General features: G+C 37.1%; 1 protein-coding gene across 5 annotated transcripts; it reads left to right on the forward strand.

Moving 5' to 3' along the window:
- Positions 1 to 15,795: 15,795 nt before the first annotated feature.
- Positions 15,796 to 417,386, forward strand: CCDC91 (coiled-coil domain containing 91). 5 transcript variants are annotated; one of them, XM_082851110.1, is made up of 13 exons: positions 15,798 to 15,927; positions 108,875 to 108,917; positions 110,964 to 111,042; positions 147,238 to 147,398; positions 148,323 to 148,526; positions 149,284 to 149,388; positions 206,678 to 206,755; positions 241,301 to 241,408; positions 290,371 to 290,463; positions 290,552 to 290,620; positions 298,421 to 298,597; positions 341,300 to 341,413; positions 417,199 to 417,386. In XM_082851110.1, the coding sequence occupies exons 2-13, from the start codon at positions 108,888 to 108,890 to the stop codon at positions 417,205 to 417,207; spliced, it is 1,227 nt and encodes a 408-aa protein (XP_082707236.1). In that variant the 5' UTR covers positions 15,798 to 15,927; positions 108,875 to 108,887; the 3' UTR covers positions 417,208 to 417,386. The 5 variants fall into 5 exon arrangements, with proteins under 5 accessions (XP_082707237.1, XP_082707236.1, XP_082707233.1 ...); XM_082851107.1 differs by lacking the exon at positions 417,199 to 417,386 and adding an exon at positions 394,486 to 395,585 and having other exon boundaries at positions 15,799 to 15,927; XM_082851109.1 differs by lacking the exons at positions 15,798 to 15,927; positions 417,199 to 417,386 and adding exons at positions 28,315 to 29,637; positions 394,486 to 395,585.
- The last annotated feature ends 159,330 nt before the right edge of the window (positions 417,387 to 576,716 follow it).

The raw sequence follows: 576,716 nt of genomic DNA on the forward strand, positions 1-576,716 counted from the left end.
TTTTGTTTTTATTTCCATTTCTCTAGGAGGTGGGTCAAAAAGGATCTTGCTGCGATTTATGTCATAGAGTGTTCTGCCTATGTTTTCCTCTAAGAGTTTGATAGTTTCTGGCCTTACATTTAGGTCTTTAATCCATTTTGAGCTTATTTTTGTGTGTGGTTTTAGGGAGTGTTCTAACCTCATACTTTTGCATGTACCTGTCCAGTTTTCCCAGCACCACATTGAAGAGGCTGTCTTTGCTCCACTGTATATTCTGGTCTCCTTTATCAAAGATAAGGTGACCATATGTGCGTGGGTTTATCTCTGGGCTTTCTATCCTGTTCCATTGATCTATATTTTTGTTTTTGTGCCAGTACCATACTGTCTTGATTACTGTGGCTTTGTAGTATAGTCTGAAGTCAGGGAGCCTGATTCCTCCAGCTACATTTTTTGTTCTCAAGATCGCTTTGGCTATTCCAGGTCTTTTGTGTTTCCATACAAATTGTGAAATCTTTTGTTCTAGTTCTGTGAAAAACGCCAGTGGTAGTTTGACAGCGATTGCACTGAATCTGTAGATTGCTTTGGGTAGTAGAGTCATTTTCACAATGTTGATTCTTCCCATCCAACAACATAGTATATCTCTCCATCTATTTGTATCATGTTTAATTATTTTTATCAATGTCTTATAATTTTCTGCATACACGTCTTTTGTCTCCTTAGGTAGGTTTATTCCTAGATATTTTATTCTTCTTGCTGCAATGGTAAATGAGAGTGTTTTATTAATTTCACTTTCAGATTTTTCATCATTAGTGTATAGGAATGCCAGAGACTTCTGTGCATTAATTTTGTATCCTGCTACTTAACCACATTCATTGATTAGCTCTAGAATTTTCTGGTAGCAACTTTAGGATTCTTTATGTATAGTATCATGTCATCTGCAAACAGTGACAGCTTTACTTCTTCTTTTCCAATTTGGATTATTTTATTTCTTTTTCTTCTCTGATTGCTGTGGCTAAAACTTCCAAAACTATGTTGAATAAGAGTGGTGAGAGTGAGCAACCTTGTCTTGTTCCTGATCTTAGAGGAAATGGTTTCATTTTTTCATCATTGAGGTTGATGTTGGCTGTGGGTTTGTCCTATATGGCCTTTATTATGTTGAGGAAAGTTCCCTCTATGCCTACTTTCTCCAGGGTTTTTATCATAAATGGGTATTGAATTTTGTTGAAAGCTTTCTCTGCATCTATTGAGATGATCGTATGGTTTTCTCCTTCAATTTGTTAATATGGTGTATCACATTGATTGATTTGCATATATTGAAGAATCCTTGCATTCCTGGAATAAACCCCACTCGGTCACGGTGTATGATCCTTTTAATGTGCTGTTGGATTCTGTTTGCTAGTATTTTGTTGAGAATTTTGGCATCTATGTTCATCAGTGATATTGGCCTGGAGTTTTCTTCCTTTGTGACATTTTTGTTTGGTTTTGGTATCAGGGTGATGGTGGCCTCGTAAAATGAATTTGGGAGTGTTCCTCCCTCTGCTATATTTTGGAAGAGTTTGAGAAGGATAGGTGTTAGCTCTTCTCTAAATGTTGGATAGAATTCGCCTGTGAAGCCATCTGGTCCTGGGATGATTTTTACTCTCTGTCTCAATTTCAGTGCTTGTGATTCGTCTGTTCCTATTTTCTATTTCTTCCTGATTCAGTCTTGGTAGATTGTGCATTTCTAAGAATTTGTCCATTTCTTCCAGGTTGTCCATTTTATTGGCATAGAGTTGCTTGTAGTAATCTCTCATGATCTTTTGTATTTCTGCAGTGTCATTTGTTACTTCTCCTTTTTAATTTCTAATTCTATTGATTTGAGTCTTCTCCCTTTTTTCTTGATGAGTCTGGCTAATGGTTTATCAATTTTGTTTATCTTCTCAAAGAACCAGCTTTTAGTTTTATTGATCTTTGCTATCGTTTCCTTCATTTCTTTTTCATTTATTTCTGATCTGATCTTTATGATTTCTTTCCTTCTGCTAACTTTGGGGTTTTTGTTCTTGTTTCTCTAATTGCTTTAGGTGCAAGGTTAGGTTGTTTATTTGGGATGTTTCCTCTTTCTTAAGGTAGGATTGTATTGATATAAACTTCCCTCTTAGAACTACTTTTGCTGCATCCCATAGGTTTTGAGTCGTCGTGTCTCCATTGTTGTTTGTTTCTAGTTATTTTTTTATTTCCTCTTTGATATCTTCAGTGATCACTTCGTTATTAAGTAGTGTATTGTTTAGCCTCCATGTGTTTGTATTTTTTACAGATCTTTTCCTGTAATTGATATATAGTCTCATAGTGCTGTGGTAGGAAAAGATATTTGATACGAGTTCAATTTTCCTAAATTTACCATGGCTTGATTTGTGACCCAGTATATGATCTATCATGGATAATGTTCCATGAGCACTTGAGAAGAATGTGTATTCTGTTGTTTTTGGATGGAAGTCCTATAAATATCAATTAAGTCCATCTTGTTTAATGTATCATTTAAAGCTTGTGTTTCCTTATTTATTTTCATTTTGGATAATCTGTCCATTGGTGAAAGTGGGGTGTTGAAGTCCCCTACTATGAATGTGTTACTGTCAATTTCCCCTTTTATGGCTGTTAGTATTTGCCTTATGTATTGAGGTGCTCCTATGTTGGGTGCATAAATATTTACAATTGTTATATCTTCTTCTTGGATCGATCCCTTGATCATTATGTAGTGTCCTTCTTTGTCTCTTGTAATAGTCTTTATTTTAAAGTCTATTTTTTCTGATATGAGAATTGCTACTCCAGCTTTCTTTTGATTTACATTTGCATGGAATATCTTTTTCCATCCCCTCACTTTCAGTTTGTATGTGTCCCTAGGTCTGAAGTGGGTCTCTTGTAGACAGCATGTATATGGGTCTTGTTTTTGTATCCATTCAGCCAGTCTGTGTCTTTTGGTGGGAGCATTTAATCCATTTACATTTAAGTTAATTATCGATATGTATGTTCCTATTACCATTTTCTTAATTGTTTTGGTTATTATTGCAGGTCTTTTCCTTCTCTTGTGTTTCCTGTCTAGAGAAGTTCCTTTAGCATTTGTTGTAAACCTGGTTTGGTGGTGCAGAACTCTCTCAGCTTTTGCTTGTCTGTAAAGTTTTTAATTTCTCCATGAAATCTGAATGGGATCCTGGCTGGGTAGAGTAATCTTGGTTGTAGGTTTTTTTCCTTCATCACTTCTTTCCCCCCTTGGTGTCCATATGTTCGTTCTCTACATCTGTGTCTCTATTTCTGCCTTGCAAGCCGGTTCATCTGTACCATTTTTCTAGATTCCACATATATGCATTAATATACAATATTTGTTTTTCTCTTTCTGACTTACTTCACTCTGTGTGACAGTCTCTAGGTCCAACCACATCTCTACAAATGACCCCATTTCATTCCTTTTTTTATGGATGAGTAATATTCCATTGTATATAGGTACCACATCCTCTTTATTCATTCATCTGTTGATGGGCATTTAGGTTGCTTCCATGACCTAGCTATTGTAAATAGTGCCACAATGAACATTGGGGTACATGTGTCTTTTTGAGTTATGGTTTTCTCTGGGTATATGCCCAGTAGTTGGATTGCTGGGTCATAATGGTAATTCTATTTTTAGTTTTTTAGGTAACTGCCATACTGTTCTCCATAGTGGCTGTATCAATTTACATTCGCACCAACAGTGCAAGAGAGTTCCCTTTTCTCCACACCCTCTCCAGCATTTATCATTTGTAGATTTTCTGTTGATGGCCAATCTGACTGGTGTGAGGTGATACCTCGTTGTAGTTTTGAAGATAAATCTCCAAAATACACAAACAGCTCATGCAGCTCAATATCAAAAAAACCAAACAACCCAATTAAAAAATGGGCCTAAACAGACATTTCTCCAAAGAAGACCTATAGATGGCCAAGAGGCACATGAAAAGATGCTCAACATCACTAATTATTGGAAAAACGCAAATCAAAACTACAATGAGGTATTGAAAATTTCTTATATGAAATACACTGCTTTAGATGTTGTATATACGAAAATGAAACAGATAATCCATGTCTTCAAGGAGTTCACAGTATATTGGGGAAATGGTATAAGCAAATTATTACAATATAGCTTGAGAATAACTAAGATAATGGTATAAATAATATGTGATCAGACCTCAGAGATTGGGCAAGTAATGTAGCCTGGGAAATTCAGAGGAGATTTCCAGAAGGAAGAGGATGTCTGGAAGAGGAAACAGCATGTTCAAATGCACAAAGATGAGAATGTTTCAGCCACAGCCAATGTTGCAAGTGTTTTAACGTGCTAGATACAGAGATGTACCACCAGATTCCCCTTCAAGAAGGACTTCCTCCTCAGCTGCAGGAAGTACAGCTGGCATTCTACAGCTGCCATCTCTTGAGGATCTGTTCAAGTATAGAGAATTGACTTTCCAAAAGTCATACCCTTCCCAGGGCAATTTGCATCTGGTGACTGAGAGAAGTGGTAGTACAAAGATCTGGTCATTTTGACCTGATGGAGGACTCTGAAAGGCATATTTGTTCCAGAGCTTTCTGATGGGTTAGCTGAAGCTATGTTGCATCTGCATCACAGTTTAGTTTCTCCCTCTGCCTGAGTCTGCTTCCTTTTCCCTTCCTATTAAGGGTTTTATCCCTAATATACATCCTGCATCCAAAATTCTGTCTCAGTTTCTGCTTCCTGAGAACATAATCTGTGCATTTTGTTAAGGAGTGGTCCAAGAGAGTAGGTTCTAAGATAGAATTTTGTCTTCTGGTAATGAAAACTTCATCATTTGTGGCACATGGGACACAGATAGCCCCTGGCACAATATAGTGGTCCAGTTGTTAAAATTTTCACTGTTGGTGAATTGGCCAAATGAGTCAGATATTTGAGATGTATGGAGAATATAGTAGCTATAAAGATAATGGGATTGGATGGCTATTGCTAAGCAGCACTGATGCTCTACAGAAGGATAATGAACACTGGAATCACTCAGCATGCACCAGCAGAAGGACACAAGGATGGATAACTGGGAGGCCCATGTTATGGATCTGAGCCAAGTTCCAGACCCAGCACCCATTCATTGAAATGGTAGGTCCTCACAGGGATGGACCCTGTTATGACCATGGCAAGTATAGGGTTATGACTCCCAGTCCTTTTCAAAAGGGACCAAAGGCCACTTACATTTTAGAAACAGATGGGCACTGAGCCTTAGTCAACACTGAAACCAGGAAACCTAACACATCATCAGGACCCTCCAGTAAGAGTGGGAGCATATAAATGGCAGTTAAAAAATGGAGTTCTGTCCAAGGGTCCACTGGTTGCAACAGAAACTACATGGCCTGCAAAGCCTAAAATAGTATCTGGCCCTTTACAGAATAAGTTTGCTGACCTCAGATGTAAAGGTGGTTGTCCCTATCTTATCTCCATTTGATTCACTCCTCTGGCTCCTGAAAACACTGGGTGGATCCTGTGAGATGACTATAGACTGTCTCAAGCTCAACCAAGTAGTATCCCTGATCACAGCTACAGTGTCAATGCGGTAGCTTTGTTAGAGTTAATCCACTTTGTTAGAGTGAATTAATTCAGGCTTAGGAACAAGGTATGTAACCATTGGTTTGATGAATGCATTCTTTTCTACCCCACTCAGATTACAGGATCAGAAACCATTCAGTGTACATTCACATGAAAAGAGTAAATGTATATTTAACAAGGCAGTAGCAGTAGTGAAATATCAGAGAGTGGATGTGAGAGGGATCAACACTTCTTCCCCAGTGTATATTATCCTCTTCCTCGTTAGTAGTGGAATTTCTGAGTTTCAGCAGGCCACAAAGCTGCAGCTGAAGAGGACATTTCCCAGCTTCCCTCGTAGCTAGGCATGGCTAAGTGGCAAAGTTCTGGACAGTGGGATGTGAATTGAAGTGATATGTGTACCTTCTGTTCCCGCCCTTAAAAAGAAGAGGCATTCCCTTCACTTCCCCCTTTCCCTTGTTCTGCCAATTAGAACGCAGATGTGATGGCATGAGCTGGAGCATGTATCTTAGACCTTGAAAAGGAAGCTACGTGTTCAAAATGGGAGAAGCACAAGATGTAAGGAGGCTGGGTTGGGTATTCATGGAGCCCTGGTTGCCTAGTCTTATGTTTTTATGTGAGATATGTCATACTTTTCTTATTTATGCCACTATTATTTTCCAGCCTTGGTTAAAGGAGCTGAAACTAGAGTCTAAACTAATGCAGGTGCTTATGAAAGCAACTGAGGGAAGATGGTTAGGTTTAGGGGAGAACAGATAATGAGTTTCTTCTGGAACATGTAAGTTGCCTGTGGGACATGTAGGGGCATATCTAGCAGGCAAGCTATATAGTCTATTTCGAACTTAAGAGAGAATACTGGGCTAGAGAGTTAAAAAAAACTTCCATGAGATCAAAAAATGTGGATACAGAGAATGGAATTTGGGTGGGCATGTGGAGTATACTAATGTAGGTTGAGAGAAGATTTTATTCAGAAGACACCTGTGGATTCCAGAATCATTTGTATTAAGGACATAAAGTCTCTGGTGAGAAGAAAAAATTACCCACAGAGAATGGCTAAACCTGAGCTAGAAGAGAACAAAGGCTGAAAACTTGAAGAATAGCTACACTGAAGTAGAGGGTGGAGGAAAGGGATCTTTTGAATTGGATAAAGAATAGTCTGAAGTCAGAGAATCAAGAGAGAATAATTTTGTTAAGGTTGATGGGGGAGTAAATTTCCGTAAAGAGACAGTAACTCAGTCACAAATGCTTGTATAGTTGAGTGAGTAAACATAATTGGGAGATAATACACACACATATATGTCTTATGTATAGTGATGTAAAGCATATTCACATCACTACACATTGTTAACAATAAGCTTTTATGCTATTATTATAAAGTTGGGGGAAGAGTTGCCTGTGTGCCTTAATCACATGGTGATCAAGGATTCACAGCAATTTACCAGAAAACTAAGAGCACACAATTATTCATACTCTTTATAACAGGACTCATATAATCCGTATGTTACTCAGAAGTCTCATTATCAAATATTTCTATAAAATCCTAGATTTGGGGTATCTCATAAATCTAATTTTCCTTAAAAAATAACTTCATTAATGTAAAAGCTAATTTTATTGTCAATCTCTAGGCATTATTATCTAAAGGCATTACTTGGCATTTGTTAAATTGTTTGGTAGAAAAATTAGGCAAATTACTATATGATGCTGGGGTTTAAGATACACATCTCAAGCAAAGATTCTGATAAATGTATTAAAATAATGTAAAAACGTATAATATGAATAATGGTTAAAACAATGCCTTAGCTGTTAGTAAACTCCCCACTCCCCCCAAAAAAGCAGTGGGTTTGTGGCTTATTGCCAGAAACAGATTTAGACACTGCGGGTTAGATACACTCTGTGTCTTTATATTGTTAAAACTATGCTTTCAAATAGTTTCCTTAAAACTATGCTGACAATTCTTCGATATTGTCATCAAAGAAAAAATTGATTAGTGTTTTATTTATAATTTAAATTGTAAGCCAGTTATTCCTGAATGACAGTACAACAAATATGCAGGTAGAGCTGGTCTCCAACAGGGGTAATTTTCTTTCAGATGTTGGATGATTTTTTTGTTCTATGCTAGGTTAAAGTTTGACATGACACAAAATTCTCTTTATCATTAGAAACATTTTATTTCCCAAACTGAAAGAAATAAATGGAAGGGCCTTCCACTGTTCATATGTAATACTTTGCTTTTTCTGGTCAACTTAAAAGAGTGATCAGACTCTCAGGAGAATGCTGCTTGGGGTCCCACCACGTTCTTTCAAACTCCATTTTTCAAACTTCAGAGTTTTTTCATGATGTGTTAATTCTGTGGTGCACCAAAAATTTTGAAAAAGTTTAATTCAGACTCAATTTATCTTAGTTGTAGCAGCTCTCACATGGCTTTCTGCCCAGAGTATTGCTTGCTCCATCTGCAAAAGTGGTAGAGTGAGTTCTAAGGAAGCAATATGATCGTTTCATATAGATGCAAAACCCAGGTCACTTTTGGATTTTTCAACATGCATCACAAAAAGTAGTGTTTAGGAACGAGATGTGACATTTAATTAAGCACTGGGAATTATGTGAATAATTTAGAAGTTAGAATTAACCCAGAATATAAAAAAATATTTCATCATTTTTAATGTTAGAAGTTTCATTCCATAGATACAAGTCAATGTTTTTTAATGAGGAGTAAAGAAAATAGAGTGGACGCATGTGTTTTCTATATACAGGGGCCACATTTCTGTGTTATTATTTGGAGATCATAGTTAAAGGTAACTCATCGTGTAAATAAGTGTTTATTAATTTACTATAATGATTACATGAATGAAATGATGGCTTTTCTTGTTTCATTTTCTGCCTTGGGCCTTCTTTTGTGTATTAGGCCCTGAGGCCTAATTCGTATTTTCAAACATTAGGGAGTGATTCTTGCCCAGTTATAAATCAAGCTAAACTGTCAAAACCAAATGGTGACCAATGACAATTTACAAAAGAGTGAGAAGTTAGGGTTCACATATCTCCTATAGAATGAAGTTTTTATTAATGGGTTACATCCTGTACAGAATTCAAAGGAGACCTGATTGGAGGAAGGGCCAGAAAGGTGCTTACATAAAGCTTTCACAGTTTATTCTTTATATACTTCATATATAATGTTACAAATCAATATTTGAAATAGTTTCCCATTGGTTTAATGTGAAAGCTGAGTATCGTATGAATGTGAAAGAACTGCTCTCAGGGACAGTAGCTCATTTTCAATCTCACTCTGGTATGAGCATGTTCAAAGGGAAGAAGGAAAATAAGGCTCTTTTCCATTTTAAGAAAATGACAATTTATTTTCTGACATTTAAAATGAAGATACAGATACAGAATCTTTCTGCCAGTTAAAACACCTGGGATTGAAAGTGACAGAAAACCTAATTCAAAATGGATTAAATAATAAGTGGAAATTGTTTACATAAATGAAAAGTCCCGTGGAGGTGAAGGAAGCTTTAGAACTGATTTAATCAAAGCTTCGGCTCCATTTCTCCAATTTATATCAGGTTTGTTCTGCAATCTGTATCTGCTTTTATCCTCAGACAGGTCTCCTTCATGGTCACAAGACGATTGTTAAAAGCAATAAGAATTACATGCTTCTTCACTTATCTCCTCAGGAAGAGAGAAAATTCCTTCCAACAATCATTGAGCAATTGTCCTGAGGTTTGTGCTTGTTGGATGATCTCTGAAACAATTCATATGGTTAGGGCAATGCAATGATTGACTTGGTTTCTCACCCCCTCCACCCCTGAATAAACTGTGGCAAGGGGGTTGGGAGTAATTTCTGGTTTATACCAATCAGGACTAACCAAGGTTAGGGTCAATTTCATCCAATATACCTGAATGCTGCACCATGGGGAAAGATTGGATAACTCTAGTATACCCTTTTGCTGCCCAATCACTTCATTTATTTATTTGTTTGGCTGCGCTGGGTCTTCGTTGCTGCGTGTGGGCTTTCTCTAGTTGCGGCAAGTGCGGGCTATTCTTTGTTGCAGTGCGCAGGCTTCTCATTGCAGTGGCGTCTCTTGTTGCAGAGCACGGACTCCAGGTGTGCGGGCTTCAGTAGTTGCAGCATGCAGGCTCAGTCGTTGCAGTGTGTGGGCTCAGTAGTTGTGGCGCGTGGGCTCAGTAGTTGTGGCGTAAGGGCTCAGAAGTTGTGGTTCACGGGCTCTAGAGCGCAGGCTCAGTAGTTGTGGTGCACGGGCTTAGTTGCTCTGCGGCATGTGGGATCCTCCCAGACCAGGGATCAAACCCATGTCCCCTGCATTGGCAGGCGGATTCTTAACCACTGCCCCACCAGGGAAGTCCTACCCAATCACTTTAATTAGCAAATGTTTTCTGTCTGTCTCTCCAAAGTGTGTTAGCTTCACCTGGAGTTCCTCATGGTCTAGCAATCAGTGACAAGTTATTTAGTCCCAATGAATGCAAAATGCAATGGAAGAGAAAGGATGAAGACATTGCAATAGAAATTCCCAATTAAAAAGAGGATATTTGGAAACATTACACAGTGGTCACTGTTTTTTGTCATATTATGAAGAAAGGAGTAGTGAGGATTCCTGGCTGGCTGTGGTGTGTGTTCTTTAGGCAGGTGCTGCTTTGCTCTCTGTGTCCTTTATGTGGCCCTGAGAGGGTCATTGGGGAAGATGCTCTTTTCAGGAAGTTACACTATTTTGGCAGCTCATTTCCTATTAGATGGAGTACAGAATTCTGAGGATCATCGTAACATTCAGTAGTCACAGGCTATTATCAGTCAGGCTTGGGGGTTATTTAATAATATAGTCTCCCTTTAATATTAGGTTTTTGAACAATTTGCTTCGTGTTATTTCTGTAGGGAAGTGGCCATGGCCAGAAATGATATGTAGTTCAAATTTTTATATCTTGGAATTTCTATTTCCTAGTAGATCTTCAGTCTTTACCAGTCTGAATTTAGTTTAATGGCCTATCCTGAGATCTCAGTTTAATGGCACCTGCATTGGGGATATTCCAAAGATGCATGGGGGGAGAGGAGGGAAAGGCACCAATGATTTATTCCTTGTCTCCATCATGTCTCCAGTCATCTCTGTAATGAGCGTGATTCTTCCTTTAGTTAAGTAGAAATTAAACTGTTCCACCTTTGGCATGCTTAAGATTATTAGGATTTCAGACATTAAAGTTTGAGGTCTGGAGGCTGTTGTTCCTAAAAGTGTCGACTACAGAGCTTCTTATAATCTTGGTCATGAAAGGTAGGGACTGTCTCTGAAATATTTTAACCAATATACATATCATGAACCCAACTGGCTCATCAATGAGAGTCAATTTATAACATCCATCATGCTTATCAACAAACCCTTAATTTCACCCATGAAAACCCATTTATAGCATTCATTTTATTGATTAGCATAGTCCCAAGTGTTAATGGAAGACAATGATAGCTGAAGCACTTATCCTTGCTATGTTTGGAATGCAACCTTTCTGATTAAACACAAGCTGAATACTTCTAAAGTGTGAACTCTAGATCATGGCAACTGATGATCATTAGAAGATAAAGTAAACTAAGTAAAGTACATGCACACTACATCACATTACCTACACTAAAGTATTTTGAGGTAAAGTATAACAAGCAAATTCATACTGACTTAACATTCAATACAATATTCAACATTCAATATTCAATACTGAGAATCAGTAGCAGAAGAATCAAACTCTATATTGATTTGATTTGAAGGCTCACATAAATGAACAATGAATATAGGAAAAGGAAGGCGCTAGAAGAGTGCTTATTTAAAAGTTTCACAGTTTGCGCCTTACATCCTTTCGCCTATGTATCGATAGTTCACATGCTGTTACAGTCACCCATAGAAGTGAGACGGACACCCACCTAAAATTTGGTTCAGATTTCAACCATGCAGATGCCAAGGGGTATAAGAAAGTTTATTGCTCACATGAGGAGACTTTCTAGAAAGAGCAGGGCAGTCTTCCCAAGCAGGTCCAAAATGGCTTTATAGGAGGGTTGGAGGAGAGTGCACAATGAGAGACTGGCCTTGGGCATTTTACGGTGGCTAGGGCATGGCACTAGGGTGAAAATTCCGTGTGGCACCGGAAAAGGGAGAACGCAGGCTTTCATATCAGCCTGTCCAGATGCGGGGCAAGAGGGAATGGGTGAGGCTTGAAAATTGTCAAAGGTCAAACATCAAAAATAGAGTCAGAGCCTTTGTTACACATGCTTAGAGTTAGTTTTTTTTTTTACTCCAACAAAGAAAATAATATAGTTGTTACATATTTATATGCTTTGAAAATAATTGTAGTAGACACTTGGCATTTATTTCACTCCCCCCACATTGTGCAGCATACACCTGAGAAGTTTAGGTGGAACTAACCTCACTCTTATTCTCAAACTAGTCCAATTGGGATCATCTAATCCTGACCTATGGTGTTCCCCTGTCCATAAGAAATGGTTTGAGAGTGAGAACCAACCACAGGACTTTTGCCCAGAACTGTGTAATGTGGCCCCCTTTCCCCCATCGCCCCACCCTTGATTTGAATGAGAAAGCATATGATCCTTGTTGCTGAAGGCAGTCATCTTGTGACCAAGAAAATGAAGGAGACATGGAGCTGGAACCCTGATCAAATAAACAAAGATCTGTAGCATTGTACAATACAACAGTAATAAGTTGTAGTGTTTCATTCTTCGTATCAGCAAGTGTTCCGTCTTCTTCTTGAATCCCCTTCTTCTTTGAATAGCACCAGAAACTTGGGCGACATCTTTAGTTCTTTCTTAATTTTTTTTTTTTGCTGCCCACATACCTTTCAAATCCTCTGACAATTTCATGGCTACTACCTCAACTCAGACTTTCATAATTTCTCATTCTAGTTATTTCATCAGTCTTCTAACTGGTTTCTCTGTTTCTCCAGTCTTGGCCATCTCTTCCCTGTCTAATGATCCATCCTCCATACTGCTCCTGAAGTAATTCTCCCTGAACCTTGCCTAAATAACCCATTAGTTTTCCATTACCTGCAGGATATATAGCAAACTCCTTAGTGGTTTAAAAAACTCTCCATTCATCTTGCCCCATCTACCTTTCCCCTTTATCCTGCCATATTTCCACACATCCTCACCTTTGCTTCACTATACCTACCTACACACTATACAATACTTACCTCAACAGTTCATAGGCAAGGAAATACATATACACGTACATTTTCCTTTATCTGGAGCACACTTTCATCTCTTCTTAGCTTGGCCAATTCCTACTGATTCTTCAAGACTCATCTTGAGCTTTACATTTTATGAGAAGTACTTCCTGTTTAGTGCAGGGTGAATGAGATGGTCCTCCTCCACATTTCAACAATAAACTTGATTTCAGTGCTTATTATCACTTATTGTCACTCTATTTCATTTGATTCTCCATATCAGCTCCAAATTTATCTTCTTGAGGGCAGGAACCCTGTTTCTCTTCTCAGAAGGTTACAATCTATTAGCATCGTGGGTCTGCAGACACATACATAGCAAAGGTAACTAACAATAAAAAAAAGATGGCTTATGGAAAGTACCCTGACAAGGAATAGAGCCATAAGTTCTAGAGGAGATAAGAAGACTCGTACATTGCAAATGGGAATGAAAAAAATGGTACAGCCACTTTGGAAAACAGTCCAATAGTTCCTCAAAAGGTTAAACATAGAGTTACCATATGACCCAGCAATTCCACTCCTAGGTATATACCCAAGAGAAATGAAAACATATGCTGACACAAAAACTTGTATATGTTCATAGAAGCACTATTCAAAATAGCCAAAAAGTGGGAACAACCCATATATCCACCAACTGAAGAGTGGATCAACAAACTTTGTCAAGATGGTGTGAAGTAAAAGAAGTCAGTTACAAAAGACTACATATTGTATGATTCCTTTCATATGAAATGTGCAGAATAGGCAAATCTATAGAGACAAAAAGTGGATTAATGCTTGTCTAGGGCTGGGAGGAGCACGGAACAGTAGGAACGGGGAATGACTGGAAAAGGATATGAGGTTTCTTTTTGTGGTGATGAAAATGTTCTAAAGTTGATGGTGGTGATGGTTGCACAACTTAGTGAATATACCAACAACCATTGAACTGTACTTAATAAATGGAGAGAAAGACATCATGGAGGTGGAGAGATTTGGGTTCACAAACAAATGATGTGAAAAGCAGAGGCAGTGTGTTGTAGTGAATCAACAAATCCTTTCGTTGGGCACAGCTGACTTTGAATCCTGCTCTGCTGCTTGGTCGAGTTACCCTCCCTAAGTCTGTATCCTCACCTAAAAAGTGAATATATTAACATACTTATTCCAGAGGATTCGTGTGATGACAAATTAGATAATACGTTTAAAATATTTAGCCCAATTCCAGGCACATAGCAAGTGCTCAATAAATACTAGTTTTTATAAATCTGTTTAATACTGAATATTGGATTAAGTGGGACAGAGGGAGCATGTAGATATATCAATGAAAACTCTCAGAAACTCATCTGAAGGTTCTAGCATAAAGAGATGAGACACAAAATGATACAAAGATAACTGTATGTATTCAGTTTAAGAAACATTTATTAAATTCTTTCTTTTAATCACTAGACACTGTGCTAGGTTGCAGGATATACAATGATAAAGGAGAAGTAGACTAAGACATATACAAATGACTTGGAACAGAATTCGCTTGTATGTAGGTGACTTACTGTATAATAAAGCAGTGATCTAGTAAAAAAAGAAAAAAAAAAGCTATACAACTGAGAAGTGGTCCTTGACTTGGTGGTCTAGTAGATAGGTAAACAAATATGTGTAAGAAAGCATCAGATTTCCTATAATAGAAATCTGTTTGCTATGCACACAAAGAAGATGGTGGACAGGAAAAAAGGGTATAGAAGAGGTGACAATATTTGCTCAATATATTGAGCAATATTCATGCTCAATATTGAAACTGTTCATTAATCACTTGAGCCTGCACTTACTGGAGAACTGATTGTTAGGATTCCTTGTTGACGTATTCCACCTCCAGTACAGAGCAGAGATTATTACAGGCTTGAGCCAGTTTTGTTCAATGGAAAGATGAGAAAAATAATGTCCAAAATGTTAAAGTTCAGAACATTAAAGAATGCCTGTTATACAATGAACATGAATATTCCAGAGACTTATGCTCAAATTCCTAGGTTACTTGTCTGTCTTTCTTACTAGACTGTTAACTCCTTGAAGGCAAAGATCTTGAGTGTATCCTGTGCACTCTTGGATTATCCCAACTTGGCTCAGCAGGGACAGTAAAAAATTGTTATGTAAATTGTTAAATAGATGTTCCCCAAATGCCTCCCATGTCAAAAATGGAAAAATCTTTAACAAATGTCCTGGTAATTGTTTTTCTTTCACATCTATGGACAGTCTGCAATGGATCAAAAAAAAAAAAATCTATATAACCATGCCTGCTTTCAAATAAAACGGTCAGTTTTGTCATTCTCTCTTTTCTTTACGAGAAACTATTTGAAGGTTTGTAAAAAAGGGGGTGTCTTGGTAGCTGAAAATTGATTCTCTCTGAAACAGAGATGGCATCTACAAATTGCTGTGATCTGGAGATGAAGACAAGAATGTACGTAATTCTAGAGCAGAGCTCTTTGGCTGAAGTCATACAGCAGTGGTCTGGAAAGGCTCCGGGCTTGGGTGCATCCTGGTGCTTTGAGAGTTCCGATACGTCAAGAGGAGATGGAGCAGTTGTCTAGTCCACTGTTTCTTGAGCACACGTCAGCATTTAACTCAGTTCCAGTATTTAGAGAACTCTGCTTGGAGGTGGTGAAGAGGATTGTTCCTCTTCTCTGGAACAATCCTACAAAGTCCCGGATGGCAGTGCCAACTTGGGGACGGTTTGATTTGCATGGATTAGATATAGAAAAAGGGCCTGTCATTCAAGGGGAATTAGAAGATGTAACCACCAGGAAGTAGCGCCTGAGTCAACCTCTTTCCCAGGGCAGCGCTCCGAAGACCACTCGAGCCAGGGGTGGCGGGCCTGTGAAGATGGGGCCCCCGGGCTCGGCCTCAGCATAGGCACACGTGACGCGCGTGTGGGCGTTGAGTGACAGGCGCGGCCTTGGGCGGGCATTGGCGGAAATCAACTTCCGGGGGCAGAGGTGCTGGAAGCCGGGTGGTGCGTGGTACGTGGGCTACCCCAACTCGTGTAGCCGGGCCCCTGGTTCCCCGGGTCAGGGTCGCGCCCGGGTGCACGCGTGCAGGGCTGTGTGCTGTGGGTGGCTCACCTGACGGCGTAGGGGAGCGGCGCGGCGGCGGCGGCGGCGGCGGCGGCGGCGGCGGCGGCGGCGGCGGCGGCGAGAGCCGGGGCGCAGGTAAACGGACGCTCGCTTTTCGGGCCTGGATCTGGGGCCGGGGCTGCGCGAGGCCGGCCGCGCGCCCGGAGGCGGCCTGGTCGCGGGCGGGGAGCGCAGTCGGGCTTCCGCCCGGGCCTGCCCCGGGAGGTCGGTCGCGGTGCCTGAGAGTCAGGGGGCGTGACCTGCCTCCCTTGGCGGGCGGTGCCGACCCGTGCTTGCCCTCTCCGCCAGGTTTCGGCCCCTGCGCTTTGCAGAATCGAATGTTTTCGAAAGCCTACGCACAAGTACACGTGACTGTTATGTCACCGAAGCTCCCACTGAACGTTGACTTTGATCCTTGCCGAGTTTTCACCGATCGCGCCTGGTTTATGTTTCCCCTTCGACTTGGCCAAGTACACCAGGGTAAAGCTCTACAACGGCCGTCAGTGACATTTCCTTGCCGTTACTTTGGGCCATAGGTTGCAATAAAAGTGGCGTTTCGGGGTGAAAGCAGCAGCCAGTAACTTTCCTAGTGGTGAGGTATCCTTCATCCTCTGAAGTGCGCCCCCCTCTCTCCTCAAAGATGTTTCTGCCATCTGCCCTTGTTGCGTAGTGCGGAGCAAAGCTTTGGACATGAAACCTATTTTTGTCTTCGCTCGAAGGAGTGGGAACTCTATTAAAAGCAGCGCTGAGTAGGTTTTTTTTTTGGTAGGATGATGTTGCTGCTGCTACTCTCACTTGCTTCCGTGATGAGAGTTGGGGCAGATGCTGATTTCCTGGAGGGTAAAGTTCCGGTCATAGCTATAGGTGATTCAGCGGCACCTTAAGAATTCCGGCTCTTTTCCTTCCCTCCCCCTCTGAACTGTGCAGATACTGATGCCCACCTTACTCTCCAAATATTTATCTGGACGGTAGTTGGATGATGGCTTTTGGACGCAGTTTGGATGTTGCATGGTACTAGAGATTGGGGTGGACTGACGTTTCATCTTGTCATTGGGGTGGGCTAACATTTCACCCCACAATTTAAGACAAAATACCCAGAATATTTAGTTGGGTGGGGTGACAGGGAGTGGCAATAAATTCGCGTTGTTCTCTGCCATCAGAGAGCTGAACACTTCATATCATTTACCTTCTGCTACGATTTCTGTTGCATTAAGAGAATTCGCTGTACTGTACCTGTAAGGTTAATGCCGTGGGGGGATGCCAGGGGAAGTGCACCTGTATGGTGCTGGCTAGCCAGTAAATTGTGTGGTAGAGAATTGCCCTGGTTACAAAGTTTGGTATCCTCCAGGCTGGCTAGGAGGTTCTTCTGTGGGCTGGGAAATCTTATTATGAACAGGTTTCCTAGCAACAGTACAAGCCAAATGGAATAAACATAAAGAAAACAAAGTGATGAAAGTTACAATTTACCTCTTAACTTTTATTAAATGGAAACATGTATCTTACTGGAGTGATCAGCTCAAACCTTCTGAGAGCTTTCTGTTTATTTTAGTCATCTTGATACTTAATAACAGACAAAAAGAAACTTCAGAAAGTCATCACAGAGAGACAGCTTTTTTTTTTGGTGGCAGTTAAAAAAAAAAAAAAAAAGAAGAAAAGAAAGATGGTTACCAAGTAGCTGGTCTGAAGCTTAAATGGACAAACAGGAATTTGTCTGGTTAGAGGCATTTTATCTTGAACCCCTAGCTATAGATGTAAGATTTGTAAAGTACATAGGATTGTTATGAATAAAGAAAACTATTTGCAGGTTTATTATCTTGCCGTTCATAGCAGAAATTGGGGTGGAAGTACATTAGGGTGGATGGGACTCTTTTAATCAGTAAATTGTAAAGGGCATGTTTAGGTGAGTTGTTTCCAAATTTTAGTTTGTAATCACTGTGCCTCCTTTATCAGTCTGTTACTTGTGACTTTTGGTCTTTGTTGAAACTCATCAAATTTTGCTATTTTTCTGTCTAAACAATAAAAAAGACACCTCTCTTTAGGGTAACTCTTTGTATCAATGTGTTTCTTCTTATTTACTATTGATAAATCAATATTTTGATTTCCAGTATTTCTGATTTTTTTGTTTCCCCACTGTTTCTCCCCCACCCAAATACCCATTTAGCTGGGTTTAGCTCATTTAACTTGATGCATATTTTCCAAAAGGGCATGTCCTGCGTCTTTTAAAATGTGGGTTTATTGAGGTATACTTTACAAGTAAAAAAAATCTCGTCTAGTATCTTGTTATTTAAATTCTAACAAATGCATAATAGTCATGTAACCACTACCGCAATCTAGACAAAGAACATTTCTATCATTCCAAAAAGTTCCCTCATTGCTCCTTTGTAGTTCATTTTCTCCCCTCAGCAGTAGATCTGGCCACCAGTGATTTGTTCACTGTTCCTATAGCTTTGTCTTTTCTGGAATGTCATATAAATGGACTCCTACTGTGTATAGAACTTGTTTTCTGGTTTCTTTCATGTAATGCTTTTGTGATTCATCCATTTTAGTGCATGTATCAGTGCTTTGTTCTTTTTTTATTGCCCAGTGCTGTTTCATTGTATGGCTATATCACAATTTGTTTATCTATTCACCAGGTGGACATTTAGGTTGTTTCCAGTTTTTGGCATTTAGGAATGAAGCTGCTGTAAACATTCATGTACAGTTCTTTGTACATTCATCTACCGGTCTCTGTGTAGAGATATGCTTTCATTTCTTTTTGTTAAATATTTAGGAGTAGGATTCTTTGACCATGTGGCAAATGTTTGTTTAATTTCATAAGAAATTACCAAACTATTTTCCAAGATAGCTGTTTCATTTTACATCCTTACCAGCAATGTTTGATGGTTCCATTTGCTCCACATCCTGGTCAGCATTTGTCATTTTACTTTTAAGCTTAACTATACTAATAGGTATTTAGTGCTATCTCATTGATGTTTTAATTTAAATTTTCCTGTCGACTAATATGTTGAGCATCTTTTCATGTGCTCATTTGCTATCATTTGCTATCTGTATGTCTTCTTTGGTGAAGTTATCTGTTCAAATCTTTGGTCTATTTTCTTAGTGAGTTGTAAGAATTTTGTATAGTCTGGATACAATTCCTTTATCATATATATGTTCACAAATATTTTCTTTCAGTCTGTGCTTTGTCTTTTTAGTTTCTTAACAGTATCTTTCAAAGAGCTGAAGTTGTAAATTTTGAAGAAGTCCGGTTTATCATTTTTTTCTTTTATGATTTGTGCTTTTGCGTCCTATCTAGAAAATTTTGACTAACCCAAAGATATAAAGATTTTTTTTTTTAACTGTGTTTTCTTCTAGAACTTTTATAGTTTTAGATTTTACCTTTAGGTCTGTGATCTGTTTTGATCAATTTTTTCTTCATTTTTCTATGTGGTGCAAGATATGGGTCAAAGTTCTTTTTCTCTCGCTCTTTCTTTTTTTGTGTATTGACACCCAATTTGTCCAGCACCACTTACTGAAAGGACTATCCTTACTATTCTTTCTTCAGTAAATTTTCTTGGCACCTTTGTCAAAAATCAATTGACTCTGTATGTGTAGATCTGTTCCTGGACTCTCAATTCTCTTTCATTGTTCCATATGTCTCTCCTTTGGCCCAACCTACAACGTCTTCATTAATGTAAATTAAAAAAAAAATTTATTATTTATTTTTGGCTGCATTGGGTCTTCGTTGCTGCACACGGGCTTTCTCTAGTTGCAGCAATAGGGGGTTACTCTTCGTTGCCATGTGCGGCCTTTTCATCGCAGTGGCTTCTCTTGTTGCAGAGCACGGGCTCTAGGCATGCGGACTTCAGTAGTTGTTGGCATGCAGGCTCAGTAGTTGTGGCACACGGGCTTAGTTGCTCCACAGCATATGGGATCTTCCCGGACCAGGGCTCGAACCCATGGTCCTGCATTGGCAGGTGGATTCTTAACCCCTGCCCCACCAGGGAAGTCCCTATTAATGTAATTTTATAGTATGTCTTGAAATTAGGAAGTCTGAGTCTTCCAGCTTACTTTTTGTGTGTGTTTGTTTTGGGTATCCTAGCTCCTTTTCTTTCCACGTACATTTTTAGAATCAGCCTATTCTATGAAAAAGCATCCTGGGATTTTGACTGGATGCACTGAAGTTATAGTTTTATATGGAGAGTATTGACATCTTAATGTTGTTAAGATGTTAATAAAGTCTTTGATTTTTCTCATTAATGTTTTAAAGCTTTCAGCATAATAATTTTGCACATATTTGTGCAAAATGTTATATTTATGTCTAAGTGCTTCATGTTATTTGGTGCTGTTGTAAATGGTAATCTTTGAAAAAATTTCAGTTTCCAATTATTTATATAAATAAATTGATATTTTATATTGACCTTGAATTCTCAACCTTGTTAATAAATTCAATTACCCTAGTAGCTTTTGTAGACTCATTGGAATTTTCTATGTAGACAATCTTGTCTGCCAGTAGAGACAGTTTTAGTTCATATTTTCCTGTTTGCCTTTTATTTCATTTTCTTGTCTCGTTGCACTGGCTAGGACCTTCAGTGTGATGTTAAACGGAACAAGTAAGAGCTGACATCCTTGCCTTGTTTCTCTTCTTAGTGGGGAAGGCATGTAATCTTTTACCATTAAGTAGTTAGCTATAGGTTTTTTTGTAAGTACAGTTCTCATCAGATTGAGGAAGTTTTCTTTAGCTTCTTGTTCACTGACATTTTTTTAAAAATCATAAATGAATACTGTACTTTTTTTGATTGTGGAAATCATAGTTGATTACAGTAGAAAATCGGGAAATAATCCTATAAAGAAAAGAGTTAATCCATTTCCATTAATATGAGATAATTCCTGCTATATTTTGCAGGCTTTTTTTTGTTTTTTGCGGACATTTAAAAAACAAAACTGTAAATATTGTCTTACAATTTTTTCTTTTTGCTAGGCTTACACTGAGTGCTTACTACGTCATGAATTTTTGGAGAACTTGATTTGTATGTTCTTGATTTGTAGTTAGGGTAGTTGTTTTCCTCAGAATTAATATTAAATCTTTGTGCATAACTCTGATAAAATTTTTTTAATTGATTTTTAAAAAAATGGTTATTACTCAAAGTGTATGAAATTTTTTCAGATTCTTAATATACACTGCCTCTTGGTTTTATTTTATATTCCTAGAATTTGTCCTCCAGACTATATATTTGTAATAAATTTTAGAGCAAAATGTGGCAGTCAATATCATTGACTTTTTGTGCATCACTTTATGGTAGAATCCTAGAATTTCAGAAACTCAGTTCCTTAGATTTTATCCAGTTTAAATCATTTATTTTATAGATTTAGCATGTGGAATAAGTAAATGGCTTTTCCATCCACATTATTATTTTGCTGTCAGTGATCTAGATAGAATTCCTTATGCACTTTGTGTAATGTAAAATACTCATGTTTTTCTTTTGATAAGGATTGTAGAAATCTTTGTGTCCAGCATCATGCAGTAACCCTTTATGTATGTTGTTTTATTGAATTCCAACCAGAACCTTTTGAGGTAGGTAGTATTTTTCCCATTTCATAGATGAGGAAACTGAGTCTCAGACAACTGAACAAAGTTATTTATGGTTGTATTAACAGTGAGTGGTAGAGCTGGAGTTTTATCACAAGTCTTCTTGAATCTGCTTTTATTTGTAGGCTATAATGCCAATATAGAGTTTACGTAAGCATTTTGTATGTAGTCTGCTTACTCTGGATCTGTCTTCTAATTTTAATTCTTAGGATAAACTCATTAAGCAATTTAGTAAATCAGCATGAGACAGTATCAGTTAATTCTAAAATATTTACCCAAATTTCTGTCCTTTTATATTGTCTAATTTTAAATTGTTTTAAGTATTTCTTGACCTGTATTCTCTTCCCTTCCCTGTCAAATCCCCAGTAAGTGGTACAAAGACTGTTGTTAGCTATATGCTGTAGAGTTTTACTTAAAGAATTAGAGATACATTTATTGTCACTAGCAGAGAATACAATAATTTTAAAATTTTGAAATTAGAAAACTTTTTAAAAGTTACATGTTTAATAGATGAAGATCAGAAATAATGTTAGCTACTTTAAAATGCAGCATGTTATAATTGTAGTAAACCTTCTTACCTTAGAAGGGTATGAACATTTTGGTATTTATGTAATGCAGTTGAACACATATACTCATATAGATTAACTATATCAGTGAAATAACCGCTATTTTGTAAAATGTGGAATCACTTTTTCCTGGTATTCAGAGAAGACTGACTTTCTTCTCCCTTTGCCAGCCTTGCTAACATAGACCATGTGCATCTCCTACCAAAAGTAGGCATAGATAACGAAGGGGCCAGCCAAATTGCCTTTTATTTTGTGTTCCATCTTGTGGTGAAACAGGGTCTACATGATCATTTCAAGATGCTTTACTTTTGTATTATAAGAATTCAGAACATCTGCAACTGTAGTAAAGACAGTGCTGCGGTATTATGCAAGATGCATTCATCTATAAGTATGCTTCGCTGATAGGGGCTTATATGAATATTACTAAAAAACTACATTTTGGATGAATGAAAATCAGATTTTTGACTGACTTACAGACTTTTATAAAATGGATGCTCCAAACCTTGGGTTGTTTATAGTATACCATTCTGCATATTGATTATGAAATATTCAGTTATCCTTGATACATTACTGGTGTGCAAAATTTTACTTGTGTCTTTGAATCTAAGGCATGTTGTGTAGTCAGTATCTAGTTGGATCATGCTTTTTATTCATTCTGCAAATTTCTGCTGGTTGATTACAGTGTTTAACCCCTGTGTATTTAATATAATTGCTAATACTTGTTGAGTTTCTTGGATATGTAGGTTAATGTTTTTCATCAAATTTGTGAAAATTTCAAGCATTCTTTTATTTATTTATTTATTTATTTTTTGCGGGTACGTGGGCCTCTCACTGTCGTGGCCTCTCCCGTTGCGGAGCACAGGCTCTGGACGCGCAGGCTCAGCGACCATGGCTCATGGGCCCAGCCCTCCGCGGCATGTGGGATCATCCCGGACCGGGGCACAAACCCAGGTCCCCTGAATCGGCAGGTGGACTCTCAACCACTGCGCCACCAGGGAAGCCCTCTTTTATTTATTTTTAAATTTGTTTATTTTATTCCTTTTGGCTGCATTGGGTCTTTGTTGCTGTGCGTGGGCTTTCTCTAGTTGTGGTGAGCAGGGGCTACTCTTCGTTGCGGTGCGCAGGCTTCTCATTGTGGTGACTTCTCTTGTCGGGGAGCATGGGCTCTAGGAGCGTGGGCTTCCATAGTTGTGGCACGTGGGCTCAGTAGTTGTGACTTGTGGGCTCTAGAGCACAGGCTCAGTAGTTGTAGCACACAGGCTTAGTTGCTCCATGGCCTGTGGGATCTTCCCAGACCAGGGCTTGAACCCGTGTCCCCTGCATTGGCCACTGCGCCACCAGGGAAGCCCCTCTAGCATTATTTCTTGAAGTAGTTATTCTGCCCCTTTCTTTCTCTCCTCTTTTTCTGGAACTCTCATTATGCTTATGCATATGTTGGTATTCCTGATGGTTATCCACAGGTTTTGATACTTTGTTTATTTTTCTTTATTCTTTTTTCTTTCTGTTCCTCAAACTGAATACTCTCAATTGACCTATCTTCAGATTCACTGATTCTTTCTTCTGTCAACTCAGGATTTGCTGTTGAGACCTTCTAGTGAATTTTTTATTTCAGTCAGTGAACTTTTCAACTCCAGATTTTATATATTTTATTTTTATAATTCCTATCTTTTCATTAGTACTCTGTATTTTATGAGACTGTTATTATACTTTAGTTATTTAGGCATAGTTTCCTTTAGTGATTTGAGACTACATGTTTGAACATATTTAAAGTAGTTGATTTTAATGTCTTTGTCTAAGTCTATAATGTCTGAGTTTCCTCATGAGCAAATTTTTATTGACTGCCAGTTTTCTGCTCTGTGTGTGGACTATACTTTCTTGTTTCTTTGCATGTCTCATAATTTTTGTTGAAAACTATTTATAAATATATGTGTATATATATATATTTTAATATATTTTACATGTAACATGGCAACTCTGGAAATCAGAAATTCCTCTCCTCCCCAGAGTTTTTTATTGTTGCTGTTTTTGTTGCTATTTTTGCTGTCTTGTTTAGTGACTTGGTGAACTCTTTTTGTAAACTCTGTATTCTTTGTCTTGTATGGCCACTTGGAATATTAGCAGTTATATTATGCCAGTTCATTTTATATAATTGGGTCAATTTACATAGAGGAAATCTTTAGTTAGGGCTTGTGAATTATGATTAAAAAGTTCATTGATTATCAAAATGATTACAAAAAGTAAGAAAACATTTATTGACTGCTTACCCTGTGCTATGCCTGAACATATTACTTGGTTAATGGGATTATCAGACAACCAGAAGCCCAGGTTTGTTCATTTTTTTTTTTATAATTTGGTGAAAATCTCTAGACTTGTACTTGTGGGGTTTTAATGCCTTAGTAATCAAAAGTAGCTGGACTTATTTTTTTCCCTAGCATTTAACTCGCTGGCTTAGCATCTTGTCATCTTGTACTACCTGAGAGTCATAATTGAGAATATTATTTTCAGTGCTGTAGAAGACATTGGGATGATTCAAACAGTTGATAAGAACATGGGGTTAAAATGTAGAAATACTTATATACAACTAATGGAACTTAAGTAAATAAGACTTACTGTGTCAGTGCCATCACCTAATAGCTAGCATTTTTTGGATTTGGTTATATATTTACTCAGTAGAGAAATAGTGTCAGTTGACATTTCTGTAGGATCCTGGCACTATGTTATATAAAAAAGTTGGGAGTGCTTGGATTGCCTTGTGGGAAAACTTTGGATTTTTAGCTAATGGCTTAGTTAATCTTCATAATAGTGCAGAGGAAAAGTCTTTCAAATATTGCTCAGAAATGGTCAGATTTGTCAGGAAAAAAAAAATTACAAGTTAGGATCAGATGAAAAAAATGATCCTGCTGAGGATACTGGTACTTTACTTCAGGAAGAAATGAAAATTAGTGGTCAGGACAGTTTTATATTATCTTAGAAAAATGTGAGCAAGCAAGCCCTTTATGTGTTTCTCTGGTAAACAAGTCTGTTTCCTGTTTAAGGGCACTGTTAGCAGATGAAGACCTTTGATAGGTGCATAAACAAGGATTTAATAACTGTCAAACTAAGTTAATGAAAGTAAAATAATGGACAACTGAACTATGGTGAGAAGCAAAATTCAATTCAATAGAAATCTATATTTCAGGTTCCTATACTGGGCACTGGAGGATACAGAAACAAATGTCACTTGGTTTTCAAGGACCTCACAGTCAAGTAGGTGAGAGTTATATAAACTGATACATTATAGGGAGAGCGCTGATTGGGAAGGAATGGGATCCTGAAAGTTAGGAGTGTGTGGGAAGAGATGAAGCTAGAGACATCGAGCCCCTGAATTTTGATGAGTATTTTTTGCCAGTGGGAGCATCCTTCCCACCCTCAGTGGTAGTGGCCTCTCTACCCACAGTGGTAGCTACTTCCTCACTCCCAGTGGGAGTAGCCTCTCCACCCATGTCTGAGATCTGAGGGGATTAATTCTGCATTAATGGCAGCCCCTGAGGCAGTTGCCGGGCAAGACAATGCTGATCTCCTCAGGACCTGTCCCCAACACTTTTCTTTGCTTCTAGATCTATGACTAGACTGAAATCCCAGCAGGCTTCTAAAGGTGAGGTACAAAGTGTGACTCATGGGGAAATGTACTATACTCCAAAAGAACTACTTGAACTTTCTAATTTATACAGACAGATCCAGGGAACATGTGTGGGAATGGATACTAAAGGTGCAGCATAATCATGAAAAGAACGTAAAGTTGGACCAGGCAGAATTTATTGATATGGGCTCACTAAGCAGAGATTCTGCATTTAGTGTGGTGGTTTGGCCGAAATACGAACCAAAAGGTGGCTCACAGTGAGTGAGCTGCAAATGCTGGGCCTACCTGTCTTGGTTTACTGTAGAGGAAGGGAGTCAAGGGCTTAGGGAGATTGGAATGTTAGAGTGGATTTGTCATTTAGGAAGTGCCTCACCCAAACTGGGAGGGTCTAGAAGACATAGCTTCCATCAATATTATGAGATAAATCGTGAGGGGAGCCCTGGCATCCTTGACGAGCTCTGTGATGCTTCAGTAGGGCATGCAGTCACTGAACTGGGAAACCTAAATGCAATGGGAGTAAATGAATTCCAGGGTGGAAGGGGCCGAGTAATGACATCCATCTGTCAAAGGCAAGGTGAGCGTGGTTTGGGCAGCAGAGTCAAAGCGGCAATTAGAATAGTCTGATTTAGGCAGAACAATGGTGTTGGCTAGTTGATCATGGTGTTCCTAGAAGTGAAATAGATAGGAAGCCTACTAAATTCTTACTTGATCTGTATAAGCGGAAAAGTTCTAGGTCAAGTGAACCAAAGTCTAGCCTGAATCAGAAAAAACAGAGAGTCATGACCCATCAATCAATTTTTACAGACCTAGAACCCCTTGAATGAAGAGGAGGCAGGGTTCCCTTGAGGAAGGACGCTGGTACATTGCCAAAATTTACTGTCAGTCTTTCTGTCAGCCCTTCTAAAGGGTTCTGTGGCCTTTCATCATGGTAATTGTGCATTGGGGAAAAGGAAATAATCACACCTTTCAAGGACTGCTGGATACTGGCTCTGAATTGACGCTAGTTCCATGGGACCCAAGTTGTCCCTTTGGTCCATCGTCAGAATAGGGGCTTATGGAGGTCAGGTAATCAATGAAGTTTTAGCTCAGGTCTGTCTCACAGTGAGCCCAGTGGGTCCTCAAATCCATCCTGTAGTTATATCTCCAGTTCCAGAATGCATAATTGGAATAGATACAGTCAGCTGCTATCACAGTCCCCACATTGGTTATCTGACCAGTGGAGTGAAGGTGATTATGGTGAGAAAGGTCAAATGGGAGCCACTAGAATTGCTTCAACCTAAGAAAAGAGTAAACCAAAAGCAATACCTCATATCTAGGGGGATTGCAGACGTTAGTGCCACCATCAAGGACATGAAACATGCAGGGTTGGTGATTCCCACCACTTCTGCATTCATCTGATCTGTTTGGCCTGTGCAGAAGACAGATGGATCTTACAGAATGACAGTGGATTATTGTAGGCTTAACCTGGTGGTGATTCCAGTTGCAGCTGCCATATATAGTTTTCCTGCTTGAGTAGATTAACACATCCCCTGATGACTTGTATGCAGCTGTTGGTCTGGCAGATGCGTTTGTCTCCATCTCTGTCAGCAAGGTCCAGCTGAAATAGTTTGCTTTCAGCTGGCAAGGCCAGCAGTACACCTTCACTGTCCTACCTCAGCCCTACGTCATAATTTAGTTTGTGTGGATCTGTATCACTTTTCTCTTTCACAAGATATCATCACACTGGTCCATTAAATTGAGGACATTATGTTGACTGGACCTAGTGAGCAAGAAGCAGCAACTTCTCTAGACCTAGTAGTAAGACATTTTAGTGTCAGAGAGTAGGAAACAAATCTGATAAAAGCTAAGGGGCCTTCTACCTCAGTGAAATTTCTGGGGGTCTAGCGGTGTGAGATATCTTGAGATATCCCTTCTAAGGTTAAGACAAGGATAAGTTGTTGCATCTGGGCCTTCCTGCAACCAAGAAAGAGGCACAACATCTAGTGGGTCTCTCTGGATTTTAGACACATCATATTCCTCATTTAGGGTGTGTTACTCTGGCACATTTACTGAGTGACTCAACAAGCTGCTAGATTTGAATGGGACCCAGAATAAGAGAAGACTCGGCCACAGGTCCAGGCTGCTGTGCAAGCTGCTCTGTCACTTGGGCCGTATGTTCCACCAGATCTAGCAGTCCTTGAAGTGTCAGTGGCAGATAGGGATGCTGTTTGGAGCTTTTGGCAGGTTCCTTTAGGAGAATCAGAGTGTAGGCCCTTAGGATTTTGGACCAAAGCCCTGCAATCCTCTGTGGATAACTGTGCCTCTTGAGAAGCAGCTGTTGGTCTACACTTGGGCCTTAGAGACTGATTGCATAACCATGGGCCACCAAGTTACCATGTGACCTTAGCGGCCCATCATGAAGTGAGTGTTATCTGACCTACCAAGCCATAAAGCTGGGCACGTGACACAGCAGCACTCCATCATGAAGTGGAAGTGGTATATATCTGAGCAGGCCTGAGCAGGCCCTGAAGGCACAGATAAGTTGAAGAAGTGGCCCAAATGTCCATGGGCCCTACTCTGCTACAGTGTCTTCTTTTTCCAGACTGCACCTCTGGCTTCATGGGAAGTTTGCTAACATCAGTTCACAGAAGAGAAGACTCAGGCCTGTTGTATAGATGCTTTTGCATGATATGCAAGCAGCACCAGAAAGTGAATGGCTGCAGCCCTACAGCCCCTTTCTGGGACATCCCTGAAGGATAGTGGTGAAGGGAAATCCTCCCAGTGGGCAGAACTTCAGGCAGTGCACCTGGTTGTTCACTTTGCTTGGAATGTCAAATGGCCAGACATACAATTGTATACTGATTCATGGCTTATGACCAATGGTTTGGCTGGATGGTTAGGGACTTGGGAGAAACATGGTTGGAAAATTGGTGACAAGGAAATTTGGGGAAAAGGTGTGGATAGACCTCTTTGAATGGGCAAAAAATGTGAAGATAATTGTGTACCATGTGAATGCTCACTAAAGAGTGATCTCAGCAGAGGAAGATTTTAATAATCAAGTGGATAGGATGACTCACTCATTCTGTGGATACCAGTCAGCCTCTTTCCCCTGTCACCGCTGTCATTGCCTCGTGGGCTCATAAGCAAAGTGGCCATGCTGGCAGCGATGGAGGTTACACATAGGCTAAGCAACAGACTTCCACTCATCAAGGCCGGCCTGGCTATGGCCACTGCTGAGTGCCCAGTCTGTCATCAGCAGAGACTAACACTGAATCCTTGATATGGCACCATTCTTTGGGGTGATTAGCCAGCTAAGTGGAGGCAGGTTGGTTATACTAAACTACTCCCATAATTGAAGTGGCAGCGATTTATTCTTACTGCAGTAGATGTTTACTTTGGATATGGACTTGCCTTCCCTGCGTGCAGTGCTTCTGCCAAAACTGTCATCTCTGGACTTATAGAATGCCTCATTCACCACATAGTATTCCGTATAGCATTTCTTCTGATCCAGGAACTCACTTCACAGCAAGAGAAGTGCAGCAGTGGGCCCATGTTCATGGAATTCATTGGTCTTATCTTGTTTCCTGCCATCCTGAAGCAGCTGGCTTGACAGAATGGTGGAATGGTCTTTTGAAGACTAAGTTATGGTGCCAGCAAGGTGTCAGTATCTTGCAGGACTGGTGCAAGGTTCTCCACAAGGTTGTATATACTTTGAATTAGCATACAGTATATGGTGCTGTTTCTTCCATAGCCAGGGTCACAGGTCCAAGAATCAAGGGGTGGAAATGGGAGTGGCACCATTCACTATTACCCCTCGTGAGCCACTAGCAAAACTTTGGTTCCTGTTTCTATGACTTTCTGCTCTGCTGGCCTATAGGTCTTAGTTCCAAAGGGAGGAATGCTTCCACCAGAAGACACAGTGATTCCATTGAATTGGAAATTAAGACTACTGCCTAGCCACTTTGGACTCCTCATACCTCTGAATCAACAGGCAAAGAAGGGAGTTGCTGTGCTGGCTGGGGTGACTGATCCTGACTGCCAAGGGGATATTGGACTACTGTTCCACAATGGAGGTAAGGAAGAGTGTGTCTGAAATGCAGGAGATTTTTTTAGGGCATCTCAATATTATCATGCCCTGTGATTAAAGTCAATGGAAAACTAAAACAGCCCAATTGAGGGAGGACTACTGATGGCTCAGATCCCTCAGGAATGAGGATTTGGGTAACTCCACGAGGTAAAGAACCATGACCAGCTGAAGTGCTTGCTGAAGATAAAAGGAATACAGAATGGGTAATGGAAGAAGGCAGTTATAAATACCAGCTACGACCATTTGACCAGTTACAGAAATGAGGACTATAATAGTCATGAGTATTTCTTCCTTATTTTGCTATGAATATGTGTGTGTGTGTGTGTGTGTGTGTGCGCGCGCGCGCACGCGTATGTGTATGGCAATATATATGTAAACTATCTGTGCTTTTTTCCTCTCTTAACCACTTATCATGTAACATAAAATGCATTAGGTGTATATCATAGTATTTTAAGTATTATTAACTTTACAGCATAGTATTTAAATTTTGGGATATCAAGGAGTAGAGTAAATATCACTCAAGGGCTTTACCTCCTCTTCTGGAGAAGAGGTTAGTGTGTTTCCAGTTGTACACAGGCTAGCTATATCACATTTTATGACCTTGGTATAAAAGAATTATGTCCTTATTTGGAGATTAAGTATGGTTTAAGAGATGAGTATGGGTGCCAAGTAGACAAGGGGTAGACTTGTGATGGTTAATTTTAGGACCGTGGGGTGCCCAGATAGTTGATCAAACTTTATTCTGAAGGTGTTTGTGAGATTAGCCTTCGAATTACTAGACAGAGTAAAGCAGATTGCCCTCATCCAATCATTTGAAGACCTGAATAGAACAAAAAGCTGAGTAAGATGGAACTTCTTATTTTTAAATTTTTAAAGAATACATGGTCATCTTACCACTGTATGAAGAAGCGTGGCCTTGCAGTTTGCTTCATAAATTGCTTTCCTTACTTACAGTATTCCAAATCTCACATGATAAAGAAATGACTATGAGATACTGAGTTCTAGTATAAGGATAATTTATAGTAAAACTCTTAGAAATCATGGCTGAGATCCCAGAATTAATTAGTCTCGGACACAGTCAAACAGTGTACCTGTATCACGAAGTATATTGACATTTAACAACAGTCTATAAGGATTATTGACAGGTATATACTTTTGACTTAAATGATTTGGTAAAACTCAGTTACTGTTATTGCTATTGTTCTTTGACCTTTTATTTTATTTATTTATTTTTTAACATCTTTATTGAGGTATAATTGCTTTACAATGGTGTGTTAGTTTCTGCTTTATAACAAAGTGAATCAGTCATACATAAACATATGTTCCCATATGTCTTCCCTGTTGCGTCTCCCTCCCTCCCACCCTCCCTATCCCACCCCTCCAGGCTGTCACAAAGCACCGAGCCAATATCCCTGTGCCATGCGGCTGCTTCCCACTAGCTATCTACCTTACTACGTTTGTTAGTGTGTATATGCCCATGACTCTCTCTCGCCCTGTCACAGCTCACCCTTCCCCCTCCCCATAACCTCAAGTCCGTTCTCTAGGAGGTCTGCGTCTTTATTCCTGCTTTACCCCTAGGTTCTTCATGACATTTTTTTTCTTAAATTCCATATATATGTGTTAGCATACGGTATTTGTCTTTTTCTTTCTGACTTACTTCACTCTGTATGACAGACTCTAGGTCTATCCACCTCATTACAAATAGCTCAATTTCGTTTCTTTTTATGGCTGAGTAATATTCCATTGTATATATGTGCCACATCTTCTTTATCCATTCATCCGATGACGGGCACTTAGGTTGTTTCCATCTCCGGGCTATTGTAAATAGAGCTGCAATGAACATTTTGGTACATGACTCTTTTTGAATTTTGGTTTTCTCAGGGTATATGCCCAGTAGTGGGATTGCTGGGTCATATGGTAGTTCTATTTGTAGTTTTTTAAGGAACCTCCATACTGTTCTCCATAGTGGCTGAACCAATTCACATTCCCACCAGCAGTGCAAGAGTGTTCCCTTTTCTCCACACCCTCTCCAGCATTTATTGTTTGTAGATTTTTTGATGATGGCCATTCTGACTGGTGTGAGATGATATCTCATTGTAGTTTTGATTTGCATTTCTCTAATGATTAATGATGTTGAGCATTCTTTCATGTGTTTGTTGGCAGTCTGTATATCTTCTTTGGAGAAATGTCTATTTAGATCTTCTGCCCATTTTTGGATTGGGTTGTTTGTTTTCTTGTTATTGAGCTGCATGAGCTGCTTGTAAATTTTGGAGATTAATCCTTTGTCGGTTGCTTCATTTGCAAATATTTTCTCCCATTCTGAGGGTTGTCTTTTGGTCCTGTTTATGGTTTCCTTTGCTGTGCAAAAGCTTTGAAGTTTCATTAGATCCCATTTGTTTATTTTTGTTTTTATTTCCATTACTCTAGGAGGTGGGTCAGAAAGGATCTTGCTGTGATTTATGTCATAGAGTGTTCTGCCTATGTTTTCCTCTAAGAGTTTGATAGTTTCTGGCCTTACATTTAGGTCTTTAATCCATTTTGAGCTTATTTTTGTGTATGGTGTTAGGGAGTGATCTAATCTCATACTTTTACATGTACCTGTCCAGTTTTCCCAGCACCACTTATTGAAGAGGCTGTCCTTTCTCCATTGTACATTACTGCCACCTTTATCAAAGATAAGGTGTCCATATGTGCATGGGTTTATCTCTGGGCTTTCTATCCTGTTCCATTGATCTATCTTTCTGTTTTTGTGCCAGTACCATACCGTCTTGATAACTGTAGCTTTGTAGTATAGTCTGAAGTCAGGGAGCCTGATTCCTCCAGTTCCTTCTTTCGTTCTCAAGATTGCTTTGGCTATTCGGGGTCTTTTGTGTTTCCATACAAATTGTGAAATTTTTTGTTCTAGTTCTGTGAAAAATGCCAGTGGTAGTTTGATAGGGATTGCATTGAATCTATAGATTGCTTTGGGTAGTAGAGTCATTTTCACAATGTTGATTCTTCCAATCCAAGAACATGGTATATCTCTCCATCTCTTTGTATCATCTTTAATTTCTTTCATCAGTGTCTTATAATTTTCTGCATACAGGTCTTTTGTCTCCTTAGGTAGGTTTATTCCTAGATATTTTATTCTTTTTGTTGCAATGGTAAATGGGAGTGTTTTCTTGATTTCACTTTCAGATTTTTCATCATTAGTATATAGGAATGCCAGAGATTTCTGTGCATTAATTTTGTATCCTGCCACTTTACCAAATTCATTGATTAGCTCTAGTAGTTTTCTGGTAGCATCTTTAGGGTTCTCTATGTATAGGATCATGTCATCTGCAAACAGTGACAGCTTTACTTCTTCTTTTCCGATTTGGATTCCTTTTATTTCCTTTTCTTCTCTGATTGCTGTGGCTAAAACTTCCAAAACAATGTTGAATAATAGTGGTGAGAGTGGGCAACCTTGTCTTGTTCCTGATCTTAGTGGAAATGCTTTCAGTTTTTCACCATTGAGGATGATGTTTGCTGTGGGCTTGTCATATATGGCCTTTATTATGTTGAGGAAAGTTCCCTCTATGCCTACTTTCTGCAGGGTTTTTATCATAAATGGGTGTTGAATTTTGTCAAAAGCTTTCTCTGCATCTATTGAGATGATCATATGGTTTTTCTCCTTCAATTTGTTAATATGGTTTATCACATTGATAGTTTTGCGTATATTGAAGAATCCTTGCATTCCTGGAATAAACCCCACTTGATCATGGTGTATGATCCTTTTAATGTGCTGTTGGATTCTGTTTGCTAGTATTTTGTTGAGGATTTTTGCATCTATGTTCATCAGTGATATTGGCCTGTAGTTTTCTTTCTTTGTGACATCCTTGTCTGGTTTTGGTATCAAGGTGATGGTGGCCTCGTAGAAGGAGTTTGGGAGTGGTCCTCCCTCTGCTATATTTTGGAAGAGTTTGAGAAGGATAGGTGTTAGCTCTTCTCTAAATGTTTGATAGAATTCGCCTGTAAAGCCATCTGGTCCTGGGCTTTTCTTTGTTGGAAGGTTTTTAATCACAGTTTCAATTTCAGTGCTTGTGATTGGTCTGTTCATATTTTCTATTTCTTCCTGATTCAGTCTTGGCAGGTTGTGCCTTTCTAAGAATTTGTCCATTTCTTCCAGATTGTCCATTTTATTGGCATAGAGTTGCTTGTAGTAATCTCTCATGATCTCTTTTATCTCTGCAGTGTCAGTTGTTACCTCTCCTTTTTCATTTCTAATTCTATTGATTTGAGTCTTCTCCCTTTTTTTCTTGATGAGTCTGGCTAGTGGTTTATCTATTTTGTTTATCTTCTCAAAGAACCAGCTTTTAGTTTTATTGATCTTTGCTATTGTTTCCTTCATTTCTTTTTCATTTATTTCTGATCTGATTTTTATGATTTCTTTCCTTCTGCTAGCTTTGGGGTTTTTTTGTTCTTCTTTCTCTAATTGCTTGAGGTGCAAGGTTAGGTTGTTTATTCGAGATGTTTCCTGCTTCTTAAGGTGGGCTTGTATTGCTATAAACTTCCCCCTTAGAACTGCTTTTGCTGCATCCCACAGGTTTTGGGTCGTTGTGTCTCCATTGTCATTTGTTTCTAGGTATTTTTTGATTTCCTCTTTGATTTCTTCAGTGATCACTTCATTATTAAGTAGTGTATTGTTTAGCCTCCATGTGTTTGTATTTTTTACAGATCTTTTCCTGTAATTGATATCTAGTCTCATGGCGTTGTGGTCAGAAAAGATACTTGATACAATTTCAATTTTCTTAAATTTACCAAGGCTTGATTTGTGACCTAAGATATGATCTATCCTGGAGAATGTTCCATGAGCACTTGAGAAAAATGTGTATTCTGTTGTTTTTGGATGGAGTGTCCTATAAATATCAATTAAGTCCATCTTGTTTAATGTATCATTTAAAGCTTGTGTTTCCTTATTTATTTTCATTTTGGATGATCTGTCCATGGGTGAAAGTGGGGTGTTTAAGTCCCCTACTATGAATGTGTTACTGTCGATTTCCCCTTTTATGGCTGTTAGTATTTGCCTTATGTATTGAGGTGCTCCTATGTTGGGTGCATAAATATTTACAATTGTTATATCTTCTTCTTGGATCGATCCCTTGATCATTATGTAGTGTCCTTCTTTGTCTCTTTTAATAGTCCTTATTTTAAAGTCTATTTTGTCTGATATGAGAATTGCTACTCCAGCTTTCTTTTGGCTTCCATTTGCATGGAATATCTTTTTCCATCCCCTTACTTTCAGTCTGTATGTGTCTCTAGGTCTGAAGTGGGTCTCTTGTAGACAGCATATATAAGGGTCTTGTTTTTGTATCCATTCAGCTAATCTGTGTCTTTTGGTGGGAGCATTTAGTCCATTTACATTTAAGGTAATTATCGATATGTATGTTCCTATTCCCATTTTCTAAATTGTTTTGGGTTCGTTATTATAGGTCTTTTCCTTCTCTTGTGTTTCTTGCCTAGAAAAGATCCTTTAGCATTTGTTGTAAAGCTGGTTTGGTGGTGCTGAACTCTCTCAGCTTTTGCTTGTCTGTAAAGGTTTTAATTTCTCCGTCAAATCTGAATGAGATCCTTGCTGGGTAGAGTAGTCTTGGCTGCATGTTTTTCTCCTTCATCACTTTCAGTATGTCCTGCCACTCCCTTCTGGCTTGTAGGGTTTCTGCTGAGAGATCAGCTGTTAACCTTATGGGGATTCCCTTATGTGTTATTTGTTGTTTTTCCCTTGCTGCTTTTAATATGCTTTCTTTGTATTTAATTTTTGACAGTTTGATTAATATGTGTCTTGGCGTATTTCTCCTTGTATTTATCTTGTATGGGACTCTCTGTGCTTCCTGGACTTGATTAACTATTTCCTTTCCCATGTTAGGGAAGTTTTCAATTATAATCTCTTCAAATATTTTCTCAGTCCCTTTCTTTTTCTCTTCTTCTTCTGGAACCCCTATAATTCGAATGTTGGTGCGTTTAATGTTGTCCCAGAGGTCTCTGAGACTGTCCTCAGTTCTTTTCATTCTTTTTTCTTTATTCTGCTCTGCAGTAGTTATTTCCACTATTTTATCTTCCAGGTCACTTATCCGTTCTTCTGCCTCAGTTATTCTGCTATTGATCCCATCTAGAGTACTTTTAATTTCACTTATTGTGTTGTTCATCGTTGCTTGTTTCATCTTTAGTTCTTCTAGGTCCTTGTTAACTGATTCTTGCATTTTGTCCAATCTATTGTCCATTCTATCTCCAAGATTTCGGATCAACCTTACTATCATTATTCTGAATTCTCTTTCAGGTAGACTGCCTATTTCCTCTTCATTTGTTAGGTCTGGTGCATTTTTATCTTGCTCCTTTATCTGCTGTGTGTTTTTCTGTCTTCTCATTTTGCTTATCTTACTGTGTTTGGGGTCTCCTTTTTGCAGGCTGCAGGTTCGTAGTTCCTCCTGTTTTTGATGTCTGTCTCCAGTGGCTAAGGTTGGTTCAGTGGGTTGTGTAGGCTTCCTGGTGGAGGGGACTAGTGCCTGTGTTGTGGTGGATGAGGCTGGATCTTGTCTCTCTAGTGGGCAGGTTCACGTCTGGTGGTGTGTTTGGGGGTGTCTGTGGCCTTATTATGATTTTAGGCAGCCTCTCTGCTAATGGGTGAGGTTGTGTTCCTGTTTTGCTAGTTGTTTGGCATAGGTTTTCCAGCACTGTGGCTTGCTGGTCGTTGAGTGAAGCTGAGTGCTAGTGTTAAGATGGAGGTCTCTGGGAGATCTTCGCCGTTTGATATTATGTGGAGCTGGGAGGTCTCTTGTTGATCAGTGTCCTGAAGTTGGCTCTCCTACCTCAGAGGCAGAGCCCTGCCTCCTGGCTGGAGCACCAAAAGCTTTTCATCCACACGGCTCAGGATAAAAGGGAGAAAAAGTAGAGGGAATTAGTAGAAGTATGAGGAAAGAAAGAAGGAAAGGAGGGTAGGAAGGAAGGAAGAAAGAAAGAAGCAAAGAAGGAAAGAAGGCAAGAAGGAAAGAAAGGAGGGAGGGAGGGAGGAAGGAAGGAAGGAGGGAAAGAAGGAAAAAAGACAGAAAGAAAGAAGATACAGTAAAAATAAAATAAAGTATAATAAAGTTATTGAATTAAAAAATTCTTATTTAGAAAAAAAAAAAAGGGACGGAAAGAACCTTAGGACAAATGTTGGCAGCAAAGCTATACAGACAAAATCTTACACAGAAGCATACACATACACCCTCACTAAAAGAGGTAAATGGGGAAAAATCCTAAATCTTGCTGTCAGAGACCACCTCCTCAATTTGGGATGATTCGTTGTCTAAAGGAGGGAAGGAAGGACGGAAAGAAAGAAAGAAAGAACGAAGGTAAAGTATAATATTGTTATTAAAATTAATTATTAAGAAAAAAAAATTAAAAAAAACCATGGACGGATAGAACCCTAGGACAAATGGTGGAAGCAAGACTATACAGACAAGATCTCACACAGAAGCATACACATACACATTCACAAAAAGAGGAAAGGGGAAAAAATCATAGATCTTGCTCCTAAAGTCCACTTCCTTAATTTGGGATGATTGGTTGTCTATTCAGGTATTCCACAGATGCAGGGTACATCAAGTTGATTGTGGAGCTTTAATCCGCTGCTTCTGAGGCTGCTGGGAGAGATTTCCCTTTCTCTTCTTTGTTCTCACAGCTCCCAGGGCTAAGCTTTGGATTTGGCCCTGCCACTGCGTGTAGGTCGCTGGAGGGCGTCTGTTTTTTGCTCAGACAGGATGGGGTTAAAAGAGCCGCTGATTGGGGGCTCTGGCGCACTCAGGCCGGCGGGGACGGAGGGGCACAGAGTGCGGGGCGGGCCTGCGGTGGCAAAGGCCGGCGTGACTTTTCACCAGCCTGAGGCGCGCTGTGCGCTGTCCCGGGGAAGTTGTCCCTGGATCCCGGGAACCTGGCAGTGGCGGGCTGCACAGGCTCCGCGGAAGAGGGGTGTGGAGAGTGACCTGTGCTCGCACACAGGCCCCTTGGTGGCGGCAGCAGCAGCCTTAACGTCTCCCGCCCGCCTCTGGGGTCCGCGCTTTTAGCCGCGGCTTGTGCCCGTCTCTGGATTCCGCGCTTTCAGCCGCGGCTCGCGCCCGTCTCTGGGGTCCGCGCTTTCAGCCGCGGCTCGCGCCCGTCTCTGGATTCCGCGCTTTCAGCTGCGGCTCGCGCCCGTCTCTGGAGTTCCTTTAAGCAGCGTTCTTAAACCCCTCTCCTCACGCCCGAGGAAACAAAGAGGGAAGGAAAAGTCTCCTGCCTCTTCGGCAGGTGCAGGCTTTTCCCCGGACTCCCTCCCGGCTAGCAGTGGTGCACTAACCCCTTCAGGCTATGTTCAAGCCGCCAACCCCAGTCCTCTCCCTGCGCTCCGGCCTCAGCTCGCAGCCCCGCCCGCCCCGGCGGGTGAGCAGACAAGCCTCTCGGGCTGGTGAGTGCCGGTCGGCACCGATCCTCTGTGCGGGAATCTCCCCGCTTTGCCCTCCGCACCCGTTGCTGTGCAGTCCTCCGCGGCTTCGAAGCTCCCCCCTCCGCCTCCCGCAGTCTCCGCCCGCGAAGGGGCTTCCTAGTGTGTGGAAACTTTTCCTCCTTCACAGCTCCCTCCCACTGGTGCAGGTGCCGTCCCTATTCTTTTGTCTCTGTTTTTTCTTTTGCCCTACCCAGGTACGTGGGGGGTTTCTTGCCTTTTGGGAGGTCTGAGGTCTTCTGCCAGCCTTCAGTAGGTGTTCTGTAGGAGTTGTTCCACGTGTATATGTATTTCTGGTGTATCTGTGGGGAGGAAGGTGATCTCCGCGTCTTACTCTTCCGCCATCTTCCGCCTTCCCCCTGACCTTTTATTTTTACCACAGTCTCAGATTATGGAAAATAGTCATCATGCTAAGAAGTTAAATCACATATGCTGGAGAGAGATTTAACGAATATAGTAAAATGGAATAATATGCCTGATAAGGTACTATTTACTTTAAAAAAGAGGGAAAAAAAATCTGTGAACAGCAGTACGCAGTACTTAGTTTGTATTCATTTTTTAAAAAGTAAAGTAAACTGAAGGCGCAATCATAAAGTCTACAGGATTTCCCCTTTTGTAAAAAGTTCTTAGGGAAAAAGAATGATTGTTTGGATACTTTCAGCATTTAAAGCTGGTTAATTACCACACATTCTTTCCATTGTGATTGTGTAGCAGTGTTGAGGTCCAGAATCATGCAAAAAAACTTCTTTTTTTAAATCGACTCTCAGTAGACTTGTTTCTCTGTGTCTCTGATGTTGGATTACATAGCAAGTGTTTGTTGGTTCTCAGGCTTGGAAAATGTGTAGTGGTTTTCTAAGCAAATCTTCATTCCTCTGCAATTCAGTTACTTTAACGTGGTGCCAATAATTAAAAGAAAATATATATTCTGCCTCAAAAATATCACAGAACTAGATATTCTAATCAAGACAGGTGTACATCTTTTTGGGAGCTTATGTGTAATGAGTTGTGGAAGTTGTCAATTTTCAAGGAAGCAGGAAACCATAACAGTTGAATAAAACACCACTAATTGGTTGTATATGTGGAGAAGTTGGGGCATACGTTTCTGTGTGTGGGAACTGTAGCATTCTTTCATGTAGTTAGTTATCTGTTCTTATCCATTCTTAAAAGAACATAATGGGGGCTTCCCTGGTGGCGCAGGGGTTGAGAGTCCGCCTGCCGATGCAGGGGACACGGGTTCGTGCCCCGGTCTGGGAAGATCCCCCATGCCACGGAGCCTGCGCGTCCGGAGCCTGTGCTCTGCAACGGGAGAGGCCACAACAGTGAGAGGCCAGCGTACCTCAAAAAAAAAAAAAAAAAAAAGAACATAATGGGCAATTGTTCATAGCAATGTTGTTATAATTATAATATAATAAACAGAAAATGCTGTTCATCTATGAAATTGAAACTGAAATTTGTTGATGACTTTCAGTGTATATGTGTGTGTTGAGAGAGAAAGTCATTGTGAGGCATATAAATAGAATGTTGCTTTTACTTTATGATATTCTTTGTTTTGACCTTTCAGAATATCATGAAGCTATCAGGGAATATCATAAACATCAGGGAATCAGTCGTAATGATGGTGAAGGAACCAATGCTTAGGAGAATTACACCTTTGTTCACATCACTACCATTGCTTTCATGTTACCCATAGTGTGTAAACCTTTTTCTCATAAGAAAATTATGGCCCAGAGTAAGCCCTTAACGTATTATCAGGTAACATATTATCAGGGAATATGCAAAAATGAACTAGATGGTTGTATTGTGGTACTGACAGCAGAGATGCTAGCACAGAATAGGACACATAATTGAATATATATGTGTATTAACACACATATGTCCATATGTATATGTTTCACATTAAATTGCTTGGGAATATTGAAATCCTTCAATTCATTGTATTCTTTAAATATTATAGTAGTAGTTTACACATAATCAAGTTTGTGCATATTTGAGTTGTGTGTAGCTCTTGGACAATTTTTAGGAAAATTTTGGAAATAGCAATTTTGAACTGACCGCTTAATCTTATATTAATAGTTGTAGGCATGCTTTGGATTTTTTCTCGTTTTATTTGAGAAGTTGAAGTCAGTAAAGTCAATCAAAAATAATAAGTGTTTATTAATGAACTATTGTTCTGTGTAAGAAAAAAATTGCAAACTTCAGAATGGCTGTAAGAGGCAGAAGATGAGACTGGAAATGTAAATTTGAGCCAGATCATTAAGGGACTCTAGGATCTCTAGGGATAGATTACCAACAACAGAATGGGGAAAAGTGTAAGCAAGGGCATGATGAAGTCAACCCTGGGCAGGCTGGGATAATGCTCTTACTTGTTGATTGCTTGGAAAGAAAATCAAAACAGTATGTAATCATTCTGTTATTTAACAATCTGAAGAAATAAGGCTTTTCTGGGGACACAGGGTGGTGGTATGACTGAAAGTTTAAAAGTAAGACAAACCGACAGGAAGCTGATTATAATTTGGGTATGCCTGGTAACTTCTCCAGTCTCAGGCAGCCTAGCTTACTGCAGAGAGCTTTAAAAAGCATGATGTAGATAGCATCCCATATTTCACTTAACATCTAAGGCTGTCTTCCTGTTTTCCTAATACATCTATCCCCTCCCACTCCAGTCCTCTTGATTTTCCAGTTTGGTGACTCCATGATCTGTTCTCACTTCCTCCATCCTGTTTGATCTTTTGGATACCCTATTTCAAGCTTACCTACATTAAACACCCTGAGGCATTTTACATGCTGCATGTCTTTTTCCTCTGATTCTCAATCCCTCCCCCCTTTTATTTTGCTAGCAACTGTAGTTCTGCCTAAGAGATAATCTTTCCTCTTGCCTCAATTTCAAGAAATGCTTATTAGCTGGACTATTTGCCTGATGTGCTTTCTACTTCCACCCCTGCTAGAGGAAGGGACTTAGCACTAGTGATAAGCAGTGAGGCTGTGATAAAAGTTTCAAACAGAATATTCTTTTCCACTATTTATTCTGTATTCTGTGGTGGTTTAAAAAAGCAGTTTTCTTGAGATATAACATTTATACAATTAAAACAACCAATAATAAATACAATAATATTAAAATACTAAAAAATAAATTAAAATCACCCATAATTTGATGACTTTTGACAAATATTTACCTATGAGAAACTTATACCACATTCATGATATAGAGCATTTCCATCAGTCTGAAATATTCCCGAGTCTCTTTATAGTTGATCCCGTGTTACCACTCTTGGTCCCTGGCAATTACTGATTTGCTTTTGGTTACTGAAGCTTTGCATTTTTAGGAATTTAATATAAAAGGAACATTATAGATTTGTGTGTGTGTGTGTGTGTGTGTGTGTGTATGGTAGGCTTCTTTCACTTGATATAATGAAGATTAATCCATGTTGTTGCATATATAAGTAAGTTGTTAATTTTTATTGCTGAGTAGTATTCCACTGTATGGATGTACCACAATTCTTTTATCCATTTACTAGTTGATAGGCATTTTAGTTGTATCTGTTTTTTATTTTTACTATTATGAATAAGCCTGCTGTAAACATTCACTGACTGGCTTTTATGTGGACATATGTATTCATTTCTCTTGGGTAAATAGCTAGGAGTGGGAATCCTGGGTTATGTAGCAAGTTGAATGTTTAACTTTATATACTACCACTTTAGTAGATGTGACCAGTACCTACATTTTGGTTTTAATTTGCATTTTTCTAAAGGCTAATGATGTTAAGCATCTTTTCATGTGCCAGTTTTATACATTCTTTTATGAAATGTTTATTCATTCTTTTGTCATTTAAAAAATAGAGTTCATTTTTTTTTTTTTTTGTGGTATGCGGGCCTCTCACTGTTGTTGCCTCTCCTGTTGCGGAGCACAGGCTCCGGACATGCAGGCCCAGCGGCCATGGCTCACGGGCCTAGCCACTCCGCGGCATGTGGGATCTTCCCGGACCAGGGCATGAACTCGTGTCCCCTGCATTGGCAGGCGGACTCTCAACCACTGCTCCACCAGGGAAGCCCTTCATCTTATTTTTTAGTTATAAGGGTTCTGTTTATATTCTGGATATAAGACCTTTACCAGATACGTTTTTTAAATATTTTGTCCCAATCTGTGGCTTGCCTTTTTTATTCTTAACAATACATATATTATAAAAATTTTAAAATTGTCGTAAAATATATATAACATAAAATTTATCATTCTAATCTAACTGTACAGTTCAGTGGCATTAAGTACATTGATATTGTTGTGCAACTATCACCACTCTCCATCTACAGAACTTTTTCATCATCCTAAACTGAAACTCTGTATCCATAAAACAATAAATCAGCATTATCCCCCACCCCCAGTCCTTGGTAACCACTATTCTGCTTTCTCTCCCTAAGAATTTGACTATTTCAGTACCTTATATAAGTGGAATTTGCTCTTTTGTTTTTGGCTTATTTCAGTTAGCATAGTGTCTTTGGGTTCATCTATGTTGTGGCATGTATTAGAATTTCATTTCTTTTTAAGGCTGAATTATATTTCATTGTATGTACATACCACATGTTTATCTGTTCATCTACAGATGGACATTTGGGTTATCTTCACTTTTTGGCTATTGTGAATAATGCTGCTATGAATATGAGTGTATGATTATTTGCTTTCAGATAATCATGAGTGTATGAGTATATGAGTCTCTACTTTCAGTTCTTTTGGGTATATACCCAGAAATGGAATGCTGGATCATATTGTAATTCTATGTTTAATCTTTTGAGGAACCACCATTCTGTTTTCCTAGACTCACTGTATTTTAAAGTCTGTTTCCTTTCCGCCTTGGTTCAGTGAATATGCTTAGTCATTTTAGACAATGAACCACTGGGAAAGAGCTACTAGTACAGGAAGAATAGTAGCCAAAAAATCTGCAGGCTTGCATGCTTTCTCCCTTATTTCCATAAAAGCCATCACTTTCGTTAATGCATTGATCTGAAAGTTAGTGTTTCTCTGAAAGTGGTCCAGCAACCACTGGCATCAAAAATAACTTGTTTTACATTCAGATTCCTGAATGTCACCCTGATTCAGAATCTCTGGAAGTGAGAGCAAGCAAACATGCTTTTTGAACAGAGCTGTTTAATTTTGATGATTTTTATTTGTTTCTTTTATGGTTTGTACTTTTTTGTTTTATTTAAGATCTTTGCCTAACCTGTGGTCTGAAAGATTCTCTCATTTTCCTCTAGAAGTTATGTAGTTTTAGGTTTTAGTTTTAGGCTTATTATCTGTGTCAAGTTCGTGGTTTTTTTGCATGATACAGTGTAAATGTCAAGGTTCATTATTTTGCACGTTAATATCCACCTAGTCAAAAGACTGTTCTTTCCCCATTGTATTATCTTCGGAGTTTTGTGGCATATATGTGTGCCTGTTTCTGGACTCTCTGCTTATCACACTATCTTAATTTACTTTAGCTTTCTAGTAAGAATCATAATCATGTAGTGTGAGTCTTTCACATTTGTTCTTCATTTTCAACTGTATTGGCTGTTTAGGTTCTTTTCATTTTCATGCATATCTTAGGAATAGCTTGACAATTTTTAAAGTAAAGCCCGATGGGATTTTGATTAGGAAAATATTAAATTTATATCTTAATTTGAAGAGAAGTAGCAGTAATATTGAATTGTCTGACTCATATATATGTCTTGTACACATTTTGTTAAATTTATCCTTAAGTATTTCAAACTTTTGATGATACTCTAATTGGTATTGTTTATTTTAATTTTCAATTATTAGTTTCTAGAATATAAAATGCAATTGATTTTTTTATCTTGACTTTGTGTTATTCAAGTAATATTTTAGTAGATTCCTTAGGATTTTCTATATAGATAATCATGTTTACTGTGAATGAAGGTAGTTTTACATCTTTTCCAGTCTATATATTTTTAATTTCAGTTTCTTGTCTTGTTACACTAGCTAGGACCTATGGTGAGATCACACATCTTTGAACTCTTCAGGATCTTAAGGTTAAGGCCTTGAGTCTTTGACCTTTAAATATGTTAGCTGTGAGTTTCTTTTTGTTTTTGTAGATAGCCTTCATCAAGTTGAAGACATCTTCTTCTTTGTATACTGAATGGGTTTTGAGTTTTGTCACATTTTTTTTTCTACATTTTTTGAGATGATATATGGTTTTTCTTTAGGGTGAATTAAGTTTATTTATTTTGGGGTATTCAAGCAAACTTGCATTCCTGAGATAAACCTTATTTTTCATGATATTTTATCTTCATATATTGGTAGATTTGAGTTGTTAACACTTTTTTAAGTTTTTTTTTTTTTCATCTATATTGATATGGGATGTTATTTCATATTTTACTCTCTGGTCTTTGGTTTTGGTATCAAAGTAATACCAAATACCAGTTTATTTCTCTATTTTCTTAAAGAGGTCATAAAAAATTTCTATTTCTTTTTTGAATCTCATAGAATTCTCCAGTAAAGCCTTCTGCGCCTAAAGGTTTCATTGTAGAAGGTTTTTCATTGTAGAAGGTTTTTAACTATGAAATCAACTTCTTTAATAGATCTGGGTCTATTCAGTTTGTTTATTTTTCTGGAGTGACTTTTGGAAGTTTTCTATATTTCCAGAAATTTGTACATTTTATGTAAATATTTGAAATTATTGGCAAAAAATTTTGTATAATGTTCCCTTATTATTTTAATACCTGTATGTTTCTAGAAATGTCCTAATATTGAAAAATTCTTCCATTCCTGATATTGGTAATTTGTGTCATTTCTTTGTTTTTGTTATCAATTTCATTGATATTTGGGAAGAATCATCTTTTGTTTTCTGTAATTTTGTCTGTTTTTGTATTTTCTATTTTATTAATTACTGTTCTTTGTTACTTTCTTTTTTGTGCTTGCTTTGAGTTTAATAGGCTCTACATTTTTAGGTTTCTTAAGGAGATAGATCAGTTATTTGACTCCTTTCTTGTTTTCTAAATATAAGTATATAATGTTTATAAATTTCCCTGAAAGCACTGTTGTAGCTGCATCCCCAAAATTTAGATATATAGTATTTCCAGTTATATTCACCTCAAAATATTTCTCAGTTTCTCTTGTGATATATAGTGGGTTATTTAGAATTGTGTTGTTTAATTATCAGGTATTTGGGGGAATTTCCAGATTTATTTCTTACATTGCTTTTTAATATGTTTCTTCTGTGCTTAGAGAAGATACTTTGTATGATTTCAGTATTTTTAAATCTATTGAGACTTGTTTTATGGCTCAGAATAGCATTTATCTTTAAATGTTTCATGTGCACTTGAAAAGAATGTCTAATGTTCACCTGTTATGTAGAGTTTTTCAGATGTATTGGTTAGATCAAAGTGATTGGTAATACTGTTCAATTCATCTACATATCCACTGATTTTCTTTCTACTTATTTCATCAATTACTTAGAGAAGAGTGTCAAAATCTCTACCTTATGATTTTTAGTTTATCTGTCATTTCAGTTTTATCACTCATTGCTTCATGTATTTTAAAATCTGTTCTTAGATGCATTTATATTTAGTATTGTTATGTCTGCTTGAAGAATTGTCTTCTTTGTCATTATGAAATCTCTTTTAATATATTTTTTGTTTTGTTTTAGACAATACATTTTAAACTAAACATTTGTAGTACATGGTATTTGGAATAATATATCATATTATGAAGGTATCCCCCATTAATTTAAGAAAATTATCCATTTATTCATTCAGCAAATATTTGTGCACATACAATGTACCAGGCCCTGGAAATACGTGAGTGAACCAAACAGACAAAAGAATCTCTGCCTGTAGTAATTATTTGTTGCTATTTTAAATGGGGTTTAACTTGGGCAAAGTTTCTCCAGTGACCTCTACCAAATTTCTCCTTTGTAAGTCTACAATGGGAGAATATAAATATATTGATATTTTTCTCCAATTTCCAATTTGTATTTTGCAAGCATCTGCTGCTTTTATTTTTTAAAAAAAATTTATTGAAGTATAGTTGATTTATAATACTAGTAACAGGCATACAACATAGTAATTCAATATTTTTATAGATTATACATCACTCAAAGTTATTACACAATAATGGTTATATTTTCCTGTGCTGTACAAGATATCCTTTTTGCTTATTTACTTTATATATAATAGTTGTGTCTCTTAATCCCATAACCGTATCTTGCCCCTTCCCCCTCCCCTCTCCCCACTGGTAACCACTAGTTTGTTCTCTGTATCTGTGAGTCTGTTTCTGTTTTGTTATGTACATTTGTTTGTTTTATTTTTCAGATTCCACATATAAGTGATAACCTAGGGTATTTGTCTTTTTTTGTCTGACTTATTTCACTAAGCATAATACCCTCTAGGTTCATCCACATTACTGCAAATGGCAGAATTTCATTTGTTTTTATGGTTGAGTAATATTCCATTGTATATATATGTATAGCATATCTTCTTTATACATTATCTGTTGATGGACACTTAGGTTGCTTCCATATCTTGGCTATTGCAAATAATGCTGCTGTGAACATTGGGGTCCGTGTATATTTTTCAAATTAGTGTTTTCATTTTTTTTGATATATAGCTAGCAGTGGAATTGCTGGATCATATAGTAGTTCTATTTTTAGCTTTTTTGAGGAACCTCCATACTGTTTTCTATAGTGACTACACCAGTTTACATTCCCACCAACAGTGTACTAAGGTTCCGTCTTCCCCACATCCTTGATGACATTTGTTATTTCTAGACTTTTTGATGATAGCCATTCTGACAGGTGTGAGGTGATATCTCTTTGTTGTTTTGATTTGCATTTCTCTGATGATTAGTGATGTTGAGAGTCTTTATGTACCTGTTGGCCATCTGTGTATCTTCTTTGGAAAAGTGTATATTTGGGTTATGCTCATTTTTTGATTGGGTTTTTTTTTTTGATATTGTATTTTACGAGCTGTTTATATATTTTGGATATTAACTCCTTATTATTTGTATCATGTGCAAATATATTCTTTTGTTAAGTAGATTGTCTTTTTGTCAGTGGTTTCCTTTGCTATGCAAAAGTTGTTAAGTTTAATTAGCTTTCATTTGTTTATTTTTGCTTTTGTTTCTTTTGCCTTAGGAGACAGATCCAAAACAATATTGTTGTGATTTATGTCAAAGCATGTTCTGCCTATGTTATCTTCTAGGACTTTTATGGTTTCAGGTCTTACATTTAGGTTTTTAATCCACGTTGAGTTTATTTTTGTGTATAGTGTGAGGAAATTTTCTAATTTCATTCTCTTACATGTAGCTGTCCAGTTTTCCCAGCACCACTTGTTGAAGAGTTTGTCTTTTTTGCATTGTATATTCTTGCCTCCTTTGTCATAGATTAATTGACCATAAGCATGTGGGTTTATTTCTGGGCCCTCTATTCTTTTGCATTGACCTTTGTGTCTATTTTTATGTCAGTACCATGGTGTTTTGATTACTATAGCTTTGTAATATAGACTGAAGTTAGGGAGCATGATACCTCCAGCTTTGTTCTTTCTCAAGATTGCTGTGATAGTTTGGGGTCTTCTGTTGTTCCATATAAATTTTAGGATTATTTGTTCTAGTTCTGTAAAAAATTTCATGGGTATTTTGATAGGGATTGTATTACATCTCTAAATTGCTTTGGGGATTATGGCCATTTTAGCAATATTAATTTTTCCAGTTTAAGAACACTAGATATCTTTCTATTTCTTTGTATCATCTTCAGTTTCCTTCATCAGTGTTCTGTAGTTTTCAGAGTATAGGTCTTTCATCTTCTTGGTTAAGTTTATCCCTATGAATTTTATTCTTTTTAATGCAATTTTTTTTTTTTCCCTGCGCTCCCTATATCTGGATATCTGTTTACTTCCTTAGATTTGGTAAGTTTTCAGCCGCAGTTTTATCAAATACAATTTTGACCCCCTTCTCTTTCTCTTCTCCTCTGGCAGTCCTATGATGTGAATGTTGGTATGCTTGATGTTGTCTTAGAGATCCCTTACACTGTTCTTATTTCTTAAATTTGTTTTTGTTTTTCTGATTGAGTGATTTCTATTATTCCTTCAGACCACTTATACATTCTTCTTTATCACCTAGTCTGCTGTTAATTCCTTCTAGTATGTTTTTCATTTCAGTTATTGCATTCCTCATTCTGGCTGGTTCTTTTCTATAATTTCTATTTAGCTTCTTGTTAAATTTCTCACTGTGTTCATCTATCCTCTTTTCTAATTCAGTTAGCATTCTTGATACTAATGATTTGAACTCTTTTTCTGATAAATTGCTTATTTCTGTTCATTAGTTGCTTTTTCATTTTGTTTCCTCTTTCTTTTTCAATGGAAACAACTTCCTCTGTCTTCTCATTTTGCTTACTTTCTCTGTCTCTATGAAAGTAGGTGAAGCAGTTACCTATTTCTGTCTTGTAGGGGTGTCTTTGTGTGGGAGTTTCCCTCTACAGTCCACATGTGCCCAGTGGCTGCAGTAGGATAGCTGGATCTGACATGAACACAAGTTACATCTTTTCTCTGGGGTGTGCTGGCAGCTATCACCTTGGTAGGAGGTGGTAGGTGCTAGGGCCAGAGCCAGGTGTGGGCCAGGGCTTCTTCTCTGCTCACTGGCTGCCACCATCTGTTGGGATTGGGTCTCAAGTTGCTGGAGCAGAAGCTGTGAGGGTTGGGTCTAAGCTTGCTCTGTCCCATTTAAGTATGTGCTCTATCCCCTCAGCACCAGCACCCTTGCCACAGATGGGAGTAGTGCTGGAGCAAGAGGGGCTGATGCAGGCACTAGGTGTTAGTTTGGGCATAGGCTGTGGTGGTCGGGCCACAGTCAGAGACCCAGACTGCTCCTGATGCTCTGCCTGTATAAGCGCTGGTAATGGCTGTCCCCACCCCGTTCTGTTGTCTGTCCTAATCTGAATAGCCTTTGTCCCTCACAGCTGAACTCTCCCCTCAGCTGCATCAGCCCTCACCCCATAGTGGAGCTGTGTTGTGAAGCAAGCGGGGCTGGAACCGTTGCTTGGTTCAGGCTGGGGTGCGCACCAGGGCAGTCACAGCAAACCGGCAAGCAACCTGCACAGTTTCAGTCTGCCGTCTCTGCCTTGTTGCAGGAATAAGCAAGCATGTGCAAGGTCCTCACAAGCAGAGCACAGGCTTTCCACAGGTCTGATGCTAGTCCCATCAGCCCTCCAACTGAAAAGAGGACTGCTGTTTCTGGTGTCAGACCCTAGGGCTGGGCGCCTAACATGTGGCTCAAATCACTTCTCAGGTAGGATCTCTACCCATGTAATCTGTCTTCCCTTCTGAGTCCCCTCGCATGAGTGCAAGCCTCGACCTGATTGCTTCTCTTCCCTCCCTACCCAATTCTGTGTGGATCTTTCTTACAGGCTTGTTTGTAAAGTATCTTTCTGCCAGTCTCCAGTTAGTATTCAGTGAGAATTGTTTCACTGTAAATGTAGTTTTGATGTGTTCATGGGGGAAGGTGAGTTCCTCGTCCTTCTACTCCATCTTGATCTCTTCTCCTAGATTTCTTACTTGCAGACAGTGCTGGAGGTGGTTTATCTTAGCATGCAGAGCCCAGGGTACAGAATCATAACTTCTTTCTCCTGCTTCTGGCTTCACAAATTAGAAAACTGACTCTCAGCCTTGGCTGCCTGAAATCTCTGTCTTTATCCGCCTGTAATATTTTTTGACCTGAAGTCTAATTTTTCTGATACTAATATAGCCACTTCAGCTTTATTTTTATTATTGATTGCATGGTATGTCTTTTTCAGCTGTTTAGCTTTATTTTTTTTTTGTCTTCATAGCCAAAATGAATTTTTCGTGGCATGTAGTTAGGTCTTGATTTTTATTTAATGTGACAGTCTCTGCTTTAGTTCTTTAGATCCACTACATTTAATGTACTGATCAATATGGTCGAGTTTAAATATATTATTTCGCTGTTTGTTTTCCACTTTCCCTTTCTGTTTTTTCCCCTATTTTCTCTAAGTTATTTTAGATTTGAGGTTTTTTAAAATTTAATTTTATGCTTACTAGGTGTATATTTTTGCCAATTAATTCATTGCTTTACGATCTACAATATATTTTACTTATTAGTCTAATCTCAAATAATGTCATTCCATTTCATGTACAGTGTAAGAACTTTACAACAGTATAATTCCATTTCCTCTCATCGTTTGTGGTATTGATATCATTTAGTTTACTTCTACGTATTCTGTAAAGCAAGCAATTCATTGTTATTATTTTTGCTCTGTGTAGTCAGGTATCTTTAAAATTTAAGAAGTTTTAAAATTTTTATAGGGGTATATTGCTTTACAATGTTGTGTTAGTTTCTACGGTACAGCAGAGTGAATCAGCTATATGTATACGTATATCCCCTCTTTTTTAGATTTCCTTCCCATTTAGGTCAACACAGAGCACTGAGTAGAGTTCCCTGTGCTATACAGTAGGTTCTCATTAGTTATCTATTTTATACCTAGTATCAATAGTGTATATATGTCAATCCCAGTCTGCCAATTTATACCCCCCTTACCCCTTGGTATCCTTACATTTGTTCTCTACATCTGTTTCTATTTCTGCTTTGTAAATAAGATCATCTATACCATTTTTTTCAGATTCCACATATATGCGTTAATATACATTATTTGTTTTTTTTTTCTGACGTACTTCACTCTGTATGACAGTCTCTAGGTCCATCCACGTCTCAACAAATGACCCAGTTTTGTTCCTTTTTATGGCCGAGTAATACTCCATTGTATATATGTACCACATCTTCTTTATTCATTCCTCTGTTGATGGACATTTAGGTTGTTTCCATGTCCTGGCTATTGTAAATAGTGCTGCAGTGAACATTGGGGTGCATATATCATAGTTTCCTCTGGGTATATGCCCAGTGCAGTGGTGGGATTGCTGGGTCATATGGTAGTTCTATTTTTAGTTTTTTTTTTTTTTTTTTTTTGTGGTACGCAGGCCTCTCACTGTTGTGGCCTCTCCCGCCACGGAGCACAGACTCCAGATGCGCAGGCTCAGCGGCCACAGCTCACGGGCCCAGCCGCTCGGCGGTATGTGGGATCCTCCCGGACCGGGGCGCGAACCCGTATCCCCTGCATCGGCAGGCAGACTCTCAACCACTGCGCCACCAGGGAAGCCCTTTTTTTAGTTTTTTAAGGAACCTCCATACTGTGCTCCATAGCGGCTGTATCAATTTACATTCCCATCAGCAGTGCAAGAGGGTTCCCTTTTCTCCATACTGTCTCCAGCATTTAATGTTTGTAGACTTTGATGATGGCCATTCTCACCGGTGTGAGGTGATACCTCATTGCGGTTTTGATTTGCACTTCTCTAATAATTAGTGATATTGAGCATCTTTTCATGTGCCTCTTAGCCATCTGTATGTCATCCTTGGAGAAAGTCTATTTAGGTCTTCAGCCCATTTTTGGATTGGGTTGTTTGTTTTCTTGATATTGAGCTGCATGAGCTGTTTGTATATTTTGGAGATTAGTTCTTTGTCAGTTGCTTCATTTACAAATATTTTCTCCCATTCTGAGGGTTGTCTTTTTGTCTTGCTTTCCTTTGCAGTGCAAAAGCTTTTAAGTTGCATTAGGTCCCATTTGTTTATTTCTATTTGTATTCTAATTAGGAGGTGAGTCAAAAAAGATTTTCCTGCGATTAATGTAAAAGAGTGTTCAAACTATGTTGTCCTCTAAGAGTTTTATAGTGCCTGGCCTTACATTTAGGTCTTTAATCCATTTTGAGTTTATTTTTGTGTATGGTTTTAGGGAGTGTTCTAATTTCATTCTTGTAGCTGTCCACTTTTCCCAGCACCACTTACTGAAGAGGCTGTCTTTGCTCCATTGTATATTTTGGCCTCTGTTGTGATCGATTAAGTGACTGTAGGTGTGTGGTTTTATCTCTGGGCTTTCTACTCTGTTCCACTGATCTATATTTCTGTTTTTGTGCTAGTACCATACTGTCTTGATTACTGTAGCCCTGTAAGTAGTCTAAAGTCAGGGAGCCTGATTTCTCCAGCTCCGTTTTTTTTTTTTTTTCTCAAGATTGCTTTTGCTATTTGAGGTCTTTTGTGTTTCTCTACAAATTGTAAAATTTTTTGTTCTAGTTCTGTGAAAAATGCCATTGGTAATTTGATAGGGATTGCATTGAACCTGTAGATTGCTTTGGGTATAGTGATATTCACAATATTGATTCTTCCAATCCAGGAGCATGGTATGTCTCTCCATCTGTTTCTGTCATCTTTGATTTCTTTCATCAGTGTTTTATAGTTTTCTGAGTACAGTTCTTTTGCCTCCTTAGGAGGGTTTATTTTTTGTTCTTTTTGTTGCAATGGTAAATGGGATTTTTTCCTTAATTTCTCTTTCTGATCTTTTGTTGTTAGTGTATAGGAAAGCAAGAGACTTCTGCGAATTAGTTTTGTATCCTGCAACCTTACCAAATTCATTGATTAGTTCTAGTAGTGTTCTGGTGGCATCTTTAGGATTTTCTATGTATAGTATCATATCATCAGCAAACAGTGACAGTTTTACTTCTTTTTTTCCAATTTGGATTCCTTTTATTTCTTTTTCTTCCCTCATTGCTGTGGCTAGGACTTCCAAAACTATGTTGAGTAATAGTGGCAAGAGTGGATATCCTTGTCTTGCTCCTGATCTTAGAGGAAATGCTTTCAGTTTTTCACCATTGAGAATGAAGTGTGCTGTGGGTTTGTTGTATATGGCCTTTATTATGTTGAGGTAGGTTCCCTCTGTGCCCACTTTCTGGAGAGTTTTTATCATAAATAGGTGTTGAATTTTGTCAAAAGCTTTTTCTGCATCTATTGAGGTGATCATATGTTTTTTATTCTTCAGTTTGTTAATGTGGTGTATCACAGTGATTGATTTAACTATATTGAAGAATCCTTGCATTCCTTGGGATAAATCTCACTTGATCTTGGTGTCCTTTTAATGTGTTGTTGGATTCGGTTTGCTAGTATTTTGCTGAGGATTTTTGCATCTATGTTCATCAGTGGTATTGGCCTGTAATTTTCTTTTTTTGTGATATCTTTGTCTGGTTTTGGTATCAGGGTGATGGGGGCCTCATAGAATAAGTTTGGGAGTGTTCCTCCCTCTGCAATTTTTTGAGAGTTTGAGAAGGATGGGTGTTAGCTCTTCTCTAAGTATTTGATAGAATTCACCTGTGAAGGTATCTGGTCCTGAACTTTTGCTTTTTGGAAGATTTTTAATCATAGTTTCAATTTCATTACTTGTGATTTGTCTGTTCATGTTTTCTATTTCTTCCTGGTTCAGTCTTGGAAGGTGATACTATGTCCATTTCTTTCAGGTTGTCCATTTTACTGGCATGTAGTTGCATGTACTAGTCTCTTATGATTCTTTGTATTTCTGCATTGTGAGTTGTAACTTCTCCATTTCATTTCTAATTTTATTGATTTGAGTCCTCTCCCTTTTTTTCTTGAGTCTAGCTAAAGGTTTATCAATTTGGTTTATCTACTCAAAGAGCCAGCTTTTAGTATTATTGATCTTTGCTATTGTTCTTTTCGTTTCTATTTCATTTCTTTCTGCTCTGATCTTTATGATTTCTTTCCTTTACTAACTTTGGGTTTTGTTTGTTCTTCTTTCTCTAGTTGCAAGGTTAGATTGTTTATTTGAGATTTTTCTTGTTTCTTGAGGTAGGATTGTACTGCTGTAAACTTCCCTCTTAGAACGGCTTTTGCTGCATCCCATAGGCTTTGGGTCGTCGTGTTTTCATTGTCATTTGTTTCTCAGTATATTTTGGTTTCCTCTGATTTTTTCAGTGGTCCCTTGGTTATTTAGTAGCATGTGTCTAGTCTCCATGTGCTTGTGTTTTTTTACAGTTTTTTTTCCTGTAATTGATTTCTAATCTCATATCATTGTGGTTGGAAAAGATGCTTAATATGATTTTAATTTTCTTAAACCTACAGAGGCTTGATTTGTGACCCAAGATGTGATGTATCCTGGAGAATGTTCCATGTGCATTTGAGAAGAAAGTGTATTCTGCTGCTTTCAGATGGAATGTCCTGTAAATATCAATTAAATCTATCTGGTCTAATGTATCATTTAAGGCTTGTGTTTTCTTATTAATTTTCTGTCTGGATGATCTATCCATTGGTGCAAGTGGAGTGTTAACGTGCCCCAGTATTATTGTGTTACTATCGATTTCTACTTTTACGAGTGTTAGCACTTGCTTTATGTATTGAGGTGCTCCTGTGTTGGGTGCATGAATATTTACAGTTGCTATATCTTCTTTTCGGATTGATCCCTTGATCATTATGTAGTGACCTTCCTTGTCTCTTATGACAGACTTTATTTTAAAATCTATTTTTTCTGATATGAGTATTGCTACTCCAGCTTTCTTATGATTTCCATTTGTATGGGATATATTTTTCCATACCCTCACTTTAGATCCGTATGTGTCCTTATGTCTGAAGTGGGTTTCTTGTAGGCAACATACATATGGGTCTTGTTTTTGTATCCATTCAGCCTGTCTGTGCCTTTTGGTTGGAGTATTTAATCCATTTACCTTTAAGTTAATTATCGATATGTATGTTCCTATTACCATTTTCTTAACTGTTTTGGGTTCATTTTTGTAGATCTTTTTCTTCTCCTGTGTTTCCTGCCTAGAGATGTTCTTTTAGCGTTTGTTGCAAAGCTGGTCTGGTGGTGCTGAATTTTCTTAGCTTTTGCTTGTCTGTAAAGCCTTTGATTTCTCCATTGATTCTGAATGAGATCCTTGCTGGGTATAGTAATCTTGGTTGTAGGATTTTCTCTTTAATCACTTTAAATATAGCCTGCCACTCCCTTCTGGCTTGCAGAATTTCTGTTGAAAGATCAGCTGATAACCTTATGGGCATTTCCTTGTATGTCATTTGTTGCTTTTCTCTTGCTGCATTTTTAAATACTTTTTCCTTGTATTTAAGGTTTTTTGTTTTTTTTTTCACAGTACATGGGCCTCGCACTGTTGTGGGCTCTCCTGTTGGAGAGCACAGGCTCTGGACGCGCAGGCTCAGCGTCCATGGCTCACAGGCCCAGCCCCTCCGCAGCATGTGGGATCTTCCTGGACCGGGGCATGAACCCGTGTCCCCTGCATTGGCAGGTGGACCCTCAACCACTGCGCCACCAGAGAAGCCCTGTTTTTAAGTTTTGTTTGTGTTTAATATGTGCCTTGGAGTGTTTCCCCTTGGGTTTATCCTGATGGGACTCTCTGCGCTTCCTGGACTTGATTGACTATTTCATTTAACATGTTAGGGAAGTTTTTGACTATAGTCTCTTCAAATGTTTTCTCAGACCCTTTTTATTTCTCTTCTTATTCTGGGACCCCTATAATTTGAATGTCAGTGCATTTAACATTGTCCCAGAGGCCTCTGAGAGTGTCCTCAATTCTTTTCATTCTTTTTTCTTTATTTTGCTCCATGGCAGTTATTTGCACCATTCTGTCTTCCAGCTCAGCTTATCTGTTCTTCTGCCTCAGTTATTCTGCTATTGATTCCTCCTAGTGTATTTTTAATTTCAGTTATTGTGGTGTTCATCACAGTTTGTTTTTTAGTTCTTCAAGGCCCTTGTTAAACATTTCTTGTGTTTTCTGCATTCTATTTCTGAGATTTTGGGTCCTCTTTACTATCATTACTCTGAATTCTTTTTCAAGTAGATTACCTATTTCTTACTCATTTATTTCATCTTGTGTGTTTTTACCTTGCGCACTCATGGGAACATATTTCTCTGTCTTTTCATTTTGTCTAACTTATTGTGTTTGAGGTTTCCTTTCCACAGGCTGAAGGCTCATAGTTCCTCTTGCTTTTGGTGTCTGCCCCCAGTGGGTGAGGTTAGTCCAGTGGCTTGTGTAGGCTTCCTGGTGGGTGGGACTGGTGCCTATGTTCTGGTGGGTGGAGCTGTATCTTTTCCCTCTGATGGGCAGGGCCGAGTCAGGTGGTATGTTTTGGGGTGTCTGTGGGCTTTATGACTTTAGGTAGTCTGTCTGCGGATGGGTGGGTTTGTGGTCCTGTCTTGCTTGTCGTTTGGCATGTGGCATTCAGCACTGGAGCTTGCAGACAGTTGGGTGGAGCTGGGTCTTGGAGTTGAGACAGAGACCTCCAGGAGAGGTCTTGCTGATGAATATTCCCTAGGGTCAGGAATTCTCTGGCATTCCAGCATCCTGGACTTGGCGCTCCCATCCCAGAGGCTCAGGCCCAATTCCTGGGCTGGGACCCAAGGCCCCCCACACACCACAGGGCTTCACTGTCCTTGAATTTCTTGATTTCCACAATTTCATGCGTTTACTGCCTTAACTCTGCCTCCTCTATCCACATTCCTTTGACACCTGGTAGGGCTGTCTTTCCTTTCTCTTTTAATTCTGAAAGGAATTTTCCCTATGAAGAGGCATTCACACTAATGTCTTACCTTGTGTCTGCATTTAAGTACTATTTCATAGGCTCCTTCACCTCCACCCCCAATGATCTCAGATTTATTCATCACATTACCAATGTTAGGAATCTTGATGAAGAGAAACTCCTCTTTTGATGCAAGTCACAGAGCATGGCATCAAAAAAGAACTTCTAAGAAAATTGTGCAGTAAGTAGAACAAAAAATGTCCGAAGTAAGAAATTCTCATGGGTTGGCAGGAACTTTCACATATTTGTCCTAATGTGAAGTATTAAACGATTCCCCCACCTAGTTCCCTACCTGCAGCCAGGGACCCCATAGCTTCTGAGGGTGCCTTTGCCACTTTCCGTCTTTAAATTTTTGTATTTATTCCCATGTTTATCATTTCTGGCACTGCTAATTCCTTTTGTGCAGATCTAAATTCCAATCTAGTTTCATTTTTCTTGTCTTTGAAGAATTTTCTTTAACATTTCTTTTAGTGCTGGGCTGCTAGCAAAGAATTCTCTGAGCTTTTGTTTGTCTTGGAAAATGTCTTGTTTTCCCCTTCAGTTTTTCATGATATTTTCTCTGGGCAAAGAATTGTATGCTGCCATATATTTTTTTCCTTTCAGTACTTTAAAAATATTTACCAATTGTCTTTTGGCTTACCTGGTTTCTGACAAGAAGTCTGCTTTTATTCTTATTTTAGTTCTTTTGTATGTAATGTGTCCCCTTTTTTGGCTTGTTTAAAAAATTTTCTCTTTTCTTAGTTTTTCACAAAAGAATATGATGTGCATTGCTATGATTTCTTTATGTTTGTTCTGCTTAGCTGTTGTTTAGATCTCTGGATCTCTGGGTTTATAGTTTTCATGAAATGTAGAAAATTTTCAGCTATATTTCTTCATATATTTTGTTCCACACCCTTTCCTTTCTTTTCTGAACCTCCAATTACACATGTTTTAGACTACTTGATATTATTCCAGTTTTTCTCATTATTCTTTCTTTTTCTACTTCATTTTGAATAATTACTGATGTAATTTTTAAACTTCATGATCTTGTCTTCTGTAGTGTTTAATCTGCTGTTAATCTCATCCTCTGTATTTTTTGTTTTAGAAGTTCTCCTCTGGAAGTTCCATTTGAGTTTTTTTACATCTTCCATGTTCCTTATAACCATGATCATTTTTTCTTCTAGTTTCTTAAACATATGAAACATATTTATAACAGCTGTTCTCATGTCTTTGCTTATTGCATCATCTTGTTAATTTCTGTTTTTAATTGAGTGATTTTTTTCTTGATTATAGGTCCTATTTTCCTAATCTTTTTGTATACCTGTTAGTTTTTGATTGGATTAAGACATTTTGAATTTTATCTTGTTGATTGCTGAATTTTGTTGTATTATTTCAAATAGTGCTGTATTTTGTTCTGGCTCTAAGTTATATTACGTGGATTCAGTTGGATTATTTTGAGGCACATTTTAAGATTTGTTAGTGTGGGTCCAAAAAAGCCTTTTGTTGTGTCTAATTTAGCCTCATTGCTTAGGAGATACCCTCCAGAGGATTCACCTGAATGCTCTATGTATTAAGAGGTTTATCCACTCTGACTGATAGGAATACAAACTATTGCCAGCTTGCGTGAGCTCCAGATGTTCTGCTTACTTTTGTTTTTCTTTTTCTATCATTGTGTAGTTTTCTCTCATGTGTGTAGAGGTTAGTACTCTGCCCAAGACTTGAGCAGACCTTTCTATCTCTAGAGTTCTTATTTGGTGTAGTTCTCTCTTCTCAAGTTCTTGGCCCTGGAAATTCTAGCTACCTTATAAACTTTTAACTCTGTCTCCTCAACTCAGTGAGAGGCTTGGATTTCCCCGCCATATATTCCGGCTTGTAAACTGACAACAGTTTGTAAACTGGTCATTTGTAATGCTTACCTTGTTTGTTTCCTTTCTCTCAGGAATTATAACTCTCTGCTGTCTGTTATCCACTATCTAAAAGCAATTGTTTCATATATTTTTTTCAGTTTTGTACTTCTTTTAGTTGGGACATTAAATGTGGTCTGTCTCCATTTTGATTGAAAGTAGAATGCTATCTGTGTACTTTGCGGATATGGTTTAAACTTTTCTCCAAACTTTATCATACTTTTACTTTGAAGTAACCATAGTACAGAAATAATAGATACTCCAGTGGTGTGTGGTAGTAAAGATGTTTGTGAGTAAACTTCTGGTGATATTTAGAAAATTTTTTTTTTTGTTTTCATTCTTTTTATTTTTCTTTGCAGTACGCAGGCCTCTCACTGTTGTGGCCTCTCTCCCGTTGCGGAGCACAGGCTCCGGACGCGCAGGCTCAGCAGCCATGGCTCACGGGCCCAGCCGCTCCACGGCACGTGGGATCTTTTTGGACCGGGGCACGAACCCATGTCCCCTGCTTCGGCAGGCGGACACTCAACCACTGCGCCACCAGGGAAGCCCCTCATTTATTCTCTTTATCTTTTATTCTGTGTTACATTTTATAAATATAACAAAGTATAAAGTATACTTTGTTATTTACTGTGAAAAGTAAAGTTTTTCCTTTTAACCTGTCATTAAATATTTGGGTAGAATTTACACACCAGGAATATGCACCATATTTTTTGGTCATTTCCTATATCTTAGACATATCACTTCCTACTCTTAGTAAACCTTAAGAAACCAGACATTTCTCATTTCTGCATCCATAATAGATCATTTTACTCAACAGCTATTTAGAAAACACCCAGTTATTTTACTATAATGTGAAGGATTTTGGTGTACAAATTTTATGTTGTTTGTTTAATTAGACATCCTCAGTATAGTTATAGGATTTCCCTGTTCATTTTCTTTTTTTTTTTTTTTTGCGGTACGTGGGCCTCTCACTGTTGTGGCCTCTCCCGTTGCAGAGCACAGGCTCCGGATGTGCAGGCTCAGCGGCCAGGGCTCACGGGCCCAGCTGCTCTGCGGCATGCGGGATCTTCCTGGACCGGGGCACGAACCCGTGTCCCTTGCATTAGCAGGCGGACTCTCAACCACTGCGCCACCAGGGAAGCCCTTCCCTGTTCATTTTCTGAAATGAGTCAGATCTAATCTTTCTTCAGATATGTTTTCTTTCTGACTAGGTAACAATCCCAGGGCTTTCCATCCTTGGTATTATTACCTTTCTCATTGTCTTCAAACTATACTGAGATAGCTACAATTGTACTTGGATGGCTTCAATGCTTTGGTCTTTTTAGGATTCATGCATGTGGTACCAAATACCACCAGTGACATCATTTCTAAAGCATGAGGGCTATAGATATACACAATTTAAAATTGTTTCTTTTGGAAACTCATCTATTTTTCCATTCTTTCTTTATTTCTTCTGGAAATTATATGTGTTCTTCAATATGCAGGCTTTGACAAACTGAGTTTTGCCAGCCTATCCAAGGGAAAAGTCAGCACCTTACACAGAGCCAAAGTAGAGGAGGAAAAAATCCCCAATTTTTATGGCATTGTATCAGGAAATTGAAAGCACTGTGAAGAATATGTGTGCAGATATATGTAAACTTGTAGCTCTTGCATTGCTGCCTGTTTTTTTTTTTTTTTGCTGTACACGGGCCTCTCACTGTTGTGGCCTCTCCCGTTGCGGAGCACAGGCTCCGGACGCGCAGGCTCAGTGGCCGTGGCTCACGGGCCCAGCCGCTCCGTGGCATGCGGGATCTTCCTGGACCGGGGCACGAACCCGTGTCCCCTGCATCGGCAGGCAGACTCTCAACCACTGCGCCACCAGGGAAGCCCTGCTGCCTGGTTTTTATTGTGTTCTCTTTATGTCCTTTACAAACTATTTAATATAGGCCATGGCAAGTCCCCCTTTTTTTCCTACTTATTTAAAGGTGTGGATGAATTTTTAGTGATGTTGAGGGTCAAGATTAACTTTCTGTTTTCTGTTAATATATGTAGTACCTATCTGATATTTCTGTACATAAGAGGAGTTTTTATGTAGTCTTTGCATTTTACCCTAGGCGGTGCTTTGTTCTAGACTGTGTTTGGCTCTGGTTTCATTTGGCTTCCTTTTTCTGGACCTCATACCTATTTAATGTACCCAGCTTAGCTTCTAGGGTTCCGGTGCAGCTGTATGCAACCCACATAGTTTGCCTGTCTCCTGAGCAATATCCCTTCCTCCATATTTATTCCTTCCTCTTTTGAAAAGTACCTCTCTGGTATACTATTTCACTAGGGTATTATTACATAATTGGATAAATTGAGTATTCCTCACATATTAATGCTATTGCTACTGATAGTAGAGAGTGGTGCTTCCAGGAGATTTTAATTTATGTGTCATTAATATTATAATGTTAAGTACTTTGAGATTTGTTTTACTTTATTTTATTTTATTTTATTTTGAGGAGTTTTTAAGCTTTATATAAATTCTTACTGTGAGGAAACAAAAAATGTCTTCTTAAAACAAGGAAGTCTTAAAACTGTTAGGCTCTCCTTGGAGAAAGTTATTTCTCTTGAAACTCAGGCCAGTGCAGGTATGTTTGCACTGTTTTCTTGGTAGGTCCAGATCAGGTGTTTTCATGGATGTTCTGCTTGTCCTAGAAAGAGAGGCTAAAGTTGAGTCTTCTCACTTGGGGAGTGCTTAAATGCTCTTCTACAAATCAGTGACCAGAATCATTTCATTTTGTGCCCATGTGGTTTCTGTGGGTGGTTTGTTGTTTTAAAAACTGTTTCAAAGAAGTGCATTTTTTTTTTCCTGGCAATCATGTGTATCCTGTGTAAGTGTTTTTCATTATTAATAATTTTGAGAAGAACCAACTCCGGGTCATAATGCAGTTGGCTTAAGTCATGGGGTTTTATCAAGTCATCCCGTATGATTTTTGTCTGATTTGCCAAGATTCATTAATTTGAAGTTCCCAAAGGACAGGGTAATGGTTTCCTCTCCTGTTTCTCACTGTCATCAACCTGTTTTTGGAAATTATTTCTATCAATTTTATCTAAATAATAGTCTTTAAAAGAAATTCATGAGATATTTAATTTCTTTTAGGTCTATATGTTGGTTTTACTTTTGGGGATTATTTCCCCCCTATTTCCTATTCTATATAGAATTCCTATTTCTGATTATGACTTGAATTCCAGCTTTCTCATTGTGCTTTAATTTTCATCTTCTTCATTTAGGGTTAGTGGTTAGATATCGTCTTTAATTGAATTTCAAAGTGGTTACGTTTTTGTCGTTTTCCATTCCCTGTCCAACAGTGACGGTTTGCTTCTGTAGGTGTACTGAAACCTTTCAATAGTGAATTTGGGTTTAAAGAGAAGTTAAACGGAATTTTTGAGTTATTTCAAAATTGTAACATCATGCTATTTGCATTGCTGGCAGTGGTGGAGATTTTCGTAAAAGTGAAGTTTTATAGGAAAAGCTTCATGTCATTGGCTTGTATGTAGCCTTGGAAGGCATCCTGAGTATTTGGCTAGCGCAGATTTACAACTTTAAATAGTCTGCATAAGTATTCTAGTTAACAAGTGAATATTATTTATAATTAGGAATTAACTAGAAAGAAGATTTGGAGATGACCTGAACTTTCTACTTTAACAGAAGGGAAAACTGAAACCGACATAGATTAGGTGACCATCTGTGATAACGCTGTAATTTAGTGGAAGAGTTAGGGCTAGAGCCCAGGGCTCTTAGTGCTCTTTCTACTACCTTAGGATCTCTTAACATCTTATCTCCAACAAAATAACAATTTTGAAGAGTAAAATGAAATCAAGTCCCTGGTTTTAAAATACCCAAACACATTTTATTTTTCTGATATAAATTTGAGTGATAAGATAAATTTACAAATTTACAAATTTACAAATTTATACCACATTCTTCCTCTTGACCTATAAAGCAGTACTGACTGTCTCTGAGGTTGTCACTTGGTTATTTGAAGAAGGAAATTATTTGGCCATTATTTTATTGAAGTGTATTTTCATCGTATTAAAGGAAATTTAAAAACTTCCCCAAAGGTAGGAAATTATGCAAATAAGAACCTCCTGTATTGGCTAACTGTTGATTGCGTGTTTAGCATTATTCCTCTCCTATCTACCTTTCTAACAGAACCTGTTTGCTCAGGTATCCAACCCTCCTTCACTTGACTCAGAGAAAGGAGTCTTCCTTCACTTGACTCAGAGAAAGGAGTCTTCATTCCGAGTTCCAGAATTGATTCTAGTAAGTCTAAGTGAAACATGGTACTTCCCTTCCTTTGCTAGTGATAGGTTCAAAGATGAGAAGATCACAGTCTCAAACTATTTTGCTTTTACTTCCAGCCTGTGGATGAAGTTACACATAGGAGGTCAGGTCCAAGGGAATTACAGAGTTTCTGAAGCTCTGACTTGTAGTGTTTAGAGCCTGCTCTACCCATACTTCTTGTCATATGAGATAATGGTTATGCATTTCCTTATTGCTTAAGGCAGTTTCCTTTTGGAATTTTTTGTTACTTCCAGATTAAAGTATGCTATCTGATGCATCTCCTAGTACTTTTCACTGTGAAAGAAGATTCAATAAGAATTATGTTTTGGTGACTAAACTGATATGAATTCAGGGAAAAAGGAACACTTACAATAGAATTGAAACTAGGAGAATCTTTTAAGAGATTTTTGACTGAGAAAATCATAAAATTGTGGCTCATAAGCAAGATAAAGCACTGTTTTTTACCTTTCATTCTTGCATCTCCACTGAACTTTTCTTTTACCCGTGACCTTCTATATCCAGTGGTTTGTATTCATTCCTTATCTTCTTTGATCTCTATTATATTATACCTGTTTTTATTCTTGTACACTTTTTTTCTTATGACTTTTAGGGTATCATTCTATCTTTCTATATGATCATTCCTTTTAAATTTCTTTTGCCGATTTATTTTCCTCTATGTATCTCTTGAATAGTAATGGTTTTCTTCTTGGCCTGATTTTAAAGAAAAACTTCATTATTTAGAATAGACTTAGAGAAAAATTGTGAAGATAATACAGAGAGTTCTCATATACTCCATACTCAGTTTTTCCTATTATGAATAACTTACACCATTAATGCTACATTCATTAAAATTAACGAACCAGTGTTCATACATAATTGTTAACTGAAGTCCATACTTTATTCAGATTTTTGTAGTTTTTGTCTACTGTCCTTTTTCTATTCCAGATTTTCATAAAGGATACTGAGGCAGGAGATAGATGGGCCCCAGGCTGAATAGCTGGAATCCGTCCCCTGTGGACAAATACTCTAAGATAAAGATAAGAGCAAGAGCAAGGAGGAGCTGAGTCCTGCTTGGATAAAAGATAAAGAGACCACATATGGCTCATCCTTGAAAGAGACCACATATGGCTCATCCTTGCGGTCAAGGAGACCTCTCCAGCTCTACATGCGCAGGAAGTCTCCTTGGGGGCCAAGGGTGGGGGGTGCCACCCCATAATAGGTGGTGTCAACCTCCTCACAGGCCTCTGCACTGGAATTCATCTTGGCAAAAAGATGCGCACACATGTCAGGGAGGGCCCTAGGACAGGTCAGATGTGGAAAAGAAATGAGATAATTGACCAAAGGTAAACAAAGACCGGGAAGAACCCTCACATATAAGTGATTGGAATCGCCTTTCTGGTGCACTCCTCTTTATTAGGGAGGATGCCCACACCCTTTCTCTCCTGGTGTGTATCTCTACCTTGCTTCTGTCTTAAATAAACAAACTGTTTCTCTGTGTGCTTTCCCACTTGTTGTGCTGTGTCTTTAATAATAAACTTTGTACCTATTTTTACAGTTTTTGCTTCCTTGAGAAATTCATTTTTCAATGGGGACAAGAGCCAGGGCAACTTTGCTTCTAGCCTCTAGCTCCTGGTGGACTGGTGGCTAGGATTCCTGGTTTTCACCCAGGCTACCCAGGTTCAGTTCCTGGGGAGGGAACTAAGATCTTGTTTCAAGCCACTGCTCGCTGCTGTCTTCTTGAGATCAATACTATATTACATTTAGTGGTCATGTGTCCTTAGGTTCCTCTTATGCTGTTTTATTTTTTTTAAACTTTACTTCTTTTTGATGACCATGACAGCTTGTTTTTAGAAGCACTGGTCACATATTTTGTAGATTGTCCCTCAGTCGAGGTTGTGGTTTTTCTCATGTTTAGAATAGGGTTATGGGTTTTGGGGATAAAGACTACAGAGGTAAAGTGCCATTTTTGTCATGATATGTCAAGGGTACATACTGTCATCATGAGTTATTGTTGATATTGACTTGGATCATCTGGCTGAGGTGGTTTTTGTCAGGCTTCTCTGTTTTAAAGTTATTCTTATTTTTCCTCCTTTCTGTATTGTACTCTCCAGAAGGAAGTCACTATCTGCAGCCTATACTTAAGGGGTGAGGAGTTCCACCTCCGTGAGGGTACAGTATCTATATAAATGATTTGGAATTCTTCAGAAAGGAAAATTAATCAATTTCCCGCTACTTACATATTTATTTATTTAATATCAGTATGGACTCATGGATATTTTCTACTTTGCTTGGCCTAATATTTTAACTGCTCTATGTATATTGATAATTTCTAAATATACTTATTCTAGCCAGTCTTCCCACCTGTCTTTAGAAAGAACTCTTTCTAGTTAACTTCCTATTGGACCTTTTCCCTTTGCTTTTTTTATTGAAACCTCCAACTAAATGTGTCCATATTGCCTAAGCTCAACCTAATCATTTTATACCTCATCTCATTTTCTGCCTCATTTCTTCCACCCAAACTTACTTTTCCACCTGCTTGCTCAAGCTAGAAACCAGTGAAGTCCTTTAGTTTTTTTCCCTTATTCCCACTGCCTCGGTAGCTCTCATTTAGATTATATTTGTCTGTTGCATTTCCCTAAGACTACCCTATCCTACTTCTATACCATTATCCACATTGCCTCATAACTGTTTTTCTAAAATACATATATCACTTATTCAAACACCTTCATATTACACATCCCTTCTCAGAATTCTTCAGTAAATTTTGTTTCTGACACTAATGTAACTGTGATTTTAGTCAAATTACTTGGTCTGTCTCTAGCTTAAGTTTCCTTGTTTAAACAGTGTAGATAATGATAGGGATCTTGTGAGAATTGAAACTACTAGAGTGTCTAAAGAGTTTAGGTGTCTGTCTGGAACAAAATAGAACACTCTAAGATAGTTATTTGTATTATTCTGTGGCTCTTTCCAAACTCCTTGGTATGACCCTTTATATTTTGGCTGCTAGCCACTTATCCAGCAGCTTCATTTGTGGATATTCTCTCACCATAGGCCACTTATCATCCTCAAATTGCACCTTATTTGTTGTATTTTGGATTTGTTGTACTGTGTACTTTCTATACGTGTCCCTTCTCACATGTTCTTTGTTAGGAATGCCCTCATCTTTATTGCATAACAGGAAAAATGACTTTCACTTATCCCTCAGTATTTAACTTAAATATTCCCACCTATGCAATTAATCACCACATTCCTCTGTTGTCACTGGACCATGTATATAGAGATGTATACTATATAAATGTTTGCACGTGTGTCTTTCTGGTCTGTTAAATTGTGATCTCCAAGGGGACAAGGACTAAACTTATTATATCTCTAGGACTTGGTATCACTAAGTTAACATTTGATACATAGACTACCTCACAAGTGCAGAAAATCATGTCTAAGTATCCTTTACAAATGGTTATCAGGCTTCTACTTGAACCTGTCTAGTAGTGGGAAATTTATAATTGGAGAGGAAGTGATTACATTTAGACAGGTCTAAATTTTAGAAAGTTATTTTATTTTATTTTATTTTTTTTTGCGGTACGCGGGCCTCTCACTGTTGCGGCCTCTCCCGTTGCGGAGCACAGGCTCCGGACGCGCAGGCTCAGTGGCCATGGCTCACGGGCCTAGCCTCTCCGCGGCATGTGGGATCTTCCCGGACCGGGGCACGAACCTGTGTCCCCTGCATCGGCAGGCGGACTCTCAACCACTGCGCCACTAGGGAAGCCCTAGAAAGTTATTTTTATTTTATTTTTTTTTTGCGGTATGCGGGCCTCTCACTGTTGTGGCCTCTCCCGTTGCGGAGCACAGGCTCCGGACGTGCAGGCTCAGTGGCCATGGCTCATGGGCCCAACCGCTCCGCGGCATGTGGGATCTTCCCGGACCGGGGCACGAACCCGTGTCCCCTGCATCGGCAGGTGGACTCTCAACCACTGCGCCACCAGGGAAGCTCTAGAAAGTTATTTTTGATGTAGATTTGAAATCTGTTTACCTTTAGCTTTTACTTGTTCTCTGGAGCCGTAAAGAATGTCTGTGCATTCATCATTTTACAAGCATTTGAGCATCACATATGTGTTAAGTACATTTCAGAAGTCTCTTGGTTAGAAATGAAAGAAACCTGAAACATTCTAGCTTAAGAAAAACAAATTTCCTCATTAACAATAATAGTCTCCTGACTTTTTCAATTGTTCACCTCTATTAGGTACCAGATGTACATCCAGTATGGGTATATTTATCTGTACATTGTGTATATGTATGACTATAATATATTCTGTACGTTATAAAACAAAGGATAATACAAAATCCATTTTAGATGTAGTATTGCTTCTCACATTCTGATGGATCATCTTACATACCCACTAGTCCTCCTCAGCGTGGTATGTGCACCCTTTTAAAGTCCTCTGATGTACATAATCAAACTGTAGTATGGGCAGGGTTGGAGCTGGTCTTCGGGATGGCTGAAGAGACTCAGATGCCTCAAGGAGTTTTACTTTGTTTTCTTTTTGTCTCTCTCCTTAGTGGCTTCATTCTTTCAGACTGGCTTTTCCATGGGGATAAGACCGTGGCTGTTGGCTTTGGGCTCATTTCTTCACAGTTTTCACTTATTCAACAAATTATGAATGGAGTGTATAGTTTGTGCCAGGCACTATTCTAGGTGTTGGAGATACAGCAGTGAGTATTAAAAAGAAGGATATTAAAGTGGTGCTATGCAGAGGGTTAAAATAAGGTGATATGACAGTGATTAAGTGGCTGCTTACTAATGCCTTTGTCCACAGTGGGCATTAAAGCTGAGACCTGAATCACAAGAAATAGCCAGCCATGCAAATATCTGGAGGAAGAGTACTCTAGGGAATAGTTCAGGCAAAATTTCTAAAGTGGGACTGAACCTGCATGCTGAGGAGTAAGTTAAGGCATCATTGGCTTTAGAACTTAGAAGATGAGGAGAGTTTTGTGATGTGTGGGATTTTCCCTTCTATTTCTAGTTGCAGATATCCCGAGGAAAGATTGATTGATCCAGCTGGAGTCAGTTTCTTATCCTTAGGAATAATTATTATGGCTGAGATATGTAGCTTGGCGTAGGTTGTCTACCCTTACGGCTAGAAGAAGCATGGAGGGAAGGGTGTGGGTTGACAAAATGATTATAGGCCTTGTGGGTCAAGAGCATTTCATTTCGTTAGCCGAGAGTTCTGTCTTAACATATTTGAAGATACCTATTGTTTCTTATCTTTGTTGACTTTTTATCAAGGCTAAACTTTTGTAGCTTTCTTTGTATCTGTTCGTTCTTTTCTGAAATGAGTATTTAACAACATGTATTGCTTTAACATTGCATAGTAGTGGTGAGGATGAAAAGTGGAAAGAGAAGATGGAAGTCTCACTGCATACAATGAAAAAATCTATTCCATTCCCTGAATAGTTCATGTGTAAAGTATATACGTAATTTGAGGACTCTCTAAACTTTATTTCCTAAGGCAGGGAAATTGGCCACTGTATTTTATAAAGTATTTCTTAAGTTGAAAACTAAAGAAGTTTCCAGATGTATCTTCATAACTGAGAAAACTTTAACCCATATTGTTTCACCTTCCAAATATCCCAAGTGTTTTTCGAGTAATACTTTTGCTTATTGGTTTTTGGTAATATTGAAAACATCAATATGACAGTGAGGGTTGCATGGTTTGAATTCCGTATAGCAGCGAGGGACCATAATATTGACTCAAAGTGGTATTTATTCACTATTACGGGCAAAGCTCGGTACTAGATTCTGATGTTTCTGAAGTGATGCAGCTGCAACGCATCAGCTCTCTGTGATGCTGCATGACAGTCTTAATTCTTGAAGTCACATGGAGTAGGTGCCTATAAAGAAGCACAAGACTGATTTCCATTTAGAATTGAGTATGAAATATACTGTTAATAAACCATGAAATAATTACAGAATTTGATATCATGTTCATATTAAGCAATCATGGCATTATTATTCAATTTTCAGTGTTTGAGCTAGGTTAGGTTTGATTCATAACCTAAAACAGCTCTTACATTAGAGTTCCAAGGTGAGCCTTGTATGTTTGAAATACTTAATTTAGATGTTGAAGTGTTGTATATTATGAATACAGAGGCTTTAAAAAATTCCTAAGAAAAGAACTCTGTGGTGAACTATTTTGCTTTACTGTTATTACAGAATTTTAACAACGCTTTTCTATGTTGCGATTTTGGGTTTTGTATATGCGGGTTGTGAGAAATAAACTAGAAATCCTGTCTCTGTGGGTTGTAATCTAGTGTGGCTTCAAACAGCAAACAAGATATTTTAGCATGTATGTGCCAGGTAAAATTTTAAATGGACTTTCCATAGGGTACTAACTTCTGAAGCCAACTGATGTAAAGTGATTTTATAGTTGCAGACAGACTCCTGTTGACATACATTTGGGTTTTTTACGTTATGGTGGGAAATCAGTAGCTGATTACACAAACAACTAAAGAAATATCTCTGTACATCCTTAGTACAGCTTGTTCCTGTTCACTTGTGACAAATTGTTTGGGGAAGAGTTCTGAGATGACATGCCAAGACTTAATTAATATCCTAAGAGTCTAGTAGGGTTTTTTCTTTATATTTTTAAAATGACAAGTGTATTTCGAGATCTAGAATTTCTTGACTTGTTTAAAGGACTTTATCTAGAAGAATTGAAATGAGTAATTTAAGGTTTTTAATTGTACTTAGAGAAGATATGTATGTTTTCTTCTTTCCTTTCTCCTAATTTATTTCAGAACTTTAGGAAAGGGACATTATAGCACCATTAGGGTGGCCAAATATAGAAAGGTCTAGGTGAATTTATTGTCTTTCAGCTTGCATTATTCTTATTTATATGAGTGGCTGGAGATGTCACATGTAATTTGAGGTCTACATCTGGTTTTATGTTAAGTGAATCTGATCCAAGCTCAGCTATCTTCAATGGTGATTTTCCCAGCTGTAAATTAGGAACTTGGCATTGAAAATCATGTGGTTTTGTGTAAGTAAAATTCAGATTGTGATGTTTTCTGTCACTTCATAATTCTAATTTTAGAGTTTTAGTTTTTAAAGCAGAATAATTCACTCCAGAAAAGTCTGCAATCTATGATTTTCCCTATATCGCCAGGAACGATGGTCAATGGTTTGAATGAAACTGAATATCTTTTATTAGAAATATGGTGGAGCCTTTTACTCATGCACTCATAGAATTGTAACCATGAATTTTCTATCTTTTATGTATAAAAATACAGGAGAGCCTTTGTATTTGCATTCTTCAATTTCTTGGAAACACAGAGATATTTCTGGAATTTTCCTGCACTGGTAATAAGGAGTAGAGTAGGGAATAAACGTAGAGGACGAGCTACTTAGTGCTCTTTTGCCTTACTTTAAAAAAAAAAAATCACCTTTCAAAATATTGGTCTGAATTGCACAGGGTTTCAATTTGAACATTGCGGGTATCATGAAGTCTTTTCTTCTAGCAGTTATCTATTGTTTAATGCCATCTAGTAGATTACAAGTGCCTTGGGGGTCGAGGTTACTATATTTTCATCTTTGTATTACCTTATAATACTTAGCTCCTCACATAATATGTTACACAGAGTAGTATAACAGGTTTGTTGAATTAAATTGGATTGACTTGAAGTAGAAGGGAGGAATTAGGCAGATGGAAAAATAGGGCTAACCTGAAGAAAGCTGAGCCTTGTAGTCTTTCTGGATATGTTGTTTTAGTTTAAGTAATCAAGGATGGTGATATCTTATTTACATTTAAAAACGTTTATGACTGACTAGTCAGAAATTGTAGCATGTCTTGGTTCTGTACCAACTAGTGATTTACCTTTCAATGAGCTGCTCTGTGTAATAATTCTGGTGGTTAAAAAATACCATTATTTTGTTTCAGGAGATAATTCTCATGAATTAAATTCTAGACTAATTTCTTCAGTCTTTCTGCCCCAGCCCCGATACCTCCATTAAAAAAAATCAGTGTGTAATTTGTATATACAAATTCTTCTTGGGTTCTGATATATATGTAACTGTGTAACTATACTCTGATCAAGATACAAAACATTTTCATTTCCCCAGAAAATTCTTTAATTCCACATGTACTCTCTTTCTATACCACTCTATCCCTGTTCCCTGACCCACTACAATATGAACTGTTTGTTACTGGCTTAATTTGCCCAACGTAATGTTTTTGATTTCTTTTTGATTATTATTATGAAGTCTATTCACTTCAGTCTTTTTGTCGCATAACATAAAATTTACCATCTTTACCATTATAAAGTGTATAATTCAGTGGCATTAAGTGCAGTCACATTGTTGTACTACCATTACCACTACCATTCATCCTCTTTTCATCTTGTAAAACTGAAACTTCATCCTTATTTCTTAATTTAAAGAACACTTTAAAAAAGAATTTATAGTACAGGCTCCTATATCCAACTTAGTTGGCCTGGTAATCTTAAGTTTTTAAAATTTTTTTTTGGCCAAAGTGGGTAGTCATAAAGATCTGTACATACCTTAAAACGTAATATATATTTATAGTTCAGTCTTTTGATGTTGGGCCCACATCTTTTCTGTGAGCATAGATCTCCTGATTGGAGTTCATCATGGACTTTTTTAAATCGGATAAATGTATATGTATAGCTGATTCACTTTGTTGTAAAGCAGAAACTAACATACCATTGTAAAGCAATTATACTCCAGTAAAGATGTTAGAAAAACAAAACAAAACAAAAAACTTTAAAACATTATCTTCAATTCCTAGTTTCAATTTCCTTTTAAGTGTACTGAGACAGTTAAAAATGGTCCCAGTGGTTATTGTACTGAATGTTTATAAATAGTTTTGACTCTTGACAGTATTTCTTTTTAAAGCAATTAGCCTTTATCAGTTTGTTGTAAAGTATTCAATTTTATTCATGGGAACAATTACTTCTAGTTCTTATAGATTTTTAAAAATATTTAACCAAATTATGTAATTATATTAACAGATAAAACTGAGATTAAAAATGTACAAAAACAACTAATTATTGATAGTGTACAATTCAGCTGGTGGGAGCACAGGTTCGGGGTCATGTCCTTGTAACCTTGACACTTTCCTTCACACTGTGAGAATCAAAAGTAGTTGAGAACATTGGTTTATCTCATGATTTACTCATGAGTTAGTTAATGGAAGACAAGAGAACTTTCGCAGATAGTAAGTTGATAATTTAAAAGTTTTTAAAAATTTCATCGCCTTATACCTATAAATTGGCAGTCTGCTTTTTTTCTGTTGTTATGGTGAGTTTATACATGCCATAAAGTGAAATTATAGTTTTTTTTTCTGTTGTGCAGCAAACAACATCAAAATTTAATTAATTTTGTTCACTATTTTGTGGGTCAGGAATTTGGGGAGGATTTTGCTGGTTTATACTGTTCTAGTCAGGTGGTGGCTAAGTGCTGGGGTCATCTTCATTTACATATCTAGTATCGAAGCAAACTTTACTTGAAGAGTGGGAGATTCATTAGGTATTTTTCTCTTCGTGTGAGCTCTCCACATGTCTGTTTTGCGTTACCTTACAGGATGTGGTCTCAGGATAATCAAATTTCTTCTTTGGAGGGTGGTTTCCTCCAGAAAGAGTGTTCTGAAAGAAAGGAGGTGAAAGCTCTCACTTTTGTAAAGCCTAGGCCCAGAAAATGGTACAATGTCATTTCTGCCACATACTGCTGGTCAAAGCAATCAGTCACAGAGCCCATTCACGTTTAAGGGGAGCATTAAAAAAAGCAGAAGCATAAAAAAAGCAGAAGAAAACAACGCTCAATAAAGTATATAGATGAATTTAAGTTTTAATCTCTTGGCAGGCTGCAAATCCCATTTGGTATCTGCGTTAACAGACATTTTAGACAACAGTGTGAGTTGGTTTTAAGAGGACTAGGTCTGAGTTTCATGTCTTAGAAGGCAGCATTTTAAAATGAATTTAACATTTATAAATATTTTTTCTTCTTTGTTATATAAGCTGGACGTAGTGTCATTTTTGTATGTAAGTTGGTAAAATTTACCTTTGATTTTAAATGTAATATTTTTCATCATCTTTAACAATGAAGGACAATCAGATATTATGAGTAACATATTTTTCAGTGACACACTGTGGTTTTTTTTGATGACCCATTGGTCATTAAATTGTGAAGAAACAGTGAAGAATTTCTAAAATGGTGATTAGAAATAATTTATTTCACTAGGTTTTGCTATGTAATATCACTTTTATTAAGATCAGCCCACATTTGAATATGTGTTACATTTAGTTCGATGCTGAGAATACATAGGTCAAAGAAATTTGATCTATATATTCTTAAATTGATATCAAATTAATATAATTAATACTGGTGTTGAATTAATTTTTGAATAAAGCAAGAATGGAAATGCTCTCTCTTTCTCCTTGTGATTGTTTGGTACTGGCACCTGTTTCCATGATGGTGCCAAGAGGAATTACTTTCAGATTTTAATTCCGCTGTAATTTTAAGTCATTCTTCTCTTTAGACAAAGGCTGGTTATTTCCAGTGACGTGTGAAACAGTGTTATTAGAGATGACTCATTAAATTTTTTATGTACTTCAGTTCTGTTACATAATATATAGAAATAAAGTAATTTTGTAGTTATTAACTTTGTTTAAAAATAAAAATTTTGTTCATTTTTTTATTGAAGTATAATTGACTTACAATATTATATTAGTTTCAGTTGCACAACATAGTGACGATATTTTTATACATTATAAAATCACTATGATAAGTCTAGTTACTATATCTGTCATTATGCAAATTATTACAATATTATTGACTGTATTCCCTAAGTTGTACATTACATCCTTGTGATATTTGTTTTATAAACGCAAGTTAGTACCTCTTAACCTTGCTTACCTATTTCACTTATCTTCACTCTCCTTCCCTCTGGTAAATACCTTTTTGTTTTCTGTATATATGACTCTGTTTCTGTTTTGTTATGTTTGTTCATTTGTTTTAAAATTTCACATATAAATGAAATCATATGATACTGTCATTCTCTGTGTGACTTATTTCTCTTAGCATAATGCTCTCTAGGTCTTTTTTATGGCTGAGTAATATGCCATCGACTATCTGTACCACATCTTTATCTTTTCATCTATTGATGGTCACTTAGGCGGCTTCCATATCTTGGCTACTGTAAATAATGTTGCAGTGAACATAAGGGTGCCACATATATCTTTTTGAATTGGTGTTTTTGGGTTTTTTTAAAAATATACCCAGAAGTAGAATTGCTGGACCGTATAATAGCTCTACTTTTAAGTTTTTGAGGAAACTTCATAATGTTTTTCATAGTGGATGCACCAATTTTCACTGTAAAAATTATATGAGGGTTCCCTTTTCTGTACATCCTTGTCAAGACTTGTTATTTTTGTCTTTTTGATAATAGGCATTGTGACAGGTGTGAGGTGATACCTCATTACATTTTTGATCTGCATATTTTTGTTGATTAGTGATATTGAGCATCTTTTCATGTGTCTGTTGCCATCTGTCTGTTTTCTTTGGAAGAATGTTCAGGTCCTCTGTCCATTGTTTAATCAGATTATTTTTTTGATGTCGAGTTTTATGTGTTCTTTGTATATTTCAGATGTTAACCATTAGCAGATATAGTGTTTGCAAATATCTTATCCTTTTCAGTAGGCTGCCTTTACATTTTGTTGATAGTTTCCTTTATGGTGCAAAAGCTTTTGTTTGATGTAGTCCCATTTGTTTATTTTTGCTTTTGTCTCTTACCTGAGGAGACATATCCAAAAACATAGCTAAGACTGATGTCAGAGAGGTTACTGCCTATGTTTTCTTCTAGGAGTTTATGGTTTTAGGTCTTTAGTCCATTTTGAGTTTGTTTTTGTATATGGTATGAGAAAGTCGTCCAGTTTGATTCTTTTGCATGTAGCTGTCCAGTTTTCCCAACACTATTTATTGAAGAGACTGTCTCATTGTGTATTTTGGCCTACTTTCTAGTAGATTAGTTGACCATATAAACATGGGTTTATTTCTGGGATCTCTACTCCGTTCCATTGATCTATGTGTCTGTTTTTTTGCTTATACTGTATTGTTTTGATTACTATAGTTTTGTAATATGATTTGAACTCAGGTAGTGTGATACCTCCAGTTTAGTTCATTTTTCTCAATATTATTTTGGCTATCTAGGGTCTTCTGTGTTTCTATAAAAATTTTTGAATTATTTGTTCTAGTTGTGTGAAAAATGCTATTGGTATGTTGATAGGGATTGCATTGAATCCATAGATTTCCTTGGCTAGTATGGTCATTTTAACAATAATTCTTCCAGTCCATGAATATGGTATATTTTTTCCTCTGTTTGTGTCATCTTCAATTTCTTTCAGTGTCTGTTAGTTCTCTGAGTCCAGGTCTTTTTCTTCCTTGGTTAGATTTATTCCTAGGTATTTTATCCTTTTTGATGTAATTATAAATGGACTTGTTTTCTTAATTTCTCTTTCTGATAGTTCATTGTTAGTGTATAGAAATGCAACAGATTTCTATATATTAATTTTCTGTTCTGCAACTTTACCAAATTCATTGATGAGTTCTAGTAGCTTTCTTAGTGGCATCTTAAGGATTTTCTACATATGGTATGTCATCTGCAAACAGTGACAATTTTCCTTCTTCCTTTCTAATTTGTATTCCTTTAATTTCTTTTTCTTGTTTGATTGTTGTAGCTAGGACTTTTAGTACTATGTAGAATAAAAGCTGGAAGAGTGGGCCTCCTTGTCTTGTACCTGATCTTAGAAGAAATACTTTCAGCTTTTCCCTGTTTGAGTGTGATGTTGGCTGTGGGTTTGTCATATATGGCCTTTATTATGTGGGGCATGTTCCCTCTATACCCACTTTGTTGAGAGTTTTTTTTATCATAAATGGATGTTGAATTTTGTCAGAAGCTTTTCTGTGTGTGTCTATTGAGATGATCATATGATTTTTATTCATTCTTTAATTTGTTAATGTGGCTTATCACATTGACTGCTTTCTGGATATTGAACCCTCCTTGCACCCACGGGATAAAGTCCATCTGATCACGGTGCATGGTCCTTTTAATGTATTGTTGAATTTGGTTTGCTAATATTTTATTGAGGGTTTTTGCATCTATGTTCATCAGTATATTGGCCTGTAATTTTCTTTTATTGGTTATGTCTTTGTCTGATTTTGGTATCAGGGTGATGCTTTCCTCCTAGAATGAGTTCAGAAGCATTCCATCCTCTGTAAATTATTGGAATAGTTTAAGAAGGATAGATGATAACTTAAAAAAAAGTTTCATAGAATTCACCTGTGAAGCCATCTGACCCTGTACTTTTTTGGGGGAATTTTTTTTTTTTTATTACTGATTCAGTTTTATTACTGGTGATTGGTCTGTTCAGTTTTTCTGTTTCTTACTTATTCAGTCTTGGGAGATTATACATTTCTAGGAATTTACCCATTTCTTCTTGGCTTTCCATTTTATTGGCATGTGCTTTTTCATAGTAATCTCTTATCATTCTCTCTTTCTGTAGTCTTGGTTGTAACTACTTTTCTTTCATATCTGATTTTATCTATTTGGGTACTCTCTTTTTTTTTCTTGATGAGTTTGGCTGAAGATTTATCAATTTGTTTATATTTTGAAGAGTCAGCTCTTCGTTTCATTGATCTTTTCCAGTTTTTTTAGTCACCAATCCTTTTATTTCTGCTCTGAGCTTTATGATTTATTTCCCTGTACTAAATTTGGGTTTTGTTTATTCTTCCTTTCCTAGTTCCTTGAAGTGTAAGCTTAGGTTCTTTAATTGCAATTTTTCTTATTTTCTGTGATAGGTTTGTACTGCTATAAACTTCTCTCTTAGAACTGCTTTCACTGTGTCACAGAGATTTTGTATCATTATGTTTCCATTTTCATTTGTGTCCAGATGTTTTTTGATTTCCTCTATGATTTACTCAGTGACCAGTTGGTTGTTTAGTGGCCTCTACATGTTTGTATTTTTTGCAGTTGTTTTTCTTGTAATTGATTCCTAGTCCCATAGTATTATAGTCAGAAAAGATGCTTGATATGACTTTAGTCTTATTAAATTTTTTGAGACTTGTTTTGTGACCTAGCATATGACCTGTCCTAGAGAATGTTCCATGTTCAGTTGAAAAGCATGTGTATTCTGCTGCTTTTGGATGGAATGTTCTGTATATGTCTATTGAGTCCATCTGCTCTAACGTCTCCATTAAGGCCAGTGTTTCCTTATTTCCTGTTTGAATGATCTGTCCATTGATAAAAGTGGAATGTTAAAGTCCCCTACTATTACTGTGTTACTGTCCATTTCTCCCTTTATGTCTGTTAATATTTGCTTTACATAATTAGGTGTTCCTATGTTGGGTGCGTATATATTTACAATTGTTATATATTATTGTTGGATTGATCTTTTTATCATTATGTAATGTCCTTTGTCTTTTGTTACAGTCCTTGTTTTTTTTTAATTAAAAAATTTTTAAAAAATATCTTTATTGGAGTATAATTGCTTTACATTGTTGTGTTAGTTGCTGCTGTATAACAAAGTGAATCAGCTATACATAACATGTATACCCATATCTCCTCCCTCTTGCATCTCCCTCCCATCTTCCCTATCCCACCCCTCTAGGTGGTCACAAAGCACTGAGCTGATCTCCATGTGCTATGTGGCTACTTCCCACTAGTTATCCGTTTTACATTTGGTAATGTATATATGTCAATGTCACGCTCTCACTTCGTTTCAGCTTACCCTACCCTCTCCCTGTGTCCTCAGGTCCATTCTCTATGTCTATGCCTTTAGTCCTGTCCTGCCCCTAGGTTCTTCAGAACCATTTTTCTTTTTAAATTCCATATATATGTGTTAGCATACGGTATTTGTTTTTCGTTTTTTGACTTACTTCACTCTGTATGACAGACTCCAGGTCCATCCACCTCACTACAAATAACTCAATTTTGTTTCTTTTTATGGCTGAGTAATATTCCATTGTATATGTGCCATATCTTCTTTATGCATTCATCTGTCAAACAACACTTAGTTTGCTTCTGTGTCCTGGCTATTGTAAATAGTGCTGCAATGAACATTGTGGTACATGACTCTTTTTAAATTATGGTTTTCTCAGGGCATATGCCCAGTAGTGGGATTGCTGGGTCATATGGTAGTTCTATTTTTAGTTTTTTAGGGAACCTCCATGCTGTTCTCCATAGTGGCTGTATCAATTTAAATTCCCACCAATAGTGTAGGAGGGTTCCCTTTCCTCCACACCGTCTCCAGCCTTTACTGTTTGTAGATTTTTTGATGATTTTTTGATTTCTGACCGGTGTGAGGTGATACCTCATTGTAGTTTTGATTTGTGATTAGTGATGTTGAGCATCCTTTCATGTGTTTGTTGGCAGTCTCTATATCTTCTTTTGGAGAAATGTCTGTTTAGGTCTTCTGCCCATTTTTGGACTGGGTTGTTTGTTTTTTTGATATTGAGCTTCACGAGCTGCTTGTATATTTTGGAAATAATCATTTGTTAGTTGCTTCATTTGCAAATATTTTCTCCCATTCTGAGGGTTGTCTTTTTGTCTTGTTTATGGTTTCCTTTGCTGTGCAAAAGCTTTTACGTTTCATTAGGCTCCATTTGTTTATTTTTGTTTTTAATTCCATTTCTCTAGGAGGTGGGTCAAAAAGGACCTTGCTGTGATTTATGTCATAGAGTATTCTGCCTGTGATTTCCTCTAAGAGTTTTATAGTATCTGGCCTTACATTTAGGTCTTTAATCCACTTTGAGTTTATTTTTGTGTATGGTATTAGGGAGTGTTCTAACTTCATTCTTTTCCATGTAGCTGTCCAGTTTTCCCAGCACCACTTATTGAAGAGGCTGTCTTTTCTCTATTGTATATTATTGCATCCTTTATCAAAGATAAGGTAACCATATGTATGTGGGTTTATCTCTGGGCTTTCTATCCTGTTCCATTGACCTATATTTCTGTTTTTGTGTCAGTACCATATTGTCCTGATTACTGTAGCTTTGTAGTATAGTCTGAAGTCTGGGAGCCTGATTCCTCCAGCTCTGTTTTTCTTTCTCAAGATAGACTAGCTGAATTGTTTCAGCTATTCGGGGTCTTTTGTGTTTTCATATAGATTCTGAAATATTTTGTTCCAGTTCTGTGAAAAATGCCATTGGTAATTTGATAGGGATTGCATTGAATCTGTAGATTGCTTTGGGTCGTACAGTCATTTTCACAATATGGATTTTTCCAATCCAAGAACATGGTATATCTCTTCATCTGTTGGTCTCATCTTTAATTTCTTTCAACAGTGTCCTTTAGTTTTCTGCATACAGGTCTTATGTCTCCCTAGGTAGGTTTATTCCCAGGTATTTTATTCTTTTTGTTGCAGTGGTAAATGGGAGTGTTTCCTTAATTTCTCTTTCAGATTTTTCATCATTAGTGTATAGGAATGCCAGAGATTTCTGTGCATTAATTTTGTATCCTGCTACTTTACCAGATTCATTGATTAGCTCTAGTAGTTTTCTGGTGGCATCTTTAGGATTCTCTATGTATAGTATCATGTCATCTGCAAACAGTGACAGTTTTACTTTTTCTTTTCCGATTTGTTTTCCTTTTATTTCTTTTTCTTTTCTGATTTCTGTAGCTAAAACTTCCAAAACTATGTTGAATAATAGTGGTGAGAGTGGGCAACCTTTTCGTGTTCCTGATCTTAGTGGAAATGGTTTCAATTTTTCTCCATTGAGAACAATGTTGGCTGTGGGTGTGTCATAGGTGGCCTTTATTATGTTGAGGTAAGTTCACTCTGTGCCTACTTTCTGGAGGGTTTTTATCATAAATGGGTGTTGGATTTTGTCAAAAGCTTTTTCTGCATCTATTGAGATTACCATATGGTTTTTCTCCTTCAGTTTGTTAATATGGTGTATCACATTGATTGATTTGCATATATTGAAGAATCCTTGCATTACTGGGATAAACCCCACTTGATCATGGTGTATGATCCTTTTAATGTGCTGTTGGGTCTGTTTCATAGTATTTTGTTGAGGATTTTTGCATCTATGTTCATCAGTGATATTGGCCTGTAGTTTTCTTTCTTTGTGACATCTTTGTCTGGTTTTGGTATGAGTGTGATGGTGGCCTCATAGAATGAGTTTGGGAGTGCTCCTCTCTCTGCTGTATTTTGAAAGAGTTTGAGAAGGATAGGTGTTAGCTCTTCCCTAAATGTTTGATAGAATTCTCCTGTGAAGCCATCTGTTACTGGGCTTTTGTTTGTTGGAAGATTTTTAATCACAGTTTCAATTTCAGTGCTTGTGATTGGTCTGTTTATATTTTCTTTTTGTTCCTAATTCAACCTGGGAAGGTTGTGCTTTTCCAAGAATTTGTCCATTTCTTCCCGGTTGTCCATTTTATTGGCATATAGTTGCTTGTAGTAATCTGTCATGATCCCTTGTATTTCTGCAGTGTCAGTTATTACTTCTCCTTTTTCATTTCTAATCCTGTTGATTTGAGTCTATTCCCTTTTTTTCTTTATGAGTCTGGCTAATGATTTATCAATTTTGTTTATTTACTCAAAGAAACATCTTTTAGTTTTGTTGATCTTTGCTATTTTTTCCTTCATTTCTTTTTCATTTATTTCTGATCTGACTTTTATGATTTCTTACCTTCTGCTAACTTTGGATTTTCATTTGTTCTTCTTTCTCTAATTGCTTTAGGTGTAAGGGTAGGTTGTTTTTTTGAGATGTTTCTTGTATCTTGTGGTAGGATTGTATTGCTATAAACTTCCCTTTTAGAGCTGCTTTTACTGCATCCCATAGGTTTTGGGCCATCGTCTTTTCATTGTCATCTGTTTCTAGGTATTTCTTGATTTTGTCAGTGATCTCTTCGTTATTTAGTAGTGCATCGTTTAGCCTCCATGTGTTTGTATTTTTTTACATTTTTTTCCCTGTAATTGATATCTAGTCTCATAGCGTTGTGGTTGGAAAAGATACTTGATACTTTTTCAATTTTCTTGAATTTACCAAGTCTTGATTTGTGACCCAAGATATGATCTACCCTGGAGAATGTTCTATGAGCACTTGAGAATAAAGTGTATTTTGTTGTTTTCGGATGAAATGTCCTATAAATATCAGTGAAGTCCATCTTGTTTAATGGATCATTTAGAGCTTGTGTTTCATTATTTATTTTCATTTTGGGTGGTCTGTCCATTGGTGAAAGTGGGGTGTTAAAGTCCCCTACTATTATTGTGATTTTGTCCATTTCCCCTTTTATGGCTGTTAGCATTTGCCTTATGTATTGAGGTGCTCCTATGTTAGGTGCATAAATATTTACAATTGTTATATCTTCTTCTTGGATTGATCCCTTGATCATTATGTAGTGTCCTTTTTTGTCTCTTGTAATAGTCTTTATTTTAAAGTCTGTTTTGTCTGATATGAGAATTGCTACTCCAGCTTTCTTTTGATTTCCATTTGCATGGAATGTCTTTTTCCATCCCCTCACTTTCAGTCTGTATGAGTCCCTCGGTCTGAAGTTGGTCTCTTTTAGACAGCATGTATATAGGTCTTGTTTTGTATACATTCAGCCAGTCTATGTCTTTTGGTTGTAGTATTTAATCCATTTACATTTAAGATAATTATTGATACGTATATTCCTATTACCATTTTCTTAATTGTTTGCAGTTTGTCGTTGTAGGTCTTTTTCTTCTCTTGTGTTTCCTGCCTAGAGAAGTTCCTTTAGCATTTGTTGTAAAGCTGGTTTGGTGGTGCTGAATTCCCTTAGCTTTTGCTTGTCTGTAAAGGTTTTAATTTCTCCATCGAATCTGAATGAGATTCTTGCTTGGTAGAGTAATCTTGGTTGTAAGTGTTTCCGTTTCATCACTTTAAGTATGTCCTGCCACTCCGTTCTGGCCTGCAGAGCTTCTGCTGAAAGATCAGCTGTCAACCATATGGGGATTCCCCTGTATGTTATTTGTTGCTGCTCCCTTGCTGCTTTTAATATTTTTTCTCTGTATTTAATTTTTGATCATTTGATTAATATGTGTCTTTGCGTGTTTCTCCTTGGATTTATCATGTATGGGCCTCTCTGCCCTTCCTGGCCTAGAGTATTTCCTTTCCCATATTAGGGAAGTTTTCAACTATAATCTTTTCAAATAGTTTCTCTGTCCCGTTGTTTTTCTCTTCTTCATCAGAGACCTCTATAATTTGAATGTTGGTGCATTTATTGTTGTCCCAGAGGTCTCTGAGTCTGTCCTCAATTCTTTTCATTCTTTTTCTGTATTCTTATCTGTGGTAGTTATTTCCACTATTTTGTCTTGTAGGTCACTTATCTGTTCTTCTGCCTCAGTTTTTCTGCTATTGATTCCTTCTGGAGAATTTTTAATTTCATTTATTGTGTAGTTCATCATTGTTTGTGTGCTCATTACTTCTATGTCGTTGTTAAACATTTCTGTTTCCAAGATTAGCATCATCTTTACTATTCATTACTCTGAAATCTTTTCCAGGTAGACTGCCTATTTCCTCTCCTTTTGTTTGGTCTGGTGGGTTTTTACCTTGCTCCTTCATGTGCTGCGTATTTTTCTGTCTTCTCATTTTGCTTAACTTACTGTGTTTGGGGTCTCTTTTTGCAGGCTGCTGGATTGTAGTTCTCATTGTTTTTGGTGCCTGCTCCCAGTGGGTAAGGTTGGAGCAGTGGGTTGTGTAGGCTTCCTGGTGGGGGAGACTGGTGCCTTTTTTCTGGTGCATGAGGCTGGATTTTGTCTTTCTGGTGGGCAGGGCCACGTTTGGTGGTGTGTTTTGGGGTGTCTGTGAACTTAGTATGACTTTAGGCAGCCTCTCTGTTAATGGGTGGGGTTGTGTTCCTGTCTTGCTAGTTGTTCTGCATGGGGCGTCCAGTCCTGGAACTTGCTGGTCTTTGAGTGGAGCTGTGTCTTAGCTTTGAGACAGAGATCTCTGGGAGAGCTCTCACCCGTTGACATTACATGAGACTGGGAGGTCTCTGGTGTTCTAATGTCCTGAAGTCTGCTCTCCCACCTCAGAGGCTCAGGCCTGATACCAGGCCAGAGCACCAAGACCTTGTCAGCTGCACAGCCGTGAATGTGGCTGTCTCTGTTATGAAGTCACATTATGAGGATTTACAATAGCTGTTTAGCTAGGACAGGCTGACTTGGTAGCAATTTGTCTACGAGGCTGTCTCCAGCAGCTGGTGACTAAAAGAGTAGGTCTCTGCATGTGCTGCTGGAATCTTCACCGTTTATATAGAGGTCTTCACTGGGTTCAGTCACGGATTTGGTACAGATGGTCTCAAGACCACCTTACTCTCTCAAGGTGGTTTGCTTGAAATAGCTCCTAAGCCTGAGGGTCTACAAGCTGCAGGAAGACGTGACCCCCCAGGGCAGCCTGCAAGCAGTGATTATTACCATGAACCCTGCTGCAGCCATTGTGGAATCTGGCTTCCCCTGCTGCTCTGCAATGAGTTCAGTGAAGCTTTCTCTCTTTGCAGATGAGATTCATGCTACCTGAGTTTCCCAAAGCCATGGAGTTCTTAAATGTTGAGCCTGGGGTACAAACCCAGCAAATCTGGCTCCAAGGTCTGTGTTACCTCACCCAACGAGAGTGGGAAGGCCATGCACCTGAACACCTCACCCCCACGAGCTGCCTCCTCAAATCTGCACTGCTGCAGGAAGAGTCTCAGTCTTTGTTTCAAAATCTATTTTGTCTGATATAAGCATTGTTATTCCAGTTCTCTTTTTAACATTTGCATGAAATACATTTTCCATCCTCTCACTTTCAGCCTGTATGTGTCTTTGGATCTGAAGTAAGTCTCTTTCAGGCAGCAAATATATGGGTGTTTTTTTTTGTAGCAGTTCAGCCAGTCTGTGTCTTTTGATTGAATTATTTAGTTCACATACATTTAAAGTAATTATTGATAGGTATGTAGTTATTGCTGCTGTGTTGATTGTTTTCTGGTTACTTTTCTAGTTTTCTTTTGTTCCTTTCTTTTGCTCTACTCCTTGGTGATTTAATGAGTATTTTTGTGTTATGTTTGTATTCATTTCTCTTTTTTCTTAGCATGTATATTTTATAGATTTTTAGTTTATAGTTACCTTGAGTTTTACATACAAGAATATGTGTACACATACATATATACATATGATTTTTTTAAGGTTGATAATCTCTTAAGTTCAAAGCTTTCTAATAATCCTGCAATTTTACGCCCCCCACCCTCCCTACATTTAATGTTTTTGACCTCATATTTTACATCTTTTTGTTTTGTGTATTCTTTAACTACTTACTGGCCTCTGAAAGTATTCTCATTTTAAAAAACTTTCTCTACTTTTTAGTTCGATTTGGGTGACTTCCACTACTCTGTCTTCCAGTTTGCTAGTCTGTTCCTCTGTATTATCTAACCTACTGTTGATTTCTTCTGTTGTATTTTAAAATTCTATTATTGTATTTTTCAATTCCATTTGGTTCTCATTTATATTTTCTCTCTCTTAAACTCTCACAGTGTTCATCTATTCTTCTCCTGAGTTCATTAAGTGTCTTTATAATCATTACCTTGAACTCTTTGTTGGGTAGATTGCTTATCTCCACTTTGCTTAGTTCTTTTTCTCGGGTTTTGTCTTATTCCTTCATTTGAAACATATTTCTCTATCTCATCATTTTGCCTAATTCTCTTTGTTTATGTCTGATATATTAGGTAGGTTGGTTACATTTTCCAGTCATGGAGATGTGGCCTTATGTAGATGTCCTGAGGGTCTCAGCAGCATACTTTCCTGTGGTTACCAAAACTATAATGCTCTAGGGGTGCTACCTGGGTGTGCTGCATGGGCTCTTCTTTTGTGGTGGGGCTTATTATTGTGGGCCTGTTGTTAGGTAGGGCTCGGCTCTGGCCCTGTAGGCTGCCAGGTCCTGTCTCATGCAGTGATTGCTGGCTTGCTGGTGTGTGGGACTGGGTCCTGGGGTTGCTGGCTATATGGCCTGGGGGTCAGGGGCTGGTGCTGGCCTGTTCATGGGCAGGTAAACCCCTAGAGCTAATAGGCTAGAAGGAGGACTCCAAATTGCCAGCATCAGTGTCTTCATGGTTGAATGATCTCCCAGAAATGGCTGCCCCCATTATCTGTGTCCCCAGCGGGAGTCCCAATTGCCTCCTGCTTCTCTAGAGGCTTTCCAAGATCACTAAATGGGTCTGACTCATCTCCTTTCAAAGTACTGCTTCTGCACTGGGATGTGGAATTTGTGAGATTTTGTTTGTGCCCATTAAGATTGGACTCTGTTTCCTACAATCCTACAGCTCTCCTGTACACAAGCCCTGCTGGCCTTCAAAGCCAGATGTTCTGGAGGTTTGTCTTCTGGTATAGGTCCCCTGGGCTGGGGAATTCAGTGTTAGACTGAGACCCCTGGCTCCTTGAGGAGAAGCTCTGCAATGGTGATTATCCTCATGTTTGTGGGTCACCTACCTGGGTGTGTGGGTCTTGACTATACTGCATCTCTGTCCTTCTCATTGTGGCTCCTTCTTTATATATTTAGTTGTGGAAATTTTTTTCTACTAGTCTTCAGGTTGTTCTCATAGATAGTTGGTCTGTAAATAGTTGTGGTTTTGGTGTGCTTGTGCGGGGAGCTGAGCTCGGTGTCTTCCTGCTCTTCTATCTTGGCCACACCCTGCTCCCAGTTATTTTAATATGTATTCTTTGTATGTTGATGTATAATTTTTTCATATTAAGTGATAATACTTTTGAGACTGCTATCTCTAAAACTCTACATATCAAAATTTATATTCTACATTAAAACATGGTTCAGAGCATATAAAGTGATGTGTAATCATTGTTACCTTAAAATTGGTCATTGGTTAAATACAGTCATCCCTTGGTATATCCAAGGGGGATTGGTTTCAGCATCCCCTGCAGATGCTTAAGTCCCTTACAGTTGGCCCTTTTATATACACAGGTTCCACATCAGTGGTTACGGAGGTCTGATTCTATGAGAGCCTTTTTTAGTAACTAGGGTATCTTTAAAAGCTGTAAAATACAGGTGAGACACAATTTAGGACCACATGAAATTTGAAAATCTGATTTTTAAAAACAGTTAGGACTTACTTTCATTATGAAATGTTTTTCCCAAAGTTTGTTGAAAAGTATACTTTATTGTGTAATTTAGGTGTGTGATATGTATAATGATTGTATAGTTAAGTATTTTTCAGTACTTAAAAACACTTAATTTTTACATAAATTATAATAATAAATTTTAAATAAAAAATTGCTCACAGCTCCATCATGCTAACAAAGCTGAACATTTATTCCCCTTTAGTCTGTTTCATTTTAATGTAGTAGGTATGGTTTTTAGAGATTTCTTTCATTGAAAAGCAGTAAGTAGCAGTATATAAAACTACAGTTTTATATATTAGTGGAAATTGAAAATTAGTAAATTTTTGTTTGTATGTTTTGTATTATAAGTGATTGAATTATTTTCTTTTTCATGTAACTTTAAACATATCTGTCACTAATAGTTGTTAATCTCTCTCACTCAGTTATGTTAATGTATTTTAAAAGTTGCCATGTGACAAGCAGAATAATGTTCTCCAAAGATAACAGGTCCTAATCCTGGAACCTGTAAATGCTTTCTTATTTGGAAAAAGGGTTTGCAGTGAGTGGATTATTCTAGATTATCTAGGTGAGCTTCAAATGGTATCACAAATATCCTAGAAGACAGAAACAAAGCAACATTTTACAGACATATAGAGGAACAGGTGATGTGACAGAGGAGCAGCGAGTGATTTGAAGATGTTGGCCTTGACGATTAGAGTGATATGGCTACAAGTCAGGGAATACTGGCAGCCACCAGAAGCTGGGAAAGTCAAGGAATGGATTCTCACCTAAAGCCTGCTGAGGGAAGCAGCCTTGCTAACTTCTTAATTTCCACCAGTGATACTGATTTCAGACTTCTGGCCTCCAGAATCATGAGAAAATAAATTTCTATTGTTTTCAGCCACCAGATTTTCGGTAATTTGTTATGGCATCCACAAGAAACTAATATGTGAGTATATGTTTCTATAATCAATGAAAGAGTTAATCATAGAGTAGGAAGGGACGCCAGACTTAAGCAATCTGCTCCTCTCTTCTTGTGACCTGGACATGTTCACATTTGCACTTCCCTTCTTACTGCTAGCCACTTCTTGTCTTTTGTGTTGCAGTTTAAATGTCAGCCCGTCAAATGAGCCTTATTTTTCTACCCAGTTCTTTATTTTTTCACCTTATTTTAGTCTTTTTAATTATCTGTGACATTCATTAAAATTGACAATTATTTTGTTTACTTGTCCTTTGCTAAGTGTCACATTAGAAAGACTTCCTGAGGGCAGAGAGAACTGTCCTATTCTGTACTCATAGTACAGTGCCTAGTACATAGTATGTTCTCAGTAAGTAAAAATTGTTGGTATTTTTCAATTACTTATGGGAGAAATTTCCTAGTTTTTTAAAAAAATTGTTCATTCTAGTATCTGACAGTCTCATTGACTGTATGCAGTATTCTTAGTTTATCTCCAGTGTGATGGCATATTCTGATCAGACTTTTAACTTTCAGTTTCATTTGTCCTGTTTAGGAGACCAGTTTGTTCAGTCCCAGTGATGTCTATTTAGGTCTGTCACTGATCTAGTCATTCTTAGTGTATTTTGCTTTTTGATGATGTGACTTTTTGCCTTTATCAGTTGTTACTGTGTTTTATGATATTTAATTTTGCTGACTAGATTTCTTTACATTTCTCTGAATCGCTTATATAGGCTTCTAATAAAGAGAAGGAAAAATATGAGAATATTTAGAATAGAGAGCCCAAGTTTTATTAACTCATTTATTTTTAAACCTTTAAGTATGTGTAGGTCATTTTACTTTTAAGGGCTTTTGGTGTTCAGTACATAAAGCAAATCAGGCAGCTGGTTTTCCAGTTCTTGGATACTACTTGCAAAGCAGTGTATTGGGTGATATGGGGGTATATAATGACAGAGTTGAAAGATGGACTCTATCCTCATAGGAGCTGTGTAGTCCATTAGGGAAAATTACACAAGTATAATACAAATTTTAAGGGAGATATTACTCTGTGATTGGGGAAAAAATGTTATAGTACTTCAAAGAAGTCAACCCTGGTAGCTATGCTTGTTTTCAGCTAAAGGAGAGGATGAGTAGGGAAAATAAAAATTGTAAAATGTTATGAACTTAATGATAGTGTAAGACATGATTATTTGAATATTAAGCTGTATTCAGTCATGTTTCTTTTGGTCAGTTCAAATGGGATTTTATTTTGAAGATGTGCCTTACACTGCCATCTTGCTTATTAAGGTTGATAGAAGGGAGAGTTTTTCTTGTGGCTAGATAATTCTAGATTTTTCCCTTCACATGTGTGACATAAGATAGATGTATTAGTAAATATTGATGTTGAAAATTTTGTAAAAACTTTCGTTTTTGGATTGCCCTGCCTGTCTGTCCTCTCTTCCACCTATCCTCCTAGTCTTGTTCTTGAGGGATGAATGTAAGCTTATCAGGTAGATAACGTCCTTCAAGAAAGGGCATTGCAGGAAGGAGACGTGTGTAAGAAGATGGCATATACTATGTACCCATTAAATGTTAGTTGGTTTTTAAATAAACTTTTATTTTAAAATAGTTTTAGATTCACATAAATACTTCAAGATAGTACAGAGTTCCTTTATATCCCACCCCTATTTTCTTTTATTATTATCATTTTATATTGATATGGTATATTTGTCATAATTCATGAAGCAATGTTGATACATAATTATTAACTAACGTCCATACTTTACTCAGATTTCCATAATTTTTACCTACTGTCCCTTTTCTATTTTAGAATCCTATCCATGATATACACTGCATTTAGTGGTCATGTCTCCCTAGGCCCCTCTTAACTGTGATGGTTTCTTAAACTTTGCTTGTTTTTGAGAGGAGTTTTGGGCAGTTATTTTGTAGATTGTCCTTCATTTGAGATTTGTCTAATGCGTCACTCATGATTAGACTGGAGTTATGGGTTTTGGGGAGGAAGACCACAGAGGTAAAGTGTCATTTTCATCACATCATATTAAGGATACATATTGTCAATCTGATTTATCACTGTTGATATTAAACCATGATCATTTGGCAGAACGAGTGTTTGTCAGATTTCTCCACTATAAAATTATTCTCCTTCTTCCCATTCCATACTGTTCTTTAAAGAATAGGGAGTTATGCTTTACATCTTTGAGAGTGGAGTATCTACATAAATTATTTGAAATTTTTCTACACGGAAGTTTTGCCTATTTTTCCTTATTCATTCAAGTATTTCTATCAGTATGGACTCATGGATATTTATTTTATATACTTTGAATTATAATCCAAGTACTTAATTTTGTTGGACAAATTCTAGCTTTGGCTAATGGGAGAACTTTCAGTTGACTCTCTTTAACCATCATTCTGTGGTGTGTGTGTGTGTGTGTGTGTGTGTGTGTGTGTGTGTGTGTTAGTACTTACTTTCCAACACTACAAGATTCTCCAGGCTCATCTTTATGCTTTCTGCCCAACTCTTAGAATCAGCCATTTTCTCAAAGAGGTCTGTATTCTTCTATTAGAGAGTGGTATTTGAAACCATCGTTTGGGTGCTAGGTGTTCTCATTGCTATCAGGGTGTGGATGCTTGTAGACTTTCTCAGCTGTCAGAGAAAGAACACATGTGAGTATAAATATTTCTGTACGTAACCATCTTTATCTATATTGAATTAACCATGGCTTCATATTGGTGTTTTCATCTCTAACCCATTACTGCCAACGTCATTCCTGCCTCCTCCTTGCTTATTTGAAACCTTCTCTCCAGCAGTGAGAGATCTGGCTTCCATCATCTGCCATTCGTGGACTTTATTGTTCAATTCCAGTATATACACGTATAGTAGTTTCAGAATTGATACTTGAATACAGTGCTTTTGTACAGTTCCGTTTGTTTTTAGTGTTACAGACTACTTATTTCCAAAGATACTTAGCTCCTTTCTTTCCTCAGTGAGCATGTTTCGTACATTTGTAATGCAATTAGATTATTCGGTCACATTCTACATTCTATTCTGAGATCCCTCAATTTCTAAATTATTTTAAAATTTTGCATACAGTAAGGTTCATTCTGTGTTACAAAGTTCTGTGGGTTTTGATAGTGTCATGTATGCACTGTTACAGTATCATGCAAAATAGCTTTACTTCCTTAAAAAAATCTCCTATGCTTCACCTATTCAACATTCCCCACCTTTAACCCCTGGCAACCATTGATCTGTTTACCCTCTCTCTCTAGTTTTGCCTTTTTCAGAGTGTCATATAATTGTGGTCATACAGTATATAGCCTTCTCAGACTGGCTTCTTTCACTTAGTACTGTTCATTTAAGATTGATCCTTGTCTTGTTGTGGCTTGATGGCTTATTCCTCTTTATCACTGCCAAGTATTCCATTGTGTGGATGTATCTCAGTTTGTTATTCTTTTCCATATTGAAGGACTTCTTGGTTGTTTACAGTTTTTGGTGATTGTGAATAAAACTTCTATGAACATTCTCCTGCAAGTTTTTGTGTATATATATATATATTATTATTTTTAATATCTTAGAGTCCATGTTAGCTATACTGTACATAAATATTAAGTTTGTACTTAGTAGACCTTATCCTATTCTGAGATATAATTTTTGAAAAATAAATTGGCTTTAGTTTTGATGTATAGAATAGAACCAGTCACATACTCTAAATAGACAGGCTTCAATAATATTTGGTTATTTATAATTAAATGTTAGTTAATAACCTTGGCATTATAAATAAATATGATTTGTAGGCAAAATTTATAGTAACATGGTAGTAAGACTCCATTAACCCTAAGGGGAGTACCCAGTTGGACTCTAGGGATTCAACAGGGTTAATGAACTTTAGGAAACAAAGCAATTTCTTACTAGGGTCCAGTCAGAATCAACTTTATTATTATTTGTTTAATTATGAAATATTTATATGCTGCTGTATGTGGGGAATAGAAATGGGAGCAAGACATAAACAGGCAGAAAATAGAGTGGGTGCTGTTGTTAAGCTGCTACAGATAAAAAACTTCATTTTTAAAATAAAGTTTATTCATTCAGCAAATAATGATTGAGCAATTATAGTATGTCAGCCATTGTTGATGGGGATATGATGATGGCCAAGAGAAGGGTATTTGATGAATAGTATTGAAAAGCTTTGAATTAAAATAATTCAGATAAACAAAATAGAGGACCTGGCAGTAGATCCCTATACATACAACAGTGTTATATATGAAAATTCAATTTAGGAGAATGAAGGTAGGTTATTTAATAACTAGTTCTGGCACATCTGGCTATCCCATTTTGGGGAAATAAAATTGGATCCCTATCTTATACAATATACAAAAATAAATTCCACATGGAAAGAATAATAAAAGTTCTGCACTAAATATAGGAGATTACATGTGCATTCTTGGTGTGAGGGAGACATTAACCACCATTAAATATCTATAAACTATAAAGAAGGAAAGCTATATTTGACTTTATGAAACAACTTTTGAATGACAAAATATAGCATACGAACAGTGGGTTTGATAAAAATATTTGCAGTGCAGAGGAAGGACAAAATGGATATCTTTTACATGAAATAACTACTTAGATATTGCCAAAAAGGGAGCAAACAACAATACAGGAAAATTAGTACAAGATATGAAGGAAATTCAAATGGCCAACAATGTGTAAAAATATGTTCATACTCACTAGTAGAGTAATGCAAATTAAGGTAACAATGTAATATAACTTTATATCTATCAAACTGCCTCCTCAGCCCCTACCCTTTATGGAAAAGAAAAAAGAAAAAGAGAAAAGGACCAACAATAATCTTTTGCTGACAGGAAACTAAGAGAAAAAGCTGTTTTTATACTTTGTTGGTAGAAAGATGGATTAATGGAGCCTTTTTGGAAGATGATTTGACAACATCTATTAAAATTAAAAATATACTATATATACTAGTTGACCTAGCAATCTCATGATTTGGAATCTAGCCCATAGAAAAATACCTCCACATATAAAAGTTTCTGTACAAGCATTTATTTGTAGTGGCAAAAAACCAGAAACAAAGTACATATCTATTGGTAGAGGAATGGCTGAATAAATATGTATTTATTAAGTATCTAAAGGATGGAATCTTAGTAGCAGTTAAAAAGAATGAATCAGATATATACCACCAGTAGACTAGGAGGGATTTCCATTGGGTATTATGATGTGAGAAAAAATAAGGTAATGAAAAATGTCTGTGACATCCTATATTTTAAAGAAAATGCAGTGACAATACTATTATGTAGATGTGTATATGAGAATACATAATTGGATATGGTTATATGAGAATAGAGATACAGGCTAGATACATATTAGGTTATTTACTTGGACTGTCTGGGTCAGTAGATGGGTGGCACTGTTATGTGTGAAAGGGAGGAAGGTATATGTGAGGTAGGGAACCACGTTCATAAAGGAAAAAGATTGGATTAAAAACAACAGTTTTATGATGGTATGATCATACTTGTGCTCTAAAGTTAAAAATATATATTTACATATTTATATCTATAAAAGACTTTAAAAATTGCATGTAGTGGTGTTAATTAGTATACCTCCTTTGGAAAGTGATTCAACAAACTTCATCAAGCAGTGTTCACAGTCTTTGAGCTAATCATTCTGTATCTGGGAGTTTATACTAAGGCCTAAAATAATAAAAAGTTAATGCATAATGAAGTCATTGTGGTGTTGGCTCTATATTAGGGAATATATTAGATAAACTTTAATGTTTAAAAATAGGAAAATGGTTAAATTGTCATGTTGATGGAATATTGTGCAGGCATAAATAATACAGTCGTGAAGAGTACAGTTACAAAGCCAATAATGACTTAAAACTATATTAATGGTGTAATATATGAAAAAGAAATTTATAATTTCATATGTAATTTAAACACATGTATATATTTGAGTACTGGAAGTGAATAGGATAAAATGAAAACTGTATGTAGGGCATCATAGTGAATTGTTTTTATCTTGTTTTGACAATAAAATTCTCGAGAAAAGTATAGTTCAAATATTGCAAAGCAAAATTTAGAAGAAATACTCATTAAACATTAATATCTAGCCCTATAATAGGTGTTCTTAGTGATAAAATAATTTTTAAGTATGCTTTAGGCATTTGCAGACTGTACATTTGGAGTTCAACTGAGCATCTTTATCAATATGCTAAAAATTTCAGTCTCTTCATGATTTACTAATGAGAAATCTTTGGTTTCATGTACCATATTTCTTACTAGGAGAAAAATGTTGAGTATTTGGAAATAATTAGCATATTTTCATACTTCTAAAGTTATAGTATTGGCATAGATTCAGACAGCCAATTCTGTAACAGCTTAGCTATTGTATGTTATTCAGTTATTTGATGACTGAAACCTTTAACTTTTTTTTTCAGATTTGAAGAGTATGTATGAGGAATAAGTAGCCGAGATGTTTATTACATATTAGAGGAGAAAGATAATTTGCTTTTAATTTCCTATCCTATTTTGAGGGATCTTTCCAAATCTCTCATATGCTTTACTTTTTTGTGTGTTTGTATGTATCTTACCTCACGTTAGGTTTTGTGAGAATTTGTGCACTTTATCTGGTGTGGGTTCTCTGAATTTTCTTGGTTTGTGTTTGTTGTCTTTAATTAATTTTGAAAAACTCTCAGCCAATATCTCTTTAAATATTTCTCTCTGTTTTCTCTTTTCTTTTGCAATTTTAATTACACATATGATAGGCCCTCTGATACTGTCCTGCAGTTCAAGGATGGATACTTTTTTTTCTTTTATCTCATATGTTTGTATGTGTTTCAATTTGGATAATTTCTGTTGATCTATTTTCAAGGTCACTGCTTTTTTTTTTTCTGTTCTGTGCATTATGATGATAAGTCCATAAAAGATATTTCCCTCTCTGATACTGTGTTTTTCATTACCAGCATTTTCATTTTACTCTTTTTACTAGTTTTCATCTATCTGTTGATAGCCATGGTATGCATGTTTTCTACCTTTCCACTGTATTCTTATATTAATCACTGTTGCTTTTTTTTTTTTTTTTTTTTTTTTGGTTAATTCCTGTCATCTGGATCATCTGGTGTCCTGGCCTGGTTTTGTTGATCTCTTTGTCTCTTGACTTTCTTTTTTGTCTCATAATTTTTGTTGCTGTTTATAAAAACTGAGGTAAATAGTATTTATGCCTCAAAACGGGCACACCTCTTCTGTCAAGTCATTGGTGTTGGTGTTTCTAAAACGTACTAAATTAATGCATTATGAACCTAAGGCAGTTATGTGATAAATTGGTGAGCCGATTCAAAGGAAAATACAGTATAAAACAAAACATTTTAAAAGAGACACACTTAGATTTTATTTTAGTAAAATACATACTTTAACTTTTTTAAGATGTGTGGATTTAAAAAAAACTTTTCATTTTGAAATGTTTGTAGATTCATAAGAGGTTGCAAAGATAGTACAGAGAAGTCCTGCTTACTTTTCATTCAGTTTCCCAAATGGTTATATTTCATGCAACTGTAGTACAATATCAAAACCAGGAAGTTGATATTGGTACAGTGTGTGTGTGTACAGTTCTGTCATTTTACCACAGAACCAATATCAAATCAAAACACATAACTATTCTGTCACCAATAAGATATCCTTGTGCTACCCTTTTATAGTCATCCCTACTCCCTCCCTCCCCACCATCCCCAACCGCTAGCAACCACTAATTTGTTCTCCATATTTACAATTTTGTCATTCTGACAATGTTATGTAAATGGAATCATACAGTATTTGACCTTTTGAGATTGGCTTTTTTTCACTCAGTATAATGCCCTTGAGATACATCCAACTTGTTGCGTGTATCAGTAGTTCTTTTCTTTTTAATGCTGACTAATACTACAGTGGCATGGATGTGGCACAGTTCGATTAAATGTTCGCTTATTTTAGGACATTTTGGTGGTTTCCATTTTTTGACTGTTAAAAACAAAGCTATGAACGATTGTGTACAGATTTTTGTGTGGACATAAGTTTTCATTTCTTTGGGAAAAATGCCCAGAAGTACAATTGCTAGATCTTTTGGTAAGTGTATATTTAGCTTTTAAAGAAACTGACAAATTATTTTCCAGAGTAGCAGTGCCATTTTACATTTCTACTAGCAGTGTTTGAAAGATTTAGTTTCTCCACAGAATGGGAGAAAAACTAACTGTTTTGCAAACTGTATATCTGGTAAGGAATTAATATCCAGAATATATAGAGAGCTCCTAAAACTCAACAATAAAAAACAAACAAGTAGGGCTTCCTTGGTGGCGCAGTGGTTGAGAATCTGCCTGCCAATGCAGGGGACACGGGTTCGAGCCCTGGTCTGGGAGGATCCCACATGCCGTGAGGCAACTAGGCCTGTGCGCCACAACTACTGAGCCTGCGCGTCTGGAGCCTGTGCGCTGCAGCAAGAGAAGCCGCGATAGTGAGAGGCCCGTGCACCGCGATGAAGAGTGGCCCCCGCTTGCCACAACTAGAGAAAGCCCTGGCACAGAAACAAAGACCCAACACAGCAAAAATAAATACATAAATTAATAAACTCCTACCCCCAACATCTTCTTTAAAAACAAACAAGTAGATTAAAAAATGGGCAAAGGTTTTGAATAGACATTTCTCCAAAGAAGATGTACAAAATTCAATAAGCTCATGAAAAGATGCTCAACATCATTAATCATTAGGGAAATGCAAAATCAGTTGTAATGAGACACCACCTCACACCCATTAGGATGGCTACTATTAAAAAAAAAAAAACCCAGAAAATAATAAGTGTTGATGAAGATGTAGAGAAATTGGAACTCTTGAACACTGTTGGTGGGAATGCAAAATGATACAGCTGTTGTGGAAAACAGTATGGCAGTTCCTCCAGAAATTAAAAGTAGAATTACCGCATACTCTAACAATTCTACTTCAGGGTATATATTCAAAATAATTTAAAGCAGGGTCTTGAAAAGATACTCGTACACCCATGTTCATAGCAGTATTCTTCACAATAGCTAAGACATGGAAACAACCCAAGTGTCCACTGACAGATGAATGGATAAGCAAAAGGTGGTACTTAGTTATAATGGAATATTATTCAGTCTTAAAAAGGAAGGGAATTCTGATATATGCTACAGCGTGGAAGAGCATTGAGGACCTTATGCTATGTGAAATAAGCCAGTCACAAAAAGGCAATTACTGTATTATTCCGCTTACGTGAGGCGCTTAGAGTAGTCAAAATCATGTAGACAGAAAATAGAACGATGGTTGTCAAGGACTAGGGAGATGAGAATGGAGAGTTATAGTTTAATGGGTACAGAGTTTTAGTTTTGCAAGATGAAAAGATGGATGATGGTGATTTCGCAATGATATGAATCTACTTAATACTGCTGAACTGTACACTTAAACATGGTTAAGACAGTTAATTTTATGTTGTATTTATTTTACCATAATAAAAATAACAACCATGATGATACTGTTAACAACTTTATGCCAACTGTTTTTTAAAAACTTAGAAGTAGAAGACGCATTTCTAGAAAAATATTACTTACAAAAAATGAGGGAGAAATTAAAAGTCTGAATCATTCTATAATTATAAGAAATTGAATCTTACCACAAAGAAAGCAACAAGTCCAGATGGTTTGCTAAGCAAGTTTATACCAAAATTTTAAGAAATAGGTTATTCCAATCTGATGCAATCTCTTTTTAATTAATAGAAAAAGAGGATGTTGCCCCACCTAGTTCTGAAAGCCCTGCGTAACCCTGATACCTAAACCAGATGAAGGCATGACAAGAAATGAAAATTGCAGATGTATTTCACTCACGAATGTAGCTGTAGAAATCTCAAACAAGATATTAGCAGATTGAAACCAACATTGTAAAAGAAGAAAAATGCTATCACAAAGTTGGCTTTTTTTCAGGTATGCAAGGATGGTTTACTATTACATGATCTATAAATGTAAATGATGACATTAATAGGTTAAAAGAGAAAAATCATATGGTAATGTCAGTAGGTAGAAACAAAACATTTGATTATCAGTGTAAGTTCATGGTTAGGATGCTTAATAAATTAGGAAAAGAGGGAGATTCTTTAACCTGTTGGAACTATTAAAAAAAAAACCAACAGTCATCAGCAAACATCTTTTTAAATGGAGAAATATTAAAAACATTCCCTTTAAAAACAGGAATGGTATAGGCATGGATGTTATAACCCAATCTATTGTTTTTATTGCTACATAACAAATCATCCCAAACTTAAGGGCATAAAACAACTATTTGATTATACTTACGGATTCTGAGGGTCAGGAACTGGGACACTGCAGAATAGGAAGGTTTGTTACTGCTCCACCCTTTCTAACACCTCAGTGGGATGACTTAAACACTGGAAGTGGCTTGATAGCTAGAGCCTGGAAATCATCTGGAAGTATCTTCATATATCTGGTGGTTTGATTCCAGTTGCTGGCTGGGAACTCAGGCAATCAGTTGGAAAATGTTTTTCATTATCTTGTGGAGCTAAACATAGACAAACCTTAAAACCCAGTGATTTTACTAATAGACATACACCCAACAGAAATTCTGTGTATATACAAAAGTAGACGTGTTGGAGAATGTTCATAGCAGTTCTGTTTTCAGTAACAAAATATTATAAGCCACCCAACTGTCTATTGACAGGAAAGTGACTGAATAAACTGAGGTATATTATAGTAGTCAAAAGAATGAATGGCAGCTAAAATAATATTAGCAACATAATATAATGTGAAAAAGTTAAGTCCCCTAAATTTATGTCATGGGATACTCTTTAAGAATAGTTAAGGGCTTCCCTGGTGGCGCAGTGGTTGAGAGTCCGCCTGCTGATGCAGGGGGTGCGGGTTCGTGCCCTGAACCTGGAAGATCCCACGTGCAGCGGAGCGGCTGGGCCCGTGAGCCGTGGCCGCTGAGCCTGCGCGTCCGGAGCCTGTGCTCCGCAACGGGAGAGGCCACGACAGTGAGAGGCCCACGTACCGCAAAAAAAAAAGCAAAAGCAAAAAAAAGAATAGTTAAGGGCTTCCCTGGTGGCGCAGTGGTTGGGAGTCCGCCTGCCGATGCAGGGGGTGCGGGTTCGTGCCCTGGTCCGGGAGGATCCCACGTGCTGCGGAGCGGCTGGGCCCGTGAGCCGTGGCCGCTGGGCCTGCGCGTCCGGAGCCTGTGCTCCAAAGCGGGAGAGGCCGCAGCGGTGAGAGGCCCGCGTACCACAAAAAAAAAAAAAAAAAAAAAAAAGAATAGTTAAAATATAAATAATCTGCTTTTTTTAAGTGTAGATAAAATGGAACTTCATTAACTTGAAAGCAAAGGAATGATGAAAAATAAATTTAGGATTGTGAGTCCAGAGAGGTCCAAGGAGGGGTTATGTGTAATTTCTTGTTAGGATCTTCAGTTTTATGCTTGGTGGTGGGTTTTAATATCTTAATTTTATTTAAAAAAAAACAGAATAAACAATTAAAAAAAAACCAGACGCCTTGAGGCAGGAGTATGATTGATAGGGAGGATACATGTAGCTAGAAAAAAGTGAGTCGGGGGAGTTATAGTTGAGGTCAGAGAGGCACTTGGGGGTCTCTAATTATGTCTAGTAGAAGAGTAAAATTCTCAAATTCTTTTTTTCTTTTTTTTTTTTGTGGTACGCTGGCCTCTCACTGTTGTGGCCTCTCCCGTTGCGGAGCACAGGCTCCGGACGCGCAGGCTCAGCGGCCATGGCTCACGGGCCCAGCGGCTCTGCGGCATGTGGGATCTTCGCGGACCGGGGCACGAACCCACGCCCCCTGCATCGGCAGGCGGACTCTCAACCACTGCGCCACCAGGGAAGCCCAACAAATTCTTAAACAAGAGTGTAAAGCTGTCTGTGGTTAAAGTATTTGAACACTGAGACACTGAGTTTATAATTTCACTGTTATCTACCTGAGTGTTATGCTTATTGTATCAGAACAACCATATTCCATTTAGATGAGATTATCAGACATATATCTGTCCAGCTAAATGAGGCTTCACTATAAATAAAATAAAAATAGACGCGCATATAACACTATGAAAGATATGAAACACTTCATTAGAGAAAATTACATTTGTGATCTGCACTTTATAAAGTTGTCAACACTGATTTTACTGTGTTGTTAACTAACACTTTTCTCTATTGCTTGTGTGTAGAGTACCCTCATAATATTGCCTTAATATTGTGATGTAGTTGTAGGCTTTTTTACAGGATACATTTTTACTTCTAATCATTAGTGCCAATGCAATTCACAACTTTGTGTTCATGTTTGCTTTGCTTACATGGTGAGGCTCCAAAGTTTGTGTCCCATAGAGGCATGGATTTGTCATTCTTGTTTTGAAAGATTTGGAGTTGAGATTGATATGATGATAGTTTTAGTTTAAAACTTAATTGTTTTAGAAAGAGTTACCCAGTGTGATGAACGGATTGAAGAGCAAAGTGACTGAAAGTAAGTTCTGATAATTTTCCAGAAATAGTGATAGATATTTGAATCACAGGGATGGTCACCAGAGGAGAAAGGAAAGAGGAGTGAGGACACTAATACAGGACTGAATGACATACCTGGCTCTAGTGTAAAGTGTAAAAGGTAACATGTAGTTTCTGCATTCTGGATAGATTAGAGAATGATAATACTATTGACCGAAAATAACAGATTTAGAATAGAAAGTCTTTTGTGAAGAAGAAAGGAAGTTTATTTTAGCCATAGAATAATATATTTAGGGTATCTCATAATACAGTAATAATAATGATTGCAGTAGATGGATATGCTACAGATGAGGATGGTAGGAACAGCTAGGTTACACAGATTCGTTAGTTCGTGTTAAGAATTTTGACTGCATCCAAAAAATGATAAGGAGCCCTTGAAAAATTTTAAATAGATGAGTCTTTAGAAGAATCACTTGGGCAGTGGAGTGGAGGATGGAATAGAAAGGAGCAAACTGGAAGCAGAGAACTATTTTGAAGGCTGATACTATAAAGCAGATGAAAGATAAAGGTGCCTTAACTAGGATGAAAGTATTGGTGATTGAGTACATGCATTCTAGAAGTATTTAGGACATAGGATTTGGTGACTGATTGGGTGTGTGGAGTGAGAGAAGGAGGATGCAAGGATGACTCCAGGTTTTTGTCTTGGTCAACTGTGTTGTAGATGGCAGTACCAATCACTGGGTGAAGGAATCCTAGAGGAAGAGTTAATTTGAGGTTGATGGAAGAGATCTTGAGTTCAGTTTTGATTGTATTGAATTTGAAGTACCTGTTAGATGAAAGAGAAACTAGTCAATTGTCTGTTGGGTTTATGGATCTGAAGCTCAGGAGATGGATCTGAACTAGAGATTCCGTAACTTGTTTGTAAATGAATCTGAAGGAATGAATGAGGTAATCTAGAGAGTTTATTTGAAATGAGACAAAAAGAGGGGCTAGACTGGAGCACTTAGAACACTAACATTTAAAGGGTAGGTAGAAGACGAACCTGTAAGGGGGATTGGGAAGAAGCAGTCAGAGAAATAGGAAGAAAGAGGGAAGAAGTATGGTTGTTTTGCAAACCACGGATTGAGAGTGTTTTGAGAAGGAAAGCCTGGTCAAATGCTGTTAGTGTTCAAATAAGACAAGGAATTGAAAGTGTCTTTTTGCATTTAGTGAAAAGGAGGTAATTGGTTGCAGGCATGGGCTGTAAGAATAGAGCATCTATGATGTTGAGTTGTGAAAAGGAGAGGGCTGTGGTTGGAGAAGAATGTAGTTGAGGATGGTTTTGCTTTTGTTTTTGTTTTGTTTCATTTTTAAAGATGTAGGACACGGAACATGTTTCAGTGTTAATAGGAAGGAGCCAAATAGAAGGGGAAAGTTGAATATTTAATAAAGAGAGGGAATAGTTGAGAGAGCCAGGTCTCAGAGCACAGATGAGGAATTAGCCCTAAGTAGGTGGAGGGATTCCTTTTTTCTTGTGAGCAGAAGGAAGTGGAATAGTTGGGTATAACTGCTGGTAACTAAAGTTTTGGTAGAAAAAAGTTAAGGGCCTTCCCTTGAAATGCCTTTTGTTTTCTCTGTTTAGCAGGAGGCTTGGTCATGTGCTTTGATTAGTGAAAGGAATAGACAGGTTGGAAGTTTGAGGAGAGCGGAAAATCTTTGAAATAGCTTCGCAGAATGCGGGAAAGAGGCTCAATTAGAGAAAAAGTGGGTGTGGTAGGCTGCACTGTGGACCCAGTTGAAGATGGGAAACCTGCATTTTATAGTGAATCCTTTGATACTTCTCAGCAGAAGACAGGCAGTTGGATATTGTTGGTGGTTCTTTGTGGGAGCTGTTATCTCTTGCCTTGTAACCACTCCAGATTCTGAAGCTATTGAGACATAGAACCAAGAGTCATAGGAATCAGAAAAGTGGCTCTAGTCTTAAAAGTTTAATGTAAATGTGGCACGGACTGAGGCTGAAATGAGGTCTCCTACAAGTTCTCTCCTGAATTAAGCTTACCCGTAAGCTAAAAAACATGTCTCCATGCTAAGAAAATGAAGTTTTTCTCTGGTGAGCTTCTCTTATGGGAGCAGGACCAGAGGAAGATTATATTGTTTATGGGCACAAAGTTCCCAGTGAGGAACCCAAAGAACTTGTACTGTGCATGCATGCTGACCTCTCTACATTAACCTCACCTGTAGAGAACATATGGATGTCCTGCTCTCATCATTCTTCTTTTTTTCTTAGAGAGAAGTAAAGAAGGTAGAGAAAGGGACTATAGTATTTCTTTAGTCTTGTTTCCTTCTATCCAGAGAAGGCCTTTGTCCTCTTTTAAAATGTGAGAAGTGGTGATGTATGTACCCCTTAAGATTCATTGAGGGTTGAGATTTTGCCAGATAGAAGGAGTGTAATTCACAGAGTGAGAATTTTGAATTGACAGCAGGATAACCATATGAAAATATTTATTATTTGGTTGGGTATATATGACTGGCCCCAATGAGGTGGTTAATTCTGGAAAATTTGGGTAGAGCGTTAAGATTGAGAGTGAGATATGGTCAGAAGACTGCCAGCTGAGGGAAAGATTGCTGTTAAAGAGTTGGAGGAGGTAGAAGAATTAACCAGGTTGGAAAGCAGATTAAGCAATTGGACAATCTAAGTGCTTTTTTTCTCATCTGCTGGGACATGTAAATTTCCTGAATGAAGGTTGGCAAACACAAAGACTTAATTGATAGCACAGATGAAAATTACATAAAGGAAAATGTTTAGTTATTAGAATTAGTTCTGGTTGGGGTGTTTTCCTATCTCATCATTTATGAGTAGAATATTTTTCAGGTAGTGAATATACATCTCAGTTATTTTTTTTTAACTTGTGATTATATTTTGCCATTGGCAGTATTATTTATAGTATGGTAATAATTCTGCAATTCGGCTTCATATAGGAAGTTTCAAAATTATCATTAGGCACGATAATAATTGGATAAGAGAGTGGAGTGTGGCACTATAATTTCTTTTAAGATATAGACTCTCAGGCTCATGCCTTAATAAAGGTAGAGCTGTTTTAGTGCTCAAACTCCAATGTATTTTTCTTGGAGAAATAAGAGGAAAAGGGAAGTTACGGAGGAACTATTAGTAACTCATTTGCTTTTATTGAGTCATTTATTCCAAAAGCATTGATTCAAAAATATTTTTTGAGCTCCTAATATGTGCTAGGAGCTACATAGTTCAAGGTCGTAGGGAGTAAAAAGAAAGGTTAAGAAATGGTCCTTACATTACCTTGGAAGAGCTAGGGAAATTCAGGTAAACAAATAATTTCCTTGAACAGATAAGCTTGAAATTCTGATTTTATATGATTAGACTTTTCCTTTTAGTTCAATCTTAATGGCTGTTCATTTTTAACCTTAACTAAGGGTATGTGTGTGTCTGTCTGTGTTTATATGTATTTCCTTTGTTATGTTTCCTCTTACCAATTTATATTTGCTTCGGACTGTCTGAAAAAAAAATCACCTGTCTTGCTTCTAGGAAACATGGCATGAAATAGTCTCAAATGGAAAAATATTGTGATTATGCGGATGTTGGTTAGCCAGTAGTTTTCCAGATGGGATAGAGATTGAATTAAATGCTGAATGGACAGTGTTAACTAGTAAGGCACTTCGGGCTGATTGAATAATCTGGATAATCTTTGGAGATTGTATTTTCTGAAGTCAGTTACCTAAATTGTCTGTTTGGTGTTTTTTGCATTTTGTTTTGAGCAACTTTGGTGTCTAAGGTACACTTTTACGTTTTGTATAAATACTTATAATATGGGAACATGTTACAAAGGAGACTAACATGATACATTTTCATTTATTCACTGATTAAATGCTAATTTAAAACATTTAAGCCTTCTTTTATAGTTTGTTCTGAAAAAAAAAACTTACCTTGAGTTTTCTTTTTCAGAGTAGTATTTTGATGGAAAGAATGGGTAGTTGATTCATTGTGCCATGATGTTTTATGCTATCATTAAAAAAATTCAGTTATGCGTGACCACAGTTTAAAGTTGTAAAAGGCTTGTTATGACCCACAGCCATCTCCTAATGCCCTCTATTCTTTTCCAGCCTCTCCATTTCTTGCTTTCTAGAAGCAAGATGTTCAGCATATATAGCTGATTCTTTTAGTGTTTACCAGTGAATCACAAAATAACATGTTTATTATTGCTACTTCTCGATTTTTAAATTTCATATCCATTGTCTTTCCATTATGGAAGATGAGGCTTTAACTGTCTTTTAACAGCCCTGCTGCCTCATACCACATCCTTCATCTTCTTTCTCTTACCTTCCCAATATGGTTATAATTTTGGCGCAGTTAGTTATTCATTGTTTACATTATTATGACCATGTCAGTACTATTCACAGCTGAAAAATATAGTATATAATGTTTACTTTTCCTGTCCAACACATTATTTTCTCACTGTTTTCTTTTGGTTAATTTTCTAATTACTAATTCAAGCCTAAATTTTCCCCCAGTTTTTTAATATTTCTTATGACGGTAAAACAGAGACAGTCTATTAATTTCATTTCCTTGAATACATCTCCCAGGAGCTTTCCGCTCTGCTCCAATTTAGACTGGTTGCTCTCTCTTCTTGTTACATAGATGTCTTGGGAACTCACTTCATTTTTCTGGGAGAATTCCCTTTGCCTTTCACTTTAGTTGGATTTCCTTTTTCCTAATCCTATGTCTTTCTCATGTCTTATTCCCTTGGTTTACTCCATAGAGTGCTTGGGAATTTTTTTTTTTTTTTTTTGAGACTTTGCTGGTGTGAATATGCCTTATGCCTCCCTCAACTTGATTATTTGTTGGTTTGGCTGATTATAAAGTTCTGTGCTATAGAATTTCCCTCACAATTTTAGAAGCATTTCTTCATTGTTTTTTGCCTTCCAGTGATGCTCTTAAGTCTAATGCCATTACATATATTCTTTATCCTTTGTATAAAACCTATTTTATCTCTTTAGAAGCTTGTAGGATCTTCTCTTTTTCTCTACTGTGACTTAGTGTGGGTTTTTACTTCTATTTTCTTAGATACATGAGGAACCATTAAATCTGCAAATTGTATACTTTAGTTTTAGAAAATTTCTTTTATTATTATTTTGTTGATGATTTCTTATCTTTTGTTTTCTCTGTTCTGTCTTTCTAGAGTTCCTAATAATTAAATATTACATATTCTAGACTGGATCTTGTAATTTTCTTATATATTTACTCTGATTTTCCATTTCTTTTTCTTTTATACTCTTCTTTTTAAAGGAGATTTTCTCAGCTCTATTACCCAACCTGAAGTTTTTCATTTCTATAATCATTTTTATTTTCAAGACCTTGGTCTTGTTTTACACCCTCCCCCCCAAAAAAAAATTAAAGCTTCTTGTTCTTATTTCATGAATGCTCTGTCTTCTGTTCTCAACTCTCTGAAGGTATTAGTTATAGTTTTTATTTTTTAGAAAAATTTCCCTCCTATGTAGTCTTTGTTTATTCCATTTTTTGGTCTCTATTTTTCATATTAGATACTTTCTTCATATCTTTGATTGTCCTTGGCAGTCTGCTCATATGTTAAGAGTTAGATACTGATAATAAAGTAGCATACACTTACATAATGATTAAAGTGTATCAGACATTGTTCTAAGTGCTTCATCTATTTTAACTTATTTAACCCTCATAATGACTTTAGGAATTGGTTACCACATTGTTATTATTCCTATCTGACAGATGAGGAAACTGAGTCATAAAATGTTAAATAACTTGCACAATGTAACACAGTAGGTAAGTGGCAGAGCTAGGATTTGAATCCAGGCAGCCTGACTCCATAGTCCCTTCTTTTAACCATTATACTTTGTCTCTTATTGAAATAAGGAGCAAATTGGAAATTCTGTGTGTGTGGGTAGCGTTTGTCAAAGTAGTGTTACCTGAGTGAACTGTTTCTTTGTGGAACTTCTGATGAGGTTCTTTTTCATGGGTTGATTAGATTCACCAGAGAAGAATCTTCTAATTTGCTGTTCAGAGGTTGAAGCCTGGCAAGTGGCAGTTTGGTTGCCGAGTGGTGAAAGAAGACTGAGGAATGCGTCTGAAAATTTAATACAACTTTGACTTAGTCACCTGTCTCTGGTCTTCCAATCCAGAGATTTCTTGGTTTTACCCTGTCCAAGGAATAAACCTTCAGTTTTCTTCTGTGATGAGGCATTGTAAGTTGCCCAGTTGTGCAGATTCTGGGAGGGGATGGTGGAATATATCGGACTGTGACTCTTATTTTGAGTCTCATCTTTACCCAACTTTCGGTGTTGACCATTCTTGAGCCTTTTGTGGTTTCTGTGATGTAAACGTGATTGATTCTCATTTTCCCCACTGGTAGTGTAAGGTTCATCTTCCTTGTATTTGCTTTCAGTTTTTTTTTTTTTTTTTTTTTTTGCAGTTTTTTTCATTTTCCCTACTCTTTGACCCTGTGTTTATGTGAAAGCAAACAGTCAAATCTTTGCTTGCTATCTTTTAGGAAAAGATTTTGGGAAAAGACTTGAATAAGATGGGTGTTCTTAATGTGCCATTTAAAATTCTCTAAGTCTCTTGAAATAAATCTCAGATGTCTCCTTTTACCTGAAGCATTTCATGGTGCTCCAACTAGACATTTCACCTTCTGAAAATCTTTTTCTCCCCCCTTGGATTTTTTTTCTTCTTTCGTTAAGACCCTTTTATATTTCATGTTATATTTGCATGCTTTTCTTGCACACTGCCCTCCCTTCCACACCAGGACGTAACTCTTTGAGGACCTTGAGTGATCTCTTCTATAGAGTTGCTTAATAAAAATGTTACATTAAGTGTTGTGTATATGTTTTTCTTGTGAAATATCAGCAATATATTGAATACTGAGGATAGTTAAGGAGGGAATTAATATAATAGTGCAACAGAAGAGATTAAATTCAGATGTAAAGAAGCCTGAGAATTGTTAAACCTAGATATTATGAAATCTTTCAACATAACAAAGTATACATCTTGCCCCCTGCCATGACACAAAAGAATGAACTGCATGAACTGTCAATTTTTTGACCAGGCTCATGATTCTATAACTTAGATGACAGATATATTTGGCATTGCTATGTTATATTTGCAGTTTAATGGGCTAACGTTAAATGCTAGAAATCTTCTAAAAGGTTTACAAATGCACGGTAGGCAAAACAGTGTTCTCAATGTATTGGACTAGCTAAATCCATAAAGAAGCCCACATTTGTAATATTTCCTTTTAAAAACTAATTTTTAGTTTTTGTAAAATTGATTTTTACAAATCAGTGTTGTTAATTTTGCTTCCTCCTGCTCTTTAAAATGTTCAGAAGGAAACAGAAACTATTTCAGAATTTGAAACTAAATTATTCAGAGAAAGGTTATTGCTTTAAAATAATAATGTTTATTTCTCTAGTACTGTATTTTAAGAAACTCATTACACATTTGTCTTTTAAAATATATTAATATTTCTTTGAAAATAAAGTACAGGAAGACTAATCTGCATTTTAATGTGTAATAGTTGCTGGGGTATGGAAAGCATCCGTGGTCACTAATATGTTCTTTTGTAGAGCTAAATCAGTACTTAGGAAACTGATGGTATTTGGTTCATTACCACAGGCAAACAAGCTGAAATGATTGTTAGGCATGGGTATTTGTTTTTGTTTTCAAATTTTCTGGCACCTTACAAATAACTTATTGGGATATGACTTACGAAAACACATAGAAGCATTACTCTAAAAATTCCAATATTTTGAAACCATGTTATTTGGGTACAGTGTTTGTAGATGCTAAAAATATCTTTTAATTGTCTCCTGAGATTCGTGGGACACATGTGGAAAACACAAACTTGGTGTTTATAGTTTGACTCGGTTAATTCTCAGTATCCATATCACTCTTCTTTCATAATGCCTTCATGAAAAATGTAATCACATACAGATTTCTATTCGCTTGCAACACAGAATTAATGTGAATTCCATTTCATACTAACCACCATCAAAAGTTTCTGAAAGTCTGGTTTATATTTTTTAAGTGTATGTGGATGAGTTGCTTAGCTTTGATTTTTGGAGAAGTACATCTTTTAAAAATTTTTCAACAGATTGTTAAATTGTGGGTAATGGTGACAATACTGGTGTCATATTCTGATTAATTTAATGTAGTCCCTTTTTATAATGTGTTTCTGTCTACATATTCCTTATAGTGTCATTACCTACTGAGTTTCTGTGAAAATAAATTTTCTGTGCCTATTAAAACAAAGCAATCCTTGAGATTGTTTTTTACTGTTTATTTTTCTTTGACTATCTTTGAGTTTTATTTTTGAAGGCATTAGTATTAATTTTAGTGACAAGGCAAAGCATGGCTGTAGATAACTACTGCTTTATAACTCAAAGCAAAATGCCTTAGAAAATACCTTTAGAATTAGAGCTTAGCATATGATTTAATTTGCTTAGCTGTTCTTTTTTTTTTTTTAGAAGTAGGAGAAGATTGTTTTTCTGTAATCAAGTCCGTTTAGTATTACTGGGTCAAGAAAACTATAATTAATATTTGAATATATTCACTTTTGAAAGAAAAGGAAACCAGTTATTGAACAGAGTATCACTTCACAATTTATTGTGAATTTATTTTTTGTTTTACTATATATCACCTATTACTCATTTTACCTTTCCAGGTTTTTTAGTTCTTTCACTGTTTGTTAGATAAAAGCGTCTCCTTCTTATTCTTTCTTTCTTTCTTTTTTCTTTTTTTTTTCCAAAGCCCATGCACTCATGGTTTTATTCTTTTATTTTTATGATGTGCATTAGGACAAAATAAAGCATGTATTATCCCACTGCTTGTCTCTCTTACATACTTTAAGGGTAAAGAAGAGAGGTATTCTGGATATTCGCTTGTGTTTTTCTCTTTCCCTGGTCTCCATGAATACATGACTTGATTTATCTTGATCAGCCTAGTAACTTGCTCCACATTTTTCCAAAAGTGCAAAGCAGTTTCAGCTAAAAATACACATATCAAAATGCTCCAGAAGTTGTGGCCACAGCTCAAAAATGCTGATCAATTTTGAAAATCTAAATCAACCTCGGCCATGAAACCGAGGGAAGAACCTTTGTGGTGTGGGACAGATTTCCAAAAATTCACCACAGTCCTGTTCTTAACTGGAGTTTGTGCTGATGTTGCCAGACAACTGAGGAATAGATGCAAAAAGCAGGAAGCATTATTGAATTGAGCCCTAGTGCCAATTTGGGAAAAGCAAATTAAAATGTAAAAGAATATTTTTCCACTCCTGGCGTCTCAACATAAAATGGCAAAATACATGGTTGCTGAAAAAGTCACAGAAATTGTTAATTTTGCCAGCATGGCTAATTTTGCCAAAAAACCTCAGTCTTTTTGTGTTAAAAATACATATGCATATAGTTAAAATATATTTTTTAACCCAAATGAAATAGTTTTAATTTATAAATAAAAAAATCAAAATGTATATATACCTTTAAGTGAGAGAAGTGTTTTGACATAAATGACTCTGTGTGTGGGCTTGTTTCAATGTCTTCTGTTTTTCAGGTGCACTTAAAGAATGGATGATGATGATTTTGGTGGTTTTGAGGTATGTGCTGTTATTCACCTTATTTTGCTTATGTAATTGTTTTAACTTTGTGGGATTATAATACAGTATACTAAATGTATTATTTATCATTGGTGTTCATGATCCTTTCTTGATCGTTTTGAATATAATTCTGGAATAAAAAAATGAAATCAAGAAAAATTAAAATATATTCCCTCTGAAAGTTAAAACTGATTTATTGTTATTGAACACTTGGGCATGACCATAGGAATGGTTTAAATTGAGGTAGTTAAGTACTACTAGTGGAAGCAGTAAAGAAGAGGTTTGAGAAATTGCAGATGATTTTGCTGGGATACATGTCTTTTAGGAAATACTTGTGAGAGGAGGGATGAATATTGAAGATCTGTCACACATTTTCATGCTTACACCTGTAATGAGTTGATTTAGTATATTAAGTACACGGTCTTTTGGTGGTTTATAGAGCTAATTGTTTGCACTGTTGGATTATTCTCTTAGGTTTTAGTTGGATGCTTTGTAAGGAAATTGTTAGCTGAAGAAGCAGTCTTTTCCTTAATCCTTTTCAGTGTGTGTTCGTTTTATTGAAATATTTTGTAACCCAGTTATTTTTATGGAGCCAGTATAGTCTTGCAGGAAAATCTCTGGATTAGGAGTCAGGATGCCTGAGCTCAAGTCCTGGAACTACCATCAAGTGAGCTCTGTGATTTTTGCCTTTTTCTTTTTCTTTAAGAAAGACCTTTACCTAGTTTGGAACTTGGTGAAAAGGAGATTGTTACAGATAGGGACTGTAATTAATGACGTTAATAGGAGTAATAAGATATTAAGTATATATCCAGTGCTCTGAATGTCATGAAAGAATAGTGTGAGTTTAGGTTAGGATCATTTTCTCTTCTGTTGATCTTTAATAGCTGTTAGTATGGAGATATTTAGAATATGAACTTACCTGTTTTCTTCACTTCATCTAACACTGTTTTTTGTTTAGCACATTTGTATATTTCCTGTATTTGCTTTAGTATTTTGGGATTTGTTGGGTGACTGAATCTTATTTATGTTACTGAATCTTATTATGTTACTTGATTTATTATATCAGAGAAAAAAGAGTAGATAATGTTCCTTAGAGTAACAGTTATACTTCAACGTGTATTCAACGGATCTGTTCCTTTTAATATTATATAGGTACAAAGTTAACCAGCCATTCCAATTTAATTACGGTTGTTAGGGTTCTTTCTTTCTGTATACTGTTATAGAAATATGGAAGGTCTCTATCCTTGGGTATATAAACCATGTTAATTTGTCATAGTTTGTGGAGAGTAGCTACTGTATTCTACGTCACTTAGCTCCTGTGGCAGATTGTCCCAATTGACTTCTCCTTGGCTGACAACTCAATGCAGAATCCAAGTTGAAATTCTGGCTCTTTTTTTCAATGATAATTTTGCTGTGACCTGAACACTTAAGAGAGAGAGAACTCTGCACTGTTACCCACAAACTCAACATTCAGTAATTGACTGCCTCATAGTTTTAAAACTGTTTAATAGGAGGCTTTAATTTAAATGTCAGCTTTAGGAATTCTCTAAATGTTGAATGCTAGTAAGTTCAGCTGGTAGCTTATTCAAGGATATGGATGAATCCTGTTTCTTTAGGTTGATCTCTTTTTGGTCTTGTGATAATTAATGAAAAAGATTTAGTCTCTAGACTTTTGAAGAAAAATGGTGTATTTTTCTTATTTACATAGGTAAACGCTGTGGTAGTTAGTTTAGAATACTTAGATATAAAGTTCACAAATGAAAATGTGATTAAGGATATATGAAATTAAATTTCATTGGCAGGAGGTGTATTTGAGAAAGGAAGGAAGAGTTTTACTCAAAGATATAGAGCACAAACACTGGGGGTAGTCTCTAGTAGTGGGGGGTGGTAGCAGTGAAGACTGAAAAGCAATTGAGTATTCAGAGGAAATTTGAAAATGTGTGGGGTATTACAGAGAATTACATTTGCAGAATTGGGAGGCTTGATTGCGTAAATAGCATTTATACTTTTCAGATTTTCTAAAATAATTTTGCATTTGTTTTGTAGGCTGCAGAGATTTTTGATGGTGGAAATGGTGAAACCCAAACTACATCTCCTGCCATTCCTTGGGCTGCTTTTCCTACAGGTACTACTATAGAGTAACTAGGAATATTTTTTTCTTATTCAGCATTTTTAGCTTTCTTTTGAAAGCCCCTTTCCTACCTTTTCACTTTGCGTTCTTTGATCTGAAAAATGGAATGCCCCAAATTTAACATAGTTTTTTCCATAACAAATTATGGATTGAGTAAAAAATTCTGCAATGGTGGCTTGAGGCATGATTCCAAAAAAGATATCATGAACAGTAAATAAAATTAAAGTACAATTGACATTTCCAAATTTGTCTTTGTTTTAGTAAGGTGAGGTGCCAACTAATTTTTTTAGAGTGTCCATTTCATTAATTAAAGACTCCTTAATATTCTAAAAATATTATAAAAATGATTTGTCATCCCCAACAGTATTTAAATTTAGAAGTTTTTCTACAGGAAAATCATTCAAAAGTATTAAGAATTAAGCCATCCAGGAAATTAAATACAAAAATAAATTCCATTATTGCGAGGTATTTTATGGAAGACCTAATGTTCAGTATTAATATAATTCTGTCTAAATAATCCTTTGCATTTTCTTTTTGTTCTGCTCAATCATTGTGAAGTCAGGAGTCGAAGATGAAAATACCATTCTTCAACAGCTCTGCCTCATCTTAGATTATTAGAGTTATTCATTCTACAAATATTTTTCCAACACTTATTATGCATGAGACACTGTGGGGACATGTCCTTTACTTCAAGGGCAGGCACATACATATTTGTAATATGAAGCAGATTTGTGATTTGGGAAGAATGATGATTTTGTCATCCATTCGTTTAGCAAATGTTACTTCATGCCTGGTGTGAGTCAAGTACTGTCCTTGAAGCTGCGTATATATCATTGATCTGGGCTTTGAAGGATGCGTATAATTTCAATAGGCAGAGATTGGAATGGGGAAAGATTCTGAAGGGAGAAAAATGCTTGGAATAAAGGTGTAGATGTGGGAAAGAAGATGGCACCATTAGGATGCTCATTCTTGTTTGAAGGCTTTGTATGTGTTGTTTCCTTTGCCAAGAATTGCTCACCTTGCTTCCCACTGCCACTCTCTTCCACTCCCTTATCATATAAACTCGTGTTTGTCTTATGTGTCGTTTCTTACTTTAATGTTTCTTTTTCTGGGAAACCTTCCCAGAGAGCCTTCTCACATCTATGTGCACCTATTTTCTGGCTTTCATGTTAGACTAAGTTTTGTAAGGTACCATGTCTGTTTTTCCGATTGTTATGTCTTAAATGCTGAACATAGTGCCTGGCTTGTAGTTGGCCCTCAGTAAATTTTGTAGAAAGAATAAAGAAAAACGAATGAATACATGAATGAGTGAATAAGTATCTGAATAAATGACTAGGGTGACAATGGGAGTGGATAGGAAGACTTGAGATAGTGATATTTATGTGATGGTTTAGGATTTTCAGTGTGCTATTATATTTTGTTTATTGTAGGTAGGGCAACTACATTATTCCTGTCATACAGATGATGAAATGACAGTTTATAAAAAGTTTTGGAGTTTGATACAGATTACTGTGTTTAGGAGTGAAATTTATACTTTCATGTTCTATCATGAAATAAAAATGAAATACTTTCATGTTTATTTTCAGTAACTTTGTTTTTTGAAAAAAGCATCAACAGGACTATCTGACTGACTGGCTGTGAGGGTGAAGGAGGAATCAAAATTGATTTTTAAGGTTACGAGCCTCGGTTCTGGAAGGATGGTATTACCATGAACAGAAACAGAGAATTTAAAGGAGTTGGTTTGGGGCAGTATGAGGCCTTAATGAATTTGTCTTAGACATGACTATTTAAAGTACCTAGAGTTCAGAGAAAGGTGGGCTGGAGTTCTCCGTTTGGGAGTTTTTCCATTGATATGACAGTTGAAGTTGTAGGAGATCACTGGGGGAAACAACATGTAGAGAGAATAGCCTTAAGTAGAGGAATTTGGATGTCCATAGTTAGAGAACAGGAGGAAGAAAAAGAGACCAGAGACTCGAGAGATAAGGAGAGTAGGGGCTAGTGCAACACAGACATAAGGAGTAGAACATTTCAAAGAAGGCATGGTCGCTGATGTCAAAGGCTGTAGGGAGGTCAGTGAGATTTGAGACTGAGAAAAACCCACAGACAGTCCTAAATGTCATTGAAGGAAATGGTTTCAGCAGAGTAGAAGTTGAAGCCAGATTGGACTTCTTTACTTTGCATGAAAGCAGGAGGAGTGTTTGTTTTCCTATAGTTATTGTGGCAATGTATTAAAGTATTGTATATTGTGAGCAACTTATTATTATATGTCACATCTCTATATATCTGTATATTTGTACGTCAAGTCCTCAAAGCCTAATGAACTAGAATTAAAGAATAACCCCTCTAGTGTGTACACACACACACACACACACACACACACACACACACACACATACACATTGTCTCTCCCTCACTGAAAAAATCAGACCTGAAGAAAGTACTCTTTTTGGATTTCCTCAGTGAGTTGCAGAAGTGAAGGAAAACAAATCTGGCCAAGAGCTGAAGTTAGTGCCATGTTAGGTGATTGCTCAACGAAAGCAATCTTTCTCCTTTGTTGAATATAGTTTGTCTTCCTCTGGCTGCTGGATTCTGTCTCTGATTCAGGTATTTTGAAATTGTTTAGATAAGAGTGATGTGCACAAGCTGATTAGCGTAACAATTTAATCATTTCCGCACTAAATCCAGAAAAGATAGGAACTCTTTAAGAGATCTAAAGCAGATTCTTTCCAGTTTAAGAAGACTAGTATTCTCCTTTTGTCTGTTTTGCTACCTATACTCTAGCTGTCTGTAATCTATATGAAAAATATTTTTAAGAGATGACTATTAGCCAAATTTTACCACAGCATAAAATCCAAGAAGATTATTCAGAAACATTTGGTTTAAATTTTTAAAGTGCTTTGGGGAGAATAGAAATGTTCATTCTTGGGGTTAGGATACAAGATTGTGTTAAGTACGGAGTGTAGTGGCTTAGTGTGCCTAGTGATTATCCTGCTTTAGGGCTGGTGGTTAGTTGGAGGATGATTTCATAATAGCAACTGGGATAATTTGTCTCTCAGAATGTCTGTTTTCAGCCTTCAATACTGTTAATGAATTGAGATACCTTGGGACGTGCATTTTTCTGTAATATTAGCATCATTTATGTAGTGGGAACTTTTAAAATACCAGATTATATTCAATGCTGATAATGAAATTAAAAAAATTGCCAGTCAGAATAAGTGAAACACTCAGGTTGGTTCTTTACACAAATTATTATCTCTAGGCCCCTCCCTCATCAGAGGTGTGACATCTAACTTATGATATGTGTCTCTACACTTCCTTTATCAAAGGAGTTGGAGAATGTAAGTGATGAATGAATACGAAATTATGAATCTCCTTTTTTCCTCTTGCCTTTACTCTCAATAAAAGTGTGATGATTATTATTTCATTTCAGTGAAAACTACTCAATGAGAAGAATTACCTCAGTCATTTTCCTCCCTATTTCATAGCCTTACCCTCTAGCTTGTCTCCATGGCTATTGTTTGAACCCTGTGAGCCAAACTGTGATCTACATTGTTTCTAGATGATGTCTGTTCCTATCTGCTTGCCATTGCTTCTGGTTGTCACACCTTCCCTCAACTCCTGTCTGCTTAATTGAGTCTTATTTTTTCCTTTAAGAAAAAACATAGTGTTTTCACTGTTTGTTCCATATCTCATAATTGCTCCTCCTTTTGAGCTACTGTATCATTTTTTTTCTGCACCATTTGCTTGGCACTTAGCTTATGACAATTTGTATTTGTTTAGAATTGTGGTAAAATACGTATAACATAAAATTTACCATATTAATTAGTTTTTTATTAATTTTTTTATTGGAGTATAGTTTATTTACAATGTTATATTAGTTTCTGCTGTACAGCAAAGTGAGTCAGTTACACATATCCACATATCCACTCCTTTTTAGATTCTTTTCCCATATAGGTCATTACACAGTATTGAATAGAGTTCTCTGTGCTATACTGTAGGTCCTTATTAGTTATCTATTTTATATATGATAGAGTATTTTATATATAGTATATAAATATATGTATTATATGTATTTTATATATAGTCAATCCCAAACTCCCATATATCCCGCCCCCCCACCATATTAATCAGTTTTAAGTGTACAATTCAGTATTTTTAATTATATTCACATTGTTGTGCAACTAATCTCTAGAACTTTTTCATTTGTAAAACTGAAACTCTGTAGCCATTAAACAATAACTATCCAATTCCCCCTCCCCTCAGTCCCTGGCAACTATCATTCTACTTTCTACCTCTATGAATTTGACTACTCTGGATAGCGCATATAAATAGAATCATCCAGTATTTTTCTTTTTGTGATTGGTTTATTTTACTTAGCATGATATTCTCAAGGTTCATCCATGTTGTAGCATGTGTCAGAATTTCCTGCCTTTCCTAGCCTGAATAATATTGTATGTACAGACCACATTTTCTTTATCTGTTCATTCGTCCGTGGACACTTGGGTTGCTTCCTTTGGCCATTGTAAATAATGCTGCTATGAACATTGGTGTACTAATTTGTATTTTTAAAGATATGATTTTATCAGTATGACTTCCATCTCTGAATGTCTACTTTAGTCTAAGCCTTGGAGGGCAGAGACCATGTTTTAAACATTTTTTTAATCAAAAGTACCTAAGTATAGCATTGTGCCTTGCTAATCAGTAATTGTTTCTTGATAATTAATAGAGCAGATTTACTTTCAAGTAACTCTTTTTGCTTATTTTAATTCTTTGAGGGTATTTAAATAGTTTTTTAATCACAAGTTAGAGGAAGGCAAACTTAAGCTTTCTTTAAAAATTATAGTAATCTTGGAAATCTTAGATAATTATTCAAAGATGGCTAAGAAGCTGTTTCCTATTGGGCTCAGTTAACTTTCCTGGTCATTCCCAATTCAGACAAATAACCTGGGGATAATGGTTAGTAAGAGTAGTCACAGATTCTCAGAAAGAGAGAACAGCTATTTTGCTATTTTTTTCTAATTTTTTCCCTGGTCCTACAGTGTGTAGGCAGATAACAGTAGAGGACAGCAGAAGTTAGACTAAGTTTTAGTTCAAAATATTAGGAGTCTAGAAGCAGCAATAATAGTATCCAGTTCTTTTACCTCCTTTTTAAAATATTATTCTTCTAAACATTTTTCCCAAAGAAAAATCATTCCAGATTTTTCATAGCATGAGATATCAGGAAGTTTTTGAATTTGCTTCTTATAGAACTATGTTTTTTAGAAAAAAATTTTTTTTTGGCTAAGAAATCTCTTGTTTTTTCAAAATCATTCTCAAACAATTAACTATCTTTTGTAAATTTTTGTAAGACTGGTAATACTCTGCCTTTTAGGAAACTAACTTTTCGAAATGAATGTCTATCTTCTGATACACACATGTTTATATACATACAAATGCAAATGTGTATATATATATATATATATATCAGAATGTAGACATAAATAGATAGATAGATATTCTCATTTCTTCCTTTTTCTCCACTTTTACCTTCCAGTGCAAGTTATCTTTCCTACCGTACCCTTTTGAAGGAAGGACTCTATCTTTACTTGACCTTACAAGTTCTAAGAACATTAGACTGTTAGTCTTAGTTTGGCTTTAGTACATTTTTGATTATGTTTTCTGATTGCAGCAGACTCAAAGTTTCAGAATCCATGATATTTATTTAAATTAATTATTTGCTTGTTTGTTCATTCACTAATTCACTCATTTATCACATGTTTGAAAATATACTGTGTATCAGACACTAAGTGCCATGTGCTGTGGACCAACTTATGCTACTTTTGTGATACTGTATGAAATGTGTCATCTCAAATGACAAGGTGTCTCCTGAAATGTAATGTTAATACTAGCAAGTGCTTTTATCAATAACTTTAGTTTCAAATCTGTGATAGAGGTTGCATGAAAAGTATATTAGGTCAGAAAGTGTTGTCATGTTGCCATTGTGTACAGTGTGGGTGGTGCTGTTTTAGAGGCAAATGACTGTTCACTTTTTACTTTAAACTGTATAAATATAAATTGCCTAGAAGGCGAGGTGGGAGGCAAAACCTTGAATATTGTCCTTTCCAATATGTTTCTAAGTTCCTTGCAGCACTACACAGACCACATTAGACTGCATTGACCATCAAAGGGAAAAACAAGTGGTCCAGATAGATACTTTAATCCAAATTAGCTCCTTCAAAACAGCTTATATAGAGGGCAAACTAAACTGTCTTTTCACAAGCCGACCCTTTAGAAGGAATAATGGGAACTGGACCAGCAGATGTTGAACCAAATAACTTAGATGTGGTTCACTTTGCATCTGGAGCTATTTGCATACAAAGCCAACAGGAAAGTTCAAACATTTTTCTCAAGACATTGGCAGAGAGAAACCTGGAAGACAGATGCCTTTTTGATTTCATGGTTCAGTTTTTCCATTCTCCATTCTCCTGGCCAGGAAAACCTAGGACAACAAACCGGCCATTTTGTTAATATCCCATTACTCTCCTTGCTAACCCTGTTTTTCCAGTAGAATCTGTTACACATCTATAAGAGCTCAGAACCTGAGTCCACACATTTTTGTTTGAGAAAAAATTGTGATTTTTTTTTTCTGGATTAATCTGTGGTTTGCACATAGGGGTAGTAAACCTTAACTGAATTCATTGGTCTGATCTATATTTGAGGTAAAATTTGAAGGTGACTTACTCCATATTCACATACTGTATTATAATAGGCAGTATAGGTAATGTTTGAAAACTTTTGTCGCTTCTACTTTGTATCCACATTGGACATTTTTTGCCAGGACATAAACTGGATTTCCATTGTAGTCTAATAATTTTGTAATATTGTCACACTGGGTATTTGAATGGAAGATTGCCAGATAGCTGCTTTTGCTACTTCTTGTATTTTTTTCTTACCTCCCAGATTTTTAACTCACCTTTATTTTTTCTGGAGCCAGTTTTTATAAATGATGACTAAGATGGTAACTTCTATAAAGCTGTGAGTTATGGCTGTACATGTAAGTATCAGTCCTTATGTGGGTTTTCAGTAATTTATGACAATTTCTGTCTTCATTAATGCATATAATAGGAAATATGTTAGTGATATTTATTATGACTTTGAAGATTAGGTTTGTAATGTGGTTTACAGTCAAATATCTCTGGCTATGGAATGAGGAGTTCTGCTTTTCGCCTTCAACTAACTGTGTAACTTCTCTGAAATTCAATTATTTAATCTGTAAATTGAAGGGCTAGACGATATCTAAGCGTTCTTCCAGATTTTGAGTTCCAAGTTTATTTGTAAAATTTTTTCTGATTACAATGTCTGTAATATGAGTAGCTTCCACTAGGTGAATCATGGTACCTCATTTTAACTGCATGGTCAAACTGACACAGTACTAATCTAATAAATTACATTTAGTCTAAAAACATAGCTGTAAACATAGAACACAAATGTTACTGTGAAGAACTGTAGTACTGAAGAGAAACTTGGTCCTTTTCTATGTATTTTAATTATTATCAGTTACTGTTTAAACTCATTTTTTTCTGGTGTTTTATGGTACAGTCTTTATCTCTTTTATCTGATTCTGAACTTGCTTATTAAAAAGACAATGGTTTGATTTTTAGAATATTATAGAATACAGGTACAACTTTTTAAAATAGAGCTTTGTAGAGATTTTTGCACATTATTAAAAACGATGAAGTCTTGGCCATGAATCTTTTTTCTATAAGATGAAGGTAGTGCTCTGATTCTTGATGATCACAGTGCTGAGTTAGCCAACACCACCACCACCACCAAAACTTAGGCTCTGTCTTGCTCAGTAACAGTGTAAGTCATTGTCAAATGTTCTTATAACAATATATAAATTTCTGTATAGCTGCCCTTCTGAATTATGCTTCTTTGGCCTCAGAAAATATACTTTTTATTGTTTCTGACAGCCAGGCAGACATACTCACATGTAGTACAAAAGGCATGAAAGAAAAGGGAAATAATATTAAAGGTATACAGTGAACATTTCTCTTTTATCCTAGTCCGCTAGTCCCATTCCCCTAGTCCACTAGTCCTACTCCCCTGATAAAACTTGTTTTCATTTTCTTTTGTAACCCTCCAGATTTCTTCCAGGCATATAAAAATGTGAATGTATCCTCCTCTTCTTTTTACACAAATCATAGTATACTGTATATACATGCTAACGCCTCTTGCTTTTCCCCCACCCTAGTAGATGTTGCTACAGGAGTACTTCTAGATCTTCCAGATTCATTTTACTGGTTGCATAGCACTCTTTTGCATGGATGTATCATTATTCATGTAACTAGTTATTTTACTCCCGGTTTTTTGCTGTTACAAGTAACCCTACAGGGAATATTTTTGTATGTATTTTCCGTGAAGCTATTTTAATTTAGATGATAATAGTTAGTATATTGTTCCTGTGACTTAATGGAAAGATCAGTTAAAATTAACAAATAGTTCATTTATTAATTTTACTAAAATGAGCACAGGACAAACATGTTCTCTAACTCTAAATAATGTCATATTTTATATTTATATGGTCACACATAAGACAATGTTGGTGACATTGAAGGTGATGATAATTTTATGAGTATGTTGAAAATAAAATCTTTAGCTGACTATGAGCAAATCAGCATGGTAGGTTGAAATACTCTTTAGTTGTCATATTGTATTTTTTTAATGTGTCAAATAATGTTTATTGGAACATTGTTTATAATAGCCTAAACTAGAAACAACCCAAATGTCAATCAAAAGTAGAAAGTTTAATATTTTGGGGTATATTTATATAATAGAATACCATACACCTGGAAAATTAACAAACTACCACTGCACATAAAAACACGAAGGAATCTCATGAACATATATACTGTTCTCACAATATCTTTAAAGGATCAGTAAGAGGTCTCAGTTGACAAACTGTTCAGTAATTCAGGTCCTAGTGCTAAAATCTGATGTCTGGAGTGTCAGCATCCCTTTGGAGTCATGGAATTCTTGTTCTTCACGAGGATGAGGGCTCCGTGTTTTGGTCAGCGAGCTAGGCTTAAGACCAGTTCATAGCGAGCCCCGTGCCTGAATCTGCCAGAGGGCAGAAGTCATCATCACCCTGTTTGTTCACTCAGGATGGCATGGGGTAAAGAGTGGGCAGTAGACTTCAGATCAGGGAACTGTGGATGAATGGTGCAGTATGTGACTAGGAAAAATTTCTGACTTAAATTCTCTGAATGGAGGTCAGAGGCAAAGGCCAGACCTGAAGCTAACAGAGCTGCCTATGTCCCTCTCCCCCTTTACAGCTTTACCTCTGAGATTCTTGTTTTAGACTCCTAGGCCTAGCTCTAGCTGGAAAAAGTAAAATCTTCTACTGTGGGAATTCTCAAATGGCCAAACTGAGGATTCAGGGGCCCATGGGAACATGACACTGACAGGACAATAGGACCAGCATAACCAGAGGTTCTGCCAGATGTGCCCTGCTGTACACTTGGCTCGATGTCTCTGGACTGTTGTCTCTCATGAACACTATTGCTAATATGCGTACTTGGTGCTCACTCAGGTTGAGTGTTCGAGCACTTCTTCCTTCTTTTTGAAGTTTGGGTGTTTGATGTTCTGGAATAGAGTCTCCAACTCTCTGTGCTGTTCTGTTCTGTAGACGTTGAGTTTCTGGTCCTTCCTCTTTAGGGAGTACCATGATTTCCTGAGATTTTTGAAACTTCTGTTCCTTCTCTGTTGCTGTTCCCTCCTTGTGGTTTTCTGATCCACAACCCACCCATCAGCAAATACTGTAGGTTCTAAGTTTAATTAAACTTGGAGATCTTGTCACTTCTCTCTGCTTCCCTAGTTACTACTCCAGTCAAAGCCACTATCATGTCTTTTCTAAATGACTTCATTTAGAAGCTCAGAGTGGGAGTTTTTTCCCACTCTGAGCTCTCTTAGCCCCTTTCTTTAAGTGGCACCCAGAGGGCTGGGCTACAGTGAATACTTAGTAAATGTTGGCTATTTGTGGAATTTGAGTTTAAAGTTTAGAAGTGTTTGGGATTTTTTCATTCTTGTGGATTCCTGAATATCAAAGTATAAAACATTATTTGACTATAATTTTAGAGATTGTAATTTTGACCTGTTATTATAATGTTTCCCTGAATATTTGTATTATTCTCTACATTGAGAACTAAAGGTTGTGCCTGTTATTAGGATATTATCTTGAATAAGTCGTAGAAACTCATTGCAGTTAAAAAATTGTGCATGGTTTGGGCATCATTATTGTGTCTTATCAAAGTATTAATCCCACTCTGATTTCCACAATTAATTTATGTGATACAGCCCATATTTGTTAATTTTTTCTTTCTAATTAAAGTATTGCTGAGGTGAGGATCCAATTACTTTTAATACTTTCATTGTGAAAAAAATTTCCTTCATATAAATTATAATTGAAAAATCTTTTGAGGTTTGTTTTCTTGAATTGAATGTGATAAAGACTAATTTTGTTGTGGACCTCCTCAGATAGATTGTTTTGGATAATGTACCTTTAATAATGGCCAAATAATTTTAGGGTAAATGAAACAGAGATTGCTTAAAGTACTTAGAAATTAGAACAGAAAGATGCTTAGGAATATATTTTAGAACTGTAAATACATAGTGATATTTTTACCTAATCTTAATGCTATAGAAAGTTTGTCTGCCTGACATGAAGGTTTTGATTATTTTGTATCTATCATGTCTGAAGTCAAAGGAAAGTGGGTAAAAGGTGATTCAGCTAATTTGGATAGAAATTTTAATTTAATTTGTCAGACATCACAGAGCTGACAAAATATTGTAATAAAATTTCACATGCAGTTTGGTTATTATGAAACCCTTTACCCAGCTAAATAAACTGTTATTTTCTTCTTCAACTATTCCCTTGACATTTATGAACATACAGCAAGTAAAACAAAAGAAAATTTTTGCTGATAGAATTGTTCATTTGTCTAGTGAATAAACAGTTATTGATTTTATCAACCTGTTAGGTTCCTAAAGGAACATTCTATAGTATTTTAATCCTTGGTCTTATGATCTAAACACATATACTTTGTTTTGATGGAATGTTTGATGAAATTTAAGAATTTCATTTCTCCTAAATTTTTAAAGATAGATTAGATTCTCATTTGGTTACCAGCCATTTTGTTTGAAGTCAGGGCATGAGACTATTTACTTTCTACTTCCTTTTGGTTGTGTCCCCCCCCCCCCCCATTCAATAAGTATTTATTGTGTACCGAGTCCAGGGGGAACAATGGAAAACAAACAGGATAGACTATGCTATGAATTTGTTAAATTAACATTTGTCAAGTAGAGCACAGGCTGCCTCATGATGAGTTGCATTCAGCAACAGACGGCAAGAGAAACTGAAATGAAGAAGTTTATTACCCACGGGTCCTGGAGGAAGTACATGGCATGCCTTGTGGGGCCACATCAGAAGGTCAAGATAGAGTGCAGATGGAGGGTGTGAAAGAATCCAGGGTCTATGCTTTTATTAGGGTCCCAAGGTGGAGGTTTCAGGGGTTCCAGGGCTAAGTCTGGATTGGGCGGTTCATACCAAACGACAGGGAAAATAGTAGACTCCATGGGGGTCTTATCAAAGGGGTACAAAAAGAGAAGGCCCTGGGGGGTGGGGGAGACTGCCCATCACAAGGCCTGTTGGGGAAGTCATATTAAGAACTTAAATTTGCTTGTGACTCTGTGGGCAGTTATCTAGGGAGTGTGCTTGCCCAAGAGGGCTAGTGGCAGTTTAAGGTCTCTGCAGGCCACTTGGCCAAACAAAATGGGTGTCGAGGCAGCAATACGGTGGAGTAGCTTAGTTAAACTCTCGACATACAAGATATCTGCCTTCACGAGCCTTGCAAGCTTGTAAGGTGCACAAAAATTAAGTAATTACAGATAATTATTTAATTATAACTAAGATATCTTTTTTAAGGGTAGATACAGGGTATCAGGATAGTAGAAACAGAGAGTGAAGTGGACACTGCATTATAGCTGGGAAGTATATCAGACCACTGTCTGAGTCCAAATAGGGGTCAACAGGCCCCCCCGCAAAAAAAAAGCCTATAATAGGGAGGCAGGCTTATCTGAAAGAGCTGAAAGCTTTGCAGCAGAGAAGAGGGAGGTGGAGAGAACATTTCCAAATACTAATTTTTGGGAATGTCAGCATTCTTAATTTTATGTTTATTTCCTGATTTATTAAAATCTCTTTCATGATTGTTATTCTCTTTGCTCTATTTTGTTGGGTTTATTTTTGTATTTTTCCTAATTAAAAAAAAATGTTGGGTCTTTCCTGGTGGTGCAGTGGTTGAGAGTCTGCCTGCCGATGCAGGGGACACGGGTTCGTGCCCCGGTCTGGGCAGATCCCACATGCCGCGGAGCAGCTGGGCCCGTGAGCCATGGCCGCTGAGCCTGCGCATCCGGAGCCTGTGCTCTGCAACGGGAGAGGCCACAACAGTGAGAGGCCCGTGTACCGCCCAATAAAACAAAACAAAACAAAACAAAAAACTGTTGATGCCTATCTCTTTAATTTTAACCTTTCTTTTCAAATATAAGGATTCAAGGATATAATTTCCCCTCTGTTTATTACTTTAGCTGCATCATGCCAGTTCTGATTTTTTAAAAAAAATCCTCCACTTATATTTTCTGATTTGGAGTCTGGATTATTCCTTGAGTTAATTTAAGAGTATTTAATTTCTAAGCATGGGTTTTTTTCTAGTTATTGTTTCTTGATTGCTTTGTTGCTGGAGAAAGTAGTTTAATACGAATTCTTCGTGATTTGATGAGACTTGCTCTGTGGCATAATGCTCTCTGAGGATGAGCAGCATTGATATCCCCCAGGTGCTTGTTAAAAATACAGAATCTCAGGCTGCATTCCTGACCTACTGTGACAGAGTGTGTGTTTTAACAAGATCCCCAGTTAATTAATGCTTATGAACATTAAAGTTTGAGAAGCACTGCTGCTCTGGACCTATGTAGATACTGTATTCAACAACTGCAGAGTACACTATATGATAGTTTATCTAAATATTAATTTGTAGGAATGTTGCAGTCTCTTTTTGTTGGTGGATTTATAAACTTCTTGTTGAAGCTCTGTAACTTCACTTTTTCTATTTTGAAATTCTGTAACTAGGTATATTCATATTTATAATATCTTTTTGGTATATTGAACTTTTTATTATTATGTGGTCATCTCTTTATATCTGTAGAATTAGTTTGTGCCCCAAATCCATTTTGTCTGATAATAAATACTGCAGCTTTATTTTGATTAGAATTCAACTGGTATTTCTTTTTCCATTCATGTTTTTCAGTCTCTTTGTATACTTATGTTTTTTAGATATGTCATTCGTAAAGAGCATAAAGATACATTTTGTTTGTTCATCCAGCCTGATAGTCCTTGTCTTTGAATTGGAATATTTAGTACATTTATATTCTAATGTAATTACTGATGTACATTTTTTTTTCCTACTATTCCAATTTTGGCTTTCTATTTGTACTGCCATTTTCTGTTTCTTTTTTACTTTTTTTGAATTGATTTTCTTGTTTCTTTTTTTCTCATGCTCTACCAGTTTGGAAGTTACATACTCTGCTTCTCTTCTTTTGGTAATTTCCTTGGAAATTTTAACATGCATTCTTAACTTATTAAAGCCTTAAACAAATGAGTATCTTTATCCTCCTCTTGAAAAGTACAAAAAACTGTGAGACATTTGAACCTCAATGATTTCTTCTTGTTATTCTGCTATTTTTTCTAGTATTTTTTACATATATACTCAGAATCTGCATATATATTTATATATTTAATATATATTCAACTCTACAAGGCGTTGTTGTTATTAGTGTTTTATGTAGATGAAGTATATTGGATTTACCTCCATATTTACCATTTTTTCTTTATTTCTTCTTGTAACTTAGACTCTCCATCACAAATCATTTTCCTTATGCTTGAGGTGCATCGTTGAGAATTTTCCAGAGAGAGACTCATTGTTGGCAAACTCTCAGTATATTCTTGTTTGAAAATGCTTGTCCCTGTCCTTGTTGGATAGTTTCACCTAGATGTTTCTGAGTTGACAGTCATTTTTTTTCCTCTGCACGATGTGATTATTATTCCTCTGTTTTCTAATTTCTATAATTGGTTTTTGAGAAGTTAGTTGGTTCCATTAATTACTGCTCCTTTGAGGGTAATTGGTCTTTTCTTTCTGGTTACCTTTATGATTTACTTATTCTTTGTAATTCATGTTTGTAGTTTCACCGTGATGTAGCAGGTATGGATATCTTTTTATTTACCTTGCTTAGAATGTGATGGGCTTTTTGAATGTATGGGTTGAATCCATGGACTTAAGAAGCGTGATAAGCTACAGATTCAAGAAGTGCAGCAAATCACTTATGGAAAATTCCGTCACTTCTGGAAAATTATTAACCATTAGCTCTTTCTTTTTTTCTTCATTAAAAAAATTTTTTTAATTAATTTATTTTATTTTTGGCTGCGGTGGGTCTTCGTTGCTGCACGCGGGCTTTTCTCTAGTTGCGGAGAGCGGGGGCTACTCTTCGTTGTAGTGCGTGGGCTTCTCATTGTGGTGGCTTCTATGGTTGTGGAGCACGGGCTCTAGGCCTGTGGGCTTCAGTAGTTGTGGCATGTGGACTCAGTAGTTGTGGCTCGCGGGCTCTAGAGCACAGGCTCAGTAGTTGTGCACGGACTTAAGTTGCTCCGTGTCATGTGGGACCAGGGCTCAAACCCATGTCCCCTGCACTGGCAGGTGTATTCTTAACCACTGTGCCAGCAGCGAAGCCCTATCTCTTCTGATATTAGTTTTGTTCCATTTTCTCTTCTTCTGGAACTCTAAAATTAGATAAATGGTAATTTTTTAAAACTCTGTCTCTGTGGCTGTTAACCTCTTTTTCACATTTTGACTGTCCTGTAGTCTGATTAATTACAGATGTACTTTTCATTTCACTATGCTTTTCTTCATCATTGTCTAAGCTGATACAAAACGTATCCATTGTTTATAATTTCAGTTTTCTTTCTTCCTTCCTTTCTCTTTCTCTTCCCTTCTTCCTTCCTTTCTTCCTTCCCTCCTCCCTCCCTCCCTTCCCTGCTTCCTCCCTCCCTCCCTCCCCTCCTCCCTTCCTCTCCTCCCTCCCTCCCCTCCCTCCTGATAGCTCCTGCTGTGTTTAAATTTCTAAAAAAGAGAATATAATGGCATCCACTTTGGGTTTTGGCATATGGCTTTAGATATATGTCTCTAAGAATATGTTGCTATCCTAAGTTTCTTTTTAATAGTATATTCATCATATACTACTGGAACAGTAGTTCCAGGATTTTTTTAATAAAAAATTCTTTATCCATGTATTCTACTTCTTGATGCCTGGTCTTTGCTAATTTCACTGAAAGTAAAAAAAAAAATATTGACATGGAAAATTAAGCAAATGGGCTAGATTCTAACAATTAGTGTGTACATTTGTATATTTTAATGTATTTCAGTCTTGTATCATCACTGTAATATATTTGCTATGGCCTAATTAAATATGATGATGTCAAATGTGCTTGTATTAAATTTTTTTTCTTAGATCCATGAACTATAGAAATCATAAATCTATATCCCTTGATTATTTAAGAACATTTGGTATCTTTATATTAATTGAATATTTTATATATGCATATATATATATAGATATATGATTCTTACAATCTTTGAGTTACATTTCTTTAGAAAGAGAACGTATTGTTATTGGTCAAAAAGGTACTGTTTAGAGTTTAAACCTGACGTCATTTTGGATTCATTGGGTGTAAACCAAAGAGATATACTTGTTTCCTAGGTTCTCTTATGGTTAAAGTAAACTTAAATAGGCAATCATACTTAACAAGTGTATAATGAAAATAACTAGTATCTTCTTTCTCTTGATGCGATGGATATGAATATATGATTTTTTTACCTCTGGAAAATAGTTCACATTTTCATGTTTCTCTTGTACATGTTTGTATAGTTCTTTATGTAGCTCATAAAGTGGTAAACAGCTGGGCTGAGGGATAGACTGTAATTTTTGCTTTACTTAGAGTGCTAAGTCCATCTCTTAGGTTTTTGAGCCTGAATCAGTCTTCTTGGGGCAACTGGATTTTAAAGTTTTCATAGAAGGGCAGTGTTTTTAGAAGGAAGTATAGAAGTTTGGTCAAATTTGGTTTAGAAAAGCTCTTCATTGTTTTGCTTATTGAAAATATTAGCTAAGACTTCTTTGTAGATTAAAAAGAATCTTACATAAGAGTCCATACTATAAACTTTCCTGCATTTGTCTGTTGAAATTTTTATGTATATTTTTATAGCTTAATATATAGTTATTGCATGTGTAATTTAGAGAAATTTCAGCTTTTTGTTTTTAGATTTTAATGTTATAATTATATTTTACTTATTTGCTAAGATTTACAGGAAATTGACTTTCAAAGATATGCTATTAGTTTTCCTAAAGGCTAATTGAAGCCATATTTTATAAGCTCATAGCATATACTGATATATGTACAGATTTGGTAAGTAATATAAACATTTCTATGTAAGACCATGTAAAGTATACATTAACATTAATAAATGTTTTGGAACTAAAAAAGCCTTATGTTCAACTATATTTTTATAAGAAGAAGCTGCAAACTCACTTTCTTCATAGTAATTGAAAATTTTAGAGATTTATAAATGACTTACTATGATAAAGGGAATTTCTAATATTCATCACAAGTACTATATATACCATGTCAGTTAAGTTGGAGATTTTTTTTAATGGAGTAATCTGTTTCTGGTATGACAGATGCTCTTTATTTTAGCTTTGTCTTGAAATGACATTGCCTTTTCGTTAATCCAGTTATTTAACTTCAGCAAAAGCTGAGCACAACTGCATTGGTCAGTGCTATTGGCCAAATTCTTCTGGTTAACGCATCAGCCTCTTTGCCGTTTTCACTTCTATCAAACTAGCTCAGATTTATACAACATCTCATCTGAGCTATTATAAATATTGTCTTAACTGTCCCCTTTCTCTTATAATTCATCTTATACATGGTTTCCAGAAGTTTTTATATAGTGGCATTCAAAACCCCTAAGTTCTTTTGTCTCACTTTCAAGGTCCATTATCTGGTAATGGCCTGACTATGTTGACTTTTCACTCACTGTCACCCTTGACATACCAGTGGTCCAGTAAAACAGAAATTATTTGCTCTTCTCAGCACATTTTCCCAATGTATTGCTACCTCAGTTCTTTGTTCTAGTTTTGCTTTCCAGCTGAAACATTCCTCTCCATCTCTGCAGGTTCAAATCACACCCTTCCTTCAAGGCCTGGTTTAAATATCTTTTTCTCCACTGAGTTTTCCTCAATCACTTTTTCAACCCCCTCAATTCCTGCCAAATGTGGAAGTGACCTTTCTTTTCTGTTAATTACTGTTTTGTTTTATCTGTGGATTTTTCTGTTAAGTATTCTCTCTAAGGTTGATGGTTATGGTGCTGTGTACCCCAGGTTCTTTCCTACTTCTCTAAACCTTCCTCTTGGCTTCTTTACTTTATTATTATCTTTTCTCTCCCTTCCTCTTAAAAATTGTTTTCTAGGGTTTTATCCTTGACTTTTTCATTTTTTCACTGATGAAACCTTTTAAGTGAGGATATCCAAGTTTGTGCCTTTACTCTTGCCCTTCTTTAGAGCTTCAGACTTATATTTTCAACTGGTCTATCTGACCTTGCTGGCTCCATACGTACCTTAAAGTTGGCATGTCTGTAACATAACCTATCTCCCCTTTTACTTCTTCAAAGCTGCACTCTTCTATTTTTTTTTCTCACTTAATAAAATCACCATTCATTCATGTGCACAAGCCAGATATAATTATGCTATTCAAAAGTCTTTTTCTGCGTCTATTGAGATGATCATATGGTTTTATCCTTCAATTTGTTAATATGGTGTAGCACATTGATTGATTTGCGTATATTGAAGAATCCTTGCATCCCTGGGATAAATCATGGTGTATGATCCTTTTAATGTGTTGTTGGATTCTGTTTGCTAGTATTTTGTTGAGGATATTTGCATCTATGTTCATCAGTGATACTGGTCTGTAACTTTCTTTTTTTGTAGTATCTTTGTCTAGTTTTGGTATCAGGGTGATGGTGGCCTCATAGAATGTGTTTGGGAGTGTTCCTTCCTCTGCAGTTTTTTGGAAGAGTTTGAGAAGGATGGGTGTTAGCTCTTCTCTAAATGTTTGATAGAATTCACCTGTGAAGCCATCTGGTCCTGGACTTTTGTTTGTTGGAAGATTTTTAATCACAGTTTCAATTTCAGTTCTTGTGATTGGTCTGTTCATATTTTCTGTTTCTTCCTGGTTCAGTCTTGGAAGGTTATACCTTTCTAAGAATTTGTCCATTTCTTCCAGGTTGTCCATTTTATTGGCATAGAGTTGCTTGTAGTAGTCTCTTATGATCCTTTGTATTTCTGCAGTCTCTGTTGTAACTTCTCCTTTTTCATTTCTAATTTTATTGATTTGAGTCCTCTCCCTCTTTTTAGAGCGTCTGGCTAATGGTTTATCAATTTTGTTTATCTTCTCAAAGAACCAACTTTTAGTTTTATTGATCTTTGCTATTGTTTTCTTCGTTTCTATTTCATTTATTTCTGCTCTGATCTTTATGATTTCTTTCCTTCTGCTAACATTGGGTTTTGTTTGTTCTTCTTTCTCTACTTCCTTTAGGTACAAGGTTAGATTGTTTATTTGATACTTTTCTTGTTTCTTGAGGTAGGCTTGTATTGCTATAAACTTCCCTCTTAGAACTGCATTTGCTGCATCCCATAGATTTTGGATCGTCGTGTTTTCATTGTTACTTGTCTCTAGGTATTTTTTGATTTCCTCTTTGATTTCTTCAGCCATCTCTTGGTTGTTTAGTAATGTATTGTTTAGCCTCCATGTGTTTGTGTTTTTTACGTTTTTTTTCCCTGTAATTTATTTCTCATATCATAGTGTTGTGGTCAGAAAAGATGTTTGATACGATTTCAATTTTCTTAAATTTACTGAGGCTTCATTTGTGACCCAAGATGTGATCTATCCTGGAGAATGCTCCATGCGCACTTGAGAAGAAAGTGTAATCTGCTGTTTTTGGATGGAATGTCCTATAAATATCAATTAACTCTATCTGGTCTATTATGTCATTTAAAGCTTCTGTTTTATTATTTATTTTCGTTTTAGATGATCTGTCCATTGGTGTAAGTGAGGTGTTAAAGTCCCCCACTGTTATTGTGTTACTCTTGATTTCCTCTTTTATAGCTGTTAGCAGTTGCCTTATGCATTGAGGTGCTCCTATGTTGGGTGCATATATATTTATAATTGTTATATCTTCTTCTTGGATTGATCCCTTGATCATTATGTAGTGTCCTTCCTTGTCTCCTGTAATGTTCTTTATTTTAAAGTCTATTTTATCTGATATGAGTATTGCTACTCCAGCTTTCTTTTGATTTCCATTTGCATGGAATGTCTTTTTCCATCCCCTCACTTTCAGTCTGTATGTGTCCCTAGGTCTGAAGTGGGTCTCTTGTAGACAGCATATTTATGGGTCTTGTATTTGTATCCATTCAGCGAGCCTGTGTCTTTTGATTGGACCATTTAATCCATTCACGTTTAAGGTAATTATCGATATGTATGTTCCTATTACCATTTTGTTAATTGTTTTGGGTTTGTTTTTGTAGGTCCTTTACTTCTCTTGTGTTTCCTGCCTAGAGAAGTTCCTTTAGCATTTGTTGTAGAGCTGGTTTGGTGGTGCTGAATTCTCTTAGCTTTTGCTTGTCTGTAAAGCTTTTGATTTCTCCATCGAGTCTGAATGAGATCCTTGCTGGGTAGAGTAATCTTGGTTGTACGTTCTTCCCTTTCATTACTTTAAGTATATCATGACACTCCCTTCTGGCTTGTAGAGTTTCTGCTGAGAAATCAGCTGTTAACCTTATGGGAGTTCCCTTGTATGTTATTTGTCATTTTTGCCTTGCTGCTTTCAATAATTTTTGTTTGTCTTTAATTTTTGCCAGTTTGATTACTGTGTGTCTCGGTATGCTTCTCCTTGGGTTTTTCCTGTATGGGACTCGCTGTGCTTTCTGGACTAGGGTGGGTATTTCCTTTCCCATGTTAGGGAAGTTTTCAACTATAATCTCTTCAAATATTTTCTCTGGTTCTTTTTCTCTCTCTTCTCCTTCTGGGACCCCTATAATGCGAATGTTGTTGCGTTTAATGTTGTCCCAGAGGTCTCTTAGGCTGTGTTCATTTCTTTTCATTCTTTTTTCTTTATTCTGTTCCACAGCAGTGAATTCCACCATTCTGTCTTCCAGGTCACTTATCCGTTTTTCTGCCTCAGTTATTCTGTTGTTGATTCCTTGTAGTGTAGTTTTCATTTCAATCATTGGATTGTTTATCTCTGTTTGTTTGTTCTTTAATTCTTCTAGGTCTTTGTTAAACATTTCTTGCATCTTCTTGATCTTTGCCTCCATTGTTTTTCCGAGGTCCTGGATCATCTTCACTCTCATTATTCTGAATTCTTTTTCTGGAAGGTTGCCTATCTCCACTTCATTTAGTTGTTTTTCTGGGGTTTTATCTTGTTTCTTCATCTGGTACATAGCCCTCTGCCTTTTCATCTTGTCTTTCTTTCTGTGAATGTGGTTTTTGTTTCACAGGCTGCAGGATTGTAGTTCTTCTTGTTTCTGCTGTCTGCCCTCTGGTGGAAGAGGCTATCTCTCAAAAGTTGTTTTTTTTTTTTTTTTTTCATTTTGTTACAGTTAGTTGATTGGGGCCTCTGTAATAACCATATTTCTTTTGAGCTTTTTACTTTTCAATTATGCTGAAGAACTTGCTGTTCCCTAAATGCATTATGTGAATCCATGATTCTATACCTTTTTTTTTTTTTTAAATAAATTTATTTATTTTTTGCTCCATGGGCTTTCTCTAATTGTGGCGAGCGGGAGCTACTCTTCATTGCAGTGTGCAGGCTTCTCATCGTGGTGGCTTCTCTTGTTGTGGAGCACGGGCTCTAGGGCTCATGGGCTTCAGTAGTTGTGGCATGCAGGCTCAGTAGTTGTGGTGCATGAGCTTAGTTGCTCCGTGGCATGTGGAATCTTCCCAGACCAGGGCTTGAACCTGTGTCCCCTGCATTGGCAGGTGGATTCTTAACCACTATGCCACCAAGATAGTCCCCTATACCTTTTTATATGCTGTTTCATTTACCTAGAAAGTCTTAAAGTAAGAATTATATAGACTCAGTTGTGAATCTCAGCTTCACAATTAATTGCTCTGTGACATTGGCCAAGTTAATAAGCTTTTCAAGTACCTGTTTACTTATCTATAGAATTTTAATGATACATGCACAGAAGAGAGATTGTGAATATGAAGTGGCAATACACACACATACATACACATATACAGGCCTATGTTGTTTTTATTGTACTTTTTAGATATTGTATTTTTCACAAATTGAAGATTTGTGGCAACCCTGCATCAAGCAAGTGTGTTAGCACAGTTATTTCAACAGCATTTGCTCACTTTCTGTCTCTCTGTCACACTTCGGTAATTCTTGCAGCATTTCGGACTTTTTCATTATCATCATATTTGTCATAGTAATCTGTGATCAGTGATATTTGTTACTATTGTAATCATTTTGGGGCACCATGAACCACGCTCATATGAGATGGCAGACTTAATTGTTAAATGTCGTGTGTGTCCTGACAGCTCCACCGACAGGCCATTCCCCCATCTCTCTCCCTCTCCTCTGGCCTCCCTAATCCCTGAGACACAACAGTGTTGAAAACAATATTGAAATCAGGCCAGGTAATAACCCTACAATGGCCTCTAAGTCTTCAAGTGAAAGGAAGAGTCACAGCTCTCTCACTTTAAATCAAAAGCTGGAAATAATTAAACTTAGTGAGGAAGGGATGTTGAAAGCCGATATAGGATGGAATCTAGTCCTCTTGAACTACTTAGCCAAGTTGTGAATGCAAAGGAAAAGTTCTTGAAGGAAGTGAAAAGTGCTACTCCAGTGAGCACAGACATGATAAGAAAGTGAAAGTGTCTTATTGTTGATATGGAGGAAGTTGTAGTGGTCTGGAGAGAAGATCACATCAGCTACAACATTCCTCCAAGCCAAGGCCTAGTCCAGAGCATGGCCTTAACTCGCAGAGAGGTGAGGACGCTGCTGAAGAAAAGTTTGAAGTTAGCAGAGGTTGGTTCATGAGGTTGAAGGAAAGAAGCCTTTTCAGTAACATAAGTAAGTGCAAGGTGAAGCAGCATGTGCTAATGTAGAAGCTGCAGCAAGTTATCCAGAAGATCTAGCTCAGATAATTCATGAAGGTGGCGACACTAAACAACAGATTTTCACTGTAGACCAAACAGCCTTCTATTGGGAGAGATACCATCGAGGACTTACATTGCTAAAGAGGAGAAGTCATTGCCTTGGCTTCAAAGCTTCAAAGGACAGGCTGACTCTGTTTTTAGGGGCTAATGCAGCTGGTGACTTTAAGTGGAAGCTGGTGACTTTAAGTGCAAGCTAGTGTTCATTTACCATTCTGAAAATCCTAAGGCCCTTCAGAATTATGCCCGTGCTTTATAAATAGAACAAGACAACCTGGATGACACACAGCACATTTGTTTACAACATAGTTTACATGGGAAAAGGTCAGAATATCAGCATTCATAGGAATTTGGAAGAAGTTGATTCCAACCCTCATGGATGACTTTGAGGTTTTAAAACTTGAGTGGAAGAAGGCACTGCAGATGTGGTGGAAGAAGCAAGAGAAGTAGAATTAGAAGAAGAGCCTGAAGATGTGACTGAATTGTTGCAGTCTCATAATAAAACTTGAAGGGATGAGGTCTTGCTTCTTTTGGTTTAGCAAAGAAAGTGGTTTCTTGAGATGGAATCTGCTCCTGGTGAAGATGCTGTGAAGACTGTTGAATGACAACAGAGGATTTAGAATATTACATAAACTGAGTTGGTAAAGTAACAGCAGGGTTTGAGAGGATTGACTCCAATTTTGGAAGAAGTTCTGCTGTGGGTCAGATGCTATCAAACAGCATTGCATGCTACAGAGAAAAACTAGACAACACATAATTTATTTATCAGGTTCATGTTTTTAATCCATGAGCACTGTTGCCTGGTAACAAGGATGACCTTCTACCTCATCATATTTCCAACTACACACTTTGACTCAAAACAACCAGATCATAAGGGGCATCAGATTCACTTATAAGATAGAAACATAGCATATGCCCTCAACCCAAGTCACAGCTCATATGCAAGTAAACAAGGTCTTCACACATAGGTGAGAGTGAGGCCCACCTTGGCTATCCATATACTCTGCAAGAATTGTTGTTTCTCTTGAAACGACTTTATAGGCACAGCTATTAGGGTCTCAAAACAGACATATTCAGTTATAAGAATTAACACACTCAGGGAAGTTCAAAACTATGGCTTCCAACCATTTTCAGTTTATTGCAGCCACATGGTTCATTAATTTTAATGGAAAAACTGCTAATAGAATTTTACTTAAACCACATATTTCTTCTGGATTTGGGTCTATAAAATTTCCTGAAGGTAAGTCTAATAGTTTAGGTGTCTAATAGCTCCTGTTGTGTTTAAATTTCTAAAAAAGAGAATATAATGACATCCACTTTGGGTTTTGGCATATGGCTTTAGATATCTATCTCTAAGAATATGTTGCTATCCTAAGTTTCTTTTTAATAGTATATTCATCGTATTGATAAAAAGTAGACTGGTCTGCTGCTGTGAAAAATTACGGTGGTTATAAAGTTTATAAAAGCCACGTACATGTATTATACACATAGTCATGTAGATGCTGTATTACTTTAATGGGAGTACTTAAATATACTATGCTGTTTGGTATAGTACAGATGCTTCAGCTTAAACGTGGGGAAAATACTCCCCAATCTCTCTAAAGTGAACGGTTCCATTTGTATACAATGATACTCATTTTGTGTAAACTCTGAGAATTGTTACGGGGCCATTTATTTCATCTTAGGTGGCTAGACCAACTTCTCGCAAATGGGAGTTATGCTGTACTCTACTGAAACCTGGCAGTATGTTGCTCCAAAAAATTTTAAATTGATATTTCTGTTTTATGATTTAGATAACAGGAAAAGAAAAACTGTTTTAACTTCAAGAAACATAATGATTAATCAAAAGTGTTAACATATGGTTTAAAAAGATTTGTAGCAAGAGTGGCATGAGCATATAGAAAGAAAATAGTAAGAATAGTAGAAGATCTTTTCAGAGAGTAAAAGAAGAAATTTACCATTGAAGAAAGAATAGTACACATAGAAGAAAGAATAGAAAATAATCTCCATCGCTTAAAGAGAAAGGAAATTGTGGCAAGCTTTATAGTGAAGGTTTAAAGAAAGAGGAAAGAAGAAATAATTATGAATTGCATTTTGCTAATATTCACATACTGTAACTCCTTCGCCATTTGATTAACTCGGAGAGCAGAAGTGGACTTTAAACTAGTTCTATTTCATTAGTTTTGTTTTTCATTGGCAGTAGGATATAGTTAAGAATTTATTTGAGGACTGCTGGTTTTACTTTATTCTTTTAATTGGCATTGTTAAATTACTGTATATATGATAGCCAGAATAGTAGCTTCTGTTGTTGGTATCATGTTAAGTATATACTTCATTGAGGATATTAGTTTTATTAAATTTTAAGTTTTCATCTCTCTCTTTTTTACTCTATGCTTTTACTGTTAGGTGGTCTGTATTTTGCTTCCTTGTTTTGTAGTTTTCGTTGTTCGTTTACATACTAGAAAACACACAAACCCCAAACCCTACATGATTTTAACTTGTATTTTTAATCATTTTGGAGTAGAGACTGAGCCTTGGAAGCATATTGACATTAATTCTGATCCTAGAAATCGTCTAGGTGTGAGGTCAGGGACATACTAATTAAACCTGTGATCTTAGGCTCTTCATTTATAAAATGGTTATTATTTTAAGGATCTAATCAGTTGACACATACAAAATATTTTGTCCAATACCTGGCGTTAAGTATGTATGCATGCAGTCAATGACAGTTCTCTCCCCTTTCTTCATTTCACTTAGTTTAACAGAAACTTGAGCTACTGCTTTTGGTCATGTAGAAGAAAAATTTTTTTTAGTGAAACTATCCATTGTCTACGTTCAGCATAAGTTTCAGGGTTATCTGATTCTAGCCCTGTCCATTGTCTTTGGGCTATTTTATTTTTACAGCTCTTTATATGTTTAGTTAACTGATAGACATGTAAATTCTGTTATGTCTAGTAGAATTTCGATTGACTTCCTTCTCCTCTTTGGAAAAAAATAGTTTCACTTCTGGTTGCAGTTCATTTCAGCATTCTTTTACCTCCCATCAGTTTGTGCTATTTTGACTTTTCCTTTGAACTGGTTATAACATTTGCCTGGTTCCCTCATTGTATGAGTAGAGTGAAATCTTTCCCATGTATTCACTTTATATCTCTATGAGAGTCAAATTTTACCCTTTGTCTTAGAAAATTATCTTTCTTTATTATATTTAAATATTAATATACACTATTTCCAAGAAATGTCTAAATAAATTCTCCAGAGTAGATTAGTTTATTAAACACCTAGTATGTGCAGCATACTAGTGTTTTATTTTAATCATTTGATATTTGAGATGTTCCAACAGTGATGTCAACTTTACAAACAATGGCAAGTCTTACTATAAATATTTAACCACTAAGGATTCATTTATTTATTATTTTAATACCAATGTGATATTCTCAGGGTAAATTTTCCAATGTAAAAGATTTGTGTTGTATCTTTCATCGCATAGTGTCTTGAATATAGTGGTACTCTATAATTGTGTTTTGAATGAGTGTATAGATAAATAAAGGAGTCCCAAAAAGACCACAAACACTTTTTCCCCCTGAGGTGTCTCATCATGTTGTAATGAGTAGAATAAAGTTTTAAGTTTCTTTTTTATTTTTTATTGAGGTATAATTAACATATTAGTTTCATGCTTATAACATGATGTAATATTTGTATATATTGCAAAAGTGATCACAATAAAATCAAGTTAACATCATCATATATAGTTATACATTTTTTTTTTCTTGTGATGAGAACCTTTAAGATCTACTCTCTTAGCAACTTTCAAATATACCATACAGTATTATTAACTATAGTCACAATGCTGTACATTATATCCCCATGATTATTTATTTTATAACTTGAAATTTGTACCTTTTGAACCCCTTCACCCACTTTGTCCACCCCTGCCCTCTGCTTCTCTCTATCCATGTGCTCATTTGTTTGTTTTTAGGTTCCATACATAAGTGAGAGCATAAGGTATTTGTCTTTGTTTGACTTATTTCACTTACTATAATGCCCTCAAGATACATCCATGTTGTTGCAAATGGCAAGATTTCCTTCTTTTTTATGGCTGAATAATATTCCATTGTGTGTGTGTGTATTATGTTTTCTTTATCCATTCATCCATTGATGGACACTAAGTTTGTTTTTGTAGCTTCGATATTATAAATAATGCTGCAGTGAACATGGGGTGTATATATCTTTTTGAGTTAGTATTTTTGTTTTCTTTGGGTAAATACCCAGAAGTAGAATTGCTGGATCATACAGTAGTTCTATTCTTAATGTTTTGAGAAACTTCCATACTGTATTCCATAGTGTCTGCATCAATTTACATTTCCTCCAGTGGTTCACAAGGGTCCCCTTTTCTTCCTATCCTCACGAACACTTGTTATTTCTTGTATTTTTGATAATAACCATTGTAACAGGTGATATCTCATTGCAGTTTTGATTTGCATTTCCTTAACGGTTAGTGATGTTGAGCACCTTTTGGACATACAGATGACCAGTGTGCCTATTGGCCATCTGTATGTCTTCATTGGGAAAATATCTATTCAGATCCTCTACCCATTTTTTAATCAGATTTTTCTTTTTTTGCTGTTGAGTTATATGAGTTCTTTATGTATTTTAGATATTAAGCCCTTTTGAGATATATGATTTGCAAATATTTTCTCCCATTTAGTAGGTTTTAGTTTGATGTAGTCCCACTTGGTTATTTTTGCTTTAGTTGCCTTTGCTTTTGTTATCTAAAAGAAGTCATAAGAATCCAGTTTCCATAGACTGAGGAACCAAAAACTACTTTAGCATATCACTTTAACATATTACTTTAAGTTGTGATAGCATTTTTTTCTTCCTCTTGGGAAATTGCTTAGAACTTGCCTATGTTTGCCTATGAGCAAGAGATTAAAAAAAGGAAAATCTCAGATTTTAGATAGTAACTTGGCCTAAAGATATATGATTTTGAAATATTTCTTCCATATTCTTTAAACTTATTAAACTCATTATACAATGCTGTCTATATTTTGTTAGTTCCTGTTTTTATTTATTTTTTGGGGTGCTGTGGGATTTTCTTCCTGGTATGATAATAAAGAAGCAGTGGTGATTTAAATAGCACAGTTTTTTCTTTTCCTGTTCAAAAATTATATTTATATCATATGATTTTTTGTTGACCATGCCAGCAATGGATTATGAGGACTTTCCCTCTACCTGTCTCTTTTAGAAATTAAAACAGTTTCTTTAGTCATTTGTGTAATTCTAAAAATTGCTCACTAAAATTTTTGGTATATAGTGTTGCCTAAACAGCCCTTAGGGAAGCACTATTATTCCTCAAAGAATCAAGTAGAGAGGGAGCCTTTATTTGTAGAATACTCTGGAAAGTAATTAAAAATAACTAAAATGGTGGTAATTTAATCAATCATGTGATCCCTCTTTTATTAAGAATGTGACCATTTCTGTTCCTTATGATCCTGCCTCAATCTATTTAAAGCTATTATATATTTCTCTTTAAATCTCTAACCTAGGTATACTAGATATATCTTGAATCCATTGAATTACATTTATCCATTAAATTATTAATCAAAGGGCATTTCCTATAGGGAACCTTTCTTATAAAGAGGTAATACTTTTCTAAACAGCGACTTTTACCCTGTTTTTTGTCAGTTAAAAAAAATTCATCCATTTATTTTGTATTTACTAACAGATCTTCATATTTAGATATACTGTTTAGATCTTCTTCAATTCTTACATATTCTTTGTTTTTCATATAAATGAAAGAATGTTGAAAAAGGGAGCCTGGGCTAGGTAAGAGAATCATTAAATGGAAATTAAACATCAAAAATATTTTCTAAGTTAAAAGTTGTAAAAATCATTATCACTGTATTGGTATTCTCCTGTTGAATTAACTATTAACAGATATAAACAGATTTCCTTGGGTATAGTTAAAAGTACATGGATATTTTCACCTGTTTCTTGTTTAGACTTTATAAGAGTTATTATGCTTATGTAAACAAAGCAGAGTTGACCACAGGCAGAATTACTGGAAAAAAAATTGCATACTATTTGGAAACTTGGTGCTTCTTTGTTTGTGTGGTGTTCTGACTTAGTGTGCTTTTTTTGTGTTTTAGAAGAGGTCTGTCAATGAAAAATGATGTGCCCAATGACTATGCTAATTACCATTACAAAGTTAGAGATGAAGAAGTGCCATTCAGTGCACTTTTAGTTAGCTTTAAAGCTCTAAAGGAAGGAACATATGATGACCTTGTATCCTCTAAGTCTTAGAAAACCGAGGATTTCACATTTGAAATGAAGCAGATTGTGTCTGTACACTTGCTTAAGACTAAAAGCAAGCAAAGAAACAAAATACCCAAAGAAACAAAATTTTGTAGATTTCTACTTCTTAAAAAGTGTTGGCTAAATTTTTACAGAAATTGGTGCTGTTGGGTATGGTTGATCTTCTGAATTTAAAGATTTTTGGGCATAGACTGACACCAGTCAAGTTTTAATAGACCAAAGAATACTGTAGCAGTTTGAAGCATTAAAAATTGTAATTTCTCTTCTAGATGAGAAGATAATTATATTTTACATATTGAATTTGTAATTTTCATTATTAAGCTTAAAAATTCCCATTGTTAAACAAACATGTATAAACATGTATACCATCTTTATTACTAAATTATATTTAGGGTATGTATATGTAGACAGTATTTATGAATGTGGATTTTCTTTTTTTGGGTGAGTTACTGTTATTGGATAGTGTGACTTCTAGCATAGAGAAAAACTTTAGAGGCTTAACTGAAAAATCTAGTTTCCATTTAGAGGGTACTACATTTATATGTTCTCTTTTCTTTCACAGCACTACTCATTTGTTTTCTTATTTTATTTTTAAAATAGGATGTGAATTATAATATGTTCAGTGAACCTTTATATTACCAAATTTAAAAAAATTCCTGAAAATTTCACTAATGTCTCATAAGTTGAAAGTACATGTAAATTCCAGGCATTTTAGGTTCAACTTCCCTTATGTCTGAAATAAGTTTTGATATGATTAAGGCTTGTACCTCCAAATCTAATATTTACTGGTCTGTTGCAGATTCTTGATATCTTTTCACAAAAGCATCATTTCTTTGAGTACACTGGTTGGTCCCTATTAGTATTTAGTTTGGATTAGACTTTTTTCCTCTCTTATTTACCCAGAGCAGATTTTGATCAATGGGATAGTATAGCTCATGGAGTTTGAGTACTACAACCAGGAAGGGCAATGAAACAAGAGGTCTTCAGAATTATATTTTTAAGCATGTATATTTTTTTCTTTGTTATATTTAAAAATTTGCCTCATGAATCTACTATTTAACTTAGGAACCAGAACATGACCAGCTCTAATAATCCTCTTCTGTCCTATCCCTGTGTTTTCCCCCAGAGGGAACCTCTGGCTTAAATTTTTGTTATAGTTTCCTTGCTTTTGTAAAAAAAAAATTTGTTGTATATGTGTGTATATATATGTATATCTCTAAAGAGTTTTTCTTGTTTATGTGCCTTATAAAAATGGGTTAATACTGTGCAACCACACCTGCAGTTTTCTTTTTTTTCACCCAAATTTATGTTTTCAGGACTTACCTGTGTTGTTGCATATACATATATTTCTTTTACTTACACTGGTATAAAATATTCTAATTTATTAATTAGAATATTATTAACATTCTCACAGCTCATTTAATCATTTGACTGTCAGCAGGTATTCAGGTGTTGTCACTTATTTGCTGTTATGAACATTCCTGCTAGGAGTATTCTTACACATGTTTTCAGTGATACCAAGTCTGTATTCAGCAGCTTTGCATAGGGGAGACTTTTGTTGAGACAAGCTATTTTCCCCCTCATGAGTGATTTCTTTTCTATTTTTCTTTTTTGCTCATTCCTCTTGACTTTTTAATTTTGATTTACAGAAAAGCTACAAGAAATAGACAAATAATTCCTATGTACCCTTCATCCACTTTCTTCAAATGTTAACATTTTATAATGTTTGCTTTATCTTTATTCTTTCCCTCCTCCTCATTCTCTCCCTCCTCCTCATTCTCTCCTTTTTTCTTCCCTTTCCTCTTCTGCTTCTCATTATTTATTTAGTGTTCTTTTTGTTCTTTTCCTGAGGCAATATAGCCAAAATACTGCGTTCCAAAGTAACCTAGGTTGGTTCCTGCCCTTCACCCTCCACCCCCATTCCTTAGTTAATGTGATTATATTATTTATTTGAAATATGGTTCAATTGCTGTTCTTCGTATTCCATTTCAGGATTCGATTCTCCTATTCCCCTGCCTCTTGATTTCAGTTTTATTTTATTGAGTATGTGAAACACTAACTTGGTTCCAAAACTCAGAACCACATTACAAAACTACACTCAGAAGAGATACTTCCCACAATTCATTTCTTCTGTCTTTCCACTTCATTCTACCTCTCCTCCACCTATCAGTCTCTAGTTTTGGCTTCATCCTTCCTATGTTTCCTTTATAACAAACAAGTAGATGCATGCGTCTGTGTCTTTTCATGTATTTAAGGGCTATTTGTATATTTTCTTTTTGGTGAATTGTCTGTTCACATTTTTTTCCTGTTATTCTATAGGCATATTTTTCAGTCTTTTTCCCCCCAAGTTTTAAATGTTCTTTATATACTAGGAATATTAGTCCTTATCTGTGATATATATTAACATATCTTTTTTTTTTAGTTTGTCAGTTGTTTTTTGATTTTATTTAAGATAATTTTTGACAGACAAAATGTTTTTATGTATTCTGTAGTCAGATTTGTCAGTCTTTTCTTTTACTGTGTCTGGAATTGAGTCATAGTTAGAAAGGCATTTCTTATACCCAAGATAATGTACTTACATGATCTCATATTTTTGTTTATACTTACATGGCTTATTTTTTAATCCAGTTGTAGCTTTTTTTTTGGTTTGTTATTAATGTGAGATATGAGTCTAATTTCAGATTTTTCCAAATGGCTAATCAGTTGTTAAGGCACTGTATATTAACAAGCCCATCTTTACCTCAGTAATTTGAAATACCACTTTTGTCATATACTTAAGTTTCACGTATACATGGCTCTACTTCTGGACTTTCTGGTATACTCTTCTGATGTGTTTATTGCTGTACCAAATAAATATACTGTTTTAATTATAAAGGGTTTATTGTTTGTTTTAACATAATTTATTACAGTATATCTTAATAAGGTTAGTAGTATGTTTTACTATAGTTTAATTTAGTTTATTTGAATAAGAGGGGTGAGTATCCTCCTTATACTTTTTCTTTTTTACGTTTTTGCATTTTACTTTTTCCTGTGATATTTAATGTCCATTTGCCTAGCTCCATTATAAAAAAAGCTTATTTACTTTTATTGGAATTTTATTAGGCCTATAAATTAACTAAGGGAGGATTGGCATCTTTATGATGTTTAGTTGCCCTACCTATCCAATTACAAGAGTCTTTACCTTTGTTCAGGTCTACCATTGAGTCTTTCAGAAATGTTTCAAAGGTTTCCTCATGTTTCTTGCTAAATTTATTCTTAAGTATTTTATCTTCTTTGTTGCTATGGAAAATAATATTTTTGCTACCATCATATCTTCTAAATTGTTATTGTTTTTACATATGAATGCTATTGATTTCTGTTCATTAAGTTAATATCCTGCTGCTTTACTGAATGTGTTTATTGTTTGAGTTAGTAGGAACATGAGGTGTAGTTTTCCTCCTTTTCTTATTTTTATGCTTCCATTTAATTTCTCTTGTCTAACCACATTGCTTTAGTGAGTGCAATGTTAAGTGGTATGGAGATAGTAGGCATCCTTATATTATTCCTGATCTTAGAGGAAACACCTATAGATTTTTTTCATTAATTAACATGAATATTAATTTTCATTAATTAATTAACATTAATTAACTTTAGGAGTGAGATGTGTATGTTTTATCTTAAGAAAGTATGCATCAATTTCTATTTGTTTGAGTGTGTGTGTTTTTTTTTAACAGATACAGGTGTTTGATTTTTATCAAAAGCATTTTCAGCCTTAGAGCTAGTTATGCTATTTTTCTCTTTAAGTCTATTAATGTGGAATGTTATATTAATGAATTCCCTAATAGTGAGCCAACCTTGCATTCCTGGAACAAACCTGACTCATTCATTGCATATCATTTTCTCAATATGGTGTTAGATTTTGTTTACTAATATTTTATTTAGAACTTTTACCTAATTATTTTTAAGCAATACTCTAAAAATCTTTAATTGTTCTGTTTTTGTATTGTCTTTATCAGGCTTAGCTATCAATGTTATGTAATGCTAATGAAGTTTCCCTTCATTTTCAATGCTCTGTAATAATTTTAGAGCATTGGGATTATTCATTTTTCGAATTCTTGTTGGAAATCCTCTTGAAATGCTTTATCTATAGGGTAGTTGCCTCATAATTTTATTTTTTCCCCAAGGAAATTATATATTTTTAAAGAATTTTTTAGCTTTAATCCAATCAACTGTTATAAACTGTGTTTCTGTGGAGAATTGCCCATTTTATCTAGATTTTTCAAACCTATTTACTTAGAAGTCTGTAGAGGATTTATGATTAAAAAAATTCTTGTTTTAATTATTATGTTACTCTTGTCACTTAATTTATCTATTTGTACTTTTCTCCTTTTATTGTTAATAAATTAACTACTGTTTTATTTGATTTTCTTAGAAATTCAGGATTTTGATTAATTAGATCTGCTTTATTTTCTTAATCTTTGACATCTGCATTATCTTTATTATTTTTTTAATGTACTTTTAAAGTTTTCTGTGTTATTCGTATTTTAGTTTATGAGATGGAAATTTAATTCATTTTTTAGATTGAAGTGTTCAAGGATCTAGATTTTTTCTAAACTGCTTTAAATGTATCCCATAGATATGTAATGTTTTCATTATTATTTCTTAGAAATCTGTAATATCTTGACAGTGGAAAATTAAAATTGTATTGTGATTGGATGGGTAACGGAGTAGGTGAAAAGATTCCTGGAAAAGTTTGTTGGTATTATTTCACCACTTTCATTAGAGGAAACTGTGGCTTAGAGGGGTTTGTGTAATTTGCTGCATAACAAGTAAGTTGTTATTGTTCAAATTTGAATCCATTTCTGATTCCACAGCTATGGCTTTTACTCAGGCAGTAATATTGTGAGGTCATGGAGGTACTGAACAGTATGGCATAATCAGGGAACTGTAAGTAGCACAGTGTGACTGGAGTGAAGTTGGCACTTGGTGGTATCATTTCTGGCTTGGGCAAATAGTTCATTGAGATACCATTAACATGAAGCAAAGCAGGTTTATGTAAGATGATGGGTAAGTCTGAGGAATGTATGAGACAGCTAAATGGACTGTCTGGTAGTTAGGTGAGCATATGGATCTGGAGGTCTGTAGAGTGGTTTGTGCTAGAAATGTGAATTTCGGTGTCATTAGCTTATAGGTGATAATTTAAATAATGGGTTCTGAAAGTGGTAAGAATAATGTGAACACTGAGAAGATCAGAGGGTGCAGGAAACAATGAAATTAAGACTGAGTGGAAAAGAGCCTGAAAAGGAAACAAGAAAAAAAAAGTTAAAATGTTAGGAGGAATTTAGGATATAGTGGCTTACAGGTGCCAAGGGAAGAGTTTTAGGGAAAAGGGAGAGTCATTAGTATTATGTGCTCTGGAGAACTAAAGGAAGATAAAATAAGAAGTGTTCATTTGACTTAATAATACCTGAAAGGAAAATTAATATCATAAAAAGTGGGTCTAGTGGCATGATGAGGGTTGGGTGAGGAAGAAGCAAATGGAGACAAGAAATCTGGTTAAGAAGGGAAAGTATGATAGTAGTAACTAGTGGGAAGTGTGAGGGTGAGGGGGCCTCCTCCCACTCCCTACTTTCCTCCCTCAACCTCTCCCTTTGCCTTCCCCTTATTTATCTCTTTTCTTTCCTTTCTCTCCCTTCCTTCCTTTATTCTAGCCTCTTTCCCTCTTTCTTTTCTTAATATGGCATACTTGAACATGTAATGTTACAGAATGAGAATTTAACTCATGACAACATGATATCTTGTCTTAGATTATGGCTATAAATGTGAATAACATAAAGAGATGTTAAAATGTTCAGGTGGTGGATCAGAATGATATTTTTAAGGGTTTCTTGAACATAGGATCATAGTCACACATAGCCTTTATGCCTGGAAGTAAAACATACTTGTCCAACAAATTTTAACAATCTTTGAAATAATGATGAAAATAATTTCAGCACAATGCTAAAAGCTTTACATATTTTAGTCATTTAAAACCTCATCAGCACCTCTATGCTAGTTTTACAGATGAGGAAACTGAAGGAAGTTAAGTAAACTTGCCAGATGTTGTACACTTGCTTTGGCAATATGATTTCAGAGTCTGTGCTCTAATCATAAGGCTGTATTCCTCTTCACTATACTATAGTACTTATTTTCATTCCTTTAAAAACCAATTAGTAATATTTTTGGTATAATTGTAATTTAGAATTAGAAGTTAGAATATTTTGACATTTTAGGGAAATCTGTTAGCATATAGAATAGTGAAGATTAGCAAAAATTTCTGAAAAAGATATGTAAAGTACAAACATGGGTTGAAATTCCCGTTTTCTGTATTTTAGTTAAAATAGTGAAATGCTTGTGGGAGAAGCTACAATACCTTATCCAGTATGGCACATAGTATTTGAAAAACACAATACTGCTACACAATGAAAGTGTATATAAGATAATTAAATAATCCTATAGGGTACCAATAAAAAATTGATACATTCCTTAGTTTGTTAATACCTAATGACCTTATAAATGTCTTTCTTCAGGGAAAAATGCAATTTCCATTGTGAGCTGCCTTCCAGAATTTATGGTAGAACTTCACTGACGTTGCTACTGATGCCAATGTGGAATAAAGGTCTTTATAATTTAGAAAGTCCAAACGTATAAATGAATTACTGTTAAAAATGATTTAGTTACTCTTCTTAAACTTTAAAACACACAATACAAATGCATTTGAATTTTTAGAAAGAACGTTTGAAAATAAAGTAATATCTGTTTATTTTGCCATCATCAATACTTTTGTCTTATTTCATGTTTGGAATTGGCTTTCCTTTTGTGACCTTTGTATTTGAACCCTAATCACAATCTAATAATATTTTGTTGTGAAACTAATTACAGAGTTGCATTTCAACATTATTTTTATGTGGAAACAACTAAAGTTGACTTTAACATGAAAAATCTTTTGCTGTTGTAAAAGAAGAAATTAACACAGAGACAGTGGATTAGCTATTTTAACGTCATTGTTCTTCCCCTTAGCTCGCTTTATTGTCATAAGTGTATCATTTGACTTCCCTCCTGGGTCATAAGGTCACTGAGTACATGGATGCGTGTCCTGCTCATTGCTGTCTCCTCAGTACCTAGTGCCTGTGTTTGGCACTGGTAGGCATGCTAGTGCTTTTTCTTAACTAATTGAATAGGTAAATAATATATTTGAATAATGTCTCTGAGTTGCAAATGTACCTCTTATGGTAATGTGTTAGTATGTAGACATTAAGACATTATTAAGTTGTTTTGTTTGCTTGGGTCTCACATGGAAATGTCCTGTTCAATTTAGAAACACTAGTTTTAGATCTCAGATAAAAATTCCTGAAAAATAGTCATAGAATCCTCATTTTCTATCTCATTGCTTTTACTTTCCTTACCCCTTTTTCTTTCCCTCCCTCTACTCTCTTTCTTCCCTTCAACCTGTTCTTTATTTTCCCTTTAATGATCCTTGTTTTGTTTTGTTTGTTTTCCTTTAGTATCTGGAGTCCATCTTTCTCCAGCCTCTCCTGAGATTGTATTGGACCATGACCACACTTCTCCTTCGGTTGGCTGCCTCTCTTCTGAGCCCATCATTTCATCACCAGAGAATACACACGCAGACAACAGCATTGTCAGTCAAACTTTTCCTAAAGCACAGGTAAAGACAAGCATATTTTTATAGGAACTTTGCTTACTTAAAAAATTGCATACTGATTTAATTGAAGATTTCCTGATTTCCATTTTTTTCCCCTCCTGTAGATACTCTAACTTTGAGGTTAATATCTAGAATTCTAAACACTGAATACTATGTTTGTTTTGTGGCACAATTGCAAGGTATTTAAGCAGTGTTAGTTACCAAAATACTGTTTGAAAACCAAATATGTTTTATTAAAGTTGACTTAGTTTTGCATTGCAGATCGTGAACTTCAAAAAGGAAAATAATTACAAAAAAACTATTTCTCTCTTCAGGGAAGCTTACCATATGTTTTCAAGTATTAGAGTGTTCATTTCAATTTTAGAATAAGACCAAAAACACAGCACAGCGGTCATAGCATTTATTCATTCAAATATTTATCGATTCAGGCCTTGTGCTAGATGCTGGAGTTATTCCAGATTTCCAAAGTGCTGTATACAATCTTGAGTCACCCGTTATCTTTACTAGAAAGTGATGATCAATTAGTGGTTATTGATAAATTTTAAAATCTGATTTATAACTTAGTATATAAACAAATTCTGAGTGTGTGTAAATTCAAGAACTGGTATCAGATGTATTTATACTTAATATACACTCTCAAGAAAAAGTTTTAAGTTTTTAATGCTTTGCTTAGAAAATAATAAATGCTTTAAACTCTGAAGTTTACAGAAAATTTTGTTTCTTATTGCAAAGATCAGGTTGTTGTAATAGTTTGAGGTCTTCTGTTGATTTACTTAAAGGGTGAAATAATTTCGGAACCTTTGCTACAACTTAATTTCCAAATGTGGTTTCTGGTGCCCTTTGGATGTTTTCCTTCTTGGTGCAGTGTAAACTTTCCCCTCTTGTGTTTTTTGTTTGTTTGTTTGTTTGTTTTTTAATGTGGTTCAGATTCAGCAATCAGCACACACTCATCTGGATATCTCACTTTTTCCGTTGGGTTTAACTGAGGAGAAAAGTAATGGAACAATTGCTCTTGTGGATGATTCTGAGGATCCTGGAGCCAATGTATCAAACATACAGCTTCAGCAGAAAATTTCAAGTCTGGAGATGAAACTCAAAGTATCTGAAGAAGAAAAACAGAGAATTAAAAAGGTATATTTACATTTGCCTAAAAAATAAATGTTTGAATTGCAGATACTGGAAATATGATATAATCCCAACTTCTGATTAAAAATTCAGCAGTGGAAAAGCTATTATGCTCTTTGGCTGTAGGTTTAAATCAGTCATACAAGCTTATCTCTTACGAAAGTCTTTGATAAGAAGTTTCTAGTTTTAAGGGTGTACTTTTAAAGATATGAACATCTTTTACTAGATTTTTTTTTTCGCTAATGAATGCTTTCCTTCTGGTTTATTTTTATTTACTTTGAAAGCAGGTAGTGTTGTATTTCTTATGTACATTAGAAGATCTGTAATATTCATTTGTCCCTATGAGAAGTCAGACATGATGGGATATTTGACAAGATTACTTAGAAATACAGCTATTTTAGTAAATTATTTATGTGTTCTCATTTCTGTTTCCTACAAATATCTCTATAAAAAGACCTTAGCAAATTTATAGAAAGTATATGTAGAGGTAGAGTGTTGTTTATAATTAGTTTAGATGCTTTTATTTATTTATTAGCATGAATAATTTTAGTGTTACAGCAGTGTTAGTGTTATATCAGTGTTTGATATTGGTCTGGGAATGAGAGTGAAGCATACGTTTTATAATATTGTTGAACTTTGAAAACCGTACTTCCGGTGGGTTCTTTCCTTACCAAATATTTTCTAAATATGTTCATTGAAAAAACTGAATATATTTTATGCCTTTAAATATTACAAAATTTATGCTTGGATTTTTTTCTTTTAGGATGTGGAATCATTGATGGAAAAACATAGTGTCTTGGAAAAAGATTTCCTTAAAGAGAAAGAGCAAGAGGCCATTTCTTTTCAAGATAGATACAAAGAACTTCAGGTAAAAACAGTGAATTATAAATTTAGTATGTAGGCCTTTTGATGAAGCATGTAATATAACTTCAAAAAGTGCTCAATGAAAACTTTATGAACGAAGCATCAGATACTTGCTTAAATATGTAAAATACTGACTAACATGTGTGAAATTAATGATAAATGCCATTTTGAGGAGCACGAATCCCTGAGAGGCCATGCAGGTTAGCTGATTCAGACTCAGCCTGGCGAAAAATACTCTGTTTCTGATGATTTTCTCAATTTGGAAATTAGACATTCCAATTTTTCTTATTGTGATTACATTTGAAAAGAGCTTAGAATCGTATAAACACCAAACTGAGATATTTAACCTTTTTCATAAATTGTTTGTAATCAATGTCACCTCGTCTTCTCCTCAAATTTCCTTAACAAACTTGTTTCTTCTGCAGTCTTCCCCATCCCAGGAAATAGCAGTTCTGTCTTTCCAGTTGCTAAAGCTGAAACCCACATTTATTCCTTTTTGTGCTTACCCCATGTCTGTTCCTTAAGCAAAACCTGTTGGCTCTACCTTCAAAATATCCAGGTTTTGACTGTTTGTCATTATGGTCACTGCTGCCAACCTATTCTAGGCCATCCTTATTTCTCCCTTGGAATACTGAAGTATCTTCTATTCTAATCTTTTTTGCTTCTGTCATTGCCCACTTACAGACCATTCTCCACATGACAGCCACTGTGATCTGTTTAATAGTTAAAGCTGCTCATGTCATTTCTTTGCTTGGAAACCTTCAATGGCTTCTCACCTCACCCAAACTAAAAGTCAAGTAAGTCCTTAAAATGGTTTGCAAGGCCCTCCATTTTTTTGTGTCCCTCCTCCCTGTCTTTTACCTGATTCTTTCTCTTCAATCGTTTTGCTTTATCCCTATGTCTAGAGCACTCGTCCCTCAATTTTCTGCATTGTTTACTTTTTTATATCATTCGGGTCTCCGCGCACATAATCACCTTATCAAGGGAGACCTTTCCAAACAATGCTGACATCCCCTACCAGCCTTCCCACGTTCTGCTTTATTTTTCTCCATAGCACTTTTCACATCTGACAAACTATGTATTTATGTGTTTATTTGCCTAGATCATTTTGATAGTCTCCTAAGTGGCCTTCTAGCTTCTACCCGTGCTCTTCTCCCTTAATGAGTCTTTATTTCATCAGGTGGAGTAGTGTTTTTAAAAAATGTGAGTCAAATCATTTCCCAGACTCAACTGTCATTCTCCTTTCAGTGTAAATCTTCTGGCTTCTCCAACTTTTCCAGTTCGCCCCCAGCTATTTACTTACACTGAATTCATAATAAGGTCCAGGCGAATGTGTGAGTCTGTGTTACTGAGGGCATTCCTTGCCTGTTGGAGTGGCGAGTGGAGGGAAACAGTTTGTGATTCATTCAGTTTCTCTGACTGGAATGCTCTTCCTGCAGATATCTGCATGGCTTTGTTTAAAAAATGTAAAACTTGAAAACAAGGAAAATGGTGAGCAGTATGTTCTTTCAGTGTCCTATGAGGGCATTGCTTACTGGCCTACTCAAGGATTATTTAGAAGAATGTAGTACTCGCTGTGAATGTGACTCACTGTTACTGTTGATTAAAAGTCTCAGTTGTATTGACATTACACGTTAATTAATTTTTTTCACAGAAGAGGTGCAAATAATATCTCTCTGTTAGAATTTCAAAGAATAGTGTTTATTGCCCTGTAGGACATTCATTAGACATTATCTCCATCTAGCACTCTTGCTTGGTCTAACACTCCGTTATTTAAAATTTCTATTCGTATGCCTATTCAAATGTTCTTTGAACCAGTCTTAACATCTGATTCCTTCTGTTAACATAAATGATTCTTCTATTAATAAAGAGTAGTATAAGTCTTTGATGTGTTTCATTTATATTTATATGAGTCACATTTTAACTTTTTGAAAATTATACTTTTTAACAACTCTCAGTGAACCCTAGTTTCCTTTAGAAAGTTGCTCAAATGCTACCTTCTTGTGGAAGCTTTCTTTGACTATGCTGTAGAAAATAAGAACCTGTGTACATGCTCAGCATTCCCTAGCCCCCTTTGTTTGCTTTTTTCCCCCCTCCTCATAACAATTGTTATTTTATTTTGATTTGTTTATTTGTTCTTTTACCCTCACCAGAGTGTAAGCTCCATGAGATTGGGAACTTTCCAGTGCCTGGAGCAATACTTGGCATGTAATGTGGGCTCAATTAATACTCCTGAATGAATGAATGAATTCACTAATATAATGCACCCTGCTGCCCAAGGGCTAATTACATTGTGTACAGCCACATTTATAGCTCCATACTTGGAATTAGGGTGCTTATTGGAAGGTTCAGTACTGATTACTGGAACTTTGTGTTTTCTTCTCTCTACATTGAGTGACTTATTCTGGGCCCGTTAGTGAGACAGATACCTTTGCAAATTCGGTTTCTCAATCTGTTAATGGGAACAATAACATACCTGAGAGACCATCTAACACCTGGTATACAACATTTTGAGCTTTCCATAGTGAAAACCAATGTAAACGCCTAGTGACATTATCATTGTTGTCTTATTGCTTTTGCTATTAATAGTGGTAATCTAAGAGTAACAACTTGAGTCTTCAAAACTAATATTCAATTTAAAAATACTTTCCTTTTACTAGAAACAGTACGTCTCAAGAAAACATTTTTTAGGTGATTTTACTTCAGTACCAAAAAGGACCTCTCTCCTTTTTATACTATGTGGAAAAAAGAGTAAACTAACTTAGGGAGTATTTTATCACCTTGGCCAAATAAGTGATAGAAAAGTGTCCTAGGAGGTCTAATAGACAAATTGAACTCAAAGGCAGGCACACTGTTTAGTTTCTATGTCCCTGCTGGGTGAGGGTAGAGTCTGGGTTTAGCATTTTGGCCTTTGCTCATAGAGCTGGAGATGGGATCACATTTTTTTTTTTTCCGTGGGGTTTGGCCCTCATAGAGCACTTATTATCTACCAGTTATCTGTTCTGCTAGGTTGCCCCGTTTGTGGACCTTTGGATGGAGAGGGATAGCTTTCCTTGGGGCTGTTTGTGTTTGTGCCCATTGGAATTTCCTGGTTGCTGGTCATTCCAGTACCTAGTTTGGGATATAGGTGGCTAAAAGAAAACTCACAAAATTTGCTGCTGTGTCATTCCTTGGTTCCTCAAGTCCGCAGGTGGTCTGCTTTCTTGTCCCCCTTTGCAGTCTTCTTACATTTGTTTTAAAGATAATGTCCAGGTCTTTTAGCTGTACTTCTTGAGAAAAATAGGGAGAAGTGCATCTATTTCATCTTAGTCTAGAAGTGAAATAAAAAGGAACATTTTAAATTTTAAATATTCTTTATTGTAGCTACAGCAGAAAATTAATTCAAGCTTAAAATACATTAATCTAAAGCAGGTATTTTGAGTAAAGTTTTTAAGGAAAACAGCTTAAGTAATCAACTCATAGAGTCCTTGTAGATAGAAGAGGGGAAAATAAAAATATGCATAACTCAGTTTGTGAGATAATCCATAAATCTCTATATCTCCTTTATACTTACCAAGTTTGTGCATAAATAGGTATATGTGTTAGACTTCCTGGGAATGTATTTTTAATAAATATATTTAAATCGTATTGTACCTGATCATTAAGAATTTAGAAAATCTTGACCGTCACTGTTTGACCTACTTTATGTAATTCATTTCTTTCTGGGAATATAGCCTTTTTAAAAAACTGGTACAAAGTTGGTTCTATCTAATAATTTCTTAGGAATAAGAGATGTGATTAAATTTGTGAGTATCAAAGGAGGCCACTTTATGCTAAATGTATGTAGGATGAAATTTTAGCAAAAGTAAGTTTTTAAATCATGAAAATATATATTAACTTTCTTGCTTGAATTCTGGTCTGCAAGTCATCCCTCAGATATTTGAAAGTCAATATATTTATCATGTATTTTCTGTAGACTATGGCAATCCACATCTTTTTTATATTAAGACATATATAGCATACGGGTCTTCTAAATATTTGTGGAGCTTAATGAAATAGAAAAAGTTTTCTTTTCTGCTATTTTTGATGACAGGGATAATATATTGGTGCCTGCCTCTCTATGGTATCCTAAATAAAGCAAAATATCCAGGAGTACAAAATATAGTCCTGATAAGACTGGATTAAATTGACTGAGAAGCCTTTCTGCTTAAAAAATGTTAGTATGATTGTATATTTATAAGAATAATAGGTTTATTGTGGAAAACGTGGACAATACAGAGGAAAAAAAAGCAAACAAAATTCACACCTATTCATCACCATGAAAAATCCAAGTATTTTCACATGATATCAAAATATAGTGCTCGAATTTTCAATTTTGTAAGAAATCTACCTCCGCTTAGACCAGTGTTGGGTGTGCCTTTGTCAGTATTTTAATCTGACATGAGATGGAGTAATTAATAAATGGAATGTTTGTAAAACCCTTAAAACTTTTTTAAAAGAGCAACATTAACTATTATAGAGAATTCTAACAGTGTGGTTTTATGTGGTATGGTCTAATTACCAGGTTAGGTGGAGCGGTGTGAATGTGCCCATAACAGAAGGAAATAAGGAATACCGTGAACTCTGCAGTACAGTGGGGGTGTGCACTACTACCTCTCCTTTCCTGTGCTATTCAGGGTGTGAGCCTAAGCAGAGGAAGAAAAGTGAATCATGCTCCATGTGTCAGCGGTAGCTATTTAAAGGACTTTTCATGAAACATGAATAGAGAGCTCATCTTAGTACAACTTGGATTCCAATCTCTTTTGTCTTTTGTCTCTGACTCATAGCAAGTACATCCACACCTGTGATGAGCACTGAAGAGACTTGGAAGCTTCTCAGACTGTACATTTCATACTGTGGCCACATTTTAACAAGTTTAATTAATAGATGCAGCTGATTGTTAAATTATCATCTCTGATAGTTGTTGGTATTGGTAGCTATGGCTAGTTTTGGGAATTTCCTGAACAAACTTTTTAAAGGTTGAGTCTGTGCTTCCAAATGCCATTTCCTATTGAAATGTCTCTTAGTTATAGTATGTTGATTATTCAGTTTGAGAATTTAATTTAAAAAAAGTGATGTGAAAACAGTGTTTCAGAGGACTTTAAATTGATCTCTTAAATGGATTTATACTGCTTCAGAGTATTATCTGTGTTCTGTTGCTGATTTCAAAGGTTACATTACATCGTTTTGAATAGATACTATTCTCAATATTTTTGTGTACTGTTTTAAAGTGAATACTAGTCAGGTGTTGGAAAGTTGGGCCCTTAGCCAGAGACTTTATGGCATTAGAGCAATGTCTTGATACCTTGAGCATTTAACTTGATAACTGGTATGTGAGGAATTAACCAGTTCTGCATAGCTAACCCAAAATGTAGTTGAAGTCCTACTTAGTAGTAGAGAATACTGAAAGAAATACAAATTATGCATAGCTTGAAGATATCCTATTTATTCACTTGTCTTTAAAAATGATTATCCATATTCTGAGAAAGCCCTGGGGGAAAATGAAAGGAAAATAAAGATTTTATGTTTTGGTTTCAAAACTTCAGTGGAAGAAGTCACTGTAGATGTGGTGGAAATAGCAAGAGAAGTAGAATTAGAAGAAGAGCCTGAAGATGTGACTGAATTGTTGCAGTCTCATAATAAAACTTGAAAGGATGAGGTGTTGCTTCTTTTGGTTTATCAAAGAAAGTGGTTTCTTGAGATGGAATCTGCTCCCGGTGAAGATGCTGTGAACATTGTTGAATGACAACAACGGAATTAGAATGTTACATAAAGTGAATTGGTAAAGTAACAGCAGGGTTTGAGAGGATTGACTTCAATTTTGGAAGATGTTCTACTGTGGGTCAAATGCTATCAAACAGCATTGCATGCTACAGAGAAATCATTTGTGAAAGGAAGAGTCAGTTGTTGTGGCATACCTCACTGCTGCTTTATTTCAAGAAACTGCCACGGCTGCCCCAGCCTCAGCAAGCACCACCCTGATCAATCAGCAGCCATCAACACTGAGGCAAGAGCCTCCACCAGCCAAAAGCTTAGGACTCACTGAAGACTCAGATGATGGCTAGTATTGTGGATTGGGAATCAAACCCACAATATCTCTGAGGCATGCCTGTAAACAGATGGTAGTGTACTAAATAAATGCACTTTTGTTATTTATTTAAAAAATTCACCTCCCCCCTTCCTTTTTTTTTTTTTTTTTTTTTGCGGTACGCGGACCTCTCACTGTTGTGGCCTCTCCCGTTGCGGAGCACAGGCTCCGGACGTGCAGGTTCAGCGGCCATGGCTCACGGGCCCAGCCGCTCCGTGGCATGTGGGATCTTCCTGGACCGGGGCACAAACCCGTGTCCTCTGCATCGGCAGGCGGACTCTCAACCACTGCGCCACCAGGGAAGACCCCCCCCCCCTTCCTTTTTGAAGCATATTTCTTGGAGGCCCTTCCATAGTGGTTCATTAAGAGATTCCTTATTCTTTTTTCTTTTTATGGGTATCTAAATATATTATTCCATTTTCTTTTATTATGAAGTATTGCTTAATTTCATCTACTCTTCTTTTAATTTCTTATTCTTTAAAGTCAAATAATTTTACTGCAATATGTCCTGGTATTGGTCATTCTAGGTTGATTTCCCTAGATTTCCAATGTGTCCTTTAATATACATATATAGTTTCAATTCCTCCTTCTAAATGTCAAGGAATTTTTTTTTTTAAATGACTATGAATTAATCATTGTTAAAGCTAGGTGACCGTTTTTAAATTTTATTTATTTATTTATTTATTTATTTATTTATGGCTCTGTTGGGTCTTCATTTCTGTGCGAGGGCTTTCTCTAGTTGTGGCAAGGGGGGGGCCACTCTTCATCGCGGTGCGTGGGCCTCTCACTATCGCGGCCTCTCTTGTTGCAGAGCACAGGCTCCAGCTGTGCAGGCTCAGTAGCTGTGGCTCATGGGCCTAGTTGCTCTGCGGCATGCGGGATCTTCCCAGATCGAGGCTTGAACCCGTGTCCCCTGCATTGGCAGGCAGATTCTCAACCACTGCGCCACCAGGGAAGCCCAGGAGTTTTTATTAATTATAAATTTAATACTTGTTTTATTTTCTTACTATGTTTTATTTGTTCTGGTGACTCTTATTATGTGTTTATTGGTTACTCTTTGTCTTCAGTATTACTCTTTATTCTTGAATCCTTTTCATCTTTCTTCATTTCTTTTTGATCTAAAATGTGTTTCCTCTCTTATTCCAGTTCTCTTAAGGTATTTTCAGCTTAGCTTATTTTTTTTTTTTTTTTTTTTTTTACCGGTACGCGGGCCTCTCACTGTTGTGGCCTCTCCCGTTGCGTAGCACAGGCTCTGGACACGCAGGCTCAGTGGCCATGGCTCACGGGCCTCGCTGCTCCGCGGCATGTGGGATCTTCCCGGACCGGGGCACGAACCCGTGTCCCCTGCATTGGCAGGCCGACTCTCAACCACTGCGCCACCAGGGAAGCCCAGTTTAGCTTATTTAATGTTATATTCTTTTTAGTTTAGTCATCATTTCTGAAATGATTTATTCTGTTAAAATTTTTTTCTGAAATTTCTCGCGTCATTTCTGAGTTTTTCTAATTATGATTCATATTGTTCTGTAATCTCCTTTATCACTTTCATAATGTCTTTTAACTCAGTTTGAAATACAAGGGTAGAATTTAAAACTTCTTTTTAAAATATATATTTCTGCTGTGCTTTTATTTTATGTAGGGCTGTCATACTGTTCCATCTATCTATCTATCTATCTATCTATCTATATAAAACATTGCATAGCATTTGACATAATTTTGTTATTTGTTTTTATGTGAAATTAGTTTTCTTGATCTTTTTAACTGGAGGAGTGATTTAAGGCAGTTTTTTCCCCCCTCATGATTGTATAGTGCTCTAATGTTTCTGTCAGATTAGAAGGATGTGGCAACATTTGTAGATTTTCTGACTCTGTTCCCTTTTTTCACTTTGACTTGATCTTCTTTTCCTTCCTTGTTTTGTTGTCTCTGGCTTGGTCAATTTGGACTCTGTTCTCAGCTTTTTCTCCTCAATGTGGGGCTTTCTCTTGAAAGTATTTAGAGTTTATTGGACCCAGTGTATCCTGGGCCATTGATACCTTACTGAGGACCACTTGTACTTATTGGAATGTTAGTCTCCTCTGTCTTACTTGCTGTCCTCATTGGCCTGCTGACCTCTCTGGTGAGTATCTGTTAGCTGTTCTGGAGTTCTCATGTCTGTCTGATACCCTGTTGCTTTCATCTTTCCTCTTGCCCAGATTCTGATGCCATGCAGATCTTGAGACTGGTCTTGGTTTATCTTTACTTGCTTATATTCTGGTATTCACAGAGATACTGTGACATCTATTTTTGTGATAGATAATGAGTATGAGCTTTTGGTCCTACTTTTTTAGGTGCTCTATGTGTTTTTGTGAGGGAATTTTGAGAGATCTGAAAACTGTACCATCATTACTACCATATTCCCAGTATTCTCTCACTGTTAATTATTATTAAAGGGAATTGTCTGGGTTAGCAAAGATTAAACATACGCTTTCCCCTAGGATATTTACCTCTTTATGGAATTAGTACTAGATTGTAGGGAGTTGTAGGTCTCAATATTGCTTAATAAAATTTGAGGGTAAAGACCGTGTCTTATTCATTTTTACATACTATTGCTTGGTACTTGTAGGTGCCTGTGAGAATTGTTGAAATGAAGAAGAAAATGTCTAGAGAATAAAAAAAAACTAATTGGGAAAACTACTACTCTATTCTTTGTTTTCATCTTCAGTTATATAGAAAGTCAGTTATATTATTTTTTCCTGATTGTCACTGAATTTCGTATGCTTCGTTCCATTTTTTCAAGGGAAGTAAAAAGCTTTAAACAACTAATTTGAAGAGGAGGGTGTTTACAAGAGTATCTAAATGGCTACTACTCATTTGATTTTTTTGTCTTACAACATATAACTTGTATTAATACCTTTTTACCTGTATCTGTAGATACAGATCACCAACATCATGATTGATGTTCCTAATAAGGACCTTAAGTCATTCCCTCCCCCCTGCAAAATATTAATTATCTTGAGAATAAACACTTAAGCTTTATACTATTTCTCCTCGTTCATTATCTTTATTCCCTAACTTAGGTGTTATAACCTCTCCCTAACTTAGGAGTTAGCAGCTTTTTCTTTTAAATGAGGATCATTTTTAGCAAATAAAAATGATATACTTTTCCAAAATGAAAACAGCTTAAACTCTTGTTTATAAAAACACTAGATTTTTGGATACAGTTTAAACAATAACAATACTATAAACATTTTAGGAAACCAGCCCCCCCCATTTTATCATCCAAATATGCAGTTTTTAGAAAAACAAAAACATTTTTTTTAGTTCTACCAGTGGGAAAAATGTATACTTTAACAATTGGATTATTTGTTCCTAAGTAACAGTAGTAATGAGAAAATTGACCGTTCAGTTTCAAAGAATGCGAAGATTGGGGACATTATTGAGAATTGACAATGTAGGTATACCTTTTGGAAATTTCATGCTGGTTCATATTCTGAAGGTATTATGTGATTTTTATCATTCCTGTTCTAATAATTCAGAAAATCAAGTTGTTCTTTTATTTATCGAAACTAAATTGAATAATTTTGAAGTCATTAGAAGAATACCATCTTCAGTTCTACAGGCTAATTGACCATTGTGAAAATGTTTTTCCTCTCTTATACAATAACAGAAATTTAAAATGTTTGCTAGTACCTTCACAAATTTAAGATAACATAGATTTTTAAAGACACACCATCAATTTGATAATAGATTTTGAGGGGACAGAAAATATAACATTTCGTAATTTCAGAAATCTTAAAGTGTGATGAAATATGCATCTTAGATTTGATTAAATATGTAAAATGACTTTTGTGTTCCAAATAAGTTTCAACATATTTAGAAATTTTAAGTAGTTTAGTTAGAAATGTAAAATATTTAAAAACAAAAAATCAAGTAAACTTTTGGCTAGTTTAAATGAACCTTCAAATATTATAGTAAATAGAAAATAAAGGGATTTTAACCTGCTTTTAAATTTAAAAATAGTTTTCTCAATTTAAATGAATTACCTTCATTAAAGAGAAGACTTTCTTCAAAAAAAAATTTATACAAAAAACTGGATTGAGTCTACCTTAAATTTAGGTACCTAAATTCTCATAATATGATTCTGCATAAAATTTCTTCAGCAAGCATGTATTATTGGGTGGCCAAAAAGTTCGTTCGGGGTTTTCCTGTAATGTTAATAACCCATACAAAAAACCCGAACGAACTTTTGGGACACCCAATACTTTTATATATTTATTTGGTCTTAAAAGTTTTACTCATTTTTAATTGTGAGTGATTCAAGGCTGAATGCTAATTTCAGAGCCATAATTTCTTTTAAAGTTAGATAGTACATGACCCCTTGTGAGTTATACTAATGCAAAGGCTTATATGAACACATTTCAGAGATGGTATAGGATTGTCATTATGATTCTTATTGTGTGACATTGAATTTGATCTTTAACTTGTCTTACACATTTAAATAACTTTTAAAATTGTCTTTTCAGGATCATGTAATTTGGTAAAATGTAATTTTAATGTTTATTTACAGTAATCCCATTTACTATTAGGATGTTTGTAAGCACATTTGTCACATTAGGAGTGCATGTTTTACCTTCTTTACTAGATTGTAAATCGTCCAAGGAGAATTCTTAGAGTGCACACAGACTTTTTCGTACCTAGTAAATGTTTTTGAGCAGGGCTTAGTGATAGAGATTTTTGTGTGTGTGCATGTAATGGTATTGCCAAAAAATAGGAAAACATGGGCTTATAATGTGGCTAAGCCTCATTCTCATCCAGTGGTGAGGCAAACCTGTTATTTTTGAATACTCTAGTTTACAATCTCAAGGGATGTATTTACTGTATTTTCCTACTTATCTGAGGTCAAACTCTGACCTCAACCATTCTAGAACAAAGCCACAGACCTCACCAGTAAATGAAAAGACTGGTTTGAAGCAAATTCTTTAAAAATCCATGTAGAGTACTTTACTTGGTAGGTAAGTCATGGTGCCTTTTTCTCTCTCAACCAGATAGTTGAATATAAAGTAATGGAGAAAAGATGCATTTACACTCACAGCAGCCAGAAATGAATGTTGAAGGAGAAGACACACCCAAACTGAGGCAGGATTAGGTGGCTCCCAGGGTCTATATGTTTTCTATATATTTCTTTGATGATCTTAAAAGTTTAGACTTTTCTCAGGCAGAAACATTTAATGTGGAAAGCGGTGACTAAGGCATATTTGCTACATGTTAATAGATAAGAATTGCTTTGAAGAGCTCTATCTCCTTTTCTCTTTGAGTGTTTACTTGCTGAGGAGGGTGTGTGTCTTTACATATTCTATCTGAAGGAGGAAAGATATTGTGATTTTGAAGGGAATAGTCAAGGAATTTACTATCTAAAACCCTTTAACAATACAGAGAATAGTGGCCAAAATCTGAAACTTTGGAAAGATGAGTATGTAGAATAAATGCTTTCTGAGCATTTTGTGATTGGTTTAACTTGTTCGTTCCTACTTCATCTTCATGATTTAGCTCAGCTGAAAGGCCACTTCTTTAGGTAACCTTTTTCTGATATCTCTGGCTAAAGTAGTTTCTGCTCCCCCTAACCCAGTTGTATTTTATTTTCCTCAAAATACTTAGCAGAATCTTGTTTATGTATTTATCGTTTGACTATTTCTCCTTTTTCTCGGAATGTAAGTTCCTGGAAGGGGAGACATTATTTGTCTTTTTAAATTATTATATTATCAGTTCCTGGAATAGTGCTTGGCACATAAAAAAATGTAGGTTGGTTGGCTGGTTGACTGAAATGGTTGGTGGCTTGTGCAGTACTATGGATTTAATGTGTCTCCACTTCCCCCATGCTCAAATTCATATGTTGAAGCCCTAACTCCCAGTGTGATGGTATTTAGAGATGGTGCCTTTGGGAGATCCTTAGGTTTCAATGAGGTTGTAAGGGTGGAGCCCTCATGAAGGGATTAGTGCTCTTATAAGAGACACCAGAAAGCTAGGTTACTCTCTCCCCTTTGGCATGTGAGGACACAGCTAGAAGGCAGCTTTCTCTAAGCTATATGCTGGAGAGAAAGCTCTCTCTAGAAACCATTCATACTGGCACCTTTATCTTGGATTTCTAGCCTACAGAACTGTGAGAAAATAAATGCCTGTTGCAAAGCAATTATACCCCAATAAAGATGTTAAAAATAAATAAATAAATAAATGCCTGTTGTTTAAGCCACCGAGCCTATGATATTTTGTCATGATAGCCTGAGCAGACTAAGACATGGAGTATAGGTGTTTTGTAAGTAACGCTATAGTGTACTTCATCATCTATTTAATGTTCCCTGTTGTGAGCCATCTCTATGCTAAAATTAAGTTGGATTCCATTTTTAAAAAGATAAAAGTAAAATACTTTTAATTTCATATTAAAAATCTACTTAAGGAATTATGGTTTTTGAAGGAGGTTTTTGTGATAAAAGTATTAGGAAATGTATATTTTCTTTTGAGCCTAATACCTATATTATCCTTGTATTCTATTAAATAACATCTTATAAGAAAATCTTGTGTCAGCTGTAGATACAGAGTAGAGAGCATTTTAATAATGAAAAATAAATATAAATATGCTACCTACTCCATCTGCTTCTAAAGTTACAGACTAGCTGCCAGGGAGTTTCACAAGTTATGGCAGTGTCTGAAATCACAGAACAGCACGAAACCTCCAGAATCTGAAAAAGGTAACCTTCATGGCAAACACTAACCTGCTCTTTACTGCATAGGAATTTATGGATGTGGCAACAGCTCAGGTCCTGCTTTTGCTTTAAGACTTCACCAAGGAAGGACCTCATCCATTTTTAAAATCATTGACCCCTCTTTTGCTTTCAACTTCATGAGACTTTTTCCTCCTGTCATTTCAGACTTGTTCCCCACTTGGCTTTTGAACTCTCCCCTATTTTGTTATAGTTTCTTTTACACAAGTAGTATGCTTCCCAGATAGTTTCTTATCTTTTTTTAAAATACGTGTACGTTTTATATGTGTCTAAGTATACTTTTTCTGCCTTCCTTATTATTTCTTCTGTCTTATAAATTTTCTTTTGCTCTTTCTCTTAAAACATAATTTTTCTAGCAACACAGTCTAGTACAATAAAAAAATTCTAATATAGAAATCTGTAACTCTGTGAAAGTTGCTTTTAATTTCATACCTTAGAGCTAACAATGTTAAAACAGATACTATCAGCTTGTCTTCTAGAATATTGTATAAATTTACACTTTTACCGAGAAATAATGAGTGTGCCTATTTTGCCACATTCTTGCCTACACTATGTATTACCACTCTTTTTGCCAATTAGTGAAGTAAGATATATCTCTTGCTTCCTTAATTTTCATTTTCTTATTAGTATGTATGATTTTTTCCTTATTCTATTGATCATTTTCATTTCATCCTTGAATTTTATGTATCTCTCCTTTGTCCATTAAAAAAATTCTGTTCATCTTATTTTTAATGATTTATGGAAATCTTTATATATGAGGGTTATTTACACTTTGCCATATAGTATGAGGATTATTTTCTGTTTAATTGAACATTTAGATATTTAATGGGGCTATGCTTCTTTTTTTTTTTAGCTAATCTTCTCTATTAATCTTCCAGTTAGATTTTAAAATCATTAAACCAGTTAAATTTAAAAAGAAAGCCCTGTTGGGATTTTGATAAATGTAAGCAATTGCCATACAGTCTGATGAGGTTTAGAATGGAGTTAGTATACTAAGTATGCAAGATCACAAAGGAGAAAAAGTCATTAGAATTTAGATTCAGAAGATTAACAGGTCTTTGTCAGGTCGTCAATAGGGAAGGGAAGTCTTGTAAAGCAGGGGTCCCCAACCCCCGGGAACTGGGCCGCCCAGCCAGAGGTGAGCAAGCGAAGCTTCATCTGTATTTACAGCCACTCCCCATCGCTCACATTACCGCCCGAGCTCCGCCTCCTGTCGGATCAGTGGCGGCATTAGATTCTCATAGGAGCACGAACCGTACTGTGAACTGCGCATGCGAGGGATCTAGGTTGTGCGCTCCTTATGAGAGTCTAAAGCCTGATGATCTGAGGTGGAGCTGAGGCGGTGATGCTAGCGCTGGGGAGCGGCTGCAAATACAGGTTAGCATTAGCAGAGAGGTTTGCCTGCACAGAGACCATAATAAATCAATTCCTTGCAGACTCATATCAAAACCCTGTCAGTAAGTGGCAAGTGAAAACAAGCTCAGGGCTCCCACTGATTCTGCATTATAATTAGTTGTATAATTATTTCATTATATATTACAATGTGATAATAATGAAAATAAAGTGCACAATAAATGTAATGTGCTTGAATCATCCTGAAACCATCCCCTCGCCTGCCACCTCCTGTCCATGGAAAAATTGTCTTGCACGAAACCGGTCCCTGGTGCCAAAATGGTTGGGGACCGCTGTTGTAGAGGGAGGGACGTCTGCAAAGTCCTGCAGGTATGAAATAACATGACCTGTTTGAAAAATAGGTAGTCCTGGCGTTTCAACAGTGAGGGTATCTGGTTTGGTATATTAGCATAGGATATGAGGGGGAGGTGTTTTAGTAGCAGAATCTGAAAAGGCTGCTGCGGGCTGTCAAAAAGCTTTTGGTAGTTGAGTGGCACTGAACATATTGGTGTTTTGGAAAGATGTTTCTTGTAGTTGATAGGTATGAGTTGGAGGAAGTTGTATGGAATTAGGGAGATCTCTTCAGAAACATTCGGAGAGAAATGTGATGGAGGTCTTACTGAGGTGGAGAAATACAAATAAAGATGGAGAGGAGGGAGAGATATTAGAAGATATTTAGGCAGAAAAATTTAGAGAATTTAACTGTTGGAAGTGAGGAAGAGGAAGGATGGCTTGGCTTTCAAGTTTGCAAAATTCTCTAGGTTCTAAATCATAAACTTTCCTTGTAAAACTTAAAAGAAATATATATGGTTCATAAATATTGATGGTTTCATTTACCCTATAGCAAGTCAATAACAGCAATGTAATATGAAATTGGTGGGGTCAGGGACTGTTAGAAGTGGACATATACTCTCTATTTGCATTTAATTATTAAATCCTCTTGCTTTTCTTCCTCAGTCTCTCAAATCCTTAGTGCTTTTTCCCTCAGTAATGCCATTATGTTCGCCTAGGGAGCAGTCATCTTTGACTCGTATTACTACATGTGATTTTGTTTCGCTCCAATTCAATATCCATGCTGACCCAGAATAATTCTTAAGATCTGATCATTTTATCCTGTGTCTTAAAATCCTCCAGTGGTTCTCTGTTTTCCTTCGGGTTAAGGCCAGCCTTTGAAAAACGTCAAAAAGTCTCATTTTTCTTACTTGTAAACTAGGCGTAATAATAATAATACTTCCTTTATGGGTTATTGTGAGGATAAATGTGTTCATGTTCTGAAGTGTTTAAGAACAGTGACTGGCACACAGCACTATATAAATGTTGATTCATGTTATTTTTATTACTTGTTTAGTATTTTAACTTTCCATCTAGACTGTGAGAACCATGAGGTTTGAGATGAAGTCTGTCTTTCTGTGTTTAGCACAGAATATAGTGATATTAAGTGCCTAATACGTAGTCATTTTATGTATGAATGAATATCATCTGGAAGCATGATAACAAAGAGCAAAGGTCGAATTGTACTATTTGTTATAATGTAGTAGTAGAATAAATGTTCATAGTATCCTGCCTTGCTAAAAAAAGGACCAATTGCATTTAATTGCTTGTGTTGTAAGATAGCAGCTCTGAAATGCTATTTAGTTTTTCAAGAAAGATGTTAGATAAATAGGGAGTAAAATAAAGTGATGGATTATGTGTAAACAGAAAAGGAGAACAATGGCAACGTTGGATTATTAACTAAAAGTAATAGGTGTCTTAACATCTGATATCTTATGTAAGAAAAAGTTGATCTACCATAGGGTTTAAGTGTACTTTTTCTCCTGAAATGGGTGAGAAACAAGTTTGTTCATATGTACATTCATCCAAGGAATATTTATTAGATGCCTTCTATGTGCCAGGTACTGTTTTAGATGCTTGATATATTAAAGGAAAAACAACAACAGCAGCCAATTGCTGTTCACGGAACTTACATTTTAGTGTATGAAAGAGAGTATTTAATAAATAAAAAGTAAGTTAATTTTGAAATAGAAAGTGAGTAAGTGATGAAAAAACAGAGCAAGTTAAGGGGGATCGGGAGTACTGGGGGAACGAAGAGTAGATCACAATTTTAAATGCAGTGATCAAGGTTTCATTTAAAATGTGACTTTTGAGCAGAGACTTAACGATGGTGAGGAGTGAAGGTATTAGGCCTGGAGAGCAGCCAAACGAAAATGCTCTGAAGTGGGAACCTACAAGAGCAGTGTGGCTGGAGCAGAATGAATGAGGGAATGTAGTAAGTGAAGTCACCTCACAGTAGAGGTGGAGCAGGGGATGGGGAGGGCTTGATGACTGACTTTTATTTAGGAAAAGTTATTTTATTTTTATAGAAGTGTTCAATTTTACACTTTAAAAATATATGGATATCACCACATTTTGTTTAAAGAGTATGCCATGGTAAGAAGTATTGTAGGCAATAACAGACTTTATGTTCTGCAAGATAGGATGCCTGTTGTCATTCCAGAGCATATATATTCTTCTTTGCAAATGAAGCCTGGTCAGCAGCAGTAACATTCTTTCTTCCTTAATCAGTGACTCAGATATGGCTCAGCACACTCTTTGTTTCAGCCTTTGTTGTCTAAAATATTTTTGTGGCAATCCGTATTTTTCTCTCCAGTGAATCTCTCATTTTTTTTCTCTGTGCCATTTCTCTAAGTACACATAGTCTGCTTAGAATTAAAATACAAATCCACCTTTATTCCTCTACAATTGTGAGATGTGGCTGCTACTTAAATAGGATTAGTTTTTCAGCAAGATTAAACTTGACGGACCATTTGGGATATTTCTTATATATCTTTTGTAGACTTTTAGCAGATTTAATATTTTAATGATTTTTAAAGCCATTTTCTAAGACAATTTTAAATCTCTACTTACAGAACACTTGACAGCTTTTTTAAAGAAACGAAAACTGATAAATGAAACGTTTTATTGTATACAGAATTCAAAGGATTCCCTTGTATCGTATATCCTTGTTAATGTAGAAGCACTCTACTAATTTGTATTCTCTAGGTTTGCTTTTTTTAAAAAAAATTATTTTATTTTATTTTTGGCTGCATTGGGTCTTTGCTGGGCATGGACTTTCTTTAGTTGCAGCGAGGGGAGGCTACTCTTTGTGGTGGTGCATGGGCTTCTCCTTGCTGTGGCTTCTCTTATTGTGGAGCATGGGCTCTAGGCACGCGGGCTCAGTAGCTATGGCTCGCGGGCTCTAGAGCGCAGGCTTAGTAGTTGTGGTGCACGGGCTTAGTTGCTCTGCAGTATGTGGGATATTCCCGGGTCAGGGCTCGAACCTGTGTCCCCTGCGTTGGCAGGCAGATTCTTAACCACTGCACCACCAGGGGAGCCCTGTAGGTTTACTTTTAAACTTCTGTGCCTTTCAAAGGCATCACAGATTTAATTGATGTTCTGTATTGCTATCAACCTTTCAAAACTACAGGAAAATTGAATCTTATAGATATTTCCGTCTACCTTACATCATTATCTAGAGAAAAATGTCAGGACTATACTTCAACTCAAATTTCCATTTCGGGTATTTGCAGCTTTGGTTGTTATTTAGTAAGCAAAAAAAAAAAAAAAAAAAAATTACAGTAGTTTTGCATTTATTTATTTGCAACTCATTTCTTTCCACAAAAGTTTTGAGTGTCTTGTTTGATTTTAAACATCAAAGTAGAAAACTATTTATTAAATAAAAAATCAGGATCAGGGAATAAATAGATAGGGTGGAATATTAAGACCCAGAGAAAATCAGGATGTGTATAATTATTTCTAAACATTTTTTAACATTGAGCTACAGGTTTTATTCTCAGATTACTAATTTTACGAAAGAAAAAGGCCAACATTGTAATATATGTAAGGAAAAACTTAGTACTCCCTTAAGTGGAAGTTGCATGGAAGTTGAGTAGAATTTGTAGTAATGAGGCCTAAAAATTTGGATGAAGGGCTTGTGCTTAAAAGTAGTATTGTTGTAGAAAGTAAAAAGTGTAGTGAGAGGACAAAACTTTTTCCTCTGCCCATACTGATGTTCTGTTTTTCATCTGGAAGAGGCATCACAGTTGCCATATACCAATGACTAACAAGAATTAATATTACTGTTTTCTGTGAAGGTTTTAGATGTGAAGTAAACAGATGTCAATTTTTTTTAACCTCCCTTTTTGTTTATAAACGAGGTAGTGGAATTCCGTATGTGAATTCCATAAGAAATATATTCTTAATTTTCATTTTCAGGCCACTTAACTATGAGACAGTTTTATTGAAAATACATACTTAAAATAGGAAATTTTCTTTCAGTTGGTAGCTTGAAAGTAGAGACGAATGATAAGCTTTAGACAATGGAAAAGAAAAGAGAAATGATGGTGTTTGGGAAAAAAAATTGTAATCCGTTTACTTTCCACTAACCTCATAAAATTGGTCTTTTCAAAAATAAAGATGCATCTTTCATACCTGGACTCTACATATGGTATTGAATGGAAAATAAAGAAGTCTTCCTGAAATAATACTGAAGAAAGCAAGTTAAAGTGTGAATCAGTGCCCTGTTATGCAAATAATGATTCAGTTCAATGTTGGACTTCAAGGGCCAATAATTTTTATGAAAGTATTACTAAAGCAAGGTGTTTGGGTTGGATTTTAAAGTCTATGTCCTTTGGTTGACTTTCTTTCATTTTTTTCATTTCAGAGTACTTGTTTATAGTATTGTGATATTAATTTCATTTCCTCTAAATTTTTTCTTTTGCATCCCGGCACAAATGTGGACATAGGGTATCTAAAACCTAAAGATGTAATCCATAAGCTAAACTGTATTTCCACATGCTGTAAACCCTGTTGCCTGTTCCTAAATGTACTGTATTTTATTTTATATCATTGAGTTGACACATGCGTGGTACACTTTTTAATTGTATAGGAGCTGAATCAGTAATTAGTGACCAAATGACACTTATAGATTGTGTATATAGATAGTGTAAATTATTTGACATTTTGAAGAACATTTTGCCTAACACTGAGTTAGTTGCTAACACAATTTTTTTTTTCCCGGTACGCGGGCCTCTCACTGCTGCGGCCTCTCCCGTTGCGGAGCACAGGCTCCGGAGGCGCAGGCTCAGCGGCCATGGCTCATGGGCCTAGCCGCTCCGCGGCATGTGGGATCTTCCCGGACCGGGTTACGAACCCACGTCCCCTGCATCGGCAGGCGGACTCTCAACCCCTGCGCCACCAGGGAAGCCCCTGCTAACACAATTTAATAGCGTACCTTAATGGGCACATTGCTAGGTGTTGTAGCTAGCCTGGTGAATAAGACAGCCAACGTTATTGCTCTTGTGGAGCTTGTTACAATCTACTGGGTTATAGGTACTTAGCTACTACCACTTCTTACGCTTCAAAGTGTTGCCCTCTTTTTTTAAAAAAAGAAAACTTAGCCATGGGAGGAAGTCTTGAAAAGAGAGAATATTAGTCATCACTAGTAAGGATCATAAAATTGATTTTAGCCTGTTCTTTTTGATTATGTTTTTAATTTCAGCAAAAAAAAAGTTCATGTTCCCAGGCTAGAATTTATTTCTGTGTTTTCAGTTAAGTATCCAAGTCAAAGACATCTGTCAAAGCTGTGATCTGGTAGCTTTTAAATTTATTAAAAGATCAGGAAATATTCTGAGGCAAAGAGAGTCATTCGTAGATTTCGCCTTGTATTTATTTCACCTTGGTCATATAAAAACTGATGAACTGCAAACTAAATACTACTTTCTAACCCCAAAGGCATGTTTAAATACTATCTTAACTCCATGCTTGTGGCTTTTGAGTTGTCAGTAATCTCCAGGATGAATGCTGTGGACTGGTTATTTGCAGCCAACACAGCATCCTCCTGACAGAGGTTCATGTGAGGAAAAAAAGTCAGACTGGGCTAAAATTACAGGACAAAAGAGAAGCAGAAGTATTGTATTCTATGAAAATGGTGATGGTGTTGTAGTTTTTGCCGTAGTCCTTTTGGAAAATCATTTTTAAAATACTGTGGGAATGCCACAGATTTTGAAATATAATTTTTCCCCTTGTTTTGAGGCCTAGGATTTAGGGGTGATAGTCATAACAAGTTAGTCTATTTTTGGAAAGATTACTTTGTATGCCACAGCTCTTCAACCTGAGCTAGGAGACAGTTCAGTTTTTGTGCAGTTATATTTGCCCTGATACACTTATTTAATAGGCATAAGAGAGGTAAAAATAGAATCAAATGTTCATTCTACTAAATCAGAACTTAAATATTTTTCATTAGTGTAGTGCCTTCAAGATCATTGTTAGAAACTATGCCCTTTGAAGTGTGTCTCCTTGGGAACATGTTTTAGGGCTTGAAATGTATTCTTACCAGCTAACTCCTTTTTTGTTCTAGGAGTGGGTTTTGAAGGATATAAAAAGTATAAGAAGTGGTACCTATTCTTAAAATCTAATATCGGTGATATTATATACATATGTATATAACATATATCTATATATATAAATATATATATATGTGACAAGCCAATATGTGATAAATTTATAAGATAGGAGTAGAATTTAGTAATTATTTTAGATGGGGGTTGCTTAAAGGAATTGTTTATTTCTTTCATAATTAGAAAACAATGTAATTGAATGTTTTATTAAAATTTGAAAAAATATTATATAAATTTATTTATATCCTTTATTCAGAAGGAATTCTGCATGGTTAATTATTCTTATTAGGAAATTATAAATCCAAGATGTATAACTGTACAGATATTCTAAGTAAAATATTATTGACAGAGGTATAGTCACACTAGATGGGACTTATTCCTTCAGTAATGACAAAAATAATTGGTAAATAAAAATTCCAAATTGTAGGATGGTGATACAGACTCTTAAGATAAATTTGACATCTGTTGGAGCATTTTAAGAACGACTTTTTTAGTTTTTACTGTTTCTATTTTAAGGAAGTAAGTGAAAAATTTGTAGGGGATTCAGAAAAGAACCTCCTAAATACTTAAAGGGAAAATATGACCTAAAAGTATGGTGAACTTTATCTTGAACTTTTCAGAATATTTCTTTTTAATAATAATGATTAAAAAATACTACCTTTGTATACCCATATATTACCTTTCAAAGAAATAGATTAACAAATGAGGGGAAAAAATCCTTGTTTAGGCTATTTGTCATGATTTTTCATTTGTAACATGTGTTCTGTCATTTGTGATAGTAAAGATTGGGAGCATTAATATTTGACTTTCTAGTCTGTAGCTCTTCTAGTGAGTTGGGAGGAGGTGGAGGAATGGGTAAGTACCTTCATACTTAATTGTTGGTGATGCAAGGCATGCTTGTTCCTCCTCTGGGTTTGCTCTGATTTCATTGGCTGGGTGGTGGCTGCTACTAATTTCTTGGTCCCCATATAGATTGGGCAGTGCTGTGATTTACCTCCACAATAGAATTTGCTGAGGACTTCTTCAGCTTGGCTACCTACTGGCTGTGTTAGTGGTCTAGGACGAGTCTGTTTTCTAGGTCGTCTGACTGCTCACTTAGTTCAGCAGCTGCCTAAGCAAGCCAAGAGAATCAAGCGTATGGAGAGCCTTCTAAGATGATATGAGAGGCTGCCTCCATTTTGTTCCCCAAACCCATTACACAGCAGCCATCTTAAGTCATATTGACATGAGCTCTATTAGGGGGTGGGGGAAAGATGCCTTCAGATATCTCCAGATTAAAAATGTGCACCAGTCATTTAATTCATGCATGCTCAGACTCCAGAGGACTCCAGAGGACACATGTCAGGTACTCCCAACAAGTCCCTCACTGTTCTTGGCTGTGTGCCAATGGCAGGACAAAGGTGAGCCTGCATAGTTTGCAACTTAGCAGGAATGCGGAAAGACCTAGATGCCAGTCCCGTTTCTTCAGATACTGCTTCCTAAGAGTGACGGTCCTGCTGGCCACTCTTCCTCCCAACTTCGATCCAGACATGAATAAGTACACTCCTCTGGGAGGGGAAGGAGAAGCTTTTCTCCAGGGGCAATGTCCTTTCCGTAAAAATGAAGACTCCTTTTCTTTCCTTATTCCTTTCTTTATGTAGACCAGTGGTGGTGGCGGCGGTGGCATAGTTATTTGGAAGTGGTACGGGCCAGTTCTGCTACCATTTAGTTAACTCTGGGAGCAAGAGGGCACATTGTATCTCGTTTTTTTCTTTTTTTTTTTTTGCGGTACGCGGGCCTCTCACTGTTGTGGCCTCTCCCGCCGCGGAGCACAGGCTCCGGAGGCACAGGCTCAGCGGCCATGGCTCACGGGCCCAGCCGCTCCGCGGCATGTGGGATCTTCCCGGACCAGGGCACGAACCCGTGTCCCCTGCATCGGCAGGTGGACTCTCAACCACTGCGCCATCAGGGAAGCCCCACAGTATATCTCTTGACTTGAGTTTTGAAGTTTAACTGCATACAGTTCTGAGATAACAGAAAAAGTCCTCATCAACATCATTTCACAAAGTTTTTTCCTTTCTACTCTTTGTATGTGTGTGTATGGTACAGGTAGGAGTGTTTGTGTGTTGGCATAGTTACCATGTTTTTTTTTTACAATGCTCATGTTTGGGTGGCTTTGTCCAGAAATTTAATTTACTATAATATTAAAAAATTGTGGGTAATATCTTTATTCTGTTCCCACTTTATGTGAGATCAGCTTCCTTTCCTCTGTGAAGTACAATTTGAAGCCTGTTCACATTTCTGTCACACGAGGCAATAGTTTAAGCCCAGGAGTGTTCAGTTGAAGAAGTATTTAGGTTTGTTAGAGTACCTGGGCTCTGACTGCTTCACAGGTTTTGTTAAATGTTTTCTTTCTATCAGGATGCAGTGTACCTATTTTTCTTTTCTCTCCATTTAATACCTTTAAGCATTGGATCTTTTCCTTACTTACAGCCGGTAGTTCTGAAGATTTTACTTCCATCTACCTCATTTAGCAGACAGGTACTTGCCATTCAGAAGAAGAAAGAATACTGAGTGCTGGGAAAAGGCTCTCTGAGACATCAGAAAGCTAGAAGCAGAGACTCCAGCACTAACTCCATTTCCTGTCCCCATGCCCCACCCACCCTGTTTGTGGCCTTGATGATGCTGAGTTTGGTTTAGGAATTAGGAGGCTCCAGTGCTTATAATCATTCTTTTATATGGAAGCTCATGGATTATTAATGTAAGTTCTTCCAGAATGGTTGACATAAGCCTTGAACATAAGAGAGTTTTAGCCAGGATGTTTTCTTAGATCTGGCAGGACAGTGTATACCTTAGCATGGAACCAAAGAGTGAGGGAAACATTATGCTTTAACTGCTCCTCCTATAAGTGGCCACCTCACTTGAAATAAGTTATTTTTTCTTGGGTTATTGGATCAAGAACTTAAAAGGAGTCTTCTCTTCTGGCCAATCCATACTCTACCTGAAACTCTGTGGATTGCCCTCAACTTGTTTCTCTTGAGAATATTAGTGGGAAGTCTCCGGAATTCCCTAGTGGGGCTTAGGTGAACAGAGGTGGGAGCAATGCCATGATATGCCTCTCTATGTTCCTTCAGAGTTTCTCTTCCACTAATTTTCTATGCTAAGTTATACTACTTGAAAATAAATCTTGCTAGACATTGGGAGAGGAAGATAATGTGCTATAGTTTATTCTTCCGTATTAAAACTTGTTATTTATTTGATTTTATTTATATATGTATCAATTTGGTATTGCTGAATAACAAGTTACTTCTAAACTTCTACATTAAACCAGTAACAATCTATTGTTGTTCACGAGCATATGGATCAGCTCGTTCTGCTGATCTAAGCCAGATTCAGCTGATTCCAGCTGAACTCTCTCAGAAATCTGCAGTCAGTTGATTGGTGGGCTGGGGGCAGGCATCTAGCTTGGCCTCATGTACATGTGTGGTGGCTGACAGGCTGTTCGCTATGGTGACGGGGTCAATGGGCCACATGTCTCTTGTCATCTAGTAAGCTAGTTCAGATGTCTGCTTGTGGTGGCTGAGAAGTGTTCCAAAAACATCAAGAGAGCAAGCTCCAATATGCAAGCACTTTTTCAGCTTCTGCTTGCATCATGTTTGCTAACAACCCATTGACCCCAGGAGATCTCATGACCATGTCCTGAGCCAACATGGGAAGGCATTTCCAAATAGCATGGATTCTGGGAGAGATGAACAATTGAGACCGTGGCTGCAAAAGCACATACTTTAAGATGTTTATATTGTCAGACTTATTTTCCTTTTATTGTTTCTTTTCTTTAATGTTTGAAAAAGGCCTCCCTTTGGTGGTCCCTTTGAAGCTGTTTTTTCAGTTCAGGAGAATTTTCACATTTCTTTGTCTTCTTCCCTGCCCTTGATTCTTACTCTAATACAGTTGATTCCCATTGTTCGCTTAGTTATGTTCAATAAAAATCACTGCAAACACTGAGTTCACAAATGCTAAACCATTGCTCTTCGGGGAAATACAGGGTTAGGTTCATGAGATCCTCTGATTACAATATTTTTATCAACTGATCAATATATAACCTTGTTTTCTGTGTGTTTCTGTGAAAATCACCATATTTAGTATATGTTGTAGATTCATTAACATTGACATCATGGCCAACAACACTATAACTTGTGCTTGAACAAATCTTATCTGACAAATATTTTCTCCATAAGTCACATAACAGCCTTTTAAAAAAATTTTTTTATTTATTTATTTTTGGGTGCGTTGGGTCTTTGTTGCTGCACGTGGGCTTTTCTCTAGTTGTGGCGAGAGGGGGCTACTTTTTGTTGTGGTGCGTGGGCTTCTCATTGCGGTGGCTTCTCTTGTTGTGGAGCATGGGCTCTAGGCGTGCGGGCTCAGTAGTTGTAGCTCCCGAGCTCTAGAGTGCAAGCTCAGTAGCTGTGGCACATGGGCTTAGTTGCTCCACAGCATGTGGAATCTTCCTGGACCAGGGATCAAACCTGTGTCCCCTGCATTGGCAGGCAGATTCTTAACCACTGGGCCACCAGGGAAGTCCCCATAACAGCCTTCTTTCATTTAGGAGCACTAGACAGCACTTCAGCACTATGCCTGGGGACCATTTTAGACAACGAAATCACCATCAATAAGCACAAAAATATAAAAAACATAGTAGTGAACAGACTGAAAAAGATACTTGTTTATAGAAGAAGAGCTGAATCAAGAAGGTAAAGAGAATTGCCCCGTTTGACCTTACCCAGAAGTGTGTATTTGGGCAATTCAAAATTTTCACCGCTTTGTGTATGTCCACAGATGACTCCAGAAGTGCTTAGAGTATTGATTTTGGGGTTAAAAATAAATTTTAGTTACTAGGCGAATTCACATATATGAAACCTGCGAATAATGCAGTCAACTGTTTTGGGGAATAAATGACTCTATCAGTGTCTGTTGATCTTTTGCTTTTCATTTTTAACTCCATCTTTTTGTATTTCTGGAGGCATCCTTTAGGGACTCTCATATTTCCTTGTTTTATTTCTTGCATTTTAAAATCTATTGGAATCATTGCGGTCATTTTTGTACAGTCTTTCTGTACCTCAGCATGTACTGATTTTATGAGTGTAGAGTCTAGTTTCACCTGAATATTTGCCCTTTAAATTTTAATGCAAATGTGACATAAGTTTTCCTGTCTTTTTGGTAGTAACGTTTCTGTAGAAGACCTTTCTGTATGATTACTTAGTTGTCACCACTTTAAAAATGTAACTGATGATTTATTTTGGTTTGTTTCAATACTTACTTTAAGAGGGACTTACATGCTTGTCCTTTATATGGAGCTGAAATGACTTCTGGCGGAATTTGTGTATGTGTGTTGTGTCTTTTAGTCTTAAAATCTCAGAAGGGGGGAGTGTTGACTAGTCTTATTTTCTCAGAATGCTAATATCCTGAGGAATGTGAGGTGCTGAAGGCAGCAGGGGAGTTTTCTTCTGTATGGAACAGCTGCTTTGCCACATTTTGTGTGGGAGTCAGTTTGCTGGCATATTTCTATTCTTTACTAAGCTTGGTTGCCTCAAGCAATTTAAAAGAACGGTTTTTGAAGAGGAAAACAGGTTTACTAAAGCAATTTTTAAAAAGCACCTAATATGAGCTCATCATTCTCTTGGCATTTATAAAAAAATAGTTCCTTTTCTCTAAAAAAAACCAGTTTGCTTAAACTCATCTATGTTTACGTCTTCCATGTCCCTGCATACGGTATTTTCTTTGCCTCGCTCCTTCTGATCTGCTGAAAGCGTAGAAACCAGATAACTACGCTTGGTAGAATAGCTTGAAGAAGGGTTAAATTAGTAGCTTCTGGTTAGGCTTTGGGGACATTCTTCTGTATATAAAGCACATAAATTCTGGAGCACAAATTTTTGTCAACTGTTTTTACTCTTTAGCAGGCATTTATTTTATTTTACTTTATTTTTTACTTTAATAATGTTTTTCTGGTTTGCTTATTAATAAGGTAAGGAAATCCAGTGGGGTGACTTCATATACATTTAGCTTATAGGAAATTTAACTGTATGTACTGGCAAAAGCAAAAACATTTGTGCCCTAAATCTAGCGAGCAGACATAATAACCCCTCTCTCCAAATAGACAAACAGAATTGACTTATGCCCTAGAATGTGTAACGGAAGGTAGAGTTCTAATGTTTAAAATCCATCTACCACCGCCCCCCTGCCCCATCCCACAACGTGACCCCTTAATGGAAGTCAATTAGTTTATCTGATGATTAACCACAGAGAGTGATTTATTCAGTGTTAGAGAAGCTGTATTGGACAAATAGAGAAGATACAATATGTTGGGTTCCTATGTGTTCCTTTCTAAGGAATTGTCAGGAGTAACTGATGGCATAGGATTTTCTCCATGTGTTCTGACTACAACCCAATTTTCATATGAGGTACCTCGTCTCTTCAATGTTTGGTTGTCTACCATATACCAAATACTACACTAATAATCACTTGACATACTTTCTTTCACCTGATTTCCACTGCAAGACAGATTGGTATTATTAATCCCATTTTACAGTTGAAGAAAGTGATAAAAGTAAATTGCTTGTCCTAGGTTCACATAGCTAGTAAATTCATTCCCAACGTTTTAAATTGGGTTGACCTGATCATACTACATTGGGATTGGAAGTGAAATTTTACTGTAATTATTTCCTCAGAGGAAATATCGAATGTTAGTTACTGTTTAGTTCAGTTTAATTTTGAAAGTGTTTTATTTAAATACCTTAAACATTTTGAATAGAACTCTCTGACATATGCAAACATCTCCCCTTCCCCCCTTCTTTCTTTTTGTTTTTGTTTGTTTTTAGAGATTATATTAAATATCTGTTACCATTTGTTTGGTGGAGGGACAGCTTTATGAGCACCAGTTCTTATACTGACATGTAAACTCTGTCGTTCTCATGGTGTGTAGGGGAGTCAGGACCGTATGTCCCTGCAAGAAAACCAAGAGAAAAATATCACATTGTTTTCTCCTCATATATAGCAGAGATACTTGCCACAGATTTTAATTTTCTCAGAAATGATTATTGGTTTATTATCAGAGAGGAGTAGTGTTTGAGCTACCTTGAGTGGTAGGTTAAAAACAAATAGCAGCTCCTCTTGCTTTTTTCTTACCCCAACCCCCTTTCCCAAAGAAACACAAATAGATCATTTTATCTGATTTCTTAGTAATAAATGGAAAAAATAAACAGGCAACTCCCAGTCATCAGGGCCCTCATTCAAAAGAACAGGATACTCCCACAGTGGAATTGGTTGGAATATTTCATTCCTGTCTAGCTTGGTTAGCTGTGAGCAGAAAATAATTAGTAATTGATGGTAGGGCAGGAATAGAATCTGATTCATAGATACACTAATCAGAATAATAATCACTGGAAAATTGGGACATATCCATATTATACCACTAAATGTGATTTTTGAAAGTGTTCCTTAAGTTCTGTTGGAACAAACAAGATTTATACGGTATATTATTACACGTATTGGATGTTGTGGCAGTGGTTACAGTGTGGTGATTTTTGTAGTTGTGGTTACATTATCTCTTAAAGAAAACTTGTAAAGGGCTTAATAATTCAACTTCAAAATTTTGTTTTAGGCTAACATTTGGCAGGATTAGGTTTAGTTCATTGGTGACTAATTTATTTTCTAAAGCTTGAAGAGTTTTGTTCAAATCCTAAGGAATTGTTATTTCTAGCATGCATGATATTTCTTATGCCTAGAAAATAAAGAAGCATTTTGGGAATGGTTACAAACATAAAGGTAGACAGGAGAATAGGAAGGTCTGTCATTGCTTATGCTTTTGTGACCACATTGTTAAATCACCTTAAAGGAGAAGAAGATTTATAATCGTCCTTGCCAGAATGCCCTGTGTGAAAAGTTTTTTTCTAGACCAAACTTCGATAACTGTTCTAACTTGGATATTTATATGGATCCCTGAATGTAATTTTCCATCTTTTTTAGAGAGTTGCTACTAACTGAAGAAGAAATTTTCCATTCTTCAATGTATTTATTCAAATTAATTACTTCTGTAAGAAGATCTTTGTCTTAATAGTGCTGTGTTTTATCTGGATGATATGCAAAATACTTTCCCAGCATCATTTTTGGTTCAAGGTACTGAGTGCTTATTAAAGCCCCAGTATCAAGTAGCTTTTCCAGGGCAATTGTCACCAATTTGAAATGGTTAATTTTACTTAGTTCTCTCAATTTATGGCATAATTTTGAAGGTAATCATTGTTCCTTGGAGATAAGTGTCTTTCATGCCAAGAATTATAAAATTATATATAATACTTCCACCAAACAACAACATGCATTTGATACATTTTTCTTTTTAATGATACTTCGAATGTGGTCAGAGTCCTACTATTTGTATGCCATTATCCATCTAACATGAACATTTCGCATATTCGTATGAATTCTTTACAAACAAAACTTCATAATATTCTGTCATTGGAATGAACCATAATTTTCAGAATCACCTCCTTGTTGTTGTACATTTTGATTGTTATTTAAAATTTTTTTTACTGTTTTAAAATCATGTTGTCCCCAAATATTTTTATGTAGAAAAACCCATCTTGATTTATGATTTTCTTGTTAGTGTAAATTATTAGAAGAGGAATAACTGGATCAGAGGATGAAAATATTAACATAACGTTAAGTTCGTTTCATGAAAGTTTGGACCAAGTTATATTGTCAGTGCTTGTCTCATACTTGCCTTATCGATCAACCCAAATTACATGTAAGGAGAGTTTTGCTAAAATGAAACTCATAAAGTAGTATCACCTTTAAATCTGAATTTTTTGAAATTATAAATTGTGTTGGACTTTAAAATATTTTCATCAGGTACTTTGTTTTTTGTTTTTAGTAATTACCTATTCCCATATTTTGAACATTTTCCTTTTACTATTGCAGTATTTCTTATAAACTTTACAGATACTTTTCTTTAAACTTTATTTATTTATTTATTTATTTATTTATTTATTTATGGCTGTGTTGGGTCTTCATTTCTGTGCAAGGGCTTTCTCTAGTTGCGGCAAGCGGGGGGCACTCTTCATCGCGGTGTGCGGGCCTCTCACTGTCGCGGCCTCTCTTGTTGTGGAGCACAAGCTCCAGACACGCAGGCTCAGTAGTTGTGGCTCATGGGGTTAGTTGGGATCTTCCCAGACCAGGGCTCGAACCCGTGTCCCCCTCATTGGCAGGCAGACTCTCAACCACTGCGCCACCAGGGAAGCCCTACAGATACTCTTTATGTTGTGGGTATTAACTATTTTTTGGGGGGTGTGAATATTTCCCTAGAATAATCACTTAATTATGATGGTTAATAAATAGTGAGTAGCAACTCTCCAGACATTGTTAGAGATAGAGTCCTGAATTTAGAGTCCAACTTTTAATGGGGGTATAGACATGGAACAAACAGATACGTTTGTAGTTTGTCGCGCCATAATAAGTACTATGAAAAAAAATAACGCAGAATAAAGAAGCTGGAAAATGGTAGGGTATTATAAGATGGTAGTGGAAAGCCTCTCTGACAAGAGAACTTTTGGAAAGACAGGTGTAGCTAGGCCTAATGGATCTTGGGTGTGTGTGTGTGAGAAGTGGATCAGGCAGAGGAAACACTGTAAAGAGGTAAGGTTGTATTTGATGGCGTTTTTAGAAAGAGCAAGGAGGTTGGTTTTCTGTGAGGGGTAATCATGGCATATAAGATTAGAGAGATACCATGGAGCAGATTATATAAAGCCTTGTAGGCTAAGATAAGGATTTTGGATTTTATTCTGATTGACATTGAAAGCTGTTTTGAGCAAAAGAGTGAATGGCCCTACTTGGCTGCTATAGGGGGTATATACCATCTAGGTGGAAGAAGACCAGTAGGAGGCTGTCACTGTCCAGGGAAGAGAACACGGCTTGCTTGCACTCGGGTACTAGCAAATGGAGGTGGTAAGTGACTGGATTCTGGTGTATTTCTAAGGCAGAGCTAACAAGGATTTCTGATAGACTAATGTGAAGCATGAAGCAAAGAGAGTCCTTTGGATCTTTTGTCTGAGAAGCTTGAACAAGTTCCATTTACTGAAATGGGAGATTTCAGGGAAGAAAATGTTTGAGGAGGAGAAGAGAATCAGTTCAGCTTGGGGAAGGTTGCATTTGAGATGACTTTTAGTCATTCAATTAGATATATTTAATAAGCAATAGGTATAAGAGTCTGGAGTTAGACATGGGGCTGGAGCATTTAAACATGCAACTAGATAAGGTCAGGGTAAATGTCAGTCGAGAAGCTTGAACTCTGAGAGGCTGTATTCAACGGCAGACTTGAACCAGACCGCGGGGGTTTGGATCTTACCCCACCTGTTCATTGTGACTTTGGGCATGCTGCTTGCTACTCCTAATGAAGTTTAATTTCCTCATCTACAAATTAAGGGTAAATGTAGTACTTATCTTTTAGAATTATAGTGAGGATTCAGTCATTGTGTTAATATGCATACTACTTAGAGCTATATTTGACACATAGTGTCATATCAGCAGTTCTTAAACGTTTTGAAATTTAGGACCATTTTACACTGGTATTAATTATTGTGGATCTCAAAGAGCTTTTGATTTATGTGGGTTATACCTATTGATATTTACCACCTCAGAATATAAAATAGAAATTAAAAATATTTACCTCATTTAAGAAACAGTAGTAAACCTATTACATTTTAAAATAGCATTTTTTTATGAAAACATAACTTTATTTTCCAAAATTAAACCAAATTTAGTGAGAAGAATAGTGTTGATTTATATTTTGCAGATCTCTATTCTCTGGCCTCATGGAAGGCAGCTGGGTTCTTATATCTCCTTGTTTATTCAGCTTTTGGTAATATCACAGGTCCTTTCACCTCTGGAAAAATCCACTATATATTCATGAGAGAGTAAGAGTGAAGAAGACAAATAACATCTTAGAATGTTTATGAAAATAGTTTTGAATTCATGAACTTTCTCAAGGGGTTGCAGGAACAGCCAGTGCATTAGACTTCTGTTGCTATTGTAACACCCTGCATTCCTTGGGTGCATCCCTTCCATCTTCAAAGCCAGAAATGGTTGGCTGTGGCTTTGTCCTGGGGCATCAGTCCGACAGGGCTCTTCCGCGTTTGACTCTTATGATGACATTGGACTCACCAGGATAATCTCCCTGTTTTAAAACCAGCTGATTAGTAACATTAATTCCATTTGCTACCTTAATTCCCCTTTGCCGAGTAACCTGATCTATTTGTAGGTTCCAGGAATTAGGATGTATTTATCTTTGAGACGCCTTATCTGCCTATTACATTTAGGGTTCCTTGACCACTGCAGTTCTATGTAGGCATTTCTTGTTTTTATTATTCCATCATCCTCATTATCATTACTCCTGAAATTTCAGGCACTCCAGCATTTAGAGAGAAGTTGAAGAGGAACTGGGAAAAGAGATTTGAGAATCAGTGGCCAGTGGGGTAGGAGGAGAACTGGGAGTTGATCCAGGCCGAGAAGGCAGAGTTTCCAAGACTGATCAAGTGTGCAAATGCTGCTGGAAAGTCGCCTAAGATGAGGACTGAGAAATGACTATTGTGCAGGTGTAGTAGGCAGAATAATGCCCCCACCCCAGTGTCACAGTCTAATCCCCAGAACCTGTAAACATGTTATGGCAAAAGGGACTTTACAGATAGGATTAAGGTTCTGGACTTGGAGGTAGAGAGATTATCTTGTATTATCTTGGTACGCCCAGTCTAATCACTAGTCCTTAAAGGCAGAGAACCTTTCCTGGCTGTGGTGTGTGTGCAAGTGTGTGTGTATATGCACGAGAGAGAAGCATGAAAAGAATTTGATATCCTGCTGATGGTTTTGAGAGGTAGGAACTGTGTCAATTAGCCAAATTCTGCCAACAGCAAGGAAAAGGATCTCCCCTAGAGCCTCCAGAAAGGAATGCAGTCCTGCCAGCACCCTTGATTTTAACCTGGTGAGACCTGTGTTGATTTCTGACTTACAGAACAGTAAGATAATAAATGTGTGTTGTTTTAAGCCATTAAGTTTGTAGCAATTTGTATGGTAGCAGTGGAAAACTATACAGTAAGCCATTTGTTATCTTGACCAGCAGTTTTGACCTAGTGGTGGGAATGAAGGCCTATTTAAGAGAATGGGAGGGAAGAAGTGGAGGTGAGAGTAGAGACAGTTCTTCAGTGGATGTGGGGAAAGGGAAGGTTTTGTTTTGGTGGGAAATATTTTAACATGTTTATATCACTATAGGATTGATTCAGTTGAATGGGAAAGTCGGTGATCAAGTGAGAGAGATACCAGGGGAGATCAGAGTCCCTGAACAGATGATGCAGTGCGGGATCTTGTAGATGAGTAAGAAGTGCTCTTTTCAGATGAAGCTGTTATCTTCAGTTCCTTCATAATAACAGCTGGGAAGACTGCATATGTGGGTACAGATCCAGATAGACTAGTAGGTGTGTGGAAAGCCTTTTCTGTTAGCTTCCATTTTATGAGAATGGAATAGGAGGGTTGAAGAGATAATGGAGGTTTGAGAGTACAGAAAAGGTGTGAAGTAATAGGCTTAGGTTTATGGACAGATGGGATCACTAGTATTACATGTCTGAATTTGACACTTATTTGTCTTTTTATTTAGTAGAGCTGGATAACCTTAGATATTCTACTTAGGAGCTTGGCCCTGCAAACTTAATGCATTGAAGAGTAGAAAATGCATGTTTCCTGCAGTCAGTTGAAAGAGAGATTGAGAGTGATATTGAGAGAAAGGGATACATGCACATAGACATATATCATATACAACATATATGTGTGTGTGTATAACATGTACATTTATATCCCCTCTCCTAATATCCCTATCAGTTTTTTCATGAATAATATATAACATATACACTTATGTTTGTGGATGCTTATACCCATATCCATATGTACATACATATACATATGCGTTCATACACCTGTATCTATATATAGAGGTGGGAAAGGGAGAGATTTGAAGGAAAGGGATTGAGGGAGAGAGTAAGGGTGCTGAGCCACACATGCTCAACTTTTTCTTACCAGCTGAAGGATTATACAAATCACCTCACCTTCTGAGTGTAGGGAAGGAGGGAGTAAGTGAGTGGGTAAGGCAAAAGGCCAAAAGAGTTACTGAGTTTCCTACCGCATGGAATAATGAATTTAGGGAAAAGCGTTTCTCAATAGTTCAGTTTCTTTATATCATTACCTATAGTTTTATCATTTATAAAATAGGAAGCAAGGGGGTAGAATATGTCTTTTACATCATTATGGTATGTTTTAGGTCTATAATTATGAAGCTAAATAATTCACTACTAGGACCGTTAAATACCAATTTTTATAATATAGCAAATGTTTTTCTCATTTTATCAAACAGCTTCTCTAGAAATATGTGTTATTTGACCTTTTTGTGCATTGAGGGTTTTATAGCCGTATCAAAGCTGATGCCTCTATTTGACAGACAGTATACATTTTTCTAACATTAATATCAGAAAAATTGACATGACTTCTTCCAGAGTGAGGTAGTGTTTTTCCTGGTTTGCCAGCTGCTTTTGCCAGAATAGGAGAAACAGAAAAATAATTTAGCATCTGAAAGATGTAATTCATATTTTGTAAGTTATAAATAATTTTTTCTTGTATTTTAAATTTGTATCTAAAACAGTAATCATTCTTTGGAGCCAATAGGTATTTTGACAAGAGGGAAAAAGTACAGTGTGAAATTTTAGGACCATACTTGCAGTAAGAAGTCAAAATTACACTAAGAAGGTAACATTTATGGAGGAATTAAGTTTAGTGATTTCTATAAATCTTAAAAGAATATGTCTAATTTGGAGTTAATAAAATCACCTATTAATCATTACTTGACTATTTTTATAAGAAAATAGTGAATTTTGGTGGTAGTTGTGCCAGCAGATATATTTGCCTATTTCTCTTTATGTTTCCTTTTTGGCACTATTGAACGCCAATAAATGAATATGCATTAGAAAAGATATCATCTGTGGTCACATATTGAGAGTAGAAGAAATTTTCTGGTATTATGGGCTTTCTACCCATTTCTATGAATATTTTCTTCCCTAATTTGAAAAAAATTGATTTCTTTCATGTGTGTAATATGCTTATCCATATTCAATGTCAAAGTTTATTGATGTATGTAGTCTTCACTGTGAGACAGAAACTTTAAAATAAAGTCTTTTTGGTTATCTTTCTTCCAATTTTCATTAAAAGTGAAAGAGATGATGTTGAGGAAAACTGGTATTTACTGACTGGCTACTCTGTTCTACAGTATGCTATGTACTTTATGTGCATCATTTATGTAATTCTTGCACTAATCCTGTGAGGTTATTATTTTCTTTTTACAGATGAGAAAAATTCAAATTTAGCTCTTGGGATTTGAGTGAGGTCTTTCTTTTATGCCCACCATTCTCTGCCTCAAAAAATATTTCATAAACACTTGCTTGTATCCATCCTTTACCTAATGCCAACCAGATGCCAACAGACAGAGAAGGCCTACATAGAGTTGAAGGGAAGTTAGAATTATTGTCTCTTCCCTCAAAACGTCAACTCTTAGTTCTCAGCTTTGGTATCAGAAATTGTATCTTTAGTAATTTATTGCATTGAGTTAGATTTCTAAGATCGACACTTTATATTTTAATATTAATAATTTATTTTTTGAAGTGGGAAGATGTTCGCATAGTTCAAAAATTTTAAAGTACAAAAGGATATAGATAGTGGAAGGTGTCCTTTTCACAATATTTGTTGCCCATTTTCCCTCCCTGATGTCAGCTGATATGAGCAGTTTCTTATATATCCTTCTAAAGATATTTTGGATATATACAAATATACTGTGTTTGTATGTGTATATGTGTACAAATATACACACATATACACATTCATTTTTATCCTTTTTTTAAAAAAGATGAAAGGCATCATGTGCTCTTTCACTTAAGAACATAAATTATTCCATATCAGTATAGTAAGCGTTTCTTTATAATCTGTTGAATGAATGTACTATCATTTATTTAACAAGTTCTCCATGATGAACATTTGAGTGGTTTCTGACCTATTACTTCAATCACTTTGTACATGTATCCTTATGCATTTAGACACTGTTAACTAAATATGGAAAATCTAGGGTTTTTATGATTATTTATTCATTTATATCTAAAGTTATTGCATAGTATATCTAAGCACAGGTAATATTTCCATTAAAAATTCTTATTAAAATTATAAATAAACAGTTTAAAAAGTTATACAGTTTTAAATGGCTTGTTAGGAAGAACAGTATACACAGGTCCTGTCCCTGCTCCTGCCATTTTTCTGGCCTCCTAACAGCAACCACTTTCAATTTGTTAGTTAATATTTATGCCCGTATTTCTAAATGACATACTTAGAATATTGCTACTTCTTGATTTTTCAGATTTTGTAAATTTTTACCACCAGTCCGCACTTAGAGTTACTTTATTCTTCCAGTATAGTTATATCATGAATTGGATTAGGTCATTATTCAGTGTTTACATTATAATAGTTATGTAAATACTACTGACTTCTGAATCACATAATATAGACTGATTAATTTTCCCTTCTTGAATAACTTTTTATCTTTTTTTTTTTGTGGTACCCGGGCCTCTCACTGTTGTGGCCTCTCCCGTTGCGGAGCACAGGCTCCGGACGCGCAGGCTCAGCGGCCATGGCTCACGGGCCCAGCCGCTCCGCGGCATGTGGGATCTTCCCAGACCGGGGCACGAACCCGTGTTCCCTGCATTGGCAGGTGGACTCTCAACCACTGCGACACCAGGGAAGCCTGTAACTTTTTATCTTGAAGTGAATATTGTCTGTTGTGTATTCTTACTCATTGTGATTATTTTCCATTGTAAATTTTTGTGAACTCATATATGTTTGATCTGAATTGAATTCTTGGGCCTGAATTGAGAATTCTTTTTCCTACAGGAGTTTTTTGCTGACTTCTGTTGGGAATTGGGGATATCAGTTGTACTGATGCTATACTGGTATGCTTTCAGGGTCTCTGTTGTAGTGTAGTTGTCTGATAACTGGCTATTTTTATTTGGTTCTACCCAGGACTTGCTTTTTTGATTAAATGACTGTATATAGACCTTTGTTCTTGAGACAATCTTGAATTTTAAGAATGCTTCCATTATAGAAATTAGGTTTTGGTTCAGTTTTGTTTTGTTTTATTTTTCTTTTTGCTCTTTAGAAATTTCCCTTACTTCCTGTAAGCCAAGTTGATACTTGTAAACATTAAACTATGTGTTTCATCTAGTTGTGTTTTTACTGGCGGCCCTTTTAAGTATGCAATAATACTGGAAATAAAGTTCTTGGACCTACATTTGTCCATTGTTTGGGAACTCTAAGCATCCCTTCAGTGTATAATGTTTAGATCTGGGGAATTTCTTGTATTACTTTTCATGAATTACTTCCCTGTTATTTGGATAATAATGCCTATTATCTCCCTTCTGTAACACCTATTATTTGGGTCCTGGATCCACTGGGTCGATTGTCTTATTATTTCTATTTTCTGTTTTTTTATTTCCCCTCCCCTTTCTGGTTGATTTTCTTAATTTTATCTTCTCAGTCTTCTATTGATGTTTTCATATGTATCATTACGTTTTGAATTCCCAAGAGCTGTTTTTGTTTTTTTCTTCTTTGAGTGTTCTCTTTTTATAGCAGTTGGATCTTGTTTTATGGATGTTATATCTTCTCTTATTTCTTTGAGGATGTTAGTGTTATTTTTTTTTCCTTATATAAGCTGTTTCTTCTGAGATTTTTTTTTTCTGTTATTCTTTGACCTTTGTCTTACATTTAAAGGTGTTATTTTAAATGACTGATTATCCATAACTATCTCTTATTTAGGAGTAGGGCACAAAAGGTTGATTGGAAGCTCTGTGCTAGTGACTGGGGCATGATGTACAGTAGCTTCCATTGTAGGATTTTCTGACAAGGCTGTTGATTGTCAGCCCTTTTCCATTGTCAGTGTCTTTATTTTAAAAAAATTTTTATTGGAGTATTGTTGATTTACAATGTTGTGTTAGTTTTAGGTATCTTTAAGAAGGCCTGGCTTCATGGGCGTGCAACTTGTGCATTTGCATAGGGCCCTGTGATTGCTGTTGCCATCTTGAAATTATTAATTTTTGAGCAAGAGCCCTACGTTTTCATTTCATACTGGGGCTTACAAATTATGTGGCTTGTCCTACATTTAGTTCAAGATTTTATTACATTCCCTATAAATAGAGACCCGTTTAGTCTCCTGCCTAGTGTGGATAATGCAGACTACATAGAGAAAGATTTCTGAGGCTTAATACTTAAAATGTAAACTTTGACTAATTCTCCTGTTTTCAGTGATGCTCTTGCCCTCATCTGTGCCTGGTGTTTCCAGTTTAGAAACCTTCTGTATCGCCCTCTCCAGAGAATAGACTGTCATTCTTCTACTGTAACTGTTGAGGGGCAGCTCTGCAGAGTGGTGGAAAGGGTCTGGAGGTGACTGCTTCTTAAACAGACGTTCTTAACATCCCCTTTACCTTCACTTCCAGAGTACTTGTTGCTGTCAAATCCAGAGTGTTTGGGGGTTTCTGCAGTATTATTGAATTACTTCTCAGCTTTGCATATTACTTCCTTAAGATTTGGCTTTCTTGGTTTTGCTGTTTCAGCCAGTGCATATCCATCTTCTTTCCATCTTCTGTTTTTCAACTCTTTGACTCTTTGATTTTGTAGCCTTGTATTATTAAAAACAAAACAAAACAAATGAGAAAAAGAAAAAGCCAAAACTCTTTTCAGGTATTTTAGTTGCATTTGGGGTGACAGCAACAGTAAATATTTGTGTATAATCTGCCATTTGTTTTAAAGATCTGCTGTTGTTACTATGATGATGATGACGATGATTGAGATCTGTATTAAATTGCCAATATTCTATTTAAGAGAGATAACCCATTAGATAAATAATAGTTATTATTTTAAACAATTAGGTAAGAAGAAATCCAAAAAAGGCTGTGTTGTGGCATCATTAAGAGAAATACCTTATTGTGTCAATATACTGAGTCTCCTGGGACAAAGAATAGTGAGGCACTTGAGGTTTGTTGGTGAGTAAAGGAAGAAATTCTTTCAAAGAGGGACATTAAAAGTACTGTAACAGAGTCTTAGTGCTTATATGACATATTGTGACAAACAAGGTGGGTTAAAATAGCAGAAATTTGTTCTCTCGAAGTTCAAAAGTCTGAAATTAACACTCCCTCTGAAGGTTCTAGCGGAGAGTCTTGCCTTTCCTCTTCCAGCTTTTGATGGCCACTGATATTCCTTGCTTCTGGCAGCAAAACTCCATTTTGTTCTTTTGTCAAATGACCTTTTCCCTGAAACCAATCAGTACTCAATGGTGAAGAGCTAAAAGCTTTTCCTTTAATATCAGGAACAAGGATGCCCACTCTAACCACTTTTATTCGACATAGTACTGGAAGTCCTAGCCAGAGAAATAGGCAAGAAAAAGAAATAGAAGCCACGCAAATTAGAAAGGAAGTAGTAAAGCTGACAGTATTTGCAGATGGCAGGATATAATATATAGAAAACTCATAAGACTCCACCAAAAAACTGTTAGGACTGATAAATGAATTCAGTAGTTTTAGGATACAAAATCAATATACAAAAATCTGTTGAACTTTTATACACTAATAAAAATTATCAGGAAGAGAAATTAAGAAAATAATCTCATTTACAATTGAATCAAAAAGAATAAAATACCTAGGAGTAAATTTAACCAAAGAGGTGAAAGGACTTTACACTGAAAACTATAAGAAATTAATGAAAGAAACTGAAGAAGACACAAATAAATCGAAAAATATTCTGTGCTCATGGATTAGAACAGTTAATATTGTTAAAATGTCCATACTACCCAAAGCAATCTACAGATTCAGTGCAATCCTTATCAAAATTCCAATGGCATTTTTTCACAGAAATAGAAAAAACTATTCTGAAATTTCTATGGAACTACAAAAGACCCTGAAGAACTAAAGCAATCTTAAGAAAGAAGATCAAAGCTGGAGGCATCTTACCCCCGATTTCAAATTCTATTACAAAGCTGTAGTGTCAAAACTGTATGTTACTGGCATGAAAACAGACACATAGATCAGTAGCACAGCATAGAGAATCTAGAACCCACACATATATGACCAATTAATTTATGATGAGGGAGTCAAGAATATACCATGGAGAATGGATTGTCTCTTCAATAAATCGTGTTGGGAAAACTGGACAGCCACATGCAAAAGAGTGAAACTGCACCACTGTCTTACACCGTACACAAAAATTAACTGAAAATGTATTAAAGACTGAAACTATAAAACTCCTAGAAGAGAGCATAGGTGATAAGCTCCTTGGCATTGGGATTGGTGATGATTTTTAGGATCTGACACCAAAAATAAAGGCAAGAAAAGCAAAAATACACAAGTGGGACTATATAAAATTTAAAAGCTTCTGCACAGTAAAGGAAATCATTAACAAGATGAAAAGGCAACCTATTGAATGGGAGAAAATATTTGTAAATCGTATACTTATTAAGGGGTTAAGATCCAAAATGTATAATATACTTATGCAACTCAATAACAAAAAAAAAAGAAAAGAAAAAAGAAAATTAAAAAAATAGGTAGAAACGTGAATAGATATTTTCCCAAAAAAGACTTAATAATGGCCAACAGGTATGTGGAAAGATGCTCAGCATAAATTATCAGGGAAATGCAAATTAAAACCACAGTGAGATACCACCTCACACCTGTTGGCATGGCTATTATCAAAAAGACAAGAAATAACAAGTGTTTCTGAGGATGCAGAGAAAAGGGAACCCTTATGCACTGTTGGTGGGAATGTAAGTTGGTGCAGCCACTGTGGAAAACAATATGGAGGTTCCTCAAAAAATTAAGAATAGAACTACCATTATGATACAGCAATTCCACTTCTGGGTGTTTATCTGAGGAAAATACAAATACTAACTGAAAAAGATATGTGTACCCCGTGTTCACTGCAGCATTATTTAGAGTAGCCAAGATATGGAAACAACCTATGTGTCCATCAACAGATGAATGGATAAAGAAGATCGGTATATATATGTAAGGGAATATTATTTAGCCATCAAAAGAAGGAAGTCTTACCATGTGTGACAACATGAATGGACCTTGAGGACATTCTGCTAAGTGAAATAAGTCAGACAGAAAGACAAATACTGTATCATCTCACTTATGTGTGGAATTTTAAAAAGAAAACCAAACCAAGCTTATAGATAGAACAGATTGGTTGTTGCCAGAGGCAGTGGGTGGGAAGTGGGCAAAATGGGTGAAGGGGGTCAAAAGGCACAAAATTCCAGCTATGAAATAAGTGAGTCCTGGGGATATAACGTAAAGCATAATAACTATAGTTAAAAATACTGTGTTGCATTTAAAAGTTCCTAAGAGAATAGATCTCAAAAATTCTCATTACAAGAAAAAAAGTTTGTGACTATTTGTGGTGGCCGATGTTAACTAGACCTATTCTTGTGATCATTTTGCAATATATACTAATATTGAATCATTATTTTGTACACCTGAAATTAATATAATGTTATGTATCAATTATACCTCAAAAAAAAAAAAGAGGAAACCAATTATTGGATTTAGGGCCCACTGTAAATCCAAGATGATCTCATTTCACAGTCCTTAACTTGATTACAACTACAAAGACTATTTTCTAAATGAAGTTACATTGATAGGTACCAGAAATTAGGAACATGGATATATCTTTTTAAGGACACAATTCAACCCATTAGAGTTTGCCCCCTAGACCTCCCCAGATTCCTGCCCTTCCAAAGTGCAAAATACATTCACCCCATTCCAGCATCCCCAGAAATTTCGGGTCATTTCATCATCAGCTCTAAGTCCAAAATCTCATCTAAATATCATTAGCTAGAAAATCCCAAGTGTTATCATCTAAATTATATAAACCAGATGTGGCTGAGACTGGATATGATCCATCCTGGGGCAGAATTCTTCTTCATTGATACATTTGTCAAACTATAAAACAAGTCATCAACTTCCTAGAGTACAGTGGCTGAGCAGGTGTGGGATAGGCATTCCTATTTCAAAAGGGAGAAACTGGAAGTAAAGAAGGGGTCAGCATATCTAAGCAAGTTTGAAAAACAGAAGGGCAAGGTCTGTGATGTTTTAAGCCCTGAGAATAATTCTCTGTGGCTTGATGCTCCACCCTGTGGACCCAAAGCTCCAGCTTAGTGAGCCTCTGGAACTGTGGCTTTGGCTTGGTCAGTATCTGGGCCCATGACTGCAGCTCATTTGCCCACTGTGCTCATGGCTGTGGCTTGTTCACCCTCTACACTCATGGCTTTGTCACCTTCTGTGTCTGACTCTGCAGGCCTCTGCACCCATGGCTTGAGCTTCTGCATCTGGGCCCATGGCCCTAGCCTCTGTACCCATGGCTCTGCCCTGAGGGTCATCCTCCTTTTTCTTAAAGGTAATGCATGTTTGCAGCCACATAGCACTATCAGCCTGTTTCCTCCTTGTAGAATCCCAGAAATCCAATAGTCTTCTTTCATTTCCTTCCATTTCTGTCTCTTTCAGTCCATCCAGGCTTGCTGGTATAACATTCTTAAAAGCCTTGTGGATCTCCTGTGTAAGTTGAGAGGATTCATGCCATTAGACAGGTGTATTCTCCATAGAGCCTTTCTATATAATCCCATTTCTTTTCTGTGGCTTCTGCTGGGATAATTGATTGGATCCATGAGTGACATACCTAATCTTTTGAGCAAAAACTTGTCTAGTCACCACCTTTCAGAGCAAATTCACAAAAGTGAGTTTTCTAATTCTAGCATCCTTTGCAATCTGATAGACCGAGAACCTCCCAAATCTTCAAGTGTTGGTACCTTTTTGCTTAATGTATCCTTTCTCAGTTTTTCTCTCTTCCTCTTACATTTTACCATGAGCAGCAAGGAGAAACAAGGCCACACCTTCAATACTTTGTTTAGAAGACTCACTAAACGTGGAATTTCATCATATTCTCTGGGATGATAGCTTTCTCTACTATGCTGTTCACTTCCTTTGAGCCCTTACTAGAATCACCTTCAGTGTCCATATTTCTAGCAACCATCTCTTCAAAACAGTCTGGGCTTTTTCTGTCTTGCATCTCAAAATTCTTCCTCTATCCAGTTCCCAAGCCACTTTCACATTTTTAGGTATTTGTTACAGTATCACCCCTGTTCTCAGCACTGAAATCTGTATTAGTTTCCTAAAGCCGCTATTACAGAGTTCCACAAACTCGATGGCTTAAAACAGCAGAAATTTGTTCTCTCACAGTTATCGAAGTCAGAAGTCTAAAATCAACATGTCAGCAGGCCTGTGCTTCCTCCAAAAGGTTCTAAGGGGAGAACTTTCCTTGCCACTTTCTGCTTCTGCTGACATCTGATGTTCTTTATCTTGAAGCAGCTGAAGTCCATTTCTTCCTCCATCTTCATATGGCCTTCATCCCTGTATCTCTGTGTCTCAAATCTCACTCTCCTTTCTTATAAGGAAACAAATCTTAAGGCTTGGGGCCCACTCTTCATCCAAGATAATCTTATCTTGGGATACCAAAGACCCTATTTCTAAATAAAACTACATTCACAGATACCAGAGCTCAGGATGTGAATGAACATAGCTTTTTTTGGGGGGGGGTGGTGGTGTCACAATTCAACCCACTACAAGCACCAAAGATGAATCTCAGTGTCTTTTAAAATGTGAAGGCAAATCATAATACTGTGGACAGAAACACTCAGAATATGAAGACAAATGACCAAAACATTAAAAAGTGATTTTTATTAAGCCATTTTTCTTTTCTCAATCAAAATGTTAAGTATTTTGAGAAACAGTGTTGTTAGAAAGTCCCTTTCTGTTACCAGAATTAAAATATAGCCAAACTTCGGAGAGTAGGCTTAAGATGGGAAAAGTCATAAGAAATTAGAAGAATTTTGAAGAGGTTCACATCCTTATTGAATGGGATGATGTTTGTAGATATATACATAAGGCATAAGTCTTTCCCATTAACTGTTGCAAACTGTCTGCTCTTCCCTCTTTTCCTCCCTCCTCCCCATCCCTCCTTCCTTCCTCCCTCCCTCTTTTCCTTCATCTTTTTTTTTTTTTCTCCCCTTCTCCTTTCCATTCCTTTCTTTTGTCCTCTGTTTGGCTTGAGTTAGTTTTGAGCATCTGCTTATCAAGGCACTATGTCTTTGAAGACTTTAACAAAGTCGAAGATAAATAGTAATTTCTTTTAAATCTGGCGCAGAGTGGAGTTCCTGCCTTTCCTCTTAGAGCAAATAATGTGACATTGAAGTAGCAGTGGGAGTAGAGCCAATCCAATCAACAAATTAGCCAGGAATTTAGCCAAAGTTATGCAAGAGACCGTATTCTCAGACTTTGCAGGATTTGGCCTTTATTCTTTAACAGATTGTAGTTGGTAGAGGAGATGTTGTGCTAATGGAGAAATGATAATGACAACAATAATGACACTGTTATAAACATATCATCTTCTCTTATGAATTTCACTTGAGTAGTTGTTTCCATCTTTAGAACAAGAAATTAGCTGTGGCCTGCTTATTCATTTCTCATTTGCTAACTACTAATTCTTTCTTAAAAGTTTGGTTTAGACATGGACATGACATTGCCATATCTGGGTTTTGTAAGCATATAGAAAATCAATTACTTCTGTGCTGGTGTGAACACATTGTGGGGTTCTTTGCATACCTTCATCATTGTATCTGTTAGAAAACTTCCAGAAGTTTGTTTTGTTATCTTGTTTTTGATTGAGAGGAGGCCACAAAGTTGATGGTTCTAGATCTGTGTGCTGATGAAATCCATGCAGTGTTAAGGTGGCCATTAACGGGATAGGGCCAGAGATGAAAATTAATCCTTTGAAAGATTTTGGAAATCTTACGCTAAAGGGACACACATATTAAGGGTGTCTGTTTCAGTACTGGGTACAGTTTATTATGACACTAATGCTTTATTTCCATATGTAATATTACTTTATACTTTATGGCACTAATGCTTTATTTCCATATGTAATATTACTTTATACTTTTAGGCTGATTCTTTCATGCTTGTGTTATATTTTTTTCCTATTTTATATTTGGCTAAATATTTGAATTAGTCTGTGAAACTAACTTGGTAAGATTTTGAAGGATTCTGTCATGTGTTGTTGTTACTGATTGTATAGGGAAACTAAGAAATGAGATAGAGTGAGGAGGTAAAGTTTAAACATTTTTTCAGTGGGAAAGACTTATGCTGTGTCATGCCAGTAAAACGTGCTTTCTTTTAGAAACCAGCTAAGCTTGTTGCAGCTGTCAAATGTGGGGTGAGTGAGAGATGGAGAGGTCGTGTTTTGCTGTTTTTGTTCTGTTTTGATAAAGTAGGTGCCTATGGGATAATCTCGTCTACTTTGTGCTTCTCTGACATTTACAGTTAGGCCATGTTGGTATGTTGGATTCTTCAGATTTTGGTGGGAGGATTTTATACCATTTCTGAGTCAGAACCTTTCAGTGCATTGGTTAGATGTTATCCCACTACCTGTATTTTGATTTTTTGCCCTGCACATTTCCTTTTGGAATATCTGGAGATATTTATGGCTGCCTTATCCAATATAGTTGATTAGTTATTTTGTAAGGGATATAATCTTGTGGCTTCAGAGAAAGTGGTAATGAAGCGTGTATTAGGAAACCTTTCTCAATCAAACTATATTAGCTAATTATGTTCTGCTAATTATGTTCCATCTAATTATAGACTTGCTCTTGGCCAAAGAATTTGGAAGGTGAAAAGCAACTGCTTTCTAATGGGTGGAATAGAATGGTTGATTGGACTTTGGAGTTTCCTTTCTCCTTCTGTCCCTCCCTCCGTCCATTCTTTCCTTCCTACCTTCCTTCCTTCTCTCTTTTGGTAAAGTACTGTAGTAAGTCATTCCAAATACATCAGCCAAATGTTCACTTTTACCATCTTTGTTGGAGAGGATTCTGCTGCTATGCATGGATTAACTTATTAGAGGTGATTAGTATGGGTTCTACTTGATTTCACAATGACCAACGATAATATAATGTGAATTACAAAATGTTTTTCCCATAAGCTTGGGCTTAAAATTTTTTTTTTGTATGAATTGTGATTCAAATATCTGAATTGAGTTTTGTCATCAATATAGCAATGAAATTTTAAAGTTATTTTTAAAACATTGCTAATTTCTCATTTTCCCGTGAAGCATCTATATTTGTTAATTATGTGATTCCTATTGACATATGTATTTATTCAAAGATAATTTTTTAACACCAATCATGTGCAGGCATATTAAAACTATGAGACCTATGTATATTTAATAACTTCGGCAAGAGGTTGGTATTGGAGTGATTGTGGGTAGTAGAGAATTGATTAGAATGTGCTTCTGATGATGTTTGAAAAGCACCTTACACATTTTTGTCAGACCAGAATTTCTGGTTGACAGTAATGAATTGGTGAATGACTATTTCAAGTTTTAACAAAAGTGACCTGTTTATGTCTTGTTTTCATCAGAAGGACTGACTTATGACACGTTAGTTATTTTTATATAGAAAACAAACCTGTTGAGGAGCAGTTTGGAATATACTCAAATAGTTCAGTCTTTGTCATGATATTTTTCAATAAACATTGGGCTGGCTATCAGAAGATGTGATTTAGGCTTCACCCTGCCCTTATTGATAACTCAGTGATCTTGAACAAACTTAGCCTCTCTAGGCCTCAGTTTCCTCATTTGTAAAATGAATACATTGGAATAGCTTACCTTTAAAGTCTCTTCTTGTTTAAAAGTCTGTAGTTTTATTTAAGGTGAGAGCATTTTTCTGAATCTTCCCTTTGTAGTGATAGTTTTGGGTTTGACATTTTGAAAGAAAGCTATCATTGTGGTCAAATTTGGTTTTGACTACTTTGAAGAGAAGTTGTAAGTTTTTGGCTCTATATTCTTGAAATAAGAATTTCAAGCCATGTATGACTATTTGGTTATTCCTGTGTTTTTCTTTTGGTAACTGGGCAGCCTGGACTGTTACAGTGTGGTTGTATGATTAACATCAGTAACTTTGAAGTAAGCAGAGTGGGTTGATTGATCTAATTTTAGCATACAATATCATAGAATAGCATTAAGAAATTTGGAAGTGTATTTTAGAAATGATTTAATCCAGCTCCCTCATTTATTAGAAACGTGCCCAAAGATGTTAATTAATTAATTAATTAATGTGTTTATTAATTTAAATTCTGGGCTTATATCAGAAAAAGAGCATTGATCATAATCTCATTCATTCATTCAACAAACAGATATGTGAACCTATTAAGTAGCCTCCTTTTTGGAGACCAAGTTTTAAATACATTTTTAACATTCTTATTTTGATGTTAAATAACTCTCTCCGATGAAGAATGAAACACTCTTCTCACTTCCCAAATGTATTTGGCCTTCAAATCCTTTCCATTCAATCTCTTTTTTATTCAGTTCTTATTTACTGAACAGACAATATATACAAGGCACCATTTGAGATATGTGTATTGAATGGCAAGTGAAATGTCACCTTCCCAAATTGAACTTAATGTTAGACTTTGAAATCTGCCTAGTATCTGTCTTTTCCTAACCTTCTCAAGTGCCATAGTGCTAGAGTGCCATCAGTATCTTCCCCAATATATAAGGGAGACTGGCAATGAAGAATAAGTACAAAACAATAAGTAGTGATAGGAGCAATGATTAAAAATAAAGCATGACTAGTGGGCAATGATGAGCGTGCACTATTTTATACACAGTGGGTCAGGGAACATCTCTCTGGTACACTGGTTTTTGAGTAGTATCCAAAGGAAATGAGTGTGGGATATCTGGGGTGAAGAGTATATCAAGCATCGCGAATAACAAGCTCAATAGCCTTATGGTAAGAATGTGCTTATAACGACTTGAGGAAGGCCAGTGACAACAGACGGAGAGACTTAGGTAGAGAGGGGTATAGCTTTGGACTATGGGAGGGATTATAGAGTTTATTTGCAGTAATGTGGAAGCTACTTAGGAATGTTGATCAGAAGTGTGATATTTCATTATTTAACAGATATTTATTGAGCATCCACACTGTGCCTGCTACTATTTTAGGTGCTGTGGATATTGTGGTGAACGATTCCTGCCATCATAAAACTTACATTCTTTGTGATTGCCCTAAAGTTTTAAAGGACTGTTTTGGCTGCAGTATTGGAGGAAGGGCAGACTCAGAGAGGCAAAGATCTTGGGAAATGATTGTGGTGTGGACTAGAGAAGTAGCAGTGGCAGTGTTGACCAGTGCTCAGACTTTAGATCAGGAGATGGAGATATTAGGTTTAAATAAGTAAAATAAATGAACCGATATTTGCAAAGGGTTTAGAACAGTGCCTGGCACACAGTCGTATTATTTCAGATTCTGTTAAAGAAATAAATATAACGGTCAAGCCAGTAGGACTTCTGAGGTATTGCATGTGGATTGTGAGGGAAAAAAGGAGAGAAATTAAAAACGATTTTAGGATTTTTTGTCTGAGCAACTGGAAGTTTGGTGGAGGAAAATAAAAGGTTTGACATTGGACATGTTAACTTTGAGATTTCTTATAGATATATGTGTAAAGACCTTAATAGGCAGCTAGATAAATAAATCTGAGGGTCAGCCATGGCAGGGTTGGATATATAATTTGAGTTGTACGTTGATAATACTTAAGGTTAATTAGAAGTTGAACAGTTAAAGAAGAGATCTCATCCTCGGGGAACTCCTACATTTCGAGATTGGGGCAATGAAAAGGAGCCAACAGGACAGACTGAGGAGGAGAAGAACCAAGTAAAGAAAATATTTCAAGAACGAAAAGGGGTGGATTTGGCATGGTGATTGGCAGCAGCAGAGGCATAGTTTTTGAATCTTTCAGATTGTCTTACAAAATTAGACTAAGATAAAGGAAAAAAAATCCATAAATACCATCTTCAAAAAGAAAAAAAGAGATGACAGTTGTGTTTATATGAATTCTGGAGGACAAGCTGGTAGAGCTGAACTATTGATAGCAACAAGATGTGCATGTCTATCACATCTGTGCTTGAGTGATGGAAGGGAACATAAATGGGATTTAGGGTGGTCCTGAGGGCCTAGAGACCCAAATATTGACACCCCAAAAGAAACAGTTCCCAATCAGAGTAGGGGAGTTAGAAGACAGATCTGAGGACAACAGCTAAAACTGGCTGAGTGCTCTGAGCCCTCATTTCTTTTGGAAATACCGAGAAAGTACCCTTCTTAAAGTACAGAGGTGCATGGTAAGGGGAATGGTAGGGAGCAGTACAGACACTGAAGGAAGGAGAATGTTCAGATACTGGTAAGGGAGGGGTTCAGAGGAAGCAGATATCAGAAAGTACTGGAGAAGTGGCTACCCTGGAAAAATTTTTAATTACCTTATAATAGCAATAGAAGAGGGAGCCCTAGAATCGTGAAGCTGGGAGAGTTCTTCAGACTAACCTCAACTCCTTATTCAGGAATACCTACGGGTGAACTGGTACGTGGATACGAGAAAAGGATTGTTGTGGAACTGAGTACAACGATGGAAGCATTTGAAGAATAGCATAAATCAGAAGTAGAATGGTTCAGAAATGAGAAAAGAAAAATTAAATAAGAAGATATAGCTGATAGACAAAAAAAAGAATTAGACATAAAAGAAAAAATTCTAAAATGAAGACGAAGCTTGAAAGAAAAGAAGAGTAAATGTAATACTATAGAAAGAAGAAAATAATAAAGCATGGCAAAAAGAAAAATGAAAACTATCATATAAATGAAGAAAGAATTTGAGAGAAAGGAATAATTATAGAAAACAAGCAAACCCAATCCAATATGGGTATAACTGGAGTCCCTGAAGAGGAAAACTAAAGAGGTGAAACAGCTATATGAAAAATGTAATTCACCCACCTTACAGGAAATAAAAGAAGGCCTATTTTGAAATTGCACATGTGTACCTGGGAAAATAGACCCCAGTCAATTATGAGATACAATCTAGTGACTTTAAAGAAAGTATCCTTCAAAAGAACACCTTGGAAGTCTGTAACTACAATGACTCTGCTTTTTGGTTTGCTCAGGATCGTTCTTATCCTAGTGCAGTTATCCTAGTTATCCTAGTGCAGTTATTAATAGAAACCCTTTTATTCTCAAAAGTGACTCTGGAAGAGAAATTGTATAATCAATCTAAATATAAAATAAAATTAGATCCATGACAGACTTTTTAAAAAACACTTCATGCCAAAAAATAATGTAACATAATTAAGATATTCAAAGAAAGAAAATGTGAATCAGGATTTATATACAGCTAACTGATTTTCAACTTTAAAAGCTGCAAGTGGTTCGTGGCATTCAAAAAGAGAATGTTATTCTCTTGGTTCTTTATGAGGAATCTTTCACCCCACTGAATTCCAAGAAGTAAAATTATAAAACCAGCATTCTCTGATCAGAATGAAACAAAATTAGAAATGAATAACAAAATCAAAGAAAAACACCTTTCAGCTTAGAAATTAAATTGATACAAACATACTATTTCTTTCTTGCACCAGTGTGTTTTTTTGTATTAGGATAAAATTTGCATAATATAAAATTCACCATTTAAAATATTTTAAAGTGTAGAGTTTAGTGTTTTTTAGTATATTCACAATGTTGTTGTATTGTCACTAGTATCTAGTGCCAGATAGTGTCATCACCTCAAGAAGAAGCCCTGTATGCATTAATCAGTTCTTCCCTAGTTCCCTCTCCCCCAGCACCTGGCAATTGCTAATGTACTTGCTGTCTCTAGATTTACCTATTTTGGACATTTCATATAAAATGAAATCATGCAATATGTGGCCATTTGTGTCTAGCTACTTCCACTTAGCATAATGGTTTCAAGGTTCTTCCATGTTAAAGCATGTATCGTTTCATTCCTTTTATGGGTGAATAATATTCCCTTGTATGGATAATACTTCATTTTGTTTATTTATTAGCTGATGAACATTTACATTGTTTTTACTTTTTTTGCTATTATTAATAATGCTGATAGAACATTTGTGTCCAAGGTTTTGTGTGAATGTATATTTTCAGTGCCGTTAGGTATATAACTAGGAGTGAAATTTCTGGGACATTTGGTAATTCTATGTTTAATTTTTTTGGGGAACTGCAAAAATGTTTTTCACTGTGGAAACACCATTTTACATTTCAACCAGCAAGGTGTGAGGGTCTCAGTTTCTCCACCTCCTTGCCAACACTTATTTTCTGTCTATTTAGTTACAGCCATGCTAGTGGATGCCAGTGGTTTTGACTTGAATTTCATAATGGCTAATGATGTTGAACGTTTGTATCTTTGGAGAAATATCAACTCAAGTTCTTTGCCTATTTTTAAAATTTGGTTGTCTTTTTGTTGCTGAGTTATGAGAGTTGTATACATTCTGGATACCAGACCTTTCTTAGATATATTATTTACACATATTTAGTGGGCTGCTTTTTTGCTTCCTTGATACTGTCCTTTGATGCACAAAGTTTGAAATTTATGTATTTTTAAAATTGTTCACTTGTGCTTATAGTGTCATATTTTTAGAAACTGTTGCCTAACCCAAGGTTACAAAGGTATGCACCTATTTTTCCTACAAGAATTTAATAGTTTTAGCTTTTATATTGAGGAATTTGATTTATTTTGAATTAATATTTATACATATGTGAAGTGGGGTTCCAGATTTATCCTTTTGCATGTGTGTCTAGTTATCCCACCATCATTTGCTGATAAGGTTATTCTCTTGCTATTGAATTGACTTGTTTACTTTTGTCAAAAATCAATTGGTTATAGATGTATGGGCTTATTTTGGGAGTCTCATTTTTATTTTCTACTGGACTCTCTGTCCTTATGCCAGCACCACACTGTTTTGGTTACTTCAGCTTTGTGCTAAGTTTTGAAATTGGGAAGTATAAGTCCACCAACTTTGCTCTTCTTTTTCAAGATTATTTTAACTACTCATAATCCCTTGCAATTCTATATGAATTTTAGGATGAGCTTGTCTGATTCTGCAAAATAAAGTCACTGGTATTTTAATAGGGATTTTATTGAATCTACAGATAAATTTTGGGATTAACGACTAAGTCTTCCAATCCAGGAACACAGGATGTCTTTACATGTTTTAAGACTCTACAGTGTTTTGTCGTTTGTAGTGTAAAAAGTTTTATACATCTTTGGTAAAAAAATATTTCTAAGTATTTTATCATTTTTCATACTATTGTAAATGAAATTGTTTTCTTTATTTCATATTTAGTTTGTTCATTGCAAGTATATAGAAATACAACTGATTTTTGTCTTGACCTTGTTTCTTATAACTTTGTTTAACTTATTAGATTTAATAGTGTTTTGTTTATTAGACCTAATAATTTTTTACAGTTTCCCATGTGTAAAATCATGTCTTCTGAAAATAAGGATAGTTTCACTTCTTCATTTCTGATATAATAATTTCCAAGGATGCCTTTTATTTTTATTTTTCTTGCCTAATGCCCTTGCTAGAATTTCAGTATAATGTTTAATAGAGGTGGCAAGAGTGTACAGCCTTGTCTTGTTCCTGATGTTAGGGGAAAGTTTTTAGTCTGACAATATTATGATGTTAGCTGTGGGTTTTTCACAAATGCCCTTTATCAGGTTGAGGATACTGTATTTTATTCCTAGTTTGTTGAGTATTTTTATAGTGAAAATATGCTTGATCTTGTCACTCTTTTTCTGCATACTGAGATGATCATGTGGGGTTTTATTTCCTTCATTGTTTAAATGTGGTGTATTAAATGGATTGCTTTTTGTATGTTGGACCACCTTTGCATTCCTGAGATAAATTACACTTGATCCTAGGTGTAGTCTTTTTAATATGCTGTTGGATTCTGCTTGCTGCTATTTTTTTGAGGAACTTTTCATCCATATTCATAAGACACATCGCTTTGTCTTTTTTTGTGTTGTCTTTGTGTGGCTTTGGATTAGTGTAATACTGGCCTCATAGAATGAGTTAGAACATATTTCCTCATCTATTTTGGGGAAAAATATTGATGTTAATCCTTTTAATAAACATTTGTTAGAATTCACCAGTGAAGTCATCTGAAAGAAGGGATTTTCTTTGTGCGAAGTTTTTTGATTACTGATTTATTCTCGTTATAAGTCTGTTTGGTTTTCTGTTTCTTCTTGAGTCAATTTTGGTAGTTTACATATTTCTAGGAATTTGTCCATTACAACCTTGTTATCTAATTTATTGGCATACAGTTATTCGTAATATTTTCATATGCTCCTTTTTGTTTCTTTAAATTCAGTAGCAAGTCCTTTCCTTCATTCCTGATTTTAATAATTTGAGTCATCTTTTTTTTTTTCTTGGTCAATCAAGATTTGTCAATATTGTTGACTTTTTTTAAAGAACCAACTTTGGTCCAGTTGATTTTCTCTATTTTTTTCTATTTATTTTCTTTCTAATCTTTTTATTTCCTTCATTATGCTTGCTTTGGGTTTAGTTTGCTCTTCTTTTTCTAGTTCTTTAAGGTGAAAGGTTAGGTTATTGATTTGAAATTCTTCTTTTTTATATATAGATTTTTAATTTTCCTTGTGATTTCTTCTTTGACTCATTGGTTATTTAGGAATGTGTTAATTTCTACACATTTGTGAATTTTCTCAAGTTTCCCACTATTAATTATTTCAAATTTCATTCCCTTGTGGTCAAAGAGCATACTTTGACTTCAGTATTTAAAAATTTATTAAGACTTGTTTTGTGGCCTACCATATAGTCTATCCTGGAGATTGTTCCATTTCCACTTGAGAATAATGTGTATTCTGTTGTTGTTGGGTAGAGTATTCTAGAGTTTTTTGTTTCTTCTAGTTTGTTTATGTGTTATTTAGCCTTCTATGGTTTCGCTGATCTTTGGTCTAGGGGTTTTGTTCATTATTGAAAAGTAGCAGTAGCAAATGTGATGCTAGTAGCAGCAGTAATAATATCTTATTTTTGTCTTCATTAACAAAATCCTTTCGTACTCATCACTTTCAAGTTACTGTATACAGGTTAGTCAATCTTCTGTATTACTAGGCTGAAGATAACTATTATATTTTCATCATCTTTTTGTCCCCAGAGGCTAGCAGAGTCAGGCACATAGTTATTGTTTAAATTAAATATAATGCTTACAAAGAAAATTTGGTATAAACTAATGGCATCTGGGAAAATTTTAGGTGATCGGTAACTGTAAATTTCATGGTATTCTCAGAGTCTACATTTTCTATCTTGAATGATGAATATCACTGAGCATCTCTACATTATGTAAAAATTTCTTATGAAGTACACATTGAATATAATTTCAGAATTTTAGTTCTGATATCTAAAATGATTATAGAAATCCATTATGTCAATAATGAGAACTTCAGCGTAATCCAACAAACATTTGTGAACAGCTGCTGTGTTCTAAGGCACTATGCAAAGCACTGGATTGCTGTTCCTTCTATGTGAGAAGATACAGCCGTTGACTAAGTGTTTATTTTCAATTATAATAAAATATAATGTCATAGAACATTTTGATCATTTATAAGATGTCTATTAGAAAAACCTTTTATATGAATTGCTTAATATAATGTACTCTATGTGTGCCTTAAATGGCACACTAATACTTTTTAATGGTTCATTATTCAGAACATAGTTGTTGAATGATCAAACTTTATAATTGAAATGGTGCATATTCATCTTCAATTTCTAATTACTGAGGTAAAAATAGATTATATTCTCAGTTTCACTTAGTGGATCTAGGTTAATTTGCTTTGCTTTAGACTGATTAACTCTAGAAAGCTTTCTTGACCTTTTTGGTTCTCAGTTTCAATTCTGAACTGATTAGTTGGTAATAGGTATTGTCAAGAGAGAGAAAAAAAGTAAATTAATATTTAATTAGTTAAGTCTGAAAAATGCTGGTTTTAGTAAAGTTCAACAAATTTCTTTACTTGTGGGTTTGTAGGAGGTCTAATATTTTAATATATATTGTTAATTTCCACAATTTGTTTAACCATGTAACCTGTTTTATATGACTTTGTCATAAATCATTGGTCTTAAGGTATAATATATGCATCCCAAGAACTGCCTAAGATGTTCCACTATGATGTGAAAAGAAAGTGTCAGAAAAATGTTTCTATTTACTTTTTTTTTAATCTTAAAAACTAAGAAAAACAAAAACTATGTTAATATTCAGCATAGAAATTGATGCTTTTGCCCTCCTAGGTCATTTTATGAGACAGTCACATACCATTAGTGAGATAACCTGACCTGAATGGGAGTTCCAAAGTGATGAGTTGGTAGTGCTGCCTACATGTGTTTGCTTTTTAGTATAATAGAACGTATGAGCTTGCTTTACCAGGTAATTGGATTTAGCTGCTATGTTACTTAGTTTTTACTGAAACAACTCTGACAAAAATGGGAAAATGACTTTAAAAAGATTGCTGCCGTGAGCCATAGATTGATAATCATACCAACAAAAATCAGTGTTTATAATAAGTGCCCTTGTTGGTCCTTTATGTTTAGGCTGTTTTGGGAAAGAATGACTTAGCTACAGAAAGATACATAAAGTGATATACTGGAAATGGCAATTAGAATTTGATAATTAAATAGAACTTGTGAATAAGTAAGGCATAGTAAATGAGGGGAGCTTATAAATGAGAAAGGGGTGGCAGTAAATGAACAGGAACTGTTGGTGTTATCTTTTCCCTAAATATAGTTAATTTTCTCTCTAAGTCCACTGGGGTGATGGTGCAGTCATTCAGGGTCCCAGGCTGATAGAGGCCCTGCTGCCGTTCGCAGCACGTGACTTTAATTGTCATCTTAGGCATTGACATCAGCAAGCAAATAGGGGGAAAAAGGGAATGTGTGGAGGATTGTGTTGGAGGTTTTGTGGTTCAAGCTTGAAATGGTGTACATCACTTGTACCTACCTGACATTCCTAAAATAAATCCCACTTGGTTGAGATGTATTATCTTATTTATGTATTGCTAGATTCCATCTGTTAATATTTTATGTGGAATTTTAACTTCTGTTTTCATAAAAGAGATTGGTTCATAATTTTATCTTTACAGATTTTGGTATAAGGGAATATGCTGTCTTAATAAAATATGTAGGGAAGTATTCCTTCTTTTTTTATTCTCTGGAAGATTTTGTGTAAGGTTTCTGTTACTTGTTTCTTAAATGTTTATTAAAATCAACCTGTTAAATCATCTGGGCTTATGGTTTCCTTGGTCGGAAGTTTTATTTTGTTTGGTTTTTAAATTAATACAGGTTCAATTTTTTTTAAACACATATAGGACTCTTCAGAGTTTTTATTTCATCTTCTTTCAGTTTTGTTAAGTTGTGTTTTTTCATAGGAGTTTTTTCATTTCATCTAAAATTTCATATTTATTGCTCTAATATTTAATAATATCTTACTGCTTATTAGAAATATCTGTAGGTTTTGTAATACCCTGAATTCATGCATAATGTTAGAAATTTTTGTTTTCTATTTTTCTTCATCACTCTATTGTTGCCATCTTGCTACATTTAATTTTTTTCTTCTTTCTTTGGATTATTTGTTAACAGTTCTTCTGTTACATGTATATTTGATCTTTTTACTCTGTCCCATGTCTTTTTAAAGTTTTTTTTTTTTGTATTTTCCATCACTTATTTCTCTTTCTGCTGTAGTTTCTTTTTTTTCCCCCACTGTCTTTTGGTTCTCTGATCCTGCTTTCTGCTGTTTCACCTACTATTTACCTCATCTATTGTGTTGTTAATAATACATTTTTTCTCACTGTAGAATTTCTGTTTTACAAATCCCGGTTCTCTGAAGAAAATCTCTATCCTATCTGTTTTCTCCATTTCTTCTCTATTTTCTTGAATGTATTATTCATACATATTTTAAACTCTTTGATAAGTAATTTCTGAATCACACATGGGTCTGTTTCTTTTGTCTTTTCTGTTTTCTGTTTCTTTGGTCTCATCTGTTACCATCTCTGATAATTTTGCATTGAAAGCTGTACATTGTGTTTGAAAAATTGGAAAGCCTCTGTGTAGGATGTTAACATTCTCCAAAGAGAGGTAAGCATCTGCTTTCTTAGGAAGGTAGAATGGGGGGTTGATTACCTTAATCCAGTGGTTCTCAAACTTTGTTATGTATTAAACTATTGGCATGTATATGTTACTAGAGAAGTAATGAAAAAAAAAAAGGTTCTGGCTTGCTGAAGTAACACAGGACCTCCTGTCTCTAGATCCAGGTCCAGAATTGCCAAATGCCCCAAGGGATAACACCATTGCCATGTGTTACCTTACCTCGCAGCATGGTTTTCCTTTCTCAGTTATTGTTTCCCTTTAATTTCTCATTGCCACAGCCCTCCAGAGTGCTTTTAAACAGAACTTTTTTTTTAAAATAGTTTTTCTGTTTGTTTGCAGCTGTGTGCCACAAGCTACTCAATCACTTATAGATACAAAAGTCAATGGTGTGTTGTTATTTTGTCAAAAGAACAAATCATGGCTTAGTTTCTTGCTTTCTTTCAGGAAAAACATAAACAAGAATTGGAAGACATGAGGAAAGCTGGTCATGAAGCCCTCAGCATTATTGTGGATGAATATAAGGTAGCGGTTTGAGAGTCTGTTTTCTTTATTCTTTTAAACTTTGGCAAACTTTAGTAAAAAAAAATTACACACATAGACATATGCTACACAAATTATAGAATTATAGTGTAGTCTTATTTCGGTATAGAATTCCTTTCAACTGATTAATAAGTGTTCACTGAAAGCATACTTAGTAGATTACAAAGGTAATGCTAGATGTTGCTCTGCATTTGAGAACTTACAGAATATTTGAGAACACAGGATTGAAGTTTGAAAACAAAATACTGTAGAATTAATTGCTAGATTATTAGCTTCTTTGGTCTTTACTCTGGTTCCACCTTTTATAGAAAAAAAAAGTGTGATATAAATCTGAAAATTATTGTCATAGCTTTTTTTCTTAAATTAAATAGATTTGGGTACATTTAAGTAATAATAAAAATTATAATAAATGTCAGTATCAGTGATATATGCAGTATTATTCTGGATAAGCTAAGCCTGCATAAGCTTAATCATTTAAAGTAAATTGAGAGTTTAATAACAAAATTTTTCCCCCCCTAAATTTCACGTTAGATCATTTTTTTCCATCAAGTAATTAAGGAATACATTCTTGTTGAAATCAAATTCAAAAAATTCTCCCCAGAAGTAACCAGTGAGAATGGTGTGATGTGCATCCTTCTAGAGGTTTTTCTTTATATTTACACACACACACACACACACACACACACACACACGTATACTCATGCTGTAAAATTTTGATTTCCTTTTAGAAAAATGTTGTTCTACTCAATCTGTTGTTTTGTTTCTTGCTATATTTACTTGTCAGTATATATTTTCATGTCAGTATATATAAACTTATCCTATTTTTGTCATTGTTCTATAGTATTCCACAGTGTGTGTATATATATATGTGTATATATATGTGTGTATACATATATATACACACATGTATATATACACATATACAAACGTATATATGCATATACATACACATATATATACATATATGTATATATACAAACACACACACCCCATAATTGGTTTAACTATACCTGTATAAATAGGCATTTAGTTTATTTTTTTGTTGTTAATTATTAAAATAAATGTTTAAAAAATCCTTCTATCATATGTGGAATATAGACAATTTTATTGATTCAGCTTCATTCCTAGACATGATAGAAGTTGATTTCATTTTAATTAGCTGATAATTTAATGTCAAAAAGCTTCCTGTAACAAGTCATTTGGATAAAAGTAAAAAAAGAAGTAGATCCAGAATTTAAGTGAAAAGCACTTTTTTTTAAAATTCCAAGGTATTAAAATAATTGGTAGATATGTCTTGGGACACGAAAGGTCATTTTTATAACCACACTAATATAGAAACTTGTGCCATTGTTGAGAAGGTTATTAAAAAATGGCTGGTTTTTACAGCTGTGATTTTTGGCTCTTTTTTCATAATGTGAATTTTTAGTTCTACTAATACAAACCAGCTTTACAGTTGTTGAGTTGGGGAAAAGTATAGGAACTATTTTGGACCATCTTCTTCTTTTCCTAAGGCTAAGGGTTGGAAGAATTAAAATACTGGAATTTACATAATTCTCCTGGCATATTAAGTGATATATTCTTGGATGAATTTATATTTTACTCATTTATATTTATGAATTCTAAGTTAAATGTTTTTTATTTTTTAATTGGGGTATAGTTGTTTTACAGTGTTTTGTTAGTTTCTACTGTATAGCAAAGTGGAGTTCCCTGTGCTATACAGCAGGCCCTCATTAGCCATCCACTTTATACATATTAGTGCATATATGTCAATCCCAATCTCCCAATTCATCCCACGCCCCCTCTTCCTCTCCTTGGTGTCCATACGTTTGTTCTCTACATCTGTGTCTCATTTCTGCCTTGCAAACCAATTCATCTGAACCATTTTTCTGGAGTCCACAAATATGCATTAATATGCGATGTTTGTTTTTCTGTTTCTGACTTACTTCACTCTGACAGTGTCTAAATGTTTTGAAAGTGCTTACATTGTTGTGTTTTTCTGAAAAGCACAGCATTTGATATTTAAATATTTTTTTGGCTCTAACTCCACATATTTCCTTTGCTGAAAATGTGTTTATTGTGTATTACTTTGAACACTAGCAATGAATGAGTTTAAAAGCGTATGTAACAACTTTGCAAATATATTTTGCAAATTATATTTTGAAGAAACTTAGTTGAGAGCTACTCATTTCACCTCTTCTTTGTCTCATATTATTATGTGACACTCATTTAGAAAGAGAATTTAGAGATTTCAGGCATTAAGTATTACAATTTGCTTTAAAGGATTAGGTATCAAATCACGTATCCTACAAAGTTAAATTTAATTTATCATATTATACTTGTAGTCAGTTAATATGCAAACTATATAAATTCTCTATAGTTGGGAACTTTGGTGTAAATACTTTTCATATAGCTTTCCATATTATTGATTTATTCTGAGCTTCACATTTTGCACAAAGATATTACAGTACTCCTAAGAGGAATACATCTGATACATAAATTATTGTGTAAAATATTACAACCAAGGTGTCTTAGAAACATACTGACAATCAACTTGATAGTAATATGGAAAAAATAGAGTAACTTAGATAGGAAAAATAAGCAATGTTTTCTTGGTAGGTTAGAGATCTTTATAATGTAAATGTTGATTCGTACCCCATTATGGAACAAGAAAAGAAACAATTTCTTTTCCATTCTAAATTCATGCGTGAGAAGTTCATGTGCTAATTGTTTTATTTTGCTTCTCTTTTTTCTGAATATCTTTAAAGATATGTTTTTTAAAGCATATACACATTTTGATGGATGTTTCATTAATCATTAGGTAACTCAAAAACAAAACAGGGCTTCCCTGGTGGTGCAGTGGTTGAGAGTCCGCCTGCAGATGCAGGGGACACGGGTTCGTGCCCTGGTCCGGGAGGATCCCACATGCCGCGGAGCGGCTGGGCCCGTGAGCCATGGCCGCTGAGCCTGCGCGTCAGGAGCCTGTGCTCCGCAGCGGGAGAGGCCACAGCAGTGAGAGGCCCGCGTACCAGAAAAACAAAACAAGACAAAACAAAAAACCAAAATACAGCTTCTCATTACTATTGCTAATAGAAGCTTTATGAACATCTTTTGCATTTATTCATTCCTTAATTCAAGAAATATTATTAACTTTCTTCTTTATGTCAAGGACTATCATAGATACAGCACTGAATAAAATAAAAGTTCTTGGTCCAATGGAATATATATTCTATATTCATTAACGTATGCATACCAAACATGGGAAGTAAGAAACCTAAAACCACAGCTTTCCTCAATCTTTTGGAAGAAAGAGGCTCCAACCCTTGCCTCTCCTACCCATGCAGGCATTTACTCAAATATGCAGCTGGATCTGGCACCTTCCTAACACCGTTCCTGGTTGCTAGGGAATCTTAACATTCTTCTGATTGTCCTGTACTAGATGTAATCAATCACTTTTTCCCCCTACAAGCTGAATTGAGACATTGTTGATGAGTTTGAAAAAAGATTTCATTACAAAAGATAGGGAAAAATGCAAAATAAATAAGATAAAATTTATTTACTTAGTAAATAGAGAAAAAAATGTAAAATGAAATTGGTTTTATTTTTTTAGCATCTTTATTGGAGTATAATTGCTTTACAATGGTGTGTTAGTTTCTGCTTTATAATAAAGTGAATCAGTTATACATATACATATGTTCTCATATCTCTTCCCTCTTGCGTCTCCCTCCCTCCCACCTTCCTTATCCCACCCTTCTAGGTGGTCACAAAGCACCGAGCTGATCTCCCTGTGCTATGCGGCTGCTTCCCACTAGCAATCTATTTTACGCTTGGTATTTTATATATGTCCATGCTACTCTCTCACTTTGTCACTGCTAACCCTTCCCCCTTCCGATATCCTGAAGTCCATGCTCTAGAAGGTCTGTGTCTTTATTCCCATCTTACCCCTAGATACTTCATGACCTTTTTTTTTTTTTTTTTTAGATTCCATATATATGTGTTAGCATATGGTATTTGTTTTTCTCTTTCTGACTTACTTCACTCTGTATGACAGACTCTAGGTCCATCCACCTCACTACAAATAACTCAATTACGTTTCTTTTTATGGCTAATATTCCATTGTATATATGTGCCACATCTTCTTTATCCATTCATCTGTTGATGGACAATTAGGTAGTTTCCATGTCCTGGCTATTGTAAATAGAGCTGCAATGAACATTTTGGTACATGACTCTTTTTGAATTATGGTTTTCTCAGGGTACATGCCCAGTAGTGGGATTGCTGGGTTATATAGTAGTTCTATTTTTAGTTTTTTAAGGAACCTCCACACCGTTCTCCATAGTGGCTGTATCAATTTACATTCCCACCAACAGTGCAAGAGGGTTCCCTTTTCTCCACAACCTCTCCAGCATTTATTGTTTGTAGAGTTTTTGATGATGGCCGTTCTGACCAGTGTGAGATGATATCTCATTGTAGTTTTGATTTGCATTTCTCTAATGATTAATGATGTTGAGCATTCTTTCATGTGTTTGTTGGCAATCTGTATATCTTCTTTGGAGAAATGTCTATTTAGGTCTTCTGTCCATTTCTGAATTGGGTTGTTTTTTTGATATTGAGCTGCATGAGTTGCTTGTATGTTTTTCAGATTAATCCTTTGTCAGTTGCTTTGTTTGCAACTATTTTCTCCCATTCTGAGGGTTGTCTTTTCGTCTTATTTATGGTTTTCTTTGCTGTGCAAAAGCTTTTAAGTTTCATTAGGTCCCATTTGTTTATTTTTGTTTTTATTTCCATTTCTCTAGGAGGTGAGTCAAAAAGGATCTTGCTGTGATTTATGTCATAGAGTGTTCTGCCTATGTTTTCCTCTAAGAGTTTGATAGTGTCTGGCCTTACATTTAGGTCTTTAATCCATTTAGAGTTTATTTTTATGTATGGTGTTAGGGAGTGTTCTAATTTCATTCTTTTACATGTACCTGTGCAGTTTTCCCAGCACCACTTATTGAAGAGGCGGTCCTTTCTCCACTGTACATTCCTGACTCCTTAATCAAGAAAAGGTGACCATATGTGCGTGTGTTTATCTCTGGGCTTTTTATCCTGTTCCACTGATATATATTTCTGTTTTTGTGCCAGTACCATACTGTCTTGATTACTATAGCTTTGTAGTATAGTCTGAAGTCAGGGAGCCTGATTCCTCCAGCTCCATATTTCGTTCTCAAGAGTGCTTTGGCTATTCGGGGTCTTTTGTGTTTCCATACAAATTGTGAACTTTTTTGTTTTAGTTCTGTGAAAAATGCCAGTGGTAGTTTGATAGGGATTGCATTGAATCTGTAGATTGCTTTGGGTAGTAGAGTCATTTTCACAATGTTGATTCTTCCAATCCAAGAACATGCTATATCTCTCCATCTATTTGTATCATCTTTAATTTCTTTCATCAGTGTCTTATAATTTTGAGCCTACAGGTCTTTTGTCTCCTTAGGTAGGTTTATTCCTGGATATTTTATTCTTTTTGTTGCAGTAGTAAATGGGATTGTTTTCTTAATTTCACTTTCAGATTTTTCATCATTAGTGTATAGGAATTCCAGAGATTTCTGTGCATTAATTTTGTATCCTGCTACTTTACCAAATTCATTGATTAGCTCTAGTAGTTTTCTGTTAGCATCTTTAGGATTCTCTGTGTATAGTATCATGTCATCTGCAAACAGTGACAACTTTACTTCTTTTCCTATTTGGATTCCTTTTATTTCTTTTTCTTCTCTGATTGCTGTGGCTAAAACTTCCAAAACTATGTTGAATAATACTGGTAAGAGTGGGCAACCTTGTCTTGTCCCTGATCTTAGTGGAAATGGTTTCATGTTTTCAACTTTGAGGATGATGTTGGCTGTGGGTTTGTCATATATGGCCTTTATTATGTTGAGGAAAGTTCCCTCTATGCCTACTTTCTGCAGAGTTTTTATCATAAATGGGTGTTGAATTTTGTCGAAAGCTTTCTCTGCATCTATTGAGATGATCATATGGTTTTTCTTCTTCAATTTGTTAATATGGTGTATCACATTGATTGATTTGCATATGTTGAAGAATCCTTGCATTCCTGGAATAAACCCCACTTGATCATGGTGTATGATCCTTTTAATGTGCTGTTGGATTCTGTTTGCTAGTATTTTGTTGAGGATGTTTGCATCTATGTTCCTCAGTGATATTGGCCTGTAGTTTTCTTTCTTTGTGACATTTTTGTCTGGTTTTGGTATCCAGGTGATGGTGGCCTCATAGAATGAGTTTGGGAGTGTTCTTCCCTCTGCTATATTTTGGAAGAGTTTGAGAAGGATAGCTGTTAGCTTTATCTAAATGTTTGATAGAATTCACCTGTGAAGCCATCTGGTCCTGGGCTTTTGTTTGTTGGAAGATTTTTAATCACAGTTTCAATTTCAGTGCTTGTGATTGGTCTGTTCATATTTTCTATTTCTTCCTGGTTCAGTCTCCGCAGGTTGTGCATTTCTAAGAATTTGTCAATTTCTTCTAGGTTGTCCGTTTTATTAGCATACAGTTGCTTGTAGTAATCTCTCGTGATCCTTTGTATTTCTGCAGTGTCAGTTGTAACTTCTCCGTTTTCATTTCTAATTCTGTTGATTTGAGTCTTCTCCCTTTTTTTTTTTTGATGAGTCTGGCTAATGGTTTTTGAATTTTGTTTATCTTCTCAAAGAACCAGCTTTTAGTTTCATTGATCTTTGCTATCGTTTCCTTCATTTTTTTTTCATTTATTTCTGATCTGAACTTTATGATTTATTTCCTTCTGCTAACTTTGGGTTTTTTTTTGTTGTTCTTTCTCTAATTGCTTTAGATGCAAGATTAGGTTGTTTATTTGAGATGTTTCCTGTTTCTTAAGGTAGGATTGTATTGCTATAAACTTCTCTCTGAGAACTGCTTTTGCTGCATCCCATAGGTTTTGGGTCATCATGTTTTCATTGTCATTTGCTTCTAGGTGTTTTTTGATTTCCTCTTTGATTTCTTCAGTGATCACTTCGTTATTAAGTATTGTTTAGCCTCCACGTGTTTCTATTTTTTACAGATCTCTTCCTGTAATTGACATCTAGTCTCATAGCGTTGTGGTCGGGAAAGATACTTGATACGATTTCAGTTTAATTAAAATTACCAAGGCTAGATTTGTGACCCAAGATATGATCTGTTCTCGAGAATGTTCCATGAGCACTTGAGAAAAATGTGTATTCTGTTGTTTTTGGATGGAATGTCCTATAAATATCAATTAAGTCCATCTTGTTTAATGTATCCTTTAAAGCTTGTGTTTCCTTATTTATTTTTATTTTGGATGATGTGTCCATTGGTGAAAGTGCGGTTTGAAATCCTCTACTGTGATTGTGTTAAGGTTGATTTCTGCTTTTATGGATTTTAGTATTTGCCTTATGTATTGAGGTGCTCCTATGTTGGGTGCATAAATATTTACAATTGTTATATCTTCCTGTTGAATCGATCCCTTGATCATTATGTAGTGTCCTTATTTGTCTCTTGTAATAGTCTTTATTTTAAAGTCTATTTTGTCTGATATGAGAATTGCTTCTCCAGCTTTCTTCTGATTTCCATTTGCATGGAATATGTTTTTCCATCCCCTCATTTTCAGCCTGTATGTGTCCCTAGGTCTAAAATGGGTTTCTTGTAGACAGCAAAATACAGGTATTGTTTTTTTATCCATTCAGCCAGTCTGTGTCTTTTGGTTGGAGCATTTAATCCACTTACATTTAAGGTAGCTATCGATATGTATGTTCCTATTCCCATTTTCTTAATTGTTTTGGGTTTGTTATTGTAGGTCTTTTCCTTCTCTTGTGTTTCTTGCCTAGAGAAGTTCCTTTAGCATTTGTTGTAAAGCTGGTTTGGTGGTGCTGAACTCTCTCAGCTTTTGCTTGTCTGTAAACCTTTTAATTTCTCCATCAAATCTGAATGAGGCCCTTGCTGGGTAGAGTAATCTTGGTTGTAGGTTTTTCTCCTTCATCACTTTGAATATGTCCTGCCACTCCCTTCTGGCTTGCAGAGTTTCTGCTGAAAGATCAGCTGTTAACCTTAAGGGAATTTCCTTGTGTGTTTTTTGTTTTTCCCTTGCTTGTTTTAATATGTTTTCTTCGTACTTAATTTTTGATAGTTTGATTGATATGTGTCTTGCCGTGTTTCTCCTTGGATTTATCTGGTATGGGACTCTCTGTGCTTCCTGGACTTGATTAACTATTTCCTTTCCCATATTAGGGAAGTTTTCAACTATAATCTCATCAAATATTTTCTCAGTCCCTTTCTTTTTCTCTTCTTCTTCTGGAACCCCTATGATTCGAATGTTGGTGCGTTTAATGTTGTCCCAGAGATCTCTGACAATGTCTTCAGTTCTTTTCATTCTTTTTTCTTTATTCTGCTCTGCAGTAGTTATTTCCACTATTTTATCTTCCAGGTCACTTATCCGTTCTTCTGCCTCAGTTATTCTGCTATTGATCCTTTCTAGAGTATTTTTAATTTCATTTATTGTGTTGTTCATCATTGCTTGTGTCTTCCTTAGTTCTTCTAGGTCCTTGTGAAATGTTTCTTGCATTTTCTGTATTCTATTTCCAAGATTTTGGATCATCTTTACTATCATTATTCTGAATTCTTTTTCAGGTAGACTGCCTATTTCCTCTTCATTTGTTAGGTCTGGTGTGTTTTTACCTTGCTCCTTCATCTGCTGTGTGTTTTTCTGTCTTTTCATTTTGCTTATCTTATTGTGTATGGGGTGTCCTTTTCGCTGGCTGCAGGTTCGTAGTTCCCGTTGTTTTTGATGTCCATCCCCAGTGGCTAAGGTTGCTTCAGTGGGTTGTGTATGTTTCCTGGTGGAGGGGTCTAGTGCCTGTGTTCTGGTGGATGAGGCTGCATCTTGTCTTTCTGGTGGGCAGGTCCACGTTTGGTGGTGTGTTCTGGGGTGTCTGTGGCCTTATTATGATATTAGGCAGCGTCTCTGCTAATGGATGAGGCTGTGTTCCTGTCTTGGTCGTTGTTTGGCATAGGGTGTCCAGCACTGTAGCTTCCTGGTCCTTGAGTGGAGCTAGACCTTGGTGTTGAGATGGAGATCTCTGGGAGATTTTCACTGTTTGATATTACATGGAGCTGGGAGGTCTCTTGTGGACCAGTGTCCTGAAGTTGGCTCTCCCACCTCAGAGGCACAGCCCTGATGCCTAGGTGGAGCACCAAGAACCTGTCCTCCACACAGCTCAGAATAAAAGGGAGAGAAAATAGAAAGAGGATAAAATAAAATAAAATAAAATAAAAGTATTAAAATAAAAAATTTTTATTAAGGAAAAATTTTAAAAAGTAAAAACAAACAACAACAAAAAAAACGGACGGACAGAACCCTAGGACAAATGGTGAAAGGAAAGTTATACAGACAAAATCTCACACAGAAGCATACACATACACAATCACAAAAAGAGGAAAAGGGAAAAAAAAATATATATCTTTGCTCCCAAAGTCCACCTCCTCAATTTGGGATGATTTGCTGTCTATTCACGTGTTCCACAGATGCAGGGTCTGTCAATTTGATTGTGGAGCTTTAATCCGCTGCTCCTGAGGCTGCTGGGAGAAATTTCCCTTTCTCTCTTTGTTCGCACAGCTCCCGGGGTTCAGCTTTGGATTTGGCCCTGCCTCTGCATGTAGGTCGCCAGAGGGCGTCTGTTCTTCGCTCAGACAGAACGGGGTTAAAGAAGCAGCTGATTAGGGGTCTCTGGCTCACTCAGGTTGGGGGGAGGGAGGGGTATGGATGTGGGACGAGCCTGTGGCAGCGGAGCCCGGCGTGACATGACGTTGCACCAGCCTGGGGCACGCCGTGCGTTCTCCTGGGGAAGTTGCCTCTGGATCACTGGACCCTGGCAGTGGTGGGCTGCACAGGCTCGCTGGAGGGGAGGTGTGGAGAGTGACCTGTGCTCGCACACAGGCTTCTTGGTGGCGGCAGCAACAGCCTTAGCGTCTCATGCCCGTCTCTGGTGTCCACGCTGATAGCTGCGGCTCACGCCCGTCTCTGGAGCTCCTTTAAGCAGCACTCTTAATCCCGTCTCCTCGCTCACCAGGAAACGAAGAGGCTAGAAAAAGCCTCTTGTCTCTTCGGCAGCTCCAGATTTTTCCGGACTCCCTCCCTGCTAGCCGTGGCGCAGTAAACCCCTTCAGGCTGTGTTCTCTCAGCCAACCCCAGTCCTCTCTGGATTCGACCGAAGCCCGTGCTTCAGCTCCCAACCCCCAACCGCCCTGGTGGGTGAGGAGACAAGCATCTCGGGCTGGTGGGTACTAGTCGGCACCGATTCTCTGTGCGGGCATCTCTCCGCTTTGCCCTCCACACCCCTGTTGCTGTGCTCTCCTCCATGGTTCCGAAGCTTTCCCCCTCCGCCACCCGCAGTCTCCGCCCGTGAAGGGGCTTCCTAGTGTGTGCAAACCTTTCCTCTTTCACAGCTCCCTCCCACTGGTGCAGGTCCCATCCCTATCCTTTTGTCTCTGTTTATTCTTTTTTCTTTTGCCCTACCCAGGTATTTGGGGAGTTTCTTGCCTTTTGGGAGGTCTGAAGTCTTCTGCCAGCGTTCTGTGGGTGTTCTATAGGAGCAGTTCCACGTGTAGTTGTATTTCTGATGTATCTTTTGGGAGGAAGGTGATCTCCGTGTCTTACTCTTCTGCCATCTTCTCAAATCTCCCCTGAAATTGTTTTATATAAAGTAAAACAAAAATGACAAAAACCTAAAAAATAAAGCATAAGAAGATGCATTGTTTTTGCTTTAACCTCTGCCTTGCTGAAATATGGAGTAGACGTTTTTTCTTCTGTTCTTTTTACTAAGTATAACTAAAAAAAAAACCCTGAACATTATATATAAAAAAGACATAAGACTCTGAGAGTTAGACAGAAGAAGGCAGACTGGCTAGGGACCCTGAATCCAAGTAACTACATAATGCTGGGTTCCCTAGGCTTTCTTTTTGCCTCATTTGCCCCAGACAAGGTGCTGGAGGAGTGAGCAACCCGGAAATACCAAATGGGCACAGACAAGAGACCCCAAGAAAAGCCTGCTCTCTCTATCCAAAAGACCAGGAAAGCTTTCACCTAGCAAGGCAGAAAGTATTAGCTAATAACGCTTGTAATCCCACCAAATATCAGAGAGCAAACTGTAGTCCCACCCCAATCCCTGCCAACAAAGGCTGGTTAAGGGAGCCTAGACTTCACATTTACCAATCTATAATGAGGTACCCTTCTTCTTCCCCATTGATGCAGAGTCATAGAAGGTGGAGTGGGGAATTAGGATGTTCAGTCCCACTGGGAAGTAAGTCTCCTCTCCATTGAGTGTCAGGGTAGGCTGTGTAGGAAGCCTAGATTTCCACCCCACCGTTATGGGAATGAGACACTTCTCCCCCCCGCCCCAGCCCCCTGCAAGGTATCAATGGATGTTTAATGGAGAGTCAGGACTTTCCTTACTGCTCAGTGCTACTAGGGTTATCCCCTGCAGTGTCATTGGAGGTCATTTGGGAGCAATAACGTGGTGCCCTTACCCCTCCCAGTCAGAGTGAAGGCCCAGTGGGAAGTTGAACTCCCAACTGTGTTCAGCAATAATGGATCCTTATTTCCCCAGCCCTGAGTGTTAGCAGAGGATGAGTCAGGAACCTGGACTTCTACTGCACCTGACTGTTCTCTTTCCCTGCTGAATTAGCGTTATATCAAAGGAAGTCTGCTAAAACAAGATTTAATATGTCCAGGTTTCAATTGAAAATCACTACCCATACCAAGAACAAAGAAAATCTTATCTTACGTGAAAAAAGACAATGAACAGAAGCGAACACAGACCTGCCACCAATGTTAGAATTATCTGACCAGCATTATAAAGCATCCATCCTAAAAATGCTTTAACAAGCAAATATGAACACACTTGAAACAAATGAAAAAATAGAAAACCTGAGCAAAGGAACACAAATTTTTAGCAAAGTAATGAAGAACCAATAATAACTTTAGAACTAAAAAATACAGTAACCAAAATTTAAAAACTCAGTGTATGACCTCAATAGCATAATGGAGAAACAGAGGAAAGAATCAGTGAACTTGAAGATAGAGCAGTAGAAATCACCCAATTTAAGCAATACAGAGAAAATAGATTGAAAACAAACGAATAGGGATGTAGGGGCCTATGGAATTATAACAAAATACCTAAACTTCATGTCATCAGAGTCTGGAAAGAGAGGATAAAGAGGGTAGAGCTGAAAAAAATATTCAAAGAAATAGTGGCTGAAAACCTACCACATTTGACAAGAGAAATACAACTACATATTCAAGGAGCTGAATAAACTCTAAACATGATACCTTATGCCCCCTATAAAAAAGCCCACTCCAAGACCCATTGTGATGGTTAATTTTATGTGTCAGCTTAACTGGGCCACAGTGCCCAGGTTTTTGGTCAAGACATTATCCTGGATGTTTTTGTGAGGTTGTGTTTTGGATAATAATATTTAAATTTATGGACTTTGAATAAAGCAGATTTCCCTCAATAATGTGGGTGGATTTCATTTAATCAGTAGAAGGTTATACTAGAACAAAGACTGACCTTCCCTGAGCAAAAAGTATTCTGGTAGCATATAGCCTTTAGACTTGAACTGCATACAGCACTGACCCTTCCTTGGGTCTCCAGTCTGCCAGCCTACCTTACAGATACTGAATTTGCCAGCTTTCATAATTGTGTGAGCCAGTTCCTGAAAATAAATCCCTCTCTCTCTGCATATACATATATCCTGTTGATTCCATTTCTCTGGAGGCCCTGGCTAATGTAATATATATCATAGTCAAACTTCTGAAAACTAAAGACAAAGAAGTTTTAAAAGCAGCCAGATAAGGATGACATTTTACTGCAAGAGAGAAACTGTTAGGCTGACCTTGGATTTTTCATCAGAAACCATGGAGGCCAGAAGGAAACGGAACAAGTGCTGAAGGAAAATACCTGTCAATCCAGATTTCTATATCCAGAGTAAAGGTATTTATGGAATGAAAGGAGCAAATCAAGATGTTCTTAGATGAAAGAAAACTAAGAGAATTTTGCCATAGAAAACCCACCCTAAAAGAATTGCTAAGGAGGTTTTCTAAACAAAATGAAATGATAAAGGAAGGGATTTTGGAACATTGGGAAAGAACAAAGGAGAGTAAAAATATGGGTAAATAAAATAGATTTTCTCTTTTTACATTTTATAAATTATGTTTGCCTGTTAAATCAAAAATTTTAACATTGACTGATATGGTTCTAATGTATGTAAAGGAAAATTTTAAGAGAATTGTATCATAAAAAAAGGAGAATAAAGGACATAAAAAGAAGTAGAGTTTCTACACTTGAAGTGGTGAAATACCAACACCAGTAGTTATGTGATTTTTTTAAAATACGAATTTTCTAAATATATTTACTACTACTTCTGCAATCTTTCACATGATAAGGCTTAGGGATTTTTTTTATTAAACAGAATTTGATCACAAGACCCCAAGGTCTTGAGGCTAGTTTATTTTTTACATATGTATTTCAGAAACTATAATCAGTTTAAGGTTTAATAGTGAAGTCTTTTTTCCATGTTACTGTGATTTCCAAGAACCTGGAGTATTAATCTGATAATGATCACTACAAAGGAATGTTTATTTTTTATATATTTTGATTTAAAGTAGGCTAGTGATACTGTCTTATTTTAATATTTTATAACCTTTATTTTTAACAGCTTTATTGAGATATAATTCACATACTATAAAACTCCCCTCTTTAAAGTGGATAACTCAGTAGTTTTTAGTATGTTCACAGAATTGTACAACCATCACCACAATCTAATTTTAGAGCATTTTCGTCACCCCTGCATGAAACCTTGTACCAATTAAGCAATCACTCTTCACTCCCCTCCAGCTACCCTGTCCCCTAGCCCTTGGTTACCACTAATCTGCATTATGTCACTATAGACTTGCATCTTCTAGACATTTCCTATAAGTAGAATTACACAATTTGTGGGCTAATATGGCTGTCTTCTTTTACTTAGCATAATATTTTTAGAGTTCATTCATGTTACTACATGTGGTAGTACTTCATTTCTTTTTTATTGTTAAATAATATTCCATTGTATGGATATAACCACATTTTATTTATCATTTTATCAGTTGATGGACATTTGGATTGTTTTCACTTTTTGGCTGTTATGAATAATGCTGTGTGGATGTATGTTTTCATTTCTCCTGGGTATATACTTAGGGTCGAAATTACTGGTTCATTTCACTTTTCTACATTTAACATTCTGAGAACTACAAGAATGTTTCTAGCTGCACCATTTTATATTCCAGCCAGCAGTGATGGAGGGTTCCAGTTTCTCTACATCCTTAGGAACACTTGTTACTTTCCATTAAAAAAAAAATTAGCCTTCCTAATGGGTTGGCATTTATTTCTTTGATTCATTTTGATTTAATTATTGTAAATGATGTGAGGAAGGGATACAGTTTCTTTTTTTTTTCCCCATGTAAATATCCAATTGTTCCCAGCATCATTTGTTGAAAAACTGTTCTTTCCTCATTGAATTGTCTTGGAACCCATATCAAAAATCAGTTATCCATATACGTGAGGATTTATTTCTGGACTCTTAATTCATTTCCATTGAACTATATGTCTATCCTCATGCCAGTACCATACTTGATTACTGTAGCTTTATGGTATGTTTTTGATATCAGGAAGTGTGCATTGTCCAAGTATGTTCTTTTTCAAAATTGTTTTGACTATTCTAGGTCACTTTCATTTTCATATTAATTTTAGGCTCAGTATGTGAATTTTTAAAAAAATCCAATTAGGATTTTGATTGTGTTTGCATTGAATATGTAGACCAACTTAGAGAGTATTGCCATTTTAACTGTATTAAGTTTTCTGATCCCTAGTTATGAAATGTCTTTATATTTCTTTTCTTTAATTTCTTTCAACAATGTTTTATAGTTTTCGATATTCCTTTTATTCTTTTTTATAATATTCTAAATTGAATTGTTTTCCTTAGTTTCATGTTCAGATTGTTCTTTGCTACCATATAATAATAGCATTGATTTTTGCATGTTTGGACACTTTTTATTTCTTTTTCTTATCTAATTTTTCCAGGTAGATCTCCAATACAATTTTAATAAGAGCTGCAAAAATATACACAATAGGGATTAACCATTAAGTGTGATGTTATCCGTGAGATTTTTATAGATGGCCTTTATTAGGTTGAGGAAGTTCCATTTTTATTTCTAGTTTGAATTTTTTTTCTAATCATGAAAGGTTGTAAGATATTGTCCAATGCTACTTCTCTGTTGAAAATTATTATTTTTTCTTTATGAATGTGATGTGTTCCCTTTAATTTTTGGATGTTAAATCGATCTTGAGTACCTGGAATAATATCACTTGATTATGGTACATAATTCTTTTTATGTGTTGCATAAATCAGTTTGATAATATTTTGTTGAGTATTTTAACATTTATATTCATTAATGATATTGGTCTGTAGTTTATTTGGTGTCTTTATCTGGCTTTGCTATCCATATACTTGCCTCATAGAATGAGTTATGGTGTGTTCCGTTCTCTTTATTTTTTGGGAGAGTTTGTGAAGGAGTGGTACTAATTCTTCTTTAAGAATTTTGTAGAATTTACCACTGAAACCATATGGTACTGGACTTTTCTTTGTGAGAGATTTTTTTAAATTAATTCAATCTCTTGTTATTGATCTCTTCAGATTTTTAAATTTTTTTCCTGAGTTACTTTGGTAATTTCACCTTTCTAGGGATTTACCTCTTTTTAATTTAAGTGATCTATTTTGGGGGGATATATTTGTTTATAGTATTCCCTTAATTCTTTTTATTTTGGTACTGACGTTTTCTCTTTCATTCCTGATTTTGTACTTTGAGTCTTTCCTCTATTTTAATTGGTCAGTCTGTCTAAAGGGTTGCTCATTTTGTTGGTGTTTTCAAAGGATTAACTTCTGGTTTTGTTCATTTTCTCTCTTATTTTTCTATTCTATAATTTATTAATTTGTACTCTAACCTTTATTTTGCCTGATCTTTTGTTTGCTTTTTGCTTTAGTTTGTTATTTTTCTAGTTTTTTTTTGTGTGTGTGTGGTATGTGGGCCTCTCACTGTTGTGGCCTCTCCCGTTGTGGAGCACAGGCTCCAGACGTGCAGGCTCAGCGGCCATGGCTCACGGGCCTAACCGCTCCACGGTATGTGGGATCTTCCCGAACCGGGGCACGAACCCATGTCCCATGCATCGGCAGGCGGACTCTCAACCACTAAGCCACCAGGGAAGCCCTGTTTTTCTAGTTTTTTAATATGGATAACTAGGTTATTGATTTGATGTTTACTTTTTTTACTATAGGCATTTATACTTAAAAATTTCCCTCTGAATCCTAGCTTATTTAATCCCATAAGTTTTATGTTGTATTTTTATTTTCAGTCATATAAAAGTATTTTATTATTTCTTCTTTCTTTGACTCATTGGTTCTTTAGAAGTTTGTTAATTTCCACATGTCTGCAAATTTACCAAATTTCTGGCTGTTATTAATTTCAAATTTAATTCCATCATAGTCAGAGAACTTCTTTTTGGTGATTTTGATTGGGGTGAAGTGTTCTTCAGATATCTATAGGTCCATGTAGAGACATTTTTATGTTTATAGATGTGTACTGCTTTATAGTATTGTTTAAGTCTTCTATATGCTGTTGATAATCTTTCTCATTTTTCTACCCTTCATTGAAATGGGGATATTGAATTATCCAAGTATTATTTTTGAATTGTTTGTTGTTCTTTCAATTTCTGTTTCATGTATTTTGTGGATAGTATGTTAGGTACTTAGTATATGTTTTTAATTGTTATGTCTTTCTAATGTATTGACCCTCTTAGAAGATGGCTGTTTTAGTCTCTAGTAATATTTTTTGATCTAAAGTCTATGTTTTCCTGATATTAATATAGCCACTCTAGCTCTATTATGGTTTCTGTTTGCATGGTATATCTTTTCCCATCCTTTTACTTTGAACCCATTGTGTCTTTGACTCTAAACTTTGTCTTTTGTACATTTACAATTATATACATTTTTAAAATGTAATTGCTGTTTAAATCAATTACGAAAATAAAGGAAAAGACATATTCAATTATATTGTTTTTAAATTACCTACATAATTACCTTTATAGGCACAGTTTTTTTCTTCATGTGGATTGAATTATTTTCTGATTTCACTTGCTTTAACCTGAAGAACTTGCTTTAATATTTATTATAAGTTTTGTCTGCTAGCAATAAATTTCTTTATCTGGAAATATCTTTAATTCACTTTCAATTTTTAAAGATAGTTTTCTATCTTAAAAGTTTTTTGTTGTTGTTATTGGATATAAGATTCTTGGCAGACAGAATTTTTGTGTTTAATTTTAGTATTTTGAAAATATCATCCCATTGCCTTTCTTCTTCACTGTTTCTGATAAGAAGTAAGCTGTTAAACTTTATGAGGGTGTGCTGAGTCATTTTTCTACTGTTTTAAAAATTGTCTGTTTTTGGCTTTCAGCATTTTGACAATGGTATATCTGGGTGTGTATCCCTTTTAGTTTGTCCTATGTGGAAATCATTGAACTTCTTACATGTATAAATTGTTTTTCATCACTTTGGGGAAGTATTCAGGCATTATTTCATTCAAATATTTTTTCCCTCCTTTCTCTTTATTCTCTCTTTGTGTTGCTTCCAATTATGTAGACATGTTCGTCTGCTTAATTGTGTCTCACATTTTTCTAACCCTCTAATTCATTTTTCTTCATTATTTAAACTCTCTTCTTCAGATTTCACAGCCTTTATTAATATTTCTTCGAATTTATTGATTCTTTCTTCTCCCAGCTCAAACCTACTGTTAGAACCTATGGAATTTTAAATTTTTGTTATTTTACTTTTCCACTCCAGAATTTCTTTTTGTTTCTCTTTTTATAATTCTATCTCTTTATCAATATTGCATATTTTATGAGATCTTATAATATTTTTCTTTAATTGTTTAAGCATGGTTTTCTTTAGTTTTTTTTAATATTTTTATAATTGGTACTTTGAAGTCTTTTTCTGCTAAGTCTGACATCTGGGCCCCTTCAAAGGCAGTTTCCATTGACTCCTGTTTACCCTGTGTACGGGACACAATTTCCTATTTCTTTTTATGTCTAGGAATTTTTTTTTTATCTGTACATTGCAAATAATGTAGCAACTTTGTGTCCCAAACCCCCAGGAGACTTGTTGTTTTGTTTGTTGTTAAGTGAAGTCTGTTTCTCTTGAATTATGCAGCCTGTGATTTTGCTGTAAGAGCAAAATGGACATGAACACACGCTGGCTACCAGAAATGAGTATTTTAAAGCCATGCTGTTTTTGATTGTCTCTTTCCCTGATCTCCCTTTTGCAATTCTGACTTGTCTGTATTTTAACATATCTAGTTGTCAGTTTCTATTACTTTGTAGCTGATTTTTTTGTTGTTTTGACAGTGCCCTAGGGTATCCATTGACCCATAGTTTAATCCCATCCTCCATGGCAGGGGCAATTTGTGTGTCAATTTTTGAGTCTCTCTGTAACCCTTTCCTATCATAGAACCTCTGCACTGTGCACAGACACTGGAAGTGTAGGATGGTTAATCCGATCATCATTGTTTTCCTCACCCAGATCCTCCTTTTGGAGCTGGAGCTATGTGTGAGGGGAGGGAGGGTAGGTACTAATCTTCCACATGGCTGCTGCCATTGCTCAGACAGATCTTTGACAATGTACAGTTCACATGGATGGGATCATCCAGTGTTTATAGTGATAGAATATATCTGGACTAGTTCTTCTGCTTCAGGAATCTAGGAGAGATTGGAATTGGGGCTTAACTTCTGAGCCCAACTAAGCAGTTCTCCTGCAGTATAGAGCTTTGCAGGAAAGGAGAATTGCATTCATTACTAGCTGCACTATCCATGTGATATAAGCCTTGGAGCTGTGAAGGATCTGCTAATGTTCACCAGCTGCCAAAACTACCAGGAATGGTACTTTACAGTAATAGGTTGGGAGAGATGGGAACTGTCCCTTGGCTGCTGAGCCTGCTGAAACAGTTCTTCTGCAAGGCTGAGCTGTAGGTGGATGGGTGAAGTCCCTAGGTTGAGTATCATAGTCTCCCATTGTTCTTACCACGTTCCTATACATTGTGTTGAGTAAATGCTGCTCAATTTGTTTTAAATCCTTTGATAAATGTCCAGAAACTTTGAATGATTGTTTTTGCTAATTTGACCTACTTAAAAGATATCTCTCTGGGGTAGAGGTTTCTCTGAGCCCCAACATCACTATTCCAGAAGTAACTCCCTTTATTTCTTTTAATCCATATTAAAATAGTGGTTACTCTATTACATATCTTCTTTGTTTAAAAAATGATTATCCTGGGATCAGTAAATATTCGGGAGTTGTGACACTCTTTATTATCACTGTATTGACAAGACTTAAAGTTTTCTTTACACCATCTTGTCTTATAAGAGTACCTCAGTCCTTGGATCATTGATGATTTCTTTTTCTAATGCTTCTCTAAAATGTGGACTCTTCTTTTGCAAGAGTAAATTCTGATACTGTACCTCTTAATGAATTTTAGAATATGTTCTGGGGTGTTTTTTCAGCACATTACCATGTCTTCAATTATTAATTTAAACCTTAATAAACTAAATGCCAATCTTCACATTGGTAATTGGATTTTTTAAAAGCTTTATAAAGTTCCAGTACCTTTTGGTCAGCATATCTTGTGTACCAAACATCGTTCAAATGAAATAGCATATTTTAAAGCTCCTGAATGATGTGATCAGTAGTTTCTGATTTTAAAAAATAGGAGTACTCTATATTATGATTTAAACTTTTCACAGAGAATTGAAAACATTCTGATTCACCTTGAATTAGTCTGTATTTAAGGAATTAGCTGCCCTCATCAAATTGGAATTCAGTTCTTTTAGTAATTCTTTATTCATACAACTTCAAATCATCCACTGCAGAAACTGGGCAAAGAAAATCTGCAACCCAACCCCATATGTAAACAACTTTAAAATCCAAAGTTATTTTGTACTATTATTATGTATTATGTACTAATATCCTTATCTTTTTCTACTTTTAATAATGGTATATACTAATTTATATATTTTTATTCTATAAATTCTTTGAAGGAGTATTGTATCTCTGCAAAAATTTCTACTTTGGGACTGCTGAGAACTTCTATTAGTAGAGCTGATTCATTATTTTGAAGTCAGACAGACCTGGATCTAAGCTCCAGCTCTGGTGCTTACTAACAGTGTTACCTTGGGCAGTTTCTTATATATAAATTTTAATTTCCCCATGAATAAATGAGGGAATAACCGTAGAACCTATTCTTAGGAGTATTGTGAGGACCCAGTGAAATAATGAATATTGTATGGCTAATAATAATGCTGTTAATAAATATTGGCTATTTAGTTATTATTATACTCAATATATCAGTTTTCTAGCATAGAAATTTTAATGTATTGTCATTATCTTAGAGCTGACTATTAGCTTCTCACAATTATACAGTGTGGATTCTTGTTTCAATCTTTTTTAGAAATACCTATTTAAGGAAAAGAGGTCGTGGTCCAGCCCTTCATATTCCTAGGCTTCTGTTGAAAAGTCAGCATTCTTTTGTTCATTTAGAAAGTAAATAGCTTGCTCCAGATTGATGAAAAGGACATGTGAAATTCTGTTAAAGTGCAGAAGAAAACAAAGCTAAAACTAACCTAATGTGCTATATATGCCAACTTTTCCCATAATGTTTACTTAATTTTGTTTATTTTTTCTTTCATGGCAAAAAATCTTTTATCCCGATAATTAACAACAGTAAAGTAAATGTAGATCTTGGAAGGCTTTCCATAGGAGCATGCCACATCTAAGATTGTTTACTACAAGCAACATAAAAATTTTCCTTTACTTATTTAAGCTTTTGTCTTGAAATTGTCATTTTCTAGTATATATGCTGGCTCAGACTTCACAGTTCTTTATGTCTGTAGTTTTGTCTATCAAATATTACTATCCATGATACAGAATACATGTTTTTTAAGATAATGAGTAGTTGTATTAGTATGCTGCTATTTTGTTTCTGATGCTCTCAACAGTTGTCATTGATCAGGGTATCTTAACCCCTTGGTTCTCACCTTTTGCAGCACATAATAAATTACTTGGGTTGCTTTTTAAAAAATCATATCAATCAATCTTCTTCTCTGGAAATTTAAAATCAGTTCACATAGGTGGGGTCTAGATATCTGTTTTCTGAAGTTCTAGGAGTCATTCTGCTACCCTAAAGGGGTTGTTAATCATTGTCTTATCCCTACATATTTGTTTGCCTATCAGTATAGTCTATCTATTTCAGCCTGTTGCTATTTCCTCCGTTTTTATTATCTAAATTGAACCTGTCAAGATTTTGTGTGTGTGTGTGTGTGTGTGTGTGTGTGTGTGTGTGTGTGTGTGTGTATGTGTTTAGACTGAAATCACTGGGAAATTTTTCCATACGAGAAAGATGAGAGATATTCTGACAGATCTAAATGACTGTCAGAAGGACTGCTCTCTATTTTTAAAAGTTACAAAAGAAACAAAAGTTTTAGCTGTAACTAAGAAACTAGATTTATCCCACATTAAGATTTTTTTTTAACTTATGTCTTGTTTTCCTTTATGTGGGATAAGTGATCAGTCTAAGAAAAAATTTCTTTATAGTGGTGTATTGGTATAGTAGCACAGAGAGACTAACAAAGAAAATCATACATGGAAAAAATACAGGCATATTTGCTAAAATAAATGTAATTCTGTTACTTAGGGAATATGATGCCTAGTCTTTTAAAGAGAAAGTATCTCACTATCTCCATTTCTTGCACAGATATGTTTGCTTCTTGGTTTTCTTTTCAGAAGTATCTCTGTATAAATATATTCAATTAATATACTTTATATAAGTGCTTGGGGTAAAAACCATTTTAGATGTTGACACATTCTTAAAATGAATTTTCTTTTTATCCAAAATAACTTTGGGGAAGAATTTTCCAAAGAAAGTACTAGTTGACTCAGTGTGTTAAAGTTCAAAGCTAGAACTTTCGCTAACATGCTGTAACAGTGAGTGGAAATTACTCAAGAAATTGTTTTTATTTTACTTTACTTTGAGTCCAGTTCATTGAAGCTTCCAATCTGACACAAATAAGATAACATATTTTTGGTTAATATTTTTATTTCACTACTATATACTGAATCTTCTTTTTCAAGGCAGTGGTAAAAGACTCCCCTCTCTTTTTTTTTTTCTTTTTTTCATGTGGTGTTTGCTTTAAGATAGATCAGTTAGAAAAAGAGCTTTCCCTTTTGAAACTTTAGTATACAGAATTTTTTATTTCTTCCTAAAGTTAGATTTACAAGTTATTTTCTTGGTTCTGGCTCAACTTGTTTAGTTTACAAATTAAATTATACTCTGTTGTTTTTGTTGTTTAAACTTAAGGGATTTAGACATTTTTCAAATCATAGCAGATAGGAGAAGTGTTGAAACATTGAATTTGACATAGTTGACAGATTAGTAAAATGGTGATTAGAAATTAGCCTGAAAAAGGCAAAAAGGAAAATGCATTTTGATTTAATATTTATATGCAAACACCAAATAAATTACAACTATAGTGATTTAAGGTCTACTATATGTTTCTTGGCCCTCTTGTGGGTGCCTAAGTGAGATGTTTTCTGTGTCGGTTTTTTGGTGATATGAAAATTAGTTCCTGGTCATCACACTCATCTTGAAACTAGAAGGGTTTTTATACCCTCTTCTCAAGCTCTAGAACTTTCTTTCTCACCCTTGTGTTTTGTGTGCATGTTTTTTGCCAAGTGGAGTACATTTACAAAACTCATGCTTATTTATGTATATCTACGTATTTCAAGATATTTCTACCAAACTAGATATATAGACACATACTCATTTCGCAGTCTTTGTTCCTGAAGCTTGACTGAATTGATGATCTTTAATTTGGTGTATTACAACCCAGATGTCAAAAGCCAATGAGTGCTAGACACATGAATAGTGCTTATAAATATTCGACTGTTTTAATGAGAAAACAAGGAATGGGCAGTTCTTTTCTAAAGTCTTAGAACATTTTATGAAGACAATTTTCTGATTTTTTTTCTTCTGTTTAAGTATCAGAGTATTGAATCAGATGCAGTAGAGTTTTAACTTATCAGACACACACATTTTCACTATTCCTAAGTGAAAAACGATGCAAAATTGCTATATAAACTTCAGTTGTTTTGAAATTATCTTGATTAAAACTCTTGATATATTTATTTTCCATTTTGACCAATCTTGGTTTTATTGAGAATATTGGTTCACTGTGCATTTCTCAAAGGTTAAGTATGCCTTAAGTCCCTTTTGCTAAGTATTGCTTTGAATTTTAGCAGTGTAACACATGTCAGATGCCAGCTTGGAATATCACATGCCTGCTGTATTCCATTTTAAAAAAGCATCTACTTGCTAGTATTTTATTTGAACTCTTGAGTTGTTTGTACTGTTTTATAAGAGAGAACATAATACATTTTGGAGACCAATTTTTCCCAGGGTGTAGAATTACTTTTATTGTATAAAGTTCTGCTCCAAGGAGGGGGAACAACTTTTTCTCTTCTTTTGATGTATTCCCTTGATTAGAGATTGCTAACTTTTTGTGCAAAGAGGGGATAAGTAAAAATGAAGTTATGAGATCTTTTATGTATCTTTTTTTTAATTCCACCCTTTTGTTAACCCAAAGATATGAAATAAATTTATAGTTTTAGTTATTTGATTGAACAAGGATTCTTATAAATTCCAGCTTTTATCATATGATCAGATTTTTCCTGGACAAATAAAGATGTTTGCTGTTGCCAATAGCGTTTGGCCTAACAGCATGCTAGATACTAGTGATTGGTTTGGAACTAACAACTTGGCTTGTCCTTTCTTATCCCTTCCATCAAACTTAACCTCAGCAGAGGATTGAGAAAGGTTTGGTAGTTGAAAATAGTTCTTATGTGCCTCTGAGTTTCCTGAGCTAAGCCAGAATTTTGCATACAAGGCTATTCTTGTGGTTTTCCAGCCAGGCCAAAGCCAAAAGGCATTGGAAACCTTGCAAGAAAACTTGTTTTAATATAGATTTAAGGCTTGCCTTTATATTGTGACTGGATTTTCAGCCTGATGGTCAAAGGAATGAAGGGGAGACTTCATTCTGTATTGAGGAGATAAATTTCAAATTTTTGCTGCAGAGAAGACCTTGAAAAATACCTCCAGAGATTAACAGAAGAATTAATGAATAGGTTTTACTTAATTGTTTCTTAAGACATGTAAGATCTGCCTTTCCCCATTAGTTATTTTTGGCTTACCTTCCAAAATGCACTTTAAATGTTATGGGTTCTTTTTCGTATCACATCAGGCTAATATTTATGACTAATGTTGATCAGACTTGAGAATTTTATCAATATGAGTCTGTCCCACCCATATATTGTTGATTAATTACAGATTCTGCTTATTATCATGAAAAGTGAAGCTGCTCTATTATAAGTACCTTCCATCCATAATAATATTAACTTTCCACGTTGAATGAGGCTGGATCTGTTTTGTTCTGATGGGGTTGAAAGTATTTTTCAAACCTTCCTTTTAACAAGGTTATTCGGGAGGTTTCTACATCTGGTAACATTTGCTGGAAGAGTGATTAGATAGTAGTATCTGTAAAGAATATCATTTCTGTAACTATTCCAGTCGACGTGATTTATCAGTTATGTGGTTCTTAATCTTCCATTATTCTAGTGAACTGAATTGTCAGCAAGGTCTGTCTGTAATCAGGCATTTTCAATTTTCGATAGAACTGAAGACTTACATAGTAATTAGACTTTAGAAGAATAGTAATTGATGTCTGTTATAGATTTATCTTTATTCAGTTTTTTTATTGGCAACCAGTAGTCCAGTTAGTAAAAGACTGCATACCATAGTTCTTAGAGGCAGAAAAGATAAACTGGTGAAAGTTATTCTTATAAGTCCAAATGAAGATATGTACACAAGAAACTACTTTTAAGGTTTTCTAAAAAATTTATTTATTTTATTTATTTGTGGCTGCATTGGGTCTTCGTTGCGGTGCACGGGCTTCTCATGGCGGTGGCTTCTCTTGTTGCGGAGCACAGGTTCAGTAATTGTGGCACACGGGCTCAGTAGTTGTGGCTCACGGGCTCTAGAGAGCAGGCTCAGTAGTTGTGGTGCACGGGCTTAGTTGCTCTGTGGCATGTGGGATCTTCCCGGACCAGGGCTCGAGCCTGTGTCCCCTGCATTGGCAGGCGGATTCCCAACCACTGCGCCACTAGGGGAGCCCTAAGTTTTGTTTTTTTTTTTTTTAATTTCTTGCATGTTTGAAAAGTTATAAAAGAGGTGTGGTTAACTTTATTCTTTAATCTGAACTATAAAACACTGACTCTGAGGAAGGAAAGCAGAGATGTAAGAACCAGTGACAGTTGAAGAACAGCGTTTTAAGATATCTGTCCCATTTCTAATTAGTGTGTGATCCAGTGTCAAAATAGACAGCTGGTTTTGATTTTATCTGTTAAATTCTAGTTAATCAACTTTGGGGAAATGATATATGAGAATATAGATTTTATACCAAGGATAAATTATTAAGGAGTAGAATGATTTGCTCAAAGTATCTTATTTTTTGACAAGGGAACATATGTGTGCAATACAAAATCAAAAGATATGGAAATATGCATAGTAAAAATTAAATTTTGCTCCCATTGCTGTCTGGGTATCAGTCCCCATCTATGTTTCAAGCTTTATGGCTTCCAGAGGTGGGATAATTTGCTTAAAATTGTCGTGTCTCTGATTTGCAGTGAATTGATCATCAGATTGTTTTATAGCAGTGAGAAAGGAATTCCATTTGAAGAATAATCCATATAGAGTCTGATTTAGTCCATATAGTTAGAAGCACCAAGTTCCAAGGCTATCCTGTTTTGGTATTTTAGCAGGATATTCATGTAGCCAAATTTTTTGGTAATTAATCCATTGTAACAACCTAATTTGAGTTCCAACAAGCACTACTTTGTATTATCTTATAATGGTGAAATACTTCCATACTAGTTAATATATTAACAGTCCCTCTGAGCCACTTTGGTGACTTTGTCCCTTCCCCTGAGGCTTCTCCCGAACCCCACACAGTCAAGCTAGAGCTCAGCACTGCCGGGGCCTCTGGCACCTATTCCAGTGCTGGGAATGGCACTTCTGATTGTTTTGTGCCCAATCCAATGGATTTTAAATAATTTACACATCTCCCCGAACATTATTATTTCTGTAATATATGGTTAATTTTTAACTGAAAAAGAACCAGTTGAAGTATGTTAAAGTGTCATCTAAGTTTGCAACATTCTTCTCTTTGTGATCAAAAAGAAAACATAAAGGAAAATTTAATCTTTGTCAGTATGTCTTCTAATAAAATTGATTTATATGAATCCTCTTATCTCTCTCAATGTTGATGGCTTTCCAATGTGAGTAAAAGTTCTTTTCTAATCTTTGAGATCTATGTTTAATGAATGGATCTCTATTAATTTGGAGGAAAATTATTTTAATGGTCTTAAATCTAGTAACTTAAAAAATAATGTTGATCCTAACTTGAATCCACATAGCATGAGTTTAATTTATCATGAAAATGAAGAATTTAGTTCTCAAAAATCAGCAAATGGTTACAATTCTATTTTGAAATGTTATCAATGTAAATTAAATTAACAGTCATAATTTCACAGAATTCCTTTATTACTGGCAGAGAAGAAACTCTATTATTCTCCCTATTTATTAGATAAGGCATCTGAGACACGGAGAAACACAGTGCCTTGATCAAACACATACAAACAGAGGAGGAGCTGTAAATAAAAGCCAGGTCATTCAAAGCTTGATGCAGGGCTCTGTTCAACAAATTATGCTGCCTCCTTGGAAGGTTAATGACTGTGTATTTAAGCCAAATACTTCTGACACCTATATGGGTTTCTTTCTTTCTGTGGTTTCCGATATTTCAGAAAATGAGATGTGTAGGCCGTTAGTGTTTAATAACTAGGTGCTTCATTTAATCCTCTGAAAGATTCTGAAGAGATTTAGTCAGAGTTCTTTTTTTCCTTTTGTTTCCTTGCTTCCTTTCTTTCTTCTTCTTCTTCTTCTTTTTTTTTTTTAACTGAAACTGTAGCTCTTATTCAAGTCACAAGGAATAATACTGTGGCATCTGAGGGAGAGGCATGTCCATGTGGCAGCTTTTCAGAAGTTTAAAGTAGCTGGAAGGTAGACATGCAGCGTCTCTCTGCTGTACTTAATTTTAGAAACTTCTTAATTTTAATGTGTTGTCCATGGCACAAAAGAAATTTTCACTGGGAGACATTAGTGGTGTTTGAGGTAACAACTCTTATGTTACTAGAATCCCTTAACAACAAGGCCAACAGGAATGATTCCCTCTGTCCTAAAGGTTTTCTTTGGCTTTCACAGTCTCCAATGCACTTTATAGCATGGCTAGACTATATTGAATTTCCATGTTTAGATATGTACCCATAATTTCACATTTTTCTTTTTGAATTATATAGTGCCACTGCACTGTAATTCAAATACATAGAAAAACCTAGGATCACTGCAATTGCAAATGCTTTAGATCTGTAACAAGATAAATTTTCAGCAGCCTCAACATGACCTTGGTACTACTGCTTGTTTAAGTTAAGGAAAAGGAAGGGCAGAATCTTTTGTTTTTTAATCCTTTTACCCATAATTTTAGGTATTAGTTTCTGTCCTGCTTTCTAAAAAGAAATATGACCAAATCTGTCACTATCACTCCTCACACATCTGGAGTTTACTCTTGAGAAACATGCACCTTCATTCTCCCCAAGGGTTGAACTTAAAGGTTCTGGTGTTGCCTAACTTCTGCCTGCCTGGGTAGCAGGAGACCATGAACCTAAACTTGAATTTGGATCCAGTTTTGAGTAAACTTAAGTTGAGTAAACTTAAGTTGAATAAACTTAAGCCTTAAGTTGAGATTGAAGTTTTTCCTCTAGAGAGTTATACTCCCTAGTCCTTTTTACATTGTACTTTTAAATCACTTCCCAGTGATAGTTGTGTTTTTTTTTAAAATTTCTATTTATTTATTTATTTATTTTTGGCTGCGCCATGCAGCATATGGGATCTTAGTTCCCTGACCAGGGATTGAACCCGTGCCTCCCACAGTGGAAGCATGGAATCTTAACCACTGGACCGCCAGGGAACTCCCCACTAATACATTTTAATCCCATTAATTCTTTTTGTATTCCAACAAAATTTTCTAAAATGTCTAAATATTGTTTTCAGAGATAGCCTAATGTTTCTGTTCTAATGCAACTAAATCTGTACCACAATTGAATTACTAGCTCACTGAGGTCTTAAAAAATATATATGTATATGTATATCAAACTATCAGTTTCTCTTCCCAAATGATAAGCCAACAAAACTATAGATTGACATTTTAGATCCCAAAATTGGCAAAAGATACTTTTGATTAGCCAAGAGTAATTGAACATTAAGATAAATTAGTCAGCTGCCATTATTTGGACACTATATCCTCATTTTCATAATCTATGTTGCCAGTCTATTCAGTATAAAATGGAGAATGTAAGTATTATGGAAGAACTGCATGCTAATAGACACAGTGTCCAGATAAAGTTCAAGTAAGTATTACTTGCCAGATATACTTGTAGCATATCTATGGCACTTTTCTGTGAGACCATGGAAAACACTCAACTGGGTTTTTTTTTGTTTGTTTGGTTTTTTGCTGTACGCGGACCTCTCGCTGTTGTGGCCTCTCCCGTTGCGGAGCACAGGCTCCGGACGCACAGGCTCAGCGGCCATGGCTCACGTGCCCAGCGGCTCCGCAGCATGTGGGATCTTCCCGGACCGGGGCACGAACCTGTGTCCCCTGCATCGGCAGGCGGACTCGCAACCTTTGAGCCACCAGGGAAGCCCTTGTTTTTTTTTTAAATATTTATTTATTTATTTGGCTGCACCAGGTCTTAGTTGCGGCAGGTGGGATCTTTGTTGTCACATGCAGGATCTAGTTCCCTGACCAGGGATCAAACCGGGCCCCCTGCATGGGAGTGTGGAGTCTTAACCACTGGATCACCAGGGAAGTCCCTCAACTAGTTCTTATTAGGATTAACTCCTTCCTTACCAGAGAGTATAGTCGCATTACTCTTAATTCTACTGAATAAAAAAATGTTCATGCATGGTGCATTAGTTATGTTTCTAACCTACTTGTATATATGTAGCCTACAAAAATCAGTGCTACATATTTTCTTTTTCACAAATTGTCTATTAATGGAGAAATTCTTGATAGCATTTGAGTGCTTTTGATACTTTGCAACATTGTTTGAAGATACTATGTATCAGATTATAGAAACTTTCATGTTTGAATAGAATTAAAATGCCTTCCATGGTTCTACATAATTCTGGTCCTCTGGAAGTCTGGTGCAGGTATAGGATCTGATGGAATTCCCTGGTTCATATGATCTGCACTGGCCTTTTTTTCTAGTTCTAGAACTCATTAGCCTTTTTCCTGCTAGGACTTTGTACTTTTTTCTTTGACGGAAATCTTCTTCCCTCAGGCTTAATATATGACATTTTTCCCCCCCTTTTGTGACTTCTCAAGAGAGCTCTTGACTTCCCTCTCTGAAAAATTTCTCCTCCATTCTTTTCCTTTTTATCCCTTTTTAATTTTCTTTATAGCATATAACACCATGAAAATGGTTCGTTTATTGTGTACCTCCCAATCTTCCTTGTCTTCCCCACTTTCCCTATCCGCTTGCCAATAATGTAAATTCAGGGGAGTCAGGCCCATATCTGTTTTGTTCAGTCTGCATCACCAGTGCCTAGAACACTGTCTGGAATAAAGTATGCATTCAGTAAATATTAGTTGAATAAGTGAAGAATTAACAAATAATTAAGTGGCTATAAAATAGAATAAGTGATTAGTTCATGAAGAGAAACCTGCTTTACCAGGTTGGAATGGCTAAGACAAACAGGGAACCAAGAGGGTGGACCTGAATCCAGTTCTTTGTTCCACTTAGTCTTTTCATATGATTTTGGGCTCATTTCTTAGCCTTCGTGTCTGTTTCTTTATCTGTAGAACAGGTATGTAGAGCTCATGGAAAAAGATGGATGAGTGATTCAATGAAATGACTGAAATTCATCATTTTTCATATATATCAGTTAAGTAGGCTCTCCTTTTGAATAACAAACTTGCTTATATGTTTGAAACTTTGAGGGAATATTATAAGACATGCTAACAACAGTTAAAAAGCCTTGCAAAATTTGAAGTAATATTTTGTTCAAAAATAGCACTTAGTCCAGAAAAAACATAAAAGTGTCCCTTCAGAGTTCTAACTTACTCTTTTGCTGATACCTTTTAGTTTTGCTTATTTTATTTTTAGTTAAAAATTGGAAAAGATCTGAAACAGATTTTTGAAAAGCAAACTATGATATTTTTCCAAGAAAGATGAAATTGTGCTTGATTTCAAATGACCTTTTACAACAATTAATTTGTACTACTGCAGTCAAAAAGCTAAACTAAGAATACAATGAACAGACATAATTAACGTCAATGTTTTGATAGTTTCTCTATGACTAGGCAAGTAATAAGGCTTGGACATACAGAAATCATGATTCATTTCTTCAGTTCATTCAACACATATTCTATATATTCCAACTACAATTATAATAGTACCTATATGTTAGGTACTATTGTAGGTACAATAGTACCTACAGTGAATTAAACACTGTTTAATCAGTGAATTAAACACAGATTCCTATTCTCCTAGAGCTTCAGTTTCAGTGGGGATATTTATTATATGTTTTGCCTCCAGCTTGCTCCATAGCCTTATACTTTTCTGCATTTGTAAACCATGACTTAGAGGATTGACTTTTAAAATAATTTAAATTATTACTGCCTAAAATTAGCTATGAAGTGTTCTTTTAAGGTTATGTGCTAAATGCCAACATGATATTAATGTTTCAGAGACCATTTGGTTCTTTAGGCACATCTGCTCTGCAAATCTGGACAAGTAATTAAATTTGATGAGGATAGAATCAGATCTAATAAAATTGGGCTATTTCAAGGGAGAAGAGAATTCTGTGGATTTGTTGGGACAGTGGATTGTAGTTTGGTTTGCAGTAGTCCACTTGAGCTATACGTCTCTACTCATTTAAATTCCAGTGTATGTATATTCAGTTCCATTAAAAATAAACTATCTACTGCTTATGGGTATTGGTTGGTGTGGGGTGGTTTCTGACTTAATACCTTTGTTTTCTCTGAGTCTAATCATTATAGAATTTATAACATACTTTTTTTTCAAGGAGTTTATAGTCCTTCTCATACTGTATTTTATTTACTCAAAATTTATACTTGTAGAGTAGAAAGAATGAACATTTCTAGTCTAAAATGATAAAAAAAATTCAGATCTCTGGTAGGGATTAACAGGAACAAGTTTGGTAACTGAACTTGGTAGTTATAATTTGAAGCTCAGTGAACTTTACAGTGAATATTGGTATCATTTATACTATGATTTTTTTTTTTTTTTTTTTTGCGGTACGCGGGCCTCTCGCTGTTGTGGCCTCTCCCATTGCGGAGCACAGGCTCCGGATGCGCAGGCTCAGCGGCCATGGCTCAAGGGCCTAGCCGCTCCGTGGCATGTGGGATCTTCCCGGACCGGGGCACGAACCCGTGTCCCCTGCATCGGCAGGCGGACTCTCAACCACTGCGCCACTAGGGAAGCCCTATACTATGATTTTAAAATATTAATCTTAATACAAGGATTGTCACTCACCAAATAGCTATTGCATGTGTCTGCTATGTACAGAGCACTCTGTAAAAAGCTGTGTGTGATATATAAAGATGAGTATAAAGGTGACATAGTTCCTGTACTAAAGAAATCTATGATCTTGTTCACACCTTTAAAATTATTCTTGAAGAAGTGTGGTAAGTAGTTTTGCTCAAGCTCAGTTAAGTTATCCCCTGGGATGATACAGAAAATCTCTGATAGGACTGAAGCTAAAACCTAAACCTGTTGAAAATTAACAAAACATTCCCTGCCTTTGGTAGCATTTTTTTCGTTATAGAATGTTTATATACATCTTTGTTTTTCTGCCTCTACATACCCTGAGAGTCTTAGTGCTTTATTTGTGTTGAGAATAGTTTAAAATAGCTTATAAAAGAAATAACTCTTTCATGTATATTTTTGTAGTGTTGTATTCAATATAAGCCCAAGGGAAGGGTTCCTTGTGTCTTTGATATCTGTAGAGACAATTACAAAGGAAAAAAAAATTATAGGGAAATGTTAAGACTAATGTTCATTTTTATACTTAGAGCACACAAGAAATTTTAAGGCAGTTATTATGGTATATTACATAGGAAAACGAATATCCAGTTATATAATGATAGATCAAGCCATAGAAGCATGCAGCTAGTACCATTGTGTATTGCTAAGTATGTCCATAATTAATATTCTAGTTCTAAAGATGGTTTTTGAACACTACCTCTTTTGTTTGGACTTTGGCACTAATAATTCCACAGTTCAGTATTATAGGCCAATTTTTTTTAAAGAAATCTTATTATTTTATTTAAAAAATCTTGTCATTATCCTATGGTACTTGACCTCCTTGAAGTTTGGAAGAAAATGAGTATATAGTATACAAATCAGTCACCAGAGGAAAAAATACTATTCATTTGTGTTTCTTAATTATGGTGAGAAAATATTATTTTATTTCATTAACTTACCTGTCCCTCCAAATGATACAATTTACTAGAAAATCACAACTGGGTATTTAACCTGGGATTATTTGGAATCACGGCAAATAGGAAGTGAAACAGTTCTTACCATCAAGCAAAACAATTCTGCCGTAACCCAAGTCCCCCAAAAGAATGGCATTTTTCTCTCTACAAAAGATGCCATGGATATACCCAACAGAATTGTACATAGTTGTATCATCCTTTAAATTTTCTGAAGTCCAATGAATAGTACTGTATTTTGCCAAAGGTAAATTAGAGCTTTACATTATCTAGTCACAGTTTAAGAGGTTAAATTATAGTGTCTTCTATAAATTATCGTTATGGAATCTTTAGAGGACATATAATGTATAAATGAAGGGCTAAAGCAGTTCTGTTAAGCAGTTCTTTATATTTTGGTTAAGCCGTGGTCAGAGGTTTATTTTCCTTCACTAGTTTACTAGTAATTTTGCAGCTTCAGAGTGACAACTATTGAATTATAGGAGTAGTAGCATCATCAGAAGACAGTTTAACATTTGCAAAAGAAAGATAATTATTTGAAGATTTGAGACTTATTCAGAGGTTTTCAAAATATTTTTGTCTCAGTTTTAAAAAATACATACATATTTATTTAGCCTCTTAATGCATGTTGTTTCCAACCAAGTAAATCTGTTTTCAAAGCAGAGATTATTTAAGAGATTTGGCATATTTTTCTTTTCTTGGCGAATGTACCAAAGGTCTGTTTTCTATAAGACATGTGTCTGTTTCAACTTACTATTTTGATTATGAGTAGTTTGTTATCCAGATAGACCTTCAAAAATAGAATATTTGCTAAAGAGTTCTTATGTATATGGTTAAATGCATATTTTAGAATGATTTAGGATTTATAAATAGCATGTAAGATAATACTGGGAACATGTTAACTATAACATATAATGCCTGAAAAAAAAAAAGGGAAAGGAAAAAAGATGATAATATTGTAAACATCTCCAATAAGGAAGTGAGTGGGTGGAACATCTTCCAGTGTTGATTTGGCTTGCCTTACAATAGTGTTAACATCTTTATATTTAACTGACCAAGCTTCCAGCATTTACACTATCCACTTAAGTTTGTGTAGGCTCCCAAGTTTTATTACTTTTTATGAATATTGCCTTAAGATCCTGACTTCCACACTTTGCCTTATACCTTTTCACATTAGGGGCGTGAACTTCCTGGGGGGCAGCTCTTTTATGTTTGAAATTGCTCAGAGTTTCCATCTGCTTTTACTTGATTTGTGGTCTTGAAGATCATGCTTGGCCCATGGGATATTACAGTGTGCCGAGAGGATGTGGAGTTTTGTCAGCCAGTGAAATATGTCTGGTTTTTTTCTCTTCTCTTTTTTTTCAGCAGCTTTCACATGCTTCTCATCCTGTGTGGTCTTCACTAAACTGAATTTATATTTAACAGAACTACTCACCCTCTTTATCATCTTCTATGACTTGGCCTTTTTACCGAGAAGGTGTGTGGAAGGAACATCTAAGCCAAAAAACTAATCTTGGCAATAGGAAAACCTAAAACCAAAAGCTTAAAGTAGTGTTATATATGAATTTGCTTTAATATTCACAAATGTGTATTTTGTAATGCAGAATAGTATCATATTTCAGATATGTAAAACTGTCAAAAAAATTTCTCATGCCAACAGTAGATTCCAAGTTTTGTCTGTGATCCACATGACATTTTTGCTTGTTTTTAGGCACTACTGCAGTCTTCAGTTAAGCAACAAGTAGAAGCTATTGAAAAACAGTACATTTCTGCAATAGAGAAACAAGCACACAAGTGTGAAGAGTTGTTAAATACTCAGGTAATAAAATTGCACATCCATTATATATTTATACTTTTCTTCTGACTCTCTTCCCCTGAGGACTCTATAGCTGTTTATTCAGTTTCATGCCATTTACTTTCCTTGGTGTATTTTGGAGAAAAAAATATGCTTATGTAAACTCAATGTTAAAGTTTCGGAATTTTATGATAGACTAAATATAGGGCTAAAGGCCTAAAGTATGTAGATCATCCCCAAATTAACGAAAATTCTTATGCTAATTTCTGGGTTATAATATTATTTATCAAATAACAGAAGCAAAAGATTACTGTAAATGTATAATGGCATCTGAAATGATTTTTAGTGGTACAAGATTTATAAATAACATTTGAATTTGAAGTATGTATTTATGTTTGAATTACCTTTCATTGCTTATAGGAATTAGTTTCTGTTTAAAATTTTTTTCTGGTGACTGTGTTTTCTTTTCTTGATTTAATGTCTTAGAAAGCATTGCAGACATGATTATTGGATTTACATTAAACAATCAATTGAAGAGCATATATGTATATGTCATAGTATGAATAATTAGTGCAGGAAGTTCCCAGCAACACTTTTGAATAACATAACACTTGGTAGGTGAAAATAAAATCAACCTTATACAAAGGACCTATTTTGTATCACAGGAAGAAAATATACTAATAGGAAAACAAAATTAGGTCTAGAATTTTTTTTTTTTTTTAAAGAAGATGTTGGGGGTAGGAGTTTATTAATTAATTTATTTATTTTTGCTGTGTTGGGTCTTCGTTTCTGTGTGAGGGCTTTCTCTAGTTGTGGCAAGCGGGGGCCACCCTTCATCGTGGTGCACGGGCCTCTCACTATCGCGGCGTCTCTTGTTGCAGAGCACAGGCTCCAGACGCGCAGGCTCAGTAGTTGTGGCTCACGGGACTAGTTGCTCTGCGGCATGTGGGATCCTCCCAGACCAGGGCTCGAACCCATGTCCCCTGCATTAGCAGGCAGATTTGCAACCACTGCGCCACCAGGGAAGCCCCAGGTCTAGAATTTAAATGGAGATTTATAAACATACCATTCTATCCCCAAGACTGGGGATATCTCATTGTAGTTTTGATTTGCATTTCTCTAATGATTAATGATGTCGAGCATTCTTTCATTTTTTTGTTGGCAATCTGTATATCTTCTTTTGGACAAATGTCTGTTTAGGTCTTCTGCCCATTTTTGGACTGGGTTGTTTGTTTTTTTGATATTGAGCTTCGTGAGCTGCTTGTATATTTTGGAGATTAATCATCTGTTAGTTACTTCATTTGCAAATATTTTCTCCCATTCTGAGGGTTGTCTTTTCACATTGTTTATGGTTTCCTTTGCTGTGCAAAAGCTTTTAAGTTTCATTAGGTCCCATGTGTTTATTTTTGTTTTTATTTCCATGTATCTAGGTGGTGGGTCAAAAAGGATCTTGCTGTGATTTATGTCATAGAGTGTTCTGCCTGTGTTTTCCTCTAAGAATTTGATAGTGTCTGGCCTTACATTTAGGTCTTTAATCCATTTAGAGTTTATTTTTGTGTATGGTGTTAGGGAGTGTTCTAATTTCATACTTTTACATGTAGCTGTCCAGTTTTCCCAGCACCACTTATTGAAGAGGCTGTCTTTTCTCCATGGTATATTCTTACCTCCTTTATCAAAGATAAGGTGACCGTATGTGCATGGGTTTATCACTTGGCTTTGTATCATGTTCCATTTGATCTGTATTTCTGCTTTTGTGCCAGTACCATACTGTCTTAATTACTGTAGCTTTGTAGTATAGTCTGAAGTTAGGGAGCCTGATTCCTCCAGCTCCGTTTTTCTTTCTAAAGATTGTTTTGGCTATTCGGGTCTTTTATGTTTCCATACAAATTGTGAAAAGTTTTGTTCCAGTTCTGTGAAAAATGCCAGTGGTAGTTTGATAGGGATTGCATTGAATCTGTAGATTGCTTTGGGTAGTAGAGTCATTTTCACAATGTTGATTCTTCCAATCCAAGAACATGCTATATCTCTCCATCTATTTGTATCATTTTTAATTTCTTTCATCAGTGTCTTATAATTTTCTGCATACAGGTCTTTTGTCTCCTTAGGTAGGTTTATTCCTTAGTATTTTATTCCTTTTGTTGCAATGGGAAATGGGAGTGTTCTCTTAATTTCACTTTCGGATTTTTCATCATTAGTGTATAGGAATGCAAGAGATTTCTGTGCATTAATTTTGTATCCTGTGACTTTAGCAAATTCATTGATTAGCTTTAGTAGTTTTCTGATAGCATCTTTAGGATTCTCTGTGTATAGTATCGTGTCATCTGCAAACAGTGACAACTTTACTTCTTTTCTGATTTGGATTCCTTTTATTTCTTTTTCTTCTCTGATTGCTGTGGCTAAAACTTCCAAAACTATGTTGAATAATAGTGGTGAGAGTGGGCAACCTTGTTGTTCCTGATCTTAGTGGAAATGGTTTCAGTTTTTCACCATTGAGGACCATGTTGGCTGTGAGTTTGTCATATGCAGCCTTTGTTATGTTGAGGAAAGTTCCCTCTATGCCTACTTTCTGGAGGGTTTTTATCATAAATGGGTGTTGAATTTTGTTGAAAGCTTTCTCTGCATCTATTGAGGTGATCATATGCTTTTTCTCCTTCAGTTTGTTAATATGATTTATCACACTGATTGATTTGCGTATATTGAAGAATCCTTGTATTCCTGGAATAAACCCCACTTGATCATGGTGTATGATCCTTTTAATGTATTGTTGGATTCTGTTTGCTAGTATTTCATTAAGGATTTTTGCATCTATGTTCATCAGTGATATTGGCCTGTAGTTTTCTTTCTTTGTGACATCTTTGTCTGGTTTTGGTATCAGGGTGATGGTGGCCTCATAGAATGAGTTTGGGAGTGTTCCTCCCTCTGCTATATTTTGGAAGAGTTTGAGAAGGATAGGTGTTGGCTCTTCTCTAAATGTTTGATAGAATTTGCCTGTGAAGCCATCTGGTCCTGGGCTTTGGTTTGTTGGAAGATTTTTAATCACAGTTTCAATTTCAGTGCTTGTGACCTGTCTGTTCATATTTTCTATTTCTTCCTGGTTCAGTCTCGGAATGTTGTGCATTTCTAAGAATTTGTCCATTTCTTCCAGGTTGTCCATTTTATTAGCATATAGTTGCTTGTAGTAGTCTGTCATGATCCTTTGTATTTCTGCAGTATCACTTTTTACTTCTCCTTTTTCACTTCTAATTCTATTGATTTGAGTCTTCTCCCTTTTTTTCTTGATGAGTTTGGCCAATGGTTTATCAATTTTGTTTGTCTTCTCAAAGAACTAGCTTTTAGTTTTATTGATCTTTGCTATCGTTTCCTTCATTTCTTTTTCATTTCTTTCTGATCTGATCTTTATGATTTCTTTACTTCTGCTAACTTTGGAGTTTTCTTGTCCTTCCTTCTCTAATAGCTTTAGGTGTAAGCTTAGGTTGTTTATCTGAGGTGTTTCTTGTTTCTTAAGGTAGGATTGTATTGCTGTAAACTTCCCTCTTAGAACTGCTTTTGCTGCATCCCATAGGTTTTGGGTCGTCGTGTTTCCATTGTCATTTGTTTCTAGGTATTTTTTGATTCCCTGTTCGATTTCTTCAGTGATCTCTTGATCATTAAGTTGTGTATTGTTTACCTTACATTTGTTTGTATTTTTTACAGAGTTTTTCCTGTAATTGATATCTAGTCTTATAGCGTTGTAGTCAGAAAAGATACTTGATATGACTTCAATTTTCTTAAATTTACCAAGGCTTGATTTGTGACCCATGATATGATCTATCTTGGAGAGTATTCCATGAGCACTTGAGAAGAATGTGTATTCTGTTGTTTTTGGATGGAATGTCCTATAAATATTAGTTAAGTCCATCTTGTTTAATGTATCATTTAAACTTGTGTTTCCTTATTTATTTTCATTTTGGATGATCTGTCTATTGGTGAAAGTGGGATGTTAAAGTCTCCTACTATGATTGTGTTACTGTCGATTTCCCCTTTTACGGCTGTTAGTGTTTGCCTTATGTATTGGGGTGCTCCTATGTTGGGTGCATAAATATATGCACCCATAGGAGGTGCTCCTGTGTTGGGTGCATAAATATTTACAACTGTTATATCTTCTTCTTGGATTGATCCCTTGATCATTATGTAGTGTCCTTCTTTGTCTCTTGTAATAGTCTTTGTTTTAAAGTCTATTTTATGTGATATGAGGCATCCCTCACTTTCAGTCTCTGTGTGTCCCTAAGTCCGAAGTGTGTCTCTTGTAGACAGCATATATATGGGTCTTGTTTTCATATCCATTCAGCCAGTCTATGTGTTTTGGTTGGAGCATTTAATCCATTTACACTTAAGGTAATTATCGATATGTATGTTTCTGTTACCATTTTCTTAATTGTTTTAGGTTTGTTATTGTACGTCTCTTCTTTCTCTTGTGTTACCTGCCTAGAGAAGTTCCTGTAGCATTTGTTGTAAGGCTGGTTTGGTGGTGCTGAATTCTCTTAGCTTTTGCTTGTCTATAAAGGTTTTAATTTCTCCGTCAAATCTGAATGAGATCCTTGCTAAGTAGAGTAATCTTGGTTGTAGGATTTTCCCTTTCATCACTTTAAATATGTCCTGCCATTCCCTTCTGGCTTGCAGAGTTTCTGCTGAAAGATCAGCTGTTAACCTTATGGGGATTCCCTTGTGTATTATTTGTTGTTTTTCCTTTGCTTCTTTTAATATGTTTTCTTTGTATTTAGTTTTTGATAGTTTGAATAATACGTGTCTTTGCGTGTTTCTCCTTGGATTTATCCTCTATGGGACTCTCTGTGCTTCCTGGACTTGATTAACTATTTCCTTTCCCATATTAGGGAAGTTTTCAACTACAATCCCTTCAAATATTTTCTCAGTCCCTTTCTTTTTCTCTTCTTCTTTTGGGACCCCTGTAATTCGAATGTTGGTGCATTTAATGTTGTCCCAGAGGTCCTGAGACTGTCCTCAATTCTTTTCATTCTTTTTTCTTTATCTGCTCTGCAGTAGTTATTTCCACTATTTTATCTTCCAGGTCACTTACCCATTATTCTGCTATTGATCCCTTCTAGAGAATTTTTGATTTAATTTATTGTGTTGTCCATCACTGTTTGTTTCCTCTTTAGTTCTTTTAGGTCCTTGTTAAATGTTTCTTGTATTTTCTCCATTCTATTTCCAAGATTTTGGATCATCTTTACTATCATTATTCTGAATTGTTTTTCAGGTAGACTACCTATTTCCTCTTCATTTGTTAAGTCTGGTGGGTTTTTATCTTGCTCCTTCATCTGCTGTGTGTTTCTCTGTCTTCTCATTTTGCTTAACTTACTGTGACTGGGGTCTCCTTTTTGCAGGCTGCAGGTTCATAGTTCCCGTTGTTTTTGGCGTCTGTCCCCAGTGGCTAAGGTTGTTTTTCAGTGGCTTGTGTAGACTTCCTGGTGTAGGGGACTAGTGCCTGTGTTCTGGTGGATGAGGCTGGATCTTGTCTTTTTGGTGGGCAGGTCCACGTGTGGTGGTGTGTTTTGTGGTGTCTGTGGCCTTATTATGATTTTAGGTAGCCTCTCTGCTAATCGAGGGTGTTGTGTTCCTTTCTTGCTAGTTGTTTGGCATAGGGTATCCAACACTGTATCTTGCTGGTCGTTGAGTGGAGCTGGGTCTTGGCGTTGAGATGGAGATCTCTGGGAGATTTTCGCTGTTTCATATTACGTGGAGCTGGGAGGTCTCTTGTGCACCAGTGTCCTGAACTTGGCTCTCCCACCTCAGAGGCACAGCCCTGATGCCTGGCAATCCTGTACTGCACTGAAGGATTGTTCATGTGTGATGTCATTCATTAAAATAAAGCCCATGGCCCCACGATAATAGGCTGTGGTGATAACCCTGTATCTTTCCTGGCCTGCTGTGTTCTGCTAGTGTTGGAGGGTCTCCTGCAGAGGCAGGGGGCAGCAGTGGCTCACCAACGGACATGGACATTGGCAGCAGAAGTTCTGGGAAGTACCCCTTGGCGTGAGCTCTCCTCAGTGTCTTTTTAATAAATGGCTTGGAAGAGGAAATACACAAGAAATTTTATAAATTTGATGTAACAATTATACTCTTTTGGATGGTGAAATACCAGGGTGTCAGAGATATGAAGTATATGACTACGTTAATGGACAGAAAACTCACAGAGGAGAATAGGTCACAAGAGCATAAGGCATGAATTAGCCAAGCCAGGCTAGGTTATGCCCTAAACCCTCTGGCTTCAGACAGCAACGGTTTATGTCTTACTAATTCTCCATGTACATTGAGAATTCTTTGGGGGCTCAGTCTCATGATGTCCTCACCGTAGGAACTAGCCTGATAGCATAGTTCCTGTTGGAACATTACCTGTTATCTTGTAGAGTGAAAAAAAGCCCAGTCAGATTTCCTACTGGTAAGTCAGCATTCTGGACTGGAAATGACACTTCCACTCCCAATTTGTATCTACAGTGCCCCACACAGTCATAATGGGGCCAGGAAGTGAGATCCTGCTATGAATCTGGAAGGGAGAGCACAGGAAATACTTGATAAGCAGAACTAATATACTGCGGTCTGCTCTTTTTTCACCAAATATTCCCAGTTTCCATGTCTCAGGCAAATTTCCTTACCTGCCCACATGGGAGAGGTAAGTTCTATCCAGCTATAGCCTCAAGCTCAGAAGTCCAGGATCATTGAGTGACAGGTGAGAATGTGTTGCAGTATCTATATCATCAGTTTCATATATATAGTCCCTTTTGACCTGAAGTGCCAGAAACTGAAATGTATGTTGTTTATCCCCAACATATCTAGTATATAGTGGCAAGATAAAGGTTGGGTATGTACTGTGAATGGTCTCAGTAGGAAAGATGAAGAATTAGACATACACAGCTATCGTTAGTATGTAGCAATTCTAAAATCTCAATGAACAGATTCAGTAAGGATCTCTGCTGTGGGGGTAGGATTGCTCTTTGATTTACTGTGATTTACTGTGAATGGATTTACTGTGATTTACTTTTCAGAGTTTAGGGCCAGGGTCTCTAGCCCATTGTTCTTTATGATCTTGTAGGGTTAAAATTTTTCAATATCTTTTTTTTGGCTATACCTAATGTGAGTATTGGAGATTATACCATTTCTCGGCCAGCTCCCTCTCTATATAAATTCAGGAGCCCTGGGTCATTTTAGGGTAGCAAATAGTCACAGTTCAGGATAATGATTCTTTTGGCTTTTTATCTGTTTGATTGCAAACAGCTCCATTTGTCAGATGCAGACCCATTGTTATTTTAGCGACCTATGTTCTAGATTGAATATGTGTATATGCTTTCTACCCTCATGCTTGCCTATCTGTCTGTGTCTCTCCCTTTCTGATTAAAGATAACTTTTTTATCAAACCTGGGTTGAGGAAATCCCAGTTGGTCTCTTTTCCCCAAACCATTTGGTCCAAATGAAAGGACGTACAGGACAATCACAGCCTTATTGGCACTTTGCTTGGAGGCACTTTAACCCATTGAATCTTTAACAGTGGGTATGACTACGTATTTGCTATTTGCAATAGCATGTTAAAGAATAAAATACCATGGAATCAATTTAACGAAGGAACGGAAAGACTTGTAAACTAAAAATGACAAAACGTTGCTGAAAGAAATGAAAAATAACCTAAATGGAAAGACATCCCATGTGCATCAACTGAGATATATTTGGTGAAGAGCACTCAAGACTACCACAGGACATTTAGGGGATCACGAGCAATTCAGTGTGATGAAATACTATTTAAAAAACTAAACACTTAAAGGGAATATGATTATTAGGTAAAAATCATGTAAAGTATAGAAATGGTATCTCACACATGTTTTTCAAATCATATTTCTTGAGATGTCATTTGAAATTTGAAAGAAGTAAATTTAATTTAATAAAAATAATACCTGAATGATTCCTTAGAATAATTTAGTTCAATCTTTCATGTGTATATGTGTCTCTTTTTTTCTCTTGCTCTCATTTTTTTTTGTTCTTTTTAAATTAAGAATTTAAGGGAAAAGCAAGTTAACACTAAAGAGTAGTTACAAGCCTGTGCACTGGAGTCAGACTGCCTGAATTATCCCTGGCTTTGTCACTTAGCTATGTTTCTATGGAATGTCCCTTAACCTCTCTGCCATATTTTTCTCATCTATAAAATGTAATTCCTACCTCAGAGGATTGTTATGAGTATTATATGACATCAGATTTGCATAGTGCTTAGGATAGAACTTGGCACATTCTAGGTAGTTGTTGATATTAGCTACATTATTATCAACTTTGTTATTCTTGGCCAAGATCAGTTGTCTGGCTACTCTCAGAATCAGGGCTAGGATTCACATTTTCTGATTTCTAGTCTACAGAAGAAAGGCTACTTATTTGTAGTTCATGTTTTGTCATGTGTGTGGTATAAAAATGTCATCAGCCTTTAAATTTTTGAACATTTGTCCTGGGGCCACTTATATGAATGCTAGATCAACACTTTGTCCCTCTCTCTCTCCATTATTCAATGAGGGCCTTTTATATGACTGGCACTCTGCTGGATTTATATGGATATAAAGTGAGCAAGACAGTCCTTCTAGTAAGTAAGGAAGACAGATGACATAATTACAAAGTAGTGTGGTAAGTCATGATGAAATAAAAAGTTACATGAGAGTACATTAAAGGAGTATATAACTCCTTCATATTGAGTCAGGGAAGACTCACTGGACTAATGATGAGTTCTCTGAGCATTCATAGATTTTAGTGACGTCAGAACTGAGAATTGAGCATGAGAGAGGTATGTGGAATAGCACATTCAAAATCCTTTAGATGAGAGAGTGTAATACAGATGTTTGAAAAGGGGTGAGGCTATTTGAGACTGCCAAATGAAAGATAATTTTATGCCATAGAAAGGATCATAAAGGACCTTGTCTGCCGCATTATCTGACAGGAAATTGGGTGCTATTAAAAGATATTAACTAGAGAAGGGACATTTGTCCCAATTTGTTGTTATTGTTTGTTTTCTTACGATTGCATTTTAAGAGTTCTTTACATATTCTGGATATAAATCTTTCCTCAGATATTTGATGTTCAAATACTTTACCATAGTCTATGGCTTGTCTTTTCTTCTGATGTATTTACAAGAGCAGAAATTCTAAATGATATGAAATGTGGTTTTTCAGTTTTCTTTCTATGGGTCATTCTTTTGGTGTTATATGTAAGAAGCATTAACCTAACCCAAAATCAAAAAGATTTTCTTCTATGTTTAATTTTAAAAGTTTTAGTTCATAATTTCAGTTTTATAAGTGATTCCAAATATTCCATTGATTTTTATATATGGTTCTAGATATGGATTGAAGTTCCCTTTTTTTGCATATGGTTATCTAAGCATTATAGTCTTAATTGCTAAAAAGACTCTTCTTTTACCAGTAAATTTCCTTTGTACCTTCATCAGAAAATCAATCATGTATGTGTGGGTTTATTACTTGACTCTCTACCAGTTTCATTTATCTATTTGTCTGTCTCAGCTCCAGTACTATACTGTTTATTTACTGTAGGTATTTAATAAGTCTTGAAGTCCTGCAATATTGTTCTTATATTTCAAAGTTGTTTTGGCTATTCTAGGTCATTCATATTTCCATGTAATTTTTATAATCAGCCTGTCAACTTCTACAGCAAAGCATGCTGGGATGTTTTGAACTGTGTTTACTCACAACCAAATACTCTTGACACCAAGTATGTGGGTTTTAACGCCAAGCAATTCTCTAGTTCTATGTGGACACCAACTGGATGTCTTAAAGTCAATTTAATTCTGACACTACCCAGAGTTAGTGCAGAGCCCACTGGTTAAGGGCTCAGTTCCATAAGACTACCCTACTTCAAATGCCAGTCCCAAGTCCTAGGCCTCCTGTATTTCTGACCAACTGGCTATAAATCAGGGGTTTCCACAAATGCCTCCCGAGGTTTGATAATCTATTAGAATGGCTCACACAACTCAGGAATATGCTTTACTTACTATTGCCAATTTATTATAAAGGATGAAACTTAGGAACAGCTAAATGGAAGAGATGCGTAGGGCAAAGTAAGGATGAGAAGGGGCACTGTGAAGCATTCATACCTTCTCTGAGTATGTCACTCTCCCAGCACCTTGATGTGTTCACTAACTTGGAAGCTCTCTGAATCCTGTTGTTCAGGGGTTTAGAGGTTTCATTACATGGGTATGATTGATTAAATCATTGGCCATTGTTGATTAACTGAGTCTTTAGCACCTCTCCCTTCCCTAGAAGTTGGGGAAGAGGGTGAGGCTGAATGTTCCAACCCTCCAGTCACATGATTTGGTCCTCTGACAATCAGCCCCCATCCTGAAGCTATCTAGGGGCCTACCAAGAGTCTCCTCATTAGCATAAACTCATGTATGGTTGAAAGGGTCTTGTTGTATATAACAAAAGATACTCCTTTCACTCCTTTTACTCTGGAAATTCCAAGGGTTTTAGAAGCCTCGTGCTGGGAACTGGGGGTAAAGACCTAATATACATTTCTTATTGTATCACAGATATTGATTAGGATTGTGTTGAATCTATTTAGATGCAATTGACAACTTTACAATACTTAGTCTTTTTACCTTAGAACACAGTTTATTGCTCCACTTAGTTAGGTCTTTTTTTTTTTTCCTTTTTAAATTTTATTTTATTTATTTTTTATACAGCAGGTTCTTATTAGTTATCAATTTTGTACATATTATTGTATATATGTCAATCCCAATCTCCCAATTAGTTAGGTCTTTTTAAATTTCCCAGTTTAAAATTTTTCACTGTTCAGGTCTAGCACATTTTTTTTTGGTCAGATTTATCTCAGTGTATTTCATATTTCTTTAATGCTAGTTTGACATTTATTTATTTTTTTAATTTTAATTACCCAATGCCTGTTACTAGTACATAGAAATACAATTGATTGTTGTGTATTGGTCTTGTATTCTGTAATGATACTAAAATCCATTATTAGTTTAAGCACCTTTTTTTGCAGAGTCCATGGGATTTTCCACATAGTTGTTGTCTGAGAGTAGAGGCATTGTTGCATCTTCCAGTTAATCTTGATGCCTTTTGTTTCTTTTTCTTAACTTATTGAACTGGCTGAACCTCTAGTAAATGTTAAAGTAGAAAGATATCTTTGCCTTTTTTTTTTTTTTTGACCATGGGAAGAAAACATTCAATTTTTAATCATTAGATATAAAGTTAGCTATAGACATCCTTGTGAAAGCCACTTATTAGGTTGAGTATTTTTCTTCCTACTCTGAGTTTTTATTCCAGGAATAGATGTTGGATTTTATCAAACAAATATATATTATATACATATATATATGCATATATATGTGTATGTATATGTATGTGTGTGTAATTTTTTCATAAAACTTTAGTGATGTCTCTTATTTTATTCCAGATACTAGTAATCTGTGTCTTCTTTTTTCCTCATTAATTTTGTAGAGGTTTATAATTTTTTTATCAATTCAAAGAGTCAGCTTTTGATTTCATTGATTTTCTTTTTGTTTTTTCTGATTTCTACATCACTGATTTCTACTCTGACCTTTATTATTTTATTTCTTTAGCTTAATTTTAATTTGGGTTTTAATTTGCACTTATTCTAGTGTCTTAAAGTAGAAGTTTAGGTCATTGATTGAAATCTTTCTTCTATAAACTATTTAGTGATGTAAATTTTTTTCTAAGTACTGCTATAGATATGTGTCTCACAGTTTCAAATGTCATTTTCATTTTCAATGAGAAAAAATACTTTAAAATTTCTCTGTTGATTTCTTTTTTTACCCTTGGATTATTTAGAAATGTGTTATTTACATTTCAGATATTCTGTGGTTTTCCAGATGTACTTCTTTTACTGATTTCTAATCTCCTTGTAGTGTAGACAGAGACTATACTTCATATGATTTAAATGCTTTTCTGAGATTTGTTTTATGGCCCATAATACAGTCTGTATTGGCAAATGTTCTTTGTCTACTTGAAAAGAATGTTCATTCTTCTGTTGGTGGAGTTCTTAATAAATATCATTTAGATCAAGTGTTTGGGTCATGTTGTTCAAGTCTTCCATGTTGTTAGAGACTTTTGTTCTATTTGTCTACCAGTTATTGAGAGGCATGTGTTAAAATGTCTGACTATGCTTATGCATTTGACTGGTTCCCCTTGGAGTTCTGTATTTTGTTTTGTTTTGTTTTGTTTTGTTTTGACCCCCAGAAATTTGAAACACTTCTATTTGGTGCATAAACATTTAGGATTATTATGTCTTCTTCACATAATTTTACCTTTAACACTATGAAATGCCCACCTCTTTCTCTGATAATATTATTTGCTATGAAGTCTACTTCATATGATATTAATATAGTTTCTTCACCTTTCTTTTGATTATCATTAGAATGGTATATTTTCTCCTATCCTCATACTTTTAACTTATTTGTATCTTTATGTTTAAAACAGGATTCTTGTAGAAAGCATGTAGTTAACTCTTACTCCTTTTATCTAATCACTGCCTTTTCATTATATTTTTAAAACTCTTTACATTTAATGTGATTGTCAGTATTTGGGGGTTTTAAAGGTACTATCTTGCTATTTGTTTTCTATCTGTTCCACGTATTCTTCGTTTTCTTTTTCTGCCGACTTTTGGATTATTTTAATTATTTCATTTTATGTCCTCTATTGGCTTATCATTTACAAGTCTTTGTTGTTTTATTTTTTGATTGCCTTAAGGGAAGTTTGGAAAATCTTTTCCAAAAAGGATAGATAGTAAATATTTTAGGCTCACTGTTGCAACTATGTAACTCTGCTGTTATAGAGAGAAAGCAGCTATAAACAATTTGTGAATGAGTACTGCTGTGTTTCAATAGAAATTCAATAAAAGTCAAGCTCCAGATTAGATTTGAACTGAGGTTTGCCAGTCTCGCTTATCTAGAACAAGAACTGGTGTAACTTAGAGAATTTTAATATCTTGAGCTCTTAATTTCCTCCTTATGATACTTTTTTTTTCTCAAATTTTGTTTATTATGAAAATCCCTTGTACTTCACTTGTTAATAATGTTCTCTTTCCTGCAGAGTCTGATGCAGTAAATCCAGTGGGGCAAAGGAATATATGAGGTTGAACCTTATGAAGTTGGCAGTATTTAGCTGTTTTTAGTCTATGAAAACAACATTTTTATGTGCTTCAATCTATTGTATTTTTAACAAGAATCCAGGAGAGTGTTTTGTTTCCACAATATTAGGAAACACCATTTTGAGCAATGTTTTCCAAATTTCTTGCTAATGAGAATACTGGGGATATTTGTTCACTATTCAGATTAACAAGCTTCTTGTCTATTACTTTTTATTCTTAATGATTTAGTTGTATTCCAAGTATAGGTATTTCTAATAGACTAATCAGGTAGTACTTATCAGAGAACTTTGAGAAACACTCTTTAGTATTGCCTCTGTATTGCTCATCTTCAGCACTCATCATGCTTAATTCCTCACCCTTCAAGTTTCAGAAATTTAGAGGAAGGAATTCCATTCCCCCACTTTATTTAGGTGTTTTTAACATCAGATCAGTTAAAGGGATATGTTAGAAGAAAGGGCATGTCAATTTTTGCTATCTTTGTGAACTAAGAAGCCACTTCAAATGGTGTCTTTTATTCTTTATTAGTAGTTTGGATTGGGGCAACTATATAATGTCTTTGTGCCTCTTTTTAAAATCTCTAAATTACAGTTAATTGAAGTATCTCAACAGGGCTATATAAAGATTAAATGAAGCACAGCGCCTAGAATATAGTAATATTCAATAACTAGTAGCTATAGTTATGTGGAGAAATCTCTTGATCAGTTCCTTTGTGATTACTTTCATGCAAAGGGTGTCCATTCTCCTGAAATATGAGAAATAGTTCACTCATCCATTTTTATGTTTTTTTAAGGTTTCCTTTTTGAAAGAATGTTTAGATTTTTCAATCTATCTATAATTTGTGTTAGCATTTGGCAGTTTTATTTTTTTAAAAACATAATTTTTGTATAAGGTTTGGATAATTCCTTCTCCATTGATTTTGAAACTTCCCTTATCACATATTTTAATTGCATTTCCTGTAATTAAATAGAGCAAACACAAAATTAATAGATGTAGTATCAAGAGTTAACAAACGATTTTGTAGGGGAGGAAAATATTGTTTTCCCTACTACCATGATGTGTTCTCTGGCTGGGGCCCTTAAATTGAACAGACAAAAGCAGACTAACAAGAAAAAACCATATGGATTTACTTAACATAATTTTACATGACATGGGAGCCTTCATAAAGACCCAAAGAAACAGTTATATCTGAATGTTTTTATACTAGGATTCGTGCAGTAAAGTCATGGAAAAACATGATAGGACAAAAAGGTGTGCCGTAAGGGTAGTAACCTGGGGGAAGCTTAGCAAAACCTGTTAATTTGGATTCCTCTTGGCATCCCTCTGTCTTCAGAGATAAGGATGCGCCTTTCCTCAGGGTATGGAGAGGGCCCTTCTGACAAGAGCGTCTTTCGATCTGCTTTGGGCAAGAAGGAGGAGGTCAGAGAGTCCTTCTCACATGTGCCTTTCCTCAAGTTCCTTTAGCTTAAAATATTGAATATATCAAGGTGTCATATTTTGAGATAGCATGTTCTGAACTCCACCAGTTTCATTATGACATATTTACTTCATATCTTTTACATTGGGGGTTTGGTGACAAATAAAGATAAGGCTCAACTTCTCTGACATGTTTTCCTTCCTCCTCCTTCCCTAAAGAGCCAGCATTATACAGAGTTTACCATGTTTTTGCTCTTACTCCATGTACCCACAACTATTTAATATTTAGTTCTAGTTTGTTCTTAAATTCCCCAAAATGTTATTGTTGTTATTTCATTTCTTATTATGATATACTCACATATTTACGAATTTTATATTTCATTTTACTCCTTGCCTTCTCTCCTTTCTCATGTGTTCAATTTACTTCCTATATTATAGTCTTTATTAACTCTATAGTATAAACTTAGTTAATTTTTGTTTTTTCTGATAATTTTTGTTACACCCTAATTTGTGAATGATATTTCAGTGTTACATAAAATTCTGTAACAGTTATTTTCCTTGAAGATATTATTTCATTGTCTTTAAATCTCTATTGTTGTTTATGAGGTGTCTAATGTTAGTTCATTTATTGATATTTTGTAGATAGTCTTTAATCCTTGGTTGTTTTTAGTAGTTTCTCCTTATCTTTGGTGTTCTGTAATTTTACTTTTAAGTTATTTTTGACTTTTTAAACATCCTGTGCAGGCATGGCAGTGGTATCTAACGACCCACCAAAATTTGTTCTTCTTACCTAGTAGAGTTGTCACTGGCTAGCCGCTGCTCCCCCAGGGAGCCTTTTCCCTTGCTTTTACGGGGTTGATGCAGTTCTTAAAAGCCTCTTTTTGCTATTATATCCTCCCGTGAAATACCTGTCAAATAAAACAGTAGATATGAAATAAGTTTTTTCAAATTCAGCAGTTTAATTTATATTATGATTTCCCTGGACAGTAAACAAAGTTCAAGTAAGTTACTTTTCATCAGTGATTTGTGAATGAAAGTAATGTGTATCAATCACTTCCTGGCCAAGATGGTTAAGAAGTAGATGGGCTCTGTCTGCCATCTCTTTCTTCTTTGGCTTGTAAGAGAAACATTAAAGTGCTTTTTCAATGACAGAACCATAGACATGGGGAGATTAAATTACCATTTGGAGGGAATCTGTTATTTAGGAACATTTCTATGAAGAAGAAAGAAAACATATTAAGTCATTGAAATTTTGGGAATTATTTGTTGATGGCAGCTCTCATTATCTTAATATATCAAGATGCATTTGGCTTCATTATTTTTCAGAAACTTTTATACTGTTAATCAAATATATTTTTTTAGAACCCAAACTTTATCACAGAAGTATATGCATCTAGAAACCCACTGAAAAGTTTACCAGTTAAGAATTACTACTGTAATAAATAAACATAGGCAAGAAGTCAGACAGGTTGGATTACAAGCAAGTAAAAAGTCCTTGGTTTCTCTGTGTGTAGGACAATGTGGAAAGTGAGAGTTCATTTTAGTTGAAAAGTGGGTAAGATTTGAATATTAATGTATGAAAGTGTCCAAAAATGTGATTGAAAAGGAGAAAAGTACCCAGCATTTTAACAATTGGTTTAATTTTAAAAATTTACTTTGACTAGAATACATTTAAAATGAGAGAAAATCATATCTGGCTTGAATTGAGATTAAGGAATGGTGATTTATGCCTGGTCTCCTGAATATCCTACATATCACAGTGTTCTCTTCTGTATGGCACAGGCATTTGTTCATACTTGGTTTTCTGAGTATCATCTCTAGATCATGGGGATGTTTTAAAATATTCCCTGCATTCATTTAGAGGAAAATTGGTAGTCATAGATTGTTACAAGGCACCCACTCTCATTCTGCTTGGGCAGAACAGAAAAATATTGTTGTCTTGGCACCTTAAATATAGAAAAAAGAAACACAGAGGAAAGCCCATGGAGAGAAGAACTAAGGGCAAGAAGGTAGCAATAAACCAAGTGGCATATTGTTAAATCACACCCTAGTGAGATATATTCTATGTTTGAATCCCTTAGAAACAATGAGAACACCATTTCCCCTTATTGAAGACAGTAATGCTTTAGAACTGAAAATCCGACCTTTTTGGTGGAGGTCGGAGTGCAATTCTTCTTACTGCCCAAATAGTATGGAAAAAATTAAATGAAGATAACCCAAGGGTTTCAAGTATAATTAGCTAGCATTTTAGTACTATTATGGGCTCAGATACTCATTATCTTTTTATAGCCTACTTTAATGTTTATCTACTTTAATCATTTTTCCCCATTTTCTTTAAGGTTCATCTCCTGACATCCAGTTTAGGAGTCAGCTTAAAATGTTATTTGTTTGTAAAGTACATTTTAAAATAAGTATTTTGAAGTAAATTTATTGTTAATGAGGATATATCCGTGACATCATAATATAAAATATGCAAAGTGTGATTTTACGTGTAACATTGTGATTTGCAAATAACCTTTTAAAATGAATATATTGCATTAGGAAAACTATGTTTATTTAAGTTTTTTTTCTCAGTACAGAAAACAATTGTTTTGAATTGAAATTTGTTTCTCTACCTAAAAAAATTTTGCTAAGATCTATGTTTAATATACAGTGGTTATGATCAATGTGGAAGATATGATTCAAAAAACCAAGAATAAAGTGAAATAAGTGTTGAAGGGCTTCCCTGGTGGCACAGTGGTTGAGAGTCCGTCTGCCAATGCAGGGGACGCGGGTTCGTGCCCCGGTCCGGGAGGATCCCACATGCCGCAGAGCGGCTGGACCTGTGAGCCATGGCCGCTGAGCCTGCGCGTCCAGAGCTTGTGCTCCGCAATGGGAGAGGCCACAACAGTGAGAGGCCCACATACCGCAAAAAAAAAAAAAAAAAAAAAAAAGTGTTGAAATTACTTTCTGAAGAGTTTCAGCATATTTTATGTCTTTTTATTAATGATATTATTCACTACAAAAGCTATTTGAGTATAATTGTCAGGATACTTTCAGAATATTCAATGTTGATCAATGTTTTTTTTTTTTTTTCCTGAAGATTTATTTGTGAGATAATTTGTCCTGGAGCAGGAATGGCCCTTAAAACTCTGTTATATTTGGATGAGAAGTCAGTACCTAGAGAGCATTCCCCATCCAGCTGGTGTTCCCAAAAATTTGATACCGGAAAAAAAGATACTAATCTTTACATCTAATAAACTTCTTATTAACTTTCTCTCTTTACAGCATTATTTCTGACAGGAGGGGGTTATGCCACTATCACTATTACCATTGTTGCTGCTGCACTAGTTTGGTATATATAGGTAGGAACTATTTTGGAAATTGTATTTTTCTTTTACCAGTCTTTTCCTATCCAAAAGCTTCTTGTGTGTAATCAAGGTGCATAGATGTGAATGTGTGTGTTTATGTATACTGTTACGGAAAAAATTATTGTCACTCTTATTTGAATGGTAAGGAATACTTCATTCAAGACTGTTGTGATAGGTGTCAAGATTATTTCAATAAGGGAAAGAGATTGGGCTCAACTCATTGCAACAAGAACAAGTGGGAATTTATAGCTAGGGAAGCAGGTTAGGGGGATTGGTGGATGGAAAATTACTATGAGACATCAAGAGTAGGGGGGATTCTTACTAAACTGATGTAACAGAATTCCTGTTGAGGGCAATCCAAAGGGTTCAGATGTCAAGGACAGGGATAAGGAATTTGATTAAATATGGAGAGTGATCAGTTATCAAGAGTGAGGAATGAGGAATGAGGAATTTGATTGGGTATCAAGGGTTGGGGGGATTCTCTATAACCTGACTTAGCAGGATTCTTGCTAATATTGGGCCTTGCAGACCTGGCCAGGATGGGGGCCAAGGTTGAGGCCTAGTAGAGAAGAGGGCTTAGAGAATCCTGATTAAAGTTTGGTCAGGACATGTCTTATCAGCATGCATCAATACTCAGATACACCCATCAATATCAATGATTATATACATATTTATTATGTATATGTTATGTATATGAGTGATTATAGACATATAAACTGGCCTCTTCCTCCTGTTGGCCTTGATCTTTGCATTCAGTTATGTTGCTTTGGTGGCCTCTGTCTCATCTTGTTCTGTGCTTTTATTTGTACTTCTTGAACCTTGCTACTGCTCTTCCCATATTCACTAAAATTTGCTCTGTCTGTGATGGTCAGTCCCTTGTATAATGGCACCAGGAACCTATATGAGCTTCTAGTACTGGGCCTGGAATTTAGAATATTTGCTTTCACACAATTCTTTACATGCAAAGTGGGTGGTTATTGGCTTTTTTCCCTTTATTTTTTTTTAAAAACGCTATAATTAGCATACCATAAAATTCATCCATGTGAAAGTAGTCCTGTGCGTTTTGACAAACACAATCATATAAGGAACCACAATCAAAATATAGAAGAATTACATCACCCCAAAATATTTTTCTGTGCTGTTTGTAGCCACTGTAATTTCTTCATCCCTGATATGTGACAACCACTCATCTGTTTTATGTACTTATAGTTTTGCCTTTTCTATAATATCATATAAATAGAACCCAGTAGTATGTTGCCTTTTGAGGCTGATTTCTTTTACTTATTATAATACATTTCAGATGCATCCATGTTGTATATTTAGCATTAGTTTATTCCTTCCATTGCTAAGTAGTGTTCCATGTATGGATGTGCCACAATTTGTTTATCCATTTACCAGTTAAAGGAAATTTGGGTTGTTTTCAGTTCTTGGTGATTATGAATAAAGCTGCTATAAAATATTCACATGCAATTTTGGAATAAACATAAGTTTTCATTTAAAAATTTGCAATAACTGGGTTGTTACTAAGTATATGCTTAACTTGATATCAGCTGTCAGACAGTTTTTCAAAGTAGTTATACCATTTGTATGACCACCAGCAATGTATGATTGTTTCAGGTTTTCTTAAATTCTCAGCAGTGCTTGGTATAATCATGTTTATTTGTTTTAATTTAAGCCACTCCAGTAGCTGTGTAGTGGTGTCTTATATGGTTTTAATTTGCATTGACTTGCATTTAATATGCATTTAAGTTATACTCAGTTTGCATTTGACTAATAAAGCTAAGTATCTTCTCCTGTGCTTCTTTACCATCTGTACATTTTCTTTAATGAAATATCTGTTCTTATGCTCATTTTTATTTTGGATTCTTAATTTTCTTATTTTGTTTTGAAGGTATTTTACATTCAAGTCCTTTATCAGATATGTCATTTGTAAATGTTTATATTCTCTTAACTGTCTTTGGGAAGAACAGAAGTTCTTAATATTGATACAGTTTATCAGTTTTCTTTCTCATGAACTGTACTCTTGGTATCCCACAGAAGAACTTCTTACCTAACCTCAGTCAAAAGGATTATATTTTCCTCTGTAACTTGTAGGTTTTACATTTGAGTCATTTTTGTGTGTGGCATGAGATATAGATCAAATTTGTTTTGTTTTGTTCTTTGCATGTGTCTATCCCATTGTTCTAGCACCATTTATGAAAATCCTTTTTTCCGTTGAATTGCCTTTGCATTTTTGTTGAAAATTAATTGATCATATGTGTGTGGGTCCTTTTCTGGACTGTCTGTTTCATTGTTCTCTATGCCAAAATCAGCATTGTCTTGATTACTGTAGCTTTATGGTATATCTTGAATTTCATACTGTGATTTTTCCAAGTTTTTTTTCTTTTATAAACCTTTTTTGACTCTTTTAATTCCTCTTTTAGTGTAAATGTTAGAATCAGCTTGTTGATTACTACAAAAAATCTTGATGTGTTTTGATTTGAGTTGTGTTGAGTCAGTGAATTTATTGATTTATTGAATCTTCTGATCAATGAAAAATGATGTCTTCATTTGTGTCCTCTTTGATTGCTTTTATCATTGGTTTGTAGTGTTCAATGTATAGATCTTGTACTTTGGTTTATAACTATGTATATACAAATATTGAGTCATTATGTTGTACACCTGAAACTAATGTTATGTTTCAGTTATATCTTAATTGAAAAAGTGCAGAAGATAAAGGCAAGTTAAAATTCAACAGTCAAATATAAAAATAAGGTCACTAAACAATTACAATATCTAACAAGGACTAATCATGTTCTAGGTGTTTGTCAAAATGCTTAATATGCATTTTCTTATTTATTCATTCCTTGATTCACTTTTCATTCATCAGCTATTCTATAAGAACAATAAACACTTTTGCATGTTTTATACCAAGGCTTGAAGTAGGTCTGGGGGATTTAAAAACAAAAAGGTCTATGTCCCCCAAAGCTTACAGTCCAGAGTGGAAAGTCAAACTAGTAACAGGCAACTACAGTAAAATAAGAGATATTGGTAAGAAAAGAGTAAGCAGAGAATGCTATAGGAATCTTCGGAGGACCATCTAATTTCACTTTATGCTACTACATTTGTGTAGAAATAGCATTAGTCTGGCCAACAAGTAAAACTATCATGGTCTTCAGATGGTTTCACAGGCAAATTCTACCAAACATAAAAAGAACTCATACCAGTTTTTCTCAAACTCTTCCAAAAGATTGATGAGGAGGGAACACTCCCAAAGACATTCTATGAAGCCACCGTCAACCTGATACCAAAACCAGAAAAGACACCACCAAAAAAGAAAATTACAGGCCAATATCTTTGATGAATATAGATGCAAAAATTCTCAACAAGATATTAACAAATTAAATCCAACAACACATAAAAAAGATCATACACCACAAGCAAGTGGGATTCATCCCAGATTCACAAGGATGGTTCAACATATGCAAATCAATCAATGCAATACACCATATTAACAAAAGAAAAGTCAAAAACCACATGACCATCTCAATAGATGCAAAAAAAGCATTTGACAAAACTCAACATCCATTCATGATAAAAACTCTTACCAAAGTGGGTATAGAGGGAACATATTGCAACATAATGAAAGCCATTTATGACAAGCCCACAACCAGTATAATACTCAACAGTGAAAAGCTGAAAGCCTTCCTGCTAGAATCTGGAACAAGACAAGGATGCCAACTCTCACCACTTCTATTAAACATAGTATTGGAAGTCCTAGCCACAGAAGTCAGACAAGAAAAACCAATAAAAGGTATCCATATTGGAGGGGAAGAGGTAAAATTGTCACTATATGCAGATGACATGATACTATATATAGAAAACCCTAAGGACTCCATACAAAAACTAGTAGATCTAATAAATGAATTCAGCAAAGTAGCAGGATACAAGATTAACATTCAGAAATCAGTGGCATTCCTTTACACTAACAATGAAATATCAGAAAGGGAATGTAAAAAAAAATACCTTTTAAAATCGCACGAAATAAATAAATAAAATACCTAGGAATAAACTTGACCAAGGAGTGAAAGACTTATACCCTGAGAACAATAAACCATTAATAAAGGAAATAAAAGAGGATTCAAAAAAATGGAAAGGTATCCCATGCTCTTGGATTGGAAGAATTAATATTGTTAAAATAGCAATGCTACCCAAAGGAATCTACAGATTTAATGCAATCCCTATCAGATTACCCATGACATTTTTCACAGGACTAGAACAAATAATCCAAAAATGTATATGGAACCATAAAAGACCCAGAATTGCCAGAGCAAAATAAATAAATAAATAAAGGAGGAGGCATAACTCTCCCAGTCTTCAGACAATACTACAAAGCTACGGTAATCAAAGCAGTGTGGTATTGGTACAAAAACAGGTATATGGATCAATGGAACAGAATAGAGAGCTCAGAAATAACCCCACACACCTACGATCAATTAATCTTTGACAAAGAAGACAAGGATATAAAATTGGAAAAAGACAGTCTCTTCAGCAAGTGGTGCTAGCAAAGTTGGACAGCTGCATGTAAATCAGTGAAGGTAGAACACACCCTCACACCACGCACAAAAATAAACTCAGAATGGCTTAAAGACTTAAATATAAGCCATGACACCATAAAACTCATAGAAGAGAGCATAGGCAAAACATCCTATGATATAAATCCTAGCAATGTTTTCTTAAGTCAGTCTCCCAAGGCAATTGAAATTTAAAAATAAATAAAAAAATGGGACCTAATCAAACTTATAAGCTTTTGCACAGCAAAGGAAACCATAAACAAAACAAAAAGCCTACGGAATGGCAGAAAATATTTGCAAATGTTGCAACAGACAAGAGCTTAATCTCCAAAATATACAAAGAGCTCATACAACTCAACAACAACAAAGAAAACAACTCAATTGAAAAATGGGCAGAAGACTTTCATAGACATTTCTCCAAAGAAGACATACAGATGGCCAGTAGGCACATGAAAAGATGCTCAACATCACTAATTATTAGAGAAATGCAAATCAGAACTACAATGAGGTACCACCTCACACTGGTCAGAATGGCCATCATTAAAACTTCTACAAATAACAAATGCTGGAGAGGGTGTGGAGAAAAGGGAACCCTCCTACACTGTTGGTGGGAATGTAAGTTGGTACAGACACTATAGAAAACAGTATGGAGGTTCCTCAGAAAGCTAAAAATACAATTAACATATGATCCAGTAATCCCACTCCTGGGAATATACCCAGACAAAACTATAATTCAGCAAGATACATGCACCCCTATGTTCATAGCAGCACTATTCACAATAGCCAAAACATGGAAACAACTAAATGTCCATCGACAGATGAATGGATAAAGAAGATGTGGTACATATATAAAATGGAATACTATTCAGCCATAAAAAAGAACAAAAATAATGCCATTTGTAGCAACATGGATGCAACTAGAGATTATCATACTAAGTGAAGTCAGAAATAGAAAGACAAATACCATATGATATCACTTATATTTGGAATCTAAAATATGGCAGAAATGAACCTATCTAAAAAACAGAAACAGACTCATAGAGAACAGACTTGTGGTTGCCAAGGGGGAGGAGGGAGGGAGACGGATGGACTGGGAGTCTGGGTTTGGTAGATGCAAACCATTACATTTAGAATGGATAAACAACAAGACCCTAATGTATAGCACAGGAATTCAATATCCTGTGATAAATTCAATATCCTGTGATAAACCATTATGGAAAAGAATGTAAAAAAATAATGTCTCTGTGTGAATAACTGAGTCACTTTGCTGTGCAGCAGAGATTGCCACAGCATTGTACATCAACTCTACTTCAATTAAAAAAAACTATCATGGTCTTATTTTTTTCTTACATTATAAGAGTTTCAGATCGTATTGGATTTAAAAGCAAAATTCAGTCATTTACTGCTTACAAGAGACTTGTAAAACAAAATAACACAGGATAAATATGAACAAATGAATACTGCTTTTCAATCCAATTCCTATAAAAAGTAAGCGGAAGTAGTAGTATCAACAAAATATATGCTTTTGTCCAAGTAGAATTTTGGACAAAATTTATTAAAAGACATTTTGTAAGTTAATTTTTCTTTATATAACTTAATCAGTAATAGAGTAAATAACCAGGAATTATTTATTTAATAATCACAACAATTAGTACCATCAGTTGAATATTTACTGTGTGTCTGTTACTACAGTACATCCATAACGTGTGCTATTTTATTTGTTTCTTTATAAAGACACTGTGAGATTGTAGCAGTGATAATCAGTGAGTCAATATGGTAACACCCATCTAATAGGCAACAAAATTTGGGTTTGATTCCAGATTTAATTTAAAGCAAAAAATGTCAGAAATAGAAGGAGAATTTAATAAAAACTCAGTTGGCATTAATTAAACATACCAGTGTGTCTATGACAGATAATATTGGAAAAAGTAAAAAGTAAGTTTATAATTCACTATTAATAGAGATTTTGAAGAGAGAGGGAATAAAAAAGTTCAATAGTCACATTTACATAGTATAAGCTTTCAGTTCTGTTTTAAAGAAACTTTATCATTTTCCCCACTTCTTTCACGATCACACTTTTTTTGGGAACATTGTTTATATCCATGGAATACTGGTGTTCCACTGAATATAATTTTTGGAACTCTGAAATCAATGTATAGAGTATTTGAACCCAGTCATTTACAAAATATAAAGAATACATGATAATGAAGCGTTTCTTTGTCAGATGCCTAAAGGACATTTATAAAAATTAAATGACATGAAAACTAAATACAGTTTTTTAAAAATACAGAGTATGAATTGAATGACTCTTTTCATTATAACATATAATATGTATTTAAAAATCCTATAGCAAGTTTGAATTTTTAAAGTTCTCTTTATAAACTTAGTACAATTATTTATTATCTACTACTATTTATACTGTATTAATTGCTTTACAGACAGGTCACTTTATCCCTACAACAGGCGTCCCCAACCCTCTGTTAGGAACCAGCCCGCACAGCAAGAGGTGAGTGGCCAGCGAAGGAGCAAAGCTTCATCTGTATTTACAGCTACTCCGCGTTGCTCACATTACCGCCTGAGCTCCGCCTCCTGTTAGATCAGCGGTGGCATTAGATTGTCATAAGAGCGTGAACCCTACCTGCTGTGAACTGCATATGCGAGGGATCTAGGTTGCACGCTCCTTATGAGAATCTAACGCCTGATGATCTGAGGGGGAGCTGAGGCGGTGATGCTAGCGCTGGGGAGCGGCTGCAAATACAGATTATTATTAACAGAGAGGTCTGACCACACAGAGACCATAATAAATCAATTGCTTGCAGACTCATATCAAAACCGTATCAGTGAGTGGCAAGTGACAATTAAGCTGTATCTGGTGGCAGGATTTATAGTGGTAAGGGAATTGATGTACTTCAATTGTACAGCTGCATCTGGTGGCAGGCTTTAAGTCAGAATCCACTTATTTTAGTCCTTGCCTGGCCCACCCATTATTTTATTTACCACTTCTGTCCGCGCCTCTTTCCTGCACTGTGCACTTGTCTCAGTCACAGTTTTGGTAAGCCCACAAGCGAATCCTAGCCAAAATGAGTAAAAAACAGATGTCGCTGGAGAGCTTCTTTGAAAAGGGGGAAAGACCCAATGATGAGACAGCAGAAGGCTCTAAGACTGCCAACAAAAAGAAAGCTGCATTTAAAAGAAAATACCAAGAGTCCTACTTAAAAATTACGGGTTCATTGCAACAGGTGATTCACGTCCTCCAAGCCCGCTGTGTATAATATGTGGCAACCGGCTATCCAACAAAGCCATGAAACCTTCAAAACTGCTTCGCCACGTGGAGATCAAACACCCTGCATTAAAAGACAAGCCTTTGGAGTTTCTCAAAAGAAAAAAAAGCGTGAACACGAAGAACAGAAGCAATTATTGAAGGCCACCACTTCCTCAAATGTATCTGCACTGAGAGCATCATTCTTAGTGGCTAACCGCATTGCTAAAGCTGAGAAGCCCTTAGTATTGGTGAAGAGTTGATCCTGCCTGATGCTAAGGACATTTGTCATGAACTTTTAGGAGAGGCTGCAGTTCAAAAGGTGGCATATGTTCCTCTTTCGGCTAGCACTATAAGTAGACAAATTGATGAAATAGAGGATATTGAGGCACAATTGTTAGAGAGGATTAATGAGTCACTGTGGTATGCAATCCAGGTTGACAAGTCTACCGATGTTGACAACAAGGCAATAATGCTTGTTTTTTTGCGATGTATTTTTCAGGAGGATGTGTGTGAGGATATGTTATGTGTACTTTTGTTGCCAACCAACACTACAGCTGCAGAACTATTCAAGTTTTTAAATGATTACATAGCGGGAAAACTGAATTGGTCATTTTGTGTCGGTATATGCACAGATGGAGCAGCTGCCATGACTGGACAGTTTTCTGGTTTCACTACTCAGGTCAAAGAGGTTGCTTATGGGGCTTCCCTGGTGGCGCAGTGGTTGAGAGTCCGCCTGCCGATGCAGGGGACACGGGCTCGTGCCCCGGTCCGGGAAGATCCCACATGCGGCGGAGCGGCTGGGCCCGTGAGCCATGGCCGCTGAGCCTGCGCGTCCGGAGCCTGTGCTCCGCAACGGGAGAGGCCACAACAGTGAGAGGCCCGCGTAAAAAATAAAAAAAAAAAAAAAAAAAAGGTTGCTTATGAATATGAGTCTACACACTGTGTCATCCTCAGGGAAATGCTGGCTAGCCGGAAAATGTCACCTGAACTTAACGTTTTGCAGGATGTGATTAAAATTATCAACCACATTAAAGTACATGCCCTTAGCTCATGTCTGTTCACGCAGCTCTGTGAGGAGATGGGTGCAGAGCACACACGTCTTCTCTGATACACAGAAGTGAGATGGCTTTCTAGAGGTAGATCACTGGCCAGAGTTTTTGAGTTACAAGAGCCGCTCCAGAGATTTCTTTTCAAAAAACGGCCACCGCTGGCAGCACATTTCAGTGACACAGAATGGGTCGCAAAGCTTGCTTACTTGTGTGACATATTCAACCTGCTCAACGAACTCAATCTGTCACTTCAGGGGAGAACGACAGCTGTGTTTAAGTCGGCAGATAAAGAGGCTGCATTCAAAGCCAAACTGGAATTATGGAGGCGATGAGTGAACATTAGGATTTTTGACATGTTTCAAACATTAACAGAGTTTGAAAGAGACTGAGACAGGGCCTTCTTTCTCCCAGCTGGGTCATGATCACCTGTCTCAGCTTTCAAAAGAGTTTGAGCGTTACTTCCCACCCACAAAAAAACCATGAACTGGGAAGGAATGGATCCGCGACCCATTTGTGAATAATCGACTTTGTCCGTGCTAGAAGAGGATCAACTGCTTGAGATCGCAAATGACGGTGGCCTTAAAAGTATGTTTGAGGGCTTCCCTGGTGGCGCAGTGGTTGAGAGTCCGCCTGCCGATGCAGGGGACATGGGTTCGTGCCCCGGTCCGGGAAGACCCCACATGCCGCGGAGCGGCTGAGCCCGTGAACCATGGCCGCTGAGCCTGCACTTCCGGAGCCTGTGCTCCGCAACGGGAGAGGCCACGACAGTGAGAGGCCCGCGTACTGCAAAAAAAAAAAAAAAAAAATGAGACAACTTCAAATCTCCATACGGTCTGGATTGAAGTCAAGGTGGAATATCCTGAGATTGCCACAAAAGCACTGAAAGGCCTGCTTCCATTTCCAACATCCTGTCTTTGTGAAGCAGGGTTTTCTGCAGTGACGGCGACCAAAGCGAGATCACGGAGTAGACTGAACATAAGCAGCACACTTGGGTGTCACTGCCTCCCATCCCCCCCAGATGGGACCATGTAGTTGCAGGAAGACAGGCTCAGTGCTCCCACTGATTCTGCATGATGTGAGTTGTATAATTATTTCATTATATATTACAGTGTAATAATAATAGAAATAAAGTGCACGATAAATGTAATGCTCTTGAATCATCCCTAAACCATCCCCCCACCCCGGTCCATGAAAAAATTGTCTTCCACGAAACCTGTCCCTGGTGCCAAAAGGGTTGGGGACCACTGCCCTACAATATTCTCCTACGATAGGCTTAATTTCTTACATGTTGCAGATAACAAAACTACAGCTTAGAGATAAGTATTTTGCCCAGGATCACACAGTTGGCAAACAGAATGGCTCATATCTGTGATTTCAAATATTGCCTTCCTTTTTTTTTTTATTGTATTCTTTGTACTGCATGAACCTAAAAGCAAAACAAGACAAAAAACAATGCCTCTTTGATGACAATTTTTGGCATTTCTGCTTCAGCTTTACCATCTAGTTAGATTACAGGTTTAGTTTACAACTACCTAAAATCCTGGCATTGTAATTTCTACTTTAGAATTAGTTCTTGTGAAACTCAAATGGGTCATATACTTTATGTCAGAGCAAATATTCTGGACATTTTCAGCCCTCTTATTGCATTATACTATCTTTACCAAACAGATCTTATAGGTTTTATTCCAAAAAATAATATTACATTCTGCAACATTATTTAGAAATAGTGCTTTTTTCCATTTTAGTAAAATGAGCTACAAAAGTGTAGATTTTTATGAAGTTCTTGAAGAAATTTCAGTAAGTGAAATTGGGCAGATGATTACAATGAATATTTGATTCATTTCAAATAATGAAGCTAATTTACTCTTTAAGATTAGCATCTATGTTTTGGGGCTTCCCTGGTGGCACAGTGGTTGAGAGTCCACCTGCCGATGCAGGGGACACGGGTTCATGCACCGGTCCGGGAAGATCCCACATGCCGCAGAGCAGCTGGGGCCATGAGTCATGGCCGCTGAGCCTGCGCGTCCGGAGCCTGTGCTCCGCAACGGGAGAGGCCAAAACAGTGAGAGGACCACATACCGCAAAAAAAAAAAAAGATTAGCATCTGTGTTTTAAAATCTACTGAAAATTGCCTGTACTCTCTTCTTATCCTGTACCCTCTTCTTATATATTATGTAATCTAGGAAATATGTAGAAGATTTGATATATTCAGTTTGGTTCTAGATGAAATATTTCTGATTTTTTATGTGTGTGAGAAACCTAAAATGATTCTACATAGGTTTAGATCAAATCGTTGTATTTTAGCAGTGTTATCAGGTGGGCTTTGATATCCAAATAGCTCTAAATGAAAATGAAATAAAAATAAGGAAACTAAAGATGTAGATAGTTCATTTGTTTACAATGTTTTTTTCTGTTTTAAATATGTAGTGTTCATTAGGCAAATATTTGACATCTGTATGCATTATAAACTCTGCTGAGTGCTGGAGAAAAAGCAGTGAATAAAACACAGTCCTTTCCCCCATGCAGCTCTCTGTTGCCCTCAGTGTTTACCTGTTCTTGGAAAATGAAAGATAAAGGAAGAAGAAGAGAAAAAGAACCTTAGTCCACTTAAGTTCTATTTATATTTTATTCTATTCCTCACCAATTTGTTCATTTTCTCATACTTGTGATTATAGCTTATCTTCCCATATTTAATTAACATTACAGGTATGTTTTTAAGTTAGTTGTGATTTTCTTTTTCCAGTATACAGAGTGCTGCAATGAGTAATTTTGCCCATATATTATTTTTGTTTTTGTATTTTTCTTTGACAGAAGTAAAATTAATTATATGGCAGGAATCTTTATTGTCATTATTAACTCTTAATATTATTAACAGTTTAAGACTTTGTAATACATGTTGAAAAAATTCTGTGTTTACCAATTTATAACTATCAAGCAATACAAGAAGGTGCTCATTCACTGAGCTTTTAACAACACATTTTTAAACTGGTAATTTGATAAATAAAACCTTTTAGGTTTGTGTAATGGTTAACTTTATGTCTCACCTTAGCTAGCCTGTGGTGCTCAGTCATTTGGTCAAACACTCGTGTAGATATTACTGTGAAGGTATTTTGTAGATTTAACTAATCTTTATAGTAAGTTGACTTTAAATAAAAGAGATACCCTAAATAATGTAGGTGGGCCTCATCCCATGGGTTGAACATCTTAAGAACAAATACTGTGGTTTTCCAAGAAAGAAGAAATTCTTCCTCAATGTTGTAACATAGAAATCCTATGAGTTTCCAGCCTGCCTGCTTGCCCTAAGGATTTCGTAGTTGCAATCCCCTACAGTAGCATGAGCCAATTCCTTAAAATAAATAAATCTCAGTTCTCCCTCCCCACACTGGTCCTGTTTCTGTGGAGAATCCTGACTAATGCAGTTGGTACTTTGTATTTATTTGCCTATCTTTGAGATTGCCATGACCTTTTAAGGACACTTAAGCCCTTTGTCATGCTTTTCTATACATACTCTGTACTATTTGTGTATTGGAGTTTTGTTTGGCTATTTATATAGTCAATGAAAGTGCTGGAAAGCCTCCATTTACATATGTCACTCTTATCACCTCTGTCATTTTAGGACATGCCAAATGCTTACTGTATTATCATATGATTATTTATTTATTTAGAAAGGTATTGAAGATTCCTGGTTGTCGTCTTTACCGTGCATAACCAAAAGTACTATAATTACATCAAAATAGTCAAAGTTTAGTTTTCTTGTAAATTCAAACAAAATTCATTTAGTTATGTTAATTCATCCGTTTTTTGATAATTAATTTTTCATACTGCTCTTTGTATGACTAAAAGGGTAGGTATCAAATTTCAGATTTTACAAGAATCCATTAATGACAAATATTACCAATTTTTTTAACTTCATTTGCTATAATGGTTATAGACAGTAACACTAATTTTTATTACTTTTATAAGAGTTATGGCATTATTATTCTAATCCATTCTTAGCATACCATCAGGATCACTTGAGTCTCATTCTCATAAAATATGCAGAAAAAGTGTGCCTTGAGACCATTTATCTGCCAGGAAAAACACATTTTATTACCTGCTAATTATTGTCCCAAATTTATATATATAGTGATAATGTTGGCAGATTGTGGCTAGCCATAGGATTGTTTTTTTCTCTTACCACATACTTCACTTTTCTTTATTCTCTGCGTAAATTTGAGAGTGAATAAAGAAGTGAAATTTTAAATTGAAATCTATACAGAAAATTAGAAGCTTACTTCCTCTTTCTTCTGAATATATTCTTTGAGAAAACAGGCCAATCATCATCCTCATTTAAAATAATGTAAGTAATGTTTACATAAGAAGAAAGCCATGGAAAGAATAGTCCTACTCATTGCTTGGGGGAAAATTTGTAGTGATCAAATGGAGAAATTAGAACTTAACTCCTGTTTAATTTTTTCTTCTCTAAGTCCTGTGTTGTGTTTTGTTTTTTCTTTCACTACTCTCCCTCAGTATAAAAATCACTTTTTCACAGAGGACATTGGTAAAGGGGAACAGAAGCCCTAGAGTAGTGAGAAGATTGATATTGTGTACCAGTCAGCTGATAATATGTACATAATTGCCTGTCCAGGTGAATTGTGATCAAGGAACTTGCAAATGAAAGCAGTGAAACATTACCTGTGATAAAAGAATGAGCTAAGTACTCTGCACTACAAATACAAAAGTATTCTAAACTTTCAAAAAGAATATTTCACAAACTGGTGATTATTGAGGTGTTTCCTAGCGTGATTCCAGAATGGATTGTTAAAGACGATTGGTGACTTCTGGAACCACGGTTGGATTCTTAAGAAAATATTGTCCTATAAACTTACACTTTGGAGGACAGATTTACTAGGATAGACAGGGAAATGGAGCAGGACAGATTATCTCAAATTTAATAAATTAAGTTCTCAAAGATCATTGCAAACAAAAGTATGAAATACATGAGGGCAAGGGCATTAGATAAAAATTGGCTAAGTGGTCCCACCAAATATATAAATATTTGGATTTATATATTTATATCCACTTAGAAGAATGATCTATAGTGGAATGCCACAGTGATGTCTTCATCCTTATTCTGCTCAATATTCTGCTCAATATTATTATCAATGATTTGGATAAAAATATTGAAAGCATTTTTACACATTTGTATATGACATTAAATTGTATTTAGAGTATTTTAAAAGGCTGGAGTAGTGGGGCTATATCCAAAGTCGAAATTCAAAAGGAATAATTAATGTCATACTTAAAACTTCAACATTTAGTAGAATTAGGAGCCAAACTCAGCCATACAACATGTATTTAACATTTAGGGCTTTTATTTAACAGTAAGTTGTAAAGGCAAGTTTTAAAAACTAATGTCATTTTAGTCTGATGTAATTGAAATTAACTTTCCAAAAAAAAAAAAAAGAGAAGAGGGAGGTACCACTCTTTTTAGACTTATATCACATAATTCCTTTCAGTACTGAGTGTCATACTTTTAAAAGTATGTATTCAAATTGGAAGATATTTAATGGACAGCGGATACAAGGTTGAAGGCACATGCAGACATATAGTATAGAAAACAATTTAAGATACTTGAAATAAGTCGCCTATTTGGAAGATTGTTATATGAAAAAAGATTAGACTTATTTTGGAACCTTATAGAACTAGGGTACTGAAGCTAGAAGGAAACATTTTAACTCAACATGAAAATACAAAGTGGTATAAGGTTCACCTAATGGTATTGTGTTGATATGAAATAGGCTATATTAGACCATTTTTACCTATAACTATTTCACATATTTCAACCTAATATAAAGGGATAGTGAGTGAGTAGTGTTCCCTTCAGGTAGCAAATTTCCTTTCTCTGGAGTAAACTTATAACATCTGCAATCATTTAATGGATAATTTGTGGAGGGGTTTCAAGCATTGGATGAGTAGTCAGATTGTGTCTTTTAAGTTCATTTCTGATCTAAAGATTTTGTGATTCTAGAAATTGAATTTAATTTTACATTCACTGGGTGTTTGCTGAATGGAGATCCAGATTGACAGGGACATAAGTAGAGATGACATTGTCTTTGTTGATTTAAAATGTCCTCATTTGTCTAGATTCATAAATATCTTTTGCTAAATTTAAGGACATGATATGAGAATATTCTATATAGTGGTAGGCTGTTTAGTCCAATCCTTAATTTGAATATTTTTTAAAAACCTTTCTATCTTTACAATTACAACTTTTTTAAAAAAAATTTTACTTCTGTAAACCAATGTCTTGGATATTTTCCTGCAGAAATGTTAATATTTTCTTTAAAATATCCACTCTGGATAAAATTAGTTCTTTGGGTAGAAATAATTTCCCATGAAATACTTTTTATTAGCTTTTAGAAAATAAAGTATTGAAAGTAGATAGCAGAAATAATAACATATAGCTGCTTATTGCAGAAAAGTTATCCTGAAAACTAGTTTCTACCTACTAAATTTATTTTCTTTGCTCAGGGTTTTAAAAATGTGTTCTGTTTTAAATAATGATTTTAATGAAAAATGGAGACGTGAGAAAGATCCTCAATGGATTCTCTATCATATAAGCAATTTAATAATTCATATTGGAAAGCTAATCATTCTTTTTGGTACCTTATGATTAAAACTCACGAATCAGAAATTTGATGTTAGATGAAATATAGTTCTGTTACCTGGTCACTCAAAGCATTGTTTCGGTGGCCACAGGATTGTCTGAATCAAGCTTGGAAGTAATATTCTGCATTTAAATTCTCATTTGAACTCCTTTCAAGATCTATTTCAAGAAATGGTGACCCATTAGGTTATCTCAAAAAAACTTTTCATAGATAGCTATGAGTTTTCCATTTATTCCTTTCATGTTTGTTCTTTTTTTTTTTTTTTTTTTTTTGCGGTACGCGAGCCTCTCACTGTTGTGGCTTCTCCCGTTGCGGAGCACAGGCTCCGGACGCGCAGGCTCAGCGGCCATGGCTCACGGGCCCAGCTGCTCCGCGGCATGTGGGATCTTCCTGGACCGGGGCACGAACCCGTGTCCCCTGCATCGGCAGGCGGACTCTCAACCACTGCGCCACCAGGGAAGCCCTCCTTTCATGTTTTAACACATCGATAGTATGAGCGGCAATGAAAGAGGAAATAAATAGGTGAAGTGAGGACTGAAGTTCAGATTATAAAATTACCAGATTTACCATAAGTAGCATGTCCAGAAAAGCATGTACAATTATGCTATATATGTGCATGCTCTAAGCATTTTACTCTATTAACTAATTTAATATTTATATTGCTTTTGCATTAAAATGAATGGAACAAATAGATTAGACTACCTGGAACAGAGCTTACATGAAGAATTTGCAGTTGTACCCAAAACAGTGATTCTGTAAGCTCTCCTCAGAGTAGAAGGACCTGGAGTAGATGGAAAGCTCTAGAGTGCCAGCAGCTTCCAGCTGTTCCAGACCAGCCACTTCTGTTTACTCCACCGTGCCTTCCTTCCTGTTAAAACCCATGAGTCAAAGTCTGCCAAGAACTCACCTGTAGTCTAACAGAGTGTGGTTTAAAGCTTGCTGCAGCAAAGGATAATACATACCAAGGGGACTATGAATGTCTCTAAAAGGGGGAGTAGGGATGAATTATGATAGAGTTGGGGGGGTTATAATTGGTCATAGAATGGTCTTGCAAAGATTTGTCAGAATTTATTTTAAAAGTTGCTCATCGCTTCTTGGTCTTTTGGCTAAGATCAAGTGTATTTTAAAAGTTGCTGTGACAGTCTGTGATCTTTAGAATACATGAATCTGTCTAGAGTTACTGTTAGATTGGTTTTTCTGTGTTCTTGGAATGTATGGGTCTGAGTGAAATGTCGTTAAAAGATTAGAGCTTGCATAGTCTGTTATACACGTCATGGCTAGGTCTGGCACAATTTATTTATTTTGTGATTCAAGTGTGTTTTGAAAAATATGGTTTTTGTTTTCATTCACAGTTCTTCCTCTTGGGCTAGCTGTCAGTAACACAGTTTTTCACTTTATCGATGTAATTGTAATCTTTTTATTTTTTAACCTTAGGTGAAGAAAGGTAATCATACTCCTCAGTTCTTGGCATATTATCCTCTTGTGTCTTACAAGGCCCTTCCCTGTGTGTGTGTGTGTGTGTGTGTGTGTGTAAGTGTATGTATGTATACATATATAAAATTTTTATCCTTGTTCCCTGCTCCCAGTGTCTTCCCTCTGATTGGGGGAACCATTTTAATGTGTCCTTACTTGAATGTGTTCTTGTAATCTGTGTGTTATTATTTTGTGTGCATGTATTTTTATTTTACGAAAATTTTATTATGTACAGAATGCATTGTTTCCTATGCTTCTAAGAGAAATCCACTGAACATTTTGCTTAAAAAATCTAAAACTGTTGCTTTATGTTCATGTAAATACCATCCGTTACTATGTATAAATTGAATTTCTTTTTCTAAATTTCAGAATCCATAGTATGAATTCACCTTTTTCTTCTATCTACTCACCCATAATGGACATCTAGGTTGTCTCTTAACTCTTCACCAACCCAGAAACTTTTATGTGCCCTTATAATGTGCAAGAAAAAAAAACAAAAGCAAAAGGTCTGTTCATCTATCTATTCTTATCATCATCTCCATCCAGGAGTGTAACTGCTGCATGATAGGCCATGCAGATATTTAACTAAGTGCTGCCAGTTTGTTCTCCAGAGTGGTGGTGACCAGGCTATCATCCTGCCAGCGACGCACAGGTTCCTACATCCCCGTTTTTCCCCAAAGACCTAGCATTGTCCAGCTTCTAACTTTTACTTTTTTTTTTTTTTTTGGCTGCACTATGAGGCTTGCAGGATCTTAGTTCCTGGACCAAGGATCAAACCTGGGCCCACGGCAGTGAAAGCACCAAGTCTCAACCACTGGACCACCAGGGAATTCCCAAATTTTTACTTTTTTTAATAAGCGATAGATACCTCATTCTTAATTTAAATGTCTTATCATAAGTTTGTTAACTTTGGGGATTAACTTTTCAATAAATTACCTATTCATTAACCTTTTTTTTATTAAATTGAGTTTGATCTATTTTTCTTGTCAGTTTGCAGGGGTTCTTTGTCAATTGAAATATTAATCCCTAAAGGTTTTTAGATAAAACAAATTTCTTTCATCTGTAAATGGAATACTAACTTGGTTCTTAGTATCTATTGCTAAAAAAAAAATCCCTTATTTCGATGTAATCCAATTAATCATTTTTGCCTTGTGGTTTGTACTAAATTTCTTAAAGAATTTCTTTATTGTCCTTACAGCCAAAGGCTTATTTGTACATGTTTTTCTTATTAACTTTATAATTTTACCTTTCATATTTTGGTATTTTATCCCTGTAGTCTTACTTTGTTTATAATGTTAGATAAAGATTCAGTATCCATTTTCATGTTTCTCCCTAAAATTAGCCACTTTCTCTAGTAGCATATACTTAAGGAGTCTGGTTCCTGGTTAAAAACCTATATGTGATTTTTTTCAGGTCTGATTCTAGGCAGTTACAAAGGCTTTACCTGGCAGGTCTCAGAGGGAAAGTACATTGTAGCCTTTGAAGGGTGCTGCATTCAAGTATTCAGGCCCCACTGCTGGCCATGCTCTTCACATAGCTGCATTTCTGCCTCAGGTGCCTTCATTCCTAATGCTCTTTATCTGAGGCCCTGGGCAGAAATCTTCTTCAGGTGCTTCTGCCCAGGCCTCCTTAGTGGGAGGAGGAGAGAGAACTCTTCCCCTCTCTGACTCAGTCTTCAGTGCTTTTCCTCTCCTCGTCCTGCCTGCCTTTTTTTCCCTCCCACCCCAGGGTCCATAAAACATCCAGAGACTTTTGTTCAGTGCTCCTGCAGCAGTGAGATGACTCCCACTTCTGTGCTGATTCACCTGGCCTTCACCTTGTGCTCAGTTCCACAGAGTCAAGGGGTTTTAGCCACTTGCTTATACCAGACCAGTAAGTGATTAAAGCCTTCTTTATTACTCTCATTTTGGCTCATCTTTGCTTAATCAGCAACTCCGACACCTGAGTTTGCTCTCTTCAGCTCAACCGAGCTGCTGAAAACACTAAGGCCATGGATCTCAAACTGTAGTTCTTGACCCAGCAGCTTCAGTATCAGCTTCACTTGGGCACAGTTGGAAACGCAAGTTCCCTAGCACTACTGCAGACTACTGAATCCAAAACTCTGCTCTTGGGAGACAATAAATTGAAGAGTCACTTTTGTTATCAGGAAAAGAATATTCCCCTCCTATCAAAATCTGAAGCAGGAATACATAATTTAATAATATAAGATAGCTTTTAATTGAATTAAAAAGTTACATCGCACACTTTAAACTTACACAATGTTATATGTCCACTATATCTCAATAAAGATGGAAAAACTTAAAAAAAATAAACTCTGCTCTTGGACTGATCAATCTCTTAACAAATCTTTCAGGTGATTCTAATACATGCAAAAGTTTGAGAAGCACTGAACAAACAGTTTACTCTATACATTGTTTTTTTGTGGTGCTTCTTTATCGTATATTAAGTTCCCATGTATACATGGGTCTGTCTCTGAGCTTTCTGTTCTCTTGCACTAATCTGTTTATTTTTGTATAAATAACATACTATTTTTTTTTTTTTTTTTTTTGCGGTACGCGGGCCTCTCACTGTCGTTGCGGAGCACAGGCTCAGCGGCCATGGCCCACGGGCCCAGCCGCTCCGCGGCATGTGGGATCTTCCCGGACCGGGGCACGAACCCCTGTCCCCTGCATCGGCAGGCGGACTCTCAACCACTGCGCCACCAGGGAAGCCCAATAACATACTATTTTTATTACTATGTTTTATTACAGTGTGGTATATGTTAATATGTGGTATGGCAAACCTCTGCTCTTTCTTCTTGATGATTTTTTTTCTTTCAACATTTTAAATATTTCACTCTCTTAGCTTGCATGGTTTCTGAAGAGAAATCTACTGTCATTCTTATCCTTTTCCTCTTGTAAGTAAAGTGTTTTTTTCCTGCTCTGGCTTCTTCCAAGATTTTTTCTTTTTCTTTTTTTTTACCCTGCTATTTGAATATGATCACATAGGTGTAGGGGTTTTGTGGGGGTTTTTTTGGTGTTCATCTTACTTGATTTTCTCTATGTTTCCTGGATCTGTGGTTTGGTATTTGTCATTAATTTTAGAAAAATTTTGGCCATTATTCGAATATTTCTTCTGCTTTATTCTTTCTTCTCCTTTTGGTATTTCAGTTACACATATGTTATGCTTTTTAAAATTGTCTCATGATTCTTGACTGTTCTGCTCTGTGTTTTTGTTTTCCTCCCCTCCTCCCCCACTTTTTACTTAAGTCTAGGAAGTTTCTATTGACCTATCTTTTTTTTTTTTTTTTTTGCGGTACGCGGGCCTCTCACTGTTGTGGCCTCTCCCGTTGTGGAGCACAGGCTCCGGATGCGCAGGCTCAGCGGCCATGGCTCACGGGCCCAGCCGCTCCGCGGCATGTGGGATCTTCCCGGACCGGGGCACGAACCCGTGTCCCCTGCATCGGCAGGCGGACTCTCAAGCACTGCGCCACCAGGGAAGCCCCTATTGACCTATCTTAATGCTCATGGTTCTTTCCTTGGTTAGGTTGACTCTACTGATGAACCCATCAAAGTCATTCTTTTCTTCTGTTTTGACTTCTAGTATTTCCGTTTGTTTCTTCCTTAGAGTTCCCATCTGTACAGTATCCACCTGTTCTTGCATGTTATCTTCTTTTTCCGTTAGCTTCCTCAACATATTAATCATCTTTATTTTAAATTTCCAGTCTGATAATTCAGAAATCTCTGTCATATCTGAAACTGGTTCTGATGCCTTTTTTTTGTTCCCTCAGACTTTTTAGCCTTTTAGTATGCTTATAATTTTTTTGTTAAAAGATAATTTTGTATCTATGTATGGTGACCAATGTTAGATTTATTGTAGTGATCATTTCTCAGTATATACAAGTATCAAATCAATACACGTACCTGAAATTAATATAGTGTTATATGTCAGTTATACCTCAATTTAAAAAAAAGATGAACATGTTGTAACATGTAATCGGAATAGAGGTAAATAGACTCTTAATGGGAGGTTTTGTTAATTTGTTTAGAAGTGAGTAGCTGTGTTTAATATTTTCTGTTGCTGTAAGTTACCAGAGGGTTCAGATTCCTTAAAGGTTTTTGTTTTTGTCTCCCCTCTTGTCTTTGGCTTCCCTAAGAACTCCTTAGAAGAGTCTGTGTCTTACAGCTCTGTCAACTATTATGGACTATAATATACTAGAACCTTATTGGTTTGGTGATATAAGGCACTGGGGAGGGGAAGTATTCTGTAATCTTGTGATTAAATCTTCATCTTTTAGTGGGCCCGTGACCTTCACAAGTGTTTGCTGGCTTTTTCCCCCCTCTAGGAAGGCTAGAGGGAGCTGGAATCTTGGTAAAGCCTTTTGCCCAGGTGGAAGGTTTATAAGGTTTTGATAAAGTCTTTTCACCTAAAGAATAGGCTTTTGTTATGGAGAATGCTCTAGGCATAATTCACAGTGGTTATAATAATTCACACTTTTTCTGCTCCCCTCAACAGAACCATGAGGGGAAATTTCTGGGCTCTTCATACTGAAATTCTGATGGGATTTCTGGGGGGAGAATCCATAAAAGTGTGTGGAATCCCTAAGCCATCAGCTTTCAAGAGTTCTCACTGTCACACATCCTCACTCAGCCTCCAGCAGTTCCTCAGATTTACCATTCAAGCACCTACCAGTTTATATCTCCAGTAGCTTCTGCTCTAGGTAAGATGATCTTGGCTGTGACTCTCTGGATTTCCTAGTTGTAAATTTGGGGGGTGGGGTGGGATTTGCTCTGTCCCAGTTCTCTCATAGACCTAAGGCATGTCATTGATCTTTAGTTTGTTTCAGCTTTTTTTCTTGTTTTAAGAATCAGGGTGATCTTCCAAGCTCTTTACATGTCAAAGCTGAAACCAAAAGTGTGCATATACGTTTTCATTATCTACTTTAGGAAGTTTGTTTTAGCCATCAAATCTTTTCTTAGATTAAATCTTCTATTGAAGACTTTTCTTACAAACAAGACCAATAAAGGCATAGTGACTCTAGTTGAAGTGGATGGAGATGTCTAGTACTCTGTTGGACAGAATTTGAAAACTGTTGGTCCCTACCATAAGCTGATCAGGACCAGGGTTGAACCCTTCTGAATATTCTATTATTTTTTGTCAAGCATTCTATCTGTAACTGATGTTAGAACTTAAAATTGCATTTTTCATTATATAATATACTCATTCATGATCATTCACAGTGTTTACTGTGTGTCCTCATATGCTTCATATATATATATATATATATGTATGTATTTTATTTGGGGGGAAATAATGGAGTATGTTGTGTTTTAAAATATGTGTTTTATAAGACTGGAGAAAATAAAATATTCTGCTAAAAATATCCCCCTCATTGTCTAGGGAATATGTTTTTCTTGCATATGGAAGAGAAAGAGTCATTGTTTTTTTATTTTCTATATTCTTTCTCTAGATGGATATGTAATTTTTTAAGAAAATATGCCAAAGGTGTTTGATGTGATTACTTCATTTCCCATCAAAAAGATATTAAAGATGTGATAATCTTTCCCAAGGTGTTATTCACCAAATCTGCATTTCATGATAATTGTAAGGTTTGTGTGAGAAAATTACCAGACCTTTTTTAAGTCTTCCAACTTCAGAGTCTTAAAACTTTCAGCTAAATTTTGAGGAGTGGGGCTGGGAGTCTGATATATAATTCTTTTTATTGACTTTCCAATTTCTGTCATGTTATATATGCTGCTGACCTGTTTTTCAACTGAACCAGTAATTTAATCCATTACTGGTCTGTGTAAATCTTAGCCACAGCTATTTCCCAAGGTGGTTTTGGGTCTAACGAGTGGTTGGTGTTGATGTCCAGCAGGAAATCTTGCAAACCAGATGACTGGTGTGGTTCAAACTGTAACCTTGTTAAAGCATTGGTCAGGTTGCACTTAGAGTTATTTAATTAGTTTCCCAATAATATTTGTGTACAATTTTTAGGTGACCACTACTTTTTTTTCTTTCATCATAGTACAGAAAAAGACAGTTGCTTGTTGCTATCAGAGTCATATATTAATCCAATACTTTTTTTTTTCATTAAGTTATCTTTAGGCAGGCATTTTAATAACTGTTAGAACTTCACTTGAATACGAGTACCTATAATGGTGTTGTCAACTTAAATTGAAAGTTTTCAATATATTAGGCAGTCTAATAAAAAGGTTTTTTAAAAGTATAAGAACATTCTCTGCCTTTAAGAAACTAAGAGCCTTATTATGGGAGACAGCTATAAAATAAATTAAAATAAAATATAATAAACAATACACTAGTGATAGAAACAAAATACTCTGGGATTATAGATAAGAGAGCAGGCAATTCATTCTGAGTTTTCAAGAAAGAATTCAAAAGAGGTAACGTTTTAATGGGAAAAGATTGGCTTTTGCCTGGAAGAGAAAGTAAGTCCATTTTAAGGGACAAAAATAGTATGAGTTAAAAATTAATTTAAAGTATATGTGTATATTTTTCTTCAAGTTTATTGAAGTGTAATTCACATAAATAGAATCTACCCTCTTAGGTGTACCATTCTTTGTATTTTGACGGACCTGTACAATTTCACAACTACCACCTAAAAGAAGATTAAAATTAAACATTTCCATCACCCCCAAAAAATCCTCTCATGTTCCTTTGTAGTCAGTATATACGTGTATTTTTAGTAGAATTCTTGAGTGGAAAGTCAACTTATACATTATTTCTTTCATGGAATGTGCTTGTGATGTTGTATCAGAAAAGTCATTGCCTTTAAGTTCATCTAGGTTTTCTCCTAGGTCATCTTCTAGGAATTTTACAAGTTTTGCATTTTAGGCCTATGATCCATTTTGAGTTACTTTTTGTGAAGGAGGTAAGGTTGCTGTCTAGATTCATATTTTTGCGTGTGGATGTCCAATCATTCTAGCAACACTTGTTAAAAAGACTATCTTTATAACATTGTATTGCCTTTGCTCCTTTGTCAAAGATCAGTTGACTGTATTTATAGGGGTCTATTTCTGAACTCTGTTCTTTGTCTATTCTTTTGCCAATACCACACTGTTTTGATTGCTGTAGCTTTACAGTACGTTTTGAAGTCAGAGAGTGTCAGTCCTCCAACTTTGTTGTTCTTCAGTATTGTGTTGGCCATTCTGTTTTGTTTTTATGTTTTGTTTTATTGTCTTTCCATATCTTTAGAATCAGTTTGTCAGTATCCACAAAATACCTTGCTGGGATTTTGATTGAGATTACATTGTGTTTATAGATCAAGTTGGGAAGAACTGACATCTTGACAACATTCAGTCTCCCTTTCATGAACATGAAATATATTTTGATTTATTTAATTGTTCTTTGATATCTTTCATCAGAATTTTGTAGTTTTTCTCATGTAAATCTTGTACATATTTTGTTGGATATATACCTTAATTTTTCATTTGGGGGATGGTAATGTAAAGTGTATTGTGATTTTAGTTTCATACTGTTTGCTATGTAGGAAAGGGATTGACGTTTGTATATTAATCTTGTATACTGCAACCTTATTATAATTGCGTATTAGTTTCAGGAATTTTTTTGTCAATTCCTCAAGATTTTCTACAAAGATGATCATGTCATCTGTGAACAAAGACAGCTTAATTTCTTCTTCCTTTTTATTTCCTATTTTTACACTATTTCATTAGCTAAGACTTCCAGTACAATGATGAAAAGCTGAGGTGAGAGACATCATCCTTGCCTTCTTCCCCAGTTTTTGCTTCATCCCTTTATATCACTCCCTCAGGTTAAAGGCCTGTTTAAGTAGGAGGAATAACCTATTTGCTTACATTTTTTTCATGCCTATTAGAAATTATATCTATTTGGGTGAAATAAATCTAGTATAGCTTACCTTTAGTCTTATTTTATTCACTTTAAGAAGTTTATTAATATTATTGAGTTTGTGGTAACTGCGTAGATTTAATCCCATAGGTCATCTTATTTAGGTTTTCTTTCCAAACAATATTTAATGTGTTGGCCCATGAAGAGATAAAACAGTTGTGTGTGACTCTCTTTATATTAAGACGTTTATTAAATTTATTAAGTGTCTTTCAAATCGTGTTAAATGGAGGCTTATAGGAAGATGTGCTTTAAGACCATCCTACCAGATCGCTTGATCTTTTTCAGTGTTTGTGCTTTCTAGAAAGTGAAAGAAGATACTTGTTGAGTTTGCTTTATAGAATATATACTACACACACACCACATACATGTAAAGTAATGTGAAGTTTGTGGGCCTGTGATAAATGGATAACAGTATACCTGAACATGAGCTTCTCTGATTGCTTAGTCTAAAATTTGATATACAAAAAACTATGTATGATTGTGATTAAATCTGTTTACAGTATCTCCTATGACTCACATTACAGGAAAGAAGAGATTTTTTTATATTTCTTTTTTTTTTTTACAGGAATCAAGTAAAAACCACAGAACCTCTATATTTATATTTGAGTATATATCAAACATTCTTCTCTTGAAAAAAGTTCTTCCAAAAGAGGGGAAAAGCATAACCCATTTCTGAGTGCCTTTTGTTTTAAGCTAAATTTCAAAGGACTGTCCTTGATACCCTTATATTAAGCAGCTACTCTGTAAGATTAATGGGACTCTGTGGTTTGCATTTATTTCTTCAATTTGCTTTAAAAATTACTAAAATTTCAATATAATTTTAAGAAGCAATCAATAGAATATTTTAGATAAACAAAATATAATAAACTCTTCACTGTTCTTGAATGAGATTTACTGGTTTAGATTTCAATTAATTTTCATAGTGCTTCTCAAAATGTTGTAAGGCTATGTCTTGCAAATTCTGTAGAAAGTATCTCTGTTTCGAAATTATAAATATTTGAAAAGAGTCGTATGATAAATGTTTTCATTGGTTCAATTTCGGCTCTGAGGTATGTAACAAAAGGTGTTCAGAACATCCTCACCTTGGAATGGTCAGCTAGTAAGGTACAAAAGAATGTACTGACTATCTCTTATATCATCAAAATCCATGTGTGCCATTTCCAGGGTGCTGAATGTTAATTGAGACAATTAAGCAATTCTCTGTTGAGGCAGATGGCAGAAGTAATACAGGCAATCTCCAGATATACTTTATACTTTATTTTAGATATAATAAAGGGAGTCTGAAACCTTTTTGGCCAAAGGTTGATACTTTATAATTTCTAGCTTATTGTGATTAAATAACTAAAATAATATCTGGCCCAGAGAGGAAAGACATTGCTACTTCTGGAAGAATATGTCAATGAACAAACCTCAAATCCAGCGCACCTTCTACTACTGTCCCCTATAAAAACTGCAAAAAGAGCTCCAATCATTTTCCTTCTTGTACAGACAATACTAGTAATAGTTGAAAAGGAGTAGTTATAGTATCAGAAGTAGAAACATTTGTAAACATGTTCAACATGCTTAGTCAATAGTGAAATGCAAATAAAAACCACATGAGATTGCCAAGATGACTATAGTAATAATAATTTAAAAAGCAGAAAGTAAAATATTGTAAAGAATATGGAAAGATTGGAACCTCTGTACATTGCTGTATTGCGAATATTATTTATTGATATTTGTACGTGAATGTTTAGCAGCATTATTCATAATTGCTGAAAAGTGGAAACAACTCCAGTGTCCCTCAACAGGTGAATAGATAAATAAAAGTGGTATGTATGTACAGTGGAATATTATTCAACCATAAAAAGGAATGATGTTCAGATACATACTACAACACTGATGAACCTTGAAAACATTATACTGAGTGAAATAAGCCAGATACAAGGGACAATTACTGTTTGATTCCATGTATATGAAGTATCTAGAATAGGCAAATTCATAGAGATGAAAAGTAGATTAGAGGTTGCCAGGGGCTGGGATGAGGAAGAATGGGTTATTGCTTGATGGGTGCAGAATTTCTGATGAGGATTATGAAAACATTTTGAAATAGTGATGATGGTTGTATGGCATTGTGAGTATAATTAATGCCACTTGTCCATTTCAAATTGGTGAAAATGGAAATTTTTGTTATATATATTTTTTACCAAAATATATAAAGGAAGTAGAAGTAGTATTGTAATAATAGCACTTAACATTTAAATTTTACTATTTAACAGGCACTGTCCTGAGGTGTTTATATGTCGTAAACTATCTGTTTCTCACTGTAGACATATTTTATCCACAAATAGTTAATATTAGTAAATGAAAGGCAAGAATATTGTACTGTAATAATTGAGGTCTTAATTATTATGGCCACCTTCTCTTTTATTGCCATCTGTTCCTGTAAAAGCACTTATAATTAGTTGGACCTCCAATGCCCCATGGATACTGAGGGATAACTGTATTTTTTTCCTATTAGAACTTTTTATTTAAAATTTGTATATTTTTAAAAGTTTATTTCTACTTATTTATTTATTTCCAAATCATATTTGGTACTTCCTACTTTTAAAAAGTTACATGTGTTTTGGGAAAAAATTAGTTGTTATGGTATTTGTTGAAGAAAATTTGTTTTATAAAATAGTTCTACAAGTCAAATATAAGAAAATGTTATTTATGTTTCATGGATTGTCTGTTAGACATTAATGTCCATGAGAGCAGCATCCCTGGAAACTAGTACACTGTCAGATGTTGGTACACACCAAGCAAATATTTCTTGTATGATGGTTGGGAAAAAATGCATTAACATATTTATAAATTTACATAGAGAGATGGACAAGTTGGTAGCGAAATGATATGTAATAATTTACAAATTAGTATATGAGGGTAAACTTTCCTTTAAGACAATTTAATTTAAAAATAAGATATTAAAATATATAGTTGAATTTCTACCATGAAGATTTATGATTTAATTTATAATTTAAACAATTTTAAGAAAGAAAAGACCAATAGAAAATCAACATATATAGGATATTGTTCCAGTGGAACAGTTTCCTTAGTTAGCTGCCGTTATAGTCCATGATTCTGTTCTCTAGGATCATCTCCCTCATCCCTTGTCCTGCTATTGTTTGTAATTTGGTATTTTCTCTCTGGAGTACAGTTTGAAGGTATGCATCAAAATATAAAACATGCTAAATTTTCAACCTGCTCATACTGCTTCTAGGAATTTTTCGTAAGACTGTAATTCACAGGTTCACAAAGATGCATGCATAAAAATCAAGATTTTTTTAAAATTGAAATATTGCAGACAACATGAATGTGTATAGATAGCACAATGATAAAATGTAAATTTAATTTAATAAAACAAAAAATAACATAGTTGTATTTATATAGAAATATGTCAGTACCTTTCTTGAGTGCAAAAGTTTACAGAACAGTATTATAAACATATTATTTTAAATGTTTATGTATATCTATGTATTTAAATACACAGAGAGCTCTCCAGAAGGTTGTTTGTCTAAGTGCTATCAGTGATTTTCTTTGGGTAATGGAACCCTGGATGATTTTCACTTCTTTACATTTTTCACGATGAATGTATGTGATTCTTACAAAAACAGTATATTTTATTGAACTTTATATGGTTCTTCTTTTTTTTGTTTTTTGCGGTACGCGGGCCTCTCACTGTTGTGGCCTCTCCCGTTGCGGAGCGCAGGCTCAGTGGCCATGGCTCATGGGCCTAGCCACTCGGCGGCATGTGGGATCCTCCTGGACCGGAGCACGAACCCATGTCCCCTGCATCAGCAGGCAGACTCTCAACCTCTGCGCCACCAGGGAAGCCCCTATATCGTTCTCGATTAGCCACTTGTGGATCATTCACTTTACAAATTAACTGTTTAAGACATAAACTTTTGCCAGACCATTCAGCATCTTTCTGAGTCATCTTTCCTAATATCAACTGATATTTATTCAAAAAATTATCTTATTTTAATATTATTCTGAACAAAATCAAAAGCATAGATTATTCACATTCTTTTAAAGCCAAATGGAAGTGAGGTCTTACCAGACATACTACTTATATTATGTAGCTTTAGTAACGAGGTAATAGTGGCACTGCTTTTATCTATTAAGTGATTACTACTGCTGAACATGAGTGTGCAGATATAATTATTGCTGAAGCTCTTCATTTGAGAGCTGGTAAATTACTTAGCCTCTCTGGGTCTCAGATCACTCATCTGAAAATGAGGAAGAATGTCATCTGATTTAGCAATCTGTTGTGTTTAATATGGTACAACCACATGTAAAGCACTTGTAACAGTGTCTGAAACTTTAAAGTGGTCAAAAAAGTTAGCTATTTTTAGCTATCTATCTATCTAAAGTAAAGTCAGTCACTTGTATTTTCTCAAGTAGATCTATGCTTTTACTTAGGGTATATTTTATGTAGGATGCTTCTTTCAAATGATAATGTGAGGTTTATTTTGGCTCAAACAAGCTCAAAAATAGTCTTCTATTATAGTATACTGTCAGAATTAAGAAATGAAGCTCAGGAATGAATTTTTATTGCATTGTCATTGTCATTGCATTGTCATTTTTAGCTAATGTTATCCTCTTTGACTAGTTCTTGTTGGACCCCTGGAAAAGCATGGCCTACTTATAGTTAATTACTTATTGATTAGTCTGACTTATTAATATAACAATTCATTTTAAGGAGAAATCATTTTCAGAATTATTGATGCCTCTGAGAACTTTATTTTGCAGTTTAATTCCAATAATTTTTACTTGTTCTGTTTTTGTTATGTTTACTCCCATCGCAAAGCCTAAATTGAATATTTTCAGTCTCATATGAGAATTGTATTATATTTATCATTTTGAAGTCTAATTATTTGCCTGGTAAAACACATTTTATCTTGCGTGTTTTATAAATAGGATTAGGTATTGTTTCTGACTATGAAATTCTGTGCGCATCTAGACTTTCAAAGAATAGAACATTAAAGTCTCAGTTATTATTACATATCATATGCTAAGCCTACTGATTTATTAGTCAAATGCTTTTCACAAATTCATATGGTACCAATAATTTCCCATCACCATGTCATGATTTATATCACAGTTTGGATTTGTTTTTAAAGAAAAACCACATTTTTGTAATTTTTCTTGTTTTCTTGAAACATAAAGATAAAAACATTAAAATTAAAAACAGGAATAATAGATTATCTTGACTTTCTATTTGGTCACTTACTCTCAATGTAGACTGCCTGCCTAAAAAATGTTTTAAATCAGAACAACTTTGAATGACATAGATCTGTTTTAAAATATTGGGTGTCAGAGTTGGTTTATATTTAAAGGAGGCTTCTATGTAAATGGCATTCTAAATCTGAGAAAATATCTTACTTGCCTTTAGTAACTGAATGAGAAATCTATGTGGGTAGGAATATGTATGTATATGTATATATGTATATGTATGTGTATATATGTTTTATTTTCCCTAAGAGCACTGTTCAGAACAAGTATCTGGCTTATCTGTGTTGAAGATATTGAGGCTACAAATGTTGAACTTTCTTAAGAAAACTTCGTTCAAACTCCAGTTGTCTAGTCCATGATAATTAGCTGATGGCTCTGTGTGCTTTTTCATTAGTACATTGGAATAAAAATAAATACATGAACTTTATATTCTTTAACATTAGCTATCGCATAATATTCCTTTGACCGTTTTCATAGATTTATTTTTTTGAATCTATGGTAAAATCTTGAGATGAGAACAGTCATCTTTCAATTTCTGTAACAGTGCTTTACTAGAAACACAAATAATCTGTTAAGATAATTATTCATCAGGCAAACATCAGTTATAATCTGATTGCTCTCTTACTGCAAGCTAATAATAATTTTAATGAGTAAATTTTCCAAATTTAATTTTAGGAAAGGACATTTTATCATTTTCTGATTCACTTCATATTTGGAATGTTTTTAAATTAGATCTCATGTCATGTACTTTATTGAGTTTGGGGGCGAAAAAAGTATATCTTGACTGATGGAAGAAAGGTGAATTCAGGTTTTTTGGCTCCTAAGCCTTCATTTTAGCAAACTTTCTTCTCTCCTCTAGTAACTACTTCAAATGAATTCTACCACCTGTTCTCCGTGTTGATAGATTATCAGTCTCAGAGCCATAATCATAATGCAGTTATCTTTCCTTGTAGCATCAGAGGCTCCTTGAAATGCTTGCCACAGAGAAGGAACTGTTAAAAGAAAAAATAAAGGAAGCTTTGACTCAGCAATCTCAAGAACAGAAGGTAATACTTTAAGTTTGCTTGGACTGTGGAAAGAATGTTCTGTTACCTCAAATAATACTTTAATGTCTAGCTGTCTTATCATTTACAGGAAATATTGGGAAAATGTTTGGAGGAAGAAAGGCAAAGAAATAAAGAAGCATTAGTATCTGCTGCAAAGGTATTTCTCTCTGAAAAGTTTATTCTGTAGCTTAATTTCAATTATAGTTCTGCTTTTGTTATGTTTACCCCCACCTCAAAGCCTAAAATGAATGTTGTTGGTCTCATATAAGAATTGTTTTTGTCATCTTTATGTCTAATTATTTGCCTGGTAGAGACCCATCAGTAACAATCAGTTTCTTTGTAAATAAGTGGAATTAACAAACTGAGTTTATTAATGGTTAGTCAATCTACATTTTTTTTTTTTTTGCGGTATGCGGGCCTCTCACTGTTGTGGCCTCTCCCGTTGCGGAACACAGGCTCCGGACGCACAGGCTCAGCGGCCATGGCTCACAGGCCTAGCCGCTCCACGGCATGTGGGGTCTTCCCAGACCGGAGCATGAACCTGTGTCCCCTGCATCAGCAGGCAGACTCTCAACCACTGCACCACCTAGTCAATCTTTTAAAAATATTTCATTCCAGAAAAATCAAAATTTTTTTTCTTCTTCTAATGTTCATATTCTTGTTAAATTTACGTTACACAAGATAATGATGATATTGAAATGCTTTACATTTAGATTATTAATCACTTGTTTAAAATAATATATCTACATAGGAACACTAATATCCACTTGGTATTTGATAGATATCATACAAGTAATGAGTATGTGTGTGTGTGTGTGTGTGTGTGTGTGTATGTATGTATATATGTATGTATGTATCAAGGTATGTGGTTTTTAAAGTCAACTTTGAAATAGATCATCTGGGTAGTATATTCATAGATGTTAAATATATGTATACTAATATATACATATGTTGACCTGAAATATACTGTCAGATATTTGTCCAGCAAAAATGGGTTTATTCAGGATTAGGAGAGAATTGCAATTTGGGGTCTGCAACCATGGTGAGCCATGTACAAGTTGCCACATGACAAGGAGAACACTTTTTTTTTTTTTTTTTTTTTTTGCGGTACGTGGGCCTCTCACTGTTGTGGCCTCTCCTGTTGCGGATCACAGGCTCCGGACATGCAGGCTCAGCGGCCATGGCTCACGGGCCTAGCCGCTCCACGGCATGTGGGATCTTCCTGGACCAGGGCACGAACCCATGTCCCCTGCATCGGCAGGCGGACTCTCAACCACTGCGCCGCCAGGGAAGCCCCAAGGAGAACACTTTTATAGAGAGGAAAGGAAGTTGTGAGGGCTACAGGAAATACAGAGTCCATGGCTTTTCATTGGCTGATTTGCTGCCAGGAAAGAAGAAGAGTCTTTCTTCTTCCTGTTGGTCTCTACTATAGTTGCAGGGCATGAGAGTTCCCCCTTAAATAGATCTCCTGGCACTATTTAATTGAGATTTCTGTTTATGAATTTTTTACATTTTCCCCTTTGATCAAGACCTTTTTCTGAAAGCACCACTGATCAAGAATCAAGGTTTCTAGTTTTAGCTCTTTTTGTCCCTCAATTTCTGGGTGTGGTGTCTCATGTCAGAGGGAAAGTGCAGATTGGAAAACTATTGCAGTCACATTCAAGTAACGAGGAGGGGTAGGAGGGAGACCTCTTAGGCAGTTTTCTGAAGTCCATATCTTATCAAGATTATAGACATTGGAGATCATCTGAAGTGTTATGTCATGATCAAAGGTTTGGTGACAAACTTCTAAGAGGCCTGGCCTGGGTATCTTGGGAAAGCTGTCTCATCAGATGTCATCTGCTTCATTTCTGGGAAATCTTTACTTTCAGGTCACCAGATGATGTACAGGTCCAGTCAGGGTTAGGTGCTTTCTTTAGGTGTGTCATGTGAATCCAAGAGTCTATTCCTTGTTGTTTGGTGGCACAAGGGTTGGTTATGAGTGCCTGATAGGGGCCTCTCCAGTGAGGTTGAAGAGCATTCTTTTGGAAGTGTCTTTTCCAGTAGACAAAATCTCTAGGTTGCAAGATGTGATGCTTAAGGTCATCATCTCCCAAGGGCACACTGTGAAAAGATTGCTCTACCAGGGCATGGTTATTTTTAATGGAAACAACTAGGCCTTTGCAATATTGGAGTATCTCTCCTTTTATCAGTTGTGGGTCAAAAGAGGCAGGAGCCAAGTGCATTGGGTGTCCTGTGACTGTCTCAAAGAGTGAGAGTTTACGAGTTCCAAAAGGAGTGGATCTGGGATTTAGAGGGCCAACAGCAATGCTTTGGGCCAAGGTATTTGGAGGGCCTCTACAAAGTTTTCTAACTGAATCTTAATAATGCTGTTAGTGCATTTAACTAAACCAGAGGATTGAAGGTGGTAACATAGTGAAAACGTTGTAAAACTGGCCAAACAGTACAAACTTGTTGAAGCACCTAGCCAGTAAAATGGATTTCTAAATCACTATGATGTTTGAGAGGAGCTCCTCAGGTAGGGACAATCTTTTCCAAAAGTACTTTAGCCCCAGAAGAGGGAGTAACCGGTCTGCAAGGGAAGGCTTCTTTCAGTCCACTATAAAACCTACAGACCATGACTAAAACGTGAAGTTCATTAGCGATCCCCACTGTTTGAACCACGGCACGGGCTGCTTTATAGTAGTGGGGTTGAACACCGAGATTGTGCCTTTGGTGTCAGAACAGGAAGAGGTTCATCCTCAATCAGGAGAAATATTTCTCCACCCCGATTAAGAGGGAGAACTGGGAAGAGCCCCTATAATTCCTCAAAGCCCCGTTATTGAGAATTGAAAGGACATTGGAAAGGCTGGTTAGAGGACTGAAGGCACTCAAACACTTAAATTTGTAACAATCTTTCCCAGTGTCCTGGCTTTTTGCAATAATAGCAGAAACTGGGAAAGTTTTGATTTCATTCAGGAATCTTCATTTGCTGGATTTGAAGATTAAGAAATATGGTGTTCTTCCTTTTAGGTGACTCATGTGGAGTGTGAGAGAGCTGGTTTGGTAGATTAATTAAGTCTGAACTAGAGATAGTTTTCCATTTCATCCTAGTACTTTTTACTAGAAGGGAAAATGTCCCAGTCCAGCCCATTAATAACAGAGTTAAAAGCTGCCCGGGTGGAATCAACATCTGAGGGAAGACCAGAATTTTCTTTAGAAGCAGTCTGAAGTCATGTAGTAGTCATGAACAGGTTCATCCAATGTTTGTGCGCAAGGCTGGATTCTGTTCCAGTCAACAGGCTTTGGTAAAGCCCTAGGAATTGCTCGATGAAGCCACCTAGCGATTGCCTGAACCTGACCATATAAGTTAGACCTTTCAGGATTTTCCCAATTAGCAGTTTTCATCCTATGCTGGGCCTGGCCTTAACCAACAAGTACATGAACCAGCTGATATGAGTCAGAGAAACAGGGTTGATAAGTTTGAATGACTATATTAAATTCTTCAGCAAATCTGTGAGGATCTTTGGTTTATTTTGGGAAAATACTTGACTATGGCTTGCAGTTCAGCTTTAATCCAGAGAATATAGGAAATTAAGAGTTGAACTTCTGGATCCTCAGAAGGCTTAATTTTATAGGGAAAAATTCTGAAAAGTTCAGAGGGAAAGTGGGTGGGAAGAGTTTTAGAGAAAAGGAGAAGTTTGACAGGATAATTAGTATGGGGTATAGAGGAGGCATCAGCGGCATAGAAGGGTGGGAGGAAGATGGCACCAGAGGCACAGTCTGGCCACGAGGATGCAAGGATGAGAGACGAGATGGTACCAGAGGAAGCCAAGGAAGAAGAACCTGAGGCTTTGGGAGCCATTTCATCTTTCTTTAATTGCTGGTTTGCCTCAGTTAATCTTGAAATCTTATTTTGCAGAGAGAGAGTTTTAAGCTTCTGATAATATTGGGAAGCCTTAAGATACCAATCGAAATAGGCATACCACTCAGTTCTGGAAATTTTTGAGCTATTGTGATCTAATTCAGTTTTAAGGAAATTAAGTTTGGGGATTCCAAAAGTTTCCCATAATGGCCACTGATTTTTTTTTTTTTTTTTTTTTGGGTACGCGGGGCTCTCACTGCTGTGGCCTCTCCCGTTGTGGAACGCAGGCTCAGCGGCCATGGCTCACGGGCCCAGCCACTCCGCGGCATGTGGGATCTACCCGGACCAGGCATGAACCTGCGTCCCCTGCATCGGCAGGCAGACTCTCAACCACTGCGCCACCAGGGAAGCCCGGCCACTGATATTTTAACTTGCCTTTGGTCAGGTCGGTCCTTTTAGTCAGAAGTGAGCATGAAGGGGTAGGAACTATGGTTTTTAAATACCAGTTTGGCTGGAGTCCCTGTAGGGGTGGCACCCTCAAAATACTTAGTTAACTGGGATCCCATTTCTCAGAGGTTTTTCTCTAGAATAAAAGAACAATTTTCAAACAGCTTAAATAACTTACAGCTCAAAAAGCTTGCAAACTAATACCAGCCAGTTCTAAGGAGACAGCTTGGTGCTAAAGGAGCCAGGCCAAAGGCTTTTACAGGCAATTTCCAGAGAATAGCCCCTTCCAAAGGAAGAGGCCGAAGGCTGAAAAACCAATACACTTTTCAGTGAAGAAGTCCCTATTCCCAAAGGAATGGGCTGAAGGCATTTCCAGCCAGCTTCGGTTGAAACAGTCTTATCTCAAAATCAGACCAAAGTTCCAAATGCATGCAGAACAAGGCCTTAGCCAGAAAGACGAAACCTTAAAATAGATTCTGAATAAAACCTGGAGAGCTTCAAACACAAAGAGGGCATGAGCTTGGGTCTAGGAGAAAGACGTACCTTCAAAGTCCAAGGTCAGCAAGAAAGCAGTGAGTAACAGTGGGCTCAGTTGTGGGTACCACATCTGTTCAATAGCCCCAGAGCCTTCGGAGGTCTTCTCTGGTCCCCATATGGGCCACCAAAGTGTTTACCTAAAATAAATAGACTGCCAGATATTTCTCCAGCAATAATGAGTTTATTCAGGAACAGCAGAGAATTGCAGTTTGGGGTCTGCAACCATGGTGAGCCACGTGCAAGTCCCCATACAACAAGGGAGAATGCTTTATCAAGGGGAAAAGGAAGTTGGGAGGGCTGTGGTAAACAGAGTCCGGGGCATTTCATTGGCTGAGTTCTTGCCAGGGAAGTAGAGGAGTCTGTCTTCTTCCTGTTGGACTCTGCCATTGTCGAAGCACTTACAAGGTGAGAGCTCTGCCTTATGGTCCCCTGACACTATTTAATTGAGCTTTCTGTTTATTAATTTTTTAACGCAAATATGGCACTGAGTGTTGAGTTTGGGATTTAGATTTAAATTTAGTAAACAAACGTTGAAAGTCTCATAGGTACAGATCACTGTGCTGAGGTGGATGTTCAAGAATGACTATGATTTTGTCTTTCTTAAAGAATTTACAATCAGGTAAATAAATATTGTTTATATACTAATAAGGTAAGAAGGAATGCATTAAATTATTATGAGTATATAGATAGTATTTCCATGGCATTCATAGGAGGGTTTTTTTTGTTTCATTTTGTTTATTTATTTATTTATTTGGTTGTGCTGGGTCTTAGTTAGTTGCGGCATGTGGGATCTAGTTCCTCTACCAGGAATCGAACCTGGGCCTCCTGCATTGGGAGCACAGAGCCCTAGCCACTGGACCACCAGGGAAGCACCCCCTAGGAGTTTTTGACAATAAATTTCTTTTGAACTGAGACTGGAAGGATGGCTAACATTCTGAATAGTGAGATTGAATTTTATTCCATAGGTAAGTAGAGACACATTGAAATTTCTGAGTATAGGTGGGTCATAATGGTAACTGACATTAATTTTTGGGAAATTGGAGCAAGAAAGGCCAAAGGCAGGGAAAGAATTAACAGAGTGCATCTGAAGTTTGCATAAGACAGAAATAGAATAGTAGTAGTAGCTTGGAAAGGAATGAAATAGGCAAATTCTAGAAGTAGTTAGGAGATAGAATCAACATGTTTGGTGTGGATGAGGTGGCCAGTTTGTGAACTGCCAGAATATTCATTCAGCAGCAACATAGAAAGTAATACTATCTCCTTGATATAGAGTTTGAGCTGCCTGTGATATATCTAGATGATAAAGTCAAGTAGGCAGCTAAATCTACATGACATTTACAGCTCAGTAGATAGGAATCTCCTGAAGATATTAATATGGGTTAGTATAATGGTTTTTTTTGTTTTTTGTTTTCCAGCAGAGAGATGGTAATAGTAGCTATGGAAATTATTGTCATGTATAATTACCTCAAAGGAGTAACAAGTAGAGTAACAAGTGGTCCAAGTTCTTAGCCCTGAAAGAACTCCAAAATTTAAAATCCAGAGGAAGGACAAAGTTACAAAGAATTGAAAAGACTCAGCAAAATGCATAGGAGAAATATAAGCAGCAGGCTCTCATGAAAACCAAGAAAAGAGAGGGCTTCACAAAATCAGAAATAATCAACTATATAGAATGTTGCTTTGAGGTCATGAAAGTAAGGATTAAAACAAAAAATATCGTTTGGTTTAAACAACATGGAAGGCATTGGTGAACGTAGTAAGAGAGTAATTTAGGAGGAGAATTGTGCAATAAAATAGGAGTTAAAAAAATGGTGACTGTCAGCTTTAATGACTTTTGTCAAATTTAGTTGTGAACTGGAAGCAAGAAAAAAAGTGGTAAGTCTTTCAGGAGTGGGAGGTCGATGGACTTTACTATGTACGATGGTTTCTTGAGGAAAATTCTTGTGCAGCTGTTTGAGTTGCAACTGAAATAGGCTCTTTTTCCATGGAACGCCATTTTACTGAATTAGTAGGTTTATACAGACTTTAGTATTTGGCAGACATTTTGTCCAGAATAAGCAGAGTGAGCCCAGCACCTTAAGGACAAAAACTGACAGTTCTTGTTGCCAATGATAAAATTCGAGCTTTAAAAAAAAATTAGAATTTTAGAAAATTTATTTCTACTTTTTAATAAAGACTCTTCTGATGAGATTGATGGTGTTATTAACAAAAATGTGGCTTTTTTGGTTATAATATAGTGAAATGTGTCAACATCTGGAGGAGATGCATAAGTCATTGAATCAATGTTTGCCAAATAAAAAATGTTTAAAAAATATGTAAAGGATTCATTCAAAATGCAAGAAAAGATTGTAATGTAACAGAGTACAAAAAGGTCATTGACATGATTTTATTTTTCTTATTGCAACTTGCCTTTAAGAACTACCCCTTGTTACATTTTGGTGTGGAATCAGAAAGAATATCTACAGTAATCTCAACTGGCTACTAAATAAGTCTTGCTTTTCTTCTACATATATTTGTGAGGCTGGGTTTTTCTTATATACTTCAACTAAAAATATCATTACAGATTTAAAACAGAAGGCAGGTATAAGAATCTAGGCTCTCTTCTATTAAGTCAGATAGTAAAGAGGTTTATAAACATTCTTCTCACTTTTTAATTTTGGAAAAATGTAGTTATTTTTCATAAAATACAGTATAAATATATAATGCACTTACTGTTATTAATTATAAATGAATTAATAAATAAGTATTTTCTCTTGGTTTGAATATCTAATATGGTAAATCTTAATATGTATAACCCATGTAAACAAAAGCTCTTAGAAGTCCTCTATAATTTTTAAGAGTATAAAGAGATCCTAAGACAAAATAGTTTGAACACTGCTACTTTAGGCCAAGACTTGGTTTCTTTGAAGTTTAGAAATGCCATGGAAATAAGTTGGTTATTTGTGTAAAAACAAATAATTAATTTTATTTTACAGCAGTTATTACATATGAGTAAAAAAAAACAATGTCAGAAATAAACCCTATAGGATCAAAATTTTGAGTCTTTTAGGTTAACTCAAGTCTGTCTTATTCAAGGAACTATTGTGGTCACTCATTCAAATATTTTTGTTTTCGTCATTATTTGTTTTGAAGCTTGAGAAAGAAGTGATGAAGGATGCAGTTTTAAAAGCTGTAGAAGAAGAAAGAAAAAATTTGGAAAAAGCCCATGCAGAAGAAAGGGAGTTATGGAAGACTGAGCATGCAAAAGATCAAGAGAAAGTATCTCAGGCAATTCAAACAGCTATACAAGAGCAAAGAAAAATTAGTCAGGTTAGTAAAACTAGTTCTTTATAAATATTTTCATTTTTCTTATTTTTTGCAAAATAAAGTAGCTTTACTATTATTTTATCATACTTAATCTTACTGGGCATAATTATTTTACTTTTGAGTATAATACTTTAACTGAATAATTTTTAATATATCTCTACTTTTCACATTTTTTTTTTTAGTTTCTCTTTTTTTAACGTCTTTATTGGAGTATAATTGCTTTACAATGCTGTGTTACTTTCTGCTTTATAACAAAGTGAATCAGCTATGCATATACATATGCCCCCATATCTCTTCCCTCTTGCGTCTCCCTCCTTCCCACCCTCCCTATCCCACCCCTCTAGGTGGTCACAAAGCACTGAGCTGATCTCCCTGTGCTATGCGGCTGCTTCCTACTAGCTATGTATTTCACATTTGGTAGTGTATAAATGTCCATGCCACTCTCTCACTTTGTCCCAGCTTACCCTTACCCCTACCCATGTCCTCAACTCCATTTTCTAGTAGGTCTGCATCTTTATTGCTGTCTGGCCCCATTTTTTTTGATTCCATATATATGTATTAGCATACAGTATTTGTTTTTCTCTTCCTGACTTACTTCATTCTGTATGAGAGACTCTAGGTCCATCCACCTCACTACAAATAATTCAATTTCATTTCTTTATATGGCTGACCATGTCCTGGCGATTGTAAATAGAGCTGCAATTAACACTTCGGTACATGACTCTTTTTGAATTATGGTTTTCTCAGGGTATATGCCCAGTAGTGGGATTGCTGGGTCGTAAGGTAGTTCTATTTTTAGTTTTTTAAGAAGACTCCACACCGTTCTCCATAGTGGCTATATCAATTTACATTCCCACCAACAGTGCAAGAGGGTTCCCTTTTTTACACATCCTCTCCAGCATTTATTGTTTGTAGATTTTTTGATGATGGCCATTCTGACCTGTGTGACATGATATCTCATTGTAGTTTTGATTTGCATTTCTCTAATGATTAATGATGTTGAGCATTCTTCCATGTGTTTGTTGGCAATCTGTATATCTTCTTTGGAGAAATGTCTATTTAGCTCTTCTGCCCATTTTTGGATTGGGTTGTTTGTTTTTTTGTTATTGAGCTGCATGAGCTGCTTGTAAATTTTGGAGATTAATGCTTTGTCAGTTGCTTCATTTGCAAATATTTTCTTCTGCTCTGAGCGTTGTCTTTTCTCTTGTTTATGGTTTCCTTTACTGTGCCAAAGCTTTTAAGTTTCATTAGGTCCCATTTGTTTATTTTTGTTTTTATTTCCATTTCTCTTAGAAGTGGGTCAAAAAGGATCTTGCTGTGATTTATGTCATAGAGTGTTCTGCCTATGTTTTCCTCTAAAAGTTTGATAGTGTCTGGCCTTACATTTAGGTCTTTAATCCATTTGGAGGGTTTTTTTTTAATGTATGATGTTAGGGAGGTCCAAATATCATTCTTTTACATATAGCTGTCCAGTTTTCCCACCACCACTTATTGAAGAGGCTGTTTATTCTCTACTGTATATTCCTGCCTCCTTTATCAAAGATAAGGTGACCATAGTGCATGGGTTTATCTCTGGGCTTTCTATCCTGTTCCATTGATCTATATATCTGTTTTTGTGCCAGTACCATACTGTCTTGAGTACTGTAGCTTTGTACTATAGTCTGAAGTCAGGGAGACTGATTCCTCCAGCTCCATTGTTCTTTCTCAAGATTGCTTTGGCTACTCGGGGTGTTTTGTGTTTCCATACAAATTGTGAAATTTTTTGTTCCAGGGAAAAATGCCAGTGGTAGTTTGATAGGGATTGCATTCAATCTGTAGATTGTTTTGGATAGTAGACTCATTTTCACAATGTTGATTCTTCCAATCCAAGAACATGCTATATTTCTCCATCTATTTGTATCATCTTTAATTTCTTTCATCAGTGTCTTATAATTTTCTGCATACAGGTCTTTTGTCTCCTTAGGTAGGTTTATTCCTAGATATTTTATTCTTTTTGTTGAAAAGGTAAATAGGAGTGTTTTCTTCATTTCATTTTCAGATTTTTCATCATTAGTGTATAGGAATGCCAGAGACTTCTGTGCATTAATTTTGTGTCCTGCTACTTTACCAAATTCATTGCTGAGCTCTAGTAGTTTTCTGGTAGCATCTTTAGGATTCTCTATGTATAGTATCATGTCATCTGCAAACAGTGACAGCTTTACTTCTTCTTTTCCGATTTGGATTCCTTTTATTTCCTTTTCTTCTCTGATTGCTGTGGCTAAAACTTCCCAAACTATGTTGAATAAGAGTGGTGAGAGTGGGCAACCTAGTCTTGTTCCTGATCTTAGTGGAAATGGTATCAGTTTTTCACCATTGAGGATGATGTTGGCTGTGGCTTTGTCATATATGGCCTTTATTTTGTTGAGGAAAGTTCCCTCTATGCCTGCTTTGTGCAGGGTTTTTGTCATAAATGGGTGTTGAATTTTGTCTAAAGCTTTCTCTGCATCGATTGATGATCATGTGGTTTGTCTCCCTCAATTTGTTAATATAGTGTATCACATTGATTGATTTACATATATTGAAGAATCCTTGCATTCCTGGGATAAACTCCACTTGATCATGGTGTATGATCCTTTTAATGTGCTGTTGAATTCTGTTTGCTAGTATTTTGTTGAGGATTTTTGCATCTATGTTCATCAGTGATATTTGCCTGTAGTTTTCTTTCTTTGTGACATCTTTGTCTGGTTTTGGTATCAGGGTGATGGTGGCCTCATAGAATGAGTTTGGGAGTGTTCCTCCCTCTGCTATATTTTGGAAGAGTTTGAGAAGAATAGGTGTTAGCTCTTCTCTAAATGTTTGATAGAATTCGCCTGTGAAGCCATCTGGTCCTGGGTTTTTGTTTTTTGGAAGATTTTTAATCACAGATTCAATTTCAGTGCCTGTGATTGGTCTGTTCATATTTTCTATTTTTTCCTGGTTCATTCTCGGATGGTTGTGCATTTCAAAGAATTTTCCATTTCTTCCAGGTTGTCCTTTTCATTGGCATAGAGTTGCTTGTAGTAATCTCTCATGATCCTTTGTATTTCTGCAGTGTCAGTTGTTACTTCTCCTTTTTCATTTCTAATTCTATTGATTTGAGTATTCTACCTTTTTTTCTTAATGAATCTGGCTTATGGTTTACCAATTTTGTTTATCTGCTCAAAAAACCTGCTTTTAATTTTATTGATCTTTGCTGTCGTTTCCTTCATTTCTTTTTCATTTATTTCTCATCTGATCTTTATGATTTCTTTCCTTCTGCTAAATTAGGGGGTTTTTTGTTCTTTCTAATTGCTTTAGGTGTAGGGATAGGTTGTTTATTTGAGATGTTTCTTGTTTCTTTAGGTAGGATTGTATTGCTATAAACTTCCCTTTAGAACTGCTTTTGCTGCATCCCATAGGTTTTGGGTCATCGTGTTTTCATTGTTTTTTGTTTCTAGGTATTTTTTAATTTCCTCTTTGAGTTCTTCAGTGATCTCTTGGTTATTTAGTAGTATATTGTTTAGCCTCCATGTATTTGTATTTTTTACAGATTTTTTCTTGTAATTGATATCTAGTCTCATAGCTTTGTGGTCAGAAAAGATACTTAATACGATTTCATTGATACGATTTCAGTTTTCTTAAATTTACGAAGGCTTGATTTGTGACCCAAGATATGATCTATGCTGGAGAATGTTACATGAACACTTGAGAAGAAAGTGTATTCTGTTCTTTTTGGATGGAATGTCCTATAAATATCAATTAAATCCATCTTGTTTAATGTATCATTTAAAGCTTGTGTTTCCTTATTTATTTTCATTTTGGATGATCTGTTCAGTGGTGGAAATGGGGTGTTAAAGTCCCCTCCTATGATTGTGTTACTGTCGATCTCCCCTTTTATGGCTGTCAGTTTTTGCCTTACGTATTGAGGTGCTCCTATGTTGGGTGCATAAATATGTACAATTGTTATATCTTTTTGGATTGATCCCTTGATCATTACATAGTGTCCTTCTTTGTCTTTTGTAATAGTCTTTGTTTTAATATCTATTTTGTCTGATATGCGAATTGCTACTCCAGTTTTCTTTTGATTTGCATTTGTATGGAATATCTTTTTCCATCCCCTCACTTTCAGTCTGTACGTGCCCCTAGGTCTGAAGTGGGTCTCTTATAGACAGCATCTATACGGGTTTTGTTTTTGTATCCATTCAGCCAGTCTGTGTCTTATGGTTGGAGCATTTAATTCATTTACATTTAAGGTAATTATTGATATGTATGTTCCTATTCCCATTTTCTTAATTGTTTTGGGTTTGTTATTGTAGGTCTTTTCTTTCTCTTGTGTTTCCTGCGTATAGAAGTTCCTTTAGCATTTGTTGTAATGCTGGTTTGGTGGTGCTGAATTCTCTTAGCTTTTGCTTGTCTGTAAAGCTTTTAATTTTTCCGTCAAATCTGAACGAGAACCTTGCTGGGTAGAGTAATCTTGGTTTTAGGTTTTTCTCTTTCATCACTTTAAATATGTCCTGCCACTCCCTTCTGGCTTGCAGAGTTTCTCCTGAAAGATCAGCTGTTAACCTTATGGGGATTCCTTTGTGTGTTATTTGTTCATTTTTCCTTGCTGCTTTTAATATTTTTTCTTTGTATTTAATTTTTGATAGTTTGATTAATATATGTGTTGGTGTGTTTCCCCTTGGATTTATCCTGTATGGGACTCTCTGTGCTTCCTGGACTTGATTAACTATTTCCTTTCCCATATTAGGGTAGTTTTCAACTATAATCTCTTCAAATATTTTCGCAGTCCCTTTCTTTTTCTCTTCTTCTTCTGGGACCCCTATAATTCGAATGTGGTGTGTTTAATGTTGTCCCAGAGGTCTCTGAGACTGACTTAAGTTCTTTTCATTCTTTTTTCTGTATTCTGCTCTGCAGTAGTTATTTCCACTCTTTTATCTTCCAGGTCACTTATCCGTTCTTCTGCCTCAGTTATTCTGCTATTGATCCCCTCTAGAGTATTTTTAATTTCATTTATTGTGTTGTTCATCATTGCTTGTTTCCTCTTTAGTTCTTCTAGGTCCTTGTTAAATGTTTCTTGTATTTTCTCCATTCTATTTCCAAGATTTTGGATCATCTTTACTATCATTATTCTGAATTCTTTTTCAGATAGGCTGCCTATTTCCTCTCCATTTGTTAGATCTGGTGGGTTTTTATCATGCTTCTTCATCTGCTGTGTGTTTCTCTGTCTTCTCATTTTGCTTAACTTACTGTGTTTGGGGTCTCCTTCTCACAGTCTGCAGGTTTGTAGTTCCCATTTTTTTTGGTGTCTGTCCTCAGTGGTTAAGGTTGGTTCAGTGGGTTGTGTAGGCTTCCTGGTGGAGGGGCCAGTGCCTGTGTTCTTGTGGATGAAGCTAGATATTGTGTTTCTAATGGGCAGGTCCATGTCTGGTGGTGTGTTTTGGGTTGTCTGTGACCTTATTATGATTTTTGGCTGCTTTTCTGCTAATGGGTGGGGTTGTGTTTCTGTCTTGCTAATTGTTTGGTGTAAGGTGTCCAGCACTGTAGCTTGCTGGTCGTTGAGTGGAGCTGGGTCTTGGTGTTGAGATGGAGATCTCTGGGAGATTTTCAGCAGTTGATATACGTGGAGCTGGGAGTTCTCTGGTGGACGAATGTCCTGAACTTGACTCTCCCACCTCAGAGGCACAGGCCTGATGCCTGGGTGGAGCACCAAGAGCCTTTCATCCACACAGCTCAGAATAAAAGGAAGGGAAAACAGAAAGAAAGAAGAAGATAAAACAAAATAAAATAAAGTTATTCAAGTTAAAAATAAGTATTAAAAAAATTTTTCTAAAGTAATAAAAAAATAAATTTAAAAAACGAAAGAAAGAAGGAAGAGAGCAACCAAACCAAAAAACAAATCCACCAATGATAACAAGTGCTAAAAACCATACTAAAAAAAGAAAAAAAAAATACGGACAGAAAGAACCCTAGGACAAATGGTAAAAGCAAAGCTATACAGACAAAATCACACACAGGAGCATACTGCTGGCAGAGATTTCCCTTTCTCTTCTTTGTTCGTACAGCTCCTGGGGTTCAGCTTTGGATTTGGACCCGCCTCTGCATGTAGGTTGTCTGAGAGCATCTGTTCCTCCCTCAGACAGGACGGGCTTAAAGGAGCAACTGATACGGGGGCTCTGGCTCACTCAGGCCGTTGGGAGGGAGGGGCACGGAGTGCGGCGCGAGCCTGCGGCGGCAGAGGCCACCATGACATTGCACCAGCCTGAGGTTCTGTGTGTTCTCCTGGGGAAGGTGTCCCTAGATCACGGGGCCCTGGCAGTGGCGGGCTGCACAGGCTCCCGAGAGGGGAGGTGTGGATAGTGACCTGTGCTCGCACAAAGCCTTCTCGGTGGTGGCAGCCTCTCATGCCCGTCTCTGAGGTCCGCGCTGATAGCCATGGCTCGCACCCGTCTCTGGAGCTCCTTTAAGTGGCGCTCTGAATGCCCTCTCCTCGCTCACCAGGAAACAAAGAGGGAAGAAAAAGTCTCTTGTCTCTTCGGCAGCTCCAGACTTTTTCCCGGACTCCGTCCCGGCTAGCTGTGGTGCACTAACCCCTTCAGGCTGTGTTCACGCCGCCAGTCCTATCCCTGGGATCTGACCGAAGCTCGAGCCTCAGTTCCCAGCCCCCGCCTGCCTGGCGGGTGAGCAGACAAGCCTCTCGGGCTGGTGAGTGCCGGTCGGCACCGATCCTCTGTGCGGGAATCTCTCCACTTTGCCCTCCGCACCCCTGTTGCTGCGCTCTCCTCCGTGGCTCCAAAGCTTCCCACCTCCGCCACCCGCAGTCTCTGCCCGCGAAGGGGCTTCCTAGTGTGTGGAAACCTTTCCTCCTTAACGGCTCCCTCCCACTGGTGCAGGTCCCATCCCTATTCTTTGGTCTCTGTTTTTTCTTTTTTCTTTTGCCCTACCCAGGTACGTGGGGAGTTTCTTGCCTTTTGGGAGGTCTGAGGTCTTCTGCCAGCGTTCAGTAGGTGTTCTGTAGTTGTTCCACATGTACATGTATTTCTGATGTATTTGTGGGGAGGAAGCTGATCTCCCATGTCTTACTCTTCTGCCATTTGAAGCTCCTCCTTCACTTTTTAATGCTGATAATTTTACCTTTTTACTCTATATTCAAAGAAGTTGAATCCAAATTTATGTTTATTCATTGGAACTACATTGTCTCCTGTTTAATATGCTTGTTTTTCTTTTTCACAAACACACACATGCACATACAATCAAAGGAAATAATATATATGTGTGGAAAAGAGTTTGATTCATTTATGTCTAATTTATATTTCTATATACCTGTAGTTGGTAGTAATAATAGAAACTCACAAATAACCCCTGTAGTCTCATAAGATATATACATATCAACAAATATGGCCTACATACAAAGTAACTTTTGATTACTATACTGAACAATTAAAAATTGTATTAGTTTAATTTTCCATAATTGAATTTGCATAGTACTAATTTGTGTTTAGTCTTGTCTTTATATAGGTATGAGATACCTAAATAAATTTTTCCTCCAACAAGTGTAAAAAGCAAAAAGTAACATTCATAGGAGTCTTTGTTTTACATGATCTGAGCATCACACGTATTTCTATTGTTCATTCAACCATACATGGTAAATGTGACTGAAATGACTAAGTTTATTTTTTTTTAACTTTTAAGAACAAAAAACCCAGAAGATTTTCTTTCCACTCATTAACTAGTCTTAATGAAGCCCTAGGAAACAGTGCTTCTAATATCCAGGATCAGTGTTATATATTTTTTTTAAATGTCACTTAGGTTTACTCTAAAGAACACACAGTTATCCGTTTATTATGAAAATGAAACATCTGTAGGTAACGTCTATAACAGCATAACAGTAATGTGGTAATAGAGTTTATCTTTTTTTCTTTGCTTTTTTCCACTAGAGTAGTGATTATTTTCCAATTCTTTCTGTAACCTATGTTAGTGTCAACAAATATATCTTACATATATGTTTAATCATCTGTCAGTTCAGTTGGTTGGAATTCCATGCCAGTAATGTCAAGATCATTGCTTAAGTCCTGATTTGCGAGAGTTTACTTAAAGCTTCTTTGTGACCACAGACCACTCCTTTAACCTCACATAGATGTGGGCTATTAGTCACCATGAAATTGGGAAAGAGAGCATGAATAAATCCGCCCATGTTCATCACCCAAAGAAAAAAACATATATCTCTAAGAGTACCCTTCTCTGTGAGTTTGTTAGGTGCCTTCTTGTCCATAAGAAACACTATAGTAAATGATAGACTTTAAAATTCATTCTCTATAGGCTCAGAGTACTGTGAAGATAATCCATTCATGTCATGAATAATACATATGTTTATTTTCTTACAAATGGTTGCATATTTTGCTAGAGAGAGAGAGGGAGGAAAAAAAAGTGTGTGTGTGTGTGTGTGTGTGTGTGTGTGTGTGTGTGTGTGTGTGTGTATTTAACTGCCTTGTAGCTGACAGTTGAAGAGAGAAGATCTATAGCAGAAAGAGCAATGTTGCCAGGTAACTCAGATTTTCAAAAGTGAGGTTGTCCTATCAAATGTATTTCAAGTCTTCCTTAAAGAGCTCACTGCTTTTATTCTCACATGGTTACAGTAAGAACTACAACGAAACAACTCTTAGCCCCTTAAACCTTCATAGTCCTATTCTAGAAAATTGACAAATGACTTTTCTTGGGAGCCAGATGGAGCTAATATATCTTTTATGTCTTTTATTTACTTAGACCAGCAGGGTAAGCAAATAAGTTGCCATGTTCAAACTTAGTGTTTGGTGTTTTACATTAATAATTGAAAAGACTGCCTATAATATTCCAGGGACTGTACTTATTTCTGGGGATACAGTAGTTAAAAAAAAAAAAAAAATTCCCTACCTTCTTGTGGAGAAAACTGACAGGAAACTATTAAAGGTATAATAAAATGTGAAGTAATGATCAATGTCATGAAGAAAAATGAAGCTGTGTAAGAGCTAGAGAGTGAGGGAACCAATATAAAAATAGGATAGTCAGGTAAGGACTCTAAGGAGGTCGCATTTGAGCTGAGGCCTGCCTTGAAGTGAGGAGTTTACTTCGAGACTAGCTGGGGTAAAAGTGTTTCACACATGGTGAATAGCAAGTGCAAAGGCTTTGAGGCAGAAAGATGCTTGGTGTAATTAAAACTGTGTGGCACTGTTATGGATATAGACACACAGACCAATGGAATAGGATAGAATACAGAAAGAGACACAAAGTTTTCCTGTAATTTACAAATTTGTAAAAATGAAGTTACAAATTAGATAAGTTACTGTAGCACATCAGGGTTTTTAATCTGGGTTCCATGGAAGGGGGCCCTAGACAGTCTGTGAATTTACTGAAATTATGCAAAATTTGTGTATATGTGCAGATTTTTTTTGCAGAGATACTCTATAGCTTTTATTAGATTCTCAAAAGTATTTTACTAATTAACCGAGAAAAGATTAAAAATACAGTCATCCCTTGGTATCTGTGGAGGACTGCTGCCAGGGCCCACCGTTAATACCAAAATATACCAACTCTCAAGTCCTAAAATCGGCCCTCCATACTGCAGTTCTGCATCTGTGGATTCAGCCAGCCATGACTCATGTAGTACTGTATGTGTTTATTGGAAAAAATAAAATACATGTTTAACTGGATCCATGCAGTTCAAGCTTGGGTTAATCAGGAGACAGCTGTAATTGCAACTGGCTGCCCATTTCCTCCTGGACTTTGTATACTAAAATGAATTTTAGATAGATTAAATATTTAAATCTAGAAGTTTAATATATTAAAAAGAAACTGGGAGGCCTTCCCTGGTGGCGCAGTGGTTCAGAGTCCGCCTGCCGATGCAGGGGACATGGGTTCGTGCCCCGGTCCGGGAAGATCCCACATGCCGCAGAGCGGCTGGGCCCGTGAGCCATGGCTGCTGAGCCTGTGCGTCCGGAGCCTGTACTCCGCAATGGGAGAGGCCACAACAGTGAGAGGCCCGCATACCGCAAAAAAAAAGAAACTGGGAAAATATTGATACTCTTTGAAAGGGAGAGTTGAAGCAGGACTTCTGGAATGGCAAGACCTCTGCAAATTAGCTTCTTCAGAAGGGCAATGAGAATGCTAGCAAAAATCGTCAAAATCAATTTTCTCAGATCTCTGGGTGTTAACCAAAGGTTAACAACCCAAGGAGTATTTATTGAAGAAAAATAGTTAAATCTCAGTAAGAACAGCAGGCTTTGTAGAGTTTTAACTTGCCTTATTTCCATTCCCTACTCCCCAGCAGTATGGTAATTTTAAAAGCTAGTATAGCCTCACAATCATGGTAGCTGTGAAAATCAGCCATGTAAAAGCCACTGAAGGGGGCATAATAGGTTTAGAGTCCCAGAAAAACTGTGTCTCCAGAGAATTGTTACTGCTTGGCCTGACAGTTCCCATAAGGTCTCCATTCACAGGGCTTATTGATATTTGACCTGACTCAGAGTTTGCTCAGTGGAAAAAGCCCTATACCCAGGATGTTTGTCAAAAACAATAAGTGGCAATTGTTTAACCTCTCAGCTGCCTGGGACAAAAATAACAGTTGGGGCAAACAAGAGACTGGCCAAAAAACTTAGGAGAGAAGTCTGTGAAATGTGATTGCCATAGATAACTTTGCAAAGCTCGCTCTTTTAAAAATGTTCCTGGAATTCTTGAAGGTCACATACATGTACAGGATTGTGCACATGCCCAGGAAAGAACTGAGAAGGTCCTAATCTCTCACCTCTGGCTAACTTTGATTCTGTGCAAGCAGAAATTGAAGGCTAAGGCAGAGTTGTAAACTGTCAGTGTTGAAGGTATGCTCCAACACACAGAGGTCCTTGGCAAATACTAAAACACTTACCAGTTCATGGTATTTAAGGAAATCTCTGTCTAATCATTAGCTGACCCCTGAGCTAACCCAGCAGAGACTTCAGTGGCTACAGTAAGACAAGGAATACAGACTGCAGAATTAGTACTAAATGAAAGTTCCTAAACAGACAAGCAGCACAATTATTCCTGGGGAATGGATGAGATCTAATTTCTAGAGTTCCTGCATTACATTATTTCAAATATCCAGTTTTTATCAACACAAAATTATGAGATATGCAAAGAAACAGGAAGGTGTGCTTAGAAACAGGAAAAATAAGTCAATAGAAACTACAATAATGTGGGACTTAATAAACAGATACTTTAATCTGCTATTATAAATAGTTCAGAGAACTAAAGGAAACCTTTCTCAAAATTTACAAGCCCTCATCACATACATTTATATTAGGTATGTGTTCTCTTCAGAAAATAACACTAGAATCTTTTGAAAAGCTGCTCTGTTAATTTTTCAAAGTGCACCCTTTTGCTGTAAAAGCAAGGTTTCATGTACATGGGTGTATACTTCCTTTCTTACTGTTACCTGCAGTTATAGAGTACTCATCATTTTGTTGGAGGGAAAGGCCCTAACTTCCTATCTTGTAGTTTATATTTCTCTTACAGCATATGTCTGATTCAAGTACTTACTTGTTTGACTGACTGTCCCACTGAACTGAGAGCTTCGTTAGTGTCTCAATCATATTTATGCACTTTGGAGGTCCTAGAATAATATATAGCTCCTAGAATGTGTTCAGGAGCCAAAGTATCATACTAGTGAATGTCTGATCAACCAAATGTAATTAAGTAATTGACAATACTATAGTCTCTTGGTGAGATCATCAGGTATCATGGTAATTTTCCTGTGTATCCTCTATAACATAGAGTCATCAACACAGAAATCCTCAGCATGTGTTATATGGTTGTTCCTTTATTACTTACTCTCACAGTAAATATTCTTACCAAACTTTGGCAAGGACTTTAGGAAGTAGTGACAAATATTAAAATTCCTCAACATGTATTGGATCAGTTACCTTCCCATTGTCTCCTTTTTATTCCTCCTGAGAGACCAGTTTGATATAGATATATAGTAAAGATATAGCAGTGGGTAGATTCTTAAAAGCAAAATAGAGTGAGAATTAATGAATTAGCAGATACAGTAGAAATTATCCATATGCGTAACAGAGAGAAAAGTGAATGGAAAAAAAGGGATACTAAGGGATTTAGGAAGTACAATGAAAATGTACTACATGTACAAAATGTAAACTATACATATATTGCATATATCTGTATATACATATAGTACATTGCATTCTTAGTTTTAGCTCATATTTTTTAGTTTTCTGGAATTTTTTTTAATTTATTTTACTAAAACGTGTCAGTTTGTTTATTTTGGCTCAATCTTAGAATCAGCAAATGCCCTCAAGACAAATTAACTTTGGCTGGGCTAATGTCTCTGTCTTCTCCCAGATCTTTTTTTTTTTTTTAAATAAATTTATTTGTTTGTTTATTTTTGTCTGCATTGGGTCTTCATTGCGGTGCACGAGCTTCTCATTGATTGAGGTGGCTTCTCTTGGCATGGAGCACAGGCTCTAGGCACACGGGTTTCAGTAGTTGTGGCATGCGGGCTCAGTAGTTGCACAGGTGCAGTAGTTGTGGTGCACGGGCTTAGTTGCTCCGTGGAATGTGGGATCCTCCAGGACCAGGGCTTGTACCCGTATCCCCTGCCCTGGCAGGCAGATTCTTAACCACTGTGCCACCAGGGAAGTCCTTCTCCCAGATCTTGAAACACTAGTTTTTAGTATCTAATAAGATCTTTGATGCTTTTAAAATATTTTTGTTTATTTTCTTTTATTTGGATCAGCTTCTTTAGTTTTCTAAAGCAGCGGTCTTGGTGTTAATTATATGTACACCAGTATTAGGAGACCCATTGTTATCATATCATAAGGCAGAATTTGGAATCCCATATTTATCATAACACAAAAGAGAAAGAAATAAAAATTGAGATGGAAATATAGTGCATTGAATTATTTACTAGTTTAAAAATTGAATGGCAATATTTCTTCGTGAAAAGTGTACATGGTTTGGGCTTCAACTTTGAAAAGACAGTGCTAATTTAATGACATGTTTGAGCATGTCTAAATGAAATTGCCATATGTGGCCATGGTCTTTGAAACCCTTTAAAAACCATGGTTTTGTTCTCATTCTTCGACCCATGAGAGCTGGAACTTGGTATGCCTTTCACATACCAAATTCTTTTTGGATAAGAGATTTGCCATTATGAACTCTCCACAATTTCATGCCCATCAGACCTGAAGTCTTTCATCATTAATAAAGTCTGCTACTCTTCTCCTCCCCCGATACATACCCTAGCCTTCCTACTTGTGACTGATATGCCTAAAATATGGTCAAGGCATCTAGGCATATCAGTATTAAAGTTTAGTCAAGCTTGTTCTTATTTCATTCTTTTACTAAAGGCTTTTGCTAATAGTATTCAAAAGAAAAAAAAAAACTGATCCTAGAGCACAAAATTTTATGAATCCTCCATCTTTAGGAAACCACTCATTTCTTCTTCCTCACACTTGTAGAAAGTGATCCTCATTCTTAGTGTCGATAAGTTTCTACCTGATGTAACCTCCATATGGGTTATCAGAAAAAATTAATATTATAATAGATATATAGGTAGGTGAGAAGTTAGGTAGGTAGGTTAACTGTCCTAAAAGAGTATGCCAATTACAGAATAAACCACAATACAAACATTCTTGGATTAGGTCTATGTACAATTTTTTCTAGAGGGACAAGGATGAAAATTCACATCAACCCGCAAGTTTGGGAAACATTGCATTGACATTTTAATGCTGACATTTTAGGGGTTCACTGAACACAAACACAAAAGAATGTAGAAATTTTTATTCTATCTTGAGAGAATGCTCCAGACTCTCAGTGGTCTGGACTCCAGTTGGAGTAACATTGGTTTTCACTATATTTCAAAATAAGTGGTTTGCAATAAAGTGAACTATACTATCCAATAGAATAGAATAGAATTTAGATTGGTGTCCATATTGCCTTGCCTTTCTCATAATAAACTCATCACCAGTGAGTTTATCATCAGCATGTTCAATTTTGCTCACCCAATATCTGGCATATAAGATGTCACCATAGATAGTGTGATTCGTGTGAGTATCATTGTAAGATTTTGATGCCCTTCATCTGTCTTCTGTCCACGTGTTGTTTATTTTAGGATGTTAGCTAAACTATTTTAATGGAACTTTTTCTTCAGCTTTGCACAAAATAGCAAGATAGTGGTGTTGGTGGTGGTAGTGCTAGTGGTGGTAGAGGTGGCAGTAATTATAACAATATTGGCTGTCATTAGTTCTAAGTACGAGATACTTTTTAAATTATTTTACATGTTTGATCTCATTTAATCCTCACAACCACCTTATGAGGTAAAAACTATCATCCCCATTTTTACAGATGCAGAAATTAAACCTCAGGAAGATTATGTAACTTGCTCAAGGCCATAGTAACTCCTTAGAAGAGGCAACAGGCCAGATTCAAAATCAGGCAGCCGTACTCCAGAGGCCTTACAACTTGCCACTACCCTATGCTCTCTCCCAGTGTGCTCATCCTAGAATAAATACAAATACATCTTATTGATAATTAAAGTAAACATAATTTCAGTAGGAAAACATGAGGGAGCTATTTTTATTTCTTTATTCATTCAGTAATATTTATTGACCATCTGCCATGTATTGGCACTTTGGGAAGTTGTGGCATATAGCATTGAACAAGACAGACCAGGTCCCTTGGCACTCATAGAGCTTATATTCAAGTTGAAAATGCCCTACGATAAATAAGGTAATTTGTTATAATGATACGGACTTTGAAGAAAAAATCAGGGTTATGTGTTTGTTTGAGGGTAGGTGGTAGGGGACTTTTAGATACAGAAGTTAGGAAAGAAGCCAGACTCAAAAGAAAATTGCATGCTGCATGATTCTGTTTACAGACATACCTCATTTTATTGTGCTTCACTTCACTGTGCTTTGCAGATGCTGCATTTTTTACAAACTGAAATTTTGTGGCACCCCTGCCTTGAGCAAGTCTATTGGCACTATTTTTCCAAGAGCATTTGCTCACTTCATGTCTCTGGGTCACATTTTGGTAATTCTTATAATGTTTCAGACTTTTTCATTATCACTATATTTGTTGGGATCTGTGAACAGTGATCTTTGTTGTTACTATTGTAATTGTTTGGGGGCGCCACTTACCACACCTATATAAATCGGCAAACTTAATCTATAAATTTTGTATGTGTTCTGACTGCTCCACCGACCAGCCATTTCCCTATTCCTCTCCCTCTCCTTGGGCCTCCCTATTCCCTGAGACACAACAATACTGAAATCAGGCCAATTAATAATTCTACAGTGACCTCTAAGTGTTTAAGTGAAAGGAAGAGTCACAGGTCTCTTACTTTAAATCAAAAACTAAAACTGATTAAGCTTAGTGGGGGAAGGCATGTCAAAAGCTGAGACAGGCTGAAAGCTAGGCTTCTAACACCAAAGAGTTAACCAAATTATGAATGCAAAGGAAAAGTTCTTCAGGGAAATGAATAATGCTACTCCAGTGAATACACAAATAATAAGAAAGCAAAAGAGCCTCATTTGCTGATACGGAGAAAGTTTTTCTGGATAAAATATAAAGCCAGCCACAACATTCCCTTAAACCAAAGCCTCACCCAGAGCAAGGCCCTAACTTTCTTCAGTTCTATGAAGGCTAAAGGAGGTGAGAAAGCTGAGAAGAAAACTTGGAAGCTAGCAGAAGTTGGTTCATGAGGCTTAAGGAAAGAAGCCTTTTCCATAACATAAAAGTACAAGGAGAAGCAGCAAGTGCTGATGTAGAAGCTGCAGCAAGTTATCCAGAAGATCTAGCTCAGATAATTCATGAAGGTGGCTACACTAAACAACAGATTTTTAATGTAGATGAAACAGCCTTGTATTGGAAGAAGATGCCATCTAGGACTTTCATAGCTAGAGAGGAAAAGTCAATGCCTGGCTTCAAAGCTTCAAAGGACAGGTGACTCTCTTGCTAGGGGCTAATGCAGCTGTTGACTTTAAGTGGAAGCCGGTGACCCTTTACCATCCTGAAAATCCTAGGGCCCTTCAGAAATATTCTAAATTTGCTCTGCGTATGCTCCTTATAAATGGAACAACAAAGCCTGGATTACAGCACATCTGTTGACAACACGGTTTACTGAATATTTTCAGCTCACTGTTTCTACTACTCAGGAAAAAGATTCCTTTCAAAATATTACTGCTCTTTGACAATGCACCTGGTCACCCAAGAGCTCTGATGGAGATGTACAAAGAGATTAATGCTGTTTTCATGCCTGATAACACAACATCCATTCTGCAGCCCATGGGTCAAGGAGTAATTTCAGCTTTCAAGTCTTATAATTTAAGAAATAGATTTTGTAAGGCTACCATAGATACTGATTCTTTTGGTGGATCTGGACAAAGTAAATTGAAAACTTCTGGAAAAAATTCACCATTCTAGATGCCATTAAGAGCATTCAGATTCACAGAAGGAGGTCAAAATAATAACCTGCAGGAGTTTGGAAAAAGTTGATTCCAACCATCCTGGATGACTTTGAAGGATTTAAGACTTCAAAATGAAGGAAGTAACTGCAGATTTGGCTAAAGCAGCAGCAGGGTTTGAGAGGACTGACTCCAAATTTGAAAGAAGTTCTACTGTGGATAAAATGCTATCAAACAGCATTCCGCGTTACAGAGATCATTTGTGAAAGGAAGACTCAATCAGTGCAGCAGACTTCATTGTTGTCTTATTTTAAGAAACTGCCACGGCCTCCCAGCCTTCGCCACCCACCACCCTGATCAGTCAGCAGCCATCAACCTTGAGGCAAGACCTTCCATCAACAAAAAGAATACAACTCTCTGAAAGCTCAGATAATGGTTAACATTTTTTAGCAGTAAAGTACTTTATGGCATGTATTTTTTTTTAGATATAATGCTGTTGCACACTTAATAGACTGTAGCAAAGTGTAAACCTAACTTTTATATGCTCTGGGAAACCAGAAAAGTTTGTGACTCGTTTTATTGCAATATTCACTTTATTGCCATGGTCTGGACCCGAACCCGCAATATCTCCGAGGTATGCCTGTATATGAAATTCTGTAGAAGGCAAAATTAATTTGGAGGAAAGAAATCAGTAGTTGACAGGGAAGAGATTTGATGGGGGGCAGTTTGAAGGTGCTGGAAATGTTTTAATCATAATTGTGGTGGTGCTTACATTTGATTTGACAGAATGTATCAAATTATTTCATACCAGTGAATTTTACTGTATGTAAATAATATTTTAATAAAGCTGATTTTTTTTTAAAACAAATGACTACCAAGAATAAATGATTGAATAGATAGTGACTTCAGATGGTGACTTCATTTACTGTAGTGAGGAAGGGTTCAGTTTTAGGGAGATGAAATCTAATTTGTGCAGACTAAATTTGAGGTGCCTGTTCATAACCCTGGAAGAAATGTAAAGTAGGCAGTTATAAATATGGGTCTGGTTATAAATGTAGGCAGTTATAAATGTGGGTCTGGACCTCAGGTGAGTTGTCAGGGCTGGAGACCAAAATTTGGGATTGACAAGCTTATAGATGATATTTAAAATCAAATAAAAAGAAAATAGTTCTGGACAATGACATTCTTTTATGGAATGTGGCCATTTTCTAACTAGAAAAACATACCTCCACTTCAGATTAACAGTGTAATAGTGGAAACGGTCTCACACTACTGATTGTTGCATTTCAGATGAAATTGGGAAGGTATTAAAGTTATTTGGTGCTTTCTGCATCACACTGTTTATTACCCAGGGTTGAGTGGCCAGTCCTTCATCTACATTTTATGGGAAGCTCAGGGCACCAGCATGACAGCAGCTCCTGCCACCTTCTGACCAGCTCCTGTCTGGTTTCAGAGGTTGTCACTCATTCTGTCCGCTGGTTCTTTTGCAGCTGTTTGGGATCCATTGAGCCTGTAGAGCTACTGTCCAGGGAACTACAAACTGCTTGAGTACTGATTGAAGGGCCTGGCTTTATAAAGCCTGGAATGTATTTACTAATTCTAAGATTTAGGTCACTTCACAGCACTCAAAGCTTTCTTTAATTGAAAGAATTCTGAAAATAAAACTTGTAATTAGCAGCACTTAACATCTTTGGCCACTAAGTCACACTAGAAATGAGGAGAGGAAAGTGTTGTGGCAAAGCAAAAAACAATCAGTGTAAACTTAAGCAACTTCATTTACTCCTGAGAAGTGCAAGGGAAAAAACAGCTTCTGCTTCCCAATTTACTTCTAGATTTTCTTTGTATTAATAGTGACTTTAACTGAGGAGAGAAATGTTAACCTATGACCAAAAACAGGCTACCTAAGGATTGTGGCACCTATTTCTCCAAACGTATTTGAGAGATGATTTGATTTGATTTGGCCTTGGTCATAAATTAAGACCAAGTCACAGTGTTGATCATAGGCTTGTAGTTTTTTTCCTGATATATTAAGAAGAAAGTTTATGACTCTGGCTTATTTAATGTTCATATGAAGTTTATTCCGTGTCCCTTAAAAATCTTTGTTAAAGAAAGTACATTTGTTATTGACACCCAAAGTAGGCAAAAAGAAGAGATTCATTAATTTTGCTGTTCTAGCAAAGTCCTGTAAAAGGACTCCAGTGCATACAGACACTTAAACTATGTCTGACGTTGGAAGCTCTTCATAATAGTTTATAACCACAGCCACTGTAATTTGGGGTTATGTTTTCCCCAAAAGCCACAGACATTACAATCAGTGGTTAAATTTTCTTTAAAAAATTTAGCATTGCCACCTGACCCTTCTTTTAAAAAAGGAAATAACATTTCTATTTTAGCAGGCCAGATAGTTTCACAATACTGAAATAATTTTTCTGTATTGACTTATTTCGTTTTGATTCATTAGTTTAAAATTTTTATGTACTGAATTTTGATAGTAACCTAGTTAAGTATAGGTAGAATCTTAGATTTTTAATTGTCAGCAGTAGTGTATCTAGGGACAAGTGCACAATAGTACATCAATTTATCTCTCAAGACTTTTTCCTCCTGTTACATTTCCTATTTCATTCATAGCCATCTACCAAGTTACCCAGCCCAGAGAACGAATTCCTCCTAGACTCTTCCTCTCTCGTCCCCATTTTCATACCTTTTAAATTACTAAAGGCTTCCCATTTTACCTGTTAAATAATCCTTAAACATATACACTTCCTTCCTACCTGCTATCATTGTCTTAATTAGGGTTCTTATTGCTTACCTCGACCTCTTACATAGATGTCTTTGCTTCCAGTTTTTCCCTTTCAAATTGCAATAAATAATGTCAGTGCCTCCTCATAGCCTATAGGATATTAAAGCTACTTAGTGTGATCTACATACCTTTCAGAGCATAAAATATAAATCTTTCTGTGACCTGGTCTCTACCTCTCCAGCTCATGTTCTGCCACTCTGCTTCACCCTTCATGCTTTTTGTACCATACTGCTGGTACCAGGCTATTTATGGTACTGGGCTTTTAGTCATACTGTGCCTTCAGCCTAGAATGCCATTGCTTTCCATTAAACCCTCTCTTGTTTAATAACAGCCTTTTTTGTTAATTCAGAAAACTTCTCTGTCCACTTCTCAGATTAAATCAAGTGTTCTTTCTTCTTCATTGGCATTCAGTATTTAACTGTACACTGCCTAGCCATATTATATTGAAAGAATCTGCTTCTTTGTCTTCTCTACTAGATTATAAGCACTTTAAAAGCAGGAAATGAGTCTTGAACAAGCCACAATAGATTATAAAATGGTGCTGGACCAGCACTGTTTTAAGGAGACACGGTAATCTTTAAAAAAAAGGACTTGATCTTCAACAACACAATTTAGCTCTCTTAGGAGTTTTGGTTGCTTTTAAATGGAACATATTACCAAAAGGAGGGTCACGAAAATTAATGCTTCGGATGTTATGATTCCTTTTTAAAAAATATGTATTAGATTGTCTGCTGGGTGTCAAACTGAGATGATTCTTACTAGTATAGATATTGAATGAAATATAAAGTAATCTGGGCAAAAAAAGGATAATTAATTTCAGCTTCAGAGAATTGTTTACTTTGAGCAACTAGTATGGATTTGTTGTAAGGTGGTGATGAGTTGCTGTATGAGTAGTAGTAGAATTTATTGGTCACAGTAAAGTACGCTCTCTTTCACTGGTCAGTTGGAAACATCACATTCAGATTCATATACCCAGTTTTAAGAGAGACATTTCCAAATCAGAATGGGACTAACCTAGACATTTATTAATGCTTCCTCAGCATCTCTTCTTCTCTTCCCAGAGTGATACTTTTTATTTCTTAGCCATGTGTTTTAGGTGAGATTTAACCTACCTTCTAATCTAGGAATAAGTCCTTATTTACTTAGGCTAACGATCATATTCCATTATATTCCATCCATGTTAGAATGTTCCAGGAATTCACACATATTCTGAGTCAAGCCTATAAGACTCCATTTGGGACTTGGATTCTCAGGTACTTAAGCACTCTCATTCACAGTAAGAAAATGAGAAAATCCTTGGAACTGTTCACCTTTGTAGTTTTAACACCTAGCATAATACCATGCATAAATCCAAGTAACCATCTTGGGACCATATGTGTAGAGCTTTTGTGAAAACGGAGCCAATACCAAAGGCAGAGCTAGAGAGGAAGAGATCCCCATCACATTGCTTGAACCCTAGGTGAAGCCTACTCTTAGTTCTTTTATGTTTTTCTATGTGAGGGTGTGAGTTATTTTTAAAGACAGTCTGTGCTGAATTTTCTGTTACCTGTGATTGAACTAATTTTAACTGATTGCCAAATAAATGTGCTAAGTAGTAAATGGGGTTAGATTTGAGTCCTAGCTTGTGACTCGTGTAACCTTGACCAATTTTTTTAAATATATGATGCTCCATTTCCTCCAATCCCATTGTAAAAGTAGGATTAATAATACCTGCTTTATAGAGTTGTTGTGAGGCCCTTAGAAACATGTTTTTAAAAAAGAATATAAACTGAGATAGATTTGTAAAACAGCTTTAGACACTATAAAATATCGTAGATATTAGGTAGTATTGTGGTCAAGCCAGTGACAGAGCAGGAAACCTTGCCATATACTTTTGAAGGAATTAGAGTATTTAGTTCAGAGAAGAGAAGAATAAAGATATGGCAACATTCCTCATGTATTTGAAGGGGTGCCATGAAGAGATATTGTTTTCTATTTATTTGAAGAGGGACAGATTAGAAGAAATAGGTGAACAATTTTAAATTGCTCAGTACAATATAAAATCATCAAATCACAAGTTATCGAGCAAAAAGTATATCATTTTTACCCAGGACTGTGGAGAATGATTAGGTAGGAGATTGAAGAATTTAGGTATTGAGAATGTAATTTCTACTGTCATTTTTTTGTTCTAGGATCTCTCTATTCCTGTGTCATCATAGGTACATGTTAATTACCAACCCCGCAGAATTATACCCAGTTACTAACATGCCCCAAATCTACCATTCTTTTCATTTAATCATTGAAAGTTCTCTTTCAGAAATAATTACTGTAAAATCTCTTTAAAATATGTTTAAAATTTTTACATTACCACTTTTTAAACGTATAATATTAGTTAAGTAGCTTTACTGCTTTAAACCTCAGGGTATACCTGCCTTTCAAAATGGTTCTGGGGATTAAGTGAAAATACACATAGGTTTTGTTACTTTAAACACCAAATATCATTGCTTTTTTTATTTTTAATACCATTTATATTATATTTTGCTTAACTCTGCTGTCCTTCACACAGATCTCTATTAGGTCATGGAATCTTTAATTTTAAGTACTATTAATGAGTTTATAACCCAACATAAATTCATTTAACTTACTTAGCATATTGCCTGAAACGTAGGATGTGTTGTAACTGAGATGACCACTACTGTTGTCAACACTGTTTTTATTACTGTTATTATTACCACCATCTTAATCACCTTTGTAGTTTTAACACCTAGCATAATACCATGCATAATAAACAGTGAGTGAATGGATAGTTGCTGTAATTACTTCAGGCTGTAGTTTCTAAACTACATCAGGGTGCCCTGGGCTACAGTGACCTCACAAGAAGCTGCAGGATCTTTTAAATATTAGAGGGCAACATAGAGATGCTTGAGATCTCTCGGAAACCAGGTAAACTACTAGCTTGTCAATACTAATTTGTCTTATATCCCTTTCTATTATATCATATTTTAGTGAAGTTGGATTTTGGGGATTGCTGTGATAAAAAGCAAGTGCGATGCAATTATCAATGTGGAATAGGAAATGGAAGTGTTATTGTCCAATCTTAAGCCAAGATTTAAGAAGTTTTGCAATGCCTAGCATGTACAAAATTCCCATGAATAAGTAACTATGGTTAAGAATGAAATAAAAGTATTTTTCTTTCCATTTTGTGGTATCTTTTCAAATGGCTACAAAGGTATGTTCCATTAATAAATGGAACAATTTAGATATTTCCTTTGGCCTAGAGAGCAACATGAAAAAAATTACTGAGACAGCAAGGGATCATGAACTGAGAAAGCCTGGGAAGCTTTAACCTGGTGCGTATACAGGTGCTCTGGAGGACACAAGAAATGTAAGTTATAGCCCCTACCCTTAAGTAGATTTTCTTTGAATTGGAGAAACAAATTCACTCATTCACTGAGGATGAATTATGCATCTCTGCTCTGTACCAGATACTATATTAGAGTGCTAGTCATAAAGAATATGAACTGTAATAATTATAATCCCTGATTTCAAAAGACTTTCAAGTTGGTAAGATAGACAAGCAAAGTACTTACGACAATTCTGAGTTTTGGAATACTTTGAGAGATAAAATATAGAGTGGTCTTTGAAAGCACAAACAAAGGGTACTAGATCCACCCACTCTGTGAGGAGATGTGGAAGATCTGGACCATTTAAAGGAAGCCTCCTAGAGATGATGATGCTTAAACTGAATTGTGCAGAAGGAGGAGTAGGCATGGTTATCAGAGGAGAAGGATAAGGGGAAATCCTTCCAAGGTGGCAGCATAGCATATCCAGGGAATGCAAACTGAATACTCAACTACGTGCATGACAGAATGGTCGTTTCTGCAGAGGTTACAAACATGAATGAGACTTTGTCACTGTCTTCAAAGATCTTACAATAAACTAGGGAATATGTCAAATTCATAAATTATTCTAATGTGAGGCAGAATGAGCTATGACAAAGCACATTTGGTTGAGGCATTTGAATGCTCAAAGAAGGGAAATAAGCATAGTGGGTGGTGGATATCAACTTGACAAAACTTGAATATGTTTATTGGGAAAGCAACATAAAACAAAGATGGAGTTGATATGCTTGAGCAGATTATGAGAACCTTTAAGTTAAATAGCCAAATTCACATTTAATATTATCAGAAATAGAATGCCGTTGATACAGAAGATTAAGATGGCCACCTTAAATGTGATACACTGAAGCACGGGAGAGTCTGAAGTTAAGAATACTCTCTGGAAGTTGCTGGAATACTTGACATGCAAAAAGAGGGCAGCCTAGCCCAAGTGATAGCAGTTGAAATGGCAAAGGAAAGACAGACATTTTGGAGGGAAGAAGACTTAACCTGGTGACTGGAAATAGGATATGAAATCAAATATGTCTCTAAGGCTTGAAATTTTAGTAACTGATAAAATTTCATTCTGATAACTCTAATTTAGTAACCCTGTATCTGGGGAAGACAACCAAAAATTGACCATTTTTGGTGTAATCCTGTTCTGAATAATAGTGAGTAAACAAAAAACATATTTTACCAACCTAGCAAGGTTTAAGTAGTCCACAGTTCCTTGGTTATATCATTTATTACTAATAACTTCATTTTCAAATAGTAAATCACCATTCTTTTCACATTATATTTGTGGGATATATTTAAGAATATTTAAGTATTTTTAGTTTTCCTCTATTTTATCAGCTTTATATTCTGTACATTTTTCTAACCCAGGTGTGATTGAGAACCATTATATCCCACTGTACATTATATCTTAATCAGGTGTAGTTGAGATCCATTAATATATGTTAATATCTGTGTTTCACAAGTTTCAGCATCAGTTGTTTTACAACACTACTACAGACTTTTAACGAATCCTTTGTGCACTGATATTACCATCCACAACAAAGTATTATATGAGAGGAGAAAAAAATGTTGAATGATAACATGAACAAATGTATCAGAATCTGTAGAATTTAAAATTTTATAGACTGGTTTAAGGGGAAAACAATCTTTAATTTGTAAATCTCTTATATGAGTCAGGAAAAAGAGATGATGAAAAAAACAACCATTTATATATATAAAAGAACGAAAGATAGCATCTAGGAATGAAAAAGATAATGTTGGACTTTAAAGTTTACTGAGTGGAGCTTCTTACTCTACTCATCACAGCATAACTCGTATGGAACTATTTCACCAAAACCAACCATAAACGTGGCACAAAATATATAAAGTAACATTCTGAAGGCACTGTCATTGTAAAACAATTAATGTAGATGGGATTGGATGAGATACAATGCTTGAGAAAATGGAAACATGCGAGGCGAACTTTGCATTCAGTCATTTTTTTTTCTTTTTAACATCTTTATTGGAGTATAATTGCTTTACAATGGCGTGTTAGTTTCTGCTTTAAAACAAAGTGAATCAGTTATACATATACATATGTTCCCATACCTCTTTCCTCTTGCGTCTCCCTCCCTCCCATCCTCCCTATCCCACCCCTCTAGGTAGGTGGTCACAAAGCACCGAGCTGATCTCCCTGTGCTATGCGGCTGCTTCCCACTAGCTATCTGCTGTACGTTTGGTAGTGTATGTATGTCCATGCTACTCTCTCACTTTATCACAGCTTACCCTTCCCCCTCCCCATATCCTGAAGTCCATTCTTTAGGAAGTCTGTGTCTTTATTCCCGTAATGCCCCTAGGATCTTCATGACCTTTCTTTTTTTTTTCTTAGATTCCATATATATGTGTTAGCATACGGTATTTGTTTTTCTCCTTCGAACTTACGTCACTCTGTATGACAGACTCTGGGTCCATCCACCTCACTACAAATAACTCATTTTCCTTTCTTTTTATGGCTGAGTAATATTCCATTGTATATATATGCCACATCTTCTATATCCATTCATCTGTTGATGGACAATTAGGTTGCTTCCGTGTCCTTGGCTATTGTAAACAGAGCTGCAATGAATATTTTGGTACATAACTCTTTTTGAATTATGGTTTTCTCACGGTATATGCCCAGTAGTGGGATTGCTGGGTCGTATGGTAAGTTCTATTGTTAGTTTTTTAAGGAACCTCCATACTGTTCTCCATAGTGGCTGTATCAATTTACATTCCCACCAACAGTGCAAGAGGGTTCCCTTTTCTCCACACCCTCTCCAGCATTTATTGTTTGTAGATTTTTTGATGATGGCCATTCTTACCGGTGTGAGATGATATCTCATTGTAGTTTTGATTTGCATTTCTCTGTTGAGTAATGATGTTGAGCATTCTTTCATGTGTTTGTTGGCAATCTGTATATCTTCTTTGGAGAAATGTCTATTTAGGTCTTCTGCCCATTTTTGGATTGGGTTGTTTTTTTGATATTGAGCTGCATGAGTTGCTTGTATGTTTTCCAGATTAATCCTTTGTCAGTTGCTTTGTTTGCAACTATTTTCTCCCATTCTGAGGGTTGTCTTTTTGTCTTGTTTATGGTTTCCTTTGCTGTGCAAAAGCTTTTAAGTTTCATTAGGTCCTATTTATTTTTGTTTTTATTTCCATTTCTCTACGAGGTGGGTCAAAAAGGATCTTGCTGTGATTTATGTCATAGAGTGTTCTGCCTATGTTTTCCTCTAAGAGTTTGATAGTTTCTGGCCTTACATTTAGGTCTTTAATCCATTTTGAGCTTATTTTTGTGTATGGTGTTAGGGAGTGTTCCAATCTTTTACATGTACCTGTCCAGTTTTCCCAGCACCACTTATTGAAGAGCCTGTCTTTTCTCCATTGTATATTCTGTACTCCTTTATCAAAGATAAGGTGCCATATGTGCGTGGGTCTATCTCTGGGCTTTCTATCCTGTTCCATTGATCTGTATTTCTGCTTTTGTGCCAGTACCATACTGTCTTGAATACTGTAGCTTTGTAGTACAGTTAGAAGTCAGGGAGCTTGATTCCTCCAGCTCCATTGTTCTTTCTCAAGATTTCTTTGGTTATTCGGAGTCTTTTGGGTTTCCATACAAATTTTGTTCCACTTCTGTGAAAAATGCCAGTGATAGTTTGATAGGGATTGCATTGAATCTGTAGATTGCTTTGGGTAGTAGAGTCATTTTCACAATGTTGATTCTTCCAATCCAAGAACATGCTATATCTCTCCATCTATTTGTATCATCCTTAATTTTTTTCATCAGTGTCTTATAATTTTCTGCATACAGGTCTTTTGTCTCCTTAGGTAGGTTTATTCCTAGATATTTTATTCTTTTTGTTGCAATGGTAAATGGGAGTGTTTTTTTAATTTCACTTTCAGATTTTTCATCATTAGTGTATAGGAATGCTAGAAATTTCTGTGCATTAATTTTGTATCCTGCTACTTTACCAGATTCATTGATTAGCTCTAGTAGTTTTCTGGTAGCATCTTTAGGATTCTCTATGTGTAGTATCATGTCATCTGCAAACACTGACAGCTTTACTTCTTCTTTTCCGATTTGGATTCCTTTTATTTCTTTTTCTTCTCTGATTGCTGTGGCTAAAACTTCCAAAACTATGTTGAATAATAGTGGTGAGAGTGGGCAACCTTGTCTTGGTCCTGATCTTAGTGGAAATAGTTTCATTTTTTCAACTTTGAGGATGATGTTGGCTGTGGCTTTGTCATATATGGCCTTTATTATGTTGAGGAAATTTCCCTCTTTGCCTACTATCTGCAGTGTTTTTATCATAAATGGGTGTTAAATTTTGTTCAAAGCTTTCTCTGCATCGATTGAGATGATCTTATGGTTTTTCTCCTTCAATTTGTTAATATGGTGTATCACATTGATTGATTTGCATATATTGAAGAAACCTTGAATTCCTGGGATAAACCCCACTTGATCATGGTGTATGATCCTTTTAATGTGCTGTTGAATTCTGTTTGCTAGTATTTTGTTGACGATTTTTGCATCTGTGTTCATCAGTGATATTGGCCTGTAGTTTTCTTTCTTTGTGACATCTTTGTATGGTTTTGGTATGAGGGTGATGGTGGCCTCATAGAATGAGTTTGGGAGTGCTCCTCCCTCTGCTATATTTTGGAAGAGTTGGAGAAGGATAGGTGTTAGTTCTTCTCTAAATGTTGATAGAATTCACCTGTGAAGCCATCTGGTCCTGGGCTTTTGTTTTTTGGAAGATTTTTAATCACAGATTCAATTTCAGTGCTTGTGATTGGTCTGTTCATATTTTCTATTTCATCCTGGTTCAGTCTCGGAAGGTTGTGCATTTCTAAGAATTTGTCCATTTCTTCCAGGTTGTCCTTTTCATTGGCATAGAGTTGTTTATAGTAATCTCTCATGATCCTTTGTGTTTCTGCAGTGTCAGTTGTTACTTCTCCTTTTTCATTTCTAATTCTATTGATTTGAGTATTCTCCCTTTTTTCTTAATGAATCCGGCTAATGGTTTATCAATTTTGTTTATCTTCTCAAGGAACCAGCTTTTAGTTTTATTGATCTTTGCTATCATTTCTTTCATTTCTTTTTCGTTTATTTCTGATCTGATCTTTATGATTTCTTTTGTTCTGCTAACTTTGGGATTTTTTAATTCTTTTTTCCCTAACTGCTTTCGATGTAAGGTTAGGTTGTTTATTTGAGATGTTTCTTGTTTCTTTAGGTAGGATTGTATTGCTATAAACTTCCCTCTTAGAACTGCTTTTGTTGCATCCCATAGGTTTTGGGTCGTCATGTTTTCATTGTCATTTGCTTCTAGGTATTTTTTGATTTCCTGTTCGATTTCTTCAGTGATCTCTTGATTATTAAGTTGTGTATTGTTTACCTTCCATTTGTTTATGTTTTTTACAGAGCTTTTCCTGTAATTGATATCTAGTCTTATAGCGTTGTAGTCAGAAAAGATACTTGATATGATTTCAATTTTCTTAAATTTACCAAGGCTTGATTTGTGACCCCAGATATGATCTATCCTGGAGAATGTTCCATGAGCACTTGAGAAGAATGTGTATTCTGTCATTTTTGGTGGAATGTCCTATAAATATCAATTAAGTCCATCTTATTTAATGTATCATTTAAAGCTTGTGTTTCCTTATTTATTTTCATTTTGGATGATCTCTCCATTTGTGAAAGTTGGGTGTTAAAGTCCCCTACCATGATTGTGTTACTTTTGATTTTCCTTTTTATGGCTGTTAGCATTTGCCTTATGTATTGAGGTGCTCCTATGTTGGGTGCATAAATATTTACAATTGTTATATCTTCTTCTTGGATCGATCCCTTGATCATTATGTAATGTCCTTCTTTGTCTCTTTTAACAGTCTTTATTTTAAAGTCTATTTTCTCTGATATGAGAATTGCTACTCCCGCTTTCTTTTGATTTCCTATTGCATGGAATATCTTTTTCCATCCCCTCACTTTCAGTCTATATGTGTCCCTAGGTCTGAAGTGCGTCTCTTTTAGACAGCATCTATACGGGTCTTGTTTTTGTATCCATTCAGCCAGTCTATGTCTTTTGGTTGGAGCATTTAATCCACTTACACTTAAGGTAGCTATCGATATGTATGTTCCTATTCCCATTTTCTTAATTGTTTGGGTTTGTTATTGTAGGTGTTTTCCTTCTCTTGTCTTTCCTGCCTAGAGAAGTTCCTTTAGCATTTGTTGTAAAGCTGGTTTGGTGGTGCTGAATTCTCTTAGCTTTTGCTTGTCTGTAAAGATTTTAATTTCTCCATCAAATCTGAATGAGATCCTTGCTGGGTAGAGTAATCTTGTTTGTAGGTTTTTCTCCTTCATCACTTTAAATATGTCCTGCCACTCCCTTCTGGCTTGCAGAGTTTCTGCTGAAAGATCAGCTGCTAACCTTATGGGAATTCCCTTGTGTGTTATGTTGTTTTTCCCTTGCTGCTTTTAATATTTTTTCTTTGTATTTAGTTTTGATAGTTTGATTAATATGTGTCTTGTTGTGTTTCTCCTTGGATTTATCCTGTATGGGACTCTCTGTGCTTCCTGGACTTGATTAACTATTTCCTTTCCCATATTTGGGAAATTTTCAACTATAACCTCTTCAAATATTTTCTCCATCCCTTTCTTTTTCTCTTCTTCTTTCTTTTTCTCTAGGACCCCTATAATTCTAATGTGGTGCTTTGAATGTTGTCCCAGAGGTCTCTGAGACTGTCCTCAGTTCTTTTCTTTCTTTTTTCTGTATTCTACTCTGCAGTAGTTATTTCCACTCTTTTATATTCGAGGTCACTTATCCGTTCTTCTGCCTCAGTTATTCTGCTATTGATCCCATCTAGAGTATTTTTAATTTCATTTATTGTGTTGTTAATGATTGTTTGTTTGCTCTTTAGTTCTTCTAGGTCCTTGTTAAACGTTTCTTGAATTTTCTCCATTCTATTTCCAAGATTTTGGATCATCTTTACTGTCATTATTCTGAATTCTTTTTCAGGTAGACTGCCTATATCCTCTTCATTTGTTAGGTCTGGTGGGTTTTACCTTGCTCCTTCATCTGCTGTGTGTTTCTCTGTCTACTCATTTTGCTTAACTTACTGTGTTTGGGGTCTCCTTTTTGCAGGCTGCAGGTTCGTAGTTCCCGTTGTTTTTGGTGTCCGTCCCCAGTGGCTAAGGTTGGTTCATTGAGTTGTGTAGGCTTCCTGGTGGAGGGGACTAGTGCCTCTGTCCTGTTGGATGAGGCTGGATCTTGTCTTTCTGGTGGGCAGGTCCATGTGTGGTGGTGTGTTTTGGAGTGTCTGTGGCCTTCTTATGATTTTCGGCAACCTCTCTGATAATGGATGGGGTTGTATTCCTGTCTTGCTAGTTGTTTGGCATAGGGTGTCATGCACTGTAGCTTGCTGTCATTGAGTGAAGCTGGATCTTGGCATTGAGTTGGAGATCTCTGGGAGATTTTTGCCATTTTATATTACGTAGAGCTGGGAGGTCTCTTGTGGACCAGTGTCCTGAACTTGGCTCTCCCACCTCAGAGGCACAACCCTGATGCCTGGCTGGAGCACCAAGAGCTTTTCATCCACACAGCTCAGAATAAACGAGAGAAAAAATAGAAGGAAAGAAAGGAAGGTAGGAAGGAAGGAAGAAGGAAGAAAGAGAAAGAAAGAAAGAAAGGATAAAATAAAATAAGTGTCCATCGACAGATGAATGGATAGAGATGTGGCACATATATACAATGGAGTATTACTCAGCCATAAAAAGAAACGAAAGTGAGTTATTTGTAGTGAGGTGGATGGACCTAGCATCTGTCATACAGAGTGAAGTAAATAAGAAAGAGAAAAACAGATACCGTATGCTAACACATATATATGGAATCTAAAAAAAAAATGATTCTGATGAACCTAAGGCAGGACTGGAATAAAGACACAGACTTAGAGAATGGACTTGAGGACACGGGGCAGGGAAGAGTAATCTGGGATGAAGTGAGAGAGTAGCATTGACATATGTACACTACCAAATGTAAAATAGATAGCTAGTGGGAAACAGTTGCATAGCACAGGGAGATCAGCTCGGTGCTTTGTGACCACCTAGAGGGGTGGAATAAGGAGGGTGGGAGGGAGACCCAAGAAGGAGGGGATATGGGGATATATGTATACATATAGCTGATTCACTTTGTTATACAGCAGCAACTAACACAAAAATGTAAAGCAATTATACCTCAATAAAGATGTTAAAAAAAATAAAGTAAAATTAAAATAAAGTTATTAAAATAAAAAATAATTTTAAAAAGTTAAAAAAAAAAAGAAAAGCGTACAGACAGGACCCTAGGACAAATGGTAAAAGCAAAGCTATACAGACAAAATCACACACAGAAGCATACACATACACACTCACAAAAAGAGAAAAACGGAAAAAAAAAATATATATCTTTGCTCTCAAAGTCCACCTCCTCAATTTGGGATATTTCATTGTCCTATTCAGGTGTTCCACAGATGCAGGGTACATCAAGCTGATTGTGGAGATTTAATCCGCTGCCCCTGAGGCTGCTGGGAGAGATTTCCGTTTCTCTTCTTTGTTGGCACAGCTCCCGGGGTTCAGCTTTGGATTTGGACCCGCCTCTGCGTGTAGGTCGCCTGAGGGCGTCTGTTCTTCGCTCAGATAGGACGGGGTTAAAGGAGCAGCTGCTTCGGGGGCTCTGGCTCACTCAGGCCGGTGGGAGGGAGGGGTACAGATGCGGGGTGAGCCTGCGGCGGCAGAGGCCAGCATGACATTGCACCAGCCTGAGGCGCGCTGTGTGTTCTCCCGGGGAGGTTGTCCCTTGATCAGGGAACCCTGGCTATGACGGGCTGCCCAGGCTCCTGAGAGGGGAGGTGTTGACAGTGACCTGTGCTCGCATACAGGCCTCTTGGTGGCGGCAGCAGCAGCCTCAGCATTTCGTGCCCGTCTCTGGTGTCCGCGCTGATAGCCGTGGCTCGCGCCCGTCTCTGGAGCTCCTTTAAGCAGCGCTCTTAATACCCTCTCCTCGCGCACCAGGAAACAAAGAGGCAAGAAAAAGTCTCTTGTCTCTTCGGCAGCTCCGGACTTTTTTCCGGACTCCCTCCCGGGTAGCCGTGGTGCGCTAACCCCCTTCAGGCTGTGTTCACGCCGCCAGTCCTCTCCCTGCTCTCCGACCGAAGCCCGAGCCTCAGCTCCCAGCCCCGCCCGCCCTGGCGGGTGAGGAGACAAGTCTCTCGGGCTGGTGAGTGCCGATCGACACCGATCCTCTGTGCGGGAATCTCTCCGCTTTGCCCTCCACACCCCTCTTGCTGCGCTCTCCTCCATGGCTCTGAAGCTTTCCCCTTCTGCCACCCGCAGCCTCTGCCCGTGAAGTGGCTTCCTAGTGTGTGGAGACCTTCCCTCCTTCACAGCTCCCTCCCACTGGTGCAGGTCCCGTCCCTATTATTTTGTCTCTTTTTTCTTTTGCCCTACCCAGGTACGTGGGGAGTTTCTTGCCTTTTGGGAGGTCTGAGGTCTTCTGCCAGCGTTCAGTAGGTGTTCTGTAGGAGCTGTTCCAGATGTAGATACTTTTCTGATGTATTTGTGCAGAGGAAAGTGATCTCCGCGTCTTACTCTTCCGCCATCTTTAAGCTCCTCCCTGCATTCAGTCTTAAATGCGTTTTCTACTTGGCAGCATGCAGAATTAAAACTCAAAAGCATAAAATGTCTTACAGCGCCAACGAGGCAGGAGGCAGAGTTCATGCCTGCCAAGAGGCATATTTTCAGAACAAACTCTCAGAACAACAAAAATCTGTGTTCAAATTACCCCCAAGTCCTTGGCCAAATCCTAAATTGCATATGCAGAGTGCAAGACTCTTAAAATCCAGCAACAAAAAAGAACAGCTGAGAGGCTAAAGAGCTGACCAGGTACTTTGGGGAAGTAAGGGTTGTAAGTTAAGTCTTGCAAAGGTAGAAGTGTTTTGATAAATCAAAGACTTTCATTTGAGAATCCCTGAAAGGCGTTACTTTTTAGAATAAAGCCACAACCTAGGAATAAGGGCCCTTACAAAACAACATGTAAAAATGGCCAATAAGCATATGAAAAGGTGTTCAATATCATTATTCATGCTGGAAATATGAATTAAAATCAAAAGAGATACCAGTATACCACTGCCTTGGGTATGGATATAATTAAAGGGACTGACAAAATACCAAGTACTGACAATGATGTGGATCAGTTGGACCTCTAGTGCTTTTTTGGTGGGAGTGTAAATTTGCCTACTTTTTAAAAGTGTGTGGCCGTATTTACTAAGTAGCTCAACACATGTATACTCTGGCGCCCACCATTTCCACAATTACGTATACACTCAACAGAAATCAATGCTTATGCCCACTAAAAGATGTGTAAAGGAATGATAAAATGAGCTTTCTTCATAATAATCCCAAACAGAAACTCTCCAAATATCCGTTATTGGTGGAATGGATGAATAAATTGTGGTGTATTGTTTGGAACACTACACCAAAATTAAAAGACAAACTAATGATACACTCTACAATATGGATGAATCTCAAAAATTTTGTGTTGAATAAAATTTGGTCACAAAAGCATAAATATGGTGTGATTCAAATTTTATGACCTTTAAGAACAAGAAAAAGTAACCTGTGGGGATAGAAATTACAATAGTGGTTGTCTATGATGGGGGGAAGCATGAGAGAACTTTCTGTGGCATTTAATTGTTCTTTTTCTTGATCTGGGTAGTGAGTAAATGGGTGTATATGTATGTAAATATCCACCGAGTGATACACTTAAAGTTTGTGCATTTCACTGTGTATGAAATTTATAAAGAAAGCTAAGCACAAAGGAAAAAGATTGCAGTCATTTATAAAATAGCTATTTACTTAAAAAGCTGTGAGAAGCATCTATAGTGTTACTTCAGAGGAAAATCATAGCCTTAAATATTTAAATTAGAAAGTAGAAAAGACTGCAAAATAATGAGCTAATAACACTTCCAATTTATTAAGGAAGTTAGATAAGAAAGAATAGAATAATCCAAAGAAGATAGAAGGAAAACAATAATAAAGCTTATGACAGAAATGCATGACATAGATTAGAAAGTTTACAAATACTAAACTGTCATTTTTTAAAGACATAAAATTCACAAATCTTTCACAAGATTAATGGACGAAAGAGGAATGTTATTAATGAACATTATCAGAGGGATGAATCTTTATTTAGGATAATGTAGATCCTATAAAAATTTTAGAGATGATATAGCAATATAAATAACAATACCAATCAACTGTAAAGCTTAGATGAAATGAAAGAGTACCAAGAAAAATATAAATCCCAGAACTGATGCAAGAAGAATTAGAAATGCTAAATAGTTCTGTAGCTGCAGAAGAAACTGTATCTGTAGTTTAAAAATATTCATTTTTCTCTAAAAAATAAATGTAAATACTCCCCTCCCAGTAGATGGAGTCCAGTTTCCCTCCCCTTGAGTGTTGACTGGACTTAGTTGTTCATATCTACTGAACAGATTATAGAAAGGGAAAAAATGTTAGCTTTATGTTAGAGACACCTGGCAGATAGCCCTTTAACCAAATGACCAAAGTTAACATTGCCAGTGATAAATTATGTTTAATGCCATGTTGCCCCTGATATGATACAATGAGAGGCATTCTTCACCTTTATGGTATTCTTCTCCAAAATTCATAACCCCAGTCTAATCATAAGGAAAAAAAAGGCAAATCCAAATTTCTTCAAAATACCTGAAAAGTATTCTTCAACACTGTCAATATAATAAGGAAGACTGAGAAACTACCACAGATTGGAGGAGACTAACGAGGCATGATGTCTGAATGCAATGTTCTGCCCTGGTTTAATCATGGAACAGAAAAAAGGCATTATTGGAAAAACTGATATAATACAAATAAAATCTGTAATCTGTTTAATATTACTGTATGATACTATTTCTTAGCTTGATAAATGTACCGGAATTATGTAAGATGTTAATAGGAGAAGAAGCTGAATTAAGGGAATATGAAAACCCTTGTACTATCGTTGCAAGTTTTCGGTAAATCTAAAATTATTTCAAAGTAAAAAAGTTTCATAATTTTTTCTAACATATATCTAGTTAAAAAGAGCAGTTTTACCTACTCCCTTCTAAAACCTCACTGAAATAAAAACTCTGAAATGGAGCCCTAAATGAGAAGTGGAGATGACTGAGAAGACCAGCGTACAGTATACAGTGTACATTGTAGAAACTCCCAAAGGCTTACTCATTGGTGTCACCAGATATCTCTAGAAGTGAAAATGAAGATGAAGCTTCGAATAGAAGGAAAGTTTGGAAGTCTGTTTAATAAGCAGTTAGATCCCCACTTACTCTCTGCCAATTCTGGCAGAAAACTGGGATTAGTTCTCTGGAAGAAAAAGAGAGAAATAGAGGGTCTCTAGACCAGGGATCACCAAGCACAGCTGAAGGTATAGATGCTGTAATGAAATGGGGTGAAAAGGTTCAAGCTGCTTATTGAGAACCTTAGCCATTTTTCCCATCACAGCTTTCAGAATGCTGACAACCAGACAGGAAATTGGAAGATTCTTTTCTGAGGAATCTAGTCAGCCCAAGATAAAAGACTTAAATGTATTGGTATCAGAAATTGCCCCAAGGAAACAACCCAGCCAGATTGCTCTGCTATTAAGATCACAGTCCATAAACCACAACTGCAAGCACAGAGATGTTACTCAGCATTTTAGTACTCTACTCTTTAAACATGAGCAAATAGTCAAGTATGAACAGATAATTTCCCATGAAAAGCAGAACATAAAACATTCTATGGATATATGAAGAGTTTAAAAAACTTATTAATTTCCTCAAGAGTAAGAAATTTTGCATCTATGAAACAGGAAGAGGATGCTTTTTTTTTAAGTCAAATAAAAGGATTAGAAACAAAATACAGTAGAATGTTTAAAAAAACAACAAGTGTCAGAAGATGAAGTGATAGAAGTCTTCCAGGGAAAATTGTATAAAAATTTTATTAAAATATAAAAATTGTATTAAAAATTTTATTCCATTGAAGAAATGGAAAATAGGAGTGAAAAGACCAGAAAATATGGCAGTCAGTTCAGGAGGTTCATTTGCTGAATAATAGGATTTTGAGAAATAATAATAAAAAAAGCAGATAATAGAATGCAGGAAACAATATAATAATAATGGTAGTAGTATTAAAGTAAATCTTGCAGAACTGAAAGACATGATTTTCTAGATTGTAAGATATGAGTTTCTAGGTAGGCCTGTAACTAAGTTTGTTGTTAAATTTTTGAAAAACAAAGGTAAAGAAAATTAACAAATGTTCTCATAAGAGAGAAAAATTTTGTGCAAATGATGGGGAATCAGAATGTAATCAGACTCCTCAATAACCTTGAAAACTGAACAGATTTCCAACCTAGAAATTCACACTTAGCCAAACTATAAATTAAGTGTGAGGGTAGAATGAAAGCATTTTCAAGACAAAGGAGATACCAAAACAGTTCTCATGTGCCTTTTCTCAGGAATCTCCTGGAGTAGGTACTCTATCAAAACAAAGAAGTAAACCAAGAAAAAAGGATCCAGTGGTATCTAGAAAGCTGAAGATAACAGCTCAAGAGAGATGTAGCGAAACCCCTAGAAAAATGACTGAGGGAAATCCCAGAATAGACAGCTATGTAGCAGACCTAGAGAACAACCAATCCAGGTTGGAGATATGTCCACGAGATTCGTCTCCAAGAAAATAAACATAATAGAATGCCTGATATCTTTGAATATATTGAGAAGATAATTAGACAATTAGATAAGAATTTTGGAGTTAATGTTTAATACATACTCGCTTAGGCCAATATAATGTGGCAGTAGTAACATTGTATCATTTCTGAGCCCATATCTAAGAGACCTTAAAAGACCTTTCACTCTTCTTTTACAATTCTGTCCAGCTGCTATGTGAAAAATCCCGAGCTAGTCTGCAGGAGCTGGGAGCCCACAGGAAGGAGAAACAAGCCATCCTACCGTAGGCCATCCTAGAAGTAGTGGCCACATCAGACCCAGCAGTTGATTGCAGATACATGGGAGAGCCCAGGCAAGACCAAAAGAACTGTCCAGCTGAACCCAGCTCAGATTGCCAACTTACAGAATTATGAGCTAAATCAGGGATTGGCAAGCTTTTTGTGTAAAGGGCCAGATATTAAATATTTCAGGCATTTATGGGCCAAGAGGTTTAATTGATACTATTATGTAGGAGTTTATGTTAACCCAAGAAAAAGCAGATATTCACAAGTTTTTTTTATTGATGAAATTCAAAATGTAGTATTGATAATAAGGATAATTTTTCATAGTGTAGCTCTACTAGTGAGAAGAATAGAATTCTCTTTGGGGAGGATAACATTTTGCTTAATTGTGGTTCAATTAAGTATCCCTATCATCAAAAATGGTTACAAATACTCATTTATTAATGCTAATATGTAATGAGACTACATATTTCATCTTTAAGAATGTCTTTCACACAAATAGGTACTGGCAAATGTTGATATCTGTCAATGAGCATATGATTTTAATTGAGCATATTCATTAGCTGAGAAGCATCTATAGAATCAGGTTCTTCTATTAATATTTTCCATTTAGCATATCATTACAATGCAGATTAATTATTTCCAATTGAAAGTTAGATGAAAGCTCCTCAGTTGCCCAGTGAATGGATTTTGAAATGTGGAAATTCCATTTGCAGTTGGATCAATGTGTGAAAAGCACTGATGGAGCTGTAGTGTGAGCTCATAAATTCATGTAGGAATAGAAGTCTCACTTCATTTTTTTAACTGTTGATGCACAGGAAGTGCATTCAGCGCTTGACTTGACTTATGATTCAGACACTCATTTTCTAAGGTACATTTCCACAACTACCTGCAACTTTTAAAATAATACATAATTAGATAATACGCATACGTCATGTATAGAAACAAAAATTAAGTGCACTATTGCCCTAGAAAAATCTTTGATACTGTGTTTTACTGCCCACAGATCAAAATTAAATTGATTGGGCTTCCCTGGTGGCGCAGTGGTTGAGAGTTCGCCTGCCGATGCAGGGGACGCGGGTTCGTGCCCCGGTCCGGGAGGATCCCACGTGCCGCGAAGCGGCTGGGCCCGTGAGCCATGGCTGCTGGGCCTGCGCATCCGGAGCCTGTGCTCTGCAGCGGGAGAGGCCACAGCAGTGAGAGGCCCGCGTACCAAAAAAAAAAAAAAAAAAAAAATTGATTGCTGTGATTTGTTTCCCATAAATAATTTAACTGTGTTTACAATCCTTAACTAAATCGCACTGATAAAGAACAACCTCAGACCGTTTATTAAGTCACGATCCCATTTTTACTGAAATGTATGGTGGATTTAATGGATACTAAAGCATAACTGTACTTTTAAGCAATGAGGAGAAATTTTTAAATCTTATACAAAATGTTATATAAGCTTTTAGCCCTAAATGACATTCATCATGACATATTTAATTGTAACAGTATAGAAACTGATCCCAGTCATTCATTTTTTAAAAATAAGTATGTAGAACTCTTTCTTCCACACTTAAAAACTAGTTATATAAGCCTGGAGGGGTGGGATAGGGAGGGTGGGAGGGAGGGAGACGCAACAGGGAAGACATATGGGAACATATGTTTATGTATGACTGATTCACTTTGTTATAAAGCAGAAACTAACACACCATTGTAAAGCAATTATACCCCAATAAAGATGTTAAAAAAAAAAAAAAAAACTAGTTATATAATCGTTTGGATGTGATTTCTTGCACATTTTTTATTTTTAGACAAAAAAATATTTATGATGAGAAGTGTTAACATATATTTTAACAAACCATAACACATATACAAATGGATAGTTTTCCCTCCAAACTGTTTATTTGAGAGCAGTGCTTCTCACCTGGAGGGGATCCAGTGAGCAGATGCCAAGTATGCTGCTTATAACAGGACTCCCGCCTCCACCCCCAGCAAGGAATTGTCAGTAGTACCAAGGTTGAGAAACGCTGCCCTAGAGAATATATCACATCCCAGGGGTTTGGCCATTACTAAAATATTCCGGAAAACGTTCTTTCAGAATTGTCTTGTTTGAATATACTCATTGGTGTCAAATCTTCATCTCTTGTGAGGTATGTTTTATTTTAGACTAATCCTCATGACTCATAGGGACAATTTAGTTCATTCATGGAATTCAACAAAACATGCAGGCAGATATTTACACACACTTGAATATGCACACAAAATTCTAATCATTTCTAAGTAATTGAGAATTTGGGCTGGTTAGAAAATGGAAGGCTTAAACTACTTTTTTGCGGTATGCGGGCCTCTCACTGTTGTGGCCTCTCACGTTGCGGAACACAGGCTCCGGACGCGCAGGGTCAGCGGCCATGGCTCACGGGCCCAGCTGCTCTGCGGCATGTGGGATCTTCCCAGACGGGGGCACGAACCTGTGTCCCCAGCATCGGCAGGCGGACTCCCAACCACTGAGCCACCAGGGAAGCCCCTTAAACTTTACTTTTGTATGATATTCAAAGATATTTATTGACAAGTAGTATTTTTTTTCATTTTTATTTTATATTGGAGTATAGTTGATTAACAATGTTGTGTTAGTTTCAGGTATACAGCAAAGTGATTCAGTTATACATATACATGTATCTATTCTTTTTCAACTTATTTTCCCACTTAGGTTATTACAGAATATTGAACAGAGTTCCCTGTGCTATACAGTAGGTACTCATTGGTTATCTATTTTAAATATACAGTGTGTATATGGATTTCACAACCTTGACTGTCACCTAACTCCCAAATGGGGAGGAGAGAATCAAGGAAACTTTCTTTGTAAATGTTCTTCTTCAACTCAAAAATTAGGAAAGGAGGGTCCTCAAAAATGTGGACTGAGCAGACAGTGTAAACTCGCAGCCCCTTCCCCCCTAAAAAAAATGTTAACTGAAGAACATAGTAGCTAACTCTTCATGTTTTTTCTGGATATATCCCTTTTATTTAAATTGATCCTTTTGCCTTCAACCAAACAGATCTAGTCAAATTTACTTATATGACCCTTACTAGATAGAAATTCTGGTTGATATTCAGTATGATATGGATTTATCTTTTATATTCAAATAATCCAGGCCTACAGTAGTTTTAAAATTATAAAACCCTTGAAAACCAAGGATTTCTGTAACTTGGCTGTTGGCAAAACCTGTCCTGAACTAATGTGAAACTTATACTTTTAATTTACCCACATAGTGTGAATATTCATACCCTTCACTGAAGAACTATTAATGTGTTTTATTTCAGGGGGCTTAGTAATATATGCACTACTTTTTGCCTTTATAAAATCTGAAAATTTTCGAATTCCAAATTAGTAAGTATGAAACCAATAGAAATTATAATAGTAGATGCTTTTATTTTAAATAATCTTTTTTTGTCCTCATTTTTTTTTTCAAAAATTACTACAGTTTTTCATAATGACATATCACCTCACACCAGTCAGAATGGCCATCATCAAAGTCTACAAATAATAAATGCTGGAGAGGGTGTGGAGAAAAGGGAACCCTCCTACACTGTTGGTGGCAATGTAAATTGGTGCAGCCACTGTGGAAAACAGTATGCAGGGTTCCTTAAAAAACTAAAAAGAGTTACCACATGATCCAGAAATCCCACTCCTGGGCATATATCCAGAGAAAGCTCTAATTTGAAAAGATACATGCACCCCAGTGTTCATAGCAGCACTGTTTACAATATCCAAGACATGGAAGCCACCTAAATGTCCATTAACAGATGAATGGATAAAGAAGATGTGGTACATATATGGAATATTACTCAGCCATAAAAAATGAAATAATGCCATTTGCAGTAACACGGATGGACCTAGAGATTATCATATTAAATGAAGCCAAATAGAGAAAGACAAATACCATATGATATTGCTTTTATGTGGAATCTAAAAAAAATGATACAAATGAACTTATTTACAAAACAGAAATAGACTCACAGACATAGAAAACTAACGGTTACCAGAGGGGACAGGGAGGAGGCATAAATTTGGAATTTGGGATTAACAAATACACACTACTATATATAAAATAGATAAACAATAAGGACCTACTGTATAGAACAGGGAACTATATTCAATATCTTGTAATAACCCATAATGGAAAAGAATCTGAAAAAGAATAGATATATGTATACATATAACTGAATCACTTGGCTATACACCTGAAACATTGTAAATCAACTATGCTTCAATAAAAAATTAAACATAAAAAATACTATAGTTTTTTGACTTTAATCTTCAGAAAATCATGGAAACAACTTTGTATTTTATTATTTCATCAATGGAACTAAAGCTTAATGTACTTAGTGATAGAAAATAAAGAGTAACAATTGTCAAAGTCTTACTATATAGTGCTTTTGAGATTTGTGACTTAACTTTATATATTAGGGAGGGAATCCAAAAAATTATGAGTTTACCAATATTAAAGTAGGAAGAGGACACAATCAAGCAAATGATAAGAGCTAATATGTATATTGCTAATATTTCTATGAAAAATGCTGCATATCACATAATCTTTTAAAATGCAGAATAAAGTTAGATATGATTATCCCTTAAATAAGCGAAGATTTAAAAACTGGTGAGACTAAATGTAATCAAGGTTGCAAGAAAACAGCTATTCTCATGGGCTGCTTATGGGAGAAAATTGTACAAAATGTCAAAAGCTGTAAGAGAGCTCAAAAATTATATCCCTTGGGCAACATATTCTACCTCATGAATTGAAATTAAGGAAGTATCTAATATGCACCACAAAGTTACATATATGGTTGCCTGTCACTGCTTTATTAAAAGCAACCAAAATATCCATGAATAAATATTAGTAACATAAATTATTATACATCCCAGTAATGGAATATAAAATCATAAAAGAATATATAATTACTTTAAAATATTCAAAATGTATTTTAAATGAAAAATGCCAGAGTTAGAAAATAGTATGTACAGTTTGAGTCCCATCCTCTTCATACCCAATTTTGTACGGGTGTGTGTGTGTTTTGTGTTCATATTTTTATGTATTTACTAATTTTCTATAGTAAATATATTCATAATAGAAAATTCTTACTACTTCATATTTTCTAGGTTTTATGTATATATATAGATATATATGTGTCTGAAATTAATCAGGAAAAACTAAACAAAAACATATATACACTACAAAGTGAAGGTCCTCAAGAATAACAAAATAAGGGAAATACAACTGAGAAATTTCAAGGCATTTTCTAATTGATAACCTGTTCAAAAAAAGGATGGCACCTTTGTAGACAAATGGAAGTTATAGAAGTTTGTTGCATTCTTCCAGTCCATGAAATGCTATTTTAGCAGAAAATATTTCCTGGTTTTTGAGAAGTGTTACATTTCTTTTTCAGAATTTTAGCCTTCTTTCTCTTTATCTGAAAATTTGAACTCTCTCAGGGTTCTTGATTACTATTTCAGTAAAATGGGGAATATCACTTTTTCCCTAGATTTCTCATTTCATATATTAGCACACAGGGTAGAATTCTTACCTCTCATTCATGGTGTCCAGCTCTCAACATCTTAACCTGGCAGAAGAACTAAACTAGCTGTAAATCTTACCACCCAGACCACACTTGATTATTGTACGATGGGAAAATTAAATGTGAATAAAACAGCCTAGAGCATTAGGGTGTTCTTGGAAGAATAAACACAAGTTGGAAGTCTTATGTGGACAGTGCAAAGTACAGGAAAGCAATCCATCATGTAAACATCAAATGAAAGGTTGGTAAGGAAGCCATTGGAGTCTGTCAGGCGCTCCCTGCAATAAATGGCTTACTCCATTTCTTTTCCCTTTCACTCAGTTTAGAAAAGTGAATTCTGTGGAATCTCTAACAGAACCCAAAAGATTTCGTTAAGTTCTTATTCCTATTTAAAGGTATGCTTTGAACAGAGTGAGCTCAGCCCACTGAAGAGGGTTTTTAGTTTATATAAAATGGGCACAAACATGTCATAGCACATACCTCCCTGACTTTTTTCATCCTCCCACAAACAGGAAACTGTTAAGGCAGCAATAATAGAAGAGCAAAAGCGAAGTGAAAAGGCTGTGGAAGAGGCAGTGAAGAGAACAAGAGATGAATTGATAGAGTATGTAAAGGAACAGAAAAGGGTAAGTATCCCCTGAAGGGTTTTAACTTGTGCTTCCACAAACTGAAGCATTGGCTTTGGTACAATGACATGAAATTTTAAAATATTTAAAATGTCCTTTGCCATCTAATTTAGGAATCTTCATCTAAGATTATTTTTCTGATATAATTATATATTCTAATAGTTAATGTCTATAAACATAAATTCCATCTGTCAACAAAAAAAGCACACTGAATAATTTCTTGCTGGATTCCTAGAAATGACCTATAGCATTTTCAATTTAACTCTACACTTGCGAAGAAAGTAAACAGTTATAGACTTTTCGTTTTTTGGCCATAAGTTTGTTATTTCTTATAATATTTGTCAAAATTTGTATGCACTCGTTAGGCCTTCGGAGTGGGTTAACACCACTGTGGTTCTAATAGATTTTATTACGGTTATCAAATTAAGGCTCTTCTGCCATAGTTCCATTTCAAAAACAAAATTCAGAATGTGCTTGTCACAATTCAGAATGCATATTGGAGCTTTACAAAATAAACATCATTTCAGTACAATGTGGTTTTATTAATATGTGAGTCTGAGCAGTAGCCGGAAATAATGGACTTAATAGCTTAATTTGTAGATTTTTCAACAAATCTTTATTCTTCTTAAGTAGTATCCAAGATGAGAAACACTTAGGATGACTTAGTAATCTCTGTAATAAGCATATTATATTACATTATATTATAGAACATTATATGGTGAATTTTCTCACACACTATTTTATGTCTCATTTATATGTTTAGTATAACATGTTATATATTATAAAGTATCATATTTAAAGACTATATTATACAATATATAGTATTATATAATATAGCATAATAAAATTATAAATAAAACATAGTGTGTATGAGGATATTTGACACAATTAATTGTTGGTCAAAATGACAAATAAAAGATTATTCTTCAGTTGACAGTTAAGTAGAAGACTAGGAGTGTCATACAAACTCATGATACCACTTTAGTTCCATACCCTTAATTTGAAGCCAAGTTTGGTATAATACAAAGGAAATTCTTACCCCTCAGTAACTACCATTAGGTTTCAACAAAGCAGAGTTTGTCAGCAGAGTAAAAAGTTGCTAAGTAGGCTTTTCAGATAACTTAACCACTCACAGAAGCATTTCATATGGGATTAGATCTTTGGGCATGTTATCTCAAGGTGTTTTTAAAAGCAGTTTCACCCAAACAAATTCCCGATGGGTGCGTAACCTTCTGAAGAGAAAATTCTGAGCCAGATATAGTCAACTGACTTTTCAGGAAGTGATATATTCCCAGAAAACTCCTATTTCTATATGTATCCCCAAGGAGTTTATGTTAAATAAACTAGTTCAGAAGCAGTCATACAAGAAAGGAATTATAGATGGTTTCCACATACACACAGGAATTGTGATAGTGAAAGAACACAGACTTGAAATAAATTCAAGGAGTCTTGTGGATGTATCCTTTTGTTTTTTTTTTAAATGGAAGTATAGTTGATTTACAATGTTGTGTTTGTTTCAGGTGTACAAGCAAAGTGACTCAGTTATACATGTATTTTTTATATATATATATATATATATATATATATATATATATATAAATATAAATACTTTTTCAGATTCTTTTCCCTTATAGGTTATAACAAAATATTGAGTATAGTTCCTTGTGCTACACTAGGTCCTTTTGGTTATCTGTTTTATATATAGTAGTGTGTATATGTTAATCCCAAACTCCTATGGATATATCCTTTTTAACATCTTTTCTTAATAATATATGGCCAATTCTTACTTGAGCACTAAATTTGGACAAGAAGTTATGTAACATAACAAACCCATTCATAAGAGTATCTTAGATGAATATTTCTTTGATCAAAATGGAAATTTTTTCTTAAAAAAATCTTTAAAATCGTGTATTACTTTCCTCTCAAAAGAAGTCTTGTGGCTGCTGTAAGAAACATTTAAAATGAGAGCAGGAAATGCCTTTACAGGAGTTACCTGGTCCCTGTGTGAGGTAAATTAGCCCTTGAAGAGAACTGACAATGAACTCTGCCATTTAATCTGTGTTTTTGCAATCATATTAAAGGATTAGTATCTGTTTATGTTACATAAACTAGTTATCACGTTTAGAAATGTTCATTAAATAACAACAAAATCATGACAATATTACATTCTATGTGCACCAGAGTTCCACTTCTCTATGCTTGTTCCTTTATATGTTAAGAACTATAAATTTAATACCTGCCTTCCAGAACAGCTCTGAGTTAATACATGTAATAAAATAGAACAGCTAGAGTGTGGTCTCAATCTATATGTACATTATTGAAGAAAAACAGGCCTAGGAGCATTATTTTTTGCTAATTAAAAGTGTGCTTTTCAGATTAACGTTTGGCATTCTGTTTCCTCTGAGGTTACAACATGATTCTAATAGTTTATTCCATTCTTGTTACTAGATTCACAGAAGATTAAAACTGATTTAATCACTATATTAATAGGAAGTTTATTACCACCACTTTGGGATTTGAGAGTTTTTTAAATAATACATATTGTGGAATACTTTTAATATTTGAATGTTTCCATCTCTCCAAACAGAAAAGCTATAAAAAAGGAAAGTGGATAAAATATTTGAAATGAAAGCACCAACCAACTACTAGATCTCTTTTTTATATAACTTTTAAAAATTAAGATTCTCTGATTCTTTTCCAAAATGGATTTCAGTGTTTCAAGTTAATTTTTATGAATTTTGGGGTCTTGGAAATTTTTCACACACACACAGAAAAGACATCTCATAACTTATAAAGTAATATTTAGAAGAAACAAAAGGGTTTTTTTTTTAGCAAATTCATAATCTTTTTTCTGCTTCCAAAAGACTAAATTAGGGCAACTCATCTCTACTTCTTCCTTTGTAAGATGGATTTCTGTTTGCATCAGACAAGAACACTTTTCCAGAACAAAAATTTTCCTTTCTCCTCTCCAGCTTTTTTTAACTAGAGAGTCAACTTGAGATTTTCAACATTAGACACCTCAAAAGCCCTGTAGACCGTGGTTCCAACTGGGCTTACATTCCAGTCTGTGGAGTAATCATCCCCTCTTGAAGTTTTCCAAAATCTTTGTAAGAAGAAGTCTAATGTTGTGTTAGTTTCTGTCTTTATATGTCTTTTGTTCTAACCAATCTTTGCTTTGATATCATTTTACCCTTACCAAATTCACTAAAAGACTGAAATGAAGACTCTTTTCTCTACATCTTTTTCCTTCAGTCTTTTACTTTTAAAAGACAGAGAAACAGAATGAAAAATCTGAAATGCTTAACTTTTCAAATAACTTATAATTTATGCTACAATATTAAATGCAGTAGAATTACAAATCACCACAGAGGATAACATTGCTGCTTCTGGGTATCTACAATCAACAAGTTTTTAATCAGTGATCCAATCATTTTGAGTATTACAATTATACTAGAAGTAGAATTAGAATTATACTAGTATTAAAATTAGAATTATACTGAGAAAATGTTTTACTTTTAAATGCCATTTACCAGGGTTTTTTTGTATGAAATAAATAGGGATGTTCCTGAAATTTGTAAATACTCATATTCATCTGGTCTAAACATCTTAGGACAAAGGGGCTACTTATACCTATACTACCTATGTACTAATTATGTGGATCATAATTGACACTGAAATTGCATCCTAAATTATTTACTAAGTTGGATACATGGTACTTATACTGTTACTCCAAGTCCTGATAATAATCAAAGGTTAAGTGTAATCAAATCCAAACAAAGAGAGCTTTTGAAATGATCAACCAGAAAAATTATTCAAATTAATAATGGATCTGTTTCAGTGACTATCTTATAAGTGCCTTTCTTATAGGTATTCTAAATGATAGTATTAAAAAATCCTCTGTAAGATCTATCTTGTTAAACCCAGAAAATAAAATTATTATATTGAGTTCACAAATTTAGTATGAAACTGAAAAGCCAAAGTTTTGCAGTCTCAGTTCTCATAATCTTTTCATTAGTTGATAGAAATTTTCTCATTTTGTAATGAATTTAGAAATTTCCATTATAATTTGTATAATAGAGAGGGAAGGGTAAACAGGAAAACCTAAAAAGATTTTAAAATACGCTCAATTTATCTGAGAATCAGCTAGGTATCCCCAAATGTAGTGGTTTATATTTAACAGCCATAATATGTTTTATTAAAATTAAATTGTTTTGTTTCAAACTCTCTTGAATCATTACAAGTTCTAGATTAAGGGGTTGCAGATACACCTCATGGGTCAAATTTGGCTTGCTGTTTTTATAAATAAAGCTTTATTGAAACACATAGCCAAATCCATTCATTTATGTGCTACTCTTTGGCTGGTTTCATGCTGCAACAGCAGAGTTGAGTAATTCAGAGAGACCATGGGGCCCACATAACCTAAAATATTTGCTGTCTGGCCCTTTACAGAAAATCGTTTGTCAACTCCTGCTCCAGGCTATCAAAATAATCTTGAGGAGAAAATTTCTTCCTGTCAGCCCTTTAAAATATTTATTCTTTCATTATGCCTTATTGTAACTAGACAATTGAAATTCCTAAGGTGCTGTTCTGGAAAAGATTTCTTGACATTAATTGCCAGATAAGGCATTATAACATTTTAGGCCTGGTCATTAGTGACATAAACCTTATTTTAGACTAAAGGAGGTTGTAGGAAAACGAGATGGGAAAGACCACATCCCTTGACACTTCCCTAGGGAGGAAGAATTTGTGGTTGAGAATGACCTATGGCCCTTGGATTAGAATGAAGTGTTCCAACCCATCCCACAAGTTAAGAGTGTTACACATGAGCTTGCTATGAGGGAGGAAGTGTGAATAACATTCAGCAAGCAACAACTACTCACAGCCAAGCAGTGATTCCTAAAAAATAAAATCCCATCCAAATGTAATAAAAGATTATTTTTTTTTCCTCTTAAGAACCAGAATTATGGCCTGTATTTTCTAAATCACCTCCAGGAAAATAATCTTCACATTAGAGGATCCTTTTAATTTAGATCTTTAAAGAGGAGTAAGGAGCAGTTATCTTTACTTCAAAGTTTTTGTGGTCAAAGCATTGTTATAATTTCTTAATTCTAAAAGGATTCATTTAATCCAGGTTTTCTACAATATTCTTGAGTGTTTGCATCTCAAACTGATTAATAAAAGGCAATATTTGGCCAAAATGAACTCTCTTTAGTTTCTGTTCAGTTATACAGTTACTTGAATTAAACATGATTTCAAGACAAGTTACTGAATATCTTGTGGTGCCTTACTTTTTTCCTCTTAATAATTTGGGAGTTGGATGAGCTGGTGTCGAATGCCTCTTAGAGTTCTAAACTATGTTACCACTGTGAGTAACATTTTCCTTGACAGATGATGAATCTCCACAGGGGTTTTTAATTCTTGGTATAAATCACTTGCATCATAGTAGTTATTTTGTGCATAATTTATACATCAGTGTAGGGAAGTGACACTTTTCTGGCATTCCCCAGCCTCCTGCGCCTTCTCATCCTAATCGATTGGCCTTACTTCTGCTTGTCCTGGGGCAGGCTGTAGAGTTGCCTATGCAAGATGCAGCTCAGTAGCCATTCAGCATCTGCCCTTGTAACTTTTGCTTTGGGTGTCATATTAGAAAATGCTTTTATCTGACCAAGGCATTTTAAAATGAATAATATACCTTCACACTCAATTGTTATCTGTACTTTCAGTTGAACCTCATTTTTTGATGCCAAAGGGAATTTAAAGATTTATACAAATATGATCTAAAAAGTTACTATTTTTCGATCTCATACTCTTCTTTGAAAGCTTATTTCATACAGTATGCTTTAAAATCAAATTTATTGCTGTTTTTCACTTTCTATTTTAACAATCTTCTTGATCCTCTTTCTTATTCTGCTGGACTCACTTGCATAAGAACAACCTTGAAAGAACTTACTTTGGTGAGGCAAATCTATTGATCGTTTCCGTTTCAACAGTGGGTAACTGAGAAAAGATACTATAGACATAGCTTAATGCTTAGATTAAGTTTCCATTATTCCTGTTTCAGGGAATAAAACATACGTTCCAGCTTAAAATGAACATTTATGCATTTTCACTTAAGAACTAGTTCAGCACAGCAATTAATGTACTCTTCTTTAACTGGTCTTTGGGATAGCAATTTTGTTTAAAGCAAAGCAAAACTTTTAAATCAAAGTACAGTAAGTATAAATATTTTAGTTGGAGTCAGTTAGTATTTAAAAACGTTCATTCTCTGTTTTTGTGTAATTAAAATGTTCATCTAAGTAATTAATCACTTCTTGAATTATTACAGTGAATTAGCTTTATTCTTCATTAAAAGGTTTTAGCCTTTTCTTAGATATTCGGATGACTTCTCCTTTCCTTCAATATACTAGAGTTCTTAAAATTCAGATGGTGATAAGAACTGATTCAAATCAAAGACAAATCAATAAAATGAAAGTGTCAACTTTGAGTGATAGGCCATGGAATTTAGGAGTTGACATGCCTGATGGGTATGCTATAGGCCTGTATTTAGGTATAGCTTCTTGAGATGGGCCCAAGTGAAGAATAGCTAGGTAGCTCATGATGTAAATGGTGAGCAGCTGGTGTAGAAGGAAAATCAGAGGTCAGACCTAGAGGAAGTGGTAGCTATCAGAGGCCCCCATATTGAAATGATGATGACAATGATAACAGCTAATACTTATATAGCATTTGCTAAGTTTCAGGCACTAGTCTAAGGATATTATCATTTAAGAGTGTGTGTATGTACTCATTACTCTCAATAGCATTATTAACCGCCAGATCGTAAAGCTAGAAAGTGACAGTCTGGCTCTGGAGTCTGCGCTGTTAACCATTTGGCAAACCACTTCTGTGGGCAACAGTCATCAATAAAGAATAGGGACAAAAGTTTGTGAATAGGTCAGAAATGAAAGTTTCAGATTAAAAGCCAAGAAGAATAAGAGGATAACAGAGACCCATGTTTATGTTTTGTTAGTCGTATGGCACTTTGTAGTATCTACCAGATCAAAGCAGCTGTGGAGGACGAGGACCACCATATCTTTAAAAAGGTGAAAGTCTGGTTTTGGAAGGAAAGTGTAAGAGCATATTACCTTAAGTAAAGGTCAAAAAATGGCTTGAAGCAATAGTAGATACCACAACATATGGCAGTGCTTGAAAAAAGGTCAAAAAGATTGTGCTGATAATCATTGACAATAGAATTCCAGAACATCACTTAAGACTATGGAGATAAGAGTGGATTTTTTATTTCAGTCAAATGGAAACTAAAATATGGACTAGGCTACATAGTAAAAAGAGGATGGACAATAGTCTGTGAGAAGACAAAGGATTTGGTCTCTTATAGGAATAAGCAAATTAATTTATAAAGACTTTTATTAAAAAGTCTATTTCTAGATTCTTAATATACCTTTTGGTTGCAATTCTAGAACGTCCTGGTTCATGAAGCTTATATTATTGGGGGCAGTGGAGATGGACTTTGTTTTTTTTCTCAGATGTTGTCTTACGCTTTAGCCAACCTTAGAAGTCAAAAAGCATGTATGTTTTCATTTATTCACGAACTATTTATTAAGAGCCATTATTGCCTTTACCATGTTACTATTAAACTATTAGAAAGAAATGAATAATGAAGTGGTATTCCAAATTGCTAGCATCTTGATCTATACAACATAGATCCTTATATCTATACAACATGCATTTGTGTACGCCCTTCCATGTTCCATTCTAAGCTATGTACTGGGAAATTGCAGTTTAAATTCTTCTTCCATTCTATAAAGAAATGTTAAGCGTCTTTAATAGTCTGAGAACTGTGCTCAGGACACAAGGATAAATGAGATCATCAAGAAAGAGAGCTTATACCCTGGTATTCATAATGGCAATACATATTTAACAACTAAAATATATAAAGATTTTTACATACATTATTTGATTCTTATAATCACCTGCATGGTTATTATTCTGATTTTACAAACTGGAGAGCCAAAGATGATAGAAATGTTCACTTTTCCAAGGCTAGATCTAATAAACCATAGCTGAGACTTGAGTTTTCCTTTTTTGATCCTGTACTCCACATCACAGCAATTGGCCTTGTCAACTTCATTTATACTAGCAGTTTCATTGTACTATCTAGAGTGAAGTCAATATCTGGAGATGATTATCAAAAAGACCATGGTAGTTAGAATCAGTGAAGAACCCTAACATCAACAGCTAAGAGGACTAGAAGTGCATGAAATACTCAGTGATACAGAAAGCAATTGATCATGGAGACAGGAACCCACATGTTACCATCTTCTCTTGTGGTGCTTTAGTGTCCTGTTTTGAGTTCTGTATTTGGAAAAGATGTTGACATTTTCATGGAAATCAGAGTTTTAGAGTGAACTATTGAGGATATAACCTAGGAGAAGACTTTGAAAGGTCTAAGCTTGTTCAACTATGGAAAAACTTAACCATGGAAATTCAGCAATATAGAAACCAAAAAAAATCTTAATATGACCTTAATGCTAAAGGAATAACTAGACACGTTCAATTTAAGTGGAATCTAAGTCTATATCAGAAAAAAAATACAAAACAGCAGCCATTTATTGAGTGCCAAGTTTGTCCAAGATACCATGGTGGCTGCTTTACTTACACAGTTTCACTTTATCCTCAAAACTATTCTAAAGTAGTATCTGCACATTACAGACAAGGAAAACTAAGTCAACAATGCGAGATAACTGCCCGAGATTAGTAAAAGAGAGCGTCAAGATTTTAATTGGTTCTATCTGACTGCAAACCATATAGGGAGATTCCTCAGTAACTCTTTAAATCTGGTTTGATAATTTACTTTACATAGTATTTTTCAAATGGCGTTTTAGGATTGTCAGTTTCTTCACTAACAAGCTTGTAATATACCTTTTACTTTTATAGGCTCCATCTAGATAAATTAGATAAATTTTACAGGCTCTGTCTAGATAAATTAATTAAATTGGCTCCATCCAGATAAATTAGGAAGAAAAATAGAAAGACATGGATAGCACGTGCACACGCGCGCGCGCGCGCGCGCGCGCGCACACACACACACACACACATCTCGTTTGGGAAATTGCTTGAAATCATGTATTACATATGATTTATAAATTATTTTTAAATAGGTTTTTCACCTATGGTGAGCTTTTGAGTATCCTAGCAAAGACTATTTGTTTAGATACTTTAAATATTATTTTATTCCTGCAGGGTTTTAAGGTTTTGATTATATAAAAATCAGGCCCTTTGTTTTCCTAATTGTCATGACCATATTAGGTGGTGGTGAAATATTGACACAGTCTTAAACAAGATTTCTGTAAAATGTGCATCATAAATTGGGCTCTGAAGTTAAAGCCACCACAAACTTATGTGGTAGCAGTAATAAGTGAACAATCGTTTGGTTTTTTTTTTTTTAAACCAAGCCTAGCTCTACTATTCTGTGTAGTATTATCTGTACCTTTAGTCCAATCCAGCCCATTAATACCAGTGTTTAAAACTAAACCCTTAGCCTATTCTCTTTAGTTCTCATAAAGTCCTCATAGACACATCATTGGAATTAATACTCATTTCTAGGGTCATATAGGCTAATGCCAAATTCCCTTAAAATTATACTTCCTCTTAGGACTTAAAAAAAAAATAGAACTAACATGTCAGAGTTATTTCAGTCCTTTAAAATATATTAAAATATACAAGTAATTATGGCAAACAGTTTTTTTTTATGCAGCAAATTAAGAAAATGAGTCATGATCCGAACATATTCTGTTTGGAAACTATTCATTTTGTTAAATTTTAAAGTTATGTTAGCTTGGAAAATATATTTCTTTTAATTTTATTTTATTCGATTTTAGCCTGGAGCTAAGCCACATAGCCCTGCTCTTTCCTCCAGTCTGACACTTCTCTTCAGTAGCTCTCAGTTCTTAATTCTTTTTGCGTGGCTTGCAGGATCTTAGTTCCCCAACCAGGGATTGAACCCAGGCCCACGGCAGTGAAAGTGCCGAGTCCTAGCCACTGGACCACCAGGGAATTCCCTCAGTTCTTAATTCTGTCTTGAGATATAGAAAGAAGAAATTATTTTCATTTATAAGAAAGATACAATGAACAATAACAATTCAGGCTTTGCACTAATATCTACAAGAGTTTCTTGTAAAACATTTAAAAATATATGACCTTCCTCTTGTGTACTTTAAATTGGACTATAGAAATTATATCTGTAGGATTGTAGACTTACTCCATAATAGATTAATAGTCTTTTTAACTATCCTGGATATTTATGAATACCTGTTAGTTCTGATTCTTTGACTTCTTTTTCTAATATATAAATAGTTAAAAACTGATTTATTTTTCATGTGCTGCTTTTTAAATGAAATTCCTGAAATGACTATTTTCTTATTTCCTTCCACTATCAAAATCTCCAACTTGCAGTAGAGAGATGGGATTATTACTAAAAGACACTTGGTAGTTTTAAAATTTAATCTATTTGATTTATTGTATAGTTGTTTTCCATCATATGTATCTCCTCAGCCATCAGTTCTTTCCTTTGAAAAAATAGCAAAAATAACAATCTGGTTTGTAACTAATAGTGCCTTGGAAACAGCATGAAAAAATCATTTTCTAAGAGATGCGGTATTTTTCTTCTCATATAAAAACAGAGAAAACCTCCTTGACATTCTGTTCCTTGCTGATTCATATGCACTGACATGACCTCTCTGTGTTCCTGTCTTGCTCTGGAAGCTTTGTGCTCACTCCTTAAGGGGAGGCCAATTATTTAAGATATGTGAACTCTAGTCTGTAGCAGAGAGGTAAAAGATACGTCATTTGTGATCATCACGTTATTTTTGAGTGAAATCCATTAGATTATGGATGAATCACATGTCTGACTAAATTGTCAGACTATTTTTGTTACTTTTTAAAAATAATAATACTAAACGAATAGTCAAGACAGTAATTTTACCAGCACTTCTTTTCCTTCTCTGAGATTGCTGTACCAACATACATCTCTTCTTGTTCTTTCTCTTTTAAAGATATTTATTATCCTGTATTCTTTTTCCAGTAATTTTTCATTCATCTTTATTGGTTCAGCTGAGATTCCCTGCATGAGATTCCATAATCCTCAGTTTTATACATAAAGCTCCAACATTCACATCAGTTTTCCACCTAAGAACTAATTTTTATCATTGTATCCCTTTATCAGAGAATTTGAGAGTAACCTAATATTAAGATCCTATAAGTATTTGACAGGTGTTGGTCTATTTGAAAATTATATATTTTTTATATTCAGTTTGAATTCCTAATTTTAAGCAACAGAAGTTATCTATGACTGGTTAAGCAAAAAAGGAATTTGTTTATTAAGAGGTTATTTGGAAGAGAGAAACAGCTCAGCTTCCAAAATTAAAGCCTAAAACCATGGTATAGTACTGGCCTAATGAGGAAATGCCATTGCTGCTGCTTCTTCCCCACCAAGCACTAAAGAAAACCATGGTTGCTTCCACTTTGCCATTTATGCCACTTGTGTATCACTAAAACCGTTTCACAACCTCTGCTGCCTCCAAAACCCAATGTCTGCCACCACCCTCACCAGCAAGGAAGATTCCACATGACGTTTCACTCTTCTAACTGCTTCTTAGTGAAGTCTCATGGGGTAAACCTTACGACTTTGTTCCAAGCCTTTATAGATCAATGCTGGGATTCCTCTATCAGAACTCACCACAGGCTCTTGATAAACTGTTGACACTTCTAACACCCGTTGAGTCTATTCGTCATTAAGTCTAGGTAGATGCACTGTAGCCTGGACTAACTAGGAAGCCTCCTTTTTCCTCTGGGGCCCACTCACAACTAGAGGCTTTCGGGTCACTTCATAAATAGGTCGAAGCAAGATTCCCAAAGTAATGCACACACACGCACACGCACACGCACACACACACACAGCCTTCAAAGAGTCCCACCTAGCACTGTGCTGCTTTCTTAGTGGCAGGAGGCACAAGATACAATAAGTTATCTTGAACTTTGAAGAGGCTATCCTGATAGGCTGAAGGTCACTGGACCCCTCAGAAACTTTATTGAGGTGTAGCTCTTATATTTTTATATGATGTTATCTCTCACTGTACTGCACTCATATTAGACTCATATATATTTTTCCATACCTTTTCTTTGCGAAGGATCTTGAGTATGTATTATGTATATGTACCGGAGACGTATGTCATCAATGTAGTTGTCCTGTGTAATGGTGAGACAGTAATGGTCTTAAGGAAATAAGCATATTGTGGTTCAGAGCCAAATAATTTATATAACCCTAAGATAAAATGGTTTATTACCCTACCTGTCATATGAAAATTGCTATTTTAGGCGTTCTCTGTCTGTTGAAATAGAAGGGAAAAAGCATTTGCCAGATTAATAGTCATATACCTGGTGCTAAGAGTTCTAATAAAGAATGCACATCTGCAGCAGCAGCTTCATTGAAATGACTGTCTAGTAATCTTATCTCCACCTCCAATTCCAACTGTATACTGTATGTGTGTTTAGGGCTCAACCAGGCTAGATAGGAGGCAGATTCAGATTAAAAGTGCATTCATCGTTTGATTCCCTCAGGCATCCGTTTTGACCACTAATTCACAGTGGTATTCTGGGCCTCCAGTTTTAGTGTTAATTCAGAGCTATTAGACAATAGTACCCAAAAGACCTGGTATTTCCCTTTCACCAGTGCAGTTACCTTTATGAGGAAAGCCAAGTTGAGAGTTTACAGTTTATACCTGTGATGTCATCGCAATATATGTCTTCAAGCACTTGCATTCTCTACTTCACTCAAAAAACTCTGGGTCTGTGAATTGACTTAGGACTAGAAATTGGAAAAGACATTACAAATTTTTGTTGCAGTGGCTCAAGTCAGACCTCTCTTCACTAAACCTGGATATCTTAATCATTTTATTAAGTTGGAATTTTTTTGGATGCCTATCTCTTTGGTCCATACAGATTGTCTGATCAGGTGGCCAAAGCCAGTGGTCACTGCAGGTCAAAGTAATTTAACCCAACCCTTGTAGCAATAACAGTAACCATTTCCTCCTGCGTCTTCTAGTTAAGTGCTTCTCCCTGGGGTCTGCTACCTCCCTATCCCGTGGTCTACATTGAAAGCAGTGGTGCCCATCGGCTCTCCTGGCCTCTAGAAGGCAGTGTTGTTCACTAATGCTGGCTTTTCCCTCCCAGGGAACAGTGTCGGGGAGTAGCTCGTGGCTGTGATTCTTGCCTTGAACTGAGAACTGTGAGCATCGTTAGGATTGTGAGCATTTCATTGTTTTTTTTTAAAGCTGTATTGTGGAATCAGAAGCAACTAATTCTGTGTTTGAATTCTTCATGCTCTTCATATCGTTCAGTGTTAGAAGCCACTGGATCTCCCATAGTCTTGCTTTCATTTGTCACTTCATTTCAAGTGACTACAGTTAATAATTTGTTACTTTGCTACTGTGGGCTATGGGCTGCCAGATTTTATCTTTCCCCCCCCCCCCCCCCAGAAAATTAGCTGGATTTTTAGAGCCATCAGCCCTTACAGAGTCAGGTAACCATTCATAGGTCTTCCTGAGGATGTACCGCCTTCAGCCACTTCTAGTAGCCATTGAGTATCAATCAGGGTTCTTATTTTAAGCAGAAGAAACTACCTCTGGCCAGTTAAGCAGCAGAAATATTTATTAAAAGGAAATATAGTTGTTGACCAAGTTGTTGAGAGCTGGAGAACCAGGGTCAAGGTAAAGCTTCCAGAAACAATACCAAAAACTACACCACAAAACTTGCTTAAAGATAAGTCCCTCTTTGCTGCAGCATTCCTATCAAGCACTGTGGGAACCCCCTGTTTAATTCAGTCATTGCAGTAATCAGCAGTTGAATGCTTCCCATCCTTATGAGCAAACGGGTGCTATCCAGAGCCCCTTCCTCTAACTGCTCACTTCTGCATCAAAAGTCTTTCACAGTTGACTCTGATTAGCAGAGCCTTTGGAGCAGGAGCAATCTAGATAACTGAGTTTTCTGGGTTTTACTTAAGGGAGTCATACTTCATAAGGTTAGAAATTCATCAAACATAGAAAGGGTATCAAAAACCAGAGAACATTACAGATGGCCACTACATACTTTGGGAATTTTTTCCAAGATGCTATGGTTACAGTAGAAATATTTTTCCAGCTTTTTGGTCTCTTGGCTAATTCTAAAACTGATCCTTTGAAGTCAAACTAGGTGGGTTTTATTCTTACTAAAACAGAGCATTAGCAATTGCCAGGTTCATCAGATATCTTGTAGAAAGTTTGTCACTTAGCCACCACAACTTCATTCTTTTTCAATAGTCTGAGGTTTCTACAGTTATGCCTAAATTATGTGACACTGTTCAGGGGGTATGCAATACTTTGGATAGATAAGGTTTTTGTTTCCATGTACTTATGCTAAATATTGATAATTTTAGAAGGTATGTATAAATAGATTTTCGTTTAAATTTTTAAGTTTTAGTGATTAAACTTGTCCTTGAGTTAACCAAAAGTTTTTCCCCTTGGTAATTCTGGGGCATTTTGTATACACTAGTTATAGAACTTCTTTTTATAGAATGATGGCCACAAAGGTTACTGAAGAGAGCTTGATGGGCTTGTCTTTCTACTGAATTCACCTAGATCAAGTTAGTGGCCTCTGTGTCCTTGGCACTATCTTTGTTCTCTATATTTACTCCACACTCTGACAAGTGGGTCTCTTTCTTCTACCCTCCTCTCCATTTTCTTGCAACCAGACCTGTTATCCGTGGCCTCTGCTATTTTTTTTATGACTCTGATTTTAAGTATAAAACTAAAGAAAATGGTGAGAAACTGGCAGCAAAGTACTATTTATCAAATCAAGTCACATATTCTAAGCCTGAAAAGGAGAGGCTTCAGTTCTGTACTATGTAATAAGTATTATATATAGGTTTTGTTGTGTCTATTTTCACTGGTCCTTGTCACTTCTATCATTCTTTGAGCTTCTGGGTTGTTACAGAAGATTATGTTCAAAACCTGGCTGCCAGTCAGAACATTATTATACTAGTAAGTTTCAAAGTTAGATCCCTCCATTTCATTTGAGTCTTTTCCAGATGTTTTCCAAAGTAGATGACTTTCTCAGCATTTGATTTGAAGTACAATATTTTAGGATAAATTCTATATCCAGCATTCAGTGTACATTGGGATTGATTTATTAAATAATCCCACTATTCCTGTCCTGTTACCATGGTGGTTTTTCATATTTTCATATTTTTTGCATGTATAATGTGATTATTACCTTGTACCAGGAAAATATTCATCATAGTCTCTTTGCCATTTTACAAGAATTTTAATATCTGCTTTTAATTCGTCAGTGGGGACATTTGGCATATGAAATAACTTTGTTGCTTAGTTTTTCCTTTATAGCGTAGAGTGCTTATTCATTTAAGATTTGCTGTGACTATAATATATTCAACACTTCGCTTTTGTCCTCAATATTTATTCCATTCCTGTGGTTCACATTTTCCTTTTCTTGTGTATCATGTGTTGAAAATGAAAATATCTTGTCTAGGGTGGAGCTTAGCCACGGGACTAAACAAACATGCTCTCCTTCTGCTCTTTGTTTATTTTAGTGGTTACATTACTAAAAATCCTGTTAATAAAAAAAAAAAAAGAAGTTTTACATCTACCTTTTTTCTATTGGGTACTTTCATTGTACAAATCCCTTCCTTTCACCTCTCTTACCCAAAATGACTCCCACATCAGTTGTCAAGAGATTAGTGCAAGTAGCATCAAAGCCCTGAATTTAGTAAAAGAAATTAAACCACTTGAACAGAGTTTCCAAAACTCAGAAGGAATCTAAGATGGGCCATCCAAGGCGTGTTCTTCTCATGTCAGTGGTAGAAGTACAAGAGGGGAAGCCCAAAACACTTTAATAAACACTGGAAGTTTCTGATTTTGTCGTATTTCTGGCATCTTGTTGGCCAAAGCAAGTCATACGGCCAAGCCCACATAGTCAAAAGGCAGTGAAGGACATTTCACTCACCATGAGGCCAAGCATGTTGCACAGTCAAGTTCAACATCGATGGAGTGGAAAAATCTATTTCTCCCATGGAGGTGGAAAGAATGGATGAATATTTGCCAGACAATAATTTAATATACCACACCACCCAACCTAGGTTAGCTACCCTCTTTCAAAGCATACTTCATCATATCGCTACCCTGTTTTATTTTCTTCTTAGCGCATGTTATCTGAAACTGTGTTAATAGTTTATATTATTCATTCAATCAAGAACTATTCTCAGATACTTAACATGTACCAGGCAGTACTCCAAGTAGGATACATCAGTAAGTAAAACAGATAAATTTCTTGCTAATTATCTATCTCCCCGACTAAAATATAAACTCTGAGAGAGGAAGGACTTTGTCTATTTCGTGTTCTCAGTGTCTAGAATAAGCCGGCACATAGCAGATGTTCAATAAATTTTGTATCATGAATGAAGGAATGCCATTAAACATGTATGTAATCTAACTCCATTTGCTCAGATTCTGTGTGTACTAGGCAACCTGGGGGATGTTTTTATAGTCAGCCTTATGAATTTAAGGTACTCCAAGTCTTCTCTTGAGAAAAGGATCTATGCTTAGCATTTTGGTAAATCCAGGGTTTGTACCTCAGCAGCTGAAAAACAATCCCTGAATGTAATAGTAAGCTCACCAAGTTTCTCACCACCTTGAGAAACTTCTTAAGGGATGGACACCACTGCCTAAGTATACATTTAATTCCCTTCCAAACAGAAACAGCATTAAAGACATGCAAAGGGATTTTTGCATGGAATATATTATACCCAGTAGCTCCTGAGAGTTCTGCTCACTGTAGGTACTGTGTCTTCTTTGTTTCAGGGCCCTATCAAAAATAGTGTTAATGATAAAGAGTTTGTCCCTTTTTGTTAGGCTCATACATAGCAAGCACACAGGGTGTGGTGAAGAGCAAACTTAATTGATGCCATTACCAAGTTTTGAGTCATGAAAAGCCATGCTGTTCATTTACTTCGGGCTTTTAAAGTTCTGTTTCAAGAACTTTGTCTCAGAGTATGTATATACTGTACCAAACCAAACGAAAACTTAACAAAAGATGTCAGAATAGACCTGTTTATAGAAATGTGAACTGCATTATCAACAATCATCGCAGGAATGTTCCCAACCCCCATTTCTGAAGCTGTAGTTGTTTTACTTTTACGCTCAACCTATTAGTGTCTTAAGGTATATGGTCTGGCCAATCTCACATTCAAATGAAACCAGTCATAGCAATTCTCATATATAACTTCAGGTTCTTAAAACTTTTTCATGCCCTTGGTTATGAAAAATATTAAATGCCTTTGCTATAATCATTCAAGAGCTACCACCATTTTCTGAAGAATATACTGTTATCTAATTACAGTGGTTAATAGTAAAATCTAAGTGATCATGAACTATTTTTATAGAAGTGGTGATATGGCACTGTTGAAAAATAAGAAGTAAGGTTTTACACAATTGTATACCAAGAAAATTTTAAGTATATACTACAAACAAGATAGACATGGTCCCTACACTTTCAAGGCTTATAGTCTAGTAAAGATATGGGGGAACAAAACAGGAAATTGCCACACATGTGATAGTGCTGTGATGGAAGAGGAACAGGGAGCTGTAGGAGCCCGTGAAATGGGGACTGAATGAAATCTTCGTGGATCAGAGAACCCTTCCCAGGATGATGTCTAAGCTTAAACTTCAGGAATTACTTCTCTCTCCCTATGCCCAGTACATAGGGAAATCTATCTTAGAACATATCCAGATTCTGACCACCTCAATTGCTATCACCACTGTCCAAGCCACTATCGTCTTTTGCCTGGACTTCTACAAAAGACTCCTAATTGGTATCTTTACTTCTACTCTTGCCCTCCAAAGTCTATTCTTAACACAGTAGGCAAAGTCATTTTTTGAAACTTAAGTCATATTAGTCACTTCTCTGCATAAAACCTTGAAACAGCTTCATCTCACTCAATAAAAGCCAGAGTCGTTGCAGGGCCCTACATGACCCGGCCTCCTCCTGAAAATACCAAACAGAACAGGGAAATACTATGACTTTCTCACAGGTTTTTAGTGTCATCTAATACTCAATTCAGTCTTTTCAAAATTTTACTAAACTGAACCTGCGGGTGAAATTGAAAAATGAGAATCTTGATTTAGTAAGTACAGTTAACTATACACTGTTTCAGATTTGACCCACATATCATTTTGAGGCATCTTTTTCAGCTATGACAGCCCTTAAAACCAAGTGCAAAAATAGACAGTATCTAGAACCAAATTGCTGTATTGCAATGTACTAAACCAAGATTTTCAAATACAATGAAGCATTATTCAATTGCCTTAGTCTCACTTTTTTAAAAAAATATGTATTTCATAATATGCATAGCATATTAGTAGAAAAATATGTGTTCATAAATTAATAAAAAGGCATTTCTTAGGGGTAAAATGTTTCTATTTTAGACCAGTGGTTTTCTCCACACTCATATCTAGGAAAAGATTCCCATAAAGACTTTTTTAACAGGACAGTGTAGTGAGGGAAGCACTTTCATACATTTGTTGAGAAAGTTAACTATTCAGTCTGTACTCTCATTTCTCCTAATTGGAAGACAGTGTTTGAGAGGGAGAATCAAGATAGAAAGAGTTGTAAAATAGATGTCATAATTGATTTACACCACAGTTATTTTAATGCTAGATTTAAAGTTATTTTAAAATATACTTCACTCCCTAAGAGCTTCAGTGTAACACAGAACAGTATTTGTTTCATTTGTTTTGTTTTACCGTTGTAACACTGATAGAAAAGCTATAAGCTTAGGGAAGAGTAGAGAGTCAGTAAGACTTAAAGCATTTCAGAGAATAGTTAGATTGCTTGTGGAGTGGTCAAGAATGAAATTTCTTTTTAATTGAGGTATAGTTGATGTACAGTATTATATAAATTTCAGGTGTTCAGCATAGTGATTCACAATTTTAAAGGTTATATTCCAGTAATAGTTATTATAAAATATTGGCTATATTCCCTGTGTTGCACAATATACCCTTGTAGCTTATTTATTTAATACATAGTAATTTGTACCTCTTAATCCCCTGCTTCTGTCTTGCCCCTTCTCCTCTCCTGTCTCCCTACTAGTAACCACTAGTTTGTTCTGTATGTCTGTGAGTCTGCTTTTTTTCTTTTTGATTCACTAGTTTGTTGTAGTTTTTTAGATTCCACGTATAAGTGATATCACACAGTATTTTTCTTTGTCTGACTTATTTCACTTAGCATAATGCCCTCCAAGTTCATCCATGCTGTTGCAAATGAAATAACTTTTAAAGCAACAATGATAGTCTGTCATTTACTTTTCTAGAAAATAGGATCGAGATGAAATTCATGAGTAAATTCATCAATAAGTCAAGTATCATATTTATATGATACAAAAGTAATACGAAATTTGACCTCATTTTCAAGGACTTATGAGATGATCAGTCAAAAGATATATTTAAAAATTAGTGCATTATATGAGTCAGTACATGATTGTTGTAATACTTAACTCAGCCTGTCATTGCTCTGAGCATTCAGAAAAGGGAACGTCAAGAAAGACTGAAATGTAACAGAAAAGACTACGTAGAGACCGTAGTTCTTCATCTAGCCTTAAAGAACTGTGGCAAACAGTGCTAATTCCCTATATAATAAAAAGTCTCCCCTTCTGCCTACTAACAGAATGCCAGGGTTATTTTTTTTTTTGCAGTACACAGGCCCCTCACTGTTGTGGCCTCTCCGGTTGCGGAGCACAAGCTCCGGACGCGCAGGCTCAACGGCCATGGCTTACGGGCCCAGCCGCTCTGCACCATGTGGGATCTTCTCAGACCGGGGCACGAACCCGTGTCCCCTGCATCGGCATGTGGACTCTCAACCACTGCGCCACCAGGGAAGCCTTGCCAGGGTTATTAAAGGTAGCACATTAGTAGTTTGTTACAAGCACACAACTCCTCAAACTCCTCTGCAGCCTTGAATGACCACGTAACCTCGTTCTAGGCACTGAGGTGCCAAAAAGAGTCTATTGCGTGAGACTTCTAAGAAAGCTAGTTTTCCTAGTAAAAAGGGTCAGACTGCTTTTGCAAGTATGTATTTTGCCTGTCCTTCCTCTTCTTTCCTGTGTCAAGCACAGGCTAATGCCTGAAGGTGCAATAGCCATCTTATAACAAAAGGGAAAAAATATATGCCGAAGATACCCATGTAAGAAAATAGTCTGGTTTCTGGACTTACCAGTTTACCAGCTCTGCACTGCTTACCCCTAGAGGCTGTGGTACATTAAATAATAAACTCTTATTTAAGCCACTGTTTGTCAAACTTCTGTTACACACAGCTGAATACACTTCAGACTGATGAGAATGTTTGAGGTTGAAGTAAAAAAAGTGAAGGAAAAACAGCATCAAGCCACAGTGACATCAACGATATGAATACACAGTTTAGGATCAGAATGATGTTACTTGTCTGAGTACCGTGTAGACGCTGAAGGCCCCTAGAATGAAGTTTGTATTGACTCAACTACTTTTAAATATATAAGTTGCCTTAACTATTTTAGGAAAGTATTTTTAATTATTTTCCTTGTCATCATCTATGAATTAACAAAAAACTTGGCATTCTTCTGTCCATTTTTCTTAAATGAAGGCAGAATTCCGTAGGTCCCTATATTTAAATATATTCAATAGTCCATCAGTCAATGGTAGGCTTCTTCGGGCTTTCCCCGTTATTTAAAGACCTTAAACTATCATCAAGGATAAGCCATTCCAGTAATTTTGCATGTCTTTCCAACAAGTTAACACCACAGAAATGCTTTATTCAGACAAAAACTAGTCACCTGAACTGGATATCATTTGTCAGCATTATGATGGAGGGCCAATTCCTGTAAAGGATTGACATCCAGCATTATTTCAAAGAAATCATATTTTTTAAAGTATGATATCATCGCCTGTTTTCTTAGCTACAATACAGTAATCTCTGATTTAAAATAAGGAAAAGGAAAATTCTCAAAACAGTAAAGTATATAATGCAGTGAGTATAGCTTAATTGTGTTTGAACTGAAAGATAACAATCTCTTTAAAAGGAGGAAAGCTTAAAATCCTGCAGTTTAATAAAAGTAGTTAGCATCCAGTTTGTCTCTGGTGAGAAGGAGCTAGTAGGGTTTCACGTAGGGAAGAATGGTAGTCACTGAGATAACTCATTCTTCTGGTCCCCTCGGGGGAAGTGAAAGCATGAATAGGTGCAGCCACACGCTGAAGAACATTTACGCTGCTTTTATGGCTGACATCCGTGTATCCTAAATCTCATAGCATGTTTTCAGCTAGGCTATAAATTGTAAAATTAGATTATGGTTTAAAAAGTACCTGCTGAAGTAATTGATGACACTTGAATTTTATTATGAATAGGTTTATTACCATAAGAAATTATGTTGAAAATGTCACTTTAGGAATTGAAAAAATCTTTGATGAGTTCTATTATGTATTCAGTACATGATAATCCATAATATGATGAAATCCCTTGCAACCAGGGTCCTTATACTTCTCACAAAACGTAGACTTGCCAGCTAGTGGGTTGAGAAAGGGGGGTGTACAACTAAGAAGAAAGAATAATCAAAAGACCACCCTAAATCAATTGCTTCCTTACCACAAGGGGGTAAAATATTTCCTAGGAAAAGGGATAAATTATATAATCACTAAATATTTCTATGCCATCGGTAAGTTTTTTTTTTTTCCAGGAAAGTTTTGAACCAATTATTAAATGATATGCAATGAAATGCATATGTCACTTAAAAGATTCTTATGCATATCTTTCACTCATCATTTATAGGTCAGGAAAAATTACCCTGTCTGGCAGGTAACTGACTTAAGTTTGGCAGAAGAACAGCTTCTCTGTAGTTATAACTTAATCTGTAGAGATCCTTTTGGAGTTGCCATTTCTGTTTAGAAACTTGCTACAAAATGACAGATGGGCAGTGGTGCCATAGAACAGCCTAACTACAGGCATCATCATAACTGGTAAAAGCTGCTTCAGTAATACTGAAAATAAGAACAGTTAGCCCTTGCAGCATCTGCTAATGGGCTTTTCTCATATTTTTTAACAAAAATCTGACATTTGGCATAATTATTCAGCAAGAATCTTTGGAGTCTTTGGAGTCTTTGACCTTCTTATGTATGTATTTAGTTTTTCCAAATTTCCCTGCTGGAAGAATTACTGTGTTTGCCTTTAGAACCATCTGATCTGGGATGTGGGAAGCTAATGGAGCACTGAATTTTATATACCAAGTTATGGGAAAGAAAGTGTTTTTGTGCCCCGCACTGAAATGCCATCTTACTGGCTTCTTCATATGGCAGCCCAGCTGACGGAGGCATAATATTCCGTGGCCTTGAAAGAGTTATTCTGGGAAGTGAACGCTAAAGTTAACTCAGAGAATTGCCATTCTATCTTCCCACAGTGAAAAATGAAATGGATCAAAGCATCTGTAAAGCAAAAACCAAAGTGATTATTCATTTCTTTCCTTGTTTAAGAAACATGCCGTTACACTACTGCTGCAGTTCTCTCCTCCAACCCTGATGCCAGTAATTGCACATTCAGATTTACCACACAGAGTCTGACCCAGAGCTATACCCAAAGAGCAACCACATCCAAGACACAGAAGGAAAGCCAAAAATAATGAAAGCCTCTGTATCTGAAAAGATTCTTATTTAAGATCTCAGGTGAGCCTATAGAATTGTGGACCAGGCAATCAGACATCAATCAGAAACGCAGTTTCTTTTCATTTGCCTTGTATTTCTTGAAGTCCTACCAAGAAGTGCTCCAGCAGAGAGCAAACAGAGATGACTGCTTAAACAGCACCTTTGCTCCACAGGAAAATTTTCTTTTAGGTAAACAGTCTTCAATTCCTATGTAGATTTTACTGTGTGTGGATATGTATTAGGGCTAAAACCAAAAGGCAAATCAACGATTAGACATTATTTCTGAAGGCAAAGAGAAGTCATTAATCTTATTTGTACCTAATTTAATAACATATTAATTAGATTAGCTGTTTGGTGCTGGTGTGAGATACAGCACCTGTATACCTGTAGGGTTCTTTTGGTTACAAGCAATACAACTGCATCAGGCTAACATTAGGATAAGGGATTTTGTTGAAAGGATATCCAAGGCTTGCAGAATTGTTGGAAGGCTGTACATTCGACTTGGAAATGGGCAAAAGAAGCAAGTCATCTTTGGAAATTCAGAGGCAGCAACATTAACAATGGTGTCACAGTTAAAAGACAACAACAACAATAACTAGGCAGACTACCATTACTAGGCGTGGACAAAACTAACTGTATTCTTTTTGTTTCTCCACACAGTGTATAAATTCCAGGGAGGGAGCATCTGATTGGATTAGTTTGGGTTACATACCTGCCCTCTGGCTAGGAGAGGGCAAGATTCCTAATTACAGTCCATCAGACTATATCCAATGGGAAAGAATTAATACCCAAATGAAATTCAAGTTGCCATTAAAAAGGAGTGATAGATGCTGAAAGCCAAAAAGCAATAGATACTCACTACAGCTACCATTTATTCAGTGTGTATGGTTTATTAGTCATTGCATTTCGCCTTGTAACAGGCCTCGTAGTCAGTTACTATTCTACAGGTAAGAAAACTTAAGCTTTGAGAAAGTTTAGGTAACTTGTCTCAGGTTATACCACTAGAAAATGGCAGAATTGGTACTCCAGAGGAATACTCCCGACCACTAGACTCCGTGCTCCCTGTAGACAGATCTGTGTATTACCAATGGTGAGAGTACTTACTGAGCCTGTCTCTCAGGGGTAAAAGACAAGCAAAAAAGATATTTAGCAAATGTTATATATAAGTATATTAAATCCACCAGTAGTTCTGTACAATGTAGAGGTGCTTTATTAGAATCAAACTTTGGGAATAAATGTTATGTAAATGTACAATGCATGTATTTGCAAATGACTTTTTTTCTCTGATGGAAATTCAAGGTTTAGCTTCTTAATATAATGAAGGGTTTGAAGTTATCAGCGAATAACGGTCTTGAGCCTGCAGATCAAGCTTTATAAATAGGCTTGATTTGTAAGGAAGAGATTAAGAGAAGTAAAAAGTATCCAGTGTTCTCCATTTATATAGTGACAGCCATCCGGGCCAGAAAAAATGGCATAAAATGGAATGAACTACTAGACCCGTTTTTACTGGTAGCTTTCTTTTTGACCTTTGCAAAGTCACTTTCCTTCTATTTCGCCATCAGTAATGAAGCGATGCCAGTAATCCCTCCTAATCCCAAGAATGAAGTGAGATGATGAGTGTACTATACTTGGTGACCTCTAAACCAGGATTTCTCAACATTGGCACTATTGGCATTTTGGTCCTGATAATTAATTGTTGTTGGGGGTAGTATAGCCATTGGATGTTTAGTGGCATCCCTGGCCTCTACCTAGTGGATGCAGTCGCACCCTAGTTGTGGCACCAAAACCAGTCTCCAAAAGCACTACTAATTTTCTCAATGACATTCTTCTGTTTACTAAAATAAGTACCCTAAAGTCATAAAGATATTTTTCCAAGGAACTTATAAAAATTATTTTGAATGCTTTTCCTTTGTCTTCCTACCCTGCCACCACTTTTCTGAACTTATCTTTGGGAGCAAAAAAAGTGCTTACCACTGAACAGGATGGTCTTCCTGGTCTCTTCCAGCTCTAGGATTTCATGTTTTTATGCCATTTCCAGATCTAATAATCAGCCAATACAGTGTAGCCTTACCAGTTTGTCTTAAGTCGTATGTCCCCCAAAGGCAACTTTGAGATTGAGATTTGTGTGCAGGAAATTGGAGAATTCTTTTAGGACCAGCTTCTATGTGGGGAGAAAGAAGTATGTTTGGGCAAAGGGAGGAGTTGCAATGCAGTTGCGTAAGGGCTTCAGCTAATCCCATAGAGCCCTGGAACTGGGCTGGCCCTTTACAGTTGAATCACCTTGAGGCAAGGTATCTGGGCCTTTATACCCCTGCAAAGACCAGTCATTGAATATGGGAGGCTCTCAGAGAGAGGGCATGACCTTGGTCAAGGTAGCAATTCCTGGAGAGGGATTTAGCTGAGCCCCACCAGCCACCAACATTCCCAGCAACTATGGGAATTAGTCTTGAAAGTAGACTCTGGGTGGTGGTCTACCGTCCATTCCTTTCACTACTCAAGTCTATTTCCTTTATATAGGTTCTTGTAACAGTTCCTCCAGGATTCTGTTTGGTCTTCTGATTTTCTTTTGTGGGGAAACAAAAAAGGAAAGTTGGTGGGAAGAGCTGTAATTCCTACTTCTTCACCTGGTCTCAAGGCTACAAGTGATTCTCATCTCCCTCCTCCACTCCTTTTTCTAGATTTCTCTACCCTTGACTGAACTCTGCTGTTCCGGGGGCTTACCTGATGAGATAACCCAGATCCACAGTCATAAGACCTCTAAGGCTCTGTTGCCATGTGTTTCTCGGGCTATGGCTGCTGAACTTGTCTATTTACAGGTAAAATGAGGCAAGGCAGTTCCAAGAATTGCCCTCCTGGATCTCCTAGGTGTCAGACATAGTCTTACCTTACCCATTGTGTAGCAGCTCTATCTCTTCTTGCTGATCAGGATCAATAACCCCTGCCTTCTTTCCTTGCGTACAGTTTTTTGACCTGAGGAGCCCAAAGTGACCAGGTGGCAGTACCAGCTTAAAGTTTAATGGGACTTATACTGTGTCCTTTGTTGGGATAGCAACAGAAAATCAGGACCTCTAAAGCCTAGAGTTTGCTGGAATGGGAAGCACAAAGTCTCCAAGTCAATTATTAACAATGATGATAAGCAGGGCCACTTTTACTGCCACCTCTTGGTTCTGGGAACTATGAATTCTATTTCCTGGGAACACAGCTCCTTATAATGTTTGTTGATCTAGGGTGTATTCTATATCCTAGAGAATGGATTATAGGATATCATTTGTAAGGTGGAGTCTCAACTGTGCCTTCAACAGATCATTCCATCACTATTAGGCCAGCAGCTTCTGGGTGGTGTAGTCTGTGATAGGACTTCTGCTGTCAGCCATAGGTTGTGGCATTCCTACCATTGCTTTCTGTATGCTTCCAAGAGCCATCGTAGCAGTGTCTTAGTGTCATCTCATGTAGTCTTGCTAGGGTATTAAATCCTGTGCGAGAATGCCCTCATGTCAATAAACTCTCCCTTATCCAAACTTATATTCTGTCTCTTCTTGATCTAGCACTGTCTCGTACATAGTCTCCTGCCTCCTGCTGGTACATGTTGGCTGGGTCCTACAGGGCCTTTGCGATATAGTCCCTTTCTTTCCTTAGCAGGCACCTCACTTCCCAGGGTGGATTATGATGTAGTTTGATAGATGGCATTAGTCTGGGGGCCAGGTCTTGAAGACGAGAGGTGTAAATCTTAGTGGAAGGATTGCAGGGGTGGAGGTGCGTGTGTCATCTTATAAGACGGAGGGCTATTTATTGCCTTCAAGCAACAAGAGAGTACTAGTCTCTAGGTAGATGTATTGTATAATATATATCACAGTTTAATAGAGCTTAGTTCTGGATCATGACATGAGTGACATATCATTTTATTAAGTTCTCTTTAAAAAATAAGAATTTATAGATAATCGTCATATAATTAAACATACATGATATATAAAGAGCTATTTATAGGCTATACACAGTATAAAAAGATAAGTAACTAGGTATTATCCAAATGAAAATACTTGGATTGCTTTTCAAAACTGATAATTATGGGAACAAGAAAGGAAAACGAGGAAGGCTCCAAAGCGCCCAGTTACAGAATTTCTGCTTCTTACAGACATTAATAGAGTATTCTCTTGTTTCAAGGCTAGTTTTAGTCCAAAACGTTTGGTGAAAGAGTATTATTTTCACTTAGTTGTGAAATCTATGTCTTGATCAAAGAACTCTTCTTCTGTTTCTGGACTGGTAATAGTTTTGCAAACTGTAGCAATGCATCAATACTCATTCTTGCACTTTTATTCCTTGAGAATACAGTTACACCAGCAGGGAGTGTACCAGTGTAGAAGGGAGTATAGCCACCCAGGGTCGAATCTTGAAATCTGAGAGGGTGAAGAAGCTGGTTTTTAGGTAAGAAATGCAAATAAATCGTTTCTGTGAAAGCCTGTCATGCTTCTTAACTAACTTGCTAATTCTGTTCACATAATTAGACTTTGAAAACTGGTTGGATAATGACTTGTTTCATAAATTCACTTACCGTGTATTTATTGAACCTCTGTTATGTGCATAATCCTTTGGCTACAACATAATTATTTTTTCCCAGGAGGAGCACAATACCCAGACTGCCTCTCTTGTGAAGTCGACCTTAGGGCATGGGCTGGTGAGAAAGGCTTATGTCTAAAGCAGAATTCTTGATTTCTGCCACCCATTCCCTGCCAGGTTTTCCCCTTCAGAAGTCTTTCTTATCTCAGTAAATGGCACAGTCACTCAAACCTAAATCCTGGAAGTCATCCTCTTTCCACAACTCACATAGTCTTCCAACAAGACTGACAAACATACTCCAAATTAATACTGAATTCATCAACTTTTTACCACCTCTCCATTGCATCCTCTCTAGCCCAAGCTAATTTCGTCTTTCGGCAGGTCAAATATGGCTTAGAATATCTCCTCAGTCTCCACTACTATGTCATAAGACCAGGCCACTATTACCTTTACCAGGACTATTGCTTCCATTCTTATGCCCCCGCTTCTCCACTGCAGTGTATTGTCCATCCAGCATCTCGTGATCTGTCTTCTCAAAGCATAAATCTGATCATCACATTACCAAACTTGAAATCTTCCAAAGTTTTCCTAAAGGCTATCTCTTAGCCATTTTAGCTAAAATCACACCACACGTTCCTCCCAGGAGCTGCCATGCCTTAGTTTTTTTCCCTAGCACTTATTTTTTTCCCCTAGCACATAACAGTAACTGAAACTATTTTACTGTTTTAAATGCTGTTGTGTGTTTCCCCCAAAGAATAATAATGCACTTTAAAAGAAAAAAAGCTGTATATTCCAATACGTACCCCAGTGCCCAGTATTTTGTAGGCATTCAGTAAATATTTTCTGAATAAATGAGAGTGGCAGTCACAGCAAGGACTGAGCCTGGGGTGATTCCTCTTACTGAAATAATTGTTCTATTCAGTAGGGTCTGAGAAAAACCTGTACTTATTTTGTTAACTTTGTTTTATGAAGAGCTCCTTCACTGTGTCCGCATCTCATATGTCAATTTTATGTTGAAAAAAAAAAATGGTACTGTGGTCCCTTGCTGTCATCTTATGCTGCTATCAGTCTTCAATCTCCACCTAACCATGAGCATTACTTGTCACTGGCAGATGAACATGATTTTCAGCCATGAGAAAATAATAAAAGGTTCTTAGTTCTAGGGAATTCTAAGATTTTTCATAATGTTTTCAATGAAATAAATTAACCTCTGTTCTTTCATTTTATGGAAATGGCTCTGAATGTCATTAAAAACACACATGTTTGTGACTAGATGGATTTCAGGACTTAACATCTTGTGTTAATCTTGTTTTTTAAATCCCACTGCCAACCACTTTTGCTTGGTTGGACCACCCATATTTGGATTTCTATGATGCATTCTTTTACGAATAGGGCCTTTTTTTTCCCCATTGGAGTTTCCTACCTTATATGCAAATGACTTTTCTACTTGCAAGGGAAAAGATACTACACTGAGCAAGTTTATGCTCCCTCATCAATTTGAATTTCTTGTCAGATTTTTTTTCCTTTTCCTAATATGATTTCCTTAAATCAGTAGAATTAATATTCCCTGTAGCTGTAGAATCTGATTTCGAAGAGGAAGAGGTATAATCCAGGTTAGCAGCAGAGGGAATGTGGATATGTCCCCTTAGAGAACTCAGAATTAATGCCACTTCCCTTCCCATTTCCTGCATTTCCTTTTTCAATGCCCTTGACTCTGTCAAGCAAGATGTAGTTACTGAGGCCAGCTACCTGTCCAGCACTATAAAAGGTACTGTGGGATAAAGCAGGGGTTTGCCAAACATGACTAATGGACCAAATTCAGCTTGCTGCCTATTTTTTAATAAAGTTTTATTGTAACACAGCTACATCCATTTGTTTGCATATTATCTATGGCTACTTGCGTGCTACAAGAGCAGAATTGAGTAATTGTGACTGAGACCATATGGCCCAAAAAGCCTAAAATATACTACCTGGACCCCTACAAAAAAGTTTGCCAACCCCTAGTAATATAAAGCATTGACTCCGATTCTCATAGAGTTTGTGAATTAATTGGGCTGGTTGTTAACACATGGAGTAATTGGTGAATCGATAAATGACAAATTGTGTGATACTGAACAGAATAGGCACCACAGAATGTTTATTGGTTGGAAGATAAATCTAATCTGCAGAGAAGTGATTAGTTAAGCATGCTGAAGTACGGAAAGCTCCCTTATACTGCCTTTCCCCCCTTATTCTGTGCTTTTCTTTGTCGAGTCCCAGATATGCTATAAAACTAAAAGATATTTAAAACATCGTTGTCAAGGCTTTTCCCAGATGTGTGTCCTCCATAATTCCCCCAAAGAGATGTGTTGGAGAAATAGGACAGGATTCTTAAGACTGCAACATTGTTTAGAACCATGCCTGGCATATTATAGGTCCTCAGCTATACTTGAACAAGTGAAAGAACCTGCAGATCTAAAGGAAAGAAAATTCTGTGCAAGCAATAGCGAATGTTATTGAATATTCAGAAAGTGCCACCTTAGAATGGTGTTTCTCAGCAGGAAAGCTCCTAGTTCTTTAAGAATTAAATGGTAGTGGGCATATAAACGAGCCTGACACATGGCATGTTATAAGTGCTTAATAAGTCTTTACTGTCATTATTTGGAGGAAATTGCGTATTTTCTTTCAGACATAGTACTAATTATACTAATATACATGAAAGTAAGAAAAGCATATAAATTAACCCTTGATTATATCATCCTCTCAATTAAGTATTAAGAAAACATTTGTACTTAGGAAGTACATAACAGAGTGATTCACAATAATGTAAAACTAGCTGTTTCATCAGTGTAGAAACATTCTTTTTTGATTTGGTTGTGATTATCAATAATAAGCCATTAATATCTTTTAAATATCAAGAGAAATTAACTACAGTCTAAGAATACCACTCAATGAATTTTCACAAAGAAAGCACACCTGTATAACCAGCACTTAAGTCAAGCAGAAAATTGCCAACATCTCAGACACCCCCCAACCCCGGCCTCCTTCCAATCACTACTACTCCACCAAAGGGAACCTTCTTCCATAGGAACGTACATTGTAAAGACTAATGGAGGGGATGTTAGCACATTCTTTTAATAAGTCCACAGACTCCTTTAGGCCTTTGAGAACAATCTGGCATTTTAAGAAGAGAATAGTTTTCTGACACTGAAGTATTTCATGCTAAACATGTCAAAGTGCTTTTTACATCATCAGTAATATGCTTTGACATGTTTAATATGAAAGCCTTCAGGGGCAGACAGTTATTTTCCCTTCTTAAAATAGAGAATGAGGCAGGGTTTAACTACATGAAAAAGTTCATGATTAAAAAAACAACAGCGGTAATCAATCTGTCGTGGCTTCACTAGAATGCCCATTAGTCAGTCATGCAAACTTCACTAGACATGGAGATGTGGAAAGTGAACTGGAATGAACCTCTGTTCTCTCTTATCCCATGCATTCAGGTAATTTTATTTTTTTGTATTTTTCACTAATGTCTGGATGGAATTCATATCTCTCCTTCCTTCTTCTCTGTTTCAAAGGTCATGCTGATCTACACTGACAATTAATTATATGCTCTGAATAATGTATGAATATCCAAGAAAATCCTTTGAAAGATATCCAGTTTCCTATTTCTTAGAGTTATTTCCCCATCCTAATTTTTCTGTTTTACTTCATGTTATATGTTTTTAAATTACTTAAAACAAACAAACATAAACAGGAGGTCATTACAATTCTTGTTCCCAAATGTTTAGTTTGGCATCTGATGCAAGGCCTCAATTGCAGGCTGGAACGCCAGAAGCTCGAGCTGAAGACAAGAATGTGGTGCGCAGGCGTGATTTGAATTCAGGAAGAGTGTTTATATTTTCCCAAGGGCCTCATTAACAAGAGTCAAGCCCTAACTGTTACTACCAACACATTTTAACAGATTAACTTTTCTGATTTGTGAAGTAGAGTATCATCTTATATGCGTACATCTTTAAAAAACCTTCTCTTCCAACTGCCCTTTAAGCTACTACAGAAAGTTTAACAGTCAGTCCTTATCACATTGGAAAATGTGTTTTTGTTAAATATCCCGTGGCGCATATTCACCCAATAGAGTTTTATTTTTTGATATTTCAAAATTAGAAACAACCTAAATGTCCATCCATAGGGGACTGGTTAAATGAATTATGTTAAAATGGAATACTGTGTGTTTACTAAAAAGAATTATACTTATCTACATTTGTTGATATGGTTGTAAAACCTCCTGAATCATATGATCCTGTATATTTAAATATATTTTGCTATATACCTCTGTGTGTGTGTTGTAATGCAAAATATATTTTAATAAACAAAAGAAAAATGTGGTCAATGATCTCTAGGAGGTGGGCTGGGAGAGATTTTGCTTCCTGCTGTATAATCCTTTGTTTACATATATGATATATGATTATATCTTAGTTTTAAAAAGAGAAAACCAGTTTAAATAGACCATTGTATTGTTCTGTGTCTATTTTTTATATGTCCTATTTCAACCCTTTTTCTTTACATTTAAAAAGTATATTCAGAATCCTCTCCAGAGCTTTGGCTAAAACAGCATACAGGTTTGACTTGAGTGTCCTAGACAGAGAAGGCCAGAGTTTTGGTTTCCCATTTAAGCCATGCCGTACTTAGAGGGAGAGGCTGACCAATGAAGTCAGTGCCAAAACTGACAGTGGTACTGGGGTCGGGGAGAGTTCTCTAGCTCAGTTTCCTACTCATTCATCTGGGTGTGTTTTGTGGCTTTAATAGGATTAGAGAAACATTTGCATTGAGGCTTCAGGAGGATTTTCATGCTGCTCAACTCACAGAGCAGTATAAACCCACAGGATTAAGAATGGGGTTTCTGTGAGGTGAGTAGGGTAAGAAGTGTACATGCATCTGGTTCCCTCCTTGTTTTCTACTTGCTAAGGAAGGCACTCCAAGATGTTGGGGACAGAAACGTACGTGTAGGCAAGGGCATAGTTTTCAAGGCGACGTGGTATGATGTGTTTTTTAAGGAAGTTGTTACAACTGTTTAAGAAGAAAGGCAAGTCCAATTGCAAGTGGTTTGTTGAAAATAAGACCAATAGAGAAAATGACTTGTCTCTCAAATGTGTTATCCCATCATTGTTTGCTTAATCTTCCATATTTATTATTTCTCGAGCTTGATTTTTCCTACATTTTGAGTCCCATAAATATTGAAGTTATTCTTCCTGACTACAATTCAGAGACCGATATTACCTCTTGTAATTTAGATGAATACTGACTTGCTCCAGCAGTCATCTGAACCGGAGGTAGAAGTAACACCCTCAAGAAACTGAGAATGCTAAAAAATAGCATCCAATTAGGATCTCTGGTGGGTTGTATTCTCCTAAGAAGGCCACAGCAGTGTTTCCAGGCCAGCATTCTCTTGCCACTCTCCGTCGGCCAGCAGAGTCTGTTTCTCCTCCCCTGAGTCTGGGGCCGATCTTTTTGAATGTCCCAACAGATAGAATGTGATGGATATGACACTGCGTGATTTCGAGGCTGGATCATAATAGGCAATAAGGCTTCCACCTATCTCTTTTTCTCTCTTGAAACACTCACTTGTGAAATCTGACCACCAGGCAATGACAAAATTGAAAGTAGCCTATGTGGGGGGACAAGCATCAACCATCAGATATGAGAGTGAATGAGTCCTCAGATGATTCTAGCTCCTAGCCTTCAAGTCTGCCAACTGAGGTCCCAAACATCATGGAGCAAAGATAGGCTGTCACAGCTGCACCATATTCCAGTTCCTAACCCACCGAATATGTGATCATAATAAATGGTTGTTTTACACCACAGAGTTTGGGGGTAATTTGTTTTGCAGCCATAGTGACTGGTACAGGGCCACTTCTCCTCCACTCAGAGATGGATAAGGAAGCATCTGCAAACAAGGGCAAAGTTCTTTTTGAGAGAAAATTTGTATCTCTACAGTGTGGCCTAGATTCAAATAGTACTTTTTAAAAGATACAAGTAGCTAATATTTTATTTGAGATGCACAGAGAATAGTGATGAGGGAATTGGTTATTAAAATCTACTGAAGGAAGTAGAGCTTATGCATCCAGAGACCACTGAAAGGAGTCTCCTTAGATCCAACTAAGCACTCCTTGAGGTTCCAGGACGTTTTAGGACTTAGAATGTTATATGCTAATGGATCATTCCAAAATACTGTCTTTTCAGAGAGATTTCAATATGTCATTAATTAGTTCTTCTGGTTTTAGAAGCACAAAATTACCAATGTCGTAAAAAATTTAGTCTGGAACATTCACTGTATTAATAGATCTAACAAAGTTTAGAAAATGAGTGATTCCCAATAACAGTTCCCGGTTTTCAGTGATAGAAATTAAGAAACTTGACAATTTCTTCATTTTATTGTTTTGTTATGAATTTCAAAATGTATATAATTTTCAAATAAATTTATAAATTATCGTTACTAATTCTTTTATTCCCCCGTTCGTCCTGATTATGTACCATAAAAATAAAGGCACTCAGTTATCAATTATTTACAATGCAAACCTCTATTTCATGTGATATTGTATTTTATTAATAGATTATGTAAATTTAAAGAATACCATCACTAGTGTACTATTTTATAAAATAATTTGCAGGTTTTTAAAATCATTTAAAATAATTTATACATCTTTTTGAAGGTAAATATACCATTTGGCTCTTGAAAATTTTGAAAATGTATTACGGTATTTTTTTCTAAAGTACAGTTACTAAAACAAATTAGTAAGTATCTCTTCTCTTTTTGTTCTTTATTCAATAAATTCAGCAAACGTTTAGTCAGCCCCTACGATGTACCAGGTACTGTTTTAGACCTTGGAGATACAGAAGTAAATACATCAGAATCCCCATTTTCCTTAGGGTTTTCTAGGGAGCTTACTTTTAATGCGGTATGGGACTGACAATAAACAAATGTATGATATTTGGGGATGATAAATGTCATGAGAAAGAATCAATAGTTAGTGATGCACATGAAGAGTAGGGGTACTATTTTAAAGTGAGTGAGAGCAGTCCTCAGTGATGAACTGAGCTGGCATTTAAGAAGAGATGTGAATGTACAGAGTGATAAGTCATGAAGCTATCTAGAAGAAGGACATTCCAGATAGAGAGAACACCATGTGCAATGGGCGGATGTAGAAAGAGTGCTTGGTTGTATTTGAGAAAGGCCAAGGAAGACAGGATGGCTGAAGCAAAGTGAGCAATGGGAAGACTGTTAGGAAGTGAAGTTTTAAAAGTTTGCCCAAAAGGAAAGTGAAAAAAATGATTTACGTGGAGGGGTGACTATATCAAATGCTATCATGGACTTATAATTGAGCAGTCCTTAATTAATGTCATCTCTGATGATCTCACAGTGAAGGGACTTCAGAAATTATAATTTAATCTCTGAAAAGGCTCAATGGATTTATGATCATAGCAAGTCTTTTTAATTTTTAAATATATACATTTCAGAGAAGTAAATGGAGTGATCACTATTGAGTTTTAAGCATAAGATATATTACTAGGATAAAAATGGTAGGGAATGCTGGATGAATATAAAAGTTTAAAGAAAGAGAGGAACAAATAGGCTTCTTGCTCTTGTTAATAGGCATTTAACTTTCCTCCATGTCTTTTCATGATTTGATAGCTCATTCCTTTTTTTTGTGCTGAATAATATTCCATTGCCTGGATGTACTACAGTTTATCCATTCACCTATTGGAGGACATCTTAGTTGCTTTCAAGTTTTGGCAGTTATGAAGAAAGCTGCCATAAACATCCATGTTCAGGTTTTTGTGTGGACATAAATTTTCAACTCCTTTGGGTAAATACCAAGGAGCACAATTGCTGGACCATATGAGAAGAGTATATTTAGTTTTGTAAGAAACCACCAAATTGCCTTCCAAAGTGGCTGCACCATTTTGCATTCCCACCAGCAATGAATAAGAGCTGCTCCATATCCCCACCACCGTTTGGTGATGTCAGTTTTCCAGATTTTGGTCATTCTAATAAGTGTGTAGTGGTATCTCATTTCAGTATGCGTTTCTCTGAGGACACATGATGTGGAACATCTTTTCATATGTTTGTTTGCCATCTAGTTATCTGCTTTGGTGAGGTATTTGCTAAGGTCTTTGACCCATTTTTTTAATCAGGTTATTTTCTTATTGTTGATTTTTTTTAATTTTATTTATTTATTTTTGGCTGTGTTGGGTCTTCGTTTCTGTGCAAGGGCTTTCTCTAGTTGTGGCGAGCGGGGGCCACTCTTCATCGCGGTGCGCGGGCCTCTCACTGTTGCGGCCTCTCTTGTTGCGGAGCACAAGCTCCAGACGCGCAGTCTCAGTAGTTTTGGCTCACGGGCCTAGTTGCTCCACGGCATGTGGGATCTTCCCAGACCAGGGCTCGAATCCGTGTCCTCTGCATTGGCAGGCAGATTCTCAACCACTGTGCCACCAGGGAAGCCCCCTTATTGTTGATTTTGAAGAATTCGTTGTATATTTGAATTATAGGCTTTTGTCAGATATGTCTTTTGAAATATTTTCTCCCAGTCTGTGACTTGTCTTCTCATCCTCTTGATACTGTCTTTCACAGGACAGAAATCATTAATTTTAATGAATTATGGCTTATCAATTATTGCATGGATTGTGTCTTCATTATTGTTTATAAAAAGTCATCACCATACCCAAGGTCATTTAGTTTTTCTCCTATGTTGTCACCTTGGAGTTTCATAGTTTTGCAATATACTTTTAGGTCTGTGATCCATTTTGAGTTAAGTTTTGTGAAGGGAATAAGATCTGTATCTAGATTCTTTTTTTTTTTTTTTTTTGCCCTTTGATGTCCAGTTTTTCCAGCAGCATTTGTTGAAAAGACAATCTTTTTTCAATTGTATTGTCTTTGCTCATTTGTCAGAGATCAGTTGATATATTTATGGGGGTCTATTTCTATACTCTCTATTCTGTTCATTGATCTATTTGTCTATTCTTTCATCAGTACCACACTGTCTTGATTACTGTAGCTTTATAGTAAGTCTTGAAGTCTGGTAACATCAGTCCTCCAATTTTGTTCTTCTCCTTCAATATTGAGTTGGCTCTCTTGGGTCTTTTGCGTCTCCATATAAACTTTAGAATCAGTTTACTGACATTCACAAAATAACTTGCTGGGATTTTGATTGGGATTGCATTGAATCTACAGAGTGGGTTAGAAAGAACTGACATCTTGACAATATTGAGTTTATCCATGAACATGCAGTATCTATCCTATTTAGTTCTTTGATTTTTATCCATCAGTTTTATAGTCATCCTCATATTGGTCTTGTACATATTGGTTAACATCTGTACCTAAGTATTTCATTGTGTGTTTAATTTAAAATTCCACTTGTTCATTATTATATTATATAATAATATAATTATTACATTACATTATAAGTATAATATATAGTTATTATATAATTATATATATTATATAGGAAAGAAATTGACTTTTGTATAGTAACCTTGTATCCTGCAAACTTGCAATAATTGCTCACTAGTTCTAAGAATTTTTGTCAATTCTGTAAGATTTTCTACAGAGTCAATCATGCCATCTTTATCATAAAACAAAGACAGTTTCATATCTTCCTTTCAAATCTGTATACCTTTTATTTCCTTTTCTTGTCTTACTGCATTAGCAAGAACTTCTAGTATGATAATGAAAGGAGTGGCTAAGAGGGCACATCCTTGCCTTGTACCTGATCTTAGTGGGAAAGCTTTGAGTTTACCACCTAAACTATGATGTTAGCTCAAGGGTTTTTGTAGATAGTCTCTTTTAAGTTGCGAAAGTTCCCACCCTTCCTAGTCTACTGAGAGTTTTTATCATAAGTATGTGTTGGATTTTGTCACACAATTTTCTGCATCTATTGATATGATCATGTGATTTTTCTTATTTAGCTTGTTGATGTGATGATTACATAATTCTTTTTATAGTGTTTATTTATTTTTACTTGTTGACAGTTTGCTTTATTTATTTATTTATGGCTGTGTTGGGTCTTTGTTTCCGTGCGAGGGCTTTCTCTAGTTGTGGCAAGCGGAGGCCACTCTTCATCGCGGTGCGCGGGCCTCTCACTATCGCGGCCTCTCTTGTTGCGGAGCACAGGCTCCAGACACACAGGCTCAGTAATTGTGGCTCACGGGCCCAGTTGCTCCACGGCATATGGGATCTTCCCAGACTAGGGCTCGAACCAATGTCCCCTGCATTGGCAGGCAGATTTCTCAACTACTGCGCCACCAGGGAAGCCCCCATAATTAATTTTTGAATGTTGAACTAGCCTTGCATACTTGGGATAAAGCCCATTTGGTCATTGTATATAATTCTTTTTATACTTTTTGGGGGTTGATTTGCTAATATTTTGTCGAGGATTTTTTCATCTACATTCAGAGAGATGTCTGTAGTTTTCTCTTCATGTCTTTGGCTTTGGTATTAGGGTAGTGCTTGCCTCATAGAATAAGTTAGGAAGTATTCCCTCGGCTTCTTTCCTCTGATTCCATATAGCTTTTGACTGCTAAAGTTTCAAAGAAAAATAGAACCAACCTCTGTTCAGAGAATATGACTAGATTTTTAGTTTATCATACTTAACATTTAACAGATTTTTAATATATATGGTTATATTCAGAGTCACTATATTGGCATTTCCTAAAGACTTTAAACTCCATCATGTCTTTTATTTAGAGAAATCTGGGCATACATCAGCAAAACGATCATTTTTCATCCAAGCATAGTGATACCTATGTAGTAAATGAGGTGGTAAGTCATTTGGATAGGTCATACCCATGGAATTTCTATATGATAATAGTCTGCATTTGTTTTACCACACACCATTTAGATTACTTGATCCTTCTGTTCCCTTGCATAATGTCATTTGTTTACATTAAAACACAAGAAGAAAGAGTTTCAGTGTATTGGCTGGATTTGTTCACATTAAAACACAAGAAGAAAACGTTTCAATGCATTGGCTGTATTGCCTTAATTAAGTGGATCCTCAGACTGTACACTGTAGTGGAGAAAGAGCAGATGTCTTGGGACTGTGTTGCTACTTTATATGGTATTTCAGAAGTATCTCAAATAAGGTGTTCACTTATGGATAACTTTTTTTTAATAAAATTATCCCCCCACCTTCATTAATCTTACTTCCCAGTTCCAGTGCATTTGTATTGCTTGGTGAAGATGGGTTACACTTAAGTTACTTTGCCAGATAGTTTTCTGAACCTTTCTCACCTGTAAATATAAATATATAAATATAAATATAGGTGATGAGAATTTTTATTAACTGAGATGGTTATTTAGGAATTCTAGTTTACAATCATTTGCTTATTTTGTGTGTATAAAAAAGCAAATACAGAAGATCATTGTTACTTAGTTGACAAGAAAAGTAAATGATTGAAATAGAAACAGAAGTCATATAATACCTTTTATACCAGCCTTACAAATGCCTCTGGGCTATATACCATCAGTTTATGAAATTTCTACCCAAAATTCCACCAATTCTGCTTTGCAAATTCCCTACAGATTTTTAAAGGAAGGAAGAGAAGATTCTTGGTCTTTTCTTGCTTTCATTTGTATACCATTACTGGATTGTCCCATTTTATGGGAAAGCCTTTTAACTTTAACATTGTAGCATAGCATAGGTATACTTTTCATCTTAGTGAGAGAAGGATAGTATATGATTAGGAGTGTGTGGTTTTGAATCAGATTTCCTGGATTAAAACTGAGCTTTGCTGTTTATTAGATTCATAAACTTGGGCAAGTACTTTAACCTTTCTTGGCCACATTTTGTTCATCTGTAAAATGGAGATTAAAATAGTCCCTACTTCACATAGGATTATTATGAGAACTAAATGAGTTACGCCATGTAGAGTGCTTACATTACTTGGCACATAAAAAGTTCACTTTTGGTGTTAGCTGTTAGTGCTGTGATTTTATTGAGTTCCCTAACTGTATAGTTGAGATCAGAATGTCTTTGGTTCTACTCACTCTGTCTTGAAGTATTTGTTAAATACATTTTTGTTCCAGAAGTGGTTTGTGACAACTTAAAATATATGTATTATTAAATTTCATGGTGAATGGAAAATGAACACCAATTAATGAGCATGAAGCTGATAGAGAGTCAATATAAATATATATTTATATTTATGCCACAATGTCCTGTCCACTTACCAAAGTTAAAATTGCTTGGAATTTCCTGGGGACAAAACTATCATATTTTATCCATAATATTCATAATTTTTAAATTGATTAGGAACTTTATGTTTCCAGATATTATAAGTTAACTTGCTTGCCTAGGCAAAATTTCACTGCTGTAGTTTTAAATCCATCCCCTTTCTATGTTTTTTTTTAACATTTTTAGGTGTTTTTCACTCTTCTAGTTTGTGGATGAAATACTCTAGCAGAGAACAGGGGAAAAAATAAAAGAGGCACTTGCCAATGCAACTTGCATACATATATGTTCAGGTGATGGGCACAACGTGATCATTATGATTATTTTATTTTTATTTTTTTACCATTCATATACTCTTAAGCCATTACAGGATATTTTATTCTATTAGTTGTTTTTCAGTGCCCAAATTAAAATTTCCAATTCAGTGGAAATTTCAGTCTCACTGACAACATTTTGAGCCTCAAGTAAATTTTTGTTTCTATTATACTAGTAGACACATACAGTGTAAACTTGGTACCTTTAGCACTGGGATTTATATTTGCCTCCTAGTAACAGAAACTAGAAATAACAATGGCATAAGCAAGTCCAGAGGTAAGCAGTTTAAAGCTACGGAAGCTTAACAAAATCATAAAAGATTCAGGATCCTTCTGACTTTGTGCTTTTTTAATCTGTAGCACTGGCTTACATGATTAGCGCTATAGAATGGCAGCTGGAGCTCCAGTAAACACATTTGTGACAGAGGAAAAAGGAAAGATGCAAGAACCAAAAAGGGAAAAAAAATCGGGACAGGCGTCTGTCCCACTTTTAAGGAGCTGTTTTGGAGTTCCTCCCCAACAACTTGCACTCACGTCTCTTTAACTACCCCTGGCAGCAATAAGGGAATGATACCTGGAGGATGTTCCCATTTTGCCTAGGACTAAACTGTAATTTTATTGGTAAGAAAGAAGAGTGGATATTGGAGAAAGAACTCTCAAGCTTTGCCATAATCCCTGACTTCTCATATCTTCTGTTTGGAAGGTGTCCAGTGTTAAATTTCTTCAGCATCTTCTCTTCGAGCAGGTGCTATTACCATTTTTAGGCAATAATATCCAAATTTAGCTTTCTTAATTTAAACCAAACCTCCTTTACTTGCTTACAAGGAGGAAGGTTAGGGTTTTCCTACATTTCTCAATCCAGCTGGGATTTTAGGAGGACTGACAGGTGCTTTCCCACTTGGTTCACTCAGTAGGATAAATCTGTTTTAAAATGTGCCAGACAGATGGTGGTGTGTTTTTTCCAGGCTTCAGTGATCAAGTACACACTGTAAAATCCTGAATGACGAAGAAGAGCAGCCCTGTTTAAAATGAGAGGAAAAAAGTCTATTCTCACTAACTTCCATTTGATTAAATGTTTCTTTGTTCCATTGGTTCTATTTTGAATACTGAGGATTTCCTAATGGGAATCAGGTGTGCATCCCAGCTGCAGAGCAGCACATCCTTGGGCACATAGCCCCTTCTTTCAGTAGTGGAAACGAAGATAAGCACAGATTCTCAAAGCCTCAGAGGTACCCCAAGGTGAGGTCTGTCCTACACAGTGCCTCTATGAACATTTCCCCTTTCTTTCCTTATGGACCTAGAAAGAAGTAATCAATTGTTTTTATATACAGCCACTGAGGTTTACAGATTCTTTAAGGCATATGTGATGTATTTGATGTGCCAGTTTTTCTTTAAATGCTTCTGTTGCATTTTCAGGGAAGCATTTGTATGTTAATACAACAGAAACCTTCCTGGACCTACCTTTTAGGAAGAGAAGATAATTACATGTTTTAAAGATGATATCTAGAGGGATTTTGGCATCTTGACAAGTTTCTGCACAAGTGTACACAATGCAATAAACCCCTACATATTTATAGCAAAACAGATACCGTGCCAAAGCCCCCAGCCGTACCTGAAGTTCTTATCTGAGAAGGCACTGTACTATTGTGGTTTAGAGAATAGCCTAGTGTGATACACAGCTAGATTTGAATCCTGGCCCTGCCACTTGGGCAAGTCATAACATCTCTAAGCCTTAGTGGCCTCATTCAGAGTTTCAGGAGAATAAAGATGAGATAATGCACAGTAGAGGTTTTCCAGTGATGCCCTGCACTTACGTAATTTCCTTACCTTGAGCCTGGGCTGGGCGAAGCAAAGTTGGCTTTTGGGAAGATCATGGCCTCTATCTTGGGCGCTGTCTTGCTCTCTTGGCGTGCTCTCATTCTCTCTCGTTGCTTGCTTTGGGAGAGTCAGCTATCGTGTTATTAGGCACCCTTGTGGAGAAGCTCAAGTGAGCTGTGTTGGAAGTGGATGTTTTGAGGCCTGTCAGCAGCCGCTCGGTGAGCTTGGAAGCAGCTTCTTCCCCTGCAGGACTTTGAGCTGACTGCAACCCAGCCACAGCTTGATCGTAACCCCTCAGTAGAGACCATGTGTGAGAGGCACTCAGGCTGCACCCAGTTTCCTGACCCACAAAAATGGGGGACCATAAATATTTGTTGTTTTTTGTTTTAAACCACTAGGTTTGGGTTGATTTGTTACACAGTAATTGGTAACTAATACAACACAATAAGTAGATTCACCTGTGCATAGCAGGGAATAATAGTAACACTGTTCTCAAAACCAGAGAAGATCAGACTCCATCCAGGCCTGCTAATTTTGCCCTGTAAATCAACTTCAATATATGTGTGCAGAGAGCTCAGAAATAAGCCTTGTGTACAGTTCTTTGCATGCTTTTGTACATTGAAACATAAAAAGGCAAAATATATCAATTATCTGAGAATTTTAAGATAGCACAGGAAGACAAAAACCCAAGAGGTCATGTAATTCTTTCTCCTACTTCAAAATAAGGTGAGATTTAAATTGCTGAAAATCAAAACAGAAGAGCCCTACAGAGAGTAATTGGCAGATATTGATCCTTGGGTTGACACAAAAGAATTGCTAAAATCTTTAAAACTTGATGAAAATGCAAGAGTTTGTGTTTGTTGTACTTGAACAATTTGTTACTTAACAATATTTGTTTGGGATTTTTATGTTATTTAATTTACAAAAGGCCATCCTACAGATTGCAATATTTGCACTAACCAAGGTCTTAAAAAAATGTAGAACAAGGCTATTCATGGTTTGGGAGCATGTAACAAATTTTATTAAAAACTTTATGTGGAATGTCATATTAAAATCAGTTAGTCTGTCTTGCCAGAATCAATCCATTTTTTATTTGAGATAAATTCTTGCCATTGAACTCTAGAAAGTAGGATATGGAACTTATTAATAGGTAAATACAACCTTATGGATCAGAGCCCTAAGATGGGATTACTGTACAATTACTATTCTACTATACAATTTTAGTTACCTTTTCTTTCGTTCTAAAATTTTCCTAAATCTGTGGTTTTTAAAAATGTTTTGGAAATTGTCTGAATTCGGAGTAAAGCAGTTGTTACCAGAATTATATTCTTTTCAAATTTATTAAACCTCACATATGGAAGTTTATACTAGAAAGTCTAGTGTCTACATTCACTCACTACCACAGTGCATCCTTTTCTGGCCAACTGCTGTTGCTTAACTTACAAGATCGAATAAGATTGTATTCCAAGGTGGTATGCCTGCACATTAAGGTCTGGAATACATATTGGTTTATGCTGCCCAGATGATTTAGTGAAGAGCAAAAATGAGTATTCCCATTTCCCAGTGGATTCTATGGTAGTTTGGGATAAAAAGGCAGAACTGCCCAAATATGTAGAACTTATTTTAGATGATTCAAAAACAGAGAATTGACTTACCCTAAGACATCTTAAAACAAAAACAAAACAAAGCAAAACTCACAGTTCTTTAGTTGTGGCCAATGGGGTTTAAGACTCTTTATACCCGTTTTCCATTTACTCTGAAAGAGCATCTGTAATTCATCTTGTGCTTGGTGGAAAGTTACACAACTAATTTATATGTTGATATTTTTTAACTAAATAGTCAGATAGACTTGAAATATATTTCAAAGTTGAAAAAGTTTCTCAAAGAGAGTAGGAGATGTGAACTCCGGAGTGAGAGTCTTCATGGGACGTGATGGCCTGTGAATGTTTTGGTAAAGAGGTCAGGTCTACATTTTCAGAAGTTCAGGTCCAGGCAACTGGCACTGCCTTAGTTCAAATCACTCTCCTGATCATATTGAATCTTTTAGAGTTAGAGTCATTCTAAACATGTATTTATATCACTATTATCCTCAAGTTGGTTCAAAGTCTCTTCCAGCATGATTTACAATAATGACATAGTTATATTCCCAGAGAGGGGATGTTCTATCTCAACTTCAGCTTTATATACAATATATCCCTCTTGCAGTCAGATTTACTTCTCTGCAAATATAAAGAAAAGAGTATTTATTACTTATCTGAAAATATAAAGACTATTTTAAAAGGGAAACTCTTTATGGTTGGTATACCCGTAATAAGACAGATACTATAGAACTTCCATTAATGCTACAGTAATATTACAGATAAGTCTAAATTTTCTTAGGCTGAAATGCAGAATTTGAGGATACAGGATAAAGGTAAAGATGGTGGTATTTAAAGCAAAAATGTTTAGATGTCACAATAAAAAGAATCACCACTCAAGAATAACAATCATCTTCAAGTCTGTGAGTCCTTATTGTTTGTTCATAAAACGAACCAGCCCATTATGAGTATGTATGCATATTAAGTTTTAAAATTGATTCATAATCTACTTCCTTCATGGCTACATTGAGAGAAAGGATAGTTATATCATCTCACCCAGAATGGTTGTCAGCACCTTTCTGGTCATAGTGCTGGTACTCTAGGGATGAATCCTATCTGTCCATTGTCAAATGTCCATTGTCAAATTGTGAGGGCACAGAATCTACTTGATACATAGTAGGGTTTATTAAGCAAAGATAAACTCAGGCTAATACTTTTAAATGTATTTTGAAGAAGTATATTTTTTATGTGTAGGAGGACATATTAGGTTTGTGAAATTGGTCTGTTAACAACTCAGTGTATCAGTTTTCCACAACTGTAAAATGTAGATGTTAGACTAAGCAGTCTCAAAATCTCTTACCAGTAAAATTCCATGATTATTTATTAAGGGGAAACTGAACCAGTATAATACTCTCTCTATATATACAGTTTGTTTTTAGTCTAGGGGAGTTCTCAAGAAAAATTGAGTTGTGGTGTATTTTCCAAAGAATGCTTTACACACACGCACACAATTCCAAGGTTTAAAAGCTTGAGAAACATTACCAATGCTATAGCCATTTTGGCAATTCACAATGCTTATTATTAGCACAAAAGCTATATAAAAGTATAAAAGAAACCTTTTTTTCCTGCATTTCCGAAATTCCCTCCAGTTCATCATAACTCAAATGGCACCATCATTCTAAGAGTCACCTTTTACTTCTCTTTTCCTTTCATCCATACTTCTAATCCATCAGCAACTCAAGTTGGTCCTATCTAAAAATATATTTTAAACCTGACCTGCTGCTTAAGCCTCTACTGCCAACAGTCTGATTAACTTTATATTTTCCCCAGACCGAAAGTCTCCTAACTGGGTTTTCTTCTTCTGCTCTTGCCCCCCAGCAATCTCTTGTCCCCAGTACAAGTGTGATTGTCATCGTTGTTGTTGTGGCCGTGCTGCACGGCTTGCAGGGTCTCAGTGCCGCAACCAGGGATTGAACCCAGGCCGTGGCGGTGAGAGCGCCGAGTCCTAGCCACGAGGCCACCCGAGAACTCCCTACAAGTGTGATATTTTTCAGACATAGAATATGGTCACACCCTTGCTCAAAACTCTCCAGAGTCTTCCGATGACCTATAGCGCCCTTCCCGCTCTGGCCACTGTCTACTTCTCTGATCTTCTCTCCTACCAGTCCTCCCCTCACCTTGCTCATTTTGCTCCTGTCTTCTTTATTTATTGCCAGTCCTTATTCAAGCCAAGTCTGAGCCCACATTTTGGACTTTCCTCCTGCGGTTTCATCTGCCTTGTAACTTTCTTTCCTGATGCTTTTGCATGGTTGGTTTTCTCTAATCATCCCACCCAAAAGATGTCCCCTCTGTCCCTGTCAAATCCTTTACCTACTTTGTTATTTTTTATAATACTGATCTCTACCTGAAGAATATTAATTTGTCTCCTCAAACTAAAATATAAACTAAAGTAAACTGTAAAGTATATAAGAGCAGAGAATTGTTTTCTTCACCACTGTATTTCTCTAGTGCCTGAAACAGTGCCTGGCACATAGTAGGTACTGAATAAATATTGAATAAATGAATGAATGAAAGAATATATGAGTACTCCTAAACTCCACTAAATTCAGACCTCCTTTCTCAGTGTCACTAAACGGTCTTTGTTCCTGCTAATCTGCTTTCCTAGAATTTCTTCCACATCTTGCTCCTCTTTAAGGAGACACTCTTGGTACTCTGTTCCAGTCCTCTTCAAATCTTGCTCGACCTCTGTGACGTTTTCTCTGCTACATTCTCCCACAATGATCTCTCCCCGATTCTGACCTTCCACTGGACTCAGTCTTTACTGTATATATCATCACATAATTGTTCTTTAATGATTGTGTATGTCTCTTCAAAAAGATTATACACTTCTTAAGGACAAGGCCACACTATATGTATACTTTTTTTTTATATATAAAGTTGTTTATTTATTTTTGGCTGTATTTGGTCTTCGTTGCTGGGTGAGGGTTTTCTCTAGTTGTGGCGAGCGGGGGCTACTCGTCCTTGCCGTGTGCGGGCTTCTCATTGTGGTGGCTTCTCTTGTGGTGGAGCACGGGCTCTAGGCGCATGGGCTACAGTAGTTGTGGCTCACGGGCTCTAGAGCGCAGGCTCAGTAGTTGTGGCTCACAGGCTTAGCTGCTCCGCGGCATGTGGGATCTTCCCAGACCAGGGCTTGAACCCGTGTCGCCTGCATTGGCAGGCGGATTCTTAACCACCGCACCACCAGGGAAGTCCTATATGTATACTTTTTGGGGGCTCAGAGCAATAATGCACTACTAGTGGCAGTCTTAACTTTGTTACTGGTCAGCTGATTGACCAATCAATCAATGGATTGGCTCAATCTCAAGCATGTAAATGAAACAGCTTGTGGATATGTATGTATGTGTGGGGGATGCATATAAAGTCAGAAAAATAAAGGCATTCATACCCGAGCAGCACTGTTAAAAGGGCAGCGTTGCAATAAAAACTGAAGAACTATTTCACTTCTTATCAGAAAGTGTAAATAGTCCTTCTTACCCAATGGTATTACATCTACTGGGAAATCCGCCTGAGTAATTACAGTTCCGGATCATCATACTTGACCTTTCTTCAATGCCCACGAAAGACCTTGTTAGTGAATGTGAAAATGGAATCCATTAAACATATTACTAAACATAAAACATATGTTTATGAGTAATTTTCTATCAGTGGATTTGCTGGATATCTCTTTTTAAGCATAAGTTTAAAATACGTAGGAGGGCAGGTTGGAAAAGTAACAGTGATAAAGGTAGGCCTAATATTTTCACATCTTCTGGTATATCTTATTGGTGAAAGCCCAGAAGATATTGAAATCACAATTAGTACTGTGTATTTAATATTTAATATATATATTAATTATATATACATATATTTTATATACATATATATATTCAAAAACAATGTATCAGATTTTCTGGGATGTAAACAGTGTTCTTAACAGTCCCATTAAAATAAGCCTTTTTTTTTTTCTGTAGCTGAATTTGAATTTTGCTCTCTTGACCAGTATGAGTTCACCATGCATCATATTGTGTTTTGGTGATAGGAAATAAAAGCTAAGGTCTAGAGATGCTTTGTTTTTCTTTTGCTATGGCATGAAATACTAATGGAAAGGTAAATCTAATACAGGAAATTATTGGAAAGTCGTGTCTTCTTTTTACCCCCTAAGCTTAATATTAACTTTTAATAAGTAGTATGTATGCTTTTAAATGGTTTTCAGCAGTATGCTAGCAAACTGAAGAGATGACAAAGAGGGAAAAAAAGATTTATAAAGCCCAGGTGTGTGTTTCAGAAGCCTCAGAATTTCCAGGGTTTTTTTTCAGGTATCTGAAAGAGCTGAACAGCACCTGAAGCAACAGTAAATAGAGGGGAAAACGAAGCAGTTAGAGCTACACTGTTATGAAGAGATTGTAAATCCTACAGCCAGTGTTTGCTGCAGCTACCCTGGACATAACATTGCCAGCGTGAAGTCACAGAATACAAATCTTTGATTCACTTTGAGATGAAAGCCACGAAAACAGAACTAAGTCCCACTCTTCAAGGGTGCAAAAAGAATATTTTGCCAAAATTCTTCTTGCCTCAATAAAGGATAATAAGGTCATGCCTAATAAAACTGAAACTGTTGAAATTCAGGAATTCGCCAAGAACATCAGTTTGATGCACTTGTTTCAGTGAGAGAGGAATTGTCCCTGAACTATAAGAGAAAGGTCTCAAGTGTCCCCCTCATAGACGTGATCTTACATACCATGCCCAGAAAGCACCCACCGAATTGGAATCTTAGATCTGAAATGGCCCAGTTTATCTTCTTCCTCACAGAGTATCAGTCACCTTCTTGCCCCTTAAAGTGTTGAACTCCTGTTTATTTAGTGGATTCTTGCCTTCAGACAGTTCTGGGGAGGCATGGGGAAAGATGTGAAGTTTAGCTACCTAAACCCAAAGTCAGTACATCCATCATCTTATGGTTTCTAGTTCCAGGGTGACCTTTAACACAAGACAAGGGGAGTGCTTGGTATGTTTAAATTGAAATCTCTCAAACTTTTTTGTCCTTGTACATATCCTTGCTTTTTAAGAAATCACAGGATATTCATTCTGATGCATAACCCAGAGGATTGTTACTTAACAACAATCGCAGGTTGATTGCTAGTTTGTGCAATTACGAGTTTGTGCTATACGCTATCAAAAGGAGAAGTTTCTCCTCTATCTAACGTTCATAAATTCTAAGATATTAAATCAATTTTGTTTTTAATTGAATTCCTGATTGTTTGGGGTGTGGCTTCTAAAAGACTTTGAATTATTATATCTAATGTATGTGTGTATGTGTATATATATATATATATATATATATATATGCATGTTATGAACCATAATAGTAAAACAACCCCCCATGAAGCCACCTCCAAAATGAATCAACATATTTCATCCTGATTCCATCTTCCAAATACAACTATCCTGTTGTGTGTTTTTTAATAAATTTATTTATTAATTTATTATTTATTTTTGGCTGCACTGGGTCTTTGTTTCTTCGCCCCTTGGAGGGAGCGGGGCGGGGGGGGTCGATACTTTACATTGCGGTTGTGCGGGCTTCTCATGGCTTCTCATGGTTGCCATGGCTTCTCTTGTTGCGGAGCAAGGACTCTAGGCACGCGAGCTTTAGTAGTTGTGGCTCCCGGGCTCTAGAGCACAGGTTCAGTAGTTGTGGTGCACGGGCCTACTTGCTCTGCGGCATGTGGGATCCTCCTGGACCAGGGCTTGAACCCATGTCCCCTGCACTGGCAGGCGAATTCTTAACCACTGCACCACCAGGGAAGCCCTATCCTCAGTTTTGATTTCATAATATCCTTGGCCTTAAAAAGAAAAGTTATATTGCCTATTGATGTAACTCAAAATAATATACTTTTAAATTTTGCGTGGTTTTTGCATTTTATGAGAAAAAGGGTATTGAACTATCTGTATTCTGATTGTTTCCTTTTTAAATTCAATTTTATTACAAGTGTTTATTAATTTATATTTTTCTGAAATATTTGATGGTATGATTGGTAATATGGTAGGTAATGTGTGATATATTAACATTTATTATACAGTTGTAATAATTAAGACAACATTATATTTGCATAGGGATAGGTGAATTGTCTATGGAGTTAGAGTAGGGAGCCTGAAGACAGATTCATGCATATGTGGAAACCTGATTTATGACAGAAGTAGCATTGCAGATGACATTTTTTGGCTCAAGCAGTTTCTATAAGATATGCTAGCATAGGTATACAGAGGTCTGTGTTGATAGGTGTTCATTACAGCATTGATTATAATAGCAAAAGATAAGGAACAATTCAAATGTCTATCAATAGAATAATTTTTAAATAAGTAATAAAATAATCCATTATATAAAATTATAAATATACAATGGAAAACTATGCAACTGTTTAAAAAGAAAACAGGGAAAACTGGCCCTCCCATACCCTACAGATGGGACTGATAAATTGGTACTCTCACTCTGGAAAGCAATTTGGTAATAGCTATCACAGTTTAAACTATGCAAGTGCTTACAGACAACCCAATTAAAAAATGGGCAGAAGAACTGAATAGACATTTTTCCAAAGAGGAAATGCAGATGGCCAACAGGCACATGAAAAGATGCTCGACATCGCTAATCATCAGGGAAATGCAAATTGAAACCACAATGAGGTATCACCTCACACCTGTCAGAATGGCTGTCATCAGAAAGAACAGAACTTAAAAATGTTGGCGAGGATGTGGAGAAAAGTGAACCCTCCTACACTGTTGGTGGGAATGCAAGTCGGTGCAGCCGCTGTGGAAAACAATATGGAGGTTTCTCAAAAAGCTAAAAATAGAACTACCATATGACCCAGCAATTCCACAGGTGAGTATATAACCAAAAAAACAAAAACACTAATTCAGAAAGATACATGTACCCCAATGTTCATTGCAGCACTATTTACAATTGCCAAGGTGTGGAAGCAACCTAAGTGTCCATCAACAGGTGATGGATAAAGAAGATGTGGTATGTGTGTGTATATATATAGATATAGATATAGATATAGATATATACACACACACACAATGGAATATTGCTCGGCCATAAAAATGAATTAAATTTTGCCATTTGCAACAACATGGATGGACTTGGAGGGCATTATGCTAAATGAAATAAATCAGACAATGAAAGACAAGTATTGTATGATATCACTTATATGTGGAATCTAAAAAATAAACTAGTGAATAAAACAACAAAGAAGCAGACTCACAGATATAGAAAACAAAATAGTGGTTACCAGTGGAGAGAGAGAAGGGGGGAGGGACAGTGTAGGGGTAGAACTAAAAAAGGGATTATATGAAACCATCTGTGTGAAACTTTGAAATTATAAAGCACTATAGGATTTAAAGAATCTTTCATTCAATAAAAAATGAAATAATTAAAAGAAGCACTGGACATGAATGGATGAAGAGGGGTGACTGGCTAGGTGTCTGTCTAATCAAAAGGCTGGCTTTCCCCATCTAGAATGTTGCGGATTACTCCGTGGATTCTGGAACACTGAAAACAACAACTGCACAGGCAGTAAAAATGAATTACAGATACTTTGGCATCTAAGAGAGAAGTATGTGTCTAATCAGTCCATTGACTAATATTTTTATGTCAATTACTTAGAAGTGTCAGAAATTTTACTTTTTATCTTAGTGAGATATTTTTTCATTAATTTCATTTATTCTTCACATATTTACTGACGGCCTTGTGTATTGAACCTCTGCTTTTTGTCTTGCTCCTCTCCTAGTCTATTCTTCCTACAGCGCCCATGTGAACATACTAACATATGTTCAACCGCAATTATATCATTATTATTTTTGCATCTAAAAAAATAAATAAAATAAAATATGCAAATCTTACGATGTAGAAATTCCATGTATTAGAATCTGTCCAAGAGAAACCCTTGGACAACTTCTGAAGGGAGTGCACTCAGGTTGTAAATTTCCTTGTTGCTTCATAAACAAGACAAAACTGGAATAAACTTACATGTCTATCAACGGGAAAGTGGCTAAATAAATCATGGAATGCAGTCAAGCAGTTTCTTGAAAATGAAATAGGAAAAATTTCCAGTAATGACAGTGGAAGAAAGTGATTATGTGAACCCTGCCATAGTTAACAATTACAAGATCTTGACCGAATATTTTTTAAAAACCTATCTTTAAATGCTTGAAAACACCCAAAGTAGACAGAAACCACTAGGAATGGACCGGACCAAGGTGTTGGTATACCCTTCTGTACTATTTGAATTTGGACCAAGTGCAAAATAATTTTATAAAACCGCAAATAATTAGATTTCAATCTGTTTTTTGTGTATTAAAATGAAACATTAAAAAATTCAACTTTAGTCTCCTACATAGCTTTTAAATTAGGTTAAGCATGTTTTCACTTTTAGAATTAAAAGTGCATCTATCATTTCCTAGTAGATTGCCTTGCTCTATTCGGGTTAAGTATTTATTGATTCAGTCAATCTCAGCAAATATTTATTGAATGTCGAACATGTGGCCAGACCCTCTTCTAGATGCTGGGGTACGATAGTCAGCAAGACAGACAACTCTCTGCTTACCTGGGGTTTATCTTGTAATGAACTGTCTTATTTGATAGAGACTTGTAAGCAGAAGGTATATACTCACCTAAAGGTATCATCTGAGAGAGGAAGAAAAAAAAAAAACCCATGTGAAAAAAGGATAAACAGGAATCTTACTTCTTTATGTACATTAAAATCCCAAAATATTAAAATTGAAGGGAGTCTTAGTAGTTTTCAATCTTTTTACATGAGGATTTTGCTCAATATAATATATTGTTTTTTAATTAATTCTTAGGATACTTCAAAATTTTAATCTTTCATTTTTTCAGTCATTTTGAATTCAATGGATTATGGATGTGTAATTTAATAGAGAATTCTTGTTTGGATTTGTCTTTTTTCTTTCATGTTGGGGGGAGCATGTAGGAGGAATAGTCAACTTTTACATAAATATGACAGGTGTGTATCATGAAATGGAATTTATTTGGCTTTCTTTTGAGTTCCTCCATTCTATAACCTGTAGGTAATGTGTTGTCGTTGGTTATTTTTACACAATGAGCAATTTTTTAGGGCAGAAGAGTTAGAAACCCTTTTTTGATGTATCCAATAATCCTTACCATCCAGAAAGTTCTTTGTTATATGACTTTTATTACTAAGTCTCTATGGTTTTGTTCACTGTATTTGTTATTGATACACTAAAACAATCCTAATAAAAAATCTATAACTCAACGGGAAAACCAAGTCAAATTTGTTTCAACAATATCACATGTTTCTTAAACCTTTCCCAAGAACTTTCTCTAATTTCAGGAAATTGTTTATATCCTCACCTGTCTTTTGTCCCAGTTAAACTCTATGCATGGAGTAATTATGCTGTTTTTCTATACCATGTTTTTCTTCTGTTTTTTGCATCTGTTATATTTTTTATGATATTTGTGGATGTCTAGTCTGTATATTCATTAAGAACTGGTATTTTTATACTATTTTATATTATCTGAAACCACTCTGATCAGATTTATGGTATTTCTCCAATAACTGAATACCAACATCAATTATAAAATTGTAATGATTATCATCTCAGCTTAGATGATAGGCCAGAAATAGTGACTGCACTGTCTCTGAGTTTAAAGCACTATTTGATTTTCTAAATCATCATCTGAAAAGGTTTCTCTAGTGGGCTTAATATTCTTTAGCCCTCAACTAAGTATATTCTTTTTCTCTTTCTCTCTCTCTCTTTAAAAAAAATCAACAGCTTGATCAAGTCATCCGCCAAAGAAGCCTGTCCAGTTTGGAACTGTTCCTCTCTTGTGCTCAGAAACAGTTAAGTGCTTTAATAGCTACGGAACCAGTTGACATTGAATAAAGAGAACGTGACAACCTAACCCACACTGGCAATGGATAAATCATTAGACCTCTAAAATACATGCTGTGAATTATAAAGATGCTTTTGTTTTCTTTCCAAACCTTGGAAAATTGATTTCCACTTCAAGGATAAACCAAAACAGTATTTAGAAGAACTACAAGAGATCTAATTTATTTTCTTTTGTTTTCTCCTTTACATTTACTATTATTTTATTAGCAGTAGTAGTAACAGCAACAAAAAGTATGATGTGACCCCAAAACCATTGAAAATTACCAGATTACCAAAAGTTAACTAAGTAAACTTTATAGCCTCTGGTGCCCTGTTAACATTGTATTTGGCAAAAATACTAAATATTTTTTACTTATTGTTTCACAATGACTTGATAAGATTCTAGGATGTCATCATACATTTATTTGATTTTGAGGCTAGAAACAGCATGGTTTTCAACATCACCTATTTATCTATGTAACTTAGATGTAAAACACTGATATGACAGAGAATCATTCTGATATTACCAAACCTCTTTTCTGTAGTGGGATCTATGTATTTTCATTGGTAACAATTAACAACACTAAAGATTATTAAATTAATTCAACTTTGATCTGATGTACCATTTAAAGGAATATATGTGTGTAATGTGCTTATTTCTTATTTCTTTTCTTCAAAGTCACTATGAATCAATAAAATCATTTTTCTTATGAATCATACCATGAACTTAATCTCTAGAAAGAGAATATAACTTAGCCATTTATAGGGATTCGGGTTCAAATATAAGAGATGTGAAATACTTTCCCAGTACTTCAGAAGTACTTAATTCATGAGCAGTGTGCTTCAATGTGAAATCATGAGTTGTTTTTTTTTTTCAAACATCAAAACTAAAATCATTACAAATGTATGCAAATATTCTGTCTTGTTTTCTGAAATGCTCCTACTTTCATAGGCTTTGTACTTTTCTGGGAATTTCTCAGTGTAATAAAAAAGAGCTTCAAATCTTATTTGGTTATTATTATTTTTTAATACTTTTTAAAAAATTATTTAAAAAAGTTTTTTCTTACTCAAACTTCTACACCCATGGATGATGATGTTTTTAATTTATACCTTCCCCTAAATATTATAATAATATTTATCAAGAATCTTTAAATGTTAATGACTACTTAGGTTTCTCTTACAAATTTAAATAAGAAATTAAAGCAAGCAGGCCACTGACTTGAAATGCAGCATAGTTTAAAAGGGGGAAAAGGGCTTTTAATTCAGGAACAAGCCAATAACATAATGTTATGGTCACATTTAAAATCAGTTGACTCTTTGTCATCAAATTTTAAATAATAGGATATTTTACAAGTTACTCAGATATGATTTAGATGAAAATGAAGCATAACAGGTCACTGAAACTAAGATCCAGAAAGCTGTAGAAATATCAAGAGTATATAATAATCTACACTTCTCTTTCTACCCCTACCAGCACAGAATGATTTTTTCTTCTTCCATTTGGGGTTACATTAGTCTATGCTATTGACATAGAGTAATTGTGGTCTGAAGTAATTTGGAACAGATTGACACTGATCAGTCTGTGAATATTTGAGGAACACCCACCATGCACAATAATAAATTCTTATATTGCTAAAATACTTTTTTCCCATGGAGTTATCCTTAAAGATAACTGAGAATAATCATCTGAACATAAAACTATTTGATACATACTGAATTAGCTAATAATCTATTTTGGTGATGTTCAAGTTATAGATTTCCACATTTAGAACTGTGTTCTCTTTTTGTCCTGGTTATCACAAGGACATAAACCATCTCAGGTAGCATTCCCTAAGAGAATTAAATGATTAAGCATTGTGCTGTGCCCAAAGATAAGAGTTTTTCCCTGAAATGTGAGCCCAAAGTGTCAAAGTAGTCAAATGTTTTGTATCTAAAACTTTCCCCTCCTATTGTATGGTTTCCTTAACTTTCTTTATATAGCATTTTCTACCTTTATGTTTAGGTGAATAAGGCACCATTCTGAAAGACTAAGGGTAAGAGAGGAATTCTGTTTTTAGAATGACAAAGCCACTGTCAAACTGTGACTAATTTTAGTAACATGCTTGAGAGTTCATTATTAGAATAGTTATTTCCTCAAAAAAAAAAATGAGTATCTGCTTTGAGCCAACTATTTTCACATGTTAGTTCAACACCCCTGTGAAGTTAAAATAACCTTGTGAAGGAGATTCGATGTTAGTGAATATTTGATGTTTAATTGCCCTTGATGACCAGGTAGAGTTGGGCTTCAACCCCAGAGCTTTCAACAGACAGTTTTACTCTTTCTAGTACCCTGGAGATACCCAATAGTCTCTCCATAAGAAATTATCTGGAAATTTTTATCCCATGTAGTCATCAGATTGTTTTAATCTTTAAAGAAGGAGGCTAGCCCCCTCTTATAAGCCTAATTGGAATTCTAGCCCTGCCACATTCTAACTGTAGAACATTGGACAAGTTGCCTAACCAATTTGAGTCTCTGCTTTCTCGTTTGTGAGGTGAAAATAGTGATTTTTATAGGCTTTTTGTGAAAATTAACCTTGTAAAATGCCCCATAGAGTAGACCTCACTGGCGTGGCCACCAGTTCACAACAAGCCCCCTTTCTCTGGGAACTGCCTACAAAATACAGGTGCAGTTGCCCACAAACAACTGGCCAAACAATATTATTCTGCCCCTCTAACGCTGACGGGCTAATCCACAGGTGAAGACCACATTGGCCTCCTGTGAAGAGTCATGTGCTGAGATACTTCAACTATTTTACCCTGGGAGGCCAGACATGAACTCTGCTTCTGAGGTCAGAAGTCCCCTGATCGCTGCCTTCCCTGACTCTTGGATTCTTTGAGCTACCCAAATATTCTTCCAATATGCCAGTTGGAAGAATACTTTTTTCCCTTAAGCCAGCCAGAGCCAGTTTCTATTACATGCAACCAAAAACGTATTAACCGAGGCAATCCAGCACAGAGCCCAGTGCATAATCCCTGGATACCCAGCGCTTGTAAATTCTTCATTTCCTCCACCATACTAATCCTCATCCAAAATGGGAATACTCTTTGCTTTATTTTTAAGGAATGTTAAAAATATAACTGAACCAAAGCCCCTATTGTCTAATAAAGCCAAGTAAATCACAGAGACCTAAAACTATGAACAAACAGTGCCCGATTTAGAAGTTCTCTGTCATTCAGAATCTGGAGTAGAGGTTTAAACCCAGCCTCACTAAATGCTGATTCATGTTGCAGTTCAGTGGAGCCTTACTCAGTGATTGCTTTGAAATCAAAACCAGAACAACGTCCCTATGCTTGATATTATTCTGCATTGAGTCAGGTATTTTTATTCTGATAGTTAAACTGACTGGAATCAGGAAATGCTATATATGCCTTAAAGAATGATAAAAAAACAAAAGAATTATTCATTCGCTGAATTTAAAAAAATAGTCTTTGCATAATAAATCCTGAATAAGAAAAAAAAAAAACCTATGTAAAAACCTGGAAAACATGTATGAAACTCCAAGAGAAAAAAACGAGAGTTATTGAATCCAAGCACTTATCCCCTAGTCTGCTGTTTACATACCAGTAAACAACTCTACTGTGTCTCTGAAGACTACCAACAGGAAGCAGAAAGCCAAAATAAATTAATAGTTCTTAGGTTGGGAATTGGATTCAAGTGATCTCACTGAAAATATAACTTTTGTCAAAAATTTATCTCTGATGAAATTAAATACCAATTAATTGATAAAATTCAGTTGTGCCTTTGATGAAAAAATATTGTTTGATTTTGGAAGTTATGTGTTGGCATTCTCAAAATTATAAAACAGAAACAAATTTTAGGCTGTTGGGAGAGATTTACCTTGGAGATGGTACAGTATTTATCTTAGACACTGAAAACCAGTGTACACTAAGAAACATAATCATTTAAGAACAATGGTAACAGCTACAGCAACAAACTGTCAAAGAACAACACCACCCTCCCAGCTCTATATGAAGATATTCAGGGATTATTTGCTTTTTATGAAGATGCCTTTTCTGGAAGGTTCCAAACAAACTATGTTGCTTTTCAATAAATCTTCATCAATTAAAAAAAATAGAAAGCCAATGTGTTCTGAATCCACAGGCCACTTACTCGTGGGCATCACCACCATCATCATAGTAAGTGGGCAGAAGCAATATATGAAAACTCCCAGATGTGACTGCCAGAATTTTTTTAAGCCAGGCAAAACTAAAAATGTTCCCTTTATTTCATTGAAAAATAAACACAGTTCCATACACCGAATCTGCCATAATGCAGGGGCTCCTTGGGCATCAATCATTGGTCTATATAAATAGAAGGAAAAGAGCTGGTAAAATTTTCTTTGCTCTCACCTAGTTTTCTGTTTTCTTTTCCCAGAACCATCCATTCTCAACAAGCTGATCCCCTTTAAATTCTACTTCCTCCCACCCTGGGCACTGCACACTAGACTTTTCCTATGCAGTACGTGTGGAGCTAAATAATAGTTTGTGTTAATTGCCATTTATAATTAATAATCTGTGTTCTTATTTGTTTATATGTATCTCCTCCTGAAGGAAGAGCCCACATCTGTCTTGTTTATTATATTCCGAAAGCATTTCCTAGTACCTAGCCTGTGTGTGGATTTAGTGTATAATAGTGAGTCCATAAATAGTTGAATCAATCAATCATTCCACTTGTAATGTAATAAATCAACTAACCCTGAGCTAATAGAGTGACTACTAATTTAAAGGATTAGCTAAAATTGCTGTGTTTCTAAATGAGGTTCTATAAGAAAGTTAAAAAACTGTCATAAAACAGTAACCAGCCTTCTGAGCACTTTAAAATGAGTCTGCATTTCCAAATGCTACAAGGATGACTAAATCATAGCTACTAGAATGCTACTAAATTGATATGCTACCCAAATTTACAATATCCTCTAAGAGTGTAAGTAGGGAAGGATATATGGCAAATTATATATATACACGAAACAATTTCTTATGGTACCAAGAGATACCTGACCTCCTGGTGAGTGCACTGTAGGGTAAATATTAGACTCACTGGTCCATCAGGTTTCAGCTACAATAGGAGGGAGGAAGAAAGTTTGGAGATGAGATTGTATGCATAGGGTTTTGGAATCAAGAATAGGAGATCCAGAGGGCCCAGTAGGAGCTGCGGGTGAGGAGAGGGGAGGGTTTGGGATTGGGTCAGACCAGGGAATATTCAGAGCAATGTGGTGTGAGAGTCCTGGTGATAATGGACGCAGAAGGATACTGATGGCCTTTTAAAATCCAATTCTGACTCCCAATTGTTATGCAAACTGGTCTTGTATTTTTGAGAAATACACAGAGATGAAGAAACAAACTCATTCAAAAGGTAGGAAAACTTGACTCAGTCCTGGCAAAGATTCAGTTCTCAGAAGTCTGGAAGCTGATTTTAAAAGAAATAACTGAAGCCACAGAATGTACAAATCACTGACTTCAACACAGCTCAGATACTGAAGCAGATTATAGAAAATGTTTTGTGGCAAGATGTACATGTAATGAATTTTGAGAGCTTGCTCTTTTGTGTAGGTATTCTTTTCTAAAAATGTTAGAACCACCGGACACTGTGGAAAGCACTACCTTTATAAAGAAACATACTTTTCCTGTAATTTTTTAAATCTTTCTTTTTGCCTGCTTTCCATAACTGCTAAAATTGTAAATGTTTATAGATTTATAAAAATGTTTAGCAGTGTTTCAAGTAGTAAAATTTTAGTAATTGTCTAACACACTTTATTTTTCTTATAATTTTTTTCTTTCTCTCATAATGCAGGGAATAGACTTTTATACTTTGTATCAAATCAAAACTGACGTGTTGGCAGCAGTTACATAAAATGAGATAAACTAGGTAGAAATATCAAATCAGGTCCTTTTAGGCTTGGAACCAGTCTGTAGGTTCCAAGTAGTCCAGATAAGCAGCTACAGTTATTGATGAGTGAGACATATTCTCTTTTATATGAATTAAATTCTTTCAAAGTGTCACAGTGATTCTACCTAATATAAACCCTTGGTTATGCTGGCAGTTCCCCACATGAAGAATTCTTGTACTCAGGAATGTGTTTTATCTCTATTCCTTAGAATTTGAAATGCATATTCTCTATTATAGATGTTAAGTAATCTACCTGGGAAGCCTGAAAATTCTACATAGCCTATAATGCAGTGTTATGTAGACCTCAACCTTAAATGTAATGGTGGTGGTGCCCTCATTTTTTTATTCTCTCTTTCTATGTGATCTCTTCTGATTCCACAGCTTTACATACTCTCTGTATGCTGAAGACCACTGACTTTAAGTCCAAAGTCCTATATTCAGCTGCCTACCCTATATTTCCACTTAGATGTGGTACCTAACATGTCAAAAGCAGCGCTCTTCATCGCCACCTCACCTCTGCCAACCAGAGCTCTTTCTGTGTCTTTTCTAATGTTTTCCATCTCAATGAATATATCATCCTTCTCCATTTCTCTCTTTTATCTCTCTCTCACTCCCTACTTCAAATTCAGTTCTGTCAGCTTTACTCCAAGACTTATCTTGAATCCATCTACTTTTTTCCATTCATTCTCATGACTACCTCCCTGACCAAAGCCTGTGTCATCTCTTGCCTAGACTTGAAATAGTCTGCTCAGTGAGCCCTTGTTTCCATTCTTGTTCCCAAAAAAATCAGTTCTCCACATTACAGCTAATGATTTCCTAAAACCTAAAGTTATTGAACCAACTAATGTCTCTATGGGAAAATGCATTCATAATTTCACTTTGGATGCTAGGAACATATACAGTGTAGTAGGAATAGATTCAAGTCTTTGGTGGTGGTTTTAGTCATTGGGGCAGGGTTGCTAACAGGATCAAGTGCAACTGGTAAAAGTATGACTGAGCTGAGGAAAAGGAGAAAGTTGGTAAATCAATAGTTAAGAGACCTGCCAGTGTGCAATGGGTATGTATATACTCTTTTGGGATCCAGCTGGTTCCTTTTCACGTCCTTTTCTTCTGTATGGCTTAAGCTTTGACCTGCCTGCTTCTCTACTGTTACTTTTATCTACCAGAGTATTTCCTCCTTGAAGGTTTACAGAATTCAACATTATAAATATCCACAATCTCTTAGATAGTCACTTCAAGATTGGTTAGGAATTTTATTCACAGAGGTGGGAAAAGTGGAAGTAAAATTTTCATCCAGAATCGTGTATGCTACAAAAGAATATGTAGCTTCAGTCCATTCTGGGCATTTTCTGACTCAGCTAGCCCTGGCTTGGGGTGTGAAGGACCAATATTTTCTCACCTTCATTAGCCTTCTTCTAGGGAAGAGAGAGGCTTCTCAGCCCTCATGAAAACTTTGTTCTCTCCTCTTCCTGCCATGTGGCACCACCAACCCTACCATTATAGTGGACACTGACAAATCAGGTAGGAAACTTCAGTAAGATGGGGGTGGGGTTGGAAGAAATGGGGAGATAGCAAAATCCAAGAATTCCCAAACAGGAGCACCCTGTCCTTTTATGAATAGCTGTTCTAATTATGATATATTCAATTGACTAACAGAAATGCTTGAGAGGTGGAATGTATCAGGTACCCCTGGGGCAGTCAAGCTTGCTTCAACAAGCTGAGATCACTGTCAGGTAGCCATGATTCTTTCCTCTATGAAATAGAGAACATGGGACCATATAAGACCACAAGGTTGGAGCAACTCCATGAAATAATTTATGTCAAAACGAGGAGTTTTGGGCAATGAGGTGATCTTCACTCTTAAATTTTGTGCTATAAGTATTTTTGCATACTTCTTTCTCTTAAAGAATGAAAAAATAAGAGGAAGGCTGTATCTTTAGTTTGCTCAATGAGAAGGAAAAATTGTAATTGGATACCCTTACTGTCAATCATTTAGCAATGCTTCTGGATAGAGATTAGGGGAACTTTCTATATATGCATTGTGTAATATGATAACCACTAGCTATGTGGGGCTGTTGAACTCTTGAAATGTGGCTAGTGTGACTGAGGAAACTAATTTTTAAATTTTATTTAATTGTAATTAATTTAAATTTATATAGCCACATGTGACTAGTAGCTACCATATTGTAGATTTTGAATCTAGGAATATCCTTGACAGGGAAAAAGCCGTGACCAGGTTTATTACCCCTGATCTTTAAAACAGTCATATTTGTTCTCTTCCACCCTTCTTAAGATTAGTGTGGAGAGTAAGGAAGTCATGAGTACAAATGCGTGTGAAACTCTCTAAGGAAAGGTATTTGCCAGCAGAAAGCTGAGAAGACAGTGCTGTTGAGAGTTAATGTTATCATGACTAAAGAGTACAAGAGACCTAATAAGTCAGGATAACCCTCTGACTGATGTATGACTCTCAGAGCTAGGAACATTTGTAGTTGAGTGCTTGCAAAGAAAAGAGATCTCTCTGATCTTTGGCCAAAACTTTTCAAAAAATCAGAAATTCATCTCCTAAATTTGAGGAAATACTTTAAATTTAGTCTTGATTTGCTTTTGAGAGGGATCTGGAGAATTAATATAACTTTAATTTTGAAAATTAAGCAGAAATTGAATAACCTCATTATTCAGTTAATTCAGAATAATTCAATTTATTTATTATTCACAATTGAATAATAAGGATTCAGACTTCCAAAATGGATTTTTAATTAATAAAAAATAATGTCTAATTAGTTATGAGTCTTCAAAAATATTTACAGTTTCCCAATAATTGAATTTGTTGAGAAATATCATTTCATTTAAAAAACATGTGTTGAGCTCCTACTATGTGTCATGTATTGTGCTAGACATAAACAACTAGTTAATGCTCTTAACAGTTCTTTTTAAGAAGAGGAAACTAAGGCTGAGAGCGGGTCAGTAACTCGCCAGTGATCACTGCTTTACAAGCACTGCTTCATCAGGTATCTACCTGATGCCAAAGTCCGTGCTTTTCAGAAGGGGAAACATTTTCTTCCGCCAGTTACGTTCACCTATTTTATTTAACCTAGCCACTCAGTCTGTTTGGATTCACTTTTGTGATGTATCCCCCACCAAAGCATGCTGATGATCTTAAAGAATTTACAAACTCCAGGCTCAGCTTCTTGGCAACCAGATTATGCTGAGTGGTGCATCGCCAAACCTGCACTAAACCCTGTAGCTTATTGGAGTGTTAGGGTTTCTGCTGATGGGGCAAAGTTGTGAGAAAATCATTTCCCTTCTAAGCCAAATTCCATTTAATTGCCATTGTTTACCTGGTGGGAAAAGATTTACATTCCACAGCTCAGACAAATCAATACTGCTTAATACTGTGATTTAACTTGGAGTTACACTAGCTAAATGACAAGAACGCCTGGCTGGAATATAAAGTCAAGACATCAACTACTACACTATTGGCTAATATAACCTAACAATGAAGATTCTTCCAAAAGACTAATCTTCTCCCAAGCTCTAATCAATTCTTAAGGGAAATCATCAGTCCAAATCAATAATAACTTGATGGTGTGATGAGCATTATAACCTTACATTTTCAGAGAAGAAAATAGAAATGGCTTGACTAACGTAATTTAATTCTAAGTCTTAGTCATAGAGCACAACACAGAGCCAAGAATCACTAGCTCCTTTCCTCAAATTTTACCTATTATTTGAAATTGATACAGCTCACCAGTGATATTAACATCAGAAATTACATCACATCTTAAGTAATTTGGAAATACACGTTAAGAGTATTGTTTCCATTGCAAAACTTTACTGAGAAGATTTGTATTGTTCCCTTTTATAATTTATGACAGTTTATTCAGGATGGAGCCAGTTTATTCAGGATGGAGCTGGGTTCAAGACTCATGTCCGTCAGCTTAGTATTTAACCTCCCTTGTGCCTCAGTTTCCTCAGTTTTAGACAATAAAACTCACATCATAAGCTTGTTAGATTAATACATGTAAAACCATTAAAATAATGTCTGGCTCACAGCTCAGAGTTTATGTTCTGTATTCATAAAGAATAAAGTTGCTGTTTACATTATCTTTAAAATTTTTCATTATCATTTTTGTTAATATTTTTCATATTGATAGAATGTCACTTTTTAGCTTTTAAGAATACTTTTGTTATATTGATTCATTTGTTCAGATTGATCTTTTTTCTCTTCTGTCAAACCATGTCTTAATTTATTTGAAACACATTTATGATCTGTCATGTTTCAGCCAGATGTCCCATTAGCTTCTAAAAGTAAGCTTAGAATTCTGTAAAGCATCTTCAGAGAGGGCGTATAATAATGCTTTACAGAATGATTTTTTTTTTCCAGTGGTGGCAAAAATTTTGAGAATTCTAAAATGCTCTTTCCTTCAACAGTTATCTAAAGTTAAGCCCTGAGCATCTGACCTCCATGCAACCTCCGTATTTCACTGTTGTGATTGTCTCAGGTATGTTTACCTTCAACAGACCTAGTCCCCTAATCTCTTTCTCCTGCTCCTGGGCCAGTCTGCTGCATTCCTGTCTGCTGTGAAGAGTGGTGACAAATACTAATCTGAACTAGACCACAGTCGCATGAAGTCAGATGGAGGACTTGGCCTCGTATCAAACCTTAAAGCAGAGGGGAAGGATGGAAATGCTGTCTTGTAAATAGCAAGCCACCCAGTGCGTAAGCCCTGAAAACATGTAAATAACACTACATCTCATATGCTTTATTTCTCAATTTTGTCATGCTACCTTTGCCAGCTAGTTTAACTGAGTACGATTTGCAATGTTATTTTATTGAACATTTTTTGACAATTTGAGTACAGCTCTGAATGTAGTATTAAATCCTCTTCTGGCTCAGCAGATTGCAAAATTGCACGCTCTGTCTACACATCAAATCCTAGGTCTGGAGGGGAATTTAGACTTGACCTAGTCCAGCACATCCAGAAAACACTGCATTTGAGCTCTCTCATAGCAGATGGTATTTCAAGCTATCCTAAATGACATCTTTACAAGAAGATTAATTATATTATTACAGACTTTCACACAAAGGTTAAAATTAAGCTTGGCTTCCATTTCTTATAAATTCATACAATTTTTTCTTCTTGTTCAAGGATCTCTAGCCAACTCCAATGGCTGGACCAGTAAGTTTAATCACACTTCTGTGACCAGGAGGAAACTAAATATCATAAATTATGTTAACAATTTAGTTTTAAATTCTTTGTGTCAGCTTTATGTGTCAGGTTTGGGATTGATCAATTTTTTTAATCCATCAGGGATCCAGTGTTGCAGAAGTCCTAAAGAAAAGCTATTCTGAAGAATTCTCAGAGAATCAACTCAATTCTGGCAACTCTTTTATAGAGATTTTGGGATGACGAGAAACTACACTGGCACAATACTTAAAGCTTTGGCCTAACAGGAATTTAAATTATAATTACATTATAATATTTTCTAAGAATTCCGTAAGAAAAAAATTGTATATGGTCAAAGGAAGGAAAAATTGCTTTAATCAAAGTCCCAATGATTGAATAGCATATATTCAGTAACAGAATGAAGATTTACCTCAAAACCATTGGGCCTTCTAGCCTCACAGTTTCTATTATTATTTAGAATTGTTTTTCAGCTATAAGTTGACAAAGATAGATTGCTTTAAAATTTTAGCTATATGGCATTTTAAAGTTCTTTTAAAATAAATTCACATTGATTTTAAACTTAGCTCTAGTTAGATTTTTAATATGTGCTCAAATTGCAGAATTCTTCATAATCAACATCTAATATCTGTTCATTTCATTTATGATTAAGTAGTCTCTTCATCCATTTATTTATTTTTTAAAAATGATTTTCCCCTCTTAAAAGAAACTTATTGCTCTGTTATGTGTTTGCTTGGAAATCATTCACACTGTAGAGACTTCTGGTCTTATTCTCTCCAGTTCTTCTCTGTTTCTGGGACAGAGGGTGGATCGTATTTCCCTAAACCGTGGCAGTTAGATGGGGCAGCGCTATGATACTAATGGATGATGAGCAGAACTGAAGTGTATCATGTCCAAGCCAAAACATTCAGTTACTGCTGCCAGACTCACCAGCCCAAAGCTCTCTCCCCCTGCCGGGTGACAGTGGAAGAGACCTCGTGTTGAGATTGTGGAGATACAAGATCAAAACAGCCTACATCACTGAGTTGCTTCAGGAAGGACAGTTGGCTTGGAGGGTCTCATATCCACATATGGTTTTAATTGAATGAGAAATAAACCTTTTTTTGGCATGTCAAGTCGCTGAGATCTGGGAGTTTTCTATTATTGCAGCATAAACCTGATCTATCTTAATATAACTAGACAAGATAAAAGAAAACTCAGGAGGATATCTAACTTCCTTGAGAATCTTACTGAGACCTACTTAGACCTTGTTGTCCCAAAGATCAATCAACTTCCTCAGCAATGAATGTTGGTTTAGTGTCTAATGTTTGTAGTCACTACACAACATACCTGGGATACAAAGATGTTGAGGATACAACCCCTTGCCTTCAGATTGCTATAAAAGTACTTCCTGGGATGATGTCAAGCTATTCAAAATTGGGAAATTTTACTGAAAACATTTTTCTTACCAAAAAAATTCTTAATCTGAAAATAGCACATGTGCGCGCACACACACACACACACACACACACACACATTGTGTGTATGCATCATACATTGTTATGCATTCAGTCTGCATGAATGTTATACATATATGTGTATGTATACATTTGAAGGGGTGGGGAAGAGAGAGAAAGACACAAGGCACCACATTCTTCAGTTGATCTTTCACTAAATTTCAAAATCCAGACAGAATAAATTTGTAATCAGTGTAGTTGTGGTCTACCTGACACTGCCTTGCACAGAATAAAAATGGCTCCCTGATAAAATGGAAATCACATATTTCATTTCCAGCCAGTCTGTAACTGGTCATTTTCTTTGTTTGTTTTCTTTCTTTTGCAGAATGGGTCAAAGTAGTCTGAAATGAGTTAGTGCAATAAGAAAAAATATATAGATAGATAGATTTTTTTTTTACCATTACATCGTATTTACACTTAGTTGCAGTTTTTTGTACTAAATCAAATGTAGATTTTTATTGAATCACTGTTAATGCCAAAGAACTGCTGTTCGGTCAAATAGCTGTTTCATGGTTGCACCTTAGCTTGCCTCTGGCCTACCTGTGCCACTGGGTGCTGACATACCCTTCATATATCACAGGAGTGAAGACACTAATTTATGGAAAATCTGGGCTTAGTTTTTCTTCATTTAGTTGAATAATCCAGTTCTTGAAATAATCAGTAATAAAGAGATAATTATGATTAACATTTCTACCCACCTTTTCATAACTAAGGGTTTCTTTTAACATATATTTCAGCCCTACAATACCTCCTTCGAGTGGCTAATGGTGTTCTTATATCACATGTTAGAAAAGTAAGACTAATTAGCTTATCTAAGAGACACAGTTATCAAGTGAACAAACTACCATCCAAACTCAGGTCTGTGCTCTGATAACATATGTCAGCACAATTTTTAATATAAAAAATCCTTTTTGCAAATACTCCTTTTATAAAATATTCCTTTTTAAACCACAAGGATTCAAAACTCTAGACTGCTCTTAGAATTACCTAAATAATCTCTAACAGCATTTCTAGAGGGGTAGTCGTGGGTCACCTGCATCAGAGTCAGCTGGGGTGCTTGCTAAAATGCAGATTTCTGGTCTCCTACCTAAACTTTGTGAATCAGAATCTTCTAAAGAACATTTCAGAAATTTTCATTTTTAACTTATTTTCCAGATGACTCTAATATACAGTAAAGTTTGAGAACTGCTGAAACATACTTACAATCATTATTCCCAAGCAACTGGGAGACTCTCAACCCTTACAGAAGTGACTCCAATTTTATCAAAAGAACACCTCAATAAGGCCCTTTATGTTTGACCATGTGACCCATGTCAAGAATCTAAGGTGTGAATTCAGTTTAGCTAATAGTAGGAGCCAAGGAGATGCAGTGGTAACCAAAGAGCAAGGGGTAAGGAGAGGAGTACTTTTTCTTAATTTGGAGAGTAATTTGAAGAAACACTGAACATAAACATACTAACACATTACTTTAAAATATGACATTGAATGCTGGCTTTAGGAAACATAAAAAAGGCCAAAATTTATAAATTTGGAGGCTTATGCTAAAGAAAAATTTGAATATAAAAATGAAGTAGGTGGTTGGGGGTGGAGAAGTTAAGCAAGAGGTTGTCTGTCACTGGATGGAGAGAAGAGAAACAGACAAGTAGAGGGTGTGAAGAGCAGCATTTGAAAACAAAACACAATCTTTACACACATTCTTTTAACACAAGGTTAAGTGGTGGTATCCTGTTTTGCAGTTTCAAAACCTGAGTCACAGAGAAGTCCCATGAATTGCCAAAATTCAATCGGTTAGTCAATGGCAGAACAAACCCAACTTTACTCCAGTGACTCCAAACCCGCTGCTTTCCCACCTAATTATATTACATTTTCTTTTGTTTTAAACCTTCCAACTAGTTTTCAGTCCATTTGAGGATATTGTATCTGTCTGAGTCAATATGAACTAATATGGCAGAGCTTTTGGTAAGCACGTTAGCATTTTTGAGCCTTTCTTGCAATTTTTCCCCCTTTGGAATAATTACAGACTGCTGTGTTTTAATTATAGTGACTTTTAGGATGCTCCAGATTTCTCCCAAACAGTTGGCTTTTGTGTTTTCTTCTTCTACCTTTCATCTTAAGATTTCTAAACTCTTCTGTATCCCAGTGAAATTTTTCCTTAAGAAGAAACCCTAAGTGATATATAGTCCACCTGAGTGACATGACGGAGGAAGACACAAATTAGCTCCGCTGAATACTAGGTGTAAATGCTTTCAGGTAGCTCTTCTTAGTTGAAAACAGTATAAAGCAATACTCCTTTTCCAAACCATCTGGAGGCAACTTACTGGCAATGAACAACATGGTCTACATAAAAGTACTAATTCTGATTTCTATGTGTCATCTGCATGTTGCACAACTCTGTAAATTATGCATAGAAACAGAAACTAGGAAAAGGAAGCAGCTCTGCAATGTGCTGTGATTAAAGAATCACCAAGCATCACCTTACTTGGCTGGTAGTTAGGGTCTATGTTTGTTTATTTAAAAAAAATATGCAGGTGTAATGGAATGGCTCCTCCTATAACGTGCAAAGTAAATAGATAATTGTATTTTGAAGGCAGCAGTGTCCTTTCCGTAAATAATCCATATATCAGGTTTTTCTGCCCATTAAGGTTCACCTTGCTGTGGTATATTTAAGAAAGAAAAGAAACTATTTCATATGTGTTTCTGAATCGTCAGTGATTGCTACTCACCTGAGATACATGGTTCTTTCTCTCCTTGGTGTGTCACTGCCACCTCTTCAAAGGATTCCGTAGTTCTGTAATTTTTGTCTTTTAAAAAAAACTGCTTTGTTGAGGTATGATTGACATGTAAAAGCTCTACATATTTAGTGTATACAACTCGATGAGTTTGGGAATAAGTATTCACAGTGAAACTGACACCACCATCAAGGCCATAGACATATCCGTCACCTCCCAAAGTTTCCTCCTACCTCCTTTATTATAAGAAAAACAATAACTATTAATATTATTATTTTGTAATAGAACACTTAACATAAGATCCACCATCTTAGAAAATTTTACGTATACAGTATAGTATTTCTATCTATAGGCACTATGCTGTATAGTAGATATCCTGAACTAATGTATGGTATTTAACTGGAACTTTGTACCCTTTGATTACAACCTCTTCGTATCCCCATAGCTCCAACCCCTGGCAATCATCAGTGTACCATCTGCTTCTATGAGTTTGACTGTTTTAGATTAGACATATAAGTGAGATCATACAGTATTTGTCTTTCTGTGCTTGACTTAATTCACTTAGTATAATGTCCTCCAGGTCTATCCATGTTGTTGTAAATGGTAAGATTTCCTTCTTTTTTAAAAAGGCTGAATACTATTTTATTTTATGTATATCTCACATTTTCTTTATCCATTCATCTGTCAATGGACATTTAGGTTGTCACTATCTTGGCTACCGTGAATAATGCTGCAATGAACATGGTAGTGCAAGTATCTCTGTGAGATCCTGATTTCAATTCTTTTGGATAAATACCCAGAAGTGGGATTGCTGGATTATCGTATGATAGTTCTATTTTTAATTGTGTCATGTCCTTCTTTACTGCCATCTCACAGTTACAGACATGTGGCTGGAATTCTGTCCAAAATATATAAAGAATTCTTAAAGCTCAACAATCAGAAACAAATGACCAATGCAAAAAATGGTCTAAACACCTTAACAGACACCTCACCAAAGACATATAGATGGCAAATAAGCATATGAAAAGATGCTTCACTTCATATGTCATCAGAAAAATGCATATCAAAACAATGAGATACCACTACACACCTATTAGAATAGCCGAAGTGGAGATCACGGATGATATCAAATGCTGGTGGGGATGCAAAGTGACAATTTAGCGGAAGACAATTTGGTGGTTTCTTACAAAACTAAACATACCCTTATTATACAGTCTAGCAATTACAATCCTTGGTATTTACCCAAAGAAGCTGAAAACTTATATTCACACAAAAATCTGCACATGGATGTTTATAGTAGCTTTATTCATAATTGCCAAAACTTGGAAGCAACCAAGATGTTCTCCAATAGGTGAATGGATAAATAAACTGTGGTACATCCAGACAATGGAATATCATTTCACACTAAAAAGAAATGAGCTCTCTGATCATGAAAAGACATGAAAGAAACTTAAAAGCATAGTAAGTGAAAAAGGCCAATTTGAAGTGGCTACATATAGTTTGATTCCAATTATATGACATCCTGGAAAAGGCAAAACTATGGAGATAGTAAAAATAATAGTGGTTGCTAGGGGCTAGGGTGGAAGGAGGGATGACTATGTGGGGCACAGAGGATTTTTAGTGTAATAAAACTATTCTGAATGATACTGCAGGGGTGGATATATTTGTCCAAACTCGTAGAATATACAATACAAAGAGTGAACCTTAGTGTAAACTGTGGACTTGGGTGATGATGTTGTGTCAGTATAGGTTCATCGGTTGTAGCAAATGCACCACTCTGGTGGGAGACGTTGACAATGAGGGAAGCTATGCATATGTGGAAGCAGGGGCTATGTGGGAAGTCTCTGTACTTTCCTCTCAATTTCGCTGTGCACCTAAATCTGCCTTAAAAGACAGTCTTTTAGTGAAAGAAATGAAAAACAGTAAGAAAGAACTCAGCTACAAACTTTCTAATGCTGCTGACTTAGCCGTAAGTAACTGGAAGCTCTGTCATTACACTAAAAAATATAAAACCTGGCGGAGTAGCCGTGTCCATGGAAGCAGCTGCTACACCAGCACATTCTGACTGACCCGCTGCACAGACAGCACAACCAGTAGCCACGTTCACAATGGACTTGGGACACATTTTAGCCCCAAATAAGCAGGATATGTAAAGAAGGAAAAGAACTCTGAATGTTGATGCGCAAACCCGGGCCTCTCCCACGGAACCGCAATAAACGTGCTCAGCAAAGATGGAATTGAAGCTAAGAACTTAGAGCTGGACCACAGTTGGCTTGGCCGGCATCAGAGCAGACGGGGTGGTCAGACCCTGACCTGGCATGAGACGGGAAATTTGGCTGCAGGACAGAAGGGCACACTCTGCATTAGGGCAAAGTCTCAAAGGAGACCTGGTGTCCCGTCGTGAGAGATGGAAGCTCTTAGATAAGCAGAGAGACAAGGCTCCGGCAGGGCATGTAAGGGAACAAGGTTTCAGGCAGGAAAGTAGGGGAGGGGCTTGGAGAAGGCCTGGTGGGGGTAGGGTTTTTACTGTCTGAAACCAGGATTGGCCGTGGAGAGTTATCTTCTGATGTCTTTAGCTCCCATTAATAAATGACAGCAACTTACCTGCACTCTGCATCCTAATGGCGCATCAAAACCACCGCCTCTCGGCCTCACACTCACGATGCTGATCCGCTTTTGCCTGTTTTTTTCTAGGACGGGTAAAGTGTCACAACTCGGGCTTAGGCCTCCCTGGGGTAAACATCAGGCATTCGCCTTGCCGTTGGCCAGAGAGCTGCCTGTGGTCACACATCAGAGACAAATTAACACTGGCACCAACCTTGCATTTGGGAGACAGGGTAAGAGTTTACAGGCTCCCGAGCGCTTTTACAGCCCCTCTCACTGAATCCTCAGATCACATCTGGTGCTGCTCAGGCACATCTGGAAGGCCAGGCGTGGGTGGACCACGTCTGGAAGAGTGGGGGGTGGTGGGGAGGGAAGACACATCGGGCACTCTCCCCTCCCCACCTTCCTGCCTGTCACTCTCTTCAAAGAACTCAGGGCAGGGAGTCAGCACACGGGGCTTCTGAGCCCCATCTTCCTACTGACTGACTGTGAGCTCAAGGACAAAGTCAATTACATATCAGGTGATTTCTAAAGTTCCCTCCAGCTTCAAGGTACATTCAAGGTCACATTCTGTGACAACCGGGAGAGGTAGACAGCAAGGCTAGTGATGCCTTCCTTGAAAATGGAGACCCTGTTATTCAAAGAATTTAATAATTCCTACCACCAGTTACACAGGTGATAAGTGTCTCTGGACACTTTCACTTAGTGTTTTTATCATGATATCACGCGCACACACACACACACACACACACACGCGTGTGCGCGCGTGTGAGCACACCTGTGGATTATCCTCGACCTGCCTGGATCTGGCTCAGATAACCTGACACAGATAAAAGAATCCGTGTTTTCACCTAAACTGTACTAATTACTTGGACAGTAGCTGGCTACATAAGATTTCACAGGTTGACAGCCTGCACACAGGATTTGTCCTTAAGCCCTATTTTATTTGGCTGCCTGAGTGTTTTGTTAAAAAAAAAAATTAACATGTGGCGACATTTTAAATTTGGGATATTTTACATAAAAACTGAAATGTTTCAATTCTCTTAAAAAAAAAAAGATCTGGCAAAATGACAATAACTGGCTGAAATGAGTTCATCATTATACTGTCCTTTCAGTTCGTGTTTTCCAGTCTTGGCACTGTTGAGATTTGGGGCTGAATAATTCTTGCTGGTAGGGGGTTGTCCTGGGTAGTTGAGCTTTTCAGTCCTGTGCCCACCAGATGCCAGTAGAAGTAGCACTTTTCCTTCTGTGTGACAACCAGTGGTGACATTGCCAATGTCCCCTGGGGAGAGGGGGGCAAATTGCCTCTGGTTGGGAACCATAACTGACTGTCGGCGTTTGAGTAGTGATCCCTGGGCAATAGAATTTTAGAGCCGGAAAATGTGTAGTGCTACCCTCTGCTTTTACAGAGGAGGAAACTGAAGCTCATCCCAGAGGTGAAGTAACCAGCTCAAAGTGGCACAACCAGGACAGCTAGGAACAGAGCTAGGGCTGGAACCCTGATCCTCTGAATCCTTGGGCAATGCACTTCTCCCCTCCACTTGCCACCTTCCAGGCCCCCACTCACCTGCCGGCTCCTAGGGCTTTAGTTCCTGACCTGGGACGTCTGACTGCTCCTCTCTGCCCTCTCCAGAGCGCACTGAGCCCTGCTCGGGGTGCCCTGATGAGTGAAACTGAGCAGCCCTTCACTTGCGGGGAGCACCTCCCCAGCCAAGGCTGCCTGTGCTGTCTCACTCAATAGGAAGGGTTGTTTCGTAAACACTGACCTTGTTCTCTGCTCATTCAATAAGGATTGTCCTCATTCCCAGCTGATTGAGATCACCAGTCTCTCCTGCGTTCTTGAAGCAACATTTCCTCTAAAGTCACTTATAAAATGTGCAGCCAGACCACACGTCTGTCTGAAGTCGTTTGTCACTCTGCAAACTCCTCAGGAACATGGTCATCCTACAACAGTCAGAGGATGTTATTTATACACTTAGAGCTTGTTTCACCATCGCAGGTCTCGTCCTTTTTGATAAAAAATGGTGTTAAGGACGTATTAATGATTTCCCACAAGAGATATTTTCTTTTCAGAATAAGAGATTCCTCAGGCATGAGAAAGTACATGTCAAGGCTCTTTGGGCCAGGAGCCCCCAGTACTTGGGTTTACTTTCGGCTCTGCCACTGTCAGTCTGTATGGGCTGGGCAGGTCCATAGCCTTCTCAACTATAGAACCGTGTGTGAGTGTGAGTGGCCATGAGATCCCTGGAAGCTCTCACATGGAGTTAGTTATGTTCTTGTTTCATCTGTTAGAGTCCATGTGAGATTTCTCCCCTTATCAAGTCCTGTTCTAATTGGTCTATTGCATTTTTGACAGAGAAAGCCCCAAAGACACCTGTTATAAAATGTTATTCTTTTACATACCTACAGGGGGCCACCCCATAGATTAAGTAGAAATTTTCCTAGTTAATAGTGAAATACCTTAGTTAGAAAGTAGCTTTGCCAGATGGTCAAATAGTTCTTCACTCAGTTTGTGGGTATGTCCTCCGTGGATGTCCTGCTGAAGTGAGAATCATTTGAGCATGGAATGACACGTGTCCCCCTCCTCCCCCTCTCACCACCTTCCGTCCTCCCACGCAGTGTAGGAGGACTTGTGTGTTTTCCTACATTGTTATCTGGAGCTTCTGGATCACTGCCATGTGACCACTCAACACTGCCGTATGTGTGTTCTTGTTGTCTTGTTTTCCATTCTGGATACATCTCTCCCTGGTATAGTTTCCTACCATCTGTGCTTCTGATCATCTCATCCTTTTCTTTTCTTTTCTTTTCTTTCCTTTTCTTTTCTTTTTGTTTTGGTTTGTTTGTTTTGCGGTACGCAGCCCTCTCACTGCTGTGGCCTCTCCCGTCGCGGAGCCCAGGCTCCGGACGCGCAGGCCCAGTGACCTTGGCCCACGGACCCAGCCACTCCGCGGCACGTGGGATCCTCCCGGACTGGGGCACGAACCCACGTCCCCTGCATCGGCAGGCGGACTCCCAACCACTGCGCCACCAGGGAAGGCCCTCCTTTACTTTTCTTTTGTTTTCTTTGAACTTGGGGAGAAAAGAAATTCTGCATGAAAGGTAATGATAATAGCAGAACAGTATATAAAAGCGTTGTTGGTAACATTCCTTTGTGTCATGTTTTGGGTCAGTCTGATCATGGGTGTGTCTGGACAAGTGGAGAGGGGGAAGGAGAGCCGTAGGAGCTGAGATGCAGGAACTGAAGAGATGAATCAGGAGTTAAGGGTGGGCTGCAATTTGGACTCACCCAAGACACACCTGATTCTGAACATAGCTCTAGCTATAAGACTGCCTACTGGGGATAACCTGGTCAGGAGTGGTTGAGGAACTGGGCAAGGCTGGGCCCATAAATGAAGCCTTCACTGCCTAAACTGAGCAGGGCCAGAAAGCCAATGTAGTGAGAGTCATTTTATCTCCAAACCTCAGCCATGCTTAATTTGACCCACATTGTGTGCCTCTGTGTGGATATACGTATACCTTATACTTATGTCTCTTTATTAAGAATGAAATCAAATTGATTTAAGTTTTTGTTTAACATTGACTTTGTATCAAACGTTTTACCTATTATTTTAGCAGAAGGTCACAAGAAATGCTAAGGACAATTGCTAGCTGCCCTTGAGTATATGTTCTCCCTTTCTTCCTTAGCAAGAAAGTCCTAAAGTTTAGCTGGGCATGTGGCACCTCAGCTAAAGACTCCATCTTCTAGCTCATCTTACAGACTGATGTGACCATGTGACTAAGTGCCAATGGGATGTGAGCAGAAGGGATGTAAATGACGTGCCTTTTGCACCCTTGAAAAGGGAAGGATTATGCCCCGCTTCATCCTCTTCTCTCCAACTGGCTGCAAAGCAGACATGAAGGCAGGAGTTGGGAACAGATAGTTTTAGCCCGGAGATGAAAGTTGAGTGTTAAAGATGCAAAACAGGACCGGAGGAGCCTGGTCCTGAAACTGTGGAGTCCAGATTGGTTATGGTCAGACGGTGTCATGAGAGAGAAATAAACTCCTGCCTCTTTTGAGCCACAATTATTTTGACTTCTGTTACAACAGCCAGACCTGTTTTCTAATACTTGCATTCATTTTTCTACCCTCTGTGCAAATGAGCATCTGAGCCTCAGAGGCAAATAACTTGCCTAAAATCATCTATAGAACAGTCCCTCCAAGCGACCAAATGTCTTGCTTTCTCTTAGATCTCATCTCTCATATGGAAATGCCAGTGAAATCATACAGCTCTTTACCCCCACCGAAAGGAATGCCCTAGTCTGAAGCAAGGGTACGCCCTAGTCTGAAGCAAGGGTACGCCTGGCTAAGTGGGCAGCGGTGCTTTCTGTTAACCTCTGTCCCGGGACTCCAACCGCATCAGAGGCTGAGCTAGTTTTGCAATTAAGATAATCCATATGGTACGTCCATAAATCATAATCATGATCATCTTTGCTTTGTACCAATTTTACTACTAACTGTTTACATTTAAGGGCTTTGGTTTGGAATTTTATATAGTTAAAACGAAATTGTTTAGCCCCGAAACAGAGAATATGTTCCAAGATATTTTATTTGTTCACTTAAAATTTTTAAACATTGCATGTTAGTGAGATGTGGATTGTGACAGCTATCATGGCATCTCTAATTTATTTTCTTTCAGGAGGCCTGAGGAGCTACTCATGAGATGCCAAATGAGAGGACAGCACACTTTCTTGGTCATCTCTGACTAGCTCTCTTGCATCTTCATGGTGATCTCAGTGCTTCTAATTCCATTTGGAAATTTCTGGACTTGTTTTAAGAACTACTTGTGCTCAGTTATATCTGTGAGCCATAACTGAATGTCTCTTATCTCTGAAGCTATTTCCAAGATAGGCAAACAAAGGGAGAGGCAGGAAGAAAATTTCTTTCCTTCTGCATATGCAAGCACTGGTTAACCATGGAGTACAACAAAGGTAAGGTATTATATTGTCTGTAGGACTGGAAAAGCCCTTGCATCAACCACTGTGTTCAGAAATTGTGTTTTTACTTTTGCCTTTTCCACAATCTCTCATTAAATATTTCTCCGTCTTCCCAGTGTTATCTATCAATTATGAAATGCCATTTAACTAGAGCATCTGAGCTCTCATTCACCGAACATTTTTACAGTTTATTGTTCTTTATCTAGATGTCTCATCCATTTTATACAACTTCTTTTATCAACGATAAGTGAAATATAGATCTTACATCTTTACTGCTCAGAGAAATACATTCTTATGGTAACGTATATGTGGTTGGGGGCAGTGATGGTAAGGGGGAAGAAAGATGGTTGTCAACTGATTAAAAGGTTAGGCTTATTGTCTGCCTTGTCAGGACTGTGAGTAGTCACACAGCATGGAAGCGAGGCAGTATGGATTTATTCAACTACAAATATTCATTTTCTTTAAATTGAAGTATAGTTGATTTATAATATTACATTAGTTTCAGGTGTACGACTTAGTGATTCAATATTTTTCTAGATTTTACTCCATTTAAAGTTATTACAGAATAATGGCTATATTTCCCTGTGCTATACAATGTATCCTTGTAGCCTATTTATTTTATACATAGTAGTTTGTATCTCTAAATCCTTTACCCCTATCTCACCCCTCACCCCTCCCCTCTCCACACTGATAACCACTAGTTTATTCTCTATATCTGTGAGTCTGTTTTGTTATACATATTCATTTGTTTTAGTTTTTAGGTTTCACATGTAAGTAACAGAGTATTTGTCTTTCCTTGTCTGACTTATTTCACTAAGTGTAATACTCTCCGTACTATCCAGAGCAATCTACAGATTTTAATGCAATTCCTATCAAAATATCCATGACATTTTTCAGAGAACTAGAACAAATAATATTAAAAATTATATGGAACCACAAAAGACCCTGAATTGCCAAAGCAATCTTGAGAAAAATGAACAAAACTGGAGGTATCATTCTCCCTGACTTCAAACTATACTACAAAGCTACAGTAATCAAAATAGCATGGTACTGGCACAAAACAAACACATAGATTAAAAGAACAGAATAGAGAGCTGAGAAATAAACCCACTCACCTATGGTCAATTAATCTATGACAAAGGAGGCAAGAATATACAATGGAAAAAAGATAGTCTCTTCAATACGTGGTGCTGGGAAAGCTAGACTGCTACATGTAAAAGAATGAAATTAGAACATTTCCTCACACCATATACAAAAAAAAAAGCTCAAAATGGATGAAAGGCCTAAATGTAAGACATGAAACCATAAAACTCCTAGAAAAAAACATAGGCAGAACACTCTTTGACATAAATCGTGGCAATATTTTTTTGGACCTATCTCCTAAAGCAAAGAAAATACAAACATTCTTGAAGGCTTGCTATGTGCCTCTGCCTAGGGATAAAACGTTGATAAGAGTCTACTTCTGGGCTTCCCTGGTGGCGCAGTGGTTGAGAGTCCGCCTGCCGATGCAGGGGACACGGGTTCGTGCCCCGGTCCAGGAGGATTCCACATGCCGCGGAGCGGGTGGGCCCGTGGGCCATGGCCGCTGGGCCTGCGCGTCCGGAGCCTGTGCTCCGCAATGGGAGAGGCCAAGGCAGTGAGAGGCCCATGTACCGCAAAAAAAAAAAAAAAAAAAAAAAAAGAGTCTACTTCTGCCTCAGGAAGCTTATAGTCTACAGGGAGGCCAAGTAACCAGTGATTTTAAAACCCTATGCTGGGGGACGTCATGGGGATGTTTACAGGGTGCTAGAGGAAAATGTAGTAGTGACATCCAACTCAGTCTTGGAGAATCAGGGGTGGTTTTCTGGAAGAGAGGGTGATATTTAGGTGAAGCCTGAGTAGAGGCTGCCCATGTGAAAAGGCAGAGAATAGCATCGCAGGACTCCAGAGATGAGAAAAAGTAAGTTTGGGAACACTGAGTAGTTCCAGACATCTGGAGCATGGAGTGGGAGTGGCTGACTGATGACAGCCAAAGCAGGGACCATCTTCAATGTCCAGGAGAGCTGAGATACCAAGTAGGTAGGGGTCAGAGGTCGAAGTAAACAGGCATCCAGCCAGGCTGGGGAAGTTTCATCCTCATCAGTGCTGAAGTTTGAGGCTGGCAGAGAGGAAAGTGTTAAAAGAAAACTAGAGAGCTTTACTTGATGTGAATATTTTATTGAGTGAGAAACAAATGGTTCACCATGAGGGGTACTTCAAACCCCAAACTGGTATGAAGCACAGAGATATGATGTTACGAGATGCTCATAAAGTGAAAATGAGGAAGGTGTTTCCCTTCACAGTGATTGGTTATTTCAGTGGTGGTTTCCAGATGACAGAGGATTGGTTAAAAGTGATTATCTTACAACATTTAAGGATGATGAATTAAATTTCTTTTATGATTATCTGTGGCATTTACAAGAAATAACCTAAGTTAAGTTGTGCTTATGTTCATGAAACAAGCTAGATTTAATTTTGCTTACATAACTTCAATGGTTTTATTGGCTTGGGAGATTTTCAAGCCTGTTCTCCGTTTTATTTTATGAAAAGGAAATAAAACTTCTGATGTCTACTCTCTGTCAGACATGGTATATTCCTAGTCAAACTCTCACACAAATCCTTTAGAAGATATAATTATCAACATTTCAGAGCTGAGGAACGTGGTCTAGAAAAGGTGTCACAAAACCGATGAGTAGTACATCTGGGTTTCAAAGTGATTTAACTCCAAAGCCTGTGTTCTTTCTGTCTTCGGCAGTGTCCCCAGAGCAAAGGGTCGGCTAAGACAGGGCAGGTTGTAATGAACTGGATAGAAGCGACAATGAGTCAGACCTGGGCTTTAGGTAACCACATGGGGACAGGGTAACATCTGGCACAAGACTTTTAGGGAGAGGGCTATTTTGGGGAAAACACATTGATAAACTGCCCTGGGTGTGGGACAGGAGGTCCCAAGGTCAAGTCTTGAAGAAGACAAAAGCAACACCAAGTTTCTCTACAGAGAAAGTTAACTGGAATTTGGGATATAAGCAAGAAGTTAGATAGAAAAGGGGAAGAGTTAAGAGAAGAGGCCAAGCATGGTGGGAGGTGGGAGCTACAGAGAAAGGTGTCCAGGGAGAGAGGCCCCTGGTGATGAGATGGCTGAAAGGTTTTCAAGCCTGGGAATGTCTAATATTTAATCATAAGTTGGTTGCTGCTCTAAAATCTCCAACAGTTGCCCCAATTCTCCTATAACAGTGTGGTGCACACACTTAAACAGCCTTGTGTTTGAGACGGGCTCAAGGGGAATGCTGAAACAGGAACAATGCTGAAACAGGACTGCTTGGTGTGGAGGGACAGGGAAAACAGAAGGGAGACCAGGCATAGACAAGAGAGGGGCCATACGTGGAGTGATCAGGCCTTAGCCAGAGGTGGCCAGGACAACTGTAAACAACCTCCTGTCCATACGCCAAAGATTAACAGAGCTTGAAAGAGTCTCTAAATGGCTTACCTCATAAGGCATGAGAATTCAAAACAATTTCATTTAAATCTAAAAGGGCGAGTTGACTTTAACTGACATCTGGTTTATGAAAAGAAGATATTTCTAAAAGAGCTACTCAGGATTAAGTGGGTGACCTCAGACAGCAGTTAATTTTCCATCCTCGTAGTATTCAGGGAAAGGTAATACACACCCCGGGTATGGCAGTGAGAGAGCGGGTTCAGGTATTAGATTGGCATAAACTATAGAACCTGTTGAACTCTCTTCCAGCGAGTCCAGATTAACTCTAGAAAAGCAGCTTCCAAGGCTCCTAAACGAATTAAGAGTCTGAGCAAACAGGGCTCAGATTGGGAACACATGGTGACAAAGCTCAGCGTAAAGGAATAAAAAGTCCACCCCAACAGGTTCAGAGTAAAACAGAATCATTCACATCCAAGCAATGGATAAAGTGACCGCTCTATTGAGATGGGTTCCTGGTTCAATGCAGACTTCTGCATGTGCTCCCTGTCACTCCATAACTAGTGGCTTGGTTTAGGCAGCCAGGATTTGATTTCAGAGCAGCTGGTGGATGTAACTGTCTGAAGATGAATCTAACATGGGGGTGTTCTTGCCTTTTGAGATTTAGGTCCAGACCCATTTGTCCCAGCTCATTCATGATGTCCACAGGGCTGGAGGCATTGTGAGGGATGGAAGCCCATCAGCTTCAAGAGAGCAAACAGTGGTAAAGAGAGAAAGACTGAGAAGCAGCAATCTAGGGAGAAAGTCAGGAACAACTAGCTCTCTTTCTCCTTGCCTGGCCAGAAAAACCCTACCAGATGCTGCCTCAGTCCTAGGCTGTTTGCAAGGACAAAGTACATACCAATTGCTAAAAGGTAACTGCAAAGATTATACTAAAAAAACAGTTTCTTGGATATTGTCTAAAAACGTGCCTAAAAGAGTATATATATGCAAGTTGGAGAAAAATACCTAAGTAAATAAAATATCCTGCCAGTGCTCAAATTTTACGTGTCAGCCAGGGATAAAGAGCTGGAGTACATGAAATTCATAGATGAACTATGCATTTGCCAAAAGTAGACATTACTGGTTTGAATTTCAGCTCGTAAGGTTTTTCTCCACCCACTCATGCTAGAGCAACAGTGAAATGTCAGAAGTCACGAAAGAGGAAGAGGGGCAAAGGACCTAAATCAACCACAGACCAGATCATCAGCCCTGGAAAACTGACTGTAGGCCTCAAACAAGTGCTGATATTTGAATGAAGAATAAAAGTTCCCACATGAAACCAGTCTAGGAAAGGCATTCTTGATGATTCTTGAAGACTCTCCCGTGTGTTAGATTCCTCCACTGAGCAGGACTGAACACATCTCTGGGGGTCACACCCACCTAGATTAGGTTTGAGAGACCAAGGAGTTTGTTTCTTGCCTCAAAGTGTCCTCTCTCTGAGGTAACTAGAAGTAAATTGACCACCTCACCTAGTAGTTCCAAAAGACTGAATCACATTTAAGCAATCTTTCTTCTGAGAAACTATCTTTGAATTAGTGAAAAATGTTATAATGTGTGATCACCAATCCTTTCATTTAATAAGCATTTTTGAGTCCCTCCCAAAATACAAGGCATTGTACTAGATTCTGCAGATACAAAGACGAAGGCACTGTCGATGCCCTGGAATCACCTGGAGTCTAGTGAATAAGATGTTCATGTGAACATGATCAAAACCCAGTGAACTCACCTCTCAAGTCAAGACTGCACCAAGTGTCAAGTGTGCCCCGGGTGTTGGGAGAGGGTTCACAGTCCAGGAGGAGCATAGGCTGAGCAGCTGATGCATGAGTGGGGGGTTATCAGATGAGAAGCAGGTGAATGGCATTGCAGGAGGAGGGACTAGTACCAAAGGTACCAAAGAGGGGGGGACCATGACAGTGGTGTAAGGAGAGTCAGTGGTGCCAGGATCAAGGTAATACATTGAGCTCTCTGTCTGTGCAAGAGCTTTCCTGAAAAATGAACAAATGCTTGGTGATGCTCACATGCTTTCTTGCATTCGAAGTTCAGCAAATCTAAAGATACTAATTCAGAGCAAAAGGAAATAAAAACTTTTCACTGTTTCTCTGTGATGCCTCAAGACAAGCACCAAGGGACTTAGGGATTATGTCTCCAGAATAGTCAGGGTTGCTTCATGGGCATGTGACCTGCAGTCCATAGGGCCCCATGCTCAGACCTCTGTACTTGGGCAAAAGCTCTGTTGTTGTTGTCTTGAAAGTCTTTACTGCATTTTGATCAAAGGGTCCTGCAATTTTATATTTTACTGGGGCCTAGAAATTATGTAGCTGATCCTGAGAATAGGACATTTTCAGAGAATTTGAAACAGTTCAGTATTGTTGTATATAAAGTGGAAGGAGGGAGAGGTGGCTGATGAGGTTGAATAGGTAGGTAGTGGGATATATTGAAGGGCCTGAGAGGAGACAAGAACAAGATGGTGGAGTAGAAGGACTTGAGCTCACTTCCGCTCATGAAAACACCAAAATCACAACTAACCGCTGAATAACCATCAACAAAAAAGACTGGAACCTACAAAAACAGATAACCTACATCCAAAGACAAAGAAGAAGCCACAATGAGATGGTAGGAGGGGCACTTTAGCGATATAATCAAATCCCATACCCACTGGGTGGGTGACCCACAAACGAAAATAAATATATCACAGAGGTTCTCCCACAGGAGTGAGAGTTCTGAGCCCCACATCAGGCTCCCCAGCCTGGGGGTCTGGCATCAGGAGGAGGAGCCCCCAGAGCATTTGGTTTTGAAAGACAGCAGGGCTTGAGTGCAGGAGTTCCACAGGACTGGGGGAAAAAGAGACTCCACTCTTGGAGGGTGCACACAAGGTTTCACGTGCACTGGGACTCAGGGCAAAGCAGTGACTCCATAGGAGACTGGGCCAGACCTACTGCAGATCTTGGAGGTTCTCCTGGGGAGGTGAGGGTTGGCTGTGGCTCACTGTGGGGATAAGGACACTATTGGCAGAGACCCCAGAGCTCATCACTGTGAGCTGTCCTGAAGGTCGCCATTTTGGCACCAAGACCTGGCCCCATCCAACAGCCTGCAGCCTCCAGTGCTGGGACACCTCAGGCCAAACAACCAATGGGGTGGGAACACAGCCCCACGCATCAACAAACAAGCCGCCTAAAGTCGTACTGAACCCACAGCTGCCTCTAAACACACCTCTTGACACGGCCCTGTCCACCAGAGGGACGAACCCCAGCTCTACCCACCAGTGGGCAGGCACAAGTCCCACCAGGAAGCCTGCACAAGCCCTTGGACCAATCTCACCCACCAGGGGGCAGACACCAGAAGCAAGAGGAACTACAGTCCTGCAGTCTGCAGAAAAGAGACCACAAACACAGAGAGTTAGACAAAATGAGACAGCAGAGAAATATGTTCCAGGCAAAGGAACAAGTTAAAATCCAAGAAGAACAACTAAGTGAAATGGAGATAGGCAATCTACTTGAAAAAGAATTCAGAGTAATGATAGTAAAGTAAAGATGATCCAAGATCTCAGAAAAAGAACAGAGGCACAGACTGAGAAGATACAAGAAATGTTTACCAATGAGCTAGAAGATTTAAAGAACAAACAGAGTTGAACAATATAATAACTGAAATGAAAGGCCTGGAAGTCTGGCTAAGCATTTAAAATTTGCCTGTAGGAGAAGGACAGTCATTGAAGACTTTGAGTAAGAAAGTAGCATGGAGAGATTTGACTTTTAGGTCACTCTGGTGTAATGAAGGCAAGAGAGTGAAGATGTAACAAAGTTTTTCCCATTTAAAATTAATGCCTTTTCATTGTTCAGATTTCATTTATTGTGTTTACAGTTTTGATCCACTTCAAAATGCAAAGCTCTCTGAGAGGACTAACTGCTGTGATTAAGTTACATTTTAGGGTAAATTAAGGTAGCAAGATCTGCAAGCGCTTTTGAGAACTGGAGGTAGGAAAGACAGAACTGGAAAAACAGGAGGCAGAGGGCTCTGTGTGGAGGTGGAGGCCACAGAGAGGCTGGGCCTTTAGGGGAAAGCTTGGATTTCTTTTCATTTTCTACAATACCAGCCAGACCCAGACATAAAGACTTTTTTCCTAAAATTGCTTTTAGCTCTGCTACCCAGATTCCTTTATTGCAGTGGTACTCAAAGTGTGGTTCCCAGGAATGCAGCATCAGCATCCCATGGAACTTGTTAGAAGCACATTCTCTGCCCCGCCTTAGTTGTACCGACTCAGAAACTTGGAGGCGGGCCCAGCCATCTGTTGTGACAAGCCCTCCAGGTGATCCTCATGCAGCTAAGAACTGTTGCATCATTATAAGTTATCTACGTCTCTGAAACTCAGATATAGAAAAAGGTGGAAATGCCCATTTGGTATTAGAATGAATAATCAAAAGTGATTTTAATACCAAGAAAATTCAGCCTTGTTCTAAACATGATTTTACATGGATGTATGTTCGGTGAATGATCTAGGATATATATGATTGCAATACCTTCATAGGTGATAATTCCATAATTCCAGAGCCCGTTTAAAAGGACCTGTATTATTTGTATGAGTTATGAATCATAGCTACTGGAGCTAATGGTATTTAGCAAAACAAGATAAAGATGATTCTTTTTTTCCTATGATCACTATATGTACGGGAAGAATGTTTAACTTGCACCATCATCTTCCATAGGATCATCTCTGCTGATAATGCTGGAGTTTTTCATTTCTTTGTGCCTTACACAGCACCAATAGTATTGCAGCTATGTTAATACATGTCCAAAAGTCGCATTGGTTTACACAGTCTATAATATTTCTGAAATGCAGTCTGAGTTACTCCTAAAACTAGGATTTCTCAGATTCTTTCCATTGTCTTCCATGAGTAATCCAATATACATGAAAGGATAAAAAAGTAAACAATTTTGTGATAATTCACATTTTTCCAATGGAATTTTAAACAGTTTGACAGTTTGGTCTTGTTAAAAAGTGATATAAAATAAATGCTTCTTAGCAAACAATTGTCCAGTCAATATTATAATTCTGTCTCATATTCTCACAGTGGATTGTTTTCTGGGGCTTTCAGTGGAATTCTTTCAAATTAGAGCTCAATGATCTTCTTTATATTTTATCCAAGGTTTGAAATACATGAACCTGTCTCTACTTACTTGAACAATGGCCTCTATTATGGTGTCTTTTTCTTTAAATCCAAATATTATACTCAGCATTTTAGGAATTCCCTATTCCAAATACAGGCAATTAAATTGTCTATAAGTTATTCAGAGCCTTAGAAAACGAAATGAAATAGGAGTTTGTACTTTGAAATGAGTTCAAAAATGTGTACCATTTGTCAATGCTACTCTCTTTCAAATAGTCCTCATTATCTTCTGGTTCTGCTGTTAACAGACAAAATAATCTGACACAGACTTCTCTAACAAAGATGTTTCTTTCCTAGGAGAAGTCTGGCTTTTCTCAACAATCAGGACTCAAGTTCTTGACCTTGAAGATGGGAGAGAGAACAGAATGCTTCCTGGGGCCATAGTGAGCTGGATTAAATTTGAAAACAGCCCCCAGGATAAATAGGGGGACACACATGGCATTTGTATTGTTTTTGCCAATGTCTAGGACTAACTTGGAGCCCACAGCTAGGGACTCTACAGTAAGAGAACACAAGTCTGGAACCTTGGAAACCCTGGAGGTAATGCCTGAAAACAGGGCTCAGATGCAAGGTTCACATCAGTGGCCTGGCCTTCCTTTGGCCTCGTGGCTCTGGGTTGATACCAGAACAAAAGTTATCAGCATCTTTTTCTGTTCAGTGATTGTTCACCCCACCACTTTTGTGTTGGTCTTATAATCTAGGGTCCCAAGAGTGTGGTTCTGTTTCACCCTCTTAGAAACCTTGATAAAGCAAGGAAGGAAACAAGTGTTTATGAAACCAACTTACAGGAAGAGATGAAAGAACGATGGTCTCATTTTGAGATATTTGAATATTAACTCAAATTAATCTAATTGGTAGACTTTTAAGCAGCATGGAGAAAATGTTGGGGAGCAAGGTTTCATTCTTAAAGCAAAGATGCTGGGGTCACAAACTCCCTTTTCTCCCTGAAGCCACTCTACCTCCCTTCACATCTTCTTCTTGGCTGGTCAAAAGGGGGACCCCATTGCTGCTACTGTATTCCCCTTCTGTCACATTCTTGTCTGATGTCTGAAGCCCAGACTGTTCTGTTTTAACTTCATCCCTCAGTAAAAGGTTCTAATGGGAGAACAATTCTTCCTGGATGTTTTAGAGGGACTGTAAATTGCACATCTGAAAAATTCACTCCCTGCACCCATACATGTTCCTTATCCTGAAATTGCACATCTGAAAAATTCACTCCCTGCACCCATACATGTTCCTTATCCTTGCTACCTTATCCTCTAATAGTTACAGTATCATCACCTAGTTGACCAAGTGAAAAGTTTGGAGACACTTGATTCTCTAGGAGGTATTTAAGATATCATGAGGGCATGGGAGTGTTTATGGAACACAGAGAGCGGAAGGCAGAGATATTTTGAAAGACAGAGGTTAATTACAGCCTGGAGTATGTAAAGGAAGACAGGAGATAGAGACTTAAGTGCAGGCTTTGTGTGGGCAGGGTTAAGTGTAAGGCTCTGAAAACCTCAGCTGGAGTGGACGCTACAGGGCTGGTGAAGGGCAGGAGGTGGGAAAAGTTCTAACAAGTCCTGCTTCCCTTGAACAGGATGCTCCTCTAACCCTCCAGACTCAAGGAGGGTTCCTATTTCCTTTCCTCCTCAGCTTCTGGTGAGAGCATTTCCATGTTGAAACACCCTAACACATGGGATCATTTCAGAGGCAGAACAAGGTTGTGCCAGACAGACAAGAGGCTGGGAAGCATCATGATTCCATCTCACATAGGACACAGTCCGACAAGCAACGAACATATAATCTGAACAAATTCATATCTTTATCTCTCAGGACGCAGTCAAAGGTGGGGCTGGGGTAGAGGAAGTACATTTTTATGCCATAGAAAAGCAGCAAAACATAAAAATCCATTCTTCCCTATCTTCACTACTTTGCATACTCACTACTCTCTAATATTTTCTAGAACTCTCCCTCACTCTCAACTCCCAACCTCAATTCCCATCCTCTTTTCCATATAGTTCTTCTAGCTTCTCCAGATTGCCCCCAGCCATTTACTTACTTCAAACTGCATAACAAGGTCCACTGAATTATTTATTCTGAGCCCTTTAATGAGACAGATACCTTTACAATTTCAGTTTTTCCATCTGTTAATGGGAGCAATAACACACCTGAGAGTCCATCTACGACCTGACATACAACACTTGAACTTTCCATAGTAAACACCAATATAAAAATAAATGCCAAGTGGAATTATCATTGTTGTCTCATTGCTTCTACTGTTATTAGTGATTCTCTTTAGTGGGCCTCTTTCCTTCCTATACAGCATGCGAAAAAGATTAAACTAACCTATGATGTATTTTATCACCTTGCCTAAATAAGGGATAGAAGGTAGAAAAATGTTCTAGGAAGTCTCATGGCCAAATTGAACTCAAAGGTAAGCGTACATCTCAGCAATATCTCTGAAGAAAGCACCTCTTTTATGTACAGATTTTTTTTTGCACCTTAACATCAGAAAAACTTAGTAATTTCCAAGAGTTCTTTTTTTCCTGCCCAATAGCTAGAAAATGTCTAAGGAGTGAGTGCCTTCCCTAAAACAACAAACTATCTCTGCCCTCAGACAAAATAAGACGACCTCAGAGATTTGAGTTTCCACAGCCTCAGCAGTTGTAGACTATAAGCAGAATAGCAGGAGACTTGTCACCAATGGTAATGATCTAGTGATAAGTGTTTCATTGCCCCATTGGAAATCTATTTCTGGAAACTAAAATCAATGGGAAATCCTTGACTAGAGAAGGCTCTGAGGTTTAGCAGCTTAGAGAGCAAAGCTGGTAAAATGCTGACAAAGATAGTGGAGAAAACCAGGCAGATGGTAACTAGACATAGTGGTGATCCTTTCTGAAATGTATAGAAATAACATTGAATCACTGTGTTGTGCACCAGGAACTAACATAGTGTTGTAGGTCAGTTATACTTCAAAAACAAACAAATACACTCACAGAAAAAGAGATCAGATTTGTGGTTACCAGAGGCGGGGGTGAGGAGAGGGGGAATTGGATGAAGGCAGTCAGGAGGCACAAACGTCCAGATACAAGATAAATGAGTACTAGGGATGTAATGTACAACATGAATATAATTAACATTGATGTATGTTATATATGAAAGTTGTTAAGAAAGTGAACCTAAGAGTTCTCATCACAAGGAAAATAATATATTTTTCTTTATTTTGTATCTACATGAGATGCTGAATGTTCACTAAACTTATTGTGGTTTTCATTTCATGATGTATGTAAGTGAAATGATTATGCTGTACATCTTAAATTTATACAGTGCAGTGTGTCAATTATATCTCAATAGAAGAATAAGAAGACAAAGGGGGGAGGGGGAAGGGAAGGGGAGAGGGAAGGAGAAAAAGGAAAAGGAGGAGAAAAAGAAAACCATGGGGCGTCGCTGGTGGCGCGGTGGTTGAGAGTCCGCCTGCCGATGCAGGGGACGCGGGTTCGTGCCCCGGCCCGGGAGGATCCCGCATGCCGCGGAGCGGCTGGGCCCGTGAGCCATGGCCGCTGAGCCTGCGCGTCCGGAGCCTGGGCTCCGCGACGGGAGAGGCCGCAGCAGTGAGAGGCCCGCGTACCGCAAAAAAAAAAAAAAGAAAGAAAAAGAAAACCATCCGTCAGAGAGCATATTTATCATAACTGCATTAGAAACACTAATGATGGTAAGCATAGAATATCTCTATCCGAGTTCAACAGAAATGAAAATTCTCAAACCATTTCTCAGGGGAACAGGAGTGTCCTCTGCTAGACACCTCTGATGTAGTAGTCAGAAGGTGGAGTGGCCTGGAACCGTTTCTAGGGAAAGGTCCGAAGTTGCCAGGGTGTTTGACTCAGAGCTCAGCTTGGTGAAAAGACTCCGTAAGAACATGTTCCTGCTTTCCTCTCGATACTCCTTCTTTAAATTCCTTATCAACCGTCTCCCCTCTCCCAGATCAACTCAAAGATTTTAACAACAGGAAAATAACTTCTTACTCTAAAACAAAAATGTTCAGGATTTCTGCCATAGGCCACCAGAAGACTGGTTGCTAGATGATTGCATTTTTAGTGTCTAAGTGTCAGTAGGTTCATGCTGCAGGACGTACACTTCGCAGGCCGATGGATTAGAAACTTCTCTTCAGTAAGGTGGCAGCAGGCCTACTTGAAACGTATTCCTCCTGTCAAAGTAATACTGACAGTAACGCTTACTGCACAGAGAGAGGGCATAATGGTAGAGAGCACGGAGCATGGAGGTAGATGGATTTCTGACTCCACTGCTTACTGTCTGTTTCCTAAGCAAGTTTTTTAACCTCTGGATGTTTTAGGTTTGCTCCACTAAAATGGAGATATTAACAAGGAAAACAACAACAAACAAATTCAATTGTTCACTAGGGGCTAAACATGATTGCAGTGTTTTGCCTTCATTAACTAAACTTAATACCTTCAACCGCCCTTTGAGGCGGGTGCTTTCCTTATGTGGCCCCTGAGTGTTCTCCACTCTCTGCCTTGAGCACCTAGACTTACTGGAGTCAGGTGAAGGATGATGACTTGCTTTATAGGCATTATTTCATTTAATTTTCATAGCGATCAGAAGAGGAAGACACTCGTATTTGAGTGGTGTGACACTTGCGGAAGCTGAAGCACAGAGAAGTTAAGTAGCTTTTACCCAGAGACAGTTAAGTAGTGGTGCTGGGAATTGCAGTCAGTCAGACGCTAACCTCCGTGCTCTTAAATATTATGCATCATGCCAGAGGTCCCCGTTTGTTAAAGGGGGATGAAAACCAACTCAAATAACATGTTTGTGAATGGGAAACATTTAAAAAGAATGGCTGAGGAGCTGTCTTCAATGCTTGCATCAAAATAAACAGAACTGATAGACACAATCAAAATCCCTGGCTTTAATTTTTTTGTTGTTGTTGGTTTTCTTTTTCCCCTTTGGTACGGGATTTTATGATGAAGTTTCCATGAGAAAAGGGATCCTGTGGTCATGTAAAATAATCAACAAAAAGAATGTAGGAAAGGGTACTGGTAAGCCATATGAGGAAATAGCTAACAAGATGTTTGTCTCTATACTGACCTGAAAGCCCCCAAACTTACTATTTCACAATCACAAGATGGCAATAAGCTGCCCCTAGAGGGCGCCAAAGTGATCATCACACCTTTTTTTTTTTTTTTTAAATCTCTATTTCTGAAGATCTGGATCTGGCATGGATCCCCTGCATCTGTGAGGGTTTCTGGATGGTCCTTAAAAAGCTCCTCAGGGCCTTCCTCTGGTTTGGGGTGTGGGCCAGGGTCACCCAGAAAGCTTAAATGCAGCCGCTGGGTGATAAAAGCCCTGCGGTAAATTGACTTCCCCTAACCGCAGGGCGGCGGAGAGCGTCTAATGCAACCACAAAGTGGTTTCCTGGCACAGAACTTTCCCAACCTTTGGAACAAGATACCAGGGGATGTTGTTTAGTCTCCATCTTGGAAATCTTTCTTTTGGCCAGAGGAAAATTCTGATATCCATCAGTCTGAAGTCAGTTGGACACAACCTGAGGTGGAGATGGGAGACAAAATGCTGTCTGCAGGGTCTTCCAACCCCAGAACCTATGATCTTAAAGGAGATGCTTATCTAGTTAATCCTGAAACAGGCGTGCACACAAATGCTGGCGGGATTGACAAACTATGTAGGATATCAGAGCTCTTTGCAATATGACAGACTGGTTTTTCTAAAAATGTTAATAGAAATTCAGTTTTCACACAGAATTCTCAGTCCCCAGTGAACCTCCAGAGCCTTCAGGTATGCTTGCAACACCTAGCTTCTTGCTATCAGCTTGACATGCATTCCTTCTAACAGATGCCCTCTCTCAAGGTCACTGTGTGAAGCTTAAACAGAAACACAGGCCTCTTGCCATCAGGCGGTCACTTCGGGAATCCTGTTCTGAAGAAATTGAGATTGACAGTGTTGAGACCTTGAGTTTTTTCTTTAAAATATTGCCACTGCTTATTCTTCAGCACTGCCTTTGAGCTAGAAATTGATGTACTTAATGGCTGGTATTGGCTGATGAGACTAAATTACATGAAAGAATGGCTTTCATCGTATTGCTCAATTTAGGGATTTCTTTCATTTCAAAGGCAAAGTTAATTACCTCTAGAAAATGTTAAGCAATTATCCACTAGTAATAGCAGGGAAGATGCTCCTAGAGCAGCCAATTCAAGGGGGAGGGGATTTGGAGGAAAGGTGGGAGACTTTTAGATTTGAATGAATGCTGAAAAAATGAAAACTATATTAAGCTTTTAAAGGCTTTAATGGGGAGAGACGAGGCTGTTGCTTTAGCCCTTCAGCGGCCTTGGCCGTCTGTTCACTCCATTTTTTTCTGAGAAATTGGAGGAAAGGCCTACTTGAGGCACATTCCATATGATTTGTGCCATGCCCTCCTCCTCTACTGCTTATAACCTAGAGTGGATGTGGTTCAAGTCTCTGACAGTCAGTGGGAGGTCACCTAGGTGGGAGCTCTGCATTCATGATGAACAAGAGCGTAGCCTGGAGCTTTCAAATCGCATTCAGGGATTTCCTACCTTGCTCTGTAGTAAAATGCTCACAGTTTCTGTGTCACGCTCTTGGAGTTTGAGGCTGCGTGGTGTCGTTCAAAAGCCTGGGCCCTGCCCCAGCACAACACACACACACACACACACACACAGACACACACATACAGAGCTAATGTATCTCTCCTTCTCATGCCCAACTGCAAGTCACTGAAGATGCATAAAGCTTTCGAGTGGAATTCTCTGCAATTTGCTGACGTCAAGGTCCTCTGGCAGGTGGATACAGAGCTTAACAATCAACACCTCCTGTTCTTCCTTTGATTCCTTCAGTACAAGGAGTAAGGCTGTACTTCACGTGGTAGAGCTCGTGCATTCATGCTCGACTTTCCTCCCCGCCATAAACACACGGTTCTCATGCAGCCCCAGTGTTTGTTAGCATCTTAGAAGAAAGCTGATCGGCAGATACCTGGAGATGCTTTTGGGGAGTGGGCCCAGTCTGGTGCATAAGGACGGGGGTGGGCATTGAGATGCTTCTGTAGCCAATAGAGCTGGACAGATGACACATGTACACCACCTGGCCTGATGCCTCACTGTAGGTGATAACCCTTATTTTTATTATTTATTTATTTATTTATTTTTTTGGCGGTATGCGGGCCTCTCACGGTTGTGGCCTCTCTCGTTGCGGAGCACAGGCTCCGGACGCACAGGCTCAGCGGCCATGGCTCACGGGCCTAGCCGCTCCGCAGCATGTGGGATCTTCCCGAACCGGGGCACGAACCCGTGTCGCCTGCATTGGCAGGCGGACTCTCACCCACTGCGCCACCAGGGAAGCCCGGTGATAACCCTTCTAAAAGCCACACTGGGGCTTCCCTGGTGGTGCAGTGGTTGAGAATCTGTCTGCTTATGCAGGGGACACGGGTTCGAGCCCTGGTCTGGGAGGATCCCACATGCCACGGAGCAACTAGGCCCGTGAGCCACAACTACTGAGCCTGCGTGTCTGGAGCCCGTGCTCCACAACAAGAGAGGACGCAATAGTGAGAGGCCTGCGCACTGCGATGAAGAGTGAGCCCCGCTTGCCACAACTAGAGAAAGCCCTCGCACAGAAACGAAGACCCAACACAACAAAAATAAATAAATAAACTCCTACCCCCAACATCTTAAAAAAAAAAAAAAAAGCCACACTGGCTGGAGGCTGACCACTGTTCAAATAAAACCCTGTACCCACATAAATGCATTTCTACTCTTTTCTCTCCAGAAAAAAGCAATTCCCCGATTTCACGGACTAATCCTAAAATGATCTTAGAATCTCCAAATTAGAGCTCTTTAAAATTGCAGTATTAATCTTGCATGTGCTTAGGCCTAAACAAGACAGAGTTTGATCTTTAAATTGAAGCTCAGAGTTTCGAGGATTCTGCAAGGGAGAGAATCATCGTTTTGCTGTTGTGAGCACTGAGATGTCTGGATTCTCATTTCTGATAGGTAATAGCCACTGTCACAATGTAGGGCCTATTTTGGACAGTTTAGGACCTACTGTTGAGGCCTATTTGAACAGTGAAAGTAAAGAAAAATAAGAATACATCATGCAAGAGGTCTGCCAGCTAATTCAAAAGGAAATATAAAACGTTTTTAGACAGAGAGTGAAATTAGTTAAGTTCACTTTACAGAAACCATGCTATCTAAACAGACTTGCTTTCCTTCTTTTCCTTTTGCAAAGCTCCCAGGGTATTTTGTCACTTAACTGGGCAAAGTTCAGTTTCTAACCATTGCCTTTTTCACAAGCCATGTTCTAGCTTTTTCACAACTTTGGGCCTACCTATCCCTGTTTATTCCCAGTTGTGAAATATCACTGAAATGTTAACTACTAGAGCTGGAAAGAAACGTCAGAAACTTTGTCTCATCCTTTCATTTTATGAACAAGGAAACAGAGACTTAGACAAGGGAAGGAACTTTCCTAAGTCACATAGCTAGTTAATGGCAAGATTGGCATTAAAAGCCAGCCTTCCTGACTTCCAGTCCAACAAAGGTGGTCTCCAAATGTTACCTATGACATGAGGTTTTCTCTGAGATGTGACCAGCCACTGCAGGCCTCCAGGCTGAGAGCACCAAATGCAGCCACAAAGGAAAGGAACGGGCAGGACCACAGGAAGGTTTTAGATCTCCGAGGTTACCCTTCTTTGCTTTCTCTCAATATTGGCTCTCTGGGACAAAGCGCTGTTATTCTGACTTAAGAAATCACCTGGGCACTTCAGATATTGGGTTAAGAGTGTTCTTTCTTTTTTTAATTGAAGTATAGTTGATTTACAATGTTGTGTTAATTATTTCTGTACAGCAAAGTGATTCAGTTATACATATATATATATACATTATTTTTTAATATTCTTTTCCATTATGGTTTATCATAGGATATGAATATAGTTCTCTGTGCTAGACAGTAGGACCTGGGTGTTTATCCATTCTCTATGTAAAAGAGAGTAAAAGAGAGCAGAGTTACATCTGCTAACCCCAACCTCCCACTCCACCCCTCTCCCGACACCCTCCCCCTTGGCAACCACCAGTCTGTTCTCTATGTCCGTGATTCTGTTTCTGTTTCATGGATACGTTCATTTGTGTCATATTTTAGATTCCACATATAATTGATGTCATATGGTATTTGTCTTTCTCTTTCTGACTTACTTCACTTAGTATGATAATCTCTTGTTGCAGAGTTAGGAGTGTTCTTATGATCTCATAAGGATGGCATCTCATAAGATTCCATGGGGGTTACTACGTTTCAATCTAATGTAAGTAGATACTAAGCCTAAAGTTAAATCTTTAAAGGCAGATTTCTTTAAGCATTGCAATATGGACTTAGCCCATGCTTATATACTAGAGCAAGTTTGATGACTAGATGGTACCCATCCATTTATTCATTTCCTCAGTGATTCATTCAACAAATATTGAGCACCTAGTCCATGTCAGGCAATACAGTGGGGCAATACAGTGGTGATAGGGACAGGCATAGCCTGGTTTCCTCAGAACTTATAATTTAGTGGGTGTGACAGGTATTGAACAAGTTTTTACAGTAAATTATGGGGGACACACCACAGAGCTGCATCAAGTCCCTAGGTTGATATTCCAGCTCATGGCTCTTGAGGAGGGTAGTTTGGAAAGTGGTGGGGACATTTTAGGTTGTTACAGTGCTTGAGGGAAGCTACTGACCTCTAGGAATCAGGATGCAAGGTCACTGGATGTCTCGCACTGCGCCACCCAGCCCTGCAATACAGGGAATTGCCCCGCATCCTTTGTGATCTTTGAGTCCTTGCTGGACATTCACAAAGGTGAAAAATCTGTTTGTAATTGCTTGGGCCTAGACTCTAACTCCATCTTCTAGATCTACATGAAGTATGTTTTGCTCGGTTTGAACGTAGATTGAATCTTCAAGGAATGCACCTAATGTGGAAGACTACATTTTGTTTTGTTCAGAACTTATGAGCGCTGTCTGCAGTTTCACGAAAGCAGACCCCCCTAGTGGTGATGCGGCCAGTAAGGCACACCTTGATCAGGTCACACTTCAGGTTACCTCTGTCAAGGAGGTGGAGCGCAGAGGTATACTGGCACGTATTTTTAATTGTAAATTACTTTCTTTTTATTATTCCATGATGTTAGGACAGTATATTGACCTTTTGGATCCATGATTAACCGTAGGTCATTTTATTTGTGAGTTTCATTTCTGGTTGGTTTGTGAAGGATAGTGAACAAGATCTTAAGGACCAGAGAGCTGTGCTGTTCCTCCACTCTGGTATCTAAGGATTCCTTTGATGCTGTCCCTCAACTGACAATTTTTGTGCCTCTGCCCATCAAGTGGTTAATTCTTTAGGGAGGGTAGAGGTGCTTCCAGATCCTCTCTCTTCATGTTTCAAGGACACTGACTCGAGAAGATGACAGATTGAGGAGAAGAGACTTGAAGAGATGTGGACAGTGTGACTTCCCAGCTCTGTGTAATTTTCAGGGTGCAAAAATCTGAAAGCATGTATCAGTCTAGATTTTGGTTTACTGGAACACTGCACTTGGAGATTTTTGTAACTACTCTGTATGCGGTGGGGTTAGAGCCACAAGAAAGAGTCCAAGATGCCAGATGGTGGCAGTGAATGTAGGGACACCCAGAAGGGCAGGCGGGGGAGTCCACAAGCCTTTTCTCCAGCTCTACCTGCCACTCCATTTTTCTGGCTGAGACAATGCAGGAGAGAGTCTGCATCAATAACGGCAGCAGGTAGTGGACTGTGGACATAACAAGGATGCTCAGAGGACCTCAGTGTCCTTCAGAAGCCCCCCTGGGAGTTCAGCATCCTTTTCTGATGACCTCTTATTTCCTAACCTTCTGTGAAACAAAGGTGTAGCAGAGCAGGGTGTAGCTGTCAGAGATGGAGATGGAGAGCAAGACTTTGCTGACCTAACTTTATTCTTGCTGTTGTGCAAACACAGCCATTTGATAGGTGACAGCTGGAGACAGCTGGACAAGCAAGGGTAGAGTAGGATCCAAGGGAAGTGGGCATTAATGAAAGCACGCAGCCCTGGAAGATGCCTTCCCTGGAATCCTCAACTGCACTTTGGGACAGGGCAGACTTGGACCCTGAGAAATAACCTCCCGGTGTCTGTAGTAGTGGACAGTTATCAAGCCACCATTTGCTTTCTTAAAGGAAGTCTGAAGAATTAAATTTGCCTCAGAAGAGTTTTTTTCTTTAACTTTTTTTTAAAACTTTGCAATCTTGACTCTCTGGAACCTGGCCCTTCTGGTCACAGAGCTGAAGATTGTGATTAGAGCATCCTTCAAATAATGTTATGGGACTCCTATCTCTGCTGTGAAAGGAAATCTACAGCATGACAATGTGCTGCATCACTGGGATTTTTGACTTTGGGGACGTCAGCTCTTCTGGTAGCTGGGATGAGATGACCACGTTGTTTTGCCAAGGCCTCCAAATTGTCTCAAATGGCAACTAATTTGAGTTGAAATGGATCCCGTCCAAATGTGACCCAGGGGCTGAGAAGAGCGAGGCTCCGTATCTCATTACAAGCGCTGTCCAGAGTCTCCATAATACTGTATATTAAATCCTTATAATAAGCTGCTTTGTGAGTCTTGGTGCCGGTTCAGTATTTTCCTTGCAGTGATTACCCGATGGTCTGCTGGCCAGCCGAAGCTGGAGTCCTCTTTCCCTTGATACGTTTCCATAACATCTCTCATCAGCCCAGTGAAACTTGTTGTTAAGGGCAGAGCTAATCTATTGCAGCCTGCCTGGCTGCATCATGCCAAGAAACTTGGTGTGTTTCTTTCAGCTATTTCCGTGAGGACAGTGCGCTTCTTTGGGAGAGTTTTAGCTCCATCGAGTTAGTGAACGATCCAGCTGCAAAGAAAGCTCTTGAAAACAACCTCCCCAGCCCACTCCAAACATGGGGGCAGCTTGCCTAGAAGGACACCAAAATGGTTATTTCACATATTGGGCTTTAATATATGTGTGCATGCAGATATCTAAATATCTGCGTGTTGTTCCAAAAGGAATCTGTAGGCACTTTTTAAAAAAGTCCTGGGATTTACACATCCTCCAGTGACATTGTTTCCTAATTCTAATTCCACGTCCACTGCCCACCACTCGGGCTACTTGTTTGTAGCTGGTAACTTGCTGGGCGCTGGCAACAGAGAGGAGTGATGGGTTCCAGCCTAGTAGGGTAGAGAAACAAACGAATAAGTTAGACTTTTGTGTGAGAAACCGTAGAAGAGCCCAAATAACTCAACAATACCAAACAATTTGAAGAAAGCCCAGCTGAGTGTGCTTTGAACACGAGGGCCAGGGAAGTAAACACATGTGTCAGCAGCTGGGCAGCCGGAGTGTCCCAGACTGTGCAGTGAGCCCATCTTGCCCGGCAGGAATGACGTGGACCGTGGGAGGACACCTCGGACTACACCCTTCCCTTGTTTTTTCCCCAGCAGCTCGTTTATGTGACTTTCACCATTGTGATTTGTCCTGGCCGCTATTGTGATTCCCAGCACCAGCGGCTTTTGACCCTATCTCCTCTCTTGGACCCTGTCTCAGGAACAGTGCTGTTCGTTCCCCTGGCTTAGTATCCTCTCTACTGATCATCGAGGCCTCCACCCCAGGCTGCCCTCCACCTGATCCCTTGTTTCGAGGTGCCAGGGCAGCTCCAGGCACATGCTGGCTCAGTTCTCTGCAGGGCCAAGGGGTTTCATTTGGTTTGGTTTCTTCCTCAGATCCCACCCTCACCCTCTTCCTGCCATTTTGAAAGAAAATCCAGGACTCTAGGCCTCAATAAAACAAACAAACTGACAAATATATTAAAGAGTCAAAGTCTGGGTCAAAAAATCAAAACAAATCAAAACTAAACCCTAGCAAATTTTTCTTTTGTTATAGGACAAAAAAAAAAAAAAACCCAATATTTTATTGGAGTATAGTTGATTTACAAGGTTGTGTTAATTTCAGGTGTACAGCAAAGTGAATCACTTATACATATACCCACGTTTTTAGTTTCTTTTTTAAAATTTATTTTACTTATTTATTTTTGGCTGTGTTGGGTCTTCGTTGCTGTGCGCAGGCTTTCTCTAGTTGCGGCGAGCGGGGGCTACTGTTCAGTGGGGTGTGCAGGCTTCTCATTGCGGTGACTTCTCTTGTTGCGGAGCACAGGCTCTAGGCCCACGGGCTTCAGTAATTGTGGCTCACGGGCTCAGTAGTTGTGGCTCGCGGGCTCTACAGTGCAGCCTCAGTAGTTGTGGCACACGGGCTTATTTGCTCCACGGCATGTGCGATCTTCCCGGACCAGGGCTCAAACCCGTGTCCCCTGCATTGGCAGGCAGATTCTTAACCACCCTACCACCAGGGAAGGCCCTTTTTTAGATTCTTTTCCCGTATGGATCATTACAGAGTATTCAGCAGAGTTCCCTGTGCTATACAGTAGGTCCTTTTTAGTTATCTATTTTATATAGAGTAGTGTGTATATGTCAGTCCTGATCTCCCAATTTATCACCACTCCCTTATCCCCTGGTAACCATAAGTTTGTTTTCTACATCTGCAACAGATAGAGTTACAGATGTAGATGTAGTTAAGTTCATTTGTACTCTTTCTTTAGATTCCACATATAAGCAATATCATATGATGTTTGTCTCTCTGTGTCTGACTTACTTCACAGTATGAAAGTCTCTAGGTTCATCCATGTTGCTGCAAATGGCATTATTTCGTTCTTTTTTATGGCTGAGTAATATTCCATTGTGTATATACATATGCCACATCTTCTTTATCCATTCATCCGTCGATGGACACTTAGGTTGCTTCCATGTCTGGCTATTGTAAATAGTGCTGCTATGAACATTGAGGTGCATGTATCTTTTCGAATTATGGTTTTCTCCAGATATATGCCCAGGAGTGGGGTTGCTGGATCCTATTTTACAGCCGCTATGGAGAACAGTATGGAGGTTCCTTGAAAAACTAAAAATAGGACCTGTGCGTTTTATTCCTAGCTCCCAAAATGTTAAGCGATAATCAGTTTAGCTGACACATGAGAAGCATAAGGTCAAAGAGAGGCTGCGGAGGGCATCCCAGCCATCATCCTTGTACCTAGAAGAAGCCTCCATTCACCAGAGGACGTGTGCCTTATACTTTTAGGACACTTTATACCAGCATTGTCAATAGCATTATGATGTTAGCCACATGTATAATTTTATTTTCTAATAGCCACATTTTAAAAAAAGCAAAAAGCAAAAAATGAAATTATTTAAAAATGAATATATATTAATCCAACATATCAAAAACATTCTCATTGCAAAATACTACATGAGAATTAGCAAGATGAATTAGTTCTAGGGATCTGCTGCATGACATAGGGCCTACAGTCAACAATACTGTATCATGCACTTAAGACTTTAAGACAGTAGGACTCATGGTAAGTGTTCTTACCACACATACAAAAGGGCAAACGAAAGGAAACTTCTGGAGGTGATGGCTATGTCTATTACTCTGATTATGGTGATGGTTTCCTGGGTGTATGCACGTGTATGCATGTGTCCAAACTCATCAAATTGTGTACATTAACCATGTACAGCTTTATGTATGTTACTTATACCTCAACAAAGCTTTTAAACATCATTAATGAGACATAATATCGTACTAGGTCTTAGAAATATCCATTTAGATGAGGAATTTTCAACAAAGTATAATATAGTCCTACCAAAACAAAGTTGTTTTTCATGGAAAAATATCAATTATGTTGCTTAAGCTTATTTATTTAAATTAATTAAAATAAAGTAATAAAACTTCTCAGTTACATTAGTCACATTTCTAGTCCCTGATAGCCACATGTGGCTAGTAGCTGACCTGTATGACAGCACAGCTTTATAAACAAAGTGCTTACTCATTAGCTGCACTTCACATCAGCTCAACAAAATACAGAAACTATTTTTGCCCAGTGACCAATGATGGTCACTGAATAGGAGGGAGGGAAGCAGGTCCCACTGCCACGTTCTTGGTCTCTCAAGTTTCCACAAATGCCATCAATCTGCAAATTATTTCCTGTAATTTTAAACTTTTCTTCTTAAGTTTAACTTTCTTCAAAGAAAAAAAAGCAGCTCAAATACAACACAGATGACACTGACTAGTAAAATATAATTTCTTTTTCTCCATTAACTTGCCATCTTGGCAGCCCTATTAATTTGCCGATGGGTGTGCAGAGTGCACAGGGCACCAGGCTCCATAAACCTTTCTCAGAGTTTTAGTTCATGTCTTTGGGGTTTTTTTCAGGATGAATTAGCTTTTGCCATAAGATTTCATCCACTTTCAGACTTCAACTACTACCTGTACATCACATAGCAGAAAAAAAAGCAACTCAAATACAACACAGATGACATTGACTAGTAAAATATAATTTCTTTTTGTCCATTAACTTGCCATCTTGCCATGACTGCTATTCTCTGTTCCTTAATGCTTGGAATCCCAACAGGAACTTCCCATTTCCCATTTCCCGAACTAACTGCTTTACTTTCCCCTCTACAATCTCCATGCCTAGCCTTCTCTTGAAGTTTCCATCCTTTTCAAATATAGGCATTTTCATCACAGTCTTTATTGGATGACCCCAAAGCATAGCGTTCAACAAGGACTAAGATGCAGGTGGCTTATGTGAGGAGTCATCCCAGAAGTTGGAGTGTGGAGTTAGAAAAAGCCAGGAAAGGAGGAGAGGCCAAGGAAGGGTGTGCTATTGATCTGGTTACTACCAACGGCAGCTGAGGTTCAGTCCCGCTGGGGACCCTCAGCAACTGCATAGAATGTGCCTCAGATTTGCCCCTTCAGAGGACAAGGGGCTGGGACATTCATTTCACCAACTCACTTTCCTTCTTGGTTTACGTTACCCCACCAACCTCCAAGGTCATAAAATTTCGCCCATTTCTGGGCTATTTCTGTGCTAGGAATTTCCAAAGCCATGAGGCAGAAAAGCAGGGGCATTTAGCATGTACTTGAAGAAGTATGCTGACAGCACGCACAGGAAGAGTTCACCACAGCTACAGCCCAAGTCACAGCTGGGCTGGGGGATGTGGAACTAGGCACACCCCACTCATCACCCAGTTGTCCAAGTCATAAAGCCTCCTAAACAGAGCTGTCCTTGATTTTCCCTTGGTTTCCACCCTCTTCTCTCCTCTTCCTATTAGAGCCAAATCTGGATTGAGCCCACCTGCTGAATTTGTTCTCAAATTTATTACTCTATATAGGTGACCCTATCTGACTGCAACCCTTCATCCTCTCTGGTCTCCAATCACTTCCTCCTCCATCTTTTGTGTTCATCCTTTCACCAAAGCTGTGTTTCTCAAGTATGAATCAGTTATTTGAGGCTTCTCATTGTTGATATCAATGATGACAAATCAAGATGCCAACTTTTTTTAATGGAAAACTTTCCCTGGGAGTGTCATGTTGAAAAGGTTTTTAAGGCCCCACCTAGGCTCACTGGGAGAAAGTAGATGACTAATTTAGTATTGCCAGGGATGGGGAAGGGAGGTGAGCCAGCGTGCTAGGTACCATTACAGGAAACATCTAGCCTTTTTTTTTTTTTGCAGTACACGGGCCTCTCACTGTTGTGGCCTCTCGCGTTGCGGAGCACAGACTCCGGACGCGCAGGCTCAGCGGCCATGGCTCACGGGCGCAGCCGCTCCACGGCATGTGGGATCTTCCCAGACCGGGGCACGAACCCGTGTCCCCTGCATCGGCAGGCAGACTCTCAACCACTGCGCCACCAGGGAAGCCCCATCTAGCCTTTTAATGTAGCATAGGAGGACGGTCATCACCAGACTCCAGCCCACTGCCCTCGCCTCTCCCATCTTTCCTGCCACGCCTTTCCTCATGTCCTTCCCTCGAGTCCTGTGGAGCTTTGTGGCATTTTCTGAATTGGCCCTGCTCTTTGAGATACCCATGACTTTGCATTTACCTCTTCCTACAATGCCCGGCCTGGCTCTCGTTCCATCATCCCTCAAGGGCCAAATCAAAATCCACCTCAGTGGAAGACGTCTGTGACTCTCCAAGAAGAACTCTCCTTACAGCAGTTCCTGGGATCACCTACTGCTTTTTATTTAACTTTAATTCACATAAAGTTCTTTGTATAATTGTATTTTCAATGGAGTGTCTGCCCCTGCATTTGTCCACCATCCATTAAACAAACAAACCATTACTAATTTGTTTAATCCAGGTTAGCACTGCATAATCCCAGCACGGAATTCTCTGCAGAAATACAGTAGAACTGAGCCTAAACATGAAGCCAAATGTGTGCTCGTATTCCAACCCCTGAAGTGGAAATGTCTGGCTCCACAGTGCAGTTTTCTTAAGTAAACCTGGTCACTGCAGGGCCAGCAAGAAGGTAGTGGTCTTGTGCCCTATACGGACACACACAATGAGAAAACATGAGCCTTTTCTTGGCCCAGGCCACAAAGCAGCACACAGAAATAAATATTGACCATGAAAAGTAATTAGACCGCAACAATCCCAATATTTCTTTTATATTTTTGATAACAAAAATAATGTTTCCGAAAACAACAAAACAGGTGGGGAAAGAGAGTGTGGAGGGCAGTAAAAGTAGATCTTAAGGGCCTTCCCCGGCACGGTGGTTGAGAGTCTGCCTGCCGATGCAGGGGACACGGTTTCGTGCCCCGGTCCGGGAAGATCCCACATGCCGCGGAGCGGCTGGGCCCATGAGCCATGGCCGCTGAGCCTGCGCGTCCGGAGCCTATGCTCCACAACGGGAGAGGCCACAACAGTGAGAGGCCCACGTACCACAAAAAAAAAAAAAAAAAAAAAAAAAAAAAGTAGATCTTAAGTAAGTAGGAAACAGGTATAGTGATAAATATGAGACGTTGTTAAGAAAACACAAGCCACAATACCTGTTAAATGTTTGAGTAATCACCAAACAAAAGAAAGAGAATTATAAGCTCAAATCCAGAAAATGGAAAAATAGGTCCAAGAAAACATGATCATTCCTTTGCAAGAGAGAAAAGAAGGAAGATGTAAAGTAGAGAAAGCAAAGAGAAAGCATGGTAAATAATAATAAAAGAAAAAGTAAGGAAAAATAAATAAGTTAAAGTTTATTATAATCACAATAAATGCAAATGGGGTAAGTTTATTTCGAGAGGGAAATTCTTATATTAAAAAGAATCTAGCCCTATGCTGTTGTAAGAGACCCACTTAAGATGAAATGACACTTAAAGGGAAAAAAAAGATAGATAAGGATATAGCAGATGTACTAACCCACACCCTCCAGTCTGATATTAGTAATATCTATACCCATCAAGGTAGAATTTAATGTTGGGCTGTAATACAGCTATTTAAATAAGTGAATTATAGCTATGTTAGCTAAAATAAGGATAGATCTCAAAAACATACTATTTAATAAATAATACGAGTTGCCTAACAAATGAACATGATACGATTTATGTATAATTTTAAAACATATACAATGCAATTCCAGAGTTATTCTATGGGTATGTACATATGTAAAAATTTTTTAAAGACTTAAAGGCTATACACCAATTTATCATAGTGATTATCCCTTAGAAATGGGGACTACTTTGAAAAAAGGATAGAGGTTAAAGAGCACTTCTGTTTTCATCCGTGAGTTTTTAATTTATTTATTTTTTTATTTTAAAAAGACACTGTAGGGGCTTCCCTGGTGGCACAGTGGCTAAGAATCCGCCTGCCAGTGCAGGGGACACTGGTTCGAGCCCTGGTCTGGGAAGATCCCACATGCCGCGGAGCAACTAAGTCCGTGTGCCACAACTACTGAGCCTGCGCTCTAGAGCCCACGAGCCACAACTACTGAGTCCGTGTGCCTAGAGCCCATGCTCCGCAACAAGAGAAGCCAACCGCAATGAGAAGCCCGCGCACCACAATGAAGAATAGCCCCGCTCACTGCAACTAGAGAAAGCCTGCTCGCAGCAACGAAGACCCAAGGCAGCCAAAAATAATAAATAAAATAAAGTTAATAAATAAAATAAAAATAAAAGAAGACACTGTAGTCATACAGTAGTGTAATTTCTTTGAACATGTATTCATAGGAAGAAAACTGAGAGAAAATAAAGCAAAATATGAATAGTGTTTGTCAGTGGTGAAAATAAGAATGTCTGCCTTTTAATTCTTTGTACTCTGTATCTTTCAAATTTCCAAAAAAGAAAAGGAGGAAGGAGAGAGGGGTAAAGGGAGGGGGAACGTGGCAGGAGTGGAGGATATTTACAGCTACTATATTTTATGGTTACACAGCTGACCAAGGCACAGAAACCTAAACCTAGAATGTCAAGAAGACCTTGGAAGATTCACGAGTGGTCACTGAAGTGACAATTTCCAATCTTCTCTCATGTGGCTTGTCTATGTAACCACTGCTTTCATTTAATAAAATAATGGAAAAAGTTTTGAATGTTTAATTTTTTTTTCTCCGTTCAAAGCCATGTGCTTAATTAAAAGAATCTTCAATTGTTGTAAGTTGCCAATGTGCTGCTGCTTTCAGATTTCAAAGACTCAGGGGAATAATATTTCATAAGCCCATAAAGAAGGTTAAAAGTCTTTTACCATTTCATTACGCTACACAAAGTTATGCCTCCCTGCTTAATGGCTGCTGTATAAGAAAAAGAGGGTTTTGGTAAATTCCAGAGTGGCCTAGAAAAGCAGCGACTGCTACATTTTATTGCTTCATGTAACTTCACTTACAAGGTATATTTGCAATAAACCTTGCAAAACTTTTCATGACCATGTGTATAGGTTAAACTTACAAAGTGGTTATAGCTGTTCCATTTTAACTATCAGGAGCACATTGCTGTGTTCTAACTCATTAGCTGAAATATTCTGCTGCCTTTGAAATCACTAGTCAGCTCTATTTAAATGCCTTAGATAATTAGTGTCTAATCAGGTAACAACTTTCTAGGTTGCCCTTTTCATATATTATTACAAAACTATTGTATTCTATTGGGTAAGATTTTTGAATCAATCAGCCAAGTATTTATTGAACATCTACTGATTTTCCCCTTCCTCCTACCTCACAGAATCATTTTATTCCTATCTTTTATAAGCAGTGTGTGTGTGTGTGTGTGTGTGTGTACACAGACCTAAATCCTTTTAAAGGAAAGTTCTTTTTTTTTAAGGTTAAAGCTTTAATAGACAAAATGGGCCTTTGAAGGCAGATTTTACTCCAGGAGCTCTCTAAACATCATTGAAATGATACTTAAAAGTCCAAAATAGTACTTTTATAGTATAGTATAAAATGACATTAAAGAAATACAAAATGAAGCAAGTTCGTAATGATTTGGGAGGGAATGGTTAAGAATCACCAAGCAGACAAGACATGTTGATGAATTTCCAGAATACAGAAAACAGGTGGATTGTAGGGAAACCTCAGCCACAAGAAGAAACGGGTGAAGGTGAAATCCAGTTCCCTAGCTGAACCTCAAATAAATTCCAAGTGTGGTTTTCGAGAGTAAAAAGGCAGGAGTATGAGGTGGGGCCACATCTGGGTATTAATTGCAGGTCTGCTATGGAAGAACCTGACCCATCTGCCCACTCGTTCTCCCTTGCCTTTCCCCACCTCTGCGTATACGGAGCAGCAGCCATCCACAGGCCACAAACAAAGAGATGCTCTGAAGAAGTTAAACAAGCTGCCTGGAAAGAAGCAGGATTTGGGTGTGAATGGGTATGTTCCGTCGCAAATCTTTCCTCATCTCGGCAGATGACAGCCACTCTTCCAGTTACTCCCGGTGACAGGAGACTTCCTCTGAACAGTGCACGCAGCTCAAGAACAACCCTCCACTCAGCAGGGAGGTCTGTTGAAGAAACACACTATGCCTCAGCAGAGGAAATCTGCACAAGCTACTAATATCAATCAATCTAATTCCTTTATTTCCAACATGAATGAGCAACAAAGACAGCTGAGGAAAGCAAACAGCACACACAGAAGGACTGAGAAGAAAAGTCTTAACCCTGAAGAAAATAGAGAGACAATTGAGAAAACTGAAGAGGAGTTTTTTAGTACATTGGGAAATTTATTAAATCCAAGGACAAGAAAGATTTATTTGAATTTAAAAATCTAATGGCCAATTTTTTCAGTAGAAGTCTGGAAAGAAACTCATGAAAATCATCCAGAATTCAGAGCAAAAGACAAGAGAAGAAAATGTAATATAAACATTCAGAGACATACAAGAATAATTCAGGAGATTAAATATCTAAGAGAAATTCCAGAATCAAAGAACAGAGAAAATAGAGGAGAGGAAATAATTTCTTAAATTTTCTGAAGGAAATTCTCCTGAGCTGGAGAAAGACATTAATGTTTTTAATTGAAAGATAGCGTAGAATATCAAACTGAAATGAAAGAAGAAATACCCTATTTGTGCATAGACTACTGAAGTCTTTATTTTATTTTATTTTTTTTGCGGTACATGGGCCTCTCGCTGTTGTGGCCTCTCCCGTTGCGGAGCACAGGCTCTGGACGCGCAGGCTCAGCGGCCATGGCTCACGGGCCCAGCCACTCCGCGGCATGTGGGATTCTCCCGGACCGGGGCACGAACCCGTGTCCCCTGCATCCGCAGGCGGACTCTCAACCACTGTGCCACCAGGGAAGCCCAACTGAAGTCTTTAAACAGCAGTGATAAAAAGAAGTTACAGAAAGAATCTACATAGTGGGGGGAAAAATGAAGCAGGCAATATGGAAAGGAATAACAATCCGATTTGTATCAGAATGTTTTCAGGAATACTGTATGCTAGAATTAGTGATGCAAGGCCTTCAAATTCTGAGAAAAAAATTTTGAACTTAGGATTCTATGCGGTTAAACTGTCAATCAAATTTGAAGACAAAGTAATGACGTATTTGGGCCTGAGAAAATGTTCCTCCCTCCTTTCTATAAAAGGTTGCTTGGAGATGCATGACTGCAAAACCAAAAAGGCGCAGATGTAGAGAATGGACTTGAGGACACGGGGAGGGGGAAGGGTAAGCTGGGATGAAGTGAGAGGGTGGCATGGACATATATACACTACCAAATGTAAAATAGATAGCTAGTGGGAAGCAGCCGCATAGCACATGGAGATCAGCTTGGTGCTTTGTGACCACCTAGAGGGGTGGGATAGGGAGGGTGGGAGGGAGATGCAAGGGGGAGGAGATATGGGGATATATGTATATGTATAGCTAATTCACTCTGTTATACAGCAGAAACTAACACAACATTGTAAAGCAATTATTCCAAAAAATGTGTTAAAAAACAAAAACAAAAAGGGATCCAACAAAGAGGAAGACGTGAGAATCAAGGTCCAGTTGCTCTAAACAAAGAAATATTATAAAAACAATTCTTAGGATGACTACTGTGCAGCAGGCCTGGGAAGCAATCACTCAAAATTAGAATAGGAAGCCAGAGTTTTAGGCAGAATGTCTTCAAGAAGAGAGCAAGTTTACTGTAAAAAACAGCAACTTCAAAAAGCTGGGTGTGCTAAGTAGTCACTAGAAACACATTATTATCTACTATCTTGAGAACTGTAAAAAAGAAAAAGGAAAAAGAAAAGAAAGATAATTTAAAGAAAGATAATTTGAAACACTAAGAAAAATATCTATGTAAGAAATTTATGGTAGAAATATAAAGCAAACTAAAAATGATAAAATTTTGAGTGACTGATGAAATGGAATAAAAGAGAATTTTTTGAACTTGACGTTTAAGAAAGGTTCCTTTAAAAGCCCAGATTTTGGGCTTCCCTGGTGGCGCAGTGGTTGAGAGTCCACCTGCCGATGCAGGGGACGCGGGTTCGTGCCCCGGTCCGGGAAGATCCCACATGCCGCGGAGCGGCTGGGCTCGTGAGCCATGGCCGCTGAGCCTGCGCGTCCAGAGCCTGTGCTCCGCAACGGGAGAGGCCACAACAGTGAGAGGCCCGCGTACAGAAAAAAAAAAAAAAGCCCAGATTTTGTGTCCTAGGATTACATCTTCTCTTCCAAGTTCTAATCATACTATGTATGTCATTCATACTTGCACGGTCATAATGTTATCAATGTTGTTTTGGAGTTTTTAGCCTTTAAATTCATTTCGTTGACATAGTACAGAACATTTAATTATGGAGACTATATATATATTTGGTCAAGTTTGATATTTTTAGAGTATTGGTATAGCTGACAGAAATTCAGAGGTAGCAGAGGTGGGACAGAGAGAAAAGAGAGAGAGAAGTGTAGGAAAATTCACTTTTTAATCTTATATTTAACTTTTCTTGAAGAAGTAGAAATGGGTTTCAGTATAGTACATAAAGATAAAGATATCTCCAAGGAACTAAAAATGCAACTAGCAGATATCAATAGGTATAAAGGAGAGAGGGAGGCAGAGGTTATCTGGGGTGAGCTAAGTCTGCACCTTTCAAAGTGGGTAGAGGTTACTTAGAGTTATCGAGATCGGGCAGATTAAGCATGAAATTAATGAAACTTAAGCTTCAGGTCTCCTTACTCATACCAGGCCCCTTCCCAAACCTGGAAATGTATACACACTGTCAGGTGAATTATTGTCCTTTAAAAGAGTCCCACAGAATGAATACCTTTCAGGCTCCGCAGAACCTAAATGCGGCCTTGGAGGTGACAAGCTGAAGAAGTTGAACAATTCACCTCTGGGGAAAGATTTGGGGAGAGGGAGATGTGAGAAATTTTGCCTTTTAATATGACTCATTAATACTGTTTAAACTCTTGAACATATGTACATATTACTTGTTTGGCGGTTTAATTTACTTTGAAGAAATCATTAGAATGCTTTCCCCCTTTCTGCTTATATCTCTTCCTTGTACCCCAAGGCCCCTCATTTCCCCCACTCCCTTTCCACAACCACCTTCCCTGAAATCCCTTATCCACCATCCTAAACAACTAAAGTCACTCACTTGGGATGCAGAAAACAAAGGCTGCAAATACTCTTTTGCTAATTTCAATAGGCGCTATTCTAAATGTAAGATGATTAGGGTGATATTTTCAGAATAAGGGTTTTTGTTGGTTTTAAATCTCTAGAGAGCAGATTAAAAAATACCCAGGTGCTGATGGAGAAGATAAGGGACAGAGACCCTGGTACATGAAAAGCAGACGAGACACTGACAGGCACGCTCAGTTGCCAGTGCCAATGCAGGATGAATTAATGCCTGTTTGTCCTTCTTGTCCAATAGCCGAGGACAGTTGTAGACCCCCGGAAGAGAGAGAGTTACTTGAACACTCAGTATGGTGAGAGCATAAAGGGCCCTTGCCCTGACCAAAGTGAGTGTAGACAGAGGCAGGGGAGTGGTGACACCTACTGCCCCAGTCACCAACAGTACATGTATTACTGTTTGTTTCTTGTGATTGGTACTGTGAGCTTCGGAAGGGGAGATGGCTGAATCTTAGCACCAATGCTCCCCACCCTCCCCGACGAAATGTTATATATATATATATACACAATATGTATATTGCACAAAGATATATAACTTTGTGCAAAACTATTTACTCATCTCTGATTATTTCCAAAGCTACTCTGCTGAAACTGAAATGATGGGGTCAAATGCTGTGAACACTTAAAAGTGCCTAATGTATTGTGAGTCATAGGTTTCAATCAGCCTTGGTCCAATTTATACTTCCACTGGCAGCATATGAGCCGTATGAGCTTACTTCCTCCAGGCATATGCTTTGTTTGTTTGGTTTTTTTTTTTGAGCAGGGGCTTCTCTTGTCGCGGTGTGCATGCTCTAGGCACATGGGCTTCAATAGATGTGGCTCATGGGCTCTAGAGTGGAGGGCAGCCTCAGTAGTTGTGGCAAACGGGCTAAGTAGTTGTGGCTCGTGGGCTCTAGAGCGCAGGCTCAGTAGTTGTGCCGCGTGGGCTTAGCTGCTCTGCAGCATGTGGGATCTTCCCAGACCAGGGCTTGAACCCATGTCCCCTGCATTGGCAGGTGGATTCTCAACCCCTGCGCCACCAGGGAAGCCATACGCTATTGTTTTATTTGTTTGCAGTACGCGGGCCTCTCACTGTTGTGGCCTCTCCCGTTGTGGAGCACAGGCTCCGGACGCGCAGGCTCAGCGGCCATGGCTCACGGGCCCAGCCGCTCCGCGGCATGTGGGATCCTCCCAGACCGGGGCACGAACCTGTGTCCCCTGCATCGGCAGGCGGCCTCTCAACCACTGCGCAACCAGGGAAGCCCCTCTTAAAATTTTTAATATGCTTCATTTTATCTTTTAACAGTTCATACCTTATAGAATTATTGTAAACATGAAATAAGATACTATGTGTAAAGCATCAAACCCAGTCTGGCACACAGTAAGTATTCAATGAATGTAACCTATTACCTGTTGTTAATAGTATCCTAAAGCCCACCTACATTCATCTGCATAAATGTATAAGACCTTGTTACACCACAAGGCTATGAAAAAGTAAGTAACTCTAAGGGCCTAAAAAACCATTGACTGCTGAATTAACAAGATCACAAGTAGAGGGACCAAAGCAACCCAGTCAAGTTGTAGAATGTTGGGATGTTGGAAAAACACACTTGTAGGTACTATGCTCTATTGATATGAAGCAGGTTCTTTTTAGTATAGATATCTTGCAGCCATTTATAACCTTTCTTTGCTAAAATGACTATAGGATGGAAAAGGATAAGAGTTTTTTCCCTGAAGTCCTGAACTTTCCTCATTCTCTTTGGCAATTTTGTGTCCCATTTCTATTTTATTTTTTCCATGAAACATAACACTCTAGGAAAGAGTATATTCATGATCAAGTGACCTCTTTATCAGGGGTCTTCAGGGCAGCTACTGAGTTGTTGGAGCACCGTTTACAATCACAGCACTAAGCAAGGTGTTTCCCACTCAAGTGACAGCACACTTTTTAATTACAAGAGTTCCTTTCAGGCTCAACCTAGCTTCCCTCCTCTTAGGCTCCCTGTGGAGCCTACTAGCCGTGACAGCCCTTTTCACTCTGGTCTTTGAGATGACATTAGTGGATTTCTTCAAATAAGTAACATCTCTATGTCATTTTAATTCTCACAGTAGAAATAGGACACTTTTCTGCATTTTCTCATTTTCTCCACTTATTCTGCTGAGGATTGGGATTTAGAAAAGCACATAAAATGTCCTGAGAAGTGTGGGAAGGAATTTCCTTATGGAAATGCTAATCTCCATAATCACAATCTCATTTTGGAGAGAAGTTACTTGTTTTAAATAACCAATAAAATAAACGCACTCCATTTTGTAAAACAATTTGTCACATGTCTAGTTTTGTTGTCACAAAAGCCTGTGTGGCTAACCTCCTTATCCAAGAAAATCTAATCTCTGATGGCTAATTACAAGTCTTATCTACTTCCCATGTCACCAAGATTGGCTCAGTGAGGGGGTTTCTCTATCAGGAGTCCTGATAGCCTTCCAAGCTCACATGAGCCCTTCCCCTCTCCACAGTGTATAGATTTATTAACCCCCAAAGCCCAGGTGCCTACTGATTTCGGAAAAAAAGTGGTTGAGGAGAGAACATTAATTTGAAAAACTGGACCCACAAACATTGCCTCATTGTATAAAAAGGTATTGACCACATAATAAAAGCCATGCATCCTGATAGTATTGGGATCATAAAAAAGAATAAGAGCCAGTGTCTGCCTTTGATGAATTATGTAAATAAATGATAAAAATATGTGTTATTGTAGAGGCATGTATCCAAAGAAGTGAGCTGGGAGAGTTTTGGAGAACCTCACAAAGCATGGTCTTACTGACGAGTGGGTGTTTATGTACAAAGAAAAGGGAGAAATGCTAGTTTCAAGGACTAGCACATATAAAGGCATTCCCTTTGAAAAGCCTTATGAAAGTTGGTAGGATGGACGAAGGCCGGATGTATTCGCAAATTAACAAGGAGTTTGATATGGCCAGAGAGAAGTGTGCATTGGGCAGAATCGCCATTGTTGAGATGAAGATGGAGAGAATTTTTATCCAAAAAGAATGGCGATAGAGCCACATGGGCCCCACACATCATGCTAAATTTAGATTATCTGTGCCTAGTGGAAAGTTCATGGAGGGTTACTGAAATTATTAAATTAGCTATGCCTCATTACCTTCCCTTATCCAGCAATTTGATAGAAGATGCTTCTGAAGCTTCTCTGTGATTCTTGGTTCTGTTAGTTAGAAAACTGTCAATTCAAGAAATTTATTTCCAATCCAGTTCTCCTGAAGAAACCAACTTACACACTCTAATTTCAGTTCTGCTCAACAGATATTTATTTAAGAGCATCCACACGCCAAGCATTATGCTAGGCGCTGTGTGTGCAAAGATGGATAAGGGACTCTTCCCCTGGATCATTTTATAATTTAATGGAGCAACAGACATATCAGAAAGAATGTACAGAGCACTATGGGCTTATCCTAGTGGGGCTTTCATGGGATAGCATGAACTATTTCCTAGGTTCTGTCATATTTGACTATTTACTGTGGGTCATTAATAAATCAGAGTCAGAGTTCCAAAAGTTAATAAGGTTTGCTAGGAGTAGATGAGGACACAGATACTAAGGTAATTTCTCTATTTCTCATTCTGCTTCCTGAAAACATATATTTTTTTTTAAAAAAATAGGTGATCGTCTTTTGGAAACTATGCAAAAAGGGTATACAGTTTCAATATCAAAAATAAATTATGAATTTTCTGGGGTTGCTTTAGAAATATAGCTTTCAGAGTAATTGATTTTTTAAAGTTGGAGTTTATTTCAAAAATCAATTGAGTCAAACTGCTTTATTTACATAATCAGGGAACTGCTCCCAAGTACTTTAAAATGTGTGTTTCAGGTTAGACATAGCACTTCTTTGTTCATATTTGAACGGTTCATTCTAGTCACTAATTCATTGGTGAGCACAATACCTCTTCTGTGCAGTCAGTCAATGGCATCTCCATTTTTAAAAAATGAGGAAACACAGAGAGGGTGAATAATTTACTCAAGGCCACACAGCCAGACAGTGTTTGAGAAAGCAGAATTTGAAGATCCTGATTCCCAGTCCAAGATGCAGTTCATTAGGCTATGCAACTTCCTTTAGAAAAATAGTTATAAACACGGTAAGGCAATTTTTTCTTGTTTTAACAAAACATGTAGTCACTGTTTTTTATACTAACATATTAGAAACTCTGGGAATGAATTCATTTCCTTGCAAATAATTTTTTTTTTAATTTGCCCACACTGGTTTGTTGTTGTAGGGTTGCTCATGAGTGCTAGGTTACTGGCATTATTTATTTATTTATTTATTTAAGGGAAGAGTGAGTCGTTGTGTTTTTTTTTTTAAGTGTATATCGAGAATAATATCGCTTTACTCTCCTATTTTAAAACATGGGCTGTGTTTGATAAAGCGTAATGCTAAGAAATACTCTATTCTAGATTTGTCGGGTAGTATTCAGTTATTTCTGACTTTGTTCAAAATACTCTGACTTCAAGGTATTCTAATATATTGTAGGATATCTTGCACTGTCTTTCTCTACTCTCTGCCCTTTCCCTGCTCCCCCCCTTCTCTCCTCTCCCCACCCAATTTTTTCCCATTTTCCCTTCCTCTTCCTTCCTTCCTTGAGCTTCCATTTTGTGCCAGGAACCTGACCAGGTACCGGGAGGTGGAGATTAAAGACATCTATCCTGTTCACAAACATCTCATCATCTACTGTTGTGGTTTTCAAAAGATTTTTTCAACTTGATGCACATGGAAAAGTCAAAAGGTTCACCAATCCTGTTCTCTGTTATCATTTTTCAGTAAAAAAAAAAAAGAGAAAATGATGATAACAAAGAATTAGAGGAAACAATAGAATGAAATTTTTGCTTGATTTTGCTTGATGATTAACATCTCAGACCCTCGATCCCAAATACCTGAGACTGAATTCTGACTCTGTCCCTTATGAGTTATTTCACCTCCTGGAGTTTATTCATCTGCACAATGGGGATGTAAATAATACCTACATTATTCGGCTGCTGGAAGGATTAAACTTTACAGAAAAGTATCTGGTGTTCAGTAGACATCATATCATGTCAGCTACTGTTGTGGTTACTATGATTATGAATGAGAGTCTAAGTCATTTGAAAAATAAAGCCTTTGCACTTATAAAGAGAAGAGAGGTATTACATTTCAGTGCATTGGGAAGGCTGTCATGATCCTGGGGGGATGAGGACCATATTTGAGAATCATGTATTAATTTTTTAAAAAATTAGTGTTAGAAATACTATACTAGAAGCATGTTCAGGACAAGTATCAATGGGTGCACAATGAAGAAAAATAAAGAACTAGCTTTATATATGTATTAGTTGTTCTAAGAAATGACTGGAATTGTTCCAAGAGAACATGGGACCTAAGAGAAGGGTGCCTGAGAGGAGGGAACAGAGAAGGGGCTCACTGGCAGAATGTCAACAGGGGTTCCCATCTCAGAGGACCCTTGAGGGTATGGGCAGAGACTAGGAACTGAGTCCAGCATGAGTCTTCTCTCTCTCCCTACTCCCTTCCCTTGATTCTGAGTACCTGGAATGACATCTCTATGAGAGATACTATCAGAGATACCTCAGAGACTTGAAGTATGGTTGGACTGTCATCATGATGTGTAAACAGTAGCTCTGGTATTCTTTGGTGGTAAGTTTCTTCCTCCCTACCTCACCCTTCCTTCCTTCCTTCCTTCCTTCCTTCCTTCCTTCCTTCCTTCCTTCCTCCCTCCCTCCCTCCCTCCCTCCCTCCCTCTCTCCCTCCCTCCTCCTTTCTTTCTTTCTTTCTTTCAAAGTAAATACACTTCTTTTTATAATACTGAGTTACAAGTAGAGCATTACTGGCTGTCCTTTCATCTCCCTCCCCCATCTCCAGCTAGAAAGTGTTGGGAAAGGCAGTCCTCCATGAGTCCTGACTTTCCTGCACATTCTCACCAGTTATGCCAAGAACACAAGACTCTGGCCACTCTTTACACAGGCCACTTTTCAATCTTCTCATAGTCTAGCGTTGTAGCTGTGTTTGCAGTGAGGGTAGTCTCGGGATTGTATTTGCAGTGGTAACCTTGAGGAGTGAGATAATATCTCCCTTCAGGAAAAGAGTAGGCTTACTTACCTATAAAAGTGGTAAATAGCCCACGTTCATTTTTCCTCTCCTGTAACTCAACAAAATGCATTTGCAGAAATCCATCTAATCCCACTTGTGTCACCCATGGGATCTGGGGGACATGGGAATCAACGTAAACCAATGTGAAACTTAAGCTTCTTGCTGTGCAGTGAGTAATAAAGTCCTTTGTCTCTGATCCATGAGTTTCATGTCTTATGCTGGCATCCATGAAACAGTAATAAGCTTACCAATAGAGTAAACTGTTAGACCCTTCACAGACCATAACAGAAAGTATCTCTGGAACTTTACAGCTGAGATATCTTCAATGTAAGTGTTAAGTAGGAATTGTGTAAACTATTAGCCGACACTCAAGACATGTGACCTCTTTCTTCTTTTAAGAAACATACACTGTGGCTTGAGAGGTGAAATTAATGCTAATTTAAAACAAGAGGGAGGGCTTCCCTGGTGGCGCAGTGGTTGAGAGTCCGCCTGCCGATGCAGGGGACATGGGTTCGTGCCCCGGTCCGGGAAGATCCCACATGCCACGGAGAGGCTGGGCCCGTGGGCCATGACCGCTGAGCCTGCGTGTCCAGAGCCTGTGCTCCGCAACGGGAGAGGCCACAACAGTGAGAGGCCCACGTACTGCAAAAAAAAAAAAAAAAAAAAAACCAAAAAAAAAAAAACAAAAAAAAACAAGAGGGAATAATGAAAGCAGTTCAAACAGTCATCATTCCGGATGCTTCATCTTTCAATTCTCCACTCATCCCACTCCAAGGTGAATATATGTACTTCACTTCTTAATACATTTACCCTCCATTCTTGGTTACGGGAGCTCCGTAATCACTGTGTTATCAGCCCAAAATAGTCTAATTCAATTATCTCACACTTGAGAAGGTCTTGCTAATGGACCCAAATACTTGAAATCTATGAGCCATGGCACCAACTATACTACATCACCTCTATGCAGATGGCTTTGCCAACGGGGTGGAGATATTTGAAGTCCACAGATGAGGCTTCATTGCCTTTCCACTATGCTTGGATCTTTACTGTAATCATTCGTTTCCTTGATAGTGTTTTCTTGAGCTTCTTGGGCTGACTTTTCTCCTTTTTTTTCTGCACAACAGATAGTCCTTTAGAAATGTTAATCCATTTAATCAGATTATATACACTAGAAGGAATATGCACTTTTTTGCTTAAATCTCTTACGTGTTGATTTTTATACTTTAATATTAAGAAAGATTTTTTTAGTTAAATAAATTTAAACTATAAAAGTAAGACATACTCATGGCAAAAAATTATTTAAATGAAAAAAAAAATTTCATCTCTCCCCGTCTTTTGTCATACCTCATTCTCTCTTCCCAAATATAACAACTATTGACTGTTTCTGTGTAGTCTTCTAGACATTTTCTATTCAAATACAAGTAAATCTATTTCTGTGTACCTTCAAATCTTAACATAGACAGTAATAGTTTAAAAATAATTTTTTTATAAATTGCTTTCTTCCCTTTAACAATATCTGTTGACTATTGTTCTGGGAGGGACAGGCATTTCACAGCAACCCTTAAGAAATGACAACACATTGCAAAGACGAACATTGGCAACTGGGATTCGAATATGGTCAGAGGAAGCGCCTAGGACGGTGGAGACTTTCATAACAGGAATCTTATAAGATGAGGAAGGAAATGGGGTTTTAGATTAAGGACAAGAAGAGTTGGAATAGAATGGGCAGAGAAGGGGGAGAGAAACAGAGGTATAGCTTTTAGAAAGTTGACACGTACAAAGGAAGTGGGCTCTAGGGATAAAAAGCATGTGGGGAAAAGAAGTTTAACTGTAATGTTTTCAGTTTTTAAGAAAGGGAATGTATTTGTATGTTACTTATGCAGAAAATAAAACCAAAGAAAATGAATCTGACTTCTCCACATAGACAATAGGAGGATGGATGTGCAGGAGACAGATTTCACCTCAGCTGGAGGAAGGACTTTTTTTTTTATAAGGACTGTCCACACCCAGAATGGGTTGCTTTGAGCCCATTGGGTGGTCTGACTGAGGCTGGGTGCCCAACCCTCAGCCAAAGCCCTTCCTGCACTGGGAGGGAGGAGGGCACTCTGTGAAATGACCTCTAAGACTCTATTATACCTCCCTTCCTTGAACTAACATTTATTGTTTACTTTGTACCAGGTGTCCTACCAGAGGGGTAAATGTGGGTTATCTCTTTTAACCTCACCCTGAGTCTGTGAGGAAAAGAAATATGGTTATACACAGTATTTTCATTTAACAGACAATAGAATTACAGTTGAGAGTCTTTTGTTTTGGTTTGGTTTTTTGTTTTAATCTGACCTTCCCCTCACCCCTGTTGCTTCCAATCCAAGTCTTGGTTTAAATAAGGTGACTCATAGACACCAGCTAGTCACAACAATCTTTAACTGGGAAGGTATAATATACTGAGAAAATTTGCTTGATGATGTTGTTTGTACAAATGTTCTGAGGGGAAGGAGAGATTCTTCATTTGAAACATAATAATTGATACCTACTGTTGCTGGATACTGTGTAGGGTACTAGGGATACCAAGGTGACTGGCACCCAGTCCCTGCCCTCAAGGAGGTGTCAGATTATTGGGAGACACAAGCCAGTGAACAGAAATACAAAACAGCAAGTGCTTGACTTGAAGTTAACACAGGTAGTGAACCCCCTTTCGAGTTTTGGGGGCTCAAGGAGGACATTTTAGAATGAAGGGCTGTATAGCTGGAATTCTTGTCTTCAAAGAAGAGTAAGAATTACTTAGGGTGGGAAGGAGGTGGGGTAGACCTTGAGATGGACATTAAAGGGAAAAGGAAGGGCTGAAGCTATACTTTTGGCCACTGTGAGAGGTTAGCTTTGCTGGAGGGCAGAGTGGGAGGGGCCAGAGAAGCCAGGTCTGAGCTGGAATGTCAGACAGAGTCCTTTCCAGGGCTGAGCTAATGTGTGTGGATTTCTTCCTGAGGTCAAGCCTTACTTAACTTTATAGAATAGCCTTATTATGTATTTATAAACTCAGATTTTAATGATACTCCCCTATTTCCAACAGCCTCCCTCTCATATTTGAGGTGACTTTAGATTGGCTGCATTTTCTCCAGAAGCAGAGAGTCCAGCCCTTTCCACACTTAGTGTAGGTGAGATGAGGCCCTGGTGCTCATGTTGGCATTGACGTGCTGTCTCTTCAGACTACTTCACCCAACAGGCTTAAAAAATCAAGTCGAAGACACTGTCCCCACCAACCTTCCCAGATGAGATGGGAGTTCAGTGTGCAGCAGAAAGGGTCTGTCGGGAAGGAATGCTTCCACACGTGAGCTGTGGAGTTGATCGCTTGGACAGCTCTTCAGGGATGTGTAGGCACAAGGTTTGGGGATGTTGAGAAGTTTGGAGGAAGATGAGAGACAGATCAAGGAAGCATAATCATTTGGAGGCACAGCCTTGGGGAAATCTTTGGTCAGCTTCACACTGCTTTTGGAAGCCTAGAGTGGGAGGCAGAGACCGTGGTTTCTCTCCCTCATGCTACCGCATGAGTTGGGTCCTACCCCCCAGCCCTGGGAACGCACTCAAGTATCAGTTGCTCTACTCAACAAAATAATACACTTCTTAGTGGGTGATGGGAGTAAATTCTGGAAATCCATCCCAGGATGGTTGTTTCTCTTTGGTGATTTTCCTGCTTTGTCCCATGAAGTATATTCTGCAGTATATGAAATAAAGAAAACCGACAGATTGATAGTGGGAGTTCTTAGAGATAGAAAGCACTTCTATAAAACAACCTCTAAATAATTCCCAAATGCTCTAAATGTCCCCCTTTCTGTCAAAGAGTCTCTGGTCAAAAATTCCTATTGCTTATCCTTGAACGGCTCCTAGTGAAGGACATCAGATAATGCAAGTATTTTTCCCTCTTGCTAATCTTATTTTACGATTTTCAGTTTTGTATAGGACATATATAGCATCTGGTGAAATTATCTCACCCTATCTGAATTTAATTCCTTCCATCAGGGGACCCACGTAGATTTCCACTGACTTCACTAAAAATGCCGCCGCATGTGTGTCTTAGATCAAACGGCACCCCATGGGGGTTATATAGATCATAAAATAATTTTTCCACAAAGAAGCTTGCACATGAAATATTTATGCATTCCAGTGATGAAGATTCTCCCCAATCCTACGTGTGCTGGAGGGAATAACCGCACTCCCCTCCCCCCACAGTCAAATCTCATGCATGTTGAATAAAACAAGGGATTCTAAGGTATCAATTTTATACTGAGCCAGGAGAGATACACTTTTTGAACATAGGATTGTAAGGTCAGTTAAAAGACTCCAAGGAGGAACATGGGGTGTTGGGACAGGGTTGAATTTAAACAAGTTAAAAAATTTTATATTTGCAAATACATAAACGGGAAAGAGAGATCATGATAACAAGGCAAATGGCAGGCAGTTAGAAACCCAGCAGGTGTGGAAGTTGACAGTGAGCAGGGCTGGGTGCAGCAAAGGTGAGGTTTTCTATGAAATGACCCAACATTTGAGCCCTGACCAATGGATTTCCATCCATGATGTGGTCCCTAAGGAGAGAGGCTTGTCACAGGGTTCTAAGCACAGAATCTAGGTGATCCAGTTAGCGGTTCACACAGGTATGGACTGGGCAGTTCAGCCTGGAGCTAAAGATGTGGTTTGGAGGAAATCTAGAGCCTAAGTTCTTTCCAGGAGGTAGTCACTGGCTTGGGAGATTAAAAGCTAATATTGAATATAAAGTTAGATTTCAGACAAACTGAGGACTTGTAGCTCATTTATTGGTTTATATTTTTATCCCTAAATGCAACAAACTAAGTAAAGTACAATCTATATCCAAAATGTCTGGTTCTAGAATATGCTGATGTGGATCTATGAAGAGACAGCATGCAGAGGAGAAAGGAAAAACTAAACTTGGGCTCCAAATCTGCACCCTAGAGAAAAGACCAAAACTTATATTCTTAGGCAGGGTGGAGTCATTTCCTTATGTGCTGTAACAAAGTACCACAAACTGGGTAGCTTAAAACATTAGGAATTTATCTTTCACAGTTCCGGATGCTAGAAGTCTGAAATCAAGATATTGGCAGTGTTGTTTGCTTTTGACGACACTATTTCATGCCTATGTCCCCATTTCTGGTGACAGCTGGCAATCCTTGGCATTCCTTGACTTGTAGAAGCATCACTCCAATCTCTGCCTTATCTTCACAGGGTGTTCTCCTTGTATCTCTGTGTCTTCACATGGTGGTCTTCTTATAAGGAGGCCAGTCACATAGGATTAGAGTCCACTCTACTCAATATGACCTCATCTTAACTAGTTACATCTGTAATTACCCTATTTCCAAATAAGGTCACTTTTTGAGGTATGGGGATTAGGACTTCAACATACCTTTTTTTTTTTTTTTTTTTTTTTTGTGGTACGCGGGCCTCTCACTGTTGTGGCCTCTCCCATTGTGGAGCACAGGCTCCGGACACGCAGGCTCAGCGGCCATGGCTCACGGGCCCAGCCGCTCCACGGCATGTGGTATCTTCCCGGACCGGGGCACGAACCCGTGTACCCTGCATCGGCAGGCGGACTCACAACCACTGCACCACCAGGGAAGCCCTCAACATATCTTTGGTAGGGGGATTCAATTTAACCCATAAAACAAGGTCAATGGTGAACACAGGAACCTCTGGGAAGTTGTGTCATAGCCAACAATTAAGAAAACTCACATTTCTGTCCATGCAGACTTAATTTGAATCTGAAGCTATTCTAGTCTCCAAGGAGCTGAATCAATATGCTGAATCAATATGTGTCTTACTATTTATACTTGAAAAACGAAAGGAATTAGAAGAAACAAAAAAATTATACAGAGAAAAGAAAAAAGAAAAACATGGATGCAAAGTAAAGAAAGATAAGAACTTCCAAAACGCTGTCTTGCTATCTCAGATGTATGAGTTCAATCAGATCTTAATATTCTACTTGGATTTACAGAACTTCAAAAGCACAGAAACAAATACACATGTGAATCGTGGAAAAGGGAAAAAGTCCTCAACAAAAATCACTGTAGGGGCTTCCCTGGTGGTGCAGTGGTTGAGAGTCCGCCTGCCGATGCAGGGGATGCGGGTTCGTGCCCTGTGTCCGGGAGGATCCCACATGCCGCAGAGCGGCTGGGCCCGTGAGCCATGGCTGCTGAGCCTGCGCGTCTGGAGCCTGTGCTCCGCAACGGGAGAGGCCACAACAGTGAGAGGCCCGCGTACCGCCAAAAAAAAAAAAACAAAAAAAACCACTGTAAACATTTCAAAAGCACACTGTGCTAAAATAGGTAATTCAAAGCAAGTTTTAGAATTTCTGTTTTCTCTGAAAGCCTAGCGGTTAAAGTATCACAATGATGAATGGGAATGGGGTCCCGTCATGGTTGTTTCACCACTACTAATTCACCTGCTGTATCTTAACAAAATATGCCGATGCCTCTTTTTCTAAGAGTCTATCCTTCTACTTCCTATACATGTTTAGGCCCTGTAGGCCCATGTGTGCAATATGTACTACATTGCTGCTCTCAAGGGTTTAATATAAATGTAACATCGTGTTGTGCAAAAAGAATTTCACTGTGATTTAATAACTAACATACTCAGAGGGAGCCATTATTTAAAACAGCATAAGAATGTGAGAACCATTTGGCTGAGGAGAATTGAACCAATTGGGATCCACTACCCTGTCATCATTCGTGCAGCAGAACATAAATATGGATCAGATGAAAGGAAATGTGCAGGTCAAATGCAATGGGTTATTCCGAACTGTCACAACTGAAAGATAATGCTTTGCTTGAGTAGAGAGGAAGAAATAAGTAGATGTTTTCTAAACATTAAATACCAGGATGAAGCCAAAGCTTTTGAACTGAAGCAATTGCCTCAGTCTAATGACTTCATTTTGTCTTGTAACCTGGGGAAACAAGATGTCAAAAGTAATCCCTTAAAAATGCTGATCAAGAAATGTACAAGACCTATAGGAAGGAAACTAAGAAGCCTTGAATAAGTGGAGGGACATGCCATGTTCCATGTTATGGAACTTTACGAGTTCTTTCTCAGATTTATCTGAAAGAGAATAATTGTAAGAATAGTTACTAGAAAAAACTTAAAAGTAGAAAATAATGGAGGTCTTCCTTAATGAAAATAAGGGATACTGGTATAGCAATAGGGAAATTGATCATTGGAACAGAACAATGTTCATAATCAATCTTTTTATACATACTAATTTTGATTATAACAAAGGTGGTATTTTGAATCTGTAGGAGAAATAATTCTACAGGAAAAACTGGTAGTCTATTTGGAAAGCCCTACATTAAGATGCTTTATCTAGCTCATATCATTTATCAAAAAAATCCAAATGGATTACAAATGTACAATGTAAAAAATGAAATTATAGAAGGATTAAAAGTAAATGGAGAGCTTCCCTGGTGGCACAGTGGTTGAGAGTCCGCCTGCCGGTGCAGGGGATGTGGGTTCGTGCCCCGGTCCGGGAAGATCCCACATGCCGCGGAGCGGCTGGGCCCGTGAGCCATGGCCGCTGAGCCTGCGTGTCCGGTGGGGGAAAGTCTTTCTTCCCACACACAAAACCCGGAAGTTGTAAAGTAAAACAATCGATTTAATTTCATCATATTTTAAGAGTTCTGTACTCAACAGACATTAAAATTCAAGACTGAGTTGAAGCAAATATATGCATCACATTATATAAAGATTAATATTCACACCATAGTAAACGCTCCTTCAAATCAAGAAGACAAACAATCCAAGTGGAAAAAGCTAAGGTCAAACAAAGTAAACACTTTGCAGTGAAACAAGTAATTCACAAAGACATTCAAACACCCAACAAGCATATGAATATAAATGTCCTATTTTTTACCAATCAGAGAATTTTAAATTAAGCACAATAAAGTATTTTGTCTATCAGATCAGCAAAAGTGAATATAATAACACTATCTATTACTGGTGCTATGTCTAGGATACAGGCACTCTCTGCTTTTGAGAGAGAATATTCACAATCTTTCTTCAGGAGCAAGTAGATAATATCTATTAGAATATAAAATGTGTGCATCCCTTTATTCTGCAATTCTACCTCCAAGACTATATCTATTCTTAAAAAATTGAAATATGCATAAAGATAAGTGTACAGGAATATTCACTTCAGTATTGTTTATGATTCGAAAAATTCAAGTTAAACAAAATGGCAATCAACATGGGTTTGATTAAACAAATGAAGATACAGTCTTAGTCTGTAATATAATTTCAGGCGGGATGGACTGGGTTATGCTGTTATGAGAAAACAATCTCAAATTCTCAGTATGTAAAATAAGCGAAGATTTATTTTTCACTCATGGTACATATTGGTCCTGGCTCAGCTAGGGTTTGTACTGTGTCATCAGTCGGTATCTCTGGCACCTGGACTGATTTAGCTGCCACAGTCTAGAATATCACTACAACAGAGGGAAAGATAGAAAGTGCTAACTTGTAGACATTGAATCTTTAAAGCTTCTACTTTAAAGTATCACTTTATCACTTATGATGACATTTTATTTCATTAGGTGGTCACACCTAACTCCATGGGCAGAGGAATTGTGTCCTGATGCTGATTGAAAGAATCGGTAGATAACACTAACGACTACCACAAACACTATGCAGTTATTTAACAAGAATATGTCAGATTCATATGTACTATTTAAAAAATGATATACAAACTAAGTAAAATACAAAATAAAAACAAGTTGCACTTAAAATCTGCAATTTTATGACATGCAAACCATCCTGATAAAGCTATTTTTTTTTAAGTTGCAGAACATGTGGGTATTACTGCATTTGGCTTATGTAACAGAAACCCAACTATAATGGCTTAATCAAAATTTTTTTGCTTTTCATGCATAACAAAAGAAGTTTGGATAGAGGCAGTCTAGGGCTGGTTTAGCTGCTGGAGGAAGTCCTCAGTGATCTAGTCTCGTTACAGCTTCCTGCTCATCTATCCATAACATGTGGCTTTAATTCACACTGTTGCAAGATGGATGGTTTATCTCCAGGCATTGGGTCATCATCCCTGTAGCCAGCTTCAAGGGATGATAACAAATGTTATCTTTTAGTTGGGGCACGTTGACACTCCTGATAACGTCAAGGCTTTATTAATAAGAAAAAAGGGGGGGAAAATGAATGCATATAAGTTTGTCCAGACAAAAAAAAAAAAAAAAAAGAAAGAAAGAAAGAAAGAAAAGAAAGAAGGTGGGAATGGAGAATAGATATTGGGTAGATAACTAGTTCTTTTTATATCACATTCTTTTCATTGGTAATATAATATGAACATTGTCCCATATCATTATTTGTTCCTTGCAAATATGCACCATAATTTATTAGACGATTCTCCAGTTGTTAGACAATTAGATTTTTCCTTATTTTCACCATTTTCCATAATGCTTCAATTAACATTCTTGTATAAAACTTTGTCTAAACCTCTAATTGTTTGTTTAGTATCTTATGGCACTGATGATATGAGGTTTACAGAGTTTGGGTTTGTTTTTTTTATTTTTTTCAGTTCCAAGCTATTATGTAGCAAAACTTAAAAACCTTTTAAACACTTCCCAGTTACTTAGGATGTGAGCAAGTCTTCCCTAATTTAAGTTCCCACAAGAACTTTTAGTCCAGGACTAAAGATTCTGTTTATTAAGAAATATAAACACTCAGAGGTAACATTCAGAGCATAGAGTTTTGAGATACTGTCAATGACAGTGTAACTGACTTACATCTGGTGGTGGGGGATGAAGGTGGCAGTGCAGTCTCACAGTAGTGGTTTCAGCACTGTTGGCAGAGGCAAAGGCACTGGCTGTGGTGCTCACTGGGGGTGTGGAGGTGGTGCTGAAGGTAGGGTAGTGGTGGAGGTGGTGGTAAGGGACATAGATGGTGGTGAAGGAATGGAAGAGCTGGTGAGAGATGGTGGAGGTAGTAGCTAGAGACGGTGAAGACATTCGGGTTATAGGGAAAAAGACGATCACATTACTGATCACTATGATGGTCACAGAATACCTTATAGGCTATTTCTTATGCACTGTTTCAAATCCTCTCAGAGTTACTTATCACAGCCAGCCATGGTTGTAACAATAAATTCTATGGTGGCTTTAACACTTCACCAGGTATAACGACATAACTTGAGAGTGCTTTGTACTGGATCTTGCTGCCTGCTTCTTACTTCCTGTCCTGGGGCTTCTCTGATGCTGTAGCATGAGATGCTCATGGACCCAGGCACTTGTGCATGTAGACTCCAGAAATGGAAGGAAGTTAATGTGACGTGAAGCTATCCTTGACCAAACTGGGATGTAAACTGAAGGATAAATGCTTTCCAATTTTGTTTCCTGGGCAAGCCATCCAGCTATGTATTTCATGAAGCTCCTTCAGAGAGTTCCACAGAATCAAGCTCCAGTTTCCCATACTGGTGGCCAACTCAATGATGCATCCTGCTACTGACCCTTTCTCCTTCCCTGCCCTGCTTTACTCCTGCTTTTTATTGCTACTTTCTAGAATCACATCCCAAATTTAATACCTGGTCGTAAACCTTTGTTTTAGGTTCAGATTTTAAGGGAACCCAGCGTAAGGCCAGGAAAGCTATTTCGAGAAGGGCTTTACAGAATGACACTACCTAGGTTGGTCATCCATGGTTCAGAAACATATTTTTATTTATTTAAGTATCACAAATTTGATCCATGGGAATTTATCCCCCTCGAGATAGTGTATCTCCAGTACCTAACGTAGTATTTAGCACAAAGCAGATGCTCAGTAAAGCACCATGAATAAAAGGATGAATTAAAAGCAGCCAATTTTAAAGCCCAAGTGCCAAGCTCACACCAATACACACATCTCAGTCAGAACTGGTATGTATTTGTGAAACCAAATAAAATTAGAAAATTACTTGGTGAATCCGGAATTAGAAGAAAGTTGGGCAATATAAGAAATAAGACTGTGTAACAAAAGCTGACTAATAGACCAACCAATCTGACATACACAACAGTGTGACCCATTCTGGGCCTCATCTCTGGAAAAAACTATATAAACCTAAAATTTCCTTACTGTCAAATGCTCTTTTTTTTTTTTTTTCCTTTTTCAACTCCATCAACCAATCGTGTGTTTTTACTCCCCAGTTTGGTAGTAATATCAAAATCTTCAAGCTTAAATTGACCTTCCTTAACCTTGGCTACATTTTAAGGGAGTCTTCTTTGTTGGTCTCTGTATCATCATAAAGTGACTCCGTATCACAGTACCAGATGGGCTATTTGTAGGTCCATTCCTGCAGAAAGCTCATCCCATAGACTCTACATTGGCTCTAGTATCTTGCTTCAAATCTTGACGTAAAGCTTACCGATGAGTCCTCTATAACTGATCATTTTAGTCTTGTAGCCCAGTGGCTGACCCTTGGCTGAAGAGGATAGACTTTCTGGTTTCAATTTTTTCAAAGTGTAGAACATGAAGATTGGGCAAAAGCCCTCTGGACCCCCTACTCTACCACCATACACACACCCAAATCTTGAGAAGTCTTTTCTCAAATTGATAATCATTGCTGAGGTTACCATTTAAAAATATTGATTCTTACATTTTGATTTAAATTCAACAAGTAAATTAAAATAAACCTGCAACACAAGTTTAGGCGGAGTTTTAGAACATATTTGTTATTGGCCACGGGACCACCTAGGACATATGGGACCACCAATGGCCCTGAGGTCACAATTTGAGAACCATTTATCTCTACCACAGCAAATGTACATTCTGGCAGAAACTGAAATGAAGTAAACATGTTTCTTTTTTGTTAATTTCATTTTCATCTCCTTTATAAAAACAAAACAAACATTTTTTTTATCCTCCTCGATTTGGTTGCCAGGAGTCAGACTTCACATTGTCACCTCCTCCAGTTCTGGGAAAACGGAATCTAGAAAAATAAGAAAAAAGCTAACAGTAGGCTTAAAGATCTAGCTTATAGCTGACTGGTGAATCTGAGAGTAGTGAGTAAACCATTTCAGGGAGCTGGCTGAGAAAACCTGTTACATGTTTCTGAAGGTGATAAGATTTTTTCCAGTAGGTGTGTTACTGTAGTCCATGTATGTTTGCTCATTAAAATACTCTGAAAAATGTTAAATGAGTTGTGGCCAGGACTGCTATGTGTTACTCTAACATTCATTCTCCCATTCCTTTTGATATTTTGCCCAGCTAAAAGTCTAGACTTCTCAGCATCCCTTTCCCCATTCAGTTGGGTGTGGGTCTGTGACCAAGGTCTGACCAATAAGATTGTCGTGTAGTGTGGAGGTTCCAGGAAGCCTTCTTGAAGGCAGAAGGAGAGCATGAGAACTCCTCGGTCGCCTCCTTCTTCCTGTTCCCTGAAATATGGATGTAAAGATTTGCAGGTGAGGATCACGCAGATGTACTCCTGGAGCTTAAGAGCACATCTAAGGATGCTAAGGATGATGGAGCAGCAAGTAACAAGGAAGTGCGTGCTAGCAGAACTGCCACTAAATGGGAGAGAAAAACTTTTATCTGGTTTAGACCACTGTTATTTGGGTTTTGCTGACCTACGCAGTCAAACATAATCCTAACTGACACAGAAGGGAAGCCAAAATACAGCGAGTGTGCCATTTGGAAGCATAGGGCAGCGTAGCTACTACTGTTCCACCCTGGTTTCATGTCTATACCGCCAGCAAGTATCAGGTGCCTGGAGGGAGGGGGATCTTCTCAGGTCATGGTTTGGGGAGTACAATGCACTCTTCCTCTTTCTTTAGCTCATGTGTCATTTTTTATATGAGCCATTTAAAAAGTAACACATCCAAGCTTTCTTTCCTTCTCCTTTCCTTCCTTCTTTCCTTTCCTCTCTCCCTCCTCCCTCCCTCCCTTCCCTCCTTCCTCCCTCCCTCCCTCCCTCCCTTCCTTCCTTCCTTCCTTCCTTCCTTCCTTCCTTCCTTCCTTCCTTCCTTCCTTCTTTCCTTCCTTCCTTCCTCCCTCCCTTCCTCCCTCCCTTCCTTCCTCCCTTCCTCCTTGTCTACCTCCCTCTCCCAGACCTTTTCTGAGCTTCCTTACCATGTTTTGGAAATTCCTTTCTCTATGAGCCTTGGTGGGATGCAAAGAAATCCCAAAACATCAGTTTCTCATTCCCCCCGCTCCTAGAGGTGTCAGCTAAGCAGAGGTGCCCACTTGGGGTTTAGAACCTGGAACTAATGACACAAAGAAACAGGGATGGGAGATTCTCTACGGAGACAGCTGTAGGGATGGTAGCATCCTTTAAGGGCAGTGGTGGCAGGGAACTAGCTATGACATCAATGCCCTTCAGCCACCAACATCAAGGGTCACATCTGTAGTTGAAGAAGTTGAGTGCATTACTCATTGCAATGAGGGAGTGTGCAAATCATAGAGAACCATGGGGAATCTCAGTAAGAGGATATTAGAAAAAAAAAAACCTGTTATAGGATTTGGGCTTTGGTTGATAATTTCAAGGAAGATCAAAGAAAGGAGGGTTACTGTCAGAACCCAGGGGTAATTCTAGATTGTCTCAGTAAATCGTATCCACAAGGAGGGCAGACTAGAGCAAGGATAAAGCTGCAATCGGTAAAGAAGTAGCAGGTACTCACTCAGCAAAAGGGGAGATGTTTGCTATTTTGTGTTGCACAGGGACCTTGTCTGAGATGGATGTGGCTGTGAGCGAACAATACGGTTTAATTGTGAACGTCAGATCAGATCAGTTCTCAGACATTAGGGGCTGCTGTTTTCTTTCTTGTGAGCAGTATCTGATGTCAGCAGTAGCAGTGGTGTAAACTGTGGCGTCTGGTGTTCGGTGCAGTGCACTCAATAGGCAGATTCTGTATTGTTGTTTTCATCATGGTTTTTCCTTCCTGCACATTTTCTAAGGCTGGTTTCCTAATCTTCCGGGTAATTCTATGAACCACCCAATACCCTATCAATAATTTTTTTCCTACTTAAATCAGCCAGAATCAAATAAGACCATTATCACTTGCAAAACTGTTTCCTTGTATATAGCAATAGTTATTTTACAACAGAAAGTGAAAGTAATATAGCTATAAATTACTCTATGGCTATTCTCTAGGTGAGGATATATCCATTTATTATTTTCTATTGTATCTTAAAGGCATTTTGCTACCTTAAAACTACACTTATATGATTCTGGAAAACCTCTGGTCTCCATATGAATGATGAGACGTTCAGGAGAATCTGGGAGCAGAGTTGGAACTATTAAACCTGAGATGATCAGCCTGGGTTTCTGGGAATCTCCCACTAACCCGTTCATGAACAGCAGACACTATGCTTTAGACAGGAAATAGAAATGTAGAGTGTCACCCTTAAAAGGGTGCAAAGATTCGAATAAGAAAGATTTCGGAGTTTGTTCCAGCTTTCAAAAGCAAGTTCAATAAAATAAAAGCTATATTTCCCTGTGCTGTATGAAAAAAAAAAGCTAGTTAGGGTAAAGCCAGCAGCCACGTTACTCCCACATAACCCTGCCCACTATTCATGCCTGTTGGTACCAGGATTCAGCAACTGAAGTCGGTCTTAGTCAATCCACAGACTGGATGGAAATATCAGAGGTATATAGCATTCCTGTTCTTGGACTCTCATAGGATTTCTTTTTCTCATATTGCGTCACCTGAAACTTTATAACTTCCCACACTTGGACTTAGCATAAGTGATTCTATTCCCCCAAAGCAAAGTGGCATAACTAAAATCCTCTACTATGGGCCGGAACGTGTTCTAGGCCTGGGAAGGCATCTGCGAGTGAGGGGATGGGAGTGGGGGTGGGTGATGATCTCCTTGTTCACACCTCACCCCACCTCTGGGGTTGCCCTCCCTTTAGGCGTATGGTTCTGGGACTGTGGTGAGAGTGGGTAGGGGTATAAAAGTGGCATCATCGGATGAGGTCTGTGTGGACTTTGGAGGCACATCCAGCAGTCACTGCCGCTGACCTGGCAAGGAGGGGGTGCAGGGAGCCTGGCCCTCCTCTCGGCTGCTGGGGCAGGTTCTTCGGGAGAGACCCAGAGCTCAGGACGGGGCACCATCTCCCTCCAGTCCTTGCTGGGAGGTATGACGCACCGCCGCCTCCCGGGTCCTCCAAGGATGCTTTGAGCAAGGCCTTTCTCCAGGGCACTGCTCTCTTCCTTCTTGGGCAACCTCCTGGAATCTGGAGGAACCCTCTGGTGGTCCCCTCATGCTTTTCCTTTCCTCTGATATTAAGGGAAAATCTCCCTGCCTCGCCCTGTTTCTTCTTTGCAAACTTTCGTTATCTTCTGGATATTCTCTCATTCTAATGTAGCAGAGAAATTCAAGAAGGGCAAAAGAGCGTTTCATATACATATACATACATAGGTACATATGTACACACAATGCATACCTTGTCACAGGAGCTGCAATAAGGATAACCGCAGCAAGAGAACCTAGAAAGGACACTGGACAGATTGACCCCTGCAGAAGGTGACGATTGTGGAAAAACGGGCAGGGGTTTACAGATCAAAAAAAAAGAAAAACAAATCTAAGAAAGTTCATTACAGGTAGAGAAAAGAGAAAGTTGCATGTTCTTGCGCAGAGGGGCATAACAGAATGGACATTCTCTCCTCACGACAGCACAGTATAAACTACTTTGGTTGAAAACAAAGACGCTAGAAAATATGGGTCTTGCCGTTGCCGACTGTGTAATCTGATTTGAGAATGCACAAACAAATAGACGTAACAGCTAACATTTGTTAGACATTTACTAAGCATTTAAAAACGTTATCTTTTCTCTTTTGCATGGCTGAATCTTTGCAGTTGTGTTCTATGTTGGGCATTCTGCTGCAAAACAATAAAATCAAGGCACAAACAAAAAAAAATATTGTCCTGAGTATAAAAGATGCCCTACCTTCTTTAATCCCCCCAGCAATTGAGGTGAATGCCTTTTATTAGTATTGTTTTACAAATGAGAGGACTGAGGCTGGAGACAGTAGGGCCCCTGACCATTCTTACAGGGATGGTAAACATAGATACCACCTCAAAGCAACGCACACGTGTGCATACGAATCAGGGCACGTTCAGAGAACACTCGGTTTTACTTGACTTTCAGATCATGCTTCAAAGGCTGCAGGCAGATGGAGAACTTGTGGGGTCCCTGAGGAGCTGGCTGGACACATCGGGGTAACTTTGCTGAGAAAGCGTGTCCACATGATGTGTGCCAAGTTCATTTCACACTTGCTGGCCAGGCCATAAGGAGAGGTCACTGAGTGTGACGGGCACAGGGCCTGGCCCAGAAGAGAAGTCCCAAGCGTTAGAAGCAGAAATGAGTTTGTCTTCCCGTTCAGTTCACACGGCAATCAACAGATTGTAACATTGTTTTCCCCTCAATCCTGACCGAGGTGGTAACAGTTGTGGCCAAGAGTCAGGAAGATCCCAGCTGGGAGAACGTTCTTTAGACTGGCCTTGTAGAAGGACAGCTAGACCCTCTCTTTAGGTGAAGCAGAGAGTGGTTGTTACCAAAGCATTTCTCCAGCACATCATAAAAAGGAGGCCCAGGAGCTGAAAGTCTCGGGATAAAATTAAAGAGGGGTTCCATCTGGGGCACGCTCTGCTTTGGCCCTTGAAGCCCAGTCAGATACAGAAATGGAAGCCGAGGAGACCAAGTATCTACCACATGCGAACTTTCTCTGTTCAACATTGTTTCTTTCATTTAGTGTTTAGACATTTTGATGTGGCTGTAATAATAACAACAACAACAACAGCTGCTACTACACACCACCCACTGTGTAAGGAAGGTGGTGGTCTAGGCCGTTTTCACAAATTGACTCAATCTTCAAAACGAGTATTTGACAGGTGGTATCATTATTATCCCCATTTTACAAATGAGAAAACTGAGGCATAAAGAGGTTAAATACTCTCCCATGTTCACTCATCTAACACGAAGGCAGAACGAGGGATCTAACCCACACATCCAGGCTCCAAAGCTGTCCATACTGCCTCTTTTTAAATACTTTTTGTGGGACTCCAGGAGTAAACTCAACAATAATGAAGACAATTTCCTTTCTTATAATTAAGGTTTGACTCAGCTTCCCCTTCCTAAAATGGGTATACAATACTATGGTGATTACTTATATATATAATCCATCATGGGATTTTGAAAATATACTTAATGTTTGTGTAGCACTTGGAGGCCCATTAAATGTGCAATAAAATGTAGACAAAGAGACATTTTTGGCATTGCTTATTGATGATGGCAGTGGAAGTCAGTTTCCTTTAAAGACTTTTACTGCTCCAGTAGTTCCTTCTTTGTAGTGTTTCCTATGGTCCCTTTTCCTAGCTCTCCCATGGAGAAGAAACTAGAATGACAGAGGGGAGCTGCCCACCCATATCAAGTCAGTCACTCATAATTAACTTCCTTAATCAAAGGTAACCCTCCCTTTTTGATTAATCATCTTTTTATAGTACACTTAAGAGGAAAAAGGACCAAATGAAAATATTAAGTTGGAGGCCACGCAAACTCATTCGATAATATTGCCATTACAACTGAGTAAAGAAATACACAGAGCTCCCCTGGAAATATTTCCCCTGTCAAAATTTATGTCTTTTCTAACGGGTGTGTGCAAGGAGGTGTTTTTCTTCACACACTCTATGTGGATGTATTGAGTAAATGTTAGCTTTGTGTCTTCTTTTGGCCCATTAAGAGTTACGCACCATGCCAATTTACAAACAAGAGGGTGACCAGGTAGGCAGGGCCAAAAGAAGTTTGATGAATCAGGAGAAAATGACAAATTATTTACAAAACGTAATCTGGGAGCTGAAATTGTCATGTCGCACTTTAGGGGAACACAATCACCCCCTAAGCAGCCATCAGTTCCATCGGGTTGGGTTGACTCTTATCTTTGATGATTGGGGCAATGGATTCACCCACCATTTGCAACAAAGCGCTCCAATATTTTTCAGGAGCAAAGCACTTTTCACTGGCTGTTCCAGAGCAGCTCATTGAAGTAAGAGCCAAGCGTGTAAACGACCTCCTGAAAGAACTGGCAGCCTTGGAGAACACTGAGCCCCAAAGTGAGAGTTGTTTGCAAGGCGCTCCTCCAGCTGAAGCCTGGGCAGGGGAGGCCAGCAAGCAGGGAGGCAGGCGGAGGTGGGCGGCTGTCTGCGGGCGGGCGGAGGGGAAATGTTTATACAGAACAAGTCAAAAGGTGGACAGCAAACAAATCACGGTGTGGGGCTGCTCAAAGGGTGAATTCGGGAGGTACCTACCGGGCTCCCAGGAGAAAAGGAGAGATGCTAATGCTAGCGGCATTGCCACCTAAACGCACCTTTCCCATCAGGGGTTAAAATCTTTGCTTCTTTGCAAAGTAGGCACAAGCTCTCCAGCCCCCAATTCCCCTGGGCACAGGGAGTGCAGAAAGTTTTCCTTGGTAGGTCAGTTGTTTTTATGTGAAACCATTTTGGCCAAGGTGGAGATTTTTCACTTGGGTGTCAGTGGTGTCCTTCTGATGTTTATAAAATGTAGCAAATGTACAGTTTGAACAGTTATTTTAGGTAAAAACGTCAATTTCTTCAGAGTCAGGCACTCTAAGTTCTGTGTTTGAGACAAATTCTTAGATTTTCCAGTGTTGAGAAAACTTTCACCTTGCTTCACACGGTTCTCAAGTTGAGTTATGACCCTGACGTCCCTCTGCTCTTGAAAGTGTGGTGATGGAGGTCAATTAAAAACAACTGAAAAGAAGAAAATGTAATTTTCTATCTCATGGAGGAGGGGGCATGACAAGACCTTTACAGGGTGGAATTTTGCTGGCAACTGACCTTAACAATCATTTCTCTTTGAGACCCGGTGCCCTTGCTAGGAACACCCTTGGGGGGTTGGGTGGTCACTGCCTCAACACCCTGTGTCTTAAACCTAAGTTTCAAAGATCTCTTCACCTCAGCCTCTACCTACCAAAATGCTTTTATGGCCTTTAAAATGTCCAGATAAATTTGATGTAAGGGGATGTTTGTCTGAATCATTACTGTTCTCCCTCTGGGTTTGCGACCTCTTTCCTTACACTTGGAATGCCTTAAGTGGTCTCCTGATCCAACGTCCTTGTGTTTCTCTTTTCACTTCCTCCCAAAGCTGCTCAAAGTCACCCTAGTTCAATTGCATGACTATCCCGGGACCTGAGGTGTTTTAGCACCGAGCTCTGCAAACTCCATGCCAAGACTAGAGCTGTCAATCTATTTCAAAGATTCCTGAGAGAAGGATTGCTAGACATCACTCATTCATGTGACTCAGAGCTTCTCATGTTCAGAAACTCATGTCTCTTCCTAAGCTTAAATCTGTTTCTTCACATGGATTCAGAGAATGGCTTTTCATCCCTTTTCCCAGCCCATTTATATATTTTGAGAGTGATTAGGGCTCTTGATTAGCCTTCTTTTTTTTTTTTTTTTTTTGCGGTACGCGGGCCTCTCACTGTTGTGGCCTCTCCCGTTGCGGAGCACAGGCTCCAGACGTGCAGGCTCAGCGGCCATGGCTCACGGGCCCAGCCGCTCTGCGGCACGTGGGATCCTCCCGGACCGGAGCACGAACCCGCGTCCCCTGCATCGGCAGGCGGACTCTCAACCACTGCGCCACCAGCGAAGCCCCTAGCCTTCTTTTTCACATTAGATTATTCCATTTTCTTTTTTCCTTTTGCCACACAATTTATTTTCTGCTTCACAAGGTGTTTTTAGAGAATCCAGGCAGATGTTGAAGAGAAGGTTTTACAGTCATATTCTTTCTTAGATTCTCACTCGATTTTTAAAATCTACATCCTTCTTTCTCAAAGAGGCTGTTGATGGGGATCATTACCATCTACTGATGATCTTCATGTTTTATATTTACCAGCACATTTGCTCCTCACAGCAGCCTCTCAAGATATATGTTAAATATCTCTATTTTATAGGAGAAAAAACATGTTCAGAATGCTCAGAATACTTACCAAGATTCCTGGCTAGAATGCAGTGAAGCAGGAGTCACAGCTAGATCTGACCACCTCCAGTCTCTTCTGTGCACTTGTAACCAATAAGACTGTTGTGGGATCGGAAATGTTTCTAAACAAGAACTCTTCTGCTGCAGTTCAGCTGTGACCCTCTGACCTTCCCCCAGACACTCGAGTGAATCCAGCTGTAATCTGTCTCATATTTTATAGGTTTTTTTATTTGTGATAAGTTACTTGGCTGCATTTTTCTCTTATTTTCTTTCTTTAGTCCCTAATTGTCCACTTTACCAGCAAGTCCAATTCTATGTCTGATCTTGTTCTCAGAGGTGAGGAGAAAATTAAATACAGGGAGCAAAGTCTATTTTGTAGCCATTTTAAAGTTTTTAAACATTTAACTTCCAAAGTAGTACATGAGTACATGCCCCTTGTACAAATTTCAAATTATACTGAGGCAAAAGGAAGGAAAACATGAAGTCCTTCTTCACCAACTTGGGTACCAGTGGAGTTTCCTAGGGATCATTTTTCTATGCCCTTAAATTATTTGTGGAAATGAGTAGGGAATAAACAAACAGCAAATACTCCATTTGAACTTTCCAATCAAAACTAACCACAAAAGATTTGAGGGGGCTCCATAGCTGTTTCATTCACCTATTAAACGAGAAACCAGTAATGTCATCTTTTACTGCTTGCTGAGCTTCTTTGCTTTTGGTTAAAAAAAGTCTGCTTTTGCTGCTTCTTCTGGAAACTCTTGGACACACCTTTTCCAGGCTCATCCTTCATTATCTCTCTGATCTTGTCCCACCACAACTTAACTTTTCGGTGGGTTGGATACTGGAATTGATACCTATGCCTTCCAGAAAATGATAGGCAGGCTTCTGAGGGGCTATCCTTCAGTTTTCAAACAGAATGAATAGTCTCTGTATTAGAAATTTATGATCTGTCTTCATCCCCACCTTTGTGCTGCACGTTCTTGTTTATTTTCTGTTTTGTTTTGAGCCCTCCTCTGTAGGTATTCCTCATCATGCACACACTCACTTGAATTGTATGTGGACTGCTCTCATGTCCCATGTTATGTGACCCTCCCCTCTGCCTTTCTTTCCAATTGCAGGCTCTATGTTTTAATATGAGGCCAACAATCATTGCTATCTACACAGTGGTTATTTCCCCAATTGTTTTGTCTCTTCAAAGTACTACAATCTCCAGAGAAAATGAAACCACTTGTTCACTTTACACTGTAAATAGCATTCAGAAGCTATGGTTGTATATTTTATCTTGGCTGTATAATAATTACAGTGAGAATACTTCATAGGACGGAGATTTATTTTTCACCCTCATTGTATCATTGAGGATAGGCCCAGTTCTGCTGCAGTGACAAACAACCCCCATATCGCAGGGGCTTAGAAAAACAAAGGTTTCTTTCTTGCTCATGCTACATGTGTATGTAGGACCATCTAAGGGCTCTGCTCCACATTATCTGAGGAAATCATCCTATCATCCACTAGCTCTCCAAACACCTGCTTTGGTTGTGATAACTTTATCTGAAATGTATGGAGTGTGCAATGCTGTGGTGATTCTCGTTGGGGATCTTGCATTTAAACTTGTAATTAGGTTATATAATCTTACCTTTGCAAAATTGTTCCCTACACTCTATCCCTTGGGGTTCTCTAGTTCAACAGTCATTCTGTGAACATTTTTTTTAAAGTAAATACAGTTGTAAAAAAACCAAAGAAAACACTCCAGTCTTGCTTTGTCAGAGTCTTAAGAGTTTCCATGTCTCTGTTGAGGTCTTTCCATACTCCATATTCCTCTCTATCTCATTCATTAAAGTTATGAAATATTTTGACATTGTCACAATTTTTACTTTTCAGTCTTTTAATCTATAAATACTTTCTCATTATTTATACCCCTATGAGGAGACATATTTTGTTTTATTTTTTCCACATTCTTATTCTAATTGGAACAAGTTTTTCTTGTGTCCTGAATATTGTGCTTTGAAGAATATTCAGCTTGTCTGAAATCTTAGGCCTTTATCTCATGAATGGCTTGCATTTCCTGGTTTTATTGTTTGTTCCTAGTTCTTCCTTCATGATCATTAATTCTTCTTGTTTTAAAAAGTGAGTCCTTCTGTCTTTGTAGCCAATGTTATTTCTCCCCACCTATAGAATGTCATAGTGTCATAAACAGGATGACATATTTAATGTGTCTTATGTGCATAAACACATAAATATTTAGTATATACCTGATATTCTCAAAGATATACACATGTAATTGACATGTTCAAAGAAGGGGTTCACTGAGATAAATATTAGGAGTGTTATTTAAAATGTTTATAAACATTCCTTCTGCTGGTCATTGTCTATACTTATGCCTCCAGTTCTCTATGAGGTAGAACTTACAGTTTGGTTGTACGTATTTTTTGTAAAACTGGCATCGGTGTATTAATTATATAATGGTGAACCAAAAATAGAACATCCCTGCCTGGAAGCTTTGAAACAGTAGGTCAATAACAGGAAGATATGTTGCTGCTGTAATTTGCTGATTAAAAAGTTATATCAAGGTATTAGACTAATAGTTCACTTGGCTGTTTTGGGATATATATAGATATATGATTAGATAATTTTTATATTTAATTTAATAGATGCTTCATAATCTGAATAAGATACCGAGGCTGAACAACTGAATGGTGCTATTAATTCATTCCCAGTCCACTGGCAGGAGTTTAGGCTTTCTGCCTAAGAACACATATGGGGTAATTTAATCAAATACAATTTATGCCCTCTATGTGCTTTATTGTCTAATTCTACACATGTATAATATGTACCAAGGCAGAGAGATATGTGGGTGTGATTGCAAGAATGTTGAGTATGTTTTAATAGCTCCATCAAAGCATAAAGTCCTCCTACATAGTAATATACATAGCATGCAGTGTGTGTGTGTGTGTGTGTGTGTGTGTGTGTGTGTGTGTGTTGATTTGGAAGTGCCTGAGGGTGACATATGGAGACCAGCTACAGAGCAGTAGTTTTTACCCTCATGGCCAGAATGATCCTTGGAGATGGTGCTTAGTGGGAGGTGGGTGGATGGGGGCCACGAGAGGTAGGATCTTCAGGGTGCCTCTCATCTTTATCATCAACATGCATCAAGACTGCTGCGTCACATATAACATTTTCCATTCTTTTTGCCCCAGTGTTCTGGTTCTGCTCAACAGCAGCAACCTGTTGATTCTGGACTGCTAAGTACTTCTGGCTGGCATATGAGGCTGCTGGGTGACTTAACTGTGGGAGACAGACAGAATTGTTTCCAAGGTACACCCAAGGAGGCCCTCAGCAAAACAAACATTGATTTTGGAGAAGTATTTTTTTCTGTATTTGCTTGCTGCCAGGAGCCTCTAAATAGGATCCCTATTTTTTTTTTCCTATTAATATTAACCCATTTAGAGGCTGAATGATAAAGTTCATGCCAATAAGTCTTGCAGGATGTTGTAAGACACCATTAGCTCCCCCAACAGAGCACCTCCTGGTCAGGATTCAGTAGGTGATTGAACATGAACTAAAACCTTGGAGGCTGCCCTGAGTGCCTGGGTGGCCTCTGGTTTACTGCTGGTTCACTGGGTTCCTTCTGCCTCAGTGGGCCAACTCCCAGTATTATAAATCATATAGATGTGAACTTCTTCCTGAAGTAACTTGTTTGCTTTATTTATTTGGAAAATTTCGGTAACTGCTCTCTCAACGGCCAGGCTGTTGAACTTGCCATAACTGAGGCTTACTCAAGAATGTTTAGTCTTAACACTGTGTGGTTTCCTTTAGTGGCTCCCGGGCCACATTTTGAAGAGAGACTTGCTGGTACTAAAGTATGGTGAATTCACTTCCAGGTAACCCAGGGGCACCTCAGAATACCTTGGGTTTTGAGACAGAGTGGGTGGCAATGGTGAAGTTGAACCTCTCCCTAAACAAACCAGGCCCACACAACCACAAACACACCCTCACCCACATACACCTTGATGTTTGAGGGGTTGAATATGCAAAAAATGAATGCAGTTTTCAATGGGAGTTTTCGACAGAGTAAGTTTTTAATATTTTTCATGTCGAAGTCATCATGTAAGTCTGCCTTCTGAAATTAAACCTCTTTCACTTCCTCCTGGGACACTGCGTGTCTTGAAAAGTGTATTTGAATAAAAGAAAATAAGTACCTAAAAACGAATAAAATCATTCATTGGTAGCAGTGATGTGAGTTTACATTTAGGGCTCCCAAGCCAAACTGTCAGAAAAGACCACATTATTCTTTTTAATTTGCCAAACAGCTTTCTGGTGGAGAGAGCAAGATGGAGGGGTGGAGGTCGGGGGGTAGGTGAGTGAGGGTTTTACTTGAGGATGTGTCTGAAATGCAGAGGCTACTCATATGGCTTCTAGACCTGGGATTAGGAGATAAATGAGGACATTTGCAAACACTTTAAGTCTATGAAAATCATGCAGTCGGGTTTTAACTTCATGTGGAGGCATGGTGACATTTTTTTGGTGCCTGGATTTGGGACCTTTTTGTGTACTAAATTGCATTAGGAAAAAAAAAAGAGTGTTGGGGAGGGATTTGGTGCATCACAATGTGGGAAAGAAGGAGATCTCTTCCAAAGGATGTCGTAAGAACATGCCTTTCGTTAACTTTTATGGTTAAGGCTAAGGGGGGCTGCTGGTGCCCTTCTTTCACACCCACCCCTCAGTATTCCTAACAGCCTGCAGTTGTTTTAGATGGTCTGTTTATATTATATGCTCAAAGACTGAGCATCTTTATATCTGTGCTTATATCCCTTCCCTAACTCTTTTAAAATGCATATTGCTGTCCAAAATACTGTGTTCTAATAGCCAAGAGCAGAATATGGAGAGAGTTAGAAATGCCAACTTTATGGTTTATTAAGCCCTGTTGAGTTCCTTGGGGACAGATTGTGTTACACAAATATTTATTGTTTTGGATATACTTTGGATAATGAGGAGACTGGGCCTATATGGCAGAAGGAATGAGGATTAAAAAAAAAAAAAGGCTTGAGAGGATTGCAGCAGAGAGCGGAAGATGGCAGTCCAATCAACAGCAATGGTTTCCTTTGCTCATACTCAAATGATGCAGTGGGAACTGATAGGTGACTTGAGGGAAAAGTGAATTTTCACTTGTGCCATCTCTTGGATTTTCATATGTGTATGTATCTGTCCAAGGGTGGAATTTTCTTTCAGAAAATGGCTGCACTTTTCAAATCTTTCTACTACCAAGAGCATAATTAAGGAATTACACAGAGTACAAATAGGCACTTAAAGAAATAGAATAGCTCTTAAGACGAGTGAGAACTGTAACCTGTTTAAAAATACTAACACATCTGTTCTCATTATAGGCAAAGATATTAAAACTACTTAAAGTAGTGCAAGTTTATCGTGCCTAAGAATCATCTAGAAAGCTTGTTCAACACAAATTCTTAGGTTCTACTCTGGAGTTTTTCATTCAGAATGTCAGCAGTTGGGCATGAGAATTTGTAGTTCCTACAAGTTCCAGGTGAAACTAACTGATGCTGTGGGTTCTTGGACCACACTCTGAGTAGCACATCCCTTAAAATGATTTTGTTCAAGAAAATAGAAGGAGGGAGTAATGTAGGATGGTGATGGGTCAATAGCCAGTGTTGGTAATATTTGTTTAGGTGGGTAACTCAGGCTCATACCACTGTACCAAGATTTGACAGAGGGGCCCGATTTTAGCACAGGATATGTCTAAGGCTGGAAGACTCTCCAAATTTTCCTGCACTGTGATTGTGCTTGGGAATACTAGATGAGCTCTGGATTATTAATTTAAATAGTCTTCACCCTTCACGGGTTCTTATGGAGCCTGGGTGGGAACCTTCCCTTGGTGCCCCAGTGATAATGGGCATATTGACTGCAGGACCACTTTTGGACTAGGGCATCACATGGCAGCCAGAAACAACAGCAGTGATGACCTCTAGTTCTTTTGGTGGCTTGCATTGTTTTTGGAAGCAAATTATTTGCATGGAGTGAGCCCCAAAATTCTTAAGTTCTTAGGTAATTTGGGAATGAGTAGGAAGAAGAAAAGTCTTGGAGGAATGACTTACTGCTAGTAAGACTGGAGATGGGGAGGTAGGTTGAACTATTAGTTAGAATTCAATATGACCTCATTTGCACCCTGAGTTTGCAGAGAATAACATATGGGTTTTGGAAGGGATCAATATGTCAGTCAGATGGGAGGCTTGTCACCATGGAAGAAGAGAAGAGAATCGAGAAACAAACATGAGCATAGCATCTTCAGTGGTGTCTATGGGAGAAAACTTGCCCTGATCTACAAGTAATGGTATCTGTTCCTTCTGGAAATGCTTTTCCCATCACAAGATAAAGTCATCAGGTAATTTCAGATTAATAATGCTTGCCATTCTGATCACCCAGCTCAATCCTCTGGCTCAGACAGTGAACTCATCAGCAGTTTTGCCAGTCTCCACAAAAGGCCTGTGGAGATTTTTATTGGGATTACATTAAACCTATAGATCAATTTGGGGATAATCTATATAATTTTTTCTTTTTTATTGAAGTATAGTTGATGTACAATGTCATACAAGCTACAGGTGTACAACATAGTAACTCAGAATCTCCAAAGTTTACACTCCATTTATAGTTACCACAAAATGTTGGCTATATTCCTTGCATTGTGCAGTATATCCTTGTAGCTTATTTTATAGGCTATATAATGGTTTGTACCTCTTAATCCCCTACTCCTATATTGCCCCCCACTTTCCTCTCCTCTCTGGTAACCACTAGTTTGTTCTCTATATCTGCAAGTCTGTTTCTGTTTTGTTTTATTCACAAGTTTATTATATTTTTTAGATTTCACATATCAGGGATATCATACAGTATTTGCCTTTCTCTGTCTGACTTATTTCATTTAACATAATACCCTCCAAGTTCATCCATGTTGTTACAAATGGCAAAATTTCATTCTTTTTTATGGCTGAGTAAAATTCATATATATACATGTACACACACACACACACACACACACACACACACACACACACATACCACATCTTCTTTATCCATTCATCTGTTGATGGACATTTAGGTTGTTTCCATAGCTTGGCTATTGTAAATAATGCTGCTATGAACATTGGAGTGTATATATCTTTTTGAATTAGTATCTTTTTTCAGATATATACTGAGGAATGGAATTGCTGGGTCATGTGGTAGTTCTATTTTTAGCTTTTTGAGAAACCACGGTTTTCCACAGTGGCTGCACCAATTTACATTCCCACCAAGAGTGCATGAGGGTTCTTTTTTCTCCAAATACTCACCAACATTTGTCACTTGTGTTCATTTCGATGATAGCCATTCTGACAGGTGTGAGGTGATATCTCATTGTGGTTTTGATTTGCATTTCCCTGATGATTAGAGATGTTGAGCATCTTTTCATGTGCCTATTGGCCATCTGCATGTCCTCTTTGGGAAAATGTCTATTCATATCTTCTGCCATTTTTCAATCAGGTTGTTTGTTTTTTTGGTTGAGTTATATGAGCTGTTTATATATGTTGGCTATTAACCCCTTATCTGTCATATAATTTGCAAATATTTTCTCCCATTAAGTACATTGTCTTTGTTTTGTCGATGGTTTTCTTTGCTGTGCAAAACTTTTAAGTTTAATTAGGTCTCATTTGTATATTTTTGCTTTAGGAGACAGATTCAAAAAAATATTGTTATGATTTATGTCAAAGAGCATTCTGCCTATGTTTTCCTCTAGGAGGGTTATGGGTTCCAGTCTTACATTTAGGTCTTAATCCATTTTGAGTTTATTTTTTACATGGTGTTATAGAGTGTTCTAATTACATTCTTTTACATGTAGCACCAGTTTTCCCAGCACCACTTATTGAAGAGACTATCTTTTCTCCTCTGTTGTATATTCTTGCCTCCTTTGCTGTAGATTAATTGACATCAGTACATCTTAACAACATTGAATAACCATTAACATAGCGTAGTAGGTTCTTTCATTTTCCTCAGTAATGTTTAGTAGCTTGCACAATATAAAGATCTTTCAATTTTTTTCATTAGATTTATTTTAGGTTGTTTTTTAAATTTATTTTTTAATATATTTATTTTTGGCTGCGTTGGGTCTTCGTTGCTGTGTGCAGGCTTTCTCTAGTTGCGGCGAGCAGGGGCTACTCTTCGTTGCGGTGCGCGGGCTTCTCATTGCGGTGGCTTCTCTTGTTGCAGAGCATAGGCTCTAGGCACGTGGGCTTCAGTAGTTGTGGCACATGGGCTCAGTAGTTGTGGCTCGCGGGCTTAGTTGCTCTGTGGCATGTGGGCTCTTCCTGGACAAGGGCTTGAACCCATGTCCCCTGCATTGACAGGAGGATTCTTAACCACTGCACCACCAAGGAAGCCCTATTCTAGGTTTTTATTTTTTTACAACTTTATTGGAGTATAATTGCTTTACAATGGTGTGTTAGTTTCTGCTTTATAACAAAGTGAATCAGTTATACATATACATATGTTCCCATATCTCTTCCCTCTTGCGTCTCCCTCCCTCCAACCCTCCCTATCCCACACCTCTAGGAGGTCACAAAGCACCGAGCTGATCTCCCGGTGCTATGCGGCTGCTTCCCACTAGCTATGCACCTTACGTTTGGTACTGTATATATGTCCATGCCTCTCTCTTGCTTTGTCACAGCTTACCCTTCCCCCTCCCCATATCCTCAAGTCCGTTCTCTAGTAGGTCTGTGTCTTTATTCCTGTCTTACCCCTAGGTTCTTCATGACATTTTTTCCCTTAAATTCCAGATATATGTGTTAGCATACAGTATTTGTCTTTCTCTTTCTGACTTACTTCAGTCTGTATGACAGACTCTAGGTCTATCCACCTCATTACAAATAGCTCAATTTCGTTTCTTTTTATGGCTGAGTAATATTCCATTGTATATATGTGCCACATCTTCTTTATCCATTCATCCGAGGATGGACACTTAGGTTGTTTCCATCTCCAGGCTATTGTAAATAGAGCTGCAATGAAGATTTTGGTACATGACTATTTTTGAATTATGGTTTTCTCAGGGTATATGCCCAGTAGTGGGATTGCTGGGTCATAAGGTAGTTCTATTTGTAGTTTTTTAAGGAACCTCCATACTGTTCTCCACAGTGGCTGTATCAATTTACATTCCCACCAACAGTGCAAGAGGGTTCCCTTTTCTCTATACCCTCACCAGCATTTATTGTTTCTAGATTTTTTGATCATGGCCATTCTGACCAGTATGAGATCATATCTCATTGCAGTTTTGATTTGCATTTCTCTAATGATTAATGATGTTGAGCAGCCTTTCATGTGTTTGTTGGCATTCTGTATATCTTCATTGGATAAATGTCTATTTCGGTCTTCTGCCCATTTTTGGATTGGGTTGTTTGTTTTTTTGATATTCAGCTGCATGAGTTGCTTGTATGTTTTAGAGATTAATCCTTTGTCAGTTGCTTCATTTGCAAATATTTTCTCCCATTCTGAGGGTTGTCTTTTCAACCAGTTTATGGATTCCTTTGCTGTGCAAAAGCTTTGAAGTTTCATTAGGTCCCATGTGTTTATTTTTGTTTTTATTTCCATGTATCTAGGAGGTGGGTCAAAAAGGATCTTGCTGTGATTTATGTCATAGAGTGGTCAGCCTATGTTTTCTTCTAAGAGTTATTGGTGTCTGGCCTTACGTTTAGGTCATTAATCCATTTTGAGTTTATTTTTGTGTATGGCGTTAGGGAGTGTTCTAGTTTCATTCTTTTACATGTACCTGTCCAGTTTTCCCAGCACCACTTATTGAAGAGCCTGTCTTTTCTCCACTGTTTATTCCTGCCTCCTTTATCAAAGGTAAGTTGACCATATGTGTGTGGGTTTATCTCTGGACTTTCTATCCTGTTCCATTGATCTGTATTTCTGTTTTTGTGCCAGTATCATACTGTCTTGATTACTGTGGCTTTGTAATATAGTCTGAAGTCAGGGAGCCTGATTCGTCTAGCTCCGTTTTTCTTTCTCAAGATTATTTTGGCTATTCAGGGTCTTTTGTGTTTCCATACAAATTGTGAAATGTTTTGTTCTAGTTCTGTAAAAAATGTGAGTGGTCGTTTGATAGGGATTGCATTGAATCTGTAGATTGCTTTGGGTAGTAGAGTCATTTTCACAATGTTGATTCTTCCAATCCAAGAACATGGTATATCTCTCCATCTATTTGTATCATCTTTAATTTCTTTCATCAGTGTCTTATAATTTTCTGCATACAGGTCTTTTGTCTCCTTAGGTAGGTTTATTGCTAGATATTTTATTCTGTTTCTTGCAATGGTAAATGGGAGTGTTTTCTTGATTTTACTTTCAGATATTTCATCATTAGTGTATAGGAATGCCAGAGATTTCTGTGCATTAATTTTGTATCCTGCTACTTTACCAAATTCATTGATTAGCTCTAGTAGTTTTCTGGTAGCATCTTTAGGATTCTCTATGTATAGTATCGTGTCATCTGCAAACAGTGACAGCTTTACTTCTTCTTTTCCGATTTGGATTCCTTTTATTTCCTTTTCTTCTCTGATTGCTGTGGCTAAAACTTCCCAAACTATGTTGAATAAGAGTGGTTAGAGTGGGCAGCCTTGTCTTGTTCCTGATCTTAGTGGAAATGGTATCAGTTTTTCACCATTGAGGACGATGTTGGCTGTGGGTTTGTCATATATGGCCTTTATTATGTTGAAGAAAGTTCCCTCTATGCCTACTTTCTGCAGGGTTTTTATCATAAATGTGTGTTGAATTTTGTCGAAAGCTTTCTCTGCATCTATTGAGATGATCATATGGTTTTTCTCCTTCAGTTTGTTAATATGGTGTATCACATTGATTGATTTGCATATATTGAAGAATCCTTGCATTCCTGGAATAAACTCCACTTGATCATGGTGTATGATCCGTTTAATATGCTGTTGGGTTCTGTTTGCTAGTATTTTGTTGAGGATTCTTGCATCTATGTTCATCAGTGATATTGGCCTGTAGTTTTCTTTCTTTGTGACACCTTTGGTTTTGGTATCAGGGTGATGGTGGCCTCGTAGAATGAGTTTGGGAGTGTTCCTCCCTCTGCTATATTTTGGAAGAGTTTGAGAAGGATAGGTGTTAGCTCTTCTCTAAATGTTTGATAGAATTCGCCTGTGTAGCCATCTAGTCCTGGGCTTTTGTTTGTTGGAAGATTTTTATCACAGTTCAATTTCAGTGCTTGTGATTGGACTGTTCATGTTTTCTATTTCTTCCTGGTTCTGTCTCGGAAAGTAGTACATTTCTAAGAATTTGTCCATTTCTTCCAGGTTGTCCATCTTATTGGCATAGAGTTGCTTGTAGTAATCTCTCATGATCCTTTGTATTTCTGCAGTGTCAGTTTTTACTTCTCCTTTTTCATTTCTAATTCTATTGAGTTGTCTCCCTTTTTTTCTTGATAAGTCTGGCTAATGGTTTATCAATTTTGTTTATCTTCTCAAAGAACCAGCTTTTAGTTTTGTTGATCTTTGCTATCATTTCCTTCATTTCTTTTTCATTTATGTCTGATCTGATCTTTATGATATCTTTCCTTCTGCTAACTTTGGTTTTTTTTTTCTTCTTCTTTCTCTAATTGCTTTAGATGTAATGTTAGATTGTTTATTTGAGATGTTTCTTGTTTCTGTAGGGAGGCTTGTATAGCTATAAACTTCCCTCTTAGAACTGCTTTTGCTGCATCCCATAGGTTTTGTGTCATTGTGTTTTCATTGTCATTGTTTCTAGGTATTTTTTTATTTCCTCTTTGATTTCTTCAATGATCTCCTTGTTATTACATCGTGTGTTGTTTAGCCTCCATGTGTTTGTATTTCTTACAGAGTTTTTCCTGTAATTGATACCTAGTCTCATAGCACTGTGATCTGAAAATATACTTGATAGGTGCTCAATTTTCTTAAATTTACCAAGGCTTGATTTGTGACCCAAGACATGATCTATCCTGGAGAATATTCCTTGAGCACTTGCGAAGAATATGCATTCTCTTGTTTTTGGATGGAATGTCCTATAAATATTAATTAAGTCCATCTCGTTTAATGTATCATTTAAAGCTTGTGTTTCCTTATTTATTTTCATTTTGGATGATCTGTCCATTGGTGAAAGTGGGGTGTTAAGGTCCCCTACTCTGATTGTCAATTTCCCCTTTTGTGGCTGTTAGTATTTACCTTATGTATTGAGGTGCTCCTATGTTGGGTGCATAAATATTTACAATTGTTATATCTTCTTCTTGGATTGATAGCTTGATCGTTATGTAGTGCCCTTGTCTCTTGTAATAATCTTTGTTTTAAAGTCTATCTTGTCTGATATGAGAATTGCTACTCCCACTTTCTTCTGATCTCCATTTGCATGGAATATCTTTTTCCATCCCCTCACTTTCAGTCTGTATGTGTCCTTTTATCTGAACTGGTGGGTCTCTTGTAGAGAGCATATATACTGGTCTTGTTTTTGTATCCATTCAGCCAGTCTGTGTCTTTTGGTTCGAGCATTTAACCCATTTACTTTTAAGGGAATTATCAATATGTATGTTCCTCTTACCATTTTCTTAATTGTTTTGGGTTTATTATTGTAGGTCTTTTCCTCCTCTTGTGTTTCTTGCCTAGAGAAGATCCTTTACCATTTGTTGTAAAGCTGGTTTGGTGGTTGTGAATTCTCTTAGCTTTTGCTTGTCTGTAAAGGTTTTAATTTCTCCGTCAAATCTGAATGAGATCCTTGCTGGGCAGAGTAATCTTGGTTGTAGGTTTTTCTCTCTCATCACTTTAAATATGTCCTGCCACTCCCTTCTGGCTTGCAGAGTTTCTCCTGAAAGATCAGCTGTTAACCTTATGGGGATTCCCTTATGTGTTACTTGTTGATTTTCCCTTGCTGCTTTTAATATTTTTTCTTTGTATTTAATTTTTGATAGTTTGATTAATATGTGTCTTGGCATGTTTCTCCTTGGATTTACCCTGTATGGGACTCTCTGTGCTTCCTGGACTTGATTAACTATTTTCTTTCCCATATTAGGGAAGTTTTCAACTATAATCTCTTCAAATATTTTCTCAGTTCCTTTCTTTTTCTCTTCTTCTTCTGGGACACCTATAACTTGAATGTGGTGCATTTAGTGTTGTCCCAGAGGTCTCTGAGACTGTCCTCAATTATTTTCATTCTTGTATCTGTATTCTGCTCTGCAGTAGTTATTTCCACTATTTTATCTTCCAGGTCACATTTACGTTCTTCTGCCTCAATTATTCTGCTATTGATCCCTTCTAGAGAATTTTTAATTTTATTTACTGTGTTGTTCATCTCTGTTTGTTTACTCTTTAGTTCTTCTACGTCCTTTTTAAATGTTTCTTGTATTTTCTCCATTCTGTTTCCAAGATTTTGGATCATCTTTACTATCATTATTCTGAATTCTTTTTCAGCTAGACTACCTATTTACTCTTCATTTGTTATGTCTGGTGGGTTTTTGCCTTGTTCCTTCATCTGTTGAATATTTCTCTGTCTTCTCATTTTGCTTAACTTACTGTGTTTTGGGTCTCCTTTTCACAGGCTGCTGGTTCGTAGTTCCCGTTGTTTTTGGTGTCCATCCACAGTGGCTAAGGTTGGTTCATTAGGTTGTGTAGGCTTCCTGGTGGAGGGGACTAGTGCCTGTGTTCCGGTGGATGGGGGTGGATCTTGTGGGCAGGTCCACGTGTGGGGGTGTATTTTTGGGTATCTGTGGTTTTATTATGATTTTAGGCAGCGTCTGTGATAATGGATGGGGTTGTGTTCCTGTATTGCTAGTTGTTTGGCATAGGGTGTCCTGCACTGTAGCTTGTTGGTCGTTGAGTGGAAATGGGTCTTGGTGTTGAGATGGAGATCTCTGGGAGATTTTCGCCATTTGATATTATGTGGAGCTGGGAGGTCTCTTGTGGACCAGTGTCCTTAACTTGGCTCTCCCACCTCAGTGGCACAGCCCTGATGCCTGGGTGGAGCACCAAGAGGCTGTCCTCCACATGGCTCAGTATAAAAGGGAGAGAAAATAGAAAGAAAGAAAGAAAAGAGAAGATATAATTAAATAAAGTAAAATAAAGTTATTAAAATAAAAAATAATTATTAAGAAAAAAACCTTTTTTTGAGTAAAAAAAAAAACAAACCCAAAAGCGGACAGACAGGACCCTAGGACAAATGGTGAAAGCAAAGATATACAAACAAAATCTCACACAGAAGCATACACATACACACTCACAAGAAGAGAAAAAGGGGAAAAAATAATATATCTTGTTCTGAAAGTCCACCTCCACAATTTGGGATGATTCGTTGTCTATTCAGATATTCCACAGATGTCGGAACATCAGGTTGATTGTGGAGGTTTAATCCGTTGCTCCTGAGGCTGCTGGGAGAAATTTCCTTTTCTCTTCTTTGTTCGCACAGCTCCTGGGGTTCAGCTTTGGATTTTGCCCCGCCTCTGCATGTAGGTCGCCTGAGGGCCTCTGTTCTTCGCTCAGACAGGACGGGGTTAAAGGAGCAGCTGATTATGGGGCTCTGGCTCACTCAGGCCAGGGAGAGGGAGGGGTACGGATGCGGGGCGAGCCTGCGGCGGCAGAGTCCAGCGTGACGTTGCACCAGCCTGAGGTGCGCTGTGCATTCTCCCGGGGAAGTTGTCCCTGGATCCCGGGACCCTGGCAGTGGCGGGCTGCACCGGCTCCCGGGAGGCGAGGTGTGGACAGTGACCTGTGCTCGCACACAGGCTTCTTGGTGGCAGCAGCAGCAGCCTTAGCATCTCATGCCCGTCTCTGTGGTCCGCGCTGTTAGCCGCGGCTAGCGCCCATCTCTGGAGCTCCTTTAAGCAGCGCTCTTAATCCCCTCTCCTCACGCACCCGGAAACAGGCAAGAAAAAGTCTCTTGTCTGTTCGGCAGGTCCACACATTTTCCCAGACTCCCTTCCATCTAGCTGTGGCGCCCTAGACCCCTTCAGGCTGTGTTCGTGCCGCCAACCCCAGTGTTCTCCCTGGGATCCGAGTGACGCCCGAACCTCAGCTCCCAGGCCTTGCCCTCCCTGGCGGGTGAGCAGACAATCCTCTCGGGCTGGTGAGTGATGGTTGGCACCGATCCTGTGTGCAGGAATCTCTCCGCTTTTCCCTCCGAACCCCTCTGGCTGCGCTCTCCTCCGTGGCTCTGAAGCTTCCCCCCCTCCGCCACCCGCAGTCTCCGCCCCCAAAGGTGCTTCATAGTGTTTGGAAACCTTTCCTCCTTCACAGTTCCCTCCCCTTGGCGCCCGTCCTGTTCCTATTCTTTTGTCTCTGTTTTTTCTATTTTCTTTTGCCCTACCCAGGTACGTGGGGGAGTTTCTTGCCTTTTGGGAGGTCTGAGGTCTTCTGCCAGAGCTCAGTAGGTGTTCTGTGGGAGTTGTTCCACATGTAGATGTATTTCTGATGTATTTGTGGGGAGGAAGCTGATATCCGTATCGTACTCTTCCGCCATCTTGAAGCTCTTCTCTTATGCTTTTTAAAATCTATTTTCCCTTAGACATTTTTCTAAATGCATTTTTATAATATATTTTTAGGAAGGAAGGACACATAGGTCCCAAATATACATCACCCAGTACAACCACCCAGGTTCCTCACTATTCTGCAATCCAGGTCAAAGATTCTTATTCAATCATTTTGTCTTCTGATTAACATCTTTACAAGAAAGACTGAGTCCAATTTGATGATTTACATTAATCAGGGGTTTTATAGTAATCATGCTTTTGTATATAAATACAGAATTTCTTCAATTGAGTAATATATCCTTGTCAAATTTAGAGAATATAGCTATGACACTGTATAATCACATTTTCATAAAACAGTTTCCAGGCAATCTGTTAGTTATAGTTAATTGGACTGTAAAAATGGAAATGAGACAAGATCTGGAAAATGAAAGATGAAGTGGTAAGGCAATGCTAAATGCCAGCTGGGTATGTAAACAAAATGAGCAGTTTTAAGAAAAAATGACATCTTCTCGATTAATATTCCATTACCAGACATAAACATGTCAAAATTGACTCTGGAATCTGTCTTGATGAAAAACCACAATAAACCAATATGACTAAGTTAGCAGACATTTAAACAACTTGCTCCTTGGCCAAAAGGGATGCTGTTTCCTTTCTTTGATCCCCAAATACTTATGGTTCAAATGTTCTCATAACAATGAAATGCTTACTTTTTATTAGACATTTTATACCATCATCCACATTGCCTAGGAAGATAATTTCTAGGCTGCTATTTTCCTCCAACATTGAGATAGGGCAATCTCTTCCTCTTCATCAAGATTCCTAATCTGAAAAAATCTTCAATTATTTTGGCCCTTATATAATGTCTAGGAGTACATGGTACCAGTTTGCTTACAATCTATGAGAATTTCCTGAACCACCCTGAAAGCAGGTTATTAAAATGAATTAGAAAACTACTTATTTAACACTTTGGGGTATAGGCCATCAAAGGATTAGGTGACCTCTGAAGTCCTTCCCTACTCTAGTAGAGTTTATGATTCTAACAGATAGCAAACCCTGATTTACTCTCAAAGGGAAAGGGTGGAGGACATCATAGTATCGTTTTTCTGCCTGGTGACTGAGCTTTTAATTTATATAGTCACATTATTATTTTAAAAGAAAGTACATTGAATAATGTTTCTTATTTATCTGCTTTACATTTATTATCTTCTTATACCTTTTTATTATTTTAGCTTTTCTTTTTCATATTTGTTCCTCTTTTTTATTACTTTTTGCTCCCATTTTAATGCCTTCTCATTATTGTCCTTTTTTTGTTTATTTACTTTCATTTAGATGGTTTTGCTTGGGGAAAAAATGGTGAAAAAGCATTTTTTGATTATACCAATGCTTGTAATATGTGTCTTCCTAGACAGTTTCTATAAAATGGTATGCTGTGGGTAAAAAGTAGGAAAACAACCCTAGGTAGAATTGGTGTGCTCTTTTGGGATAATGGTTAAGTCCTATTTCTGCTCGTTGCTGGCTGTATGCTACAGCTGAAATTATTTAACTTCTCTATTCTGCAGATGACCTTAGTAATTATCGTATAGGGTCATCAAGAAGAATAAATAAGTTAACATATGTAAAGCATATATTTGCCATTCAGGCCATGCTTTGATTAATCGTGTGCACAGAGACACCCCTACCTTCTTTAGTTAGCAGATGGAATTGAAAATCTTTCACTTGTACAATGTTAACATATTCAGCCTGAAGCAAATTGTATATCTCCACCCTATTCTAAAAACCCTTAGCATTCATTTCTGTGCAGATTCTCCAGTTTTTCCTCTGACATGAATGAGTAAATCCTTATAATTCCTTTCAAGTCTGAGCATTTCCTCCCAAGTTTGACTTTCCAACTGGTCCTCTGAGAAATGCTGAGGTCTGACTCTCAGCCTAGGTGTGGAGGCTATGACAGGTAGAAGGATGAGGCTCCAGGAGAAGGTGGCATTCCCTTGCAAGTAATGATCTCTAGTAAGATCAGTCTGCTTCTTCTAGTTGGGAAGGACCTGTTTCATTAGAGAGCACCAGGAAGACTCAGTGGGATTTAGGGATTGAAGATACTCTCTGTCTTCCATATCTGGCAAAATTTTATAATTCTATTTCTTAGAGTTCACTTTTTCCCAATGTCCTAACTTTTACCACCTTCAACTGATTAAATCTTCACTGTAAGTTAGATGTTTAAAAGTTTGTCTCTGCCTCTGATTTGAGACAGAGTTTTTGGGACAGTCATAGAAACGTCCTAATTTTCTGATCATTCTTGTGACTAGGGATTTAAAACTCTAATACTGCAATTAAAAAAAATTCACTGGGGATTTTGGAAGTGACCACCCCTTCCAACAGTCCTTGTGCTTCACTTGCCATATGTATTATGTAAAGGCAGTCAGTACTTGACCTGCCAACACCACCATACTTTTTTTTTTTTGCGGTACGCGGGCCTCTCACTGCTGTGGCCTCTCCCGCTGTGGAGCACAGGCTCCGGACACGCAGGCTCAGGACACGCAGGCTCAGCGACCATGGCTCACAGGCCCAGCCGCTCCGCGGCATGTGGGATCCTCCCGGACTGGGGCACGAACCCGTGTCCCCTGCATCGGCAGGCAGACTCTCAACCACTGCGCCACCAGGGAAGCCCAGCACCACACTTTTAATTAACATTTTATTCCAGGTGAACACATAATAATTTAACTTTCCTTAGATTATCTGTATCCTATCCTTTAATGCTACCCAGCTCAAAATCAACAGGTGACATATAAATAATAAACAGATTCTTAAGCTTAAAAATCTGTTTCCCACAGTCACTTCTGTAGTACAAAATACTGTATGTGTCAATGTCCAGCTGCAGATCACAGATATCTCTAGCTAGTTTAAGAAAAGAAAAATATATAATATAGAAAATTAGATGTTTTCAACATAATTGAATGATCTAGAAAAACAGTCTATAGGCTGGGCTTCTATGAAAGATTCCCAGAAGAACATTACACTATTGGCCTGCCAAGGGGGCTGTTGCCTCCACTGTGGTTAATTATCTGCGAAATCAGGAATCTGTTGCCACAACTGTTACTCCAGGATTTCACTGCTGCAACCATGTTCCATGCCAGCAAATCAGATGTTCTGATTTGCCTCTCTATAGGCATAAAGCCTGGTGACCAGGTACGGAGCAGAAAATGCAAATATCTCCATCACTGTGCTTGCAGGCAGGAGGTGCAGAAGTGTGGCCTCCAACTTACTTCCACCTTCTACGTTCAATAATGTATTTTAGCCTTATATCCATGTAATACATTTAGGCCTGTGGCATTTTTTACAACCAATGTAGAGCAATAGACCAAAGTTTATTTAACTATTCCCATTGGATGGACACTTAGGTCATTTTTATTTTTCACTAATATAAAAAATACTGAGACAAACATCTTTGTACAGACCGCCTTAAGAGCACATTGAGAGTTTTATCCAGCATAAAAGCAACCAAGTGCAATTTCTTAGTCATAGAGCATGCTCATCTTCAGCTTTAATAGATACTACCAGATTGTTAAATGGCCTTCTTAAGTTGCTGTATCAACTTACTCTTTCACCCATAACATCTAGCAAACCTAGACAAATTTTGTAATTCTATTTCTTGGGGTTTTATTTTCTTGCCAACAATTCATACAAATTCTTGCCAACATGATATTATTAAACTTGTTAAAACTTGCTAATTTCAGGGGTAAAACGTTCCACCTTATAGTTTGAATTTGTATATTACTGATTATATGTGAGATTGAGCATCTTTTTACTTATTTAATATTTTAATTTTATCTATGAATTTCCCAGTTTACATCTGTTGTTTCTTATTTTTTATTGGACTGCTTTCTTTTTTCCCTCCTTGATTTAATTTGCCTTTAAACAATCTGGACACTAATTATTTATACCTTTAACTATTATAACTTGTTTAAGCAGAACTTATCTACCCTGAGGTCATAAACATAGTCTGTATTTTCTTATTTTATTTTTGTAGCTTTACGTTTTTATTTTGACTTTTAAGTCAAGTAATTTTTTTAATGCTGTGAGGTAATCTAACCTTATTTATTTATTAAAAGAATTAGTCTTTTGTCCCAATAGCTTTTATTTAATAGTCCATTCTGACTTAAATGCTTTTATCATAAATTAAACTTTTATATACACATCCATATTTTCTTTGCTTTGTATTATATTTCACTGAATAATCCTGCAAAATCATAGCCCTGTATTAATTTGCATAGCTTTAAAATGTGTTTTTGTATCTGAAGGGTAAATGTTCCCCCTTCTTAGTCTTTTCAGAATTATCTATTATGAATTTCTTATTTAACATTAAAATTTTCATATTACTTTAGGATTTTGATTGGGATTGTATGGATTTATATATTAATCTTTTATTGATTTTATATTTTTTAAAATATAGAATCATTACATCTCTAATAAGGTATAGCTTTTTTAGTAAATTTTAAATTTTATCTCAGTAAATATCTTCTATATGTCATGTTAGTTTTTGTGTTGGTGAAGGTTAGTTACTCTAGCTGTTGCAACTAACAACCCCCAAATCTTACTTACATCATAGTATGATGTGGACCAAGTTAGGTAGTGCTCTGCTTCATTCAGTCATTTTGGAACCTAGATTGACAGAAGTGCTGCGTTATCCGTGAGAGATTCCAAGGTTGCTCTGAGTGGTGTGCATAACTATTGTTCACATTTAAAATTGGTCATTTGCCCCACAGAGATGGAAGTGAGGCAGGGAAAGTGTCCTTAATGTAAGCCCAGGAGGTAAATAAAATGATTCTGTCAGTCTCATAAAATTGCTTCCCCACCTGCTTAGAAAGTGCAGGAGAATAAACTAAAAAACTATTAAAATTAGTAAGAGATGAGATTAGATCAAGATGGCAGAGTAGGAGGACAAAGAACTCACCACCTCCCATGAACACATCAAAAATACATCTACATGTGGAATGATCCTCACTGAAAACTAACTGGAGACTGGCACACAGACTCCTATACTACCAAGGCTGTAAGAAAGATCCACACAGAACTGAGTAGGAAGGGAAGAGAAGCAATCAGGTCAGTGCCTCTGGGAGGGGACTCAGATGAAGAGGGAGATTACACAGACAGAGATACTCCTTGGGGAGTGAACAGTATGAGCTATAAGTTAGCTGTCCCAGGCCTGGGGTCAGACACAAGGAAGATGAGCCCCATTGGCTGGTTGGAGGGCAGGTGGGACTAACAAGAGGGCTATGGATTCTGCTTGTGAAGAGCATGCCACTTGCTTTCTTGCTCCTGAAGCAGGACAGAGAAGGTGGATTGGAAATTGTATGGGTAGCTGGATGGTGTCCCATAACCACCCTGCCATACAACCCAGCCCAAGCCAAGTGAATGCTCCAGCCCTGCTTGGGAGCTTGGCTGTGAGACACAGAGGTGGCTCAGAGCTGAAGCAGCATCTAAGCAGAGCGGGGACAGCCATTACTGGCACTTACACAGGCAGTGCATCAGAGACAGTCCAGATCATTGGTCCCATCTGAATTGCCATGGCCTGTGCCTGGGCCTGTGCTGAGTACCCCTTGCCAGACCCTCTTGCTCTAGCACTGCTCCCTTCTGGGACTAGAGAGCTGGTGCTAGGGGATGGGGAAGCACACAATTAATGGGAACTTAGCCAACCCAGACCTGACCCTCAGGGCTTCTGCTCCAGTAACTTGGGAACCGACCATTCCCCCAATAGGGCGGTGATGATAACTGATCAGAGTGGAAGCCTCAGCTCATACCTGGTTTTGGCCATAGCCACTCCATCTCCAGCCCCACCTACTACCAAGAGGATAGCTGCCAGCAAACCCTGAGGAGAGATGTGACTCGTTTTCATGTCAGGTCCATCTCTCCCACCAAAGCCACTGGGCACATGGAGGCTGTATAGGGATGTGCTCACATAAGCACATCCTTTCAAGACAGCAAAAGGTAACTGTTTCACCTAATTTCATAGACGCAGAGAAAGTTAATCAAATGAGAATAAAGGAATTTGTTTCAATTCAAAGAACAAGGAAAACTCCTGAAAAAATCATTAAGAAAACAGAAATAAACAATTTACAAGATAAAAAATTCAAAGCATTAGTAATAAGAATGCTAACTGAATTAGAGAAAAGAATAGATGAACACATTGAGAATTTTTAACTATAGATATAAAAAAAGAACTGGTCAGAACTGAATAATACAGCAACTGAGATAAAAAACACACTGAAGGAATTATTAGCAGACTAGGTCATACAGAAGAATGCCTATGTGATCAAGAAGATAAAATAATGGAAATCACCTAATCAGAACAGAAAAATGAAAAACAAATTAAAAAATAAGAGCAGCTTAAGGAATCTCTGGGACATCATCAAGCATAGTAATATTCACATTATAGGGGTCCCAGAAGGAGAAAATAGAGAGGTATGTATTTGATGAAATTATGGCTGAAAAACATCCCAAATCTGAATAAGGAAACAAGTATCCAAGTACAGAAAGTACAGAGGGTCTCAAACAAGATGAACCCAAACAGACCCAGACCAAGACATCATAACTAAAATGGTAAAAGTTAAAGAGAAAGAGAGAACTCTAAAAGCAGCAGTAAAAAAAATGGTCATGTAAACTTGCAGGCCAGGTGTGAGTGGCATGATATATTCAAAATGCTGAAAGAGAAAAATCTGCAACCTATGATACTCTACTCAGCAATATTCTTATTTAAAATTGAAGAAAAGATAAAGAACTTTTCAAACAAACAAAAACTAAAAAGGTTTATCAATACTAATCCTACCCTAAAAGGAATGTTATAGGGTTTCTATAATGGGGGGGGGAAAAGGACATAACAAGAAAAATGAATTTATAGGAAAGGAAAAAACCAACTAGTAAAGGCAAATATATAGTGAAGGCTGAGGATCTTAAGGACTGTCCATTTAAAACAAGTATATATGTTATAGGTCAACATATATGAAGCCCATTGTAAGCACAAATCAAAAATCTACAGTAGATACAGAGAAAAAGGAACATAAGATACCACTAAAGAAAATCATGAAACCACAGGAAAGAAATAAAGAAGAAAAGAACAGAGAAGAAATACAAAAACAAATGGAAAACAAGCAATAAGTGGCAATAAGTATATACATATCAATAATTCCTTTAAATGTCAGTGGATTAAACGCTCCAATCAAAGGCATAGGATGGCCAATTGGAATTTTAAAAATAAGACATTTTAATATGCTACTTACAAGAGACTCACTTCAGAGCTAAAGACACACTCAGACTGAAAGTGAGAGAATGGAAAAAGATATTTCATACAAAGGAAAATGACAAGAAAGTGTGGGTAGCCATACTCATATCAGACAAAATAGAATTTTAAACAAAGTTTATAACAAAAGACAAAGAAGGGCACTATATAATGATAAAGAGATCAGTACAAGAAGAGGATATTACACCTGTTAACACATACATGCATCCAATGCAGGAGCACCTAAATATATAAAGCAAATATTAACAGACATAAAGAGAGAAATTGACAACAATATAATAAGAGTAGGGAACTTTAACACTCCACTAACACCAATGGACAGATCATCCAGATGGAAAATCAATAAGGTAGGGGCTTCCCTGGTGGTGCAGTGGTTGAGAGTCTGCCTGCCGATGCAGGGGACATGGGTTCATGCCCCAGTCCGGGAGGATCCTGCATGCCATGGAGTGGCTGGGCCTGTGAGCCATGGCCGCTGGGCCTGCGTGTCCAGAGCCTGTGCTCCGCAATGGGAGAGGCCACAGTGGTGAGAGGCCCGCATACTGAAAAAAAAAAAAAAAGAAAATCAAGAAGGTAACAGTGGTATTAAATGACACAATAGATGAGTTGGACTTATTAGATATCTACAGAACATTCCATCCAAAAACAGGAGAATACACATTCTTTTCAAGTTCACATGGCACATTCTCCAGGATAGATAACATGCAAGGCCACAGAACGTGTTTCAACGAATTTAAGAGGATAGAAATTTTATCTAGCATTATTTCCAACCACAACAGTATGAAACTAGAAATCAATTACAGGAAGAAAAATGGGAGAAAAAACAATACATGGAGACTAAACAACATGCTACTAAGAAATCAATGGGTCAATGAAGATATCAATGAGGAAATCAGAAAATACCAAAATAAGTGAAAATAGAAAAACTAATTTCCAAAATTTATTGAATGCAGCAAAAGCAGTCCTAAGAGAGAAGTTTATAGTGATACAAGCCTACATCAAGAAACAAGAAAAATTCCAAATAAACAGCCTAACCTATCATCTAAAGGAATTATAAAAAGAAGAACAGAAAAAGCCCAAAGTTAACAGAAGGAAGGACATAATACAGATCAAAGAGGAAATAAAATAGAGACCTCCCCAAAATGGAAAAGATCAATGAAATCCAGAGCTGGTTTTTTGAAAAGATAAACAAAATTGATAAAACCTTTAGCCAGACTCACCAAGAAGAAAAGAAAGAGGACCCAAATAAACAAAATAAGAAATGAAAGAAGAGAAATAACAACTGATACCACAGAGATACAAAAATCATAAGATAATACTATGAACAGTCATATGCCAAAAATTGGACAAACTAAAAGAAATGGGCAAATTTCTAGAAAAAGAAAAGCTGCCAAGACTGAATCAGGAAAAAGTAGAAAATCTGAACAGACTGATTACTAGTAGTGAAATTTAATTTATAATAAATTTTGAAAACTTCCAGCAAACAGAAGTCCAGGACCAAATGGCTTCACAGGGGAATTCTACCAAACATATAAAGAGGAGCTAATGCCTATCCTTCTCAAGCTATTCCAAAAAACTGAAGATGATGGACACTCCCAAATATTTTCTGTGACACCACCATTATCCAAACAAAAAAACCTACAAATTAATAAAATTACAGGCCCGTAACTGTGGTGAATGCAAAAATTCTCAACAAAATATTAGCAAACAATATCAGCTAACACTTTTTGAGCTGCTACTATTTACCAGGCACTATAGTAAGCTTTCTCATAATTTAACAGTCTGGTGACAACCATGTGAGGTAGGTATTATTACCCTCATTTTGCAGAAGAGGAAGCCAAGGTGTGAGAGGTCTCATGTCATCTGTAGTTTGCTTTAAAATATTTCAGTGTGCTCTAAATATATATATTAGTTAGTTTGGGCTACACCCTTGTGACAGTCATGCCCTAATCAGGAATATACACTCCAGGGGTGGTGTGCTGGCATTTAATCAAAAGGCCTCACTCCAGAAGGAGCTGCTATAAGCTCCTCAGGTATTTTTATCTCTTACCAACACTTGAAGTTTTTTCATTAACCTAATGGATATTAAACATGAGTTTCCATTGGTAAAGTTAACAGCTTGCTCGACATATATGGATGAATAACATAATTTAAAGAACCCACTGGCATCAATGGTACATAAGAAACTTAACCCTTATCAATGACCCCCAAGGCTGATCAACCCTTGTAAAAGGTCCTGTGTGCACCTGCTGATTCCAGAGGATTGTTGACTCCAACAAAACAGCTCACAGAATCCTGCCACTAAAATATAGCTGCATTATAGTTTTCTCAGGGTATATGTCCAGTAGTGGGATTGCTGGGTCATATGGTAGTTCTATTTATAGTTTTTTAAGGAACCTCCATACTGTTCTCCATAGTGGCTGTATCAATTTACATTCCCACCAACAGTGCAAGAGGGTTCCCTTTTCTCCACACCCGCTCCAGCATTTATTCTTTGGAGATTTTTTGTTGAGGGTCATTCTGATCATTGTGACAGATGAATGGATAAAGAAGATGTGGCACATATACACAATGGAATATCATTCAGCCACAAAAAGAAATGAAACCAGGCCATTTGCAATGAGGTGGATGGACCCAGAGTCCACCACACAAAGTGAAGCAAGTCAGCAAGAAAAAAACAAACACCGCATGCCAACACACAAACATGGAATCCAAAAAAAGAAAAAAATGCTTCTGATGAACCTAGGGGCAGGACAGGAACAAATATGGAGACGTAGAGAATGGACTTGAGGACATGGGGAGGGGGAAGGGCAAGCTGGGACAAAGTGAGAGAGTGGCATGGACACACACACACTACCACATGCAAAATAGATAGCTAGTGGGAAGCAGCTGAACAGCAGAAGGAGATCAGCTCGGTGCTCTGTGACCACCCAGAGGGGTGGGATAGAGAGGGTGGGAGGGAGACGCACGACGGAGAGGACATGGGGATATATGCATACGTATAGCTGATTCACTTTGTTATACAGCAGCAATCAATACACCACTGTAAAGCAACTACACTCCAACAAAGATGTTAGAAAAAATATATATATATAACTGCATTTGCCTCAGAGGTGACTTTTATTGCAAGGAGAACTATGGGGAATCAATAGTTGGGATTCCATCAAGCTTACTGAACAGGGACTATGCATGTTTCATACCTGCTTGCTAGTAAATGTCTGTGTGTAGCAGAAGTCATTCTGAGACCTCTTTTCCTTGAAACTCAAGAGTGAGGTTGCAGCAGTCACGTAACGTGGCCCCCACCACCCCAAATATTGAAGAGTGCCCAAAATCTACTAAGAGAATGTTGTGCTTTGCCTATTTAGACTAGGTATGTTGGAATAAAAGGTTCAGAAACCTGCTCAAGGTCACACAACTGGAAGTGCTAAACTAGGATTAGAACCTGGGGTTATCTGCCCTGCTACCCATCTTGTTCCACTGCCTCCCATGGAACTCACAGTTGCAGGAATGGAATATGAGATCAGGGTGCTATTACAGATGGGTGAGAGATAATCTTCAAATGTCTCATTCCAGGCAAGTTTGAGGCTCAGTTGTGGTTCACTCCAGAAAAACAGCCATTTAAGAAGTTTACCTGAGGACTGCTAAGTTGAACATCCTTTCCTCTAGCTCAGCTAGAAGTGGGCCTCCACGCTATTCAACTACAGAGATAACCACACATAACTATGTCAAGTGTGGCCCTAGAGGGAAAACGCTCATTCTTGGGGTGTTGCAAGTGGCACTTAAGCAAAGATAGCTGCTGTGACTTAGTCTTTTTAAGATTCTTCATTCTCTCCTTGGAGTCCTAGCCCTGATACGAAGAAATATAACCAGTTTATTGAAGAGCCTGTCCTTGCTGGTAACACAAACATAAAATAACTGTAGTTTTTCTTTTTTCATCATTGAACCCCAACTGTCAAGTGTTGACTCTTCTTTCCCTACTGGCTAGCATGACATCTTGGGCAGATCTAGCTTTCTGGTTATCAAAAGTTATTTAAAAGCCCATGCAGTTTATACCCCCCATCTTATGTTTGATGCAACATTTTCTCTTCCAAATAACCATCCAGACTGTGACTGCAGGGGCTGATGTGGGGAGAGATGGTGGTCTGCTCTCTCTCCTGCTCCCACATAGAGTTGGGAGATCTGGCTCCCAGCCCACTTCATCCAATCCTAATCCCTCACTTGCTGCACCTGGCAGTCCTACCCAGAGCTACTTTCTTCCAGGATCCCCATCGCCAAGTGAAGGCTGCTCTCTGGTTGTCCTGGTAACTCTCACATCCTTATCTAACCAGTCAGTGATATTTGTCCCTCCCATGGCCATCCCCCCTCAGTTACACATCCCTCTCCAATTCTCTTTAGTCCTACTCAGGTAGGTGGAGGGCAGTTCAACAAATCCAGTGCCAAAGGTGATTCCGATCAAGGAACTATGACTGTGATTGGCTGAATAATGGCCTCCCAAGAGGTCCATGTTCTAACCCATGGAACAGGTGAATATGTTACCTTACATGTTAGGTAAGTGTCTTTGACTTTGCAGATGTAGTTCAATGAAGGATCTTGAGGTAGTGAGATTATCCTGAATTATCCAGGTAGCTCCAAGGTAATCACATGGGTCCTTTCTCTGTAGAATCCTTTGTTTTTGGCTTTGGCTCAGACCATCAATTCCCAAGCCAAGGAAAAGTCCCACTCAGTATCTTTTCCCCTTGGGTGTCTGGTCATGAAGCGGTAGAGGCCACAGCACTTTTCTCTGAGGAATCTGGTGTTCTGCAGGGTTAGATCACAATCCCCTCATTCTGTATCTCGTGCCCTTTTCAGGAATTCAGGACTCTGAATAAAATCGGGCCTCCAAGTTCTGACATTAGGGTTGAACAGCATGGGGTTGCATCCAGAAGAAACCCAAGTTTGCCATTTTTCTTCATTTGCAATTCTGGAGTTCAGCTGTGCAGTTCTGACCTAGGCCAGCTGGTTCTTCCCTGTGGTCAGCTGGTGGGTGGGCTGGAACGCTCATTCACAGGCAGCTGGCTGACTGGTGGGTGCAGGGCCCTCAGCTGCAATAGCTGGGCTGGGCTCCACACAGGCTCGCATCCCCCAGCAGCTTAGCCCAAACTTCAGCACATGGAGACCTCAGGGTTCCCAGCAACACAAACAGCTGTTGCACTTTTTTTAACATAGGTACATTCCAGTACCAATTTATTTTTTAAAATTAATTAATTTATTTATTTATTTTTGGCTGTGTTGGGTCTTTGTTGCTGCACATGGGCTCTCTCTAGTTGTGGTGAGCGTGGGCTACTCTTTGTTGTGGTGCACAGGCTTCTCATTGAGGTGGCTTCTCTTGTTGGGGAGCATGGGCTCTAGGCATGTGGGCTTCAGTAGTTGTGGTGCACAGGCTGAGTAGTTGTGGCTTATGGGCTCTAGAGTGCAGGCTCAAGTAGTTGTGGCACACAGGCTTAATTGCTCCATGGCATGAGGGATGTTCCCAGACCAGGGCTTGAACCTATGTCTCCTGCATTGGCAGGCAGATTCTTAACCACTGTACCACCAGGGAAGTCCCTGTTGTATTTTTATACACTAATAATGAACTATAGAAAGAAAAAGCAAGAAAACACTCCCATTGAAAATAACATCATAAAAGATAAAATACCTAGGAATAAACTTAACCAAAGAGGTAAAAGACCTATACTCTGAAAACTGTAAAACAATGATGAAGGAATTTGAAAATGCTACAAAGAAATATAAAGATATCCCATGTTCTTGCATTGTAATAATTAATGCTGTTAAAATATCCATACTACCTAAAACAATCTAAAGATTTTATGCAATCCCTGTCAAAATAACCATGACATTTCTCACAGAACTAGAGCAACTAATCCTACTGTGGTTTATAGGGAACCACAAAAGACCCTGAATAGCAAAAGCAACCTTGCAAAAAAAAGAACAAAGCTAGAGGTTTTGTGGTCCTTGACTTCAGACTAAAATATAAAGTTACAGTAATCAAAACAGTATGGTACTGGCACAAAAACAGACGTACAGATCAATGGAACAGAATAGAGAGCCCAGAAATAAACCCATGCCCTTATGGTCAATTAATCTATGGCAAAGGAGGCAATAATATACAGTGGAGAAAAGACAGTCTCTTCACTAAGTTGTGCTGGAAAAACTGGAAAGCTTCATGTAAGAGAATGAAATTTGAAGACTTCCTCACACTGTATACAAAAATAAACTCAAAATGGATTAAGACCTAAATGTAAGACCTGAAATTGTAAAACTTCTAGCAGACAACATAGGCAAAACCATCTGATATAAATCAGAGCAATATTGTTTTTTGGATCTGTCTTCTAAGGCAAAACAAATAAAAGCAAAAATATACACATGGGACCTAATTAAACTTAGAAGCTTTTCCATAGCAAAGCAAACAATTGACAAAATGAAAAGACAACCTACTAAATGGGAGAAAATATTTGCAAATGATATGACCAATAAGAGGTTAAGATCCAAAGTATATAAATAGTTCAAACAACTGAATAGCAAAAAAACTAACAACTCAATTAATAAAACCTGAATAGACATTTTTCCAAAGAAAACATGCAGATGGCCAAATAACACATGAAAAGATACTCAACATTTCTAATCATCAGATAAATGCAAATCAAAACCACAATGAGATATCAACTCACACTTGTCAGAATGGCTATCTTCAAAAAGACCACAAATAACAAATTTTGACGAGGATGTGGAGAAAAGAGAACCCTAGCACACTGTTGGTGGGAATGTAAATTGGTGTAGCCACTGGGGAAAACAGTATTCAGGTTTCTCAAAAAGCTAAAAATAGAACTACCATATGACCCAGCAATTTTACTCCTGAGTATATATTTGAAGAAAACAAAAACATTAATTCAAAAAGATACATGCACCCTATGTTCAATGCAGCATTATTTACAGTAGCCAAAATATGGAAGCAACCTAAGTGTCCATCAATAGATGAATCAATAAAGAAGATGTGGTATATATATGCAATGGAATACTACTCAGCCATAAATAATATGAAATTCTGTCATTTGCTACAATGTAGATGGATCTAGAGAGTATTATGCTTTGTGAAATATGTCAGACAAAGACAAATACTCTATGTTATCACTTACATGTGGAATTAAAAAAATAAAACAAATGGATGCAAATAACAAAAAAGAAACAGACCCACAAATATAGAGAACAAACTAGTGGTTACCAGTAGGGAGAGAGAAGGGGAGAGGGGCAAGATATACTTCTCTGTATAAAATAAATAAGCAACAAGGATATATTGTACAGCACTGGAAAATATAGACTGAGTTTGTAATAACTTTAAATGGAGTATAACCTGTAAAAATAGTTGAATCTTTAGTCTGTACTCCTGGAACTAATATAATATTGTAAATCAACTATACATCAATAGACTAACAAACTAGTAACAGATTTTAACAATGTAATTGGAACAAATATTAGCTTATAAAAATAAATCTTCTCATATATTAGCAATAACCAATAAGAATTATAACAGTCAATATGACAGAATTTTCTACCAGATTTTTTTATATTGTCTCCAAATAGAGAATATTTTGTTTCTTCCTTTCTAGCTTTTTAAATCTCTCATTTTTATTTTAAATTTCAATGCTGAAACATTTCATGATATTGAATTAAATGGGACTAACTCTTGTTTGTTGTAATGAAATTTAAATTGTTAAAAAAGAAAAAGCCTGAAATGCTGCTGGCTGGATTTCTGAAGTGTTTTTCTTGATGGAATTTCTCTCTTCACAACAAGACATGATTTTTAGACCATTCACTTGATAATCAGCCCTTACTTGTGTGGCTCTGAGCTTTTTCTCCCCAAAGAGACAATATTCTTATTGGTGAAGTAGATTTAACAGTGATTCTGCCTAAAGGTTTCTGGAAATCTTTTTTTTTTTTTTTTTTTTTGGCTGGTGGGGAGTATGGTTTTAGAAACAGTTGAATAAAAGTCTGGTGATAGTTTTAATAGTAACTGTCTATCAGAGTTGTTTCTGCATTTTAGTTGCCCACATAACCTACAGTTTACCAAACTATATCATTATTACTATTTATTATTGTTGGTGGAAATAGCAAAATTTATAGGCAGAAAACTAGGATTCAAGCTCTTCTTTCATCATTTATTGTTTATTGAGACAGCTACTTATGTTTTCCTTGTCTTGACTCCATTTTTAAAAGGCATTGAAAACATCTCTTTCTGAACGATGTGAACTGGACAATGTCTTTCTGTTTGGTTTCTATTATTAGTTCATCATTTTCCAAGTTTTTTACTACCCTTTTTAAAACTGATGACTTCTCAAACTATGTCTCCAGCATTGATCTCCCTACAGAGATCCAACTCAGATTTCAAAATCCCTGCTGGAATCTCTGTTTGAATGGAGACAAACACCTTGAATATACTTTCTCCAAGATACAACAGATAGTCTTATCTGTCAAACACTGGATCATTTCACTGTGTTCTCAATTGCTATTCAATTAGCAATGTTGTGTGTAAATATTTTCTTAAATGATACTACACTTTTGAAATATTTTCTTTATCTTTCAATTAAGTAATACTACCCCATGCTTATGGCAAAGCTATTTTTAAACTTTTTCTCATATATATTGTGAAGGTTTTTTTCCTGAATATGCTTGGAGAATACTCTCTCAATCTTGATGACTTGCAGTTATGAAAGTCAGCCCTTTCTGTGATTAAATCAATGGACCATAAATGCAAGATATATTAATTGTGAACTGGATAATCTGGTTAATCATCCTAGCCCAAGATTTCTAACAGTGTTTTCTGTGAAATGACATCTGTCACATATATAACAACAATCTACTTCATAAAATTATTCTCTTCTTTTCTCACTCTATTTGTTTTCCATGCATGATACTATCCACTCCTGCAACTTTATTTACTATGTGATTACCAAAGCATCCCAAATGATTTCTCCAGCACAGATGACTCTGACCTCTAGACCAGCATGACCACGTGCTGACTGAACACTTACACTGAGGTATTCCATAGTTATCCAGGTTATCCATTGATTCTTCTACCCCATTTGCCCAGATGCTAAAACCAGAAGCTTTCTTGTCAACCTTGACTTCTTTGAATAATCCACTCCCTACATCAAATAAATCACGAAATTCTAGTCATCTTTTCTTTAACCAGCTCTGAATCAGGATACTTCTCTTCATCTCACTGGTGTTAATTTAGGTTCCCATCTTTTCTCACGCAGAGTTTTGCAGTAACCATCTAACTGCTTTCCCTGCCTCTGGTCTGATTCACCTTCAATCCTGCCTCCAGGATTCAAGCAAAACAATTTTTCTAAAACCAATATCTGATCAAGCTATTTCCCTGCTTGAAGTCCCCAATCTTTCACATGGCTTATAAAAAGCTTCATATTGTGTCTTCACATTATCTTCAAAGCCACGTCTTTGAATACCCACTTAACACATTTTACTAGGTCCCAAAGTATTTTGTGCTCGCTATCACCAATGGGGCTTTGCAAGGCTGTCTCCTCTACCTAGCACAGCTTTCCTAATCACCCTCTTCCCATCCTTTGTATTTTCTCACTTTCTTTCAATTCAATTTATCTGACCAGTCCTTTTGACCCCCTTTTCCAAGACGTAATGTTTTCTCACTCACGTGATCTAAGAACCCTTTACTCAGTCTGCATTTTAGTATGTATCACACTGTAGTATAATAAATTGTGATAACTGTAAACTTGAATTTCTCTTTTATCAAATTGTAGGAGCCTTGAGGAGGAGAGGATTGTATTGACATTTTGCTCATTTTGTAACCTCAGTGCTTAAGACTTTGTTTGACACACAGTGCCCATTAATAATTTAGTAAATAAAGAAATTAATAAGGATTACCTAAAACATTTAGAAAGTATAAAATATTATATGTAAATATTTCAAGCAGTGGTAATAAGGAGTACTTTTTAAAAATAAATGAAATTATTATTTATTAGTTATTGCCACCCTTGCCTAATTTAAAATGAAACCCATGAAAGGACATGTTCTTTTGGAGTTTTCTACACTGAATTTCATGAACTTTTTCTCTTAAGGAAGATTTGTAGATGTGAATTCCAACCAAAAATGAAGCATTAGCTCTTTTGTGTTCAAAATAAGAATTAAATATGCAAAGAAGTTCTGTCATAACTCCTAGGTCAGAACACACAGATTCTGTTTATAAAATTATATTTAGTAATGGAATGATCAAATGAGTGGAGAGGGGTAATTTTTCCCTTTAACAACTACTATTTTGTTTATGCTCTCAGTTAAGGTTTAGCATTTTCATTCTCAGCTTTTCCTTTTCCTATGTTTTTATTTTCTGTGTTGCTTACATTCCATTTAATTTCTCCCCAAGAACATGTCAAATTATCTATTTTATCTTGAGTAGAATATACAAATAAAATATGGCCTTTTTATTGCCTAGTATATGAAGTGTTTGAAAGGCATCTAGAAGGTGTATAAAAGGATATATTCCATATAACCACCTCAGACCATTTTTCAGATTTACCATAAATAAGGAAGTGAATGAATATTCCCTTAAAAAGTGAAGTCATTCAGCGCATAAATCTGATTTCTCAAATCCATGTATGAGCCTTAGAAAATAAAGCAGAACAAAAGAAACCAAACAAACAAAAGGAAAATCACAAAATGCTGTCCCTGCCCAGTCACCACGCAGGGAACCCTCTTTATAGATACGATCTGTCCCAGAGAGCATCCACTCAACCTCTTGGTGCCCTACTTTAAAATGACATAAACAAAGAGAAACTAGTAGAAGAAAGGACAAAGTTCATGAAGCAGAATAGTTTTTAAATTTAATTTCTTCAGGGAGGGAAGAGTAGTTATTACATCTAAAACATAGGAGCAGAGCACCATGCAAGAGAAACATCTGAGGAACAAGAACTCTTGGAAATTGAAAGCACAAAAGCAGAAATTTTTTTAGAAGTTTAGAAGATAAATTTGAGGAGATTTCATAGAAAATAGAATGAAAAGGCAGTGAGATGAAAAATATGAAGTCTTTAAAAATGGAGAATTGGAGAGGTGTGGACCAGATGGTGGAAAACCCCGAGCTCATCTCCTCCCACATGCACACCAAAATTACGGCTATTTACAAAGTAACTATATATGTGAATGACCCAAAGACTAACAGAAAAGATTCTCTACAACAAAAGATATAGAGAAAGAACCATAACAAGGCAGGTAGGAGGGGCAGAGATGCAGTATAGTCAAGACCTATACCTCTGGGTAAGTGACCCTTAAATAGGAGGATAATCACAATAGCAGAGGTTCTCCCACAGGAACGAGGAGTCCAAGCCACACATTGAGCTCCCCAGCCCAGGGGTCCTGCACCAAGAAGATGAACCTCTGAAAATCTGGCTTTGAAGGTCACTTGGGCTTGCTTATCAGAGAGCCAGAGGGCTGTAGGAAACAGAGACTCCAGCTTTAAACAGGTTCCAAGTACCAGAGCACAGAGAGTAATTTGAAAGGAGCCTGGATCAGGCACACTTGCTGATCCTGGAGAGCCTCTGGGAGAGTCAGGAGGCAACTGAGACTCCCACTGGAGATGTAGACACTTGTAGCAGCCATTTTTGGGAGCTCATTTTGTCATGAGGACATGGGTTCTGGCACGGGTCCATTTTGGAGTCTTCCCTCCAGCCTATTAATATTGGGAGGCTTCCAGACCACCAGAGGGTCAGTACCAGTTTTGTACTCCCCTTGGCCCTGCAGCCAACTACTCTGGAACCAGACTCTACCCACCAGTAGGATAGTACCAGCCCTAGGCCCTGCAACCAGCTGGCTTGGGACCCAGCTTCACTCACACATTGTCAGGCACAAGCCCTGGGACCCCTGAGACACACAGCCAGCCACTCTAGGACTGGGTCCTATTCACCAGCTGGCCAGTAGCTACTGCCTGAGGCACAGCCTGGCAGACAACCAGACCAGGGGCCAGCCTTACCTACAAGGGCATACACAGTAGACCATCCTGCCATAACAGAAAGGCCCACACAGCCTACATGGCGAGCAGCCCTAGAGCATAGAGCTCTGGAGACCAGAGTAGAGTGTGCTATTGAGTCACATAGGACGTCTCCTACATAAGGCCACTTCCCCAAGATTGGAAAATGTAACTGACCTACCTAATACATAGAAATAAACACAGAGTATTAGGCAAAATGAGGAGACAGAGGAATATTTTCCAAATGAAGGAACAAGACAAAACCTCAGAAAAAGAACTAAAGGAAGTGGAGATAAGCAATCTACCTGGTAAAGAGTTCAAGTTAATGATCATAAAAATTCTCAACAAATTCAGAAGAAGAATGGATGAACACAGTGAGACTTTTGACAAAGAACTGGAAAATATAAATAAGGATCAAACAGAGCTGAGGAATATAAGTACTGAATTTAAAAATATACTAGAAGGAATCAACAGTAGATTAGATGATACAGAGGAACAGATTAGTGAACTGGAAGACAGAGTAGTGGAAATCATCCAAGCTGAACAGAAAAAAGAATAAAAAAAAAATGAGGACAGCGTTTAAGAGACCTCAGGGACAACATCAAGCATATCAACTTTGCATTATAGGGGTCCCAGAAGGAGAAGAGAAAGAGAAAGGGGCAGAGAACTTATCTGAAGAAATAATAGCTGAAAACTTCCCTAACCTGGAAAGGAAAGAGATGTGAAGGGAATTCCCAGCATAAAGGTGAACAATCCCAGGTAGCATAAGTGCATCAGACTTTGAGAGCAGCCAGTCCACATAGAATCAGAACAGAAGGATCTAAAAGGGAATCTCTAAGGAAAATAAAAGAAGCTAAAATAATAAATTATCTAATGCATATGGGTATTGTTAGAGATCTATAATTCTTGCAAGAGTTTGGGGAAATAATTGTAATAGAATTTCAGTTAAGGTTCAGAGAGAGAAAAACACCACTATGATGTGTGTTCAGGGATAATTACTGGAATTAAGCCATACAGGGAATTAAGCCATTACTGGAATTAAGCCATACAGCCAGACAAGCTGGGAATGTGAAGTCTAGGAGGGGCATTAAAGAACTAGAGAATTAAGCTACTAACCAGCCCTCCTAAAACCTGGTACAGGTGAACAAGTTGGAGCTTGTAGGAAAATTTAAGAAGCCAAGTATGTCTAGCCATTGAAGTGGGTTCCCAAGAGGGGAGCCTGTGGAGAGGTCTGTGGGAAGTTCTGTGTTGATACTGCATCTGATGGTGGACGTGCAATCAGTAAAGCCTGTAGTCTAGAAGAACTGGACAGGAAGCAGAGGAAAGCAAGCCCAAACCGTGTTTATTTGTCATTATTCTGTCCACGAAAGGATCTTTGAAAACCAGTGCTCAGAGTTTCATCTCTACCTCTAAGATCTTGCACGAGGCTCTCTTTTGGATGACTTTAATCCGGAACCATGCAGAAAAATGAATTCCAGAAAACAGTTCCCAGAATCATCAAGTTAACAGAGCAATTCAATATAGGTTAAAAAAGCAATTAAGGAAAAACTATCCTAGGCAACTGTTAACTCCAGAGGAAGAGACGTTTATACAAGAAACAAATATAATCAGAGCATTTCACTTGGCTCATCTCTGAATAATATTTACCCAATCATCATAAAATTATCTGACATATTGATTTAACCACAAATCATAGTTATATTGAATGCATAGGATGGAGGAGGATATTTGTATGGAGAATAAGGTAGAAAGTAAGATTTAAGGCTTCTAAAATCCTTATATTCCATAGTAAGAATTCTAAGTATAACAAGTAAAACTGAATTTTTTTAAAAAAAATCAAGGTATAGTAGTATTATCATGTTATGTAGACTTAAGCATATACACGAAAGGAAAAAGCTAAAAGAGTTGAAGTTGTTTTGGGGAGGTGATGAGGGGTGGGATACGAGACTAGTTTTCATTTGTTTTCGTAAGGCTTAGAGAACATTTTGACTTTTTAAAGTATGTACGGGTAATAATGTAATAAAAATGGAAAATTTTACAAAAATAATTAGGGAGATAATGCTGTAATTATATATTTAAGCAGAGTTAAAGCTATAACAAGATATTTCTATGAAAATTTTAAGATATAATCAGTGAAAAAGGGATCTCTACTCAAATCAGTGAAGAGGATATCACAAGAAAAGTAGGGATTAATAAAGTTGTCATAACTAATAAAACATTTCAGATTCTTTAGGTTAAAACCACCATATTTAGGTGTTATTAAACTTTTAGGAGAAACAACAATTTCATCCAACCAATCAGTAAAATCCATGTAGAATCCCCTAGTTGGAGCCTTATTTACTTTGTACTGATAAAACAATAGCAGAGGGCCAAACACCATCATAACTTAATTTAAAATATATTTTTATGTTTTTACTAGAGCTCATTATTGAAAATTAAACCATGAATTACTTAATTGCCTTAGACCCATAGCTTACACACAATTAGCTAATACATTGGTTTGTTCTGTTTGCAGTTTTGAGGATGACTTTTAACTAACACTGAATACATTATGTTTTAATTAAACTCAATTAACCACTTGGAGAATGCTTCTCATAGTGAGAATTCCAGATACGCAAAGTCTTGGGACTTCTGTCATTGAAATAACCACAGTTTTAGCCCAAATGTTAAGAAATTTGAGGCCAATATTTTTGAAGTAAATCCTTCACCTAATCAAATAATTGTTCTAGGCTGAGTTGAGTTTAATGTTTAAAGCATTCAGGAGAACTGTAGTAAAGAATTAGAACATGCCTAAGAAGACAGTATTTCCACTTAAGGGCACTTTAAAAATTCACTGAGCAGGAAGTTATTACCATAATATTCTGTAGCTTTTCCTAAACCATCTGATCAATAAACAATATGATAATTGAAGAACAGTTTCATATCATGACCTATGAATTTTGAGACAATATGAGCATTTTCAGGATTCTAGTCATTGGGTTAAGCAACATTCCTAGAAAGACATTAGAACATATTTTTTGCTTGAGATTCTTGAAGATTATATGTTATAAGGCTATGGACCCTTAAATTCCTTTAAGTTACGTCCTTTTACCTTTTTACTAAGGGTGAAAGAGTAAGCTAATCTGTAGAAAGAGAGAGAAAAAAAGAGAGATGGGGAAGGAGGGGGAGAAGGAGAGGGGGAAGGAAAATACAACACACAGTTGTCTCTCAGTATCTGGGGGTTGGTTCTAGGACCCCACCTCCATGGATACCAAAATCCCCAGATGCTCAAGTCCCTATTGTAAAATGATGTAGTATTTGCATGTAATCTACACACATCCTCCCATATACTTTAAATCATCTCTAGATTACTTATAATACTTAACACAATGTAAGTGCCATGTAAATAGTTGTAAATACAATGTAAATGCTATAAATATAAATAATACTTGTACGTGACAAATTCAAATTTTGCTTTTGGAACTTTCTGGAATTTTTTTCCCCAATATTTTCAGTCTGTGGTTGGGTGAGTCTGTGGATGTGGAACCTGCAGATCCAGAGGGCTAACTACACATTCAGAGAGAACTAGAGTATGTAAACCAAATAGAGAAAGAAAGAAGAGCTGTGTGACTCTTGATGGATATCCAGTTTCTTGTTCTAGATTCTTAAGGAGCCAGTCTCTGTTTCCTGCCCTTGAATTCCACAGGTACCCACATATCTGTTCAATATATCCCACACCAGCAACATCCATGCTAGAGTGATCGACCATCTTAGTTTTCCTGGAACTGTCCCAGTTTTAGCACAGAAAGCCCTGTATCCTGGGAAACTCTTCACTCCCAGACAAATTGGGGCTCACAGTCACCCTAATCTGAGTATATTTTCTCTTAAGCTAATGTGATGTGAGTTTTGGGAACTGTCAAACAGGAAAGCCTTGATTAAGGCGGACACTAAGCCACATGCCACTGGTGAATGTCTATTGTACCCGAAACCTGGGTTATACATCTTACCTTCTGCTTTGTTCTGCTATTTAGAACTTAGGACATGGTGTAGCTGTGGACAGGAGAGTTACCATAAGCAGAGATGGGTTAATTGTAGGTAAATAAAGCAGTTCAGATTGAGATGATCCATGTTGAAAGGAATTATTCTCAAAGAGTTAATCATTAGAGTATGTTGCAATTTTCAACCTTTTCTAAGTTATAACATTAGGTCACAGAGTTGTTTTAAGAGTGCAAATTTTATCAAGCAATGAACTGTACTGAAATAATGCTCTCTTTCCTTTCACCCACTTATAATAAAGTAAATGTTTTGCTCTTAATCTGTATATGTGCTTCGTCAGGGAAGTTGTGCTTTGTAAATTGGTTTTCTGCCCTCAAATCACTTGACTATCAATATTTGCAGCTACTACAGTTTAATAACTGTATGATCTGAAGGAGAGGCCAATGAATGTGAGAGGTCAAGGCCATAAAGAAGCTGATGAGATGATTCCTTAAGAAATGACAGCAGCATCAGCCTAAGCAGCAGAGACAGACCACCCAGAGAGGCTGCCTCTCAGTGGTGGCTCCACCAGCCACACCCAGTGTGAGAAAGAAATGCTGACAGCCTAGTTAAGAGGCACAACCCTCACCAATAAAAAGACTGTCATCAGCTTCACAGATGGTCTCAGAAAAGCCTCTTAGCCTATAAAACACTTATCTTACCCCAGATATCCCTAGCTTTCTACACCTTTATTACAGTCGTAAGTAAATGAAGAGCAGTGGGAGCCTGAAGCATATTATCTAATGTGGATATCTTGTGTCCATATAGCTCTCTTACGAACATTTTATTTGACCCTCTCAAAAAACTGTGAGGGAGGCAATGGAGTTACAATGATTCTATTTTGTTGATTAGAAATAAAGAAATCTCTGTTGTTGTGCTTGGCTGATTAATGCCACTGTGCTATTACTATTAGCTAACATTTTTAGACAATTATGTTAGGCAGTGTGGGTTAAGCACTTTAAGTGGATTATCTCCTTTACCTTCACAGAACCACTTTAGAGTAGATGACACTGTTCCTAATTTAGAGATGAGAGGACTTGGGCCCAGAAGGGTTATAACTACTTGTCCAAGAAGAGTCAGAATCCAAGCCTGGAGTCTAAAATATATGCTCTTCATGTAGTCTTAACCCTATAAGATAAATCTGTATTTTTGAATGCCTATTGCTTGAATTATTTTGCTTAAAAATTTTGGGGGGAGTGCCAATCTAACTAGTTTTAGACTGTTGTCCTATGAGTTTATGCTAATTATTTGAACACTTATCGAATGGATATTTATTGAGCACTTAATATATGCCAGGCACTATTATGAGTTTTGTGAAAGTATTAGTTTAAAAAGTCACATTTTCTATATTAACATGGTTATGTTTGTTTTTCTGCAATTTTTCTTAATTAGTTATGCAAGGATGCTGTTTTCATTCTTACATGTGATCTCCCATATGGAACAGTAGAACAGTAGCAGGAATCTTGTGGCTTAAACCACATTGAGAGGAGGTTTGGAGTTAAGAGGACTCCATTAAACATGCAAAAGGCAACAGGAGAAGGGACTTGTTAGACAGTAAAATGATTGGTGTTTGGGAGGAAAGTATCTCCCACTCCTCACACTTCTCTGTAGAAGAAACCTGCCCTGGAGTAACTCGACCTCTCTCTGCCTCCCCACTCACCCATTCCCACATTTTCTGAGTTTGGTAGAAGGCACTGGAAATACCCGGCTCAATCTCTTTTGCATTTGGTTTGGGGTCTTGTTACCTGCTGAGAGGGTGCCTTTGAGTCTGCTTTTCTTTCAAAATGTGCTCAGCAAGTGGAGCAGGTTTGCTCCTGGGTGGGGAAGTCTGCTGGTGCCCGACATTGCCAGTGACTGGTGGATAAGTCTGCATATTCAGGAAGGAAGTGTCACAGCCCATTAGGCTTAACGCTGATACCCATTCTCTAGTGAGTTCTTATGATTAAAATGCAGTTATTTCAGTCTCTCATTCCTGCTTCTTTCTCTTAATTTTGTCAGAACTCAGGAAAGTAAAAGATGTCTTCTACTGACTTCTCTACCAACAATTGGTAGAGAAGAATCCATAAACCTGTATCTTCTCTGGATTTATCAACGATATTTCAGAATTGTCTGTCAATTTGCTAGCTTCCTCACTGAGAGACCAATCTATTAATTTTTAGTATATGATATGGATATAACAAGTCCTTAAAAGGTGCCCAGTAAATGTTTTTTGACCTAAAATAAAAAAAGAAGGAATGGGCTTCAGTTTTTCCCATTTGTAATATAAAGGGACTGGATTAATTTCTCAAGCTCCAACTAGGATCACCCTGAGATTCTATAAGTGATAAACGGGGTTTAAAAAATACAGGAAGAGCTTCCACTTCAGTCAGAATAAAGTAACAGAGACTGAATTAACAGACCTACCTTTAGCAAACAAACAAAAATAAACTGGTCAATATATATGAAAGAAAGACTTTCAGATATTGGACAATTGGTGGCAACTGTGAGCCCTAAGAAAAGAGAAACAGATAAGGTGAGCCCTAAAATTGAATCAACTTATAGGCTGAAGGGTAATGATGTTATATTAGTAAGAGTTCCCTAGAGAAACAAAACCAACAAGATGTGTATGTATATAGTAAGAGATTTATTACAAGGAATTGGCTCATGCAATTAGGGGAGGCTGGCAAGTCCAAAATCTGCAGTGTTGTGGCTGGTGAGCTAGAGATCCAGGAGGGCAATGTTCCAGTTTCATTACAAAGGCTGGTGAGCTGGTGACTCAAGGGAGGTGACAATACAGATGAAATCCGAAGGCAGCCTGCTGGAGATTTCCCTCTTTCTTGCGAGGCCAGACTTTTTGTTTTATTCAGGCATTCAGCTGATTAGATGAGACCCACCCACATTATGGAAGGAATCTATTTTATTCAAAGTTCACTGATTAAATGTTAATCTTATTCCCAAACACCCTCCAAGCTTACATATAAAAATCAGCCATCACAGATGGGGAACTTAAACAGATCCTGTTCAGCTAAGGAGATAGTAGAATCTGTGGAGACCAAAGCAGCTAAAATCTGTGGGGACAGAATACTGGAAAGGAGAGAGTTGCACCGAGAAAGAGAGTTCTTGAAATGTGCTAGCGGGGCTTTTCTAGTCTTTTGCTGAATACTAATCTGAACTTGTATGCAAGTGCTTGATGGCAAGAAAATTACCACTGGAAAAAAGTAGGCAGAACAATTCCCAAAGTTCACAGAGGTCTGGAGATACATTGCTCTCACCACCCAGAGTGGAAAGATCTCAAAATATAGGAAACATCAAGTAGAATTCTCAGAAGTATACTGCCTTGTGGGATAAAATGAGTCCTAGACTAAAGACTGGTTTGGATAACTCTAACAAAAAGCTGGAAAGAGTCTAACACCAACAACTTAACTTCATGCCAGGGGGAAAGAAAACCACACAACACTTTTTAAAGATATAAAACAATGTCCGGCAACCAAAGCAAATGTCAAGTCTGGTATATATCAAGCATTACCAGGTGTGAAGAGAAATAAGAACATATTACCAATAACAAGGAGAAAAACCAATCAATAGAAACAGACTCAGAGATGATATGTGTATGATAGAATTTGTAGACAAGAACATTTAAACAACTATTGTAAATATATCTCATATGTTCAAGAAGATAGAGGAAAACACGATCATGATGAGAAGAGAGCTGGTATATATACAAACAGACCCACATGATTTAGGGCTAAGTGAAGGGTTCTTAAACTTGATACCAAAGGCATGTTTCAGAAAAGGGAAAATTGATAAGTTGGATCTTATCAAAATTTAAAACTTTTGCTCTTAAGAGGATGAAAAAACAGCTACAAACTAGGAGAAAATATTTTCAGACCACATAACTGACAAAGGACTTGTATCTATAATACATAAAGACCTCTCAAAACTTCACAGTAAGGAAACCAAACAACCCAATTAGAAAATGGGCAAAAGACATGAAAATGTATTTCACTGAAGAGGATATACAGGTGGTGGATGTTCAACATCATTAGCCATTGGTAAAATGCAAACGAAATCCACAATAAAATATCACTACATATCTATCAGAATGGCTAAAATTTTTTAAAGTACTGATAGTACCAAATGCTGACAAGGATGTGGAGAAACTGGATGACTAATACATTGCTGGTGGCTACATAAAAAATGGTACAGACACCCTGGAAAATACTTTGGTAACTTCTCTTAAAGCTAAACAGGCACTTACATGCTTCAGCAATGGCAGTTCCAGGCATTTAGCTCAGAGAAATGAGAACTTATGTTTACATATCAATGTGATGCGAATGTTCAAAGCAGCTTTATTCATAATAGCTGGACATTGGAAACAACCAAAATGTCCTCCAGTTAATGCATGGTTAAGCAAACTGTGCTAGATCCACACCGTTGGATATTATTCAGCAATGAAAAGGAACAAACTACTGATACACACAGCTACTTGGATGGATCTCCAGGGATTATGCTGATTGGAAAAAACAAAACAAAACAGGAATTCCCTGGTGGTCCAGTGGTTGGGACTCTCACTTTCACTGCTGAGGGCCTGGGTTCGATCCCTGGTTGGGGAAATAAGATCCCACAACCCGTGCGGCCAAAATAAACCACACAAATCTCAGAAGCTGCATTTTTTATAATTCCATCTATATGGATACACTTTTTGAAATGACAAAATTATAAACTTGACGAACAGATCAGTGGTTGCCAGGGATTAGGGAAGGGGTAAGAAAGAAAGTCAGTGTGGCTATAAAAGGGTAGCAGAGGTGTCACTGGGATAGAACTTGCTATGATGGTGGTTACATGAATCTACACATATGATACAACTGCATGGAACTAAATACACAAACACACACCTCTACCTATGTAAAAGTGGTGAAATTTGAATAATATTGGTGGATTGTATTGACGTCAGTTTCCCCATTGTGATATTGTATTATAGTTATACAAATTGTTACCACTGGGGAGACTAGGTGAAGTGTACACAGGATCTCTTTGTATTGTTTCTCACAATGGTATGTGAATCTACAAACACCTCAAGAAGGAGTTTAATTAAAAGACCCAAATGCAACTTTCAACAAATAAGTGTTGAGAGACTTCACTACTATAAAGAATGTTAAAGGACATTCTTCAGGAAGTAATATGATACTACATAGACACTTGGATCTAAGCATAAGAATGAATTGTGTCAAAAATTGTAAATATATGGGTAAACATAACATTTTGTTCTCATTTTTAATATTTTATTAAAATAATATTTGAATGTTTAAAGCAAATGTAATACCAATATATTGTAGAATTAACAGTGCATATAGAAATAAAAGGTATGCCAGCAATAGTACAAAGGCCAGGAGGTGGAAATAAAAGTACAGTATTGGGAGATTCTTAAACTCTGCATGAAGGGATCGTATTGAAAATATTATTTAAAATTAGACTCTGATAAATTAAAGATGTATATTTTCAATCTGATTGCAACCACAAAGACCAACGAAATAACTAAAAAGATATACCTAATAAACCAATAGAGAAGATAAAATGAAATCCTAAAAAAAATTAAATCCAGAAGGAAGCGAGGAATTAGGTAAAAGGAAACAAAGAGCAGATGAGGCAAAGAGAAAACAAACTAGACTGTGGATTTAAACCCAACATTATTAATAATTAAATAAGATATAAATTATTGGGCTTCCCTGGTGGCACAGTGGTTGAGAGTCCACCTGCTGATGCAGGGGACATGGGTTCATGCCCCGGTCCGGGATGATCCCACATGCCACGGAGGGGCTGGGCCCGTGAGCCATGGCCGCTGAGCCTGCGCGTCTGGAGCCTGTGTGCTGTCACCAAGAAACACACTTTGAATAGAAAAACACAGAGATTAAACATGAAGGAAAAGGAAAGATATCTCAGGCAAAAACAAAACCAAAAAGGTCTTGAATGATTATATTAATGAATGCAAAGAAGATTTCAGAAGAAGGTATATTATGAGAGATGAACAGGGACATTTCACAATCATAGAGGACAGATTTGTCATAAACACACACAAATCTTAAATACATATACTGATAATAATTTCAAAATACATGAAGCAAAAACTGATAGAACTGAAAAGAGAAATAGACAAATCCACAATAATAGTTGGAGATTTTAACACTCTTCTCTCAGTAATTGACAGAACAAGCAGCCAGAAAATCACAATGTTAGAGAAGACTAGAAAAATAATATCAAACAATAAAATTGACACAAAAGCCACAGAAGAAAACATTGTTTACAAATACATATGGACCATATTTGAGACAAGAAAACAAATCTTAATAAATTTAAGATGATTGGAATCATACAGACCACAATAGACGTAAACTACAAATCAGTATTAGAGAGATATATGGAAAATTCCCAACTGAATTTTATTGATGCAGCTAATGCAGTGCTTAGGGGGAAATATATACATTAAATGCTTACATTAGAAAAGAAGAAAAGCCTCAAATCAGTCATCTAAGGCTCCAATGTATTGAACTAGAAAAAGACGAGCAAATTAAACCCAAAATCGACATAAAGGATGAAATAATGAAGATAAGATCAGAAATCAATAAAATTGAAAGCAGCTAAAACAATAAACTCATTGAAACCAATAGCCAGTTATTTGAAAAAGTTAAATAAAATTGATAAACTTGTAGCGAGACTGAAGAAAATAAAAAAGAGAGAGAGAGAGAAAGAAGATACCAATTACAAATATCAAGAATGAAAGACCCTAAGGACTTACAGATATTAAAAAGATAATAAGGAAATAATATGAACAGGGTTTCTCAACCTCAACACTATTGACATTTAGGGTCAGATGCTTTGCAACATTCCTGGCCTCTACCCACTAGATGCTAATATCCTTTTTTCTCTTCCTGCCCCCTATTTGTGACAACCAAAAATGTATCCAGACTTTACCAAATATCCCCTGGAGGACAAAATTGTTCCTGGTTGAGAACCACTAAACTTTGCTATGGAAAATAGTAGTGTTAGGAGTAGAAGACCATTCTGAATTTCACAGATATCTGAAATTCACAGATATTTCCATATTGTATGTGTAAAAAGTGATTTCAGCAGCAAATGATAGGAAACATGACTGACAGGAGCTTAAACAGTTTACTTTTCTCAAATGACAAGATACCCAGAGGTGGATTATTTCAATATCAACAATGTCAGGGCTTGAAGATACCATCTCTGCTATTCTCTGAACTTTTTCTCATGGTCACAGGCATCATATCTGTGTTCAAAGCTGAAAGAAGGGGCTAGGAGCAAGACTGGCCTTATAGGTTCCTTTTATCAAGAAAAGCAAAAGCTTTCCCATAAGCTCTCCCATACCAAGTGGACTTTCTATGACCCCTCCTTGGGCAGACCTGGGTTATACAATCCTCCTTAGACTCAAAGGATGTTGGAAAGTCTAGTGTCTAACAAAAGGGAGCAGGATTCTTACATTATAGGCTGAATTGTGTCCCCTCAAATTTGTATGTTGAAACCCTAAACCTCAAGTACCTCAGAATGTGATGTATTTGGAGATATGGTATTTAAAGTAATTAAGTTAAAATGAGGCCATTAGGGTGGACCTTAATCCAATCTGACTGGTATCCCTATAAGAAGAGAAAATTTGGACACACAGAGAGACACCAGAGGAGCACCCAGAAGAAAGACCATGTACGGACACAGAGAGAAGATGGCCATCTGCAAGTCAAGGAGAAGAAGAAACCAAACCTGCTGACACCTTGACCTTGGACTTCCAGCCTCCAGAACTTTGGGAACATAAATTTCTGTTGTTTATACCACCCAGACTGTGAGATTTTGTTACAGCAGCCCAAGCAGACTAATACAGCTTGGCCAATAGTTTCTCAACAGAGAGTAGTACTCTGTAGGAGAGCATTTGGAAATGGTGGAGAACATTTCTGATTATTGCAATGACCAGGGAGTACTACTGGCCTTTAGTGTGCAATGTAAAGTGGAGCCCAAATTATTAACCATTGACAGTATAGTCCTGTACAACTAATAATCTCCCATCCCTCTACTGACAGAAGCTTTCCTTCTGAGAAATGATGCTTAAAATAATCATTATCCACTGACTAAGACTGCACATTTCAGTCCCCAAACAAAATCCAGAGTCCCATTGGTAAGCAAGAAAGAAATGGCTGTTGACTGGAAATCAACAGTGTCTGCTATATATCTCTTGTTGCTGTGTGGTCCTTCCTGATACTAGACAAGAAGGAGTAATTAAAGATTTCAGAGAAATGGAGATAAATTATTAATGTTTCTGTCACTCAAGAGGTACTTGATTACAAATCATTTAAAATATTCCTTTTAAAGTCAATCCATTTTTTGAAGATCAGTTGCTTTACAAAATGAGTGCTAGATGACATTTGGATTTCTTTTCCATCACAGAAGTTGCCAAGGTCAAATGTAATGATATAGTTTTCAAGATCATAATTTTCTAACAAAATCAATTTGAGAAAGAAAATAGGTAATAAAAGAGACAAGTTAATATTAGCCCTTGGAATAAGTGAGAAAAATTAAGTGAAATTCATTGGTTTTGAAAAGTAATAGTAATTAGATGTTCCTGAACTGAGGACTTCACAAATTTTTAGGGAGCCTACATTCTTTCTTTTTATTTATTCCCAGTGAGTAAGATAAGAATTAAACATTATTTTATCCATTTCAAAAATTTAAGTAAAATAAAGCTGAGTGAATTGCCAAGATTGTAAGGTCTGTCAGTGGTTAAGCTGGACAAAACACAATGGGACACTTGTGAAAGAGCAAAGCATTGATTGGCAAGTGGCTACTTCCTCCAGAGTTTTGCCTTCACAAGGGTTTTACCTGATTGGACTTATTTCAAAGCAGCATCTTGTATAAAGGTGTATGTCAAAGTTCTTTCCTGTATAATTCTCTCTCAACTTAGACCTGCTTTTTAAAAAGCTCTTGCTACTTTGCTAACATAATCTGAATCTACAAGCGCTATAACTGACCCTCTGATTTAGAAGGATATTGATTTTTAAAAAATTGGTGTGTTCAGATAATCTATATGTAATGCCTTTGTTGATACAGTTGGATTTAAATTCACTGTCTTGCTTATTGTTTTCTATGTTTCATCTGCTCCTTGCTCCAAATTATCTGCCTTCTCTTGGATTAGTTGATTATTTTATATTATTTCGTTTATCCTCTTAGTGGACTTATTCATGTATCTTAAATTTTTCTTACTAATTGTCCGAAGTCTTACAATATATATTTTTAAAAACCAAATATTATACTGTTTCTTAGCGTAAGAACCTTATAACAGTATGTTTCCAATTCCTCTTTCCCATCTTTTGTGCTATAGTTATGCTACAAACTCATAGTATGTTGCTACTAATTTGCTGTACACAATTTTTAGTGCACAGTTTTCAGAGTTTTGACAAATGCAGTCATGCAACCACCACAATCAAGATACAGAACAGTTCCATTGCCCTACCTGCCCCAAATTTCCCCATGTCTTTTTGTAGTAAATCTCTCCCTCTACCTCTGGCCCTTGGCAACACCAGTCTGATTTCTCTCCCTTAGGTTTTCCCTTTTCCATAATGTCATATAGGTGGACTCTATAGCATTTTGCATCCAGCTTCTTTCACTTAGCATAGTACGTTTGAGATTCATCCACATGTGTGACATGTGTTGGATGTTCATTCTTTTTTATTGCTAAGTGGTATTCTATGGTATGACTATACCACAGTTTATTCACATGAGGGCTGGGAAACATTAGGGTTGCTTCCAGTTTGGGGTTAGTATGATTAAAGCTGCTACAAATATTTATATACAGGTATTATGATAGACTTAAATTTTCATTTCACCTAGGAGTGGGGTTTTGGGGTTTATGGTAAGTATCTGTTTAATTTTACAGGCAGTTTCCAATATATACCCCAAAGTGGCTGTACCATTTTATATTCTCAATGGCAATGTCTAAGAATTTCAGTTACTTTATCTCCCCACCAGCACTTCATATTATTAGTATTTCTTTTTTCTTTTAGCCATTGTATTGGGTGAGTAGTAATATCTTGTGGCTTTAATTTGCATTTTCTTTTTTTTTCCATTTCATTCAGTTTAATACTGTTCATTTGAGGATTTGAGATTTATAAGAATGCATTCTCATTAAAATTCTAAAAGTACAATACATAATTTTATGCAACCTTTTTATTTTACTTCCTCAAGCATTTTATAGCTTCTGGAATAGATATCTAATTATTACATTTTACAAAAATGATATCCTTAACTTTTCTTCCCAATTGCATTTTATTTATTTATTTATTTTTATGAACTATAGTTGATTTACAATGTTGTGTTAGTTTCAGGTGTATAGCACAAGTGATTCAGTTTTACATATATATATATATGTACTTTTTCAGATTCTCATCCCTTATAGGTTATTACAAAATATAGAGTATAGTTCCCTGTGCTATACAGTAGGTCCTTACTGGTTATTTATTTTATATATAGGAGTGTGTATATGTTAATCCCAAACTCCTAATTTATCCCTCCTCCCCTTTCCCTTCTGGTAACCATAAGTTTGTTTTCTAAGTCTGTAGGTCTATTTCTGTTTTGTAAGTTCATTTGTATCTTTTTCTTCTTGTTAAGATTCCACATATAAGTGCTATCATATGATATTTGTCTTTCTCTGTCTGACTTACTTCACTTAGTCTGATAATCTCTAGGTTCACCCATGTTGCTACAAATGGCATATTTCATTCTTTTTTATGGCCGAGTAATATTCCATTGTATATATGTACCACATCTTCTTTATCCATTCCTCTGTTGATGAACATTTAGGTTACTTCCATGTCTTGGCTGTTTTAAATAGTGCTTGCAATGAATGTTGGGGTGCATGTATCTTTTTGAATTAGAGTTTTCTCCAGATATATGCCCAGGAGTGGGATTGCAGAATCATATAGTAACTCTATTTTTAGTTTTTTAAGGATCCTCCATACTGTTCTCCATAGTGGCTGCACCAATTTACATTCCCACCAACGGTGTAGGAAGGTTCCTTTTTCTCCACACCCTCTCCAGCATTCATTTTTTGTAGACTTTTGATGATGGTCATTCTGATATGAGTGAGGTGATACCTCATTTTAGTTTTGATTTGCCTTTCTTTAATAATTAGCAATGCATTTTCTTAACAACTAACGATAATGAATATTTTTTCATGTGCTTTTCACCATCATATATTTTATGGTGAAGTATCTGTTAAAATTTTTTGCCCATATTCTTATTGAATTGTTCATTTTCTTATTGTTGATTTTGAAAGGTTTTTTAAAAAATATATTCTGAATACAAATCCTTTATCAGATATGCATTTTGCACACATATTCTTCCAGTCTGTGACTCATCTTTTCAATATCTTCACAGTGTCTTTCAAAGGGCAATATTCCTTAATGTTGATGAAGTCCAATTTATCATTTTATTCCTTTAAAAATTATGCTTTTGATATTGCATCTAAGAACTTTTGCCTAACCAAAAGATACAAAGATATTCCCATATGTTTTCTTTCCCAAATTTTATAGTTGTACATTTAGGTCTATGATTCATTCCAAGTTAATTTTTCTGTAAGGTATATGCTTTAGGTTGAGATGGATATTTTTGCATATAGACATTTAGTTATTCAGCACCATATGTTGAAAAAATTGTTGTGATGGCCAATTTTGTGTGTCAATTTGACAAGGCCAAGAGACATCCACATATCTGATTAAAGATTTATTTCTGGGTGTGTCTGTGAGGATGTTCCTGGAAAAGATTAACATTTGAATCAGTGGACAGAATACCCTCCCCAAGGTAGGTGGGTATCATCAAATCCTTTGAGGGCCTGGGTAGAACAAAAAGACAAGGAAGGTTGAATTCTTTTTCCCTGCCTAACTGGTTATTCTGGGACACCAGTCTTCTCCTGCCCTCTACTGGGACTATCCACTCTCTGGTTTTCAGACCTTCAGACTCAGACTGAACAACACTACCAGCTTTCCTGGGTCACCAGTTTTCAGATGATATGTCTGGGCTCTCTTCTGTTTCATTGGCCTAAAGATTGATCTTTTCTCCTAGTTAATTATCCATTAAAATGACAAAAATAAGAAAAATGTGTTTTTAAAATATTTATGTTCATTTTAACCACATTTAGGAATCTTCATGTCTTTGTGTGGGCCCAAGTCTAGTGTCATACTCCTTTTAGCTGAAGAATTTCCTTTAACATTTCTTATACCACAGGTTTCCTTGTAATGAATTCTCTCAGCTTTTGTTGTCTATAAAAGTACTGCATCTTTATTTCTGAAAGATAGTCACTGATTATAGAATTCTCCATCAATAGGTATTTGGTTTTGTTTTTTCCTATCAGTATTTTAAAGATGTTTCTCATTGTCTTCTTGGGTACGTTGTTTCTGATGAGAAATCTTCTGTATTCCTTATCTTTATTTTTGTTTTTTTCAGTACACAATGTATCTTTTCCCTCTGGCTATTGTGAAGATTTTCTTTTTATCATTGGTTTTCAGAAATTTGATCACAATATGCCTTGCTGTAGTTTTCTTTATGTTTCTTGTTCTTGATATTTATTGAGCTACTTGGATCTCTGAGATTATATTTTCCATCACATTTAGAAAATTTTCAGCCATTATTTTTTTCAAATATTTTTTCTACCCTCCCTCCCCCTTTCCATGGGGATTCCAGTTACATGTACATTGGGTTAGCTGAAGTTATCTCACAGCTCACTGATACTTTGTTTATTTTTTACATTCTTTTTTCTCTATGTGTTTCTTTTAGTATAGTTTCTAAAGCTATGTCTTCAAGTTAAGTAATCTTTGCTTTGGCAATGTTTAATCTGCCATTAATCCTATCCAGTGTATTTTTCATCTCAGACATTGTAGTTGTAAACTGTGAAGGTTTGAGGCCTCTCCGGTACTCTGTCCGGCTGACTATAGCCATCTTGATTTCCTCAGACACTCAGCTCTGTGTCCTCAACTCAGGAGTAGGCTGGACTCTGCTACTGCTCTCTTTCCTTGATCTGAGGCATATAAACTCACTAAAGGCACTAACCCCGGGCAAAAATAGTATTCACTTCATTTGTTTCCCATTTTTCAGGGATTATTGTCCTTCATTACCCAATATCCAGACAATGTTTTGAAAATATTGTTTCATATATTTAGCCCAGTTTGCGTGTTTCTTTTTTTTTCAAGAAGAAGGATAAATATGATTTCTTTGGGCTCATATTCATTACAAGTGGAAGTCCCCTCTGTCACTTTTGTAACTTCAAGTTATACTGCCATTTCTACAATATACCATGTTCTCACCAGCCTCTGGCCTCTGCAGATATTGGCTATTCCATCTCTGTCATATCCCTCCTTCCTTCCTCATCTGACACATTTTTTGTTATCTTTCACATCCTTTAACTGAAATCTCTTCATTTATTCACTTGATTGGTTTTGAAGGCTTACTAGATGCTATCATTTTATTTGACTCCCAAAATATTCACAATTTGACTTTCTTAAATTTATCCAGTCAACAAATGATGGAAAAAGGGTTTGAATTCTGATCTATATCACTTTGCCCATGTTCTTTTCATTATGCATTATTATTTTCCTTCATAATTTTTGAGCATCTACAATGTTTCTAACTTTGAATTAGAGTGCTTTGGAAGTGGTCCTAGTTCTAGAAAACAGGACCATTATCCTCAAGTGTCTTAAAATATGGTTAACTTTAGCACACTTGAAATAAATAGATAATCATATTAAGAGGTTTAGGACAAATGGTTAATGGAGTGGCAGAGAAGATCCTTAAGAGATCATAATAGGCTATGATAGTTGATAAGTATTTCATTGAGGACATCTACATTGGAGAGGAGCAAGATTTTGATGGCTAGTGGGAAATTGACTAGATCAGCTCTTCCTAATTAGTTTTCTGAGGTTCACGTATTCCAAAAGTGGATTAGAGATATGCCTAAGACATCAGTTCCCTCACACTCAGGGTGCCTGACCAAGACCAGAAATCATCCATTTATCCCTGAGTGCCTAATAAACACTATCATCTTTTGTAAAGTAAAAAGATTGTGAAGTGCTGGGATAAAGTGAAAATGAGACACAGGAAAAGCAAATGAGAATAATAATCAGAACAGAGGGGACAGAGGGGACAGCTTGTGATGAGCAATTTTGAAAAAGCTCAGATAAGTCAAGCATTGTGAGATTGTAGAAAGGCATTTAGACCAGTTACTGTACAAATATAATGCCTACTTGTAATACCATTTTTTCAAAAAGAAAAGAAGGAAAGAAGAAAAAAAAGGAAAAGAAAAATCTAGGATAGTACAGAGGAAGTCTTTCAAATAAAAATTATAGTCTCTAAGTTCTTAAATTCATCATTTTCAGTCAGTGTTCTTCTCTTTTCTCCTTACTTTTCTGTAGAATTTTATGACATTAGATCTTTGAGGAAAGGGAGAAAAGTATTTGATTTTTATTTAATCACCTTAAACCTACTTTACTGTGGTAGGGCAATGTTATGAAATATTAATTAAAATATCTGAGAATATGTGTTTGAGAAGAAGTAGCTCTCATCTCTCCCCCTACCCTTACCCCCGACTCCTCAGATTAGATCAAGGTCCTTCAGCTTTGTTAAAGGGAAGAAGAGTTGGACAGGAAGAAAGATAATAAGCTTCTTATGCAGATCTCAGCCAGACTTTCAACCTGTTATGCCCCGCCTTCTTCCCATAGTTATCTCTGGGAGTGGAGGGTGGGCAAGCTCCCAAGTTCCCTGCCCCAGTGTGGCATGGGAGGGAAAGAAGTGTGTCTAAGGGAGATATACGTCAGGAATCCTCTCAAAGTCCCTGAGATGCCCCCAAAGATGTGGCATAGCCAAATATTTTACCATAATAAATAGTCAGATGTGGTACTGAGAATTGGAAGACCTGGAGGGTCTCGAGGTGAGGACAAGGGAATACCCTCCGCACATGGGAATTCAGACAGCTCAGTGGATGCAAAAATGGAGGAAGAGCAATAGTGAGGAACTAGATTCAATGATGCTCATCTCAGCAGGTGACGCAGGCCTCTGCTGTCCCACCCACACTCCATCAACACAACCTGGAATATCCCATGGAACTTGGGTGCCATCACGGGGAGATGAAATCATAGGGGGGATTTTGGATTTATAACAATAAATCTTATATTACTGGATTTTCCTGGAATCGCTCAAGATTGTATTTCCTAACACCAGGTACAATGGGGATTCAAAGTCGATATCCTACTGCTTTGTAAAAAAAATAAAGTTTTGCACACCTAAATACACATCTTAAAATTTTGTGCCCCCTATAACTCTGATTAGTGGATTAAACTACTAATGTGAGGAGATTAAGAAGAGAGATCCCTTGGTGGTAATTCTAACTTTTCTATCAGTTCCTTATGGTGTTTTGCCTCAATTTCTCTGTTTGTAGAAGCAAAGTTGGCATGTCTCCTTCTCATAGACTAATGGTATCGGGGTAAAGATACCATGTGGTTTCAATTTTTCAGAGTGCTGGTTCAGCTGTGTAAGTTTCACCATCAGCCTTAAAGATAGGAGAGAATTTTAAGTCTGACTTTTCCTGGACTTGGCAATCATTTTCCTAATTTTTGCTTACTTGGTGCTTTATCATATGGTAATGTATTCCTGTGACCTTGGGAGAGATGTATATTCAAGGTAGAGGTTTGTGTGGAAAAAAATATCTTTGATTTTATTTTTTAGAAAATAACATGGTGCTCTGCTTCACCTTTGTAATATGAATGCCCTCAATGTGCTGAGTCCTTAGGGTTGAAAGACACTAAACTGATCCACCTGCAATTAAACTTGGGCACCTGCAATTAAAAGCTATTAATGTCTAAGTACCTCAGATGCTTAAATTGACTTGGTTAGGATTGCCCCTAGCTTAAAGGGAAAAGATTTCCTTGTACAGAATGTTCCCTGCCTCCATTCAAGGAGGGAGACCAGCCAGGGGAACTGGCTGTTTATTTTTGAGCCCATGTAAAAGGAGCTCATGAGTAGACACCTCCTGCTGTAGGCCAAGCCTGGCAAAGAGGTCATCTTTGTTGCAAGTGGCTGAGGAATTGCCTCCCCTGCTGATGATTGGGGATATTTTTAGCTACAAGCTGAAACTTTTCATTCTTGAAATTGTTTTCATTTCTACCCAAAGAGGCAAACTGCATGAGTCTGGGGAAAAAAAACAAAATAGGAGGTATAAGCGCTAATAGGAGCCGTGTGTCCATGTAAAAAGAAACCCGATGAAATTGCTTCCCCTGGTGCTGACAACTTGGTCCTGGCACCAGGGTGGTTCTAATAGCTGTAGGCTAAAAGAATCATTTCCATAGTGCAGCTCATAAGGATAATGTAAATTTCACTTAAGTATACATGATTACAGAAAATTGCACAGAATTGCAACAGACTTTGTGCTGTACTGTTTATGGAGCAATATAGATTTACCATTTTTTTTCTAAATTCAGGGCAAGACAAACTATTTGACTTCAGGAAAGGATAAAGGTCTACAGCGTTGCATTAATGTGTATTAACATTCTAATACAGGCTTGCCACACATCTGCTGAGTGCTAACAATGAGTTGGGAAATGGGGGGGATTCTATTGCATTTGCCAACTTTGAAGTATTTTGTGAAATCTCTGAGTGTCCTCACTCTCTATGTGTTCATGGCAGATGGAAACTCTCCTAAGACACTCATGGTTCAAGAGTTGCGTGAAGATACATCTAGGGCATCTGCTTTGCTGTGAACACCTCCAAGGCCTTGTACACATCTCTGGAGGCACTTCCTTGTCCCATTACATGTCACCATGGTTGGTATATATGCTGGGCATCTCTACCCTCTTGTATGTTTCTAAAGAACAAGCACTGTGTTTTTCTCATTGAGTTCAAGCTCTGTACCTTATCCCTGGTAGGTCTTCAATAACTATTTGTCGAATTTAATTGAACTGGAGTGAGATGATTCCTTCCATTAAAAACACAGAAACACCTGTGGCATGAACTGTTTAAATCATTAAAATCTTATTGTATTCTTATGATGGCAGGGCAATCTGTCAGATGTGGCAGAAGGGAGATGTGGAACTAACACCCTAAAAGAAAGGGAAAGGAACTAACCTTATCAAGAGGGATTAATGCCCATTCACTCATTCAATCCTCACAGCAACTCTGAAGGAGATATTTTAATTCTCATTTTGTAGATTAGAACACTGAAATTCAGAGGGGTTAAATATATTTTCCAAGCTCATGTAGCTGGGATTTGACTCCGTCTCAGTCTAAATCCCTATCCTAAGGGTCTACCATCCTTATGCCACATTCCCTGAAAAAGAGGAATATCTCACCTGTGTCCAATGGCAGAACCAAGCTTCCATTTCCACTCCAAGTTACTTTTCCTAAAATGCCTTTAATTAAGCTATCTTCAGAGAGAGGACTATAAGATTCTGACTTAATCATATTTCAGCCAAAAATCCAAGAAGAATCCCATCAACTTCTCTCCCTCTGTTGATGATTGACTCATGTTTTGAGTAATTCCTGGGAGTCACAGTGGCCTGTTGCTCAGAGCTGGCAGACTCTTCCCCTTCCCCATGTGTGTGCTCTGGCATACAACTGCTGCTTCTGGGTTATGGTGAATAATAACATTCCTTGGTGGTAATAGTAGCAGACAGGGGTGTCGAAGTTAGGCAGAAAGCTCTCCTGGGGGTTTGATGGGATTGAAAACTCAAGGTGAAGTATCTGAGGAAGGAGCATCATGTAGATTATGCACAGGAACCTGCTGTAATAGAGAAAGATGACTCCCTGGCCATGAATTTTCTTTTGGAAAAAACAAAAGGAGAAATGCCAAGGGAATACTTCTCCATTCCACGCACATCCCATCCTTCACCTATATATAGTAGTTAGTACGTTCATTTTCCAGGTACAAAAACATAAGGCCTGGGACTTCCCTGGCAGTCCAGTGGTTAAGACTTCACCTTCCAACGCAGGCGGTGCAGGTTCGATCCCTGGTGGGGGATCTAAGATCCCACGTGCCTCGCAGCCAAAAAAACCAAAACAGAACAGAAGCAATATCGTAACAAATTCAAAAAAGACTTTAAAAATGGTCCACATAAAACAAAACAACCAAAAGGCCCTGCGTAATTATTCTATAATTACTTGGAAATTTCAATGTCATACGTGAATTTCTATAAATATTATAGGACTTCTAACTTGCTTGGTAATTAGACTTGGAGTTCTTAAGAGAACCTGGGGTCTTTGGAAATGCTTTCCATCAGTGTTTGTTATTGGTGCCACGTGAAACAGAGTGTGACTGAGATGCACTATGACTTTTTGGCTTTCAGACAGCCTCCCTAGGTATGTATGAGTGTTGCCAACAACCAAGTCTGTCCCTTGTTTTAATTAAAATCACTAATACTACGTATTGACTTAAAATAAGTACAAATTCGAGGTATGGAAATAGGATCCATATATTTCCTCTTCACAGTCATAGCGGACACTTCACTACCTCCTGCGTGTGACCCATGCAGGACCAGTGGAGGTGACCAAGTACAGTACAGAGAAGGGGAGTTGTGCCAGCCTGTCAAGGGCATGCAACCCTGTGTTCCTTGATGATTTCACTCTCTCTGAGGATTTCCATCACATCATATTGAAGTTTTCAAGTGTGAGGTGATCATTTTGGAAAACTTGAACACAACAGTAAAATGAATTTATATTCATATTTTTCCCAGAAAAGTTTCAAGTTTAAAGACCATCTCTTACTCATCTTTGTATGTATTCTTTGCTAACCATTATACAGTTCTTGAAATCCTGTGGTTTCTGCCTTTACTAACTTTTTGCAGGTTGCTCAGTTGAGACTAGTTGCTCAATAAATAGTTTTGGAATGAACAAAGGAAAGGAAGTAATGAGAAAGCAAAGAAATCCCAGTATTTATAATAGGGAGATTGGTACTCCAAAAGTCAATGGCTTAAGCCTTTCTAATGTGCAAATGAGGGTTGAAAGTTAAAAGCTTTGCAAAATGTATAAAATGACAAAAAAGGGGGGAAGTAATCTCTAAACCCATTTTCTGAGAGTGAAGAATTAAGGAGGGATTCTTGAACTTTTATGGAATACATTTAAAGATAGGTTTCTTGTATCATGTGTATTAGATGTTTCAAAACATTTATTATAAGATCTTGAGTCCAAATTATGTGCTAATCAGAATTTGATATGTAATTACATTGTTATTATAACTTTTCACCTTTTCAAGGTGTTTATTGTATTATTACCAATGAGTTTTAGGCAAATAATTCTCAACTTGATGATTTCCTTAGAGATCAAAACTGTCCCCTCATTTCTCTACAGCAGCAGTTCTCAAACATTTTGGTTTCAGGACCCTTTTATACTCTTAAAAATTAGTGAGGACCCCACGGTGCTTTTGTTTTATGTGGATTATATCAATATTTAGCATATTGAATACTAAAATGAAGAAAGTTTAAAATACAATAGTTATTTTAATTAAAATAACAATAAGAAACATTACATATAAGCAAAAATAGTATTTTTAATAAAAATAATTTTTTAAAGCAAACATTAGTGAGATTGGCATTGTTTTATAGCTTGTCAAATCTCTTTCATTTCTGGATTAATAGAAGAGAGCTGGAGCTGAATTCTTATATTTCCTTCTGCATTCAATCTGTTGTGATTCATTGTTTAGTTGAATTACATGAAGTTGGGAATGTGTGGAGTATTTTACAAGATTTTCAAATAATTATGGACGTTCTTTGATACTATACCAATACTTGACCAGCAGTAGTTTCTTAAAGGTTAGTGCAATGTGAAATCTGAAACCATATCAATGAACTCTTCATACTCTATCATATTAAAATCAATCGGTCAGTCTTGTGCTTTTTTACACATTCATGATTTTATACCATTTATAGTCATTTGCAAAAGATTGGTTTATCGAGTTGTGCAGATTTCCCAGAGATTGACACATTTTATTATGTAATGTAAAAAAACCCACATTGCTTAATAACCTCACCAATTTCAACAGAAAAGTCAACTATAGGAATGCTGTTAAGCTACCAGTGGTGGAAAAATATTTGTTGGCAACAAAACTATCTGTTGTTTTCCTTATTGTGACAGGCTCATTTGTTTTTCATTTTTGAGAGATTGTCAACCAAATGCCCAAATCTGAATGATCATAGTTTGTCTATAAATTGGTCTTTCAGGTAAAAATTGTGTTCTATGAAAAAGAGCTTCTGGTTCAGTTCATAATTTTAAAAATATTCACAGGAGAGCTTTTTTTTTTTGAGACAACTTTCCTATTTCTATATGCAGCAAACATGCCTTTATGAATACACTTTCCATTTCATCAAGTATTACAAAGTCTGAGGAGTTGAGGTTTAATAAAATTAAAACTGTTTAGTGCTTCATCAATAATATTCTTAAGGGAAACCAGCCTCTTTTTCTGTAAATGTGTGAAGGTGAAATATAATTATTGGTATAGTTTTGTGTCACTGACTTAATTTACGCAAGGGCACAAGCAGTTTTATTTATCATTGCCTTCGCAACTTGTCATTTTGTTTTCAGATGTCAACCTGATGAAAATGCAAATCATGTCTTAGTATCATCATGAAAATCTGAAATACCCAGATTACACTTTGAGAAGAGCTGTTCTATGACAATTAAATTAGGATTAAGCTCTATTCACCAAATATGTTTTCAGTGTGTATTCTGTAGAGATACACACTTGTTCATCAAAGAGGAAGGTAAGATGCAGTCTTAGCACTTGAGAAGTGGCTCTGTTGACCTACACCTTTATTTAAAATCACATTACCTTTAAATAATCATAACTCTCTTAAGAAACGTTTCTTGGCTGAATGGATTTATGCACAGTGAAGAACAATGAGGTGAACACAAATATTTATTTGATGTGGTTTTTGAGATGCTCACAGTTGTGATGAGCCAGACAGCCCCCATATAGGTAACACAGTATGATATGTTTTGAAAGAGAGGCCCATACAAAACACATAGGCCCTCAGGGGAAAAATCAACAGTCAGATGTGGATTGACTGAATTCTCTGGAAATAATTCTTCCCAAAGGAGAGAAGGGCTGTCTCTGCAAATCAACTATTTGCTATATCCTTATCCCGGAATGTCTTAAGTTATCTCTCCTGACTCTACCAATTGTACTCATTCCTTCCCTCCATCCTCACCTCATGTTTTAGCTGTAATTCATTCTTTGTCTCAGTAATGAAAAGAGCAGTGTATTTTTTTTTCTTTCTCAGTAACATGATCTTATGCACATACACACACCAGACAAAAGAAGTGGAAGTGAGCTTCCAAAACTATATTAAACTCCATTATAGCCTTTCAACACAGTCCTCTTAGAAAATATTTCCTTCTCTGTATTCTTCTAAATACCACAGAATAGCTGTGGGGCAGTGGGACACAGTTATTAACATCAATAAAAAAAAAGGTCTTTATTTGATTCTTTCCATTCCAGCATTAAAAAAATTATGATATACTGATTTCACATAACAAGATAAACTGAATATTAAAATATTCTTTATTTCAAGTTGTGATGATTTATTTGGCTTTATATAATTATCATATTTCTGTCTTTTATTAACTTCTTACATTTTGCCATCTTTCTGGTAAAGGTAGGCAATTATTTAGAGACTGCTAGGGATCAATTATGATAACAACTATTGATACATGTACAAAAAGACATATATATGTGTATTTCTATATATGTATATAAATGGATGACTAGATGATTTAGGGCATTTACAATGTGAAGCATAAGAAGTTGGTACTGTGTTGAAGATTTTTGTGGATAGAGACTTTAAATTTGCTTTATTCCAAGTAGGAAGATATCAGTATCACAAAGTCACCAATATAACTTGGCAATGTTGTTTCCAGGTCCCCCAAAGAAGTTGACTATTTAAGAGACTCAAATGTTTTTCACTTCTACGGGGTCATCTCTGGTTGTTTTGAAATATACATGGGTGGGGAAATTCCCTTGGTTGTTTCTTATCTGCTTTCCATTCTGAATAAAGAGACATCTAAATTCTGTTACTCCAGCCAGCACTTTGTATCTTGAATCAAAAAAAAGATTTTTTTATAATAGAGGCAGGCTGTGGACTGATGAAATGGTCACTGCACTAATATGAGACAATCTTTTTGCTCCTTCTTTATACATTTATATTCCCCACCCAACTCCCCTTCTCAAGGGACTGGTCAAGACCATTCACAGAAAAACAAAACTTTGCTTGTTGAATTTGGCTTATTTGACTGTTTAGAAGGTGTGACAATTTTATTCCTCAAATGAAAGAGACAGATTTTGTAAGCCAGAACACACAAGGGAAATCCACTTTCCTTGAAAAGTTTGGCATCTTTTAACCTGGCACTTACAGCAGTTCTACAAAAGGTCTATTTTCCATTTCTACACAGTTTCAGAGAAGTTTAAGGCGAGTTCAAAGGCATAGTGGCATAGAATGGACGTGGGCTCATCAAGAAATGAAGAGTACTTGTTCACTACTTAGATGTCCTTGAGGACCTTTCTCAGGAACTTTCTCGGCTTACCTGGTACTCCCTCTGCATTAGATATTGTACAAAGATATCATATGTTTCAACCCCAGCACAAACCATAGGCCTTTATCTTTGTGTGATAATTTGAGACAACTGGATGATTCCTATTGTGTACCAGTACCAACAGTTTTTCCCCTAGAAAATTATACCGCTTTCTGTTTTACAATCTGGCAGTGCTGTGGAGTTTTCTCAAACTTTATTTGGTAGATTATTATAATGTATTCAAATAGGAGAAGACAGATGCTAAGAATCTACCTTACATTTTTATAGCACTTCAAAGATTATTGAAATATTCTCAACGTATTAAATCATAAGAACTTCCTCAAAACATCACTAAAATTTTTATATGCAAGTACCTGAAAATGGTGATATTTAATAAGGCAACCTCTGTATCTAACCAAATAACCCTGCATCTTTACCTGAAGAACAAAACATTTCAGTTTTTTATCCTGTTGTACAAAATAAAATATAGAGATCTTTTATTCAAAACCATAAAAGATAGTCATACCCAAACATACTTTAGATACCTTCCACTTACATGTTTGAGACTACAACCAAGGTCAAACTATCAGAAAAGTAAAAACAAAATAAGCTCTGTAGGCATTTGTTCTGAGAAGCTCTGAAAGTTTGTTGTATAACTGAGGCAACCATTCTAATTAGCGTCCTTTTGCAGGGGTATGGAAACTCTATTTAGATTAAAATTTCAAATTGTTTGTTTCCTATTAAAACTTCATTCTGTGTAGACATTTGATTTTGCTGGTGTCTCGGTGACACCAATGCAACTAGTTGAAAAGTGAGCATTTCAGGGCTGGGCAACTGGTTTGATGGACATCCCTTAAGTGAATTGACTGACTTGGCTTGTTGTTTGGCCAGCTTCTTTTTCATGTAGACACAGGCTAAGAGAAAAATAGCTCCACTTATTTCCTTTGGCACTTATCAGGCAAATAGGTTCTTGTAGTCAAGTTGTTCTCCAGTAATAGAACAGCTAATAAATCTGACCTGAAGATTCTTCTCAGGATACCAATGATCCCTGAGTGCTTGAATCCTGTTTTTATCCACTCACAGTTTATAATCCACTCACAGTTTATAGTTTATAACTTGGTTTTTCTACCATTCATAAATCCCTACTGTTCTTGGCTGTACAGGGATAGAATTTGGTGCTCTCTGAAACTTTAGAGTCTTAAAAAACAAAATACAATTTCAAGGAATTGAACATTCACTATCCTAATGGTTTGGTCAGTTGTTTTTTTAATTCTCATTCACCACCCCCCCGCCCCGCCCTTAACTGTCTAGGCAAGAATTTTCAGTGTCTCTGATTGACTCATTAACCAATCAGATCAATGCAGAAGCCAACTTTTGGTTCTAAATAAGAGTTTGAAGGAGTAACCTTTCTCTTATCTTAATGTTCCCAAAGAAGGAAGTGCAAACTCAGGCTGGACAAAGCTCATCTTATTGGAGTCATAGTCTGTAAAATATTATATTAAAAAAAAATGAGTTCTGAGAAAGTTGGATTGTAAGGCCTTCTGCTTTCCCTGCAGTCACTGTCCTGGGGAACTCTAGCATCGCAGTGATAATATCATAGGATGTTCTACTGACATAATGATTCTACATACCAGCAATTCCCTTTATCCTTACATTAGAAAAGAATTCCATATGTGAGCCTACCAGTTATTTCAATCGAAGGGCCAAGTGGTTTGGATAAAACAAGATCTTAGTTGAACCTTTGCCTTAAACTGAAATTGAACCTGAATCTTGTTTGAGGTTCAAAAAGTTGAGTTAACTTTTTCCCCTTTATTTTAATTTTTGTGCATCTCTGCACTTCCTGATTTTGGTTGGGAGTAGAAACCAAAATACCGCAAGAAAAGCTATTCTTGTTGCATTTCCAGCCTTTCAAAGCCAAAAAGCACTAGAAATCTCATGAAGAAAGCAGTTCCCACCTAATTTCTAGCCCCAAAAGGTTCAGATAAGTTTGAATAAACTTTGGATAATGGTGTATCTATTACTTGGAGAATATCTAAGACAGGCAGTGATAAAAAGCTTTAAGATGATAGAAAGAAGGAAGGAAATAAAATGACAACAAATTGGACGTGTCTTCAAATTAAACTAAGGACAGTATCATAATCAAACCAGATCTTTTTTTGCTTCATGGCACAAAAGTCAGAACGTTATAAATTTTGGATGAAAAATTTGAACTTAGCTTTCTAACTTCTTAAGTGTTGACATTCACAAAATACTCTTCCCATTGAGATTATTACCTTTCAACTATTTAAAACATAATCACCAAAAGCCATTTTAAAATAATTTCATTTGTCAGCACATCAAGGATCTGTGGGAATAAAGCATAATGTATAATTATAATGTTTTTCGAGCTTAATTGTCTAACTGTTCACTGGTTCATTCAAGTCTGTGCAATATCTACTCTTTTATTCAACAAGTATTCATTGAGGACTTGCTATGTGTGAAGGGCCCTATAAATTGCTGGGGAGCTGATGGTGAGTAAGATACATACTTCCCCCCAAGAACTTATACTCTGGTGAGGAAGACAGGCACCTTAACTAGCTGGATCTAACAGAGCTTGCCAAGTGCTGTAATAGGGATAGACAGGGAGGATTTGGGGAAGTTGGAAGGAGGTCCCTAACCTGGCCTGGGTGCTCATGTAAGGTCTCCTGAAGGAACTGGTCTCAAGGAGGCTGTAGTGAGTAGGATAAAGAACCATTTCTCTGGATCAAAGTCTTTTTCTCATTCTCTTATTTTTCCAGGGATAACTTCTCAGAATCAGGACTTGGTTGGCAGCACAAGAGGCCAAATAGAAATGATAAAACTGTGAAGGCAAAATTGGGACTTGAAACTCTGGGAAGGAGTTTGGGGAGGGCAAGGGTCAAGCTGGGGAGAGGGAGAAGCACAGTGTTAGGAACAATTGGCAGCAGGCAGCAACAACAGGCAGCAGGGGACACTGGGGAGAGGGCAGAGCATGAGCTAAGGAAGATTGACCCAGGGACAGAAGTCCAACTTCCCTTTGGACTCCACAGGAACAAGATTATTATTATGATTATTGATATTCTTATTTAATATAGTTTGGTGTTATGGAAAATCATGGGTTTTGGAATCAGACAGACAATTTTAATTCCTGGCTCCACATCTTATAAGTTCTGTGGCTTTGGATAATTTACTTAACTTCACTTAGCCTCTGTGCAATGGAGATGATGATATCCTGTCCTAAGGTTAATGTAAGAATCAAGCGGGAGCTGTTATGGGAGTGGGCCGGCCCAGCAATGCCAGTAAATGATAGTTTCCTTCTCTCTTGCTTCAAGGCCCACCCATTTGGTCTCTTGACAAAATTTCCCTCTGAGCAGCAGAGTGTCCAATTTGCCTACCTCTAGCTGTCTTTCCTTAGGAATAGCATTTTCTCTTCTTTTTCACTGCAGCATTGGCTCTCAGGGATTCATAGTTGTTTCTATTCCCCCAAACACCATTTTAGAAATGAGGACACAGGCTCAGACAGGTTAAGCAATTTGCCCCAGGGTACAGCTGATAAATTATGGTGTTACCTTCAGATCTGAGCCTCTGTGAATCCCAAGTCTGTGTTCTTTCCAGAAGATCTCTCACTGTATCTGTATAACATGTAAGAGGTATATTTACTGGGAAAATGATTTTGTAGTTTGGTGTCTGTACAGTGAGCTAGACTCCAGGGTCACTCATATTGAGAGGTCCTGTTTTGGAAGAGGTCTCCATACATTTCCTTATTTTACCAATGAAGTGAAAACAGGATAAAGAAAATCTTCATAATCTTTACTAACAACCGGGAGGGAATGAGAACTAAGCGATCCCCTACCTTTTATCCAGGCAAGTGAGTGCTTCATTCTTTGAAGATAAATGCATATCTGTTTAAAGATATTCTATATAAGTTGATCCAGGTATTAAAAATATGCAAGACAAATAATCCAATGGTCAGTATTCTTGCCAAAAAAAAGAAGGAAGAAATACAGACAGCTCATATGTTGGCCACCAGGGCAGATCTGAAATTCAAGTCTGTCTGAATTCATTGTATGAACTTGGAGTTTTACCCTGGATTTCTCAGCTCCTTTTTAGAGAATGAAAGAGTTTATCATCAACAGCATGAGGGTTTGCTATTTTCTTCTCACAGTGGATGGATACTTTGTCCAAGGAAAAGCATTTTAATTCTCTATGATTTTGTAGCTGAGAGGTTGCCCCAGTGGAGAGACATATTCCTAAACAAATGGTATGACATATATCTTTAGTCTTCTTTATGTATTAATACAGCCCAGATATTTTAAATGAACTTTCTCCTATGAGAGGACTCATTCACTCTTACTAAGGAAAACTTTTTCAGTAAAGACACACTCATAGCTGTCTGTTTTCCAGAAACTGCAGTTTCAGGATTCTCCAGGGGAGGATGACCACAAATGCCACTCACAGACCTAAATTAAAGTACTCATCTATAGCTGGTGTTTGAGGTTGAGCCATATACAAATAGAATTAGGGCCAACTTTTACCAAGATGACTCAAGAGAAATGGCCTGTTTCTGTACTAAGCCGGGACTCTCATCTACAGTGGCCTTCCTTGGTTTTGTGGTGTCCCAAGTAGAGTGTTTTGTGGACAGAAGGGAGATAGTAAATGAGTTAGGGAAGGAAATGGCTCTTCATATACACAAGTCTCAGACTTCCATATTCTTTTTTTTTTTTGGAAACAATTAAGATTTAATCAGAGGATAGGGTATAGACTATTCAGTAGTGTGAGGTCATTTCTAAAGGAAGATCAGATTTCCATATTCTTTTCTCACACCATGGACTGTTTTGACTTAAAACAAAGATTTCCTGCATTTCTTGGGAAGATTTGGAGAAAGTAATAATAAAAGGTACATATTATGGGTTGAATTATGTCCCTTCAAAATTCATATTGAAGTCTTAAGCCTCGGTACCTCAGAATGTGACTTTATTTGGAGAAAGGGACTTTATAGGGGCAATTAGGGTAAAGTGATGTTGTCATCCAATATGGCTGGTATCCTTATAAAAGGAGAAATTTGCAAGCAGAAGTATGCACAGAGGGAAGACAAAGTGAAGACACAGAGAAAATGGCCATCTGCAAACCAAAGAGAAAGGTTTGGAACATTCCTCTTCATAGCCCTCAGAAAGAGCCAATTCTTCTGACACCTTAATCTTGGACTTCTAGCCTCCAGAACTGTTAGACAATAAATTTCCCTTGTTTAGGCCACCCATTTTGTGGTACTTTGTTTTGGTAGCCCTAACAAATGAATGTACTACTATCTGCTGCACACTTATGATCAAGTACTGTCTTACCTGATTCACATACTTTATCTCATCTAATTCTCACAAAAACTTATTAGGAAAGTTGTTACTAACCCCACTTACAGGTGAAAAAACTGAGGCTCAGAACCCTAAATAATTTACCCCAGGTCACATACAGGAAGTGGTAGAATCAAGATGCCATTCCAAGATATTTCTGAAATCCCTTGATTTCCACTATGCCATGTACTTCATAAGGGCAAAGGACTGATACTAGATTACACATATCAAAATAACCTTACATATCAAGTCGTTTGCTTGTTATGGAACTTGGTGTTAAGTTCTGAGGACTTAACCACCTGGTAACCACAATTCCTTTGAATTGAAATCCTATGACTGTTCTCCAGGTTTATTTCCTGATTGATATTTGGCAGCTATAGTAAAATAGTTCTCTAGTTTTAAATTTTTCTTTTCTTTGCCAGACCTCTTTAAATGCAATACAATTGCTGATACTTGTTGATTGGTCCTTTTGAATTTCTGATTTGCAATTGTATTGAGGAAAGTGAATACAATGATTAATAGTTGATTTGAATTTACCTACTTTCATGTGATTTCAAGTATAAAATTTTCTCTTACTAAAATACAATTAAACTTGTCATTGCAGATCTAATAAACTATACATATGTGGGCATATATACATACATATTTTAACTCAGTTGCACTTATTGTAATTAATGACCTGTTTGGCCTTATTCCTGACATTTTGTTTTGTGTCTTCTGTTTTCTATGCTTTCTTATTTTGTACTTTTCCATCTTTTGTTGAAATATTTGATTTTTCCTTGTTCCACATTTTTTTCTTCTAGTGGTTTGGAAGTGAAATATCACATTCCAATTATTTTATAGGTACACTCAAAATTTAATAAAAATGTTTACTGGGGATATTGAGGGAGCCTAACCCTTCATCCTTTTTCCTCTTTGTATTCTGGAGTCACTGAGAAACAGATATAGAAGCCTGTTAGGAATTAAAACATAGTATTTTCCTCAGTGCTGGTAAAACTGGATTAGAGAAGGAGCTGAGTCTGAGGCTGAAACAAACCTTCTACTTCTTTCCACACAAATGGAAAATACCCACCTGTAAGAAGGAGAGCAGGGAGCAGGAGGCTTACCCCAGTATGCTAACTCCATGCCAGAGGAAGAAGAGAATTCATGGACAAGTTTTCCCAAGCCAAACTCAAAGAGAGAAGAGAGAGCGAGAGAGCAGAGACAGACAAGAGTCACAAAAGGCTCAGCTGTGAATGAACAGAACCATCGGTGACCTCCACCCAGACTCATCAGTCAAGTAAATCACTTCTGGGACTGTCTTAAGACCTGAAAACTTTTATTTAGAAGTCAAATCAAATGGATTTAAACAGTCACATTAAATATAATGTGAGATTACATTCACATTAAATAAAATATATATATTTTGTATTTTTCTTCATAATTTTTGAAAGATTTTAGTGATTTAGATTTTGAAAGTATAGCTCTGAATAAATCTTAATTTAAGCTCAGCTATGATGTCTTGGCAATCATTATACAGATTCAGATATTCTGATTAAGTGAAAATATTAATCTATAAATTGTTCCAAAGGTAATTAATTTTTGAATACCATATTTAGCAATTAATAAAGTTAATATGTGGTATATTGTTAGAAATATGATTACACACATTAAAATATTAAAATTTCAAATTTTTAGTTTTCCTTTTTGGAGAAAATACTTCTTTTTTTTTCCAGTTCCAACATATTATGGGTGCTAAACACTGGGCCTATAGTTCCTAATGGACAACAGTGTGATACACAGTTCTGTGGGGAGGAGCAGCTGGGGAGGGGAGTGGTTTGAATGACAAAACATTTTCTAATACTTCCTAGAACATTTCTAGAACAGTTTCCTAGAATTTCTCTGAGGGCGTAAAAATTTCAATTTTAGGGACTGAGGATGGGATACTTGAAGAGTTAGAGAGCTTTCAGAGACATAGTTATATTTCTGTATGTCTTGATTTAATCAGTATCTATATTCTTCTACATATAAAACAAAAATATTATGTATTGTACTTTTACTCCATCCTGAGAACTCTCATGTTGAAATCACTTATGATTTTCAAATCAAATGCTATATTTTATTTTTGTGCTATAATCATCAATTATTTAGACTTAATGATAAGATTTACTGAAGGAGGAATGGATAAATAAAATGTTATATATATATACACACATACACACACAATGGAATATTATTCAGCTTAAAAAAGAAGGAAATCCTGCCCTTTGTGACAACATGGATAAACCTGGAGGACACTATGCTAAGTGAAATAAGCCAGACACAGAAACACAAATATTGCAAGACCTTACTTATATGTGGAATATTTTTTAAAAAGTCGAACTCATAGTAACAGAGTCTAGGACACTGATTACCATTGTCTGGGGTGTGGGGGAAAAGGGGAGGTTAAAAAGAGAGAGAGAGAAAAAGGGAAAGTAGAATGGTGGCTGCCAGGGGTTGGAGGGCAAGGGTCATGGGGAATTATTGTTTAATGGGTACAAAGCTTTATTTTTGCAAAATGAGACGAGTTCTGGAGATGGTTGGTGGGGATGGTTGAATAACAATACGAATATACTTTATACCATTGAACTGTACATTTAAAAATGGTTAAGATAGTGAGGTTCATATTATATATATTATACCACAATAAAAAAATGTTTTATTCTTTATATATATTAATGGATTTAGTTTGCTAATATTTTGATTGGAACTTTTGCATATATGTTGTGAGATTGATCAGTATTTTTTCCTTTCTTGCAATTCCCTTGTCAAATTTTTGCATTAAGAATTGGCTTCAAATAAAGAATTGGTAATAAATGCTTTACATCTGGAAAGAAAAAATTTACTGAATTTCTTACTTTATAAACTAGATTTATTGTTGGATTTACCTTCTCTTGTGTAATTTTTTTATAGAAGGTAGATGATAAATTCTGAGCATACAGACTGGGTCTAAAGCTCTAGATTCAAAATTACACTTCTTTATGAAGAGCAAACATATGAAGCTATTGTCCTGGGGTCTTTTACATTCAGTGCTGCTAATGAAAAGACTGGCTGTCAATCTGATTTTTCAATCTTTGGTACATAATATATATTTTCTTTTTCCAGACTTTTAGGATTTACTTTATATCAATACCTGAAGATATAAATATTGGTTAATTCCTCCTGTTCAATACTTGGTGGACTATGAATCTGAAGATCTGGGCTTTCTTTTCACTCTGGTGGGTTTTTCTATTGTTTCTTTACCTTTGCCTCAATTCTTTCTGTGCTCTTCTTTTCGAGCTACTATGAGGTGGGTATGGATCATCCTCTATGTCTCCTAACTCCTCATCCACATATTTGATGTCCTTGTGCATTGCATTCTCAGAGAATTACTGGGCTGAATCTTTCAGCCTTATATTTTCTCTTTAATTGTATCCATTCTGACACTTAGTCCATCTTTGGAAATTTTTTTAACATAATCTTTTCATTTCTGAGATCTCTAGTTCATCATTTTTATAACTTTTTATTATTGTATTGTAAATGTGAGATCTCTTATCCTTCTAAAGATATGTTATTCTTTTAAACAATTTTAAATGGCTTTATTGACATAGAATTTAAATACCATATAATTAATCCATGTGAAGTATGCAATTCAATGGATTTTGGTATGTTCAAAGAGTCATGCATCTATCACCACAGTTGTTCTGTTGTTGTGGTGTGGTGTGGTCTATAGGTGTCTGTTAGCTCTAGTAGGTTTATAATGTTGTTCCAATCTTCCATAACCTTGTTGATCTTCTGCCTAGTTGTTCTATTCATTATGAAAATCATATTGAAGTCTTTGGTTATTACTGTTGAATTGTCTATTCCTTTCTTCAATTCTTTCGGTTTTTGCTTCATATATTTTGGGGCTCTGTATTTGCTTAGTGTATGTTTACAATTATTACATCTTTCTGATGGATTGACCACTTTATCATTATGAAATGTCCTTCTTTGTGTCTAGTAGTCCAAGGTTCCCACAACCCCCTCCTTGGGTTCTATTAATTTGCTAGAATGATTCACAGCACTCAGGAAAACTTGTTTACTAGCTAGATTACCAATTTACGACAAAGGATATCAAAGGATACAAATCAACAGTCAGATGGAGACCTAGGAGAGGACCCGAACAAAGGACCTTCCATCCTCATATAGACTGGGGCCCAGCACAGTGGCCCATAGAAGCATTCTGGCTCCAGTGTAGAAGCTCTCCAAAGAGGCCAAAAAGCTGTCCTTTGGGGTTTTTACAACAGCTTCATTACATAGTCATGATTAAATAAGTCATTGGCCAACAGAAACTGATTCAACCTCAAACTCCTCTCCCCTCCTCAGAAATCAGGTGTGGGACTGAAAGTTCCAACCTTTTAGTCACATGACTGCTTCTCCTGGCAACCAGTCCTCACCCAGGGATCCAAAAGTCACCTTCATTAACATAAACACAACTGTCATGGAAAGGGCTTGTTATGAATAATAAGAACCCATTTTACCTTTATGGCCCTGAAGAAACTGAGGACAAGAGACCAAATATTATAACAAAAGATGCTCCCATTGCTCTTATTGATCAGAAGAGTCCAAGGGTTTTGTGAGTTGTGAGCCAGGAACTGTGGATGAAGACCAAACTGTCTAAGAAATATATTTTGGTCATCTGAATGACTATATGTATTTCTTAAAATTCACAGTATCACAGGTATCCATAGCTTCTTATGAGAAGTTAGCTATTAATCCTGCTGGGATTCCTTTGTATGTGCTCAGTCATTTTTCTTTTGCTGCTTTCAAGACTTTTGTTTTTGTGTTTTAGCATTTTGACAATGATGCATTTGGATATAGATCTCTTTGCATTGACCCTACCTAGAGTTCATTGACCTTCTTGGACATTTAGATTAATGTTTCTCATTAAATGTGGAAAGTTTTCAGACATTCATTCTCTTTTTTTTTTTTTTGACATCTTTATTGGAGTATAATTGCTTTACAATGGTGTGTTAGTTTCTGCTTTATAACAAAGCCAATCAGTTATATATATACATATATCCCCATATCTCTTCCCTTTTGCATCTCCCTCCCTCCCACCCTCCCTATGCCACCCTCTAGGTGGACACAAAGCACTGAGCTGATCTCCCTGTGCTATGTGACTGCTTCCCACTAGCTATCTATTTTACATTTGGTAGTGTATATATGTCCATGCCACTCTCTCATTTTGTCCCAGCATACTCTTCCCACTCCCTGTGTCCTCAAGTCCATTCTCTACATCTGCATCTTTATTCCTGTCCTGCCCCTAGGTTTTTCAGAACCATTCTTCTTTTAGATTCCATATATATGTGTTAGTATACAGTATTTGTTTTCCTCTTTCTGACTTACTTCACTTGTATGACAGACTCTAGGTCCATCCACCTCACTACAAATAACTCAATTTCGTTACTTTTTATGGCTGAGTAATATTCCATTGTATATATGTGCCACATCTTCTTTATCCATTCATCTGTCAATGGTCACTTAGGTTGCTTACATGTCCTGACTATTATAGTGTTGCAATGAACATTGTGGTACATGACTCTTTTTGAATTATGGTTTTCTCAGGGTATATGCCCAGTAGTGGGATTACTGGGTCATATGGTAGTACTACTTTTAGTTTTTTGAGGAACCTCCATACTGTTCTCCACAGTGGCTGTATCAATTTACATTCCCACCAACAGTGCAAGAATGTTCCCTTTTCTCCACCCCCTCTCCAGCATTTATTGTTTGTAGATTTTTTGATGATGGCCATTCTGACTGGTGTGAGGTGATACTTCATTGTAGTTTTGATTTGCATTTCTCTAATGATTAGTGATGTTGAGCATCCTTTCATGTGTTTCTTGGCAATCTGTATATCTTCTTTGGAGAAATGTCTATTTACGCCTTCTGCCCATTTTTGGATTGGGTTGTTTGTCTTTTTGATATTGAGCTGCATGAGCTGCTTGTAGATTTTGGAGATTAATCCTTTGTCAGTTACTTCATTTGGAAATATTTTCTCCCATTCTGAACATTGTCTTTTCATATAGTTTATGTTTTTCTTTGCTGTGTAAAAGGTTTTAAGTTTCATTAGATCTCATTTGTTTATTTTTGGTTTTATTTCCATTTCTCTAGGCAGTGGGTCAAAAAGGATCTTGCTGTAATTTATGTCATAGAGTGTTCTGCCTATGTTTTCCTCTAAGCATTTGATAGTGTCTGGTCTTACATTTAGATCTTTGATCCATTTTGAGTTTATTTTTGTGTATGCTGTTAGGGAGTGTTCTAATTTCATTCTTTTCCATGTAGCTGTGCAGTTTTCCCAACACCAGCTATTGAAGAGGCTGTCTTTTCTCCATTGTATATTCTTGCCTCCTTTATCAAAAATAAGGTGATCATATGTGTGTGGATTTATCTCTGGGCTTTCTATCCTATTCCATTGATCTATACTCCTGTTTTTGTGCAAGTACCATACTGTCTTGATTCCTGTAGCTTTGGAGTATAGTCTGAAGTCAGGGAGACTGATTCCTCCAGCTCCGTTTTTCTTTCTCAAGATTGCTTTGGCTATCTGGCATCTTTTGTGTTTCCATACAAATTGTAAAACTTTTTGTTTCAGTTCCGTGAAAAGTGCCACTGGTTGTTTGACAGGGATTGCATCAAATCTGTAGATTGCTTTGGGTAGTATAGTCATTTTCACAATGTTGATTCTTCGAATCCAAGAACATGGCATATCTCCCCATCTGTTGGTATCATCTTTAATTTCTTTCATCGTGTCTTATAGTTTTCTGCATACAGGTCTTTTGTCTCCCTAGGTAGGTTTATTCCTAGGTATTTTATTCTTTTCATTGTAGTGGTAAATGGGAGTGTTTCCTTAATTTGTCTTTCAGATTTTTCATCATTGGTGTATAGGAATGCAAGAGATTTCTGTGCATTCATTTTGTATCCTGCTACTTTACCATATTCATTGATTAGTTCTAGTAATTTTCTGGTAGCGTCCTTAGGGTTCTCTATGTATAGCATCATGTCATCTGCAAAGAGTGACAGCTTTACTTCTTCTTTTCCAATTTGGAATTCTTTTATTTCTTTTTCTTCTCTGATTGCTGTGGCTAAAATTTCCAAAACTATGTTGAATAATAGTGATGAGAGTGGGCAACCTTGTCTTGTTCCTGATCTTAGAGGAAATGGTTTCAGTTTTTCACCATGGAGGATGATGTTGGCTGTGGTTTGTCATATATGGCTTTTATTATGTTGAGGTAAGTTTCCTCTTTGCCTACTTACTGGAGGGTTTTTATCATAAATGGGTGTTGAATTTTGTCAAAAGCTTTCTCTGCATCTTTTCAGATGATCATATGGTTTTTCTCCTTCAGTTTATTAATATGGTTTATCACATTGATTGATTTGTGTATACTGAAGAATCCTTGCATCCTGGGATAAACCCCACTTGATCATGGTGTATGATCCTTTTAATGTGCTGTTGGATTCTGTTGGCTAGTATTTTGCGAGGATTTTTGCATCTATGTTCATCAGTGATATTGGCCTGTAGTTTTCTTTCTTTGTGACATCTTTGTCTGGTTTTGGTATCAGGGTGATTGTGGCCTTGTAGAATGAGTTTGGGAGTGTTCCTCCCTCTGCTATATTTTGGGAGAGTTTGAGAAGAATAGGTGTTAGCTCTTCTCTAAATGTTTGATAGAATTCGCCTGTGAAGCCATCTAGTCCTGGGCTTCTATTTTTTGGAAGGTTTTTAAACACAGTTTCAATTTCACTGCATGTGATTGGTCTGTTTATATTTTCTATTTCTTCCTGGTTCAGTCTTGGAAGATTGTGCTTTTCTAAGAATTTGTCCATTTCTTCCAGGTTGTCCATTTTATTGGCATATAGTTGCTTGCAGTAATCTCTCATGATCCATTGTATTTCTGCAGTGTCAGTTGTTACTTCTCTTTTTTCATTTCTAATTCTATCGATTTAAGTCTTCTACTTTTTTTCTTGATGAGTCTGGCTAATGGTTTATCAATTTTGTTTATCTTCTCAAAGAACCAGCTTTTAGTTTTATTAATCTTTGCTATTGTTTCCTTCATTTCTTTTTCATTTGTTTCTGATCTGATCTTTATGATTTCTTTTCTTCACTAACTTTGGGTTTTTTTGTTCTTCTTTCTCTAATTGCTTTAGATGCAAGTGTAGGTTGTTTATTTGAGATGTTTCTTGTTCCTTAAGGCAGGATTGTATTGCTACAAACTTCCACCTTAGAACTGCTTTTGCTGCATCCCATAGGTTTTTGTTTGTCATGATTTCATTGTCATTTCTTTCTAGGTATTTTTCATTTCCTATTTGATTTCTTCAATGATCCCTTGGTTATTTAGTAGTGTATTGTTTAGCCTCCTTGTGTTTGTATTTTTTACAGATTTTTTCCTGTAATTGATGTCTAGTCTCATAGCGTTATGGTCAGAAAAGATACTTGATATGATTTCAATTTTCTTAAATTTACCAAGGCTTGATTTGTGACCCAAGATATGATCTATCCTGGAGAATTTTCCATGAGCACTAGAGAAGAAAGTGTATTCTGTTGTTTTTGGATGGAATGCCCTATAAATATCAATTAAGTCCAGCTTGTTTAATGTATCATTTAAAGCTTGTGTTTCCTTGTTTATTTTCATTTTGGGTGATCTGTCCATTGGTGAAAGTGGGGTGTTAAAGTCCCCTACTATGACTGTGTTACTGTTGATTTCCCCTTTTATGGCTGTTAGTGTTAGTATTTGCTTTATGTATTGAGGTGCTCCTATTGGGTGCATAAATAATTACAATTGTTATATTTTCCTCTCAGATTGATCTCTTGAACATTAGGTAGTGTCCTTCTTTGTCTCTTGGAATAGTCTTTATTTTAAAATCTATTTTGTCTGATATGAGAATTGCTACTCCAGGTTTCTTTGGATTTCCATTTGCATGCAATACCTTTTTCCATCTTCTCACTTTCATTCTGTATGTGTCCCTAGGTCTGAAGTTGGTCCCTTGTAGACAGCATATATATGGTTCTTGTTGTTGTATACGGTCAGCCAACTTATGTCTTCTGCTGGGAGCGTTTAATCCATTTACATTTAAGGAAATTATCAATATGTATGTAGAGAAGTTCCTTTAGCATTTGTTGTGAAGCTGGTTTGGTGGTGCTGAATTTTCTTAGCTTTTGCTTGTCTGTAAAGGTTTTAATTTCTGCATTGAATCTGAATGAGATCCTTGCTGGGTAGAGTAATCTTGGTTGTAGGTTTTCCCCTTTCATCACTTTAAATATGTCCTGCCACTCCTTTCTGGCTTGCAGAGTTTCTGCTGAAAGATCAGCTGTTAACCTTATGGGGATTCCCTTGTGTGTTATTTTTTGTTTTTCCCTTGCTGCTTTTAATATTTTTTCTTTGTATTTAATTTTTGCTAGTTTGATTAATATGTGTCTTGGTATGTGTCTCTTTGGATTTATCCTGTATGGGACTCTCTGTGCTTCCTGGACTTGATTAACAATTTCCTTTCCCATATTAGGGAAGTTTTGTACTATAATCTTTTCAGCTATTTTCTCAGTCCCTTTCTTTTCCTCGTCTTCTGGGACCCCTATAATTCAAATGTTTGTGTGTTTAATGTTGTCCCAGATTTCTCTAAGACTGTCCTCAGTTCTTTTCATTCTTTTTTCTTTATTCTGCTCTGCAGTAGTTATTTCCACTATTTATCTTCCAGGTCACTTATCCGTTCTTCTGCCTCATTTATTCTCCTATTGATTCCTTCTGGAGAATTTTTAATTTCATTTATTGTGCTATTCATCATTTGTTTGCTCTTTAGTTCTAGGTCCTTGTTAAACTTTTCTTGTATTTTCTCCATTCTATATCCAAGATTTTGGATCATCTTTACTAGCATTACTCCGATTTCTTTTTCAGGTAGACTGCCTATTTCCTCTTCATTTGGTCTGGTGGGTTTTTACCTTGGTCCTTCATCTGCTGTGTGTTTCTCTGTCTTCTCATTTTGCTTAACTTACTGTGTTTGGGGGTCTAGTTTTTGCAGGCCACAGGTTCTTAGTTGCTGTTGCTTTTGGTGTCTGCCCCCAGTGGCTAAGTTTGGTTCAGTGGGTTGTGTAGGCTTCCTGGTGGGAGGGACTAGTGTTATGTTCTGGTGGATGAGGCTGGATCTTGTCTTTCTGGTGGGAAGGTCCATGTCTGGTGGTGTGTTTTGGGGTGTCTGTGGCCTTATTATGATTTGTTGTGTATTCAGGTATTCCAGAGATGCAGGGTACATCAAGTTGATTGTGGAGATTTAATCCACTGCTCCTGAGGCTGCTGGGAGAAATTCCCCTTTCTCTTCTTTGTTTTCACAGCTCCTGGGGTTCAGCTTTGGATTTGGTCCCATCTCTGCGTGAGGGTCACCTGAGGGCGTCTGTTTCCCACCCAGACAGGACGGGGTTAAAGTAGCAGCTGATTAGGTGGCTCTGGCTCACTCAGGCCGGAGTGAGGGCAATGTACGGAATGCGGGGCGAGCCTGCGGTGACAGATGTCAGTGTGACATTGCAGCAGGCTGAGGTGCCGTATGTTCTCCTGGGGAAGCTTTCCCTGGATCACAGAACCCTGGAAGTGGCGGGCTGTACAGGCTTCCGGGAGGGGAGGTGTGGACAGTCACCTGTGCTTGCACACAGGCTTCTTGGTGGCTGCAGCAGCAGCCTTAGCGTTTCATGCCTGTCTCTTGGTGTCAGCGCTGATAGCCGCGGCTCGCGCCTGTCTCTGGAGCTCGTTTAGGCGGTGATCTGAATCCCCTCTTCTTGCGCACCCCTAAACAATGTTCTCTTGCCTCTTAGGCAATTCCAGACTTTTTCCCAGACTCCCTCCCAGCTAGCTGTGGTACACTAGCCCCCTGCAGGCATTGTTAACAGCCAACCCCAGTCCTCTCCCTGAGGTCTGACTTCTGAAGCCGTAGCCTCAGCTCCCAGCTCCCATCCGACCCAGTGGTAGGCAGACAAGCCTCTCGAGCTGGTGAGTGCTGGTCAGCACCAATCCTCTGTGCGGGAACGTCTGCCACTTTGCCCTCTGCACCCCTGTTGCTGCGCTTTCCTCCATGGCTCTGAAGCGCCCCCACCCCCACCCCCACACACCCCCGTGTCTGCCAGTGAAGGGGCTCGTAGTGTGTGGAAAGTTTTCCTCCTTCACAGCTCCATCCCACTGGTGCAGGTCCCATCCCTATTCTTTTATCTCTGTTTATTCTTTCTTCTTTTGCCCTGCCCAGGTATGTGGGGATTTTCTTGCCTTTTCGGAAGTCTGAGGTCTTCTGCCAGCATTCAGTAGGTGTTCTGTAGGAGTTGTTCCACATGTAGATGTATTTCTGATGTATTTTTTGGGAGGAAGGTGATCTCCTCATCTTACTTCTCTGCCATCTTGAAGGTCTCTCCTATTTCAGAGTCCCAGGAACACACCGGCTGGTCACTTACTGTAACATGCTCTAGATTCAAGACTGTGTGTGTGAGAGTGTGTTTTTACTCTCAACATTCAGCATGTCATGGGGTTTTCAGTCTGTGGCTCTGCAGATAGGGGGTTCACACACTCTCCTCATGGTTCCTGGATTACGCTTCTGAGGAAAGCAAGAGCTGTGAGTTGCCAGGCTTCAGCCATTATTTATTTAAATATTTTACTGTGTTTTTTCCTTTCTCTTCTTCTCCTCGTACTCCCATAGCAAATATGTTGGTCCACTTAAATGTTGTCCCACATTTCTCTGAAATTCTTTTCATGTTTCTTTATTTTGTAATCTCTGTTCTTCAGAGTGCATAATCTTGATTGATCCAACATCAGTTCACTGACCTTCTACTGGCTAAAATCAACTGTTGCGCTTTTCTAGTGAATTCCTCATTTCAGTTATTATACTTTTCCACTACAGTTTTCTTTTGTTTCTTTTTTAAAAATTTCTTTTTGTTTCTTTTATTTCTCTTTCTACGTCTTTATTGCTATTCTCTATCCATTGAGACATTGTCATCATATCTTCTTTCACTTCTTTTAGAATGTTTTCCTTTGGTTCTTTGAATATATCTGCAATAGCTACTTTTAAGTGTTTGTCTGCTAAGACTCTCTCAAAAATAGTTTCTGTTGCCTGCTTTTTTCCTGTGTATGGATCACACTTTCCTGTTTTTGTATATCATTTTTTGGTGGGGTAAAAACTGGACATATTAAGTAATAAATTGAAACAACTGAATAGATACTGATTTCTGTAACCTCTACCCTTCCCTGGCCTTATTCTTTTTTTTTTTTTTTGTCTTTTTGTTTGTTTGCTTTGTTTGTTTTTGGCTTGTTTATTTTTTAGTGATTTGGCTGGACTATTTCAGTAAATATTTCCACAGCAGTGTCTAACTTCTTCTGTTGATCCTCAGAGGGCATAGACTTTGCATTTGCACATTCACCCTGACCCCTTTCCTCCAAGAGATGACAGCTGTTTTCACTGGGCTTTTACTGTGTCTTTTCTTGATCTTTCTATTAACTTTCTAGATGTCCTGCCACTACTGGCATCATACTCAGCTGTCAGCCTCCACTGATTGCTAAGTGATCACGCTATTGTTTTTGACAACAGCCTGTGGCATAAATTGTTTCTCAATCTGATCAATCAAATTCAGACCCTTTTGCAGGAATAGTCTTTGAGGGCAGTCTTTGAGTCATGCTCTGACCACAATAGGGCTCTTGTTAGCTGCCTTTTTTCCTGGTTTTCTTGATTAAATTTCTAGCTTGTCTACTATTTTGCTTGTGGCTAGCATGGAGCTACAAGTCTCTTCTTAATTGCTTGCTACCAAAACCTCTATTTCTTTTAAGAGTGCCCTAAGCTTGTACTTCCCTATGCTCTCTCCCAGGTAACATTAATACTCTTAAGGAGAGGTCCAGAGTTTTCCGTTTTTATGAACTGCCTCTCCCCCTTAGGAAGAAATTTTGCACCACTGCTCTAGAACTGGAAGTGGGGACAATAGCCTGTTTCTCTCAGAGTGACACCTTTGCTCAGTAAGCAGAAGGATGTGTAAGATGATAACCTTTAGCTTTCTTGGCTCACCTCTCTGGGCATGCAAACTCTGCTCTGCAGGTGAACTGGGGCAAGGGTGATTAAGGGCAAAAGTAATTGCATCTGGGGTAGAGCTTCCACAAATAAGGTTTGGGTGGAAGAAGGGAGCTCCAGCTCTCTCAGTCACACCTGCTTGATATAGAGCTTCTGCACACAGAGCTAGGAGTAATAAGAAATACTGGCAATCTGCTTCTCCTGGAGAAAAGCTGTAGCTCTAGACTGGGAACTGTGGGGATGATTTTGGGTGGCCTCAGCCTGCAGCAGCTTGAAGCAGGACTTTGGTTCCTTACCAGAGATTGAAGTCAGGCCATGGCAATGAGAGCACTGAATCCTAGCCACTAGACCAGGGGCTAGTGACAGGCCCTGGCCCTTCATCTTTGCAAAAATGAATTCCCACAAAGACAGAAAGTAGTGAAACAAGTAAAGTGTTTATTAGGAGGAAAAACCATATGTGTGGATAGATACATGAGTGGACTCAGAGAGTCATGCCCTCGTGGTAGTTTGAATCATTTATATGGGGTATTTCTTCCGGGTTTCCTGTGACTAATCATCTTGTTTTGCCTGGTTCTGAGTCCATACTTGGTTTATCTTAGGGTCCTCCCATGTGTGCGTGCACATCTCTTAGCTGAGATGGATTCCAGTGAAGAGGCCTATGGGTAAGTTGACATCACTCCCTTTTTGACCTCCAAGGAGCCTTTCTGCACATCTATAGTTGGGGAAGGTGTCCTTGACCTTGAGAATGAGAAATATGTGGTCTCTATCTTTTCTCTGGGCAGGGCTCACCTCCTCCTCTTCATCTTGTGCATATCTGTCCACAGGGGACAAACACCAGCTGTTCATCCTGGGGCCCATCTATCTCCTGCCTCAGGGAGAGGGAGCCCCATGTTCTTTTTTTTTTTAACATCTTTATTGGGGTATAATTGCTTTACAATGGTGTGTTAGTTTCTGCTTTATAACAAAGTGAATCAGTTATCCATGTTCTTAATTGTACCCAACTGGAGTAGAGCTACTGTCATGCCAAGCTGAGGGTGGGGGAAAGGGCATGTTGTGGTTCAGATGCCACAGACTTTCCCTGTTCTTACTAAGAGTTAGTGGAATTCCTTGAATAAATATGTCTCCATTTGCTGTATACCCTTAGGACACTTTAAAAAGACTAAATCATTATTTTTTTTTTTTTTAACATCTTTATTGGAGTATAATTGCTTTACAATGGTATGTTAGTTTCAGCTTCACAACAAAATGAATCAGTTATATATATACATATATTCCCATATCTCTTCCCGCTTGCATCTCCCTCCCTCCCACCCTCCCTATCCCACCCCTCCAGGCGGTCACAAAGCACCGAGCTGATCTCCCTGTGCTATGCGGCTGCTTCCCACTAGCTATCTACCTTACGTTTGGTAGTGTATATATGTCCATGCCTCTTTATCGCTTTGTCACCGTTTACCCTTCCCCCTCCCCATAGCCTCAAGTCCATTCTCTAGTAAGTCTGTGTCTTTATTCCTGTTTCACCCCTAGGTTTTTCATGACATTTTTTTTTTTAAATTCCATATATATGTGTTAGCATACGGTATTTGTCTCTCTCTTTCTGACTTACTTCACTCTGTATGACAGACTCTAGGTCTATCCACCTCATTACAAATAGCTCAATTTCGTCTCTTTTTATGGCTGAGTAATATTCCATTGTATATATGTGCCACATCTTCTTTATCCATTCATCCGATGATGGACACTTAGGTTGTTTCCATCTCTGGGCTATTGTAAATAGAGCTGCAATGAACATTTTGGTACATGACTCTTTTTGAATTATGGTTTTCTCAGGGTATATGCCCAGTAGTGGGATTGCTGGGTCATATGGTAGTTCTATTTGTAGCTTTTTAAGGAACCTCCATACTGTTCTCCACAGTGGCTGTATCAATTTACATTCCCACCAACAGTGTAAGAGGGTTCCCTTTTCTCCACACCCTCTCCAGCATTTATTGTTTCTAGATTTTTTGATGATGGCCATTCTGACTGGTGTGAGATGATATCTCATTGTAGTTTTGATTTGCATTTCTCTCATGATTAGTGATGTTGAGCATTCTTTCATGTGTTTGTTGGCACTCTGTATATCTTCTTTGGAGAAATGTCTATTTAGGTCTTCTGCCCATTTTTGGATTGGGTTGTTTGTTTTTTTGTTATTAAGCTGCATAAGCTGCTTATAAATTTTGGAGATCAATCCTTTGTCAGTTGCTTCATTTGCAAATATTTTCTCCCATTCTGAGGGTTGTCTTTTGGTCTTCTTTATGGTTTCCTTTGCTGCGCAAAAGCTTTTAAGTTTCATTAGGTCCCATTTGTTTACTCTTGTTTTTATTTCCATTTCTCTAGGAGGTGGGTCAAAAAGGACCTTGCTGTGATTTATGTCATAGAGTGTTCTGCCTATGTTTTCCTCTAAGAGTTTGATAGTTTCTGGCCTTACATTTAGGTCTTTAATCCATTTTGAGCTTATTTTTGTGTACGGTGTTAGGGAGTGATCTAATTTCATACTTTTACATGTAGCTGTCCAGTTTTCCCAGCACCACTTATTGAATAGGCTGTCCTTTCTCCACTGTACATTTCTGCCTCCTTTGTCAAAGATAAGGTGACCATATGTGCGTGGGTTTATCTCTGGGCTTTCTATCCTGTTCCATTGATCTATCTTTCTGTTTTTGTGCCAGTACCATACCGTCTTGATAACTGTAGCTTTGTAGTATAGTCTGAAGTCTGGGAGCCTGATTCCTCCAGTTCCTTCTTTCGTTCTCAAGATTGCTTTGGCTATTCGGGGTCTTTTATGTTTCCATACAAATTGCAAAATTTTTTGTTCTAGTTCTGTGAAAAATGCCAGTGGTAGTTTGATAGGGATTGCATTGAATCTATAGATTGCCTTCGGTAGTAGAGTCATTTTCACAATGTTGATTCTTCCAATCCAAGAACATGGTATATCTCTCCATCTATTTGTATCATCTTTAATTTCTTTCATCAGTGTCTTATAATTTTCTGCATACAGATCTTTTGTCTCCTTAGGTAGGTTTATTCCTAGATATTTTATTCTTTTTGTTGCAATGGTAAATGGGAGTGTTTTCTTGATTTCACTTTCAGATTTTTCATCATTAGTATATAGGAATGCCAGAGATTTCTGTGCATTAATTTTGTATCCTGCCACTTTACCAAATTCATTGATTAGCTCTAGTAGTTTTCTGGTAGCATCTTTAGGGTTCTCTATGTATAGGATCATGTCATCTGCAAACAGTGACAGCTTTACTTCTTCTTTTCCGATTTGGATTCCTTTTATTTCCTTTTCTTCTCTGATTGCTGTGGCTAAAACTTCCAAAACTATGTTGAATAAGAGTGGTGAGAGTGGGCAACCTTGTCTTGTTCCTGATCTTAGTGGAAATGCTTTCAGTTTTTCACCATTGAGGATGATGTTTGCTGTGGGCTTGTCATATATGGCCTTTATTATGTTGAGGAAAGTTCCCTCTATGCCTACTTTCTGCAGGGTTTTTATCATAAATGGGTGTTGAATTTTGTCAAAAGCTTTCTCTGCATCTATTGAGATGATCATATGGTTTTTCTCCTTCAGTTTGTTAATATGGTTTATCACATTGATAGATTTGCGTATATTGAAGAATCCTTGCATTCCTGGAATAAACCCCACTTGATCATGGTGTATGATCTTTTTAATGTGCTGTTGGATTCTGTTTGCTAGTATTTTGTTGAGGATTTTTGCATCTATGTTCATCAGTGATATTGGCCTGTAGTTTTCTTTCTTTGTGACATCCTTGTCTGGTTTTGGTATCAAGGTGATGGTGGCCTCGTAGAAGGAGTTTGGGAGTGTTCCTCCCTCTGCTATATTTTGGAAGAGTTTGAGAAGGATAGGTGTTAGCTCTTCTCTAAATGTTTGATAGAATTCGCCTGTGAAGCCATCTGGTCCTGGGCTTTTCTTTGTTGGAAGATTTTTAATCACAGTTTCAATTTCAGTGCTTGTGATTGGTCTGTTCATATTTTCTATTTCTTCCTGATTCAGTCTTGGCAGGTTGTGCCTCTCTAAGAATTTGTCCATTTCTTCCAGATTGTCCATTTTATTGGCATAGAGTTGCTTGTAGTAATCTCTCATGATCTCTTTTATTTCTGCAGTGTCAGTTGTTACCTCTCCTTTTTCATTTCTAATTCTATTGATTTGGGTCTTCTCCCTTTTTTTCTTGATGAGTCTGGCTAGTGGTTTATCTATTTTGTTTATCTTCTCAAAGAACCAGCTTTTAGTTTTATTGATCTTTGCTATTGTTTCCTTCATTTCTTTTTCATTTATTTCTGATCTGATTTTTATGATTTCTTTCCTTCTGCTAGCTTTGGGGATTTTTTGTTCTTCTTTCTCTAATTGCTTGAGGTGCAAGGTTAGGTTGTTTATTCGAGATGCTTCCTGCTTCTTAAGGTGGGCTTGTATTGCTATAAACTTCCCCCTTAGAACTGCTTTTGCTGCATCCCACAGGTTTTGGGTCGTTGTGTCTCCATTGTCATTTGTTTCTAGGTATTTTTTGATTTCCTCTTTGATTTCTTCAGTGATATCTTCATTATTAAGTAGTGTATTGTTTAGCCTCCATGTGTTTGTATTTTTTACAGATCTTTTCCTGTAATTGATATCTAGTCTCATGGCATTGTGGTCAGAAAAGATACTTGATACAATTTCAATTTTCTTAAATTTACCAAGGCTTGATTTGTGACCCAAGATATGATCTATCCTGGAGAATGTTCCATGAGCACTTGAGAAAAATGTGTATTCTGTTGTTTTTGGATGGAATGTCCTATAAATATCAATTAACTCCATCTCGTTTAATGTATCATTTAAAGCTTGTGTTTCCTTATTTATTTTCATTTTGGATGATCTGTCCATTGGTGAAAGTGGGGTGTTAAAGTCCCCTACTATGAATGTGTTACTGTCGATTTCCCCTTTTATGGTTGTCAGTATTTGCCTTATGTATTGAGGTGCACCTATGTTGGGTGCATAAATATTTACAATTGTTATATCTTCCTCTTGGATTGATCCCTTGATCATTATGTAGTGTCCTTCTTTGTCTCTTCTAATAGTCTTTGTTTTAAAGTCTATTTTGTCTGATATGAGAATTGCTACTCCAGCTTTCTTTTGGTTTCCACTTGCATGAAATACCTTTTTCCATCCCCTTACTTTCAGTCTGTATGTGTCTCTAGGTCTGAAGTGGGTCTCTTGTAGACAGCAAATATATGGGTCTTGTTTTTGTATCCATTCAGCCAATCTGTGTCTTTTGGTGGGAGCATTTAGTCCATTTACATTTAAGGTAATTATCGATATGTGTGTTCCTATTCCCATTTTCTTCATTGTTTTGGGTTTGTTATTGTAGGTCCTTTCCTTCTTTTGTGTTTCTTGCCTAGAGAAGTTCCTTTAGCAGTTGTTGTAGAGCTGGTTTGGTGGTGCTGAACTCTCTCAGCTTTTGCTTGTCTGTAAAGGTTTTAATTTCTCCATCAAATCTGAATGAGATCCTTGCTGGGTAGAGTAATCTTGGTTGCAGGTTTTTCTCCTTCAACACTTTCAATATGTCCTGCCACTCCCTTCTGGCTTGCAGAGTTTCTGCTGAAAGATCAGCTGTTAACCTTATGGGGATTCCCTTGTGTGTTATTTGTTGTTTTTCCCTTGCTGCTTTTAATATGTTTTCTTTGTATTTAATTTTTGACAGTTTGATTAATATGTGTCTTGGCGTATTTCTCCTTGGATTTATCCTGTATGGGACTCTCTGTGCTTCCTGGACTTGATTAACTATTTCCTTTCCCATATTAGGGAAGTTTTCAACTATAATCTCTTCAAATATTTTCTCAGTCCCTTTCTTTTTCTCTTCTTCTTCTGGAACCCCTATAATTCGAATGTTGGTGCGTTTAATGTTGTCCCAGAGGTCTCTGAGACTGTCCTCAGTTCTTTTCATTCTTTTTTCTTTATTCTGCTCTGCAGTAGTTATTTCCACTATTTTATCTTCCAGGTCACTTATCCGTTCTTCTGCCTCAGTTATTCTGCTATTGATCCCATCTAGAGTACTTTTAATTTCATTTATTGTGTTGTTCATCATTGCTTGTTTCATCTTTAGTTCTTCTAGGTCCTTGTTAACTGATTCTTGCAATTTGTCCATTCTATTGTCCATTCTATCTCCAAGATTTCGGATCAACCTTACTATCATTATTCTGAATTCTTTTTCAGGTAGACTGCCTATTTCCTCTTCATTTGTTAGGTCTGGTGGGTTTTTATCTTGCTCCTTCATCTGCTGTGTGTTTTTCTGTCTTCTCATTTTGCTTATCTTACTGTGTTTGGGGTCTCCTTTTTTTTTTTTTGCAGGCTGAAGGTTCGTAGTTCCTGTTGTTTTTTGAGTCTGTCCCCAGTGGCTAAGGTTGGTTCAGTGGGTTGTGTAGGCTTCCTGGTGGAGGGTACTAGTGCCTGTGTTCTGGTGTATGAGGCTGGATCTTGTCTTTCTGGTGGGCAGGTCCACGTCTGGTGGTGTGTTTTGGGGTGTCTGTAGACTTACTATGATTTTGGGCAGCCTCTCTGCTAATGGGTGGGGTTGTGTTCCTGTCTTGCTAGTTGTTTGGCATAGGATGTCCAGCACTGTAGCTTGCTGGTCGTTGAGTGAAGCTGGGTGCTAGCGTTGAGATGGAGATCTCTCGGAGATTTTTGCTGTTTGATATTATGTGCAGCTGGGAGGCCTCTTGTGGACCAGTGTCCTGAAGTTGGCTCTCCCACCTCAGAGGCACAGCACTGAGTCCTGGCTGCAGCACCAAGAGCCTTTCATCCACAGGGCTCCTTAATTTGGGATGATTCGTTGTCTATTCAGGTATTCCACAGATGCAGGGTATATCAAGTTGATTGTGGAGCTTTAATCCGCTGCTTCTGAGGCTGCTGGAAGAGATTTCCCTTTCTCTTCTTTGTTCTCACAGCTCCCAGGGGCTCAGCTTTGGATTTGGCCCCGCCTGTGCGTGTAGGTCGCCGGAGGGCGTCTGTTCTTTGCTCAGACAGGATGGGGTTAAAGGAGCCGCTGATTCGGAGGCTCTGGCTCACCCAGGCCGGGGGGTAGGGAGGGTCACGGAGTGCAGGGCGGGCCTGCAGCGGCAGAGGCCGGCGTGACGCTGCAGCCTGAGGCGCGCCGTGCGCTCTCCCGGGGGAGCCGTCCCCGGATCCCGGGACCCCGGCAGCGGCGGGCTGCACAGGCTCCCCGGAAGGGCGTGTGGCTAGTGACCTGCGCTCGCACACAGGCCTCCTGGCGGCGGCAGCAGCGGCCTTAGCGTCCCATGTCCGTCTCTGGGCTCCGCACTCTTAGCCGCCGCTCGCGCCCGTCTCCGGAGCTCTCCCAAGCAGCGTTCCCAATCCCCCCTCCTCGTGCACGAGGAAACAAAGAGGGACGTAAAAGTCTCTTGCCTCTTCGGCAGGTCCAGACCCCTCCCCAGACTCTCTCCCGGCCAGCCGCGGCGCACCAACGCCCTGCAGGCTGTGTTCACGCCGCCAACCTCAGTCCTCTCCCGGCGCTCCGACAAAAGCCGGAGCCTCAGCTCCCAGTCCCGCCCGCCCCGGCGGGCGAGCAGACAAGCCTCTCGGCTGGTGAGTGCCGGTCGGCCCGATCCTCTGCGCTGGAATCTCTCCGCTTTGCCCTCCGCACCCCTGTTGCTGTGCTCTCCTCCGCGGCTCCCAAGCTCCCCCACTCCGCCTCCCGAAGTCTCCACCCGCGAAGGGGCTCCTAGTGTGTGGACACTTTTCCTCCTTCACAGCTCTCTCCCGCTGGTGCAGGACCCGTCCCTATTCTTTTGTCTCTGTTTAGTTTTTTCTTTTGCCCTAACCAGGTACGTGGGGGGTTCCTTGCCTTTTGGGAGGTCTGAGGTCTTCTGCCAGCGTTCAGTAGGTGCTCCGTAGGAGTTGTTCCACACGTAGATGTATTTCTGGTGTATCTGTGGAGAGGAAGGTGATCTCCGCGTCTTACTCTTCCGCCATCTTCCCGGAACTCTCTATCAAACTTTTTTAAATCATTATTTTTTATAATTTTCATCAGTTCAATTGTTTGGCTGAAAAGAGTATCCATGAGCTCCTCATGCCTCATAATGCCATTCTGGGCTGTTATTCTCTCTTTTTAAAAAAAAAATTTCTTATATTGTTATTTATACTTCTCTGTTTTAAGATAAGCATTCCCAAGAGTGTGATGATATACCCATCTGCTTGAATGTACAGAGACAACTGCCTTCATCTAATTGGTTGGTTAGAAAATATGAAACAAGAAGGTAAATACAAATGTGGGAAGGTAGGTGTTTATTAGGCAATTATATACTTCGAGTAACAAGAGATGGGGTTTACCTTATACAATTAAGAGATCTATTTTCTTCTTTTTCAGAAAGACTAGGAGAGAAATGAAAGGCTAGCCAAATTGGAAGAGGAGAACCAGAAGTCTTGCATACTACAGACAGAACAATTGTTACTTTTGAAATTCAAACTCTCCTTAGAGTTTAGAGCTTAAAGGGCAATTGACTGAAACAAAAACAACTTTGGTTAAAAACAAGTGGTGATTCAGTTTAAATGCTGAGCAAAATTTAACTTCAAGTCTTTTGAGACCAAGCTTAGGCGTGTGGGACAATTTGGATATATTAGAAACCTGATCAAGGTCTCTGGTCTTCACAAAAAGAGATCAATCTAAAGAGTTTAATTCCCTCCATACCACCCAATCCTTGAAAAAAAGGCAAGGGGCACAGGATGGAGAAATGGAAGTTTAGCCAGACCTTTATGGCAAATAAAAAGTAAGTTTTGAAGCTATTTATAAAGGCTCAGATTGAGTTTTGTTTGTCAAGGTTATGAAAAGTATTTGCCTTTTTATTAAAACCTCATGGGATTAAAATGAATAATGGTATTCAGAATCTGTCAGTGGAAAGTTGGGGTGGATAGAAGTTTCCTTTACTATCCCAAATCACACAATTACAAGTTAACCATTTAGGCATTGTGTCTAGTTAAGTAATGACCATTCAACACAAAAGGCTTTGTTAATCTAGACACAAATAAATAAGGCTAAGTAGTTGGAAAAATTGTGAAATAAATGAGATTGGTCTTTTGTATGTTCATCTAATTTTTCTGTATTCAGTCATTCAGTGTGTTTCATATTCTCCATTTGCCCCATAAGATCTGCACTCCACCCTGTTCCCCTTTCTCTGTGTCCAGGAGATTGACCTATCTGGAATTCATAGACTGGAATTCTTCCTTGATCTTTGACTTTGACTTGCATTTGGCCAATGAAAGCCACTGGCAAGACGTCAGAGTTATGTAAGAGGAGAATCTGGAGTATTTTCCCGGCAACCAACTCTCTTCCTGGCCAGGGGTTAACAGGCATTCCTCTACTGAAGGCACCATTCCTGCCAGGAACCTCTCCAACAGCCTCAGCAATAGCCACAGCTCTATCTGGAATTCCCTTTCCCTTTCAGGGCTACAAGCCTCTTGCTGTTGGTAGCCTCTTGGTGTTTCTCCTTCTCTTATTCTTTTCCTTAGACCTTCCTTCACTGCTGTAGATAGTCTTTCCATTAAACTCTATTCAACAGCACTGTGTGACTGTGTCATCTATTTCTTGTCAAGCTTGGATGATATCCCACCTAAATGGTATCTCATACTGTAGACCTAATTAGTGAGCCGGTACTGGTCAAACTGTCCTTGAAACCTGACTTCCACCATTCGTCATCTATATTGTGTTTGTTCAGTTTTAGTATAAATGTACAGTGATTTCGGAGTAGTTAACTCATTCTCCCATGGGTAACAACTTTACCAACTAAAGTACAGTGCTTAGGTACAGTTCCCTTTGCCTTTAGTCTTGCTGTCTTCATTCAGTTCCAAAGTTATTTAGGTCTTGCTAATTTTAACTAATATTTTAAATTTTTATTTTATTCAAGAAATCTTATTGAGTAACAGCTATGAGTCAGGCATGAAGTTTATAGTCTAGTGGGAGAGATAAACTAGTATACCTAGCCCTTAACTTCATGACTCATTCATTCCCCAAAATCCTGCCTTTAAGTCCAAAGCTGTTAAATAAAAAAAAAAAAAAGATCTTCATCTATTTTAATGGAAAATTATTTGTTCCATCTTAACCCAAAATGCATAAACAATTTTCACAGCCAGAAACACATATCATTCGGACAATTTAAACAAGTTATATATGTAAACATATAAAGTGAACAAGTGAAGTTTGTTGATAAAGTATAAAGTTATAAAGATCTATTGTTCTTGCCAAAGTAGGAAGAAGAGACTTGATGGCACATGGTAAATGGTAGGGAGGAGTATAAGGAGCCAATATTTTTGTAAGATGACTAGAGTCAGGTGATGTTCTATCACACATGTATTTTATTGAATACTTAGAACTTTTCTCTTTAATCTTTCTGAACCAAATTGTTTTCACCAAATTCTTCAACTTTTAGATACAATTTTCTTGCTCTTAAATCACATTTAACCATAAAGTTAAAGCACAGAAAATCACCTTATGGAAGAATAAAGGCAAAAGAGGAGAGGACGTCAAAACACACGGCAGAAGCTCTTGCTCACAACAGACTGAAGAGCCCTAGAAGATGCTATCTCTTCATCTTTTTTTTGTTTGTTGTTTTGAAATTATAACACTTTACTTTGTTCAATGTTTTGGTCTACTCTTAGCTTCTTTTTTCCATCCTTTCCTTCCAATTTTTTTTTTTTTTGGCGGTACGCCAGCCTCTCACTGTTGTGTCCTCTCCCGTTACCGAGCACAGGCTCCAGACGCGCAGGGTCAGCGGCCATGGCTCACGGGCTTAGCCGCTCCACGGCATGTGGGATCTTCCCGGACCGGGGCATGAACCCGTGTCCCCTGCATCGGCAGGCAGACTCTCAACCACTGTGCCACCAGGGAAGCCCCTAATTTTTTTTTTTAGGTGAAATTCACATCGCATAAAATTAATCATTTTACAGTGAACAATCCAGTAGTATTTTACTACATTCATAATGTTGTACAACCTCTACCTTTATCTAGTTCAAAAACATTTTTATCACCCCAGAAGGAAACCCTGTACTCATTAATCAGTTCCTCCCCCTTTTATCCTCCCTGCCCTCTCACAACTCTAGCAACCACTATTCTGCTTTCTATCCCTGTGGATTTACCTATTCTGGATATATATGGAATTGTATAATATATGAACTTTTATGTCTGGCTTCTTTCACTTAGCATAATGTTTTTGAGGTTCATCCATGTTGTATTGTGTATCAGGTCTTCATTCCTTTTTATGGCTGAATAGTATCCCATTGTATGTATATACCACAATTTGTTTATCCATTGATGGACCTTTGGGCTGTTTCCACCTTTTGGCTGTTGTCAGTAGTGATGCTATGGGGCTTCCCTGGTGGCGCAGTGGTTGACAGTCTGCCTGCCGATGCAGGGGTCACGGATTCGTGTCACGGTCCGGGAAGATCCCACATGCCGTGGAACGGCTAGGCCCGTGAGCCATGACCACTGAGCCTGCGCGTGCGGAGCCTGTGCTCCGCAATGGGAGAGGCCACAACAGTGAGAGGCCCATGTACCGCAAAAAAAAAAAAATAGTGATGCTATGAACATGCATGTACATGTATTTGTTTGAATATATAGTTTCAGTTCTTTTGGGTATATCCCTATGAGTGGAATTTCTGGGTGATATGAATATTCTATGTTTAACTTTTTTTTTTTTTTTGCAGTACGCGGGCCTCTCACTGTTGTGACCTCTCCCATTGCCGAGCACAGGCTCCGGACGCGCAGGCTCAGCGGCCATGTCTCATGGGCCCAGCTGCTCCGTGGCATGTGGGATCTTCCCGGACCAGGGCACAAACCCGTGCCCCCTGCATCGGCAGGCAGACTCTCAACCACTGTGCCACCAGGTAAGCCCTATGCTTAACTTTTGAGGAGCAGCTAAACTGTTTTCTACAATGGCTGAACCATTTTACATTCCTGCCAGCAACGTACAAATATTCCAATTTCTCTACAACCTCACCAACACTCTTTATTTTTCATTATAGCCATCCTAATGAGTGTGAAGTGGTATCTCATTATGGTTTTGATTTGCATTTCCCTAATGATGAATAATGTTGCCCAACTTTTCATGTGATTGTTGGCTATTTGTATACCTCCATTGGAGAAATGTCCATTTGAGTACTGTCTTAGTTTATCTGGGCTGCTATAACAAAAATACCATAAACTGGGTGGCTTATAAGCAACAACTATTTATTTCTCACAGTTCTGAAGGCTGGGAAGTTCAGGATCAAAGTGCTGGCAGATTTAGTGTCTGGAGAGGATCCACTTCATAGACAGCCATCTTTTTGCTATAACCTCACTTATGGAGAAAATGAGGGATTTCTCTAGGGCTTCTTATATAAGGGCACTAATCTCATTCATGAAGGCAGAGCTCTCCCAAAGGTCCTACCTAATACCACCACCTTGTGAGTTAGGATTTCAACACATGAATTTTGAAGGGACACAAACATTCAAACCACAGGAACCACTTTTCCCATTTTTCAGTTGGGTAGTTCATCTTTTTCTCGTCAAGTTTTAAGGTTTTTAACAAATTCTGGACCTTTATTAGCTATATAATTTTCAAATTTTTCCCCCATTCTGTAGGTTGTCTTTTTGATTTCTTGATAATGACCTCTGATGCACTTACAGCCAGGTAAGCTTGCCTAGAGAGACTCATCTTGGTTGTGACCTGAAGCATAAATAAATGTTAGCAGGAAAATAAAGAGCTGATGGTTTAGAGGTTGTAATGAGCATTGTTCTCACCAGAGGAAACAGCATATTCAAAGGCATGGAAATAAAAGATCGTGGGATAATAGAAGCAATTCTGTTGATCTGGAGAGGATGAGAGTCAATGGACTACGAAGGGTCTTTCAAGTCAGGTTAAAAAATTTGACCTTTATGCTGAGGACAGTGGGGATTCAACAAAATGTTTTGAACAGAAAATCAACATAATCAGCTTTGACTTACAGAAACATTACTTTTCGCTAGTGGAGAGGACAATATATTTGGGGGAGAGCGGGCATCCAGGAATTCGACTTAGTCATCCTGTGGATAGATGATGGAGGCAGTAGTGCAGGAGAGAAGTCAATGGGTAAAGAATTTTTAAGAGCTAGAATTGATGGCCTGGATGGCTGATTTGATCAGAGGTCTAAGGAAGAAGCCATTAGAAACCATTTGAAACATTTAGAACCCAAGAGTATCATTGATGCTTGCAGCAAGTACAGAGTTTGACTTACTAGATATCAAGCACAGGACCTGACTCTCAGTTATTCATTTACCAAGTAGTTACTTAGGGCTTATAATGTCAGATACTGTTCTAGGCACTGGGGATTCAGCAGTTGGCAAAACAGACCAGATCCATTGTTATGAGTTTTTCAGTCTATCAACATAATATAGTGGAAGAAATGAAAGAATATGACTAGAGCACAGAAGAGAGTAGGGCAAGAAGAACTAAAGAAGGAAGTAGGGATCAGATTGTGCAATGTCTTATAGGCCATCAAGGATTTTGGACTTTCTCCTAGAAAAGCAGAAGTCATTTGTGACTTCTACTAACACTGCTAGTTGACCACTAAAATCTTCTTGCCTTCTTCCTTAAGAATACAGTTGCAGCTGGATGTGGAGCTGTCTGGGAAGAGGCTGTATTTCCAGTATCACTTGAAGCTAGGTATTGCTAAGCTATTGCCAAAGCCAATGCCAAATGATATGTGCTACTTCCTAGTCTGAGCATAAAAATAGGTACAAACACCTCCATGTGCTTTCTCTTCTCATGAGTTGGAAACCGGAAGTGCCCATGACCATAATTCTATAGTACGTAGATGAGAAAAGAGCTCTAGAGTTCGGGTTAGCAAACTATGGCCCATGGGCCAAATTTGGCGACCAGTTGTTTTTGTAAATAAATTTATATTGGAAGACAGACACACCCACTCAATTACATAAAGCATATAGCTGATTTTTGTTGTTGTTGTTACAATAGAAGTGTTGAATAGATGTAACAGAGGCCAAAGACTATAAGGCCTAAAAATTTGTTGGACCTGCCCTAAAGGAAGAAGAGAAATAAATAGAAACCTCAGCTCTGAATGATTATGTGGAACTAAGCAGCCTGTCCATCTAGAATTTTCTCTTTGAAGCTGTTACATGAAAGAGAAATATAGCTTTTATGTTCTGTAAGCCACTGTATTTTGAAAACTATTTTATATAGAAGGTTAGTCTTTACACTTTTGAGAATTTTAAGCAGGGAAATGATAAGTTCTCCTGGCTTCTGTGTAGAAGGGCTTCAGGAAGGATAAGAGCAGGTAGGGGGTTGTTGCAATCCAGCCAGTGTGAAATGAAAATAAGTTAGATTAGGCTGATGATGGTAGAGATGAAGTGAAGTGGATTTGTTGGACACAATTAAGTAAATTCATCAAACTTTGGTATATAGGTACTTAATGAATGTTCATTGCACAGACCAATGGGAATGTCTCAAGAAACCACATGCTCTGGTCCTGATGGCTGGTCCTGACAATTTTTATCCTCTGCGTCAGGCAGTGATTGACTACAGGCTGCCCAAGGGGGTCAAGCATACACTCCCAGTTACCTCCAGCTCCAGATGCAAGGCAAAGTGACTCTGGCAGCCCAGGAGCAGACCCTGCAAAGGCAGCCTCTGGTGCAGGGACAGGACTGTTAGAAGCAAAACTGTGCAGAAGCTGGGGGTGTGGTGTGTAGAAATGGCAAAAGAGATCTGGGGAGATCTCAGCTGAGCACTGGAGGTGTCAGCTATACTCAGACAGGCAGGATTATGGGAGAGTGCAGAGGACGTATTATCAGATCTTCAAAGATAAATGAGATTTTGTGCAGTGGATAAGGGAGGAAATGCATAAAGCAAAGAGTTGCAGATATGTGGCTATAAGCACGGTGAGGACTAACAAATGTTTTTATCTGTTCAGACTTCTGATAATTATGTAGTAAGGTTGCTACACACAACACCCTGTAATTATTTTGAAGCTAACCTCAGATATCATATCATTTCATACATAAACATTTTAGTACATAGTCCTAAAAATAAGGACTCTTTTAAAAATATAGCTAAAATCACACTATCACATTTGAAAAAATGAACAATAATTCCTTAATGCCACTAAATATCTAGTTAGAGTTCAAATTTCATCAATTGTATTATAATATATATTTATATAAAATATATTAATTAATATATATCTACCTTTACACATAAATATGTGTGTTTGTTTTCAGTCAGCTTGTTTGACTCCAAACAAGGTCTATGCATTGAATTTAGTAGGTATGTCTCTTAAGTCTCTGGTATTCTGTGGGTTCCTTCTCATCGTTCACCTTGTTTTCTTGCAATATGTTTGTTACAGAAACCAGGTTATTTGCTAAAAAGAGTTGTCTGTATTTTGGATTTCTCTAATTGCATCCCTGTGTTGTCATTAACAAGTTCCTCTGTTCTGTATATTTCCTGCCAATTGCTAGTTACATCTAGAGACTTGATGAGATTTACTGTTCTTTTTGTTGTTCATTTATTTTACAATAATACTTCCTAGCAGAGAGCTGGATTTTACAGTATCTTGCCAAAATAAATATGCATTTACTTCTTGCTTTAGTAATGTTACTTTTAGGAATTACCCTCCAAAAACACCTCCTCAAATATAAAATAACATATGTAGAAAGCACATTTCTAACAGCAAAATATTGGGAGCAACCTAAATCACCATAAATAGGAAATTGGTTGACCAAACAGTGGTACCTTTATATAATAGTACGTGTAGCCATTAAAAAGAAAAAGAATGAAAATCTCTATGAATGATATGGAAAATTTTTCAGGATTTATTAAGTAAAAAAATCAAAGAGCAAAACAGTAGATAAACTTTGCTACAGTTTGTGTAAGAGAGAGAAATATATACACTTTTATATGTTCATATACTTGTATGCTTATTTTTACAAAAAAGAAACAAAGGGCCAATAAACCATAAGTTAAAGAAAATAATATTACCTTCAGGGTGGAAACAGGGTGAGAGAGTAGGAAAAGGGTTGACTTCTCAGAGTATATATATTTTTTAAAGCATAAAGATTTGACTTTTGAATAGTGTAAATGTTTTTACATATTTAAGCATGCCATATATATACTTTAAAATAAAACTAAATAAAAATATATTATGAGGAATGGTTTCTCATGACTGCATAGAACTTTCCCCAATAGCCATCCTATCAGACTATGGTCAGAACACTTCATGTTACAACTAACATGTCTTTCAGTGATTCCCCAAAAGGGACCATTCGCTTTAACTCACTGTATAAAAAACTTAAGAGTTATCTAATAAAAGGGTAGGTTTAGGTTGTATTTGTGTGTGTGTGTGTGTGTGTGTGTGTGTGTGTGTGTGATTGTAGCCATTATTTCATCAATTGATTAGTGTTCAGGATACCCTAAATTGATATTTTGACTGATGGTGTTGTCTTGTATTTTATGAGTTGTTTAAAACTGATTTGACATTGTATCAATCCAATAGGTCTTATTTGAAAGAGAACCTTAAAATCACATAGGTGAGGATATGCATACAAAAAATAACTTGATCAAACACTCTAAAACCTTATATCCAAAGTAATGTTTTAGGGGACCTCAAAACAAAGATATTTGTAAATGGAGGCATTTCTTAGAACCCATATTAGCAAGACGTTCCCTTGCAGACCTAAAGGAGAAAATATCCTAAAACAAAATGAACAGTGTAGCAAACTTAGTGTTGCTTTTCTCTTCTGGATGGTCAGGTCTGTTCTGTGACTGCATTAGGAAGGCATTATCCTACAATTTGGGAAGCTTAGATAATTTGGACAGGCAGCTAAAGGGAGTAATTTCCTCTATACAGGTGAACATGGAAAAAAAAGTGAAAAGCTAAATGGTGATACCGTAAAGGGTATTTGTGAGCCCACATCGAAGAGGAGAAATAACTGTTCCAATGAGGGGAAAATACAGTGTGAGTATCGTTGAGATGCACTGAAATGTGATTGAATGGCTTAGATTCTGGAACAAGTATGCAATAGTCGAATATGACACCTTCAGAGATGTCGAATGATTTCTCCTTAGCTGTGAGAATCCATACTTTAGTGCCAGAAGTCTGTAGACTTCAGCACATGTCTCATCCACCATTGGTATCTGTGACCTGCAAGATGAGAGAATTCTCCAGTGATGTTATATAAAAATAAAATATTTGGTGCCTGAATTGAGAAGAGGATTGTGTCTGTTTGCCACTATCCAACATTTAAGGCATCAATGGAGTGGGGGCCTGGGGTATCAGAGGAAGATATCTGGTCTTTCACATCCAGCGGCTTTGGATGGACTGGGGCCGGGTACTGGCATCACCAATAAATAAAATTTATTCTCATGATTTTCTACAGCTTTTAACGTTGCTTATGACTTTTTTTCAAAACTTCCTTAAATTTGGCTTCCGTGAGCTGGCACTGTCTTGGTCCATTTCTCTTCTCCCTCGTTTTTGTTTTTTAAGTGTTTATACTTTTACTCCTAGATTTTATACCTGGTCATATAAATTTTATCACTTTTGTAAATACCTTGTCAGTATTTTGGGGATTTCAGAGACTACAGTCATATCAAGTGCAAATGACGATATTTTTTTGTCTCCTCTTCAAAACCGTATTTCTCTTTGCTGCCCTGTTTCCTTGCCATAGACTTAGAACAGTCTTAATAGAGTTGGAAATTTTGAAATTCCAGCATACTTCTGATGTAGTGAGACCCAATGTTCCCAGCAGTGCCCCAGCAATTACCCAGAGGTACAGAGAACCGTAGAAGGTCACAAGGAGTCACTGGACCCCAGTAATGCCATGGTCACCTCCCGCAAATAGCTCAGAGATAGGGGGAAAGTTGGTGAAATCATCATAGAGACTTACCTCCTATTGTTTGAAATTCCTGAGCGTTATTAAGGACATTGCCGAGTGAACGAGAAAAAACCGGTCACCAGTGGGAGAGAGTCTCTCCGTGAAACTCCAAGTTGGCTCAGCCTCCTCTACAATGAGATTCTGAGTCACAGGCACATGATAGAGGGCGCCCTCCCTCTGTGTGCCAGGCCTCAGGGAAATTCACAGGCTAAACCTCCCACTTGTTCTCTCAAACCAGCTTCCTCTGCCTTGTCTGAACTCTTTAGTGCAGATTTGACTCTTTCCCATCTCTTTGACCACTTTGAAACTGATGCTTTGCTTACTGAGATGCTGTTCGCAGTTGCTCTTTTGCTCTGTGTCCTGCAGTCTGGACCTGAGAATTAAGACTTTCACTTTCCTAGGAAGGGACTGTAGGTAGATCTTGTGCAGAGACATAATCTCAGAGAGTTTTTGTGTTTTCTTAAATTTTTAATATTTTTAACTGAATGAAAGATTCTTTAAATTCTATAGTGCTTCACTGTTTTCATAAATTTCACACATATGATTTCATATAATCCCATAATAACCCTTTTTTTCCACCTACCTCTATACTACCCCTACCCCTTCCCTCTCCCCACTGATAACCACTAGTTCGTTTTCCATACCTGTGTCTGCTCCTGTTTTATTTTATTCACTAGTTTGTTGTTTTTTTCTTTTTTTTTTTTTTTTGCGGTACGCGGGCCTCTCCCTGCTGTGGCCTCTCCCATTGCAGAGCACAGGCTCTGGACGCGCAGGCTCAACGGCCATGGCTCACGGGCCCAGCCGCTCCGTGGCATGTGGGATCCTCCCAGACCGGGGCACGAACCCGTGTCCCCTGCATCGGCAGACAGACTCTCAACCACTGTGCCACCAGGGAAGCCCTGTTGTATTTTTTAAAGTTCACATATAAGGGAGATCTTACACAATTTGTCTTTCTCTGTATGACTTATTTTACTTAGTGTAATACCCTCCAGGTCCATCCATGTTGCTGCAAATGGCAAAATTTCATTCTTTTTTATGGTTAATATTCCATTGTATATGTACCATGTCTTCTTTATCCATTCATCTGTTGATGGACACTTAGGTTGCTTCCATGTCTTGGCTACTGTAAATCATGCTGCTTATGCAGATTGGGGTGCATATATCTTTTTAATTAGTGGGGTTTTTTTTATTTTTTAATATTTGATTTAGATTTGAATCTATATTAATTAAGGATGTTGGTCCCTAGTTCCTTTTTCAAAAAGAGTGTTCTATCATTGTCAATTTTGCTGGCTTTCTAAAGTGGATTGTACTTTTCATCTTTTTCTATGGCTTGGAATAATTGTAAAAGTATTTGAATTATGCAGTAGTATGTTGGTGTTTGCACACAACCAGCTTTAGGAGCTGGCTGGGTGGGGTTGGGTATGCCCTAGGTTGTAGGGAGTGAATGCCAATTTCTGTATATAAATACTTCCACCGTGGCTGCACCTCAAGGTGGGAAGAGATCCACTGGTGCTAAGAAGCTCTAGTGCACCACAGGGATTATCAACTCTGAATGATAAGGAATTGTGGAAAAAGCCACTTTCCTTATTGGGATATATATTAGGGTATTAGAATATTGTGCCAAAGACTTGCTAGTTGTTCACTATGAAATTTTCCCTTCTCTCCCTGGCACACAGATAATTGTGTAGTCTCCTTTGCCCATTCCCTTAAGTGGACCTAAGACCAGGTTCTGATCCAGGAAATGTGGACAGAATTAATGTAAGTCACCCCTAAGACTGGCCAATAACAAGCACCATTCTCTTCTTCCAATCCCTTACTGCCAAGTGCAAAGAGAGGGTGAGCAGAGGACTCTGAACCTCTAGAGACTGGCGAGTCCACATGGTAGCAGGGCATGTGTCCCTGAAACACTGCTTCAGGGAGTCAACCACACCTGTTCAGACTTGATGTAAATGAGAAATAAGCTTCCATGTATTAACCCACAGGGATTTCTGGACTTTTCTCTTACAGTAGTTAGCTTATACTGATTAATACAAATATAACAACCATTAATTTATTTCAAGTATCTTTCCAGGAAATTGATCTGTTTATGTTTCTACTTCTTCATGGCTTGATTTTGGTGATTTATGGTTTGCTGGAGAGTCATCCATGTTCTCTAGATTTATAAACTTGTTGCCAAAACACTAAATATTTGCTTTAAATTCTGTTTTCATCTGATTGTGTTTATGTCTCCTTTCTTGTCCCATTTCAATTATATTTTTATTATTAAACTCTTGTCTTAATTTTTCTCCTAAGGATTTTATCTATTTTCAATTCATTCTTCATCTATTTCAGTATTTTCAAAGAAGCTGCCTTCTTGAAAGGCAGGATCCTTGAAAGGATTTCTTGTGTGATTAATGCTATTTTTGTTTTATTTTTTATTAATTTCACCTTTTAACTTTACTAAGCTTCTCCTACTGCCTTCTCTCTTTTATGTGCTGTTCTCCCTCTAATATCTCAAAAAGAGTACTAAGTACCATTATTGCTACCTTCTCCTGAGGACATTTAATGCTGTACATTTTCTTCTCAGTAAATTTTTAACTTTATCTCTCATAGGTTTGGTCATGGATTTTCACTTTTTATTGCTTTTAGTTAGTTCGTAATTTCAGTTTTTACTTGTTTGGTCTAGGTTTTATTCAGGAACATATGTCTTAGCCTCCAAAATATAGCTTAAAAAAAGTAATTTTTATATTTAACTCAATTTCATGTTATTTTGTTCAGGGAACGTGACCTGTAAAATCTTTATTAAA

This window comes from Leucopleurus acutus, assembly GCF_964270905.1.
Source record: "Leucopleurus acutus genome assembly, chromosome: 11".
Lineage (NCBI taxonomy): Eukaryota > Metazoa > Chordata > Mammalia > Artiodactyla > Delphinidae > Leucopleurus > Leucopleurus acutus.

Excerpts from the sequence above, each read along its gene's own strand:
- CCDC91 (XM_082851107.1), top strand. The coding sequence starts at position 108,888 with ATGGATGATGATGATTTTGGTGGTTTTGAG. Across the intron at positions 108,918-110,963 it reads ATGATTTTGGTGGTTTTGAG|GCTGCAGAGATTTTTGATGG; the intron begins GTATGTGCTGTT and ends TTTGTTTTGTAG. Across the intron at positions 147,399-148,322 it reads AAACTTTTCCTAAAGCACAG|ATTCAGCAATCAGCACACAC; the intron begins GTAAAGACAAGC and ends AATGTGGTTCAG.